Here is a 563,237-nt window from a genome sequence, read left to right on the forward strand (position 1 = left end):
CTGGTAGAAGGGTAATGAAATCTCCAACTATGATAATGGAATTATTTGAAATTCACTTAATTTGCAATTCTGTTACTATTTGGCTCCCATAGTTCAACGCTTTGTTGTTAGGCATATAAACATTAAGGATCATTATGTCTTCTTGGAGAATTGAGTCTACCATTATGTAATGCTTTTCCTTATACTTCATAAATTTTCTTGCTTTGAAAGTCTTTTCTGTAATTAATATAGCTACTCTTATTTTCTTTTAATTAGTGTTAGCATAGTATTTTTTCTTCATCCATTTACTTTTAATCCATATGTGTATTTACATTTAAAGTGATTTTCTTCAAGACAACATATATCTGGGTCTTATTTTTTGATCCACTGATAACACTGGGGAACAAAATTTTTGTTGCATCCACAAAAAAATTTGTTCTTACCTAATTCGAGTGTGCTGATCTCAAATCTGACATTAGTTTTTCTCTGTGAGCTACAGTATTTTTGCAATTCAAGATTTTAGGTTTTCTGCTTATTGTAAAATTTTCAACATTTAGTTTAACATAATGAAGTAGAATGTCTTCTTGGGCATCATCTTTGTGAAAATATAATTTATATAATGCAATAAATACACTAATACACTAAAATATGGGTGGAGCGCTGAGCACATTCCTAGCCACTGTGGCTGATGCAATGCTGTGAGAATACTCCAGCTCCCAGAACCCTCCTGGGCATACCCAGGAAGGGAGTTCGATTGCTTTTTTTTTTTTTTTTTTTTGTATTTTTCCGAAGATGGAAACAGGGAGGCAGTCAGACAGACTCCGCATGTGCCTGACCGGGATCCACCCAGCATGCCCACCATGGGGTGATGCTCTGCCCATCTTGGAGCATTACTCTGCCGCAATCAGAGCCATTCTAGCACCTGAGGCAGAGGCCACAGAGCCATCCTTAGCGCCTGGGCAAACTTTGCTCCAGTGGAGCCTTGTCTGCGGGAGGGGAAGAGAGAGACAGAGAGGAAGGAGAGGGGGAGGGGTGGAGAAGCAGATGGGCGCTTCTCCTGTGTGCCCTGGCTGGGAATCGAACCCAGGACTCCTGCACGCCAGGCTGACACTCTACCATTGAGCCAACCAGCCAGGGCGTGGAGCTCTCTTGCTTTAAGGAAGTGCCTTAGCGTCAGCCATGCAGCTCCCTGATCTTTTCATCCATTGGCTATGAAGGACACGCTGTAACATCCTATTGGCTGAACTCATGTATATAAGCTAGCTTACTTCCTGAATAAAGTGGATCTGCATCACTGAACCTGGTCCCTGGAGTCGGATCTTTGCATCTCCATCATCCTCACCCCCAGCAGGACTTGTCCACACTAAAAAATATGATTGCATCAGAATTTGTCTACAATTCTGAAATATAACATATTAAAACACTTATTTTAATCGTAAAATTTGTGGAAAACTTATTTAAATTCTATTCAGGCAAAAATTTGTAGTTCTTGCATTTGTGTACTTATTGAGGACAATCTTGTTTGCTCCAGCAGTAGTCTGCTCATCACTAACAGCTCCGAGATTTTCGAGAAACTTATCAAGGTGACTGACTGTTCAGGAAGTGAATCTTAATGCTCATGTTACATCCAATGTCACAGAAAGCCAACAGCATCCTTTGAACCAGAAGTTCATAGTTTTCTGCTTTTTTGTTTTTAAGGAAGTTCTTTGTAACTGCCACAAAAAAAACTGTCATGCTGCTTTCTCCTCCTTATTCATCTTCCTGGCAAATTCTTCATCACATATGAGGGTTTGAATTTTAGGTCCATCGAATACACCTGCTTTTATCTTCTCGAAAGACAAGGTAGGAAAAGCAGAAACAATATGTTGAAAGCATTCACTTTCTCTATCCAGAGCCTGAACAAACTGCTTCATTAAGCCAACTTTGATGTGAAGTGGGGGAAAAATGATCCAGTCTCAATTAACTACAGGTTCATTCACATTTTGCATCCCTACTTCCAGAGCTTCATGTTTTGGCCACTCCTTCTGTGTCCAGTGTTTCTCCCAAGCTCGGCTGTCCCACAAACACAGAAAGCAAGGATACTTCATGAAACCTCTCTGTTGTCCTAGCAGGAAATTTACCATTTTAAGAACCACACAAATGAGCCAGTTATGTTCCTCATACTTCAGAAAATCGAGGACAATTTTTATGTCATTATAATCTTCTTGTAGATGAGTTGAATAACCAATGGGAACCACTGCATAAACATTACTGTTGTGTAGGAGAATACATATTAGACTCTGTTTAGAGCTGTCAAGAAATAGCTGCCATTCTGTTAGACTGTAAGTGGTAACACCTACCTGGCTGAGAAGACTACTGATATCATGACAGTAAACAAAGTGTTTGTCTTCGGAAAAAAAGTCCACAAAAATTTGTTCACGCTTCCTGAAACAGGATACTTTAGCTGACCAGTGAAGTACATTCTTTTCTTGAAGCCTGGAGGCTAATAACTCAGCTGCTTTCTTTGATAGGCACAAATCTCTTACTAAGTCATTCAATTCGGGTCGGCTAAACTGCTGAGGAGTTAATGATTGCTTGGCATCAGAAGAAGACCCTTCAGATTCTACAACCATTTCCTCATGCATCTTATCAAAATACACTTGATCATCATGTTCACTTTCTTCATCCTTAGAAGAAATAAAACCATTGAAAACTGGAACTGGGAGTATCTCAGAGTGTGGGATAGGTCGTATTGCTGAAGGAATATTAGGATATGTGATGATATGCCATTTTTTCTTGCCAATGCCCTTTGTATGGATCAGACAGAAATAACAGTCACTGCTGTGGTCCTTAGGTTCACGCCAAACGATGGGAATACCAAAAGGCATTCCTTTGTGTTTTCCTTTTGTCCAGTTATGAAGCATTTCCTCACAATTATGACACACAATATGAGGAGACCAATTCTTGTCTTGATCGCCAAGGGGAACTTGAAAATAGACAATATATGCACATGTCACAAATGATGAAATACTGTGCTTTTGATGTTGAAGTGTGTAACAGCAACATATATAACAGAAGGTGTCAGGACTATTCTTATATTTACGCCTACTCGAAGAAGCCATGATTCAATCTTAAAATAGGATGTTTTTATCAGATAATATTTTTTTACATTTAAAAACAACTACAATTATGTAAAAGTGATGTTTGTAAAAATTAATTGCCTCGTGTTTATGTTCAATCCAAGAGTCGTTGCCCTTTAACTCCAATTTAAAAACCAGTGCATGCCTTTAACTGTAACAAAAAGAAATTAAAATTGCATAAAAACTAGAGCATGTAACAAAAAACGGGTTTCAGATTTGGAATCAGTGATGCAGAAGTATATAGAAACAGTTCTTAAACCTCATGCAACATAAAATGAAAAAAAAAAAGTTCCCCAGTGTAATCTGTCTTTTTTGGGTACATTTAGAGCATTTAGAACACTGATGTTCAAACTGATTATTGGAAAGGTCATTAACATCTACAATGTTTTATTTCTGGAGCTAGAACTGTGATCATTAATAGAGTATATCTCTGCCTTCATAAATCAATATTGTATTTTAGGAGAGACTAATAGTAAACTTACAAACAAATCAATGATATGATTTCAAGTAGTGAAAATTATTTTTAAGAAAATTATGGGACACTGGTATAGGATTTATTAGGTAGCTGGGTTCTCCTTTAGTTTAGGGCCTGACTCGACTTTGAATGAGACATTTAATAGTAGTGTAGCTTGATGCCATTCAAATTATGACAATTAGGTCAACTTTATAAATATACTATTATTCCATAATTTAAAAATTAGTTTCTGAGGAATCTTATATCTGACTTCAGTAGTTAGCACTGTCATTTTTTTAAATTACAATTTGGTTTTTATACCTGTATATATATAGTATACATTATTCACTTTATATATTATTTTGAGTGAAGTTTGTCTGTCTAGAAAAAATAAATTTAACTCATTATCCAAGGTTTGTCATCACTGAGCATATTAAAGAAACAAAAAATCACCAAAGTTTTAATCAAGTATTTTCAAAGTGTTTGAAATAATAGTAGCCCTTACAAATGTCTTAAGAAAATGATGAACACCCAGTAGAAAAATCTATAAAGAAATTGAGTGGAAATTTTTTTTCTGTTGAAAGCAGGAGAGAGACAGACAGGCAAGGACAGACAGACAGGAACAGAGAGGCAGAAAGAGAGATTAGAAGCATAAACTCGTAGTTGCTGTACTTTAGTTGTTCATTGGTTGATTTTTCATATGTGCCTTGACTGGGGGCTCCAGCTGATCCAGTGACCTTGGGCTCAAGCTAGTGGCCTTTGGGTTCAAACCGGCGACCATGGAGTCATGTCTATAATCCCACGCTCAAGCCAGTGACCCTGTACTGAAGCTGTTGAACCTGCACTCAAGTCAGATGAGGCTGCACTCAAGCCAGATGAGCCCGTACTCAAGCCAGTAACCTTGAGGTTTCAAACCTGGGTCCTCCATGTCCCAGTCTGATGCTCTGTCTACTGCACCACCACCTGGTCAGGCATGAATAGACAGTTTTTAAGTGGATAATTAGACATGGCCTGTTTTCATAAAACCGATAAAATGTAACTCAGTGATTACACTTGAATAATCGAAAAATCAGATTAGCAAGGAAAAATTGTTAAGGTGGAAGAGTAAAACTTAATAGTGCCCAACATTGGTGAGTTTGTTGAAACAAGTACTCACATATATTGGTTGGACAGTGTTTGATACAACTTTTAATGACATGATTTAGGAATATTGATTATAATTTTAACTACCTATACACTTTGACATAGAAGTTTAAAGTTAGATTATATTGTTATGTAAATAAAAAATAGAATTGATTCACATGGATGCATAAAAGTCATTCACAGTGTTTTCTTTAATAATTTTGAAGCAAATAGCAAATATTCTGCAGTATTTAGTTTATTAAACTGGTAAGAACAGATACTACCCTTGATCTTAGCCAAAAGGCCAAGAAGCGATGCAGTATTTAGTTTATTATAATTTTAATATGATTATGATATAACCATATTACATATATATAGTGTACATAGTATATATATAAATTTCTGGAATACATGGAAATATGTCTATAACGAATTCTATAATACTGGCTATACTTAATTTTTTGTGTGAAAAATATCTATATTGCGTAGTTATAAATATATATTTACCAGTTTATATTTTTGGAAGATATTTACTAGAGTAAACAACTAAATCCTGATTAAAAATTACATCTTGATACATTTCTGAATTCTTAGAAAAGAGAGAATATCCCAGGAATGCAAAACTCACATTTCACCCAACAAAGAAGAAAATATAAGCTAAGAATAACAATCAGTAAGCAAGCTGATGGTGAAAGACGTCCAGGGAGTAGATGCTGTTGCAGCACTGCAATCTGTGATCTGGATCACATGCTTTATATCAGCAGTTCTGGGGAGGGGAGAGAGTCAGCATGAATCTAGGACAGCCTCAGTGCCTGGCAGATAGCCTGTATATCTGTTTACTCAGGAGGAAAGTGTTTTCAATTTAAGACTACTAAATTCCCACGCAGATATGAGGTTATGTTAAAAATCACCACATACTTACAGAAGCAAGCTACTCTGTGTGTGAGTTAACAGAAACAACAGATTGAAAGAATTATAACCCCTAAGAATATCAGATACTGAAGCTATGAGATAGTGAATAGTAAATAGAAGTACATGAAAATGTTAAAAGAAATAAATTATATAATCACAAAAAGTGAACAGACAAGAGATTGTCAGGAATGATGATATTCAGAATTGAAGAAAAAGTTTTGAAAGGAAAAATTTATTACACTAGTAAATAGCCAACTAGACATGGCTATAGAGAGAATTAGTGAACTAAAAATCTGAATTATTATGAAGTCAGCACAGAGAGATGAGATAACAAATATGAAATATTAAATAAATGAAAAAGGGAAAAATATATAAATTCTAAACCTGTAGTGAAAAGAAATAGAATTTTTAAAAATATACATAAAACCTAAACCAATAGAAAGTCTGTAAGTAATCAATATTTTTTCTCACCTAAGGTGATCATAATATTTCTTCTACATCTTACTTTGTTTTTTGAGATAACTAAGCTCTAACATTTTAGTCCCATGATATATAGAGTGTCATGATCAAGTATCCTCCCTTCTACAAAACTCTGTCATTAATTCCATCTATGCTGATACATTTATTCTTTCAAATCTTATTTAATTATTTTCTTAGTAATAACAGACATGATATTACTAGAAATTCTACTTGGGTTTCTACACTGCTTTTTTTTTTTTTAATGGAGTCTGGCTCTTTTCTTGAAGCCTTAGTTTCTTCTTTAATATTTTTAATTAATTTAAACATCTTTTACGTATTTTTCAAATTACATGTTCCTGAGGTTCTAGTCTTCCTGTTTGTTGTTTCTGCTTACTCTTGGCCCTGATTGGATGTCTCTAGTTGTACTTTACAGTTTTAATTCCTGTCTCAGTTTCAGTAGGGAACATATTTTTCTGTGTTTTTTCATTGAAGTCTTTGTTTTGGGAACCAGACTATTTTTGTCTGCTTTTGCCATCCACTAGTGATCAGCATTTATGCTAATTTTCAGGGTTAGAGGTTCATGGTCCACACTGATAAATTAAGATTTGAAACCCATATTAGGGATAGTCACAGACACGTATATCTTCATCAGAAAGAATTAATAAAATTTATTAATTTTATTAATAAATTTGGCTCAGTGGTATCTGATTACCCTGATCCTAATCAGATACCAACTACCTTATTTCTCTTCTGTCCTAACTTTTAATTTTCTGTCTACCCTTTAACTGACATTAGAGCACTTCAGAGGACCCTCCATTTCTGACCTCTTTGGGTCTAAAGTCACTGTCTCAGCTCCTGCTCCTATAAATCCTGAGTATATGGGTCCTGGTAATTTCCACTCTGAAGTCACTGCTCTTTTTCTAGCATTTGATAATTTTCCTTTTTTTTTTTTCAGAAATAAAAGAGTGTATTTTTTATAGAATTTCTATATGTTATGATAGGTTTTCAGTTTATATAGTCTGTGATGACCAGTTTTTCAGCTGTTGTACATTTTCCCCAAATCTTTAACTGTATTCTTTGTAAAATGTGGTATCCAGACTTGAACAAAATATTAAAAATGTGCTGAGTAAAGAGTACAGTTGCTTATTTTTGAATAGTGGAGTCATTTGCAAAATAATTTTATATTGTCATATTTAATTGTTATTAACAAATCTAAAACATAGTTATTCTTATTTAAAAATAACTAAATTGAGATCCAAAAAATTACTTTTTCCATGTTTACTTCACTAGTATATCTATTGTTCAAATTGTGGTTTTCTGAATCTTAACATTGTGCCCTCCTCTTATGTTATATACTTTCAAATAAATGCATTCTAAAGAATACACAATTAGTCTCATTTTAGTAGACCTTCAGTATAATATTTTTCCTGAAATAAAAAACACACAATTATTGAAAGTGAGGAAAGTTACTTTAGTGTTTGAGAATAAAAAGTGTATAGATTAAATTAATTAAAAACTGTAGGCCCTGTCTGTTTGGCTCAGTGGTAGAGTGTTGGCCTGGTGTGTGGAAGTCCCAGGTTCGATTCCTGGTCAAGGCACACAGGAGAAGCGCCCATTTGCTTCTCCACCCTCCCCCCTCTCCTTTCTCTCTATCTCTCTCTTTCCATCCCACAGCCAAGGCTCCAATGGAGCAAAAGATGGCTCCATGGCCTCTGCCTCAGGTGCTAGAATGGCTCCGGTCGCAACAGAGCAGCTACCCAGATTGGCAGAGCATCTTCCCCTAGTGGGCGTGCTGGGTGGATCCCGGTCGGGTGCATGCGGGAGTCTATTTGTTTCCCTGTTTCTCACTTTGGAAAAATACAAAAATATAAACAAAAACTGTAACTATTATGTTCTTTGTTATTTACTTTTTAAAACTATATTTGTTTATTATTTTATTCTTGCCCTGTTTTGAGAGAATTGAGGAAGTGAAGATTTATTATCACAGATTATTTGAAAATAGAGAAATGTTGTATAAATATTTTCAGATCTAGATACTTGTTTTTATATTTTTATGTTCTAAATCTACTGAATAAAATATTTAAAATTCACTTTGTAATCATAATTAAATATTAATCTTAAAACTTAATGGGTGGACCAAATGTGGAATTATGCAATAAAATTACACAAAGGAGGATCCATAGTGATAATACCTTATTTATCTGCTTTAAATCTTTTCCACAATGCTAATATATAAAGCTTTTTTCTTAAAATAGAAGTTCCCCATGGTAGACTCAAGAACTGTTAACAGGTCACTATAGAGAGTTTTGGTTTTGTTTTGTTTTGTTTCGGTTCTCTATCACCACAAACCTACCACGTTCCAAACAAAACAAAACAAAATAAATTTCCCTGAGCCATGTCCTCTTCTAAAGTATTTCTTCAGAGTCATCTTTGACTCTTGTTTATATTTTGACCCGTAAATTAAATCTATACTCAAATCTGTTGTTGTTTTTTCTCTTTAATTTCCATGTCTAGTGCACCCAGTTATATATCTCCTTTTCTTTATGTAATGTAATATTCTTCTCTAGTCTCTTCTTTATTGCTTCCTGTGCCTTATTGCCAGAATAATTTTTCTAGAATTTTTATTTCATTTTCTACTTCAAGAACCTACGATTTATTCCCATGTATGATTATTTCAAGGCCAAACTACTCAACAAATTTTTCAAGATTTTACATAAACTGCTCAACTAACCTATTGCTATAGTCCTCTGTTTCCCCACATGAAACCCCAATGTTATGATTATACTTAATATATGTTATGATTATACTTATAATGTTATGATTATACTCCTCTTCTATAATATTCTGCCATTAATTCCATCTATGCTGGTGCATTCACTCTTTCAAATCTTATTTAATTATGTCCTTAATAATAGTAGAAATGATATTAAACAGTGCTTTTTGTATATTTATATGCTAAGTACTCCTCTGAATGCTTTACATATATTAACTCATTAACCCAAACAGTGATTCAATGAAATAAATACTATATCTGATTCTTTTATACATGCCGAGAAACTAAGGCAGAGAGAATAACATGTCATAGAACTTATAAGTGGCAGAACTGGGAGTTCATCCAGGCAGTATGATTCTAGAACTTAATCGCTTAAGCCTTATGCTCTATTGCCTTTCATAAAACAATATCAGCTAGCATTTATTCAATGACTATTAGGCCTACTTTCCAGATCATAAGGAAGATATTATCCTTCTAATATATCATATATAAGATAATTAAAGCATAAAGAATTGAAGTAAATTGCCCAAGATCAGGTTAAGTTGGTAGCTCTAGGATTATAGTTTACATCTATCTCTTGACCCTAACTCCATAATCTTTCTACTTGTTTAAACTGATTTTTAATTCAACTTTGCATTTAATAGTTTTAAAGTTTAAAACTATTGCATCTAGAAGCTAATTAGCTCCTTAAAATTAAAAAAGCATATGCTATACTTCTTTGATAAGTATAATCATAGAATTTTTTATAATTGAGGGCATAGTACATTCTTAATAAAAGGTCTTAACAATAAAAGTTTGACTTGTTGACTAGTTTTTACTTAGTCACTTATATAATGTATATTTTTATCAAGATTTAAAAAATTATTTTCTGTGTCAAGAACCTTCCTTTTTTTATTATTTACATCATTCTAAATCCAGCATATCACTAAAAGCCTGGTTCATGTGTCACTTCTTGCATGCAGCATATCCCAGAGCTTTTTTTTTAAGTTTAGCATAAAATAACGGAAGACTACTATTGTAATCTATTAAGTTTGTGGTAGTAATTTGAAATGTAAGTGAAAATATCCTACAGGCTTTTGTAATTAGGAACCAGAGAATCAATTTGAGAGTTGTAAATGAAAGAGCAGATATACATAGGTCAAGATTGACCATTCACATTAAGGTAGTGAAGTCATTGATGACATTGAAATTGAAGGAGCTTTCTAAAATGTTGACAAACCAGCTAATAGAATAATAGTGTCAAGAAAGTGTTGGAGGATATGATTTTGATATGGAAGTTAATAATGTAGTGGTAAGGTGCTCTCACGGACAGTCATATATGTGTGTGTCTATGTATACTATCTCCTGTTTGTCACAAATCCTAATTGGCCCACATCACTTATTTATGTTACCTTTCTGGTTTCTATAAGCATTTAATTTCTAAACCCTGGTTTTCAAATGGCCCTATATGTTTTCTAAAAGAAGAGAATCCTCCTTTTATACCCCCAAAACTATTTCTCCCTCTATATATAACCCCCAATGTTTTGTTTCACTAAGGGAGGCATGCCATTATTTCCAGAAGTTAGAGAAGAGTTGCTTTATAAAATACGAACTCGAGAGCTCTCTCCAGAATTTTATTTCACCCCAATAGCTTATGTTGTATACATTCCTTGTTGGGTGTTCAGTTTATATATGTCAGATTCTCTAGGGCCATGGCTTTTGCCAGATGAAGCACTTTTGATTTTGAGGCTGATGAAACACAGTGCTATTATTGATCTGTGCATGACATAGCCTGTCTCTCTCTGAGCCGAGTGTAGCAACATTTATCCAGGAATTTGTGAAATGTCACTCGGATCATGTTCGCAAGGTAAACTGTGCAAAAACCAGGATCTGAGCTGAGAATCCACGTGGAATTGGATGTGACTGTCTTATTCCTATGTCCTATCTTTAAGATGAACCAAGTGATATTTGTTAACAGAATGTCTGTGTCTTATATTAGACTTTGTAAAGAAGTATTATTATCACTTAAAATACACTGTACTCTAAAATCACACTATTTTCAGATGCACTTGTGATCTTACCACAGAAAATACTAAGGAAATGTGACCTAAATAACATCAGTTAGAAATTTATTTTCTATTTATAATGAATAGTGTAATAATATATTATACAGCAATGTTTTCCCATATTCCTATGTAATGTGTTCCTAGTAATGTTTTCATTCTTTGCATCGATATACTTTCAAGTAAGTATGTCTCATTAAAAAGCAACATGCCTTGAAGTGACAAATTATAACATTTTTTTCACTGTGGGATTATTATATGTAGACATGCATGTATTTTAGAATTTGGTTTGCACATGGTTAGATTTATGTATTTATCTTTGCTACAATCCAATTTAGTTTAATACATCTAACATATTTAAAGCACTCTAATAATTGGATATTCAACAACAAATTAAACCTGGTTCTTGTCTTATATAAGATACTAATAAGGGAGTTGAATATGAGTATCACAATACAAAGAAATAGTAATATATGTAGCATGATTGTCTGTGTGTGTGTAAAATATACAATGAACATCTAGTGGGTAGAATAGACAGCCATTTATTGCTGTCATTATTTATTAAGGCTTTAAAGAAGGTGGCATTTGGCCTTTAACTTAAAATTTGGTTGATATTGAAAGTCGTGTGTGTGGAACAAAGCCATTAGACGATGGAAAGCTTTAAAAAGCATCATGTTTAAGGTATGGTTTGTTGAGAATAGTAATTTGATATAATTGTAGCTCTCAACCCCAACTGCATACTGCCTCACTTGGATAGCTTTTTAAAAAATCTATGCCTAAGGTCCAGTTAAATCAATATCTAGGGGTGGTCCCAGAACTTTGCTTATTTTTAAATCTCTGAGGCGGTTCTGATATACAGTGCGAACTGAGACTCAATTCTGAGACCATAGAAATTAAATATAAGCAACTAGATAAGAGATTGTCTAAATATCAAGACAAAAGATAATAGTGTCTAGATAATACTAATAGAAGTAAAAAGAGTTAGAAAGAAACCAGGATATTTTGCAGTGCTATAACAGTTTGATGACCAATCATACATGAGAAGTTTTTTTTTTTAAATAGTAAAATATTTAAGATACTTGCCAGAATTCTAATTAAAGTGGCTAGAAAGTTGATGATAGAGTGCGTTTGTGAAAATATAACATACTCAATATTGTGCGGGGTGGGGGGGAGGAACCTCATATGAAAGTATACCAATAAATTTGGATAAAATATAGCTAATATTCTTATAAATGAATATTGGAACTTGCTGTAAAAAAAGGAAATATAAATCCCTACAGGCTAAAATAAATGACAGCCTATCATTGTAACCAAGTGGTAATTTGTCACTAAAGTGAAGCTATCAAGTGAGCAGTAGTATATGTGAGTATAAAATTTAGAGATGTTAAAATGTAAAAAGAAAGAATATCTTAATATTGCTATATGTTGTTTTTGGGGGGAATGTATAATATGTAAAAAGTATAAAGAAATGTGCCTTGGCCAGTTAGCTCAGTTGATTAGAGCATCACCCTCATATGCCAAGGTTGCAGGTTTGGTCCGTGGTTAGGGCACACATAAAAATGAATGAATGCATAAATGGGACAACAAATTAATGTTTCTCGCTCTCTCTCTCTCTTTCTCTCTCTCTTTCTCTCCCTATCAATAAAAACAAAACCAAACAAAAGTTAAAAGAAATGTAAGGGATATAAACATCAAAGGTATTCAGGAGAGTGATTATTTCTGGAAAGTCAGATGAGAAAGATTCAGTGCCTTCTACTGTATTGTTAATTCATAGTTTTTGCTGAGTGATTGATATGTGGGCATTCATTATATTTTCAGTTATATATTTATTGCATATTGAAATATTTCATATAAATGAAAAGGAAACCTCCTGATGTCATTATTCCAGAAAAAGAATACTGGAGGTGGAGCAAATCTATGCAGCAAGATAAATTTGGCGGTGGTGGTGGGGTAGTATCTGATGTACGGGCAGAAGAGGAGTTGGAGAAGGAGAAAGTAGGACTGAGCTGTATACAGGAACAGGGACAGAACATTTTTCAACAAGAAAATGAATTTTTGGTTAACAGTGTAAGATGCTATAGAGGAATCAAAAATAGAACAACTGAGAAGAGGTTGTTAGACTTTTCATAGACACTTTATTAGCAGAACCCTCTAGTTAGCAACTAATAGAAACTGAATTCAAACTAATATAAGAAATTAAAAGCTCACAAAATCAAAGGATGAACTAAAGAGAATAGACTTGGGAAGAATAGTGGTAACTGGAACCAGAATCTCTCATATCTTTACTGTTTCCCTTAATCTCACATCTCTTCCTTGCAGACTAGCTTTCTTCATGGTTATGGATACTGGCCATGTGGTAGTAATAAGGTGACCAACTCTTTAACAATGAAAAGGAGGACAAAAATAAATTTAAGGAAACAATATCATAAATAAAAGAAACATTTTATTCATTGTGACAGTAATACCCTATAATATGATAAATGAATAATAAAACACATGTAATATTTTATATTTTAATTATGATTACATGCCTATTAATTTTTAATAATAATTGTAAGAAAAAAGTGCTCATTTAGTAAAATTAATATAAAATAAAACCATTAATTTGCAGTGATATTCGGGTGTATTTATCATTTGCTAATTAAAAAACGTCTTTTATGCAAATATTTAATCAAAATGCATTATTAATAGGTTTGAGGTTAGATTTCCACTTTAAAACTTGAATTTTGGGAAAATACTTGTAAATAAAATTATACATATTTGGAAATTATTAAATAGGTAATGAATTAAAATGTGAATTGTGCTTACCTGCCTATGATTGAATATGCACTGAGAAAGAAATAATCGTGAGTCTACAATGTCATATGTGCTGTGTCGTGTTTCAGTAAGAAGTATTCAAAGCGATTTGTGAGCTTGGTATATTTCGTGCGCGCTCTCTCACGGTCTCCAGTGTGGAGCACATGCGTCTCATAATCGTGTCTCCCCGTGCTGCACTGATCCCTGATGAGTCATCATGTCAAATACAAATACGTCACATCACACGCAATGTATCCGACTCTGCATTGATCGCATATGGGCATTTACAGATTAGTCTTCCAGTATCAAAAGGAAGATGTAAAAGAACAGTTTTCGAGGGAGGATGGAACTTACAAAAGAAGGACTGGAGGACAGTTGGTCACCTTAGACAGCCTAACAGCTTAGTCCCAAGAGAAGAAAAGGATTTCTCTTTCTCATCTTTAGTCTTCCCTTCGCTTACATGGTTTGTAAATTCCTGAGACCACAGGAAAAATACTTTGTTTATATTAATTTGTAGTTAGGATTTAGATTTCTTTCATTATATACATATTTTTCATCTACATGAAAATTAAAAGTCAAGCAGGATGAATACAGTGCAGTTTCTGTTGGTACAACTGAACTACACATTGCCACACATCTAGTGTTCCTGGCTCTCACCTACTTCAGAGACAGTCATTACAGTGCTCAAAAGTGGCCCCACTAATTTCCAACATATCTAGTCAGTACGTGTTCTGAGAATTACTGATACAGAAAAAAGCAGAGGAACTGGCTCCATTAATAAAAATAAAAAGAACTCCAGACTTTCTTTTTAAGGATTTATATGAATCACATAGCACAACTAACTGAGATTCAGACACTTTACTGAATGACTGTTCTGTTAAGTCAAACCTTACTGCTTGAAAGAATATGATTAACAGAAGATAATTCTAAATAGAAAATGAAGTGAAGGATAATGGTACAAGTTTCTACGTGAAAGTTTTTATTTAAAAAAAGGTGGGTTTTTTTTAAATGAGACATATGAGAAATATCTTGAGTAATATAGTCTAAGTCCAAGTTTTGTAAATCTTATTTACTTCTTTAAAATAAATTTCTACTCTATGATATGAAAGGTAATTTTTTAAGCAATTTTTACACGTGCTAGTTTTTAATGACAAGAATCCCATTTTAAGTGGTCAGTGGCTTTTATCAGATTCAAACACTGCAAAAAGTATTCTTATAAAGAAATGTTCATTTTTTCTCTCTCTTCAAAGTTATGAAGCTTACACAGGCAATAGAGACAAACATTATAAAGTTGTTTCCCTTGAGAATTTTAGTAAGATATATTTATAAATTTAATCAAAATCATGAAGACTTAGTAATGCTACTGTTAAATTTGTAATGAGTTGTAGGATTTTTTAAATTCCCCAACTGGTTTTCATTGAAGTAATTTGCTTTCAGAGCTTAGATATATTACATCTGAGGAAAGACATACTATTGACCCTATCAGTAAACTATTTCAATTTCTAAGTATTATCTTGCTATTTATATTTAGTACATACTTATAAATATAAACCATTTTACTAGTTTGAATACATAAAGTTAGAGCTAGAGATGGCAGCCATTAGCCTTTGGGTTTATTACTCAAAAAGTTGGTAGTATTTTTATATTACCATGATAATGCATTATTCTTATAAATTGATTTCAATGTAATTTAAATGAACTTAATAGCATACAGATGCTGTTCAGAGGCATATTAGTTGAAAATGCTTTATCTTATAAAAATATGAATTACAGAAATATATCATGATCTAACAAATTTTTAGAAGTCAAAAATTATATTAAACAGCCTGACCTGTGGTGGCGCTGTTTAATATAAAGCGTCGACCTGGAAATGCTGAGGTCGCCGGTTCGAAACCCTGGGCTTGCCTGGTCAAGGCACATATGGGAATTGATGCTTCCAGCTCCTCCCCCCTTCTCTCTCTCTGTCTCTCTCTCCTCTCTCTCCCTCTCTGTCTCTCTCCTCTCTAAAAATGAATAAATAAAATTTAAAAAAATTATATTAAGCAATATCAATGTCTTTCTTTTGAAGTTAATACAGTGGTACCTTGAGATACGAATTTAATTTGTTCTGTAACCTAGCTCGTAAGTCAGTCAACTCATATATCAAACTGCCAATACTGGACCTGTGTGCCAACGTGCCAACTAGCGGCAGCTTCCCGAATCACGACTCATATCTCGGAATTTTGCTCAGATCTTGAACAAAAATACAGACCGATCGCAGCTTGTATCTTAAAAAAATTCTTATATTGGTCTGTTCGTATCTCAAGGTACCATTGTACAAGAATTACGTATTCTTATGAGCAATTTCTAATTGTCTGTACTCTCACTTTCAATTACTAACAATACTATAGATGAGCATTATTTTCCTCAGACCAGTTCACAAAGACCTGTTTGTACAATAACATACAGTACAATATAGTACAATATGAAATATTTTCACCCCAGTAGGAAGGAAAAACGATTGAAAGTATTGAAATCTGTTGCTTTAGAAAGCCAAGTTTAATTAGAAGAGAATAAGACAGTCTTCATGAGACCTCTGCAGATATTCTGTAGTTTGGTAGTCTTTCTTTCTGAAAACTCAATCACTCTATATAACTTCAATTGAAATTTTATGGCTGTTTTTTACTTAAATATAGATAAAGCATTAACATCACCCTGAAACACTAATATTTTGATGATTTGGCATGTTTACTTATTTTTTCTTCTTCTTCATTGTTTGAGTAGTTTAATAGAGGTGGAGTCTTTTCTTCCTGCTCCCACAAAACTTAAGTTATTGAAAAATATATTGACAAAAGTATGAGGGAGAATAGAATTAAAGAGGGTATGTTTATACAGTACATATGAATAATAGATATTTCTATTTGATTAGCTGAGTTTATGTAAAGGAAAGTGAAAAAAGAGGGCTTTAGAAAGATATTACCCAGTTTATCCTGTGGGACATCAGATGGCACTGCCATCCTCTCTCATTGCTGTTGAGGAAGGGACTCAGAATGGGAATGTGTTGCAACTTGATGGTCATTAGTGAGAATGCCATGTGTAGATCAAATGTCTAAGATGACTGAAACAACTGATACCATTACCATATGAACACTGAGACATTTTTATGGTAGTAATAATGATGAATTGCCCTGGACATACTTTGGGGTTCTGAACGTCTGTCTCTATATTTAGTATTTGGTATGTAAGTTTCAAGGGGGCTTTTATTTTCATAAAATAGAGAATTTGAAATAACAACAAACCTACAGTTGAGCTTTTCTTGCTATGAATATATCAAATGTTTTTTTATGAGTACTTGAAAGTCAGTTGTATTAATCTTCCAAACTTCACATTTATTTTTACTGATTCTTTTTCCATAGTTGGGAGACAGAAGTTTAAGTGATATGGTTTAGTTTCAGTTCAGTTAATATTCATTAGTTTATTTATTCAGATTATTTTTGAAACACTATATTGCTAGTATCTCAGATTAATATTTACTATAAATGCCTATAATGTCAAATATATTAAAATAAATTGAAAGATACATGTTAAATATTTCCAGTATCTGGGGTTGTTTTGAGAATTTAAAGTATTAGTAAACTTTTTAAAGTAATTTGATACTTGAAATAATAGTGATTTCCATTTTGAGAAATCATATTCAAACTTATTTATAAAATAATTGGGCATTAACTAGAACTTATATAACAAAATATAAAGGCATTATATTAATTTTACTTGTAAATGTTACTGAGAGTAGCATATCTCTTATCCATGTGAAGATATCCGTATTTCTTTGATTGAATCTAATTTGAGCACATCAAGACAGATTGACATTTTTCTGTACCATAAAAAACTGCTTTTCTAATTGCAAACCATATTTAGTATGACCTTATAAGAAAGTAGCATGTTAAGTGTTATGTTTTATCTTTAATGTGCACACTGGAGCTGGGCTCATCTGTACCAGACAACTGCACTTTGTGAATAAAGTTTTTTTTCTAGATAGGTAATTAGCAGTAATTAGGAAGATTCACCTCAATAAGATGTCAACATGAGGTTGTTTAAAAAAGTTGAATGTCAGTGACTTAAAAAGGAAGTTCTGACACATAGGTATAGCATGTGAAACATGAAATGTTAATTTAACTTTTCTGCTTATTATTCATGCACAATATTACCTTGTCATTCAGACACTATACTGACAGAGTGTAAAGGGTGTTTAAATAGGGCTGCTAGAATAAAAGAGGATTAATCTACCATTGGCCAATTAGCCAAAGGGTACTTAATGGTCTCTAAAGGCTACTGAAGTCTAACTACTAGCAAAAGCATTGGTAAAAAGTCCTCTATATTACCTTCATTTGCCTCACATTTTGTGAAACATACTGTAGGCTTTTAATAACTGCATTTGTCAGAAAATGGTTTATAAATGAGTGATGTAGTAACTCAGTGTATTTTTCATAAGAAATTTTGTTGCATAAATAATTTCATCTCTGCCTAAGATCTTTGTTCTTTTTCTGGTTTTGGTTGGTGGTTTTAAATTTTTAATTCTTTTTCTTGACTATCTCAAGTAACATAACAAAGGAAAACTCATTTTAAATTTAAAACACTTGTTACTAATTTGAAAGAGTTATTAATCTGAACCATTTATCTCTGTTGATAAGTACTTGAATGGAAAATATTCTGCTAGTGACCTACAAACCCATGTAATTTTCTTTGTAACTCATACAATGTTTTAATTAAGTGACTATGTCTTTAATAATATACATGTAAAAATTACAGAATTTTATTTTTTTTAGTTTTATTTCTTGTAAAAGAATAATATTCCCAATGAAATAATATTGATTCTATTCACAGAGGGAGAAAGATCTTTAAGATCATACAAATTACATAAATATTTTTCAACTAGAATTTTTTCTCCAGTCTCTTTTGCTTTAATTCTGTTAACAAAATTATGATGTTATAAGTTTTCAAAATTACAATAATAAGATTTTAAAACAGCTGTCTTTACTCAGGTATGAACCAGAATAATCTGATTGTGAAATATAAATGAATATATTTATATATTCACCATGAAATAACTTCATTCAATATACTCAGTAATATGCAAAATTCAGGATTAAAGATTTTGGTGAAGTAATTAGAAACAGACTATTCCCACTAAATGATTGCTTTTCCCTACTTAGACTATCAAGGTCTTTGGGTTTCAAAAAGAGAAAAAACCCCAACAGATTCCACTATTCGTATAGATGAGAACTGACCCTTACTTTTTACCCTGATTACTGGCTGACCTTTTCCAACATTTGACATCTAACCTTTGCCTCAGAATGGACGAGAAAGAATCCTTCTGCCACCAACTATTTCCTCCACAGACTTCTCAGAAACCCTGCTCCTGTGATCCTGACATTCAACCTTATTTTTAGGTGGATTTTCTAGAATTCCCATGTGTCTACTTTTCAGATACACTATCCCAACTAAAAATGTTTTTCAAATTTTTAAAGTGGTTCATTACTTTAAATTTCTAATCCAGTGGTGAAAAATATATGAGGAGAACTGAACAGTTTCTCTCAATGCTATAAGTGTGGTCACTGTTCAGAAAAATGTTAGGTCAGAAGCCACCTCTTATAAGAAGTAAAGAGCTAGCCTGACCAGTTGGTAGCACAATGAATAGTGCATCAGCCTGGGATGCTGACAACCCAAGTTTGAAACCCTGACGTCACCAGCTTGAGCATGGGCTCATCTGGCTTGAGTGTGGGCTCACCAACTTGAGCACGAGGTCAGTGACTTGAGCGTGGGATCATAGACATGACCCCATGGTCACTGGCTTGAAGCCTAAGGTCGCTGGCTTGAGCCCAAGATTGCTTTCTTGAGCAAGGAGTCACTGGTTTGGCTGGAGCCCCCTGGTCAAGACACATATGAGAAAGCAATCAATGAACAGCTAAGGTATTGCAACTATGAGTTGATGCTTCTCATCTCTCTCCTTCCTGTCTGTCTCTCACTCTTTCTCTCTCTTGCAAAAAAAAAAAAAAAGGAGAGCTATACCACATCCTATTCCTTTCCCTTGGAATGCTGCTCTAAACTAGTTGAATACTCAAAAGAAGTTTCATTATATGTACCACTACTAGAGCATGTCTGTCAAATAGGCAGATGTTGAATATTTTCTTTGGGGACACCAAGATCTGAGAGTTGCTACATATATATTGTGTGGGGGGTGATTAGGGAAATTATTATTTTAGATTTAATTTTTTTTCTAAGTCCTTATTTTCACAAAAGCCTTTTAATTCTGGTCACTTGGGCTATAGAATATAATATTTTCCGTGGGCCCTGTTTTATTTTTTTCTGGTAATTCATTTTTCATATTATAATGTTTACCAAGGCTCCCTGCTGGGGAAGAGATTCTTGATCTCCTCAGGACTGCCCTCAGTTTACTGATGATAACTTTATCTAGAGTAAAAATTGGAAGTCAGCATGGTTGTAGATGTAGCTGTGGCCTTTAATTTTCTGTCTAGCATAGAATAACATTGGACAAAATAAATCAGCAGGTATATGTGGAAGGAAACTGGTTGCCAACAGCATTTACCAGACAGGATTTAAAGACAACAGCAGTTTCTTTGGCCCCCTGTTTTATTTCCTCAGTTAATGTATTGTAGTTTATTGTTATGTATTTCTAACTTATAGACTGGTAGCTAACTGAAGGCAAGAATTATAATATGTTTCTTTATTAGTGAAAACATAGAGTTAGTACAGTTCCTACAACATAGTATGTATAAAAAGAATGAGTGATAGATATTGAGTCAGTTTTTGAATGTAAATATTCTTTATCAAAACCTTCCAGAAAATGTTAAGTTGGGGCTCAGAAAAAAAAGAAATTTTGTGAATGAACTTCAATGTAATAGAACAAGAGAGAAATGTCAAGGGAGGCTTATTTACCATGTTCATGGGATTCCACAGTTACTGTTGAAAGCAACAAAAGGAAGCTTCTGGCTAGAGGATTTTTGTTTGGCAATTAAACTAAAAAGTATAGATTAGTAGAGGCTATTTCTATTTCTAGCATAGAAAATGGAAAACATTTTAAAAAGCAGTAGAAGAAATAAAATTAACACAAAATTATAGATAAGGAAAGGAAAATCAAACCAGAGTGAGGATAATCTATAAGCTGTACACTATGGGGTTCAGGGTACTTGCTCAAGGTGGGGCAGGGTGACAATAGGGAACAGGGAATAGATTCAAGAAAGGGGTTGATTTTTTTAAATTACAATTTATTTTCCATATTACATAAATTTCCATACATTTATCAGCTTGGAATCAACATACACACAAATTATCTCACAGTTTCTGTGGGTCAGGAGTCTGGCACAGTTTAGAGCAGGGGTCTCAAACTCAACTCAGCATGTGGGCTGCAGAGCAAGATCACAGCCGTTCGGTGGGCCGCACTAGGTCTACAAAAGGCAACTGTTACGCAACACTTTTCTCACTGCAGTTGAAAACAAAAAAAAAAATCAGTACAACAAGCACAATCATACATGCAGTTTACTCAGTGTCACAAAACAACCAGAAACTGTAGTTCGCATCACAACTGCTGTTAATTAAGCTAATATCTAGCTAGGATGCTAGAGAAATGAAAAATACAATTAGGCCCCTAGGCTTACTTAATTTTATCCAAAATATTTTGAACTTCGTGGATTAGTCTGCGGGCTGCACAAAATTGTTCGGCGGGCCGCATGCGGCCCGCGGGCCACGAGTTTGAGACCCCTGGTTTAGAGGGATCCTTTTCTCAGAATATCACAAAGAGACAATCAGGTGTCAGCCAGGGTGCCTTCCTTTTCCGAGTTTGAGCTTTTCTTCCAAGCTCATGTGTTGGTTGGAAAAAATCAGTTCCTGTGGTTGCAGGACTGAGGACCCCGTTTTCTTGATTGCTGCTGGCTAAAGACCATTCTTAGCTCTTGAGGACTTGCTTAGATCCTTGACTTATAGCCCGCTACATAGTCCTCGCATAACATGGAAAGTTACTTCTTCAAGACCAGTGGGAAAATCTTTCTGACTACTTAAAAGAGCTCCTGGCCTTCTTTTGCAGCTTTACCTAGGTAGCTCAGGTCCAGCTTGGATAAACTTGCTTTTGATTAACTCAGAGTCGTGAGATTAGGGGCCATAATTTACACCTACATAATTCTTTTTGCATATAACATAATTCAAATAATGTAATCATTGCAGTAACAGCTCATCATATTCATGGGCCCCACCTACATACAAGGAGATGGTATTATATAAGGATCATCTGAGAATTCTGCCTACTACTGTGCCCATTATTGAAGAATGGATTCTTCAATATGTTCTTGTTTCTTACAGTTGCTTAGAGAGTTCTTTCCTTTTCAGAGACTTACTTCTTCTTCAGTGTTATATTTAAATAAATAATTAATAACTAGTGTCTAGTTTTAAACTTTCATAGTGTTAAGTTCTATTTTATAACCTTTGGTTAGAATAATCGACTACTCATAAATCAATACAAATCTCAGTACTTATTCTCATTGAAGTCAACTTTTAAATTGAAATAGACTTTTAAAAAATTGTGGAGGGATTGCACTGCTGGGATATAAAGAGTCAGAGGCTTAGCGCACAAGTGAAAAAGAGAAGACTCATACATAGAGAGCAGTCTGACAGTAGCTGTCAGCATGGAGTGGCTGGTGAGAGGGGTGGAAAAATTGAGCGAAAAGGACAAAGAAAAAGAATAAAACTCATGGACACGGACAAACAGTGTAGTGATTGCTGGGTTGGGGTGAGGTACAGGAGGTTATAGAGGGAATGAATGGTGATGGACGAAAGACTTGACTTGGGGGGGGGGTGAGCACACAATACGGTGTACAGAGATGTGTTGTAGAACTGGGTACCTGAGACCTGTGTAATTATGGTAACCAATGTCACCACAATAAATTCAATTAAAAAAAAAGAATCAGAGTAACACATCTGCCTTCAATAAGCTTGCAGCCTAGTAGGGATCCTAAATAAAGATCAAACACATAACTCTCTCTTATGACAAAATAAGATTTCTACCATGAGAGAAATTATAGGATTATCATGCATATAATATATAACAAGCCTTTTTATTAATCCATGTCCTCAGCCTTTAAAACACTTCTTAGACTACATGGTTACATTTACCACAAGATAATAATGCTAACAGTAATGCATTTCAAATTTACCACGTGTTATCATAGATGTTTAAGAAAATTCTGCCTTCAAAATTACCTTTGCTAGGTAAGCAGTAGTCATCTGTTTTTAAGTGAGGGAAGGAAGAGAAATGCTAGGTCAGCATTACTCAGCTGGTAAGCAGTAGGATCCAAACTAGAATCCAGAAATGATGGTTCTTCCATATGTCTTTTTATTACTTATGGTTTTAATATAATGACTTAAATACTTGTTTTTAAATCCTTCATTGTAGATGGAAATTTAATAATGTAGAAACAGCAATCATGCTTGTGGCTAAAAGTGACAATTTAAAAGTAATCTCAATATATTGATAGATTTTACAGTAAATTTCTTTCCAACAAGATCACCAGAGAAGTTGTCTCACATGCCAAACTAAGTGTAAGCAAGGAAAGGTATTTATACTTCTTGTCTCATCTATGGCATTTCTCAAATATGAGTTAGAATGCTTAAACTGAGAGGAGTCAGTAATAGAGACTAATTATTTGTCTAAAATTCTAAGGGATGATCAAAGAATTCCAAATTGATGGCCTGTTTCCACTATTTTGACAAGTGCTCTTATAGCATTTTGAGGCATAAATAACTAATATTAGAAAAATATTTTAAATATTATAGATTATAAATATTGTTTAATCAAAACAATGTACATTTTAATATATTACATGTCATTTGGTTTATTGTCTCCATAATTTAAGTATTTCTTAATTTAATAAATTTTATATTGTTAGATTAAAGTTAAAATCTGCATAGACATGTCTTTTAGAGAAATATATTAATTGGCTTGGTCTAACCTCAATGAAGGATATATTTATGGTGTCTGGATCTGCCAGTGTGGAAGGAATAGACAGAAATCTAATGGCATACAAATTTAACAAATAAGAGGAGCCACCACTGGGTTTGTTCACAGGAAGAAAGGAGCCTCATCAAAGTTTAGTCTTCTGTGTTGCCTGACACCCACCTAGAATTGTAGCCATGACTTATGTCTTACCAAATTCAAATCTCAGAAGTCTAATTTAGATGCAGAGCATTTATTTTCAGGATTTACGTATGCTAGTGCATACTACTTAAGTAAAAGCTAATAATACTACATTGCTATTAAAAGTATTTTAATTTAAATAGTCAAACTAATAGATTATAAATACCAGCTGAAATTAATATGTGTCTTTTTAGCATCATTTGGGCTGCAAATAGTGAATTTTTGAAACCTCTCTTTTGGTTTTTACTATATAGAAAGCATTGTTTGTAGATATTATAGGTAATACATAGGTGGTCAAAGGCACAGTCCTTTTACAAGGGTTTACCAGAGTACAAGGCTGGGGAACAGGCACAGTGCTATGGGAGCTAAGAGAGTGGGAAGCAACTTTGTTGAAGAAAAAGTGTAAAGTACAGAGGATTTTTTATAAAGGAGGAAATAGTAAGTGCTCTTTAAGCATGAGAGAAAATTCAGCAGAAGGAAACACCATGTGTAGAGAGTTCTTAATGGAAAAATGGCAGACAGGTTTGGGGAATGGTGGGCAAATTTGGCTTTAGGTGATGTCTGACTGAAACACAAACTGAAGGTAAATCTTCAAGAGCCTTAATACATACACAAACACCCTAGCTTTATCCTATATGGGAGAGGAAACTTGAAGGCTTTTGAATAGGTAACAACTTGTCAGCATTGGTTTTTTTTTTTTGCTTTTTTTTTTTCTGTATTTTTCTGAAGCCGGAAACGGGAGAGACAGTCAGACAGACTCCCGCATGCGCCCGACCGGGATCCACCCGGCACGCCCACCAGGGGGCGACGCTCTGCCCACCAGGGGGCAATCACTGCCCCTCCGGCAAGTCGCTCTGTTGCGACCAGAGCCACTCTAGTGCCTGGGGCAGAGGCAGAGGAGCCATCCCCAGCGCCCGGGCCATCTTTGCTCCAATGGAGCCTCGGCTGCAGGAGGGGAAGAGAGAGACAGAGAGGAAGGAGAGGGGGATGGGTGCTGTGTGCCCTGGCCGGAATCGAACTCGGGACTTCTGCACGCCAGGCCGATGCTCTACCACTGAGCCAACAGGCCAGGGCCTCAGCATTGTTTTTAAAAGTTGTATAAAAGATTGTTTGAAAGCAGGGAAAGTTGCAGGGAGGACCATTATTACTGTACTCTCAGTGGAGAATCTTTGTTAAGAACGTGGCAGAAGGGAATGAATATGAGAAACATTACATACTTTGTAGAACCTGAAAATTGGTTGGGCATAGAAAATCAATAAACCAAGATGAATTCAAGCTTGGATGGTACCCAGCATGATTTTTAGTTTTAGGGAAATTGTGAGTTTGCTTTTAGATATTATTAGGTACTTTTGGGAAAATTCATGAATGAGTATTTCCTGAGAGTCTTAGAATCACACTTTTAGATCATAAGTTAAAATATAGCTAAAGAAATAGTTTTTTCACCAAACATACTTTTTATTTTATTAAAAATAGTGTAGCCTGACCAGGCGGTGGTGCAGTGGATAGAGCGTCGGACTGGGATGCAGAGGACCCAGGTTCAAGACCCCGAGGTCGCCAACTTGAGCGCAGGATCTAGCTTGAGCAAAAAAGCTCACCAGCTTGGACCCAAGGTCACTGGCTCCAGGAAGGGGGTTACTCGATCTACTGAAGGCCCATGGTCAAGGCACATAAGAGAAAGCAATCAATGAACAACTAAGGTGTAGCAACAAAAAACTGATGATTGATGCTTCTCATCTCTCGCCGTTCCTGTCTGTCTGTTCCTATCTATCCCTCTCTCTGACTCTCTCTCTGTCCCTGTAATAAAAAAAAAAAAAAGTATAATATCAAATATATAAAGCCCAGTTTTGAATTTGTGATCTGAAATATTCATATTTAACAGTGTACATATTCATGCACAAATACATATGCAATTATAGAATTATTTGTATAGTTTCTAGAAGTTTTGTTGAAATATAGTGTTAATACTTAAGTTATTATATCTCATGTTTATATTACTGTACATGTTAGCTACATCTCTTGCTGTTTCTAATTAGAATTCTTAACAAAGGCAGATTTTTCCCCCCTCTGAGGGATTTCAGTACCATTTTGTCTAATTGTTCCTTATGTTAAACTACCATATTATAAGCTTCTTTGGAATAATAAAATAATAGGGCAGTTATCCTCTTAAGGAGCTCTGAGTTGTTATGCCATTAGAGCTTGGTGACATTCTGTTGACTACAGATTGGTGTGAGAAGGGCTAACATTAAAATGGTTTCTTTTACACTGTTTCGTGAAAACATTACCCGTATGTTATTTAGTAAAATGTTTGTTATTAAAAATTCAAATGTAAGGAGTTTAGTGCAGTCTACCTCAACATTACAAAGAGGACTTGTCAACTATTAATCAAGTTCATAAGAGTGAGGGAATTTGTTTATATGCTATTTATTTGAACAAAATCTTTAATAAGCCTCTTCTGCTAATTGGACTTAACATTTATGTTGCTAAATGAGAAGCGTTTTGGCTGCTATATAGAATGGTAAGATCTACCCAGTGGAATAAACAACTAACATCTGTTACCTCGTCCTGCTCCAGCTTGGCTTTTACCAGTTAAGTACATCAGCCCTGAAGTCAAGGTTATCAAATATGTGAATCTCTGGCTCACCCATGTATATGTGAGGGCAAAGAAATAGCACATCATGAGTAAAGACCAGCCAACCAAAAGCTATTGAGTACAGCTGGTACATTTTGTTTTAACCTTTACAAGCCCTACAACCTTAAGGAAAAACTCATAGAGGTTGTAATTTTTATAACGGCTATTTTTATACTTAATTTTATTCCTTTTCCTTAGCATTTTTCTACCTATAGAATTTTATGCTGATAATTGTTAGAACAAATGTAATTATTTTATAAGACATTTACATTTATTTTCTTTTAAAAAAAAAGAAGCTAAATTTGGACTTGACTCAGCTTCGGAAAGAAAAGGAAGACCTATTAAAGAAATTGGAGTCCTCATCTGAAATCATAAGTTTGACAGAAGAAGTTTCCCAGGTAACAGTTCCACGTATACAAGTTACATCACTTGGTCCTTCAAAGAGCATGGATTTGGAAATGAAGCAATTACAATTTAAACTAAAGGTGAATATAAGTTTTATTGAAGATGAAAACATATATTAAGTTACTGAATCCTTACAGACACGTTTATATTAACTCTAATTTAATTTTAGTAATAATGGTAAATTATGGTATAAATAATCTAAAAATTATGAAAGCTGTGTTCAACCTCATCTTCCTACTTTAGCCTGGTAGATTCTTACCCAGTTACTCATGATTCTATTCTCTGAAAAGAATGGCAACACAGCATCATATCCTAATTTAAGAGATAATGGAAACTGGACATTCTATTCCATTAATTTAACTCCTCTTTGCACCCCCCTTCCTCCACTAAACAGAATTCTTTTCAAACATGTAATATGTCAACATGAGTGGACTGCTTCTCTTGACCCACTTGCCTACTATTTTAATTTGGTTGTTGCTGGTTGCAGATGGGGGAGGTGGAGGGAGTAAAGGGAAGGAGAAGTGCCCAACAAAGGTAGGTTGGTTTAAAAGATTTCTGCAAATTAAATCTGAGAGAATAAAAAACAGTGTTCCTTTTGTTTATAAGGATTTTTATCTAAGTTCAGGTGAAACTGTCAACAACTTAAAAGTAAGGCTGATCTTAGTTTAAATAGAATTATTCCATAAGAAACAGGATTTCTGAGTTTTAATTGGGAAGTTAATTTTTATGCTGCTTAAAAGACTCATTTATTCTTTACATATTTAATTATTTTCTTCAGTGGAGATTGCTAGTGGGAGCTAAAGGGACAATATAGATGGGACCATCATTATAATGAAAAGTATGAGAAAGAAAATTCTGGTTGGGAATGCATAAAGTATGTTAGCAATGGAAAAACCATGACTGTTAAGAAGATATTAGAATACTGAATTATCAAATAGCACTGTTGTTTTCAGTTCAAAATATGATATATGTACTCTCCAACATTATCTTTAAATGAATAATTACTAATAGGATAAAATAGGATTAAGTTCAAAGTAAATGAATATATTGTTGCTTGAAAATATTTTGCCTTATTAATAATAATTAGATATACAAATATTGATCTACTTACGACCTATGCAACTTTATGACCATTTGACTTTGTGACCACAATCGCAAGCTACGACTGCTCCGCGCCTGGCAGCGCAAGTGTTGCCCAGCTGGGCGGATGACAGTGTGGACCAGCTTCTGGCAGCACTACCATCTCCACGTGTACCATCTCAACTGTTATCCCAGACTCAGTACAGCAATTTGTGTTTTGTGTCTTGGATATTTTTCATCAAACCCCTCCCAAGGTGTCTACCAAAAGGAAATTGTCTTTGCAAATATTAAACCAGTTGTACTGTTTTACTTAAACCTGACGAATATAAAAATAAGAAACAAAATGGTGTAGAGATTATATAAATGGCATAAAATGAACAAAGAAAATTATGATATATAACAATAGTGAAAGAAAATTATGATAAAATATGACTTAAAGATTTTTTTTTTTTTGTATTTTTCTGAAGCTGGAAACGGGGAGAGACAGTCAGACAGACTCCTGCATGCTCCCGACCGGGATCCACCCGGCACGCCCACCAGGGGACAACGCTCTGCCCACCAAGGGGCGATGCTCTGCCCCTGTGGGGCGTCGCTCTGTCGACCAGAGCCACTCTAGCGCCTGGGGCAGAGGCCAAGGAGCCATCCCCAGCGCCCAGGCCATCTTTGCTCCAATGGAGCCTTGGCTGCGGGAGGGGAAGAGAGAAACAGAGAGGAAGGAGAGGGGAGGGGTGGAGAAGCAGATGGGCGCTTCTCCTGTGTGACCTGGCCGGGAATCGAACCCGGGACTTCTGCACGCCAGGCCGACGCTCTACCACTGAGCCAACCGGCCAGGGCCATGACTTAAAGATTTTTTATAACATCATTTCACAGTACTGTACATATAGCCTACTCAACTTATGACCAAATCATGTTACGACCAGTATGTTGGAACCAATCGTGGTCGTAAGTCGAGCACTAGCTGTATACACTAGCATTAATTTAGATGCTTGTTGAATACCACCTTCTTCAGACAGTCTTTATGTACAGAATTTGCCTCAACCACTACAGTTTACAAATTTAAATAGCTTAATAAAAATGTGAGAAATGTAGTTTTAAGCTTTGGTGCATGTATCCTCTCTTAAAATGTGTTTCTGTGTCTGAATAAAATGGCATGAAATATATAAATAGACCATTTCAGTGTTTAGGTTTCGATACAGAGGATAAATCATTGAGATATTCTGTTATCATACCTATTATAGATATTTAATTCATAGTTCTATGATTCTTCTTATATTAAAGTCTTCATGATCCAAATATAACTTTAGTTTTTGCCAAAATAAAATAGGATGTTATATCCAGTAATGTCTAATCTGACTTCTGAAAAACTTATAATTGTTTTCTTGATTTATAATTTAATTATTTGATTTTACTTCCTACTAATGGTCTAACCTAATTTTGATAATAATGGGTCTATATGAATATCTTTATTATTTGCATTACAGTTTTACAAAGTTTAAGTTTTACCCAACTATCCTCCCTCTCTCACTTTGGTGGATTGTGTGAGTCACAAAGGTGAGACTAATGAGAATGCCTAAAGCAATTTACACCATGCTTGATGTAAGTTTGAAGTGACATTGTCCATATTTAACCTGGAGTCCCAGAACACTGACCAGGCTGCATAGGGACAAAAAGAGTAAATCTTTACTTTTGTCTTGTTTCATGTTTCAATATGGAAATATTCTACAAGACCAGGTTTCTTTAAGTATGTAATACTCTCTGCTACTACAAATTTCTTTTTCAATATTGCATCAGTTTGCTAGGACTGCCATAACAAAATACCATAGACTGGGTGGCTTACATAATAGAAACTTATTTTTTTATAGTCTTATAGTCTAGAAGTCCAAGATCAAGGTATAAACTGGTTTAGTTTCTTCAGAGGCCTTTCTCCTTTGCTTGTAGATGACCACTTTCTTGCTGTGTCCTCACGTGGTTGTATCTTAGTCTGTGTCCTAATCTCTTATAAGGACACCAGTGATACTGGATTAAGTCCCATCCCTATGACCTCATTTTACCTTAAGTACCTCTTTAAAGACCTTATACAAAATTAAAACTACAATGAGATATCATCTCACACCAGTCAGAATGGCGCTTATCAACAAAACAACACAGAATAAGTGCTGGCAAGGATGTGGAGAATAGAGAACCCTCCTGCACTGCTGGTGGGAATGCAGACTGGTGCAGCCACTGTGGAAAACAGTATGGAGATTCCTCAAAAAATTAAAAATCGAACAGCCTTTTGACCCAGCTATACCACTTTTAGGAATATACCCCAAGAACACCATAGCACTGTTTGAAAAGAAGAAATGCACCCCCATGTTTATGGCAGCATTGTTCACAATAGCGAAGATCTGGAAACAGCCCAGGTGTCCGTCAGTGGACGAGTGGATTTTAAAAAGCTTTGGTACATATATACTATGGAATACTACTCAGCCATAAGAAATGATGACATTGGATTATTTACAAATGATGACATGGACCTTGGTAACATTATACTGAGCGAAAGAAGTAAATCAGAAAAAACTAAGAACTATATGATTCCATACATAGGTGGGACATAAAAATGAGACTCAGAGACATGGACAAGAGTGTGGGGGTTTCAGGGTGGGGAGGAGGAGAGGGAGGGAGTTGGGGGAGGGGAGGGGCACAAAGAAAACCAGTTAGAAGGTGACAGAAGACAATTGGACTTTGGGTGATGGGAATGCAGCATAATCAAATGTCAAAATAACATAGAGATGTTTTCTCTGAACATATGTACCCTGATTTATCAATGTCACCCCATTAAAATTAATTTAAAAAAATTCGGGGCCCAAAATTTGAGTAAAAAAAAGTATTACAATGGGAAAAAAAAGACCTTATACAAATATAGTCACATTTTGAGGTGCTAGAGATTAGGACTTTAATGTGTGAATTTTTGAGGGGACACCATTCAGCCCATAATAGGTATCAAATTGCTAACAAATTTTTTCAAGAAATAACTTCTTTTCTAGTTGATGTTTATATGCTTAAGAAAAACTGGTTAGATCTGAATACTACATACATCTTTTTTATTTTACCCAATTGATACTGGCCTGTTCTTTGTAAATTCTTAGGTGTACTTCTCAGATGTATCGGTTCACTCAGTAATTAGAGAGCTATCTACATTTTTGGTTTCTTTATATTAGACATGCTTCTTCAAGGTACCCAACTTTATATAGATAGATAATAAAATATTTAGACACATATAAATTAATTCTAGTTGTTTATATTTAGTTTAATTTCTAGTTCTTTTTGCAGTTGAATTGAATAGAACTACAATTTATGTATATGATTCTTTGACTTCCTAATTGTCAGAAGCATTCCTTTTGGTACATACCATGTTCTCTTCCAGTTTTCCAGAAAGTTAATAATGAAGAAAAGTAGTTTTTCAACTACTGTCCCTTTATATATAATCTATTTCCAGACTGTATCTAAGTCCTTTACAAATATTAACTCATCTAATCCTCATTTCAACCCTGTGAGATGTTTCATTATCTCTCTTACAGTTGAAAAAACTGAGAGAGAGAGAACCAGAGAAAGTTACTTTTCCAAGGCAACATAGCTACTGAGTGATGGAGCAGAGGTTAGAACTCAAGCCACCTGGCTCCAGAGTCCATGCTTTTATTCATTACACTATAAAAATGTAAAAATATATATTTAATAAGCTTAGATAGGAAAGCTTTAACCAGGTGGATTCTCATCATTGTGACATTTCTGAAATATGTATTTTATTTCAGATTTTACATCATTCTACAGATAAGTCTATACAGTATGAAATGGAAAAGGGTCAGAGAACTTGGGTTTTTGATTATTCTTTCTTCATTAACTTTTTGTAGGATCTGACTGAAGAAATTACTTAACTTCTCTAGAGGTTTCTATCCACTAAATAAGAATTTTTGAGGATCAAAAAAGTAGCTATGAGATTTTGAGATCCTGGCAAAAGTATGATATATAGCAAGCTGATATTGTTTCATGTGTTATAATTCAGTAATCCTCAATTATCCAGAAGTCAGTTATGGCATTTGAGCCACCTAAAATAACAGCCTTAAGTCTAAAAATGGAAAAGAATCCAACAGCTATCTTAAAATCCATTTAATTTATTCTATTGAAGATACTGTCAGGCTTCATTTACTGCCCATTGTCTTTTATTTTAAATGCAGCTCTAATAAATTCATTTGTTCACCTTCTCAACAAAAATAATCTCAAAATCAGCAAATTAGAGGTATGCATATTAAAGGGCAGAATTGTTTTTAGGCAGGAATATTGACAGAAGCAAGGAATTATGACAGAGAAAAAGGAAATATAAAAATATTAAGATAAAATACAAAATAAGAAAAGCAGCAGTCTGAGAGCATTTAGAGTAGCGGTAAGTAGCTATATCATTATAGCTCTTAAAGGCATCCCTATATAATGACAATGATAATGTAATAGATATAGCAATATGATGCAATTAATATGGTGATATTTATAATATAATATCACTACAGTAAAGTATTATTATTAGCTAATGTAATCATGAATGCACATATTTCTAAATGAACAATCATTCCAGAAAGAATGAAAATTAATGATTAAAGCAAAAGCTTCAGTTATCTGGTAACTAGTGTGGAACATCTTATTCTAGCAATGCTAGAAATAAGACCCTATTCATCACTGTAAACATATAAAATATGGTGGACATTTAGATTGCATTACCTGCCTGACCTGTGGTGGTGCAGTGGATAATGTGTCGACCTGGAAATGCTGAGGTCGCCTGTTTGAAACCCTGGGCTTGCCTGGTCAAGGCACATATGGAAGTTAATGCTTCCAGCTCCTCCCCCCTTCTCTCTCTCTGTCTCTCTCTCTCTCTACATCTCTTTCTCCTCTCTAAAAATGAATAAAGAAAAAAAGATTAAAAAAAAAAAGCCTAGATTGCATTACCCAAATATTTAATTAAACTTTTAATATTCCATAAAGTTGCCATGTTAAGATAGCCTTGGTTTTTTAAAAAAGTTAATATATTTAATATAAAAATTAAAACAATAGCAGTTTATTATTTCCTCTGAATCAGGATGTTGACTGTAAAATTATTTCCAAGTTTTTATTTATATATGCCATACCAACGAGATGGTTAAAGTCTGTCTAGGGACTTTGTCTTATATTTATGTTATGTTATAAGGGTTTCATCTTGCCAGATTTACATTTTTTTAGCATGAGTCAGTCAAATCTAGTAATAGTTCTAGTAGAAAAAATTGATTGTAGTTACTAGAAAGATTAGTGAAATAACTTCAAATATTCTTAAAGCTATCATATTTTATAATATATTAATTTAATACTTTTAAATTTAGGAAATGAATTAATGTATGTCAACACTATCTTGTAAGTGGAAAAACCAAAAACCAAGTGATGTCTCAGATTACATGTTTACTTGGAACTTGAGTCAAAAAAAAATTTTTTTTTTCATTTTTTCCAAAGCTGGAAACGGGGAGGCAGTCAGACAGACTCCCGCATGCGCCCGACCGGGATCCACCCGGCATGCCCACCAGGGGGCGATGTTCTGCCCCTCTGGGGGGTCGCTCTGTTGCATCCAGAGCCACTCTAGCGCCTGGGGCAGAGGCCACAGAGCCATCCCCAGCGCCCGGGCCATCTTTGCTCCAATGGAGCCTCGGCTGCGGGAGGGGAAGAGAGACAGAGAGGAAGGAGAGGGGGAGGGGTGGAGAAGCAGATGGGCGCTTCTCCTGTGTGCCCTGGCCGGGAATCGAACCTGGGACTCCTGCACGCCAGGCCGACGCTCTACCGCTGAGCCAACCGGCCAGGGCCCAGTCAAAATTTAAACTTAGGGGTCTAGTATACTGATTACCAGAGGGAAAGGGGATAGGGAGAGGTAGGAGAGAGTAAGGAAGGGATAAATGGTGATGGAAAGAGACCTGACTTGAAGTGGTGAACACACAATACAGTATACAGATGATGTATTGTGGAACTGTACACCTGAAACCTATATAATTTTATTAATCGATGTCACCCCAATAAATTCCATAAATCAAAAAAAAGAAAGTGATAGATTTTAACATTCTAGTTGCCACCTCTGACTCCTAAGCTGTGCAGACAAAAAATACCACATAGCTGTTCTACTTTGAAAAACTAATACTTATATATAACTATATTAATAATAAGTCATATTATTAGTAAGTTCAAGTGAGGATTTACAGTATTTAGTATTCATAAGATTCTCTATAAGTTATCTATTACTGTCTAAACAATAATCCTAACGTGTCACAGCTTAAAACAATAGCAATTTCTTATTTCTTTTAGTCTGAGTTCCCTAATATGCCTGTATTCTTCTAAACCAAGGATTTACCTGGCCTTGAATTTCCAAGATAGTCTCACTCAATGGCCTGACAAATGGTTGGCTGGTTGTAAGCTGGAGTAACTCAGCATTCTTCCAAATGGCCTTCCTCTGTATTCTTTGGAAGGTGATCCCAAGGCAACATCCCAAGAGGGCACAGGTGCATACTGCAAGGGTTTAGGCCCAGGATCTGATACATGCCAAGTTTTATTTCTGCCACATTCTTTTGGTCAAAGCAAATCACAAGCCAGTAGATTCAGAGTGCTAGGAGATGGATTCCACCTCTTTTTTTTTTTTTGTATTTTTCTGAAGTTGGAAAAGGGGAGGCAGTCAGACAGACTCCCGCATGCGCCCAACTGGGATCCACCTGGCATGCCCACCAGGGGGCGATGCTCTGCCCATCTGGGGCATTGCTCTGTTGCAACCAGAGCCATTCTAGCACCTGAGGCAGAGGCCACAGAGCCATCCTCAGCGCCCGGGCAAACTTTGCTCCAGTGGAGCCTCGGCTGTGGGAGGGGAAGAGAGAGACAGAGAGGAAGGAGTGGGGGAGGGGTGGAGAAGCAGATGGGCGCTTCTCCTGTGTGCCCTGGCCGGGAATTGAACCCGGGACTCCTGCACGCCAGGCCAACGCTCTACCACTGGGCCAACTGGCCAGGGAGGATTCCACCTCTTGATGGGAAAGAGCAGCAAAGCATTGTGACTATATTGAGTCTGTTACAGGTTACTAGTAAAATCCAGCATTAGATTTAAGTTACCTTATTAAACCATTAAAATATTTAATTGCATACACATTTACATTTTACAAAGACAGCTCATTGCTCATAAATGTATTTTGGGTGTATATGTTTTACAGTTGTTTTACATGGTTTGGGCATCGTATATAAAACCTTTAGTATACTGTAGTAATTCTATTATAACATAAAATAAGGCATTTAAAATATTTACATATTCAGTTATAACTATAATTGAAAATTTACTCTTCATGAGAATGGCATTTACTTTTATGCTGCTTTAGAACGAGATTGGAAAATGTATTTTCATTTTTGTGTATTTTTAATCTAGAATGCAACTAATGAGCTCACTAAGCAGTTATCAAGTGTGAAGTCTCTGAAATTTGAACTTCTAGCAAAAGAAGAACACATAAAGGAAATGCATGAAAAGTAGGTTTTTCATATTTTTATCCATTGTGTTTGGTGCCACCTAGTGGAAGTTAACTCTATTAAACGCACCCAAGAAACAATATCAAGATGTCAAAAGTTAACTTTTCCTTTCTTAGTTTATGTTTAAAGCTACTTAAAATGAAAATTTAAGGAATATTACATATATCATGGTATGTGGCAATATGCTTACTATTTTTTCAATTATACTGAGAATATATAAAGTTAGATTTTTCTTCTCAGAGTAAACATTTAATTTTGAATAATATTAATGTCTTAAAGACTATGAACAAAAAATTTTAGAATGTGGTAATTATTCAACCAAAGATATATGTATAGATTGATCCTTATGTTGGATTTAATGTCTAAGCTTATAAAGCTAAGTTAGAAAACAGGGTAAGTTTTGTTTGTATTTAAAATAACTGGAGGCCCCAGGCAGATAGCTCAGTTGATTAAAGCATCATCTTGACATTCCAAGGTTGTGGGGTCAATCTGTGGTCAGGACACACACAAGAATCAACCAATGAGAGCATAAGAAAGTGAAAGAACAAATTGATGTTTTTCTCTCTCTCTCTCTCTTTCTTTCTCTTTCTCTCTCTTCTCCTCTTTCTAAAATCAGTAAATAAAAATTAAAAATGACAAAGTTTATGAAAGTTTGAATTTTATATGTTTATTAACAAAAGGAGGTTTAAAATGTTTTGTTATACATTCAAAATTATTTTCGTTCTATATATTTTATAGATATACTAGAAATGATAACCTGTTTAGATAGAATTCCAGTGTCAGTAATAATTTAATTAAAATATACTGTATTTCACATACATACATGAACATTGTACTACATTATATGTGACAATCACTTAAAATGATATTTATAAATAAAACTATTAGACACAAAAGATTGGTTAGTTTTCTAAACAGACTATCTTTTGTTATTGATTTTAATTTATGTTTACATAGATTCTAGTATTCCCCCAAATGCATCCTCCCTCCCCCATATTCCCCTCAATATCGCCCTTGCCCCTTTCCCCTCTTCCCTTCAGATTTATCCCTTCCTATCACCCCCTTTCTCTCTGTCCTCTTTTCCTCTGGTCCCTTTGATCTCTCCTCTGTCTCAATTCCGTTTCTCAGTTCACATTGTTCATTGGATTCCTCAAATGAGTGAGGTCATATGATATTTTTCTTTTTCTGCCTGGCTTATTTCACTTAACATAATAGTTTCCACAGACTATCTTGAAGTTTATTAATCTATTAAGAAGCAGTCTTGCTTTTTTAACAGTGAAGGCTCTAGAAATGTTCTTTGAATCCTGGTTCCTCTACCTGCTAGTTCTGTGCCTTAACTTAATAGTATTAACTCATAAAGTTCTTATGAGGATTAGTTGAGTTAGTACATGTAAAGCACTTTTAGCAGTGAATGGCACATAGTAAGTACTCAATAGATGTTAGCTACTGTTCTTATTAGAGTAATAATGGTAGTAGTAGTTGTCACTACATCTACCATTTTATTCTTAACAGATTATCAAGTTAAGATAAACTAATATATCAATTCAATCCAATATGATATTAAGTTAGAAGATATCATGTTGGCCCTGGCCAGGGAGCCCAGCTGGTTAGAGTATCATCCTGATACACCAAGGTTGCAGGTTTGATCCCTGGTCAGGGCACATATAAGAACCAATCAATATATGCATGAATAATGAAAAACAAATTATTCTCCCTCTCTCTCTCTCTCTCTCTCTCTCTCTCTCTCTCCCTCTCCCTCTCTCCCTCTCTTCCTCTCTCCCTCTCTCTCTCTCTCTCCCTCTCTCCCTCTCTCCCTCTCTCCCTCTCCTTCTCCCTCTCCCTCTATTCCTCTCTTTCTTTTTCCTTCCCTCTCTCTAAAAATCAATAAATAAGAAATGTAAAAGAAAGAAAAAGTGTTGGCTACACATACAAAAAAAGCAAAGATATAATGTCTAATTTTAGTATCTTTATAATGATATAAAAGTTTATATTTGTTTATTATAGTATAGGATAGTTTATCAGTGTTACACTTTTTTATGGTTTCTGAATATCACTTTGACTTTTTAGCAATGCAAGAATATAATTTATACAGTGTGTCTGTAAAGTCATGGTGCACTTTTGACTGATCACAGGAAAGCAACAAAAGATGATAGAAATGTGAAATCTGCACCAAATAAAAGGAAAACCCTCCCAGTTTCTGTAGGATGATGTGGCAGCATGTGCGCATGCACAGATGATGACGTAACACCGTGTATACAGCAGAGCAGCCCAGGCCATGCCAGTCGAGATGTGGACGGTACAGAGGAAAGTTCAGTGTGTTCTGTGGCTTGCTAAATTCAAATCCATGACCAAAGTGCAACGTGAATATCGGCACGTTTATAACAAAGTGCCACCACATAGGAATAACATTACTCTGTGGGATAAGCAGTTGAAGGAAACCGGCAGTTTGGTGGAGAAACCCCGTTCTGGTAGGTCATCAGTCAGTGACGAGTCTGTAGAGGCTATACGGGATAGCTACCTAAGGAGCCCTGAAAAATCTCTGCGTGAGCCCACATCAAACTGCACTGAATAGGAATGAAACTGGGAGAGTTTTCCTTTTATTTGGTGCAGATTTCACATTTCTATCGTCTTTTGTTGCTTTCCTGTGACCGGTTAAAAGTGCACCATGACTTTACGGACACACTCTGTATAATAATTTTGACTTTTCATAAATTTTATTAATATTTCTCAGTTCTTTTTTTGTTTTAATGCATATATAACCTATAATTAGCAAGTGACAACTGTATTATAGATGTTATAAGTACTCAAAATTTACTAGAGTGATATTTTCCTGTGCAATTATTTTATTAATTTGCAATTGCATTATTATCATATAGTATTTTAAAGTTAACAGTAGGTGTAACATTGGATAATATATATATTATCATTGTTAAATGACTTGATAAAATGTCTTTTTTTTCTTTTTAAGGATGTCTCGAATGGAAAGGGATATAACCATGAAAAGACATTTGATAGAGGATTTAAAATTTCGACAGAAAATACATTTGGAAAGTAATGAGAGTATCAATGAAATGTTAGAAAATCTTGAAAAAAAGGTATTGGATTTTTATGTTCCCTGACAATAAAAATATTACTTTCCCTTGTATTTCCCTTTTTTTTTTTTTTGCAAAGTGAGAGGAGGGGAAATAGAGAAACAGACTCACACATGCGCCCCAACCAGGATCCACCAGGCAACCCTCGTCTAGGGCACTGAGCTATCATCAGTGCCCAGGGCCAATGCTTAGACCAGCCGAGTTATCCTCAGTACCCAAGGCCCATGCTCGAACCCATTGAGCCACTGGCTTCATGAGAGGGAAACAAAGAGTGAAGGGGAGAGGGAGAGAAAGAGAAGCAGACAGTCGCTTCTTAGGTGTGCCCTGACCGCAGATTTAACCTGGGACGTCCACATACCAGGCCAGTGCTACACTGAGCCACACACTGAGCCAGCTAACCAGGACCCATACTTACCTTCTTAACTCAAATATTCAATCTTACAAAAATGTATAGAAAATATTCAGAGAATATATGGGTACTGTTACATATTGATAATATATTATTTGCTCTGGACATACGTTATTTGTTTTATAATTTAAGACTCCAAAATCTCATATATAATATAGCACACATTCTTTTTATATTTGCAAACATACCATGACAATATAATAAAGTTAATTTTTTTTTAATTCAGTGAGAGGTGGGGAGGCAGAGAGATAGACTCCCATATGTGCCCCAACTGGGATCTACCCGGCAAGCCCACTAGGGGGCTATGCTCTGCCCATCTGGGAACAGAGCTCTTCTTAGTGCCTGAGATGGAGGCCATAGAGCCATCCTCAGAGCCCAGGGCCATCTCACTCCAATCAAGCCATGGCTGCTGGAGGGGAAGAGAGAGAGAGGAAAAAGCAAGAGGAGGAGGGGTACAGAAGCAGATAGTCACTTCTCTTGTGTGCCCTGACCAGGAATTGAACCCAGGACGTTCACATACTGGGCTGACACCCTACCACTGAGCCAACCAGCCAGGGCCTCAAGTTAATTTTTTAAATCTTGAATATTTCTGGAATATACAGTTCCATTTTGTTCAGCATTTTGTTTTATTTAAACTATAATTTATATTGGTAGAATCAAACTTATATTTTTAAATGTAAAAAGCGGTAACCAATTTTTTAAAAAGTATATTACCACAAAATTTTTAAAGTACACTTTTCCTTATATACACTTAATTCAATGTAGTTAGTTAGGAAAAGAGTTGTATTTAAAATAATATATAATAATCTGACTCCAAAGTAGAAATCAGCATTTTGCTAAGAGATGTTTTTTAAGATGCTATTTGCACTACTCATAAAGCAATTGGTGCTTTGGCATTCACTAAATGTTACCTACTACAGAGAGAGAATCTTCCTTACTTTCCTTGTTGAAGATAAAAATATAACTATCTATTAACTCACATGAATTAACAGTGAAACTTTTATATCAGCAAGATGTATATACATGGATTGTCTTTCTTTGTCTCTTCCACACACCCACATAAAATATAATTATATCTTAATAAGTTTTTATCAATATTATCCTTTGAATTTTGCTCATTTCTTAACTTTAACAATCATTTTAGATATTGAAATTGTATATCTTTAGTGGTATCAAATGGAAAAAGAAAAACTACCTCTTTTTTAATATTATTCTTTAAATTTTTCTCATTTTTAACTTTAATAGTCAAATCATTAGTGGCATTAAATGGAATATTTCTTCTCTTTGCTCAAATGTATAATAATATGTTATATCGCTTAATTTTATTTTTTAAAGTACATATAGTATTGGAGAATACAACTGAGATTTATTTATAACTTGGCTTGTTTAAGAATCAAGAATAATCATTATAGCTGAAGGAAGTCTAGGTTAGTGATTAAAGGAAATGTAGTTGAAATTAATATTGTATTATTAAGTGGAAGGTTACATGCCAGTGTTTATATTTCTTTGGAGCAGTTTTTAGTTTTGCAGTTGATTTAAGGATTATTAGGCTCATTTATAATATTTGTTCTACAAATCTTATACTTGATTTGGATATCATTTATGAGAAAATAAATGAAATTAGACTTATTTGTGTATTCATTTGGTTCTAGTTGAAACATAATAGTCCAGTAATAACTACCTTTATGCTTTTATTACTAGGTGAAGACATTAACAGAAGAATGTTCCAACAAGAAGGTGTCAATCGATTCACTAAAGCAAAGACTTAGTGTCACTATTAAAGAGAAGTCACAGTATGAACAGATGTATCATAAAACTAAAGAGGAATTAGAAAAAAAGGTATACTTTTAGGACATTTTAGCTTTGAGATGGAATATAGCAATGTCTTTTCATTGTTAGATTGTCATTTTTCCCCCAAACTATTATGAACTACTTAAATGTTTAAGGTAAATTCAAAGAACACTTTTGTCTCTATATGAAACACTAAGCGTTTGTTTGACATTAAAGGTAATGCTATATTAGAGAAACAGATTTTGTGTCTTGATAATTTCTTATAAATGAAAACTATTGTTTATAATTGGCACAAGTAGATATCAATCATTTAGGTATATCTACCTAAACTTACAAACTATTGAATAATTTAATATTTCCATTTGATATATGAGATTTATGATTTTTTAAAAGCATAAACCAATTTCCATGGTGAATGTATAAGAATATGTGCTCAGGATATTTAATTGAAAATAAAAATAATCATCAATTTTACCCAAATAAAAATAAATACATACATATAATATATAGAGAGAATCATGAAATCCTTTAACATACATAACTTACTCTTGCAAATCTGTTTATGAAATATTATTTATTCTGTGGCTACTGGTCTTTTGCAGGATCTCAAGCTTTCTGTCCTAGTATCAAAAATAAATGAGACAGAATCTGCAATGGCCGAAATTGAAACAGCAGCATCTAAGCATCTTCAAGGATTAGCATTGCAAAGTGAACAGGCCCTAGAAGGTGCACAGAAGAAATTGCTGCTAGCCAATGAGAAAGTGGACGAGTTCACCGTATTTGTGAAGGTTTGAATTATTAGTTCTTATTAACTTGTACTTTTCTTCTGACAGAGTAGGCAGGGGCCTATGTCAGATGATTTGGGGAATACTTTGAATTTTCTTTCTGCTTTCCTAAACCACAAAGCATTTTCTCCTATCCAACTTGCCACATTGTTCAAAAATTTCTCTATGAAAGATTTGTTTTTATAGCTTGAGTTTAACATTTTCCATTCTATTATTAATATTCTTTTCTTAATGTCAACTTAGTTGTGAAATAGTAGTAATCACATAATCAAGGCAGATACTAAGATGAAAGATCTAAATAATTTTCATTATACTGCCCTTTTGAAAATCATCCAAGCAAGAAGAAACTTGTTAATTAAAGCTAGAAGACAACTGAACCCCAATCCACAACCTATCAAGACATGGAATCAATAGAAGAATGGCAAATGACTTAGTAGAACAAAAGAAGGACACGCCCAAGTGCCTGCAAAGGGTGCCCATCTAGAAGTTATCCAACAGCTGAAGGACCCCAGAAATGCTCAGGAGTTGGTGCCACCAGGAACCACCAAAGTAGAGGGTGATGGGGAAAGGGCAGATACAGGGCTAAATAGGTGGTTTGTCTGAAAGTCTTTAAAAGGAGCTTCTAGACCTCTGGTCTGTCCTGATGCCCCATACAGTCAGGCAGTACTCCTCCCTTAACCCAAGGAGAAGCAGCTCTGCTTTCCTAGAAGCAAGGCACCTAGAGCTAGGAATCTGGTGATAGCTCTGCCCCTTTTAATCCCATGGTGAGTTGTTTACACCTCTGTTTAGTACCATTTATTCTGACTTGTATTATGTTTAGCAAACAGATGCATTGCCACTAAATAGAGTCAAAGTTCCTTTAATGTCAAGAACATGTTTTATTAGTCTCTGCTTCCTCAACATGTACCATAGCACCTTTCAAAGAGTTGCATGCAATAATGATCACTAACTAATTCTTTTGGCATTTAAAAATAAAAACTGGGCCTGACCAGGCGGTGGCACAGTACATAGAGCATCGGACTGGGACGCAGAGGTAACAGGTTCCAAACCCCAAGGTCGCGGGCTTGAACGTGGGCTTATCTGGTTTGAGCAAGGCTCACCAGCTTGGACCCAAGGTCTCTGGCTTGAGCAAGGGGTCACTCGGTCTGTTGTAGCCCCCCGGTCAAAGTACATATGAGAAAGCAATCAATGAACAACTAAGGTGCCATAACGAAGAATTGATACTTCTCATCTCTCTCCCTTCCTGTCTGTCCCTATCTGTCCCTCTCTCTGTCTCTCTCTGTCTCTGTCACAAAAAAAATAAAGAACAGAAACAGTTTGACTACAATGAAAGACTCTTTTCTTCTGAAATTACAATGTTCTTTTATTTTTTTAAAGCAATCGTGGATGAGACTGTTTCTCATATTACACTATTTTCTTCAGATGGTTTGCATATTAAAAACTAGCATCTCACAGCAGTAGAAATTTACTTAAATATATAAAATATTTTCAATTCATGCAGTCTTTATAAAATAAGGTTAAACTTTGACCATTTATGGAATAAAATAACATCACTATTGTCTCCTTTCTCAAATAACCCCACCATATTAGATATACACAATTATACTTGCTTTATATATATAATATATATTACAGAATGTCACTTTGTATATATTAATATGTTAGTTTTATCAAGTAACTTTCTTTCCTTTTTTGGTTTCTTTCTCTAGGTAAGTCAGTAGTTTGGCATCTCTTACTCTCCAGATTGAGAAGGTCCTCTGGTCAATATATAGTAGAATGTTTTCAAGTTTCTTTATCCCCTTAGGTGGTGATGTTATTGATAAGAAATCATATTCCTGGGCTTATGGATTGAATATGAGATGGCAAATAACTGGAACTTATATATAAATATAATGCTATATTCTTTATTCCTCTAAAATAGGAACTTACATTTTATGCCAGTGTTAATAGTACCCCATTTAGAACAAATCCCTTACAGTATTTTGTTTCTTTGGAAATCATAGGTACTTTGGGAATTTTCTCATTTCGAAAATATTAAAATGAAAGAATTGTCTCTTTTATCTCTGTAATGAAGGTTTCAACTGGTGTAAAGTCAAACCAATAATACTTGACTCAGAGGACCCTAAATGATTGCAGAGTATTAATTTTAGTTAACCTAATTTACCTTTTCCAGATTTAAAATGTCATTTCTTTCAAATGCTTGTTGAATAGTCTCACTGTTTAACTTTTGATAAGCACTTTTATAGAATATTGTGAGCATTTTATTCATAATGTAAAACTATTTTTATTATAATTTTTAGCTTCATAAACCTTTGTTTTCTTGTTTTATATTTAGCTTAGGTCTTTGTTGCAGTTTTAGCTAAGATATAAGATGTGAAATACATAATTACAAGATTTATTTAAAATGCTAATTATTGTTTTTCCTGAAACATTCTTATAATGTGTCATTTTTAAAAAGAATTGATAACCAGAAGTTTTTAAAATAGAAAAATGGCCCTGGCTGGTTGGCTCAGTGGTAGAGCATTGGCCTGGTGTGCAGGAGTCCTGGGTTTGATTCCTGGCCAGGGCACACAGGAGAAGCGCCCATCTGCTTCTCCACCCCTCCCCCTCTCTTTCCTCTCTGTCTCTCTCTTCCCCTCCTGCAGCCAAGGCTCCATTGGAGCAAAGTTGGCCCGGGCACTGAGGATGGCTCTGTGGCCTCTGCCTCAGGTGCTAGAATGGCTCTGGTTGCAACAGAGCAATGCCCCAGATGGGCAGAGCATCGCCCCTGGTGGATGTGCCAGGTGGACCCCGGTCGGGTGCATGCGGGAGTCTGTCTGACTGCCTCCCCGTTTCCAACTTCAGAAAAATACAAATATAAAAAAAATAAATAAAATAGAAAAATGAATTTTATGCCTTAAAGTTTTATGATCTTCATGATAATATAATAGGTGTACCTCTTCACATAAAATAGTTTATCAAAAGTTATTTTTTAAAATAAAAATGTTTATTTATGTCTAAGGAATTATATTTAAAAATAAAGTATATATCTAATCTCTAGTTGTTCAAGAGTAACATATTGGTCCTTTATACTTTTCAGCAACAAATAATATAGAGTATGTAGCTGTCTTAATGGACAAATTCAAAATTGCTGTAGTTTTATGGCTTTTTAACTTGAGTAATATATGATATTAAAGATAACAACCTTGGATACTCTTTTGGAAGTTTTCCACTTTGTTTTAGTCTGGTATTTAGATTACCTGCTTTGGAATAATCTGATTCTATTGCATTTAAATAGAATGCATAATAATGGGTCTCAAATTTATTGAATTAAATCTCAATTGGATTGTGGCCCAAGAATCTGCATTTAACAAGTTCACTTAAATAATTATTAAGCACAATACAGTTTTTAAAACACTGCCTTAAATTGTTTTTATGAATTTAACCTATATAAGAAAATATATATCAATTTGATATTTAATAACACCCCTTACCACTCATGAGTTCTATGGTAATTCGACATTTGTTTTTCTTAACTGTGTTTTAGGGCCAATGTGTATTTGATACTGGTACCATTTCTGCTGCTTAATCCATTTCTCTAGTAAGGAGCCACCACAAATTAATGCCAACACAGAAACAGTGGCAAAGGCTGACTATCTGGTTCTGAAGAATGAGATGATATCATTCTTCTCGCACATGCTCAGGAGCCACCATCTGAGGCAACATACCATCAGTGACTTCCTGAATCATACTGCGTTACATCTAAACTTGTCTTTTTTAAAATTTAAGATCTTTTATAATTTGACCCTATCCTGCTTAGAATCTAATCTTCTTTATCACCTCTCTCCAACTTTCACTTCTATTGTGCTTATTGCTACCTTTGCTCAAGTTCTGCTTCTCTCTTGACATACCTTCTTTGCTCTAAATCCTTCGTATTTAGTTCAGTGTCTTCCTCTTTCTTGAATTCTTTAACTTTGTGGTTAAGGGTTAAGAGTCTGACACTGCCGGTTACTAGCTATATTTTTGCAGGCAAGTGATTTAATCCTCTGTGCCTCAGTCTCCCTATAAAGTAGTAGTCGTAGTAGTATGGCCTTCATTTATCTCCTGAATAGTTGTTGTATGTACCACATAAATTCACATGTAACTGTGAACTCTTGTATTTTTCTTTTTGTTTCAAGTAGATTATAGCCAATTTGAGAGCAGGGACATTGTCATTCATTATCCCCAAAGTACTGACACATAATAAGGCTCACTAAGTTTTTGAGGAATTGGTTTTTATATCTGCTTCAAGAATGCTACTGGACACTTACTGCTTAGATTGAAAACTATATGAAGGCTAGAGCTGTGTACATTCTTTAATAAAGAATGTACTTAATTCCTACATGGAACTAAGTTATGATCACCAGGATTCCTTCTGTACAGAGCTATTAGGGTATCATGTACACAAAAGTACTTAATAAATATTATTAGTGGTATTAATAGTAATAATGTTTATTCTGGCCCTGTTGTGGAATCTATGTTCCCTTTAGTCTTCATTTATTCATAGGGCACAACAAGATTATAGAAGAGGTGGAATGGCCATCTGTTCTAGATCTACTCTTGAATATGGAATTTTGCCCTGGGGTAAAATCAAGTGCTTTGAGCATCTGGGCTGAATATATGTGGCAGAGTTGAGGCTTTGAATTCTCCTAATTGAGTAAAACACAAGGGAAATTTCTAGAAGTATTTGCCCATTTTGATTGAGTCCTGATATAGGCTTGTTAATGGGCTTGTATGTTGAGAGTCATATGTCATATTCCGTCTTCTCAATAGTTTTTGTTAGCTGTGAAATAAATATCAGCCAAAGAACAACATTTAGCCTGAAGCTTAAATCACTTAATTTTCAATATGTACATGCTTTGGTGAGATTTAGTAAGATGTTTTGGGCACATAAATTTCCTGCTTCTTTAGTGAGAACATTTGTGTAGCATTATATACAATTGTTAATACTTTGTCCCAGTGATCTAGTCTCTTATGAGTATTTTCTGTTCTTTTCCTCCCAGCTTTATTGAGATATAATTGACATATAACATTATTTAAGTTTAAGGTATATTATGTGATGAGTTGATACATGTATATATTATGAAATGTTTACCACATAACACATCCTTCACCTCACATAATTACCACTTTATTGTAGTAATTATGGTGAGGACATTTAAATATATTCTTGTAACAATTTTCAAATACACAGTACAATATTTTTTAAGCAAGGGACAGACAGGGACAGACAGGAAGGGAGAGAGATGAGAAGCATCAACTTGTAGTTATAGCACTTTAGTTGCTCATTGATTGCTTTCTCATATGTGCCCTGACTGGGGGAGAGGGGGACTCCAGCAGAGCCAGTGACCCCTTGCTCAAGCCAGTGACCTTGGGCTTCAAGCCTTGACCTTTGGGCTCAAGCCAGTGACCATGGGGTCATGTCTATGATCCCACACTCAAGCTAGTGACACTGGGCTCAAGTTGTTGAACCCACACTCAGACTAGTGCCCTCAGGGTTTCAAACCTGGGTCCTCAGTATCCCAGGTCAATGTTCTATCCACTGTGCCACTGCCTGGTCAGGCCACAATACAGTACTTTTAACCATAGTCACTATTCTGTGTATTAGACCCCTGGAACTTATTCTCCTTATGACTAAAAGTTTCTACCTTTGACCAACATCTAATTTTCCACACCCCATCGCTAGCCCCTGGCATATAACCCATCTACTCTCTGCTTCTATGAGTTCAGATTTTTTAGATTCCATATATAAGTGAGATCATACGGTATTTATCTCTTCTCTGTCTGACTTATTTCAATTAGCATAATACTTTCAAAGTCCATCTATGTTGTCACAAATGGCAGGATTTCCTTCTTTTATGGTTGAATACTATTTCATTGTGTGTGTATACACACACACACACACACAGTGCCTCATTTTCTTTATCTGTTCATCTATTGATGGACACTTATGTTGTTTCCATGTCTTGGCTATTGTGAATAATGCTACAATGTATATGGGAGTGCAGATACCTCTTGGGAGTCTTGGTTTCCTTTCCTTTGGATATATACTCAGAAATTGGATTGCTGGATCAAAAGGCATTTCTATTTTTAATTTTTTGAGGATTCTCTAGTCTGTACTGTTTTTCATAGTAGCTCCACCTATTTACATTCCCACCAACAGTTTACATGGGTTCTCTTTTCTCTACATCCTTACCACCATGTGTTATCTCTTGTCTGTTTGGTAATAGCCATTCTAACAGGTGTGAGGTGATATTTAATTGCATTTTGACTTGCATTTTCCTGATGATTAATGAAGCGGAGCACTGTTTCATGTACTTTTTGGCCATTTGTATGTATTCTTTGAAAAAATGTCTATTTATGACATTTGTCTCTTTTAAAATGGATTATTTGGGTTTTTGCTGTTGAGTTGTATTAGTTGTACATAGTTTGAGTCAGGAAGTACAATGTTCTCAGTTTTGTTGTTTTTCAGCATTACTTGGGCTATTCAGGGTCTTTTGTGGTTCCATCTAATACAAATTTTTGGATTATTTGTTCTAAGAAAAATGACATTGGATTTTTTTTTAACTTTTTTTTTTTTTTTTTAGATTTCATTTATTCATTTGAGAGAGAGAGAGAGAGAAGGGGGAGGAGCAGAAAGCATCAACTCCCATATGTGCCTTGACAGGGCAAGCCTGGGGTTTTGAACCGGCAACCTCAGCATTCCAGGTCCATGCATTACCCACTGTGCCACCACAGGTCAGGCCGACGTTGGATTTTTGATAGGGATTACATTTAATCTATAGATATCTTTGAGTAGTATGGACTTTTTAATCTATTAAATTCTCCACAAGCATGGGATATCTTTCCATGTATTTGTGTCTTCTTCAGTTTCTTATATATGTTTCACTTCCTTAGTTAAATTTAGTCTTAATATTTTATTGTTTTGGGTACTATTATAAATGGAATTGGCCCTGGCCAGTTGGCTCAGTGGTAGAGCGTCGGCCTGGCGTGCAGGAGTCCCGGTTTCGATTCCCGGCCAGGGCACACAGGAGAAGCGCCCATCTGCTTCTCCACCCCTCCCCCTCTCCTTCCTCTCTGTCTCTCTCTTCCCCTCCCACAGCTGAGGCTCCATTGGAGCAAAAAGATGGCCCGGGCGCTGGGGATGGCTCCTTAGCCTCTGCCCCAGGCGCTAGAGTGGCTCTGGTCGTGACAGAGCGACGCCCCGGATGGGCAGAGCATCGCCCCCTGGTGGGCGTGCTGGGTGGTTCCCCGTCGGGCACATGCGGGAGACTGTCTGATTGCCTCCCCATTTCCAGCTTCAGAAAAGTAAAAAAAATAAAAATAATAATAATAAATAAATGGAATTGTTTTCTTTTTTAGACATTTTGTTTTTACTCTATAAAAACAACTAATATTTATATATTGATTTTGTATTCTTCAACTTTACTCAATTTGTTGATTAGTTTAACAGATTTTTGATGAAGTCTTTAGGATTTTCTGTATGTAATATTATGTCATAAGCAAAGAAAGACGATTTTATTTCTTCCCCTCTAATTTAAATATATTTTATTGTTTTCTTGCCTGATTTCTGTGCCTACAGCTTCCAATACTATGTTGAATAAGAGTGCAGAGAGTGGGCACCCTTGCCTTATTCCTGATCTTAGAGGGAAAGCTTTCAACTTTTAAGCACTGAGTATAATGTTAGCAGTAAACTTGTCATATGTGGACTTTATTATGTTGAGGTCTGTTCCTTCTATAACCATTGTGTTGAGAATTTTCATCATGAAATGATATTGGGTTTTGTATATTGTTTTTTCTGTGTCTATTGAGATCATCATAGAAGTTTTATCCTTCATTCTGTCCATGTAGTATATCACATTAATTGATTTGCATTTATTGATCCATCTGTCCTTATATCCCAGAGATAAATCCCACTTGATCATGGTGTGTGATCCTTTTAATTTTTTGTTGAATTTGGTTTGCTAGTATTTTGTTGAGAATTTTTGCATCTATATTCATTGGGGATACTGACCTGTAGTTTTCTTTTCTTGTAGTGTCCTTATCTGGCTTTGGTATCAGGGTAATGCTGGCCTGATAAAATGAGTTTGGAAGTATTCTCTCTGGTTCAATTCTTTCAAAGCATTTGGAGAAGATTGATATTACTTCTTTTTTATGTTTGGTAGAATTCACCAGTGAGCCCATCATGTTTTTGGGACTTTCTTGGGAAGTTTTTGATTGCTGATTCAATTTCTATACTCATTATTGGCCTGTTCAGATTTTTATATTTCTTCATGATTCATTCTTGATTCAGTATGTTCTAAGAATTTATCCATTTCTGTTAGGTTGTCCAATTTGTTGTACATATAATCGTCAACAGTGGTCTCTTCTTATTCTTTGTATTTCTTCAGTATCAGATGTAATCTTTTCTTTAATTTCTAAGTTTCTTTATTTGAGTTCTTTTTTTCTTAGTAAATCTAGCTAAAGTTTATCCATTTTATCTCTAAAAAGACGGCTCTTGGTTTCATTGATCTTTTCTATTTTCTTTTTTAAAATCTCTATTTCATTAATTTCTTCTCTGATCTGTTTTTTTCTTCCTTTTACTAATTTAGGGCTTAGGGTCCTTTTTCCTTAGTTCTGTATTATATTGTTTATTTGAGGTCATTTTACTTAATTTAGCATTTTCTGCTTAATGTGCACTCTCACATGGCAGTGGAGGCCAGTGACCGAGTTCGGATGGGACTGTGGAGGAGCACAGCTGGACAGGCTAGCTGCAGGCGAGTCCAGTGGTACAGTCCAGTGACAGGAGAGAGGGCCAGGCCTGGGTCCACATAGCTGTGTGGGCCTTGGCTGTCGGTGTGCAGTCTGTGGCTACCGGGTCTTTCCACAGGCACTCATGTGTCATTGGAAACAAGTGACAGGAGTCACTCTGGTGGTAGGCAGGTGCTAGAGGGGTTAGCTCATGAACATGCACAGCAGTGAGGATCAGCACAAGGTCTAGGCTGTGCAGCTGCGGAGACTGGGCTGGCTTTCAGTGTAGGCCCTGCAGTCCCATTGGGTACAGGGAGCAGGGAAGGACTCAGGCTTGGAAAACATGCGGGCGGTTTGTGACGGCTGTCTCGACATTGGTTTCTTCAGTGGCAGGAGCTGTTGGAGACCTCCACAGAGCAGCCCACTGAAAGCCATGGTCGCTCTGACTACATGGCTGCTATTGGTTGCCCCAGCGCTTCCTCCTTGTTCCAAACTATCTCTACGGCTTTGCCAGTCTCTGGGTGGGGAAACAGAAGCGGGTCCTTTGTGCAGTGCCCCAACAGGCTGGGGAAGCAGTTGCTCACTCCACTCTCCCATTCTTGGCAAGAGGAAATCTTTTGAACTGGGAATTCCCTCTTGGTGATGAGCAGCCCAGTCTCAGGGATGGGATGGTGCAGACAAAATGAAGCCGTCCTTCCTTTCCTCTCTGTGCAGTTACGCTCAGGCTTTTTGTTCCATTGTGTTGCTGAAGTTTCTTCAGTGGACTCCTGAGCTTTACTAAAGCTAGTTTTGTATGTGAATGCTAGTTGCTGACCTTTGTGGCAAGAAAGAGGCTAGGTATCCTACTCTGCTATTTTGGTGAATCACTTCTTAATCATGATTTTAAACATTTTTATAATATAATCCAATTTGAATTAATTCTTTCCATCCTGTCATTATATATATAATATATATGGTAAATGACAGCTATTTTAGAAGTTCTTAATAAAAATATATTACTTTAAACCTGACCAGTGGTGGCTCAGTGGATAAAGCGTGGACCTGGAATGCTGAGGTTGCCAGTTCGAAACCCTGGACTTGCCTGGTCAAGGCACATATGGGAGTTTATGCTTCCTGCTCCTCCCCACTCCTCCCTCCCTCTCTCTCTCTCTGTCTTTCTCTCTCTCTCCTTCCCCTCTATAAAATGAATAAATAAAATCTTTAAAAAAAGTATATTACTTTAAGTGGGTGAACTTTAAGGTATGTAGTATAAAGTAGTGTTATACCTCAGTGAATCTGGTTAAAAAGCTGTTTTTAAAAGTAGCAGACCAAAAACATAGAAGGAAAACTGGGTTCCCAAATTTATGGGGCGATTATAAAACCTTGGAATGCTTATGTTTAGACTTTTACAGAAAAATGAAATAAATTTTTAACTTATTGTATTTGGCTACTTTATGTATGACCATTATAACAGCAATCAAACCTGCATGTTATCTGATATATGAAATAAAGTATACCTTCCTAGAAATCTATAGTAAATATCATTTATTATGTGTAACATTAGAAAAATTTCCATTAGAGTTAGGAATGAAGCATAGATGCCTGTTTCATTGCTATTATCAATACTTGTCCTACAGGTTCAGGAAATGCAAATAAAAATGAAAAATATATAATTATGGGAGTATATACAAACTGATTGTCAGTTACATGTTTCTGTACCTAGAAAATTTAAGAGAATAAAATTATAAACTGTTCAAACTGACCAATAATTCAGAAATGAGTTCAAAACAAGATCGCCATACAAAATAAAGGAGTCTTTATAAATAGTAACATTTTAAAATACTATTTTTAAATTTCTATTTACATTAGTAAAAGATAACTATATAATCCTGAGGAGTAAACCTTTAAGAAATGAAGAAACCTATAAAGCAGACAATAAAACACTGAAAGACATAAAACAGAACTAAATATTTGAGGAGTTGTACTGTTTTTGTGAATGGAAAGAAGCAATATTGCAAATGAGAGAATTTATTCCAAAATTAATCTAAATGTTAGTACAATCAGATATTGTTAAACTGATCCTAAAATATAAGTAAAAGAAAAAGAATGAAGATGGCTGAAGAGAAAGAAGAAGAATGAGCAGGGAGAGAAGGATTCTCCTTAACAAACAGCAAAACATGCTATAAAGCTGTCGTAAATAAAACAGTATAATTAGTGCAGAAATAGGTGTAATACAGCTTTGGGGCAGAATATAGTTCCACTATCCTACAACCCCACCAACAATGCACAAGTATTCCCATATCTCCATGTTCTTGCCAACACTTGTTATTTTCTGGAATGTAACATGAAAGAGCTGGCAAAGCCAGGTAAGAAGGAAGACATGCAAAAGGAAGCAGAAATAAGACACCAAGGAAAGAATCCTCAGGTACCACAGGCTTCTGAAAGATCAAGCAAACATATACTCTTTGAAGATGAAGGTCACATGAAGTACAAATTTTAACTCCCCTGTCTGCAACAGTGGAATGGGTCCGCTATGGTTTGCAACAGCAGTTTCCAGGAACTGGTTTGTTTTCATCAAAAAGAGGAAGCAGGACTTAAAGCATTACGTAGACAAGGCATATCTGTAGGAGACAGCTTTTTTTCATAGCAGCCAGGAAAAGAGATTTCTTACATTTTAAAAAACAAGCAAACCCTAACAAAAATAACCTCACTAATAGAATTTATCAGAAAAAAAATTAAGTTCATATGTAAAATTTCACCAGCTTGGAACATAGCACAGGCCCTATACCACATAATGCTCCTCATATGGGTGATCTAGGGAAGACTTCTCTCCTTCAAAAATGAGTCGTGAGTTGTGAACAAAAGCAACACAGTTACTATACAAATGGGGGGGGGGGCAAAAGTAGTGTTACAGTTGTTGGTATGGAAAATGACACAATAATTCATAAATACTACAAAAATCAACTCCATGTTTGACATACTCACAACTGTTTTTGCCCCGCTCTGTCTATTAGAGTATAAGCAGGGGAAGTAAACAGAAAAAGTAAATGGCAGGGAAAGAAGTTTTGCCACTGATAAATTGTCACAAAGCATACTTTAGTATGAATTAAAAATATTAATGAAATAATATCCTCTTCAAAGCACATGTTTAAGGTGGAAATAAATGTGAGAATTTAGGTAAAAGATGGTGAAACATAGGAGCATTTGAAAGCAAGTTAGCAGACAAGGCAAAGAAGTAAAAAGATAAAATTATCTTGGAAAAATATGTATATTGCTGGTTTCAAATATATGTGTATAAATATGTGAAATTATTGTATTTAACTTCAAGAAAAAGAACAAATTTTAGATTCACAAAACAATATGAATGAATCTTTAAAACATCAGAAACAAAAGAAGTCAGACCTAAAAAGTATGTTACATATTCCATTTATTATGACATCTAGAACATACAAAATTAATATAAGATAATATAAATCATAGCAGTTGTTGTGTGTAGGAGGAATTGTTTAGGAAGGGGTATGAGGGAAATTTCTGGAGGAGAAAGATGTTCTATATACTGACAATAAATAAAGAGTAATCTATTATGTTCCAAAATACATAAAATGAGAGTAATCCTAATAAAAGATTTGCTAGTATCTTCAAATTTTTATGTTATGAGTGCTTTATCATCATTTATTATTTCCATATGAGTCCACATTCTTTCTGTTATGTTACAGGCTTTGGTCAAAGAGTTACAAGTTGATATCCATACAATAAGGCGACAAATCAGAGAGCTTAAAAAAATGCAGAGAAACAAGGATGCTCGTAAAACCTCAACTCATAAAGCCCAGACCTTGGCAGCTTCTATCCTGAACATTTCACAATCAGACCTAGAGGAAATAATGGACACAGAAGATGAAATGGTAAGATCATTTAAATATTTATTAATAAAGGGCTTTTGCACATTGAATTTAATTACATGTCTTTATTTGTTTTAGAACCCTTACAATTTTATCTTTACGATAATATTAATGAAGGTGAAATTATTAATGTACCACAAAAGCTACATCAAGAGTATTAGCCAACTCAAAAACCTTTAGAGAAATATAACTGTGTAATGTGGGAAAAAAATAACTGGTACACACAACCTTTAGAGCTGCTTGTTATAAAAGTAGTTATCCTTTCCTGTCTGGTCTATTTTCTTTCATTTAATTTATCATATATCTTATAATCTAGTCTTTTTAATTAAGCCAGTTTGAACAGATTTAATTAAGCTGGGTCACCACTGATTTGAGAATTCTTTTCTCCTATGTGAGATTTAAAAATAGTAAACCTAGTGGCTTTCCTAGTTAAATTCAATTTTTTTTCAAGTTAAAGAAAAATATTCCTTTAAATTGGGTAAAATACTCCAGTCTGAGTGATTTATATGAATATAGATATGTGGGTCTTCAGTAGCATCTCTGTACCTCCTGGGAAGGGCACTGCATTTTTGACAGTTATTAGCTCCTAAACAGCAGAACCTCATCCTGTACATAGTCTTCCATGAAACCAGTGATGGATACTCAATCCTATCACTGTTAAGTCTCTGAAATTTAATACATTAACATTCAATTTGTCATTGTTTGGAAAGATTAAAGAGATGATGGCATCAGCAACTTCCCAATAAATATTTGCTCAATGAGTAAGAAAATGATAGACTTAGATGTTTGTATAAGAACATCCTGTAGCCCTGGCTGCTTGGCTCAGTGGTAGAGCAAACAAAAAAAATAAGGTTAAGGCCTCCATAGTTGCCTAAAAATTTTTAAACAAGCAGAATTAGCAGAATCTCTCATGTGTGTATGTGTATCTGTGTGTGCATATGTGAACACAAACACAGATACATTTTCTGGAAGACAGGACCCCGCTTTGTATGGTCTCAAAAGACTCCCCTTTTTGGCTTACAAGTTAGAAAATGGCACCCCCTCTGATTGGACAAATTATAAAAGGATCTCTTTATAGTCCTAAAGAGTCAATGACAGACAGTTGTGGTGCCCTTACCCCTGGGCAGATGGAGTCTGGGGCCAGAGACATAGCACTGCATTACACATATCATACAAGCTTAAATGGAAGTCCTCTGAGAAGAAAAAGGACTCTAGTGGAAACACACTGTTCTGAGAAGTACCTTGCTATATTTACTAAATTTAACTATAGGTCAGAGCCTGTTCAGACTGATCCCAGTGTCTTTCAGAGGTCTAAAGAGTTGAATGAGCCCTGGCCGGTTGGCTCAGTGGTAGAGCGTCGGCCTGGCGTGCAGAGGTCCTGGGTTTGATTCCCGGCCAGGGCACACAGGAGAAGCGCCCATCTGCTTCTCCACCCCTCCCCCTCTCCTTCCTCTCTGTCTCTCTCTTCCCCTTCCGCAGCCAAGGCTCCATTGGAGCAAAGATGGCCCAGGTGCTGGGGATGGCTCTGTGGCCTCTGCCTCAGGCGCTAGAGTGGCTCTGGTCGGATGGGCAGAGCGTCGCCCCCTGGTGGGCGTGCCGGGTGGATCCCGGTCGGGTGCATGCGGGAGTCTGTCTGACTGTCTCTCCCCGTTTCCAGCTTCAGAAAAATGCAAAAAAAAAAAAAAAAAAGAGTTGAATGACTTTCCCAAACAGAGCCAAATTACTTGACTTATATTCTTATATTCTTTAAGCTATCCATCGAATTCTAGTAAAGCTGTGCAAAAAATTGTGATAACCTATGCCAAGTGCCTCATCTGATACCTGGCATACAGTGAATTTCGACAAGTGTTAGTTTCCCAAACTCTTTCCTTTTTGAAAAGTCCTTTTTACTTTTTTGGTAAACTAATTATGAGTTCAATAAATAATGAACTTCACATGTGAATATATTACATTTTCAGAAATAGTTTACCTTGATAATTGTTGGACTGAAAATGTTTAGTGACTTGCAACATTTTAAGTTGAAGTGTCTTTCCCTTGTTTATCAGTTAGTTATTAGATATTTTAAATAAACAAGCATTTTAATACACCTGAGCCAGGCCATATTATGTTTTGTTTGTAATTGTAACTAACTTATTTATTAACAAGTTAGATTTTTGAGTATTATCTTACAAGTCACTTGTGATTCTTTATACAGCTCCATCTTATTTTTCAATTTATTTTAGTCACTTTCACCTCCACATAGTCCCGACCTTGCGCTTCACTGTGAAGGTAGAAATAAAATGTCCCTGAATTATATTGTGAATATAAAAATAAGCTTATTTTCCACATGTATGTAAATATTTATAAATTAATATTAAAGAGCAGAGATTTGAACATTCTCTACTTTTGAGAGAACAGGCTGCTCTTTGTTGAATTCATTTTTTACCAATATCTCTTCAGATTTATTCAATATCTAATAGTATATAATCAACTTTATTTAAGTGCAGTTAACACCATTGCTTTTACTTTCCTCCTTTAGGAACTCAAAAGGACAAAGATAGATGCTGAAAATGACAGGGAATGGCTGTTGTATATTCAGAAACTTCTTGAAGGACAGGTATTTTATTTTCTACTTCATCTATGGAAACTTCTAGCTAAGAATTCCAAGCCTTACATTTTTACTAGAAGCCTAACTTTTTGTAAGCACTTACACATTTACTTGTGTCAGTTATAGAAGTATTCCAATAGGTAGACTGGAAAGTTAACCCTCTATTTGTACTTCTGGACTTAACAGATGAAGCAGATGCCTTGGGAAAGAGCCAACATGAGTCTTAGCAAATGCATTAATTAAATTACTGAGTCAACCTCTATGCTTGCTAGACTGAACAGGATCCATTCTCTCAGCCCTCTTAGGAAAAGAGATTCTTTATTATGTGTCTTTAAAGTTAGTAGTTGATATGGACACCTGAGGAGTTCATGGGTTTCAGTGACCTTTTACTATGGACCTGTTTCCAGTCAATTCATGTTTTCCTCACAGCCAGACAGCTGTTTATTACTGTGTCTTCCCGCATTCTCTACAATATTTTCTACTGAGACCTCGAGCAGCTTGTTAGTGGGAAGTAAATATTGATTTGGCATCCTGTCAATGCAGAAAGAATGAAAAAATTTCCACCAGAGGCCCCTCAAACATTTTCCTATCGACATTTTCTGGGCCGAGTGGAAAGCTGCATAGAGGATGACAAGGCCAAGACGAGTGGAAGTCCCTGAGGGGTCTATTGAGACTGCTGCTGTGACCTGTGTGATACTTTTTCTTCCCTTTCAAGTGTTTTTTTAATACATATATAGTCTGCTGGGATGTGCCCCTCTTGTAAGTGATCAAGGGCAGTTTATTGGCAGGTGAGAGCCCTGCTTTTCTAGTCATAGCCAGCTTTTGTTTTGACATCACTGACAGCATGTAATGTATTCTAAAACTTTTTCATTATAGTTGTTTTCTTCAACCTAATTGTTTATTTTAAAAGTGAACTGTAATAAAAACAGCTAACACATATTTCTTAAAATAGCAAAAAATATTATTATTGCCCTGGGAGTTTTAGGAAGTTGTAAATGTTTCTGTATGAAAATTAAATATAAAAGCTGATATTGAATGAAAATTATTTTACATTTATCTTAACAAATAGAAGTAGCTATGCTTTTGAAAAAGCCAAGGATAAGTAAATAACAAATGAACTATTCATATTTTTAGTATCAGTTTTATATATTTTAGAATATATAGTTTTTTAGATTTTATTTATTCATTTTGGAGAGAGGAGAGAAAGAGACAGAGAGAGAGAGAAAGGGGGAGGAGCAGGAAGCATCAACTCCCATATGTGCCTTGACCAGGCAAGTCCAGGGTTTCAAACCGGCGACCTCAGCATTTCCAGGTCGACGCTTTATCCACTGTGCCACCACAGGTCAGGCCAGTTTTATATATTTTAAAACCATATCCAGAATCACTTCAGTAGTAATAGAAGATAATTGGCCAACTTTTTCTTAAAGTTGTTTAAGTGCAGACATGCAGGCACTAAGCCCAGCTTTCTGCAGTGACAACTGGCTTTTGAGAAGAAATGCCATTTCTGGGTCATCTTGCATCCCAGCCCCAGCCCTAGCACCCAGCCCAGTGCCTGGCAGATCAAAGGAGTTTAGTAACAATTCTTATGGGGGGTTTTTTCAGCTGAAAATAATAAAAGTAAACTTTTGAATGAATTTTTTAATGTTCAACTTGTTAAACTGACCCTTCAATATGGAAATTTTATCGTCAGCTACGAACATAAAAATAACAAATCCATATGTATAAATCTTTATTACATTTTACAATAGCTGTATTGACACCAGGCCTGGTTTTTTTCTGACCACCATATGTAGACGTACACACACATACTATACGACCTGGATGTATGCTTATTCTGGCCAGTTAGTATAAAAAAAAACAAAACCCTGTTGAAAATGGCATTAGACTGCTTAATACTGTAGTTTGATATAGTGCCTTTTTGTGCCACTGAGCCTGGACTCTGAAATATAATTGCCTGGCAGTATTGATTTAATTGCCCAGGTTTATTTGTGGGCTCCTAATTATTGACTGGAGGTAAATTTAATTGAGCAGCCTTTATGAACACTGGGAAACTGCTGCTGCTGCTGTTATATGTAATGAACTGCAGCATGTGCCTTTAGATCATTTTTCAAGCTAATTTTATTCCACTGTGACAGTATGATAACATTTAAAAAGTCAAAGACTTTTTATTTTTTATTACTGGCATAGGTGGTTTTGCTGATGTTTTTGAATTTTGTGAGAAAAAAATAGAAGCATTATTGGTTGCACTTGAATGTCACTTTATACTAATTATGCCCAAGAGAAAAATCTATAAAATAGAAAACATCTCTTTTCTCTAGCCTAATTTTCTTCTCTTTCAATTCCAGCAATTATATTTGTCCTGAATTTTAGAAAAGATTTTCTTTGTCCAGCTGTATTTTTTTAGAGTCTCAGTCTTGCTCACAAGATTGTGTGGGCTAAGTGTAAATATGTTCATTCATACCTTTTACTTTGTTTATGGCATATTGTGTTTCTAAGGTGACATGAGCTTTAAGCTGTGGCATAATTGTGCACATTCCTTATAACAAATACTAAATAATTCAGTGTTGATATTTGATTATTAAAATATTTTGAAGATAAAATTTTAGGAAATCTTTCCTTTTATATCCTCTCTCTGTGTTGGTTGCTTTATGTTAGCAATTTTCAACTGGTGTGCTGCAAGAATTTTTAAAACATGCAATACCTGTCTATTTAGTCAGGGCACTGACTTCTTCTCCCTTAGATTTTCAAATTTAAAAAAAATGACATCAGCCAACAATAGGCATCCATGTGAATGCCCTATCTTAAACAATAAATATATAGATCATATAATAGAGTTGCATCTTATTGGTTACATTGCATAATAAGGTTGCATCTGATTGGTTAATGCTTTGTACCAAAAGTCCACATATATAAGTATAGACACCTGATTTTTTAAAAAATCACTTTGGAGCAAAAAGAGTAGGTAATTACTATTATTTACTTATTTTTTTGGTAAACCAATTAAAATTATAACTATTTTTTGTCAGATTAGCAAAAATATAATATTTTTATTTTCTTTTTATTCAGTGAGAGGAGGGGAGGCAGAGACAGACTCCCACATGCACCCCAACTGGGATCCACCTGGCAAGCCCACTAGGGAGCAATGCTCTGCCCATCTGGGGCATTTGTCTGTTGCTCAGTAACTGAGCTCTTTCTAGCACCTGAGGCAGGGGCCACGGAGCCATCCTCAGTGCCTGGGGCAGGCTCACTCCAATCTAGCCATGGCTGCATGAGGGGAAGAGGGAGAAAGAGAAGCAAGAGGGAGAAGAGGTGAAGAGGCAGATGGGTGCTTCTTTTGTTTGCCCTGACTGGGAAGCAAACACAGGACATCCATACGCCGGGCCGACACTTTACCACTAAGCCAATGAGCCAGGGCTAATTTTTTTTGGTGTGTGGCAGAATTTTAGTAATTAGTTTATATGTAATATGTGATGGAAAAGGTTGAAAATTGCTGCTTTATATGATAGAATTCGGAGATTATAGGAGTTGATCTGGTGTTGTGGTTTTATTTGTTGTGTAAGGATTAGGCCACAAAATTGTGTCCTATTAACTTTTCTCTGCATTTGTTTGTTGAAAATTTATATTTATAAAATATTAACCACCAAATAAAAAGCTGTTCTGCCCTGTGGCAATATGGGACTACACAATAATATAATACCTACTGCTACCATTAGCCAGAAGTGCATGAAAACTAAAAGGTCTAAAACCTTAACTTACCTGTATTTAATATAGAATGCAAATATATGTGTTCATTATTTCAAGTACTTCTGATGCAACTGGTACTTTTATGTATTTGATTTTTACCTATAACTGCCCTTTATCCCCACAGATTTCTAGTAACAAGAATCACACTGAAAAACATATTTCTAATATCCTTCATTTGTTATGGCATGGCTGCCTTATAATTTCTTTGAACATGTTTTTTGTATTAATTTTTTTTACATTATATATTTTTTAATTTTTTAATTTGATTTTATTGGGGTGACACTGGTTAACATAATTATACAGGTTTCAGGTGCCTAATTCTATAACACATCTCTATATACTGTAGTGTGTATCCACCCCCCAAAAAACATTAATAGGTTTTTTTAAAACTTACCATTTGGCAGAGGACAAAAAGAAATTAATGATTATACTAAGATGAGAGGATCCAAAATGAGGCTTTCTTTTTTTTGTAGATTAGTGAATTAGAGGGGAAAAAAGACTTAGGAAAAGTGGGCCAGTACAGAACTATAAAAGTTTTTGAGTAAGAAAGAATGTCCTAGCCATAGGAAGAGAAAGGGTAAGTTAGATGTGATCCTCCTTATAGTGATGGAATCAATAGCAGTAGTGAGATTAGATGAATGGGTCAGAAAGCAGAAACCTAAGATGGTTATGTTTAATATCCTATATGATGAGAAAGAAGATGATATCTTTAAGTGTTAGGGATTAACAGATGTAGGTCAGATTTGGAAGAAAGGAGACATCAAAAATTGAAGCCATAGAAAATTTAGTAGGTGTGTTTCATTAACAATATTCAAGGACTCATGATTTGTCATTAATTCACCCCTGTCTTCTGTATGGCTTATCTTAGTGAAATTGAACTATTTAAGAACACATTTCACACTCTTACAACTCAACAACAAAAAAAGAATAAACTAATTTGAATTGACATTTTAAAAGAAGATATGCAAATAGCCAGTAAGCACTTGAAAGGATATTCAACATTGTTAGCCAGTAGGAAAATGCAAACCAAAAACCAAAATGAGATATATACTTAATAGGCAGTAAGATGGTTATAATAAAAAATCTTATTCTATTCTATTAATGTGGTATACCACATAAACAAAATGAGGGAATAAAAATGATCATATAAACAGATGTAGAAGAAACATTTGACAAAATCCAGCACCCACTTATGACAAAAACTCTTAGCAAAGTGGAGAGAACATACCTCAATTTAATATAGCCCGCATATTACAAACCTGCAACTCACAGCATATTCAACAGGGAAAAACTAAAAGTGTTTCCCTTAAGATCAGGAACAAGACAGGATGTTCACTTTCACCACTCTTATTTAATATAGTACTGGAAGTCTTAGCCACAGCAATCAGACAAGAAGAAGAAATAAAAAAAGTATCCAAATTGGAAAGGAAGAGGTAAAATTTTGCAGGTGACATGATAGTACATATAGAGAACCTTAAAGGTTCCACCAAAAAGCTACAATAACTGATAAATTTATTCATAAAGTAGCAAGGTACAAAATAAATATTCAGAAATATGTTGCATTTTTATACTCCAATAATGAACTGTCAGAAAGGGAAACTAAGAAAACAATCTCATTTACAGTTGCATCAAAAAATAAAATAAAATACCTAGGAATAAATTTAACCAAGGAGATAAAAGACCTGTATGTGGAATATTTTAAGACATTGAAGGAAGAAACTGGAGAAGAGACAAATAAATGGAAGCATATACTGTGCTCAGGGATAGGAAGAATTAACACCATTAAAATGTCTATATTACCCAAAGCAATCTATAGATTTATGTAATTTCTATCAAAATACTAATGAGGTTCCCACAAAACTAGAACAAATAATCCAAAATTTGTATGTAAACACAAAAGACCCTGAGTAGCGACAGCAATCTTGAGAAAGAAGAAGGAAGTTGGAGGTATCATATTGCCTGATATCAAACAATACTACAAGTCTATGCTAATCAAAGCAGAATGGTCGTGGCAGAAAAACAGACATATAGGTACATGAAAAAGAATAGAGAGCCCAGAAATAAATCCACATCTTTATAGTCAATTAATATTTGACAAGGAGGCAAGAACATACAATGGGGTAAAGACAGTTTATTCAATAAATGGTGTTGGGAAAATTGAACAGATATATGCAAAAAAATGAAACTGGACCACCATCTTACACCATATATAAGAATAAACTCAAAATGGATTAAAGATTGAAATGTAAGGCTCAAATCTATAAAAACTCCAATATAAAAAGTCCTGGCAGTTTGGCTCAGTGGTAGAGCATCGGCTCAGCGTGTGAAAGTCCTGGGTTCAATTCCCAGCCAAGGCACAAAGGAAAAGCGCCCATCTGCTTCTCCACCCTTCCCCCTCTCCTTTCTTTCTATCTCTCTCTTCCCCTCCTGCAGCCAAGACTTCATGGGAGCAAAGTTGGCCTGGGCACTGAAGGTGGCTCCACGGCCTCCATCTCAGGCACTAGAATGGCTCCTTTGCAATGGAGCAGCACCCCAGATGGAGAGCACCACTCCCTGGTGGGCATGCCAGGTGGATCCTGGTCGGGCGCATGCGGGAGAGTCTGTCTGTCTGCCGCCCCTTGCTTCTCACTTCGGAAAAATAAAAATAGATATTAAAAAAAAAGAAAAGAAAACATTGGCAGTAAAAGCTCTGATATTACTGCCATTTCTCTTAGCAATATTTTTCTGATGTATTTCCCCAGGCAAGGGAAACAAAAGAAAAAATAAACAAATGTGACTACTTCAAACTAAGAAATTTTGCACAGCAAAAAAATATCAACAAAACAAAGGAAAACCTACTGAATATCAAAGATATTTGTTGATACATCTGATAAAGGGTTAACTTTCAAGTTTATGAAGAACTCAGACAACACCAAAAAATAAAAAAATAAACTAGTTAAAAAGTGAGCAGAGGATCTGAATAGACGCTTCTCCAAAAAGAACATACAGATGGTAAATATTTATAGATATATGAAAAGATGCTCAACGTCACTAATCATCAGAGAAATGCAAATTAAAACCACAATGAAGTATGTATTACTTCACACCTGTCAGAAAGGCTAGCATCAAGTCAACAAACAACAAGTGTTGGTGAGGATGTGGAGAAAAGGGAACCCTTGTGCATTGTTGGTGGGAATACAGAGTGGTGAGAATGAACTGTCAGAAAGGGAAACTAAGAAAACAATCTCATTTACAGTTGCATCAAAAAATAAAATAAAATACCTAGGAATAAATTTAACCAAGGAGATAAAAGACCTGTATGTGGAAAATTATAAGACATTGAAGGAAGAAACTGGAGAAGAAACAAATAAATGGAAGCATATACTGTGGAATGGGAGCATACATTGCGGAAAAAATTAATAATGGAACTGCCTTAAGGACCGAGCAATTCCACTTCTAGATACATTTTCAAAGAAGCCCAAAACATTAATTCAAAAGAATATATAGACCTCTATGTTCATTGCAGCATTATTTACAATAGCCAAGATATGGAAGCAATCTATGTGCCTATCAATAAATGAGTGGATAAAAACATGGTGGTACATATATACAAAGGAATATTAATCAGCATTAAAAATGAATGAGCCTGGGCCTGACCTGTGGTGGCTCAGTGGATAAAGTGTCAACCTGGAAATGCTGAGGTTGCCGGTTCAAAACCCTGGGCTTGCCTGGTCAAGGCACATATGGGAGTTGATGCTTCCCGCTCCTCCCCCCTTCTCTCTCTCTCTCTCTCTCTCTCTCTCTCTCTCTCTCTTTCTCTTTCTCTCCTCTCTATAATGAATAAATAAAATCTTTAAAAAAAATGAATGAGCCTGACCAGGCGGTGGCCGGACTGGGATGCAGAAGACAAAGGTTTGAAATCCCAGGGTTTCTGGCTTGAGCATGGGCTCATCTAGTTTGAGCACAGCTCACCAGCTTGAACCCAAGGTCTCTGGCTTGAGCAAGGGGTCACTTGTTCTGCTGTAGCCCCCTGGTCAAGGCACATATGAGAAAGAAATCAGTGAACAACTAAACTAAGGTGCCACAACAAGGAATTGATGCTTCTCATCTCTGTCTTCCTGTCTGTTGGTCCCTCTTTGTCCCTCTGTGTGTGTCTCTCTCTGTCTCTGTCACACACAAAAAAAATGAATGAAATGTTACTGTTTGGGAAAGCATGGATGGACCTACAAGATATCCTAAGTGAAATAAGTCAATCAGAATAGGACAAATACCATATGATTTTACTTATATGTGGAGTGTAAAGAACAAAATAAATGAACAAGCAAATAGAAATAGACTTATAAAAATACACAGAACAGAAGGAAGGATGCCAGAGGGAAGGACAGTTGTGTGGCTGGGTGAAAAAGGTGAAAGAATTAGAAGTACTCATTGGCAGTTATAAACAAGTTATGGAGATGTAAAGTACAGCATAGAGAATATAGTCAATAACATTCTAATAGCTATGTATAATGCCAGGTGGGCACCTGAAATGTCAGGGGGAACACTTTATAAGGTATATGATTGTCTAACCATTATGCTATAACCTGGAACCAATACAAAATGTTGAATCCAAATGTAATTGAAAAAATAAAATTTTTTAAAAAGTAAAATTGATAATTCTTAATATCACATACACTATGTCCCCAGCATTAAAAAACATAGTCTTAATTGCATTTGATTTTGAATTTCAGTCTCCTGGCCATAGCTATAAATAAATAAGATAAGTTATTTTATTTTATTTTATTTCAGTTGACACATAAGGAGATGTCCCTTTATTTCACTGTAATTGTGATACTACCTCCTAATTATCAAAACAAGGAGTCAGTTATTTATACTCTGCTTTCTAGACACTATTTATTGTTCTGCTCATTTTGATCCTCAAAATTAAAGTGATTATAAAGGTCATTTATATATTCCAGGCCTTGATAATACCTGAAACAATACTTTGTACTTGGGAATTTATAAGGGCAATGAAAAAATGAGTAGAGATAAAGCTTAATTGATTATCTGGAAACTATTAACAAAACATTTACTGAGTGTGTACTACGTGTCAGGTGTTGTTCCGGTTTGGGTGCACAGCAGTGAACAAGAGAGACAAAGATCACTGCCTTCAAGGAGCTTATGTGCCTGGGATGGAAAATAATAAGCAAATGCTTAAAATATATAATTTGTGAAAATTACTAAATAATTAACAGAAGTATACATATTAAATAAAAAACATACATATTAAATTATGTATACTTGTATAAAACAAATAATATACATTTATAACCACAATATGGTTCTTTACTAGGACTTGTATAAAAACCCTGAGCCAGGAATGGCTACAAAATGTCTTGATCTTGTTTTGTTGTTGCCTTATTCTCTATTAATTACTAATCCTTTCCTGGATTTTGTTCAGTCCAGTTTTAGGCCACTTTGTCCTGGTACAGTTTCTTATACCGGGACAATATAAAAATTCTGTCTTTCTACCTTAAGTTTAGAATTTCAAATGTAGACTTGTGGTTTTCTTTAGCTTTGAATATCCCTGTTCCTATTAGTTGCATCAGATCTTGCTAACGCTGATACAATGGAATACTATGTTGCCATAAAATAAGAAGGAAATCTTAACTTTTGCAACTGTATGGATGGTCCTGGAGACTATTGTGCTAAGTGAAATAAGTCAGGCAGAGAAAGACAAGTACCATATTATCTCACTTATATATTGTCTCTAACACAATAAACTGAGGAACAAAGTGAAAACAGACAGGGACACACAGAGCAGATGGACAGCTGTCAGAGGGAAGGGGGAAGAGGGGACCAGATCAAAGTATTTGAAGGGATTAGCCAAAAACATTTATGTATAACACATGGATACAGACAATAATGGCAATAGCCAAAGGGAAATGGGGGTGGAGGAAGGGGGAAGAAGGCAAAGGAGGGAGAAATGGAGGCAGAAAGAGACTTTGCTTGGGGTGGGGGCATGGGCATGATGCAATGTGTATGTCAATGGTGTTATGTTGAGTTGTACATTTGAAACCTGTGTAGTCTGGTGATCTGTCAACCCAATAAATTGAAAAATAAATAAAATGGCTCTTTCATTGGTGCCCTCTCTGCAAAATATGTTTGCCTTATATAAAATGCTTTGCAATATGGCAATGACAAGGGTTTTATCAATCTTTATGGATTTTGTAAGAAAAAGTAACTTCCAGTCTGAAGATTAACTGAAAATTTCTCATTTCAACTCTGATCATATTTACTCTGTTGTTTTCTGTGTTGCACTTATAACACATACACACAGGCACACTCTCACAGTCACACTGTTTAGCACATAAACCTACATGCTCAGTCAGTCCACCCACACAGATTTCTCACATCTAGCTGAAATTGCAAAATGAATTCTCCATTCAGAGTCTTGCTAGGATTTTTTTTTCAATTTAATAATTTTAAGACTATTTTTATGTTTCCAGAAAAAAGACATATTTGGCCTGACAAAGCAGTGGCACAGTGGATAGAATGCCAACCTGGGATGCTGAGGACCCAGGTTTGAAACCCCAAGGTCACCAGCTTGAGCAGAAACTCACCAGTTTGAGCATGGGGTTGCCAGCTTGAATGTGGGACCATAGACATGACCCCATTGTCATTGGCTTGAGCCCAAAGGTCACTGGCTTGAAGCTCAAAGGTCCCTGGATTGAGCATGGGTCACTGGCTTGTCTGGAGCTCCCAGTCAAGGCACATATGAGAAAGCAATCAATGAACAACTAAGGTGCCACAACTCTGAGTTGATGCTTTTCATCTCTCTATCTTCCTGTCTGTCTCTGTTTCTCTCTTTGTCTTTCTCTCACTAAGAAAAAAAAAGACATGTGGTTAAAAGGTAACTTTTATATTAAGTGTATTTTACCACTATAAAAATTGGGAACAAAAATGAAGGTGAAAACAAATTGTAGCCTTTACTAAAGAGTGAGAAGAGCAAATACTGCCTTTTCTGTGAGCCTGTATCAGCAGAACTCTGATGTATGCCAGAAATATAAACAACATTCAGGAAACTTAGCTCAAAATTCAGGGCCAAAATTAAATTATAAAGACATTGTTCCTTCTTATAGCATTCTTGGTTATTTTAACAACTTCAATATTTTAATTATAATAGAGTATATCCTATTCTTTTAAATATACATATATAAATACATAATATATAGATTATATATTTATAAATATTTATTTATACTAAATTTTGCACCATTCACTTTTTAATAGTCAAATTACATTGATTTTTCTTAAGTCTCAGAGTCTCAATGAATGAATCATATTTTTTGTAAAAGCAGGTATAATACATAAAATTTAATATCTTTACTTTTAGTATGACTCAAGATAGATTAAAGTCCATTTGTATTATTAGAGCAGTATCTTTTGGTAATAATTTTTAAACCAAAAACAAGAATGATAATGGTTAAAATCTTAATCTTGTCCTATAAATTTAAAAAGTTACCATAATTTCTTTTTTTTCAAAACAAAAATTTTTAATTCTATACTAAGAATACATTCCAGTTAGTGCTGATGCTCTAAGTTATATAACTATATGTTTTGCAGTCATAGTTTTTAGGTTTTGTTATATTTCCCAGGTGGCTCTCAAACATCTACAACCATCATTCATATCTTACCTTTATACAGAAACACTTCTAAATGAAGCCACAATTTGTAAGTATAAGTGATAAATTTGAGATTGTCAGTAGCTTACTGGCTCCTAAAGGCAAACAAACACCTATTTTCATGAAAGAGAAACTGAATGTATGTGAAATCAGGGGAAATACCTCCAGCAATAGAAATCACATTTACCACAGGGGCAGCCAGAATGACTAGGAAGACCCACTTTAAGACTACAGTGTAGGCCCTGGCCACTTAGCTCAGTGGATAGAGCATTGGCTCAGTGTGCAGAAGTCCCTGGTTTGATCCCCAGTCAGGGCACACATGAGAAACAACCATCTGCTTCTCTTCCCCTCCCTTTCCCCCTTTTCTCTCTCTTCTCCTCTCACAGCCAGTGTCTTGATTGATTAGAGCATCACCCGGCTATCCCAGGTGCTGGGGATAGCTCTTTGGTCCTAGTGTGGGCCTTAGGTGCTCAGGATAGATCAGTGGATTGAACATCAGCCCCAGAGATGGGTTGCCTGGTGGATCCTGGTTGAGTGCATACAAGACTCTGTCTATCTCCCCTCCTCTCACTTAAAAAAAAAAAAAGACTACAGTGTAGACAAGCAAAATTCTCAATTCTTGTTCTGATGTCCTAGTTGAATTTTTATACTAAGAATCTCACTTAGTATTATATTAACTCTGCACTTTTTTATTTTTCTTCTTATGCTGAAGAATTCAAGTTTGAGTAACTGCACTGTCATAATCCGGGTATTGCTTCTCCTTTTTGATGCAAGAGAAAGAATTAGGCAGGTTTTCTGGACTTCGTAGTCCCTGGCACATGCCATCTGAAATGAAACCAGTGACACATAATTGTTGGATTTGTTATTTAAAATATGTTTGATAGGGCAAGTGAGAAAGAATCTTGGTTACTGGCCCATCAGGTCGCCACTTAATCCAACTCTAAAATTCTATCAGCATAAAAATATTTGTGTTTTTTATATCTGAGTTCTGAGGAGCCTTAGCTCCGTCCAGAATCATATAGAGAGAATTTAATTGACTCTAAACTGACTATATGAAATAAACTTACACTTAATCTGGACTCCAAAGTAGTACAAACTTCAGGTCTTCTTATTGATTTTAAAACATTTTGCACTTTAAAAAAATTGTGGCAAACAAATAAATAGAACATGTGAATTTTTAAAGCACTTTCCAAGATATGTTATATTTTAAGTATAGTTTCAGTTGTAAATCTACTCAATCTATATTCTTTTTATTGATTCTAAGATGCATTTTTCCCACATTTTCACGTTTCTGAAATTGGAATGTGTGTGCAGTATGGGTATATTCAAGTGGTAGAGTTTTTTTTTTTTTTTTAAGAAAAAGCTGTTTTGTGAAAATCAATGTGTGTCTCTTATATTTCACTATACCTTAAAACTGAACATATGTGATATTTTGGTATCTTATGCTTTCTGTAGCAGTAAGTTTCCAGTAAGACAAATGTGTAAAGCTCCTGATGTGGACTATAGATGTAGTCTGTCCTGACAGACTCAGGCTTCCTTAAGGACAAGGCAATTTATTATAAAGATAAAGAGGAAGTTAAGCTAGAAAGTTATCTAGGATCTGAGGCAATTTTGTGGACCAGCTTTGGTCTCTATTTCCCCTTCATGGCCTACCTAATCTGTTTTTATTTTGTGCCTGTCTGTACTGTTTTCGTTGCTACTGGCCAATCTTTTCTTTATTCTCTAGTTCAAATTTGGAAAAGACTGATTCTGGTTGGTTTAGCTAATTGTAATCACCTTAGCTGAGCCCAGCTAAGCAACATATTCAGTAGTCGTCTTTGGTCAGTGCTGACCAGTGATAGATGGTGGTCATCCTAGCACAAAAAAAGGACCTGATTCTACTTCTGCTCTCTGTGGGATGGAGTATGGGCATGCCGAGCGTTCTCATGAACATATTCAGAAAACCAGAAGTAGCCTTCCCCTGGTTACTCAAAAGGACAACTCTAAGAAATGACTTAATAAACTTCTTAATTATTATAAACCTCTTATTATATGAGACTAGATAGCTAGAAAGAAGGATTAAAGGAAGTTGATAGGGCTATGGGGGTACTTGGGGAATACTTCAAATTGTATGAGTTGCGTTCTTCAGGCAACCCGGTGAAGCAGAGGGAACAATAAAACTCTACTAGAAAAGTTATATAAATTATGAAATTTAAAAATATACCCTACATTTCATAAATTCAGCAGTTTGCAACATGTGTATTACACTTTGATATGCCAAACAAACTTTTATATAACAACTTAATCAATATGTATACTTTTGCCATTTTTTTTCCTCTGAAATTTTACCTTACAACTCAAGATGTTCAGCTCTAACACAGACAAGTGTATTGATAGTTCTCTCTCATTCTTTCATGAGTGATGAGGATGCAGTACCACCTCTGTGGGCTTGTGGGCCCTAGAGATGACTGTAACCTGCTATTGATCAGCTGACGGAAGATAAATGGCTGAGCTGCTTGTATTGCAGATTACATCATTAACATGGTCAGTAAACCATGAATTGTTCAATAAGGCGTTTATCTTTTTTCATTTTACTTCTGCTCTTTTATCATTTTTATTATAAAAGACAAAATTACCCACACTAACCAGCAAGATCAGTTGAAAAGAGACCCAGTAGGGTACCATTATGGGTGCAAAGTTGCAGACAGTTGGGTTCTAATGGTTTAATGATATTTAGTATATTTTTTTAACTGAAGAAAGTATAGTGTTTTGATAATCTTTTTTTTTTCTGTGTTTCTCTTACAGCTTCCTTTTGCCTCATATTTACTAGCAGCAGTACTGGAGAAAATAAATGAAAAAAAGAAACTAATTGAAGTGTATTTCACAATTATGAAAGGTATTAGATGATATTACAATAGAGAACATTTTTCAAGTGTGAAAACTTTGTATGTGGTGTGATTGGAAAACATGCATGCAGTCTTGATACAGTAACTGCTCCAGGTATCAAGATTCAGGTTCAATAGCAAAATAAGAAGTCTCTGAAACTAATTGATTGCTGAACAGGTGAAGTAATTAAGTGCATCACCATTCAAAAGGAAATAGTGTAGCATTTGATTGTTGAATACAAATATTGCCACAAATCAATGCAAACTTAAAAATGATTTTCCTTCCAATACATTAGAAGAAATTAGAACAAGCTTGACACACACAAATGGATCTGAAGATAAAAAGAAAGAAAGTAAACTGAGGATTTAATCTTTTCAGTTTTATAAAGAAACTAGACTTTTTACATAAAACTGCTATAAATGGCCTTATATCATCCAATGGGCAAAAAAATTTGTATTGTTAGCAAATATAAAATGAAGCAGCATAACTTAAGGATAGGCATTTAATGAAATAACTAGTGTGGTCCAATTATATTTGTTCTCAATATTCTGGATTATATTTGAGATTCTGTATTTTCCTAAAACTATTTGGCAAAAATAAAAATACTTTCTTTTTATCTCTCTCTCTCTTTTTTTGAAATTCATAATTCTTTGTGTGGTTATATAAATTAGCAAGGGGCCACAAACCCATAGTATAAAATTAGGCTAGGATCCCACTGCAGTTAACTAATTAGAGTTAAAGTCTTAACAATGTCATCCTTATTTAGACTCTTAAACATCCCCACACTTTATTTCACCTTTGTACTATGTTCCTGCCACACCTGTTTGGTTTATTTGGTTCACCACACTTGTGCCTGCCTTCATTCTGTACCCTTGCTATTCTCTCCTTCTAGAATAGTCTGTACTCAACTTTTCTCATGACTGGCTCCTTCTCACCATTCAGATTCATCTTACACATTCCTTTAGAGACATATTCCCTGGCCACCTTTCTATTTAATTTACTTTATAACACATTATCTATTTTATCTGTTAACTAATTTTCTTGTTATTCCCTACCCTAAGAATAGGTCCTATGAGATTAAGGCAGAGACATATCTGGCCTGCCACCTGATTTTGTGTGGCCTACAAGCTAAGAATGGTTTTTATATTATTATGGGTTTTTTTAAAGGCGAATAATGTTTTGTAGCATATGAAAATTACATGAAATTAACTTTAGTGTGCATCAGTAAAGCTTTATTGGAACACATTACTGCTCATTTATTTATGTATTGTTATGGCTGCTTTCACATTACATTAGTGGAGGTGAGCAGTTGTGGCAGAGACCGTGCATAGTGCACTCATCATTTTTCACTACTGCTTGACACACTGCAAATCACAGTGACACAGTTATACTTGACATCATTTCAAGTGCCACAAATACCACCATACTGCTACTCTTTAAAATAAAAGTGTATACCTTTCGTGCCAAAATGAGAAAAGAGAAAAATAGATGTCAGATTGTCAGATTTCACACTTTTAAGGCATAGTGGAATGTGGATTATTTTGCTATTGAGGTAGATGGCAAAGCATAGTGCTTATACCTATGCTTATAGGTATATGCAGTGACACTATAACTATGCTTAAAAGAACTAATACCCACCCTTCTCAAACTATTCCAGAAAAGTTCAAGAGCAGTGAAGACCCCCAAGCTCATTTTATGAGGCTAGCATTACCCTGGACCCAGAAACAGATAAAGACACTACAAAGAAAGAAAAATAAAGGCCAATATCCCTGATGAACATAGATGCAAAAACTGTCAACAAAAAAGTAACAAATTGAATACATTAAAAAGATCACACACCATTATCAAGTGGGATTTGGATGCAAGGATGGTTTGATATCTGCAAATCAATTAATGTGGTACACCACATAAATAAAAGGAGGGAATAAAAATGATCATATAAACATGTAGAAGAAGCATTTGACAAAATTCAGCACCCACTTATGACAAAAACTCTCAGCAAAGTGGAAATAGAGGGAATATACCTCAACTTAATATAGGCCACATATGACAGATCCACATCTCACATTATATTCAACAATGAGAAAACAGTAAATTTTTAAAATCAGGAAACTGACATTGGTCCAATATTGTTAACTGAAATATATGGCATATATGAATTTCACAATTATTTGCATTCACTTTGGGGGGGGGCATATAGTTTTAGGAAACTTTGTCATATGTAGATTATATAAGCATCACAGCGTTTTTCCATCGACACACAGAACACACACATTCTGTTGGCTGTTTCTCTGAAGAACCCTCTCTAAAACACCAGGTTTTGACTATTGCATATTAAATCACTCGAAACATCTGTAGAGAAAAAGACTGTAGTTGCACTTGCTTTCTTGTTTTCAGCTGCAGTCACTTTGCTTAATTACTGATATATGCACATGGCAGAAAGCTACTTTTGTGTGCGTAGCCTGTATCAGGCTATGGGTACTTTCCCTGTGGCGATTTTCCCCTGTTCCCTCACCCACCGCTGCAAGAAGCAATTTTCCCCTGCCTGTTCACTCTCCCACCTTTGTGAGAATCCAATGAAAGGGAATGGCCCAATGCTTTTCAGTTTCACAGTTTTTCTGTGGTCGCCTGAATCCAATGTGAACATTCCTGGCCTTGACTACTGACGTTTACACCTGGCATAGTTGGCAGGATTCGGTTCAGCTTCATGTGGAGCCACCAGCACCCTTGAAGGGTGGGATAGAGGAGTGACTGTTCTTGAGCATGTGGAGCATGTGTCTTCCTGTGGCTACCTTACTGGGGGCTGTGGGATGGGTGTTTTTTTCAGCCTTGTGCGCAAAAACCGAAAGTTCTCTATGAGAAGCTGCCTGAGTCCAAGGGCTCCAGTGCAAGCTGGATGCTGAGCACCAATAACAACAGGCTCTGGAGGACAACAGACGGTTGCTGGAGAAGGAGTTGTGAGTCTTAGAACTCCAGTGTGAGCTGGGGACCAAGGGCCAACAGTGACAGGTGCTAATGGACACCAGACGGTTGTTGGCGGAGGAGCTGCATTTGTGCCAGTGGAGCGGCTATGAGTCGGTAGCAGTAGTTGTTTCCAACTCCTCCTCTGCTGAGGAGCAGGTTTGGACTGAAACTGCCTTTGGCAGACTCAGAGCCCAGCTGGTGGTGACCCAGAAGGTGAAAACCCAGCAGCAGAGGGGGCCTCATGGGCAGGCATGGCCTCTCTGCAAGTAGTTGTGCACGTTGTGCTCTGGCCCTACACCCACACAGAGTTGATGGAGTTATGAGTAGAGATCAGGCAGAAACCCACCAAGTCTCTGGCAGCTTGGTTGCTGAGGTTGTGAAACATAGGGGTAAATAGTATCATGCTCTCTGGAGCAGAGATGGAGAAATTAGCTGACATCACCACATACCCCTCCTCAAGGCAGCATCTTCAGAACTGCCATGACAACCCAGGAGATCATGCCCTATTAGACTGGGTGATGGCCGCCATTCACAAGGTCTGGCGGAATGCTGGAGACTTACCTAGGGCAGTGAGTTAATGGCAGTCATATACTGAATTGCAGCTGGTCCTCCAGAAACTGAGTGTGAGGAATGCTTTTTTAACCTGTTGTCTCATAGGCCAGGTAAGGAAGTATTTACAGCAGGGACGAGGGACCTTATTCTTCAGAGCACCCCATCCACCCTTTTGGGGTCACTGGTGGCTATCTTGGGCCCCTAGTGGGGCAGCCCATCAACACTGTTCCATGGACGATGGCAGATTGGGGGAAGGTAGAGCAGCATGACACCATAAGGATGTGCAAGCTACTGACAGCAAGAGAAACGGGACCATAAAGGTTACCAGAACACTGATGTGGATAGATTTGATTGAAGCTGGACTGATAAAGGGCAGTCAGATGGCAAATCTGGGAAGGTCCCTTTAGAGCTTTGGCAGCAGCTTAAGCTGCAATAGAAGTTCCAGCCACTGAAAAAAACGGGAAACGAGTGGCCCTGGAAGCTGCCAAGAAAACAGTTGGTGCCAGTGCCACATGGCTGCAGGATTACTTATTGGATGCAGCTGAGGGAGAGGAGGATCCCCAACCCTCATTGTTCCAGTTTGAATAGGGAGAAGGCCAAGGGACCTATCCAATGGTGGTGGGCAGGGACTGGAGGCCCCATGTGGAATTGGCTATCCACCGGTCCCCTTTTAATGTGCAGTAGGTGTTGGCCTTGGTAGATACAGGTGCAGAATGTTCCCTCCTCTCTGGGAACCCAGAGCAGTTCCCTGGGATCTCCTAAGCCATCCACTGTATATGTCTCTCCTATTCCTAAATATGTATATTTTGAGGATAGATGTCTTACAAAGACTGGTTGAAAACCTCAGCCAGGGAGTTCCACCTGTGGACCTGGCTCAAGAAGGTGGTGTTGCGAGGGCTTGCAGCACATCCCCCCTTGCAACTACCCATTCCTCAGCACGTGACTAACACAAAGAAGGACCGCCAGCCAGGCAGTCATGAAGAAATCATGGGGACAATCCTCGAACTAGAAAAGATGAAAGGTGGGATCATCTGGCCAGTGCACAGCCCTTACAACTCCCCGGTGTGGCCTGTGCACAAACCAGATGGAACCTGAAGAATGATAATAGATTATAGAGAACTTAATAAAGTTGTTTCCCTCCTTGCACACTGCTATTCCCTCCATAGCTGACCCGATGGATTGGCTAGCCATGAGTTGGGGGCATACCACTTTGTGGCAGATTTGGCTAATACCTTTTTCTCTACTGATATAGCTGCAGAGTGTCAAGAACAATTTGCTTTCACATGGGAAGGGATTCAATGGACCTTTACAGTATTACCACAGGACTTTGCATAGTTCCACCTTGTGTCATGGGCTGGTGGCTGCTGACCTGGCTAAATGGAAACAGCCAGGTGGTTCACATGTACCATTACATTGATATCATGCTAACTAGTGATTATTTTTCCAGAATTGGAGCAAGCAGAACCCACCCTGCTATCCCATTTGAAAGCATGCGGCTGGGCAGTCAACAAGGGCAAATTACAAGGACCTGGGTTATCTATCAAGTTCTTGGGGGTTGTTTGGTTGAGTAAGACAAAAGTTATCCCTGATGCAGTTATAGATAAGATCCATGCATTCCCCATGCCCACTATGGTAAAGCAGTTATAGGAATTCCTAGGTCTGTTGGAATATTGGCAAGCATTCGTACCTCATTTGGCTCAGTTACTGTGACCCCTAAATAATCTTAATCAGAAGGGGGTTCTGGAATTGGACTGAGCTGGCACAAGGTGCTTTTGCAGCAACTAGAAAAACAGTCAAGGTGGCACAAGCCTTGAATGTGTTTGACACTGCCAGGCCCTGTGAGCTTGAATTCCATGTGACCTCAGGGGTTTGGATGGGGCTTGTGGCAACGGACAGAGCGCTTACAGCAGCCAATTGGGTTTTGGTTCCAACTGTGGAAAGGCACTGGGGTTCATTACTCATTGGTGGAGAAACAGTTGATGGCTGTGTATACTGCCCTCCTAGCCACTGAGAGTAGCATGACCACAGCTCTGGTTATAGTCAGGACATTGTACCCCATTGCAGTACAGCCCAAATCTCCACCCTCGCCAAGTGGGCCGCATACTTGCAACAACACTGTGCTCTTATCACCAGCCCATTGAGAGCAGAACTGCAGGAAGTCTTGGGTCTCATCACCTACGTGACCTTAGAGTCAGGTGTAGATACAGCTCAGGAGGCAGAACCTGAAGTCAGTCCCTACCAGGAGGGGCAAGTGCCCATCTCTGAGGATGCCTGGTATACTGATGGCTCTCGCAGGGGCTAACCTGCCAGATGGATACCTATAGCCTTCCATCCGGCCACTGAAACTGTTTGGAAGGATACAGGTATAGGCCAAAGCAGCCAATAGGTGGCATTAAGAGCTTTATGTCTGGTTGCCTGTGATGAACCTTCACCTTTGGTGATTTTTAAGACAGCTGGGCTATCTATCATGGACTGACCCTTTGGATTGCTACCTGGCATGTTAACCAGTGGGTGGAAATGCACCATCGGCTATGGAGTCAGACCATATGGCAGGACTTATGGGAAGTATGAGACCAGAAACAGGTGACAGTATATCATGTCATGAGGCACACTGCTCTAGCCCATCCTGGAAATGATGAGGCAGACACTTTGGCAAGGGTGCGATGGTTGGAGACTGTGCCCGCTGGTGATGTGGTGCAGTGGCTCCACTAGCATTTGCTCCATGCAAGGCAGAAAACTATGTGGCTATGGTTAAGGCGTGGGACTTGCCTGTGTCCTAAGCAGAAATACTTGTAGTTTGCAACTAGTGTGTAGTGTCTTCCAAGGAGCACCTTTGTCCATAGCTTAGTGCTGACAAATGCCTTGGTGGATGGTGTAAGCCAGCCCTTGCACGCCCAGGGGGAGGAGACCCGGAAGGTGGAGCACCACGCCTGGACCCCTCCAGGAATGGTGGGTGTCTTTAGCAGCGGGTTGGTGCACCACCTTGATTGTCATTTTTGGTATAGCTTGTGCCTTAGTAGTCTGTTGCTGTAGTCTCTACTGCTTCTGTGGGATATGTATGCAGTGTACCTCACTCCTCTCACAGGGACCATCATGGAAAATACCTCCTGCATAGATTGTGAGACGAGCAACCCTAAAGGGGTGGAGTGTAGGGTAAGTGGCTGTAGTTAGGCTTGTGTCTTGTTTTCGGCTGCAATCACTTTGCCTAATTAGTGATGTAAGCACGTGGCAGAAAGCCAGTTTGTGTGCATAGTCTACATAAGGCTACAGGTACTTTCCCCGAGAGCGATTTTCCCATTTGCTCTACTGCCACAAAGAGAAGCAGTTTTCCGCTGCCTGTTCACTTGCCTGCCTCTGCGAGAATCCAATAAACAGGAATGGCTCAACGCTTTTCAGCTCCACAGTTTTTCTGTGGCCTGCCCAAACCCATGTGAACCTTCCTGGCCTCGACCACCAGCATTACAATATTTATGTACAGGTTTTTGTATGGACAAAAGCTTTTTCTTTCTCTAGAATAAATGTCTGAGTGTGATTGCTGGGTCATGTAGCAAGTGTGTTTTTAACTTGGTAAGAAACTACAAAACTGTTTTTCTAGAATGGTTATATCATTTTACAGTCCCACCAACAAAGTCTGAGAGGTCAAGTTAGTCTTCATCCTCTTTGGGACGTGGCTAAATAAAAAATTGGCATCTTTTTATTTTAGCAATTTTAATAGAGGTATAGTGGTAATAGTTTTCTTTTTAAGTTTTGTTCTCTCCCTGGTCACATTTATTAGTTTTTGTTTTGCTCTCTCCAAAACCTGTATTTGTAGTCTTTTCATAAAATATGAGCTGACAGGCACAGGTGGTTGGGGTTGGGTGAGGCACAGGACTTCTCCAGACCAATTACCAGAAGAATAGAACTCCCAATAATCACAGGTTTTACAAGGAATTTCTAAAACACAGGTCTGTTCATTATCAATTCTCCATAATAAATTACCCTAAAACTTAGCAGCTGAAAACAGTTATTCGGACTAGGTTTTCTGAGTCAAGAATATGAGCTCAGCTGAATGGGCTCTCTGACTCTAGGTCTCTCAGAAGGTTACAGTCAAACCAAAGCTTAGCCCAGGGATCCACTTCCTACCTCACTCAGGTAATTGGCAGGATTCAGTTGTATCCTGAGGGCTTCATATCCTTGCTACCTCTTGGCTAGAGGCTGCCCTCAGTTCTTGGCCCATGGGTTTCTTCAATGTGGAATCTGCTTTATCTCACACACGGAGGAGATTTCATAAGAATGTGAGTAACAAGATATGGAGCTCATTAGGAACCATTTCAAGAGCTGCAAGTGTTTGGGTTTGACAATCGAGATGAAGAGGAGGTTGCTGGAGAATTTGCCTTGAAGCTATCTTTTCAAGGTAAGTATAAATTTTACTTAGCATGATTATTTATTCATGGTTGTTTGGGGAGGAGAGAGTTCATGGGTTGAAAAATTAGAGATAGCTTTTGGCACCACCGTGGTAGGATATAAACAAAAGGAACCCTCTCCACCAAGGGCGGGCTCTATCTCTTAAAGATACCTCACAGATGAACTTAAGAAAGTAGTTAGTTCTCACCTCTAGATTTCCACAGCAAACAAAATAAAACCAAGATCATAAATCTACAAATTTAGAAAGCCATCTGAGTCCACGCAGTAACCCTTTCTCGAGTTTGAACTGTAGAGGGGTTAGAAATTCAAGACTAGAGCAGAACAAGCCTTTGGCTCCTCAAAGAGCCGTCCCCTACCAATGATCTTGGGAAGGCTTCTAACGAAATAAAGTAGAAATTAAAGACTGCCCTTTACAACGTATGTATGTACAGTATATTCATATTACTGGAGAAATGCCAGACTCTGATTAAGATTAGTTTTCTCTGGGGAGAAGCCTGGGAGGCCTGTGTTGGCGACAATGTTGCTGTGACAGCACATCCTTCCATGTTTCAGTATCTTCCCATGAATGCATATTTCTTTCCATTTAAACTCAGTTATTATAAACTCTTTTAAACCATGCCTGAAGTAAAGATAAAGAAAATGGAAATAGAAAAGTATCAGGAAAGTAATGAAAATGAAAACTTTTTTTTTTAATCAAAAAAACCTATGGGACACAGCTGAAGCTGTATTTAAAAGAAAACAACTCAAAAAATGTTTCTCTTAAAAATGGGCTGAAAATAAGCTAAATGTGCAACATAACAAATAGAAAAGACGAACAAAATAAACCTAAAAAAGTAGAAATAATTCATGAAAGTGAAATTAATTTAAAAAGAGAGAAGCTAAGAGACAAAAGCAAACCTTATTCTCATAATTTAGTCAGCCCTGGCAAATCTAATGAAGGAAAAGTGAGGAAGACGAAAGCGTACAGCTTTAGGAAGTGTAAAAGATGTGGGAAATTTTTAAAAATTATAAAAGCTTATGTACAACTATATATGTAAATCTTAGGGAAATGTGTAATTTTCTGGCAAAATACAAATGAACCAGGTTTACTTAAGAAGTGACAGAAAGTCAAGTAAACCATTACATGTAACAAATTAGATACATAGCTAAAGACCTGCCTTCTAGAAAAGCTCCAGGACCTGATGATTTTATCACTGAAATCTATCTAGTCTCAAAGAACAGATGGTTCCTGTTATTTTCACTATTCACAGGAAAAGATGGGGTTATCCCATAAGTCATATTTATGAAGCTAAGATAGGCTAAATGACAAAGTCAGATAAATATAAACAACACAGAGAACTCTAGATCAATATTATTTACTAGTACAAATATAAATATTCTGAATAAAAACAAATTCTAGTTATTCAAATAACAGCCTGTCTTGGCCAAATAGATTTCAATCCAAATATAATGATTTGGGAATACATTAATGTGATTCTTTATACCAACAGAATAAAGGAGAAAAATACTAGATGTGGTATATGATAAACTTGAACAGTTTTTATAATGTGAATTTTACAGACCAATGATAAGAAAAGTAGAAACTGACAAAGGCCAATAGATATATAAAAAGATACTGAATCTTAAATGGAAATAAAAAATAATTTTTACCTCTCAGAGTGAAAAAACAATCAGTGCCAGTCAGAGTACATGTAAGTGAGCTCTGTCATATATTACTGACAATAATTTGAATTATTTAATTTTTGCAAGATAATTTAATGTATCTGATAGAAATTGGTCAGAAATGGCCCTTTTAGGAATCTGTTCTATAAATGCATACACAAACAAGAATAAACATAAACAAATACTTTGTAGAGATAGAAAGCAATAAACAACTTCATTGCCTATCAGTAAATTGTTGAATAAGCTGTGGAACATCCTTATCTATGGTTAACTATTATTAAATTGAATGCATTAAATCGACATATTTTAGCTGGTAGAGTGACCATTTGCATATAGTATTACATGAAACTCAATTCACCTCTAAGAAAGCTAACCCTTTGAAAGTATAAAATTCAGTGGTTTTTAGTATATTCCCAAGTTTGTGCAACCATCACCACCGTCCACTTTCAGAATATTTTCACTTCCTCCAAAAGAAACCTGTACCCATATGGGCATCAAAATGCTAGACAACTAACACTCAGGAGCAACTCTCAACTAACCCTGACAGAGCTGGTGTATAAATATTCCTCTCCCTCACCCCTTCTGTGACAAATTCTAAGGCACAAAGTTACATTGTTTCCCAGTCAGGATTATACCTGAGTTTTTTACCATGCTACCTTCTGTGATAAGGCACACTTTATTGGTTTTCTTTGATTTTGCTTACCTTTTCCCTATTGCTGTTTTCTGGGATCATCTCCCCAATAAACTCCTTGTATTCAAATCTTTGTCTTGAAGTCTACTTCTGCAAGAACTCAACTAAGAAGGCTCATCAGAAATGGTCCTAGGAAGCAAATTTTCAGGATGGACTTCTACAATTGTCCAGATAACAGCAAAGACCCATTATTGGTGGTAATTGAGGATGATAACCCCACATGCTATAATAACACAACTACTAAGACTGTGGTGAGTTGGGAGAAGATACGAGTCATAAAAGGTATACTTCTATAATATAGCTAGTACTTGAAGGTATAGGGAATTAATAACTATAAAGACACTAAAATTGGGTGGCTACTATTAAATGCTACTGATTTACATTGAAGGAAGAAATACCAGCCTCAGGCCAGTCAACTATTGACTTAAGGCTTAGTGTAAAAGCCATAAAACATACCTGGCAGCATTTAAAGAGATTCATCTCCTGAAACAATAGGACACAATGAGACTGAGAGGATTTGTTTATAACAATAGTAAACTGGCAAAAAAAAAAAGGTTTATGTGTGCATGAGTGTGTGTGCATGTGTTAATGCATAGCCCAGGCATCTCTCCTTGTGTTTTATCTGATATCCCCAGCAAGTCTACACATAGTCCCCTGAACACAGTGAAAGGGGAGGGTTGGGATGCTGAGAACTAGGCAGCAGACATCAGAGGAAATGCATTTGAGGATTTTGAACCCTCAGATTCCTCTGAACTCTCTGGCCTGGCCAAGGAGGCCCACTCCTCGGCTGGAGAATAGCAGCAGTCCTCTGTCTGAAGACCAGCAAAGACTTCACCCAGGACAAGTGCCCCTCAGACTGATCCTTGCCTTCCTCAGGGTCTTTCCCCTCCCGCATCGTTGCTTTGAGATCAGTAATTCCTGTCAAGTTGTAGCATGGCTCAACTGTAGAAGTAAAAAGATGTTTTACAGAAGAGATACAGAATCTAACTAAAATAGTATCAGCAGGAACAAGCGAAAATACCTAAAATGGATCTTGAGGGTAGCAAACAGAATATAAATCCGGATATTGGAAGAGTTTGTTGGTTTGGAACAAGCTCCTGTGACTCATTATTTAACATCTTCCCAAGGACACCTGACACTGGTCTTAATATGCTGCTGAAATGACTCCTTGAAAGTTGGAAAAACGTGATAGCCTATGGCAAATGGGCAGAGGTGCCATCATTGTACAAGCAAGCATTGGTCAGATGGTCCAAAAAGTGGTCACACTTGACTAGGTTTATTACAAAACACTATACAGCTCACCAGCTGACGGTTGCCCAGGAGAATCGAGGGCACGCCCTTCACTAGAACAATAAGAATTCTCTGAGGAGGAGGGCCGGAGCAGTGTAGAAGTTCAATGTGACTGCCTCTTGTAGGCTGGAGTTGCTGATAAGAAAATGAACTTCCTAGTGGCAGTGAAGATGGAAGGATTCTGAGATACCAGAAGCCAAGTGACAGCATTCAAAAGACTGAGAGGAAAGGTAGACATAACTGCCGTACTGCAAAGTCAGATGGGGGGGGGGGGCAGGAGAAGGGGAGGTGAAATAGAGGAATGGATAGCCAGTTAATTCTTGGTTTATAATCAAAAAAGGCATAGGTGGGTGAAGAGTAGACTGATGTCAGCTGCTGCAATACAAAAGTCATAACCCCTCACACTGTTTCCAGACTTGAACCTGTTCTCAGGCCTAGAGTCTATTGATGGGAGATAGCCTGGAGTAAGGACTGCAACAATGCAGTGTGTGAGTACACATTTACAGGGACAGAAAAACACACTCGTGGCTTTGCCCCGGGGCTGTATTAACTCTCTTCTTCTTAGCATAATCTAAGGGATCTGAACTGGACATTCTGCAGAATATCACCTAGTCCACCATATTAATAATGTCATGTTAACTGAATAAGAGGAACAGAAAGTGGCGAGTATTGTGAGTGACAGATCCCTGCACTCTGGAGGATGGAAATCAGTCCTACACAGACTCAAGGGTCTGTCCCATCGGCAAAAATTTTAGAAATCTGTTGTTTTGAAGCATTCCAGAACATTCCCTTAAATGTGTACGATAAACCACTGCACTGCCCATAAATACAAAAGCACAGCACTAGGTAAGCTACTTCAAATTCTGGAAACAGCATATATGTCACTTGGAAATACTTCCTGACCCATTTATTGAGTGACTCAGAGGCCTACAATGAGAGAGCCCTCTGCCTCAGATTCAGACTGGTGTCAGCAACACTCTCACTCAGACAGATGACCAAGCATACCCAGTGTGCTGGAGGTATCCGCAGTAAATAAGTATACTTTCAGGATTTTCAGACAAGCCCAAACAGGAGTCACAGAGCAACCTCTGCTTCTGGAGAAATAATTATTTCACCCAGACAAGTTGATGGATTTCTGGGTGTCACAAAATAGCAAATTAACTGCCAATGAATTTTACAAACTGTGGTCCTGTCACATTTCATTTAATGAACAGAGATGTTTTGATATATTAATTGTTTGCAAACAATTCCTTAAAAATAGTTTGTACATTTTCAATTAATTCTTTTGCCTTTCTCCAAAACTTCTTTCATACCTTAAAATTACATATTTTTTATAATCCTCTTATATTCCATCCAGGACCAGCTGTATAACTTTTTTTTTATACATTAATTTTTACCCATCTTGAATTCATTTTATGTGTAGTGTGACAGAAGGATCTTTTTTTGCCAAATTAATCATGAACTTCTCCATCACGTAACCTTTCCTTTCTCCAATGATATGAAGTATTTGCCTTCATAATATACATTGTTCTCTTTGCAGATTCTCTATTATGTGCAATTGACTCTCTATACTATTAGCACTCTGTTTAATTATTGTGGCTTTATGTTTTTTCTTTGTAAGTTTATATCTAGTAAGATAGATCTCTTTCAGTGGTGTTTTGCTTGTGTATGTTTCATTTTTGGAACCCTCTTAATGTGCAGTTGCCTTTCCAGATAAAATTTTAATTAAAATTTTTATTGAGATAACTGTAGATTCACATGTAGTTGTAACAACACAGAGAAGAACTCTTGTACTCTTTACCCAGTTTCTCCAAAAAACATGTAACAGTATAATGTGTATAATATTGAAACCAGGATATTGATGATTGTTCAATCACCAATTTTATTGTTTCCCCAGTTTTACTGCATGCATTGTATGTGTTTATGTGTTTAGCACTATATAATTTTATCTCACATGTAGATTATCAATCAAGATAGTGGATAGCTCCATCATTACAATGACTCTTCATGTTGCACTTTTATAAGCACACTACTTTCCCTTCAACCCCCACCCCCTCCTAACCCCTGGCAATTATTAACTGTTCTCTGTTCTAAAATTTGTTATTTTAAAAATGATCAGATGAATCACAGTATGTAACCTTTGGAGGTGGAATTTGTAACTTTTTTCATTCAGTGTAATTTCTTGTAAATGCATCCAATTTCTATGTATCAATAGTTTGTTTTTATTGTAAAGTAATATTCCATGATGTAGATATACCACAGTTTGTTAAACTGTTCATCTCTTTATTTGTTTTATTGTGTCCCTGTAGCCCTTGTGCCTAGAACAATGCCTGGCATACAGTAGGGACTAAATAAACATACTTTGAGTAACAGAATCTTCCTATCTCAAACACAGAGCCTGGAACACAGTGGGCACTGCAAAAAAAAAAAAAAAAAAAAAGAAAAAAGTCACATACATAGAATTATGGAATCAAAGAATACTGGGAGTCTAATTGTGTCCCCCCAAATGCTATGTTCAAGTCCTAACCCCTAGTACCTGTATGTGACCTTATTTGGAAATAGGGTCTTTGTAGATGTAATCATGTTCCAATAGGATCATACTGGATTAAGGTGGGCCAAATTCCAGTGAATAGTGTCTTTGTAAGGAGAGAGAGAATTGGAAACAGACACACTGAGAGAACACGACCATGTGATGACAGAGGCAGATTACAGTTGTGCCACTGCCACCCAAGGAGTGACAAGGATTGTCAGCTACCAGGAATGGTGGGACAGACACACGGGATGGTTTCTCCCTCAGGGCTATTAGAGCATGGCCTTTTGATGCCTTGATCTTGGACCCCTAGCTTCTAGAGCAGTGGTGGTCAACCTGGTCCCTACCACCCACTAGTGGGCATTCCAGCTTTCATGGTGGGCAGTAGCGGAGCAACCAAAGTATAAATAAAAAGATAGATTTAACTATAGTAAGTTGTTTTATAAAATTTATTCTGCCAAACTTAGCGAAAATCTGACATAAAGTACTTGGTAAGTAATTATTATTATATGCTTTAACCTGCTGTAACTCTGCTTTATAAATTTTATAAAGTAAAGTTACTTCCCTACTTTATAAATCACCATTATTGTGGAACCGGTGGGCGGTTAGAAAATTTTACTACTAACAGAGATACAAAAGTGGGCAGTAGGTATAAAAAGGTTGACTACCCCTGATCTAGATCTTTGAGAGAATGAATTTCCACTGTTCTACGTTGCCTAGTGTATGATGGTTTGTTACAGAAGCCCTAGGACTCTAATACAAAGAATGAGAAGAACTAAGCCTTTCAAGTTAATTGAGCAGTTGATTAATTAATCTACTTAAATGCCAGAATTAGAACTCATACTTCCTGATTCTCCAATTCAGTATGCTTTCTCCTACACCAGTACTTCTCAATTTTATTTTTATTATTAACTTTGTAGAAAACTTTTTAGACTTTTTTCCAATTACTTCCTCCACCAATAAATTTTAATATGAAGTTTATCTGTTTTTATAATGTGGCCCTCTGGTCAGCCACAGACAATTGTAATATCTAAGTTTTGTTCTCCCTGCCACAAAGAACCAGTTTTCATCTCCCAGGGAGAACGTTGCCCCATTGATAATGCATGCACTCACAATAATGCAGTCTGGCCCTGGCTGGTTGGCTCAGTGGTAGAGCATCGCCCTGGCGTGCAGGAGTCCCGGATTCGATTCCCAGCCAGGGCACACAGGAGAAGCGCCCATCTGCTTCTCCACCCCTCCCCCTCTCCTTCCTCTCTGTCTCTCTCTCTTCCCCTCCTGCAGCTGAGGCTCCATTGGAGTAAAAAGTTGGCCCGGGCGCTGGGGATGGCTCTGTGGCCTCTGCCTCAGGTGCTAGAGTGGCTCTGGTTGCAGCAGAGCAACGCCCCAGATGGGCAGAGCATCGCCCCCTGGTGGGCAGAGCATCGCCCCCTGGTGGGCATGCCGGGTGGATCCCAGTCGGGCGCATGCAGGAGTCTGTCTGACTGCCTTCCCGTTTCCAACTTCAGAAAATAATAATAATAATAATAATAATAATAATAATGCAGTCTGATAATGCAATAAAGGAAATGCTTAAGTTTCTGAAATCTTTAAAAGAACTTTAGTTATGGCTCATGAGTAAATATGCCAGTTCTCTCCCTAGCCTATGGTAGGATTATAATTCTCCACCCACTTGGAAGCTTATTGAGGTCATACGACTTGCTTTAGGCACTAATGTGTCAATGGAAGTTCCATGTGTCACCTCCACATAGAAGCTTTAAGTGCAAGTACCTGAGTCTCCACCTCTCTTCCTCCGGCTTCTGTGATTCTGGACAGGGTGCAATGGAGTGTCGGGGAACAGGGGCCCCAGTGAGGGTGAGGCAGAGCATCCCTCAGGGCTCACTGTGGCCCAGACTGTGAGTGACAAGTAAACTTCTGTGGTGAAAAGCCACTGAGATGTGGGGTTTGTTTGTTACAATGGATAAACCTATCCCATCCTGACCAGGACACTCTTACATGGGGGAAATCAGTGCATAAAATTAACTCTCTTTATTTTAATTTTAATTTAACCTAGTCCTCACAAGGAAAAACTTCAGTTAAGATTTAAAAACATAATATAACTTTCCTGAGTTTGTTGTTTAATAGTTAACTTCTTCCTGATGTTATGACATATGAAAATTTAATACAGACATAAAACAAAGGTTCGCTAATCCAGAACTGTGAGTTAGAAATTTAATTCACAAACAGATTGACATGTGGGTGCATGTATGGGATTTAGGGAGAACTGCTAGCACTCTCTGAAGGCCAGCGCTTTCCTACACTTCCTTGGCTAGGCACATGGTCCCGGATCATGGACTTCATCACCAGTGAAAAATAAAATTATGTGTTTATTGGATGTGTGACCTTTTCCTCCAACAATCGCAGGGCACCAAACTTTTAGCACATCCATTCCTTAAGTAATTTTAACATGCAGAGGGGATGAGAAGGTCAGACAATTACAAGAAGTCTGCTAGCCAATGTCAGTGGAATGCATTAAATGTCAGGAGAGTTTCTATTTCAGGTATTAATAAACAGGAAATCAAGCTATGCTAGAGCTGAGGTGAGGCAGGAGGCATGCCGGGGAATATGCTAACTAGCCCCTGGGAGCCAGCCCTGCAGCTGCCTTCTCAGAGAGGGCAGGAGAGCAAGCCGTGAAAAGCAATGTTTTCAAAAGTAAAAATCCAGGATTTTTATCGATAATGACACCTAACACAGGATTCTCACTTGCATTCAAATATTTCCTTTTCTTGTGTGAATTCAGCCATCTGTAAAACTGGAAAACTTTTTTCCCGTCTGCTCCATTAATTAGTACTTTTTGTCTTTTTTTTCACTGGACAAACTTTTGAGGACTTTGTGAACATTTTTCTTTGCCTGATCTTCTATAATAAACACTAGTACAATTTTTAATGATGGAAATGGGTCCCGTTCAGAAAATAGAGTCACTGCAAGTATTCCAGAAGTAGAGAGGGATGTAGTATGGGACTTGGGGGCTCACACGCATGTGGGGGAGCTGGTGGACAGGGGCTCTGAGCACAGGGGTCTCAGAGAAATGCCTTACCAACGGTTTCGGCCTGAAGAACTGGACCCTGGAGGAAGTCTGGAGTTAGTGAAAAACTCAGGAGCCACCAACACTGGCCACCGTGACCTCCCAAGGATGACTTAGCCATGCAAGCTCCTCTCGAGATAAAAACCAAACTGAACCACACAGAAGGGGCATTCTGAGAAACATGATGTTTTACCTCGAAGTGTGAGGTGTCCTTTACAGGTGACCAGCTAGCTCATTCCTCACAGTGAAAAAAAGAACTGTTTATTGTAAACAGGGTTTGTTTCTTTTAACTGACAGTTAAGATGCATGCTAGTGGTAGAGTAAAATCAGGAATTGAATGTAAATACATTTTGCTTTTGTTAAGAGCAAAATATCAGCTGATGCAGTTTTAACTTTTCCTGTCATTTTTTTTTCCCCATTAGATTTTAGACAGGTGTTTGTAACAAAGAAAAGCCCTAATTTGAATGGTCAGGGCAGCCCCCTGGGCTTAATGCCTTGGTGATCGAAGTCAGACAATGGCAGTATTTTTGAGTGATCTATTGTGTAATAAAGAAATTAATTAAAGCTGCCCTCTTCATCTGGTTCTAAAACATAACTCAGGTCTGAAGCATGAAACAGTCCAGGGACTGTTATTTGCACTAGAATTGCATACTGGCTAGTAATAAAAAATTTATAAAATAAATATAGGAACTTTTTAAACTGTTTACCTGCAAATAATCTAGCTAGCAAGGGCATGAGATAATTGTCAAAATAAGTTTTTTTGTTTGTTTGTTTAGAAAAGAAAAAAAAACTGCAAGCTTTGATTAAAGATGCTGCAGTTATATGGGATTTGAATATTCCCAGAAGACGGAAAAGAGGTCCCAGTTTAGAAAAGCCAGAGAGAAAGGGTGTGAGTGGGGAGGGTGGCCCCAGGGAGGGAAGTGGGGTGTGAAGACTGGTGGGAAAGCTCGGAGTGGGCTCGGGGAGGCTGCAGGGGCGCAGCTTGAACAAGCTGAGCTGTGAGCCAGCAGGAAGACAGCCCTGTGACCCGGTGCTGTGACACAGCAGAACAGAAATAGGATTTAGCTGGTTCTAGCAATGAGGACTAACAAGAGATTTGCTCAACTGCATAATTTTCCCCAAAATTCACTCTTGATTATGTCTAGGTGGATAATGCTTGTTTAATTAATAACCTAACTTTTAGCCATTTAAAAAAAATAATAGAGAAGCCCATTCCTTGAACAAAAACCAATCAGCATTCTTGCGGCTTATTCTGTATTCAGTAGCACCCTTTCCTCTTGGATGGTGTGGAACTCTGCTATCACCACGTGGCCACTCACAACTTTGCAGGGAAGAGGCAGCGCAGGAGAACTGCTCCTGTCAAGCACCTAGTATCCCTGTAAGTACGCTTGTCTTCCAGGACTAAATGTATTTCGGATTCTGGAATGCTTAGACAAATTCTGAAACAATAATTCCTGACAATTTCTTTCAAGTGTTGCTCTATAAAATTGCAAATGTTGATTTGTTGTAACTACTGCTTCTCAAAGATATTATTTTTTCCTTTAGAATTCCTGTCAATATTGAGAAACCCAACTATAACTGCATCCATATTAACTGTATCATAGTGGGTCATAGAATCATAACCTCTTAGCTGAAAGAGGGATTCGCAACCATCTAATGCAGGGATAGTCAACCTTTTTATACCTACCGCCCACTTGGGTATCTCTGTTAGTAGTAAAATTTTCTAACCGCTCACCGGTTCCACAGTAATGGTGACTTATAAAGTAGGAAAGTAATTTTACTTTATAAAATTTATAAAGCAGGCCTGACCAGGCGGTGGCGCAGTGGATAGAGCATCGGACTGGGATGCGGAGGACCCAGGTTCGAGACCCCGAGGTCGCCAGCTTGAGTGCGGGCTCATCTGGCTTGAGCAAAGCTCACCAGCTTGGACCCAAGGTTGCTGGCTTAAGCAAGGGGTTACTCAGTCTGCTGAAGGCCCACAGTCAAGGCACATATGAGAAAGCAATCAATGAACAACTAAGGTGTCACAACAAAAAACTGATGATTGATGCTTCTCATCTTTCTCCGTTCCTGTCTGTCTGTCCCCATCTGTCCCTCTCTCTGACTCTCTCTCTGTCTCTGTAAAAAACAAAAATACAAATAAAATCTATTACTTAAAAAAAATTTATAAAGCAGAGTTACAGCAAGTTAAAGCATATAATAATAATTACTTACCAAGTACTTTATGTCAGATTTTTGCTAAGTTTGGCAGAATAAATCTTTATAAAACAACTTACTATAGTTAAATCTATCTTTTTATTTATACTTGGTTGCTCCGCTACTGCCCACCATGAAAGCTGGAATGCCCACTAGTGGGCGGTAGGGACCAGGTTGACCACCACTGATCTAATAAAACCCCCTGCCCTGTTCAATGCATTTTCTACTATACTTAGCTGTGATACAGTCTCAGCTCCAGTCTCCTATGAATGACATAGAAAAAGAATACAGTATCTGTCTCCTGGGGACTTTGTAAGGATTAAAGGAGGTAAAGTATTGAAAATGACTAACTAGTACACTGCCTGCCCTACAGTAGATACCATTTAAATGTCAATTGATTTTTGTCCATAAATTCAATTTAGATGCTAGTAATAGGGATGGACTCGCCGTTTGTTGAGCTATAGACAAGGCACTGTGCTAATTGGTTTCATCCCTGAAACAGTCTTATTTTATAAGGATAATAAGGCTCAGGGAACTAACTTGCCCAAGATCTCACAGCCAATACATGCATGAGCACTATAGTCAACCTCTGGACTTTCAAACCTTTCATCAATACGTCATCCTGATTTTGATTCTACAAACCAAATACAAAATTCCATCATAACTTGTGCACATTTTGAATCATTCAGGGGCCTGGACTCCTATGAGGGAAGAATCCTTGTGGCTTTCCCGCGCTTAGTTTTTGCAACTACAGTACAACACTGCCACGCCCTAAAGACTAAGGCCGACTCAGAAATGCAGCTTGGCTGGCACACAGCCAAAGTGAACTGCCTTTCTCCTGTGGCACCGGCCTTTCTCCTGAGGCCACCTAAGCTTTTGTATGACACACGTGAGAATAAACAAACAGAAGGAATAGGTTTTTAAATACTCTTCTCCTAAGACTTGATGCACAAACTCTCATCTAATTTGCCCTTGTCCACCTTGTTTTTCCTTCCATCTGCATAGCCGCTGACAAAGCCCTCTTGATTCCTGTCCATTTCTCTGGGTCTCCATCTTCCAGGCTCTTACCTCTTCACAGCAGGCACTTCTTTCTAAATTGCTGTGTATATTTTGGTAGCTCAGTTTGTAAAAGCACTGCATGAAAGGTACTAATACACCCTAGGATATGTAGATGAGCTAGAAATTTTTATAAGGCAGATGCCTCGAACCCCTTAAAGAGGCTCCAACTTTCTCACCACAAGAATATACTTATGACCAATCTAGAAACTCCAATAGGTAGAGATTGCGACTGCTTCATCTAATGAACTTCACAACCGTAAGGTAGTTCCTAAAACTTGAAGAGGGGTTTTAGGTGACTTCTGATGTATTTCTTTAAAGAATCTTAGTACATGAGAATCATTTTTAATGTAATTCTGCCTTGAATTTTAACAATGGAAAATGAATTACTTTATTAGTAATGGAAAAGATTACTTTATGGATTATTGGCTTTGTTTTCTTTATTTAGCAATAGAGTATCTGAATTTTTGGCCTCATACAATCCTTTTTTTCTCTACTTGCTTACTATCTCTGAGGCTTACAGAACTTTTATACTTATATCTCAGGAATTGGAATATCTGATTTTATTTTCCTGTCTTAAGAGGGATCCCACCAAGAAGCTTGGCTCTATGACAGAGGAATCAGTTAAAGCTTGAATTAAGGATCACCTATTAATTGAACATAGTCTTTCATTACAGCGTTAGTCCCTGTGGAGCTGTAGAAACTTCTTCAGTCAAAGAACATTAAGAACAGTTTTCACTAATAATCCTTTGCATTTCCCCTTTACTCTCATTACAAGTATGTGAAATGTTTCTTAAAATGGGAAAGCTTCAAGAAGTGGTTATTTGTAAATAGACTTTCTGTGTATAACTCACACCAGTTAATATCAACCTGATATTCATATTAGCCAGCATTCTCCAGGGAAACAGAACCAATAGGCTATATGTGTGTATATGCTTTACATACAGATATATGTATATACACACATGTATAGATAATTTACACAGTCATATATCAATATTTATATGATTTATTATAAGAGATATAGAATTTTATTATAAGTAACTGATTCACATGGTTATGGAGGTTAAAAAGTGCCAAGATCTACAGTCAGCAGACCCAGGAAAGCTGATGAGTCTGAAGGCAGGAGAAGACTGATGTTCTAGTCTGGGCAATGAGGGAAGGGATAGTTCCTCTTACTCGATCTCTTTGTTCTGTTCAGGCCTCCCACTGGACGGATGAGGCCCACCCACATTAGGCAGGGGAAACTACTTTACTCAGTTGACTGATTCAAATGTTAATCTCATTCAGAAACATTCTCACAGACACATCCAGAATAATGAGGGACCAGATGTCTGGACACAATGTGGCCCCGTCAAGTTGACAAAATTAACCATTACAATATTCCATTACTGATAACATTTTATCAGATTAAACTTCCATCTTTAGTTTCTATCAAGGTTCTTAAGGACATAGTTATTATAAATTTTAAAGCCTTGCTCTTTGTTGATTATGATTCAGTACCTCTATTAAAGCACCCTTGGCTGTGTGCTTTTAAGAATAAAACCTTGGCACGTTTGTATGCGCGTTGTGCGTGTGTGCGTGTGTGCGTGTGTGTGTGTGTGTGTGTGTGTGTGTGTTTTCAAGGTTTTGGTCCTAGACATTTAAAAGATAGAGAAAAGCAGCCCTTGACGTCTGTGAACTAGCTTGATACTGTCTGCTTAGGTCTTGTCGTCGTGGGATCTGAGCTGGCCTTGATGTTTTCCTATTGAACATAAACATTTCAGAGAATATCAAAATCAGAATCAAACAAGACCACTCTATAACCACCATGGAGCAAGACAAAAATAAGTCCACTCTCTAGTTATGTTTGATCACAGACAAAAATATGAATATAGTTTCAATCATTAAAATGACCAAAATATTCCCATCCTTGTTGTTTTTTTTACCAATTATAGATTAAGTCTTCCTCTATCTAGTCTTCCCATTTTTAATAAGAATAATTGAGATACTCAGCCACAGAATTGCTCCCATTTCCTGATAACACTCAATCCAGAGTAAAGCCCAGCTTCCTTAAACTTTCCCCAAGCTCAATAGCAAGTTCTTTTTGACACTTCTCACTAAGTTGCCCCATGGTTCCCCATGTTGTGTATTCCCCCTTGCTGAAGTGAGTAATAATACTAGTTATTTAACTACAGATATGCTCCTGCTGGTCCTTGACTGAAAGGCATTAACAAACAAAGAGTGCAGCCGAGATTCACTGAAGTTGCCCCTGCTTTGCCCTGGGAGCCTCCAGTCAGTGACAGGTGCACATTTGAGACCCCTCTTCTCTCTCTGCCCTTTCCTGGATGAGAAATTCACACTAAGTTAAGCTCTAATATTTCATTAAAGCCTTTCAGCATTAGGCTGATTTTGTATTCCTAGAAATAAGGTTTCTTGGGATACTTTTATGTGGTTGTCTGATTAGATTTTTATTGTTCCTTGATGCAATTATAATATTTTCCAACTTTGTAACACATGACCCTATGACCTGTCTACATGTGCCTATTTGTTTTGGGTGTCTTGAGAGTTGCCTACAGGAGGAAGTCTATAAGGACAGTATGAACATAGGTCTCTGATATCTAAGCTCACTCCTGAGTCAACACTGGGGCTGAGGAGTTAAGAAGGAACTCCTAGGACCTGTATTTTATGGAAAAACTTTGCCTCAAGGCACCAAATCAAAACCTAATAAAGGCTTCTTTGTAGGTCTTGTGTTCTTGAAAAGGCTTTGTTTAGTTTCATCTGCCTATTATCAGGAGGCTTTGCTAAGTCTTGGGTAGTAAATGTTGTCCTTTGGCAAGGTTCCAGAGATACAAAGTTACACAGCAACATCTTTATAGACCAAAAACACTTAGTTCCCATGCAATCTTCTCAGTCTAGAATGGCACTTCTTCCAGACCCTACCCATTCTTTCTAGAGACTCTCTTAGATAAACTGTATTTAGTTATGTTTGTTAACAGTTCATACTTAAAAAGAAAAGCTAAAAAATTCCAAGCAGGCTATGCTATCAATGACTCAAATTATCCTTAAAGGAGAAGACAAGATGGAGCTGGAGTAGGTGGACGTACCAACATCCACCTCCCAGAACCAAAGTGGATTACAAACTAAATTTAAGAATCATCATCTGGAAAAACCAACTTTGGACTAAACTAAGAGGACTCTTCAACCAAGGAACACTGAAGAAGCTGGTAGGAAAAGCGGAAACGTGGAGAGTGCTGCCCAGCTCCCCGGAGCGAACAGCAGCAAGGAGAGACTCGCGTGGCGGGAAGTGAGTTTAGCAGAGAGGGGAGGGTCCTGAATCCCAGAAACAAAGCCCCAGCCTGCAGCCCCAGAGCCCAGAAGAGGTGTAAGGACAGTATTTAGCTGGAAACAAGTCAGGATACTGTTTGTGAGAAAGAATCTGATTTCTCAGACCCAGGATTCTTCTTAAAGGGACTGTGCAGAACACCTCTCTCACAACCACTCACCCGGGGCTCCGGGGGATGGCGAGAGAAGAGAGGACTGGAGTAGCAGGAAGACAGTGTAATCTAGGAGGCACAGGGAAAAAAATTTGGGGAGACAGCCACCCTAATCCCTGGGATGAGTCACTCCCCAAAACTGAAGGGAATATTTCCCCTGGAAACAGCAATACCAGCAAAGGGAAGCAGGACACCAGCCAAACAAGGTCTCCCGCGGCACTCAGAGCAGAGTTGCTTAGAAGGAGGGAGCTTTTGAGTCTACAGAAGTGAGTGTTAGGGTCTGATCGGCAGCACCCGCACCCCACATGGCTGAGGGCTCACCAAAGGGCAGGCGGTAGCGGGAAGTGGAGGCGCGGTTCTGTTGGCAGGGTCAGAAGCCTGCTGGCCGCCACTGGGCTCACATGTTAGCTCAGTCTTGCCCGGCTGGGGAGGAGTAGGTGTGCAAAAGCGGTAAAGCCCAGCTGCCAGTAGCCTGTAATCCAGCCTGCAGGAGAAGGGCAGGAACCCCGGAAGGGGTGGAGACCAGCCCTTGAGCAAGGGTGCAGAAGCACAGCCTTGCCCTGCCCATGGAAGCAAGGCTTTGTGGCCTGACTTGGGAGCCAGCTCCTCCCACGGGGGTGGAGCGAAAAGCCCAGAACAGGCAGAGTTCTGCTACTGAGCTGAGTGTGGGCATGCAGTCCTGCCTGGCCAGTAGAGCCAAGGCTAGCAGCCATTCCACCAGTGGGCTCCTCCTGCAAGGGCAGAGTGAAATCCCAGAAACAGGCAGAGACACACTGCTGAGCAAAGGTGCTCGCCACTGCCATCAGGGCCGAGCATAACAACACCCACAGGGGCGGGGCAAAGGCCAAGGCCACCAAGGCTTGTGCACCTGAGCACGTGATCACAACCACTACCGTGAAGGAGAGGTGGAAACCTCAGCAACAGCCCCAGTGGGCAGGCACTGGCAACACCCAAACCCAAAAGCCCTAGGCAGCAACAGAAGAGGGGGTGGTGGGCCTGCAGAAAGACCGTACCTAGGGAACAGAGGCCATACCCACTGGACTCCAGTGGCCAAAACCTTCCTTTACACAGAGAAAATTCGAAGGCAGAGAAATGCAACACAAATGAACCAAGAGAAATCCCCAGAAAAGGACCTAAATGAATCAGATATAACCAAATTATCAGATGCAGAGTTTAAAATAACAATTGTTAGGATGCTCAAAGATATTAGAACAACAATAGATGTCATTACAAACACCCAAATAAAGAGATAGCAAATATAAAAAAGGACATTGAAATAATAAAAAAGAATCAGTCAGAAATGACAAATACAATATCAGAAATGAAAAACAAAATGGAAGGAATTAAAAGCAGGATGGATGAAGCTGATAATCCAATCAGCGAGTTAAAGGACAAAATAAATAAAGGCATGGAAGCAGAGCAGAAAAAAGAAAAAAGACTCAAAAAGTCTGAGGAAACTCTAAGAGAGCTCTGTGACAACATGAAGAGAAATAACATCCGCATCATAGGGGTTCCTGAAGAAGAAGAGAAAGAACAAGGGATAGAGACTTTGTTCAAGCATATCATAGCTGAAAACTTCCCTAAATTAAGGCAGGAAAACATCTCACATGTTCAGGAAGCACAGAGAACTCCATTAAAGAGAAACCCAAAAAAATCAACACCAAGACACATCATAATTAAAATACCAAAGCTAAGTGATAAAAAGAAAATATTAAAAGCTGCTAGAGAAAAAAAGACTATCACCTACAAAGGAACCCCATAAGGATGACTTCCGACTTCTCAACAGAAACACTTGAGGCCAGAAGGGAATGGCAAGAAATATTCAAAGTAATGCAGAACAAGAGCCTACAACCAAGACTAATTTATCCAGCAAGGCTATCATTTAAAATTGAAGGAGAAATAAAAAGCTTTACAGACAAAAAAAAACTCAAGGAATTCAATACAACCAAACCAAGGCTGCAAGAAATGCTAAGGGACCTGTTGTAGACAGATCAAAGGAGAAAAAGAATATAGCAAAAGAGGAATACAGTTTTAAAGAATAAAATGGCAATAAACAATTACATATCAATAATAACCTTAAATGTAAATGGATTAAATGATCCAATCAAAAGACATAGGGTAGCTGCATGGATAAGAAAACAGGACCCTACATATGCTGTATACAAGAGACACACCTTAAATCAAAAGATGCACATAAACTGAAGATAAAAGGATGGAAAAAATATTTCACGCAAATGGAAATGAAAAAAAAGCTAGAGTAGCAATACTTATATCAGACAAAATGGACTTTAAAACAAAGACTATAGTTAGAGATAAAGAAGGTCACTACATAATGATAAGGGGAGCAATCCAACAGGAAGATATAACCATTATAAATATCTATGCACCTAATATAGGAGCACCTAAATATATAAAACAGGCTTTGATGGATTTAAAGGGCAAGATCGACAGCAATACTATAATAGTAGGGGATTTCAATACTCCATTAACTCATTAGATAGATCCTCAAGAAAGAAAATTAACAAAGAAACAGTAGACTTAAAGGACATATTAGACCAACTCAATTTAATAGATATCTTCAGAACCTTTCACCCTAAAACAGCAAAATATACATTCTTTTCAAGCATTCATGGTACATTCTCTAGAATAGACCACATGTTATGGCACAAACACGGTCTCAACAAATTTAAGAAGATTGAAATCATATCGAGCACTTTCTCTGATCACAATGGCATAAAACTAAAAATCAACCACAACACAAAAACTGAAAAATACTCAAACACTTGGAAACTAAATAGCATGTTATTAAATAACAAATGGGTAAACAATGAGATCAAAGAAGAAATTTAAAAATTCCTAGAAACAAACGATAATGAGAATACATCAACTCAAAATTTATGGGACATAGCAAAAGCCACCCCAAGAGGGAAGTTCATAGCATTATAGGCATTCCTCAAGAAGCTAGAAAAAGCTCAAATAAACAACTTGACCCTACATCTAAATGAACTAGAAAAAGAACAGCAAGTAAAGCCCAGAGCTAGTAGAAGGAAGGAAATAATAAAGATCAGAGCAGAAATAAATGACATAGAGGCTAAAGAAACAATACAGAGGATCAATGAAACCAGAAGCTGGTTCTTTGAAAAGGTAAACAAGATCGATGAACCTTTAACCAGACTCACCAAGAAAAAAAGAGAGAGCACTCAAATAAATAAAATTAGAAATGAGGGTAAAGAAATAACAACTGACACAACAGAAATACAAAATATTGTAAGAAAATACTTCAAAGAACTGTATGCCAAAAAACTAGACAACCTAGATGAAATGGACAAATTCCTTGAAACATATAATTTTCCAAAAATTAATCTGGAAGAATCAGAAAACCTAAACAGACCAATTACAACAAATGAGATTGAAACAGTTATCAAAAAACTCCCAAAAAAGAAAAATCCTGGGTCTGATGGCTTCACCAGCGAATTCTACCAAATATTCAAAGAAGAACTAACTCCTATCCTTCTCAAGCCATTTCAAAAAATTCAAGTGGAAGGAAGATTTCCAAGCTCCTTTTATGAGGTGAGCATAATTCTGATTCCAAAACCAGACAAAGACAACACAAAGAAAGAAAATTATAGGCCAATATCCCTGATGAATTTAGATGCTAAAATCCTCATCAAAATATTAGCAAACCGGATCTAGCAATATATGAAAAAAATCATACACCATGATCAAGTGGGATTTATTCTGGGGAGGCAAGGCTGGTACAATATTTGCAAATCAATCAATGTGATTCATCACATAAACAAAAGGAAGGAGAAAAAACACATGATAATTTCAATAGATGCAGAAAAAGCATTGCATAAAATACAGCACCCATTCATGATCAAAACTCTCAGCAAAGTGGGAATACAGGGAACATACCTCAACATGATAAAGGCCATCTATGACAAACCCACAGCCAATATCATACTCAATGGGCAAAAATTAAAAGCAATCCCCTTAAGATCAGGAACAAGGCAGGGGTGCCCCCTTTCACCACTCTTATTCAACATAGTTCTGGAAGTCCTAGCCACAGCAATCAGACAAGAAAAAGAAATAAAAGGTATCCAAATTGGAAAAGAAGAAGTGAAACTATAATTATTTGCAGATGATATGATACTTTATATAGAAAACCCTAAAGTCTCAGTCAAAAAACTACAGGTCCTTATAAATGAATTCAGCAAGGTGGCAGGACATAAAATCAATACTCAGAAATAAGAGACATTTTTATACACTAACAATGAATTGTTAGAAAGAGAAATTAAGGAATCAATCCCCTTTACCATTGCAACCAAAAAAATAAAGTACGTGGGAATAAATTTAACCAGGGAGATTAAAGAATTGTACTCAGAAAATTATAAAACATTGATAAAAGAAATCAGGGAAGATACAAACAAGTGGAGGCATATACCATGCTTATGGTTAGGAAGAATAAACATCATTAAAATGTCTATACTACCCAAAGCAATTTATAAATTCAATGCAATACCAATTAAAATACCAATGACATACTTTAAAGATATAGAACACATATTCCAAAAATTTATATAGAACCAAAAGAGAACACGAATAGCCTCAGCAATCTTGAAAAGGAAGAATAAAGGGGGAGGTATCACACTTCCGGATATCAAATTATATTATAAGGCCATTGTACTCAAAACAGCCTGGTACTGGCATAAGAACAGGCATATAGATCAATGGAACAGAACTGAGAACTCAGAAATAAACCCACACTTTTATGGACAACTGATATTTGACAAAGGAGGTAAGAGCATACATTGGAGTAAAGACAGCCTCTTCAACAAATGGTGTTGGGAAAATTGGACAGCTACCTGCAAAAAAATGAAACTAGACCAACTTACACCATTCACAAAAATAAACTCAAAATGGATAAAAGAGTTAAATGTAAGCCATAAAACCATAAGCATCTTAAAAGAAAAACATAGGCAGTAAGCTCTCTGACATCTCTCGTAGCAATATATTTGCTGATTTGTCTCCACAGGCAAATGAAATAAAAGACTGGATAAACAAATGGGACTTTATCAAACTAAAAAGCTTCTGCACAGCTAAAGACAATAAGAACAGAATAAAAAGACAAACTACACAATGGGAGAATATATTTGACAATGCATCTGATAAGGGGTTAATAACCAAAATTTATAAAGAACTTGTAAAACTTAATACCAGGAAGACAAACAATCCAATCCAAAAATGGGCAAATAAATGAATAGACACTTCTCCAAAGAGGACATACAGATGGTCAATAGTCATATGAAAAAATGCTCAACATCACTAATGATTAGAGAAATGCAAATTAAAACCACCATGAGATACCACCTCACACCAGTCAGAATGGCACTCATCAACAAAACAACACAGAATAAGTGCTGGCAAGGATGTGGAGAAAAGGGAACCCTCCTGCACTGCTGGTGGGAATGCAGACTGGTGCAGCCACTGTGGAAAACAGTATGGAGATTCCTCAAGAAATTAAAAATCGAACTGCCTTTTGACCCAGCTATACCACTGTTAGGAATATACTTCAAGAACATCATAGCACTGTTTGAAAAGAAGAAATGCACCCCCATGTTTATGGCAGCATTGTTCACAATAGCAAAGATATGGAAACAGCCCAAGTGTCCATCAGAGGACGAGTGGATTAAAAAGCTTTGGTACATATATACTATGGAATACTACTCAGCCATAAGAAATGATGATATCAGATCTTTTACAACAACATGGATGGACCTTGGTAACATTATACTGAGCGAAAGAAGTAAATCAGAAAAAACTAAGAACTATATGATTCCATACATAGGTGGGACATAAAAATGAGACTCAGAGACATGGACAACAGTGTTGGGGTTACAGAGTAGGGGGGAAGAGAGGGAGGGGGTAGGGGGAGGGGAGGGGCACAAAGAAAACCAGTTAGAAGGTGATGGAAGACAATTTTATCAATGTCACCCCATTAAAATTAATCAAAAAAATTATCCTTAAAATATATACTCTTATTGTATTCCAGTTGATAAAGTTGTGTCTCATAGGCATACACATTAACAATTCTGATGTTGCTCTATATGTTCAATGGAACTGAAGAATTAAGAAAATTGATAGCACATGGTGGAATCCAGCTTTCTCTCTGTTGGAGTGGGAGGAGGTTAGAATGTTCCACGTGGTAATGTATCAGTTGAAAATATCAGTAAGAACTATGTTCAGCTTAATATATATAGAGATAACCATCTGTTTATAGACAAGTGTATATATGTGATTAGTATACACACATAGCCTCCCTTCCTCTGTTGGCTGAGAGAGCCTAGCAGCAATGTCATCCTAGTAGCAACAAGCACACCTAGCACCCAGATCTTAGTTTCTAATAAAACAACACCTGGGCTCCGTGGAGAAATGGCTGATTCTAGAGCTGGGACAGGAAATTTACAAAATGAGCCTGGAGCATCTTGTAGTGCCAAAAAGTAAGAAAGTGCTAAAAGCAAAACAAAATAAAAAACCCTATATGGACAGGGTTTGTCAAAGGGACTCATGAGCCAAATGGAAGAATTTTTAAAGGCCAAAGCAGGAAAAAATTGATCAAAATAAGTAGATTAGTATTGGATTATAACCAAATTATAGACTAAATATCTGTGAGTCTATAATGACACAAACAAGTAAGTGAATAAATACATAACTGACAAATTATGTATTTATTTGGGGGGAGAACTGACAAGTCTTTTGTGCAGAGAATTCTGAATGCTTTATGGAGACAATCTTTGGTCAGGGAGAGAGGGGGAATGTCAATTCCTGATCCTTGTGTGTGGGTTATGTATAGTGACTTCTTTCCAAATAAGACCATATATCAATAGAAGTGGGGGAAGTACTAACTGTACAGTGAAGAACCTGAACAAGGTCACAGGGAACAAGGTCAAAATTAACAGTTTTCTTAAACCTTAAATTCTATCATAGTCTTTTCTGATACACTGCATACCCTGATGCATGTGCGCTCCTTCACTACCACAAGTAATGACCCAAATCATTCAAGTCCACCTGTGTTTCTGGAGGTCTCTGGCTGGAGGGCATTGGCAAAACCACAGTTCAAATGAACAATGACTGTTTACATGCCCACAGTGTCAAGTTTTGGATTCATGTTTTCTGAGAGTAATTCAAGTTTTTTACTTATTCTTGCAGTTAAAAAAAAAAATCTCATTCCAAACAACTATGCTCTTTTTATATGGTACGAATTCCCCCAAAAGCCAATTTCTCTTATTGACCTCAAGGTGGCAGGCTTGAATAAAAAAAATATTTCCATTTTTAAATTGAGCTTCTCAAAAGATCTCTTTGAAGGTGAACTTACAAGTGGTCTTTTTTTCACTCTGAATTGGCCTTTAAAAATTATACCTATGTTTCTTCTATCTTTATTTTATTCAGTGTTTCTTCGAGGGCCAAGCGTTTTTCTTAGGTTATTAAAGGCAGTTATGAGACTCTGGAAGTCTCTTCAAAATGGAAATAAAGGGAAAAGAGGTACCTGTAGGTGATCATTGTACTAGGATGGGATCAAAGATACACATCCCCACACTGCCTTGTAAGAATACTAAATTATTATTGGTAATATTTTCATTGCAGGAAGCCTTAGATTATTAGTTCTGAGTCATTATCATGCATCTACAATAAATTTACACTTGAATTTTGGAAATGAATTTATCCACTGTGCTACTTGCCACTGAAATTAAAGAGTAACAGCCTGACCAGGCAGTGGCACAGTGGATAGAGCATCAGACTGGGATGCGGAGGACCCAGGTTCGAGACCTTGAGGTCGCCAGTTTGACGTGGGCTCATCTAGTTTGAGCAAAGCTCACCAGCTTGGACCCAAGGTCGCTGGCTCGAGCAAGGGGTTACTTGGTCTGCTGTAGCCCCACGGTCAAGGCACATATGAGAAAGCAATCAATGAACAACTAAGGTGTCGCAACGAAAAACTAATGATTGATGCTTCTCATCTCTCTTCATTCCTGTCTGTCTGTCCCTATCCCTCTCTGTGACTCTCTGTCTCTGTAAAAAAAAAAAAAAAAAAAAAAAAAAGAAGAAGAAAGAAAGAAAGAAAGAAATTAAAGAGTAACAGGAGTTCCAGCCAGTGATTTTGTAAAATAATGTCTAAAATTCTCCCAAGAGAATAAAAAATTAATGTTTTGACTTAATTTAGTTTTAAGATATTTACAGTTTCATCCCTTCTTCTAATATTACTAGAAAAGCCAACATAGCATGGTAGTCAAGTACATAAGTTTTAGAGCCAGACAAACTAATTTGTATCTAACCTAATTTAGATCTAATTCTGCCTCTTATAGGCTGTGTGGCCATGGGCATGTTACTTAACCTCTCTGAACTTCATCTGTAAAATAGAGATCATAATATCATTTACAGTAATGATATAAGAGTCAAATCAAATCTTAAATGGAAAGCACTTAGCACAGCTCAATAAATGACAGCCATTATTATTATTGTTTTGAGGAAAGGACATAAGGGTGAGGTGAGTAATATCACAAAACATGCTATGAATTGTGACAACTCCAAAAAAGATGAATAAAAAATAGTAAGAATTTTAAAAGTATGTGAGCTTCCATGAGTGGTCAGAAGATTCAACTTTTAGCAATGATTCCTGTAAGAATGCTGTGAAATTAGAAGCAAGTATTTAATGATTGGCCTAGGCTGGTTTGCTCAGTGGTAGAGCGTCAGCCCAGTGTGTGGATGTCCCAGGTTTGATTCCCAGTTGGGGCACACAGGAGAAGTGCCTATCTGCTTCTCCACTCTTCCCCCTTTTGCTTCTGTTAAGCCTAATCCGGAGGGACTCGAAACATTGAAGACATGAACAAAATCTATCAATTTCACACCAAAGCTTTATTGTCTAGCTTGGCCAAGCAGCGGCAACTCCGACAGAAATCTGAGGGAGAGTGCGCCGGCCCTTTGTTTTACCTAGTTTTTATAGTTTTGTAAGCGGGAAGTACAGAAGCAAAAATTGTAATTAGGAGCCCTTTACCACTATTGGTTATAGTCATATGCCCTTTAACATGATAGGACTATGTTTAATTTGCAAGCCATACATCATTTTGGAGAAAACAAAATTTACAAGTCAACACAATGGTAGAAAGATGTCTCTTTACATATTAAAAGGCATTCCTATATTCTCTAATGTTTATCCGCCATCTCTGGCCAGAGTCACACACATTAACCACTTACATTTACATAGGAGAGGTAGTTTCTGTGGGAACAAATACCCGCAAATTGCTCATTGCTATAAGAAAAGGTTTATTTTGGCTTTTCTCTTCCTGCACCTGGCCAGCCATTCACCCCTTTCCCCACAGGTGTGGTGGAATGTCAGGGAATCCATGTTTTCCTTCCCTTTGCATTTACAATACAATGCCAAGGGCCATCCTGGTTTTATGCCAATCACACAGTACAGAGATTATTCACAAAATTTCTCTGTACACCTTAACCCAAATTAATAAAATGTTCTTCAAGCCTTTTAAAATATTAATATTGATTCTGTAGCTTTTGGTACTTTATAACACCTGCGGGTGAGGTGGTACAGTGGCTCCTCAGGGCTCCTCACTTCTCCCTCTCTCTCTCTCTTTTCTCTTGCAACCATGGTTCAATTAGAGCGAGTTGGCCCTGGGCGCTGAGGATGGCTCCATGGCCTCTGCCTCAGGCACTAAGAAGAGCTTGGGAGCAGAACCCCAGATGGGCAGAGCATTGCCCCCTAGTGGGCTATCCAGGTGGATCCTAATTGGGGTACATGCAGGAGTCTGTCTCTCTGCCTCCCCTCCTCTCACTGAATAAAAAAAAAGTTATCTAATGATTTTTTGCATCAGTTTCCTCACCCATTCCCACAGCATGTGTCACAAAGGTGAATTAAAGGTCAGTAGGCATTTCCTAAATGTTCTGTTCTGCATAAGACTCCTCAGACCTTCAGACAAGTCTGGGGCTGGGATGGTAGTGGAGTTATAGGAAACCCAGGTAATAAGCTTGACTGAAATCCCCACCAGCCTAACAGAATGGGGGCTCAGAAAATAAATTTAACTTAATTTAGAACAAATATAATTTTAATACATCTGATAATTACAAATTCCCTCCCATCCACACACACTGGAAGATTTATCTTTATTCTATAGCCTTGTGGGCTCCTTTTCAAGGAAGAAGGATATTGGCTTGTTTGGTGTATTTGGTGAATCAGCACAGCTGATGGGGACATGTGCATCTCGTAAACCTAACCTCAACCTTTGAGCAGCACCTGGTGACAAAAAGGTGACATAAGAGTCACAGGAATCTAAGGAAATACGCAGCTCTCATTTAGATCCATCTGTTATTTTTATTTGAAGTAGGTGCAGCTGGTGGTGAACGCCACCCGCCCTCTGCCCAACAGACCTCTCACCAGGGATGCTAACTGGTGGCTCCCTGGTGGGCTGGTGACTACCTGTCTCTGTCAACTTTCAGAGTGGAAAATGCTAAGGAATCGCCAACCTGGGAGCCAGGGGAGGAGGGCAAGCAGTCCTTTGTTAAAGAAAGCTGCCCAAGTAGTTTTCACTGGGAATTAGGGGCACTTTCTCTTTTTCAAATATTATCAATTTCAGAGTACACTAGTAGGGTTTAATATCCAAAGCAGCCCCTCGAGTTGGCCAACCACCACTACCAGGTTTGTTTTGTCCTGTGCTTGTTCTCTGGATCTGTAGGCTCACTATTCCGATTACTAAATTCAGCCTAAGAAGACAGTGAGAATTCATTGAACACCAAACAAATCATCTTTGTCAGAATTATAAGAAAAATCAGCAAGTCACCACCAGAGAACTGTTCTTTCCAAATCAAATACATGCATCAATAAAGCCTGTGGACACTGGGGGGCAGTAACTCACAGCACAAGCAACTTTTTTCTCCAGGCTCTTATTAATGAAATCAAATTAATTCAATGTTGTTTTCTAAGTCTCCGCTTTGAAAATGAATTTTCCCAGTAGTGTCTGTTGTTCAAGGGATATTATACAGTGATATGTGGTCAGAATGTTGTTCATTTGGATCTTGAGTCAGTCAGATGATCGGATTGTGAATTCAGTTATTTTGACAATGAATAGGACTTTGCATATTAAATTGTTTACCTTTTCACTCCTTAGACTCAAAATTAATACAAACTATTTATTTATTTATTTTGTATTTTTCTGAAATGAGAAGCAGGGAGGTAGAGAGACAGACTCCCACATGCACCTGACCGAGATCCACCTGGCAAGCCCACCAGGGAGCAATGCTCTGCCCATCTGGGGCATTGCTTCATAGCAACTAGAGCCATTCTAGCGCCTGAGGCAAAAGCCATGGAGCCATCCTCAGCATCCGGGCCAACTTTGCTCCAATGGAGCCTTGGCTGCAGGAGGGGAAGAGAGAGATAGAAAAAAGGAGAGGGGTTAGGGTGGAGAAGCAAATGGGCGCTTCTCCTGTGTGCCCTGGCCGGAAATCAAACCCGGGATTTCCACACACCGGATGACGCTCTACCGCTGAGCCCTCTAGCCAGGGCAATACAAACTATTTTTAAAAATTGCTTTTACCATTCTGTCCCATGTAGTAGTGGAATCATAAAAAACTGTCTTTGCTTATATCTGTGTTCATGAGCCAGGCCATCCCAGTGTGAGAGGAGTCAGACAGACTGTGCCTGTGGGGTGTGTCCAAAAGGCTTCCTGGACAGGTGTGGAGACAGGTGTGACTGAAAAGTGCTTAGAGGGGTTCTGTTCAAAAACTGCTTTTTAGATGGGTGCTTGAGTCAGGTACGACAAAGGCACCATGGGCAGGGATGTGAAGAGACCTGGTCAGCTTGCCTTTCTCGGGGCTTGGACAAGGTGGAGGTCCGACTGAGCTCCAGAGCCCGGCGGCTTTGGCAGGACAGACGGTGACAACCATGCCTTTGACTACCAAGTCCTGGATTGTTTTCAGGTTTTCTCAGGTGCCACAGCCACCTTCGTTACTCAGCCAGCTGCTCCTGGCTTAGTTCTTTTCATTCTAAGGACTGGGGACGGGGAAGTTCACTAAAAATCAACCAGAAACAGAGATTGCCAGGGCTTCAAACTTTTGCAAAGCTACTGGCCATATTTTCAGAGTGCAGAAGAGAAATAAATCTTTAGGTAGCTAGCTGTTTGGAAATAAGTACAAAATACATTTTTATCCTGGAAAAATAGTTACTGTTAAATTGACTGTGTCGAGTAGTTATAGGGGGTCAGGCATTGTTCAAAACTCATTTAATCCTTATAACATCCTTATGAAGTAAAGTACCATAATTATCCCCATTTTGTAGATGGGGATTGTAGCACAGAAATGTTAAATAGCTGAGCCAAGTTCCTATTAGCTATTAAGGATCAGAGCTGGAATTTGAACCCAAGGAGTCTGGTATCAGAGGCTATATACTCTTAACCATTATACTATAATGTTTTTAAGATGAAAAAATGCAGTTTATTCCTGTGAATGAAAGAAAATTCTTATTTTTAATTTTGATTAATTATTTGAATGCATATATTATAAATTATCAGAGCAAAAAAGCTGTTTTACAGTGAACTACATATTTAACTGTTATTTTAATTTATAATGAGATTTTTGCCTTTAATTGTTTTAATTCCACTCCCTGCTTAGAGAAGCTTAAAAAGCCCAAAACTTTTATATACCTATACTAGAAATCAAACCTCACCACAGAATAATCACACCTTTTTAATGCTTCTTTTAGCATTTGGAATCTTTAGCAAGGGATCTAAACCAAGAAAATGTGTTCTAGGAACACTCATTAGCTGCTCTGATATTATTCAGTATTATCTTGCTTCCGTAAATATTCATTGTGGGTAAGAGGTAACTCTCTTAGAAGTATTTGTCCTATATGTCATATGGTACAAATTGAAAACATTTAAAAAAAATTTTTAAATATAGAAAAATATATATGCTGAAATATATCTTAGTTGTTAATATATTTTTAAAAATCATTGACAGTTTCTTGACAGGGTAAGTTAATGTACCTAAAAGAAAAAGAAAGATTATGCAGTTATCAAAATAACAAATTCAGGATTCTTAAGGGAAGGGAGCTAATACTATGTGCCAGGCAATATTCCAGGTACCCTCAAAATTATGTTATGCTAGCCTTCTAGAAGCCAGAAGAGGCTATATTTTATTATTCCCATTTTACAAATGAGAAAACTGAGGGTTAAGGAAGTTAAGTAACTTACTTTCCAACTAGTCAGGGTTTGAATATGTCTGATTTCAAACAGCACACATTATATTAATCAAGAATGCATTCTTGGCCTTGGCTGACTAGCTGGTTGGTTAGAGCATCGTCCTGAAACGACAAGGCTGAGAGTTTAATCCCTGATCAAAGCACACAAGAAGCAACCAATGAATGCACAACTGACTGGAACAACAAATAGATGATTTCCTTTTCCCTCCTTTCTCTCTCTGTCTCTCTAAAAATCAATCAATAAATAAAACATTAAGCCTTGGCTGGATAGCTCTGTTGGTAAGAGCTTCATCCCAAAGCACAGATGTTGCTGGTTTGATCCTGTCAGGGCACATACAAAAACAGCTCAATGTTCCTGTCTCTCTGCCTCTCTATCTCTAAAAAGAAAGAATGTTATACTGCCTGACCAGGTGGTGGCACAGTGGATAGAGCATCAGACTGGGATGTGGAGGACCCAGGTTCGAAACCCCAAGGTCACCAGCTTGAGCGCAGGCTCATCTGGTTTGAGCAAAGCTCACCAGCTTGGACCCAAAGTCGCTGGCTCGAGCAAGGGGTTACTTGGTCTGCTGAAGGCCCACGGTCAAGGCACATATGAGAAAACAATCAATGAACAACTAAAGTGCCCCAACGAAAAACTGATGATTGATGCTTCTCATCAATCTGTTCCTGTCTGTCTGTCCCTGTCTGTCCCTCTGTCTGACTCTCGCTCTGTCTCTGTAAAAATAATACATAAATTAATTAATTAAATTAAAAAAAAAGAATGTATTCTTACAACTGAATTTGTCTGTGGGGTTTATCTTCTCACACAGAAGGGCAGTGTGAAGACGTGGCTGCCAGCATTGGTGCAGGGGCTTAGTGATGTCAGGGACAGCAACGCTGTGACGGTCCTGGCCTTTTCCTCGTGGTTGTGAGATTCAAGGAGGGAGGGGAAGGGGAAAGTAAGTAGCTCCTGCATCCCAAACACCAGAACTTTTCCAGAAACCCCACAGCCGACTTTATTTATGTTCTATCGACCACAGAGAACTAAGGAGGAGGATGGTAAGGGGTTGGGCAAGCCAGCGGACGGTGTCTACACGATCATGCTGTGTTCTTTGATAATAGATTCCTGTCCAGCTGTCTCTGTAGGGTCGTGGGAGTTAAATGCCCTAGCTGCTGCTCCAAGCTCACCTGCAGCAGAATGTGCTGAGTCATAACTGAGCTGTCAAGGCATCCCAGTCCCTGGTTGCCCTTGCTCCTGCCCAGCCTGTCCAGGAGGACATGCTGGTAGCTGCTGCTGCCACCTTCCCTGCACTGCTGTAGGCATACCGACACTGGGTTTTTCCTTTTCTGATTATTGATTCTCAAGTGGCCAGAGAAAGAACATCAACATGAAGTCAGGAGACCTGATTCTAGTCCAGATTTGCCCCTGCTGAGAGACCTGGAATAGCCCTTTAACCTTTGGTTTTTCATCTGTCCAAGTGGTGATAATTTTCTTGACTCTTTGTCAAGATTGCAGAATGTATCAGTAGGCACTTCTGAGATTTCTCAGGTCTTAGATAAAATAAGACACTTACTCTTACTAGGGGCAATGGGGTTCTCTGAGTCCAGGAGCTGCTGAGACTGTCTTAGACCATGAGGCTGTAAGATCCCAGAGGGCTGTGTTGTGCTTGTCGTCATCTCCCCAGAATCAGCACAACACTGCACTTAGTAGGAACTCGGTAAGTGACAATTCAGTGAGGGGCCAAGTGGGTGTAAGACTGGACGAGTGAGGAAGTGGACAAAGGATGATCCTACCACCACTGAATCCGGCCTCCAGCTCTGCCTTCACTTTTGCATGTGTGACTGCTGGAGTCACTGCCTGGGTATCCCAGATACCCCAAAACTGATCCAACCCCAAGTTGTGGAAGCTCCTATCTTCTTCACAGAACAATGGGTACTTCCCATTCCTGATAACAGCATCTCTCTCTAGCCCTTGGAGTGCAACTCCAGGCTTACATTTGTATTTCCTTTTCGTTCTCAACATCTTCTCGTCGGAAAGCCTTGCATTCCAGCTCCGTGGTACCCAGGCAGGAGGTAAACCTCAGTGTCCCCGTCCCCTACACACACACAGTTTGCAAAAAGCCACTCCTGATTCTGAGACATCACCTTCTTTCAGAAAGTATTGGTGACAGCATCAGGTAGAGGGCAGAGTAGCCTTGTTTCTGTTCCTGGAAGGGTTTAGTCAGATGGAGCTAGATGTTCTCAGGTACGTCTAGCCCATCTTAGGTGTCCTTGCCTGTGTGGCTTTGATGACTTACAACCAAGCACAGCCAGCAGCAGACTTGAGAGTTTGTATTTCCTGAACCAAAGACTGGGATCCACCCGGCAACCCCCGCCTGGGGCTGATGATCGGATCAACCAAGCTGCTGTGAAAGGGGAAGAGGGAGAGAAGGGAGAGATGGAGGGGGGAGAGAAACAGATGGTCGCTTCTCATGTGTGCCCTGACCGGGATCAAACCTGGGACTTCCGCATGCCGGGCCGATGCTCTATCCACTGAGCAAACCAGCCACAGTGGAAGATATATATTTGTTTCTTTTCTATTTTTGACCATTATGTCATTTTCTAAATGTTTATTTTATTGACTTTAGAAAGCGAGGGAAGGAGATAGAGAGAGAAAGAGAGACAAATAATCAATCTGTTCCTGTATGTGCCCTGACAGGGAACAGAACCCACAAATGTGTCTGCTTCTAAGCAATGCTCTACCCAACCGAGCCATCTGGCCAGGGCTATTTTGGGCCATTATGAATAATGCTACTATGACCATTCATGTTTAAGTTTTATGTTTTCATTTCTCTTGGGTAGATAAGGAGCATAGAATTGTTGCATCATATGCTAATTCTATGTTCAACCTTCTAATGAACTGACAGACTGTTTTCCAAAGCAGATGTGCCATCGTAGAGACATTTTTAACTTGGTGACATTATGAACATCACAATAGAGATGAACACTTAAAGTGAGAACGCCAAGAGTCTTAATTAAGATTTAGACATGTCAAAAGAGACCATTTTATTTTATCTTTAACTACTGTGCTTTTGCACACTTACAGCTTGTGTCTCGGTTACCATCAGAAATCTTCCAGGAGACAGGATTGTATTGTGCTGTCTAGTTTGCTCGTGACGAGAGGCAAGTACCTGGTTACATATCCTTGTATTTAAAGTCACCTTCACCAGAACGTGGACGTAGCACTGCCCCTCCCCCACCGTGTGCCCCTTGTTAGTGGACCTGGGGCGGCCAGCTGTCCTTTCATACCATCCTGGCCTTGAGCCCAGGCTCAGCACGATCTTATGCTCACGGATTTTTTCCAGAGTGGGTGGTTGTAGAAGAAATATGTCACAGAGACAACGCTGTGACCGTTCCACTGAATGAGAGAAGAGAGAGAGAGAGAGAATGAGAGAGCTGTCCTATGTTGGAAACAGGGCATTACTCACAAAGTGGTTAATGTGGGAAGAGAAGAAAAATCCATGTTCATAACGTTAAGATTTTAAAGTATATGTTTTATAATGCTATACGTAAACTATATAATATGATACATAACATAATATATAAACTATAAATATCACACTCTGGGTTTAATTATGCCAACTTACTTTCATAATTAAAAAGAAAAGAAAGAAAAGAAAAAAGAAGACATCACTGTCAGTTTGAGCTTAACCTTTATTTAGACTGTATATATCTCACCCCTGGGGATAATGAAATCAGACAAATTTTTTATTTTAGCAGAGATCAAGTGTTTCTCTAAGAGATCTGAATGTCTTTTTAAAGTAGTATTGGCAGTCACTCCCTACCTGTTTCTTCCTATAAAGAGTTGGGATGCAATGGATACAGTTTTAGGGAGCCAATAGTAATAATAAAACCTACAGAATGTTAGAAGGGGCCGCTAGGGAAATTGAAGCCCAGTGATATTCAACATGTGCTCACAGTCTCCTGGGCAGTAGTGGACCCTGGCAGTATGTCCAGAGCCTTGGACTCTGAGACCAGTGCTCCCACATATGTCACTCTGCCTCAGGCTGCTGCAGCCCCCTTGGCCCTGACTGGGGACCGGGCGCAGCAAGGAAGACCCTGCTAGCAGAGCGTGCACAGCGCCATCCTCCCGCGCCGAGCGCCACGCCCACACTGGTGGGGTTCAGTGGCCTGCAGGGTGGTAGGGAGGAGTTCAGGCTCTCTTACCCCGCCTTTCAACTTTGGGTGCCTAATACTGGCACAGACAATGCCTTTGTATAAATTTCAACAGCTCAACACTCTTCAGGTTGGGTGATACTACGTGCTCGGGTTTGAAAGCAGTGCCTACACTCTGACTCAGCCCCACTGTAACAGTGCCTGGGAGCTCTTGTGTAGGGTCCGACCCACACAACCAAACAGAAAGATCCTGTTAACCTTCAAATAAGCTTGCTTTTGTCATCTGTAAAATGGGGACAACATCAATAAGACTTGAGTGAGACCCTGTTAGTGAAAGTGCTCCATAAACCAGAAAGCCTCACCACAGGATAATAATTACAAATACAGGCGTACCTTCTTTTTTTTTCTCTTCATTTTATTGTGCTTCACAGATGTTGCATTCTTTACAAACAGGCAAGACCTCCATCAGCAAAAAGAAATGACAACTCACATTATTGTGGTGGTCTGGAACCGAACCCACAATTCCTGCAAGCTATGCCTGTATTTGTGCATATGTGCCCCCCCCACACACACGTGCACATACTTGGATTTTGCCATTTTTAAAGGTCTCGAATGGTATGTTCTTCAAGTCTGATAGCCTAGTAAATGGGCCTTTGTAACCAGCGAAATGTGCCTGGTTCTTACTATCAGAGGGATTCTCAGCAAAAGAAAAAGAACAACATGAAATTTATCCCTTTATCCCATGCTTTTTAGACCTGGCTGCATATTATAATAATCTGGAGAATTAAAAAAATACAGAAACCTAGGCCTCACCCTCAGAGATTCTGATTCAATTCATTTGGTAGTTGGGGGGGGGGGGTGAGCAAAGGCATTATGGGTAGTTTTAAAAGCTGTCCAGTTGATTTTAATGTGCAGCCAGGCTTGAGAAAAACTATACCAAACTGTACCAGCTATTCACTAATCATTTTAATTCCTGGTCATTCCCAGGCCCCGGGAGGCCAGGCAATAAATACCACAGTCAACAGCACCCACAGGCTTCCCCTGACGCTCCTTGAAGCCCAGGTGCCTGCTCTGCCACCCCATGATAGAGATGCTATTAGATCACAAACTTAAGCCCACAAATGGCCAGGAGCCATTTGGGGTTGTAGCCCTCCATATTTATAGAGTTCATACATGTGACTGTAACTAGTTTTCTAGGGCAGCCTGAAAGACTGAGGTGGCTTAAACAACAGAAACTTAATTTCTCACAGTTCTGGAGGCTAGAAGTCCAAGATCAAGATGTCAGCAGGGTTGGTCTCCTCTGAGGCCTTGCTCCTTGGATGGCAGATGGCCACCTTCTTGCTACCTCTTCACTGGTTGTCCCTCTGTGGACCCAGGCCCCAGGTATCTCATTTTGTGCCCAAATTTCCTCTTCTATAAGGACACTAGTCATGTTGGATTAGGGCCCACCCTAATGGTGGTATTTTAACCTAATTCACTCTTTCTCCAAGTTCAGTCACATTCAGGGTTCTAGGACTAGAGATTCAACATGCGAATTTGAGGGGCACAATTGAATCCCACAGTAACTCAAATAAAGAAATGGAATGATGACCCTGGCAGGTTGGCCTGGCATGCGGGGGACCTGGGTTCGATTCCCGGCCAGGGTATATAGGAGAGGCGCCCATTTGCTTCTCCACCCCCCTCCCCTCCTTCCTCTCTGTCTCTCTCTTCCCCTCCCGCAGCCAAGGCTCCATTGGAGCAAGGATGGCCCGGGCGCTGGGGATGGCTCCTTGGCCTCTGCCCCAGGCGCTAGGGTGGCTCTGGTCGCGGGGGGGGGGGGGGGCGATGCCCCAGATGGGCAGAGCATCACCCCCTGATGGGCAGAGCATCGCCCCTGGTGGGCGTGCCGAGTGGATCCCGGTCGGGTGCCTGCGGGAGTCTGTCTGACTGTCTCTCCCTGTTTCCAGCTTCAGAAAATTAAGAAAAAAAAAAAAAAAGAAATGGAATGATATCACAGGGATCTGTGTCCCCATGTTGGTCCCCTGCAGAATGATAACCTCTGGTCACACCAAGAACTAAGACCAAAAAAGGAGGGTGTGCTATGTAAATTACCTTTATATGTGGACTCTGTCCTGTCTCAGGGTCAGGTTATTTAAAGAACCCGACTGAGCCAGACAGTGCCCTCCCAGGGTCTGCCTTTGTCCGCTTGTAACTTGGTTTTTCAGTTTCCCAGTATCTCACATGACCTTTTCTTCCCAGTCCTTAATCATATCTTACTCACCGTTTTTCCCCAATTGGTTGACAGTGACTTCTTATTAATAACCTGTGGTCTCTACTCTTAAAGAGTTAAAAGTCTAATAAGGAAATAAACTATCTGCACAAATGATATGAAACTATTCATGCAAATTAAGGAAGTACAAGACCAAAGGGGTCTAAATTCAGGCCCCACAGGTCAGGGCAGTAGAGATACTTAAGAGAAGGGGGTTTCTTTGGGGGGTGTGCCATATGGACACACCTTCTCCTTATAACACAGAAATACCTGAGGGTTTTTTTTTCCCCAAAAGATTTGGAAGCAAAGTTAGTTTAATCAAGAGCATGTTAATAAGAAGGCGCTGGTATTGACATTGTACTTGGTGAGCATTCTGTAATTAGAATAAAGAACACCTTGTATTCTGTAATTCGTATAAAGCACGGCTTGTATTTGTATAAAGGACACTGCATCTGTCAAGTGTCATTAAAATACAGCTGAGGTTACATTGTATCAGCAAGGATATCAAGGAGGAAGCCAGAGGGTCAGATCTTCAGGGACTTGGCTTGTTTCACTTACATGGTATTCTTTAAGTGTCAGTGGCTCATTCTGTTGGCAGCTCAGAGAATGATTCAGGTTTAGAACTATAGGTGTGTGGGCCCTGAAGGAGGCAATGAATGGTTTAATACCAACTTACTAATGCCGTCAAGAAGTAGCAATTCTGGTAACTGGAAGTCTGGAAGCTTCCACATGTATCCATTTCCATAGACAGGAGTTGGCTAGATTTTTTTTTTTAGGTGAGAGGAAGGGAAATAGAGAAACAGACTCCCACATACACCCCACTGTTATCTATCCAGTAACCCCCATCTGGGGCCAATGCTGGAGCACTGAGCTATTTTTAGCACCTGAGGCTGATGTGCTTAGACCAAATGAGCTATCTTCAGTGCCCTGGGCTATGCTCAAACCAACTGAGCCACTGGCTGCAGGAGGGGAAGAGGGAGAGAAGTGAGAGAGTGAGTGGGAGAGAAGCAGATGGTTGCTTCTTCTGTGTGCCCTGACTGGGAATCGAACCCAGGACATTCATATACCAGGCCAATGCTGATCCCCTGAGCCACCAGCCAGGACCTGTTGGCTAAATTTACAAAATAAATTTTCCCTGACTGGATGGCTCATGGGATAGAATGTCGTCTCAGTGTGCTGAGGTCATGGGTTCGAGAAGCAACATGAGTATAAACTAAATATAACAATTTAATGCAGAGGTTGGGAACCTACGGCCCATGAGCCAGATGTGGCTCTTTTGATGGCTGCAGCTGGCTCGCAGACAAATCTTTAATAAAAATAATAATAACGTTAAAATATAAAACATTCTCATGTATTACAATCCATTCATTTCTTACCGCTCATGTTCATGGTTACGGGTGGCTGGAGCCAATCACAGCTGTCCTCTGGGACAACACCAAATTATTATTGGATAATGCATAATGTACACGGATCATTGTATGGCTCTCACGGAATTATATTTTAAAATATGTGGCGTTCATGGCTCTCTCAGCCAAAAAGGTTCCCGACCCCTGATTTAGTGGAACAATGAGTTGATGTCTCCCTGTCTCTCTTTCTCAAATCAATAGAAAACATAAAAAAAAAAAGTCTCTCCAGTGTTTCTCAAATCTTTTGTCTATGAATCACCTGGTGTATGTTAACGTGGACATTGCGGGCCCCACATAGGACTTCTGGGGTTAGGCCCAGCTATCTGCACTCCTACAAGCACCCCCGGTCTTCCAGAATTAGGAAATCTGTGGACCACATTTTCAGAAATGCTGCCTTTAAGTTTTCCATGTATCCCAGCTGTCAAATCACTGTTGGAGGGGCCCTAATTCCATCTCTTGCTAAAGAAAGAGGTCTGGAAGTAGTTTTCTTTCTCCTCCCACATTCAATCTGCCATGTCTTTCTGCCACCCTTTAACATTTCTTTGTGCTTGCCCCTCTTCTCAAGCTCCTCACCCCAAATCACCAACCAGACTCCAGGATTTTCCGGCATGGGTCACTGCTTGAGCTACATTAGCCCACACCAGGCTGTACAGCTGAGAAGGGAACGGGGTCATTTGGACAACAATCTTCCTTTGACCTCAGTTACTAAACAATTTAATTTTCCAGAGGTGCCCAAGTGATAACTAAAGGCTCAGTCTTACAAAGTGGTTGTTTTATAAACTTGAATTTCTTGTCAACATTTTAAAAGTAGGGGAAATTTCTCATAAAATCCATATTTCTGGCTATTCTTAAAATGTCAGTGGATCTGCCCATTCTGGTCAGTTTCCCTAAAAGAAATGGTGAGCTGGTCGCAAGGAGAAGCTGCCCCCTGAGACACCAGGTGTGTGTGCTATAAGGGTGGGTGGCTTGAGGGTCAGGGCTCCACTGCTCCAAGGCCCTTGACCTCATATTTGTAATTCTGTATTTTTTTCATATAGAAAAGATATGGCAAACCTACTAGGGAATGAAGCCTCCACAGTTATATGTTTTAGACTCTATGAAACCCGGACCACCCGGGCACTGTGTTCTATGTACTCCCTACATCGAGGACAAAGACTGGCCACCATTCATCATCAAACCAGCCAGTAGAGTTTTTTTTGTTGTTGTTGTTTATTTTTTTAAAATATGGAATACTTCATGAATTTGCGTGTCATCCTTGTGCTGGGGCCAGGCTAATCTTCTCTGTATTGTTCCAATTTTAGTATATGTGCTGCCAAAGCAAACACTAGATTTTCTTAATGTAAAGAAATATCTCTCTGAACTTCTGGGTCTATAGAAACAAAAGACAAACTGAGAGGGCCTCACACTTCAGGCAGAAAGAGAGGGAGCCTATATTTTCATGTGTGTTCTGGCCCGGGCCCCTGGCACTCAGGTTCATAATCCCTGGCTGCACCTAGTCCTCATTCTACAATTCCTAATTCCTTAGGTGCCGACAGTCATATCAACATTTCTGTACATAGTCATCAAGCTTGCTTTCCTCTCCATTTCTTTGGACACATTTAAATCCCCAAAATTAATCTTCATTTGGAGGGTGAGTGCTAAGTATCCCATATTGGAGAAAGAAAAATAGAAGTGCTCTTTGCCCATGGAAAAAGAATGAGCTGTACTTCTTGCTCATTTGGAATGAAATGTTCTAGGGGAAAAGGACTGGACCATCTCTGCATTTTTACAGCCAGTGTTTGCAGGCATGTCTAAAAGCTGTGAGAACTCAATCAATATCTGCTGACTCTGATGATAAGACATATATAGAATGGATTAAAGCATATGTTCTCCAGTTACCTTTTTTTAAATTATTATTCAGCGAGGGGAGGGAAGGTAGAGACAGACTCCCACATGTGCCCCCACTGGGGTCCACCTGGCAAGCCTACTAGGGAATGATGCTATGCCTACCTGGGGCATTGCTCCGTTGCTCAGCAACCGAGCTCTGCTTAATACCTGAGGCACAGGCTAGAGAACCACCCTCAGCGCCTGGGGCCAACTTGCTCCAGTCGAGCCATGGCTGCAGAAGAGTTAGAGAGAGAGAGAGAGAGAGAGAGAAAGAGAGAGAGAGAGAGAGAAAGAGAGAGAGAGAAAGAGAAGCAAGGGGGAAGGGTGGGTGCTTTTCCTGTGTGCCCTGACTAGGAATCAAACCTGGGACATCCACATGCCAAGCTAACACTCTACCACTGAGCCAGTTGACCAGGGCCTCCAGTTACCTTCTAAGACACGATTTTTCTATACTGGTCACTGCTTGGAACAGATCCTTTTATCCTACAGCATTAGAGTTCCATGGAAAGTCAAATATTTTTGTTGTAGCCGCATGCTGCTATATCAGGAATTCGGTCATCACATTTTCCCCCTCCAAGATCCTATTTGCTTTACTCGGTATTTCTCATGTTGTTCATAGGTTGTTTTAAAGTCCTTTTCACTCTTGAGCTTGTGAAGGACTTGGTGATGTTATCTGTTAATATATTTATTAGTCAGTAAGACCTGGTCTGCTCCTCTGTGGGGTGGAGGAGAAGCCGTGTGCATTATAGATCATAGGGTGGGAAGTCTTCCCGAGCTGTTTATTTGAAGCTTATTTTAACACTCTCCATTTGCACAGACTATTAGGTCTCTTCTTTTCTTTCTTTCTTTCTTTCTTTCTTTCTTTCTTTCTTTCTTTCTTTCTTTCTTTCTTTCTTTCTTTCTTTCTTTCTTTCTTTTTAGATAACATCTTCTTAAAAGGAAACACCTAAAGCTCTAAAAATATGACAATGTAAGTGAAAGGGCATTTTGTTGAACGTGGTCACTTGCCATGTCTACTTTCTAATTCTTCCTGGATGAGGGTGAGGTGGGGGATGTAACTTATTACTCTGAATCTGAGCCATTAACCATTTTTTCCCTACAAAATAATGGGTTGAGAGCCAATACCCACCAGGTCAATGTAGACATCTGTGGGTCATGATTGTGCAATTAATTAAGGAGTTGGTTATTTTCATGATATTGATACTAGCATAATTATTCAGTAGTTTCTCATCTTAATTATATTTTGCCTACATAAATGTCAATCGTTTTTTCTACTTTAAAAAAATTCAGATTTTCAATACTTTCGCTAAGCACTATAAATACACTTGCTGACTCCTCTTCAGAAATGAAGAAACTGATTTTTCTGTTAAGAGAATTGTTTCATCTTAAATAAAATTATTCATTGAATCACTTCAGTTTTTATTCATCCATATCATCAATGACATATTGTATTTTTTTCAACCTTTGCTTTGAACCTGCCATGCTTTGCACAATGCTGCAGATAGGCAGCCCCTTGTGAAGTGAGCACTTCGGTGACCACCAGTAGTGTCAGGCCATCATTTATGCCATCACCGAGTGACTTAACAGCAGCCTGGAACATCTGGCTCCAGTGATGATGCACAGAGAAACTGGGTCAGTCTCCTGCTCAGGCAAACCAGTAGTGCTGAACAAAATATTTCTGTAAACTGCTTCAAGGCATTGACAACACAAGGCAATGAAAAACTGCCAGACCATAATCCTGGGAGAAGATGAAAATCTAGAGAGGTGAACATGGTTTTAGGAGCTGCTTTTCCTCGGGGAGATTTGAAAATTCTAGAAGAGATAGCTGACAGGCTGAGAACTAAGTAACACTTTTTAAAGTTTCCCGAGTTGGGAAGACAAAATCTGAACTCTAAGGCCTGCCAAAGCAGTGGTAGTAAGTAGATCCACGTTTGAGGTCACCCCACAGGAATGAGGGCAGACAGGGAGCAGTCCGGTGCCCCCAGGGACTGCAGCCAGCTTAGAATTATCTGTGTGCCTGAGATTTATTAAGATGATTCTAAAACATCTGCACCTTCAGAGAATCAAACAAAAATCCTGGAAAGGTTATTAAAAGAAAGGGTAGTGATAGGCCAGTTATTTTTATGAAAGAATCAAACAAAAATCCTGTAAAGGTTATTAAAAGAAAGGGTAGTGATAGGCCAGTTATTTTTATGAACATAGATGTAAAATATCTTCAATAAAATATTAGCAAATATAATCTATCAATATACAAAAGTACATATATAGTGTGTCCGTAAAGTCATGGTGCACTTTTGACCAGTCACAGGAAAGCAACAAAAGACTATAGAAGTGTGAAATCTGCACCAAATAAAAGGAAAACCCTCCCAGTTTCTGTAGGATGATGTGGCAGCATATGCACATGCGCAGATGATGACGTAACACTGTGTATACAGCGGTGCAGCCCACAGCCATGCCATTCGAGATGTGGATGGTACAGAGGAAAGTTCAGTGTGTTCTGTGGCTCGCTAAATTTGAATCCGTGACCAAAGTGCAACGTGAATATCGGCACGTTTATAACGAAGCGCCACCACATAGGAATAACATTACTCGGTGGGATAAGCAGTTGAAGGAAACCGGCAGTTTGGTGGAGAAACCCCGTTCTGGTAGGCCATCAGTCAGTGACGAGTCTGTAGAGGCTATACGAGATAGCTACCTAAGGAGCCCTAAAAAATCTGTGCGTGTGTGTGCTCGACAATTATACCTAAGCAAGACTACAGATCATAAGGTGTTAAAGAAACGTCTCTGTTTTACGGGGTACAAATTGCAACTGTTGTACGCTATCAAACTGGCGGATAGACCCACACGATGCACGTTTGCTACAGATATGCTTCATGAGATCGACAATGATGCAAGATTTTTGCAGAAGATTATGTTTAGCGATGAGGCGACCTTCCATATCTGTGGACATGTTCATCGCCATAACGTCCAAATATGGGCTGCTGAACATCCTCATGCCTACGTTGAGTACGAACGTAACACCCCTAAAGTGAACATGTGGTGTGGCCTGTGCATGATAAGTTGATAGGCCCATTTTTTTTCGCGGAGCAGTCTGTGACGGCAAAGTCCTATCTTGACATGTTGGAATTGTATGCAGTGTCACAATTTCCAGAAGGTGTCATCTTTCAACAGGACGATGCTCCTCCACACTACGCCACCATTGTTCGTGAGTTTCTCGATAGAACATTCCCCCAGCAGTGAATAGGCAGGGGTTCTGTCAAGCCATGGCCACCACGATCCCGGGATCTGATGCCCTTAGACTTTTACTTTTGGGGTTATGTGAAGCAACATGTGTACATTGAACATATCAATGACATTAATCACTTAAGACAGAGAATCACAGATGTTATTCACTCTGTTACACCAGACGTCCTTACCTTTGTGTGGCAAGAACTTCACTATTGTTTGGATGTGTGCAGGACAACAAATGGAGCCCACATTGAACTGCACTAAATAGTATGAAACTGGGAGGGTTTTCCTTTTATTTGGTTCAGGTTTCACATTTCTATCGTCTTTTGTTGCTTTCCTGTGACCGGTCAAAAGTGCACCATGACTTTACGGACACACTGTATTATATGAACAAGTTGTTTGTTTTCTAGGAATGCAAGGTTTTTCTGATATTTGGAAATCAATCTATGTAATTCACCACAGAACAAAGGAAAAGATCATTATTTCCTAGAAGCAGCCAAAAATTTGATAAAATTTAACCATGTTCATAATAAATTCTTAGCAAACTAGTAATAAATAGGGAATTTCTTAAATAGAATAAAGGATGCCTACCAAAAAAAAAAAGAATAAACAAATACAATAATGAAGGGTGCTTGCTATCTCCCCTGCTGTTTGACATTTCCCTGAAGGATTATACGTGCAGTTAGGTGAAGGAGAAAATTAAACATTGGAAAGGGGGAAGTAACAGCATTCACATACCACAGGTTTGCTGTCATCGAAAAATTCAAAAGAATCTTGAAATAAACAATTAGAATTAATAAATGAACTTCTCAAGATCATTAAATAAAAACACATTATAAAAAATCAGTTATACATTTATATTCTACAACAGCTAAGGAGTGAAAATTTGAACATATTTAGGAATACAGCTAACAGAAGATACGAATGAAACCTGGCGAGACAAAAGGGCAGAAGCAAAGAAGGCAATTGAAGATATAATGGCTAAGAAATTTGTAAAACTGGTGAAAAGCATCAATGCACAAATTAAAAGTACTGCACACTATAAATAGAACAAGTAAAAAAAATCTACATCTCTGCACATCATGGTTAAACTGATGAAAACAAATGACACAGAGAAAACTTTATGAGCAGCTGCGGTGGAAAGGCATGCAGACATATTACTTTGATTTTACAAAACTGAGATGGGCTGACTTTGTATGAGAAATAATGGAACTAAAAAGAAATGAAAAAATACAAGTGAAGTACTGAAAGAAAATAAGTACCAACCTAAAATTTTATTTTCATCTGTAACTGAGATGAAAACATTTGCAGAAGAAGAAAACCTTAGGGGATTCACCACCAGCACACCCATTCTTAAGAAAATACCACAGGTATTTTTCAGGCAGAATAAAATGTTCACAGATGGAAGATGGGAGAAGCAGGAAGAAAGGAAGAACAATAGGAAGGGGCAACTGTTAATAAACTGGAAAGAATACTGGCTGTATAAATGTCTTGTAAACCTACGTCAGCAGGCAAGAAAATGGAGTTACCGTATTCTGGAATCCTTGCATTGTCCAAGAGAAGGGCAAGACTGCTGATCAACATTAAATGTTCACAAGTCAGGAATGCATGTGTTAATCTCACATATACCCACTGGAAAGGGCTTATAAATTTGAAGCTAATAGTAGCAACAAATAGAGTAACAGACACTTAACCAATACAAACAAGTTTAAAAATAACCCAGGAATGAGGAAGATAAAGCAGACAGAGCAAATAAAAAACACAGTAAGATTATAGTTTTAAACCAAATATATCAGAATTTATATTAAATATAAACAGATTAAATGATCAAATTTTAAAAATATTTCAGACTAGATTGAAATATTTCATAAAGCTTATTAGACACACCTAAAACATGAGTATACAGAAACGTTAGAATACAAAGAAATAACCAAAAGAAAGCTAATGTATAATAGCCATTTACAATTAATGTTAATGTCAAATAAAACATTTTGAATTAAAAAAAGCATTTGAAGTAAAGAACATGATTAATAGAATAAAGGGTTTTACTCACCAGAAATATATAATAAACCTAAATTGTATGCAGCTAATAATACAGCTTTAAAGTAAATAAAGCAATATTTAACAGATATACAAGAAATAGAATCATTCACATATAGTGAATAATTTTAACACAACATTGTCAGTTATTGATAAAATACATGGATAAAAATAAATAATAATAACATAGGTTTCACAGCATAATTATCAAATACTGTGTCAACATACGTAGAGTACTATGCTCAGCAATGGCAGAATGTGCATTATTTTCAAAAACATGCAGAGCATTTATAGAAATTGACTCTATGCTGGAACTTGAGGCAAATCTATGCAAATTTCAAAATAGTCACATCAGCAGACTATGTTCTACATATACCATAGAATTAAATTTAAAATGAATTATAAAAAGACATTTATAAAACTTCCATACATTTGGAAATTAAGCTATAGACTTTCAAATAACCCATCAGTCAAGGCAGAAATTTTAATTATAATAAGAAAATATGAAAAATAGAATAATTAAATTACTATATATTAAAATATGTGGGCTACAACTAAAAGTATGCGTAAAGGGAAACTTGTGACTTTGTATGCATTGAGGGAACCTGAAAATCAATGAGCCACCATTCATCTCAAGAAGTTAGAAAAAGGCCTGATCTGTGGTAGAGAAGTGGGGAGGGCGTCAACCTGGAATGCTGAGGTCGCTGGTTCGAAACCCTGGGCTTGCCTGGTCAAGGCACTTATGGGAGTTGATGCTTCCTATCCCCCCTCTTTTCTCTCTCTCTCCTCTCTAAAATGAATAAATTTTTAAAAATTTAAAAAAAGAAGTTAGAAAAAATATCAAATTAAAGTAAAAGGAAGGAAAGAATAAAGATAACAGAAAATAATGATATAGAAAGCAAATATAAAGTAGAGAACATAAATAAACCCAAAACTGATTCTTCGGAGGAACTGGTAGAACTGATAAACTCCTCTGGGGCAGATGAAGAAACCATAAAAGAAGGCAAATAACCAATGTCAGGAATGAAGAAAGTAACGTTTGTTACAGAACTTATAGACATTGACTATATGAGAGTATAATAAACAACTTAATGATAATATATTTAAAAATTTATATGAAATTCACAAATTCCTTGAAGAAACAGAATAAATCTGATACAAAAAGAAAGAAAAAGTCTGGTAAATATTAAATCTATAATTGAAAACCTCCCAAAAGGAAAACTTTGGGTTTGATGGTCTTAGTAGTAAATTTTACCAATCACTTAAAGAAGAAATAAAATAGTACATAAATTATTTCAGAGAATAAGAGAAACACAAGCAACATGATTTATTAAACCAGCATAATCTTATACTTCAACTTAACAAGGACAGTATGAAAAGGGAACTTACAGGGCAGTCTCATTCTTAAACAAAGACAAATAGGTTAATGGAATAGAGAAAAATGACCTATGTCAGACATAGCTGAAAAAGGGTTTGATTCTAGAATATATTGAGATTGTCTGTAAGTCAATAAGTAAAAGACATTCCATCATGGACAATGGATTTAATGGGTATTTCACAAAAAAGAATATTCAAATGGCCAATGAAAATATGAATAGATGCTCACTACTTCATAAATAATTAGGAATATGCAAACTAAAATCTTTAGATATTACTACAGAATGGCTAGTCCAAAAGACAGACAATACCCAGTTCCAATTAGGATGTGGAACAAAGGGGAACAAACATCGCTGGTGAAGGTGTATATCAGTGCAACCATTTGTAAACCTATCTGGTATTATAATAATAAAATTGAATATACACTGTCCGTGACTGAGCAATTCTGTCCCTGGGTAAAACTCAACAGGTGTGCTTGCATGTGAGTGCACCTAGAGATGCATTCAAGAATGGTCTCAGCTGCATAATTCATACAGTCTCAAAATGAAAGCAGCTCAAATTTTCATCAGTAGAGAAAAAAAGTAAATTTCTAAGAAGAATCCTCTATCACAGTGTCCATGGAACTGTTTTGGTAAAAGAGCAAGTCTGAAGTGGTTCTTCCTTTGATGTAGACAAGCTTGGGTGGGGAGCCATCGCATCCATGTGGAGAGGATGAGTTATTTCATGTCAGCAACTGTCTGCTCTTCACCAAAAAGCACCTATATTTAAGAATTGTCATCTAATGAAAATCCCCTAAAGGACATAGGATTGTCTCCTACTTGACCTTCCTCAAATTCAAATGTTCATCATGCGGTACCACCAGAAGGTTTCATTTGTGTACGTCATCAGTTTAGCTTCTGAACAAACTTTCTTTTCCAACTTGCATTTAGTGCTCTTCTCTGTCCAGGAAGATAAGCCTGTGTTCCAGGGCAGGAGATGCAGAGCTGCTGGGGAAAGAATCCTTAGAGACACACAGACTAGGTTTAAACTCCTGCTCCGCTTTTTACCAAAGTGTAACTATGGACAAAAGTACTTGGTTTATACAAATTACAGTGTCCTCGTCCACATGGGGATAAGAATCCACACAGCATAATAAAATTGAGGAAGCTTGTACAAAATATGTATAGAAATATGTTCAAATGGTAGCAATTCATATTTCACGTTGATGGGTTCTTAACCAGCTTCAGTTTTAGAATGTGTGTTTTGACCGTGACTCAGACCTTGTCTCCTCCCCCCCCCCAGTTGACTGTGCTAAGAACCCCAGGAATGACTTAAATTGAGCTCATCCCCAACTGAGCTGATCAGGGAAAGCATTTGTGTATCACCCAAATGCAGACTGGAAGAAGGGAGGAGAAGAGAGAAGGTAGGAGGAGATCTAGGCAAGAGAACAAGATAAGTCTCTGGACTCTTGAAAACTAGACTGTGATGGTGGGGATAGAAATTTCTATCACCTAAGTGTTTATAGCCTTCTTGTACCTGACCAGCCAGATGGGATTTCCTTTGCTGGCCCTTTCTCTGTCCTTTTAAAGGGGGCTTCTATCTGTGCCGGCTCAGTTCAGAGGTGTCTGTTTAGTAGAATCAGACAATGTACATATAACACAAACTGGATTCTGGGGAAGAAAAAATAATAAGAACAGAGGGAAGAGAACAGTGAAGGCAGACAGCAGGCTTGGTGTCAAAGAAAGTTTTCCATATATATATATATATACCACAAAATAGGAAACCTAGGGTTTAGAACCAGTTGTGCCTCCCTCACCACAGTCTAGTCACAACTTTTTCATTCCCCCCAGTGAAACCCCACTCTCTTTAGTCATCAACCCCAATCCCTTTATCCTGGCCCTCCCAGCCCAAGGTAGCCACTAATCTACTTTCTGTCTCTATGGATTTGCCTGTTAGAGAGAGGAGAGAGAGAGAAAAGGGGTGGGGGAGGAGTGGGAAGTAGTAGAGAAGCAACTCATAATAGTTGCTTCTCGTATATGTCTTGACCAGGCAAGCCCAGGGTTTCAAACCAGTGACCGCAGCATTCCAGGTCGACACTTTATCCACTGCGCCACCATGGAAAAGCTTATTTTATTTAGTATAGTATTTTCTGGGTTCATCCATATTGTAGCAATTTATTTTATTGTACTCAATTTCTTTTATTGCCAAATAATTTTACATGATATGGCTGTATCACACTTTATTTATCTATTTATCAGTTGATAGACATTTGGATTGTTTCCACTTTTGGATATTTTGAATACTACTGGAATGAACATTCATGTATGAATTAGTGTGAACATGTTTTCATTTTACTTGGGTTTATAAGCAAAAGTGGAAATGTTAGATCATATGGTAACTATGCTTAATCATTTTAGGAACTGGCAGACTGTTTTCCAAAATGACTGTACCATTTTATATTCCCATCAGCAGTGAGGGGGTTTTCAGTTCTCCACATCCTCACCAACACTAATTATCTAGTTTTAAAATTACTATTATAGCCATCTTAATGGGTATGGTGTGTTACCTAGCTATGACTTTGGTTTGCATTTCCCTGACGGCTAACTGCCTCGATTTCTATTAACTGTGGTACTTTTTGGATATAAGACTACTGAATTAAGGGTACAGTTTTAAAGTTCATGTATAGTGCCAAACTGCCTTTTATTAATTATATCAATTTTACTCTGCCTGGAAGTATATAGAATGTATATACTATGTTTCACAATATTTTCATCAAAATAAATATTATATTTAAAATCTTTGCCAATTTTGTGAAATTGGAATTATTTATTTTAACACCCTTTCTAGTAAAACTGAAGTTTTTTGATGCATAATTATTTATATAACTTTAGTGAGGTCATATTCTTTGTATATTTTCCTATTGAGTTTTAGTTTTTGCTTTGGAAGTTGTTCTTAAAATAACTAACATTCATTTAAATAGTGTATTATAGAAAAGGAAAATTTTTGAGTAAATTATTACTATAAAATATTTTTTAAAAAACTATTATTTCAGAGGTCTTGTGACAAACTGAATAACCATTGCCAAAGTCTTAAAAGATATTTAGAAATTTGAAAGTTTACATTTGGTTGTTTACATAATGCAAAATATTACAAAAATGAAAACTAAATAGGAGAGAATGCTTTGATTACATGAGACATCAATGCTTCAATGAATCTAATTGAAAATTTGATGATAGTTTATGTTCAATGAAATGGAGGAAATTACAAGTGGTAATTATTTGGGGTTGATCTTTCATTCAGCTTCTTAGACACTTTAATTGCATTCATGAACATAATTGGATCTCTCTGTGTTTATTTGTGTTTAAAAGAATTTCATGATAAAATCTAGGTCTGAGTTCTCTATTACTATTTGACTAACCAAATTCTTAAACAGAAATCACTGAAGCGTCAAATGCACCCCCAGGCTAGCAGTGCTTCCAGAAGGCGGGTGTGAGCTGTGAGCTGGGGAATACTCAGTCACCAGCTCCAAATCTCCCCCGACTGTTTAATGCTTTAAGGTCACAATTGCTCATAACCAAGTAGATCTGTGAGCCCAGAAGGGCTCAGCCAAAACTATAGAGTGGTTCTGAATGTCTGGTCTTCTTAAGTTCTCTCTTTCCAGGCCTGAGTCTTCCTGTTGCCAAAAGTTGGTTGTTTTATATGGCTATAGCCAGAGGGAGCACAGAGCCGTGTGGGGTGGATGATGGATATTACTCTATGTTCTTTTTTTTACACTCTTTCAATAGCTAGCTATAGGTCTAAGACATAGGAGGAAACTGTTTCTTACATTTAACTATACCAGATAAGGCATGGGAAAGAAGGGTCCCCAAAAGACCCTGAGTTCATGCACATGGACATCATTGGTTTGGGGACACACACTGTGTGAAAGGAGTAATATATCCCTCTTTGTGACTTTTTCTCTGCAAGTGACATTCAATAAGGAGGTCTGACAAGTGTTCTTATGTTCCTGGTGTCAGAGAATGCTGAGGAATAAGAAGTGTTTTCAACAGGAGTCTTGAGTCAGGGCCTTGTTATGGGTTGAGTTGTGTTTCCCTCAGAACACTAGATCTTTGAAGTCCTAACTTCTCAGTATCTCAGAATGTTACTTTATTTGGAAATGGGTTTGTTGAAGATTTAATTAGCTACATTTAGATGAGGTCATACTGGAATAGAGTGGCCCCTTAATCCAACATGGCCAGCATCTTATAAAAGCAAAATTTAGATGCAGATATATACAGCTTGTAGAACACCATGGATGACAGGCAGAAACTGGACTGCAGCACCTAGAAGCCCAGGAACCCCAGGGATTTCTGGCTGTCAAGAGAAGCTGGGAGAAGCGCACAGACCAGCTTCTCCTCACAGCCCTCTGAAAGAATCAACCCTGTAGATGCCTGGAATTTGTACTTCTGACCTCCAGAGCTGTGAGAGAAGGAATTTCTGTTGTTTTAAGCCACCAGAGTGTGGGAATTGGTTACAGTAGTTCTAGCATGTTGATACAGTCCCCAAATTGTTAGTCAAGCTGCTTAATAATTTTGTCTCAATTTCTTTTCTTGTAAAAAAAAAAAAAAAATACCTGCCCACTGTTATGATCCAATGGGCTTATATCAGAGAAGGGTTTATGGTTGGCTGCCTGAGCCTTCTGGCCTGAGGGGAATTTCCAAGATTTCCACCCACTCTCGCCCCAGCACTAGCACTGCATCTTAGAGCAAAACGGTGGCTCTTGAACTTGAACATGTGTCGGAATCACCTGGAGGGCTTGTTCAGTCAGAGTGGGCGTGCCGCTTCCCTAACTGCCACCGCTCCGAGCTGCTCATCCAGTCGCTTGGGGTGGGGCCTCTATAATTTCTTTTTTTTTCAATAAAAATAAATTTATTATAAATTTTAATGGGGTGACATTGATAAATCAGGGTACATATGTTCAGAGAAAACATCTCCAGGTCATTATGACATTTAATTATGTTGCATACCCATCACCCAAAGTCAAATTGTCTTCCGACACCTTCTAACTGGTTTTCTTTGTGCCCTTCCCTCCCCCCCCCCCCACCCCTTAACCACCACACTATTGTTTATGTCTCTGAGTCTCATTTTTTTAAAATTAATTTTAATGGGGTGACATTGATAAATCAGGATACATATGTTCAGAGAAAACATCTCTAGGTTATTTTGACATTTTATTATGCTGCATTCTCATCACCCAAAGTCCAATTATCTTCCTTCACCTTCTAACTGGCTTTCTTTGTGCTCCTCCCTGCCCCCAACCCCATCCCTCTCCTCCCCCGCACCCTGTAACCCCCACACTCTTGCACTCTTGTCCATGTCTCTGAGTCTCATTTTTATGTCCCATCTATGTATGGAATCATATACTTCTTAGTTTTTTCTGATTTACTTATTTTGATCAGTATAATGTTATCAAGGTCTATGCATGTTGTTGTAAATGATCCTATGTCATCATTTCTTATGGCTGAGTAATATTCCATAGTATAATATATATATATATGTACCAGAGCTTTTTAATCCACTCGTCCACTGACGGACACTTGGGCTGTTTCCAGATCTTCGCTACTGTGAACAATGCTGCCATAGACATGGGGTTGCATTTCTTCTTTTCAAACAGTGCTATGGTGTTCTTGGGGTATATTCCTAAAAGTGGGATAGCTGGCACAAAAGACAGTTCAATTTTTAATTTCTTGAGGAATCTCCATACTGTTTTCCACAGTGGCTGCACCAGTCTGCATTCCCACCAGCAGTGCAGGAGGGTTCCCTTTTCTCCACATCCTCGCCAGCAGTTATTCTGTGTTGTTTTGTTGATGAGCGCCATTCTGACTGGTGTGAGGTGATATCTCATTGTGGTTTTAATTTGCATTTCTCTAATGATTAGTGATGTTGAGCATTTTTTCATATGACTATTGGCCATCTGTATGTCCTCTTTGGAGAAGTGTCTATTAATTTCTTTTGCCCATTTTTTGATTGGATTGTTTGTCTTCCTGGTATTGAGTTTTACAAGTTCTTTATAAATTTTGGTTATTAACCCCTTATCAGACGTATTGTCAAATATATTCTCCCATTGTATAGTTTGTCTTTTTATTCTGTTCTTATTATTTTTAGCTGTGCAGAAGCTTTTTAATTTGATAAAGTTTGATTTGTTTATCCTGTCTTTTATTTCACTTGCCCATGGAGATAAATTGGCAAATATATTGCTGCAAGAGATGTCGGTGAGCTTACTGCCTATGTTTTCTTCTAAGATGCTTATGGTTTCATGGCTTACATTTAAGTCTTTAATCCATTTTGAGTTTATAAGTTGATGGTCTAGTTTCATTTTTTTGCAGGTAGCTGTCCAATTTTCCCAACACCATTTATTAGAGAGACTGTCTTTACTTCATTGTATGCTCTTACCTCCTTTGTCAGATAACAGTTGTCCGTAGAGCTGTGGGTTTATTTCTGGGTTCTCTGTTCTGTTCCATTGATCTACATGCCTGTTCTTATGCCAGTACATTTGAGTACAATGCCCTTGTAGTATAACTTGATATCCATATGAATATGATATCCATATTCCATATATATATTTGGAATATGTGTTCTATATCTTTGAAGTAAGTCATTGGTATTTTAATCGGTATTGCATTGAATTTATAAATTACTTTGGGTAATATAGACATTTTAATGATGTTTATTCTTCCTAACCATGAACACAGTATATGCTTCCACTTGTTTGTATCTTCCCTGATTTCTTTTATCAATGTTTTATAATTTTCCAAGTACAAGTCTTTAATCTCCCTGGTTAAATTTATTCCTAGGTATTTTATTTTTTTGGTTACAATGGTAAAGGGGATTGCTTCCTTAATTTCTCTTTCTGACAGTTTATTGTTAGTGTATAAAAATGCTTCTGATTTCTGAGTATTAATTTTATATCCTGCCACCTTGCTGAATTCATTTATCAGGTCTAGTAGTTTTTTGACTAAGACTTTAGGGTATTCTATATACAATATCATATCATCTGCAAATAATGATAGTTTTACTTCTTCTTTTCCAATTTGGATACCTTTATTTCTTTTTTTGTCTGATTGCTGTGGCTAGGACTTCCAGAACTATGTTGAATAAGAGTGGTGAAAGGGGGCACCCCTGCCTTGTTCCTGATCTTAAGGGGATTGCTTTTAATTTTTGCCCATTATATCTTCCTATTGGATTGCTCCCTTTATAATTATGTAGTTACCTTCTTTATCTCTTACTATAGCCTTTGTTTTAAAGTCCATTTTGTCTGATATAAGTATTTTTTTCAGCTTTTTTTTTCATTTCCATTTGCGTGAAATATTTTTTTTCATCCTTTTACCTTCAGTCTATGTACATCTTTTGTTTTAAGGTGTGTCTCTTGTAGAAAGCATATGTATGGGTCCTGTTTTCTTATCCATGCAGCTACCCTATATCTTTTCATTGGATCATTTAATCCATTTACATTTAAGGTTATTATTGATATGTAGTTGTTTATTGCCATTTTATTCTTTAAAACTGTATTCCTCTTTTGCTATATTCTTTTTCTCCTTTGATCTGTTTACAACAGGCCCCTTAGCATTTCTTGCAGCATTGGTTTGGTTGTAGTAAATTTCCTGAGTTTTTTTTTGTCTGTAAAGCTTTTTATTTCTCCTTCAATTTTAAACAATAGCCTTGCTGGATAAAGTAGTCTTGGTTGTAGGCTCTTGTTCTGCATTACTTTGAATATTTCTTGCCATTCACTTCTGGCCTCAAGTGCTTCTGTTGAGAAGTTGGAAGTCATTCTTATGGGGGCTCCTTTGTAGGTGATAGCCTTTTTTTTTCCTAGCAGCTTTTAATATTTTCTCTTTATCACTAAGCTTTGGTATTTTAATTATGATGTGTCTTGGTGTAGATTTCTTTGAGGTTCTCTTTAATGGAGTTCTTTGTGCTTCTTGAACTTGTGAGATGTTTTTCTGCCTTAATTTAGGAAAGTTTTCAGCTATATGTTTGAATAAAGTCTTTATCCCTTGTTCTTTCTCTTCATCTTCAGGAACCCCTATGATGCGGGTGTTATTTCTCTTTATGTTGTCACAGAGCTCTCTTAGAGTTTCCTCAGACTTTTTGAGTCTCTTTTTTTGAGTCTCTCTTCTTTTTTCTGCTCTGCTTCTGTGCCTTCATTTATCTTGTCCTCTAACTCACTGATTCGATTCTCAGCTTCATCCATCCTGCTTTTAATTCCTTCCATTGTATTCTTCATTTCTGTTATTGTATTTGTCATTTCTGATTCTTTTTTATTATTTCAATGTCCTTTTTTTATATTTGTTATCTCTTTATTTAGGTTTTTGTAATGACCATCTATTGTTGTTCTAAGGTCTTTGAGCATCCTAACAGTTGTTATTTTAAACTCTGCATCTGGTAATTTGGTTATATGTGACTCATTCAGGTCCTTTTCTGGGGATTTCTCTTGATTCATTTGTGTTGCATTTCTCTGCCTTCTCATTTTGTCTGTGTAAAAGAAAGTTTTGGCCATTGGGTCCACTAGGTGTGGCCTCTATGTTCCCTAGGTGTGGTCTGTCTGCAGGCCTGCCACCCCTCTGCTGCCGGCCTAGGGCTTCGGTTATGGGTGTTGCCGATGCCTGCCCACTGGGGCTGTTGCTGTGGTTTCTGCCTCTCCTTCAGGAGAGTGGCTGTGATCACATGCTCAGGTGTACAAGCCTCGGTGTCCTCAGCCTTCGCCCCATCCCCACAAGTGGCGATATAGTTCACCCTGAGGGCAGGGGTGAGCACCTTTGCTCAGCTGCGGTTCTACAACTGGTTCTGGGCTTTCACCCTGCCCTTGCAGGAGGAGCCCCCTCATAGGACGGCTGTAATCCTTGGCTCCACAGGCCGGGTGGGACTACGTGCCCACGCTCAGTAGTGGAACTCCTTCTGTTCTGGGCTTTTGGCTCCACACCCACAAGAGGAGCTGGCTCCCAAGTCAGGCCACAAGCCTCGGTTCCGCAGGTGGGGCAAGGCTGTGCTCCTGCACCCTTGCTCAAGGGCGGGTCTCCTCCCCTTCCAGGGCTCCTGCCCTTCCCCCGCAGGCTGGCTTGCAGGCGGCCTGCAGCTGGGCTTGACCACTTTCACACATCCCCTCCTCCCCAGCTGAGCAAGACCGAGCTCACACGTGAGCCCAGTGGTGGCCAGCCGGCTTCCACCCTTGCCAACAGAACTGCGCTTCCGCATCCTGCCGCTGCCCGTCCTCCAGAGAGCTCTCAGCCGTGTGGGTGGGGGAACTGCAGCTCAGACCCTAACACTCACTACTGTAGTCCCAAAAGCTCCCTTCTTCTAAGTGACTCTGCTCCGAGTGCCACGGGAGAGCTTGTTTGGCTGGTGTCCTGCTTCCCTTTGCTGGTATTGCTGTTTCTGGGGGAAATATTCTCTTCAGATTTGGGGAGTGTTTCATCTCAGATGTTAGGGTGGCTGTCTTTCAAAATGTTTCTCCCTGTGCCTCCTAGATTACACTCTCTCCCCACTGCTCCAGTCCTCTCCTCTCTCCCTGTCCTCCTGGAGCCCTGAGCAAGTGGTTGTGAGAGAGGTTTTCTGTGCAGTCCCTTTAAGAAGAATCCTGGGTCTGAGAAATTAGTCTCTCACAAACAGTATCCTGACTTGTTTCCAGCTAAATACTGTCCATACGCCTCTTCTAGGCTCTGGGGCTGCAGGCTGGGGCTTTGTTCCTGGGGCTCAGGACCCTCCCCTCTCTACTAAACTCACTTCCCGCCACGCGAGTCTCTCCCAGCTGCCGTTCGCTCTGCTCTGGGGAGCAGGGCAGCCCCCTCTGTGTTTCCACTTTTCCTACCAGTCTCAGTGTGGCTTCTTCAGTGTTCCTTGGTTGAAGAGTCCTCTTAGTTTAGTCCAAAGTTGGTTTTTCCAGATGATGATTCTTAAAATTAGTTTGTAATCCACTTTGGTTCTGGGAGGTTGAAGTTGGTACGTCCACCTACTCTATCACCATCTTGTCTCTCTACCGAGTCTCATTTTTATGTCCCACCTATGTATGGAATCATATAGTTCTTAGTTTTTTCTGATTTACTTATTTCATTCAGTATAATGTTATCAAGGTCCATCCATGTTGTTGTAAATGATCTGATGTCATCATTTCTTATGGCTGAGTAGTATTCCATAGTATATATGTACCAAAGCTTTTTAATCCACTTGTCCTCTGATGGACACTTGGGCTGTTTCCAGATCTTCGCTATTGTGAACAATGCTGCCATAAACATGGGGTTGCATTTCTCCTTTTGGAATAGTGCTATGGTGTTCTTGGGGAATATTCCTAAAAGTGGGATAGCTGGGTCAAAAGGCAGTTCGATTATAATTTTTTAATTTAACAACTTCCCAGGTGATGGTGACCCTGCTGGTCTGGGACCATGGTTTGGCACCACTATGGTCTCAGTCACTTGGGGAAGGTTTATGAGAAAAAGTAACAAAGTCAGACTTACAGGGAGTCTTGAAAGGATGAAATTCTCTACATGGCAAACTTCCTGTGACTGGACCTTGACAGAAAATTTGTATTCTTGAGAAGGTGGTGTTTTAATGTTAATTTAAATATTTGCAGTGCTGTTTGAAAATAGTGCATTATACTTGGCCCTGGCTGGGTAGCTCAGTTGGTTAGAGCATAGTCCGGATATGCCAAGGTTGTAGGTTCACTATTCTGTCAAGGCAGATACAAGAAGCAACCAACGGATGCACAAGTAAGTGGAACAAACTGATGTTTCTCTCTCTCTTTCTCTCCTCCTTTCTTCTCTCTAAAATAAAATTAAAAAATATATAGTGCTTTATATTTGACTTTTTTTTTTTTTTTGTATTTTTCTGAAGCTGGAAACGGGGAGAGACAGTCAGACAGACTCCCGTATGCGCCCGACCGGGATCCACCCGGCACGCCCACCAGGGGGCAATGCTCTGCCCACCAGGGGGCGATGCTCTGCCCCTCTGGGGCGTCGCTCTGTTGCGACCAGAGCCATTCTAGCGCCTGGGGCAGAGGCCAAGGAGCCATCCCCAGCGCCCGGGCCATCTTTGCTCCAATGGAACCTCGCTGCGAGAGGGGAAGAGAGAGACAGAGGAAGGAGAGGGGGAGGGGTGGAGAAGCAGATGGGCGCTTCTCCTGTGTGCCCTGGCCGGGAATCGAACCCGGGACTTCTGCACGCCAAGCCAACGCTCTACCACTGAGCCAACCGGCCAGGGCTATACTTGACTTTTTGTTGAAGTCAGCTAGGTATATCTGGACCAGAGAAAAATGTAAGTTATGCACATTTAAGAATAAAAGGCCCCCACCTGACCTGTAGTGTTGCAGTGGATAAAGCATCAAACCGAAATGCTCAGGTCACTGGTTCAAAACCCCGGGTCTGCCCGTTCAAGGCACATATTGTGATAAGGTGCCAAAGAACTGTAAAACTTAGCATTGGCAATGCCATTTTAAAGAGTAAAAGTCAGGCTTCTTGCCCACTCCTTTCTGTGGAGAATGGAGGGAGAAGATTGCAGGAACTTCCCGGCTTACAAGGACAACTGGGTCATCTAGTCATAGTTTACCTATAGTTCTCTGGAAGGATAAAACTTATCTGAAAACCCCCTCTTCCCCTTCCTTAAGATCCTTTAGAAGACAATGTATACATACCTTAATTAAGAATTCCTACACTCTGACTCACTCTCGCCTCCTGGAGTCCTGAGAGTGATGTATACCTCTAGAGAAGGGGATCATGAGAGCACTCCCCCTGCTTGAAAAACCTGCATTATGTACCATTTTATATGCTTTCTAATAATCATCCCTCTTGAAATCCTTTATATGTATAAAAACTTGTAAACTAGTCCCAACACTTTTAGCAAAGTGTTGGTCAAATTAGTTTGTAAATATGATATATATGTTTGCTCGCTTATAGTTTGCATTGGGTGTGGGGACAGGCTGTAAGCAGGCAGGATCCTTATAGCCTAAGGTTTAGTTCCAAAACTAAGCTTTTCCCCACACCCTTGACTGTTGCATGATGTGGGGTGGTGCACTCTCATGAGGAATCCCATTATGCCTCAGATAAGTGACTTTGAATCAGAGACTTCCTTGTTTGTATTTTGGATTAAAAGTTTTGATTTCTACACTATAATATGGGGCAGAGGAGCCCATGTGAAGGAGTGCAGAGAAAGGCCATGTGGAGGAGAGGAGAAGCAGCCAGGATGGTGGAGTGCTGAAGGAGAAGCCAGTTTTTGCAGAGTTTGTGCAGAGAGAAGGAAGGAGATGGGGAACAGAGGTGAGTAAGGCTGGTGAGGTAGAAACCTTTGATTCTAGGAAACTCAGATAAATCAGAGGGTTTGGGAGCCCTGAATGGAAAGGGAAGTGGCTTCCCACTGTGTGTATTTCTTGCCCGCCGGGTGCAAGCTAGGATTAAAGCTAATGGCCCACCAGTTCTTGGCTCCATTGTTCCATTACCGTCTGTCTGAATCAAATGCGAACCTGCACGGGCCAGGTGGCTGTGATGGTGGCCGCGGCTACTGGCTTTACACAAAGGTATATACATTTGGTTTCTCTCCTTATCCTAAGCTAACCATTTTGCTGTGACTACAGGGATGGGGGTAGACACTAGAAGATTGGGACTGTCTTTGCCAGGTATGTAAAACAGTGGTCACTACTGTGTTATCTCATGGTGTAGAAATTCTTTCTTTCCTTTTAATAGATTCTATAGATCAGTGTTTCTCAACCTTTCTAATGCCGTGACCCCGCAATACAGTTCCTCATGTTGCGGTGACCCCAAACCAAAAAATAATTTTGGTGGCTACTTCATAACTGTAATTTTGCTACAGTTATGATTCAGAATGTAAATACCTGATATGCATTATGTATTTTCCGATGGCTTTAGGCGACCCCGCTGGGGTTGCGACCCACAGGTTGAGAACCGCTGCTATAGATAGATGTTGTAAGCTTGTTAGTAATTGACTATTGTACCATGCTCCCTCCTTACCCACCCAACCAGTACTTGATTTTGTATAAAATAAGGTCTAGAACAGTAAGAGGGCCTACATAATTTGGGATCGTGTCCCATGTAGCTAGCGGCTAATTAATATATAAATTCCTCAAAAATTCATTTGGACTTGGTGTCTCTATGTGATCCATGGTATGGTACACTACAACAATATAAGAAGCAATATCTATGAGTTAATGTTTTCTACTACTCTTCCCTTCTCTCTTCCTCTCCTCTCTAAAATCAATAAATAAAATCTTTACAGAAAAGAAAAAAAGAGCAAAAGGCCCTACATTATCAAAGGTAAGTGATCTATTTATATATATATATATAATAAAGTATATTTTGACTTATTAAAAACTAGTAAAGTAAATTTTTTCCCTATATAAAGCTGATGCAGACAGAATATTGGACAGTTGTACTCTGTATTCTTAGTGTTTTTGACAGGATTTTTGCTGAACTAAATTATTCTTCTCTTTCCTAGACCTTTCTGTAATTAAGAGAATGTACCCTTAATGTGACAGAGTAGAGTGCATGCTTGCCTAAGGAATGGCTTTTCTCTGAATGGCTAACTAGTTACTAAAATAGAACTTGGCCTCTTTAACACATGCTTTAACAGGCTGGCTAGCCAGATTCTCTGTTCAATGTTAATGACTGCCTTCGAAATCTCTAATGATAATATCCACCAGGAATAGAATCAGTAAACCAATGGTAAAGATGCCCTAACAATTATACTTAATTAAGGTTGTTCTCACACAGCAGTGTTCACTGCTTTCTTAGAGTCTAGTTATCTGACATTTATTTATTTATTCAGGTGCCAATTCTGAGGGGCTTGGGAGGGTCTGGGCCTACAGCCTGACACATACTAATCAAATCAACAAAAGGTTTGATTTGTAAATCAGAGTGCCAACATCTTACAGGTGGAATTGACATTTGCTAAAGGACTTTATTCCTTGTCACTCAATCTGTCCATCGTTGTCTGAAAACAGAGCCTAATGCAGTGCTTAGCAGGAACTGTAGTTGCCTAAATTGCTGTATGTGAGTTGCTAGGTCTGAACAAGAACTGGAACTGAGATTAGAATATTATTGCAGGAGCTAGGGGTAGAGGGGATATATTATTGCTTGTTGACCGCAAGTAACAGGAAGCAAGTCTAGCTGAATGAACAAAGGGGAAGTTATGGGGAGGTCATCAGGAACTCTCTGCAAAGACAGAAACCTGGAGTTCAAGGCTTGGATACAGTTAAGGAACAGCAACAAAGACCACTGAACAGTCCGCTCTGCTCAGATGGACAACGATGAAGCTAGTTCCAGGCTTTCTGCCCTCCTACTGGATCTAGCTTTTAAAATATTACCAGGCTTCTAAATTTTTAATTAGTCTGTATCTAGTGGTGTATACATTATTTACTAAGAGTTGTAAAAGTAAACATAAGACCCTGCACTCAAAGAGCTAAGAATATAATACTAAGAATCTAATATAATATATCAACATCTACAATACATGTTAGACCAAGTTCAAGGCAGAGACGCACAATCAGGACTTTGGAATTTCATAGGCATGGGGTTAGGACAGGGGTCAGGAACCTATGGCTTGCGAGCCAGATGTGGCTCTTTTGATGGCTGCATCTGGCTCACAGACAAATCTTTAATAAAAAAAAATAACGTTAAAAATATAAAACATTCTCATATATTACAATCCATTTATTTATTTATTTATTTATTCATTCATTCATTTTAGAGAGGAGAGGGAGAGACAGAGAGAGGGAGAGAGAGAGAGAGAAGAGAGACAGAGAGAGAAGGGAGGAGCTGGAAGCATCAACTCCCATATGTGCCTTGACCAGGCAAGCCCAGGGTTTCGAACCGGCAACCTCAGCATTTCCAGGTCGACGCTTTATCCCACTGCGCCACCACAGGTCAGGCTCCATTCATTTCTTACCACTCATGTTCATGGTTGCGGGTGGCTGGAGCCAATCACAGCTGTCTTCTGGGACAACACAAAATTTTTATTGGATAATGCGTAAGGTACATGGGTCATTGTATGGCTCTCACGGAATTACATTTTAAAATATGTGGCGTTCATGGCTCTCTCAGCCAAAAAGGTTCTTGGCCCCTGGGTTAGGAGGTTGGAGAAAGAATTCAAAGGAAAGGCAGTGGAGGTAGGCACTGGAGATAGGACTTTGCTAGGGAATTTGGAAGTATTTCAAACTGAAATGTGACTAATGAAAGGGGCCCAGAGGTAAGAGCCTTGTGTGAGTCATCCACTTGAGTAAATCCCCTTCTGCTCCTCTGATTGAGTTAATAGGGTCCAGCTAAATAAAGAGGAGGTTTTTGCCAGAAGAGGCCCCTGCCCTGGTGGCAGGAGGGCTGTGTGGGAGAGAAGGAAAGGTGGAGTGGGCAGGGGAAAGACACACATTCCACCTCTAAGAGACGAAATGGTGTGTTTTTCTCTGCATCTGTTGTAGGGTGTGGTGTGGCTGGCGACAAAGCTGAAAGCAAGGAAATGAAGACTGGCTTTCCCTTGATTTCCAGACTCTAGGGAGGGGCTTGAGAGCCTTGTCCCCGCGCGCGCTCGGGCGCTGGGTTCCTGGCAGCATTCAGAGACACATAGTCCAGTGGTGGGATTCAACCAGTTCGCACCGGTTTGGCGGAACTGATTGAATTTTTTGTTGAGTTTGGTGAACTGGTTGTTAAAATGGCACTTGTAGTTAGGATTCTCTCTAAGGTGGGCGCCTGGGCAGCTGCCCAATGTGGAAATCACAAACTTACATTCCTTACTCTTTTTTAATGTTCATCTGCGCAACAGCGTATTCTGAGTGCCTGTAGTCATGTTCATTTCGACCATAGGTGAGAAAAATTGCAAGTGAGGATGCCAATCAAGAAGCAATATGGAAATATCTTAAATAGCAATTGTATTGTTTTTTGTCATGTATTATTTAATATTTTTCATCAATATTTTAAAACTCTTATAATCTAGTTTTGTGTACCTCTTTCATTCTTATTTAAATATTAAATGCATGAAATAATAAATTACCTTTTGGTATATGTTGTTTTATATTTAAAATGGTCATTAGGGCAGAGAACCGATTGTTAAATTACTTGAATCCTACCACTGACAAAATTTCATGTTAAGTGCTAGTCACACCAGAACAACTGTCCAAGTCCCTTACAGCCCTAGGCTATCGGGTCAATCCTGTTGAACATCAGACCCAATGTGGCATCAGTGACAGTGGTAAATTGTTCAATCTCCCATTCATTCGTTCCCCTCTGTTTTTATCAACACTGACTGGAAGCTCTTCCCTGATCGGAGGCTACAGGCAGAAGTAGAAAAGTAACAATGAGTAAATCACTTCCTTTCATCACTTCCATTTTCTCATCTGTGAAACAAGAAGTTGCGGCTTAATACCTTTGCTATGTTTCTTGTGTCTAATGAGCTTACACAAAAAGTCAGAAGCGTTTTTCCCTGTGAGGGTCAGAGGAGAGTGTCAGGGGCTGAAGGGCTAAAAGATGAGAGCTGCTGCTTGTCCTCTGTGTCCTTGGAGCGCTGTGCCAGGGATGCAGCGGCACTGTGCAGACTGAAGGTCGGGCGCTTGCCAGAAACTTGGTCAAAATGCCAGGGAATGCAGTGGTTGCCAGGGGCTGAGGAGGGAAGGAAGGAGAGCTGAAAGGTGGAGCACAGGATTTTTAGGGCTGTGAAATTACTCTGTATGATACTGTAATGATGGGTATATGACATCATGCATGTGTTAAAACCCATAGAACTGTGTCACACAAAAAATACACCCTAATGTAAACTATGGATTTTACTTAATAATAATATATTATTGACTGAGAAGTATCCCATTTTGTAAATATACATTTTTTTATCCACTCATCTACTGATGGGCACTTGGGCTGCTTCCAGATCTTGACAACTGTACATAACACTGCAATGAACACAAGGCATCTATTCTTTTGAATTAGGATGGACATAGAGATTATTATGCTAAGTGAAATAAACCAGTCAGGGAAACACGGGCTTGTGATTTCATTTACATGTGGAATCTAATGAAAAACAAACAAAAAAGAAACAGACTCATAGATACAGAAAACACACTGACCGCTGTCAGATGGGGAAAAGGTTAGGGTCTGGGTGAAAAAGGTGAAGGAATTAAGCAAAGAAGAAAAATTCATAGACACAGACAACAGTGTGAGGATTCCCAGAGCGAAAGGGGGTGGGGCTGGAAGAGGGTATAACGGGGTGAATGGTGATGGAGGGAGTCTAGACTTGGGGTGATGAACACACAGGGCAATGTACAGATGATGGATTATAAAGTTGTACATCTGAAACCTACATAATTTTATTAACTAATGGCACCCCAATACATTTAATTCAAAAATAAAACAATAAAAATAATGTATTCTTGGCTCATCCGTTGTAACTAGTGTACCTACCACATTAATGCAAGCTATTAATAACAGAGGAAACTGGCGGGGAGGGAGAGGCTAAGGAGTACATGGGAAGTCTCTGTGCTTTCCTCTTCGCTCTCCTGTGCACCTGAGACGGCTCCAAAAAGTCAAGCCTATTTTTAAAAATTGTCTTACCAGCGTCACAGTTCTGATATACCCTTATGCTATTCCTTTCGCCAGGAATGAACAAATTCAAATAAAAATAAAATGCAAGGAAAAATAGTGCATGAACAATGTGATGGAATTATTGCTGACCGTGAATTTCCTGTCCAGTTAGTGAGGTGGTGCTGTTGTGTGTGGGTTCATTGAACTGGAACTTTTAAAAGCAGTTCTAGGTTTATTTACCATTTTAGATTGATTCGATCTTAGGAGAGGAGAAGGCAGAATGTTGAATTACAACCACTTCTTGTTAATCAAAATTCTTTCTCTTTGACCTTAGATTCCCCTTTCCCTACACTGTGCTTCTCATTTCTCCACAGAGCTTCTGGCAGGCACAGCTTCTGTGCAACCAAAGAGGGTGCTCAGGTTTGAAAAGAATTTTTCAGTGACTGCTTGTAAAGCCAGAAGCCAGGGCCAGAGCCACTATCAGAGCAGCCACCTGGCCCGTGCAGGTTCGCATTGGATTCGGACAGTCGGTAAAGAAACAACGGAGCCAAGAACTGATGGGCTGTCATCTTTAATTCTAGCTTGCACCCGGCGGGCAAGTAAAAACACACACTGGGCTCCGAAACCCACTCACATTCAGTGCTCACAAAGCCACTGACTTATCCGAGTTTCCTAGAATCAAAGGTTTCTAGCTCACCAGCCTTATTCTCCTCAGTTCCCCATCTCCTTCCTTATCCCAGATACAAACTCTCTACACAAACTGGAATCTCACTCAGCACTCCGCCATCTTGGCTGCTTCTCCTGGCCACATGGCCTCTTTCTGCTCTCTCCTCTAACAATAATCTCAGGAACCAAGAGGGCAAGCTCTCGTTCTGCCCCCATTTTATTTTTTATTTTTTTTATAGGTTTATTTTTTTTTATTTTTTTATTTTTTTAAATAAATTTTTATTAATGGTAATGGGATGACATTAATAAATCAGGGTACATATATTCAAAGAAAACATGTCTAGGTTATTTTGTCATTAAATTATGTTGCATACCCCTCGCCCAAAGTCAGATTGTCCTTCGCCACCCTCTATCTAGTTCTCTGTGCCCCTCCCCCTCCCCCTAACTCTCCCCCTGTCCTCCCTCCCCCCACCCCTGGTAACCACCACACTCTTGTCCATGTCTCTTAGTCTCATTTTTATGTTCCACCAATGTATGGAATCATGTAGTTCTTGTTTTTTTCTGATTTACTTATTTCACTCCTTATAATGTTATCAAGATCCCACCATTTTGCTGTAAATGATCTGATGTCATCATTTCTTATGGCTGAGTAGTATTCCATAGTGTATATGTGCCACATCTTCTTTATCCAGTCTTCTATTGAAGGGCTTTTTGGTTGTTTCCATGTCTTGGCCACTGTGAACAGTGCTGCAATGAACATGGGGCTACATGTGTCTTCACGTATCAATGTTTCTGAGGTTTTGGGGTATATACCCAGTAGAGGGATTGCTGGGTCATAAGGTAGTTCTATTTGCAGTTTTTTGAGGAACCACCATACTTTCCTCCATAATGGTTGTACTACTTTACAGTCCCACCAACAGTGAATGAGGGTTCCTTTTTCTCCACAGCCTCTCCAACATTTGCTATTACCCGTCTTGTTGATCATAGCTAATCTAACAGGGGTGAGGTGGTATCTCATTGTAGTTTTGATTTGCATTTCCCTAATAACTAATGAAGCTGAGCATTTTTTCATATATCTGTTGGCCATTTGTATCTCTTCCTGGGAGAAGTGTCTATTCATGTCTTCTTCCCATTTTTTTATTGGATTGTTTGTTTGTTTGTTGTTGAGTTTTATGAGTTCTTTGTAAATTTTGGAAATTAGGCCCTTATCTGAGCTGTTGTTTGAAAATATCATTTCCCATTTAGTTGGCTGTCTGTTTATTTTTATATCAGTTTCTCTTGCTGAGCAAAACCTTTTTATTCTGATGTAGTCCCATTCATTTATCTTTGCCTTCACTTCTCTTGCCATTGGAGTCAAGTTCATAAAATGTTCTTTAAAACCCAGGTCCATGAGTTTAGTACCTATGTCTTCTTCTATGTACTTTATTGTTTCAGGTCTTATATTTAGGTCTTTGATCCATTTTGAATTAATTTTAGTACACGGGGACAGGCTGTAGTCGAGTTTCATTCTTTTGCATGTGGCTTTCCAGTTTTCCCAACACCATTTGTTGAAGAGGCTTTCTTTTCTCCATTGTGTGTTGTTGGCCCCTTTATCAAAGATTATTTGACCATATATATGTGGTTTTATTTCTGGGCTTTCTATTCTGTTCCATTGGTCTGAGTGTCTATTTTTCTGCCAATACCATGCTGTTTTGATTATTGTGGCCCTATAATATAGTTTAAAGTCAGGTATTGTAATGCCCCCAGCTTCATTCTTTTTCTTTAGGATTGTTTTGGCTATTCGGGGTTTTTTATAGTTCCATATAAATCTGATGATTTTTTGTTCCATTTCTTTAAAAAATGTCATAGGAATTTTGATGGGAATTGCATTAAATTTGTATATTGCTTTGGGTAATATGGCCATTTTGATTATATTTATTCTTCCTATCCAAGAACAAGGAATATTTTTCCATCTCATTGTATCTTTTTCGATTTCCCTTAACAGTGCTTTGTAATTTTCATTATATAGGTCCTTTACATTCTTTGTTATGTTTATTCCTAGGTATTTTATTTTTTTTGTTGCAATCGTGAAGGGGATTATTTTTTTGAGTTCGTTTTCTAATATTTCATTGTTGGCATAGAGAAAGGCTATGGACTTCTGTATGTTAATTTTGTATCCTGCGACCTTACTGTATTGGTTTATTGTTTCTAATAATCTTTTTGTGGAGTCCTTCGGGTTTTCGATGTATAGGATCATATCATCAGCAAAAAGTGATACCTTTACTTCTTCTTTTCCAATATGGATGCCTTTTATTTCTTTGTCTTGTCTGATTGCTCTGGCCAGAACTTCTAGCACCACGTTAAATAAGAGTGGAGAGAGTGGACAACCCTGTTTTGTTCCTGATTTAAGGTAGAAAGTCCTCAGTTTTATGCCATTTAAAATGATGTTGGCTGATGGTTTATCATATATGGCCTTTATCATGTTGAGGTATTTTCCTTCTATACCCATTTTGTTGAGAGTCTTAAACATAAAATTGTGTTGTATTTTATCAAAAGCCTTTTCTGCATCTATTGATAAGATCATGTGGTTTTTGTTCTTTGTTTTGTTGATATGGTGTATTACGTTAACCGTTTTGCGTATGTTGAACCATCCTTGAGATTCTGGGATGAATCCCACTTGATCATGATGTATTATTTTTTTAATATGTTGTTGTATTCGGTTTGCCAGTATTTTGTTTAGAATTTTAGCATCTGTATTCATTAGAGATATTGGTCTGTAGTTTTCTTTCTTTGTGCCATCCTTGCCAGGTTTTGGTATGAGGGTTATGTTGGCCTCATAAAATGTGTTTGGAAGTATTGCTTCTTCTTCAATTTTTTGGAAGACTTTGAGTAGAATAGGAACCAAGTCTTCTTTGAATGTTTGATAGAATTCACTAGTATAACCGTCTGGGCCTGGACTTTTATTTTTGGGGAGGTTTTTAATAGTTTTTTCTATTTCCTCCCTGCTGATTGGTCTGTTTAGGCTTTCTGCTTCTTCATGACTCAGTCTAGGAAGGTTGTATTGTTCTAGGAATTTATCCATTTCTTCTAGATTGTTGTATTTGGTGGCATATAATTTTTCATAGTATTCTACAATAATTCTTTGTATATCTATGATGTCTGTGGTGATCTCTCCTCTTTCATTTTGGATTTTATTTATTTGAGTCCTGTGCCTTTTTTCCTTGGTGAGTCTTGCCAAGGGTTTGTCAATTTTGTTGACCTTTTCAAAGAACCAGCTCCTTGTTTTATTGATTTTTTCTATAGTTTTTCTGTTCTCTTTTTCATTTATTTCTGCTCTGATTTTTATTATCTCCTTTCTTCGGCTGGTTTTGGGTTGTCTTTGTTCTTCTTTTTCTAGTTCCTTAAGGTGTGAAGTTAAGTGGTTTACTTCGGCTCTCTCTTGTTTGTTCATATAGGCCTGAAGTGATATGAACTTTCCTCTTATTACTGCTTTTGCTGCATCCCAGAGATTCTGATATGTCGTATTTTCATTTTCATTTGTCTGTATGTATCTTTTGATCTCTGCGCTTATTTCTTCTTTGACCCATTCATTTTTTAGAAGTATGTTGTTTAGTTTCCACATTTTTGTGGGTTTTTCCCCCTCTTTTTTGCAGTTGAATTCTAGTTTCAAGGCTTTATGATCAGAAAATATGCTTGGTACAATTTCAATTTTTCTAAATTTGCTGATATTGTCTTTGTGGCCCAACATATGGTCAATTCTTGAGAATGTTCCATGTACACTAGAGAAAAATGTATACTCTGTCGCTTTGGGATGAAGTGTCCTGTAGATGTCTATCATATCCAGGTGTTCTAGTATTTCGTTCAAGTCCACTATATCTTTATTGATTCTCTGTTTGGATGACCGATCTAGAGCCGTCAGCGGAGTATTGAGGTCTCCAAGTATGATTGTATTTTTGTTAGTTTTTGTTTTAAGGTCAATAAGTAGCTGTCTTATATATTTTGGTGCTCCTTGGTTTGGTGCATATATATTAAGGATTGTTATGTCTTCTTGATTCAGTGTCCCCTTAATCATTATGAAGTGACCATTTTTGTCTCTGAGTACTTTTTCTGTCTTGTAGTCAGCATTATCAGATATGAGTATTGCTACACCTGCTTTTTTTGGGGTGTTGTTTGCTTGGAGTATTGTTTTCCAGCCTTTCACTTTGAATTTGTTTTTATCCTTGTTGCTTAGATGTGTTTCTTGTAGGCAGCATATAGTTGGATTTTCTTTTTTAATCCATTCTGCTACTCTGTGTCTTTTTATTGGTAAGTTTAATCCATTTACATTTAGTGTAATTATTGACACTTGTGGGTTCCCTACTGCCATTTTATAAATTGCTTTCTGTTAGTTTTGTATCTAGTTTGATTCTTCTCTTTTGTTTTTCTATCATTTGTTTCTGTTTGTTTGTGTTCCATACTTCTTTCCTCTGTTGCTACCTTTTTTAAGTCATGTGTTTTTGTGGTGTTTTTTTCTAGGGTGGTTACCATTAAGTAATGAAAAGGGTACCTACCATATTCATTGTAGTACCCTATCTTATAAGTATTTCTGCACTTCATCGTCCTTTGCTACTGTTAATCTCCATTCTCTCCCCCCCTTTTTTTTTTCCTTTGTTGTCACAGTTTAAGTTTGGTTTTATTGTGTTCTTGGTGGAGCTGTTACTTGTGGTGTTGTTTTCTTTTGTTCTTTGAATCTGGTTGGAAAACCCCCTTTAGTATTTCCTGGAGTGGGGGCTTTCTCGTGATAAATTCTCTCATCTTTTCTGTATTTGTGAATGTTTTTATATCTCCTTCATACTTGAAGGATAGCTTTGATGGGTATAGTATTCTTGGCTGAAAGTTCCTCTCTTTCAGGGCTTTAAATATTGGGGTCCACTCTCTTCTAGCTTGTAGAGTTTCTGCTGAGAAATCTGATGATAATCTAATAGGCCTTCCTTTATATGTTGTACTCTTCTTTTCCCTGGCTGCCTTGAGAATTTTTTCTTTGTCATTGGTTCGTGTCATCTTTATTATGATGTGCCTTGGAGTGGGTTTGTTGGGGTTAAGAAAACTCGGTGTTCTGTTTGCTTCTTGAATTTGAGGCTTTAGTTCTTTCCACAGGCTTGGGAAGTTCTCGTCTATTATTTGTTTGAGTATATTCTCCATTCCATTTTCTTTCTCTTCTCCCTCTGATATACCTATTATTCTTATGTTATTCTTTCTGATGGAGTCAGATAATTCCTGTAGGGCTTTCTCGTTTTTTATTATTTTTGAGTCTCTTTCTTCTTCTCTCTGTTGTGCCTCAAGTTGTTTGTCTTCTATTTCACTAATCCTATCTTCAATCTGGGTTGTTCTGCTAGCTAAGCTTGTTACCTCGTTTTTCAGTTCGTGAATTGAGTTTTTCATTTCTGTTTGATTTGTTTTTATAGTTTCAATTTCCTTGGTAATATATTCTTTGTGTTCATTGAGTTGTTTTCTGATCTCCCTATATTGCCTTTCCGTGTTTTCTTGTATATCTCTGAGTATTTTTAAGATTTCTATTTTAAATTCTCTGTCATTTAGCTCCAAGGCTTCCAATATGTTAAGTCTTTTCTCCATAGATTTTTCCACATCTATTTGTGTTACCTCTCTTTCTTTTGTATCCATAATATTCGATTTCGTCTTTCTTATTGGCATCTGAGGGTGGTCTTGTTGATAGCACTAATTAGAATTAATAAAGAGTAAAAAGTAAAAAACAAAAACAAAAAAAAAAAAACAAAAAAAACAACAACAACAACAACAAAAAAAACAAAGGGTAAAACACCCCACAAAAAAAAGCAGTAATAATTTATTATTTCCCCCTTTTTTTTTTCTTTGTTCTCCTTCCCTCCTCTCCCCTCCTCAGGGAAATATTGTGCCTATAATGGAGGGCCTGGTTTGCGGTGAAGAGTTCAAGGGGGCAAAAAATAAAAAAAAAAATAAATAAATAAATAAATTAAAAAAAAAAAAAAAGGAAGAAAATCTTAGACAAGCATAAGTTGATCTGCCTGCGGGTGACGGTCAACCAAGAGATATAATGAGAGGGACAAGAGGGAACCAGAAAAAAGGACAAAAAAAGGAATAATCAAGAAGAAAAAATAAAAATAATAAGTAAAAATACGTTGTATTAAGTGGAGCAACGACCAAATACAATGGAGACCTTGGGTTGGGAGGACCCAAAATGCCACAAAAACAAACCAACCAGAAAAAAACAAAAACAAAACCGAAAAAGAAAAACAAAGCCAAAAAAAACCTTGAGTCCCAAATTAACTAATTTGTTCGTGATTGAGGATTAAATGGGAGGAAAGTAAAATGAGAAAAGAAAAAACGAATAGAAAGGAAAAAATAAGAAAAAGAGAAAAACGAAGGAAGAAATAAAAAAGGAAGAGAAAAAGACAAAATAAGGCAAAAAAAAAACAAAAGAGGAGAGAGTGAGAATTAAGTGTCCTGGAGTATAACCCCAAAGGAGGGTGAGGATGAAGAAGAGAAATAAAATGTAACACTTATGGGTAGTGTAGTTCAAGAAAAGGGAAGCATAAGATGGGCAGAGAATAGAAGGACTGAGGTGGAGGAAATAAAGGCAATAAGATAGAAGGAACAAACATCAACAAAAAAAAAAAAAAAAAAAAACAAACAAAAAAAACAACAAACAGTGGAACAAGCTGCAAAGTCTGTGGATTTTTCCTGATTTTGAGATGTCAACCTCTTCCTCCTTCTCCTCTCTCCCTCTTCCCGGTCGGCGACTCTGCACCCCAGGCCCTGCCCCTGCGCCACACCCAGGCAGGGACTTGCAGTTGATGGGGTTCTATGGCAATGTCACACAATTGGCTTTAGTCTTGTTGGTAGTCAAGGCCTGCCGGCGTCTGCAGGGTCTAACGACGAGAGAGTTCGCCTTCGTGGATTCTCTCTCCCAGTCCCCCCCTCCCGAACCAGCAGCCTGGCGATCCAGCCACAAGGCTGCCACTGCTTCTGCCTGGGGAGTAAGAGACTCAAAGAGCTGGGAAATCCCCACTCTATCCCCACTCAGTGCAAGGCTCTGGGAAGGGCTCTGACAGTCAGGGCCTCCAGTGTAATCAGGCGGGGGTGGGAGTCAATTGTTGTCAAGGTGATTGTTCAGCGCCTAGCATTCCGTTGGACCTCTCAACCCAGGCTTTCCACTCTTTGTAGCCTGTTTTGTCCGGTAAGAAGAGGCACTAGTCTCTGCTTGCGACTAGTGTGGTATAGATCTTATTATCTGCCAAGTCCTTCTTGTTAGCGTTTATCCCTGAATATGGAGGCTCTATCAATCAGAAGTTGCCCCCGCCCCTTTAGCGAGAGGCACCAAAAAATATCACGCCTCTTGTCTTGGGTCGGTGAACTGAGAGAGATCTTATCAATTAGAACCGAGGGTGCGCAGATTTCACGGGTTAAGTTAATTTTAGTAATTGGGTCGCAGCTGTGCTCCCGAAGGTATTTCAGGCTGCCTGCGCGCGCCCCTCCCCCAACGCTTGATTGTTAGCTTGAATGGCTGGGTGAGGTGCCCCGCCCGCGGAGAGAATCTCCCAAGTAGGGAATACCGCCCTGGGGCCTCTCCCGCTCCCCGTGCGCGGGCCGCTGGGAACGTTAGCGGTGCTCGGTCTGCAATGCTCGGTCTGCAACCAGACCGGGAGCGTGCCAGCGGCTGCTTGCCGCTCGCCCTGCAACCGACCCGGGCGCTGCACGCGGCGGCGGCGGCGGCTTCCGAGTGCGGGATGACTTACCACAGGCGCACTTTCTCGCGGCTTGAATGAACGTCCCTGCGGTTGCTTCCTCCACACCCTCGTCTCTCAGATTCGAGTGATAACAGTCCTTTTGCTTTCAGTTTGCTCCGAAGATAAATTTTCCTGTTTCTAGTTGATAAATTTGTTGTGATTTTGGGGAGATCTGTCGGACGCGCTGCTCACGGCGCCATTTCCGTGACGTCACTCTCTGCCCCCATTTTATAGTGTAGCTTCACAACCTCTAATCCAATATACAAAATAGGGAAGTCTCTAATACAAAGTCACTTCTCTGAGGCATGATTGGATTGTACCACCCCACATCAAAAAGGGTGGGAAAGGCTTAATCCCAAAACCAAGCCCCAGGCTACAAGGATTCTCAACACACATTAATATCACCTGGGCGACGGCCTCACGTGGGCAGCGCTATTTTTAACAAAGTGAGCATAATATATTTTATCTGCCCAACACTGCTGCATTTGATCCTCTGCACTGAAGTCACAGTAACTGTCTATAGGAAATATTCTCTGAATTACTGGTCTAGAAACTCCTTGGGGTCCCAGGTCCTGTCCATCTTGTCTTAGTATCTCATCTTACCATGCCCCAAAACCTCCTCCAATGATCCCTGCTAGTAAAAGTGAGGCAGGAAAGTTAGAACAGGGAATAAAGGTCTCAAGCTCTACCCCTGCCCTTTTCTGCCTTTGCTGGAACATCACAGACATGGCCCTCCCTGACTACCTGTTTCCCCATTTCCCCCTTCCCAATTTCCTATAATTGGGACCAAAAAATAAAAAATAAACAACAGTCTCAACTAGATTTGACAACCATGCTGAACTAAAAGCAACCCATAAGATCATTATAATATCTTTATAATAAATTTTTCTCAATGATTTTGGAATTACTCCCCCTGAATTGTCATGATACTTCCAGGAGAACCTCCCCCCCCCCCCCGCAAAAAAAAAAAAGGTCTCTATCTGGGAGGAGGGACAGGGGCAAGCCTGTCAGCAGTTACTCCACCAGCGTCAGAAGCATAGGACCACCCATCTCCCACCTTTGCCCACGTTTAGTAAAACCCTCCCACACAGCCTCATTGGGGGTCTTGTTCTCTGAGGCTGCCTGCTTTCACTTCTCAGGTGCGTCCTATCATTTTAATAAATTTACTGTGCTTTGCTAAATCTCTCTGTTACACCCTCAAATTCCTTGTTCAGTGACAAGAACTTGGGTTTCTGCTATGGGGTTCAAGCCTCCCTTGCCGCCCAGATCAAAAGGAGCTCAACAAATCTCTTTCAAAGGTAACATCTTAAAGGTCTTTATAGGTATGAATTCTGGCTTTAATAGAACTACTGGATTTACACTAGAGCCAGAGGATACCTGGGAGAATTAGCCATGGTTTCAAAAGGATTTGGTTTTTCAGTAGTTTTTTTCCTCAAGGTAAGTTCCTTTGAAGGTCAGTAGGACAAGCCTTCTAAGTTGGCAGATGAAGAACCAGGGGTAGACAGAAACTTGTTTTTGTTTAATTTAGGGCTAGCTAAGTATTCAAAGATCTGAGGAGACTCTTCAGGCCCCCATTCACACCTTTTTGTTTAAGAAGAAAACTCATGAATCCCAGACTAGTGCTCTATTTTTTAGCAGCTTTGACCAAAGCCCATCCTTCCATGAAAATATTCCACTGTTCAGATCAGGGATAAGGTAGGAAAAATTTATTATAAATACTTTTTCTACTATGTGAGAAATGGGAAGACAGTTAAAAAATATGGTGAATCAGAAAAAAAGTTCACTCGCCTGGGGACTTGTTTGAAATGTGTATTCTCAGTTCCCACCCAGACCTAGGGAATCAGAGGTGTGGCCCAGCAATTTGTGTTTCAACAAGTCCTTCAGGGGATTCTGATACACTGAAGTTTGAGAACTGCTCCAGCAGCACAACCATTATTAACATTTTAGTCTTGTATGTGAGTATGCATGTGTATGTGTGTGTGTACATGCAGGCTTCACCAGTTACAGTACGAAAGCAGTCATCGTAAGGCCAACCTCCAAATATCTCCAGCCTAGAGCCCCACCTATTCATGTAGTAAGTCCAAACTCTTGTAGAGTTTCCTAATGTTAGGAATCTGGAAATCACCATGGTGGACCTTATAGGCAAGTAAGTGTCCTCTGGGCATACTGTCTCATGGGGCTTCGGTCAGGTGCCTTAATGGTTTGTCCTAGAGCAGGAGTCCCCAAAATACCGCCCGCAGGCCGCATGTGGCCCCCTGAGGCCATTTATCCACCCCGCCGCACTTCAGGAAGGGGCACCTCTTTCATTGGTGGTCAGTGAGAGGAGCATAGTTCCCATTGAATACTGGTCAGTTTGTTGATTTAAATGTACTTGTTCTTTATTTTAAATATTGTATTTGTTCCTGTTTTGTTTTTTTATTTTAAAATAAGATATGTGCGGTGTGCATAGGGATTTGTTCATAGTTCTTTTTATAGTCCGGCCCTCCAACAGTCTGAGGGACAGTGAACTGGCCCCTGTGTAAAAAGTTTGGGGACCCCTGTCCAGAGTTTGATGGCTCTGTTGACCCACCTATATACTGACCTGAGGCCCAGGGGCTGAGTTCACCTACTGCTTCAGTGAGGCTGAAAAAAGAGAGGAAAACCTCCCCCAACTTCAGAGAGGATTTTTCTAAGAATAAAACAGTTAACTTCACGTAATGACAAAAAATAAAATACATGCTTCGGGAACTGGAAAACGCCCCTTCATTTTCTGGGAAGTGGGTAAGCATGTTCTCCCTGTGCAGCAGTGAGGATAGACTAGTTTTGCCATAGTGACAACTCCAGACTTAGTGAATTAAAATTACTCAGGTTTATTTCACATTCACACTAAATATCTGATCAACATCAACTTGTGACTTTGCCCTGCTTGGTCCTCACTCTGGATTCTGGTCAATAGAACACAACTATTTAGAACACTGTTGCAGGGAAAAGAGAGCTTTGTAGTACCTCATACCAACAGTTAAATTCTCTGCCAAGAAATGACAATCACTTTCCTTCCTAACCCATTAGTTAAAACTTGTTACTGTGCCCCCACTTAAGCAAAAGGTTTGGAAAGTATGGTTCTACCATGGATGTATGTGGAAGGTACTCTTGTTTGATTCTCTCCACAGACTGGGTCACAGGTCCACCGGCTCTTACTGCTGCATTTTGCATCGCTATCTGCTCGACTCTGCTTTTATGTGTTTCAGTTCGCGTTATCAAGGACGTGATTGGATTGGTAGCCCAGCTTACGTACGGAGAGGATCCTCTTGTATCAGATGCTGACCCTGACCTCAAGCTACTTGGCTAGATTGGGGTGGGGGTTGGGGTGAGGTCTGTGGTTTTCTCCAAGCAGCAGTGATTGTGGAGGAAAGGAAAGGGATTCCTATTACCCCCATTGTGCTATGCTGTTCCTATTCATCCTTGGCAATGTCTCTCACCTTGGCGTCTGTCACTCTGTATTCTCTTCCTTATAACTTTGGTCCCTACGTGGGGAGCGTATTCAAGTTCTTTCCTATGTCCTCCTCAGTCCTGGAAAACCAGAGGAAGTGGCTAATTACTAGAAATTAAAAGACATCTAGTGCTGTTCTGCTACCAATAATCTAATTCCATTAGAGTTTTGCTTTGGCCCAACCATATATACTTTACATATATAGTATTTGTATAACTTAGTATCATGCCTTTTCATATTATGTAATGCTTATTTTAGATTGAAAATCCAAAATCCACTCTCTTAAGTAAAAGCCAAGTTCACATTCTGGCTTTTTTATATCTGTAAGCAGAGTATTAAATCCTATTACTGTTGTAATAGGCCCGTCAATTTTATTTACTTGACTAACTTTAAGGATTTTAAAAAATCTTGTTCTTTTTAGGTCAGTTGTAGCAGACCAAAATAATAATAATAATCATCTATATAAATAAAAATGTAAATGTTCATTTGTTCAAAATCTTAAATCTCTGAAAGTTCTTCACCGATTGCTTTGAAATTTTGACACGATGTTGCATTTGAACACGTGCTTTTTATATACCTATTATTTTATAGATATAGATGTCACACCTGTGACAGGTAAAAACATGCTTTTTTGAAAAACAGCACCATCTGTTGGACGTAAAAGCAACGCACGCTATACTAAATATTTTACGATTCTATTTCAATGTTTCCGATTTATGATCCATTTACGAGCAGCCAGACTTGAGGATGCACAGTTGTGAGCACAGATATTGCGTTCTGCAGCTTCAGATCTGCTTCATTCTCAACAGAATGAACATGACAGGCTGAGAGTGGCTGAAAGACGTCAACGAGAAACAGCAGATCAGCATCAAACACAACTCCGTACTCAGCAATCACACAATTACAATCGCCTCGGATTCCAGTACAACCCAGCTGATGATTATAGTTTGAGCCGGCATGTTCTTCTCATCAGCACTATGACTGAAGTGTGTCCTTATTGCAAGGCTCTGAAATTTAATGGAGAGATGAAAGGAATGTGTTGCGCTGCCGGAAAAATTAAACTGCTTCAACTTGGAGAACCGCCAGAGCCATTAAAAATTTTGCTTGCCGGATACACCGCCGAATCAAAGCATTTCCTATGTGACATCAGGAAATAGAACTCATGTTTCCAAATGACGTCGTTTAGCGCAGAAATCGTAACAGTTCAATTCATGCCAACTTTCAAAGTGAAAGGACAAATTTATCATAAAGCCAGCTCCCTGCTTTCGTTCCCAGATAGTCAACGTAAATTCCTACAAATGTATTTCATCGGAGATGGCAATGATGAATTGAATGCACACTGCGGAATTTCTACCAGCATAAAAAGGTTCATTGTTTCCCAAATGCAAGAGCTTCTTCATGAAAAAAACAATTTAGTGTGTTTGTTCAAAACAGCAATTGACATGATACCATCTGATACACACAAGATTGTTATTCATGCTGACAAAACAGCTGCTGGAGAACATGTGCAAAGAGTCAATGCTCCAACTATAGACGAAGTGGCAATTGTTATAGTCGGAGATCAATTCCAACCTAGAGATATTGTTCTTCATTAGAGAAACAATCAATTGATAAAAGTTGCAGAAACTCATCAATGCTACGATGCCCTGCAATATCCAATTATATTTTTGGGATGGTGCTGATGGATATCACTTCAATGTTAAGATGATAAATCCAGTCAGTGGAGAAGAAACAAATGTGAAATGCAGTGCAATGAACTATTACTCATACTGATTAACGATTTGAGAGAATGAATACAATCACATTTTGAAATGCTGTCAATCGTTTCACCAATACATCGTTGATATGTATGCAAAAATCGAAACAGAATGGTTGATATTCATCCGTTTGAATCAGACCAAGTTTTGCTCTGAAGAATACGTTCATTTGCGAGATGCAGTTGTAAATGACGGTAATACAACTAACGTTGGAAGACTAACGATTTTGCTATCTTCATATACAGGCAGTCTATGTCATAAGCATAAGTATGCTCAAGATGCAATTGCGTATGTTCGTCACTATGGGCGTCCAGACCTATTCATTACATTCACATGCAATCCAGCTTGGGACAATATACAACAGCTCTTACTTCCTGGCCAATCACAGGTGGATGGGCATGACATCACAGCACGTGTTTTCAGACAGAAGCTGAAATCGCTGATGGATTTCATGATAAAACATGAAGTGTTTGGGGCTGTGTACTGTAAAAAAAATAATGAGCAAAGTCATAGACGCAATCTTGACAGGACCTTTCAAAGGCATCCTCATTCCTTGCATTCCTATGATTCCAACGGATATGCCATTTCAGTTTAAGAGATTGCAGTTCCCAATTCGATTGGCGGCGTTTGCAATCACCATCAACAAAGCTCAGGGCCAATATTTAGAATTGTGCGCTTTAGATCTACACACGGATTGCTCCTCACATGGACAATTATATGTTGCGTGTTCTAGACTTGGCAAACCAATCTCTATATCTGCACAGACAATGGAACAAAAAATATTGTATACCCACAAGCATTGTGAAATTAAACATATTAGAAACGTGCGCTTTCTCTTTTCTTTCTTTTCCATTTAACCAGACTGAGCCACAGCAACGCGTGGCCGGGTACAGCTAGTGATAATAATAAAAATAAAAGGGTGGATGGTTTTTTCCACCGTTATGTAGGTTTACGGGATATTGAAGCCAGGGCAGAGAAATGTTTTCTGTGACCAGTCAAGCGGGAGAAAGGCAGAGAAGGAGCAATGACTTAATCATTACCCCAGACAGAACGCTGCTGCTCCTTCCCAGGCTACAGAAACGCCAGGCTCAAAGGGCAGGCAGCGCTGCTGCTGCTACCTGGAAGCCAAGCAAATCACCTGAGTCTTGCCGGGTGCATGGGCTATTAAGCTGCAGAGACCTGTCCGCAGTCTGCAGGGGTAACAGCAGCACTCCCCGGGGGTGCCCCGAAAGCGCCCTGCGTCCTGGAACCAGGCGGCAGGCCCGCGGGTGCCGTGGAGCCAGGCCCGCTTGTGGGGCGCCGGCGCCCAGGTAGCTTGTTCCTCAGCACCTGTCCACCAGCCCCGCGCCCAGGGCGGGGCTTCCCGCGTCCCCTTTAAGAGGCCGCATCACCCGCCCCTGACGTCAGGGTGTCTATCCGCACGAGCCCGCGTCCCGCGCCGCTCCGCGCCCCAGCGCCCACAGCCCCGGCGGCCGCAGGACACAGCGGCGGCCCGGCAAGCGCGCCGCCCGCCTCGGCCCTCCGGCTCCGCTCCACCGCCTTCTCCTGCCTGCACCGGTGGCCGCCCGCGCCCGCGCCCCCTCCAGCACCATGTCGGTGGCCGGGCTAAAGAAGCAATTCCATAAAGCCACTCAGGTAAGGCTCAGGACAGGTGCGCCGCGGGGCGGTCCCGGGTGGAGCCGCGAGGGGCGCGCTCGGCGCTGGCGGTCGGACGGAGCGTGGGGACCCCGGCCGCCCGGCCGCCGCCCGCATCCCCTGCCCCTCCCGGCGCGGCGTCTCCCGTTCCCCACCCCCGGCTCAGTGCGGCGCCCGGTGGGCATCCCGCGTGGTCGGCTCGCGCGCCGCCTCCGCACCGGCCAGTGCGCGACAGGGAGGGGACCTCGGCTGCACCGTCGCCGAGGCGCGCAGGTGCCGGGGCGGCGCGGCGGGAGATTATGTAAAGTCGCCTCTTTCTCCGGTGACCTTGCGGTGTCGGTGCATCGGCTGTCCCGGGATGTGCTGGCACGAACGGCGGCCCGCACACAGGGTGGCTGCAGGGATGTCCGCGGGCTGTGCTCTTCCCTGTGGTCTCTGAATCACTCCTTCCACAGTCGCCTGCAGGCTCCGAGGAATGGGAGGGAGGATGGAGCTTCCCTCTGAAAAGCTGAGGAATGAACTTTTCCATGGGGAACTTGGTCATCAGACTCCTTTGAGGCCAAGCTTGACTAGCAGCATGTCTTTAAAAATTTCTCAAGGGTTACAGCCTTATCATAACCGAATCATCATGTAGTTCAGAGTTTATTTTTAGTGAGCCTTTTACATCTTGGATGTGGCTATTTTTCTCTAGGGGGTTAATAAGCTGTGATTATAATAAAATATTAATTCAGATTCTAATGGTCTAAATCTCAGTGGGCTTGGTTGAAGGATTTTATATAGAAAAAAATAAGTGAATGCTTATAATGTGACCTATATCTTATATAATGAGTGTGGGTACTATATTTTTAATCCTTCTGAAACAGTTCTAGTTTAAGGGATCTTTGGTTAAGGGCTTTGTTGGTTTCTTTAAATATTTCTTTAATATATCCTTAAATACTTTTTTTTCCATAGATTGGTCTTAATTAATACTGAGTTTTCTGATAATTCCTAAGAAGTAGTGAGGTTTTCCGCAGGCTGCTACAGTAACAGTCCCGCTAGAAATCAACATTCAGAAAATGTGAAAGCTGTGTTTTACAGAATGTCCGTCAAGTTAGGGTGACAGATACAGTATGAAAATCAGCTTGTGTGTTCCCACGTGCCATCTCTGTCGCCATGGACTTGCCTCTATAGAACTGGCTATTTTGGTCGATTTGGAACATTGCAGAAACTAAGATGATTCTAGTAAAAATGCCCATCAGTATAATCATTTTTGCTCTTCAGATTGGATCTTTCTGGGAACTCTCTGCCAGAAATGTTTACAAACAGAAGTGTATTGTTGGTGTAATTTGGAAGGCCTCTTATAACTTTATGCTTCAAATTCCTCCAGATTTACAGAACTTGCATATACACTGCCCCTAGTTCATAGGCAGGACTTCTTTGCCGTCACTAAGTTTTATTTCAGGACTTCTCACTTCTTGAAAGCAGACCTCAGCGTCAAATTTACCAACACCACATCCTTTTCTCACGTTGTTACTGGGGACTTCCCTTGCTAATCTTGGTGCCCAAAAAGCATTTAGGAACCTTGGCTTTAGAGTGGGAAAGGCTAAATCTTGACCCCTCCTCTGTTGTTTATGACTTAGAGCAAGTTGTTTAACTTCTGACTCTCCTTGCTAAAATGAGGATAATATCCATTTCTTAGAATTGATGTGAACATAACTGGGTTTGTAGAGCACACACAAAAAGTGTTTAAGAAATGCGATTAATATTGAAGATAATTTTATTAGGAAAAAATACTGTCCCTTAACATTGGTAATAACGAGGCTCTGGCTGGGTGGTTCAGTGGATAAAGCGTGGTGCTGCCGCACTGAGGGTGCAGGCTCGATATCTGGTCAGGGCGCCTAGAAGGAGCAATCAGTGAGTACACAACTAAATGGAACAGTGAGTGAACAACGAGTTGATACTTCTCTCTTTCCCTTCTCCCCCTCTCTTCCTTTCTCTCTCTTTCTCAAATCAATAGAAAAATTAAAAGTACATACATTGGTAATAATGAGCATGAAGAAATTATAGAAGCTAGAATTTTTAGCTTTGCTACCCTAACAAAGATAATCAGAGGACTCCATTTCTGCTTTGTCCTGAAGTTAGTTCTACGTAGCTCTGAATGTTCTCAAAACAAAATGAAATCGTGATGTGAAGAACTTCTTAGATCCTTGGAGATTTGCTTGTGGTAGGATTAGTATTTATCACACGGAACCCAGATGCTGAATCACTGCATCATTTGCTGCTTTTTACTAAAAGCCTTTCATTTTAAAAGTGAAGAAACATAGTCTTTTATCCATTGCCCAGTGTAGCACAATTTTAGAAAGCATAAGGCAAAGGTTATTCTTCCAGTGTATACATGTGTATTTTGAAGGGTGTGTAAAGCCAGTACTGATGTTTGCACATGACAAAGCTATTAGGAGAAATAGCCATAGTCTTCATTTCCTCCACACAGTTCATGAACCTGATCTTATCTACAGAGGAAGCTTTAGACCTAGAATTATTTCTTTTTTGGAACAGATAAGCTGGATTGAATAGCCTGTTTCTAATTGGAATATCCTCAGGCTGTTTCTCCAGTTTTTATGAAATTTAGTTTTTGCTTATGTGAGGGAGGGGTGATATTCATATGAATAAAGCAATATACCTTTAGAGTTTGCCCACTGCTTTGAAATCTCTGATTAGATGTGTCATAACTATTCTCTTGATTTAGGACTGACTGTTTCTGACAGTTATTTTCAATATCTCAGGTGAAGATATTGAAAGATATTTGAGGTGAAAAAAACTACTTTTGCCAAATAAAATGTACTGGAGTGGAAGAATATGATAAATAGAAAAAGTTGAATATCTTTTTACTTTAATAAACTTTATTACTTTGTTGCTCCTAAAGATGTAATTTACCATGTAATTAGAATAAATATGGTACTGTCTTTTTCCGTAAAATAGAGAAAATAAGAATGTATTATTCTGCATTTAGTGTTTTATTCATATTGAGATTTTATTTTAGCAAAATTAATGGCCATTTTTTTACTTGTTTTACACTGGTAGCAGATAAGTAACATTGCTGTTCTTAGAAAGTCTGTATAATTTATTATTTTTTTAACTTTTTCAAGCAGTTGATATGGGTATAACTTGCTTTATAGTGACATGAAAGTCTGTTACAGAGTAAAATTTATTAGGTCATTATATTAGTTTGTTAGAGCTGTGTAGCAAAGTGTCACAAACTTAGTGCCTTAAATGACGGAAATTTATTGTTTCACATTTCTGGAGACTTGAGGGCTGAGGTCAAGGTGTCAGTGGGGCCGTGCTCCCATGGAAGGTGCTAGGCGAGAATATGTGCCAGGCCTGTCTCCTGGCTTCTGGTGGTTTGTTGGCAGCCTTGGGGCTTTCGTGGCTTGTGCAAGCACACCTCAGTTCATTGGCTTCACTTTATGGAGTTTCACAGACACTGCGTTTTTTACAAATTGAAGGAAAGACTCTCCACACAAAAATGTTACTGCTTACTTTATTGTGATACTTGCTTTATTGTGGTGGTCTGGAATCAAACCGCAGTATCTCAAAGTATGCCTGTAGATGCAACACCCGGACCTCTGCCTTCTTGTTCATGTAGTGTTGTTCTCCCTGTTTATCTGTGTCCAAATTTCCCCCCCTTTTTTTTGTGAACATTAGTCATAATGGATTGGGGCAGGAAGGTGGAGAGACAGACTCCTGCATGGGCCCTGACCAGGATCCACCTGGCAACCCCCATCTGGAGCCGTTGTTCTGTTGCTTGGCAACTGAGCTATTCTAGCACCTGAGGCAGGCCATGGAGCCATCCTCAGTGCCACGGTCAACTTGCTCATTTGAACCATGGCTGTGGAATGTGTGAGGGAGAGAGAGAGAGAGAGAGAGAGAGAGAAAGGGGAGGGGGAGGAGTGGAAAAGTAGATTGTCGCTTCTCCTGTGTACTCTGGGAATCAAACCTGGGACTTCTACATGCCAGACCAACGCTCTACCACTGAGACAACTACACTCTATCACTGAGACAACTGGCCAGGGCATCTTGTGATTTTTTTAATTTTAGTGATGAAAGTCATTTGGTTAGGCTGTGTAGTATGATATATTCTAGTATGTGATTATTGTCACACTCAGATTCTTCAACTGGAAAAATTTAATTACATTGGTATTCTGTGCCTTTCTGTTTTAACTAATTTCTTTATGATTTTATCATATTTAAAATTTTGTGCTGTATAGAGATGCTTTGCTCTGGAGAATGTTACATAAATCTGTTTATGCATTTGTTGAGACTTAGACCTTGTTAAAGTATTTGATTAAATACTAAATAGTTGCTTTTGGTTTTAAGTGAAGTTCTCAGTTTCTTAATTGTCTGCTCTAAGCTTTCTCCTGCCTTTAAAATCTTGGGTATGGCTTATTGGTTGACACAGGGTTTCTATAACTGCATCTTTTGTCAGGTTTTTAGCTGGTTCCATATTAGGCTGCAGAGAGCCTTTATATTTTCTGAGATTGTATGTTACATTTTATATATGCATTTTTTGAGGGAGAGTGTTCTTAGCCTATCACCAGCTTCTTAAAGGAATTCCTAACCTTTTACCTCCCCTCCCCAAAGTAAAATACAGTATAAGAAATTGATCATGTCGTCAGGAGAGGGTGGGGGCTCTTATAATAATAAGCACTCCATCCATTCTATTACTGATCTTCAGAATGATCAAAATGCAGCCTCCTTTGAACTAAATTTAAGGACAATTGAATATTAAAAAATCCTTTCCAGAGGTGTCAGACTTGAATAAGATGCTTGTGAGAATGCCATCCATGCATAAGAAGGATAACTTAAACCACGTTTTAAAAAAAAGTTGTTAATAAGCTGGAGCTTACTGATACACCTGGCTAATAGACATGTATGGTATTTAAAATGAAAGCTGCAACTGAAAATTATTTTCTTTGAAGCCGAGATTCTTAGATCAAAGTGTTTGTTGTTGACACAGTCATATATTAATATTTGCAAGCTTCTTTCTCCACAGTGATCCTTTAATGTTTTTTAAAATATATCTATTGATTGATTGATTTGAAAAAGAGAAAGATATCAATTTATTGTTACACTTATTTATGCATTCCTTGGTTGATTCTCATATGGGACTTGAACCCACAATATTGGCATTATCAGGATGATGCTCTAACCAACTGAGCCACTTGGCCAGGGCATAATTCTTTAATGTTATAAATTGAGTTTATGAGAGTTTTAGGTTCTACTTGTAGAATTTTAAAGAATATCCCAAATTAATTAGAAATATATTAAAAATGGCAAGACTTGGTTGGTAAAAAAGGTGACTGTTTTGAGGAGAAATACCGTGGGTGGGATGGAGCTTATGTTTGCAGAGCAGATTCCGTTCTGCCAAGACACCTGTGCTGCATACAGATTCCCAGGGCTTCAGGCAGCCCGGGTCTCTCTAGAGTGGATAGCTTGTTAACGTGAGAGAGAAGGGCTAGGCCCATTGATAGGTGAATACAGGTCTTTCCCACTGTATTTCCTGAAAGTCAAGAATTCCTATGAAAACCTTCATAAGCAGAAGTGGTGTAAAGCAAAGAAGTCATTGCCATTAATTTATGTGCAATAATATTTGAAGTTTTTCACACCTAAAAGTCAAGGCACACACAATCTTTATTTCATTCTCCAGGATTCAAACACTTAACTGCATCATTTTATGCTAAGCATAACTGGCTTAGGGCTCTCTTAGGCTTTCCTGATACTTTGGGACATGTCTAGCTAATGGAGGCACAGAATAAATCGGGATGAAGGACAGATGCTCGCAGGTGCAGGTCAAAGCTCTGGTCGCTTGATGCTGAGGTACTGAGTGAGGTCCCCAGGGAATCTCACTTGATGGGCCACTGTCACTGCTGGACATGTGCTGTCTCCATCAGGGCTCACTGCAAAAGAAAAGCTGAACACTATTTTCACTTTTTGCCTTTTTTCATAAAAGTGAAAATCCTCATTGGGTTTCTTGTGGTTAGTAAAAAAAGCTGCTAAAGTAGGTCTTTCATAAAAGCAAGAGGTCTAACATGAACTTTTGAAAACGGGGACACCTGTAGTGAGAATTGGGCGAGGTGGAGTTTAAGGACAGCTCCCGGGTTTAAGGAGGCGGGGGGTGTGGTGGTGGTGGTGCTTTTCTCGGAATGAGCAGTCCTTCAGAAGTTAAGGCGAGGTGGGCAAGATACTGGGGGAGGGATAAGAAGTCAAAGGATTTCTTTGACTTCCTCCTTCTCCCCCTTTGTGTTTGTTCTTTTAATCTTTTGTGCCTTTGTTTTATGTTCTTTTGTGTGATGATTAGTCAGGAGTGGTCACAAGAGGGGACCCAGAAAGGTACAGGAAAAAAAAGGTCCTAGACAGCCAAGTCACTGAACAGCCAAGTCACTGAGGGGATGGGATTCTGTGCCAGGGAGGATCAAGGGAGCAGGCTCAACCCAACAGGTGGGGAGCCAGTAGAGAGCACGCAGACCCTAGGGAAGTCCCTTTATTGGAGGGCAGGGTGGAATACCCAAGAGAAGGCACGAAGGGGATTTCCTTGGTGCATTTGAGTGTCATTAGGTCATGGTCAGGGGTGGGGAGAGAGAGACAGGTCCACCTTATCACAATGGTGTAGTTGTTGACCTGAGTGGCTGCCCACAGCTTGTGTGTGACATGTTAAGGCAGCAGAAGACAAAATGTGAAGTTTTTTTATTTTTTTTATTTTTTTATTTATTCATTTTAGAGAGGAGAGAGAGAGACAGAGAGACAGAGAGAGAGAAGGGGGGAGGAGCTGGAAGCATCAACTCCCATATGTGCTTGACCAGGCAAGCCCAGGGTTTCGAACTGGCGACCTCAGCATTTCCAGGTCGACGCTTTATCCACTGTGCCACCACAGGTCAGACAAAATGTGAAGTTTTAAAAGTTGTTTTCTTCTTTTTTTCCCAAGTGAGAGGAGGGGAGATACAGAGACAGACTTCTACATGTGCTCTGACTAGGATCCACCTGGTGACCCTCATCTGGGGCCATGCTCACAGCCAAGCTATTTTTAGTGCCTGAGACAGAGGCTCCACAGAGCCATCCTCAGCACCCAGGGCTGATGCATTTGAACCAATTGAGCCTTGGCTGCAGGAGGGGAAGTGAGATAGAGAATGGGGGAGGGGTGGAGAAGCAGATGGTTGCTTCTCCTGTGTGCCCTGATCAGGAATCCAACCCAGGACATCCACACGCCAGACTGATGCTCTACCACTGAGCCAACTGGCCAAGGCAAAATATAAAATTTAAAAATTTTACAGTACAGCCTTTCTCAGTTTTGGGGGTTAGATTTTCTTTGTCTCCCAAATCACTTTGAAACCCTTGTGTGATTTATAAGGTCTATAATGGACAGTAAAGACTAAGAAAAGTGTGTAACTATACCTATTAAAATACCATGATTATGAGACTGTCATGTGTTTTTGCAGACTACCAACAAAATATGTTCCAATGTTACTAACATCAGCTAAGTCTGATGCTTCAGGGATAACTTTTCATATATGTATATTTATGAAGATTTTACATTTAGTACAACTTCTAAAATCAGAATATGATGTTCCAGAATATGGATTATTTGGGCAATAAAATTCCTTCAAAAACTTCTGATCTGTTTTCTTCTTGTCAGTTCCACTCGCCAGTTACCACAGTGGAAGTTCTTTTTTATGTCTAACTTTCAACCAGTTGGTTTGGTTGTATTAATATGAACTTTGCAAGAGGGTCTAATGCATCGATTTAACCAAGAAGTTTTAATGGATCTTGTTGCTCAAAGCTTGTTTCATTCTTATTTTCCATCTGCTTCAGGGATCTAGGATGACTGGAGTGCCACCATCTTTTAACACATGATTTTTAAGGTACCAAAAAGAACAAGTATACTGGAACAAGAATGGGATATTTTCATGGGGCCAGCCTAGAAGAGGATTAGGGTATGCAGAATGCTAAGACCTTCAGTGACACTCCTTCATAGGTAGTCCCCTCCTCTTTGAGTGTGGGTCAGCTTGTTACTATGAAAAGATGTCACTCCCCAGATTGTTACTTTTTTAATAGTAAAAGAGAGAAATTTATGGTTGCACTTACTCTAATCACATGAGCACTTTAAGAGCAGAGCATTTTCCCTGGCTAGAAGCAGAAGGACAAGTCAAAGAGATTGGAAGTCTGAGAAGGACTGGGCATGCTATTGCGGTTTCAAGATGGTGGGGGCCATGTGGGAAGGAACGCATTCAGTCTCTAGGGGTAGAGAATAGCTCTTGGATGACAGCCAGCTAGGAGCCAGAGATTCCAGACCCAAAGCCTTGAACTAGATTCTGCCAATAACCTGAATGGAAAGGAGTTCTTCTCCAGAGCTTACAAACAGGAGCCCATTCTAGCTCCTACCTTAATTTTTGCCTTGTGAGATCCTAAGCAGGAGACCCAGTCAAGCTGGCTCAGACTTCTGACCTGTAGAACTATGATCTAACAAATGACTGTTTTAAACTGCTAAATTAGTGATAATTTGTTGTGCAACAACAGGAAACTAATAAAAGAACAGTCACTTCTATTTGTGTACAGTTGGCTGCAACTCACAGAAGTCCTAACCATAGTAGAACCGAGTTCAACAGGAGAAGGGAGGAGTGGGAACTGTGGTCTAGCAGTGTAACCAGATTGGAGAAATAGGTGTTGGTAAGAAGCTAGGAGTCTTTGCCATCCTTGTGTCTGTAACACGTTAATTTGTACGTATGTGTAATACACATGATACATGTGTAAATTTTAAGTCTACTTTTTATTATTCCCAGGTCAGTGTTCCATATGTATTTTTAAAAACACCAACACCATCATAACCCTCATACAAAAACCTGGCAAGGACAACATAGAAAAAGAAAACTACAGACCAATATCTCTAATAAGTACAGATGCAAAAATCCTAAACAAAATAGTAGCAAGTTGAATACGCAACACATTAAAAAAAATAACACATCATGATTAAGTAGGATTCATTCCAGGAGCACAGGGATGGTTCAACATAAAGAACTTGATCAACATAATATACCATATCAACAAAACAAAGAAGAAAAATCATATGATCCTATCAATAGATGCAGAAAAGGCATTTGATAAAATACAATGTTTTATGATTAAAACACTCACTAAAATTGGAATAAAAGGAAAGAAAGTACCTCAACATAATAAAGGCCATATATGACAAACCATCAACTAATATACTAAATGGTGAAAAAATGAGGACTTTTCCTCTAAAAGTAGGAACAATACAAAGCTGCCAACTCTCTTCACTCTTATACAACATAGGTCTGCAAGTCCTAGCCAGAGCAATCAGGCAAGAGAAAGAAATAAAAGACATCCATATAGGGAAAGAAGTAAAGGTATCACTTTTTGCAGATGACATGTATATAGAAAACCCCAAAGACTCCACCAAAAAACTATTAGATACAATAAACCAATACAGTAAAGTTGCAGGATACAAAATCAATATACAAAAATTTATTGCTTCTCTGTATGCCAATGATGAAACTTCAGAAAATGAACTAAAAAACAATTCCTTTTACAATTGCAACAACAGCAGCAACACCTAGGCATAAACTTAACAAAGGATGTGAAGGACCTATATACTGAAAACCACAAAATATTATTGAAAGAAATTGAAAAAGACACAATGAAATGGAAAAATATTCAATGCTCATGGATTGGAAGAATCAACATAGTTAAAATGGCCATATTACCCAAAGCAATATACAAATTTAATGCAATCCCCATCAAAATCCTAATGTCATTTTTTAAAGAAATGCAACAAAAATTACCAGGTTTGTATGGGACCATTAAAAACCCTGAACAGCTAAAGCAATCCTGAGGAAAAAGAATGAAGCCAGAGGTACCAGTATTACCTGACTTTAAATTATTCTACAGAGCCATGATAATCAAAACAGCATGTTATTGGCAGAAAAACAGACATACAGACCAATGGAACAGAATAGAGAGCCCAGAAATAAAACTACATATATATGGGCAAATCATCTTTTTTTTTAATAGAGAGTCAGAGAGAGGGATAGATAGGGACAGACAGGAATGGAGAGAGATGAGAAGCATCAATCATCAGTTTTTCGTTGCAACACCTTAGTTGTTCATTGATTGCTTTTTCATATGTGCCTTGACCATGGGCCTTCAGCAGACCGAGTAATCCCTTGCTCGAGCCAGCGACCTTGGGTCCATGCTGGTGAGCTTTGCTTAAACCAGATGAGCCTGCGCTCAAGCTGGCAACCTTGGGGTCTCAAACCTGGGTCCTCTGCATCCCAGTTCGATGCTCTATGCACTGCGCCACCGCCTGGTCAGGCTGGGCAAATCATCTTTGACAAAGGAACCAAAAGCACACAATGGAGAAAAGAAAGCCTCTTCAATAAATGGTGCTGGGAAAATTAGAAAGCCACATGCAAAAGAATGAAACTTGACTACAGTTTGTCCCTCTGAACAAAAATCAATTTAAAATGAACCAGAGACTTAAATATAAGATCTGAAACAATAAATTACATAGAAAATAACATAGGTATTAAACTTATGGACCTCGGCCGAAGAGAACAATTTTAATTGGACCCCAAAGGCAAGGGTAGCAAAGGCAAAAATAAATGAATGGGACTATATCAAACTAAAAAGCCTCTGCACAGCAAAAGAAACTGGCAACAAAACAAATAGCCAACTAAATGGGAGATAATATTTGTAAACAGCTCTGATAAAGGGTTAATATTCAAAATATATAAAGAACTCACAAAGTTCAGCAACAATCAAACAAACAATCCAATTAAAAAATGGGGAGAGGAACTGAACAGACACTTCTCCCGGGAGGACATACAAATGGTCAAAAGGTATATGAAAAGATGCTCATCTTCACTAGGTATTCGAGACATGCAATTCAAAACTACAGTGTGATACCACCTCACACCTGCTATATTGGCTGTTATCAACAAGACAGATAATAAGTGTTGGAGAGGCTGTGGAGAAAAAGGAACCCTCATTCACTGCTGGTGGGAATGCAAATTAGTATAATCATTATGGAAGAAAGTATGGTGGTTCCTCAAAAAATTAAGAATAGAATTACAATGTGACCCAGAAATCGCTCTACTGGATATCTACCCTAAAAACTCAAAAACAGTGGTGTGTGAAGACACATGCACCCCATGCTCATTGCTGCATTATTCACAGTGGCCAAGACATGGAAGCAACCAAAGTGTCCCTTGAAAGAGGATTGGATAAAGAAGATGTGGTACATCTGTACAATGGAATACTAGTCAGCCATAAGAAATGATGACATAGTGCCTTTTACAACAATATGACTAGACCTTGAGAACAGTATACTGAGTGAAATAAATCAGAAAAAGCTAAGAACTATATGATTTCACACATAGGTGGAATATGAAACAGACTCATAGACACAGATAAAAGTAAAGTGGTTACCAGGGGGAGGGAGATGTGAGGGAAGGAGAGGTGAGGGAGGGGTGGAGGAAGAGTGTAAAGAGGGACAAATACAAGGTGATGGAAAATGATTTGACTTTGGGTGATGGGTAAACAACATAATCAACAGTTCAAATGCTATAGAAATGTCTACCTGAAACCTGCATACTCTTATTGATTAATTTTACCCTGTTAAATTTAATTTTCTAAAAAATAAATAAATAAAAGCACATTTTATATTTTATAGGCTTTTTCTTTCTCCCTACAGTGTTTAGGATTTTTGATATTTAGATATTTTTCTCTGGTGAGACACATTTTGTTGCTTTTTTTTTTGTACCTGATCATTTTTAAACAGTGATGTTGTTACTTTCTGAGCAGTTTCATAACTGGGTGGGCTGGTAGTACCATGACAGCTTCATTAACCTTGGACTGTAGAGACTGTAGAACTATGAAGAAACTTTTTTTTTTTTTTTTTTCATTTTTCTGAAGCTGGAAACAGGGAGAGACAGTCAGACAGACTCCCGCATGCGCCCGACCGGGATCCACCCGGCACGCCCACCAGGGGCGACGCTCTGCCCTCCAGGGGGCGATGCTCTGCCCTCCAGGGGGCGATGCTCTGCCCATCCTGGGCGTCGCCATGTTGCGACCAGAGCCACTCTAGCGCCTGAGGCAGAGGCCACAGAGCCATCCCCAGCGCCCGGGCCATCTTTGCTCCAATGGAGCCTTGGCTGCGGGAGGGGAAGAGAGAGACAGAGAGGGAAAGCGCGGCGGAGGGGTGGAGAAGCAAATGGGCGCTTCTCCTGTGTGCCCTGGCCGGGAATCGAACCCGGGTCCTCCGCACGCTAGGCCGACACTCTACCGCTGAGCCAACCGGCCAGGGCGAGACTTTTAAATTATTAGTCTCAATAATTTTTTTAGACCAGTGAGAGTAGAGTGGTTGACTATTCTTTCTACGTTTGTTTCTGTGCTTGTGGTAGGCGATGCCAACATAGACAGTTGGGCACAACTTAGCCAGTGTGGGCACATCAGACAGCTACATGGTAATTTGAAGTTGTTTATTTTTAAGTTGTTTTTAAGGATTGCAGATGCATGTAGCACACATTGTGGTGTTTGTCTGTGGTATGTTAGCTCTACGCTCTTTGACATGATTCATGGATCCAAAGCCCTAAATGGTTTTCTAGATGCAGCCAGTGAGTTAACAGTGCCAGATATTTTTTTTTTTTTTTTTTTTTTTTTTTTTTTTTTTTTTTTTAAATAAATTTTTATTAATGGTAATGGGATGACATTAATAAATCAGGGTACATATATTCAAAGAAAACATGTCTAGGTTATTTTGTCATTAAATTATGTTGCATACCCCTCGCCCAAAGTCAGATTGTCCTTCGCCACCCTCTATCTAGTTCTCTGTGCCCCTCCCCCTCCCCCTAACTCTCCCCCTGTTCTCCCTCCCCCTACCCCTGGTAACCACCACACTCTTGTCCATGTCTCTTAGTCTCATTTTTATGTTCCACCAATGTATGGAATCATGTAGTTCTTGTTTTTTTCTGATTTACTTATTTCACTCCTTATAATGTTATCAAGATCCCACCATTTTGCTGTAAATGATCTGATGTCATCGTTTCTTATGGCTGAGTAGTATTCCATAGTGTATATGTGCCACATCTTCTTTATCCAGTCTTCTATTGAAGGGCTTTTTGGTTGTTTCCATGTCTTGGCCACTGTGAACAGTGCTGCAATGAACATGGGACTACATGTGTCTTCACGTATCAATGTTTCTGAGGTTTTGGGGTATATACCCAGTAGAGGGATTGCAGGGTCATAAGGTAGTTCTATTTGCAGTTTTTTGAGGAACCACCATACTTTCCTCCACAATGGTTGTACTACTTTACAGTCCCACCAACAGTGAATGAGGGTTCCTTTTTCTCCACAGCCTCTCCAACATTTGCTATTACCCGTCTTGTTGATCATAGCCAATCTAACAGGGGTGAGGTGGTATCTCATTGTAGTTTTGATTTGCATTTCCCTAATAACTAATGAAGCTGAGCATTTTTTCATATATCTGTTGGCCATTTGTATCTCTTCCTGGGAGAAGTGTCTATTCATGTCTTCTTCCCATCTTTTTATTGGATTGTTTGTTTGTTTGTTGTTGAGTTTTATGAGTTCTTTGTAAATTTTGGAAATTAGGCCCTTATCTGAGCTGTTGTTTGAAAATATCATTTCCCATTTAGTTGGCTGTCTGTTTATTTTTATATCAGTTTCTCTTGCTGAGCAAAAACTTTTTATTCTGATGTAGTCCCATTCATTTATCTTTGCCTTCACTTCTCTTGCCATTGGAGTCAAGTTCATAAAATGTTCTTTAAAACCCAGGTCCATGAGTTTAGTACCTATGTCTTCTTCTATGTACTTTATTGTTTCAGGTCTTATATTTAGGTCTTTGATCCATTTTGAATTAATTTTAGTACACGGGGACAGGCTGTAGTCGAGTTTCATTCTTTTGCATGTGGCTTTCCAGTTTTCCCAACACCATTTGTTGAAGAGGCTTTCTTTTCTCCATTGTGTGTTGTTGGCCCCTTTATCAAAGATTATTTGACCGTATATATGTGGTTTTATTTCTGGGCTTTCTATTCTGTTCCATTGGTCTGAGTGTCTATTTTTCTGCCAATACCATGCTGTTTTGATTATTGTGGCCCTATAATATAGTTTAAAGTCAGGTATTGTAATGCCCCCAGCTTCATTCTTTTTCCTTAGGATTGTTTTGGCTATTCGGGGTTTTTTATAGTTCCATATAAATCTGATGATTTTTTGTTCCATTTCTTTAAAAAATCCCATAGGGATTTTGATGGGAATTGCATTAAATTTGTATATTGCTTTGGGTAATATGGCCATTTTGATTATATTTATTCTTCCTATCCAAGAACAAGGAATATTTTTCCATCTCATTGTATCTTTTTCGATTTCTCTTAACAATGCTTTGTAATTTTCATTATATAGGTCTTTTACATTCTTTGTTATGTTTATTCCTAGGTATTTTATTTTTTTTGTTGCAATCGTGAAGGGGATTATTTTTTTGAGTTCGTTTTCTAATATTTCATTGTTGGCATAGAGAAAGGCTATGGACTTCTGTATGTTAATTTTGTATCCTGCGACCTTACTGTATTGGTTTATTGTTTCTAATAATCTTTTTGTGGAGTCCTTCGGGTTTTCGATGTATAGGATCATATCATCAGCAAAAAGTGATACCTTTACTTCTTCTTTTCCAATATGGATGCCTTTTATTTCTTTGTCTTGTCTGATTGCTCTGGCCAGAACTTCTAGCACCACGTTAAATAAGAGTGGAGAGAGTGGACAACCCTGTCTTGTTCCTGATTTAAGGTAGAAAGTCCTCAGTTTTATGCCATTTAAAATGATGTTGGCTGATGGTTTATCATATATGGCCTTTATCATGTTGAGATATTTTTCTTCTATACCCATTTTGTTGAGAGTCTTAAACATAAAATTGTGTTGTATTTTATCAAAAGCCTTTTCTGCATCTATTGATAAGATCATATGGTTTTTGTTCTTTGTTTTGTTGATATGGTGTATTACGTTAACCGTTTTGCGTATGTTGAACCATCCTTGAGATTCTGGGATGAATCCCACTTGATCATGATGTATTATTTTTTTAATATGTTGTTGTATTCGGTTTGCCAGTATTTTGTTTAGAATTTTAGCATCTGTATTCATTAGAGATATTGGTCTGTAGTTTTCTTTCTTTGTGCCATCCTTGCCAGGTTTTGGTATGAGGGTTATGTTGGCCTCATAAAATGTGTTTGGAAGTATTGCTTCTTCTTCAATTTTTTGGAAGACTTTGAGTAGAATAGGAACCAAGTCTTCTTTGAATGTTTGATAGAATTCACTAGTATAACCGTCTGGGCCTGGACTTTTATTTTTGGGGAGGTTTTTAATAGTTTTTTCTATTTCCTCCCTGCTGATTGGTCTGTTTAGGCTTTCTGCTTCTTCATGACTCAGTCTAGGAAGGTTGTATTGTTCTAGGAATTTATCCATTTCTTCTAGATTGTTGTATTTGGTGGCATATAATTTTTCATAGTATTCTACAATAATTCTTTGTATATCTATGATGTCTGTGGTGATCTCTCCTCTTTCATTTTGGATTTTATTTATTTGAGTCCTGTGCCTTTTTTCCTTGGTGAGTCTTGCCAAGGGTTTGTCAATTTTGTTGATCTTTTCAAAGAACCAACTCCTTGTTTTATTGATTTTTTCTATAGTTTTTCTGTTCTCTATTTCATTTATTTCTGCTCTGATTTTTATTATCTCCTTTCTTCGGCTGGTTTTGGGTTGTCTTTGTTCTTCTTTTTCTAGTTCCTTAAGGTGTGAAGTTAAGTGGTTTACTTCGGCTCTCTCTTGTTTGTTTATATAGGCCTGAAGTGATATGAACTTTCCTCTTATTACTGCTTTTGCAGCATCCCAGAGATTCTGATATGTCGTATTTTCATTTTCATTTGTCTGTATGTATCTTTTGATCTCTGCGCTTATTTCTTCTTTGACCCATTCATTTTTTAGAAGTATGTTGTTTAGTTTCCACATTTTTGTGGGTTTTTCCCCCTCTTTTTTGCAGTTGAATTCTAGTTTCAAGGCTTTATGATCAGAAAATATGCTTGGTATAATTTCAATTTTTCTAAATTTGCTGATATTGTCTTTGTGGCCCAACATATGGTCAATTCTTGAGAATGTTCCATGTACACTAGAGAAAAATGTATACTCTGTCGCTTTGGGATGAAGTGTCCTGTAGATGTCTATCATATCCAGGTGTTCTAGTATTTCGTTCAAGGCCACTATATCTTTATTGATTCTCTGTTTGGATGACCGATCTAGAGACGTCAGCGGAGTATTGAGGTCTCCAAGTATGATTGTATTTTTGTTAGTTTTTGTTTTAAGGTCAATAAGTAGCTGTCTTATATATTTTGGTGCTCCTTGGTTTGGTGCATATATATTAAGGATTGTTATGTCTTCTTGATTCAGTGTCCCCTTAATCATTATGAAGTGACCATTTTTGTCTCTGAGTACTTTTTCTGTCTTGTAGTCAGCATTATCAGATATGAGTATTGCTACACCTGCTTTTTTTTGGGTGTTGTTTGCTTGGAGTATTGTTTTCCAGCCTTTCACTTTGAATTTGTTTTTATCCTTGTTGCTTAGATGTGTTTCTTGTAGGCAGCATATAGTTGGATTTTCTTTTTTAATCCATTCTGCTACTCTGTGTCTTTTTATTGGTAAGTTTAATCCATTTACATTTAGTGTAATTATTGACACTTGTGGGTTCCCTACTGCCATTTTATAAATTGCTTTCTGTTAGTTTTGTATCTAGTTTGATTCTTCTCTTTTGTTTTTCTATCATTTGTTTCTGTTTGTTTGTGTTCCATACTTCTTTCCTCTGTTGCTACCTTTTTTAAGTCATGTGTTTTTGTGGTGGCTTTTTCTAGGGTGGTTACCATTAAGTAATGAAAAGGGTACCTACCATATTCATTGTAGTACCCTATCTTATAAGTATTTCTGCACTTCATCGTCCTTTGCTACTGTTAATCTCCATTCTCTCCCCCCTTTTTTTTTTCCTTTGTTGTCACAGTTTAAGTTTGGTTTTATTGTGTTCTTGGTGGAGCTGTTACTTATGGTGTTGTTTTCTTTTGTTCTTTGAATCTGGTTGGAAAACCCCCTTTAGTATTTCCTGGAGTGGGGGCTTTCTCGTGATAAATTCTCTCATCTTTTCTGTATTTGTGAATGTTTTTATATCTCCTTCATACTTGAAGGATAGCTTTGATGGGTATAGTATTCTTGGCTGAAAGTTCCTCTCTTTCAGGGCTTTAAATATTGGGGTCCACTCTCTTCTAGCTTGTAGAGTTTCTGCTGAGAAATCTGATGATAATCTAATAGGTCTTCCTTTATATGTTGTACTCTTCTTTTCCCTGGCTGCCTTGAGAATTTTTTCTTTGTCATTGGTTTGTGTCATCTTTATTATGATGTGCCTTGGAGTGGGTTTGTTGGGGTTAAGAAAACTCGGTGTTCTGTTTGCTTCTTGAATTTGAGGCTTTAGTTCTTTCCACAGGCTTGGGAAGTTCTCGTCTATTATTTGTTTGAGTATATTCTCCATTCCATTTTCTTTCTCTTCTCCCTCTGATATACCTATTATTCTTATGTTATTCTTTCTGATGGAGTCAGATAATTCCTGTAGGGCTTTCTCGTTTTTTATTATTTTTGAGTCTCTTTCTTCTTCTCTCTGTTGTGCCTCAAGTTGTTTGTCTTCTATTTCACTAATCCTATCTTCAATCTGGGTTGTTCTGCTAGCTAAGCTTGTTACCTCGTTTTTCAGCTCGTGAATTGAGTTTTTCATCTCTGTTTGATTTGTTTTTATAGTTTCAATTTCCTTGGTAATATATTCTTTGTGTTCATTGAGTTGTTTTCTGATCTCCCTATATTGCCTTTCCGTGCTTTCTTGTATATCTCTGAGTATTTTTAAGATTTCTATTTTAAATTCTCTGTCATTTAGCTCCAAGGCTTCCAATATGTTAAGTCTTTTCTCCATAGATTTTTCCACATCTATTTGTGTTACCTCTCTTTCTTTTGTATCCATAATATTCGATTTCCTCTTTCTTATTGGCATCTGGTGGTGGTCTTGTTGATAGCACTAATTAGAATTAATAAGGAGTAAAAAGTAAAAAACAAAAAACAAAAACAAAAACAAAAACAAAAAAAACAAAAACAACAACAACAAAAAAAACAAAAAACCAGAGGGTAAAACACCCCACAAAAAAAGCAGTAATAATTTATTGTTTCCCCCCTTTTTTTTTTTCTTTGTTCCCCTTCCCTCCTCTCCCCTCCTCAGGGAAATATCGTGCCTATAATGGAGGGCCTGGTTTGCGGTGAAGAGTTCAAGGGGGCAAAAAAAAAAAAAAAAAAAAAAAAAAAAAAAAAAAATTAAAAATAAAAAAAAGGAAGAAAATCTTAGACAAGCATAAGTTGATCTGCCTGCAAGTGACGGTCAACCAAGAGATATAATGAGAGGGAGAAGAGGGAACCAGAAAAAAGGACAAAAAAAGGAATAATAAAGAAGAAAAAATAAAAATAATAAGTAAAAATACGTTGTATTAAGTGGAGCAAAGACCAAATACAATGGAGACCTTGGGTTGGGAGGACCCAAAATGCCACAAAAACAAACCAACCAGAAAAAAAACAAAAACAAAACCGAAAAAGAAAAACAAAGCCAAAAAAAAAAAAAAAAAAACCTTGAGTCCCAAATTAACTAATTTGTTCGTGATTGAGGATTAAATGGGAGGAAAGTAAAACGAGAAAAGAAAAAACGAATATAAAGGGAAAAATAAGAAAAAGAGAAAAACGAAGGAAGAAATAAGAAAGCAAGAGAAAAAAACAAAATAAGGCAAAAAAAAAAACAAAAGAGGAGAGAGTGAGAATTAAGTGTCCTGGAGTATAACCCCAAAGGAGGGTGAGGATGAAGAAGAGAAATAAAATGTAACACTTATGGGTAGTGTAGTTCAAGAAAAGGGAAGCATAAGATGGGCAGAGAATAGAAGGACTGAGGTGGAGGAAATAAAGACAATAAGATAGAAGGAACAAACAACAATAAAAAAACAAAAAAAAAACAACAGTGGAACAAGCTGCAAAGTCTGTGGATTTTTCCTGATTTTGAGATGTCAACCTCTTCCTCCTTCTCCTCTCTCCCTCTTCCCGGTCGGCGACTCTGCACCCCAGGCCCTGCCCCTGCGCCACACCCAGGCAGGGACTTGCAGTTGATGGGGTTCTACGGCAATGTCACACAATTGGCTTTAGTCTTGCTGGTAATCAAGGCCTGCCGGCGTCTGCAGGGTCTAACGACGAGAGAGTTCGCCTTCGTGAATTCTCTCTCCCAGTCCCCCCCTCCCGAACCAGCAGCCTGGCGATCCAGCCACAAGGCTGCCACTGCTTCTGCCTGGGGAGTAAGAGGCTCACAGAGCTGGGAAATCCCCACTCTATCCCCACTCAGTGCAAGGCTCTGGGAAGGGCTCTGACAGTCAGGGCCTCCAGTGTAATCAGGCGGGGGTGGGAGTCAATTGTTGTCAAGGTGATTGTTCAGCGCCTAGCATTCCGTTGGACCTCTCAACCCAGGCTTTCCACACTTTGTAGCCTGTTTTGGCCGGTAAAAAGAGGCACTAGTCTCTGCTTGCGACTAGTTTGGTATAGATCTTATTATCTGCCAAGTCCTTCTTGTTAGCGTTTATCCCTGAATATGGAGGCTCTATCAATCAGAAGTTGCCCCCGCCCCTTTAGCGAGAGGAACCAAAAAATATCACGCCTCTTGTCTTGGGTCGGTGAACTGAGAGAGATCTTATCAATTAGAACCGAGGGTGCGCAGATTTCACGGGTTAAGTTAATTTTAGTAATTGGGTCGCAGCTGTGCTCCCGAAGGTATTTCAGGCTGCCTGCGCGCGCCCCTCCCCCAACGCTTGATTGTTAGCTTGAATGGCTGGGTGAGGTGCCCCGCCCGCGGAGAGAATCTCCCAAGTAGGGAATACCGCCCTGGGGCCTCTCCCGCTCCCCGTGCGCGGGCCGCTGGGAACTTAGCGGTGCTCGGTCTGCAATGCTCGGTCTGCAACCAGACCGGGAGCGCGCCAGCAGCTGCTTGCCGCTCGTTCTGCAACCAACCGGGGCACTGTCCGCGGCCGCTGGCGGCGGCGGCGGCGGCGGCGGCGGCGGCGGCGGTGGCGGCGGCGGCGGCGGCTTCCGAGTGCGGGATGACTTACCCCAAGCGAACTTTCTCGCGGCTTGAATGAACGTCCCTGCGGTAACTTCCTCCACACCCTCGTCTCTCAGATTCGAGCGATAACAGTCCTTTTGCTTTCAGTTTGCTCCGAAGATAAATTTTCCTGTTTCTAGTTGATAAATTTGTTGTGATTTGGGGGAGATCTGTCGGACGCGCTTCTCACGGCGCCATTTCCGTGACGTCACTCAGTGCCAGATATTTTTGAAAAGAATGAGTTCTGGCAGCCGGAGATATCCTGTAAGGACTTGGTGTCATGTCAGTTGGGCAGCTCAGCTTGAGAGAGACTAATCAGACATGGTACTGTACATGAGTGATGACATCACCCAGAGGGAGGTGTCCTGTAGGAATGGAGTGCAGAGAGGGTTCAGCTCCTACTCTTCTCAGTCTTTGCGTTTACTGCTCCCTGAAGTGACTCTGATATGCTTCTTCATGTTGAATAAATACTGTGTACGATGGCCTACTGGCCATATTCATATTATGCATTAAAATACATAAGTGGCTACTTCTGGGCAAGAGGCACCTACAAACCCAAACCTTTTTTCTGTAACTCTCCTCCATCATGTTTGTAGACTGACTGAAGGAAGTCTTTCTGGAGATGTTCCTCATCAATATCAGCATCAAGATTTTACTAATGAAAGTTCATGTTCTGTTATCCAGAAATTTTTTGTGCTTTTTAAAAATTTTTAATTTATTGTATTGACATGGTTTCAAGTGTCCCACTCAATATATCACCCTCAGCCCTTGCATCGTGCCCCCATGCCCTGCGCAAAGTCTCTTTCCATTCTTTGTTCTTGACTTCTGTCTCCTGTGTTACATTTGTTAAGTTAGCAAATGTAAATTTCTTTTCCATTAAGCTCTTCTGTGTTCATCTCATCCACTACTCTGTGTGCATCTTGGGTCCCTTCAGAGCTCACAAATTCAGTTTTTAGGTTTTTCACATTTTTTTGGTCATACCATCACCTTGAACTCAGCCCCAATTTTTCATAGAGATACTTACGGTGCTCAATGTCCATCTCATCTCAAATTTCTTGATGGAGACATGTAGAACTTCTTTTTCCTAGCTCAAAGGGAAGGTGGGAAAGATTATTGTTGTCCAACAAGTATTTTGTAATTATTAAAATACATTTAATTCATGTTATATAGCTCTCTCGGCTAATTTTTGATGTCTCAGGATGTACATATTTAAAGCATTTAGAACCATTTCACTGTAAACCATTTTATATGAAAGGATGTGTCCTAACTGGAAAGATTATCATAAAATCTCTTCATTGCATCAAAGGGTTAACCTTTGAGTAGAGTGAGTTATTATCATGGTCGCTGACCCCTGGGGGTGTGTTTTTTTTTCAAAACTTGAAATTAGTTCCAGTTATAGTTTTATTAACTTAAAATCATGTTTGTTTGATAACCAATTTATAGAAACAAGAAGAATATATATTGAAATATTTGCCTTTTTTTTTCCCCCAGAGACAGAGAGAGAGTCAGAGAGAGGGATAGATAGGGACAGACAGACAGAAACGGAGAGAGATGAGAAACATCAATCATCAGTTTTTCATTGCGACACCTTAGTTGTTCATTGATTGCTTTCTCATATGTGCCTTAACTGCGGGCCTTCACAGACCGAGTAACCCCTTGCTCGAGCCAGCGACCTTGGGTCCAAGTTCGTGAGCTCTGCTCAAACCAAATGAGCCCGTGTTCAAACTGGCAACCTCAAGGTCTCGAACCTGGGTCCTCTGCATCCCAGTCCGACACTCTATCCACTGTGCCACTGCCTGGTCAGGCTATTTGCCTTTTTTTTTTTTTTTTAATGTTGCCACTGTACCTGTACAATTGTACTCTGGATGGTCAGGAGGCATGAGGACATACAGTAACGTTTGTACTACTCAAAGGGTTAAATTTGATAACTTAGTCTCTTTTCTGAGGCAATGCATTATACTGACATCATGTGTTATGTATGGGCTTGCTCTTTAAAGTGTCTAAGTTCTTGGTATCTGATGTCACTGTCTGCTGGTTGCTGCCGTGAATGAATCAAGTGAATTTAGACAGTCAACTTTCTTAGACTCTTCTCATATGGTTGTGGTGGAATAATTTGACTTGACTGTTTCCCAAATTTGTCATTCAGTTTTATCTTTATACTTTTGGCATCTATATTTATGCTTAAATGACTGATTTGACTTCAATTCAAAAGTGGAATCGTATCACTTTCCTAAATGGGAAAATCACTATCACTTATCATAGAGGTATAGGAAATTACCATACAAAAACAAATTTAGTCCTAATACCCTTGCTTGGGTAACTCTGTGTTTAAAGTGTAATCTTCTTTTGTTAAAATGGGATTAACAATGTTAGACGAGCAGTAGATATCCTAACAGTACAGGGAGATTTTTTTCTTCACTAAATCAGAGTGATTGACAGAAGAATAAAGTGAATGTTATCCTCATTGAAGATACAATTCTGTACCAACTGATTGTTTAAAACTTGCCCCTCCCACAATCTAACTCTATAAAAGGGTGACCATTTTCTGGCCAAGAAATTTTCTGCCCAGGACAAGGGAATTTGAGTATGTAGCATAAAAGGCCATTTGTTGAGTCATCTGTTCTATGCCTAATGTTCAGAAAAGAGGCAGTGATGTACTTCAAGAGAAGCTCTTGAAATAATTTAGAAAATGGTGAAAGATTGTCTATGTAGAACATGATCAATAAGATCCCAGGATAAGAAACTCAGATTTCAGATGTCCTGCTAGTGTTCCCATTCTGAGTATCTGTAAGGCCCCAGATAAGTTACTGGTCATTTGATTTCAACCCCCCACCCCCACATGCACAAAATCCTAAATTCCAAAGCTGAGATAATATGGTCTTGCCCATGAGTTTAAGTTCTGACATATTATGCATCTGGTTTTGTTCCCTTCTGATTCATATTTAAGTGTACCAATAGTTATTTTTCTAAAGAGTAAAACCTAATGTTTACTCTTTGCTCCTCTGGTTAAACCTCTTCAGTGGCTCCTTATGGCTTCCAGCATAATACCCTTGTTGGTCCCATAAAGGAGCTTGGACTATGTCCTGACCCCTGTTTATAGGTCTAGTCTCACCTCTCACAGCTCTGGGTATGTGTGATTATCTTTTTTACATCTTCCCTTTGTATCACACAGGTGTACCTGTCTTTGAGCCTTTGCACTATGCTGTCCTCTGTGGAAATTCCCCTTCCCTCCATTGTACTTGATGCTGAAGTAATCACTACATCTTTTAAAGTCCCAGTTTAATAATTTCTTAAGGCAGTTTAACCCTTCCTCCTTTGGTGGGGGTCAAATGCCCTTTCATGTGCGATGAAAACTGCCCGTGGTACTTCTTTCAAATGGAGTGCTTGACGCATTGCACTGCAGGCAACGGGTTTCTTGTTGGCATCACCCAGGGTGGGTATAAAGAAAGGGATTCTGTTCTGTCCTGCATTGTGTCCCCAATGCCTGTCCCATGGTGGGCATCCAATAAATGTTTGTTGGATGAATAAATACATCCTTCATGTTTCTCTATCTAGCTATCTATCTATGGAGTTATCCTGTGCATATACTTTTACTTTTTTTTGGTATTTTTCCGAAGAGAGAAGCGACGGGGTGAGGGAGGCAGACGGACAGACTCCCGCATGCGCCTGACTGGGGTCCACCCGGCATACCCACAAATGGTCGATCTTCGGCCCCTCTGGGGCATTGCTCTGCTGCAATCGGAGCCATTCTAGCGCCTGAGGCGGAGGCCATGGAGCCATCCTCAGTGCCCGGGCCAACTTTGCTCCAATGGAGCTTTGGCTGCAGGAGGGGAAGAGGGAGACAGAGAGAAAGGAGGGGGAAGAGTGGAGAAGCAGATGGGTGCTTCTCCTGTGTGCCTGGCTGGGAATCGATCCCATGACTTCCACACGCCAGGCTGACGCTCTACTGCTGAGCCAACCGGCCAGGGCCTCCTATGCATATACTTTTAATTTGTTTATTTCTACTCAGAAATATATCAGATATCTTAAAGAGTTAATTTAGAAGTTAACCCTTTGAGTAGTGAGTTTTTTTCATGCTTGCTGACCTCCGGGAGTGAATTTTTTTCCAAAAAATGAAATTAGTTCCAGTTCCAGTTTTATTAACTTAAAATCATGTTGATAACCAATTTATGGAAGCAAGAAGAATATACATTTGCCTTTTTAAAAAGTTGCCTTACACATTTTTAAAATAAACCGATCATACTCTGGATGGTCAGGAGGCACAGGGACGTCCATGAACGTTTGTACTACTCAAAGGGTTAAAACATCCCCTCGGGAAATTATAAACTTGTCAATTTAAAATAGATTTCCTTAATTGTGAAAATGGCTAGCCTGGGTAGGCATTATTTTAACTCATTAACTACCCATAACAACCCTCTAGGGGCACCCTTACTTCATTTCACCCAGGGGGACACGGAAGCACAGAAAGGGTACGTTGTCAGAGGTTACACAGCTTCAGGGGCAGAGTCAGGATTTTAATCCAGACCGGCCAGTTTCGGAGCTGATTTGAGAAGCGTGAAGGTTTCTGAGTTAGCCAGGATGTGGGAACCTGGGTTCTCATTTGACGGTGGAAATGTAACCTGTTGTGACACTTCTGGAAATCAGCAGTTCTCTTCCTGTACTTATGTTTTCAGGAATCTAGCCACAGAAAATAAATATATAAGCATGCAAAAACATAGGCACACAGTTCACCTTAGTCGGTAGTAGAGTGAAAAATTGGAAACAATCTAAATGTCGGAATGCTGGGGGATAGGGAAGTAAATTATAGTATGTCTATACTATGGAGCATATATGAGCCATTGTATTCATTGGGCAGTATTTACTTATGTAAGGAAATATTCATGATTATTGCTAAGTGAAAAAGCAGTCCATAAAACACATGCAATAGGCCTAATAGTGGAAAAAAGAGGTATCATACATACATAGTAGTTAAAACACATTTGAGGATTTATATGCCAGGCACTGTGCTATAAGATTATTTTTTAAATTAACATTTAAACAGTGATATTTTCCTTATCAGTAAGCTTATGAATGAGGAGTTTGTGTTTCTACATTTTCTTCCTTGTGTTTTGTAATTAGATATATATCACTAAGTTTTGTCTCCACTCCATCACCTTTACTTCTCCATCTCCACCTTCCTCAGGTTAAACTGAAAACAAGGAATAGAAAAATCTTTCCAGCCATCACTGGGATTGGGAGCAAACATAGTTTGCCATATTAGGCATTTAGCTTCAGACTATACAGAACACCTGCCTTACCCTCGTTAGAGCCCTGAATTAGACTGCTGCTTGGGTTTCTTCTGAATGCATTGCTATTTTTCCTGTGTCTCTAAGAAGTAGAAAAGCGTCATAAATAAAAATGCTCCTAATAACTTCTGTTGGCATTTCTTTTAAATGAAATCCACTGCCTACCCAGATCCTGAGTCTTATTCTTAGGAACAGTCCTAGGGCTTTGATTCTGTGTTTTGCATTCAGGGAAAGAGGGTGACTAGGACACGTATAGTATAGAAGAGTGCTTCTGCAATGAAGTGTTGTTGGCAGTTTGGTGCTAAGTGTTCTGCTTTATTCTTCAGTCCTAAACCAGTGGTGTCCTGGGTGCCTGTCACTTCTTAGCCTCTCGACAGAAGGCTTAGAGGAACTGCCATCCTAACAAAGAAGAATGAGTGAGGTGGCAATACCCTAAAAAGATAGGAGTCTTTCCCAGTGGTCCCCTTTGAACATGAATGCAGGGTACTGTCAATAGCCTCTGGTGGGCTTCTGTTTTGAGGACAGAAAATGTACAGTTAGGAAGCCATGGATGGAAAAATAATACCCCCTGCTCTCTACCCCTCAAAAAAATAGAATAAAATGGAGGAACCACTGCCACAAGACAAAGCCTCAGTAATGAGATGGGCAGGCCGCTTTCAGCTTCTTCCCAGAGAGGACCTGTCTGGCAGGATCGGCCGGAGCACGGAGGGTGGCTGCTGGTTGGGCACAGTGTGCCTTTCTGGATGGCTTGGCTTTCTCTGGGGCCTGGCACTCTTTAATGGCTTTAGTGAAAAGTGCTTCGAGCTCTGAGACAAATAGGCTGTGAAGTCATTTCTGGACTAAAGCTTGTTTTTTCTCAGCCTCTGCAGAATGTCTTCAAATTTCTGGAGCCAATATTATAAGTTGAGAAACAGAGTTGAGGACTCTGCCTCAAGAAATAAAGAGTAATAAACCATGGTGCTATTGAGTTACTAATATGACAATGGGAAGGCCTTTTACTACCATGATTTGTGGTCTTGATTTAGTATTGTCTGTATATTCAATATGTTTAATACACAGGGGATGTCTTTTCATGGTTGTTAATTAGTATCCCTTGGATGAATGAAATTGCTTACAACTGGGACTCCTCTGTGGGGAATAGACTTTATTTCATTCTACCTTCCAATTTTGACTTTTTAGGTTCTCTGATTGCAGTGACTTCTTTCTACGCTGTACAGTCTTACATTTTGGCTCACAGAACTAGCACTGTAGTGTAGAAGACAGATCAGTAATCATGCAGATATATAATTAGATATTGTCACAAGTACACCAAAGGAATACCAGGGTGCTGTGACATGGAGGTCATACCTGACATTGTGTTGTGGAGAGAGATCACATTCTCTTTGGCATAGAAGAGTTGAGGTTTATTTATCAGGTATAGCCAGGGGAACTTAACCAGCACATATAATTCCGGATGTGAGAAAGGTACTGTTATTTGAATGTCAAAAGAACATTTGATGGCTTCACAGACACTTGCATACTTTAATTCAGAAAGGATAGCCTTGAGGATAAAGAAATATACAGTCTACCGGAAAGTTCTGTCTGTTTTTGGAATAAAACAAAATACAAATTTTTCTTACCGTCAATAAACTTTATTAAATAATATAATTGCCATTATTATTAATGATTTCTTGCCAGCGTGAGGGCAATTTGTATATCCCATTTTTGAAAAATGTTTTATCTTTTGATGTGAAAAATTGAACCAGTGCTTGTTTGATATCTTCTTCATTTTTGAATTTTTTGCCCTTCAAAAAATTTTGTAAGGACAAAAACAAGTGATATTTGGAGGGTGCTAAGTCCAGGGAATATGGTGGATGCGACAGAATTTCCCAGCCTAGTTCTGCAATTTTTTGACGAGTCCTCAGAGCAGCATGTGGCCTGGCATTAGCATGATGCAGTATGATGTTCTTCCTATTGAACATTGCCAGCCTCTTTATTGGACTGCTGTCTTTAAATTATCCAGTTGCTGACAATACTTCTCCGAATTGAACTTTTCGTTTGGTTTTAAAAGCTCATAATGTATTGGTCCTCGAATGTCCCACCATATACACAACATTCTCTTATTCAGAGTCAGATTTGGTTTAGAGGTGGAAGGGCTAGATATGTCCTTTTCCTTACAATGTTTTCATAGGTAATCCACTTTTCATCCCCAATTATCATCTGGTTCAAGAAGGGCTCGATTTTGTTCTGAGCAAGCAGAGATGTACATATGATGACTCTATCATCCAAATTCTTCTGACTTAATTCATGTGGCACCCATCTTGAATATTTTTACACCAATCTTGTCTTCTGAATATGGTCCAAAATGGTTTGCTGAGCTGAATTAAGCCTTTCTGCGATCTCTGATGTTGTCAGAAAAGGATCTTGCTCCAACATGGTCTTAACAACATCATCATCGATCAAAGATGGTCACCCAGAATGTGGCTTATCAGAAAGGTCAAAATCACCTGTTTCAAATTTTTCGAACCATCTTCTGCATGTCCTATCAGAAACTGTACCTTCACCAAACACTTCCAATAAATTTCTATGTGCTTCTGTAGTATTTCTTCCTTGTTGAAATTCGTAAAAATTACAGTGGCATAAATGAACTTTATCAGTAGCCATGGGTACACTATCGCTTCACACATAAGACTAACGTGAATCAACTTTGTTTTAGTTAATTTGCTATGTCAGTATGTATACATTAAGTGATAAAAATAGGCACACATGTGCTAAATAAACATGTGCTTACGTGTTGAAACTTGTTGTGATAGAAACGAACAGAACTTTCCAGTAGACCTGATACTTTTTTTTTAGGTAAGAGGAGGGGAGATAGTGAGGCAGACTCCTGTATGTGCCCTTACGGGATCCACCTGGCAAACCTGTCTGGGGCCAATGCTCAAATACCAAGCTATTTTTAGCACTGGAGGCTGATGTGCTCCAATCCAGCTATCCTCGGTGCTTGGGGCCATGCTTCCACCAATCCAGTAACTGGTTGTGAGAGGGAAAGAGGGAGAGGAGGAAAGAGGGATGGGGAGAGAAGCAGATGGTTGCTTCTCCTGTGTGTTCTAACCAGGATTCGAACCTTAGAGGTCTATACACCAGGCTAACGCTCTATCCACTGATCACCAGTCAGGGCCAAGAACTACTGTATTTCCCATGTATAAGACACACCCCTTTTCAAAAAACTTGAGGTCTAAAAGCTGAGTGCGTCTTACGCAGTGGTTGTAGATTTTTTTCCTTGCATTTCCTACTTTTTCGTGCTTGGTGTCTTTGTACTTATTGTTTAATGATGAATAAAATCTGAGTTCAATAACTTTATGTAATACTTTTTCTTTTCGAATTTTGCGCCCCAAAATTAAGGTACATCTTATACATGGGAGCATCTTATGCATGGGGAAATATGGTACTTCTTGTGTTTTACTGAAGCTAAGGTCTTGGAACCTCTCCAGCTGAAATAGTTGCCATTGCATGACTAAGATTGTATATGATTTACATCATTATCTTCTTTATCAAAGACCATGTCTCTGGCTTTTCTGAAGTGGAGGGTCATGGGGGCTCACTCTGAGAATGTGAATTAAAACTGAGAAGTTGGAGGTGAGAAGAAACCAGCCCCCTGTGAAGTGAATAGTAAGGAGGAGTGTCCCCAGAGGAGGCAGGTGTGGGGCTCTGCAGTCAGGCCCCTGTGCCTATGACAGCCCATCCTCCTGTCACCCTGGGGGTACTTTACTCTTACTCATCCGTTAGTCCTTAATTCGAGTGTTGTTTCTTGGAAGCACCTTCTCTGATCTGCTGTAATTGATGAGTGTCCTGTAGATAATTTACTATGGTTTGTCATTGTGCATTAATTCTGTGGCCATTTGATGAAATGTCTGTCTCCTTCATGGTTCTCTAAATTCCTAAAGGCAGGGATTAAGTCTCTTTGCTTACTTTTGGTGTTGATGTTGATGGTAAGGCTAAGGAACATGTGTCTACTGCTTACCATTTAGTTTAATCCATAAAAGCCCTCTGAGGCAGATACTACTATTATACCCATTTTACTGATGAGGAAAGTAATGCACAGAGAGGTTCAGGGCCTTATCCAAAGTAACACAGCCATTTGTTAACTGTAGAGACAGAATCTGACACTGGCAATCCATCCTTTGGATTCTGAAATAGACTTTAAATTGATCACTTAATAATTCATTTATTCAGTCAATGGAGCAGAATAGAAAGTCCAGAAATAAGTAGTGTAAGTATATTGTGGTAATTTGGAATATACTAAAGACAGCATTTCAAACCAGTGTAGAAAAGAACGGATTATTCAGTAAATCATGTTTGGGTAGCTATCTATCAATTTGGAAAACAAAATAAAGCTAGATCCCTTTTTTTAAAAAATATGGTAACGTATTTTTTTTAAAGATTTTATTTATTCACTTTTACAGAGAGAGAGAGAGAGTAAAGAGATAGAGAGAACAGGGGGAGGAGCAGGAAGTATCAACTCCCATATGTATAATATGTGCCTTGACCAGGCAAGCCTGGTGCTTCGAATTGGTGACCTCAGCATTCCAGGTCGATGCTTTAGCCACTGTGCCACCACAGGTCAGGCAAAGCTGGATCCTTTGATCATAACTTATACTAAAATAAATTTTAGGTGGTTAGAAAATGTGAAGGTTAAAGAATGTAAAGTAACCTGACCAGGTGGTAGCACAGTGGATAGAGTGTCGGACTGTGATGTGAAGGACCCAGGTTCGAAACCCTGAGGCCGCCAACTTGAGCGTGAGGCCATCCAGCTTGTGTGTGGGCTCACCAGCTTGAGCACAGGGCTACGGGCTTGAGTGCAGGATCATAGATATGACCCCATGGCCGCTGGCTTGAGCGCAGGATCATAGACATGACCCCATGGTCGCTGGCTTGAGTGCAGGATCATAGACATGACCCCATGGTCGCTGGCTTGAGTGCAGGATCATAGACATGACCCCATGGTCGCTGGCTTGAGTGCAGGATCATAGACATGACCCCATGGTTGCTGGCTTGAGCCCAAAGGTCGCTGGCTTAAGCAAGGGGTCACTTGGTCTGCTGTAGCCTCCCAGACAAGGCACATATGAGAAAGCAATCAATGAACAATTAAGGACTTGCAATGAGGAATTGATGCTTCTCATCTCTCTCCCTTCTCTCTGTCTGTCCCTATCTGTCCCTCTCTCTGTCTCTGACACACAAAAAAATAGTAAAAAGAAGAAAAAAAGAAAAAAAGAGTTCTCTTGAGCTGCAGAAACACTTTCCAAACATGGTTAATATGGTGTTGAGACTCTAGAATAAAGGTGGGTGGTTTTTGCTCCATAAAAATGAAGAGCTTCTGAGTAGCAAAAGCATCCTAAATCCCTAAATGACTAATTTAGATTAAGATATGCAGCATATAACTAAAAAACAAAATGGACAAAACCTAGTTTTGGCGAGTATGGAACCAAGGGTTACTCTCATGTTATTCCTTTCTGGGAGCCAATGGGGCAGTGTCAATATGGGAGCCCCCTTGATTTAGGCTCTTCTTCACATTTATCACAGGTAGGGTAGGAAAACTGGAGACGTGTGCAGAGACATGTGCTCAAAATTCATCACTGTGTTAATGGTAGTGAAATATGGTACAATCATGCAGTGGAGGTCGGGGCTGCCACTAAAAATGAGGTAACCTCTCTCTGTTCACGTGGATGCCTTTCCTTGATATGCATGGGGCAGAGGGCAGATTTTAGCAAGGCAAGTGTAGCATGAAATTGCATGTAAAATTGTGGGCATGGTCTGTGTCCACGTGTGTGGTTGGGTAGGGGAACCCATGCCCATAATCACTAGATGTGGGCTTTTGAAAGTTTTCTTTTTCTTAAAAGGTTTTGGATAATGTTTCTTTAAAGAAAAATGCAACAGTGAGCCTATACCTTTTGGTTAAAACTATCCAGAAAATGACAGTAAATAGCTAAGATTGTGTATCTTTAGTTTTGTTCAAATCTGAACGGTTTTCTAGTTCATGAAATAAAAGATTAAGATATTTGTTACCTTTCTATAAGTACTACTTAAATTCTTATAGCACTTATTTCTAGCTCCTGTAAATGCTACTGCCACTTTTGGCCTTCCCAGCCACAGGATTAGGGGAGGTTGAAGTATTCAGGGGACTTAACAGAAGGTCACATCGAGGGAGGAAGTGGGGTTCAGAAGCATTTTCATTAAAATTTCATGAATCCTGGAGTTTATTCTACAACACAAAGCCGTCCTGCATGAACCCAGTCGATGTTTAATAGAAGCATAGCTTAGCTTTTAAAGCATTCTTAAACTCTTGTTTTTAATTGAATGTCCTATGTTCTTTGTCTTAAAAAGCAGAGTAAGACAAGGGAGGAACACTGCCAGCCACACCACTGAGGTGTCAGAGACGGGAGTGTACTGCTGAAGGGAGGATGCACCATGTGCACACACACCTCCCTCAGAGAGAGTATTAAACAGCCCAGCTGTTTCAGATTCTTATCTTCCCTCAGACGGTCAGAGCAGAGTTTAACAAAACATTAATTATGTAGCAGCCCTCCATCGACTGTACACATGATATATCCATAAAACACTCTTTCTGTCTTTCTTCTAGGTAACTGTTTAATTTTTAGTTACTAGAGTTGTGCTGATTTTAGAACTTTAATTTTTATTTATTTATTTATTTATTTGTGCAGAGACAGAGAGTGCGTCAGAGAGAAGGATAGACAGGGACAGACAGACAGGAACGGAGGGAGATGAGAAGCATCAATCATCAGCTTTTCATTGCGCATTGCGACACCTTAGTTGTTCATTGATTGCTTTCTCATATGTGCCTTGACCGTGGGCCTCCAGCAGACCGAGCAACCCCTTGCTGGAGCCAGCGACCTTGGGTTCAAGCTGGTGAGCTCTTGCTCAAACCAGATGAGCTCGCGCTCAAGCTGGCGACCTCAGGGTCTCGAACCTGGGTCCTCCGTATCCCAGTCCGACGCTCCATCCACTGCGCCACCGCCTGGTCAGGCTGATTTTAGAACTTTAATTAGCATTTGATATTCAAGACTCTATGAGGTTCAGTGCATCAGCACCATTATTTTGGATTTTGTGGGCAATGGACTTTAAAGATTGGTTTTATGATAATCCACAATATGGGGACACATTTGGATTTTAAGAAAAAGACTTCACCCATCGTCCTAGGCCTGGGATTGTTGGAAGGCAGAGCTGAGAGAAGAAAGGGTTGAATTATCTGTGTAGGTGAAAAATGCCAGGCGTATGGCGAGTTCAGCTTTAGGGGATGGGGATTGTAATAGTTGTCTGGGTTGGATCACTATAGTTGTTTCTTTTTCATTAGCTCTGTGATAACCATGGTGATTTCTTCTTGATCAGTGTTTCCCTCCTCATTGTAAAGCACTGTCTGCAGGCACCTTCCCAGCTCTTCCTCGATGCCTCTGGCCTGCTGCTGTTCTGAGTTCTGCTGCCTGCCCGGCCTCTTGAGCCAGCAGCGCAGGTCCTGTCGGGGAGGGGTGTGCCTGTCACACACAGGTTTGTTTGTCTTTGGCTGTTGAAGCTCATGTTATCTTAAGTGATATCGTATTCTTCAATCTAAACCTATCTGTTACCAAAGGATATTTAGGGAGATGGGTGAAAGGTGGAAAAAATAAACACGGGGCTTAATATTCAGAGGATAGTTTCAGATCTAAAAGCAGCCACCACCTTCTGTGAGATAGTTGGGTGTAATTATTGGTTCATGTTTCCATTTTTGGTGGTTTGTCTTTAAAGGCCGAGTGCTGGTTTTAACTGTGTCAGTGTGCATTTGGCTCTCCAGATTTATGGGAGTGTTGCTGGTTTGTCTGATGGCCGTATGGATAATATTTCCTTTTATCTCTTGGAAAGTATCATTTTTATTCATTATAGAAATCAAATTTTCTTTCCATGTAAACTTCAAAAGAGGTAAAGTTATATATTAAAATAAACCAGGACAGTAATTAAATTAAAAATAGTTTTTAAATTAGAGGAAGAAGTCATCGAATGGAAAATGACATTTTTTTATGCCCTCTAAAATGCTTAAGGAGAGGTAGAAGTGATTTTAAAATTTTTATTTTATTTATTTTTTATTATTTATTGGGATGTCACTGATTAATAAAGTCATACAGGTTTCAAGTGTACAAATAAACAGACATCTGCGTACTGTATCGTGCCGCCGCAGTCCAAGTGAAATCACTTTCCATCCCGTTCATGCTCTTTGTCTTCCGTCACCTCCCTCAGCCGCCCCTGTCCCTCTGGCCGTCACCGTGCTGTTGTCTTTGTCTATGTGTTTGATATCTATCTATCATCTATCTATCTTTTCTTTTGCTTAATCCCTTTACATTTTTTCACCCAGCCTCAACCCCCCTCTTCTCTGACAGCTGTCAGTCTGTTCTGTGTATCTGTGCTTCTGTTTTTGTTTGTAAACTATTTTGTTTATTAGATTCCACATATAAGTGAGATCCTATGGTATCTCTCTGACTGGCTTATTTCACTTAGCATAATATTCTCCAGGGCCATCTGTGCTATGGGAGAAGGTAAGATTTCCTTCTTTTTATGGCAGAGTAGTATTCCATTGTATAAATGTACCATAGCTTTTTTTTTTTTTTTGGTATTTTTCCAGTTAGAAGTGAGGGTGGGGGAAGGGGAAGGCAGACAGACAGACTCCTGCATGCACCTGACCAGGATCCACCTGGTGTGCCCACTAGGGGGTGATGCTTGGCCCCTCTGGGGTACTGTTCCACTGCATTCAGAGCCATTCTAGCACCTGAGGCAAAGGCCATGGAGCCATCCTCAGCGCATGAGCTAATTTTGCTTCAGTGGAACCTTGGCTGTGGGTGGGGAAGAGAGAGACAGAGAGAAAGGAGGTGGCGAAGGGTAGAGAAGCAGATGGGCTCTTTTCCTGTGTGCCCTGGCCGGGAATCAAACCCAGGACTTCCACACGCCGGGCTGACACTCTACTGCTGAGCCAACCGGCCAGAGCATACCATAGCTTTTTTATCTACTCATCTACTGATGAGCACTTGGGTTGTTTACAGATCTTGGCCATTTTAAATAACACTGCAATGAACATAGGAGTGTATATATTCTTTTGAATTCGTATTTCGGGGCTTTTTGGATATATTCCCAGAAGTGGAATCTCTAGGTCAAAAGGCAGTTCCATTTTTAATTTTTTGAGTTAACTCCATACTGTTTCCCACAGAGGCTGCACCAATCACCAATCTCCAATCCCACCAACAGTGCGCAAGGGTTCTTTTTTCTCCACATCCTCACCAACACTTGTTGTTTGTTGATTTGTTGATGACAGCCATTCTTCTGCAGGTTAGGGGGAAGACTAACCTCCATTTCAAAGCCTTCAATGTTCAGTGTCTGTCTGAGTGTCTGCGCATATTTTTACAAAGAGCACACCAAAGATCCCTGTTGGGAGCAGCCAACGTTCTTTTCTGCTGGGCTCAACTTGGCAGGATGATGTCACCAGTAGTCGGAAGACCAGGTTCGTGCACTCCCCAGGCTGGTGCTGTTAGAATAGGAGTGCCCGGCTCTGGGGAGATAGCACCTGAGGGACCTCAGTAGCCAACCCTCCAGATCTCTCTTTGGGGCCATGCCAACGAGGTCTTCTCTTCACGACTTCCGTATCCCCAGGTTGCCTTCCTTCCACCAGCGCCCCAGGCGAGTGCCCCTGAGCAAGCTCCTGTGCATTGGCCCTTTAGGAAAGTACCTGGGATTCTAGCAGACTCCTTCCTCTTCCCAGAGAACAGAGTCCCTGCTGATTTTCACTGCTCAATGCTAGGCATGCTCCACTTTCCAGCACTGGTGCTCTGGTTAGGGGTCCTGGTGTGGAGTGGAGACCCCCACACTCCTAATGGGGGGCTTTGCAGCTGAGATATCCCTCTGGCTCTTCAGCTGCTGCATGTGGGTGCAGGGGCCAGCCCTCTTCACATCTCTGTCCTTCTTACCAGTCTTTATGTAGCTTCTTTTATAAATCCTTGGCTATGATACTCCTGTTCAGCTGTCCTTCAGTTGGTTATTCAGATTGATTGCTCTATAATTCAGTTTCAAATCCAGTCTGGCACCATGAGGAGGTGTGTGTAGCTTCCACCTACTCCAAAGCCATATTAAAAATTCTAGAAGTAATTTTTTTAGATTGTTTTGAGTGGTACAGTTTATTTGGTGACTTGAATCCTCTCACCCTCCCCCCAATACTTAGGATGTGGTCATTGGTGGGAGCATCTCATTGTGGGAAAGTCTTCATCTGTCTGTAGTGGATTTGATTCTGTCAAATAGTTATAAGTAGTTCTAGATGTAGTAGTAAAATAGAAGTGGTCAAGCTTGGGAGTCATGAGTTATATATTTGGGTTGGGTATCTTACAGATAATTTCATTTAAAGGATTCTTATACATCATTTTTTTGGAAAGAGAAATGGAGGGGGAAGAGAGAAAGGGAGAGGGGGAAAGGAAGAGAGTGAGGGGGATAGGGAAAGAGAGAGAGAGAGAAGCATCAACTCATTGTTTCACTTAGTTGTGCACCCATTGATTGATTCTCATATGTGCCCTGACTGGCACTCAAACCATTGACCTTGGGCTCTAGCTGGAGCCCTCAGTATCGAACTGGTGACCCCGGGATCAAACTGGCAACCTTGGCTCTCCAGGAGGATGCTCTGTCCACTCCAGCCCAGGTGAGACAGCATCATTTTAAAAGCAGTTCAGAAAGAACTTCTTGTTTAATTTGATGAAACCTGTCTTTTCCTTTCCAGACATTCTCTCCCACCTTTTGAAAACTAAATTGGCATTATTTATGTACATTGCTAAAAGTGAAGAGCTCTGTTTATTGGATGGTATGACTTAAAAGAGGAAAAGACTGAGGAATGGCAATCAGACATCCTTGACATTCTCTGGACTGAAGGCAGGATGCTTTTGGTACCCCATGTTCTTAGGGTCAGGCTGGCTAGAGACAGAAATGATCTTCATTCATGTGACTGTCTTGAAATGGGGCTTCTGGGCCCTCATTTTTGTAAGTTGTTTGCAATAACCTTTGAATTTGTTCCAGTGCAAACAAGGCATGTCTGCCCTGCCTCTCTCCTGCTCTGAGGCTTGGCCTTTTACATACTACTTCAGCCCCCTTGTCCTTTAGAAGCATTCCTGAATCTGTCTGTCCCTGTCTTCCACCAGATGCTGTGTCACATGCAGGGACATTTCTTTTCTTTAGCTTATTTACCTCAAAAACCTAGTCAGTGGAGTGTCAGTTTGATTGCTGTCATCTGAATTTTTTGTTTTACTTAAGGAGTCTATATGTTGGATCAGAGTTGAAATCAATTTTATGGCTAGGTTATAATGAAGCATAAAAATCTATCTCTGAGTTGGTACAGTTTGTTAAATTTTTGTTTTCAACCTCAGCTTCTCTCCTTCCACGTGTTTGCAGTACGCTCTGCTCTAGGGGCCACCGGCCACCTCACCCTTTCCTCCCTGCCTCCAGGAGACGGGCAGGTCTGTGACTCGGCGTGGTGGATCTCGCCCTCCTGGTGAGACTTGAACCCTCATGGAGGACAACCCCGGACCCATATAGACCAAGCAGTGTAAAAATAACTTATACATTATTGATTTGCAAAGGAAGAATTATAAGCAGTGGTAACGAGACAGTTGACAGTCATATTTTCTTCTTTATTCTTCCTTTTTCTTAAGGAAAAATTGAGTAGGGACATGTAGGTTTCTCCTGAGCCAGAATGAAAATTTTTTTGTAAGAATTACAAAGAACTACTGAATCTTTTCATACACATATATATATATATGTATATATTTTTGAACTAACTGCAGATGGTTAAAAGAAATCCTACAGTTATTCTAGAAATCGGTATGCTATCAAGAAGACTTCACCTTAAATCCCCTGCAAAATGTATTCACCTTTTCCTTGCTATGGTAGTTTTTTGGAAGACCATTTTCCGTAGGTAGTTTGTTCATTATTCTGCACTTATAGGCAAAGGGCTGTATTAGCACTGGGGTTCCGGACCCTGTGGTTGAGCAGTGCTCTGAGTGACTCTGATTCCTGCAGTCGGTACAGAGCGTCTAGTCCTGTGGTTACAGGGCTTGGCTCAGTTCAAGAAGGGCAAAGCATTCTCATTTGTTCACGAGAAATCTCCTGATATGGTAAAAAAAAAAATTGAACATAAATTGAATCCATTTTGCCTTATTAAAAACCCAGAATTACCTGCATTACCCATGTTCATAGTGTTAGCCACAATAGCCAAAAGGAATGGATAAGCAAAATGTAGTACATATTCATACAGTTGAGTATTCTTGAACCTTAAAAAGGAAGGAGTTCCTGTTACATGCTGTAGTGATAAAGCTTCAGGAAATTATTCTGTGGTCAGCCAGTCACAAAAAGACGAATACTGTATGATCCCACTTATAAAAGATACCTCAATAGAGATAGGAAGTAGGATTGTAGTTGCCAGAGTCAGGGGGATGGGAGTGTGGGGAGTTAGTGTTTAATGGTTAGAGAGTTTCAGTTGGGAAAGACGAAGTGTTCTGGAGACGGAGGTACAACAATGTAAATATATAATGCCACTGAGCTGTATACTTAACAAATAGTTATTGAGCTAAATTTTATGTTATGTGTGTTTTATCACAATTAAAAAAAAAAACCCTGAGTGAATCACTGTGATTTTCCTCTGGTCAAAGTGCAGCGTGGCTCTCCTGGTCCCGTAATGGGTGCTAGAAATGACATAGTGAGCAAAGCTGTTGGCTGCAATGGACCTTAGTCATCATCTGCTCTGACACCCACTTTATGGGTGAGAACGCTGGGTCTTAAGTGAGGTGTCTTACTCACTTCCCTGGGGGGCGGGTCCCCCAGGCCTTGGCTCACCCAGCTTCCTGTGGAGGCAGCAGGTGCAGAGACCGGAGGAGGTGGGCTGTGGGGTCCTGGAGCCTGGGCTTCGCTCTGGCTCTGCTGCTTTCCCCAACGTCACACGGATGGCTAAGTTCTCTAAACCTGTTTCCACGTCTATAAAAGGGGAGTTCTGTCAGTATCCCATGAGGCTGTTGTGGGGATTGACTGAGCTGATTCATAGTAGGCACGCAGCATGGTGTTTTGGCACACAGGAGCAAATGAATGTTAACTGTTTATTATCATTACTGTTTTTGTTATTGTTGTTGTTACTAACTTCTGCTGCAAGGAGGATTTGGAGACAAGTTTGGGGATTGAAGTCTCAGTGGCAACTACTTGTTGGCTCTCTGTCCTTAGCCAAACTGCCTAGTCTGTCCTTTAACCCAGCGTGTGGAATAGGGTGGGTGACCTGCTTGTCTTGGTGTGGTGGTCGTGAAGGAAGGAAGTATCTGGCGGCACTTGGTTAATAGTGACCAGCTCAGTGAAATTTAGTGGGTGAGGGACTGTCCCTGCAGGCAGGAGGCCTCACACCTGCGAAGTCCTGGTCTTCGAGAGCAGTGCTGAGAGCACACATGTTAAGCTCTGACTTGGGGACGGAAGGTGGAGTTGTGTTCTCTTGAGCCCCTTCCCACACTCTCCTGAGGGGGGTCACTGACTCTTCTTGGTCCCTGGAAGTTGGTCGTCCTGCAGGAGGAGCCTGGCTCACTGCTGTGCAGGGTCAGTGATGTTCCTGTTATCTCACAGGTAGTTTCAGACCCCAAACGATAAACACTGTCCCACAACAGACTCATTGTGTGTCCTACAATTCACTAATGCTTTATTTATTTTTTCCTACTAGTCTATTCTAGTAATTCTCAAACCTCACTGCTGGGTTAGCATCACTTGGGTGAGCTTTAAAAAAAAAAAAAAACTCAGTCCCCACTCCTCCTCAGACCAGTTAAACCAGAAGCTCCCCAGGTGACACCAACATGCAGCCTGGGTGAGAACCGTTAGCCTCTCCTTTTCTAGAAAGCCATCTGCTTTTCCTCTTAACTGATGGGAATTTTGCTGGTCTGCATGCTTTAATGGCCTGTGGTTGTACCAGTTGGGTTTCTTCTTGTTAGCTATCCTTAGAGGTTTGGTCTAAGAAAAGCTAAAATCAGTTTTAAAAGTTTATAGCAGATTTAGCTGATGCTGTCCACTGAGGTAAAAGATTGATATTCTCCCAAAATCTGAGCTGCCTGGCATTTTCTGTTTGACATTGTCCTTTGTCTCCATTAGGTGAGTAAAGGAGGACTTGAGTGTTAGGAGTTCTCTGTCCCGTGGTGCTAAAAACTACCAAAACAGAGAAAAGATAAGTTTAAGATGTCTTGACGAGCTTCAGTTCTTGTCTAGGTGGCTCTTTACTGGCCACAAAATGGGGCATCAGCAGTTGGAAACAAGGTCTCACTGTGCTTTCCCAAGAATTGATGTGAAAGATGGAAGCACCCCCGTAAACTTGGGGCTTCAGAAGTGCATGCTCATCAGCTGATGGCCTTTCTTTCTTGTCTTCCTACTGGGGCTGATACAGAGGAGGAGAGTTCTTTAAAACAATGGCACATTTAGCTCAACAATTAAGTCAAATAAGTTATATTAAACCCTTGCCCAAAGAATTTTTTTTACAGGCTCACTATTCATGATCTCTATATATTTACATATTATAGGGTAGGCAGTTGTATTTTGGACTTGTTTCTTCAAAATTTGAATGGCTGACACTTCCAGAAGGCTCCAAAAGCTTGTCTATTGTGACTAAGTTTATTTCAACCCATAGCAGAATTGCCTTTGTTGAAATTACATGAAAATAATTGTGTGAAACTTGGTACCATCACAAACTGATCATTCAAACTTATAGATAAAATATAGTTCGTTTCATGATTTACTGAATACTTTCTGTTCCAAACACTTGTGCTCAGTGCTGGACATATGATAATATGGGATGTTTCTTATCCTGAAGAAATTCAAGAGTTTTCTTTCCTTTTAGTTCATCCGTTGAAATTAAAATGGAATCCCTGTGTTTGGGAGGCTGATTTGTACTTGTATAGAAACGACTGAGGAAGTTAGATATTTAGAAATAAATCTTGTGTGAACTTGGAATTTGTAAGCAGCTCTCTTTTTGGCCAAACCTTATTGTAGAAACCTGTTAGAAGGAATTTTGATGAGCAGGTCTGGTCCACATTCACTCAGATAGGTTAAAAGCAACACATATTTTCCTCTGACTCATTCTTTCTCCAGTGAAGTGGTGACAGGTTGTTGGTGGATGAAGCACAGTGATATTTTAAGCTGCTCTGACATTTCCTAGGCAAAGGATCGTCAGGAAGAAAGCCCTGAAGTTTGAAAGGGTTGCGCATGCTTGCCTGATTCTTCTCTGTCTCTCTTTATATAGACATTTCAAGAAAGCAAATAAAATTATTCAAGGCTAGCCCTGGCCGTTTGGCTCAGTGGTAGAGCGTCGGCCTGGCGTGCAGAAGTCCCGGGTTCGATTCCCGGTCAGGGCACACAGGAGAAGCGCCCATCTGCTTCTCCACCCCTCCCCCCCCTTCCTCTCTGTCTCTCTCTTCCCCTCCCGCAGCCAAGGCTCCATTGGAGCAAAGATGGCCCGGGCGCTGGGGATGGCTCCTTGGCCTCTGCCCTAGGCGCTAGAGTGGCTCTGGTCGCAACAGAGGGACGCCCCTGAGGGGCAGAGCATCGCCCCCTGGTGGGCAGAGCGTCGCCCCCTGGTGGGCGTGCCGGGTGGATCCCGGTCGGGCGCATGCGGGAGTCTGTCTGACTGTCTCTCCCTGTTTCCAGCTTTCGAAAAATACAAAAAAAAAAAAAATTATTTAAGGCTCAAAGCAAAGGAGTTGTCAGCTGGATTTGAGGTTGTAATCAGGTTTGGGGAAAAAAACATGAATTATTTTCAGTAACATTCAAGCGGAAATACAATTTAACCAATCCTTTTTAGTTCCAGTGAATGTAAGACACTTAAAATTCCACGGAGGTGGCTACATTGCTCTTAATTCATAATTTAAAAAATAACATTTGTCATAAAGCAGCTCTGTTCTGGTGGATGGAGATCCAAGAGACCAGCTGACACATAAAGTTGACCTGTTCTTTTACTGTCCTTATCTGTAATGGTAAACCGATCCCAGCATCTGTTACCTGTGGTAGACGGTCGGGGGCTGGGTGCAGGCAAGATGAAGGCGTGGCCTTGCCTTCAGTGGGCTTCCACCCAGCAGGTGACAGTGTTGTGAACCAACATCACTGAGCACTTAACGGACAGTACTTCTCATAGCTCAGTGAAGCGGTTACTAACGGTGTCCCCGTTTAGAGATGTGGCAGTGGGAGTGCAGTCGTGTAACAGCTTGCTCAGGACCACAGTGCATAAGAAGGAGGACTGGAGTCTGAACCCAGGTAGTCAGGGCCGAATGGGTCAAGCAAAATTTGTACCTGAACTACCAAATAAGTCGTTTAGGTATAGATTTTAATGGGACTTAGTGAAGGAGGGTCGGGACTGAACAGAAGGAGCAAAGATGCTCAACCTCGTGTTGAAACAGATCCATTGAGCACTTTTCGGGTCACAGTCTGTACCTATAAAACTGAGAAGCACGAAGTTGCAAGTCCAGGGCCTGAGAGGCCAGTGGGGAGAGGAGTGAGCCTGCCAGGTGGGCAGCAGGGAGCTGGGGAGCCTCAGGGCGGCTGGAGCTGCGGGATGGTGAGCCCAGTACAGCTGGGCTTTACAGGGAAACAGTTCAAGGTTTAAAAAGCTTCTGTGGGTCCTACACATAGACCTTGGGACCATATCAAGTTTGTGAACCTCTCTAGTGTGCTGTCCTGGACATATACTCGAAGGAAGTCTGGGGAGAAGTATTGAGAATGTGGGGAAAACACTTTGTTCTCTAAAAGAAAGTACAGATCACATTACAGAGCTACAGCTGAGCTCCCTAAGGTTGCCCGTTGAGAAGGGCGTGGCTGCCCAGCTCATTTCTGTCTGGGCTGTTGTTGGTGTGGGGAGACTCTTGGAAGCCACAGCAGGATGCACACCACACCTGTGCTTCTCACAGTTATTTTGCTTCCTAAGTGCTCCAGGCCACTAACAAAGGTACTTTCTTGCTGCAAGTGCTCTGCTCAAGGATTATCTGCTAATTTAGGGTGCAGCTCTTAGTACCAGTAAATCAAGTTGGTCAGTGTGTCCTCGGATCATCTGAATGCAGTTTTAACTCTGTGTGTCTGGATTTGCTTTGAGGCCATACCTCTTCTAGCTGTGCAACTCTAGGCAAGTTTCACCTTCTCAAAATTCAGCCTCCGTAGGGTCTTGAAAGGAATAAATACCAAAGTGCACGTAAAAGTCTGGTATACAGCAAACGATAATTTCCTATCTTTTTATCCTTTTAGTTGATTGCTTGGTTTATGGAACTGATAATGAAGGAGGTTTCTGAAGATCAAGGCTGTGTGTGGGCACTGGGCTCGATTCTGTTTACTCTGTGTTCTGGCTGACAGGTTCCTGCAAGGACATTAGAGGAATTAGAGATGGGAGTTAAAGGCCTGTTTCTATTCTCAAGGATTTTATAATTTAGGATGAGAGACACGTAAAAGTTGATGTGTGACTGTTGGATGGTGTAAGTGGCTAATACATTTGATGACTATTGCATGATGGTGAATGCACACTACAATAGGAACTAAGAACTTTGGGGAAAGACTTAAACTGTTAAAACATACTTTCAGAAAACCAGAATGTAAGCATTTTGGTGGTTGAATAATGTCTATATATATTTTTGTGTGTGGGGGGGGAGGGGCAGAGAGGAGTGAAAGGAGCACAGATATCACAAAATTTTTAAGCAAAACCATTTTAAAATTTTCTGAAGTTTTAAAAAAGTTGACTGCTATAAACTAGTTTGCTGACTCACAGGTTGAATTGTAATAAAAAATAGGGCAATGCCTTTTGAAAATAAGGTCTTATGTTACAGGAATGTGTTGGGTTTTTTTTTTTTTTTTGCATTTTTCCAAAGCTGGAAACGGGGAGGCAGTCAGACAGACTCCCTGACTGGGATCCACCCAGCACGCCCACCAGGGGACAATGCTCTGCCCATCTGGGGCGTCGCTCTGCTGCAATCAGAGCCATTCTAGCGCCTGAGGCAGAGGCCACAAAGCCATCCTGAGCGCCTGGGCCATCTTTGCTCCAATGGAGCCTCGGCTGCAGGAGGGGAAGAGAGAGACAGAGAGGAAGGAGAGGGGGAGGGGTGGAGAAGCAGATGGGCGCGTCTCCTGTGTGCCCTGGCCGGGAATTTAACCCAGGACTCCTGCACGCCAGGCCGACACTCTACCACTGAGCCAACCGGCGAGGGCCTACAGGAACGTGTTTTTAAGTGAATACATTATAAATAGTTCTCTTATTTTTTTATAGGCTTCTTATCCTAAAGTTAATACACTTAAAACATTGCTATCTGAATAAAGAGATGTTAATAAAACTCTGATTTCTTTTTAGCAAAGCTTCTTATTTTAAATTGGCAATTAACTCATTCTTTCCCTGCATCTCTAAGACTATACTTAATCATTATAACAGTTTATTTCATGAAAGATGTAATTAACCTTTTTCATTAGTTTTTGGTGTTCCATAGACATTATCTAATAAATATAACCTTGCAGCCCTAGCCAGATAGCTCAGTTGTTTAGACCATCATCTTGAAGTGCAGAGGTGGCCAATTTGGTCCCTGGTTAGGGCACATACAGGAACAGGTGTTTCTCTTTCTCTCTCTCTCTCTTTCTCTTCCTCTTTCTAAAATCAATAAAATAAATATTTAAAATATATATAACCTTGCAAATAGGAAGATATGCTTTATCATTCTTTTATTTCTTAAAGTTAAACAATTATTTTGCTACAAGGAAATACACAGGTAGAATGTGTTGTAAAAAGTAACTGGATGAATAGCCTTTTACAAGTCTTTTATATTTGTTTGTGAAGTAGTCTTTAGAGAAATATACAATAAGTTCTATATTTCTTTAATATTTTAATGATTATGAAAGTAACTTCCTATATTAATTTTAAAACTTAAAAGTATTGAATTTATTGGTGTGACATGGGTTAATAAAGATATATGTTCCTGGTGTACAATTCTATAATATATCATCTGTGTATTATATGATGTGCTATATGACCAGTAGCCACGGCCACCATCACAGCCACCTGGCTCGTGTAGGTTCACATTTAATTTGGACAGATGGTAAAGAAACTGTGGAGCCAAAAACTGGTCGGTCACTTTTCTTTATTCTAGAGTCGTCTCAGCTAAAGAGTGAAAAACAAACATATGGGCACCAAAACCCATTCTTTCTGTTTTTTTTCCCTAGAATCAAAGGCTCCCACCTCTGTTTGCCTCCTTTTTGGCTACCTCCTCTCCTCCAACCACGTGGCCTCTCTCCCCTGGAACAACACGGTCTCCTCATCTCTACAACAACGTGGTCTCTCTCAAAATGGCCTCCTAGCTCTTCCTTTTTAAACTTTTCAGCACAAAAGCCCTCCCCCAACACACATTAGCATAACCAAGCCCCTTCCCAAGCAAGAAGGTAATTAGCTGTATCATGTTGAGAGCATTATCACATGAGCAGTGGCCACCTTAAACAATAAGAGTGAGAAAACCCAGAAGATACAGATTTTACAACTCATTTGCCCAACATGTGCTCACCACCCAATGTCATGTATCCTTCCATCACCATTTATATCCCCTTTAACCCTCTTTTACCTCCCCACCCCCTTTTCCCTCTGGTAATCACCATACTGTTGTCTGTATTTATTTATTTTTTTGCTTAATCCCTTCACCTTTTTCACCCTGTCCCAAACACCTCCCCTCTGACAACTGTTGGTCTGTTCTGTATATCTATGAACCTGTTTCTCTTTTATTAGTTTATTTTCTTCATTAGATTTATATAAAATCATATGGTATTTGTTTTGCCCTGACTGGTTTATTTCACTTACAGTAATACTCTCCAGGGGCACCCATACTGTCACGCAATAACATTTTCTTCTTTTTCATGACCGAGTAGTATTCCATTGTGTAAATATACCACAGATTTTTATCTACTCATCTACTTTTTCTTTCTTTCTTTTTTTTTTTTTTTTGTATTTTTCTGACGTTGGAAACGGGGAGGCTGTCAGACAGACTCCCGCATGCGCCCAACTGGGATCCACCCAGCATACCCACCAGGGGGCGATGCTCTGCCCATCTGGGGCGTTGCTCTGTTGCAACCAGAGCCATTCTAGCACCTGAGGCAGAGGCCATAGAGACATCCTCAGTGCCCGGGCCAACTTTGCTCTGATGGAGCCCTGGCTGCGGGAGGGGAAGAGAGAGACAGAGAGGAAGGAGAGGGGGAGGGGTGGAGAAGCAGATGGGCGATTCTCCTGTGTGCCCTGGCCAGGAATCGAACCTAGGACTCCTGCACGCCAGGCCGACGCTCTACCACTGAGCCAACCGGCTACGACCTTCTACTCATCTACTGATGAGAGCTTGGGCTACTTCTAAATCTTACTATTGTAAATAATGCTACAACAAACATAGGAGTATATATATTCTTTTGAATTAGTTTGGGTTTCTTTAGCTATATTCCCAGAAATGAGATTGCTTGGTCTTAAGAGAGTTCCATTTTTAATTTTTTTGAGGAAACTCCATACTGCTTTCCATGGTGCCTGGACCAGCATACATTCCCACCAACAATACACGAGGGTTCCCTTTTCTCCGCATCTTCACCAGCACTTGTTGTTTTCTAGATTATTGATGATAGCCATTCTGACAGGAGTGAGGTGATGTCTCATTGTGGTTCTGATTTGCATTTCTCGGATGATCACTGATGTTGAGCATCTTTTCATATATCTGTTGGCCATTTGAATGTCCTTTATGGAGAAGTGTCTATTCAGGTCCTATGCCCATATTTTAAAATATGATTGTTTGGTGAATATGTTCTCCCATTGAGTAGCTGTCTTTTTATTTTGTTGATGGTTTCCTTTGCTGTGCAAAATCTTTTTAGTTTGCTGTAGTACTATTGCAGGTATCAAAGGAGGGCAGAAACATCCAGACAACTTGATGAAATAAGTAGGATTTATTTAGCTGGTGAGGTAGCATGACCTTCTAAAGAGGCAAGTCAAACATATGTTCCCCGAAGTTAGATTTCTTACATCTTATATACCCTTTACAGAACACAGGTTTACATGCAAGGGGCTCGTGATGCCTTTGCCTAGAGGTACACACTGTCAATCACACAGCTTCAGGATGGGAGGAGGTTTAGGTGAGGTCAGAGAATAAGCATTGGAAATCGCCCATTAAGGTCTTAAAAACTTTTAAGACAAGGAGAGAGGAAGGGGTTATTCAGATAATCTCCTGTGGGCTCCCTTCCCCCTGCATTCCTCCTTGCTTCTCTTCCTCCTCAGTGGAGGAAGGGGGGGGGGTCTGATTTCTCCTTCCTTCTTTCTTTCAAACTTTCTAGTACGAAAACCTCTCCATTAGCAAAATAATAGCCCCTTCCAAGCAAGAAGGCAATCTATAACTTCACTGACCATTTTTAGCTGGTGTTGGCTTGCCCTCATTATAAATCACACACAAGTATAAAATCATATTTTACAAACTTATTGGCCAACATTCTAACCCTTTTGCTTACTTTTCTATTTACACCACAGGCATTCCAATGCAGGGAATGAAGTACATTATACAAAGAAATTACAGTCTCAGTACAAGTCATACAATTTCAACAATTACAAAGGTGCCCTTTACAAAATCTCTCTGAACGCTTTATCTAAAAACATAAAATGTCCTTGAAACTTCCTGGTTCAGGGGGGCTTCTTTCCTTAGTTCCATTTGTTTATTTTTTCTTTTTTTCCCTTGACCAAGGAGATATATCAGAAAAATTATTGCTATGAGAAATGTCTGCAGTTTATCAAGTAGTGTGATACCTCCAACTGGGTCTTCTTTCTCAAGATTTTTGAGGCTATTCCATATCTTTTGTGGTTCTGTATAGAGTTTTGGAATATTTATTCTAGCTCTGTGAAGTACGCCATTTGTATTTTGATAGGAATTGTATTGAATCTACAGATTGCTTGGGTTAGTGTGGACATTTTGATGATGTTAATTCTTCCTATCCTTGAACATGGTATATACCTCCACTTGTTTGTATCTTCTTCAATTCCTTTCTTCAGCATCTTATAATTTTCCAAGTATATTTCCTTTACATCTTTGGTTAAATTTATTCCTAGGTATATTTTTGGTGCAACTGTAAATGGGATTGATTTCTTAATTTCCCTATTTGATAGTTCATTATTGGTGTATAAAAATGAACTATTTTCTGGATATTTATTTTGTATCCTGCTAATTTACTGAATCCTTTTATCATTTCTAATAATTTTTTGGTGTAATTTTTAGGGTTCTCTATATACAGTATCATGTCATCTGCAAATAGTGACAGTTTTACTTCTTCTTTTCCAATTTGGATACCTTTTATATCTTCTTCTCTAACTGCTATGGCTAGGATTTCCAGAACTGTGGTGAATCAAGAGTGGTGAAAGCTAACATCTGTTTTGTTTCTGTTCCTAATGGAAATGCTTTTAGTTTTTGTCCATTGAGTAGGATATTAGCTGTGAGTTTGTCACATATGGCCTTTATTATGTTGAGGTACAATCCCTTTATTCCCACTTTATTGAGAGTTTTTATCATAAATGGGTGTTAGAATTTATCAAATACTTTTTTGCATCTATTGATATGATCATATGATTTTTATCCTTTATTTTGTTTGCATTTTATCACTTTTATTTATTAATTTACAAATATTGTATGAACCTTGCTTCCCCAGAATAAATCCTACTTGATCATGGTGTATGATCGTTTTTTAACTTAATTTTAAATAATTTATTGATTTTTGAGAGAAGTGAGACAGAGAGAGAGAGAGAGAAACATTGATTTGTTGTTCCATTTATTTATTCATTTATTGGTTGATTCTTGTATGTGCCCTCACTGGGAATTCAACCTGCAATCTTGGCATATAGGGACAATGCTCTAACCATTTCAGCTACCCAGCCAAGGTGATGAATGATCTTTTTAATGTATTGCTGGATCTGATTTTCTAATATTTTGTTAAGGATTTTAGAGCATCCATGTTCATCAAGGATATTGGCTTATAATTTTCTTTCTTTTAGTGTCTTTATTTTGTTTTGAAATTGGGATAATGCTGGCCTCATAAAATGAGCTTGAAAGTATTCCCTTCTCTTGAATTTTTTGTAATAGTTTGAGAAGGATAAATGTTAGTTCTTTGAATGTTTAGTAAAATTTGTCTGTGAAGCCATCCAGTTCAGAACTTTTGTTTGCTGGGAATTTTTTGATTACTGCTTTGATTTCATTAGTTGTGATTTGTTTATTTAGATTTTCTAATTCTTTTTAGTATTGGAAGAGTCTGTTTCTAGGAATTTATTCATTTTGTCCAGATTGTCCAATCTTTTGGCATAGGGTTACTTGTAATATTTTCTTACAGTCACTTGTATTTCTTTGGTATTAGTTGTTATTTCTCTTTCATTTCTGATTTTATTTATTTGGGGCCTCTTTCTTTTTTTCTTGATCAGGCTGGTTAAAAGTTTGTTAATCTTGTTTTCTTTATCTTTTAAAAGAACAAGCTCTTGGTTTCATTGATCTTTTGTATTTTTTAGACTATTTTGTTTATTTCTGCTCTGATCTTAATTACTTTCATCTACTCACATTGGACTTTTACTTATTTATTTATTTATTGTATTTTTCTGAAGCTGGAAACGGAGAGATAGTCAGACAGACTCCCACATGCGCCCGACCGGGATCTACCCGGCACGCCCCCCAGGGGCGACGCTCTGCCCACCAGGGGGCGATGCTCTGCCCCTCTGGGGCGTTGCTCTGCCGCAACCAGAGCCACTCTAGCGCCTGGGGCAGAGGCCAAGGAGCCATCCCCAGCGCCCGGGCCATCTTTGCTCCAATGGAGCCTTGGCTGCGGGAGGGGAAGAGAGAGACAGAGAGGAAGGAGGGGAGGGGAGGAGAAGCAAATGGGCGCTTCTCCTATGTGCCCTGGCCAGGAATCAAACCCGGGTCCCCGGCACGCCAGGCCGACGCTCTACCACTGAGCCAACTGGCCAGGGCTACTTATTATTTTAAGTGAAGTAGGGGAGATAGTGAGACAGATTTCTGCATGTGCCCCAACAGGGAGCCATCTGGCAACTCCCGTATGGGGCTGATGCTTGAACCCACCAAGCTACCCTCAGTGTGTGAGGCCAACACTGGGCCCAGCAAAGCCACTGGCTTTGGAAGGGGAAGAGGGAGAGAAGGTGCAGAGGGAGGGGGAGAGAAGCAGATGGTTACTTCTCTTGTGTACCATGACTGGGAATCAAACCTAGGACATCCATACTCCAGGATGATGGTCTATCCACTGTGCCAGCTGGTCAGGGCTCACTTTGGGTTGTTCTTTTTCTAGTACCTTTCATGTAAAGTTAAAGAGCTTGAGATTTTTCTGACTTCTTGAGGTAGGTCTGTAATGCTATGCATTTCTCTTTTAATACTACTTTTCTGGTATCCTATAGATTTGGGGTTGCTGTGTTCTCATTTTCATTTGTTTCAAGCTATCTTTTGATTTCTTCCTTGATCTCATTGTTAACCCACTCATTGTTTAGTAACATGTTATTTAGCCTTTATGTCTTTTTCTGTTTTTCAGTCTTTTTCTTGTGATCAATTTCTAGTTTCACACCATTATGGTCAGAGAAGATGCTTGATATGCTTTCAGTCTTAAGTCTTTTTGAGACTGATTTGTGTCCTCATATGCGGTGTATCCTAGAAAATGTTCCATGTGCACCTGAGAAGAATGTATATTCTGCTTCTTTTGAGTACAGTGCTCTGAAGATACCAATTAATGCCATCTGAACTAGTGTTTCATTTAAGGTCATTGTTTTCTTATTGATTTTCTGCCTGAATTCTGTCTAATGATTCAATGGGGTGTTACCATCAGTCCCTTTATATCTGTCAAGATTTGTTTTACATATTTAGGTGCTCCTATATTGGTTGCATAAATATTTACATAAGGGTTATATTCTTTTGTTGGATTGCTCCCTTTATCATTATGTAGTGTTTTCTTTGTCTCTTATTATATCTTTTGTTCTAAGTTATATTTTGTCAAATGTAAGTATTGCTAGTGCAGGGTTTTTTTCATTCCATTTGCAGGAAATATCATCCCCATCCTTTTCCTTTTTTGTCTGTGTGTGTCTTCTGTTCTGTGGTGGGTCTCTTGTGGACAGCATATATCATATATGGGTCTTGCTTTCCTGTCCATTCAGCTACCTTATGTTTTTTGATTGGAGCATATAAACAATTTACATTTTTAAAAAATTTTATTTAGAAAATGAAATTCAATGGGCTGACATTGATCATTAAGAGCACATAGGTTTCAGGTAAATAGATCTATAGCATCTGAACTGTTGATTGTGTTGTGTGCCCACCACACCCAAAGTCAAATTATTTAAAGTGATTATTGATAGGTGTATATTTATTGCCATTTTATTCTTTATAACTATGGTCCTGTGTTTTTAATTTTTCTTTTTTTAAAAGAACACTCTAATATTTCTTGTAATATTAGTTTGGTGGCAGTGGAATTTTTGAGCTTTTTCTTGTCTGGGAAGATTTTTATTTCTCCAATTTTAAATGATAGCCTTGCTGGATAGAATACTCCTGGTTTAATGACCTTGGTTTTCATCACTTTGAATATTTCATGCTAATCCCTTCTGGCCTAAAATATCCCTGTTGAAAAATAAGCTGACAGTCTTACGGGAGCTTCTTTGTAGGTAACTGTTTTTCTCTTACTGTTTTTAAGATTTTCTCTTTGTCTCTAACTTTTGCCATTTTAATTATGTATTGATGTGGGCCTCTGGGTTCATCCTCTTGGGACTCTCTGCGCTTCCTGGACTGTGTGACATTTTCCTTCAGCAGGTTAGGGAATTTATAAGCTATTATGTCTTCAAATAGGTTATCAATCCCTGACACTCTCTCTTCTCCTCTGCTACCCCTATGATGCAGATGTTGTTAGGCTTCATGTTGTTCCAGAGGTCCCTTACACCATCTTCATTAAAAAAAAATTATTTTTTTGCTCTGATTGTGTTTCTGCTATCTTGTTTTCCAAATCACTGATTCAGCACTCTGCTTCATCCAACCTACTGTTTCTTGCTTCTAGTGTATTATTTCAGATATTGTATTATTCATTTCTGACTGGTTCTTTTATATTGTTTCTCTGTTCTTTTTCATGCTGTTGAAGTTCTCACTAAATTCCTTGAGCATCTTTGTAACCATTTTAAAAAACTTTATGTCTGGTAATATGCTTGCTCCCATTTCATTTAACTAATTTTCTGGAGATTGGTCCTGTTGTTTCATTTGAGGCACATTTCTTTGTCTCCCCTTTTTGGCTGTTTGTTTCTATATATTAGGTACCTCTGCCATGTCTCCCAGTCTTGGTAGTGTGGTACTATGTAGTAGGTCTTCTGTGGGACCCAATGGCGCAGTCTTCTTGAAAATTGAGCTGGTTGCTCCAGGAATGCCCCTTGTAAGGATTATATGGATCTTTCTGTTGCAATTGAGTCATTATTGCTTTTGGCTCATTCCTACATATGGTCGACTGTCAGACTGGCTGGCTGTTAGCATCAACCCCAACTACAGTGTATGAACTGCTGTGCAGATGCTGACCACATGAAGTGAGATTGGCCTCAGCAGGGTTTGGTGCCTGCTGAGATCTCCTTTTGAGAGTGCTGCTTGTCATGCTAATTGGGTCCTGTTCTGATACCATCTGAAGCTAGCCACTAGGTGTGTCTGTGCTGTGGCCTCTTGGAAGGGACTCTCATGCAGGCCAATGTCAGATGCCTTTGTCTCTACCAGCCTCTTGACACTCCCTGGCAGACCAAATCCCCACTGGTTTTCATAGCCAGATGTTATGTGGGTGCCTCTTGCTGGCTCTGGTGCTCTGGGCTGGGGAGGCCAGCATGGAGTTGAGGGCCCATTCTCCTCAGGGGGAACCTTTGCAGCTGAGATATCCCTCTGGAATCTTAGCCACTGCCTGTGAGAACAGGACCAGACCTTTTAGACCTTTTCCTGTTTCTTTCCTTTCTACCAGTCTCCATGTGGCTTTTCTGTAAGTACTTGGTTATAAGACTTATGTTCACCTAGTCTTCAGTTAGTTATTCAGAGCGATTGTTCTATCATTTAGTTGTAATTCCAGTGTGTTCCTGGGAGGACTTGAGTGTGTCTGCCACCTACTTCACTACCATCTTGGATTCTCCCCGACATTAATTTTTATGGGATAAATAATGTGTCCGTGGTAGACATATAGTACATTTTGTTTCTTTTTTCGTTTTTGCTATTGATTGAAATAGTTCATGAAAACTAAAATATATTCTGCAGTGAAATAAGTTTTCACCTTTCCTCAGGGTGCTACAATTTTATAGAAAGGAAAGCTCATTTAGAACTTTATTGCCTTCAGTTCCTTCTAGCCACAGCATAATCAGAGACCTTGAATTTTCATGAAATGGCAGTGGTGTTTGAGACGTGCATGAATTGAGTATGGGACCTCATATCAGAGAGTCCATGGCTAATAACCAAGCTCCCCATTATAAAATTCATGATCTCACGCTGATAATGTCACAAGAAGCTGCTGGTTCCCTAAGACACCTCTCAGAACATGTCTAGTTAACTCTGACTGCTGAAGTCTTCCTTCTCTGAGCTGGTCTTCTTCACTAATGCCTCACTAATAAGAGGACAGCATTGCCTTGGCCCCCATCTTCAGTGCTCACAGGAGGAGGCAGCAAGAATTACTGCCTCCCCAATTTCTCCTGTCCATCAGGGAAATCAGAATGACAACTTGTCTATCTCAACACTTTATGGTTCTTTAAACTGTTTGCATGCATTTTCTTATTTCATCCTGGACATGGCACTGAGAAGTCAGCAGCTAGTAGTCTTGGCTCCAGTTGTGCATACAAGGGAGTTAACTCAGTGGAGGAGCTGCAGGGCTAGCGTAGAAGGCAAGCCTGCGAGCTGGAAGTCCCAGGTGTTCGGTGGTGCCATTCCCTCTGGCCTCCTCTCCGCAGGACTGTACATCGAGGAACAGGGAGGGAAAGCGCTTCCTGGGATGCTTTGGGGTGTGGTTGTGGCTGGACTTGTGGCCACAGCTCTTGTCAGTGCTTGCTGCTTTAGGACATGTTGAGTCCATATATACAGCATAATATCTATGGTGTGGAAAGGATACAGCCCTCTTAACCTTGCCACTCCTGAGCTTGTTAGAAAGTGCAGAATCTCAGGCTCCAACCCAGACCAAAGGAATCATAATCTGCTTTTAAACCAGGTCTTCAAGTCATTTTTATGTTTAATTAAGTTTTTAAGCACCTGCTCTAGAATTCAGAGGATAAGAAATCGTGCAGTTGAAAATAAGGGTGAGGGACGTGGGCATGTGTGGAGAGGCTGAGAGTGTGCATTTCATTCTGTGTGTGTAAATGTGAGAGTGTATTTGGCTCATTTTACTTTTTTTTTTTTTTTTGAAATAACAGATTTAGTGAGATATAATTCACCGACCATATATTTCACTCATTTAAAGTCCGAGGCCAAGGCAATGCTGTCCTCTTATTAGTGAGGCATTAGTGAAGAAGACCAGCTCAGAGAAGGAAGACTTCAGCAGTCAGAGTTAACCAGACATGTTCTGAGAGGTGTCTTAGGGAACCAGCAGCTTCTTGTGACATTATCAGCGTGAGATCATGAATTTTATAATGGGGAGCTTGGTTATTAGCCATGGACTCTCGGGTATTAAATAGTTTTTAGTATATTCAAAGACTTGTGCAACCACCAACACAATGAATTTTAAACATTTTCATCATCCCCCAAAGAAACTTGATACTCTTTAGCACATACTGGCCATTTCCCTGCAGTGCCCATCCCCTCCTTGGAAGCCCTGACAATTACTAATGTATATACTTCTGCCTGTATGGATTGGGTTTGCCTGTTCTGTACATTTCATATGTGAAAGAGGTACAATATATGTTTCTTTGTGTCTGAATTTTCTCACTTTTCTTAATGTTTTCAGGTTCCATCCATGTTATAACATGCATCAATACTTAATTCCTTTTTTTTAAACTGTCATTTGAAGTTTATTTTGAGCAGGGGTAAAGAGATGTTGCTATTTTTCATAGTCTTGCTGAAGTTGAGACAGTCTTTCCCTTGTACATTAAAAGTCAACAACAGTGATTTCTTAATGCAACTGTTGCTTTTCTGATGGCAAATTCTAGGATCTGAGAACTGTGTGATGCTAAAACACTAGGAACACTGTCACATACTTACTTTCTTTCTTTTTTTTTTTTTCTTTTCTGAAGCTGGAAACAGGGAGAGACAGTCAGACAGACTCCCGCATGCGCCCGACCGGGATCCACCCGGCACGCCCACCAGGGGCGACACTCTGCCCACCAGGGGGCGATGCTCTGCCCCTCCGGGGCGTCGCTCTGCCTCGACCAGAGCCACTCTAGCGCCTGGGGCAGAGGCCAAGGAGCCATCCCCAGCGCCCGGGCCAGCTTTGCTCCAAAGGAGCCTTGGCTGCGGGAGGGGAAGAGAGAGACAGAGAGGAAGGAGTGGTGGGGGTGGAGAAGCAAATGGGCACTTCTCCTATGTGCCCTGGCCGGGAATCGAACCCGGGTCCCCCGCACGCCAGGCCGACGCTCTACCGCTGAGCCAACTGACCAGGGCCCACTGTCACATACTTTCAATTGAAGAAATAAAATGTTAATATTTTCTACCTTCTTATCGAATAAAGTTTTTATCTCTTAGTTTTCAACCACTTTTTCCATAAAAGTGGTGGTGTACCATCCATGCTTTGCTGAAAATGATACCTGTTTACTAAATATCCAGCTGATGTTGGTGAACATTAACATGACAAAATATTGTATCCAGATAAATAATAACGATGGCTATGTTTTTGGCATGAAGCTACATGATTGTCCTTCCCCCAAGAAGTCTGTCCCCTACAGTTCTGGGTGTTCCGTAATTTTAAGCTCCCCAGAGGAAGACAGCATTCTTTCCTTTGTTGTCTGTGCTAATATATGAAAATTTTAATCGTCAAATAAAGGGCAAATTTGTTTTCCCTTAGATATGTAAGGACATTTTAAGGAGTCTGTCATGCAGGATACCCTTTGCTTGGTTCATGGGCTTTCCGGTGATCATTTCATAATGCGTGTGAAGTGTTGTGCCTGAGCAGGGTGTCAGGGAGGTGTTTGTATTCCAGTACAGAAGTCATTTTAGCGTTCTGCTGATCTTGGGGTATTACACAGCTCTTGGAAATCTTTATTTTGGTCTCAGCAATGGGAAAAGCTTTCCCTTTCCCTCTTCTCTCCTCCCCAAGCTCATCTCAGTGCCACTAAATTACCAGTGCCTTACTTGGCGGGCTGCCTGGTATATCAAATGACCGACAATACTGGAGATCTTGTGTGGTCACTTTCTAAAGGGTTTTGTTGTACCTCCTTTATACTCTCATCCCCCTCTCCCTTTTTGGTGGGTAAACTCAATTTTTTGACTGGGAAGGCTCCAGGCGAAATGCCATTTTGTCTGTCTATATTTTCACATTTTGGGGGACATTGCTTTCTTAATAGATCTCTTTGGGATGTAAAGTTCTTTCTTAAACCTGACTACTATTTTTCTAAGTGCTGTAATGTGCTTATGATAATTTGCAGCAAATCACAAGCATTGTATTCTCTTCAGGGTCCCAACAAGAATTGCTGTTATGTGTATGTGCATTTGTGTTCATAAGGCTGAAAACGCATGGTTTCTGAGACGAGAACAAAAGATAGAAATTCTTGCCCCATTCTGACTTGGAAATGAACACAACTGGGTTAGCCAGATCCCTCTGTTGGAGGAAATAGGAAAGATTGGATTGAATCCTATGTCAAGGAAATTGACTTGGCTGAATTTCAGGGAGCAGGATAGGCTGGCCTATTAAGATCTGTGTCAGTATCTTTGGTGGCCCTGGAATTGGGGCAGGAAGCTTTTTCTTTTTTTTTGTAATAGGTCAAACTCTAGGGGAATAAGAGCAGGCAACCAACATTCACTGAGAACCCTTTATATGTGAGGGAGTGTTATATAAACAACCTTGTGAGCTATGTATTACTATTCTTATTATCACAACTAGTTTGTAAATGGGGACACCTGAGGCCCAGAAAGGTTCAGATTCAAACTTCTCAGTATGCAGTTGGCTATACAGCATCATTTCCAGGTACAGGGGCAAGCTTCCCTGGCCTCCAGTGACCTGCAGTGGTACTCGGATGCCAGTGAAACCTTCGTTTGGGTGAGCATTCCATCTGGCCCATCTGGGAATGCCCTACCCTCCCTGCTCTGAGTGTCCTCTGTCCTTGAAGCCCCTCCAACTACTCTGGACACTTTGGCTGTGTGCTGCGTGCTCACAGGTGCAACCTTTGATTCACAGTTTGTGAATCAGATGTTGCCTTTCTGGAGAGTACCTATAGGTGAGGCTATGGACCTTCCCAGAGTCTCTTTTACTGGAAGTGTTGCCTGGGACGTTTTAGCAGTTCTCAAATAAAACCATATAATGGACCATCTATGTTTTCTATGAATAAATTTGGCCTTAAAAATGCATAATCTACAAACAATAGCTCCGATAAGGGGTTAATATCCAAAATATATAAAGAACTCACAAAGCTCAGTAACAAAAAAGCAGATGATCTAATTGAAAAATGGGGAGGGGACCTGAACAGGCTGTTCTCTCAAGAAGACATACAAATCGCCAACAGATATATGAAAAGATACTCATCTTCACTGGCTATTAGAGAAATGAAAATCAATGCTACAATGAGATACCGCCAAACATCTGTTGGATTGGCTATTATCAACAAGACAGGTAATAACAAATGTTGGAGAGGCTGTGGAGAAAAAGGAACCCGTATTTACTGCTGGTGGGAATGTAAATACAGCCATTATGGAAGAAAGTATGGTGGTTCCTCAAAGAATTAAGACTAGAATTACCGTGTGGACCCAGCAATCCCTTTACTGGGTATCTACTCCCAAAACTCAAAAATACTGGTACGCAGACACACACACCACCATGTTCATTGCAGCATTGTTCACAGTGACCAAGACATCGAAACAACCAAAGTGTCTCTCAGAAGAGGATTAGCTAAAGAAGATATGGTACATATATACAATGGAATACTACTCAAACATAAGAATAATAACATTGCTGTTTATGACAACATGGATGCACCCTGAGAACATTATACTGAGTGAAATAAGTAAATCAGAAAAAGCTAAGAACTGTATGATTTCTCACATGGATGGGCTATAAAACTGAGACTCAGGGACATAGATAAAATTGAAGTGGTTACTAGGGGAGGGGGTTGGGTGTGGAGGAGGTGAGGGTGAGAGGAGTAAAGAGGGATAGATATATGGTGATGGAAAATGATCTGACTTTGGGTGATGGGTATACACATAATCAACAGTTCAAATGATGTAGAAGTGTTTACCTGAAACCTAGGTACTCTTATTAGTCAGTTACCCCATGAAATTTATTTTTCTAAATAAAATTATAATAAATTCAAAAAATGCATAATCTTTCCATTTTTGAATATTTTTATAACACTGTATTTTTTTTTATTTCCTTCTATTGATATGTGCTCATCGTGAAATAGAAAGTAATTCTGTTTCTTTTCTATAGGATATTTTGAACACTCTCCTTGTAGAACTCAAATTGTGTGATCATTTCAATCAGTTGATAGCTGGCTCTGCACCATTTTACTTCCTCTGCTGCAGGGCAGGTCGGAGCTCTCTGAATGATAAGTTAGGATTGTGCTCAGTGGGAGGACCTAGAGGGGTGTTATGGAAATCGAGATTCTGAAGCAGTCAGCGTTCTGTTTTCTCCAGATCTCCCTAATTAATGAGGTGTTTGTTCTGTAGCAGAGAGTTACTTACTCATCATTTTATTTGTCCTACATCAGCCTTAATTTATTGAGCAAATTTTATTTATTAAGCTTTTGTATAAACCTGTGTGGCACAGTGTATGAAGCACTTAGGTTCCTGGGGAAAAGATAAACTAGGAAGCTTTGCAGTTTTTCAAAAAAGAAATCACAATGCTAGCAAAGCGGCCTGATGACCTTGTATGACATGCACAGTGAATGAGTCAGTGACCTGTTTTTGTGGAAAGTGGAGCCAATAAGACAAACCTACCAAAATGAATTCCATATGCCTTACACTAATAAAAGAAGCTGCTATAATTTTTGTGGAGGTAGTGTTTTTATCTTCATTTTTTATTTTAAGTGATGGTGGAGAGAGGGAGGAGTTTGAGGGCCTGGGAGTTCGAGGAGGCTATAAGTGAGAGAGCTAAGTGAATTGATAGGTTCTGAATATTTATGAAATGATGAAGAGGAGTGGAATGTTGTCACTGCTGTATCAGAAAGTATTTTATCCTTTATCATTTAGAAAACAAGAAGGTGTCAGCTTTCTGCATCATATCATTGATTTAGTCAGTTCCTTGTCTTGCCTCTTTACCAATAGAGCCTGCAGTTTTAGTAGATTATTGCATCTTATCTTTAATATCTATTCTAAAGAGACTGGTAAAATTAATTTATATACCTATTTTTAACTTTCAGTTTCTTTCTGGATCTATAATCCAGTCAGCACAGTACAAAGGGTCAGACCCTGATGTCTCTGTTCTGCTCCTCCCCCAGAGGAAGCTAGTGTGACTGTTAGCATGTGTTTCTCTGCAGTATGTGTATGTTGGCAAATTTGTGTATGTTCATTTCTCTCCCTTCCATTCTTGCATAAATGGAGGCATGCAAAATATCCTTTTCTGTCTCTTCTGGCTGTTTTCAGTTTATGTACTTTGTAAATTATTCTGTATCTGTACTCTGAGAGTATTCTCATTGTTTCATGCTGAGTAGTGTTCTGCTTTATTACTATGCTGTAACTTACTTAACCAGTATGGTGGACATGTAAGGTGTTTTCAGTTTGCTTATTTGAATAGTGCTGCAGTTTATATAATAGTGCACATAGTTAGATGTGTTTAGAAAGTTATATTTGTTGAGAGAGAAGTAGAAACCAATAGCTGAAGGGTGGTTTTAGGATTGTGTCTGAGAGTTAGGGTTCTGTCATTGTTACCCAGACTGGTTCTCCCTGACACCCTCATCAGGGAAGTAGATGTTACTGGAGAAGAAAAGCAGGATTTAATGGTCAAATAAGCTTGGAAAATGCAGTGTTCTTTATTTAGATTCATAAAAGAATTAGCATACTAAAGACTTAAAGTACTCATGTGGTATTAACTTTTAACAACAAACTGCCAAAGATTTTTCAGAATTATCTGAACATCACATATTTCAATATGCCTATTAACAACTGTCAAGACAGTTTCTAAAAAAAAAAAGTTTGAGAAATAATGACCTGTGTGATTCCCCCTGTCTCCCCAGTTCCATAAATAGTGAAAACTCTCTAAACATTTGATTTTTCAGCTGACGAATTGCTTGCCTTTGGAGTTGTGTTTCTGGACACCTGTAACTTGCTTACTTTTCTGATCCTAATGCTTAATGTGAGACACCTTATTTGGAAAGGTGTCTGTCAGGACCGTGTCCTGTTGACGGGCGTGATGGCAGATGAGATCAGATATTCTGGGTGGAGCTCAATGTGAACTAACACCTCCAGTTGTGGAGTCCTGTTGTACTGAGGACAAAAGCAGCAAGTTCGATTTGTCTAGGGTGTGGAGTGGAGTGGGTGGTGAAGGACAGCGGTGAGACTAAAATAAGCGGCATGCTAGGGGAAGTTTCAGCTTGGAGCTCCGTTGTATAGTATGGAGAAGAGAGTGGTAGGGTTTTGTTTGTTTCTTTTTCTCTACTGCTCTGATATTTGCCCCCACTTGCCCCAGGGGATATGTAGCCATATCTGGAGACATTTTTTTTTCACAACTGGGAAGCTGTTGCTGGCATTTAGTAGAGACCAGGGATGCTGCTAAACATCTACAAGGCTCAGGGCAAAACACCACAATGAGGAATTTCCCAGGTCAAAATGTCAGTAGTACCTTATTGATAAACCTGCCCTAGTGGGACCCTGCCAGGGTTGGGGACTTCGTACGTTTTAAATATCTCTTTGTCCAAACATCTAAAATTATATAAATCCACTATTTGCCATTTTGGACTGCTGATGCTTCTGTGATGCTAGTATTTCATGATAGAGAATCAAGATACCTTATTCATACTTTTGCAATTTAAAAAGCTCTGAAAATGTAAAGGTTCTTTATCATTTATTTAACAGCAATATCTCGCCCACACGAACTTATGGCCAGTGTGTTTGATTGCAGACTTGTCTTCTGTTTTATTGTTTTTGTTTTATTTTGTTTTTTTGTATGACAGAGAGAGAGAGAGAGAGAGAGAGAGAGAGACAGAGAGACAGAGACAGAGAAAGAAAGAGGGACAGGCTGGAAGGGAGAGAGATGAGAAGCATCAGTACTTTGTTGACGGCTCCTTAGTTATTCAATAATTGCTTTCTCATATGTGCCTTGACTGGGGGGCTACAGTAGAGAGAGTGACCCCTTGCTCAAGCCAGCGACCTTGGACTCAAGCCAGCGACCCTGGGCTTTAAGCCAGAGACTTTTGGGCTTAAGCCAGTGACCATGGGGTCATATCTATAATCCTATGCTCAAGCCAGCGACCTCGTGCTCAAACTGGTGAGCCCACTCTCAAGCTGGATGAGCCTGTGCTCAAGCCACCCACCTCAGGGTTTCTAACCTGGGTCCTCTGCATCTCAGGTTGTTGCTCTATTCACTGTGCCACCACCTGGTCAGGCAAGGGAATGCTTTTTAAAGGGAGCCACTTTAGAGTGTAGAATTTTTTACAGTTCTTCAGGTATGCTGCAAAACATACCAGTTTATATTCCCACTAGCAATTCACCCTCATCAGCATTGAATGTTAAAATATTTTTTTCTCTATTTCTGCTTAGCTGATGTTTTCTGAGAAGATAGACAGATGGTAGGACACTTAGTATGATTTTTTTAAATTGCCAGTAAACTAGAGGTAAAAACTAAAAGGACATTATCCAGGGGGGAAAAAGGCACCCAAATCAAATAGTTCAAACAACTGATTTCTAAAACTTTAAATGTCAAAAAATGTACAGCCATTTTCTTTTCAGATTGACTCATGGCGTTTGGTGACAGCTCCATTTCACATTATTAAGGAGAATTGGAGGAAATGAGTATATTCAGCATTAGGGGATATTGTGGTCAGAATAATATTGGTCTATGATCAGGGTTTGCCTAATACAACTTTCCAGTAAATATTTATGGAGCGTCAGCTGTGTACCACACACGACACTGTGTTGGTGATGTGGTGAAGAACAGTTTGCAGTGACAATGAAAGCCAGCCTTGCAGTGCTTCCTGGGTATAAGGTGCCGTTCTAACTGCATAGATAGATTAACCCTCACGGCAGCTCCGTAAGGTAGGTCCTGTCATCATTTCCAGTTAACTGATGAGAAGCACAGAGAATATAAGTAATGTGATCTTAGACACACAGCTACTGAGCGGCGGAATCAGGATCTGAACCCAAGCAGAGCCTGACCCTGCCAGTTTTAGGGATGGCCTTAGAGCCTTGGCATAGTACCAGGGGCATGAGAAAGTGGTGGCTTTCGCTAACAGTCCAGCCATGGGGTTGGAAAGAAATGGAAAGATCATAAAGGTTTATCATCAGGAAACTCATCAGACTTGGTGACTGACTGTGAAGGAAAAGGGACAAGCCTAGGTTTTCTGAGTGAATGACTTGCTGGATGGCTGTGCCATAACTGGAAGAGCAGGAAAGAAAGAGGAGCCAGTTTTGTGGGAGGTGTGGATGTTACTTCTGGATTGGTCAGATTGGCTGAGCTGTGAGTGCAGGTGCTCAGGCCATTGTCTCCGAATTACTGAGGAATTACTAGCTTTGAAGCTCACCAAATTTGCCCTGGTAGTTTATTTGTCAAAAAATAGTTTTCTTCAAATATTTATAATGTGTGCTTTATGAGAAGGTTTTGTAGCTTTAAAAGATTTTGACAAAAGTTTTGTTTGATTGCTGTGCTTTTCACATATCAAACAAGCATTTGTGTTATTTTAATATCTTTTTAAAAACGAACTTTAATACCTACAGACAACTTTATAATGTGATTGTACCATTATTTGCATAATCAGTAATCTGTGAATAGATAGGTTATTCACTTTTTTTTTTTCTTTATCATAGATAATTTTACACTTGAATGTCTGTGCATAGAACACGTTAAGCATTCAGCAACGATTATTTCCTTGAAGGTAACTCACTGAACCTTAGTACATATTGTGAAATTACTTTGGGGGCTAACTTATGTGCACCAAGTATGTGCAAGATTTACCTCTTAATTGGCCTGTGTGCTCAACGTTGTTCTGATGATCTCTGTGACTCCTTCATTTAATTCCTACTTTGTATGACAAATTCTGTAATCACAATCATATGGTGACTTTGTATACTGTCTTTATTTCATTATGATCAATACCTTATTCACACAGAATATTGCCAAGAAGTTTTACAAATCTGATCACATGAGAAAGTTGAGATGATGATCATTGTTCTTGACCTCTGTCAGAGTCTTGATGCCAGAATGATATTTAAAGTTCTCTGAGATTAAGTCTGCCAAAGTCTGGCTGCTGGTGGGAGAGACACCAGGAATTCACTGTAATATGCCTTTTCCTCAGTATGCTCTTGCCTGTCTCTGTGTGATTAGTGGTACAGAATTTAAGTCATTATGAGGGTAATTCAGGACAAAAACAAATTTTACTTTAAATTATCTGGTTATTTAGGCAAAATTACAATGACTTTTTGACTGGACTTGTGCCCATAATTATCTTAGTTTTTTACTTTGTTTTTCACTTTACCCAGTAAAAATTTTTTACTTTCCAGCCTTTACAGTTTTTGCAGCCAGTGTTCCTATTTTGTGTAATTTTATTGAAGCTACTAATTTCTGCCTCTAGAGCCGTGGGATCTGGCTTTTTTTGGTTTATTCCCAAATTTAAATTTTGGGAAAACTAGAACCAGGCTGTTTCTCTGTTGGTCATTTTGAAATTTACTGCATTCATTAATGGACTGATCTTTTTCTTGTGACTTTTTAATGAATTTGTGTTTTGAGTTGTTATGAAAGTTTATTATTTTCAGATTACTCATTAGCCTGGTTACTCACCAGAGTGACACATTAAAAAAATGTTTGTCCATCCATCTGTTTCATGAACTAGGAGAATGGTAATATGCAAATAAGCCATCTGTAGTGTCCAAATGAGGGAGAGCTTCCAGTTCCTAGAGATCAGCCAGGAACTGGGTATTAATTTCAGGAGCTTTCTTAAGGGGCGAGGATTTCTAAAGAAGTAGCTTGATTCAGAATGTTTTCCTAGTGACAGGGACACTTGGAATTGGGTGCTCAAGCCACTTGTATATGAAAAATCTGTGTTACAGATTCAGCCTCTACCTGTAGGATGCCTGTGCCCCATCATAGATGTCCTCAACTTTTTTGTATCTTTCTACAAAGATTAAAAAAAGTGATACCAACTAAAAATGTGAAAGAGTCTTAACCAAAGTTGAATAGTATCTGTGGTTTTCTGTTGCAGCCTGGGCCTGTCTTCTTCCCTGGGAAAGTGGCTACCCTTGATTTCCTCGTGTTCAAAGTGAGGAAGGTCAGAGGCAGCCATGATGGGTAAAGACCAAGGGATCTCAAGCCTGGCCTGCTGGTCCTTCTCCACAGGTTGTGTGCTTGGGACAGGAGAACCAGGACGGAAAGCTTGACATCTCCAGCTATAGGTTTTGAGAGTGAAGACTGCTGACATATTGCAGGCTAAGTTACATCTGCTCTTAGTCTTCCATTTCTCTTGTGGTTTTTTGGTAATCATTCTCCTTAGCTTCTGTTGTTTGGAAAAGAGTGAAATAAAGCATTGGTTCTGTTCTTTCTCCTTCTCCCTCTGTCGTGGTAATAAGGTAAGAGTGAGGAATAAGGGGTTGGTGTCTTGCAGTGTTACTTTTATCAGGTCCCAAGCTATGTCTGAATGTTCCCCAGATCTAGAAGCTGTGTCCTGGCAGTCCCAAGTTGTGTTTGTGGAGCTTTTAAGAAACTAGGTAGAAAACTCCAGTAAGTGGGGTGGTTGGAAATAAGGAGTTAAGTGGTATTAGTTCATGTGTACTTTATAGGCTAGTGTGGAGACTGAGAACAAGAGACCCACAAATTTGGAGGAATGGACTGAAGAACCGTTGCCTATGGAGAAGTCAGAGGAGATGTAGGAAATCCAGAAGAGAAGGATATTCTGGAGAATATCTTTCTTTCTTTTTTTTTTTTTAAAGGGAGAGAGAGACAGAAACATCTATCTTTTTTTTTTTTAATTTTATTCATTTTTTTAGAGAGGAGAGAGACAGAGAGGGAGAGAGAGGAGAGAGAGACAGAGAGAGAGAAGGGGGGAGGAGCTGGAAGCATCAACTTCCATATGTGCCTTGACCAGGCAAGCCCAGGGTTTCGAACCGGTGACCTCAGCATTTCCAGGTTGACGCTTTATCCACTGCGCCACCACAGGTCAGGCTACAGTGTTTCAAGAATAATATAATCAGAGAATGAGGGCGTGTGTATTTTGTTTGTTTTTGCTTTTTCTTTTATAATTTTAAACTTATAGAAACAAAATTCAAAGAATACCTGTGTACCCTTTATCCAGAATTAGCTGCTATTAAAAGTTAACCCTCTTTGCTGCTTTATCATTTCCTGTGTCCATGTGTGTCCTCCCACAATCTACCTATCTCTCTCTCTCTCTCTCTCTCTCTCTCTCTCTCACACACACACACACACACACACACACACACACACACACACACTGTGTCACTGTGTTTTTCTGAACCATTTTGAGGGTATGTTATGTATGTTATGAACTTTATCTTCAAATATCTAAATATTTCCTTCTAAGAATTGGGATAGTCTCTCATATAAACACAATACAATTACCAACTTCAGTAAATTTTGGCTTTGATATTTGTTGCTTTTTAAAAATCAAATCTAACATTTATATTCTAACTTGGTCAGTTAATGAAATATTTTATGTTATTTATCCCTCTAATGCAGAATCTAATTTAGGATAGGATATTTTCTTTTACTTTATTATTTCTTAAGCTGAAACATTTATTTTATATTTTATTACATTGACATTTTGAGAAAAACAGAGAGAGAAACAGAGAGAGGACAGACAGGAAGAGACAGACAGGAAAAGAGAGAGATGAGAAGCATCAATTCTTCGTTGCAGTACCTTAGTTGTTCATTGCCTGCTTTCTCATATGTGCCTTGACCAGGGGGCTACAGCAGAGTGAGTGACCCTTTGCTCAAGCCAGTGACCTTGGGCTTAAGCCAGTGACCTTCAGATTCAAGCCAGCTACCTTTGGGCTTAAGCCAGTGGACATGGGATCATGTCTATGATTCCCATGCTCAAGCTGGTGAGCCCATGCTCAAGCCGCATGAGCTGGCACTCAAGCCAGAGACCTCAGGGTTTCGAACCTGGGTCCTCTGCATCCCAGTCCAATGCTCTATCCACTGCTCCATTGCCTGGTCAGGCTACATTGACAATTTTAAGGTATATATCTCTTCTCCCTAAACAAAAGCAGAATGGTCCCATGTTTGAAGTTGTGATATTGTCTCATATTACATTCTGGTTATACAATCTCAGTTGGGATATTTAATAGGTGATGCTATGTCTTCTCAGGACATCACATCTGGAAGCAAATACTGCCCGTTGGTGGTGATAACTTCCATCATTCTTTCAGGTGTCACTCAGTTCATTGACTGTATAGGTACTGTTCTCTTTTTGGCGGTAGCGGAGCAACCAAATGGCGCCAGGATTGGCCCACCATGAAAGCTGGACCGCCCACTAGTGGGCGGGAGGGACCTGGTTGACCAGCACTGCAAAAGTGGGTGGTTTTTATAAAACGGTTCCCCATCATGGCTCGAGGCTGTATGACATGTTGGGCCAAGGTTTTGGAAACTGCCGGTTGCTTGCTTGATAAATTTTGGATCTAGTAGAAATGTTAGGCTAATAAGGAAGGGAAGTTGAGATTTGCAGATGTTAAATGAGGAATATATATTCAGAGTATGTCTGAGATGAAGAGTGTTCTTGTATTCAATTTTTCATAAGCCTTGGCTAGAGTTAGCTTGACAGATGGTATTCCTTTCCCTCTGGCCACACCTTTTAGGGAGAGGTCTGGCCTGCATTTTAATGAACAACAGTGTCCTGGTTCTCTCGCATGCCTGCACTTTCAGCTGTCATGCTGTCTCACCAAGCTCTGTAGGCTCTCCTTTAACATTGGATCATCATGTGTGAATAAATGGGTGGAGAAGCTGAGGGGAGGATGTCCCGGCTTCCAGTGTGGGAGGAGCCTATATAGGTGCCATTCCCTGTCCGGCCACGTCTGTTGTTGATTGGCTCCTGGCCTGGGAATGAAATGAGTGGGATCCTAACTGCAGGGCTTTGGAAACACACGGTTCCTTTTGGATAATGCACTTTCCCTCATTGTCCCTCCATTTCACCTGATATTTTCTGACATGTTCTTACTGTTTGGAGCAATTTAGAAAGTGTGCCTATATGTCTCATCATGGGAACCTCTCAACAGTAACCTTGTGTGCTAATCGAGGAGAGATTAATTCCGTTTTACAGGTGAGGAACTAGGCAAAGAGAATAACTTTCCAAAGGGGAAACAGCTAGTAAGTGACAGAAGTAGGACTTCAACCAGCTTTTCTGTCTCTCAGTTCCATACTCATTCAGCTTGGCCTTGAAAATTCACAGGCTGAAGATGGCAAGTGAGCCCTTTAGAAGTGGTCTAGGGTTAGAAATTGATTGGGGGGGGGCAGCTGGGTAGATCCCTCCCTAATTAGCATCTTCTGTGGGGCTTCACTGGAGGGTCTACGGTTTCTTTCCTTTTCTTTTTAAAGAGAGGCAGGGAGAGAGAGACAGAGAGACAGGAACATCGGTCTGTTCCTGAATGTGCCCTGATTGAGGATTGAACCAGCAAGCTTTGCACTTCAGAATGATGCACCAACCAACTGAGCTATCTGGCCAGGGCTTAAGGTTTTTTTATGTATTGATTGATTTTTAGAGAGACAGAGAGGGGAAGGGGGAGGGAGAGAGGGAAATACTCATTTCTTGTTCCATTGAGCGGTGCGTTCATTGGTTGCTTCCTGTGTGTGCTGTGACCAGGGATTGAACCCGCAACCTTGTCGTGTAGAGCAGTGTTTTTCAACCAGTGTGCCGTGAGACATGGTCAGGTGTGCCGTGGGGAAATTAAACATGGGTCCCCAAATTACGGCCCGCGTGCCCTATACGGCTCAGGGAGGCTATTTATCTGGCCTGCCCGCCAGCCGCCTCCATCTGAACATAAACATTCCCCTCACAATCCCTCCAGCTATCAGCGACAGGAAGAGTGGAGGCAGAGGGAACGCTTAGTGACCAATCACCTTCTAGGATTCATCCCAACCACTAGCGATGAACCAATAGTAGGCCGCCTCTCATCCACACCCAGGAAGGTCCCTGCTCGGGCTGCCGTGCACTTGTCATTGTGTGGCTGCGGCGAGTAGTTGAAGCTGCTACCTCCTCCCCATGGTCCCAATTTCTAATCCTGGTCAGGACTGGAGGTAAATGTTGCCACCACTAGATGAAGCCTCAGCCTCAGCTGATTATGTCTATCCTGATGATGTATATAGATGTTTGACCTTTTCCTTTTTAAAAGAGGCCCTCGCACAGGGTGATATACAATGCATCACAATGTTATCTAACTTTAAAGCTAAAGTTTGCTGATCTTCCTTTGGACAGTTTTTGGTTATCTGTTGCCAAGGAGTTCCCCATTCTGGCCAACAAAGCATTTTGACATTGCTCCCGTTTTCAGCCACATATCTATTTGAGCTGAGCTTCTCAAGCTTGATTGCGATAAAAACTAAAAACAGAGAGAGACTGAGAACTGTTGAGGAAGAGCTTCGTGTGTGTCTTTCTACCATTCCTGCCAGGATACCCCTTTTGTGTTCATCAAAACAGGCCCAGGTTTCACACTAAGTGAGTATAAATACATTTAGAAACTATATTATTAACTATATGTATAATATGTACTGTGTTAGAGTGTCATTTTGTGTCATTTTGGTAGGTGGTGTGCCCCAGGATTTTGTAAATGTAAAAAATGTGCCGCGGCTCAAAAAAGGTTGAAAATCCCTGGTTTAGAGACTATGCTCTAACTCAGTGGTCTCCAACCCCCGGGCCGCGGACCGGTACTGGTCTGTGGGCCATTTGGTACCAGTCCGCAGAGAAAGAATAAATAACTTACATTATTTCCGTTTTATTTATATTTAAGTCTGAACGATGTTTTATTTTTTAAAAATGACCAGATTCCCTCTGTTACATCCATCTAAGACTCACTCTTGACGCTTGTCTCGGTCACGTGATACATTTATCCGTCCCACCCTAAAGGCCGGTCTGTGAAAATATTTTCTGACATTAAATCGGTCCGTGGCCCAAAAAAGGTTGGGGACCACTGCTCTAACTGACTGACCTACCCGGCCAAGTTGGTATACTTTTTGATGTGAAAGAAAGGCTGAGGTCACTCTGTGTCCTCAGGGAGAAGCAGACCCAGGAAGTATGTCCTAAACCCCAGGGTTACCCCAATGACAATTAGGAAAAACTGTTCTAATCAGCCTCACTGTGGTGGATGAAGCAGAGCAGGAAAGATGTTCTGTTCTCCGTGTCTTTATTTTGGACTTCCTCACATGATCACCCTTATCTGAGCTGATGGGCTCTCTTGCGGGAAGGTAGGAGGGAGAGAGAGTTAGTTCTCTGGCTGTGGTTCACAGGGGAGGCTCTGGCCCTGGGCACAGCAGATGGAGCCTGTGGGAGCCTGTGCTTGCTTGCCTCGGCAGGTGCAGGTCTGCCGTGGGTTCTGACCTCTACCTGGCACCTGTTCCTTTTATTGCCTCCATATGTTAGGATCTCACCTTGTATGAGTATTTCCAGACTTCCTCTGGGCCAAGGCCATGTTGGGAATCATCAGCAGTGATGTTGAGGGGGACCTGTGTGATGGGCAGTTGAGGAGACGGTCTGAGGTCAGAGAACCACACAGCTGCTGCTTCTGGAAGCTTCACTGGTCTGAAGTGCGGCTCCAGAAAGGCTGCAGTCTGACTGGATTCTCCTCTCACATATTTCCTACTGCACATTTGTTTTGTTAATTTGTTTAAGGCTCCATGAGCTTGGAATTTTCAAGTAATAGCCATTTTTATTTTATTTATTTATTTTTAAAGGAAAACAATGGCCATCTCGTGCGGGTGCTTCAAGGCACATACCAGCTACCCATTATCAGTCAGTCCAGGGCCATTGAGTCAGGAGTTCTGGGGGAAACGGTGGACCTTGAAATTAAAGGCAAAATGTTACCTGTGTGTATAAAGCCATTCTTCCGAGAAGTTTCCACCGCTTTCTGCAGATTCTCATAGTTATTTGACAGCCCTTCTCCAAAGCATGGCCTCCAATATGTTTTTCCCACTTTCCGTTGGAAGACTGGCTTTGCCTGTCATCGGTTTCTTTTTCTTTTTTCTTTATTATTATTACTTTTTTGAGACAGAGAGTCAGAGAGAGGGATAGATAGGGACAGACAGGAACAGAGAGAGATGAGAAACATCAGTCATTAGTTTTTGATTGCGACACTTTAGTTGTTCATTGATTGCTTTCTCATATGTGCCTTGACCGCGGGCCTTCAGCAGACCGAGTAACCCCTGCTCAAGCCAGTGACCTTGGGTCCAAGCTGGTGAGCTTTGCTCAAACCAGATGAGCCCGCACTCAAGCTGGCGACCTCGGGGTCTCGAACCTGGGTCATCTGCATCCCAGTCCGACGCTCTATCCACTGCGCCACCGCCTGGTCAGGCTGTCATCGGTTTCTAAACCTTTTAATTTTGTGGAAGAGTCCAAGAGAATAGCCCTTGAAAATGGCCTCTCCTTACTGCAGGGTTTCAGGTCTTCCTTCCCTTCCCCCCAGCTCCCCTCGTGGTTTCCTGAGCAGAGCTCTGTGCCAGGACAGCTCTCTCCCCGATTTGTGTCAGGCTCAGGACTAGGTGCTGTGCACGCCTCTCTTCATTTAATTTTTCTGAGTCGGTGGTAGACATTAACTAACATGTTCCAGCTGTGAAACAAAAGAACTGAAACTACAAAGTCAAATCTGCCACATTGAAGAGCAGTGTTCTTTTAATACAGTCGAGGTATAAAAACACCAACTGTCATTTTCTTAGTACCCAGCAATGAGACATTCTCCAGTCTGGCTCCCCCTTGTTCATCTTACAGTGCCTAAAGTCACCCCAGAGCTGAGGCAGTGTCCCCCCCCCCCAGCTCATCTTCTAGGAGAGACAGAGAGCTCCCTTGCTCTTTGGGGAATAAAGGCAGAGCTCTCAGAATGTGCTCGATCCCCATTTGCTGGGTTCTTCATTCCTGCTCAGCTGAGAGCTCTTCTGAAGTGAAGTCCGGACACCGACTGCAGCACTCAGCTGAAGAAATAAAAGTAGCAAAAGTGAAGCAGTAGCAAGCAGACCCCATCTGTTATCTGACTTTTAAAATGAGGAATAATAACTAAGTATAATCATAATTCAAGGTATTTTTAATGTGGCCACATTGGCATGAAAAGTATAAACCTTAAAGCTCAGGGATTTTCATTCTGGGAGTGTAATTTGTGTGCGGTGCTATGAATATTGTCAGTTAGAAAAATACATTACAGTGGCTGTTCTCTGCTAGCATTCCTAGATGGTAAAGGTGTTTGTTATCCTGCCAAGCCCCTTCGTCCTTCTGTGATAACTGTGTAAAGAAAGGCTAGAACCTGGGAGCCCCCTGAACTACAGGTTGCAGACGGACTCCACGGAAAGGCACCTGGCACCCAGCGTGGCCGTGTGGCCCTTAGTGCGTGAACCGTTGCTTTCTGCTGCCCTCGTGACGCAGCGATGCCACAGTGGTCAGGGAGGTGTGGCTTGAGCCTCTCCTTTGCCACATTTTCACCTCTCCATATATCCCATTTCTTACTTTTTTCCAGCAGTTGTGTAGGCTGGTGGTGAAAGCAGGTGTGTGCAGGAGGCACAAGAGCTCTAAGTTTTCTTGGGTCAAAGGCATGCTATTCTCCGAGGAAGTATTTTGCAGTGCAAAGCACAAGTCACTGACTCTCTGAGATGGGACTTTGTGACCATGGGAAAGTTACTGGCCCTCCTCTTTCAAACATGATTACATCATTCAGAGTTATGGGTTCTGGTGTAAGGGAGCCAAAGTAGATCAGGCAGTTATCGTTGTCACTGGCACATGGGCATTCAAGAAGTATGTGACCCTTTTTCCTGGCCCCTGACCTCCCTAAATACCCCCAATCCAAGTAGGACCTTCTGACTTGATGCAAGTAGAGTGAGAACACTAGCCTGTCTCCTCAAACATAGTTCTGTGCTTAAAAATACATCTCTACTTCTGGAAATGGACAGATAATTTTGGGGTGTGTACATATCTGTGTGTGTGTGTGTGTGTATTATGTGTGTAAGTATGCTTAAGTCCAGTTCCCACCTAATGAGATACAGTTTGACTTGGTGACTTTAAACCTTTTGCCTCTGATTTGGTGATGTTAAAGTGAGGGAAGATAGAATAACAACATATATTGGAAGGTAGAAACCTCAGCAGCTTGTTTCGGGGATTTTCTTTTTTTATGAGTAGCTTCAATTTCCACCAAAAAGTTCTGAGTAGATTTTGTCTAGCCTGTTGGGCACTAACTGTTAATGGGGGAAGTTTTGCCAGTTGTGCTTTTATAGATTTTCCATGGGAAACAAGACTTTGCATAGGTTGCCAACTAAGAATTGATCTCAAATCCAATTCCATTAGAGAAGCTTTAGAATTTTTAGAAGTAGTACTCTAGCACAGTGGTTCTCAAACTTTTTGAAGTCGGGGCACATTTAAAATCTACAAATAATTGTAGGCTCACTATATACAAATTTCTGAGAAATGTTATAATATTGATAATTAATTCATATATTAAAGAAAAAATATAAAGTCCAAGTGTGCTTTTATGGTAATTAAATGAAATAAATATGACAAAATTAAATTTATTCTGACATTAAAAAAATTTTTGTTACATTTTTTGAGTTATACTTTTTAGAATTTGTGAAAAAGAGGGGTTAAAAAATAAAAAAAGACAAAAAAGTTATCTTTCTATACATATAGATACAGTCTTAGTAAGATTTAGTAAATTTGGCAGGTCCCAGCGCAAATGTGTTAAGTTTTTTTATTCTTATGTTTATGAGAAACATGAGCCTGATGTGTTCTAGCGATTTCTTCAATGTTTGGGCATAATTTGAAAGGCAAACTCTCATTTCCTTGTCAATACATTGAAGAATTCCTCTCTTTTTATTCTTAATTGTGTTGAGGGTAGAAAATCCTAATTCACATAAATAGGATGTTGAAAATTGTAGTAAAATGTTCAAAGCTTTTTTAGATATAACCACATATTCTTTTATAGAAATCCAAAAGGCTTCAAGAGACAATTCCTTATGTTTAATCACCAATCCAAAATCCCCACCATACATATCATCTTAACTTGACACCAAACAAAGGATAGAAGAAACTGGCCTCCAGTCTTTCAGGGGAACATGGCGGGTAGTGTAAACAATCCAGCACCACAGTTTAACAGCCTTTAGCAACCTAATCATGCAAGTGAGATGGGGGTTGGGCAGACTGTCAGCTTACAGCCAATTCCCCACACCTCTGTCCCCCCAAAATCTAAACTCCAAAAACCCTGTTGGTGTTTTGGTCCTCACCAGGCACACATGTCTCTGGAATACCAGAGGGTGCACCTGGAAATCTTCTAGGGCACTTTGAGAATCACTGCTCTAGCACATCGTATGGCAATATATGTAATACCAGCTGTTTATAAAAATTCATTTTCAGTTACTTCTACAAAATTAACCCCCCTCATGCCTTTGTCCAAACTGTAAAAACTGCATCAAAGTTCAGGCTTTTACAGAGGACTTAGGGTCAAGTTCGTAAGTCCTTTAGAACCTGAGGATTGTGTAGTATTGGGGTGACTGGGAGCCAGGAGACCTGTGTTCCAGCCCTAGTTCTATCTTTCATGAAATGTGTGATCCCGACCAAGTCCCAAGCCATTCTGGTTCTCAGATTGTGCAGTTGTTAAATAAGGATGGGGGGGTGGGGTTGTATGTACAATATATGTTCTCTAAAATCTTACCATGTCTTAATTTCAATAATTATTATACCTTTAGGATAGAAAAGAAATTTCTACAGTTTTCTCCTAAAATTGTGATATTCTTTAGAATCATGTAGCATGGGGTGGTTCTGAAGAATCATTTGGGAAAAATGAGATTCATAAACCAAGACACTGATTTCTGGCAGGCTGGCCCAATATCCATGCCATGTTAAGTGGCTTCTCTGGTTATAGATTCAAAGAGCATTTGCAGTTTGCCTTAAACCTATTTTCCCCCATTTATCAAGTTTTCATTTTTGCAGCCATCCTCGGTAAGGCCCACCTTGTGCATACACCTGTGACCAAGTTTTCCAGGTTAGTGAAGTTCTGTAGTCCTGTTCACTGGCACTGATTTGGACATTCAGGTGCTTCCTTGAGTATTTCTTTTTCTGTATGTTCTGTTGTAGACCACTGTTTATAGGCTACCTGCAATGGAATTACCTGGAGGTGCTTGATAAAGGTATGGGTTGCTGGATCACATCCCATTCTTACCAGAGCCAAGACTCTTAGGGTAAGGTGTAAAAATCCTGATTTTTAGCCAGCTTCACAAGTTACTCAATTTAATCAGCCTTAGAATCACTGTCTTTGGTAATTGGAGCTATACCTTTGTTCATGTTCTCAGGATCTAACATATAACTCAAATTTAATGAATATTTTTTGAACAAACAAATCAGTACATGAATGGGTGAATATATAGCAGTTAACTGGAAAGCTATAAAATATCTTTACCAGCCCATTTATAACCGAAGGCTCTGAAATATTTATGAAATGAATAAATGCTGCTGATAAGGTGATGGAAGTAGTTTTTTCATTCATAAACTTCTAACATACTACCTTTCATTTCATAACAGTCTTCCCAAAACTGTATAGCGGTATTAGAATGTCATTGGGTATATGTTGAATGTTACTAGACGCTGCTCTGGTTGTGCACAGCTGTCTTTAACCTTGTATTCAGAAACACAGCCCTGCCTTGTGGGGGAGCTTGGAGGAAAGCATGTGCATGGAGTTTCGGGGTTGAGAGTCCAGCTGCACTGACGGGGATGGGCAGAATGTCACGGGTGGTAAGCAGCGAAAGGCACACATCCTCTGGCCCCTTGCTTTTATCTTGTTGTTTTAAGAACTTTGTGGCGGTTGTGTAGCACCACTAGAACCTAGGCAAGAGCAAAGATGCACTGATTAAATAAATTACTGCTAATTAGCAGTTAATCTGGAAGCCAAATGTTTCTTTAGTTTGTTATAAAATGATGATGTAGCTTCAGGGGCTTTCAAATCCCATAAGGCACAGGAAGGATAAGAAGTAGGAGTTGGTTGAAACTCGGTGTCTGCCTGCTGTTTACAGTCAAGGCAGGGCTGGCCTGGGGTCATTTCGTCATCATGCCCTGTTTTGGGTATATATGACTGTTGATGATCAGGACGGTTTACTTGTTCAGGAACTTGGGAATTCAGAGTATTCATCCAGTCAGAATGACGGGAAGGGAAGTAGCCATGAACTTAGTATGTGATCTTTGATAGCATTCAAAAGCGCAGAGCCTATGCGTGCTGTGATTATCGTCTAGTTTAATGTTATGCACAGTGACGGTGATTCTGTAGAGGGCTGGAGGAGAACTGAAATAATCTTTAGCCTTATGAATTCTGGGAAACTATTCTGCTAATAAAGCAAGCCTAAAAAGGTAAGATGTACAAATTTAATAGGTAGTAATGTAAACACAGCAGATTCTTCACCATGTCACACTTCTAAGTAATTCTGTTTTGGTAGTATATTTTGTTTTTTTAGATATAAAACTAAAATTTCAGTCATTTGTTTTTCAGAGTGCAGGATAGATACTATTCAGTTCTCTATTCAGTTCTCTTCCCCTAAAATTTACAGTAACACCTTTCAAACAATCAATGCTTTGATGTTCTTAATATGAATGATTTTTCTAGTCTTCTGGGTCTCAGTTTTTTTCATGTCTAAAATCAAGTTTTTTTTTGTTTTTAACCACAAATTGGTCTTGAAGGCCTCTTTTAGCTCTAATTGTTAGATTCTGTATAAGAGACTATGTTTTCCAAATGGATAATCAGTTTAATTAAGTTCACACTTTACCTTTTAGGTTTCTTTACATCCATAATTGATTCCCAATATTTCTTCTTTAAAAAAAAAAAATCCCTGCCTCTATAGCCTATTGCTAAGATTTATTGAAAATGTACTCTGCAGTTTAAGTTGTGGTAGAAAAGTTCTGAACATCAAGTTGAACTTAGATTTTAGATAAACTGTATATATTTAAAAGTTGGGCCACTGGCTCTTTTATCCGTTCCATGAAAACTGTCAATGGTGGATTTCTGTGTTGTGTGCTATGCGCCACACTCCCCGAGCCCCCACCTGACCTCAGTGCAGTGACAATGGCTGTGTAAGAGGCTCTTCTTGGGTGAAATATGAAGAGAAATGGAGTCTGTGCGTCCCAGGCCTCTGGCAACGTTAGCCATGGCTTATTCCTGGTCTTCCCATGGAAGATGTGTGTGTCATTGGGGAGGCCATTGAATATGTCTTGGGCTTTGCTTACTCATCAGTAAAATGAGAGGGGTAAAGGGGGTATGCATCAACCTAGATGACCTAATGCTGACCTTGAGTGCTTCAAGTTACCAGAGTATCTTCTAAGTTGTCAAAGAAATACACTAGCTATTGATTGAGTATAACATGAGCTTGAATTCTAACTCACTAAAAACTGGTACTCCAAATGTGGAATAAAATAGTGCTCACACTAGGTCTGTAAGATGGTATGGGTATGTAGAGATGTAGGAAAAAATATTAGAACTTAATATTTCTATATTTTTATCAAACTTAAAAACCATGTTCTTATATTTAATATAATAGAATGCATATAGTTTATAAATGCAAATATCAGAGGCTTGCATGCTGAAAGATTTTTACTGATTGGGATTTGTATTCAGAGTTAGATCACTGGGATATATTTATACCTCTTTTTGCCCAAAATATGTACTTTGATATAACATTCCAGTGTCTGTTATGCTTCAAGATCTTACTCCTTTCATTTGGGAAAGATTATGATACAGAATAATTGTTTGGGTGTGTTCAATTTAGCAAAACTTTATTGACTACTGTGTATCTTGGGGTGTGTTGAGAGGGGAGTGGGTTTTAAGGATATAGTTCTTGTCTTCATACCATGTAGTTAAAATAAAAACAGTAGCTTACATGTTCTGACACCCTCTCTTGCTCAGGTCTTCATGTTCACCTTGGCATGGGTGTATTTGGTGGACGTTGGCTATCAGAATTGCTCCTGCTGCTATCTCTCTTGCTATCCTTTTCTGGGGTTGTTGTAATGTTAACCCACCAAACAAGACTTCTGGATGCTCTGTAGATGGAAAATAACTGAACTTGATATCCTGGAGAAAATGAAACTCTGTCACACTGATGTTCATATCAGCTGGGCTGGTAACGGTGCTGGTCCATCAGCGTTTTGAATAGCACCCCTAAGCATACGATCTTGGGTTCTTTGGGGCCTTAAACATCCTTAATTCTAAACCATTTTCCACTGACCTGTACAAACGTATTACTATTTTCTATACTTTTTCTGAAGGTTAGCTTTTTTAAATTATTATTATTTATTATTTTTATTTTTATTTATTTATTTTTTTTTTACAGAGTCAGAGAGTCAGAGAGAGGGATAGGGACAGACAGGAACGGAGAGAGATGAGAAGCATCAATCATTAGTTTTTCGTTGCAACACCTTAGTTGTTCATTGATTGCCTTCTCACATGTGCCTTGAACACGGGCCTTTAGCAGACTGAGTAACCCCTTGCTGTTGCCAGAGACCTTGGGTCCAAGCTGGTGAGATTTTGCTCAAACCAGATGAGCCCATGCTCAAGCTGGTGACCTTGGGGTCTCGAACCTGGGTCCTTGGCATCCCAGTCCGATGCTCTATCCACTGCGCCACTGCCTGGTCAGGCTGAAGGTTAGCTGTTTTTATTTCCCAGTCCAAACCTGGAAGAGCTTTGCTTTGTAAAGCAGAGCGGTTGGCTTATTGCTGGCTTTAGGGCTGCTCCCTATTGACAATAGCATTTTTCATTGTGTCAGCCTCAGAAACATTCATATTTTGTTATGGCTTTGAAATTTATTTGATAATATTTTTCTGGGTTTTTTTAAATAATGATTTTCTTGGCAAAAACATGTTTGTTGTAGGGTTGAGCATCATTTCAGGGCCGTTTCCAGAAAGATTTTAGTAAGAGTTTAAGAACTTTACCACATAAAACATTATTTCATCTATGAATTTATAGGGAAAATATCAATGAAAGGGTTAGCCTAACACAGTGGTAGTCAACCTAGTCCATACCGCCCACTAGTGGGTGTTCCAGCTTTCATGGTGGGCAGTAGCGGAGCAACCAAAATATAAATAAAAAGATAGATTTAACTATAGTAAGTTGTTTTATAAAGATTTATTCTGCCAAACTTAGTGAAAATCCGACATAAAGTACTTAGTAAGTAATTATTATTATATGCTTTAATTTGCTGTAACTCTGCTTTATAAATTTTATAAAGTAAAGTTACTTCCCTACTTTATAAATCACCATTACTGTGGAACCGGTGGGTGGTTAGAAAATTTTACTACTAACAGAGATACAAAAATGGGCGGTAGGTATCAAAAGGTTGACTACCCCTGGGCCCTAACATGAATTAATGAATATCATTTTTGTGTTTCTAGCACCTCTGAAATAGATTCCCCCATTCTACCTCGTTGGCACTCAGTAGAGAGCTTTTAAATCTTGATTCTGCTACTAACTGTTGTGAGTTGGGTGGATTCCTTAAATGTTTCTAGGTATTTTTCTTTAGGGCTGAGTACTAAGGTTATGCTAGTTTTGTCATTCTGTTTTCTCCTAACCTGTGGCTCAGTTGGTCTCTTGTTTGTTTAGTGCCCTGTAATGTCTCCTGTGCAAGGCACAGAGAAGATGTCTTTGGACGCTTCAGTCAGACAGCAGGGTTTGAGCCCAGGCGCTCCTCTGGTGCTGGGACTTAACAGAAATGAGCAGCGCGGCAGCGTTCTTCCCGTGGGGCTTGCGGCAGGGTCCTGCACAGAGAAGGATATGTGTGCTCTTGCATCACGGTGTGGTGAAGGCTTCCGTGGGGAAGGAAGCACAGGGTCCAAAACGAGTACTTGTTTTAGTGTCCGTAATTAGCAAGAGGTGGAAAATGAAAGAGGTGGTGAGATGAGCACCCAGCCATCAGGAGGTGCACAGTTCCTGCCTTCACTGAGCACCTAGTCAGGCAGCCAGCTGGGCAGGGAACCCAGCCGGGGTTTGGCTGGTCTCTGTCATCTTCCTGGAATTTCTCTTGGACTCAGATGTAATGCCCATGAGGGTTAAGGAACAAGGGGGAAAAATGAGTGGTCCACCGAAGGTTTTGTAAGGATTTCTTGGCTGTTCTGGACTCCAGTGGAGGAGTATTACTGGAAGCTTTGGAGGGATAAAAGTTGCTCTTTCTTTCTAGACAATAGCTGCCAGGTATCAATCAGCTGATGGCAGCAAGTAACTGAGGTCCCGAATGCAGGGCTAAGTTACATGTGGGCACGAGTGCCGAGGCATTCAAGCACGGTGACACTCAAGCTTTGCTTCCTCAGCACAAAGTTTGTTTGTCTTACTTCTTGTCCTCTTGCTGTGCTTTCTGCAGAATATTTCCATACTTGGGGTTGGATCTTGGGGGGCGGGTATGCATGCATGTGCAGGTGGTTGTGTGTGGAGTGCTAATGATGAAGTTTTGAAACAATATTAACTCTTTAAAAAGAGGTATGTAGCACAGACAAGACAACCATGGATTTAGAATCCTAAACTACATTTTGTCACTGTATTTCTAGATTCTAGCACAGAAGTTGCCACGTGGGTAGCGTGGAAATGTTAAAAAATGGATGGAGCCCTGGCCGGTTGGCTCAGCGGTAGAGCGTCGGCCTAGCGTGCGGAGGACCCGGGTTCGATTCCCGGCCAGGGCACACAGGAGAAGCGCCCATTTGCTTCTCCACCCCTCCGCCGCACTTTCCTCTCTGTCTCTCTCTTCCCCTCCCGCAGCCAAGGCTCCATTGGAGCAAAGATGGCCCGGGCGCTGGGGATGGCTCTGTGGCCTCTGCCCCAGGCGCTAGAGTGGCTCTGGTCGCAATATGGCGATACCCAGGATGGGCAGAGCATCGCCCCCTGGTGGGCAGAGCGTCGCCCCTGGTGGGCGTGCCGGGTGGATCCCGGTCGGGCGCATGCGGGAGTCTGTCTGACTGTTTCTCCCCGTTTCCAGCTTCAGAAAAAATGAAGGAAAAAAAAAAAATGGATGGATGATCTATGTCATGAATAACTTGCCTACGTTAACTGGAATTCTCAACGTTTGATTTCATAACAAAACTTCTCTCTTTCCAATGTTAAATATTTTGTTCAGCTGAACTCTGTGTGTGAGGAGAGCTGTGGCGCACAACAGCACAGCCTAGCCCAGTCACCTCCCTCCACTCTCCACACGACAGCACAGCCTAGCCCAGACACCTCCCTCCACTCTCCACACGACAGCACAGCCTAGCTCAGTCACCTCCCTCCACTCTCCACACGACAGCACAGCCTAGCCCAGTCACCTCCCTCCACTCTCCACACGACAGCACAGCCTAGCCCAGTCACCTCCCTCCACTCTCCACACGACAGCACAGCCTAGCCCAGATACTTCCCTCCACTCTCCACCCGACAGCACAGCCTAGCCCAGATACCTCCCTCCACTCTCCACAGGACAGCACAGCCTAGCCCAGATACCTCCCTCCACTCTCCACACGACAGCACAGCCTAGCCCAGTCACCTCCCTCCACTCTCCACACGACAGCACAGCCTAGCCCAGTCACCTCCCTCCACTCTCCACACGACAGCACAGCCTAGCCCAGTCACCTCCCTCCACTCTCCACACGACAGCACAGCCTAGCCCAGTCACCTCCCTCCACTCTCCACACGACAGCACAGCCTAGCCCAGACACCTCCCTCCACTCTCCACACGACAGCACAGCCTAGCCCAGTCACTTCCCTCCACTCTCCACACGACAGCACAGCCTAGCCCAGTCACCTCCCTCCACTCTCCACACGACAGCACAGCCTAGCCCAGTCACCTCCCTCCACTCTCCACACGACAGCACAGCCTAGCCCAGTCACCTCCCTCCACTCTCCACACGACAGCACAGCCTAGCCCAGACACCTCCCTCCACTCTCCACACGACAGCACAGCCTAGCCCAGTCACCTCCCTCCACTCTCCACACGACAGCACAGCCTAGCCCAGTCACCTCCCTCCACTCTCCACACGACAGCACAGCCTAGCCCAGACACCTCCCTCCACTCTCCACACGACAGCACAGCCTAGCCCAGACACTGCCCTCCACTCTCCACACGACAGCACAGCCTAGCCCAGTCACCTCCCTCCACTCTCCACACGACAGCACAGCCTAGCCCAGACACTTCCCTCCACTCTCCACACGACAGCACAGCCTAGCTCAGTCACTTCCCTCCACTCTCCACACGACAGCACAGCCTAGCCCAGACACTTCCCTCCACTCTCCACACGACAGCACAGCCTAGCCCAGTCACCTCCCTCCACTCTCCACACGACAGCACAGCCTAGCCCAGACACTTCCCTCCACTCTCCACACGACAGCACAGCCTAGCTCAGTCACTTCCCTCCACTCTCCACACGACAGCACAGCCTAGCCCAGTCACTTCCCTCCACTCTCCACACGACAGCACAGCCTAGCTCAGTCACTTCCCTCCACTCTCCACACGACAGCACAGCCTAGCCCAGATACTTCCCTCCACTCTCCACACGACAGCACAGCCTAGCCCAGATACTTCCCTCCACTCTCCACACGACAGCACAGCCTAGCCCAGACACCTCCCTCCACTCTCCACACGACAGCACAGCCTAGCCCAGTCACCTCCCTCCACTCTCCACACGACAGCACAGCCTAGCCCAGTCACTTCCCTCCACTCTCCACACGACAGCACAGCCTAGCCCAGTCACCTCCCTCCACTCTCCACACGACAGCACAGCCTAGCCCAGTCACCTCCCTCCACTCTCCACACGACAGCACAGCCTAGCCCAGTCACTTCCCTCCACTCTCCACACGACAGCACAGCCTAGCCCAGACACCTCCCTCCACTCTCCACACGACAGCACAGCCTAGCCCAGTCACCTCCCTCCACTCTCCACACGACAGCACAGCCTAGCCCAGTCACCTCCCTCCACTCTCCACACGACAGCACAGCCTAGCCCAGTCACCTCCCTCCACTCTCCACACGACAGCACAGCCTAGCCCAGACACCTCCCTCCACTCTCCACACGACAGCACAGCCTAGCCCAGACACTTCCCTCCACTCTCCACACGACAGCACAGCCTAGCCCAGTCACTTCCCTCCACTCTCCACACGACAGCACAGCCTAGCCCAGTCACCTCCCTCCACTCTCCACACGACAGCACAGCCTAGCCCAGACACCTCCCTCCACTCTCCACACGACAGCACAGCCTAGCCCAGACACCTCCCTCCACTCTCACGTTGATCGTCATGCTGGAGAACTGCCTGTTTTACTGTGGGAATTATGCCACAGTACAACTTCCAGCCTTGTAGCCGTATCTACAAAGGAAATTAGATATTTTCTCTTGGTGCAGGAAGATCAGTTTTTCATTGTGCAATTTTACTAGCCATAGAGTTAATAACTCATACCAATTCAATTCTTTAACCTGTATTGGAAAACAATTCAAAGTGAACATGAACTTCAAATACTGTTTCTCGTATGTCCAGTGAACTGGCGCTAGTTACTGTATTCTTGGGACAGTCTTTAAAGTGAAAACCAAAATTTAGACTAGTGGTCTCTATAGTTGAAGCTGTTGCCGGCACTACTTTTCCTGAGTGACTTTTTTCATTGACGTAAATTCATAATGGCTTCTGTAATGTGTTAGACACTAGAGCAAAAAAGGTCTTAAATCACTTTGTACATGGGAATGTGTTGTTACTGCTAAGTTCCTTATTTTGTTTAAGGTAGAATACCTGCTCTATGTTGCTGATTGCCCAGAAGGAAAAAGAATTCAAAAGATGAACTGAGTAGATGTAGTATTTCTCGCTAAATGGTCTCTTCTGCAGTAGGTGTGTCTTCTGAGAAGAACTGAAGTTGTTGGGTGGAGCTTGCAGTAAATTGTGGCATTTTGGTTTGATAGCTTTAGGACGTGAAAACAAACATTGGTGGTTAATTCAGCTTATGTTATATTTTAGCCACACAGGTAAGACCATATCTTAGCTTTAGCCATGTACTTTATTAATGAAGATTACTGCTTGAATTAGCATTGCTGGTAAATGGAAAATGATTAGGTGATGATTATCAGATTCAGGCCCAAATAGATCATTTTTGAATTCCCAGTTTTACGTCAGTTGTTTTGGAACCCTGGGAACCTCTTCTGAATCCCTGCCTATAGATTTTAGGCAGTCCTTGTTGCCGTTTATTATCTGTTGATATGACTGTGTTCTTTACTTAGTTGTGCACGCCTAAAGCCAGAAACTGTGTTGTAACATCTCTGAAAAATGAATTTATATAAAGAGAATTCCACAGGGGCCTTCTTAAGGACAAAGAAATAGTCAAAATAAGTTGCTCTTTGGTTTGAGTCCTGTCTCATTCATTTACTAGCTATGGGTCTTTTGGCAAGTGTTTTCTCTTTTATTTATTTATTTATTTTTAGATTCTATTTATTCATTTTAGAGAGAGAGAGAGAGAGAGAGAGAGAGAGAGAGAGAGAGAGAAGGGAGGGAGGAACAGAAAGCATCAACTCCCATATGTGCCTTGACCAGGAAAGCCTGGGGTTTCGAACCAGCAACCTCAGTGTTCCAGGTCGATGCTTTTACCCACTGCGCCACCACAGGTCAGGCAAGTGTTTTCTCTTTTATTAGCCTCAGTTTTCTTATGAGTGGGATAATAACCTCAGAATTTATTGTAAATATATCCAAATCAACTGCAGTGGGTGTTTTGAGGGAGTCAGAGAATGTAAGGATGTACCTAGTACAGTGACAGTGTGTGTGGTACCAGCAGGTGCCCAGATGGTAGTTATTACTCATGTCATTATTACTATTAAACTAGATCAAAGACTTGATTTCCATTCCTCTATGAAGCTTACCTTTTGATCTTAAAGCACTGATATCATTGGACTGATGTTTTTGAAGATATCCCAGAGAAACCTTTACTATTTTCTCGTTTCCCGGAACGTTTTTTAGGCTGGTATCAAAGAAGTCATTGTGCTATTGGGTATTCATTTGTTTACTCATCCACTATACAAATATTTTATCTAGTGCTTGCTGCACATGATGCCTGAGACAGAGAGCTAGAGATATGAAAATAAACAAAGCAGAGCATTTCCCAGTCTTAATGGAGCATCTTAGTAACAGTAGAGACTGACAACAACAACAAAAAGAAATCAAGTAAATAAAAGTATAGTAGTTGTGAAAATGCCATGAAGAAAACAAATGATGAGGTGAGAAGAGTTGGAGTAATGGAAAACTACTTTGGACAAGGTAGTGAGAAAATGGCCCTTTGAGGTGACATATAGCTGAGACTTAAAATAAGATAATTCCAGCCTTGGCCGGTTAGCTCAGTTGTAGAGCATCATCCCGAAATGACAAGTTTGTGGGTTCAATGTCCAGTCAGAGCACATATGGGAAGCAACCAATGAATGCACAACTAATGTAGAACAACAGATGAATGCTTCTCTCTCTCTCTCTCCCCTTCCCCCTTCCTCTGTCTCTCAACATAAAAATAAGTAAATGAAATGAGCGGGTGCCACCATATCCTTCTTTGTGGACTTGGAGACCAGAACAATGACCTCTTTGCTTTGTGGGCTCAGCCTGAACCACCAGCCTCCACTGAGGTTACCCTGTGAGGGTAAATGGGCCTCCCTTCAGCTAAGCGGCCAACCTTTCCTCATTAGAGTGCTCCCACCAGTTGCCCCTCCCCATCAGCCTGTAGCTTTCTCCCACCAGACTGTGGAGTCTGGCTTCTCTCACTTCCTGGTTCGCAGAATTTAATGGACATCAGAATCACTGGAGTTTGTCAGAACCACATCAGTGGGCTCTACCTTTAGAGCAGCAGTTCTCAACCTGTGGGTTGCGACCCCGGCGAGGGTCGAACGACCAAACCACAGGGGTCACCTAAAGCCATCGGAAATATATATTTTATTTAAAAATGTATTGTATAATAAATATGTATTTTCTGATGGCTTTAGGCGACCCCTGTGTTTTGGTCGTTTGACCCCCTCCGGGGTCGCGACCCACAGGTTGAGAACCGCTACTTTAGAGTGTCTGACTCAAGTAGGGTTGAGAATTTTTATTTCTAGCAAGTTCCCGGGTGAGTTTGGTGCTGCTGGTCTGGTCTGAGGATCACACTTTGAGAGACACTACTGGCTTTTTGCCCTCAGACAAATAGTTTGTATTTTATCCATTTGCTCTAGCTGTAAAAAAAAATATGGGGAGAACTCACATGGTATTTACTGTATGTTAGGCAGTGTGCTAATGCTTTGTACATGTCATGTTAATATTTATGTAGATCCTTTGATGTGGGTATTATTTTTCTCTGTGTTACAGATGAGGAAATGAAAGCAGATAGAGGTTAGGTTGCTTCAGGGTCTCTTAGCCAGGAACTGGAGGAGTTGGGATTTGAACACAAGCAGTCTCGCTCCAGCATCCATGTTCTTAACCAAAGGTGAAAACAGGTAGTGATAGTGTCTACCTCTTAGGGTTTCTGTCACAGTTATGTGAGACACCTTATGTAGTGGGCTGATGTGTATGTTTTTAAAGTCTCCTTTCCTTACCCTTGTTCCATATGTAAATGTGAAGGCTAAATGTCCAGTTCTTAAGCCCCGTGGTGTGTTAAGACAGTGACTAGAAAGTGATTTTGGCAGGAGAGGCTACTAGCCAGGTGTACTTCATGTAACAATTGCTCTATAAATGTGTATTTAACGAATGTGTAAATTCTGAACTGTGGGAATGAAATTGAAACCATTGCCATTCACTCTTGTGACAATAGATTAGATTCCTAACCTAAAATTTTGTAACAGGACACAGAAAGCCTGAGCTGAAAAAAAGAAGTGGTAAAATGGACTCTTATCAAAAGTCAAAACTTTTATATCTTCCAGAGAACACCTAACGGGGAAAGGCAAGCCACAGACTGGGAGAAAATATTTGTGAAACAGAAATCTGACAGAGAGCTTGTGTTCAGAAAAGATGAGGAATTCTTACAACAAAATAGTAAGATAGAACAATCCAGTTCCAATTTGACCAAAAGGTTAGAAAAAGCATATCCTAAAACAAGATATGTAAATAACCAATAAACATATGGAAATACCTCACCATCACTAGCTGTGGGAGGAATGCTTAGTAAAAGCACAGTGAGAAACCGCTACGTACGCACTAGAAAGGCAGAAGATACAAAGACTAGCCCTACCGAATGTTGGTAAGGATGTAGAGCAACTGGAACCCTTACATGGTGCTGGTAAGAATGCAAATTGTAAAACACTATGGTAGTATCTTCAAGAGTTAAACATAAACTTGCCATATAACTCAGTAATCCAACTCCTTAGTATTTTTCAAAGAGAAATGAAAACGTGTGTCCAGACAGAGTTTTATATGAATGTTCATAGCAGTGCTATTCATAATAGTCCCAAACTGGACACAACCTAAATGTGATATATCTGTACTAGGGAATACTACTCAAAAGTGAAAAGGAACAAAATTTTAATATATACAAATACATGTTGAATTTTAATGTGTCTTAAAATTATGCTAAGTGAAAGATGTGTCAAATTCAAGAGAATAAATACTGTCTGATTCTGTTTATATGAAAATTGTAACGCCAGAACTGTGATAGAAAGCAGCTCAGTGATCGGCTGTGCTGGAATTTGGGAGACCGTATTGACCGCAAAGGATCACTGGGAAGCATTTCCAGATTATGGTTTTGTTATAATTTGAAGGTAGTGGAAGTTACAAGGTTGTATACAATTACAAAATTTTGTCACACTGAATGATCAAAATGAATGAATTTTATAATTTATTATTTTAATTGTAATTAGTAAAATTATAAGATTTACTCCAATAAAACAAAAACTTTAAAACTATGTCACCTGTCTAGTGTATCTTATTTGTTCCTACCAACCAAGCATTCTGCAGTTTCTTAATTAAATGTGGTCATACAGGATTATTCTTTTAAGCATTTTGTACTATATTCTTTCTATACTACTCATTATGTGACTAGAGAATTAGGAAAGAGGTTCTTTTTTCTTTTAATATTAATCCAATTTGCTGGCTCTATTTCTTTTCAAGAGCATTATTTCCACTCACGGTTAAAAGACTAGACAGGTTTATGGGGACACATGTTTTTATTTTGAACTAGAGAGCTTATACTTTGTAATATTCAAGAAAACCAACATTTGTATTTATTTTAAAGGACCTCTCTCATTAAGTTTCTCCTCTGAAATGGGGCCGAGTGCTGCCCATCCTGCGGTGCAGCTGTGAAGGTGAAGAAGGCCGCTGTCGGACGCAGCAGCGCAGGCAGGCGCAGGACAGAGCCCTCGGGGCAGGCGGCTCTGCCCTGTGTACCTGGAGTGCTACTTATGGTTGTCTCGGAGCAGAAGCCTGGGAAAGTTCTGAAAGGTTTACTTGAAACATTTATTTATTGTTACTATTTTATTTACTTATTTACTGATATTACTGAGTCTTTGAAATGCAGGCTCTATTATACAAATATTCAGATCAGTTTTAACATGCCCTTTAGTCCTAATAGAGTATTTTTTTTTCTTTCAACATGTTGCCTAATGTAGCACAATAGTTAATTAATAGCAGAGAATTTCAACTTTTTAAATTAGATTCCAGGGAAGGATGTAAATATAGAAAAGCTTGAGGCAACTCCATACCGTTTTCCATAGTGGCTGCACCAGTTTGCAATCCCACCATCAGGGCACAGAGATCCCATTTCTCCACATCCTCACCGGCAGTTGTTTGTTGACTTTTTGCAAACAGCCATTCTCTCTGGTGTGAGGCGGTATCTCAACGTGGTTTTGATTTGCATTTCCTTGATGGTTAGTAATACTGAGTATCTTTCATATGTCTGTTGGCCATCTGTATGTATTCTTTGGAGAAATGTCTTATTTTCTCGGCACATTTTTTTTTATTAAATTGTTTATATTTTTTGTTATAGAGTTGTATGAGTTCCTTTTCTATTTTGAGCATCAACCCCTTATCAGATCTATCATTTACGAATATCCTCTCCCATTCTGTAGGTTGTCTTTTTGTTTTGTTGATGATTTTCTTTGCTGTGCAGAAGATTTTTAGTTTGATGTTGTCCCATTTTATTTTTGCTTTGTTTCCCTTGCCCCAGGGGACATATCCAAAAAACCCGATATTGCTAAGACTGATGTCAGGGAGTTTTTACTACATGTGTTTTCTTCTAGGAGTTTTACATTTGCCGGTTGAACATTTAAGTCTGTAATCCATTTTGAGTTTATTTCTGTCTATGGTGTAAAAGAGAGGTCTTGTTTTATTTTTTGCATGTTTCTGTCTAGTTTTCCCAGCACCACTTGTTGAAGAGACTGTCACTTCTCCATTGTATATCCTTGCCTCTTTTGTCATAGATTAATTGACCATATAAGCAAGAGCTTATTTCTGGGTTCTCTGCAGAGGGGAGGAGGGTGGAGGGGTGTGTAAAATGGTAAAGGGGAATATAGTCAATAATAGTATGATCACTTTGCATGGTAACAGGTACCACACGAGACTTAGTGTGGTAATCATATTGTAAGATATATTTATATAAATATCAAAAAACAAAATCAACTTTAAATGTATCAACTTCGACTAATTTTTCTTCCAGTTTTTCTTGTAGTTTTGCTGTCAATTTAAAATTAAAATATTTTGCATATTGATTCACGTTAAAATATATAGGAAAGCTTGCCTTTAGAAATTGTCTAAATTTATGTATAAATTTTAAGTAAAATACTGAAATTGAATTATATGGTCTTTTTGATTATAGCAAAGTTGAAAATTTGTGCTTGTTTTTTACCCCATTGTGTTCCTTTAAAAAAATTATTATTAAGCTTTTTAAAGGAGAGTTTTGGGGGGAAGATGTTAATTATTTTATCAATTTTCTGATATTACATTTTCTCCTTCTAAACACCCATGAGTGTTTCTGAGCAAATAGCTTCTTCAACCCCTCTAGAGTTAAGCCAAGGTACTGTCTCCACACTACTTGGTGTATGTGCTGCTTATGACAGCAGATGAGAGGAGAGGTGCATCAGTGAGCTCAACCCATAAACATTTTGAATTTGCATTCTTGTTTTCTAGTAATATGAGGTTAGCAGGACACAAACTGCTTTTCTAAATTGACTTGTCAAAGAAACATTTTAGGAAAAGATGGAGCATTCTGTAATTACTAATATATTTTTTGTTTCTCCAATATGCAAACACTAAGCTTAGATATTGTGGGGAAAGACTAAAATGCATAATAGCTAATGACCAGTAAGTTCATGTTGTGTGCCAGATGCTATGCTAAATGCTTTATGTGGGTGATTTCATTTAGTGCTTACAACAGTGCTATGAAAGAGCCCTTGTTAGACACTCTCTTTTTCTCTCTCTATATATAACATTTGAGGAAACTGCTGCTTTAGAAAGATGCAAGTTGTAGAGCTGGAATTCAGATTCAGATCACAGGGCTGGGGCTCCTAACTCCCTCAATTAACATTCAAAGCCTCACCGTCCTCTCTGTAGAATGGGGATAACAAACTAGCTTGTTGTGAGGGTTAAATATAATCATGCTAAAGAAAACAAAACACACTTGGTACCATGTAGTAAGTACTTACTTAAAGGCAGTAGCTATTGTGACTACCATTGGGAATGGATTATAAAGATCAAAATAAAAATATAGATCAAGCACTTAGCACAGAGTGTGGCTCGTAAGCACTCCCAGACTCAGAGGCACATCTTAAATTGGACCTTGAACGTTAACAAGATTTACATAGTACGTGGAGATCAGCGTATAGAGGAAAGAGCTGGATCAAGACTACGGAATGCTTGTACATGGTATTGAAGTGAGATGCAGGGCTATGTATTAGTGAGTTTAGCTACAGTAAGATACCCAAGAAGGGCAAGAAGCTGATAGCTAAAGTAATTTGGGGTCAAATCATTAGAGATGAATACCAGGCAAAGAAGTTAGGCTTCATCCTTCTTTTGGAAAGCCATTATGCCAATTTAGTTCACTAAAAATATGCAGTATTTCTTACATTGGCAAATTAGTTAGACACTTGGGCAGAGAGTTGCCTTGAAATATTTTCTCATTGCCATAATTAAATATGTTCATTTCCCAAATGTACTGAGATAGTACCTTGATAGAGTCAAAGCTGCTCAGAAAGTGAAGCCATTGGCTTCATTTAAGTAGCTTCTTAGGTTTCTAAATCATTGTCAACAGATCTCAGCTATTGTATCACTTCAGTGTTTGGGTGTATGTGAAGTGTTTACAAAGTTTCCTGTGACACTTTGATTCATTCAGTTTAAAATGATGGGAACAACTGCTTAAAAGCCCAGACAACATCAGTTACAAATGAGAATCCAGAAGCAAAGGTACTGTGGTTTGGGCATCATATCATCAATCAATGGGTTATTCAATCATTACAAGGAAATCTAGATACAAAAAGCACCCCTTTATCAAGAATTTGATTTCATTCTGAGTATAATTGTACTTTCCGTGTGAGTGTGTGTATACAAATAAATCTGTCACTGTGGGCTTTGTGTCCTTTTCCCTTAACTCAAGCATTCATCATAAGGTTCTATAATATACATTTTTTTTTTTTTTTTTGCATTTTTCTGAAGCTGGAAACAGGGAAAGACAGTCAGACAGACTCCCGCATGCGCCCGACTGGGATCCACCCGGCATGCCCACCAGGGGCGACGCTCTGCCCACCAGGGGGCGATGCTCTGCCCACCAGGGGGCGATGCTCTGCCCATCCTGGGCGTCGCCATGTTGCGACCAGAGCCACTCTAGCGCCTGAGGCAGAGGCCACAGAACCATCCCCAGCGCCCGGGCCATCTTTGCTCCAATGGAGCCTTAGCTGCGGGAGGGGAAGAGAGAGACAGAGAGGAAGGCCCGGCGGAGGGGTGGAGAAGCAAATGGGCGCTGGCCGGGAATCAAACCCGGGTCCTCCGCACGCTAGGCCGTCGCTCTACCGCTGAGCCAACCGGCCAGGGCTATAATATACATTTTTAAAGGCAGAATTACAACCATATTTTGAATTTAACAGCTCACTTTACTACATCACAAATAACTGCATTCCGTTTTTGTCAAAAGATTTCTGTTTTCAGTATGTATTAAATGAAAAAATTAATCTGTAAGTTACCAAATGTATGATATTTAAAAGGGCTTATTCAACATACTTCTGGAAGTCCTAGCCAGAGCAATCAGGCAAGGGAAAGAAATAAAAGGAATCCATATCAGGAAAGAAGTAAAGGTATCACTTTTTGAAGATGACATCCTGTATGTAGAAAACCTCAAAGACTTCACTGAAAAACTATTAGAAACAATACACAAACACAGTAAAGTTGTGGAATACAAAATCAGTATACTACTGCCTTCCTATACAACAACAATGAAACGCCAGAAAATGAATTGGAAAAAAACAATTCCTTATACAATTGCAACAACAGAAATAAGATGCCTAGGAATAAACTTAACAAAATATGTGAAGAACCCATATACTAAAAACTACAAAGGATTATTAAAAGAAATAGATTTAGTTTTAATGAGGTAAAAGTTTTACTTTAATAAAAACATACAGTTTATTTCAGGCATGAGGAAAATAATGTTTGCAGTTATTTCAAATAAAAATGGATAATACTCTTTCTCAGAGAACTTTAGGTATTTTTTCTACTAAGCCTAACTCTTGAACAGATAAACATTTCAAACCAATTTGTTATACATCTGAGAGAAAAGAGGAACAAAAATCAGTTAGCAGTTTTGACAGGTTTGTATCAAAATGGTATTTAATAAATCTAGATGTTCTACCTGGAAAAACTGTAGAATGACTCACACTTAAAATTAATCTAAAAGAAAAACCTTCCTATACACCAGTTTTTATTGAGTACCCTGCACATTTTTAATATACTGACAACATCATCTTCCCTGGAGAGAGTAAATTTGACTTCAGACCAGCTCTGATTAGAATTTTAACTAAAAACAACAGTTGAGATGATGTAATTTTCATTCAGATTCTCAACTCATTTGTGGAATAAAATATTGTACATATGTATTGATATAAAATAAGTAAAGTGTGATTATTGCCAGCATTTTAATTAAACTAGAAATAAATGACATCCTTGTAACAATTTGAAGTACACAAAAAGAACATGAAATCTGGCCTGTGTGTTTCCCAACTTTAATAATCATGTTACTCTTATAAATTGGTTGAAGGTGTTTAAGGTGATATCCACGTGATGTTTTTCAGATCAACTAACTGAAGCATATTTTTGTAAAATCATAGGCAAATATTAATTTAATGGATAAAGCAGATATAATTGCATTAAAGAATTTGGTTTTATTTTTAATGTAGCAGGTCCTCCAATAATGCCATTTCATTATCATGTTGATGAGAAAAAATAAATAAATTCCTGCCCAGAGCCACTGCCTGTTTGGAGTTGGCACATTCCCCATGTCTGCCTGGGTTTTCTCCAAGGACTCTGGTTTCTTCCCTCGTTGCAGAGATGCGCCTGTGAGGTAAACTGCTATCTGTCCCATTCTGAGTGAGTGTGGCTGTGTGTGACGCTGTGAAGGAAGGGCGTCCTGTCCAGGCTGGGTCCCCACTGGGTACCCTGAGCTGCAGGGACAGGTTCCAGCCACCAGTGACCCTGAACTGGAATAAGTGGGTTGGAAAATAATTATCTCACTTGTTTCTATTCATCTTTATTCATTGTAGGTGTAGCTCACATCTGTTTCAACGTTTCATATTAGAAGTGTTTTGGGGTCTTTATTTAAAAGTTTGATGGTTTTTTTTGGACCAGAAATGTGCATTTTCTTTCTCATTTCTGAGAGGGTGTCTTATTATTATTTGTAACATATTATTAATCATTTATTTTAATCTTCTGTCAGTTCCCATGGGGAGCATATTAAATTTGCCAATGAAAATAGTTGATTTATTTATCCTAGTAGCTCTGTCACTTACATAATTTGTGAACACATTTTTAGGTCCATAAAACTTCTGTGATTGTTGTGTTTTGTTCTGCATAGTTTTTTTTATAAGTAGGCACATTCTCTCTTTTTCCTTAATGATATTTTGGTTTCAAATTCTGTTCTGTCTGATAGTAAAATTGCTACACTGGCTTTCGTCCATTTTACACTTCTCTGGCATATACTGTCCATTCTTTAATGTTGACTGAGTCACAATTTAAAAAAAAAATCCAATCTGAGAGTCTATCTTTTGGTTAAAGTTTCATTCCTTTATTTTATTATAATTACTGTCCTATCAGGCTCATTTCTGCTATCTTAGCTTGTGTTTTCTTTTTGCCGTGCCTGTTTTCTTTGTTGCCTATTTTGTTACGTTGTTTTTTTTTTTCTTTTTTACCTTGTAATGGCAAGTCTTTCAACCGAATGTCTTAAATTCTCCCCAACCTTCAGTTCTTGGAAATTGTTGACTGGTATTTTTTTCAGCTATTTTCATTTAATTAATTTATTATTGTAATTATTATTATTATTATTTTAGCGAAAGAAAGAGACAGGGACAGACAGGCAGGAGGGAAGAGAAGTGAGAAGCATCACCTCATAGTTGCAGCACTTTAGTTCATTGATTATTCTTTCATATGTGCCTTGACTGGGTGGTGGAGGGGAGGCGGCTCTAGCTGAGGTAGTGACCCCTTGCTCAAGCCAGTGATCTTTGGACTCAAGCTGGTGAACATGGGGTCATGTCTATGATCCCACATTCAAACCGGCGACTTTGCACTCAAGCTGGTGAGCCTGCGCTCAAGCCAGCGACCTCAGAGATTTGACCGTGGGTCCTTAGTCTGCCAGGCCAATGCTCTATTCACTGCACGACTGCCTGGTCAGGCTTAGCTATTTTCTCCCATCTGTTTACTTTTCTGCATTATTCTGAGACCCCTATTGCTTCTCCTTGTAGCCTCCAAGTCTTTTATTTTGTATGCCATTCTGGAGAGTTCCCTGAGTTGGTTTTCTCAGGCACCAGCTCAGATACAAATTTTGGAGCTGTTGTCTTTCATTCATAGTGCTTCTGTTTTTCAGCTGCTTTTAATTTTTTTATGGACTCACTTTTTAAAAAATTTTTTATTAATTTTAATGGGGTGACATCAATAAATCAGGGTACATATCGATATATTCAAAGAAAACATGTCCAGGTTATCTTGTCATTCAATTATGTTGCATACCCAAAGTCAGATTGTCCTCTGTCACCTTCTATCTAGTTTTCTTTGTGCCCCTCCCTCCTCCCCCTCCCCCTCTACCTCACTCCCTCCCCCCCACCCCCCGGTAACCACCACACTCTTGTCCATGTCTCTTGGTCTCGTTTTTATGTCCCACCAATGTATGGAATCATGCAGTTCTTGTTTTTTTCTGAATTACTTATTTCACTCTGTATAATGTTATCAAGATCACACCATTTTGTTGTAAATGATCCGATGTCATCATTTCTTATGGCTGAGTAGTATACCATAGTGTATATGTGCCACAACTTCTTTATCCAGTCTTCTATTTTTTTTATAGCAATTAAGGCCTTTAAGCAAACTCTTGGCCAATACAGCAAGAATCCATAAAAGAGTAGTGTCCTTAACAAGTTCACCAAGTCCAAGATGGCACCAACACCATTCCAAATCACTGCAAATGCAACCCAACCCCAGTTCAGTCCATTAGGAGCTGTCACAAGGAGCAGGAGTCCAGGAAAAGTCCACATCCAGGAAAAGTCTGCAGGGCACTGGAATTGTTGCCACAATTCTATACTTTGCAGCTCACGTCCAAGTCCCAATGACTGCTGCTTCTAGCTGGTAATGATTCAGGTAGACTGGAAAAGCCATCTGCAGCATGTGTGGAGATGGAGCTTCTGTTCTCCTCTGCCTGGAGAGATGAGACCAGGTTGCTTTTCCCTGGAACTCTGCGACTGTGGTGTGGTAAAGAGAACCTTGGGATACACTAAGCTGAGTGGCAAAAGTAAAGTCATAATAGAAATTGGCAAAGGGGAAAGAGACCTCTAAATTAGGAGTAGGTCCCAGCCTGAAATATGAGTGGAGCATTGAGGTAGGAGGAATAAAGGAAACACTATATATTAAACAAAGCAGCAGAAAATAGGACTATCAACACCCACAACAGAGATCTTCGAGGGAAGAATAAAAAAACCTGACTATTCAGGCAAGACATAGTTAAGTGGCCCTTGTGCAAATGAGATCAGTTTACCTGCTTCTTGGAAGAAATACCCTAGGCTCATCCACAGTGTTGTAGATGGGGCCAACGGCCCTGGGCACCTTCAGCCTTCAGTGGCAAACCCCAGCATTCTGGGTAAGGTTAGATCATAGGTGGCTGGAGCAGGGCTGGAAGAGACTGAAGCCTCCCTTAGAGGAGCGAGGGGGAAGCCTACCTTCCAGTGTCCCTTTTTCCTCACAGCAAAGGCATGTAAGCCTGGCAGGCTTTAGCTCAATGACCTTCCTATTCAATATTGAAGCAGGACCCAGATGGAACCCTATGACACCCCTTTGGGGCGTTGGAGCCTTTAAGGGCGTATCCTAAAAGCTGGTAGTTCACCTGATCTCTATTGGGCTTTTTCTGCCTCTTGGTACCTTAAAAGCCATGCTCAGAAGATCTCGCCGAGGGGTTTGAGGGTCCCTATCTGCCTATATAAACCTTTTCTGTATATCTGGAGCTATTTGGAAAAAGACAAAACAGTGTTATTAGCTGGATCAAATAAAAGAAGGTAGAAGTTTGCAGGAGAAAAAGATTTGGTGTCTCCTGTTCATCAGCATTCAAAAGAAATTTAAAAATTTTTAAGTAAAAAGCATGATATGGTAGGCCCATAGAAATTCCAGGACATGACTCCCCCCTTTAAAGTTTCCCAAACTGACCTTAAAATATTTGCTGGCTACACTCCAATAATACCTTGACTTTAACAATTGTAAGAAATACCCATAATTCGAAAGGTTTGACAAAATACAGTAAGTGCTTTTGCTACGTATGCAGGAGCATTGTCAGTTTAACCAGTTTAGGAAATCCAATAATAGAAAAATGCATACAGACAATGAGCTATAACATGCTTAGCAGCCTCTCCTGTTCTAACAGAGGTTACTGTAAATCCAGAATAGGTACCCACTGTAACGTGGACATAGGACTGTTTACCAAATGAAGGTATATGAGTAATATCCATTTGCCAGAGTTGTCCTGGTAGGAGTCCTTGAGGGTTAACTCCAAATGAAGGGACAGATTGTAGTATAGGACCCCTTGGACAGGATTTACCAATCTGCCGTGCTGCTTCCCGAGAAAGTTGAAACTGTTTACACAGGGCTGCAGCGTTCTGGTGATGAATAGTATGAGACTGAATTGCTCGATCTGTCATGGTTGCTCCAAATAATTTTCTTTTGGGTAGCTTGCTCAACAAGGGCATTCCCTTGTGCTATAGCTCCAGGGAGCATGGAGTGAGCTCGAGTATGTTCTATAAAACATGGAGCTCTATGTTGACATACAAGTCTTCGAAGAAGGAGGAACTGCTGAAATAGTCATCAGCAGTTGTCCCTAAGACAGCAGTCTTTATAGTGGAAACAACCATAAGTAAATATTTGCTGTCTGTATATAGATTAAAGAAGGAATATGGCAAATGCTGAAAAGCCATGATAATGACATATAATTCTAATCTTTGAGCTGATTTAAAGTTGACTGTTTCAGTATAAAGTTGTCCATTGATTTGCAAAAGCGATTTGCCATTTAGTGGAAGTTTCCCAGAGCCATTGTTGTTGATCCTTTGAAAACAGAAGCAACAATAATTTTGAGGCTCAAAACCTATAAGTTGTAAGGGTCGCCTATGCCCCTGGATAATCCAGGAGGTGACAAGATCAAAATATGGAAGTGTATTCCACAGGCTATTAGTTGGTTCAATGTGCCCAAGCTGTAGCTGTTCTTGTACCAATTGAGCAGCTGCCCTAAGTTTCTCCTGAGAAAGAAGCCATTGGTCTATCCATACAGGATTATCTGATTTCTAAGTAATTGGGTCTGCACAATGCATTATTGGGGTAGCAGGAGCTACCAAAGCCCCTATGCTAAATTTTGATATCCTAATCCACACCTTCTGGTATTGGTTGCCACTTCTATGGGGGTGAAAATTCCTCGCTGTTCTTTCCCTAGTCCCTTAGGCAAAAATCCCCGATCAAGCATCTGAGTACTGACTAGACCATTAGGACTGACAAGCAACGCTCCCATATTTTTCAAAACATCTCTATCCCACCAATTAACTGGCCATCCAGGGAGCACATAAGGCTTAAAAAATCCAGAATGACCTTAATCTTCTCAATGTAAAAAACTAGAACTTTGTTGAGGGGATTTACTCTGCCCTATACCTTGTAATTCTGTGGCTGCTGCATGAGTGGGCCAGGAAGGAGGCCAGTGTAGCTTAGCAATAACAGATACATCAGCTCCAGTATCTAAAAGTCCTTTAAATTTATGCTCATGTATTATTAGTTCCATTTCAGGGCATTCCTGACCTATTATTTTAAATCCAATTGGCAAAATCAGAGGAGCCAAATCACCAATTTTCTTGGGGCTCCTTTTGCAGGATGTGGTCTGAGAAGCAGAATTAGCATCCTTATGCTATTCTTCTAACTGCCTGAATTAGCCGGGAGACAAATTCTTTTTTTTTTTTTTTGGTTAATTTTAATGGAGTGACGTTGGTAAATCAGGGTACATATATGTTCAGAGAAAACAGCTCTAGGTTATTTTGACATTTGATTATGCTGCATTCCCATTGCCCAAAGTCCAATTGTCTTCCATCACCTTCTAACTGGTTTTATTTGTGCCCCTCCCCTACCCCAACCCCCTCCCTCTCCTCCCCCCCCCACCCCATAACCCCCCCCACACTCTTGTCCATGTCTCTGAGTCTCATTTTTATGTCCCACCTATGTATGGAATCATACAGTTCTTAGTTTTTTCTGATTTACTTATTTTGATCAGTATAATGTTATCAAGGTCCATCCATGTTGTTGTAAATGATCCGATGTCATCATTTCTTATGGCTGAGTAGTATTCTATAGTATATATGTACCAAAGCTTTTTAATCCAGTCGTCCACTGACGGACACTTGGGCTGTTTCCAGATCTTCGCTATTGTGAACAATGCTGCCATAAACATGGGGGTGCATTTCTTCTTTTCAAACACTGCTATGGTGTTCTTGGGGTATATTCATAACAGTGGTATTGCTGGGTCAAAAGGCAGTTCGATTTTTAATTTCCTGAGGAATCTCCATACTGTTTTCCACAGTGGCTGCACCAGGTCTGCTTTCCCACCAGCAGTGCAGGAGGGTTCCCTTTTCTCCACATCCTCGCCAGCAGTTATTCTGTGTTATTTTGTTGATGAGCACCATTCTGACTGGTGTGAGGTGATATCTCATTGTGGTTTTAATTTGCATTTCTCTAATGATTAGTGATGTTGAGCATTTTTTCATATGCCTATTGGCCATCTGTATGTCCTCTTTGGAGAAGTGTCTATTCATTTGTTTTGCCCATTTTTTGATTGGATTGTTTGTCTTCCTGGTATTAAGTTTTACAAGTTCTTTATAAATTTTGGTTATTAACCCCTTATCAGATGCATTGTCAAATATATTCTCCCATTGAGTAGTTTGTCTTTTTATTCTGTTCTTATTGTCTTTAGCTGTGCAGAAGCTTTTTAGTTTGATAAAGTCCCATTTTTTTTCCCTGTCTTTTATTTCACTTGCCTGTGGAGACAAATCAGCAAATATATTGCTGCAATAGATGTCAGAGAGCTTACTGCCTATGTTTTCTTCTAAGATGCTTATGGTTTCACGGCTTACATTTAAGTCTTTTATTCATTTTGAGTTTATTTTTGTGAGTGGTATAAGTTGGTCGTCTAGTTTCATTTTTTTTGCAGCTATCCAATTTTGCCAACACAATTTGTTGAAGAGGCTAACTTTACTCCAATGTATGTTCTTACCTCCTTTGTCAAATATCAGTTGTCCCTAAAAATGTGGGTTTATTTCTGAGTTCTCAGTTCTATTCCATTGATCTATATGCCTGTTCTTATGTCAGTACCAGGCTGTTTTGAGGACAATGGCCTTGTAGTATGACTTGATATCCAGAAGTGTGATACCTCTTACTTTATTCTTCCTTTTCAAGATTGCTGAGGCTATTCGTGATCTCTTTTGGTTCCATATAAATTTTTGGAATATGTGTTCTATATCTTTGAAGTAAGTCATTGGAATTTTAATCGGTATTGCATTGAATTTATAAATTGCTTTGGGTAATATAGACATTTTAATGATGTTTATTCTTCCTAACCATGAGCACAGTATATGCTTTCACTTGTTTGTATCTTCCCTGATTTCTTTTATCAATGTTTTATACTTTTCCAAGTACAAATCTTTAACCTCCTTGGTTAAATTTATTCCTAGTAACTTTATTTTTTTGGTTGCAGTGGTAAAGGGGATTGATTCCTTAATTTCTCTTTCTGACAGTTCATTGTTAGTGTATAAAAATGCCTCTGATTTCTGAGTATTAATTTTATATCCTGCCACCTTGCTGAATTCATTTATCAGGTCTAGTAGTTTTTTGACTGAGACTTTAGGGTTTTCTATATACAATATTATATCATCTGCAAATAATGATAGTTTTACTTCTTCTTTTACAATTTGGATACCTTTTATTTCTTTTTCTTGTCTGATTGCTGTGGCTAGGACTTCCAGAACTATGTTGAATAAGAGTGGTGAAAGGGAGCACCCCATCCTTGTTCCTGATCTTAAGGGGATTGCTTTTAATTTTTGCCCATTGAGTATGATGTTGGCTGTGAGTTTGTCATAGATGGCCTTTATTATGTTGAGGTATGTTCCCTGTATTCCCACTTTGCTAAGAGTTTTGATCATGAATGGGTGCTGTATTTTATGCAATGCTTTTTCTGCATCTATTGAAATTATCATGTGGTTTTTCTCCTTCCTTTTGTTTCTGTGATGAATCACATTGATTAATTTGCAAATATTGTACCAGCCTTGCCTCCCAAGAATAAATCCCACTTGATCATGGTGTATGATTTTTTTCATATATTACTGGATCCGGTTTGCTAATATTTTGTTGAGGATTTTAGCATCTAAATTCTTCAGGGATATTGGCCTATAATTTTCTTTCTTTGTGTTGTCTTTGCCTGGTTTTGGAATCGGAATTATGCTTGCCTTATAAAAGGAGCTTGAAAGTCTTCCTTTGTCTTGAATTTTTTGAAATAGCTTGAGAAGGAGAGGAGTTAGTTCTTCTTTAAATATTTGGTAGATTTCACTTGTGAAGCCATCAGGCCCAGGACTTTTCTTTTTTGGGAGTTTTTTGATAACTGTTTCAATCTCATTTGTTGTAATTGGTCTGTTTAGGTTTTCTGATTCTTCCAGATTAATTTTTGGAGGATTATATGTTTCAAGGAATTTGTCCATTTCATCTAGGTTGTCTAGTTTTTTGGCATACAGTTCTTCATAGAATTTTCTTACAATATTTTGTATTTCTGTTGTGTCAGTTGTTATTTCTCCACTCTCATTTTTAATTTTATTTCTTGGAGTCCTCTCTCTTTTTTTCTTGGTCAGTCTGGGTAAAGGTTCATCAATCTTGTTTACCTTTTCCAAGAACCAGCTCCTGGTTTCATGGATCCTCTGTATTGTTTCTTTAGCCTGTATGTCATTTTTTTTTGCTCTGATCTTTATTATTTTCTTTCTTCTACTTGCTCTGGGCTTTACTTGCTGTTCTTTTTCTAGTTCTTTTAAATGTAGGGTCAAGTTGTTTATTTGAGCTTTTTCTAGCTTCTTGAGGTATGCCTGTAATGCTATGAACTTCCCTCTCAGGACTGCTTTTGCTGTGTCCCATAAATTTTGAGTTGATGTATGCTCATTATCGTTCATTTCTAGGAATTTTTAAAGTTCTTCTTTGATCTCATTTTTTACCCATTCTTTATTTAATAACATGCTATTCAGTTTCCAAATGTTTGAGTATTTTTCAGTTTTTCTGTTGTGGTTGATATCTAGTTTCATGCCATTGTGATCGGAGAAAGTGCTCGATATGATTTCAATCTTCTTAAATTTGTTGAGACCACTTTTGTGCCCTATCATGTGGTCTACTCTAGAGAATGTACCATGAGCACTTGAAAAGAATGTATATTCTGCTGTTTTAGGGTGAAAGGTTCTGAAGATATCTATGAAATCGACTTGATCTCGTATATCCTTGAAGTCTGCTGTTTCTTTGTTAATTTTCTTTCTTGAGGATCTATTTAGTGATGTTAGTGGGGTATTGAAATCCCCTACTATTATAGTATTGCTGTTGATCTTACCCTTTAAATTCATCAAAGTCTACTTTATATATTAGGTACGTAGATATTTATAACGGTTATATCTTCCTGTTGGATTGCTCCCTTTATCATTATGTAGTGACTTTATCTCTAACTATAGTCTTTGTTTTAAAGTCCATTTTGTCTGATATATGTATTGCTACCCCAGCTTTTTTTTCATTTCCATTTGCGTGAAATATTTTTTCCATCCTTTTATCTTCAGTCTATGTGCATCTTTTGTCTTAAGGTGTTTCTCTTGTAGACAGCATATGTAAGGGTCCTGTTTTCTTATCCACGCAGCTACCCTATGTCTTTTGATTGGATCATTTAATCCATTTACATTTAAGGTTATTGATATGTAATTGTTTATTGCCATTTTATTTTTTAAAACTGTATTTCTCTTTTGCTATATTCTTTTTCTCCTTTGATCTATTTACAATAGGCCCCTTAGCATTTCTTGCAGCCTTGGTTTGGTTGTAGTGAATTCCTTGAGTTATTTTTTTGTCTGGAAAGCTTTTTATTTCTCCTTCAATTTTAAATGATAGCCTTGCTGGATGAAGTAGTCTTGATTGTAGGCTCTGGTTCTGCATTACTTTGAATATTTCTTGCCATTCCCTTCTGGCCTCAAGTGCTTCTGTTGAGAAGTCGGAAGTCATCCTTTTGGGGGCTCCTTTGTAGGTGATAGTCTTTTATTCTCTAGCAGCTTTTAATATTTTCTCTTTATCACTTAGCTTTGGTATTTTAATTATGATGTGTCTTGGTGTTGATTTTTTTGGGTTTCTCTTTAATGGAGTTCTCTGTGCTTCCTGAACATGTGAGATGTTTTCCTGCCTTAATTGAGGGAAGTTTTCGGCTATGATATGCTTGAACAAAGTCTCTATCCCTTGTTCTTTCTCTTCTTCTTCAGGAACCCCTATGATGTGGATGTTATTTCTCTTCATGTTGTCACAGAGCTCTCTTAGAGTTTCCTCAGACTTTTTGAGTCTTTTTTCTTTTTTCTGCTCTGCTTCTGTGCCTTTATTTATCGTGTCCTCTAACTCACTGATTAGATTCTCAGCTTCATCCATCCTGCTTTTAATTCCTTCCATTGTGGGCTTCATTTCTGATATTGTATTTGTCATTTATGAGTGATTCTTTTTTATTTTTTCAATATCCTTTTTTATATTTGCTATCTCTTTATTTAGGTGTTTGTAATGACCATCTATTTTTGTTCTAATATCTTTGAGCATCCTAACAATCATTATTTTAAACTCTGCATCTGGTAATTTGGTTATATCTGATTCATTCAGGTCCTTTTCTGGGGATTGCTCTTGATTCATATGTGTTGTATTTCTTTGCCTTCTCATTTTCTCTGTGTAAAGGAACATTTCGGCCAGTGGATACCACTAGGTGTGGCCTATGTTCCCTAGGTATGGTCTGTCTGCAGGCCCACCACCCCCTCTGCTATTGCTGCCTAGGGCGTTTGGGTATGGGCGTTGCCGGTGCCTGCCCACTGGGGCTGTTGCTGTGGTTTCCGCCTCTCCTTCACGGGAGTGTCTGTGATCATGTGCTTGGGTGTACAAGCCTTTGTGTCCTTGGCCTTTTCCCCACGCCGTGGATGGCGTTATGCTCAGCCCTGAGGGTAGTGACGAGCACCTTTGCTCAGCTGCAGGTCTCTGCCTGTTTCTGGGCTTTCGCCCTACCCTTGCAGGAGGAGCCCACTCGTGGGACAGCTGCAAGCCTGGTGGGGCGGGATTATGTGCCCATGCTCAGTAGTGGAATTTGCCTGTTCTGGGTTTTTGGCTTCACCCCTGTGGGAGGAGCCAGCTCCTAAGTTAGGCCACCAGCCTTGGTTCTGTGGGCAGGGCAAGGCTGTGCTCCTGCACACTTGCTCAAGGGCTGGTCTCCACCCCTTCCGGGGTTCCCGCCCTTTTCCCCAGGCTGGATTACAGGCTGCCCGCAGGTGGGCTTGACCGCTTTTGCACGCCCCCTTCTCCCCAGCTGGGCAAGACTGAGCTCACACCTGGGCCCAGTGGTGGCCAGCAGGCTTCCGCCCTTGCTGACAGAACCGTGCTTCCATGTCCTGCCGCCGCCCGCCCTCCGGCAAGTCCTCAGCCATGTGGGTGTGGGCGCTGCAGCTCAGACCCTAACACTCACTACTGTAGTCCTGAAAGCTCCCTCCTTCTAAGCAACTCTGCTCTGAGTGCCGCAGGAGACCTTGTTTGGTTGGTGTCCTGCTTCCCTTTGCTGGTATTGCTGTTTCTAGGGGAAATATTCACTTCAGATTTGGGGAGTAACTCATCCCAGGGGTTAGGGTGGCTGTCTCCCAAAACGTTTCTCCCTGTGCCTCCTAGATTACACTCTTGTAAAGCCAGTAGGCATGGCCACCATCACAGCCGCCTGGCCCATGCAGGTTCGCATTGGATTCGGATAGTCGGTAAAGAAACAAAGGAGCCAAAAACTGAGGGGCCATCATCTTTAATCCTAGCCTGCACCCGGCAGGCAAGTAAAAACACACACTGGGCTCCAAAACCCACTCACATTCAGTGCTCACAAAGCTACTGACTTATCCGAGTTTCCTAGAATCAAAGGTTTCTAGCTCACCAGACTTATTCATCTCTGTTCCCCATCTCCTCCTTTCTCCCTGCACAAACTCTGCACAAACTGGCTTCTCACTTAGCACTCAACCATCTTGGCTGCTTCTCCTAGCCTCCTCCATGTGGCCTTTCTCTGCTCTCCTCTCTGCTCTGTCCTCTAATGCTAATAATCCCAGGAACCGAGAGAGCAAGCTCCCATTCTGCCCCCATTTCATAGTGTAGAAATCAAAACCTTTAATCCGGTATACAAAATAGGAAAGTTTCTAATACAAAGTCACCTATCTGAGGCATGATGGGATTGTACCATCCCACATCAAAAAGGGTGGGAAAGGCTTAGTCCTAAAACCAAGCCCCAGGCTACAAGGATCCTGCCTTCCCACAGCCCTCCCCCAACACACATTAATATCACCTGGGCGACCGCTTCCATGTGGGCAGCACCATCTTTAACAAAGTGAGCATAATATATTTTATCTGCCCGTCAACTCTCTTCCTGCTACTCCGGTCCTCTCCTCTCTCCCTGACCCCCTGGAGCCTCGGTTGAGTGGTTGTGAGAGAGGTGTTCTGCGTGGTCCCTTTAAGAAGAATCCTGGATCTAAGAAATCAGACTCTTTCTCACAAACAGTATCCTGACTTGTTTCCAGCTAAATACTGTCCATACGCCTCTTCTAGGCTCTGGGGCTGCAGGCTGGGGCTTTGTTCCTGGGATTCCGGACCCTTCCCTCTCTGCTAAACTCACTTCCTGCCACGTGAGTCTCTCCCGGCTGCCGTTCGCTCTGGGGAGCTGGGCAGCCCTCTCCGTGTTTCCACTTTTCCTACCAGTCTTGGTGTGGCTTCTTCAGTGTTCCTTGGTTGAAGAGTCCTTAGTTTAGTCCAAAGTTGGTTTTTCCAGATGATGATTCTTAAAATTAGTTTGTAATACACTTTGGTTCTGGGAGGTGGATGTTGGTACGTCCGCCTACTCCAGCGCCGTCTTGTCTTCCCCCTGGACTCACTTTTAATTCTGGAATTATTACTTGCCTTGATAATGATGTCTGCATGAGACTAGAAAACTGATGGAAAAAGGAGAGGGGGAATAGAAGAACAGATAAGCACAGGCCAGTGAACAGCGATGTAGAAAATCTACACAAGATATTAGGTAACATATTGTGTTAAAATAGCAAAAATAAGATTATATTCTGACCGTATAAAGTCTCAGGATATGTTACTATATAATGGGTTTTTTTGTTTTGTTTTGTTTTGTTTTTTACACTGATGATTTATATTGAGAACCATTTACCATTCTCTAAGTGATAAATCAAGACCCTCTCTGAAGTAACAATTGCATGGCTCTATGGGAAAACTTGTTTGGAGGTAAGTTTGTCCACTAAAAAAAGGGAGAATGAGAGAAAGAGAGAGGGAGACAGAGAATTCTCACTAAACAGGTTCTTTTCTGGGTATTAACCTCTATGCTAGGCACCATTCCACAGTGGGTTTTTTTTAATTCAAAACCCTTGTCTTCTGAGAGATAAGTAGCTACCACTCCCATTTTACAAGTAAGCCTGGAGAGAAGAACTGACTGAGGTGGTACACAGCCAAGGTGGGAGCACGCTGGGCAGGATCACTAGCAAAGGAGTCCCTGGCATGGCACAGCCATGAACAGGAGGAGCGTGGACAAATCATTGAGGAGCCACTGAGCCACTTCACCTGCAGGTGTTGTAAAGTACCAAAAGCTACAGAATTAATATTAATATTTTGGGAGGCTTGAGAAACATTTTGTTGATTTGGGTTAAGATGTGCAGAGAAATTGTGAGAATAGTCTCTGTACTGTGTGATTGGCATAGTCAGGATGGCCCTTGGCATTGTATTGTAAAAGCAAAGGGGAGAAAAACATGGATCCCCAGACATTCCACCATGCCTGTGAGGAAAAGGGTGAATGGCTAGCCAGGTACAGGGAGATAAAAGCCAAAATAAACCTGTTCTCATAGCAATGAGCCATTTGCGGGCATTTGTCCCCACGGAAACTACCTCTCCTATGTGAATGCGTGTGGTTAACACGTGTGACTCAGGACAGAGAGATGGCAGATAAACACTAGATAATATAGGAATGCCTTTTAATATGTAAAGAGACATCTTTCTACCATTGTGTTGGCTTGTAAACTTTGTTTTCCCCAAAAGGATGTATGGCTTGCAAATTGAACGTGGTCCTATCATGTTAAAGGACATATGACTATAACCAGTAGTGATAAGGGGCTCCTAATTGCAATTTTTGCTTCTGTACTTCCTACTTAGAAAACTATAAAAACTAAGTAGAACAAAGGGCCAGCGCGCGCTCTCCCTCAGACAACTGTCTGCTGCCGCTTGGCCAAGCTAGACAATAAAGCTTTGATGTGTAAACGACGGACCTTGTTCCTGTCTTCAATGTTTCGGGTCCCTCCGAATTAGGCTTAACAGTCATAATATTTGAAATTGCACACACATTGTGTAATGACGTTTGGAAGGGGTCGAGGAAAGACCAATGTGGTGTTGAAATGAGTTGTTGCTCAGAGGAGCTTAACTTTTTCAAGGAAGCCTGAAGGGTAGAAGCAGTTGAATTTGAGAGGAGAGCGGTGAATTGGGCTGGTCCTGTGTAGAAGGAGGACAGATGGTCCTTGATAAATGTTCACGTGGACCTTCACGAGAGGCTGACCTGAACTGGCATGTGATAGCCTCGCTTCAAGTCGGTAGAAAACACCAAATTTATAACAAAAGGAATGACTAGAAAGATTTTTTTTTTTACTCCGAAGAAGGTAGTTGTGTAATGTATTTTGGTAGCCAGATTTCTGTCATTATTTATTCTGCATTTTAAGTTTTGACTTTTTCTTGACTCTAATTAGCAACTACTAGCTGCTTGAAGGTATCAAGCAAGGAGAGCGAGCTGGCAGGCTGTGGGAGGGCAGGAAATGGAGAAGCAAACGAGAATTCCCTTCCCAGGCAGAGGAAGAAAACCGGGCTGGCAACGAAGCCTTCTCCGGCTGCATCCCCTGCCCCCTTCTGCTGCCCCCTCTCTCCTGCGGTCCTGCTGAAAAGTTAATTATCCTTCTCTGTGGCTCTGTTCACATATCATTCATAATCTCTCTTAACTGTGGTGATTATTTCTCTTATGGGTTTCTATGTTGTTTCTCTTGAATAATGTAAACTGCAAGGGGGAAGGGGACTGTTGGGTGTTTCCCTCCCTGTTCCGTGAAGCTTGTTATCTCAGTGAATGGATAAGCCAGCACTGACAATGTAGCGGTAGATAAGAACCTTGGCTTTTGCCTAGGAAAGGGAGTGTTTCGATTCACTTAGAGGAGAGCTGTGTCTGTGAGCCAGTATTCCCGTCTGGAAGGCTAGTCCAAAAGTGTAGATTAGGGCTCAGAATAAATAGCATTTAATGATAAAAATGAGATATATCATGTCTAACAATCTCATAAGAGAAAATAAAAAAACATTTAGAAAGAAAAATGTATGAAAATGAAGTTGTAGGTAAAAATGAGTTTCATTGCCACTGACTCTATTAACCAGAAGCTAATATGAACAAAAAATAGTATTTGATATGCTGATGAGTATAATACCTTTTTTTAACCTTACCCTAAGAGTATAATAAATATAGAAAATGATATGAGTAAAAGAAAAATAACCGACGTGGTAACGTGGGCATTTTCTGTCTAACTTGTTGCTTTGAATGACAAAGACATGGTGCTCGGGAGGAATGAAGATGCACTCTCCAGTGAGCGTGAGCAGGCCCGTGAAGAAGTGTGGGCCCGTGTTCTGCAGTTCTGCCCGCTCTGTGGACACTGCCTCCGGAGGGAGCCGATGAGGGGAGGAACTGGATCAGCACACCTTCTCCTTTTTCTCTGGAAAAGCTTCAGACTCGTAAGAGGTGCTAAGCCAGGTCCATGAGGTTTGGAAAGAAGCAAAAGGAAAAAGAAAATTCACAGTCCAACAAGCAATAAATTACAGGAGACTGTGGTGTGTTATGAAGTTAGTAGCTAGATGATGTTTCATCGTCTCCTCTTCCAGAAACTGCGCAGGACCTCGTTTGTCTAGCAGCGGCAGCGGGGTGAGGCCCGGGGCCCACGTGTAGACTCTCCCCCATCCTCCGCCCTAAATTCAGTTCCATCACAGGGAAGTTGCTGTTTGACTACATTTTCTATCTCTGCCTTTCTGATCACGCACTGATAGTGTTGGTGTTGGCCAGTGTTGATAGGACCCCAGACCGTTCTAGTAAGGCACCTGGCAACATGACTTTGTATTTTGCAGTATGTTTCATACAATGGATGGATTTATGACCTCTGTAAATTTCGTCTAAATTGTCCATTTTCAAAAGTGATTTGAGGAAAAATTTTACATTGCACCTTAATTACCTAAAACCATTTTTAAAATGCCAAAGAGTACTTATTTAAACATATTACTTAAAAATAAAATGTTTTAAAATGGTAATTGAAGGACTTTTCCTTCTTTTTTCATATTGGCTGACTTAGTTGCTATCTCCGGTTCTGAATCTGCCTTCTTTGCCTCCCAGCCCCATGGACAATTTCTGAGCACATGGACCATACCGTCCAGTGGGCAGAACCCACAGATCTCTGAGGTCAGCATGCCATCCCGGAGTGCCTGCCTTCAGCCAGAGCCTCCTCTCTTTGTCATTCCCAGTCTGCTCTGTCCCAAGAAGAGCGTGTGCGTGTGTGTGAATGTGCGTGCATGTGCATGTGTGGGGGCTGTTTCAGGTTTCCATTGCACAGACATCTGCTTTTCGTGACTAAAGGAAAAGTCTGTTAAAGCTTAATCTGGCACATTTTAAATCGGGCTTGATTTGAGGTTGGCATATCTGTTAAGTTCTGTTTTAGTGTCCTGAAATCTTCTTTGGAATGAAGTCTGGGCATGTATAAGTGATCTCTTCCTCTACCATCTGTATGTGCTGGTTTCTAGTAATATACTTTTTTCTGATGTGTTTTTGGTTTAGATGCCACATCAATATATGCATGCTTTGACCAGGGCTGAAAGTGTCCATATTCAACATATAAAACTTTAAATTGATTTAGTGTATCTGCAGATATAAGACAGTTATGAGCTCAGCTTAATTTCGGAAGCAGTAAAGATATTACAACTATACTTTAAACTTAAACAGTGGCTTTGAGGTAACATTAGCTTTAATTTCATGGGCAAAGGAACTGCTCAGTTCAAAGGAAACTAATTCTAATGCTAATTTTATGGAGATTTGTTCCCTATGTGAAGTATACTTATATCATATCTTAATGGGAGAAAATGAAGTAGAGAAAAATTTGTGACTAAATTCTAGCCTTTGAGTAAAAAAAAGTTGAAAATATCTCAAAGATAAGCTTAAAACTCATGTTCTCTGAATGAAACAATGCTTGTAATCCACCCAGTCTCCAGTCACATGACTTTTATGTGACATTAACCTAGTTTGCTTTTAAGAAAAGTTCATACTTACTGGTAATACAGTACCAACTGATCTCAAGGTTGCTGGGACTGTTTTTGTTGTGGTGGTTCAAAAATAGAATACATGATCAAAGCTCAACCTGATGATATTTGAAAGAGAAAATTTGAGGAGTCCGAATGAAAAAGAGGGATGAGGGGTTAGAGAAGGAATGTGAACCCATCCTCTCGCCCTCCCCCATAGCGCTCTACACAGAGAGCAGGTGGCTACTTTACTGAAAAGCAGGGTTTTATTTTTTGGAATGAAAGAGCTAGACTAATTCAGAATTCAGTCCTTAGATTGGTTTTCTAATAATTATCTCTCTATTTGTTACTTAGGTAAAATAAAATCCACTTATTTTCTATATAAATTGTGGTGTGGATCTGTATACAATATTGTCTCACTAATCATTTATATTACAGTGTTTTAATTTCAATTATTTTATGGACAGATTTTCACTAAGGATGTTACTAGTGGATAGATATATAGAGGATATTAAAATATTCTAGAATGTGTAATGCTTTTCAGAGAATTAGCTAACTGATCAGTATATCATAAAGCATTAGAGTGACTGGCCTTATAAAATAGATGGTTTGTTGAAAGTTGAATTTTGTTTTTACTAAATCCAGATATCAAGAATTTCATAATTTAGAAAAATAAATTCCATGCCATTGCTTTGTAGATTGCAAGTAACATGGGTGGCCTTGCCTATAGTATATTAGTGATAATTATCTGTTGTATGTGCAGCATCATAAGTACTCAATAGTAAATAAAGTATATGCCTATGATTGATATTTTTAAACTTAATTCTGTTTATACTCTTAGGTATACAAAGAAAAAATCACTCCTCCCTGACCTGTAGTGGCACAGTGGATAAAGCATTGACCTAGAATGCTGAGGTCAAAACCTTGGGCTTGCCTGGTCAAGGCACATATGGGAATTGATGCTTCCTGTTCTCCCAACTTTCCTCTCAAAATAAACAAACAAATAAATAAAATCTTATTAAAAGAAAAGAAATCACTCTTAGTGGTAGTTGTTTAGATTTATATAGCTCTCTTAAGGAACATGCTTGAACATCTTTCATGCTTATCAAAAAATTCTTTTCAATTGATATTCTCCCATTTGCTTAAAATATATATGTGATTACCTAAAAAATTAATAGTATACAGTTTAGGTTAAGAAAATAGGATTTAAAAAAAAAGAAATAACTTTTTTTCTATTTACTTCTGATGATGATTGAAAAGCTGATTTTATTTAATGACTTTCATTAAAAAATCATTAAGTGGTACATAATTGAATCATAGATTAACAAAAAGTATTCTCTGGGATGATGGAGTTATAAAATTTTTAAAATTATGAAAAACATGTGACTGTTCTTAGGGAATGATTATAAAATACTGTTTAGTCATCCACCTCAAAATGGAATGTGATTCAGTAAACTCATGCACACTAAATTAGTAATTCAACTTTATTTTGCGAATTAGTATATTGGGTGATGAACAAATAATCTTACCTTCCAGGAGCTTCTTGTCTAGTGAGAGAAAGAGATACATGAACAGGCCATTTTAATACATTCTAGTAAACATTGTGATAAAGGCATGTACATATGACCAGTTGTAAAATTTGCGACTAGAGAGCAGGGAGATTTTAGGGGCCAGATGGTCCTCTAGGTCTCCGTTATGAAAACACCATGTAGAGGTGAGGTCTGTGGGCTTGGCAGTATAGGTGGTCATACAACCAGCGTGGTAGGCTGTTTTGGATGACTTGTATTTTGAGGTCAGCCCTCTAATAATTAGTGCCTTTAGGCAGGTTACTTACCTCTATGTCTGTTTCTTTGGCTGTGAATTATAGGCAGAAGTGAGAATGCCTGCCTTGAAAGGCAGTTACAAGGATTAGAAGAGATACTATACCTGAAGGAGCTTTGTGAATCAGGAAGCAGTTGTTAACATTCTTGGCACTTTCCTTGTGTCTTTGTGGATAGTTACTTAACCCTCTATGCTCTGGATTTATAATGTGTAAAAGGGGGATAATAGAAGTTGCTCTGACATGGGGTAATTTTAAGGATTAAATGATATATAAAGCTCTTAAAACAATGTCTAGCACAGTAAATATTAGGCTATCATTTAATTATTATTCTTGCAGCATAAGAAATTGATCCTATTTGTGATTCTGGTGGAAGATTTTCAACGTAGTCATTTTGCAGTGTTTTCAACATTAAAATGCCACGCAATTTTAATGACTTAATAAAATTTACATGTTGTTGGATGGCTCTTATAGATGAGCATCCAGAATTGGATTGACTACGCACAGGTAGGAGCATAAGCGGTGAACGTGGGCTTGATATTAGCTCACACTTGAGGCTGAGTTGTTTGAAAATGCTGCTTTTCTGGTATTCAGACCATATACTCTGCTCTGCTGTGAAAGTTGGTGATTAAGTAAGATACTGCCCTTTTGATAGTAATTACTAGTTAATTAAAAACCCAAGACTGAAGTGTCTCCTGCCATCCTTCCGATGAGTGGCCACTTCTAAGAGAAAATACTTTATTTTTCTTACAAGGTCTGTCCTGTGTTGGTGTGTTTCTTTCAGGAAGCTTTTTCCCAGGAAAGAAGGAAAATCCAGATCTATTCTGTTAGATGGCTACAGCCAGCTGGGTTGCCATTTCTGATACCTTATTCATTTTAGTTGTGAATCATAATGTTTCTACTTGTGAGATATTTTAACTCTCTCCATTGCAATGCCTAAAACAAAGCTTTATTTCATCTGAATTTTATTAGATCATCACACTGTATATATGAAAGAAAATGGATTTATAATAACAATAAAAACTAACATACTGCTTATTAGATGTTTACTATATGTACATACTAGCATTAGTACTAGATATTTTGATATATAATCTCATTTAAATTGTTGAAGAACTTTGTAAAATATCCCCATAGCAATTTTTTTACTTACACTTCCTGTTTATTTGAAGCTGCACTTGCATAATAAGAACTCTGTAGTGTATTTCTTGGGAGGGAGCCATTGGAAATTCTGGGGAGAATTGTGGTTTAATTCATCCAAGTTCTTTCTCAAGACCACTACACCTCCCTCAAGATTTCCAAGATACCAAAAATCTACCATGAGAAAAGAGTCCTTTGGAGTAAGTCTTCCCATGTCTGGGAGACCTTGCTTAAAATGCAAATGTCCATGGAGTAGTCACTGATTAAAAAGGAACTCAGTTATTAAATTATTCTCCTCTGAGCATAAATGGAGTTGAATGAAGGCTTAAGTAACTTTTAATGGGAGAAGGGGGAAAAGTGATGGAAGTTTTCTTGCTAGTGGTACTTCCCAGGGAATTTAGTGGAGACAGAACTGGGGACCAGGGAGAGAATACAGAGTGGGGAGGAAGAATGAGAAAGGGAGATGGAGGTAGGCTGATACTAACACTGAGATTCCAAATTATGAAGAAAAGTCCTTGTTTGGTTCTGACCCATCCCTCAGACAGTGCTTTGGTTCTCTCTGGTCCTCGGCTGAGTGCTCCTGGGAGAACACCTCAGCCCCATGTGCAGGCTGAGCCGTGGACACCGCGGCCCTAGGATGGGGGCCAGCAAAGCCGTTCCTGAGTTGGCTTGTAGATGTAGGGCACAGGGACATACATACAAGCTGTCCCTGGAATATCAACCCTTGATATATGTGTGTGGGGGGTGTGTTTTCACATCAACATATTCCCTCATATTCCTGGGCTGAAGAGATGTTCATGAATGAGTGGAGGTTAAGAAAATGAAAAGGTTGATCAATGCCCTCTACCATTTAGATTTAGGGAAAGAACTCTTAGTCCTTGTAACAGAGAATTTTGTATTTACAGTTCCTCTGGAATCCAAGTTAAAAACCGTTGGTTAAACACAGAAATGAGTTTATCCTCAGGTTTTACTGATTATTTTATCAGATATAGTTCAAAATTAGTGTTATTTGTTTGATAAAAGTTAAAATTGGCTCCCTTTAGAGGCACAGGAAATCTCAATGATGACCTACAAGCAATTGAGAAGTCAAGAAATCTGCTACTTCTAGTCTGAGACTCCCAGCCTGAGAGTACTTCCTCCCCATTATGATTGTAGGACAGTATTCGGATTTTCATAAAACTTGATATGACTGGAGGTCAGAATCTGCTAATTTCTGTGACTTACTCCCCGATCTGTACATTGTGGATAATGCTAACTGCCTCTGAAGGTGGGTGTGAGGATTTAATGAGTCAGGGCAGTGGAGGTATTAAGCAACCCTGCCACTGTGGGAAGCTTTAATTTCTTTGAGTTTAGATGCCTCGTTCACTAAAACCCTGGTTGTGGTAAAAAGTGAGTGAGAGAGAACATACACAAAATGCCTGGCACATGCATTAGATGGGCTTGCCATTCGGATGTAATTTTTTGGCCAGGGCACTGTTAAATGGGACATAGTTGCCAACAGTTAAGCATCAGAAGAAATCTAGGTTTCAGGAATGAGAAGACCTGGCAGCCTTGCACCTGCATCTGACTGTTTGCACTCCTCAGGCTACGTGGGCCTCTTTGGGTGGGGCCTTTAGACCTTGTCTGCTATTCATTCGTGCTGTCCAAGCTGGCTTACCCTATAGGCATTTCCTGTGTCGTCAGTAAATGGAGGTTTTGGTTAAAAAGTGTGAAGCATGCAGTGTAATACTTGGCACACAACAGACACTAAGTAAATGTTGCCTTTTTTTTTTTTTTTTTTTCTGTTAAGCCACTGACAGTGCTGATAAACCAGATTTAATCCAGGTGATTCCAGCCCTGAAGTTGTCCCTGTCTCAGCTGAGCGGGTGACCTGAGAGGACTTCCACTCTGGTCTCAGTGTTTTTCCAGGGAAACTGGAAGGCGTGGACTAGCTGATTCTCAGGATTTCTTCCAGTAGTGAACTTGTCTAAAAAGTAATATATACCACACTTAAACTTCCACACGGTGTTTTTAAAATGATGAAATATAGATCTTAGAAACAATTAGTTGAATTATAAAGTGGCTGAAAATAAAATTCCAAGTTGTTGGTAATACTAATCTGGTAAAGTGAATAATTAAGTCTTTTAGTCTTGCGCTGTTGAAATTTTCATTGTCTATTTGGGTAAAGCTATCTAGGGCAGGTGCATCAGTGCAACAGCTTATGTAAGGCTGATAGTGACAGTCGCATGATAGATGACAGGCCCGCGATGGAAGTGGTATCTTTATAGAATGAAGCAGTGGCCCATATTTGAAGGATAAATGTGCAGTGCTGTAATCTGGTTTGAAAAATGAACTGCACAAGCAGAGATGGGGTAAGAAATATATCAAGAGCAGGTAAAAAGAGTTAGAATTTTAGAATGCTCAACCCCAATGATAACACTCTGTCATCACTGTGTTACATGAAGAAAACATTAGGACGTCTATTTATATTTATTTAGACAGGCATCTTTTCTGAATTTCTGGTTTTTGTATGTTGACTTACATAGCTGGTTGATAACACATGAATAAAAATGAAATATATGCATTTGGAGCACAATAAGTCTTCGCTTAATGGCTTAATGGCATCTATAGGTTCTGTGACTTCAAGGAAAGTCAGCTATAATGAAACCAACTTTACCATTGGCTAATTGGCATAAATAAGAGTTTAGTTCCTATGGTATCTCATCAGTATTATAGGAAAACAACAATACTCGAGTAACTACTCTATAGGCTTTAAAAAAAAAACTAATGAAGCCTGACCTGTGGTGGTGCAGTGGATAAAGTGTCAACCTGGAAATGCTGAGGTCGCCGGTTCGAAACCCTGGGCTTGCCTGGTCAAAGCACATATGGGAGTTGATGCTTCCAGCTCCTCCCCCCTTCTCTCTTTCTGTCTCTCCTCTCTGTCTCTCCCTCTCCTCTCTAAAATGAATAAATTAAAAAAAAATTAAAAATAAATAAAAGAGCCTATTATATGATCAATGGCTATTTAAAAAAAAAAGCTAATGAAGAAGGGTGTAGTCAAAAGTTTAGAAACTGGGTTGGAAGCTTTGTTGAAAGGCAGGCAGCACAGTGTGGTAGAAATTGTAGACTTTGGAATCAGATACTCCTAAACAAAATTTTTGGCTTTAACATTACTGCTTATGTCCTTGTTACATAAGTTTCATGGCTTCTTTGAGTCTCATGTGTGGTTTCTTTTTTTTTTTTTTTTCATTAAAGGTAAAATGTGTGTTATAAAACTTCTCTCAAAAGTATGTTGGATGGTTACAATGTGATTTTCCTATTTTATGTTAACTATTGATTTCTAGTTTGATACCATTAAAGTTAAAGAATATACTCTGTATAATTTTAGTTCTAAATTTGTTGAGGTCTGTTTTATGACCCCAAATATGATATATGTGATGAGTATTTGATGGGCGTTTGATAAGAATGTGCATTGTGCTGTTGTTGGGTAGTGTTCTGTAAATGTCGATTAGATCTTATTGGTTGATGTGTTTGTTGTTCAGTTCTTCTGTATCTCTGTTAATGTTCTATCTAGTAGTTGTATCACTTGCTGAGCAGGGAATGTTGCAGTTCTCATGATGAGATGATTTTTTGCCATGTGCATAACCTGGTGTACCCAAAGTCGTCAGCACAGTATTGTTTAGAGAAGAGAAGAATTCATGTATATGTGATACTAGGTTTTCAGATATTTGTGGGGCTGCTTAATGGAAAATAGTCTGCTGCTTCTCTTTATATAAGAATATTAAACAAAATGCAAAGATACTACATGAGGAGAATATTTGGCTCCATATAAAGGAAGTGCTCTTACCCCTTGGCTTCTCATGAAGTCAGTATGTGGGTCTGTCACCATTAGCTCTCTGGGGTTTATAGAAATACTATCTGGCCTTTTACCCCTGCATGGTTGTTGAGATAGCCTAAATACCAGATTCCTTCTTTATGAAATGAGTTGGATTGATTAGGCTTCTACTTTCAAGTGATTTTCATTCATATACAGACTCATATTTTGCCCTCTCTTTTGGCATGTTAGCACATAGAATTCACATGTTTTCACATTCCACAGTAGCACAAGCAAAATTATGCTTTCTGTTCTTCGTCCAAATCCTTTCTTAATAAACCTCTTGGGGAGGATGTATCCTAAGCAAAAGAAAGTTACATGTTAAATGACCAAAAAAAAAAAAAAATCCTCAGGCTTTGTGTCTTTAGCAAAGCAGTCATTTTTGAAAGTTACATTTTATTTCTCTATGCCTCATTTTCTGAAGAAAATTGTCAACTTTTGGGGGTTCTTTTTGTTCTAGGATTATGAGAAACTAAGACAGCTAAGCATCTATTGATGTCAAAAAAGATCCATAAATATGATGGTCTTTGAAACATCAGTATTTATTAATAATAGGGCAGCACCACTGTATTTTGGATGTGCCTCTTGTAAGTAGCATATTGCTTAGAATTTTCAAAATTCCACTGAGCAATGATCTCTTAGCTGCTGATTTTACTATAGAACAGTAATGTCAACTGTGATGACCATTGCATTGAGATTTGTTTTTTCCTTGATTTTTGTTTCCACTTTCAGTTTACTTTTGCTCTTTTACTATGTGTTAATGCTTTTTCTTCCTTTTCCCCCCCTATTTACGATATGGATTAAATTGTCTTTTTCACTGCTAACCCTCCGTTGGTTTATACACCATGCATTCTATTTATTTTGTCTTAAATTTTTACCTTTATTCTCTTATTCATTTTACAAAAGATGAATCTGAGACCCTGGCTGGTTGGCTCAGTGGTAGAGTGTCGACCCAGCGTGTGGAAGTCCAGGGTTCGATTCCCATCCAGGGCACTCAGGAGAGGCGCCCATCTGCTTCTCCACCCTTCTCTCTCTCCTTTCTCTCTATCTCTCTCTTCCCCTCCCACAGACAAGGCTCCATTGGAGCAAAGTTGGCCTGGGCACTGAAGATGGCTCCATGGCCTCCACCTCAGGTGCTAGAATGGCTCCAGTTGCAATGGAGCAATGGCCCAGATGGACAGAGCATTGTCCCCTAATGTGCATGCCGGGTAGATCCTAGTTGGGCATATGCGGGAATCTGTCTCTCTGCCTCCCCACTTCTCACTTCAGAAAAATTCAAAAGAAAATAAAAAGATCAATCTGGCATTTAGCAAAGGTTGTGACTTTAAGAAGTAGAAATTTATTCTGGTATCAAAAAATCATGATTACTGCCCTGGCCAGTTGGCTCAGCGGTAGAGCGTCGGCCTAGCGTGCGGAGGACCCGGGTTCGATTCCCGGCCAGGGCACACAGGAGAAGCGCCCATTTGCTTCTCCACCCCTCCGCCGCACCTTCCTCTCTGTCTCTCTCTTCCCCTCCCGCAGCCAAGGCTCCATTGGAGCAAAGATGGCCCGGGCGCTGGGGATGGCTCTGTGGCCTCTGCCCCAGGCGCTAGAGTGGCTCTGGTCGCAACATGGCGACGCCCAGGATGGGCAGAGCATCGCCCCCTGGTGGGCAGAGCATCGCCCCCTGGTGGGCGTGCCGGGTGGATCCCGGTTGGGCACATGCGGGAGTCTGTCTGACTGTTTCTCCCTGTTTCCAGCTTCAGAAAAATGCAAAAAAAAAAAAAATCATGATTACTCTGAGTTCTGAAGTAATGAATTTATTATTGTTCTGAGACCATAGTCTGACATTTCATAGTTATTTATTAGTAATACTCTTATTAATGGTTCTCAGGAATGACCTGTCATAGGGACGTACAGACTGGTATAAATCTACTGTAGGATGACATCGTCCATGCCTCAGCACTGCAGACCAATTGTTACTGGATCTGTCACTAAAGTAAAGTTGCTGCTGGTCCTAAGCTTGATTTAAAAGATGAAATACAGCTAGTGCTCGATTTACGACCACGATTGGTTCTGACAGACTGGTCGTAACATGATTTGGTCATAAGTTGAGTAGGCTATATGTACAGTACTGTGAAATGATGTTATAAAAATCTTTAAGTTATATTTTATCATAATTTTCTTTTATTATTGTTATATATCATAATTTTCTTTGTTCATTTTATGCCATTTGTATCATCTCTACACCATTTTGTTTTTTATTTTTACATTCATCAGGTTTAAGTAAAACACCGCATTACCAGTACAACTGGTTTAATATTTGCAAAGACAGTTTCCTCTTGGTAGACATCTTGGGAGGGGTTTGATGAAAAATATCCAAGACACAAAACACAAATTGCTGTACTGATTCTGGGATAACAGTTGAAATGGTGCACGCGGAGATGGTAGTGCTGCCGGAAGCTGGTCTGCGCTGTCATACGCCCAGCTGGGCAACGCTTGTGCTGCCAGACGCGAAGCAGTCATGGCTAGTGCTTGTGGTCGTAAAGTCGAATGGTTGTAAATTGCATAGGTCGTAAGTTGATCAATATTTTTACCAAAAAAATATTGAAACTAAAAAATATCTGTTGGAATAACATGACTTAAAGCCTCATTAGTGAAGTGGACTTTCTTTCCCCCAGGTGTTGAAAGAAGGACTCCTCCAATTGCCGTCACCACCAGTGGCAGTTTTAAATGAAAGAATGCTAAGGCAGAAAAATAATGAAACAGAGAAGTGTCATTAAAAAAAAAAAAGATAGTTGTCCTTTGGAAGTGGTTTGTAGTTCTGGCTTTACTGTGTTCATACCCAAAAGCTTTCATTGGGTCTGACTAAATGAAGTCACTAGCAGCTGAAGCAACAGCTGTTGGGAGTGCTATTAGGCTTGAATTTTTTATTAAAATGTTGAAATTGTTTTTCTAATCTCATTTGGGTAAAAATGAATTCCCATGAATATGTTAGCAAAATGGGCTTCCTATTTCTCTTACCACATGTAGGATTCAGAAATTTGTTGCTGCAAAACAAAAATCAAATTTAGTCAATTGTGATGTTGAAAATTGGATCAGGCTTCTGGAATTTTCAGTTCTTGGCTTGCTTTGATATTTACTCTGAGAAACATGCACAACTTTTATGTCTAACTTTAGTTGTTGCTCTTTAAAAATGAAAATTATGACCATGGCCAGTTTGCTCAGTGGTAGAGCATCTGCCCAGCATGTGGATGTCACAGGTTCAATTCCTGGTCAGAGTACACAGGAGAAGTGACCATCTGCTTCTCCATACCCCCTTTCCCTTCTCTCTCTTTCCCTACTGCAGCCATGGCTCAATTGATTTGAGCACATTGCCCTAGGTGCTGAGATGGCTCCATGAAGCCTCCACCTTAGGTGCTAAAAATAGCTTGGTTGCAAGCATGGACTCAGATGGGCAGAGCATCAGCTCCAGATGGGGGTCACCAGGTGGATCCAGTTGGGGCACATGCAGGAGTCTGTCTATCTCCCCTCCTCTCTCTTGGAAAGAGAAGAAAAAAATGAATAAAATAAAAAATAAATAAAAATGAAAATTATGTTCCTAAAAGTGGGATGGCTGGGTCAAAAGGCAGTTCCATTTTTAATTTTTTGAGGAATCTCCATACTGTTTTTCACAGTGGCTGCACCAGTCTGCATTCCCACCAGCAGTGCAGGAGGGTTCCCCTTTCTCCACATCCTCTCCCGCACTTATTATGTGTTGTTTTGTTAATGAGCGCCATTCTGACTGGTGTGAGGTGGTATCTCATTGTGGTTTTTATTTGCATTTTTGTAATGATTAGTGATGTTGAACATTTTTTCATCTGCCTATTGGCCATCTGTATGTCCTCTTTGGAGAAGTATCTATTCATTTCTTTTGCCCATTTTTTGATTGGATTGTTTGTCTTCCTGGTATTCAGTTTTACAAGTTCTTAATAAATTTTTGGTTATTAATCCCTTATCCAACGTATTGTCAAATATGTTCTCCCATTGTGTGGTTTGTCTTTTTATTTTGTTCATATCCTAAGAACACCGTATCAATGATTCAAAAGAAGAAATGCACCCCCATGTTTATGGCAGCATTGTTTATAATAGCCAAGATCTGTAAACAGCCCAAGTGTCCATCAGTGGACGAGTGGATTAAAAAGCAGTGGTACATATACACAATGGAATACTACGGGGCCATGAAAAAGAAGGAAATCTTACCTTTTGTGACAACATGGATGGACCTGGAAACTATTACGTTAAGTGAAATAAGCCAGGCAGAGAAAGAAAAATATCATATGACCTCACTCATTTGAGGAATCCAATGAACAATGTGAACTGAGGAATGGAATAGAGGCAGAGGTGGGATCAAAGGAACCAGAGGGAAAGCAAACAGAGGGAAAGGGGATGAGAGGATGGGATCAAAGAAGGGAAAGAGATTGGTGAAATTACATATATGTAACAACATTGTAGAGAGCGGAAAAGCAAATCCTGGAGGGAAGGGGGGAGGGCTTTGGGGGCTAGGGGGATGTTGAAGGAACACAGGGGTGGGGGGATGTATTCAGTGGGACATGTGAATCTATGTAAACACATAAATTTAAATTTTAAAAAATGAAAATTATGAGATTGAATTTCACATGGTTGTAAAACAGTCGAGTTTTGAAAACGGCAGTTTTGCATTTAAATACAGTGTATGTAATAATACATTAATATCAATTTATGAGAAACAAGCTTATTTGACAAAGAGAGGGAAAGTGGTATGGGCTCTATGAATGCATAGAAGATTCAGAAGTACTTTTTGGAAAGAGTCAGGAATTATTTTTCAACTACCTCCACGCGTAATCTTACTTTCTTAGCCCTTCTTTTTTTCTCTTTAACTCCCTCAACTTTTGCTTTGCTTATATTTTAAAGAAACTGATACTTTTTGAGAAACTTTTTTAAAAATATTGAAATGATGTCAAACTTACAGATATTTCCATGATTGGCATGAAAACGTCCATACATTTAACCCCAGTTCAACAGGATTAATTATTTGCTCCATTGGCTTTATCATTTGCTCTTTCCCTCTTGTACACATACAACTTTTTTTTTCTGAACTATTTGGGAGTTAGTTATAGACCAACCCTTAAATATTTCAATGCATATATCCTAAAGCAACAGTGTTTTCTTTCTTTCTTTCTTTCTTTCTTTCTTTCTTTCTTTCTTTCTTTCTTTCTTTCTTTCTTTCTATCTACCTACCTATCTATCTATTTTTAGCGTTTCTTACCTTGATACAGTGATAAAGATCAGTACACTTTCTATCTAGTCCACAGTCTGATTTAATTTAGTCAGTTGTTCCCATAATGACATTTATGGCATTTCCCCCACGGGGGCCCAGAGTCCTTGTCTCTGGATTATAGTTGTGCTGCCCCGTTACTTTCCTTTCATTTGGAACCATTATTCATCTGTACTTGTTCTTTCATGACCTTGATGTTTTTGAAGAGTGCAGGCAAATGATTTTTTTTAATATGTACCTTAGCCAAATTAGTCTGATGTTTATTCATTTTGTATTCGGGTATTTGTTTCCTTTTTTCTTTACTTGTTTTTCACTTACGTTTGTTCTGGACTCGTGGGTTCTTATGCATTGGATTACAAACTATGTGGTATATTTATTTTGATGCTCAAATTGTCTCAGATTTGGCCAGTGGGAGTCCTTTCAAGCTGGCTCCTTAGCCTTTTGACATATCTCAATCATAATTTGAATATTTCCTTATTTGCAGGTACAACATGATGTTCCAAACTCATTTTTATTTTCTTTGCTTTAGCCTTGGAATCAGCCAGTTCACTAACTGAAGAACCCAAAACAACGTATTTTTAGAATTTCTAACCTGCACTACTATGAAAAAGAAACCTAATCACTCACTTGACTTCAGTAATATTTTATGGGTTTTGTTTTTAGACTGAGGCTATATAGTCAAAAGTACTGAATTCAGAAGTTACTTGGGTTAGTTCCTTTTTACCTTTCTTTAGTGTGATATTTGAAATGCAGTTGGTTTATGTTTCTGCTATTTTCCATTTTGGGATCCCTCTACCCATCCTAGTTCATTTTATTTATTTGAATATTTAAAATATTAATATAGTTTCGAAACTGAAAGATGTACTCAGAAATGTCATGACTCCAATTCTTTCCACCCAGTTCCCACTCTAGTTCCTGGTACCTATCGGTAACTAATGTCATTAGTTTCTAGTTTAGTCCTCTTTTATTTCTTTTGCAAAAATATGTAGATATATGCATATTTTCTTTTCCCATTTTTCATACACAAAGAGTAGATTTTTGAACTTTGTTTTTTCATTTTTCATTTCACAGTATAGGATATTCTAGATGTCTTTACACATGAGCTCACAGAGATTGTTCTCATTCTTCTTTACAGCTGCCTAGTATCATTTTTGTGGATGCCATGCAATTTATTCAGCAGTTTTCTAAATGTCAGCATTTAGGTTGCTTCCAGGTTTTTGCAGTCAGAAGCAGTGTTGCAGTGCAGCTATATCATATGCATATATCTTTTCATATTGTTGGAGATAAATATTTGGGGTACATTCCTGGATGTAAGATTGCTGGGTTGAAAGGTAAACACATAAATACTTTGGTTAGATATTGTCAAATTCTCCTTCATAAGGGCTATACCAGTTTTCATTCCCCTTAGCAAGATATGGAGAGCCTTTTTTCACAGCCTTGGCAAACATTTTCCTTTTCAGTGTTTTTCTAGCTCGAATGGGGAGAAACAATTATGTCAGTGACATGCTTTTGTCTGTTTTATCCTGCTTATTGAATTGCATTTCCTCTGTTTTCCCAACTTTAACTTTGGTCTAATGTAGCTTGGAAAATAAAGTTATAGAATCAGGCTTTATTTCTCTCTTATCTACTCAAAACAATGAACTTTCTACAACCATCAGGGGTTCTCAGACTTTAGTGGGCATCAGGAACACCTGGAGGGCTTGTTAAAACACAGATTGGTGGGTCTCATCCCTAGATGTTGATTCAGCAGGTCTAGATTATTTGCATTTCTGCAATTCCAGGTAATGCTGACACCGCTGGTTTGGGAACCACACTTTGAGATGCACTAGTTATATTAATGAGATGGCTTATGGAGTATCTCAGGGAAGTTGTTAGATCTTACAATTGACACTATCTTTGAATCACTATAGGACAGGTGTCATCATGTCTGTACTGATGAAGGGAAAAGATATCTAACAGACTTTTAAAATCTTAGCACTGAAAAGAGACAAAATAGTCCATCTGTGTCATTCATTTTCTGAACCATTCATTTATTCATCAGATTTCTTGGCTTCCAACTGTATTTTCTAGGCAGTGTAAGGGCTTTTATTTTGCATACTGAGGGATTTTATTTATGGAAAGTGAGATATATTTTCAAAGATCCAACATTTAAAAAACAAAAGCCCTTGACTTCGGGATCCTTTGGATAACCTTGGCATTTCTATGCCTCTTTTTACACATAACTGACTTACTGTGCTGGAGCTGTATTAAAACTAAAATTTAATTTTACAAACTTAATAATGGTCATTATAACTGATAATGACATTTTGGTTATTTTGAGGTATATATATAACAAGGCCTTTGGTTGAAACACGAGTTCTTTAGGGATTTATCTTGCCTCATAACAACTGTGTTACCTCAACAAAGATTGTACTCATACCTTGACTGAAATGAAATTACACCAGTCAATTAATCTCATTTAAGTCATTGACCAGGGTACCTACTCACTAATGTTAGAGCCTTGTGTTTCACAGGAGACCTAATAGGAAACTGACCTCTACAGCTTAATGTTTTATTTTGACCTAAATCTACTCTGGCATGTGAAATAAATAATCATTTAAAGATGTCTAAAATGTAGATATTTAAATTGCTTATTTTGTTAAGGTTATACATACATATTTTCTGGTTTGGCAATAGTTAAAATTGGGGGCAGAAAAGGAAAATTTGAAAAATCTTGGTTTCTAAGCAACCAAATGCAAAATAGCAGATTCATGTATCACTTGCTTAATGTTAAGATGCCCGAATTGTAAATAATTGATTGAACAGAAACTAAAACAGCCATTATAGTCAGCTGAATTCTAAGCTCTTTGACCTGAGCTCATTATGGTCAGGATATAAATAAGATGACTAATTCTCCAAGAAAATGAGCCCAGATAAAGTCCCTGACATGTAAGTGGATTTTGAAAATTAGTTGGAATTAAATAAATACTTAGTTGTAGAATTTTGATTTAGGCAATGTTGAAACCCTGAGCTACAACCCACTGGGAGGTGAATGAGCTGCAACAGAGCCTTGGACTTGCTCACTTCACCTTCCCCAATACAGAGGACCTATAGAGGGATTGTTTTTATAAAAGGTGCAAAGAGTAATAAGTCTTACATACGTCGCACCCTATAATGACTTTCACGTCTAATTCCCCTTTGGTATCTCTCTTTTCATTCTAGAACCTTTCCCTGCTTGATGTAATTGATGATCATAGTTTTAATTCTTGTGCTTACACAGAAAACTTCTAAATGTATGCCTCTAGCTTTGTTCTCTTTCTTGAGAATTCAGACTTGTATATTCTAATACATACTGGGATCCTAACTGTTCCATTTGTAAGTGAAACACAGAATGCCCTACAAGAAATGTATTTCTTATCTACTTTCTCCAGAGAAGACTGCTCTACCTGATCTGCTCTGCCGTATCTGGGGGTGATGCCTGGGAGGAGTATTTGGCTTTTTGATTTCCCCCTATTACTCTTACATACAGCCACTTGCCATGGCCTTCCAGTTCTGTCTTAGTGGTCCTTTCTGATAAGTCTACCCTCTCTTTTTTTATGGTCCTTCACTTAGACATTGACTGATTCACCTGTTCCTGAGTTGTATCCAATCAAGTTCATCTTCTGTACTATAAGTATGATCTTTATAAACAGTTCTGACATCTCTCCCCTTTAAATACTTGTATGATGTGTAAAATCCAAACTCCTTGGCTTGAACTAATTAATAGTCCATAATGATCTCTTATCTCCTTCTCCAGCTTGATGTCTTGCTATTCTCCACATGGATAGTACTTTAGAATGCAACAATTCAGAACTGCTTTTTTTTTTCTTGAAAACACCATGATATTTCACACATCCTAACCTTTGATTATGCTATTAATTTTTATTTACCTTTGTGCCCCTTTTAATTCTTTTGCTTTTAAGACTTTGTTCTGGCTTCTGTAGAATGCCTTAATTTCTCTTGATCATCCACCCAGTACCATCTGAGATTATGTCTGTTGATCTTTCTCTAAGGTCTCTGTAAAGCACCCTGTGTACATCTCTATGATACAATCTTGTCCACTTTATTGAATTCATCTTTAATTTCCTTGAGTTTAGGGTCCTTGTCTTCTCTTTGTACCCATCTTGCATAGTGTGGTTCCTGGAATCATTATGAATTGATCTGTGCATTTGCTTATGAAGATACACAGAATTAACCACATAATGGTACCCAAGGAGTGTCTTTGCCCTTTCTTTTTAGTGCCAATGAGAGATGGCAACATATTCTTTGTATTTAGCTTGGATACCTGTTGTTTCATCCCCCAAACACCCTGAAACTTAGTGGCTTAAAACAATATATTTGTTCATGGATTCATAATTGGGCTGGACTCAGCAGGACATTTCTTCTTTTGGTCTTGTCTGGGGTCCCTCATGTGTCTTCATGCATCTGGTGGCTTAACTGGGGCTGAGTGGTCTAGAATGCCCTTACTCACATGTCTGGTAGTTTGGTGTTGATTGTTAGCACTATCTCGCTCTCTCTCATCCTCAAGGGAATGGGCTCAGACTTCTTTATATGGTCATTTCTGGGCTGCAAGAAAATGAGGACAGAAGATGTAGGCACAGAATTCACAGGGTGGCAATTCTGTTACTTTTTTTAGGTCAAAGCAAGTCAGCAGGTGAGTTCAAATTCAAGGTACAGGGAAATCACTTCTACTTTTTATTCCCCTTAAGTGAGAAGCGGGAAGGCAGAGAGACAGACTCTCACATGTGCCCTGACCAGGATCCACCCAGCAAGACCCCTGTGGGGCGATGCTCTGCTCCTCTGGGGCCATTGCTCCATCGCTTGGCAACTGAGCTATTTTAGCACCTGAGGTGGAGGCCATGGAGCCATCCTTAGTGCCCAGGCCAACTTGCTCTAACTGAGCCATAGCTGTGGGAAGAGAAGAGAGAGATAGAGAGAAAGAAGGGAGACAGGACAGGATAGAGAAGCAGATGGGTGCTTCTCTTGTGTGCCCTGACTGGGAATCAAACCCGGGACATCTACATGCCAGGCCGATGCTCTACCTCTAAGCCAACAAGCCAGGGCTATCATTCCTACTCTTGATAGAAGGAGCAGTCACATCATGGAAATCACTTTATAAGTTGTATAAATGTGTAACTACTGTGCTTACACCTGAAACTAATATAATATTGACTGTCAACTGTAATAGAAGATACAGACATATATTTAAGTAAGGGATGGGAGGAATCTGTGACTTTTCTTAATTATCAGCATATTATTTCTCATTAAAACTGACTGACTTCTACTTTCTGGGTTCTTTTTGCACATTGTTTGTATTCTATGGTAGTCATCTTACATGCTTTATTTTGTATGTCTGGCTTTCTTCTTTAGTAGCTCGTGTTCCTTCTTTAGTAGGTCATCTTTTTGCTTTTAGGCAGAGTGGAATAAACAATTGTATTCCCCATAATGCATAGCAGATTTTTTAATTTAGAGGGTTTCTAGTAAGTACTTATGAAATTAATTATTTTTTAGTTAAGAAATATTGTAAGTATACAAAAAAAGATAATAATAGGCCTCTACCTGCCATTCTGAGCATCTTTTCTGAGACAGAAATAGAAATAGTGCTGTGAGCTGATAGCTGAAATAGCCTTTGCCCGTTCAGTCACACTGAGAGGTGTAATACGCTGCTGTTGGCTGGCCTGAGCTTTTAACAACCATCCATAACTGTTTTTCAAAGGGAAAATAAATTATAAATTTCAAGCACTCTGCCTTGAAAATTTACTTGAGTCATACATTGAGAACCACTTTTAAAGCCAAAGAGCTATGCCTGCCTGTGAATATTACAAGCTTTTGGGGAAATGTCAGTATCGGTCTGAAAATAATGAGCTAATTACAGAGTTCTTTAAGTTGTAGGTTATTTTTTTCCCTAGTATCAAAGTTCTTTGCTACAAGAGAGGGAGGTGTAGTTAAGGGTACTTCAGGGGTGTAGTCATGCTCTGTCTAGTTCTATTACTTGTTGTCAGTAATACCCTGCTAAACATTTTAAGGCTTTTACTTGCCTATTGGATTTGCTTCACGGATGACCAGTAAAACCGAGTGGAAATCCTAAAGCTTTTACTTATGTGTTGGATTTGTTACATAGATAGCTTTTTCCAGAGTGCTTAGAAGTGATGTATATAACAAAGGCACTGGGAGTCTGAGAGGCAAAAGGCTTGGTTGGCAGACAGAAGGGAAGTGCGCCTGGTTTAGAGTCTGCGCTCTATGCAGTTCATTTTGCCCTGTGTTATACAGGGAAACACACATCCCTCTCTTAATCTTAATTTCTGATTTAGTTTCTGATGTCTAGCTCTTTTTTCTTTTCCCCACAATTTTACTGTAAAAATACTTACGCATCTACAAGGGGGGAATTATTTTTTGCCAACACCTTGAAATGTATATCACAGACCTCATTACATTTTCTTCCTTAATACATAATTATACATCTTTAAAAGTGATGTTTACATACTCGGTCTCAATATCGTTTTTTTTTGTTTGTTTTTTTATTATTATTATTATTATTTTGTATTTTTATGAAGCTGGAAATGGGAAGAGACAGTCAGACAGACTCCCGCATGCGCCGGACCGGGATGCACCCGGCACGCCCACCAGGAGCGGCGCTCTGCCCACCAGGGGGCGATGCTCTGCCCCTCCGGGGTGTCGCTCTGCCGCAACCAGAGCCACTCTAGCGCCTGGGGCAGAGGCCGAGGAGCCATCCCCAGCGCCCGGGCCATCTTTGCTCCCATGGAGCCTTGGCTGCGGGAGGGGAAGAGAGAGACAGAGAGGAAGGAGGGGGGCGGGGTGGAGAAGCAAATGGGCGCTTCTCCTATGTGCCCTGGCCGGGAATCGAACCCGGGTCCCCCCGCACGCCAGGCCGACGCTCTACTGCTGAGCCAACCGGCCAAGGCCTCAATATCGTTTTGACAACTCAGTTTGTCCTCTTAAAATGAGACCAATGATAAACCTTCATTGAGTACATGAGGTTGTGGCTGAGATCTGACATGTAACAGGTGCTTCCCTAACTTGCTTTCCATCTCTCTCTAGTTTCTTTTTGTCCTTTTTATTCCCCAGTTCTTTTTATCTTTTCAGTATTTCTGTCTCCCCACTTCTCCCCTGGGTTCTTTTATTGACATTTCTACCTTACTTATACACATCTTAACTCCTCTGTCTGAGTTCCTTCCCACGAGACTGGGGGCAGCCACTGCCATACCAGGTGGCTCAGAGGGGTCACAGCCTAGTCCCCAAGGGGAAGCCTTCAGGGAAGTTCTCTTCTTCCCCCCGCCTTTCCTCGCTTCAGTCATTCCTTTGGGCTTATGGATTTTTGCCGGGATGAGCATGATCAATCTTTTGTCCTTACAGAACTTATGTTTATATTCTGATTTGTTCTCTGTGAAAATTAAAAAAAAAATTTATCTGAAGAAAATACAGCTGTGCCCATTTGTGCAAACACTGCAATCTCTTCATTGTTTTCTCCCTTTTGTTCATCCCCATTGAGATTATTCACTGAATCTTGCTTTAGCCTTATGTTTGACCTTTATACAAACCACATGGATTGGATAATTTTCCAGTGATGCAGAGGTCTGTAATTGTGAAGGTGATATTTCAATATTGATTTTTTTCTGGTGAATGCTTTGAAATAGTATCAATTAGAAGCTTTTAGCAGTATATAACATTCCACCAAGCACTTCTTTTGGAGTCTACAGTGCTTCCCTTGATGTGTTAAATGTGCTGTTGTTTCACAGAGCTCACACCAGATCTCTTTGCTACCCATGTTTCTATTAGCTTCTGAGGACTCTAAAAGTGACTGTATCAAATGGAGGTGGGGGGGGGGGGGCAAGAAAGAAGCCTGTGATGGAAGGTACCACAAATAACTTTTAGAAAATGTTATATTATTCTTAAGCATACAATTAGAGAGGAAGAGGTAGCTAGTAAAAATGTCTTAGTATAATCAGTACAGGATTAGAAGCCTGTAGTATAGGAACATTGAGTGACAGACACCTTGTGGTATCAGTTAGTGCTTATCTTTTTTGTTTGTTTGTTTTCTTTTTCTTTTTTCCCCCTTGTGTTGGACTCTCCCAACTTACCAGAAAAAAAAAATGCAAGCACATTTTTAAACCTGCTTAAGGCTTTCTTGTGACACATATATGTGTCACCAGGAAGTCAGCTAACTCTGAATTAAGGAAACAAGGTGTCAAAGGGAAAATATGTTCCTCCTTTGCAAAATCCATTTGGTTTGGATAAATTTTAAGAGCATTTTAATGTGAGTCCCAGGTACTTTTTGACATACTTCTAGTTAGCAAGTTGATATATCTGTGGACTTGTATAATCTCAGCTTTAGAACTTTTTATATTAATAAAAAAACAAACTCATAAAAAACAGGCTTCTGCTAGAATATAAAAGTTGGGAAGAATATTGCCACTGTGCTTACAAGAGCAAACAGTCAAATAATCTACACAATCATAACTTTTTTTGAACCCATTAGAGAATTTAAGTTGCAGAACAACCAACTAGCCTGAAATCTAAGGAAAGTCTGTCTTCTCTTGAGCTATAGGCACAGGCTTCAAGCTGAGCATGCAGCAGACATTGAGATGAACTGCCTGACAAACTTTTTCCCCTTAACTACAAGGACACACTAAAGCCTTATGAAGCCTGAATGTGCAGAGGATAACCATAGCAACAATAAAATCCAGATCCAGTCTCCGTGCCTGAATAGACTGAATCAACACACTTCAGGTTGGCAAATGAAGAGATATGTTTATTTCCAGCATAAATTTACCTTGGTCTCTAATATTTTACACAGGATATCTACCTTTCAGCAAAAATTTACCAAGATACACAAAGGATCCAGGAAAACAACACATACAAGAAACAAATCAGTCAATAGAACCAGAGTCAGATATGACCCGGATGTTTGAACTTATTGGGTAGAGGATTTTAAATACCCACCATCAGTATGTTATAGGTTCTGGTGGAAGAAGTGGACAGTATGCATTGAATAGATGAAGAATTTTAGTAGAGAGGTACAAATTATAAAAAATGAAAATACTAAAAGTTAAAAAAGATTTTAAAAAATCTGTTGGGCCCTGACTGGTTGGCTCAGTGGTAGAGCATTGGCCTGGCATGTGCAAGTCCCATGCTCGATTCCTAGCCAGGACACATAGGAGAAGTGCCCATCTGCTTCTCCACCCCTTCCTCTCTGTCTCTCTCTTCCCCTCCTGCAGCCAAGGTTCCAATGCAACAGAGTTGGCCTTAGCACTGAGAATGGCTCCATGGCCTCTGCCTTAGGTGCTAGAATGGCTGTGGTTGGAACAGAGCAATGCCCCAGATGGGCAGAGCATCGCCTCCTAGTGGGCATGCTGGGTAGATCCCAATCAGGTGCATGTAGGAGTCTGTCTCTCTGCCTCCCTGCTTCTCAGTTCAGAAAAATACAAAATAAATAAAATAAAATAAAAAATCGGTTACTCATTAAAAAAGTCTGGTGGCTCATTGATGGAATCGATATAGTCAAAGACATGCTCAGTGCACTTGAAGATTGGTCCAAGGAAATTTCCCAAACTGAAACATCAAGAGAAAAATTTAGGTAAAACAAACAAACAAAATCTTAGAGCCTCCAAAAGTTTGGGACAATCTCAAAGGTTCCAATATATGTGTAATTAGAGTCCCAGAATGAGAAGGGGATGAACAAGACAAAAAATATATATATTTGAGAAATAATGGCAAAAGAAGTTTCTAAAATCATTGATAGATACCAAATACCAGTTCCAAGAAGCTCAGTAAATAGCAAGCAGTATAATACAACACATGTGTGTGCACATGCACACATACACACACCATAAACATCATGTATAAACCACCAAAACCAAAGAGAAAACCTTAAAGGCAGCCAGAGGAAAAAAGGCACATTATGTATAGAAGAACAAAGGTAAGAATCAAAGCAGACTGTGATCAAATTATGTGAGACAGAAATGCTAAGAGAATGAACTGTCCACATTTTTATATCCAGCAAAAATATCTTTCAAATTGAAAGAGAAGGAAAGAAAATATATCAATGATGTTATTATTCCTCATTTCACTGCCAACATTTAAATGTCTGTGGAAATGAAGGTGGGCTATGGTGTCAGCCACACTGAAGAGAACTAACAGCTGTGGGAAATCAACTATGTATGGCCATTTCTGAGTTTGCCTGTGACTTTTGAATTTTGGTGATCCTAGTACATGGTTGAAATTTTAATGACTTATAAGGGTAGTGTGCAATACTTGGTGTCTCTATCAGTTAGGTTCTCTACAGAAACATACAAATGTATTACAGTGTGTGTGTATGACCCAGAAACAACTATTGTGCTGAATATTTTTTATAATTTATTAAAGTGGAGAGAAATAACACGAATCTTACAGATGTATGAGGAAAGGGTATTAAAGATCACTTGTTATCTGGGGTCTATAATTTAGAAAGTAATTTTCATATTAAAGACTGTGGCAATTCAATGAGAATGAAGGAAAATTTCTGCCTAAAGCCAGTTCTGTTATGTAATACAATTCATTTAAGTGACGGCTGATACGTTTCTGTAACTATGGTGTTTAAAAGATAGGGATAGAGAATGCATTGCCCAGTTCAGCATGGTAGTATCAGCTTATTTTAATGTATGAGAGTTAGCGATCTGCTACTGTAGTGACCTAAATTCATCTGTTCTCGTCTCAGTCTACTTGGAAAATTGAAATACATCTGAACTTGTTTGGAATTTGTTATGCTAACGAGATGTCTGTCTACCTAATGTAAAGTGGTACTCCGATTATCCAGTTCTGTACACTGAGCTCAGGTTTATGAGGTGACTCGGCAGCACAACGTAGCAGCATTGTTGTCTAACTTTACAACCAGTAGCATTGTCCTTGGAAAGTGTTCTTCTGTTATATGCTGTATTTTATATAGCTTGCTTTAGTCAGCAGTTGAAAAACTGCAGTTTGGGTAGAAATTGGGTGAAAGCAGAATATTGGATTTAAGAGAAGAAGCATATTTCTCAACAGGGAAAAGATAAATTATTTATAAGTTGAAGAAAAAGGAAAACAAGATTCAGTGTTAAAATATAGCAGAGGTCACAAGGTCACAAGTACCTGTCCCCAGGTCTGATTTCTAATATGTACCATTCTTCAGTAACAGGAACCAAGGTGCTTTAGCAAAATGGCTGATTCTGGCACTGGGGCAGGAAGCGTATAAGATGAGCCTGGAGAGTTTTGTGGAGCTAGAAAGTTGAGGTATTCTGATCCCTTCACCCCATTAAACACACACACATATTGATGGGAGTGTGTCAGAGGGCCTTAGGAGTCAGCTCAGAAGCTTCCTATTACCAAAGATGGGATCATTTGAGTAAAAAGAAAAAAAAAATAGTATTGAGTCGTAACTTGAAGAAATATTCATTCTGATATAAGTAAAGATTGAATTAATTAATAAATGGGGAGAAGAGACAAATATCTCCTACAGAAGAGTTTCAAATGAATTGTGTACCCTTCCCTGAGGGAGAGGGAGCATAACTCCTCATCCTCAGGAGTGGCTGGCTGCTCAGGCACTTCTTCCAGAGACTGCAGTGTGCAGAGGGGTGGGCGAGGGGAACTTCCCAGTGGGGAAGCCTGGCAAACCTGTTGGAGCCAGGCAGTCAAGGTGCACATCACATAAGTCACAATGATAGTGTGTACCCTTGATTGCTATGATAAAAATGTCACTTGCCATCTGTGGTAAACCCAGACACCCAGTCAAAACATGAGAAAAACATCAGTAGAGGACCATCCTACAACATAGCTGACTTGTAATCCCCCAAAACATCAGGTCATCAACACCAAAGAAAATCAGAAACTGCTGCAGCCAAGAGGATCCTGAGGAGACATGAAAACTGAAGTGGGAAGGCCGTGCCTGGATGGGATTGTGGAGCAGAAGAAAGGCCACTAGGTTAAAGAAGGAGAGGCATCTGAACAAACTGTACACTTGAAGTTAATAATGGCCCAGTATTGGTTCATTAATTGTAACAAATGTACCAGACTAACGTCAGGTGTAACAAGAGACCTAAGGATCGCGAAGCCCAGTGTACGTGGCGCTCCTGTAGGGCAGCTGCCATGGCCTGCAGGGCCCTCCTGAGCTGGTCCTGTCTCTCTTCAGATCTGTGTCTATTTATAGTTTTCCTCCTTGTGCTGCTTCCGCTGCCGACTTTGTTGCTTGCTCTTCCTCGAACGTGTCAGGATTGTTGTAATAGTAGAACCTTATACTGCCCATTTTCTCTGCCTGGAATTTTCCCCCTGGATCTTCACGTGTGCTGTGCGTTTTATTCTGGTCTGTCAGCAGACATCCCTGCAGTAGAGAGACCTTTCCTGACCATCCTACATAAAACTGTGTCTCCTGCAGTCTGTAACCACAAAACCTGCATTCTTTTCCTTCAGTCCTCAGTCTTTTCTAAAATTATTTATTCATTAAGCTTTTATATCCACGCCAGTAGAACTGAGGTCACATAATGCCAGGAACACGGTTGGTCATGTTTACTTTTCATCTGTAGCAACTAGACCAGCCCTTGGCACTTAGTAGGTCCGCACTAAGTACATACCAGGTGAATGCAAGAGGGATTCTCAATTCTGCTTCCTTCCTTTTCACTTAATGCATATACTGCATTCTCTGTGCCCCTCAGTAAAAATTATTCTCTGCTGTGCATTACTGTTTTGTGTGTCTGAGACATTGTTTCTCTTCGAGATGGCTACACTGCAGCAGTCACGTGTCTGTGATTTATCTCTGTACCCCCACAGTATCAAGCTCCTATGCCTGACAGGAAATTACTGCTCAGTACCCATTTATGGGATAAGTATTTGTGGCAGCTTTGCATCTGTTATGTAACTGCTTTCAACATAGCCTGGAGTGATGCCTCAGGCACTGTATAAACAGATGGATACATCTGCTTTGCTTAGGGACTCCTTCAGGCCTTACTTCCCTATCCCCATTCTGAACTCCATGAGTCTGCTGCCTTGAATTTGACCTGATTGACTTTGGTCTTGGTTTCCTTTGCATCATATATCCTCTTTAGAACAGGAGATAATACTCTTAGAATTAGAATTAGAATTATTATAATATAATATTTTATAAACATTTATATTACAAACTATTATATATTTTATTTATTATCATAGGTATTTGTAAAGCCAGTATCCGCGGCCACCATCACAGCCGCCCTGGCCCATGCAGGTTCACGTTGGATTCAGACAGACGGTAATGAAACAACAGAGCCATGAACTGGTGGGCCATCATTTTTAATCCTAGCTTGCACCGGCGGGCAAGTAAAAACACACACTGGGCTCCAAAACCCACTCATTCAGCGCTCACAAAGCGACTGACTTATCCGAGTTTCCTAGAATCAAAGATTTCTAGCTCACTAGCCTCATTCTCCTTTGTTCCCCATCTCCTTCCTTCTCTCTGCACAAACTCTGCACTAACTGGCTTCTCTTTCAGCACTCCGCCATCTTGGCTGCCTCTTCTCTCCTCCACATGGTCTTTCTCTGCTCTCCTCTCTAATGCTAATCTCAGGAACCCAGAGAGCAAGCTCCCGGCCTGCCCCACTTTATAGTGTAGAAACCAAAACCTTTAATCCAGTATACAAACAAGGAAGTCTCTGATACAAAATCACTTATCTGAGGCATAGTGGGATTCCTCATGAGAGTGCACCACCCTACGTCAAATGGGTGGGAAAGGCTTAGTCCTAAAACCAAGCATTAGGCTATAAGGACCCTGCCTGCTTACAGCCTTCCCCCACACCCAATACAAACAATAAGCAAACAAACATATATATCATATTTAAAAACTTATTTGACCAACAGTATTATAAATATTATAATACTTTATAAATATAATATAATATTTTATAAATATAATTATAATAATTATTTTTTACCAAGGCCCTAGCATAGAAATTCTGTAGGATGCTGTCTCATCTTGCCCAGTGACTGTGGTGAGGCACCAGCTCCGGTGGCCAGCTGAAGCCCAGTGCAGATGTTAGGACACCTGTCTGGGGAGGAATTTCAACATCGTGAATGTGTAATGTAACTCGTATGAGATAAACTGCCTAATGGGAGAGTGACTGCTTCCCTCTCCTTCCCTAGCACTTGACGTTTATTAAGAATGACAAGCAACGTGCCAGGTAGATGAATAAAATATACAGACTTTGGAGAACTCACCATGCAAACAAATGGTCCTCATATAATGTGAATCATTACACCTATGCCATCCTGGGACATTTGTTCATGAAGGTTCCTCAGGTCCTGTGTCCACCTGGTAGAGTTTTGTCTGAGTACATTGTAGGCACAGTGATTCGTTAGAAATAAACAGATTTCTCTGCCTTGTAGCCTCCCCAAACTTGTTCAAAGTAGTGGCAAATATTACACTTTCAAAGAAGCTCCTCCTGTGAAGGAAGGGGCATGTTTTTCGAGTTTTGCAGTAGTGCACAACCAGAGCCCTCGGGTATGAGTTACAGTTAATGACGCACCTGTCCCTGCAGGTGCCACATGCTAGATTTTCTGCCGTTTATACAACTGATGTTTGTATTTTTGTTTTCCCTTTACTCTGTCAAAAAGTGACTAGTTCTTTTTAGGTTTTCTGAGGAAATGTGACCAAATGACTAAGATTTCAGTGCATTTCTTTTCTCTGTTTTGCGAAGAATGTCCCTCAGGAGCATGGTTCCAGAGTTGACAGTACCTTAAACACTGAGGTTTTTTATTTTTTTGTAATCTTAGAACTCAGTAGTTTTAGAATACGGTTCCTTGTGTGATGCTTTGAGCTAATACAGTCTGTGTATTTAAAGTTTTAGGACTTTGTATGACGGTTCATTGTCAAGGTTGGTTCAGAGTAGTTTTGCAGTTATGCGAATCTGGTTCAGTGGACTAGAACGGCATCACGCTGCGGCAAGGCCCTGGAGTCTGCTCAGCTGACTCCTGTCCTGGAGACTTCTTCGTTGGCATCATTACTTCTCACCAGTGTAGAGTCTCAGTTCTTAATTTCTTGTGGTCTCAGATTCTTTACACGAGGTATGGAGATGGCGGATTTGACCTTTAAAAGACAGAAAATGTTTTTTCTCATATCCTTAGTGAAGAAACCAAACTCCATTTCCTTCTGTCACATTTCTCATTTAATTACTGACAAAATTCTTTTCTTCTGGCAATTCATGCTGAAACAGATCTAGAGCTTAAAAAGTCTATTGATAGTCTACCTTCTTTTTTAAAAGATTTTATTTTTATTCATTTTAGAGAGAGAGAGAGAGAGAGAGAGAGAGAGAGAAAGAGAAGGGGGGAGGAGCAGGAAGCATCAACTCCCATATGTGCCTTGACCAGGCAAGCCCAGGGTTTTGACTCAGAGACCTCAGCGTTCCAGGTCGACGCTTTATCCACTGCGCCACCACAGGTCAGGCAATAGTCCACCTTCTTGAAGACAAAATTGAAAGCTGTTTGGGTAAGTGAGTCAAATTGTCATTTTTCTGTTCCCTCACCCCCATAGTTCCTCTCAGGTACCTGAAACGTCAGCTTTTGAATTTTATTTTCTAGGCTTTATAAATGTCTTTATTTGAGTACATAGGGACAAAACTTTAAATTGCTGGTAGTTGTTTGTATTTTAGCATGGCTTGTTTGGGTTTATTTTATGCTCTGACAGGGCACTGCTATAGTGAAGTCCGGGGAACACAAGAACAGTTTGCGGCTGTGGAATAATGCGCATGGACAGAGGTCTGCTAGGGCGCGTTAGCAGGCATCCTGCGCGTCCTAGGAAGATTCAGTTTCCCATTCTGCATTTGTGTCTTGAGTACCTACTGTGTGCCAGATACTGTTCCGGATGCGGAGCAGATGCAGTGAAGGAAAAAAGTTCCTAGTCCTCTTGGAACTTACGCAGTAGAGGAGGCGATTTTGAGAAGAAGCTAGACTTCTTTTTCTGGAGCATTGTTCTCTATCTTGGCAGTGTTTGGTTTTGACTTTAAAAATGAGTGGTTTTAAATATATTTGACAGTTATTATAAGTACTAAATATTCCACATAAGCTGCTTGATATTCTTTGAGGGTCTGTCCTGAAGTTGTTTATTTCAGCCAACAGAAGAAATAGCTCTTTGAAATATCTATCAAAATTACAAAAACAGTCAATTTTCTTGAATTTATTTCTAGGATATATGTGAAATAAGTTGCAAAAAGGTACATTTTGGGAATGTCAAAGTGTTTGAAAGAGACCATATAAATGTATATTAATGAGGGATAGATTAGTGTTGGTGCATCCATAATGGAACACTGGGCAGGTGATAAGAACGACAGGGGAATTGCTCTGTCTTGATAAGGAGGAAATCAAGGTGCAGGACACTCATATTATGATAGCTCTTATGTAAGAAGAGGTGTTGGTGTATACTGATATTCTTATTTGCTTATTTTCTCTAAAGAAACTCTGGGAGGAGATCCAAGAAACTAATAAATGTGATTGCTTGTAAATACTAAGTGGTGGAAAGATAACAGCGGGAGGCAGAGATAGAAAACATTTTTACTGTGTATTTGTACATTTTTTTCCTTTCAAATGGTTTTTTTAAAGAGCAATTTTAGATTTACAAAAAAACTGAGCAGAACGTAGATAATTCCCATATACTCCATGTCCCCTCACACTCAGAGACTCTCCCCAACAAGATCTCCCACCAAAGTGGTACATTTGTTAAAATTCTTGAACCTACATTCACACATTGTAATCACTCCAAGTCCATAGTTTGTTCACACCTCATGTTGTACCTTCTATGGGCTTAGACCAGTGGTTCTCAAAGTGTGTGCCAGGGTGCACTGGTGCGCCCTAGAAGATTTCCAGGTGCGCCTTATGGTATTCCAGAGAAATATGTGCCTGTTGGGGACCAAAAAACCAACAGGGTTTTTGGAGTTTAGATTTTTGGGGGACAGAGGTGTGGGGAATTGACTGTAAGCTGACAGTCTGCACAACCTCCCACCTCACTTGCCTGATTGGGTTGCAGAAGGCTGTTAGCTGTGGTGCTGAATTGTTTACACTATCCCCCGTGTTCTTCGGAAAGACTGGAGGCAAGTTTCTTCTATCCTTTGTTTGATGTAAAGTTAAGATGATATGTATGGTGGGGGTTTTCTGCACTCAACACAATTAAGAGTAAAAAGAGAGGAATTCTTCAATGTATTGATGAGGAAATGAGAGTTTGCCTTTCAAATATATACCCAAACATTGAAGAAATCGCTAAGACACATCAGGCTCCTTTTTCTCATAAACACAAGAATGAAAAAACTTAACACATTTGCACCAGGACCTGCTGAATTTACTAAATCTTACTAAGAATGTATCTATATATCTATATATATATAAAGATAACTTTTTGTCTTTTTTTTTATTTTCTAACCCTTCTTTATGAATTCTAAAAAGCATAACAAAAAATATAACAAAAATGTTTTTTAATGTCAGAATAAATTTAATTTTGTCGTATTTATTTCATTTAATTACCATAAAAGCACGCTTGGACTTTATATTTTTTCTTTAATATTTAACTTAATTATTATAACATATTTCTCAGAAATTTGTATATAGTATGCCTACAATTATTTGTAGGATTTTAAATGCGCCCCGACTTCAAAAAGCTTGAGAACCACTGGCTTAGACAAATGTATAATGACATACATCCATAACTATGGCATCATGCAGAGTATTTCCATTGCCCTGGAAGTACTCTGTGCTCTGCGTATTCATTCCTCCCTAACCCTAACCCGAACCTGAACTGAACCCGAACCCAAACCCCAACCCCAACCCGAACCCCAACCCCTCACAACCACTGATCGCTTTTTTTGTCTTCACAGTTTTGCCATTTCTACAGTGTTAAATAGTAAAAGTCACACAGTGTGCAGCCTTATCCAATTGGCTTCTGTCGCTTACTATTATGCTTTTAAATTTCCTCCATGTCTTTTCATGGTGGTAGCTGTGTTCTTTTTAGCACTAAATAGTAGTCTGTAGCCTAGATTTACCTCCTGAAAGACATCTTGGTCGCTTCCTAGTTTGAGAAGTTGTAAATAAAGCTGCTGTGAACATGTGAGTGCAGGTCTTTGTGCGGACATGTTATCAACTCCTCTGGGTAAATACCAGAAGGGCAATTGCTGGATCATATGGCGTGAGTATGGATAGTATTTTAGGAAACAGCCACACTGTCATCCGAGGTGGCTGTACCACTTTGAATTCTCCGATGAATGACATTCCTGTTGTTTTACACCCTTTCCAGCGTTTGGTGTAGTCAGTATTTTGGATTCTGGCTATTCTAATAGGTGTGTAGTGGTGTCTCATTTTTGTTTAATTTGCATTTCCTTGGTAACATGTAATGTGGAACATTTTTTATATGCTTATTTGGCATCTGTTTATCTTGTTTGGTGAAGTAGTTGGCCCACTTTTTAAATTGGTTTTTCTTATTGTTGAGTTTTAAGAGTTCTTTGTATATTTTGGATAAAAGTTATTTATCAGTGTGTCTTTTGCCAGTATTTTTTTCCAGTCTGTGGCTTGTCTTATCATTTTCTTGACAGAGAAGATACATTTAATGTTAATGAAGTCCAGCATATCAGTAATTTCTCTCATCAATCTTGATTTTGGTATTCTATCTAAGAAGTCACCACCATACTCAAGGTCTTCTAGGGTTTCTCCTATGTTATCTTCCAGGATTTTACATTCAGGTCTTACTCTTCTTGTGTTAATTTTTTGTGAAAAGTGTAGTCTGTATCTAGATCCTTTCTTTTTTTATTTTATTATTTTGCATATGGATGTCCAGTTGTCTCATCATCCTTTGTTGAAAGAACTATCTTTTCTCTATTTTATTGTCTTTGCTCGTTGGTCAAAGATGGTTACTATATTTATGTGGCTCTAATTTCTACTTTCTAGGAGTTGCCATTACTTCTGTGTGAAATGGGGAGATTATATTTTTGTTTTTATTTTATTTGACACAACGTGAATGGCATAATGGCTCTTAAAAGAAACACAAATAATAAGACATTGCTTTTTATTGTACAGTTTTATACAAGAGTCTTTCCATACACATATATATATATAAGAACAGCAGAATTGCCAACTGAAAGCTCAGAATATAATCACTAGATAGTATTAGTTTGCCAGAACTGAACTGAAGTTGCTAAGAACTTGATGAGTCAAGTAAGCAATGAGGGGAGTGCATGGAACAGTCACTGATGGGAGAGGGGTCTTATTTTGTTCTCAGGCTAGGCACTGAACATCAGTCTATTTGGAATAATATTAACTACCAGTATCTTGGTTGGAATTTTTAGGGTAATCATTTAATTTCTGTTGATAGAAGACTTTATTATTGAATGTATCATGGAAATTTAGGAAACTTATTAATGATCTGAATTTATATGAAATGAATGCTAGATTTTGCTACTTTTTTCTATACCTACTATGTCTTAAGATTTTCATTGGTAATGGGTCTTTTTGCTACTTGGAAAGTTTCTTATTATTCAAAAGAGGAAAAATCCTGGTAAGGATATTGGAGACAGAAACAGATCTTGGAATATGCTAAGAGTCTGTTGTTGACTGCCCATTTTTTATGCTAATAAGAAAACATTTCTTCTTTTTCTCCAGAGGATTTCTCTGTTTCATCTAAAAGCTACTGTATTGTGTTTTTATATTAAAATCCTGTATTCGCTGTAGACTAGCATGATATGTCTCTGCCAGCTTAACAGTGTTGACTATCATTTAGCCTTCAGAATTCAGCTTCTATTATTAAGTGTCACTTTTTTTTCTGTCACCTGAGTTAGAAGAGCTGAAACCAGGACAGCATAAAGCAAATATTTGAGGGTGTAAATGTTATACGTGTGTGATTGGTAGACATGAAAATATCCACCTCTAGATAAAGTGAGAGTATTCTTTCTAGATTTCTGTGTGCTAGTAAAATAGAGGTGGTGATTTCCCTAAGGTGTTGTACTTAGAGAGCCTAGGAAAATTTTTGCAAATAGGGGATTGTAGACTGCACTACTCTCTCTCTCTCTCTCTCTCTCTCTCTTTTTAAGGTGAGAGCAGGGTTGATAGTGAAGCAGACTCCCGCATGTGCCCTGACTGGGATCCACCCAGCAATCCCATCTGGGGCCAATGCTTGAGTACCAAGCTATTTTTAGTGTCTGAAGATGATACTCTCAGACCAATGGAGCTATCTTCAGTGCCTGGGGCTGACCTTGAACCAACTGAGCCACTGGCTGAGGGAGGGGAGCAGGGAGAGAAGGAGGAGAGGGAGGGAGAAAGAAGCAGATGGGCACTTCTCCTGTGTACCCTGACCAGAAATTGAACCTGGGACAGTCATACGCCAGGCTGATGCTCTAGTCACTGAGCCACCAACCAGGGCCCTATTCTCTTTTTTTAAGTGAGGGTATAGGATAAAGGAACCAGCATTTCAGTGGTATCTTTCACGGCAATCACGATGTTGAATTTTAAGAAAAATCAATAAAAATGATAAAATGCTGTAAAATGAGTAAATAATTAGGAAAAAATAAAAAAATAATCAGAGATTGCTACAGGGGAAAGAGCAAATGCAAAGAATACTAGAGAGAATACAAAGAAAGAAAATAATTAGAAAACAGAGTCAACAAGAAATGTCATCCTAGTTTCTCCCCTGGCTGTCTTATATGGCTTTATTTAGGGGGTGAAAATTCTGGAATGTTCAATAGTATCTCTCAGCTCAACAACTTACCATCTTTTCATCTTCTCAAATATAGTGCAATCCCTCTGCCTTCTTAGGATGACTGGCACATGATGAAGGATGGGAGAGGAATTCAGGGACCCCATGATCTTGTTTCTGCTTGATACACTTTAGATTAGATGCCTGAGGTGTCAGCAAATATCGGAGATTTTCATATCTAAAAGGTTAGAAACTTCACCTAGCTCCTCTCCTCTGCACACATACGGAGTAATTGGATTATTTTCACTGAGTCAATAGGTTTTTGGTATCACATAACCTCAGCGAAACAAATGCGATTACTTGGGTCTCAGTATACTCCTGCAGATGGAAACTTTCTGTAACCAGGAGGTATCTGAACTCCCTGGGTGCTCGCCTGGGGCCCTCTGACCTTCTCTGTGAAAAGCCCTTTCTGTATTGATGCTCCAGCGGTGCTGGTGGGTCGAATGGCAGTTACGTAATCACAGTCTCTGTTTCGGTCCGGTGGCCTTTATGCAGAGAGCTGGGAGTGGATTTCTTCTTGGCAGAAATAAGCTAAGAAAAAGCTCTTTAGATAAGAAAAAAAAAATGGAAACATGAAAAAGAAAACCTGGATGGCTCTGAAATTAGAGAACCGTGTTTTATCTGAAGGAGTTGGTAGAGAATATCAGGGTCATTGCTGAGATCCGACGTCAGTAAGAAATAGAGGTGTTTCTGTGTTGATGTTGCATTTTTAAAAGGCATCTTGACATTGGGAAGAAAAACACTAGACCAGAGGAGTAGGCGGCGGACTGGGTCTGGTTCTGGCTGTGTTGTCTCAGTTGTTCGGCGAGCTGATACAAGTCACATGACTTCTCCCTGCCTTTCCTGTCGACCCCTTCAGGGAAGGCGCTCTGCAGTCCCCACGTCCCTTCCGGGTCAGCAGCTTGTGCTGGCTGGGGCAGCGTGAAGACTTAGGAGGTCCATATTACTGAAACGGACCTCCATCTCAGTAATTTTTCAAAAGAGAGGACATCTTTTAAAGCTGGCTTTCTAACTCAAGGAAGGATATTTAAACTACAAATTACTGTCACATTTGTATATTATAATGATGAATTCATGTTTATGTTTGTGTCCTGAATCTAGTTTACTGAGAAGAAAGCAGTTTTGTAAACAAAGCGGTCACTTTACTATGAGGGATGTGGGTTATCTTGTTTCATTTTTCATTTTGGTTCTTACCACCCCTCCCCCCACACATCTTCTGTGTGGAGGCTAGAACAAAACTGGCCTCCACGTGTCATTGCACGGTATCTCTATGACCCTCTACTTTACTTTCTTTTTTTTTTTTTTTTTTTTCATTTTTCTGAAGCTGGAAACAGGGAGAGACAGTCAGACAGACTCCCGCATGCGCCCGACCGGGATCCACCCAGCACACCCACCAGGGGCGACGCTCTGCCCACCAGGGGGCGATGCTCTGCCCATCCTGGGCGTCGCCATGTTGCGACCAGAGCCACTCTAGCGCCTGGGGCAGAGGCCAAGGAGCCATCCCCAGCGCCCGGGCCATCCTTGCTCCAATGGAGCCTCGGCTGCGGGAGGGGAAGAGAGAGACAGAGAGGAAAGCGCGGCGGAGGGGTGGAGAAGCAAATGGGCGCCTCTCCCGTGTGCCCTGGCCGGGAATCGAACCCGGGTCCTCCGCACGCTAGGCCGACGCTCTACCGCTGAGCCAACCAGCCAGGGCCTACTTTACTTTCTTGTGCTCATTGTGGGTGCTGTGAGACACTGAAGACATGGAAGACTCTGTGTTTCTTACAGATACAACAGCTGATTTTTAAAGACTATAGAAAAGAGGAGATGCACTATTAGGAGAATGGATGCAGTAACAGGCTGACAGTTCCTCTTCTTTAGAGGTTAGCTTCTCTGAATAGGTACTAGAGAGGCCACATGGGATGTGGACACTCAGGAGTGGGCACATTTACTGCTAATGACTGTAAGTTTGCTCTCTTTCATCTTCATCTTCATAGCTGACTTTACACTTTCAGCTTGAGCTCATCCTCAAAGAAATTTCCATATAAGCTGCAATTAGAGTGATACCCAGTGCCAGCTCTTGTGTTCATAATGTGACTGGAGGAATGTAAAGCAGCATTCTTAGTCATCTGGCATGAACAATTCCCCTGTTCGCCTCTTCATAAGAAATCCCTTAGTGCATTATTTCTGTTAGTGACTTCATCAAGGAAACTCCATCATTGCCTCCCAAAGAGCCTTTTAGATACTGAGTTTGGAGTGGACCAAGGACGTTTGCAGTAGCCCACAATTCTGTAGATACAGAAACTACTTGGAGTGTAACTCAGGTCTCCTGACTATGTGGCCTGGATACCTTCTCCGACATTCTTCTTGACTTCTCATTTGCTCTATTGCCATGATGTTGCCTGAAAGGAAGAAGGAATACCAGGTTGGCCTTGATTCTCCAGGATTTGGAAACGGGCTATTGGGAGTTGTCCTGTCTGTGTGCTTATACATACTCACTGCTAACCTTGTCTAATAATGTAGATGGTCTTTTAGGATTGTATTATCAGCTTCAAATAAGATTGACCAGGTACTCTGAGGATCCTGGAAGAACTTAAAGATGGATATCTTGTACTTAAATAAACTCCTGGATGGAAAGACTTGGAGACCTGGTTTTAACTCTAGACATGGCTACTCATTAGGGCTTTGGTCAACACCTTAACCTTTCTGGGTTTCTGTTGTCTTGGCTAAAACATGCTGCCTCTGACTAAATTTCTGACTCATAAAATGATCTAAGCCATATTGCCAGTGATAGCTGCTTTCAACATCAGCTATAGACGTAGACAGTTTTCCAGATCTGCTCTGAATTCTGAAATACAGAAATACATGAACATCTCTGTACTCAGTGGCCCCAGGAAAGTAAAATATAGCTAGAGGCATTTTAGAACTTTGTTTGAACCAGCCTCTGTTTAGGTCCATATGGAAATGGAATTAGGCCCTGGCTGGCAGTGCAGTGGATAGAGCATCATCCTGAGCGCTAAGATCACTGGCTTGATCCCAAGGGTTCTAGCTTGACTCCAAGGTTACTGGTTTAAGCCCCAGTGAGGACACACATGAGGAGCAATCAATGAGGACACAACTAAGTGGAACAATAACTTGATACTTTATTCTCTCTCTTTCTCTCTCCCTCCTTTCCTCTTGTGAAAAACTAAATAAATAAATGGGATTGAATAGAAAGGCAACCTCATCCTTATGCTTTATACCCCTTTCACCTTTTATGCTGGACAGAGAAGGAAAGACATGTTGCCATTAACTCTTAAGTTAGAACAATTGACAATATTTGTAGGGAATCATGGAAAAATTTATATTGGGAAAGCAATGTAGTTGTTGAAGAACCTTTATGATTTGTAGTTCTATGAGAATAATAAAAGAGAAGGCTCTCATGTTTACAGGTGTGTGTGTGTATGTGTGTTTGTGTGTGTGTGTGTGTGTGTGAGAGAGAGAGAGAGAGAGAGAAGAATAGACCAAAAAAGAAAAGAAAGATAAATATCTGGAAATACCTAGTGAGTGGGAAAAAACTGCAGAAAATCCTTGGAAGTTTTTTTTTTTAATTTTTTTAATTTATTTATTCATTTTAGAAAGAGAGAGGGGGAGAGAGAGAGAGAGAGAGAGAAGAGAGAGAAGGGGGGAGGAGCAGGAAGCATCAACTCCCATATGTGCCTTGACCAGGCAAGCCCAGGGTTTTGAACCAGCGACCTCAGCATTTCCAGGTCGACGCTTTATCCACTGCGCCACCACAGGTCAGATCAAATCCTTGGAAGTTTTTTATATTTTATTTATTTTTATTATTTTTTTTTTTTTAAGTGAGAGGAGGGAAGATAGACTCCACATGTGCCCCGACCAGGACCTACCTGGCAACCCCTATCTGTGGCCGATACTTGGACCAACTGAGCTATACTCAGTGCCTGGGGCTGATGCTCACACCAATTGAGCCATTGGCTGTGAGAGGGGAAAAAACAGAGAAGTGGGAGGGGGAGGAGAAGAGAAGCAGATGATCACTTTCATGCATGCCCTGACTGGAGATTGAACCTGGGACTTCCACAGGCTGGGCTGATGCTTTATCACTGAGCCAAATGGCCAGGGCAGTTTTTTGTATTTTAGTCTATACAAATATATTTATATTAGAATGATTTTGAATCCCAGACTTTAGATAAAGGAAATAGGACATAGTATCAAGAGATAAACTTTCATTTTAAAGCTAATAAGTAATAAATTAGAGAAAAGGAAAGGAAATGAAAGTTAAACGAGATGGAAAAATGATACTGAGCAGACCATTTAGAAAATTCTCTGGCTTTGTTTCCACATATGTAGAGGAATTGAAGTCAGTTACACTTCAAGCTCCTGTTCTGGGTAGGTCACAGGTGCAGTGAAAGTTTTTGACCTTGAAGGGAAGTTAGGTGTTTTGTTATTTATTCCTTTTAGTCTTTTTTCTTTTCCTAAAGGTATGGTATATAGTATTCAAGTTGTAAATACATAACAATACAGAATGGCATGGGGGGAAAAGCCAAAATTTTCTGAAATATTTCCATATATATGAGCAAGATTGATTCACTGTCAATCATTTGGTGAAGACATTAACTTCTGTGCAACCAGCATGAACTGTTTTATAACATTCAAGGTGAAGGAAACAAGTGATCACATCTTATATTTCTCCAAACTAAATCAAAACCGAATGAAATACGTAGTGGCCAGATTGACAGGAATTTCAGTATTACCCTTCAGGGATATCCTCTCCTGCGTCCCCCGCCCCGTTTACACAGTCCACAGAGGAGACGCACTGAGATCAGCATTCCAGCAGGAAGAGCCTCAGCGTTTGTCTGTCTCCTGCTGCTGCCCTTGCCCCTTAGCCTTCCTGCTATGCTGAACCTGGCCCCTTGCAGCTGTCCAGCAGTGCTCGCCTGTTATTGTGTTGCCTCCTGAGCTTAGGCGCCCAGCAAGAGCTATGTGGCTCTTTGGACAAGGGCAGCTCCACTGGTTAAATGCCTCATCAATTTTTGTGTATGTGTGTGTTACCTAAAAATTCATTAATGACATGTGCCATTGTTTATTTAGCCAGTAATCTTTGTTTTGTTTTGTGACAGAGAGAGAGGGACAGATAGGAACAGACAGGCAAGAAGGGAAAGAGATGAGAAGTACCAATTTTTCGTTGCAGCACCTTAGTTATTCATTGATCGCTTTCTCATATGTGCCTTGACCCGGTGGTGGGGGGGAGGGCTACAGCAGAGCGAGTGACCCCATGCTCAAGCCGGCAACCTTGGGCTCAGGCTGGTGAGCCTTGCTCAAACCAGATGAGCCCATGCTCAAGCTGGCGACCTCAGGGTTTCAAACCTGGATCCTCTGCGTCCCAGTCCGGCTCTACCATTGCGCTGCTGCCTGGTCAGGCTAGCCAGTAATCTAATGATGAACACTTAGGTTGTTTTCAGCATTTGTGATTATTATGTCATGATGAACACCCTTTTCAGTTGTTTCTTCAAACCTAATACCCAGAAGTCATGTTGCTGGATCAACAGATATACTATTAGATTTGACCTACATAGCAACTTTGCATTCTAGAATAGATGCATTGGTTTACATTCCTAACAAGAGTGCATGACAGTACCCTGCATTGTCACACTTGCTGGTGATCTCTGTGAAAGAAGAAAATAGTCTGGCTACTATGGTCTCAGAAGGGGAACATACAGCCCCACACACAGGCCCAGTTATCTTTAGAGAACAACAGTTCTTCTGTGTGTTCAGGATCCATCTGTTATGGATTTATTGTTGTTTTTTTTAATAAGTTTGTTTTGAAATGGTTGTGTCAACTCACTTGGATTTAGAGGATGGGCTGTTTATCTCATGTTCTCTCACCATATTTGAAGAAGTAGCCAGATTTCTCTTAGCCTACTTAGTATTTATAATCTTTTATTGTTTTTACCCCACATAATATTATTTGCCCAGTAGAATAAATTTGAATTGAGTAACTCTAAGTTAAATTTTCTTAAATCAGTATTCCAAAACCCCACTTGAGTACTGAAAAGCTGAAAGGACTCTGAAGTTGTTGGAGCCCTGCTTTGGCTCCGTTTTTACTGTGGCTTTCTGATGGTGAGGTGAGGTGAGGTGAGGTGAGGTGAGGTGAGGTGAGGTTGGCTAGCACTGATTTCTGAGGCCCTCTTTGCTATTTTTCAGAAGATAACCAATTATTGTCTATCTTTTGTTCTTTGGCCAAATTCACTTAACATTCCAAATTTTTCACGTGTTTCCCTTACTGTACCCTTCCTTTTTGGAAAAATTTCTATATTCTATGCTTTTGATTAATTTGAAGGTACCCCTAAATATTACAATGCCCCATGTTAAAAATCTTTTCCACAGTAAGGCTGTATGGTTTTCTACATGCTCTGCAGGCTAAAGAAAACACTTATTCTGATATTTTGAATCAAACTCTGAAGACTTAAACATATGATAGAAAGATGCTAGGCAAATAGTTTTTAATATTAAAACCACATCAAGCAAAGTGGCAGATGAATTCCTCTCAGAGGTCTGCCTTCAGAGGTGGATGGAGCCTTCAGCTGTGTCTCATCCTGCTCATATGGAGTGTGCCTGCCCTTGGCAAGTGATTTCATATTGAGTTTGGCTCCTCATGGGTGAAATGAACTGTAACCGCCCATCATTCCGTAACCCTTCCCTTTAAAGTGGGTCCATAGCAGCAGAGAGGGAGGCAGTGAACATGGAGTCACAGTCCAGCAAGGAATACTCCCTCTGGGTCTGAGTGAACACACTAAACACAGGAGAACCTTACACAGAATCTTCCCAGAGGGATTAGCCTAGAAAACTCGAAAAACATTCTTGCTGCAAAACACCTAGAAATAATAGATAAAATATAACAATGACATGTTTCAGTGCATAGCAGAGCTAATCAAAAAGTAGGGAATCTCAGGGACCAAGAATGAAGAGAAACCGAAGACTTGGGTCATCCTGGAAGAGGTGGTGGGACACGAGGGAGATGGTCAGGGTAGGATTGGAGTTCTATTTCCTCTTTGAAAAGTTGAAAGTGAGTCACCTTTTATAAACTCAGCATGCTCAAATAATAACCTTATAAATTTCACATGTACAAGTCCTGACAATACAAAGTAAAATAGCTAGATTATGGAAACAAATTAAAGCTTAAAAGCAAATATGGCCTAAAATATAAAAGAACTAAGACCAAAGTCAAGTGTATCCTAGGGCTGCTATAACAAATACCACAAACTAGGTGGCTGAAAACAGCAAAAATGTATTCTTTAATTGTTCTGAAGGCTGGAAGGCCAACATTAAGGTTTCAGCAGTGCCCCGCTCTGTCTGAGGTCCTGGGAGAGAGCCTGTTCCATGGTGCTCCTAGCATCTGCTGTTTCTGGCAGACCTTGGTGTTCCTTGTCTTGTAAACACACCATTCATGTGTCATCACATGGTGTTTTCCCATGTATCTGTTTCCTTGACTCTTCTTTGTAAGAAGAGTCATACCAGGCATATTGGATTAAGGGCCCCCTCTAATCCAGTATGACTTTATCTTAACTTGATTACATTTGCAATGGTATACCAAGGAAAGGCAGACCAAAAAAATATATTTTTGAGTGTTGAATCTACTATTAGATAATATTAAACTGAGGACAAGAAGCGCTAAATGAAGCAAAGAATGGCTTGTTTTTAAGGTAGAATTACTTATAAATGTATAAGGAGTGAGAGAGTTTGAAAATCACAGTTTTGTAACCCCCCAAAAAGGGAAAAATTGATTCTGGACACTAAAAAATACTAGAGCCATTAATATAATTGTATGGTATAAGGTTGTCACCCCACAAAATTCTTTCTAATTGAAATGGTGGAAATTTATCTTTACCATGGAGAAATCTGGGGTCACCACTTTAACTGGGTGGTAAAACTGAGCTGCAGCAGGGGTGGTACGCCTCCTGAGGTGATACAATATGAAGTACATGTCTATTCAGAAAAATAGTTAACCTGAATCTAAGTAAGCCTTTGCGTCTAACTTAAAGATTTCAGGAACTACAGAGAGAAACAAGGTAAATGGCAGCATCAGCAAACAATTAGATAAAACTGTTTTGTAAAAACTTGTCCAAAACAATTGACCAGGTCTATTTGAAAAAACAAAAGCAGTGTCGTGGAGGAAAAAAAACAAAAACAAAAAAAAAACAGGGGTAGAGGGGAAACACTTCAGAATTAAAAGATTTTGCAAAGATGTAACAACCAACTGTCATGCATTTAGTATAATTGGAGTCTGGAAAAATGAATTTAAAAGATGTTTTGAGGACAATTAAGCAAATTACATGTGAGTGAGATATTGGATGCTATTAGGAAAGTATTATTTTTTAAAATGTGATATTGATATGTGGTTATTTGAAACAGTGTACTTATAGCTAGGAGATGCTCAGTGAAATATTTGGAAAAGAAATGTGAAGTCAATTTGTTTTTATGTGGTTAAGCAAACACACACACATATATGATATATACGTACATATATACATATAAAGCAAATATGCAAAATTGTTAATTTTATCAATTAAGTATGTAATAGATAAAAGTTATATGATAATATATGTAAATATAAAAGGTAAGTAACAAAATATTGGAGGAGAAATCAAGTTGGCCTTATTTTAGAATTGCAATGATGGCTTAATATTTGGGAAACTGCTAATATATTTTACCATGTTGGGTTTAAGGAGACATACACAGATCTCTTTGTAAATGATAAAGGTATCTGGCACAATTCAATATTAATTCATTACTATAATTTTTAAATAGATAGGTATATATGAATGCTTCTTTAATCTGTCCCAGTCCCACAGACTAATGTCATGCCAAAACATTACTTAACTTTACGTTTGCCATGAATATAGTTCAATAAAGAGTATAGGAGTATATAAATTGGAAGAAACAGTAAAATCATCAGTATTATCAAATGATATGATTGTACATATAGGATACTTTATGGGATCAAATGAAAAATCATGACAAACAATAACCACTTACACTTTAACCTATAGAAATACTGATATACATAAGTAGCTTACATAGAAACAAATAATTACCTGTTAGAATATATAGTGGAAGATCTAATTGCAGTAACATTAATAAAAGATAGAATGATTAAAAATAAAATTTCTTTAAAAACTAAAAAAAAAAGTCTTCCTCAAAAAAGATATAAGAAATAGAAAGGCATTCATGTTTTGTTTTGTTTTTTGGATGAGAAGACTAAACATCATAAACGCATCAATTTTATCTACATTAAACTATAAATGTAATAATTGTAAAAAAATATTATTTTAAACAAAATAACCTTATCATAAGTTATATGGAGAAATAATCAAGTATAGCCAGGAGTAATATGAAGGAGCATAAGGAAGAACTAGCCCTTTACAGATCGTAAAATACATTTTAAAGTGTGCAGTATTTAAGACAGTGTGTTACTGATTCATGAAGAAACAGATCAGTAGATTAGAATAATGAGTCTGTAGACCCAGTGCATATGGAAATAGAATGTAAGGTACAGGTGGCATTTCAAATCAGTGAAGATAGGTTATAGATCATTCCGTAACTGTTAGTGGGACTAATGGGTAGTCCTCTTGGAAAAGGTTGGACCATTCCTCATATCTTATGCCAAGACAAATCTTACGTGAAATAAAGATTTAAATACTTATAAATGAAATCGTAAAAGTGCTAGAAGCAGCCATGGAAGAATTTAAAAAATAATCTTGGTTTAGTGAAAGCCTTTCTAAATATGATTTTAAACCCAGAAGGACTATAAAAAAAGGACCAACATTTACATCTACATAAAAAGAAGTTATGGTGTGTGGCAAAAACCACCATAAACAAGGTTACGGAAAAGTGTAAACAAATGGAAAAGGGAAAAGCCAGTGAACCCTCAGTTGCCCATTCCCTAATTTCAGGACTAGCCACTCATGGCCAATTTATTTATTTTGAAGATTATTTTTGCTATTATAATATAAATATATTATCCAAAAAAATCTTTGTGTGTATCTACAACACCTTTCTTAAAACACATTAAATACTATTACCATAGCTAAAATATTAATGATTTCTTAATATTCATGACTATTTTTAAGGCATAGAAAAATGAATCTTCTGGTAAATAATATACACACAAATATATTTTAGAAAGCACATTTATGTGACTTTGAAAATGTTAGAAAAAAGTAAGTATAGAGTGAATATGCTGCAGAATTCCTATTAAATTAAATTTAGATACTTCCCCCTTGCACTGTTTGTTCCTAATGCTCTAAATCTGTTAATGCCTTGCAGTCAGCTGGTTGTGTTGCTTGATTATCCCTTTGTTAATCCTGGATCTTGCTCTGACCTGAATGAAGCCCGTTGCTTTATCCTGCCCTTAGAAATCGCTTAGGACTGTGACAGATGACGGCTCAGCAGTCTCTAATAAATTTGTCCAGGTGTATATATACATCAACTATAGGCAGGAACCTCAATCTCTAGAAAGAAGACTCAGCACAGATGAAATGTGCAGGCACCTCCAGTATTTGCAGCCCTTCACCAACTAAAAATCAGCTACATTCTATGGAAAAGATATTATTTTAAGGATTTTATGGCTCAGGAAAAAACAATGGAAATATTTTTAATAAGTAAATTTGGCAAACCTCTTTTATTTATTTATTTATTTTTAAGTGAGAGGAGAGGAGACAGAGGGACAGACTCCTGCATGTGCCCCAGCTGGGATCCACCTGGTGATCTCAGTCTGGGGCTGATGTTCTGCCCAGCTGGAGCCATGCTTGCAACCGAGCTATTATTAGCGCTTGACGTGAAGGCTCCATAGAGCCATCCTCAGTGCCTAGGGCCAATGTGCTTGAATCAGTCGAGCCATGCTGTGGGAGGGGAAGAGAAAGAAAGAGAGAGGGGAAGAGAAGCAAATGGTTGTTTCTCCTGTGTGCTCTGACTGGGAACTGAACCTGGGACTTCCACACACTGGGCTGATGCTCTACCACTGAGCCACCCGGCCAGGGCTGGCAAACCTCTTTTCATGAAGATATTTAAAATGGTTGTGAGACCAACTAATTGTGAAATTGACTAAGGTTGAATTTTGATACCATAATAATAAATTTGACTTTGAAAATGAGTGTGAATATTTAGAATTAATGTGCCAGTTTCTTCTAATCTTTAAAGTTAAAAATAATTTAATAAAAGTTTTTCTGAGACTCAGAGCTAAAGACTGATCATAGTAATAATTTCAGATCATATTTTTTAAGTAAGTGAGACGATGGGAGGCTGAAAGACTCCCGTATGCCCTCCAATCGGGATCTACCCAGCAAACACTTATGGGGAGATGCCCTGCCCATCTGGGGTGTCACTTTGTTGCTCCACAAATGAGCTATTTTTAGCACCCGAGGCAGAGGCCACAGAGCCATCCTGAGGGCCAGGGGCCAATTCACTGGAACCAATCAAGCCATGGCTGTGGGGGAGGGGTAGGAGAGGAGAAGCAGATGGTCGCTTATCCTGTGTGCCCTGACCAGGATTCAAACCTGGGACATTGACACACTGGGCCAATGCTTTACCACTGAGACAGCTGGCCAGGGTCGAGATTTTTAAAAAGATTTTATTTATTGAATTTAGAGAGAGGAGATAGAGATAAAGGCAGGGAAGAGGAGCAGGAAACATCAAGTCGTAGTAGTTGCTTCTTGTATGTGCCTTGACTGGGCAAGCCCAGGGTTTCAAACTGGCGACCTCAGCATTCCAGGTCAATGCTTTATCTACCGTATCACCAAAAGTCAGGCATAGATTTCAGATTTTAAGTAAAATTTAGGACTTACAGTATTTGAGAGTTTATCTCTTTTATGTTGGAGTAGCTGAGGGGCTTGCTCAAGGCCACTCAGCAGGGCGGGGATCCCAGGTCTGTGACCTTTCCATGGGATCATGCTCCTTCTTTTCACATCTTTAATCAATTGTCTTCATTCTCTTAGAATGCTGTTAGTTTAAACTTTTCCTCCTCCTTGCTGGTGACACTAGCACCTTTGCATGAACCTTGTATCCTCTGAGTTGGACCAGTCTTTTGGTTCTGCCAGATGCAGCAGGAGCAGAAATCCACACACTTCCAGGTCGTTTATCTGTTATAAAAATGAGGCAGTGAGTGCGTTTAATCTTTCCTGTATTAGATGATATGATACACAGTTTATGTGTTCATTCTAGTTTCTCTTGTGTGAATGCAAAGTTTTGTTGATGTAGGAAGATACGCATCTTATTTTTTTTCCCTCCTAATTTCAGAGGTTTCATAGGTGGGCTCAGGTTCCTTGACTCTTGTTTTTCCCTCCATTCCTGATATCTAAGCCTGATCTCTCACGTTAAAATGAAGGACATAGAAAGAAGCCCGCGTTCCACATGGGAGAGCCTTAGTTGAAGAGCTGGAAAAGCCGGAGAAACCTCCTGTAGGGTTTGCCTCAGCCAAACAGAAGGGGTGAAAGGAGATGCAAACAGTGTGCTTTGGTAGAAGAATTGTAGCATCTCAGGGCAAAAAGGGATTTTTAGTTAACATCTGTGTCTCACCACTTGATACATACAGCCCCTGTGCTGCTAACCTGTGGTCGGCCCACCCCTGCTTGACCTTCTCTGAAGACCAGAAACCTGTGAGAGCTGCTAGAGTGGCAGAAAGCCCTCAGCTTTTGAATTTGGTGGATCTCAGCATCCTGGCTGTAGCACACGTGCTCTGTAACCCTGGGCAACACCCTTAACTCTCTGATCCTCAGTTTCCTTATCAGAATCTCATTAGCCTGAGAATGAGATGAGATAGTCACTATTTCTCTCTACCACTTCATCACATCACATTACTGGATACTCTGAAGCTGCGCTGAATGTATCTTCTAATTCTCATCTTCTGGTTCTGAGTCCACCACTTGAGGCTACATAGAACATATGTGGTATAATCTTGGTAGCTATCCTCCAGGGACATTTAATTTCAGATACAACTCTTTTTCAAGGGCTGTTTGTTGTCCTATGTGCATTCAAAGCTGTATAATCAAAGGACAAATGCAACAAAACAGTGAGTGATGGGTAAGTAAGCTGGAGGCGCCTTATGGCATTCTTTGTAGTCTACCTGTATTTTACTGTCATAGTTTATATGATGCCACCTCATTTGTTAATTTGGTGTGTTAATGAACAGACTCAAGTTAAATATAAATGTTTTATTTTAATCATCAACTGATGAGAAAAATTGTTTACTTTCTGGATATATACATATGTTTTAGCAGCAAAGAGTGAGAGTTGTCATTGACACCAAATATTTACTTACAGCTCTCAGAGCTTACTCCTAAATCCTTACCCCTAGGGTACAAAGCACTGACTATACATAAATCTGATAATCCAGGTCCTGTCCCAGCAAGTACAGGCAATAAAACAGCCCCATAGGCATATACGATCTCTCTCACGCTTGTCATCTGTATGTACCACTCACCAAACCCTGGCCACGGAACAAGGTAAGAACTGGAAAGGTATATACTGCTCACAAAAATTAGGGGATATTTCAAAATGAATATGTGATAAAAAAAAAAAGAAGCATTTGATTTTTTTTTTATTAAACAAGAACATCAGAAAAGCAAACGCCAAGTCAAAGAAAGTTGTTCGACTGTGCAAATGAGATGCAAAACCAACTTTTATTTCATTGGTGGAAATGCACTATACAAAAGGCTGAAAGTGCTGGAGTTATCTGCACGTTCCCTGGTCCCTTAATTTTTGTTAGCAGTATATTTTTACACTTGTCTTCTTGGAAGCGAATGGATTTTATGCATGATGTTCACATTACAGTTGATCCTTGAACAACACAGGTTTGTACTGTGCAGGTCCACATATATATGGATGTTTTTTCCAATACATACCTGTACTATTTTCAATCCATGGTTGGGAGTCTACAGATTTGGAGGGCCAACTATATTCCTTGGTTGATGCCATTTTATGTATGTATATATTTATTTGTTTATTTATTTTTAGTGAGGGGAGAGGAGATAGTGAGAGACTCCCGCATGCACCCCAACTAGAATCCACCTGGCAGCTCCTGTCTTGGGCTGATGCTCAATCAGCTGAGCTATTTTTAGCATCTAAGGGTGACACTGGGCCAGCTGAGCTATTCTCAGTGCTGAGGGCCGACACTCAAACCAGTCTGGCCACTGGCTGTGAGAAGGGAAGAGAGAAAGAGGGGAAGAGAGAGGGGAGAGAAACAAATGCTTGCTTCTCCTGTGTGCCCTGACTGGGGATTGAACCTCAGATATCTGTATTCTGGGCCGACAGTATCCATTGAGCCAACCGGGCAGGGCCAATTGATGCTATTTTATATAGGGGACTTGAGTGTCCATGGATATTGGTACCCACAGAGGTCATGGAACCAATCCCCCACAGTTACCAAGAGACAACTTGAAGTTTTAGGGAAGTCAAAAGTTGTACTATTTTCAATTGTATGTGAAGTTGCTGACCTAACCCCCACCTTGTTCAGGAGTCAACTGTATATTAGAGTATACAGAGATAATTCAGCAAATCTTTATGTTTGGGCATTTCCATCATGAATGTTCTGTGGTTCAGAGCTGCCCTCAGGGCATCTGAGGTGGGTGGGGACTGGTCCATGCTTGGGTTCTGGACTATTCTGGCTGTATTGTCTTCATTCTTCTCCCCATGGTCATCTTTGCTCTTCCCAGTTGCTGTGTCTTTTTCTTGACATTCTTCTCACCATTTCTACTTCTTTCTTCTTTTTCTGTTTTTTCTACAATTTCACTTGTACTCGAGTTTGGTTTTCGTGGTCAGTGATGCTGAATTTTGCTTCAGCTTCACTAATTTTCTTGTTTCGTACATTTTTTTTGAGTTTGACTCTTTTTGGTCCTGTTTCATATAAAATATTCTTTTTTTTTTAATTTTTTTAATTTTCTGAAGCTGGAAACGGGGAGAGACAGTCAGACAGACTCCCGCATGCGCCCGACCGGGATCCACCCGGCACGCCCACCAGGGGGAACGCTCTGCCCACCAGGGGGTGATGCTCTGCCCCTCTGGGGCATCGCTCTGCCATGACCAGAGCCACTCTAGCGCCTGGGGCAGAGGCCAAGGAGCCATCCCCAGCACCTGGGCTATCCTTGCTCCAATGGAGCCTCGGCTTCGGGAGGGGAAGAGAGAGACAGAGAGGAAGGAGGGGAGGGTGGAGAAGCAAATGGGCGCTTCTCCTGTGTGCCCTGGCCGGGAATCAAACCTGGGTCTCCCGCACGCCAGGCCAACGCTCTACTGCTGAGCCAACCGGCCAGGGCCTAAAATATTCTTTTCTAGAGAAATTCTACCAGCCTGACCCATGGTAGCGCAGTGGATAAAGCATTGACCTGGAACACTGAGGTTGCTGGTTCGAAACCCTGGGCTTGCCTGGTCAAGGCACTTATGGGAGTTGATGCTTCCTGCTTCTCCCCCTTCTCTGTCTCCCCTCTCTAAAATGATTAAATAATATATTTTTAAAAGGAAACTCTACCTTCAGTAATTTAGCAAATCTAGTATAATAATTCCTGTTTGAAAATATTCTAACTTGGGCTTTTAAGCACGTAAAATTGGAGAATGGAATCATTTGATCTTGAAAAATTATTAGGAAAAACTTAACAACTATACAGTTAGAAAATATATATGATTTTATTACATTCTACTTGAAAATTGAATGTTCTTTTGCCTGACTATTATGGTGCAGTGGATAGAGCATCTACCTAGAATGTTGAGGTTTCCGGTTTTAAGCTCCAAGTATAGCCAGCTTGAGTTCAGGGTCACTGACTTGAGCACAGGATCATCGACATGATTCCAAGGTTGCTGGCTTGAGCCTAGAGGTCGCTGGCTTTTGCCCAAAGGTTGCTGGCTTGAAGCCCAAGGTCTCTGGTATGGGCCCAAGATCACTGGCTTAGCTTAAGCTGCCACCCTCCACCCCCATCAAGGCTTGTATGAGAAGTAATCAATAAACAACTAAAGTGATGCAAATATGAGTTAATGCTTTTCATTTCTCACCTCCTTCTCCCTCCCTGTCTCCCCACCCACCTCTCTTTAAAGAAAAAAAAGTAAAGAAAAAGTTGAGCACATAGGTCCCTGTAGTGGCTTTAACAGACTTTACTTACCCTCATGTCCATCAGATAATGAATGCCCTCTTTTGTGCTTCAGTTTTGTTATGAGAAGGAGATACACTTCTCAGATCAGTTTTAAAAGTGCTATTTAAAGGCTGTCTGCATGGCCCCAGTTAAGAAATTAGGCTATGCAAATCCAACCTGATTACATGATTCAGGGTTAAGGAAATTTGAAGTGCATTTGAGGTGTTGGTTATCATAGATCTTAGATTTTTCTGGAATTGAACAATTGAAATTTAACCCTTTAAATGGTTATGTAAGAAGAATTCCACATTTAGCACCAATATATTTTCTTTAATTCTGAGTTCTCAGTGACCAGACTATAAAATTCTCCATGCTTAGAAATTGATTCTTGATATACTTTTTTATCAGTGTATCTCCTGCTGTTGTGATTCTTACTCTTAAAGAAACATTTTGTTTCTAAAGTAGGCAAAGTATTTCACCCAGAGTTTGTGCTGATCTCTAATGCTCCTGGTGTGCAGGCTGGGATATTCCCTGGGCTTGCTCATTTAGGCCCGTGAAGAATGCATTTGGCTTGGAAGGAGTCTGTTTTGTTTACTTGGATATTACCTGCAAGACCTGTCACTCCTTGCAGTTACCTGGCCGGGACTGTGGGCAGCCCTCCCTTTCAGCACCAGCTCAGGAACTGAAAGCTCAGTCACGAGCTGAGCTCCGTGACAGTTTTCCCCAGCAGCAGTACTCCAGGAAAGTCTCAATCTTTTGGGGAAATAATGATGTTTTCCATTACCAAGGAGGATAGACAAAGTTGGAAGTGACTCTATCTTACCACAGGTAGAAGAGGCCTAATAGCTTTCTTTCAGTTCTTAGTTGCCCTTTGAAATAAGGGGGGGAAAAGCTGGTTTCTCTGATAAACTCTGGGCAAATGTCAACAGGCTATCATCTCATATGTATAAGATTAGATGTGGTTTGTTTAATGGCACGACTTCAAGGAATCATGAAACTTTCATCTAATTTTAGTACTGATAGTATAATTGTGAGACCTTGGTTGGGCAGGCTCAAAAAAAAAAAAAAAAAAAAATCCAGCAGTCATCTAGTGTGCACAGCAGTTAGAAACTGTCATTTCATTTATTTTGGCTTGAACTGTTGCTTCAGGGAAGCCTCTGCCCATCGTCTTCCATCAAGTTTAGCTGCATGCCGAAGCACTCTTCTAATATCTTATTACTACACAGTGATTATTATTAATATTTGATTATTACTTTTGGACTGTTTATGAATATAAAACAGGAGCTTATTAAACCTTTAATCAAGAAGTTACAACAGATTCCTAGTCCCAGATGCAAAAAGATATTTCTTGTGTGTCATGTTCGTAAAATCAAAGGCCCAGACCCTGCACAGACGTGTGATACTTTTCAGCAGAGAGGCCCCGGATATTAGCCTCTTTCTGGTACTGTGTCTGACAGGCAAGGAGGCTGTGGGTGCTTGGCCTCTCTTGCTCCGCTGCACTTAGCAGAGCCTCCAGATTGCGTGGTAAGGAGCTTAAGACTGAAAATGGAAACTAACATTTGAATGGCTTCAGGTTACATATAAGAATAAGAGTTTTTTTTTTCATTAAATGCATACATATACACATATATAGTCTGTATGTGCATTATACACACACATATATTTAACTTATATTCTATTTCCTCTGTTACTTTGCTTATTTCACAGAAAGCCAATATTTTTTTTTCTTTTTTTTGAACAGCTGAGCTGGTGTTCATTCATTTAACAAACACGTATCAAGTTTCTCCTGCGTACTAGGCACTGTGGAAAGGTATTGGAGATACAAGAGGAATAAAAATATGATTCTTATTATTAAGTAGCTTATAGCCCCATGAGGAAGATAGAAAAAGCAAACATTAATAATTAATGAGGGAAATGCTAGAAGAGGCACTATGTGTGCAAGGTGCGTGGAACCTTAGAGGAGGCTGCGAGGTCCTCGGAAATGGGGGACCTGGGGTAGGATGGATTTATCTGGGAAGGACCTGCTATGTTGAGGAATCTGAATTTCACCCTAAAGTCAATTAGGAAACTGTTAAGGAATTTTAAACCTTGCAGTGATATGATCAGATTTGTCTTCTAGGAAGTTCACTCTGTGGACTACAATTTAGGAATGGGAGGGTGAGGTTATTCTCAAAATTATTTTAAAAAGTAAACATAGAATTACTATATAATCCTCTTCTGGGTATATACCTAAAAGAACTGAAAGTAGGGTACATCCATGTTCACTGCAATGTAATTCACAATAGCCGAAAAGTAGAAACAATCCAATGCCTATCAACAGAGGAACAGATAAACAAATTGTGGTATGCAGATACAATAGAATACTATTCAGACTTACAAGAGAAGGCAGTTCTGATACCTGCTGCAATATGAATGAACCTTGAAGATATTAGTCTAAGTGAATTAAGCCAGTCATCATCTAGGAGATGTCATAATAGTGCCTACTTCCTATAACAACAGGGTGGTTCTCAGTAATAAAAGTAAGCTCATCTAAAGTGCTCCAGAGGATGCCTGACACAGTACTCAATAAACATTAGCTTCTGCTGATACTATTACTATTACTACTACTTTATTTGAAGCAATAATTTAAGGATATGGCACATTAATCTTCTTGGACTTTGATGGGATTTCTTATTTTTAACAGCTTTGCTGAGATATAGTTGGCATACAATAACTGTACCTATTTAAAGTGTAGTTTGCTAAGTTTTGATGTATCTATCCATCCATGAAACTATCCCTTACATCCAGAAAATGAATGTATCCATCATCTCCCCCAAATTGTTCTCAGGGCACCTTGGTCACTCGCTCTCACCCTGGGCTTTATCTCCCCCGACAACCACTGATATTCTTTCTCTTACTTTAGATTAGTTTGCATTTTCTAGAGTTTTATATAATTATACATCATGTATTTATTTTTGTCTGACTTTCAGTCAGCATAATTATTTTGAGATTCATTTGTGTTTATATGTGAATAATTAATTGCTTTATAATGCCAAGTACTAGTCTATTGTATGGCTGTACCACAATTGGTTTATCCATGTGGACTTGCTGATGGGTGTCTGGGTTGTTTCCAGTTTTGGAGTATTGCAGATAAGGCTGTTGTCAGTAGTCATCTATAAGTTTTTCTGTGGAGATATGCTCTCTTTTCTCTTGGGAATGGAATAGCTGAATCATGGTAGATCTGTGCTTAGATTTTTAGGAAACTCCCAAATAGTTTTACAAAGTGGTTGTTCCATTTTACATCCTAGCAGCAGTGTATGAAAGATTCTGTTGCTTCATAACGGAGAGAGACAGTCAGACAGACTCCCACATGCGCCCGACCCGGATCCACCCGGCACGCCCACCAGGGGGCAACGCTCTGCCCACCAGGGGGCGATGCTCTGCCCCTCTGGGGCGTCGCTTTGCCGACCAGAGCCACTCTAGTGCCTGAGGCAGAGGCCACAGAGCCATCCCCAGCGCCCGGGCCATCTTTGCTCCAATGGAGCCTTGGCTGCGGGAGGGGAAGAGAGAGACAGAGAGGAAGGGGGGTGGGTGGAGAAGCAAATGGGCGCTTCTCCTATGTGCCCTGGCCGGGAATCGAACCCTGGTCCCCTGCACGCCAGGCCAACGCTCTACCGCTGAGCCAACTGGCCAGGGCCGGAATGACAGACTTTTTCATTTTAACCACTCTTAGAGGTATGCTGTGGTATTTAACTCTGGTTTTAATTTGTATTTCCCTATTGACTGTGATGCTGAGAGTTTTTTTATGTACTTATTTGCAATTCCTGTGTTTTCTTTGATGATGTGTGTAATGCAAATATTTTACTCATTTCTTCATTAGGTTGTTTGTTTTCTTATTGATTTTTGGGAATAGTTGATATATTATGGATACAAGTCCTTTATCAATATATGAATTGTAAATATTTTCTTCCAGGATATGGCTTGAAATTTCATTCTCCTGACAATGTCTTTGAAACAGCAGCAGATTTTAATTTTGATGATCTAATTTATCAGTTTTTCTTTTAAGATTTATGCTTTTGCTGTAATTATTTTTAAAAAATATGGCTTAATTGAACATTATAAAGATTTTATTGTATGTTTGCTGTAGTAAGTTTTATAGTTTTAGGTATTAGAGTTAGAGCTATGATCAGCATGCCTTTTTGTATATGGTAGAAGAGACGGAGTACTTTGTTTTTGTATATAGATATCCATTTGTTCAAGTATTTTTGGTTGAAAACTATTTTTCATTGAATTCTCTCTCCATCTCTGTAAAAAAAAATTGTTGTCATGTATCTGGATTAATTTCTGGATGTTCTATTCTGTTACATTGACTCATTGTCTGCTGATGGCATTATTATATTATATTAATTACTGTAGCTTTATAGTAAATCTTGAGATCAGATAGCGTTAGCCCTTCAACTTCGCTCTTTTTTCTAAGTTGTTTTGGCTTTCTGTGTCCTTCATATTTCTGTGTCCTTCATATCCATGTGACTTTGAGAATCTGCTTGTTAATTTCTACACATACACAAAAGTTTATTAGAATTTTGCTTGAAATAGCACTGAATATATAGATCAATTTGGAGAAATAGGGATTTAAAAAATACTGAATTTTACCACCTGGCCTGAACCTGTGGTGGCGCAGTGGATAAAGCATCAACCTGGAACACTGAAGTTGCTGGTTTGAAACTCTGGGCTTGCCTGGTCAAAGTACATATGGGAGTTGATGCTTCCTGCTCTTCCCTGCTCTCTCTCTCTCTCTCTCTCTTTCTCTCTCTCTCTCTCTTTCTCTCTCTCCTCTCTAAATGAATAAATTAATTTCTAAAACAAAGATTATTCTTAAAAAAAAGAATCTTCTGACCCATGAACAAGGTTTATCTCTCCATTTAGATCTTTAAATTTTCTCTTTGCAATGTTATAGTTTTCAGTGTACACATATTATATCTTTTTGGTAGCTTTCTCTCTAAATATTTTGTATTTTTGATGTTAATTATATTTATTTCAATTTCTAGGTTTTCATTGTTAATATATAGAAATACAATTGATTTTTATATATTGATCTCATATCCTATAACCTTCCTAAACTTGTTTTTTAGTTCTAGTAGGGTTTTTTTTTTTTGTAGATTAAATTGGATTTTTTTTACACAATCATGTCATCTGTTTTCTTCTTACTCTTCAGTCTTTTATTTTTCTTTCTAACTTTATTATGTAATAATAAATATCTCACTGGTTAGAACCTCCATGACAATGTTGAATAGAAGGATATTCATGTGAACATTCTTACTTTGTTTCTGATTATGAGAGCAAAGCATTCAGTATATTAACTGTAGATGTCTTTTTTAATTTTGAGAGTTGTTCTTTCTATTCCTAGCTTGCTGAGAGTTTTTGTCAAGAGTAATTGTTGGATTTTATCATATGATTTTTTTCTGCATCTATTGTGATGATGATATGATCTTCCCTTTTTAGTTTCTTACTATGGTGATTGTTAACCTAACCTTATGTTCCTGGGATGAACCACTTTTTATTCCTTTATAAATTTGTAGAATTTGTAATGATGTCACTTCTCTTATTCCTAATATTGGTAATTTGTCACCTTTCATTTTTTTCCTGATAATCTTGCTAAAAGTTTATCAATTTTATTGACCTTCTCAAAGAACCTGCTTTTGGTTTCATTGCTTTTTCTCTGTTGTTGTTCTACTTTTTATTTTATTGATTTTTGCCTTGAACTTTGTTAATTTCTTTATTCTCCTTATTTTGAATTTAATTTGCTTTTCACCTAATTTCTTAAGGTGGAAGCCAAATTGATTGATACTTATTTTCTATTTTATAATAGCTGTTTATTGCTATGAATTTTTCCTTAAATACTGCTTTAGTGCCATCCTACAAATTTTGATATGTTGTATTTTCATTCAGTTCAAAATACTTTCTAATTTTTTTTTAGATTTTTTCATTAACCAATGGTTATTTAGAAGTGAAATATTTATTTAATAATATTGGGAGGTTTTTCAGAAATCTTTTTGTTAGTGATTTCTAATTTAATTCCATTGCAGTCAGAGAATATACCCAGGATTTGTTTTATGGCCAAAAGTTTGTCTTGGTAAATGTTTAGGTTTACTTGAGAAGAATGTATATTTTATTTTAGTTGGGTGGAGTGTTCTGTAAGTATTAATCAGGCCAAGTTGGTTAATTGGTTAGTTAAACAAGACTATATTCCTTGTTATAATCTGCCCACTTGTTTTACTAATTATTGAAAAGGGGGCACTGAAATCTCTGACTGTAACTTTGGATTTGTCTGTTTCTACTTATTTTTCTGTTTTTGCTTCTTGCATCTGAAGAGCTATTAGTGGGAAATAAATACTTAGGATTTTTATATCATCTGGATTTATTATTATGAAATGAACTTCTTTATCCCTGATAATATTCTTTGCTCTGAAATCTATGTTCTCTGATAGCAGTATACTTTTGTAATACCATGGTGTGTCTTCTTGACTTGTGTTACCATGTATATCTATTTTCATCTTTTTACTATTAACCTATTAGTGTCAGTGTCCTTATGTTTAAAGTGTGTTTCTTATGTGCAAAAATTGTTGTGTTTTACCCTTGTATCCAATCTGGCAATCTCTACATATAAATTGGGGTGTTTTAGAACACTCACATTATGCAATATGTTCATTGATATCTTTAGGTTTAACTCTGTTGTATCGCTATTTGCTTTCTATTGTTCCATCTGTTCTTTCCTTTCTTTTTCTGTTTTTTTTTTTCCCCCTGCTCTTCTTGGATTATTTTTAATCATCCTAATTTATCTCTTTTGTTTATTGACCATGGGTTTTTTTGTTTTTGTTGCTTTAGATGGAGTACAGTGTTCATCTGTAACTTATCACAGTCTACATTCAACTGATATTTACTACTTCATATATAGCATAAGAACCTTATACCAGTATACTTTGATTTCTCCTCCTCTTGGCCTTTATATGTTTTACTTTTATCTGTGTTTTAAACCCCACAGTATGTAGTTATTTTTATTTAAACAGTCCATTATCTTTTAAATAAATTTTAATTATAAGGAAAAAGTCTCATGTATTTAACCAGGTAGTATTTTCTGTTCTTTTTATTTTTGTGTAGATCCAGATTTCCCTCTTGTATCATTTTTCTTTTCCCTGAAGAACTTCCTTTAACATTTCTTCTAGTGTTGTTTTTGTGATGATGAATTATTTCAGTTTTTGTATATCTGAAAGTATTTTTGTGTTACCTTTGCTCTTAAAAGGGTATATACTGTATATAAAATTTGAGGTTGACAGTGTTTTTCTTTTAGTATTTTAAAGTGTTGATCGAAGATCTTTTCGTTGTGTACTGTTTGTGCTCTCAACCAGAATTTTTATTCCTGTCATCCTCTGTATGCAGCATGTTTTCTTTCCTCGGGAATGCTTTTTAAGATTTTTTTCTTTATTACTGGTTTTGAGCAATTTGATTGTGATTTGCTATGGTGAAATTTTCTTCACAATTGTGTGTTAGGGTGTATTAGGCTTCCCGTATTTGTGGGTGTACAGTCTTCCTCGTGTCTAGAATATTTTAAACCATTCTTCAGATTCTTTCCCTGCTCCTCCTGCCAACTCTCCTCCCTTTCCTGTGCCCTGAATATCCTTATGTTAGCTCGCCTGAAGTTTTCACTCAGATCACTGATGCTCATTTAATTTATTCTTTAGATACATTGTTTTCTTTGTTTGATTTTTGGATAGTTTCTTTTGCTGTATTTTCAATTTAAATAACCTTTTCTTTCTATAGTATTTTGTGTTGTTAATGGCATCCAGAGTATTTTCCATCACAGACATTGTAGTTTTCATCTCTAGAAGTTTGATTTACATCTTTTTTATATACAGTTGACCTTTGAACAACATGGGAGTTAAGGGCACTGAGGCCCTGCCCAGTTGAAAATCCACGTATAACTTTTGATTCCCCAAAATCATAACTGTCATCCTCCCTCAATATCTACAGGAGATTTTCTCCAGGACCACCTTCATCCTCTATCCATGGATGTGCAAGACACTATGTAAAATGGTGTAGAATGATGAATGCATACAGTCAGTACTCTGCATACATGGTTGGTTGAATCCTTATTTTGCATATTTATTGAAAAAAATCTATGTATAAGTGAACATGCACAGCTCAAATCCATGTGTTCAAGAGTGAACTGTATATATATTACCTGTGTCTCTATTTAACTTCTTGAATATGTGGAATACAACTACAGACAGTCCTCAGCTTATGATGGTTTGATTTAGAATTTTTCAACTTTATGATGGTGTAAAAGCAATAAACATTTAGTAGAAGCAAAACTTAGAATTTTGAATTTTGTCTTTTTCCTGGGCTAGTGATGCACGGTACCATACTCTCCTGATGCTGGGCAGTGGCGGCCGGCCACAGCCCCCATCAGCCATGTGGTCATGAGGGGAAACAACTGATGCTCTGCGGTGCACTCTGTTACCAGCGTTTCAGTGGAGGTTTTGTTCTGAACATGTTTAAGGTAGGCTAGGCTAAGCTATGTTCACAAGTTTAGGTGTATTAACTGCATTTTCAATGTGTGATATTTTCAACTTCTAATGGGTTTATTGGGACATATCCTCATCATAAGTCAAGAAGCATTCTGTATAGTTCTTTCAGCATCTTTGTCAACTAATTCTATCACTTCTGTCAGTTTTTGGTTGGATTTGATGGGTTGGTTTTTCTCTTTATAAATTTTTTGTTTTGCTTCTTTACCTATTTGATAATTTTTGGCTGTGTGATACTGTGAATTTTACCTTATAGAGTATTTTTATATTTTTAAACTTAGTTCTGGGATACAGCTAAGTTAATTGAAAACAGTTTTATCCTTTTGGGTCTTGCTTTTAAGATTGTCTAGGACTGGTTAGTTCAGTTGGTTAGAGCATTGTCCCAAAACATCAAGGTTTCAGGTTTGATTCCCAGTCAGAGCACACATGGGAAGCAATCAATTAATGCACAACTAAGTGGAACAGCAAATGAATGCTTCCCTTCTACTCCATTTCTCCCCCTTCCTCTTTGTCTTTCTAAAAATAAATCAATAATAATAATAATAAAAAGATATTTGGGGGAGGACCAGAGCCATATTTACTCTGTAGCTAAAACAGGGGTCCCCAAATTACGGCCTGCGGGCCACATGCGGCCCCCTGAGGCCATTTATCTGGCCCGCCGCACTTCCAGAAGGGGCACTTCTTTCATTGGTGATCAAAGAGAAGAGCACATTGACCATCTCATTAGCCAAAAGCAGGCCCATAGTTCCCATTGAAATACTGGTCAGTTTGTTGATTTAAATTTACTTGTTCTTTACTTTAAATATTGTATTTGTTTCCGTTTTGTTTTTTTTATATTAAAATAAGATATGTGCATTGTGCATAGGGATTTGTTCATAGTTTTTTTTATAGTCCAGCCCTCCAACAGTCTGAGAGACAGTGAACTGGCCCTCTGTGTAAAAAGTTTGGGGACCCCTGAGCTAAAGCATCTGACTTTGCTCTATTGAGTCATGACCTCTCTGAGTTCTCTGCTCAGTGCTTGGTCAGTGATGTCTGGTGGGAATAGGCACTGTTCCCTCTAACCTTGGGTGGTTCTTTATGCAGTCCCGGATAGTTTTTTCACATGCTTGTGTGGGTCTGCAGTCCACTGAATAGTCAAGGGACTCTCTACAGGCCTCTACAGTTCTCTCTGTGTGCATGCGGAGCTCTCTCCACCCTGGGACTCTGGCTTACAAGGCCTAGCTGCCTGGCTCTCCTCAGACTCTGATCTCTGAGGCTTCACCTGTGTTTTTCCTGCTTTCTCTGTGGGCTGGAGAACCTCTCTGAGCTGGGCCGTTGTGGGGCGCATCTCATTTATTTCATACCAATCAGAGATTGCGGTCTTTCATTTCCTAATGCCAAGTCTTGAAGACTTTTTCTACGCACAGACACACATACACGTACCCGTGAGCACAGATGTGCATGTGCATACGTATGTATCATATGATTGGTTGGTTAGTTTCAGGCAGGAGGATAAATAAGTCCTTCTTATTCTACCTTGCCTGGGAACTGAAGCCTGACAGAATGCCTTTTGAATTGTCAGAACCTGTTAGCTAAATGTTTTTCAAAGGCCTCCACTGTGGTCCAGTGGGAACCACATGATAAAGGCTGGTCTCATCCTCTTTCCACCAGTTAACAACTGTAAGCTGTCTCAAGGGACAGACTCATGGAGTCTTCTAGTTGCATTAGTTGGATGAAACTTTATAGGTTATGGGGCCAACTCTCCAATTGATTACTAAAACCCTCTCTGCATAGTTTTCCCTAGACCAGCGGTTCTCAACCTGTGGGTCGCGACCCTGGGGGGGTGGGAGTCGAACGACCAAAACACAGGGGTCGCCTAAAGCCATCGGAAATATATATTTTATTTTAAAATGTATTGTATAATAAATATGTATTTTCCAATGGCTTTAGGCGACCCCTGTGTTTTGGTTGTTCGACCCCCGCTGGGGTCGCGACCCACAGGTTGAGAACCGCTGCCCTAGACTTTCACACAGTGGGCAAATTTCCCTTATAAAGAATACATTTTCTATTTTAGATGTTTCTCATGGTTAGAAATTCTTGTCTTATCTGAGCTAAAATCTGTCTTCCACTAACTACCATCAAAATTTGTCTAATGAAGTCATGTGGTTAGTCTGGTCCCTTCTGCACCCAGTGGCCCCACTCATGTTTGAGGGCTGCCTGCTGCTTCCCTTCCATGTCCTCTTTCCAGGGTGAAAATCTCCTGACCTCTCACAGCCTCAGCGGTCTCATCTCTAGAATTGTTTTTTAAGGATTTCTGTATCTGTGAGTACCTTCTTTAATGCTGGGTGCAGAGGAGAAACTGCTGTCTGTGCCTCCCAGAAACTCACCAGGAAAGAGATACCGAATGATGCAGCAAAGAGATAAAATGTCTGTTAATAGAGATGTGCAAAATGTATTAGGCCCCTCCCAGGATTTTACAGATGGTCAAATTAAATAAAGTATCTGAAGTGTAGTTTATACACTAAAAAGGACTATTAATAAGTATGTTTGGTATTATTATCAACAGTAGTCAAAGATGTTATCAACAGCAGATCTGTTCCCATTATTTTTCCTGAAGCCTGTTATGCCTTTGACCAGTTCAGTTTAAGGTTCTGTTTGAAACTTTTGGGCTCCACCCAGTAATGAGTTTTGATATGTGGTGTTGCCCCCAGGGGAAGGGGGTAGAAACCTAACAATATGTTAAGTTTTTCTCCTGCAGATTATAGATTATTTGGACTCAGCTTTTGTAAAAGACAACTTGAGCTTGGTGACTTTTCATATGAATTCAGATCTTTTAAGCTAGGATCACTGTAAATCTCTATTGATGCCTTTTTCCTTGACACTGAAACTCTAGATTCCAAAGATAATTCATCAGCATTTAAAATGTGGGGGATCAGAAAACAACTTTTGGAAGAAAGCAGTGCAAAATTCAGATATCCTGATTTTCCAGCACTAGGTCATGCTGTATCCCCATCAGACGTTAGGGCTTCTCATCGTAATTTTTCAAGCATCTCATTACATTGCCAACATTATAATAAACGAAACTAAGAAGAAGAACTATATAGAGACAGAGCATGCTGCTGAGTCAGGGTTTGGGAGAGCACACGTGTGGCAGCAGTTCTTATACTTGAGGACTATGTTAAAAATGCAGATTTTCAGACCGCACCTCCAGATATTCTGATTTAGTCATTTGGTTGGTATTGGGGGGGGGGGGTGCAGTGTACTTGAAATTTGTTTCTGGATAATCCCAGCACTGGTGGATCCATCCCACTTTGAAAAACATTGGTGGAGTTGTGAGACTTGCTGTGAGGGCATAAAATCTTGCCCTGGCTCTGACTCTGTATTGGTTTTTGCCTTCCCCAACCTCTGAATCTCTCTCTCTCTCTCTTTTTTTAAATTAGGAATTTATACCGTGAATAGTCTAAAAGGTAAGTTAGACAGTTTCGGTTCTCAAAGACTCTTTAACCTAGCCTGAAGATACCTGTATACCCTGGTCTAGTCAGGGTAGCTATATGATTTTGAATGGGCTACTTCTAAGCTTACTGAATAGAATCTGGATAATAAAACCTACCCGTTCCTTAGTGGTATTGGGAAAACTAATTGCAAATGAAGTGCCTTCCCAACATCAGAGAAAGTGTTACTTCACCCTGTCTTAGCATTAAATGTGCTGAGTGTTATTTGCTTTCTTTTTTTTTTTTTAAGGTGAGAGGAGGGGAGATAGTGAGGCAGACTCTCACATGTGCCCTGCACGGGATTTACCTGGCAGCCTCCATCTGGGGCCTATGCTCAAGCACTGAGCTATTTTTAGTGCCTGAGGCTGATGTGCTCTGACCAACTGAGCTATCCTTAGCGCCCGGGGCCAATGCTCGAACCAGCTGAGCCACTGGCTGTGAGAGGAGAAGAGGTAGAGAAAAGGGGAGGAGATGGGACAGGGAGAAAAGCAGATGATCACTTCTCTTGTGTGCCTTGACCAGAAATTAAACCCAGGACATCCATACGCTGGGCTGATGCTCTATCCACTGAGTCACTGGCCAGGGCCTATTTATGTTTTAAAGTGTCTAAGCTCTCTAAGATTCTAAACTCTAAAACTTAAAGCTTAAAACTCTAAAACTTAAAACTATTTCTAAACTATAGAAAATGTTTCCAAGACTATTTCTTTCTTTTTTCTTTCTCCTTATTTAGAAAATTAAATTTAACAGGATGACATTGATCAATAAGAGTACATAGGTTTCAGGTAAACGTTTCTATTGCATTTGAACTGTTGATTGTGTTGTGCCCATCATACAAAGTCAAATCACTTTCTGTCACTGTATATTTGCCAGAATTATTTCTAATCACTGTTTTTATGATCTTCCAAATTTAGAGCAAATTATGAATGTAAAAAAAGGAACAAGATCTTATCTGGAACATTAAGTTATGCTTTTGAAGTCACACACATGTCTGAATGTGAAAGTTTTAATGCCCTGTGCTTATCAATATTTAAAGTATAGTAAGTACTATGTGAAGAATCATTTCTATACTTTTTCTTCCACTGCATATAATAAACTATAAGTCATATATATATATATATACACACACACATATAATATATTGATATATAAATTGAATGTATCGGGGTGATACTGGTTAACTTAATTATACAGGTGCCCTGGAACCACAACATAAATCTTGTATAGTTTTCGATAATCAGAATATTTTTAACAGTTACTTATTTACAGAAACTTCCATATATTTTATTTGTTGAATATTTTATTTATAAAGTTGTAGTTGTCCGAAACAAACCAAATTATCATTGCCAAGTAGATAGGAATTTGCAGCTTATTAATAGAAGGAAAGATGTTTTAATTTATTCTACTTGGCTCTAAAGTTATAATTTTAGCAGCATCTGTTCTTACAAAGAAATTAACTTGGTACCAAGAACTGATGCAGCAAAGATGAATTAACTACATGATCTCCTGGCTCTTTGTAGCAGAGAGAGGAAAAAAGAAATAAGAAACTGACTTTCTAGTATTCTTCTGATATGTGGGTGAAATGACATACAATAAAGGAAATGAGAGCAATAAAAGTAAAGGACTTCTAATACTCAACTTTCTAAATTTAACTCTCTAAAAACTTGAAGGTCTTGAGGATTCAAGATGTACAGCTATCTAAACTGGTAGTTCTTAATTTATGAGGGGTGGGGAAGCAGATGGTCGCCTCTCCTGTGTGCCCTGACCAGGAATCAAACCTGGGACATCCACACGACCAGCCGACACGCTGCCACTGAGCCAACCAGCCTGGGCCAAAAGTACATTTTCATGTGTGCTCACACATGTGTGCACTTACATAGATATTTCTCAGTATTAAATTTAACAGGGTGACATTGTGGCTTTGACTGTTAGTTGGGAAAGTAGGGCAGTGAAATTGGGGCAGCTCTACAGAGAACCCGGTAGGGATGTCAGCAGGGATGCTCAGGCCGCCTGCCTTGTGACCCCAGATGCTCTCTTACCAGGGAGGGAATGAACTGTGTAGGCTGAATTAGAGCCAGAGACTTCACTCCGCCTGTCTGCAACACTAATAATGTGGTTACAATAATAATATGAAATATGTAACAATTAAATAGTATCGGTACAACTATAGCCAACATCTAAAGCACTCACTGAGTGCTAGACACAGTTGGGTACACTTTCACACGTTAGCTTAATCTTTATTAGTTAATCTTTACAACCATCTTATGGAGGACACGTCCTATCAAGCACAGCAGTATAAAGGATATTCCAAATTCCTAAACCAAAACTTGTCTGAGGAATAGGAAAAACAAACTTTTATCTGCTTTAAGAGACTACAGTGTGAAAATTGGGGGTTGTTTGAATAGGGATGGTGAACAGCACTCTGAAAGTTAGCAGACCTTTCTGCTTGATGCGTCTTTGATGCACTAATTGTTGCTGCAGGGACCCGTCATGGGAGAAAAGCAGTAGAGGCAACAAGCAGATAAAGCACTGGCAAATATAAATACTCTTTTAATGGTTATTTTTCAATACTATGCTTAAGATGGCCTAGACTTTCTGACCCTTTCAAAAGGGAAAAAAAACAAAGTTCTTATGAACTAATGGTCTTATAAACTGATGGTCAAAGTACTATGCACTGGGGTTCTTAGTGACGCTTACCCGTAGTGAAATAAAATGTAGCCCAAGATGCCTGTGGAATATTCGTAATAATAGCTGAGGACTCACTCTTCCCCAGTTTCCATAGTCCTTTGGAAATACAGTCTGGAGACTGTTTTTAGATGAGGGGTCTGAGGGTAGTGAAGAAGTGCAACATGCCCAGGGAGACGTAACTGGGAAGTGGAGAACTGGACCCAGTGAGCGTGGCTTGCCAGCCTTTCCTTAAGGCACCCTCAGCCTTGATCTGCACCTGCCCAGAGAAGGCAGATGGGATTATGAAAACCTCTTATTTAGTGAGCTTTCTTAGCCTCCACTTTTGAACAAATGACAGTTTTCCCTCTAAATAATAGCAACTCATAGATTCTCACAGTATGTAACTGTTATTGTCCCTGTGCTGGACAAGGGCTTGTTGATTACAGTTAGCATCCATTACTCAAGAGAAACTTTTCTCTATGCCATCATAACATCCATTTCCCTTTGGAAATATTCTTTTTGTTTTGTTTTATATTTGTAATTTAACTACCTTGCTTTTGAGTGTGCAATAAAATGTTGGTTTAGAAAAATTCCTTGTTACCAAATGGCTCATCAGGATTTCTTCCCCTCTGGATCACTTCTTTTCTCCGAGAGGGCCCCTACTGTCGCCACTTACTTTCTCTGTAAATTAGCCGTTTTCTTCTGTCAGTAATTTACGTCCCTGTGTGATTACAGGCTTCCAGAAGGAAGTGGTGGCTGAGGTGAAGGCTGCGGTCCAGGGCACTCGAAATATAATGAATGGGTCCTTGGAGGGAGCCGTCCTCTCAGCCCCGCTGCTGCTCTGAGCCCCTTTCTCTCACAGGTGTCTTTTATCTGAATCACTGGTGTCTGATTAGTAAATTTGCTTTGACTGTAAAATATACACAGTACTCTACAGTAAAAGCATACTTAAAATACACAGGGGGACGAAAAGCAACCTTTCCTGAGAGCCTGTTGCAGCAATATAAGTAAATGATCTTTGTGGATTTCATTGTTTCTACAGCAAAGTTTTCATAATGTACCTTCAAATTCTCACCTTCTGTATTTCTTATCTTCTTTTGTAGTACTGATGTAATAATCAGTCTTCAGGAAGACTGATTTCTCTTGAATGTGCCCACTATTTGTACAAACTTTGAAGTCTTATATTTTCAATTTAAAAAAAATGAGTGAGTAGCCTGACCTGTGGTGGTGCAGTGGATAGGGCATCGACCTGGGGTGCTGAGGTCCTTGGTTCGAGACCCTGGGCTTGCCCCATCCAAGCACATACGAGAAGCTACTGCAAACAGATGCTTCTCACTCCTCTTTCCTCCTGCCTTTCTCTCTCTCTCCTCTCTCTAAAATCAATAAATAAAATGTATTTTTTTAAAAAACCTTTTTTTCTTTCTGCTCTTTGGATTGCATAGTCTTTGTTCATGTGTTATCAAGGTTGCTGCTTCTTCCTTCTGCAGTTCAAATCTACTGCTGAGCTTCTCTAATGATGATTCATTTCTTACTATAGTTTTTAACTTCAGAATTTATATGTGGTTCTGTTTTGTAATTTCTGCCTTTTAATGAATGATGTTCCGAATTTGATGAGACAATGTCATCATAACTTCCTTTACTTCTATCAGCATAGTTTCCTTTAGTTTGTGGAGCATATTTATAATGGCTGTTTTCAAGTTTTGTCTGTTAAGTCTAACTTCTGGGCACCTGTGAGTTTCTCTTGCCTGGTTTTTTGTTTGTTTTTTTGTGTATAGGTTAGACTTTTCCAGGTTTTGTTTTGTCTTTTGTTTTCTACATGTCTCATAGTTTTTAAAAAAATGCACATTTTGGGTAAAATACTGTAGCATTTCTGAGTGCAGATCCCTCTGCCTCTTTTATTTTAATTTAATTTTATTTTTTTTGTATTTTTCTGAAGTGAGAAGCGGGGAGGCAGAGAGACAGACTCCTGCATGTGCCCAACCGGGATCCACCCAGCATGCCTACCAGGGGGCGGTGTTTTGTTCGTCTGGGGAATTGCTCCATTGCAACTGGAACCATTCTAGTGCCTGAGGTGGAGGCCCTAGAGCCATCCTCAGTGCTCAGACCAACTTTTCTCCAGTGGAGCCTTGGCTGTGGGAGGGGAAGAAAGAGCTAGAGAGAAAAGAGAGGGGGCGGAAGCGTGGAGAAGCAGATGGGCACTTCTCCTGTGTGCCCTGGCTGGGAATCAAACCTGGGACTTCCACACGCTGGGCCAACACTCTACCACTGAGCTAGCCGGCCAGGGCCCTCTGCCCTCTTTTTGGAAGAAGTTTCTAGAAGTTGTTTAGTCACTTGTTTACCTGTCTGTTAGTGACCTGGCTGGACTAATTATGTGAAGTCTATTTTACCTGCATCATATACTCTATAACTTTCGTGCTCAGATTTTTTTTCTTCTTCCTTGTTTTCATTTCTTTGGCTGGCTTCCTACAGTTTTCCTCAGGTCTACATTTCTTGATCAAAATTTGTGCCTAAGCCACCTTTACCACCCGGATGTGAATGCAGCTCACACAGTGCTTTCACAGTTCAGGCAGATTACAATCCCCACCCCACTTTTGGCCAGGATCTGGTTGTGCGGCGGTCCTGTCTGCAGTCTCTCCCGAGAGGTGCCACACTGGCTGTGGAGGGAGGAGTCTGACTTTATTTTTAAACCTTTCTCCTGGGTTAGAGCGGCTGTTGTTTAGCACATATTTTGTCAGTGGTTGTGCTTCAGCCCTTCGAGGCGGTAAGGCCTCCACGTTTTGCTGATGGAGCTGTGTCTGACTCTGAGGATATTTTTCATGGCTGCCCCGTGTCTGGTTGCTCCTGCATGGGTGCAGCATAGGTGTGTTCTCAGCCCTCTGGACCCTCAGGGCTGAGTGTGATCCCAGGAGCACTCTTCCTGATGTCTGTCACACTTGATCGTCTCTCTATTACATTTATGGCTGGTGCATCATTTCACTTTTTGCTACTAATATGAAGCTACCAACCCCCCCATGTAATTAATTACTTGCCACCAAAATCTCTGTTGTTTTTGATAATATTCTCAGGCATGAACTTCTCTGAACTCTATCTCAAAGTTAGTCTTCTCAGGTAGCAGAGTGAAGCTCTCTGTCATTAGGACCTGCCTCTCTTTTTTGCATAGAGCCTCTCTGCCATTGCACTGAAACTTTGAGCAGGGACAGTAAGTAGCCCATTTCTCCCAGAGTGACAAGCCTTCTGGCACTGGGTGGCCACTAGTCTTCTTTGCTGGCTCCTTTCAGTGTTGAGTTTTGTCCTATGCGTGAGCTCAGATTGGAGTGGTGGGAGTCCTGTATTCTTAGCCTTTTGCTTCTGGGGAAGAGCCTTGCTCAGCAGGTAGAAAGTACGGGGAGTGGGGTGGCATATGTGGTCCACTAGGGAGCCACTGCCCAGATTTGTGCTTCTGCAGAGCAGGGTTGAGGGTGGAGGAGTGCGAGGCACTGGGAGCCAGCTCTTCTCAGGTGAAACTATTGCCCTAGACTAGGAGCTGGGCTGTGTGGGAGTCCCTATGTTCTTGGCCATATCTACCAAGTGTAGCCCTTCTATCATACTCCCTTTTTCTATTTTTCAGGGTTTTTCTCCAATCTAAGCAATATTTAGCTCCTTTGGCAATTAATCTTTCCTTGTTGAATGCACTCATTGGACTGTAACTTTTTCATCTTTATTTCATTTACTAGTACTGTGAATGCCAGTTCATAGTAAGTGTGAAATAAGTTCACGTCTGTGAATGAATGAGTGGATGAATGAATGAATGTATACCATATTTTTCAGGTGATGTGTTTAGTTTTACACAAAGGGGCTGATACATACAGTGGAGGTTTGGGTATGTGGGGGAACTCGGCTGCGTGTGGAAGTAGGTCTAGATTCTGCTGGCACAGCCCATTATAGCCAGCTAGGATTTTTAAAAATAAAGATGTATGAAAAACTACTGCACAACTCATGAGTAAGAAGAGACAAACCAATAGCAGAGTGAACATTAGTAACAACAAAAAAAATTGGCACAAGATATGTATAGGCGGCCTATAGAATAGGAATCACAGAACATCGCTTAGTGAGAAAGGATGTTCAACTTCTCTAGTAATCAGGCATATGAGACTTAAAAATGTTGTAATATAAATTCATAGCCATCAGATTTACAAAAACTGAATTTTGAGGAAGATGTGGAGAAAAGGGAATTTTGGTACCCTACAGGTGGAGCTACATATTAGTATAACTACTTTGGAGAATAAAGTAACATTAATTAAATAAGTTAAAGATTTATGTGCTCATGTGAATGCCACAGTAACTTCACATCCAGACATATCTCCTAGAGAAAACTCATGCAGCAGGAGACAAAGAGGGGTGCTGTTTGCTGCATTGTTTATAATAGCAAAAAAACGTAAAGCAACCCAATTATACATCACTAAGTAAATGGATTAACAAATTTTGATATATTTTTTTTAAGTGAGAGGAGGGGAGATAATGAAACAGACTCCAACCAGGATCTACTTGGCAACCCTCATCTGGGGCTGATGCTTGAATCAGGTGAGCTATTTTTAGCACCTGAGGCTGAGGCTTGGACCAACCAAGCTATCCTCAGGACCCAGGGCTGGTGCTTGAACCAATCAAGCCACTGGCTATGGGATAGGAAGAGAGAGAGAAAGGGGAGAGAGAAGCAGATGGTCGCTTCTCATGTGTGCCCTGACCAGAGATCAAACCCGGACATTCATATGCCAGGCCAATGCTCTATCTGCTGAGCCAACCAGGCAGGGCAAAGCATTAGCTTTCTAAAAGCGAAGTGTTCACATTTTAGAGTTTGAATTAATGTGCCCAGATTTCTAAGTGAAACTAGTCTTCCTCTTTGACTTTTCATTTTTTCTTCAGGAACCTATTTCTTGTGCTTAAATTCAGTTTCTTCCTTGGCATGTTCATTATCCCAGTGTGAGTCAGTTAACTCATCATAAGGATAAAGAATTTAACTAGTTGAAGAGAAGGTATACCATAGTCATTTTATTGCAAGAGACTTTCCCTCCATCTTTTTTTTGTACTGAACAGTATAACTTTCTCTTCCAATAGGAGTGTGGTATCTAAAACCATCTGCTTTACTATAGATAGTCTCCTGAGCTTTGTTGACGGGTTCAGCATACTCTTAAATCAGGAAATATTATGTAAGAGTAGATGGTAATTCACTCAAATGAAACACAGTTTGCAGGAAATCATAAAATAATTCATTGGGAAAATTTCTTTTAGGTTCCAGAAAATTAAGTCCCACTGTGGGTTTTCTTACCCTGTGTAGGGAAGGACAACAGCAATAAAGAAAATATATTGTGTTCTCTAAGGCTAGAGAGCAGGATGCTTTTATTAGTAAACTTGGGACTTGGTGCATGCAGGACTCCCTCCGGAGAGAAGCCATATGTTCTCTTGAGCGTGCCAGGTTTGTGACAGTCATGATTCTGTGGTCCTGCAAATGAAGGCAAAGTGTTGCGTAGCCCTTACTGCAGGAGTGAAACGTCTTCCTAAGGCAGCGTCCTTTGTCACACCAAGCTCTCAACTGGCTGAGTGGCTTTGCACTAAGTATATCTGGCATAGTATTTTAAAATGATAAATCCTCTCACGTTCCACCTTCAGAGCTTGTAGTTCGCAGGCCTTCATTTAGTCCAAAAGGGCCTGCAGGTCTGGCTCCTGCCGGCATCTCCAGCTTCCTCTCAGGTGCTCTCTTCTTCCCTTTCTGATCTTTCTTCACACTAGCCTCTTGGAGGGGCAGTGCTGACCCCTCTGCTCCAGGGCCTTGGCCTGTCCTCCTCATGGTTTCTTCAGTGCCTGCTACATGGAAGGTATTCAGTAAATATTTTCTAAATGAACACATGACAGATTAGAAGGTGGCTAGGTTCTAACGTGTTGGTGGTGATGTTGACGAGGATGATGAGGTGAGAAACAAGCATGTACAGAATATACCACCTGTTTTTAAAAATTATTTTTATTCATTTTAAAGGAGAGAAAGAGAGAGAGAGAGAGAGAGAGAGAGAGAGAGAGAGAAAAAGGGGGGAGGAGCAGGAAGCATCAACTCCCATATGTGCCTTGACCAGGCAAGCCCAGGGTTTTGAACTGGCGACCTCAGCGTTCCAGGTCACGCTTGATCCATTGCACCACCACAGGCCAGGTGGAATGTGCCACCTTTGACTGCCTTGTCTTATCACTAGCTGCTGCCAGTTTTCCTGTTTTCTGTAGCCACCTTTTACCTTCAGGCTTTGCCACTGGCAGAGGAAGTATCTTGTGAGAAAGAGAGAAAGCAAATGCAGTGATCCTTCACGGGATGAAATCAAATAGAACTGAATAGTAAAAAGTTTACGGAAAAGACCAGCAGAGCAGATTGGTGCAGAGTTCGGTGTGCTGTTCCTCGGCCATCTAGTCTGCTTGTCCATTGAGCTGGGCCCCAGGAAACAGAGCTGAACGAGATCAAAACCATTGCCTTTCAGGAACTTTAAAAAGTTGGAGAGGCATTCAAATGAATAACGGTAGTACAAAATACAACCTGACACGTGCTGAATAGAGTTAGACCGGAGCTGTGGGAGCACGGAGGGCATTGGTCATCTTCACAGAGGACGGTACAGTGGAGCTAGAGAAAATATGACCCAGTGGGCATACAGGCAAAGGAAGGAAGGAATGGATTTGTTATTGAAGGACAGTAAAGACTAATTGATTTTAGTCAGTTCTTGTTATTTACCAAGAACATGTTTAGCAACAATTCTTAGCAGTATAAAGAACTATAGAAAGCAAGTTTAAAATCAGCGCTACTGACTGATATCTACTGATTACAGACGGCCCAAGAAGACCCTTTCCTTGAGAAGAGGAGATTTATTGAGTATGAGAATTAGGGGTCCTGGATTGCAGTCCTGTCTCTGGTGTGATTGGGCTGTCTAACCATAACACGGGTTTGTCTTGCCCGCTTCCTCAGCGGTCCCCATCACTGCCCCTCTCCCCGTGTTCTGGCACACGCAGGTAGTCACGGGATGGTGTGTTCTCATCAAAAATACAGATTTACTCTGGTAGTGATTCTCCTCTCGTGGGTGACCTGATTTCCTCTTTCTTACAATCCCCACCCAAAATCTGAATTGGAATCCCTCATTTTCCAAATAAATAAATAAATAGGAAAAAGAAAAGAAAGAAAGAAAAAAGTCTGCATTGTATGGGCTCATGAATTGTTTTCCTTTCCTCACACATTTTCTTACTTACTGTTTGCTAACTCAGTGAACTAATATACCACAAAGTTCTGATGCAGAGTTGATTTGATAAGAAGAGGTCACTTCTGAAAAATGCATTTTCAGTATAGCATTGACTTAGGAAATGTAAATTTTGAATTCATCATTAACTAGTAACAAGTGCCCACAGGTACATTATTTTGCTCTTAGAGATCCTCATCTGGAATGATGTAGTTATTAATGGACCTCACATCTTTGATCAGCCTAGATATTATAATAGATCGTGTTTGTGTTTCTTCCTTATACCACAAGTTAGTCCCGGGTAGAAGCATTTGGAAGCCTCCACTGTATAGTCATCATATCTATGAAGTTCCATTACCTTGTTACTCTTAAGTAACAGGGTCATATGGTGACACTTGTAAAGACTCTAGCCTTGTGTTAAGTACTTTACAGTTGACAAAGCATTATTCAGTTATTTTATGTAATCTTCATAACTTTCCTGTGTGATAGCTTTTAGTTATCAATCTCTGAAGTCAGAAAACATGAGAGTTAAAATGATATGCTCAAGATTACCCAACATAGAAAACAGCACAAAATGTCCATCAACTGATGAATGGATAAACAAAATATGCTCTATCCATACAATGGAATGTCATTCAGCCGTAAAAAGGAACAAAGTTCTGACATGTGCTACAACACAGATGAACCTTGGAAATATTATACTAAGTGAAAGAAGCAAGAATCAAAAGACCACATAGTTATAAGATTTCATTTATATGAAATGTTCAAAATAGATAAACCCAGAGAGAGAAGGATTAGGGGTTGTCAGGGTGGCACATTGAATGGAGTTGGAGGAGGGGACTGGTAATCTGCAAAAAGATATTTTTGGAGGGTATGATGACACTGTTCAAAAATGACATTATGGTTATGATCACACAACTCTGAAATATACTAAAAATCATTGAATTTAAAGTAAACCTTTAAAGTATACCTTGAAATGAGTATACTTTGTGGCTTGTTAATTATATTTCAATAAAGTTGTTAAAACTGTTAATTCATCCTTTTCTACATCCCAGAGCTTGAGGCCAAGTGACTTCAAAACAATTATCAGTGGGCCCCCTTCTTGGCTTCACTTTTCCCCTTTCATAAAAGGGTACCCTCCTCTTTTTGTTTTTTTTTTATTTTTAATTTTTTTATTTATTCATTTTAGAGAGGAGAGGGAGAGACAGAGAGAGAAAGAGAGAGAGGAGAGACAGAGAGAGACAAGCCCAGGGTTTTGAACCGGTGACCTCAGCATTTCCAGGTCGATGCTTTATCCACTGCGCCACCACAGGTCAGGCACCCTCCTCTTTTTTAAAAGTCTCTTCTAAGCATTCCTCCATCCCTTCCTCACTTGTCCAACTGGGACAATAAAGAGGACGGCCTCTAAGAGCTCCTGTATTCACCTCCTACTACTCGTCAGTAGGTACTGACATCAGCACATTAGTAAGCCTGTGCAGAATTTAAAAGAGAATTTTCTTTCTTATGTCTTTTCCATATTTTATTTTTTGGCAGAGTTTCATTAGAGTTTTGCAAGCAGTTAACTCATTCGAGAGAAGTCTCCCACATGATTGAAAAGCACCGGGCAAAGGAAGCCATTAATGCCAGTTTGGAATTCTGGAATCATATTTAGATCCCGTCCCTAAATTAATGCACAACTTTAAGCAACCCTAAGCCTATGGAAGAGCCAAAACTGTACCTGATATTTGTCAAACGCTACGTATATTTGACCCAGAGTGGGAAATTTAACTATTGTTACATAGTTGATTGAAGCAGTAGGAAATGGAATGGTGAAGCCACTAGCTTCTTTCCACACCCTGACAGCATCCTGGGAAAGGAGGAATCAAGTCAGCTCTGAGATGGTGTGGGATACAGCGACATTACTCAATTATATGCTTTAGCTTTGGCAGCCTTTCTTGTTACATATATCCTGTAGGGAGAAAGGGATCCTGAAGGTTTAATGCCAGAGATAGTAAGAAAGCAAATGAAGAATTTGTATGATGGGGGTGAGGGGAGCCTTCACCTTCTCTCTCCTTCTCTCCTTCTCTCTTTCTCTCCTTCTCTGACTTCAGCATGAGCCTGCAAGGTATGAGTCTCCAGGGAGAACTGGCTGCAGTGCAGGCAGCAGACCTTGCGGCTTGTGGTGGAAGCAGGATGGTGCATCTGTCAGTGCACGATCTTCTTTCAGTGATGGGCTGATTAGCATTCAGGAAATTCTGCCTAGGATTATAAATGTAATATGTATGTCTGTGCTGTCACTAAGAGGCTTTTAAAATTTTTGGTTCAGATGATGGAATTTCTACAGGTGTGAGTTATTAAACTTGATATCTTAGACAGGGATCCATCTTTCTGAGTTGTGTTAGGTTATTCTTTGTTCTTAATTCCTTTTTCAGTGGCTCAGTGATTTCTGTGTATTAGACGGTGGGTTTGGGATTTCTTCAGTCAGTGCCAACTGGTTGTCCATCTACTTTCATGACTATCTCTGAAGTCTCTTCATCTCTCTTCTTTATTGTTATTGAAGGTAAAGTTGATGACTTATCATTGCAGCTGTGAGCATGGTGCTAGTTTCCTTTGGTTTAGGAAGAGAAGAGCATATACCTCATGATAGAGCTTGGCTGCCACATTTGGTGACATAAAATGCTATGTGGAGAGCTGAATTTATATCTACTGATGTGTGACTACTTGTAGCAAGTCTCTTAGATGTCTTCAGATACCCATTGCCTTGCAGCTTGTCCCAGATGTTTGCTTTCTGAAAGTGGGAGTACCCACCTTGAATGGATGGAGGTAGACTGCCCAAGCATTAGTAATGGTAATGGAGCATATTCTGAGCTGCCTGCCCTGCAGCTGGGGCGCAACAACTGTCAATTACTCTACTTCTCATGTGTATTTTGTACAGTTTTGAATGGTATTTCTATAGCAGAAAGTTAACTGGAAGAAATATTACGTAGGACTTCCCAGCAGTTTATTTTAACAAATAAATGCCTAGGGCTGCTCCCTCTTTGCCTTATGAACTGAGTCATCAGGCATAAGATCCTAGGTCATTTATTAACTGGGACTGAAATCTCAAATGAATTATTGGTACCATTTTTTCTCTTTGGGAGTTCTGGTATTTTTTTCCCCTCAAGGGAATTTATGAGTGAGCTTTAAATAGAATTTAAAAAATACTGCATGACATAATTCTAGCCCCAAGTCTTAGGGTTTATTTTTAGTAGATACTGTCTTTTATATTTTGTTCAATTTCAGTGGCTTATTGCAGTGGACTGTGAAAATGTATACATTTTTTCCTATTGCTAGTAATAGGAAATTTTATGGAAGTATCCTTTGCTTGTGTTGAGCACCTACTCATTAATTACCCCTTATCTGATGAAGAACTAGATTATTTAAGGAGTCAAAATATAGAGACATCCTAATTATTTTTATTCTACACATTTTTATGCTTAAGTTTTTTTTCTAGAAGACAAAGATGAGATAACTTACAACTGAAACAATAGGTAATAGTAAAACTGTCTTTCTAGAGACTGAAACTGTGTGTGATAGATCCATAATAAATCCTACCAACTCCCTTTGAGGAGGTGATATAAATAGCTATAATGTGTTTGGGAAATGCTCACTTTGGGGAAATGAAGCTTAGAAAGTTTCTACTTTTGACCCTAGTAAACAATACTAGAAACAGAGCATCATGTGAGTCAATTCCTGCATTTTCTAATTATTAGTTGACCATAAGGAAGGTAGGCTGGAAGCCGGGAAAAGGGCCAAGTGTTAGGTCACCTGGACTTGTTCTAAGGTTTTTAGCTCCAGGTATTCAGTCTTAATCCTATTGAATTCGTGTTTATATCTATATCGATACAGATATATAGGAATGGTATTTCTAAAGCAGAAAGTTAACTGGAAGAAATATTACGTAGGACTTCCCAGCTTGAGCTATAGAAATACCATTCATATCTATATATCTATATTTATATCTATATCTATATCTATACTATATCTATTTATATCTATATCTATGAGGAACCTTTCCACTTTTTCTCAATATACAAATTCTACTTGATAGTAAGACATGGTCAGAATTAGCTCCATTTAGAGAGAGAGAAATGCGTTTCCTCATTTTTTAAGAAATTCTGAAGCTTCTGGATGGAATATATATACATTCAAAATTCACTTTCAAAACATGGCATTTCAGCATTCCAACTTAATGACAGCTGACAAAAACCAGTGTGAAATTTATAGCCCATGAAGTGAATTCACCCTGCCTTTCATACTTGGGAATACTACCATCTGGGAAAATAAGATACACTTGTATTTAGCCAAATACCAGGAAAATATTGCTATGATTTTGACCCTTCTTATTTTGAAAATTTGATATGTCATCAAGTATTTTTATTATATATTTTATTTTTAAATACCTTACTAATGAGTAGCGATTAAAGAATTTTCTTAAAGAGTCAGAGTATGGGCTTCTTTTATTTATTATCATAGGTAATGCCTGCCTATAAATATTGAGAAACCATGCAGTGTCATACAGGGCTAATTATCATAGCTTCTTTCTAAAGAGCTTATGCATTAAGTAATATTTTGTTCTTTAATTCGGTTAAATTACATTTAGAATTGTTTTGCCAAATGTAAAAAACCAACTTAAAATTCTACCTTTCATGCAAAACCACTTGTTAAGACATAATAAATCCCTTATTTTAATAATTTTTGTGTGTGTGTGTATGACAGAGACAGAGAGAGGGACAGACAGACAGGAAGGGAGAGATGAGAAGCATCAATTCTTCATTACAGCACCTTAGTTGTTTATTGATTGCTTTCTCATATGTGCCTTGACCCAGGGCTACAGCAGAGCAAGTGACCCCTTGCTCAAGCCTGCGACCTTGGGTTTAAGCCAGCAACCTTGGGCTTCAAGTCAACGACCTTTGGGCTCAAGCCAGTGACGATGGGGTCCTGTCTATGATCCCATGCTCAAGCCAGCAACCCTGCGCTCAAGCTGGTGAGCCCACACTCAAGCTGGATGAGCCTGCACTCAAGCCCGCGACCTTGGGATTTCAAATCTGGATCCTCTACATCCCAGTCTGATGCTCTATCCACTGCGTCACCACCTGGTCAGCCTTAATAATGATTTCTGATAGTTTATAAAGTGCTCTTACAGGTATATTCTGAATTAATTTCCAAAAATCCATTGTTAGATGATGTTGGTTTTCATTTCTTGGGTGAAGAAATGGAGGAACTAACAGGTTGTGGATTTTCTCTTTCACATAGCTATTTGGTGTCATTGTCAGGGCTAGAACTCAAGTCTCTTGACTTTAAATCCAATAAGAAACAAACAAAAAAATTTACGTCAGGTGTTTCTCAAGTGTTTTGTCAGTGAGGTTTCATTATACATGTATATTATTCTGTGGGTTCCATGGTGTAGCTGGGCTGGATAATGTCTGAGTTCTGCTTTCTGCTCTTAACAGACTAGCTCTATGTAACTTATGGAATGCTAAAGTAATTCTATTTAAATATAAGTAAACACATAATATAATACATAATAAAATTATTTATGATGATTTTGGAAAAACACTGGAAAAAATTATATTTACTTTCTATGATATGTGTGTGGGTATACATACACATACACACATTTGCCCATGTGTGTGTTTACATACACACATGTGCACATACATGTAAATGAAAATGCATATATATATGGTCTACCGGAAAGTTTTGTCCGTTTCTATCACAACAAGTTTCAACACGTAAGCACATGTTTATTTGGCACATGTGTGCCTATTTTTATCACTTAATGTATATACATACTGACGTAGCAAATTAACTAAAACAAAGTTGATTCACGTTAGTCTTATGCGTGAAGCCATAGTGTACCCATGGCTACTGATAAAGTTCATTTACGCCACTGTAATTTTTACAAATTTCAACAAGGAAGAAATGCTACAGAAGCATGTAGAAATTTATTGAAAGTGTTTGGTGAAGGTACAGTTTCTGATAGGACATGCAGAAGATGGTTCAAAAAATTCGAAACAAATGATTTCGACCTTTCTGATAAGCCACATTCTGGGCGACCATCTTTGATCGATGACGAAGTTGTTAAGACCATGTTGGAGCAAGATCCTTTTCTGACAACATTGGACCATATTCAGAAGATAGGATTGGTGTGGAAATATATTATTTAATAAGGTTTATTGACGGTAAGAAAAATTTGTATTTTGTTTTATTCCAAAAACGGACAGAACTTTCCAGTAGACCTTATATTTAGAACCGTGGTTAATGGGGAAAATGTATATCCATACTCTCCATTGTAATTGTACTAAAAATAATTTGGTGAGTAAATATATAATGAATACCGTTAAGAGAGAATTTTCTATGACTCTGGCAATAAATAAAATATCAGATGGCATAGTTTATTGAATTTTTAACTTTTTTCTTGTTGCTGAGGGAGAAAAATATATTGCACTTTAGAGAGGAGAGCAAACTCTCAGGAGACATGGAAGCAGTGCTAACTCATAGTTACAGGTCTTTAATTTATGTGCAATTTTTGGTCTTGGACTAATTCACTGAGATAATTATTCTTCAGCTGATAATTATTAAGTGTCTGCTCTGCAAGCTCTGTGTTCAGTGGTGCAGTCTCAGAAGTTTTCAAACATAGGAACATGTGATATGATCGCCTCCACTAACATACTATCATTCAGTTGAACAAAGGGCCGCAACAGCATTGCTCAGGCGGCCAGTTCCAGGTAGTACAAAAGAGAATGCTTCGTTAAGAGTGTGAAGAAAGTCTGATAACTTCCAACTAGTGTGAGTGTTCAAGTGGTGGAAAAGGTGAAACCCAGGTGAGCATTTTAGATAATTGGTAGGATTTGAAAAATGAAAAAAGGGAAGTAGGTCTGTTGCTGGTGGAAATGGGGCTCTTTCACGGGGTCATTAGCAAAGCATTTCTGGGACCCACACAGGCAGGTTGGGGCCCTGTGGAGAGATGTATTGGGGTTGAGCGGGAGGCTGCAGTCAGGTTCCCAGTGTCTCATCTCTGTCTGTCTCACTTTAGAGAAAGTCCAACCTTGTATTCATCAGGCCCCGAGCAAAGCCAGGGTCCAGAAATTCTGCTGTTGGTTCAGTCCGTGGCTAGGCTTTGTCCAGTTCTCTGTGCACACTTGGCTGATTTAGCCTGTTCCCGGCTATGTCTCAGCAGGCAATGTGTCCAGGCCGCAGCTCAGAGTCCGCACAGCCTCTGGGCCCCAGACCCTGCTAGGGCCACATGGCTGCTATGGAGAGAAAACGTGCGAGCACATGGGGTGTGTACATGTTACTGGATAAGAGAAAGAGAGCTAGAGAGCGAGAGCTTTGTTAGGCTCTGGTTATATTATCTCGGCCTTGGGAAGTACCAGGAGCTTTTTCAAACTAACCAATCAGCTTTTCAATCTTTTGTGATTCTGTGTTGAGTCCTCCTAAGCAATCCATTTTCTAGATTTTTCAGGTTTCTGTGTCCCTTATCCAATCCAAGAAGGAGAGATGAGAGGCATCAACTCATAGTTGCAGTACTTTAGTTGTTCATTGATTGCTTTCTCATATGTACCTTGGCCGGGGGATTCCAGCCAAGCCAGTGACCTCTTGCTCAAGCCAGTGACCTTGTACTCAAGCCAGCAACCTTTGGCTTCAAGCCAGCGACCATGGGGTCATGTCTGTGATCCCACGCTCAAACCAGTGACCTTGATTTTGAACCTGGGCCCTCAGTGTCCCAGGCCGATGATCTGTCCACTGTGTCACTACCTTAATAATCTTGCAAGGGTAGATGGATGACGGTCTCATCTTTTGTAGCTCCTTCTTGCTATCAAGGGGCATAGTCCTGCCTATCCCTAGGCACAGAGTCTTTTTATCTGTCAAAGGAAGAAAGAAGTAGAAGGGAAGGGGAGCCTTCTATAGGAGGGAGAGGAGGGATTTTGCAAAGTCCAGGTCAGTTTGGTGCTGTCCTTGGTAAGTGGCATACATGATGTCAAGGACGGCATTATGGGACAAGCTGGCATGTCTGTTGTATTCTAGATGTAACATATTTGACAAGGTTAAAAGACTTTGCCCAAAAATGAGGAGAATTATAGCAACTAAAGGTCTGGTAAGAAGTAAAAACCAAATGCTAGAGGGAGGGACTAACTTTACAGTGTCCCAGATTAGGTTGGAGGAGTGGCTTTCCTCGACAAATGTGTGTCATGCCTGTCCGAAGACCTCCTGTTTACAATACTCAATTCAGATTAAGCTGAGAGGAACAAGTTAAGATTTCCCCATGAAGCAGGCCTTTTCTGTCTGAACCACTTGGGCAGAAAGGGGAAAGTAGTTTCAAACGAAGCCGATAGACCGCTCCATATTTCACTAATTTAGCCATCTAATCCTGACAACAAATCAGTCCAGCTGAACCATTGAGGCTCATTTCAGCAGACGACAGTGTAGATGGGCTTCAAAAATGAGGACTAGGTAAATAAGCAGTCAGGTAAATAAAGTCATAGGCATATAACTTCTGAAAACAGAAGGAAAAGAAACAGAGGTTAATGAACACAGCAAATCATAAACCAGTTTGAGTCTCTAAGGCCGTCAGTTGAGAAAACTTCCAGATACAAGGCTTTTGCTGGAATGAAAACAAGCAGTGACAATCTGATAGATTCTCCTCGTCTGCAATTTGAACATATCTGGTGATGTCATCAGGTGCTTAGGTAAATTCTGTAAGGTGTACACAGCTTTAGAAAAAAACGTTTTAGTTCTCAACAATTTCTAGTCAAAGGATAGGAGCAAATATGAAACATTAGTGTGGGCGGGTTGAAGAACACTAGAAGAATTCAGGAACCAGTTCACTCTATAAGTGAAAAAGAAAACTTTGAAGGCAATTAACTGGACTAGAGTCTAATATCCACAACTGGGTGTTGTGATTTCCATTGAAACATAATTTCTGTTCCTAAAATCAATCTAATTTTCAATAAAGAAAATGCATTGAGTCTAGTTTTTATTTGGCCTGATTATTTGTATAAACACAAAAATAGCCATTGATCATATAATAGGCTCTTTTAAATCTGCTTTGTTAGAATCTCATAAGGAATTTCCAGATTGAGCTTTAATTAGACTCTTCTGGTGAAGAAGCCCAGCCACACCATTTCCCTCAGGCTTTTAGCCTGTAACACTTATAGGTCTGGGTAAATACTGCAAGTTCTTGAAGTCCCCCCAAAATGTCCTGAGGTTCCTTTTTTGCCTCTTTTGGGAAAGCATTCATTGTTCCTTGCCCGGAAAGAGAGCCACAAACCACATGAATAAGTAGGGTACCAGGCTATTTCTCAGATGGGCTCTTACCAGCTTTGAAAGTCAATCTTAATTCCTTAAGGCTTTCTGGTGACATCTAGAGTCAAGGCATGTCTCTCTCAGACATGACATTCCAGTCAAAAGTCCTGGTCAGTAAAACCACCATTGGACACTGGCCTTATGTGTCCAACTATAAAGAAAACAGATTCTCATTGAATTTATGCAAACAAACATATTGCCATGACTCACTAATTAGAATTGCCATCTTCTGAAGCGATCAAGTAGGTTTAAAAATATACAGCAAAAGGGAAATTCTTGTCCTTTTGACACAGTGAAAAGGACCGAACTCCTACTCTGAATTTGACAGCTACAAGGTAGGCAATTAGCACTCTTTATATTGGCAAACACATTGTGTAACTTCTAGAAACATGGGCTCTTTTATTGGCAGACACACTTATACTTCTGAGACATACTTCTATGAGACAGGTATTATAAAGCAAACTCACTGATTTAGAAAGGAACAGCTGAAATAAATTAAATGGGTTTGCTCAATGACTAAGTTTTTCTCTCTTGATCAGATTTATTTCCTAGATATTTGCATTTTAAAAGATGACTCAGACAAGAGTTCTTGAAGACCAGGTATTTGCATTTCAAAGGTATAGGCTTTGGTTTTATAAAGCCAATGATCTGTAAGCTCTTTCCATGAGAGGCCCAGAGTTATAGTTGCCAGTTGGTGAGTATGTACCCCAAAAGAGATCTCCTGAGCTCTGTGGATGGAGGCGGTATTGCCTGTTGTCTTTAGGGAGAGAGACTTTCTTCCTTGTGGAAGAGGAGGAAATCAGGTAGCCGAGGGGGGCATGAGTGTCCTCGGTGCTCCCTAGCCCCATGTCACAAGACCAAAACCCGGGATGGCTTGTGACTGCTTCTTTGCCGGCTGTTGGCGTCCCAAGGCCCATTCCTGCCCGTGCCCACCCTGGCATTTGTCCCACAGCCTGTGCCTCCTCCCTCCCCTGGCAGGGGGTAGAAACTTTCCCAAAGAAGATTGAACACAGTATGTCCGGGTGTGGAGCCTTATAAACATTTACAGTGGTGATCAGGCCCTGGTAGTTGGGTTTACTTAACTCTGCATGGGCCATTTTGATAGCCTCTGGCCTTAGCTAGCTTTTCCGGAGGTCTTCACCATCATGTCTATAGCAAGGGTGCGTAGTACCTCCACTGTCTTTGGTGGAAAAAATAAAGCTTGTCTTATGAGTCTGGCCTTCTCTACCAAGATCATAATTTGCTAGGCACCCCTGGGTTTAAGAAAGTACAAAAGGTATGGGAGGGATTAACAAATATTCGCTCAATCCCAACACTAGTTTTTTTCTTGTGGAGGTTCTTTTAATATCACTACTTCCCAATTAGTTTAATATAAACCTTCCCATTTCTGTGAGTACCTGCATCTGAGGCTTTTTACTTATCATATACCTGTAGAGCATTAATGAGGATTGCTGGGGGAATTCGGAACCCTGGGGTGCCAAGGCAGCAGAGCGTGGCAGCTGGGCACTCCTGCCTGTTGGTGACTCCCATATTGCCAGGCCCCAGGCTGGGCAGCAGTGGCCATGATAGCATGTGCCATTGTCAGAAGCAACTCCCAGGAAGTGAGCATGCTATCGTGGGGGGTGGGGCAGAGGAGAGAAAGGGGAGCAGAGCTGTTCACACAAGTGGCATACAACACAGCAGGGCTTGGCAGTGGCTGCAGGAGGTGCCCCCTCCTGCATGCAGGGTTGGGGGCTCAACTGCTATGGATGGGGACAGGCTGTGGTGGAGAGAGACAGGCAAGCTCAAGGGGATGTGTGCCTGTTACTGGACAGTAGAGCTAGAGAGTGAGAGCTTTTGTTAGGCTCTGATTATATTATCTGGGGCTTCGGAAGGACCAGGTGCTTTTTCAAACTTAGGAATCAACTTCCCAATCCTTCATAGGCCTGTGTTGGATCCTCCCCTTAACCAATCCATTTCCTAGATTTCCTGGAGTTCTGTATCCCTTATCCAATCAGGTCCTTTTCCCAGGCGAGGCTCCTCCCCTGTGGTCATCATCTTAGTTTCTACTGGACGTGTGCTTATCTCCCTCAGTGTACCCAGCAGAGGAATTTCTCCTGCTATTTTTATTCCTCCCTTTGTGATGACATAACAATTCTTCCTGCCTTCTTTGAGGATCATTAGGTCGTGATGCAGCAGTTTCCTGGAGAACTTATGAATGCTGCAACTTCCTAGTGAAGCAGGCCCGATATCTGATTCAGCTTCCTAGTAGATTAGTCTTAATAGCTGATTCAACTTGCTCCCTTTCTTTAATACTAACTAGCTAACTATGCTAGCAGGTCCGGGTCCCAGGCAGAGGGAGTCACCACATTTGGAGGATGGTGAGGAAACCTAGCTGTGTGTAGATATAAAGCTGGACAAAATCCGGGAAGCCAGGAGGTGAAGAGCCTTGCAGGTTGTGGGGTCTGAATGAATTTGGTCTCAAGTCTTGAATTTTTCTGATGGTGTGATTTTTAAGGAGACCTTCACAAAAGGCAGTTGAAGAAATGGTCGTTGGCCCTTCAGTGTTTAATAAATGAAATGCAGTGCAGAGAAGAATCAGAGCTGTACCTGAGGATGGAGTGCCTTTCGCCTAGAGGCGACAGCTGATGAGGGGCAGGCTGAGTCCTTGCGGGAGAGCAGTGCGGCACCCTCTGGTCAGCCGTGCTCATTTTTTAAACACTGTCTGTTGCTACTGCTTCCCTTTGACATCTTTCTAATTTTGTATATAGAGAAAAATAGCATGAGGTAACACCATTGCTGACTTAGAATTAATTTTCTTAATTTAAAACATCAGTTGGTTGTATTATTTATGTTCTGTTTTGGGGAAAGTTCTGCCTTTTAAAAGACCATCCCAGAGTGAGGTGATGAGCCTCACTTTATGCCTCCTCTCAGTCATCTTAACATTAATATTTACGAAAGTACATGGTGATTCAGTTCCACAAATCTTTACTGAGTGCCTGTTGTGAGCAATACAATGAAGAATAAGGTAGAGAAAGATGAGATTTGGGGGTTGGTTGGAATGTAGAATACAGGGAGAGTGTAAGCGAAGATAAAATTAGAAGCATAAACTCTCGTTGTTGTGCTAAGTGGGTAAAATTAAGGAATTTGAGTAGAGGGGTTTTTTTTTTAGGTGGTACAGAGGGAATATTAGTTTATTTGTGTTTTTTTAAATTCAAATAACTTGCTGATTTTCATTTAAACAGGGGCTCAATTTCTCAAAAGGCAAGCATTGTAGCCAAAGTATACTGAACAGCAACAGAAAATATATAATATATGAAATCTTGATTTCAGGAATCACTTCACTGGAAAATAGGGCAAAACTATTCTTAAATAAATGGCACTGGGTAGGGAAAACAAAACTCATTTTGGCCAGATGGGCTTAGAAAAATCTGTATTCTTTACCTTGACTCCTATGGATAGAAGTTTTAGTAATGTTATTTAAAGGACAGGAGGAGAAAATTCTGGCATACTCTTAAGGAATGAGTCAGTTGTTATTCAGCCCATTGTTTAATTCAGTGCCTTAATATATTTAGATTCCTTGTGACTTGAAAAAACAGCAGCCCAGAGAACAGTGTAGATGTCATGTTGCATACCCTTATTTTCCCAAGAATCTAATTAGATAAGAAATTTTTATATCAGCCAGCCAATCAAGTTGGTTCCAGTATCTGTTAGCCTCAATCACTATGTTTGCTGAACTTTTTCTCTCAGCAGCTCAAATGTCAGCTTTTGTTAAGAAGAGAAAGATTTATATTCTCATTCCCTTTCTCTTGCTCTCTCTCTCTCTTTCATACACACACACACACACACACACACACACACACACACACTACTTAAACTAAATAGTTAAAGCCAATAAGTTGGCCTCAGTGTGAGTTACCAGGATTAGTTCTAAATTATTAATGGACAAAGTAATCCCATTTGGTAATCTGTTTGATATAGTGAGTCAGCAACTGTGGTTATTGAATAAAAAAAGTGGGGAAATTAAAATCACTCTCTGATGAGCAATGTGGAACTGAAATGAGATAAAGCCCTGTGATTTTGATAAGGGCCAGATTTTATTTCTTAGAGATGGTCAAAATGTGATTAACCCAAGGTTCACAAGATTCTCTAATGTTAGCACAAATGGAGACATTTCTCAGTTGTGTATTTTTGTGACAATTTTGCAAAAAAATTAAATCTCATTCATAAGTCATGGGAGAGGTCTATTGATAGTGATCTTCTAACCAGACTGGGACCAATGGGATATAATGAACTCCCTGACATTATAGCCAGTCAGGTAGATCAAAGGGACAGTTAATTTGGGGTTGGGTAACATATAATTCTTTACTATGACTAGTTTGACTAGATTTCTTTCCCAGCCCAAATTTAACTAAAAAACTGCATACTTCATGAATAAAACAAGACGGGTGGCAGTATGAGCTAAAACATCACTGAGCAAAGTAAAAGGAAAGGAATCAGTGTAAAAAGTCATAGTAAAAATTGGTTTGGTGGCAGAAAACATTTGATAATTTCTCTTGATTTTCTGTAACTAAAACCTGAGTATGCAAGTCAAGTCACTGGCATGCAACTCCCACCAGAAGGTTATAAACTGAATTCTATGGCAGCCCCAGTTTGGTAAACAGCTTTAAGAAAGTAGGCCAAGAAGCTGGCTGACTGCTGGGTCAGGTCTCAGTTGGTACAGGCTTCAGATTAGGTGGTAGTACTGCCAGATGAAGCCTGGGTCTGTTCATACTGTTGACATTGTAAACCAGAACACAGGTTAAATGTTGATAGCTAATGGTAAGGACCAAGGGTTGATGTGCTGTGTCTACCTCTGGCCATCTGAATGTAATGGAACTTCAGTTGGAGAAGGCCAGTACCACGGACAGCTCTTCAGAGTGGTGGTGTGGGATGTGACACCCAGGGTTTAGCTTGGGGAGATGGCGTTTTCAGGTCCTGGTTCCACCTCCTTAGAGCTAAAAGTCTATACCATGGACAGGCAATTTAAATTATTCAGTTCTCAGTTTAATCATCTGAACCATAGTAATAATACTGGTTTTTCATAGTACTTGTGATATACATACAGATGAAAAATTGCAAGTGAAAGTATTGAGTCAGCTATACAAATGAAAGATATGAATATTGTTTGTACTAACCTTTTATTTTTAATAGTTGACCTTTATCTACCTAAGATTGTATTATGTTAATGAAAATTGCTAGATTCTTCTCAAGATATGAAATAAGAGTTAAATAACTAAATGGCTGAGAGAAACCAGGGTACTGTAAGCAGATATTAAAGGGTGTTGATAGGTGAGAAAAGAGAACTAGGATATACTGCATTTCTTGTAGGTTTAGACACAGGTTCTTACATTTATTATGTCATTTAATTTTCATAAGAACCCTGTGTACTTAACCAAGAGTAGAGGAACCAGTCCGTGCCATGGCCTTCCAGCATAGTCTTTGTATTATTGGTACTGTGGTGAAATGAGTGGGATCTTGTATACAGGGCCAGAGTGGCAATAGAATTCATACTCTTAGTTTCTCCGAGAGTGATCTCTTCTAAAGGTTTTTCTGTTTAAAGAAAGCAGGAGTTAAAGACAGAGAGAAAGAGAGGATAAGAAATGCACCTTAGCCCCCAACAAGGGATATCAGAATTTTCATGGCCAGAAGACAGAGCTGTGCATCCACAGTCCCTTTTAGAAGGAGGTAAGCCAAGCTTACTGGCATGCCCAGGTTGTTACTGAGATTGCTACAGGTCCAGCCATGGTAGTGATCCTTGCAAAGACCCTCAACCCACTGACTATTAAAGGAAATGAAAAATCATACTTTGATATCTGTGTGCCATAACTCTAGTACAGTAATGTCTTATTGAAAAGCATCTAAATACCTTTATAATTAGAGCATAGTAAGAGGATTGGAATTCTTGTGTCATTAGCACTTAATATCCTTGTTTTTGATGAAACCAAAATATTTTTCTAAATTTTTATTAGACTTAATCTGAATCTTTATTTTAGAATAGTGTATCAGATTTTTTTATGAACATGAATTCTAAATGTGGAAAATGATAGCCACATGTATGTATAAATCGATGAATATAAAATGTATGATAATGTTGTAAAGTACCCATACCTCACTTCCATGGGTTTACATAGAGACACCAAGTCCAGATGAATTTTTAAGGGTTTTATTAAAGGAGGAGATTTCTTAAATATGCCGGCTGCATATGGCTAACACGGGGCATTGCAGACCCAACTCGTGTCACGCCAGGCACAGCCCTAGTGGCAGGTTATATACCTTTGCTCACACACACAGGTTGGCGGGAAAAGGAGGAGGGGGATGGGACACAATTCATTAGCAAGCTTATAACATTTGTCCATAGGATTTATAAAAATATTCCTATATATCAAAACTTACAAGGTAACACAATAGCAAAAGTGTTGTTCTACATATTAAATGATATTCCTAAATTGTCTAGTGTTCATTTACCATTCCTTTGTTTAGAGGTATATACATTAATTACAGGCTTTCAGGAGGGGAGGGGTAGTTTCCATGGCGCCAGGGGATAAATACCTGTGAATGGCTCATCAAATAGGAAAAGGTTTTCTCAATCTCTCTCTCCCTGCACCTGGCTAGCTGTTTACCTGCTTCCTTACAGGTGTGGGGGAAGGGAGGCAACCTAAATCTCCTTCCCCTCCTCATTTACAATACAATGCTATAAGCCATACTGAGTTGGTGTAAATTACACAAGTATAAAAATCATTTTTTCAAAATCTCTCTGTATGCCTAGCTCAAATTAATAAAATGCCCTTTAAGCTTGCTAGTAGAAGGGAGTTTCCAGTATGTTTCTGCAAGCTAGGAAACGGTCACATTTCTTCCCCTTTATTCTCTACAGAAAAGAGGGGACAGGAAAGCCTGACCTTTCCTCCTAAAATATCAATATTAATTTTGCAGCTTTTTGGTACCTTACTACAATAATGGAAATTCATTGAGAAGTACAGAAATACCCTCAACATTTCCCACTATAGTTTATCTTGCATATATAAGAATTTAGACAGCTACAGAGAGCTTTATAAGACTACTATTTAAGTCCTTTTATCTGAAGATCAGCCGAGCTGACTTTTTTATCCTATCAGTTTGATAGATGTTTGTGATTATCTGTTCAATAGCTCTTGGGGAATAGGTTGAAGAAGTAGCAATTTTCTACCTAGGTAGCATTTTAGATCTATTATCTAATGGAGATGATTATTAAATGATGCTGTTGTCCTCAGAAATTTCAAAAGGAAAATGTTAGTGATTAGATAGTTATATAGTTATATAATGATTTATATAATAGAAAGAGCAGTAGGATTGAGATCAGAAGAGACAAGAGTATTTGGATTCTTTTTTCAAAACCTGCGAGGTACATTTTTTAAAGGGCTCTGAACCACAGTGAAAATGGGACTGCCCGCCTGTCAGAGAATGGTGGTGAGATACACTAGATGATGTTTGTGAAAGTGCTTAAAACTCACAACATATTTTTAAAAAAACAACTTTATAATAATTTTTCTTTTTGGTTATTTCCCACAGAGAGTGAGTGAGAAGGTTGGAGGAGCTGAAGGCACCAAGCTAGATGATGACTTCAAGGAGATGGAGAGGGTAAGTCTTTGCCATGTGGAGTTCCCTGTCATCAAATTGCCCAGCATACTAAGCGGAGAAGGAGGAAGGAAAGGGGGAATGTTTTCCACTGTACTTGAAAATACATTTTGTTATTCTTAAAATGCTCTTTATTTAGTGTTTGTTATAAAACAGAAAATGTAGAGTATCCTGTCTCCCCTTTGTGCCATCCCAAGAACAAAATGTCAATGAAGATGAAATGCTGTGATGTACTTTTCCTCATGGATTTTATCATCGCTTTTCCAAATAGGGACAACATGGAGTTGGCACTGAATTGTGGTGAGGTGGGAAGAAAAGAGAATGTAGGGAAATGCTGTCTTGAGTGTTTTGGGGACAGTCTGAGTCACGTCCTGTCCTTGGCACTGGACTGAAGTCTGCACTAGTCCCCATTTCTCATCTCTAGACAGTTCTATTGAATAAATACCACCTATTCATCAACCAAAGCTGGTAGCCATAGCTGCTCATAGGCCTACAGCATCTGGGTCTCCAGACACCTGCTCAGAATGATTTGAGTTTGACTTCTCCATGCCCTGTAATGTTGGAGTTCCACAATCATTATGAACAGCCCTATAAGTGTGTTAATTTACACCACTTCTTTCTACAGCCAATCTTAGTCCTCCCTTATTTATTTTTTATTTTTTTGCATTTTTCCAAAGTTGGAAAAGGGGAGGCAGTCAGACAGACTCCTGCATGCGCCCGACTGGGATCCACCCGGCATGCCCACCAGGGGGCGATGCTCTGCCCATCTGGGGCATTGCTCTGTTGCAACCAGAGCCATTCTAGTACCTGAGGCAGAGGCCATAGAGCCATCCTCAGTGCCTGGGCCAACTTTGCTCCAGTGGAGCCTTGGCAGTGGGAAGGGAAGAGAGAGACAGAGAAGAAGGAGAGGGGGAGGGGTGGAGAAGCAGATGGGTGCTTCTCCTGTGTGCCCTGGCTGGGAATCAAGCCCGGGACTCCTGCACGCCAGGCTGATGCTCTACCACTGAGCCAACCGGCCAGGGCCTCCCTTATTTTTTGATGTCTCCCTCCACTCCCACCCTGGAAGGAATTTACAGTATGCCACATGGCCAGTGCCATGTCATTAATGACAGATTAAGCAGGTATTTGAGAATTTAGAACAAAGGAGTCAGAATTTGAGTTCTGCTTTCTTCATCTGCCAGGACAAATGTAATAAGCTAGGTCAGTGGTCAGCAAACCATGGCTCGCGAGCCACATACATGTGGCTCTTTGGCCCCTTGAGTGCAGGCGCAAGGGCCAGCTGACGAGTACCCTAATTAAGTTAATAACAATGTACCTACCTATATAGTTTAAGTTTAAAAATTTTGGCTCTCAAAAGAAATTTCAATTGTTGCACTGTTGATATTTGGCTCTGTTGACTAATAAGTTTACCGACCACTGAGCTAGGTAGTTCACTGCTAAAGCCTGCCTTCTTTCCTTCTTTCTATCTTTCCATCTTTCCTTCTTTCTCTCTTTCCCTCTTTCCCTCTTTCTTTCCTTCCTTCTTTCCTTTCTTCTTTCCTTCCTTCCTTCCTCCCTCCCTCCCTCCCTCCCTCCCTCCCTCCCTCCCTCACTCTTTCCCTTCCTCCCTCCCTCCCTCCCTCTCTCCCTTCCTTCCTTTTTTTTAAGTGATAGGAAGCGGGATAGTGAGACAGACTCCTGCATGTGCCCTGACCGGGATCCACCTGGCAACTCCTGTCTTGGGCCAATGCTTGAAAAAACAACTATTTTTAGTGCCTGAGGCCAATGCACTTGGACCAGCCAAGCTATCCTCAGTGCCTGGGGCCACACTCAAACCAGTTGAGCCACTGGTTGCAAGAGGGGAAGAGAGAGAAAAGGGGGAAAGATGAGGGAAAGAAGCAGATAGTCACCTCTCTTGTGTGCCGTGACCCAGGAATCAAACCCAGGATGTCCATATGCCAGGCCAACACTCTATCCACTGAGCCAAGTGGCCAGGGCTGCCTTTTTCTTTCTTAAATGAGATGAAAAGGAATAAAAAATTTGGAGAACAGAGTAGAATTTATAATGGAACAACTAATTAAGGTCTTGAATCTGTTCCAGTCTTACAAACTAATTGAAATAAAAGAGGCTCTTGAAAGTATTCTACTTCAGGCAAAGACCCTCAGATATCCCTCTGTGTCTGAAGATCCTGTTTCCTAGAAAATAATGAGTTTTTGGAGGTGTTATTTCAAAATATAGATATTCCTGCAGTAAAATAAACTCTTGGTAATTGTTTGAAAAAACACATCTGTGGTTTTGTTTTTTTTGTTATTTTTCCTTTTTTTAAAATTAATTTTAATGGGGTGACATTAATCAGTCAGAGTACATAGGTTCAGAGAAAACATCTGCAGGTTACTTTGACATTTGATTATGTTGCATACCCATCACCCAAAGTCATATAGTCTTCCATCACCTTCTATCTGGTTTTCTTTGTGCCCCTCCTCTCCCCCTACCCCCTCACTTCCCCTCCCTAACTCCAGTAACCACCACACTCTTGTCCATGTCTCTGAGTCTCATTTTTATGTCCCACCTATGTCTGGAATCATACAGTTCTAGTTTTTTCTGATTTACTTATTTCACTCAGTATAATGTTATCAAGGTCCATCCTTATTGTTGTAAATGATCTGATGTCATCATTTCTTATGGCTGAGTAGTATTCCATAGTATATATGTACCTACCACATCTTCTTTATCCAATCATGTATTGAAGGGCTTTTTGGTTGTTTCCATGTCTTGGGCACTGTGATCAATGCTGCAATGAACATGGGGCTGCATGGGTCTTTACGTACCAGTGTTTTTGAGTTATGGGGGTATATTCCCAGTAGAGGGATTGCTGGGTCATATGGTAGTTCTATTTTTAATTTTTTGAGGAACCACCATACTTCCATAGTGGTTGTACTACTTTACATTCCCACCAACAGTGGATGAGGGTTCCTTTTTCTCCACAGCCTCTCCAACATTTGTTATTACCTGTCTTGTTGATAAAAGCTAATCTAACAGGCGTGAGGTGGTATCTCATTGTAGTTTTGATTTGCATTTCTCTAATAACTAATGAAGATGAGCATCTTTTCATATATCTCTTGACCATTTGTATTTCTTCCTGGGAGAAGTGTCTGTTCATGTCCTCTTCCCATTTTTTTATTGGATTATTTGCTTGTTTATTGTTGAGTTTTGTGAGTTTTTGTATATTTTGGATATTAGGCCCTTATCTGAGCTGTTGTTTGAAAATATCATCTCCCATTTAGTTGGCTGTTTGTTTTGTTGTCAGTTTCTTTTGCTGTGCAAAAGCTTCTTAGTCAGATGTGGTCCCATTCATTTATCTTTGCCTTCACTTCCCTTGCCTTTGGAGTCAAATTCATAAAGTGCTCTTTATAACCAAGGTCCATGAGTTTAGTACCTATGTTTTCTTCTATGTAATTTATTGTTTCAGGTCTTATATTTAGGTCTTTGATATCTGTGGTTTTGTATTTGCGTTTATGCCTAAGTTAATTGAGAGATTTAGATTTTAGTGCAGTGTGGAAATTTGTTTTATAGCCTGTTTTATTTCACACACCTTTGTCTTATCTGTGGGTCTGTTGGAAATTTTTTACTTTTTACCCATGCTAAACTTGCCATAAAGGTAAAGAAAATATTTCTGTGATAATTAGAAAACATATACTTTGGATTTAGAATATCAAATATGTTCTCTCTTGTTAATATATTTATTACTCTCAAAAGTATTCTAGCTCAATATTCCTAAGCCTATAGAAGAATTACCCTTCCACAGTCAGTTTTCTGATCATCAAAGATTTGGAGTCAGGAGCCCTTTGTTCAGCTGTATTCTCATAGATGCAATTAGTCAACAAAATGAAATAAATTAGAGGTTTGCATCAAGCAGCACTACCAGGAGAGAGAAGTGGGTATTCCTAGAGGTTGTTTCTCTAATCAGCTCCTCTCCTGCTAAGATGTGGTGAAATTACCATGTGTATCTATCAGTCTTTGCAGCCTTCCCCTCCCTGAGCCGATGGGATGAATTCTTGCCTCTGTGTTGTCTCTGCAGGAATCCTGCCCATAACCATTTTTTCCTCCTCTTAAGTGCCTTGCATGGAATTATTTCTGTGTATATTTTAAATGATTGCTTTCAAGTTTCATAAACACAGAATAACTTACTTACTATGGTACAGACATCGTGCAGATTTGTTCTTTGAAAAGCTGCGGATTTTTTTGTTTAGAGGAAATTCTAGAATTTGTGGGGCCTCTTGTTTATTCTCAGATTTCCATCAATTGGCGCAGTGATTCTGCATTTTTGTATGTGAAGCTGTATTCATTAATTCATGTGTACTATCTGTAAATGCCTCCATGTGCCAGGAATTGTGCTGGATTCCAGGAATACAAAGATGGTTAAGGCACAGTTCCTACCTTCAAGGACCTTCCAGTTCTGATAGAAGAAGTTGGTGCATACATCAGTGGCTTACAGGACACGGTGCTTGGTGTCCTGGGGAATACATTTTTAAATAAAATATGTATTTCCGATGGCTTTAGGTGACCCCTGTGTTTTGGTCATTCGACCCCCGCTGGGGTCGCGACCCACAGGTTGAGAACCACTGCCATAGAAGAAGAGACTCAGGTCTGGTAGATCAGTGCAGGCTTCCTAGAGGAGAGAGTGCCTGAGCTAAATCCTCAAGTTTCCTCTTGGCCTTTGGGTATTGCAGATCCAAGCAACTGGGTATAGTATCTTCACTCGCAGTCAGAAAAGTATCCTGGGAAATCCCTTCTGTTGAAACCAGAGTGGTTTTAGGGTAGAAAGTGTGATTATACACCATTTTAACAAGAAAGCAACTCTTCATAAGGGGCAGCTTCAAATTTTAAGAAAACCAGGATATTGAGAAAGAAGAGGAAGAATACCATTCCATGTGAGAGTGAGAAAGAGTGGGTTGTTAGTTGAGTGGAATGTGTGGAAAGGCTGAGAAAATGTCTGTGGTCTCGTTATCTTCATATATCCTGGTCATTGGGCAGAGAGGGCTTAGAGCCTTCTGATAGAACTGCCGTTGATTGTAGGAACTGAGGGGAGATGGAGTCAGGCTGATTATGAGAAAGAGCTGTTGATTGACCAGCTGTTTAAAGAAAAAAGCCTTAGGAATTACTGATTCCCCATTGCTGCCTGTGTTTAAATGGAAGCTTAATCCACAACTCTCAACCACAGTGTGAAACACACTAATTGTCATCTCTTTCAAGTTTTGGGGCAAGTAATTTGTTACTAATATGTTACTTTTTATATAAAAGCGTCATTCTTACTTGAATTTTAGTGATTTATCTCAAGTGGGAGAAATAAGAATAAAGTCCTAACCAGCCAGCTGAGAGTAACACATACTCCTCAGTGCACACATGGATGTCTGTCACACCCATGAATGTCTTCTTCACGGGCTTGGGGGTAAAAGAAGATGTGAGTTTCTGTACTGAGACACTCACTCTAGGATATAGAACTGTAGGATGGGTGGGAAACCCAAACATATCTTTTTCCTTATCCTGAAATTTAGAGAAGATAGATTTCTTCTCAGTTAGGTTTTCAAATATATTTCCAAGCTAATATTTAATAAATATTAATGCCCAATACTAAAGCCAACGTGGCCTAGAAATGAATGATAATGGGCATACAACAACTTAAAATTTATGGGACACAGCAAAAATAGTACTGAGAGGGAAGTTCATAGCACTACAGGCATATTTTAAAAAGCTATAAAAAGCTCCAATGAACAACCTAACCTTGCATCTAAAAGAGCTAGAAAAAGAACAGCAAATAAAGCCCAGAGGTAGTAGAAAGAAGGAAATAATAATAATCAGAGCAGAAATAAATGACATAGAGGCTAAAGAAACAATACAGAGGATCAAAGAACCCAGGAGCTGATTCCTTGAAAAGGTAAACAAGATCGATGAACCTTTATTGAGACTCGCCAAGAAAAAAAAGAGAGAGGACTCAAATAAATAAAATTAGAAATGAGAGTGGAGAAATAACAACTGACACAACAGAAATACAAAATATTGTAAGAAAATACTATGAAGAACTGTATGCCAAAAAATTAAACAACCTAGGTAAAATGGAAAATTCCTTGAAACATACAATCTTTCAAAACTCAATCTGGAAGAATCAGAAAATCTAAACAGACCGATTACAACCAATGAGATCGTAACAGTTATCAAAAAACTCCCAAACAAGGGATCTGGGTTCGATTCCCGGCCAGGGCACATAGGAGAAGCGCCCATTTGCTTCTCCACCCCCCCTTCCTCTCTGTCTCTCTCTTCCCCTCCCGCAGCCAAGGCTCCATTGGAGCAAAGATGGCCTGGGCGCTGGGGATGGCTCCTTGGCCTCTGCCCCAGGTGCTAGAGTGGCTCTGGTCGCTGCAGAGCGACGCCCCGGAGGGGCAGAGCATCGCCCCTGGTGGGCAGAGCGTCGCCCCTGATGGGCATGCCGGGTGGATCCCGGTCGGGCGCATGCGGGAGTCTGTCTGACTGTCTCTCCCCGTTTCCAGCTTCAGAAAAATACAAAAAAAAACCCCCAAAAAACAACAACAACAACAACAACAACAAAAAAAACCCCTCCCAAACAAGAAAAGCCCTGGGTCAGATGGCTTCACTAGTGAATTCTACCAAATATTCAAAGAAGAACTTACTCCTATTCTTCTCAAGCTATTTCAAAAAATTCAAGAGGAAGGAAGACTTCCAAGCTCCTTTTATGAGGCGAGCATAATTCTGATTCCAAAACCAGGCAAAGACAACACAAAGAAAGAAAATTATAGGCCAATATCTCTGATGAATTTAGATGCTAAAATCCTCAACAAAATATTAGCAAACCGTATTCAGCAATACATGAAAAAAATCATACATCATGATCAAATGGAATTTATTCTTGGGAGGCAAGGCTGGTACAATATTTGCAAATCAATCAATGTGATTCATCACATAAACAAAAGGAAGGAGAAAAAACACATGATAATTTCAATAGATGCAGAAAAAGCATTTGATAAAATCCAGCACCCATTCATGATCAAAACTCTCAGTAAAGTGGAAATACAGGGAGCATACCTCAACATGATAAAGGCCATCTATGACAAACCCACAGCCAACATCATAATTACTTTTTTTTTTACTTTTTTTTTTTTTTTTTCATTTTTCTGAAGCTGGAAACGGGGAGAGACAGACAGACTCCTGCATGCGCCCGACCGGGATCCACCCGGCACGCCCACCATGGGGCGACGCTCTGCCCACCAGGGGGCGATGCTCTGCCCATCCTGGGCGTCGCCATATTGCGACCAGAGCCACTCTAGCGCCTGGGGCAGAGGCCACAGAGCCATCCCTAGCGCCCGGGCCATCTTTGCTCCAATGGAGCCTTGGCTGCGGGAGGGGAAGAGAGAGACAGAGAGGAAAGCGCGGCGGAGGGGTGGAAAAGCAAATGGGCGCCTCTCCCGTGTGCCCTGGCCGGGAATCGAACCCGGGTCCTCCGCACGCCAGGCCGACGCTCTACCGCTGAGCCAACCGGCCAGGGCCCAACATCATAATTAATGAGCAAAAATTAAAAGCAATCCCCTTAAGATCAGGAACAAGGTGAGGGTGTCCCCTTTTTCCACTCTTATTCAATATAATTCTGGAAGACCTAGCCACAGCAATCAGACAAGAAGAAATAAAAGGCATCCAAATTGGAAAAGAAGAAGTAAAACTATCATTATTTGCAGATGATATGATATTGTATATAGAAAACCCTAAAGTCTCAGTCAAAAAACTACTGGACCTGATAAATGAATTCAGCAAGGCAGCAGGGTATAAAATTAATACACAGAAATCAGAGGCATTTTTATACACCAACAATGAACTGTCAGAGAGAGAAATTAAGAAAACAATCCCCTTCACTATTGCAACAACAACAAAAAATAAAATACCTAGGAGTAAATTTAACCCAGGAGGTTAAAGTTTTGTACTCAGAAAATTATAAAACATTGCATGTTAATGGTTAGGAAGAATAAGCATCATTAAAATGTCTATATTACCCAAAGTAATTTATAACTTCAATGCAATACCGATTAAAATACCAATGACATATTTAAAGATAATGAACATATATTCCAAAAATTTATATGGAACCAAAAAAGAACACGAATAGCCTCAGCAATCTTGAAAAAGAAGAATAAAGTGGAAGGTATCACACTTCCGGATATCAAGTTATACTACAAGGCCATTGTACTCAAAACAGCTTGGTACTGACATAAGAACAGGCATATAGATCAATGGAACAGAATAGAAAACCCAGAAATAAACCCACACCATTATGGACAATTGATATTTGACAAAGGAGGAAAGAGCATACAATGTAATATAGACAGTCTCTTTAACAAATGGTGTTGTGAAAATTGGACAGCTACCTGCAAAAAAATGAAACTAGACCACCAACTTATACCATTCACAAAAATAAACTCAAAATGGATAAAAGATTTAAATGTAAGTCGTGAAACCATAAGCATTTTAGAAGAAAACATAGGCAGTAAGCTCACCGACATCTCTCATAGCAATGTATTTGCTGATTTATCTCTATGGGCAAGTGAAATAAAAGAGAATAAACAAATGGGACTATATCAAACTAAAAAGCTTTTGTATAGCTAAAGATAATATGAACAGAGTAAAAAGGACAAACCACACAATGGGAGAACATATTTGACAATACGTCTGACAAGGGGTTAATAACCAAAATTTATGAAGAACTTGTAAAACTCAATAAAACTCAACACCAGGAAAACAAACAATCCAATCAAAAAATGGGCAAAAGAAATGAATAGACACTTCTCCAAAGAAGACATACAGATGGCCAATAGACAGATGAAAAAATGTTCAACATCACTAATCATTAGAGAAATGCAAATTAAAACCACAATGAGATACCACCTCACACCAGTCAGAATGGTGCTCATTAACAAAACAATACATGATAGGCCCTGGGAGGATGTGGAGAAAGGGGAACCCTCCTGCACTGCTGGTGGGAATGCAGACTGGTACAGCCACTGTGGAAAACAGTATGGAGATTCGTCAAAAAACTAAAAATGGAACTGCCTTTTGACCCAGCCATCCCACTTTTGGGAATATATCCCAAGAACACCATATCACTGACTCAAACAAAGAAATGCACCCATTTATGGCAGCACTGTTCACAATAGCGAAGATCTGGGAACAGCCCAACAGTCCGTCAGTGGACGAGTGGATGAGAAAATATTGGTACATATATACAATGAAATACTATGGGGCCATGAAAAAGAGGGAAATACTACCTTTTCAACAACATGGATGGACCTGGAAACTATTATGTTAAGTGAAATAAGCCAGGCAGAGAAAGAAAAATATCATATGACCTCACTCCTTTGAGGAATCCAAGGAGCAATGTGAGCTGAGGAATGGAATAAACCTGAAGGGAAGGGGGGAGGGAGCTGTTGGGAGGGAGGCAAAAGAGATGTTGAGTGGCATATGGGGGAGGGGAGGATGCATTCTGGGAGACACTAGAATCTATGTAAACACAATAAAAATAAAAGGGCCAAGGTAGTGCCCAAGAAGATTAGCAAGAAAATATCCTGGGGCAGTCTCAGCTTAATGCCTTACTTAGTTCTGTTTTTTAACACCCTGTTTATTAACCAGACTTTTTGAAGATATAAGGTAACTGCTTTGAGGTAGAGCAATTTGGGCAGGGATACATAAACTCTTCCAAGTCAGTAGGCAACTATTGAAAACATTGTATTGAACCAGCCTGAATCTGATTGCCAGACAGACTTTCCCAGGCCACTGTTTCATCCTGTCTCTCTGACTAGTTTGATTGGGTGTCACCATTTAGTGTTCTCATTGTTTTAAGTGGCTATGTGCACATTCTTCTTATTTTTTTCTTTTACATTTTTTTTTTTTTTTTTACAGAGACAGAGTCAGAGAGAGGGATAGACAGGAACGGAGAGATGAGAAGCATCAATCCTTAGTTTTTCGTTGCGCATTGCAACACCTTAGTTGTTCATTGATTGCTTTCTCATACGTGCCTTGACCACGGGCCTTCAGCAGACCGAGTAACCCCTTGCTGGAGCCAGCAACCTTGGGCTCAAGCTGGTGAGCTTTTGCTCAAACCAGATGAGCCCTCACTCAAGCTGGCAACCTCTGGGGTCTCGAACCTGGGTCTTCCGCATGCCAGTCTGATGCTCTATCCACTGCACCACCGCCCAGTCAGGCTCTTTTACATTATTTTATTGTTTTATTTTAGAGAGACAGAGAGCAGAAGAGAGAGAGAGAGAGAGAGAGAGAGAGAGAGAGAGAAGCATTCATTTGTTGTTCCACTTAGTTGTGCATTTATTGTTCACTTCCTATGTGTGCCCTGCCTGAGGATGGAACCCACAACCTTGGTGTTTTGGGACGACACTAACCAACTGAACCGAACAGCCAGGGCTGCATTTTGAATGTGTACATTTGCTTTTTTTTTTTTTTTTTTTTTTTTAAATAAATTTTTATTAATGGTAATGGGATGACATTAATAAATCAGGGTACATATATTCAAAGAAAACATGTCTAGGTTATTTTGTCATTAAATTATGTTGCATACCCCTCGCCCAAAGTCAGATTGTCCTTCACCACCCTCTATCTAGTTCTCTGTGCCCCTCCCCCTCCCCCTAACTCTCTCCCTCCCTCCCTCCCATGTCCTCCCTCCCCCCACCCCTGGTAACCACCACACTCTTGTCCATGTCTCTTAGTCTCGTTTTTACGTTCCAACAATGTATGGAATCATATAGTTCTTGTTTTTTTCTGATTTACTTATTTCACTCCGTATAATGTTATCAAGTTCCCACCATTTTGCTGTAAATGATCTGATGTCATCATTTCTTATGGCTGAGTAGTATTCCATAGTGTATATGTGCCACATCTTCTTTATCCAGTCTTCTATTGAAGGGCTTTTTGGTTGTTTCCATGTCTTGGACACTGTGAACAGTGCTGCAATGAACATGGGGCTACATGTGTCTTCACGTATCAATGTTTCTGAGGTTTTGGGGTATATACCCAGTAGAGGGATTGCTGGGTCATAAGGTAGTTCTATTTGCAGTTTTTTGAGGAACCACCATACTTTCCTCCATAATGGTTGTACTACTTTACAGTCCCACCAACAGTGAATGAGGGTTCCTTTTTCTCCACAGCCTCTCCAACATTTGCTATTACCCGTCTTGTTGATAATAGCTAATCTAACTCGGGTGAGGTGGTATCTCATTGTAGTTTTGATTTGCATTTCTCTAATAACTAATGAATCTGAGCATCTTTTCATATATTTGTTGGCCATTTCTATCTCCTCCTGGGAGAAGTGTCTGTTCATGTCCTCTTCCCATTTTTTTATTGGATTGTTTGTTTGTTTGTTGTTGAGTTTTATGAGTTCTTTGTAAATTTTGGATATTTGGCCCTTATCTGAGCTGTTATTTGAAAATATCATTTCCCATTTAGTTGGCTGTCTGTTTATTTTGATATCGGTTTCTCTTGCTGAGCAAAAACTTTTTATTCTGATGTAGTCCCATTCATTTATCTTTGCCTTCACTTCTCTTGCCATTGGAGTCAAGTTCATAAAATGTTCTTTAAAACCCAGGTCCATGATTTTAGTACCTATGTCTTCTTCTATGTACTTTATTGTTTCAGGTCTTATATTTAGGTCTTTGATTCATTTTGAATTAATTTTAGTACACGGGGACAGGCTGTAGTCGAGTTTCATTCTTTTGCATGTGGCTTTCCAGTTTTCCCAACACCATTTGTTGAAGAGGCTTTCTTTTCTCCATTGTGTGTTGTTAGCCCCTTTATCAAAGATTATTTGACCATATATATGTGGTTTTATTTCTGGGCTTTCTATTCTGTTCCATTGGTCTGAGTGTCTATTTTTCTGCCAATACCATGCTGTTTTGATTATCGTGGCCCTAAAATATAGTTTAAAGTCAGGTATTGTAATGCCCCCAGCTTCATTCTTTTTCCTTAGGATTGTTTTGGCTATTCGGGGTCTTTTATAGTTCCATATAAATCTGATGATTTTTTGTTCCATTTCTTTAAAAAATCTCATAGGAATTTTGATGGGAATTGCATTAAATTTGTATATTGCTTTGGGTAATATGGCCATTTTGATTATATTTATTCTTCCTATCCAAGAACAAGGAATATTTTTCCATCTCATTGTATCTTTTTCGATTTCCCTTAACAATGCTTTGTAATTTTCATTATAAAGGTCCTTTACATTCTTTGTTATGTTTATTCCTAGGTATTTTATTTTTTTTGTTGCAATCGTGAAGGGGATTATTTTTTTGAGTTCGTTTTCTAATATTTCATTGTTGGCATATAGAAAGGCTATGGACTTTTGTATGTTAATTTTGTATCCTGCGACCTTACTGTATTGGTTTATTGTTTCTAATAATCTTTTTGTGGAGTCCTTCGGGTTTTCGATGTATAGGATCATATCATCTGCAAAAAGTGATACCTTTACTTCTTCTTTTCCGATATGGATGCCTTTTATTTCTTTGTCTTGTCTGATTGCTCTGGCCAGAACTTCTAGCACCACGTTAAATAAGAGTGGAGAGAGAGGACAACCCTGTCTTGTTCCTGATTTAAGGTAGAAAGTCCTCAGTTTTATGCCGTTTAATATGATGTTGGCTGATGGTTTATCATATATGGCCTTTATCATGTTGAGATATTTTCCTTCTATACCGATTTTGTTGAGAGTCTTAAACATAAAATTGTGTTGTATTTTATCAAAAGCCTTTTCTGCATCTATTGATAAGATCATGTGGTTTTTGTTCTTTGTTTTGTTGATATGGTGTATTACGTTAACCGTTTTGCGTATGTTGAACCATCCTTGAGATTCTGGGATGAATCCCACTTGATCATGATGTATTATTTTTTTAATATGTTGTTGTATTCGGTTTGCCAGTATTTTGTTTAGTATTTTAGCTCTGTATTCATTAGAGATATTGGTCTGTAGTTTTCTTTCTTTGTGCCATCCCTGTCAGGTTTTGGTATGAGGGTTATGTTGGCCTCATAAAATGTGTTTGGAAGTATTGCTTCTTCTTCAATTTTTTGGAAAACTTTGAGTAGAATAGGAACCAAGTCCTCTTTGAATGTTTGATAGAATTCACTAGTATAACCGTCTGGGCCTGGACTTTTATTTTTGGGGAGGTTTTAATAGTTTTTTCTATTTCCTCCCTGCTGATTAGTCTGTTTAGGCTTTCTGCTTCTTCATGACTCAGTCTAGGAAGGTTGTATTGTTCTAGGAATTTATCCATTTCTTCTAGATTGTTGTATTTGGTGGCATATAATTTTTCATAGTATTCTACAATAATTCTTTGTATATCTATGATGTCTGTGGTGATCTCTCCTCTTTCATTTTGGATTTTATTTATTTGAGTCCTGTGCCTTTTTTCCTTGGTGAGTCTTGCCAAGGGTTTGTCAATTTTGTTGATCTTTTCAAAGAACCAGCTCCTTGTTTTATTGATTTTTTCTATAGTTTTTCTGTTCTCTATTTCATTTATTTCTGCTCTGATTTTTATTATCTCCTTTCTTCGGCTGGTTTTGGGTTGTCTTTGTTCTTCTTTTTCTAGTTCCTTAAGGTGTGAAGTTAAGTGGTTTACTTCGGCTCTCTCTTGTTTGTTCATATAGGCCTGAAGTGATATGAACTTTCCTCTTATTACTTCTTTTGCTGCATCCCAGAGATTCTGATATGTCGTATTTTCATTTTCATTTGTCTGTATATATCTTTTGATCTCTGCGCTTATTTCTTCTTTGACCCATTCATTTTTTAGAAGTATGTTGTTTAGTTTCCACATTTTTGTGGGTTTTCCCCCTCTTTTTTGCAGTTGAATTCTAGTGTCAAGGCTTTATGATCAGAAAATATGCTTGGTATAATTTCAATTTTTCTAAATTTGCTGATATTGTCTTTGTGGCCCAACATATGGTCAATTCTTGAGAATGTTCCATGTACACTAGAGAAAAATGTATACTCTGTCGCTTTGGGATGAAGTGTCCTGTAGATGTCTATCATATCCAGGTGTTCTAGTATTTCGTTTAAGGCCACTATATCTTTATTGATTCTCTGTTTGGATGACCGATCTAGAGCCGTCAGCGGTGTATTGAGGTCTCCAAGTATGATTGTAATTTTGTTAGTTTTTGTTTTAAGGTCAATAAGTAGCTGTCTTATATATTTTGGTGCTCCTTGGTTTGGTGCATATATATTAAGGATTGTTATGTCTTCTTGATTCAACTTCCCCTTAATCATTATGAAATGACCATTTTTGTCTCTGAGTACTTTTTCTGTCTTGTAGTCAGCATTATTAGATATGAGTATTGCTACGCCTGCTTTTTTTTGGGTGTTGTTTGCTTGGAGTATTGTTTTCCAGCCTTTCACTTTGAATTTGTTTTTATCCTTGTTGCTTAGATGTGTTTCTTGTAGGCAGCATATAGTTGGATTTTCTTTTTTAATCCATTCTGCTACTCTGTGTCTTTTTATTGGTAAGTTTAATCCATTTACATTTAGTGTAGTTATTGACACTTGTGGGTTCCCTACTGCCATTTTATTAATTGCTTTCTGTTAGTTTTGTATCTTGTTTGATTCTTCTCTTTTGTTTTTCTATCATTTGTTTTTGTTTGTTTGTGTTCCATACTTCTTTCCTCTGTTGCTACCTTTTTTAAGTCAAGTGTTTTTGTGGTGGTTTTTTCAAGGGTGGTTACCATTAAGTAATGAAAAGGGTACCTACCATATTCATTGTAGTACCCTATCTTATGAGTATTTCTGCACTTCATCGTCCTTTGCTACTGTTAATCTCCATCCTTTCCCCCTTTTTTTTTCTTTGTTGTCACAGTTTAAGTTTGGTTTTATTGTGTTCTTGGTGGAGCTGTTACTTGTGGTGTTGTTTTCTTTTGTTCTTTGAATCTGGTTGGAAAACCCCCTTTAGTATTTGCTGGAGTGGGGGCTTTCTGCTGATAAATTCTCTCATCTTTTCTGTATTTGTGAATGTTTTTATATCTCCTTCGTACTTGAATGATAGCTTTGAAGGGTATAGTATTCCTGGCTGAAAGTTCCTCTCTTTCAGGGCTTTAAATATTGGGGTCCACTCTCTTCTAGCTTGTAGAGTTTCTGCTGAGAAATCTGATGATAATCTAATAGGCCTTCCTTTATATGTTGTACTCTTCTTTTCCCTGGCTGCCTTGAGAATTTTTTCTTTGTCATTGGTTTGTGTCATCTTTATTATGATGTGCCTTGGAGTGGGTTTGTTGGGGTTAAGAAAACTCAGTGTTCTGTTTGCTTCTTGAATTTGAGGCTTTAGTTCTTTCCACAGGCTTGGGAAGTTCTCGTCTATTATTTGTTTGAGTATATTCTCCATTCCATTTTCTTTCTCTTCTCCCTCTGATATACCTATTATTCTTATGTTATTCTTTCTGATGGAGTCAGACAATTCCTGTAGGGCTTTCTCATTTTTTATTATTTTTAAGTCTCTTTCTTCTTCTCTCTGTTGTGCCTCAAGTTGTTTGTCTTCTATTTCACTAATCCTATCTTCAATCTGGGCTGTTCTGTTAGCTAAGCTTGTTACCTCGTTTTTCAGCTCGTGAATTGAGTTTTTCATTTCTGTTTGATTTGTTTTTATAGTTTCAATTTCCTTGGTAATATATTCTTTGTGTTCATTGAGTTGTTTTCTGATCTCCCTAAATTGCCTTTCTGTGTTTTCTTGTATATCTCTGAGTATTTTTAAGATTTCTATTTTAAATTCTCTGTCATTTAGCTCCAAGGCTTCCAATATGTTAAGTCTTTTCTCCATAGATTTTTCCACATCTATTTGTGTTACCTCTCTTTCTTTTGTATCCATAATGTTCGATTTCCTCTTTTTTATTGGCATCTGAGGGTGGTCTTGTTGATAGCACTAATTAGAATTAATAAAGAGTAAAAAGTAAAAAAAAAAAAAAAAGGTAAAACATCCCCCCCCCCCAAAAAAAAACAACAGTAATAATTTATTATTTCCCCCTTTTTTCTTTGTTCTCTTTCCCTCCTCTCCCCTCCTCAGGGAAATATCGTGATGACCTGTGAATTATATTATGCTAAATGGAACAAAAACTGCCTATAATGGAGGGCCTGATTTGGGGTGAAGAGTTCAAGGGGCAAAAAAAGGGAGTAGGGACCTACTAAATGCAAAAAAAATAAATAAATAAAAAATAAATAAAAAAAGGAAGAAAATCTTAGACAAGCATAAGATGATTTGCTTGTAAGTGATGGTTGACTAAGAGATATAATGAGAGGGATAAGAGGGAACCAGAAAAAAGGAGGAAAAAAAAAGTAATAAAGAAGAAAAAAATAAAAATAATAAGTAAAAATCTGTTGTATTAAGTGAAGCGAAGACTAAATACAATGGAGACCTTGGGTTGGGAGGAATGCTAGTGAGTTAAAAAGCAACGTAAAAAGTACCCAAAATGCCACAAAAATAAACAAACAATAAAAAAACAAAAACAAAAGCAAAAAAGAAAAATAAAGCCAAAAAAAAACCTTGAGTCCCAAATTAACTAATTTGTTCGTGATTGAGGATTAATTGGGAGGAAAGTAAAACGAGAAAAGAAAAAACGAATAGAAAGGAAAAAATAAGAAAAAGAGAAAAACGAAGGAAGAAAAAAAAAAGGAAGAGAAAAAAACAAAATAAAGCAAAACAAACAAACAAAAAAAAACAAAAGAGGAGAGAGTGAGAGTTAAGTGTTTTGGAGTATAACCTTAAAGGAGGGTGAGGATGAAGAACAGAAATAAAATGTAACACTCATGGGTAGTGTAGTTCAAGAAAAGGGAAGCATAAGATGGGCAGAGAATAGAAGGACCGAGGTGGAGGAAATAGAAATAATAATATTAAAGGCAATAAGATAGAAGAAACAAACAACAACAACAAAAAAATTAGTGGAACAAGTTGTAAAGTCTGTGGATTTTTCTTGATTTTGAGAGGTTAACTTCTTCCTTTTTCTTTTCTCTCCCTTTTCCTGGTCGGCGACTCTGTACCCCAGGCTCTGCCCCTGTGTCACACTTAGGTAGGGATTTGCAGTTGATGGGATTCTATGGCAATGTCATATAATTGGCTTTAGTCTTGCTGGTAGTCAAGGCTTGTTGGCGTTTGCAGGGTCCAACGATGAGAGAGTTTGCTTTCCTGGAGTCTCTCTCCTAGTCCCCCCTTCCTGAATTAGCAGACTGGTGATCCAGCTATAAGGCTGCAACTGCTTCTGCCTGGGGAGTAAGAGGCTCATAGAGCTGGGAAATCCCCACTCTATCCCCACTCAGCGCAAGGCTTTGGGAAAGGCTCTGCCAGTCAGAGCCTCCAGTGTAATCAGGCAGGCAGGAGTGGGAGTCAATTGTTGTCAAGGTGACTGTTTAGCACCTAGCATTCAGTTGAACCACTCAACCCAGGCTTTCCACACTTTGTAGCCTGTTTTGGTTGGGAAGAAGAGGCACTAGTCTCTGCTTGCGACTAGTGTAGTATAGATCTTATTATCTGCCAAGTCCCTCTTGTTAGCGTTTATCCCTGAATATGGAGGCTCTATCAATCAGAAGTTGCCCCGCCCCTTTAGCGAGAGGCACTAAAAAATATCACGCCTCTTGTCTTGGATCGCTGAACTGAGAGAGATCTTATCAATTAGAACCCGTGGGTGCGCAGATTTCATGGGTTAAGCTAATTTCAGTGATTGGGTCCGCAGCTGTGCTCCCGAAGGTATTTCAGGCTGCCTGAGCGCCCCTCCCCCAACGCTTGATTGTTAGCTTGAATGGCTGGGTGAGGTGCCCCGCCCACGGAGAGAATCTCCCAAGTAGGGGAGACCGCCTTGGCGCCTCTCCTGCTCGCCCCGCCGCTGGCGGCTGGGACGCACCGGCCGCAGGATAATGGGGCACCCTGGGTGTGCGGGCCAGTAGGGCGCTCTGGGCGCGTGGATTGCCCAGGGCACGCGCACGAATGGGGTGCTCCGGGCACCGGTGGCTGGGGTCTCTCACTCGCAGTGCGCGGGCCGCTGGGAACGTTAGCGGTGCTCGGTCTGCAACCGGACCGGGCGCGCCCCGGCGGCTGCTCGCCGCTCCCGAGTGTGGGCGGTACTCGCTCTGCAACCGGACCGGGCGCGCGCCGGCGGCTGCTCGCCGCTCCCGAGTGTGGGCCGACTCACCGCAGGCGCACTCCCTCCACGGCTCCCGAGTGTGGGCGGTACTCTCTCTGCAACCGGACCGGGCACTGCTCGCCGCTCCCGAGTGTGGGCTGACTCACCACAGGCGCCCTCCCTCCGCGGCTTGAATGAACGTCTCTGCAGTAGCTTCCTCTACACCCTCGTTTCTCAAATTCAAGTGATAACAGTCCTTTTCGCTTTCAGTTTGTGTGGAACTCCGGAGTGCTCCGAGGATAAATTTTTCTGTTTCTAGTTGATAAATTTGTTGTGATTTTGGGGAGATCTGTCGGATGCGCTGCTCACGGCGCCATTTCCGTGACATCACTCCCCATTTTCCTAACTCCAGTGAGAAAATGAAGAATTTTGAAAAGATTTTAGATTTTCATTTGACATTTTAACATTTTCCTTTTGCATAAGCACTGTGAGTGACCCCATGTCCAGGAGGGTGCTGATTTGTCATAATTCATCATTAAAGCCATACACTGTGCTCTATTTTAAGGTGTAGATTTTTTCTTCAACTCTGTCAGCATGTCCCCGTGACCACCTCTGACGCAGGGCAGTGTCTGATGGGATGGAGTGGTATTGCTCAGTCCTCTTGTTGCTCCATAGAGAATGCTGTGTTTGTGTGTGCCACCACTAAGTTCAGGCAACGCTGATTACTTTTTCTCCTGTGGATAAAGGTAACACTCAGATGCCTCAAAACACTAACCCCTCTAGTCAGCTCAGTGCATGCAGCTCTCTTTTATCTTGTCTCTGAAGACTGAGGCAGCTGGTGAAATGGTCCACATCATTCATAGGTTCAGCGTGGCATACTCTAGTGAATCTGGGACCTCAGCACAGGGATCAGCACCCTATTTCTTTAAGTAATAGGCCCCTATTTGCTGTTAAGGAGCAAGAGCAACTATTGATGCTGTCTAAGCAAATGGCATAACTATGTTCCAATACAGTTCGTATAAAAACACTGACATTCGAATTTTGTATAATTATTATATGAACTGAAAAAGTAGTCTTCTTTTGAATTTTTCCAACCATTTAGAAATGAAAAAAAAGGTACTTGCCTGGTGTTGGTTTGCTGGCCATAGTTTGCCAATCCTTGCCTTAGCTGAAGGGAAATAAATGTTATAGTGAGTAAAAGAGGTTTAGAGGGCTGTTACTCTCCCTATCCAACACTGAAAATTATAAGACTGGATAGTGGAGGAAGGAATGTCTGGCTCTACAGTAGACCCTGAACAACACAGGTTAGAACTGCATGGGTCTATTAACATGCAGATTTTTTTCAATAAATTCATGGCTGGGAGTTCACAGATACTGAGGGCTGACTGTATGCATTGATTTATGTCATTTCATATAGAGACTTCAGCATCTGGGGATTCTGGTAAATGCAGTGAGGGGATGGTCCAGGAAAACCAATTCCTTTTGGACAAGTTTAATTTTGGAGTAGTCAAAAGTTATATGTGATTTTTGATTGTGGGAGGTACTCAGCACTCCTAACCCCTATATTGCTGAAGGGTCAGCTGTATTCACAGTTGCTAAAATGGTGGTATTAAGAAAATTGAAGAGAAAAAACCAGAAGACTATATGCCTACTCTTTTACTTTCAGGAAAGAAAAATTATATCATGTAGAGTTTTTATTTCCTGAAAACATGTATATATTTGCTTTCAACCTCTCTAGACAGCCTTTTCTAATGGCTTCCTATCCTTATCCTTTCTTTAACATAAGATTAAAGAAATAGAGTCTCAGGTCATAAGAATGGTGGTTATAATTTAAGACACATCAAAACTTCTTTTTTTATTTGAATTTTTTGTATTAATTTTAATGAGGTGACATTGATAAATCAGGGTACATATAGAGAAAACATCTCTAGGTTATTTTGACATTTGATTATGCTGCATTCCCATCACCCAAAGTCCAATTGTCTTCAGTCACCTTCTAATTGGTTTTTTTTGTGCCCCCCCTCTCCCCAACCCCCTCCCTCTCCTTCCCCCCACCCTGTAATGCCTTGTCCATGTCTCTGAGTCTCATTTTTATGTCCCACCAATGAATGGAATCATATAGTTCTTAGTTTTTTCTGATTTACTTATTTCGCTCAGTATAATATTATCAAGGTCCATCCATGTTGTTGTAAAAGATCCAATGTCATCATTTCTTATGGCTGAGTAGTATTCCATAGTATATATGTACCAAAGCTTTTTAATCCACTCATCTACTGATGGACACTTGGGCTGTTTCCAGATCTTCGCTATTGTGAACAATGCTGCCATAAACATGGGGTGCATTTCTTCTTTTCAAACAGTGCTATGGTGTTCTTGGGGTATATTCCTAAAAGGAGTATAGCTGGGTCAAAAGGCTCTTTGATTTTTAATTTCTTGAGGAATCTCCATACTGTTTTCCACAGTGGCTGCACCAGTCTGCATTCCCACCAGCAGTGCAGGAGGGTTCCTTTTTCTCCACATCCTCGCCAGCAGTTATTCTGTGTTGTTTTGTTGATGAGCGCCATTCTGACTGGTGTGAGGTGATACCTCATTGTGGTTTTAATTTGCATTTCTCTAATGATTAGTGATGTTGAGCATTTTTTCATATGCCTATTTGCCATCTGTCTGTCCTCTTTGGAGAAGTGTCTATTCATTTCTTTCATTCATTTTTTGATTGGATTGTTTGTCTTCCTGGTATTGAGTTTTACAAGTTCTTTATAAATTTTGGTTATTAACCCCTTGTCAGACATATTGTCCAATATATTCTCCCATTGTGTAGTTTGTCTTTTTATTCTGTTCTTCTTGTCTTTAGCTGTGCATAAGCTTCTTAGTTTGATATAGTCCCATTTGTTTATCCTGTCTTTTATTTCACTTGCCCGTGGAGATAAATCCGCAAATATATTGCTGCGAGAGATGTCAGAGAGCTTACTGCCTATGTTTTCTTCTAAGATGCTTATGGTTTTATGACTTACATTTAAATCTTTTATCCATTTTGAGTTTATTTTTGGAAATGGTATAAGTTGGTGGTCTAGTATCATTTTTTTGCAGGTAGCTGTCCAATTTTCCCAACACCATTTGTTGAAGAGGCTGTCTTTACTTCATTGTATGCTCTTACCTCCTTTGTCAAATATCAATTGTCCATAAAAGTGTGGGTTTATTCTGGGTGTTGTTCCATTGATCTATATGCCTATTCTTATACCAGTACCAGGCTGTTTTGAGTACAATGGCCTTGTAGCATAACTTGATATCTGGAAGTGTGATACCACCCACTTTATTCTTCCTTTTCAAGATTGCTGAGGCTATTCATGTTCTCTTTTGGTTCCATATAAATTTTTGGAATATGTGTTCTGTATCTTTCAAGTAAGTCATTGGTATTTTAATTGGTATTGCATTGAATTTATAAATTGGTTTGGGTAATATAGACATTTTAATGATGTTTATTCTTCCTAACCATGAGCACGATATATGCTTCCACTTGTTTGTATCTTCCCTGATTTCTTTTATCAATGTTTTATAATTTTCTGAGTACAAGTCTTTAATCTTCCTGGTTAAATTGATTCCTAGGTACTTTATTTTTTTGGTTGCAGTGGTAAAGGGGATTGCTTCCTTAATTTCTCCTTCTGACAGTTCATTGTTAGTGTATAAAAATGCCTCTGATTTTTGAGTATTAATTTTATATCCTGCCACCTTGCTGAATTCATTTATCAGGTCTAGTAGTTTTTTGACTAAGACTTTAGGGTTTTCTATATACAATGTCATATCATCTGCAAATAATGATAGTTTTACTTCTTCTTTTCTAATTTGGATGCCTTTTATTTCTTTTTCTTGTCTGATTGCTGTGGCTAGGACTTCCAGAACTATGTTGATTAAAAGTGGTGAAAGGGGGCACCCCTGCCTTGTTCCTGATCTTAAGGGGATTGCTTTTAATTTTTGCCCATTGAGTATGATGTTGGCTGTGGGTTTGTCATAGATGGCCTTTATCATGTTGAGGTATGTTCCTTGTATTCCCACTTTGCTGAGAGTTTTGATCATGAATGGGTGCTGGATTTTATCAAAAGCTTTTTCTGCATCTATTGAAATTATCAATAGTTTTTTCTCCTTCCTTTTGTTTATGTGATGAATCACATTGATTGATTTGCAAATATTGTACCAGCCTTGCCTTCCAAGAATAAATCCTACTTGATCATGGTGTATGATTTTTTTCAAATATTGCTGGATCCAGTTTGCTAATAATTTGTTGAGGATTTTAGCATCTAAATTCATCATGGATATTGGCCTATAATTTTCTTTCTTTGTGTTGTCTTTGCCTGGTTTTGGAATCAGGATTATGCTCACCTCATAAAAGGACTTGGAAGTCATTCTTCCTCTTGAATTTTTTAAAATAGCTTGAGAAGGATAGGAGTTAGTTCTCCTTTGAATATTCGGTAGAATTCACTAGTGAAGCCATCAGGCCCAGGACTTTTCTTGTTTGGGAGTTTTTTGATAACTGTTTCAATCTCATTTGTTGTAATTGGTCTGTTTAGGTTTTCTGATTCTTCCAGATTAATTTTTGGAGGATTATATGTTTCAAGGAATTTGTCCATTTCATCTAGGTTGTGTAGTTTTTTGGCATATAGTCCTTCATAGTATTTTCTTACAATATTTTGTATTTCTGTTGTGTCGGTTGTTATTTCTTTGCTCTTATTTCTAATTTTATTTGTTTGAGTCCTCTCTCATTTTTTCTTGGTGAGTCTCGTTAGAGGTTCATTGATCTTGTTTACCTTTTCAAAGAACCAGCTCCTGGTTTCATTGATCCTCTGTATTGTTTCTTTAGCCTCTATGTCATTTATTTCTGCTCTGATCTTTATTATTTCCTTCCTTCTACTAGCTCTGGGCTTTAACTTTTTCTTTTTCTAGTTCTTTTAGATGCAGGGTCAAGTTGTTTATTTAAGCTTTTTCTAGCTTCTTGAGGTATGCCTATAATGCTATGGATTTCCCTCTCAGGACTTTTGCTTTTGCTGTGTCCCATAAATTTTGAGTTGATATATGCTCGTTATCGTTTGTTTCTAGGAATTTTTTTATTTCTTCTTTGATCTCATTGTTAACCCATTCGTCTTTTTTTTTTTTTTTTTTTTTTACAGACAGAGTGAGAGTCAGAGAGAGGGATAGAAAGGGACAGACAGGTAGGAATGGAGAGAGATAAGAATCATCAATCATCAGTTTTTTGTTGCAATATCTTAGTTCATTGATTGCTTTCTCATATGTGCCTTGACCGTAGGCCTTTGACAGACCAAGTAACCCCTTGCTCGAGCCAGCGACCTTGGGTCCAAGCTGGTGAGCCTTTGCTCAAACGAGATGAGCTCGTGCTCAAGCTGGTGACCTTGGGGTCTCAAACTTGGGTCTTCCGCATCCCAGTCCGACGCTCTATCCACTGTGCCACCGCCTGGTCAGGCCCATGCGTTATTTAATAATATGCTAGTTTCCAAGTGTTTGAGTATTTTTCAGTTTTTCTGTTGTGGTTGATTTCTAGTTTTATGCCATTGTGATCAGAGAAAGTGCTCGATATGATTTTAATCTTCTTAAATTTGTTGAGACCGCTTTTATGCCCTAATATGTGGTCTATCCTAGAGAATATACCATGAGCACTTGAAAAGAATGTATATTCTGCTGCTTTAGGGTGAAAGATTCTGAAGATATCTATTAAATCGAGTTGATCTAGTATATCCTTTAAGACTGCTGTTTCTTTGTTAATTTTCTTTCTTGAGGATCTATCTAGTGATGTTAGTGGTGTATTGAATTCCCCTACTATTATAGTATTGCTTTTGATCTCGCCCTTTAAATCCATCAATGTCTGCTTTATATATTTAGGTGCTCCATATTAGGTGCATAAGTATTTAAAACGGTTATATCTTCCTGTTGGATTGCTCCCTTTATCATTATGTAGTGACTTTCTTTATCTCTTACTATAGTCTTTGTTTTAATGTCCATTTTATCTGATATAATTATTGCTATCCTAGCTTTTTTTTCATTTCCATTTGCATGAAATATTTTTTTCCATCCTTTTATCTTCAGTCTATGTGCATCTTTTGTTTTAAAGTGTGTCTCTTGTAGACAGCATATGTATGGGTCCTGTTTTCTTATCCACGCAGCTACCCTGTGTCTTTTGATTGGATCATTTAATCTATCTACATTTAAGGTTATTATTGATATATAATTGTTTATTGCCATTTTATTCTTTAAAACTGTATTCCTCTTTTGCTGTATTCTTTTTCTCCTTTGTTCTGTTTACAACAGGCCCCTTAGCATTTCTTGCAGCCTTAGTTTGGTTGTAGTGAATTCCTTGATTTTTTTTTTTTTTTTTTTTGTCTGTAAAGCTTTTTATTTCTCCTTCAATTTTAAATGATAGCCTTGCTGGATAAAGTAGTCTTGGTTGTAGGCTCTTGTTCTGCATGACTTTGAATATTACTTGCCATTCCCTTCTGGCTTCAAGTGTTTCTGTTGAGAAGTCGGAAGTCATCCTTATGGGGGCTTCTTTTTAAGTGATAGTCTTTTTTTCTCTAGCAGCTTTTAATATTTTCTCTTTATCCCTTAGCTTTGGTATTTTAATTATGATGTGTCTTGGTGTAGATTTTTTTGGGTTTCTCTTTAATGGAGTTCTCTGTGCTTCTTTTTTTTTTTTTTTCTTTGAGGTATTGTTTTTTTTATTTATTTATTCATTTTAGAAAGGAGAGAGGGGGAGAGAGAAAGGAGAGAGAGAAGGGAGGGGGGAGAAGCAGGAAGCATCAACTCCCATATGTGCCTTGACCAGGCAAGCTCAGGGTTTCGAACCGGCGACCTCAGCATTTCCAGGTCGACGCTTTATCCACTGCGCCACCACAGGTCAGGCTCTGTGCTTCTTGAACTTGTGAGATGTTTTCCTTGAGGGAAATTTTCAGCTATGATATATTTGAACAAAGTCTCTATCCCTTGTTCTTTCTCTTCTTCTTTAGGAACCCCTATGATGAGGATGTTATTTCTCTGCATGTTGTCACAGAGGTCTCTTAGAGTTTCCACAGACTTTTTGAGTCCCTTTTCTTTTTTCTGCTCTGCTTCCGTGCCTTTATTTATCTTGTCTCTAACTCGCTGATTTGATTTTTAGCTTCCTCCATCCTGCTTTTAATTTCTTCCATTGTGTTCTTCATTTCTGATATTGTATTTGTCATTTCTGACTGATTCTTTTCAATTATTTCAATGTCCTTTTTTATATTTGCTATCTCTTTATTTAGGTGTTTGTAATGACCATCTGTTGTTCTAATATCTTTGAGCATCCTAACAATCGTTATTTTAAACTCTGCATCTGGTAATTTGGTTATATGTGACTCATTCAGGTCCTTTTCTGGGGATTTCTCTTGACTTATTTGTGTTGCATTTCTCTGCCTTCCCATTTTGTCTGTGTAAAAGAAGGGTTTGGCCACTGGAGTCCACTGGGTGTGGCCTCTGTGTTCCCTAGGTGTGGTCTGTCTGCAGGCCTGCCATCCCCTCTGCTGTTGCTTCCTAGGGCGTTCAAGTATGGGTGTTGCTGGTGCCAGCCACTGGGACTGTTGCTGTGGTTTCTGCCTCTCCTTCACGGGAGCAGCTGTGATCATGTGCTCAGGTGTACAAGCCTCGGTGACCTTAGCCTTCACCCCGCCCCTGCGGGTGGTGTTATGCTTGGCCCTGAGGGCAGAGGTGAGCACTTTTGTTCAGCTGCGGGTCTCTGCCTTATTCCGGGCTTTTGCTCCGTCCTTGCAGGAGCAGCCTGCTCTTGGGACGGCTGCAAGCCTTGGCTCTCCATAGGCAGGGCAGGACTGCTTGCCCATGCTCAGTAGCGGGATTGCACCTGTTCTGGGCTTTTGGCTCCACCTCCGCTGGAGGAGCCAGCTCCCAAGTCATGCCACATGCCTCGGTTCTGCAGGCAGGGCAAGGCTGTGCTCCTGCGCCCTTGCTCAAGGGCAGGTTTCCACCCCTTTCGGGGTTCCCGCCCTTTTTCTGCAGGCTGGATTGCAGGCGGCCCGCAGCTGGGTTTGACCACTTTTGCACATCCCCCCCTCCCGAGCCGGTCAAGACTGAGCTCACACCTTTGCTTCAGTGGTGGCCAGCCGGCTTCTGCCCTTGCCGACAGAACCACGCTTCCACGTCCCACCGTCGCCCACCCTCACACGAGCCCTCAGCCGTGTGGGTGGGGCACTGCAGTTCAGACCCTAAGACTCACTACTGTAGTTCCGAAAGCTCCCTCCTTCTTAGCGACTCTGCTCTGAGTGCCACGGGAGAGCTTGTTTGGCTGGTGTCCTGCTTCCCTTTGTTGGTATTGCTCTTTCCAGGGGAAATATTCTCTTCAGATTTGGGGAGTGATTCATCTCAGAGGTTAGGGTGGCTGTCTCCCAAAATGTTTCTCCCTGTGCCTCCTAGATTACACTCTCTTCCTGTACTCTGGTCCTCTCCTCTCTCCTCATCCCCCGGCGCCCCGGGTGAGTGGTTGTGAGAGGTTTTCTGCGAGGTCCCTTTAAGAAGAATCCTTGGTCTGAGAAATCAGTCTCTCACAAACAGTATCCTGACTTGTTTCCAGCTAAATACTGTCCGTATGCCTCTTCCAGGCTCTGGGACTGCAGGCTGGGGCTTTTTTCCTGGGACTCAGGAACCTTTTCTCTCTGCTAAACTCACTTCTCGCCACATGAGTCTCTGCTGGCTGCCATTCGCTCCGGGGAGCTGGGCAGCCCTCTCCACACTTCCGCTTTTCCTACCAGACTCTGTGCCTTCTTCAGTGTTCCTTGGTTGAAGAGTCCTCATAATTTAGTCCAAAGTTGGTTTTTCCAGATGATGGTTCTTAAAATTAGTTTGCAATTCACTTTGGTTCTGGGAGGTGCAGGTTGGGACGTCCACCTACTCCATCGCCATCTTGTCTTCCCCTGATTTTTTTTAAATGTGAGGAAGGAAGATTATGAGGCAGACTCCCACATGCTCCCCAACCGGGATCCACCTGACAACCCTGTCTAGGGCTGGTGCTTGAACCATCTGAGCTATCCTCAGTGCCTGGGGTCAATGCTCAGACCAACCAAGCTATCCTCAGTTCCCAGGGCTGACGCTCAAACTAATTGAGCCACTCACTGCAAGAGGAGAAGAGAGAGAGAAGGGGGAGAGAAAGGTGGGGGAAGAAGCAAATGCTGGCTTCTCCTGTGTGCTCTGACCAGGAATCGAACTCAGGACATTCATACACTGTGCCAACAATCTATCCACTGAGCCACTGTCTGGGGCCAACTTATCTTCAAGTAATAGGAAACTTTGGGCATTGAAGAAAACAATAGCTATCTGTCATAAGCTCAAAGTTAAACTGTGCTGCTCTCAAATGGAAAAATCTCTTGCCAGTTATAATAAAAGTAGAAATCTTTTTAGTTCATGTGAATTACACCTTGAATTAATAAGAGAATATATGCTGAACATTGCCAGATTAGATTTATAAATAGCTTTCCTAGCAAGTGCCTGACAAGGCACAATCAAGGCTCTCACAGGGTAATGGCCCTCAGCCTATCCCTGGCTGACACAGTGTAGTTAGTTTAGTAAAGAGTCCCAGACCTTATTAGTGAGAAAGGAGATAAAACAGAAATTGGCCAGCTTCCTACCTGCCAATAATAGATGGTTATTGGGCAATTCAGTTCCTCTAGCACTCTTTCTTAGAAGCCCTTGGATCCATGAACTGTAGGACCACTTTTCTTCCCATTATAGCCACACCAGTTGTGTGACCTCAGGGAGTTCAGATTTGCATATTTAAACAATTAAAGGTTTGTAGTAGATTCTTTCTCTCGGGTTTATTACCCCTCTTAAGTGAGTATCTGTCAGAGGAAAATCAAAAGTAAAATGAATTTGCTAAGAGCTGTTCCCTGTTTGGAATATGTCCCGATAATGCTGCGCACAGGTAGTTCTATTGGATAATGTTTTTGTCATAGGTGGATTTCGAATGAAGTTTATTTTACACTCTGTTCAAAAAGGTTTAGCTAGAGCTCATGCTATAGTGATACCTAGATTAGGTAAGTAGGAGTCTGCCTTACTGGGTACAAGGTATGTAAAGATCTGGGTTTGTAGGGGCTCCTTCTTGGGACATTTCAGTCAAGTCACAGGGCAAGCTGAGATAGTTTTTATTCCTGCTTTCATATGCTGAAATCTCACTCTGGGGCCCAAACTTCGTGCTCTAATACTGCCATGTCCGTTGTGCCTGTGCCTCCCTTGAGGCCACTGGCTTTAGCCAAGCTAGTAGCTTCTCTTTATGGAGCCTGAGTAGTTGGGCTGTGTATTTCAGAGCTCTGGAGGGGAGAGGGGTTCCATACCCAAATGAGAACCACTTCTCATGTCTTTCTTGGTAACCTCCTTTTAGACCATTCAAGATGGATCCTGTTGTATCCTATGTTATATTCATGTAGCTGGGAGAGCAGGATGCATTTACTTTCTCTAGTCATTTACCCTCTTGAGTGAATGAATGTACCAGACATGTTAGTAAAAAAGTGTTTCATGGGAGAAGGTAGAGAGGACCTAACTGCAACGAGCAAGCAGCCTCTTCAACATAGAGAGGACATGGCGACCCGCTGAATGCAAATACTAACCATTCATGGCAGGGTTGGACTCCAGCACCAAGACTTTTATTTAGAATTAACCAAAAGTTCAATGACTGATTAGAAGTGTTTGAGTAAGATTTTTATATACTTAAGATGTTCTCAAAAGTTAAATAAAAATAAAAACTTTGTCTCTTACTTGATAAACAGAAGGGATGCTGCGTTTTCTTTCTGTAGGGCAGCCATACCTGCCCTCGACCTAGCCCACTGTAGACATTCAGTAAATGCTCTGGAGCAAAATATGACTCATTAGCTCCAGGTTTTACATTTTATTTACATTTATTTTATTCTGAACCATATGTTTTTGTTTCTTCAGGGTATATTTTTCTTCTGTGCAACCTCTTTGGTTAATGGACAGTTTGTTCTTTTCCATAAGGGTCATCTCGGTGTGTGAGGGCGAGCTCATGGTAATCCCACAAGAGTGCTGTGAGCCCAGGTCCTTCTGGCATTGGTTTACCCGGATGTGCTCAATACCAGAAAATCTACGTCAGAAACTTTAAGTTCAACATCACTCTGCATTTTTAAGCATGCACAGCAAAATTCCACCCCTCTTAATGGGTCATGGAACCTATGCCCAGCCCACTGTTTGGTCTGGGCCCACTCCAGCATTGGAATGATCGAGGGCTGTCATGTAATATAATTCCTTCTAAAAAGAGACATCTTTCAGAGACAGTGGATTTTGGATATGCCTGCTTTTGATGGCCTGGGTAGTTTCACAGGTGTTCTTAAAGAGAACACGAAGATTTAAAATTCTCAATTTATGTGATCTTGTTGTGGGTTTTTCTGGGTCAGTTGACTATTGAACCATTTTTACAGATCATCTCAGACTTTTTTCTGGGAAGAAGAAGCTATCTCTCCCTCATTTTCTCAGAAGACAATGAAGTATGTTTTAAAGTAGACTTTAGGAAGTGGCATTTCCTGTCTGGATAGAGCAGGCTCTGCAGTCCGCTGGAGCACGGCTGCCACGCCATCCTGGCCCCGCACCCTCTCCACCCTCGCCTTCACCCAGGGCGTGCTGCCTCCGGGCACATGGCCGGCAGTTGTATTTCTACTCAAGCAAAGACTAAGGGTCCAAAGCTAATGATTTTTGTCATTTAGAATATTAATTTTCTCATTTCAGAAAGTGGATGTCACCAGCAGAGCTGTGATGGAAATAATGACTAAAACAATTGAATACCTTCAACCCAATCCAGGTAAGGGGTCACTTGACACATTCATGTTATTCGTCCAGCTAGCTTTGAGGTTTTTGTTTGAGAGATGTGCTCGGTTAGCTGCACTTGAGCTTCCTCAGCCCACTCCTCCAGAGATCCAGTGACTTCAGGGATAGAGGGCACTTTCACTCGGAATAGAGGTTCTTTTTAAGGCTCACAGTGAAGTGACTGGAGGATTCGATGGTATTTATCTGACTGTGGTGTATTTTTTAAAATTATTGATTGATTTTAGGGAGAGAGGAAGGGAGAAAAACACCAAGTTGTTATATTCCACTTATTTATGCATGTATTGGTTGATTCTTGTATGTGCCCTGACTAGGGATCAAACCCACAGCCTTGGCATATTGGGACAATGCTTTGACCAACTGAGCTACCCAGCCACGACTCCTGACTGTGGTGTAGTTAATAAACAACGTTGCATGGACGGCTTAGGTGGCACATAATGTCAGGGTAGCTGCAAGATGTTATTAATGGTACTTTAATTTTCAAGGGCTGGTAAGAAAGAAAATTGGAGTAATATTAAGAAATAGTAATTCCCAGGAGGTGTGTAAAGATAGGAAGTTGAATAGTTTCTGTGAAATACAAAGGGTTTTTGTTCATACAGCATCACTAAAGTCTTTGGAGGGTTGCTTTAATTCTGATTCCTCTCCAAGCACACCACAGATAGGCATTTGTTTCTGCTAATGTGTTAGACCCTAAGAGAAGGAAGATATACTAGAGATAACAGAGCTCTACCTGGAAAAGAGAACCATGCAGTACTGGAGCATCTCTGGAGGCATGAGGTGTACTACCAGAGCAAAGCAGCTGACATTATCATCTCCTCCTTCCTGCTCTTCCTGAATAGCGGATGGTAACTGAGTATGGGATCTTGAAACAAGGCTGAAAATATTTAAGTGAAATGCATTAATGTTTGGAAAACTGCTTACGGTTGAGACTAGTTTCTTTGGGAGTGGCAAGTTGAGATTTCAGTGTCATTGGTGGTCCTAGGGAAGATGGCCCAGGCACTGTGCCAACTTCAACGTACTGGGATTCTGAGCATTAGTGGGCAAGAGATAAGAAGAGATGTGGGCCAAGAGGAAGTGGGTAAGTGCAGTGGGCAGGGCTGACTAGCTCTCTACTGCCTCCAGCTGCTGACTGCAGTTTCATTCAACCTTTGTTTGCCTAGTACAGTAGAGCTGCTGTTTTGAAGATGAACAAATTATGTGGGATAGTGCCACGAACCAACACGGCCAGTAATTACAGGTCCTGAGTGGGAATGGCGTGGAATTAAGAAAATAGACTTAAAGAGAAAAACGGTGGGCTCAGGAGGACTCTTTGCAATGCAGAAGATAGCTTGCAAAAAAGCAGTCTCCACCTCCCTACCTATTTTATTTATAGGGCAAAGTCATTAGCAAACGAAAGATATCATTAAAACAAAGTCACATTTCCAAGGCAACCTAAGAATTCTCCCAAGTGCAGAAAACTCTCACCATACAAAACATCTTAACTTCACAAAACAAAGAATAAAAAGAAAACAGCCTCCAGTCTTTCCGAAGGACAGGGCGAATAGGACCAGTACGAACAGTCCAGCATTACAGCTAACACGGAGGTGTGGAGAAAAACAGCTTTTAGCAACTTAACCAAGCAAATGAGGTGGAGGTTTGGGCAAACTATCAGCTTACTGCCAGTTCCCCACACCTCTGACCCCCAAAAATCTAAACCACAAGGACTCTGTCGGCTTGCGGTCCCCAACAGGATAGTGGTTCTGTTTTTCTTATTAAACTACATCAGAGATGGGATTATATGAGGAAGTAAATATGGTGGTAGGCTATAGGGACCAGGCATTTAACTGACAGTAGACCAAATGGTTAGGAAATTAGGCAAAGAATAGCAAAAATCAAGTTTTTAATTTTTACCCAGAAACTTCTTCATGACCCTTATATTCCACAGAAAGGCAAGAATCTCTTAAATGGATATGTATTCCCTTGTATTTAAACAACCATAATAAGTTGAGATCTGAAAGAGAACTGGTCACCCTGTTATAAAGTACTGCACCCCAGATTCTGAAAGGCACTGTACCTCATTTCATCGAGTTCACATAGAGACACTCAGCCTAGATGAATTTTGAAGAGTTTTATTAGAAAAGGAAATTTTAAATATGCCAGCCGCATATGGCTGACATGGGGCATCTTCAGTCCCAAAAATAGTTCAGGGGCTGCTTATATACCCTTGATCACACACCGGCGAGGGAGAGCATGACATCATGGTAGGAGCTGGCAACATTTGTTTAGGGGATACACAGAAACATTAAGACTTTCAAGGTAACACAATCAAAGACATTTACAAATCTTTCAGGGTTCCTCTTCCCTCACTAGCCTAGAGGTATTTTACCTCAAGATTCCAGGAAGGGGGAGGGGCTACAGTCAATGCAAGGTGGTATGTAATGCTGCCTCCTATTGAAAGAAGAAGTTTCTAGGTTAACCTTTATTTAGATTTAAAACAGAATGACCCATTGTTCTTGCAAGCCAGAAACTTCTACATTCTTCTCCCTCCCCTCCCTATAGGAGGGATGGGACAGGAAAGCCTGACCTTTCCTCCCAGAATATAAATATCAATTTTCCGCTTTTTGGTACCTTACAGCAACCCTTCCTCACCATAGGAAATGATTTTATAGGAGAAAGAAATGATTGTTTTTATCTTTATGTACATGAGTTGAGCTAGTAACTCATTGCAGAGCTAAAATAAACATAGGGGAGGGGATGAAAAATATAGTCTTTATTGAACAATAATGAATTTTCAGTAAAATGCTAGTTCTATACGCAGTAACATCTAAAAGTAACCATTTCTTCTGTGGCAAAAGTAAAACACAGTTGGGCAATTTATAGTATAGAAAATGGATTGAATAGCTACTGTAGTACAGAATCTCAGTGAGGACCTCAGTGTTCCTGAGCATGACAGAACAGTGCTGTGCTGTACGTAGGGATAGTGCATTGACTAGCATGTCCCCCTGTAAGGCCAGGAGCCGCCATCGTGGCCATTCACATGCAGGTTCCCATTGGATTCGGGCAGACGATAAAGAAATGGCGGAGTCAGAGGACGGGGGGCCATCCTATTTATTGGTGTCTCACCAAGACAGGCAAACCACAAAAGAAGACAAGGGAAAAGCAGAAAACCAGCTCTTCCCATGAAGGGCAAGGGATCAGGGAAGCCCCTGCAATTGTGATAGCAGGAACTGTGTGTCCAAGCTCCTGGTCTGTCCCACTTTATAGTGTAGAAAACCAAAATCCCTTAATCCAATATACAAACAAGGAAGTCTCTGATACAAAGTCACCCATCCAAGGCATAATTGGATTCCTCATGAGAGTGCACCACCCAGATAATACAATCATTCAAGGGTGTGGGGAAAAGCTTAGTCCCAAAACCAAACCCCAGGCTACAACGACCTGGCCTGCTTATAGCCTGTCCCCCACACCCAATATAAGTCACAAGCGAGCAAACATATATATCACATTTACAAACTTATTTGACCAACACCCCCCAATTCAAGCCTACTCAAAACCTCAGAATGTGACCTTATTTGGTAATAGTTTTGTTAAGCCAAATTTGGAGGGACCCAAAACATAGAAGAAAGGAACAAGGTCTGTCGGTTACACATCAAAGCTTTATTGTCTAGCTTGACCAAGCGGTGGCTACTCCGACAGAATTCTGAAAGAAAGCGCATGCCGGCCCTTTGTTCTACTTAGTTTTTATAGTTTTGTAAGTGGGAAGTACAGAAGCAAAAATTGCAATTAGGAGCCCCTTACCACTATTGGTTATAGTCATATGTCCTTTAACACGATAGGACCACGTTCAATTTGCAAGCCATACATCCTTTTGGGGAAAACAAAGTTTACAAGCCAACACAATGGTAGAAAGATGTCTCTTTACATATTAAAAGGCATTCCTATATTATCTAGTGTTCATCTGCTATCTCTCTGTCCAGAGTCACACGTGTTAACCACACGCATTCACATAGGAGAGGTAGTTTCCCTGGGGACAAATGCCCGCAAATGGCTCATTGCTATGAGAAAAGGTTTATTTTGGCTTTTCTCTCCCTGTACCTGGCTAGCCATTCACCCTTTCCCTCACAGGCGTGGTGGAATGTCTGGGGATCCATGTTTTCCTCCCCTCTGCATTTGCAACACAATGCCAAGGGCCATCCTGACTATGCCAATCACACAGTACAGAGACTATTCTCACAATTTCTCTGCACATCTTAACCCAAATCAACAAAATGTTTCTCAAGCCTCCCAAAATATTAATATTAATTCTGTAGCTTTTGGTACTCTACAACACCTGAGGGTGAAGTGGCTCAGTGGCTTCACAGTTTTTTTCCAGATATAATTAGTTATTGATTTTGAGATGAACTCATCCTGTGTTGGGCAGATAAAATATATTATGCTCACTTTGTTAAAGATGGCGCTGCCCACATGGAAGCCTGTTGCCTAGGTGATATTAATGTGTGTTGGGGGTGGGGGGGCCATGGGCAGGCAGGATCCTTGTAGCCTGGGGCTTGGTTTTAGGACTAAGCCTTTCCCACCCTTTCTGATGTGGGGTGGTGCAATCCCATCATGCCTCAGATAAGTGACTTTGTATTAGAAACTTCCCTATTTTGTATATTGGATTAAAGGTTTTGATTTCTGCACTATAAAGTAGGCAGACCAGGAGCTTGCACTCTCTCGGTTCCTGGGATTATTAGCATTAGAGAGGAGAGCAGAGAGGAGAGCAGAGAAAGGCCACGTAGAGGAGGCTAGGAGAAGCAGCCAAGATGGTGGAGTGTTGAGTGAGAAGCCAGTTTGTGTAGAGTTTGTGCAGAGTTTGTGCAGGGAGAAGGAAGGAGATGGGGAACAGAGGTGAATAAGTCTGGTGAGCTAGAAACCTTTGATTCTAGGAAACTCGAATAAGTCAGTAGCTTTGTGAGCACTGAATGTGAGTGGGTTTTGGAGCCCAGTGTGTGTTTTTACTTGCCCTCCTGATGCAAGCTAGGATTAAAGATGATGGCCCACCAGTTTTTGGCTTTGTTGTTTCTTTATCATCTGTCCGAATCCAATGCAAACCTGCATGGGCCAGGTGGCTGTGCTGGTGGCCTTGTATACTGGCTTTACATCCTGGCATTAGGGTAAGCCCTAAATTCAAGGACTAGTGTCCTTATGAGACAAGAAGACAGAGAGAGGGAAAAAGCCATGTGAAGATGGCGGTAGAGACTGGAGTTATGTTGCCCCAAGGCACATAACATAATGCTATGAGCTCCCAGAAGCCAGAAGAGGCAAGGAAGGCTTCTCCCAGAGAACTTCTGGACAGGACAGAACTAGTCCGACTGACACCTTGATTCAGAGTGATGGCCTCTTGAACTATGAAAGAGTAAATTTCTCTTGTTTTAATTTGTTTGTGGTAATTTATTATGGCGGCACTAGGAAACTAATACAGGAGGCTAGCCTCATTTTATGCAGGAAAAAACAAGGGCCAGAGAAATTGAGAAATTTTCCCAAATTTATCCATCTAGGAGGGGCTGGAACCAAGATTGGAACCCTGGATTGACTGCTTCTGATCCCACATCCTTTACATTGATGGCCTGTCTCTGAGAGGGACGGGTTTAACTTCATTTAGGTGTGAAGGGTCACTTGCTTTCAGAGTAGTGCAACAGATGTTCAAAAAGAAAATAAATTGTGCGGTTGAGACTTATTTTTATTTTAATAAAAAGGATTATAGCACCAGGTAATTGGGGGAGATTTTTTAGAAATGACACCTTTTTAATAAATGTTTAACGTTCTGTGTAACTGCCAATGTACTAGTTTTATGGATATTTGAAATTGAACAGGCATCGGCCAGCAAGGTAAAGGCCATCCGGGCAATTCCAAGCTGGCTTTAGAAAAGCAGTTATATATGAACAGGACACATATATAGGCAAATAAGTGTTAGAACAAATAAAAGTCTAGAACAAAACAAAAGTTCATATACTCATTTTATGTAATTTAGATAAACTGTATTTAATTGCTTTCTGACAGATATGACTTAGTTCCTCCATGAATTTCTTGCATTGGGCTCAGACACTGGCTGTGGTGCTCTTGAAAGACATTGGCTGATCAAGTACACTTGTCAGAACCCAAGTGTCCTTGAGAAGGGGGCGCAGAAATCTAGCAAATACTGAGAGGCACCCAGTTCTCGGCCAGAAAAGACCAAAAGGAATATTCCCAAACCCATACAGTTTGCTAACTACTTTGACAACTGAGCCTCTCAGTAACCTCAGGAGCTGGTCTACCAATATATATTGCTGGGTGCTGGTTCTGAATAAACAAGATCTGGCTTGGGTCAGGACAGAGGCTGACTTAAGGCTCAATTTTAATGGCCCGGCCAGTAGAATCAGTGAGAATTAATGCTTTGAGGGTATTTTGAGAGTATATTGTTTTAGTTTAATCCTCTAGGATGTATTCTGGTTTTCAGATCTTGTGGTTGTGGATCAGACACTTTTTTATTCTTGAATCTTAGTGTCTATTGAAATGATGACCAGAGAGAGGTTGATTAATTCTCATGAATCCATTGATATGCTCTGTGTCCATTCTTACCCATCTCCAGAGTGATACGTTTAAAAGGAAAATCTGATCATATTATTATCTTGCATAAAACCCTTCACTGGTTTTTCATTGCTTTTAGGATTAAGTTGAAAATTTTTCACATGGCTTAAAAGGCCCTCCCTTCACAGTCAGCCTGCCCCTTTCTCCTCCACCATGCCAGGCGAACAGTGCCCTCAGGTCTGCTGTAAAGGTGACTTATTGTAGAAGCTTTCCTTGACCCCCCCCCCCCCCCCCACACACACACACATACACGCACAACATTAGGTTCTCTGCTCAACATCCCTTTCATGATCCCAGCTGCTTTTCCCTAGGGTTACATGCCAGTTATTGTAGTGTGTGATGTGTGGGCTTTTGTCTGCCCTCATAAGGATGGGACTGTGCCTGTGTTATTCACCACTGCATGTCCAGCCCCTGGCTCAGGTTTGCCAGTCAGGGGCACTGGGAGAGTTGAATAAATGAATTATGAAGCACAGTTGTCAATCAGTGTCTAATGTGATAAAACTACTCTAATACAAAGGACAGGAAGGGAAATTCTTCCTTCTCCCTACACCATCAGCTCTGGCCCTGTAACCAGCACTTATCTAATGCATTCACTCTGATGTGAAGACCAATTCTAGATGCAGCACAGGTAGGAACAGGACCTAGATGGAGCCCCTGCTCTCTGAGGCCTCACTGTCTAACAACAGAAGGTATGTACACTCTGAGGAGAGTGGCCCAGAGGGCTTCACAGCCAGTTCCTTCCGGGAATTCCAGCTGTTGGGGTGAGGAGGGTGAATGGGGTCCCAGGTCTGCAGGTATGCCCTGTAAAGCAGGATGTGAGAGCATAGAACAGACACCTATACAGTCTTTCACTTTGGACTGTGAAATTATTCTAACAGAACCAGCATAAACCAGTACGAGTGTCTAACCTGGTTAGATAAATAATTTGAACATTAAAAGGACTGTGTATACAAATTCCGTTCTGTTGATTGTGAGCTGCAGTTCTCCTGGACTCCAAGAGTAAAGATATCACAGAAAATATAAATCAACTTTCTTATCTGGGTATTCTGATTCCTTGGGTGGGTGGGTGGGGGGTGCACTAAATCAGCATCTTCCAATACAAATATGATGCAGGCCATGAGTGTACTTTTGAACTTCCTAGTAGCCACATTAAAAAAGTAAAAAGAAAGGAAAAATTGATTTTAATAATATATTTTATTTAACCTAATATATGCAAAATATTAACCAACATTAAAAATTATCGGTATGAGCCTGACCAGGCGGTGGCGCAGTGGATAGAGCGTCGGACTGGGATGCAGAGAGGACCCAGGTTCAAGACCCCGAGGTTGCTAGCTTGAGCGCGGGCTCGTCTGGCTTGAGCAAAAAGCTCACCCGCTTAGACCCAAGGTCACTGGCTTGAGCAAGGGGTTACTCGGTCTGCTGAAAGCCCATGGTCAAGGCACATATGAGAAAGCAATCAATGAACAACTAAGGTGTCGCAATGCACAACGAAAAACTGATGATTGATGCTTCTCATCTCTCCGTTTCTGTCTGTCTGTCCCTGTCTATCCTTCTCTCTGACTGTCTCTCTGTCTCTGTAAAAAACAAACAAACAAAAAAACCAAACAACAACAAAAAATTACCGGTATGAGAAATTATTTTTTCTTATGCTCAGTTTTGAAATTTTGTGTATGTTTTATACTTCCAGCCAATCTTGCTTTGGACTGACCACAGTTTAAATGTTCCATAACCCCATGTGGTCAGTGGTTCCCATAATAGACAGCATTGGACTAGTTTTCTATTCAACCTACTTATTATATCTTTATATGTGCTTGATATTTAGCTGCTTGGTTTTTGTGTAGTTTTTTTCAATAGAGAAATGGACTCAGTTTTGGATCAGGATGTCCTTACCTTTGTCTCTGTCCTCCTGCACATCTGCTCCCTGGCTCTGTGGTGCAGAGCTTCTCCTGAAGTAGACTGAGGTGGGCATGGCCAGGCTGGGCCGTTTCCCTCCCAGCTGCAGCGCACCAGGCTTGACGGGGCTTTCTCGGTTTGCACTGAAAAGTTATTCTAACCCTTATGTGATAATCCAGTAGATTTCCAAGGTGTGAAGACAAAAAGCAGTTTGACCGTAAAAACACTGTGTATATAGTCAGGGTTTGGTTCTCTGCAGAAATGTGTGCCCCTGGAATACTGACATGGCCTAGCTTTCTCCAACATGCCTGTGACTGGAGCAGTAAATTGGGGTCATAAATGTCTATGCAGAATTCTTCAGTAATAAATTCACGTCTCACTTGTGGAATGTTGCCTGCAGAAGTAAAAATTCACTCAATTAATTATAAAATACCATATTAATCATTGAAAAGATAATATATCAAGATTATTATTCTTTCCCTCTTAGTTATTTCTTCCAAAGATGAGTAAATACAGCGATTATATGCTATTTGGTGGTGGTAGAATTGAAAATCAGTACATATCAATATCATATTATTTGGCATTCATGCATTCAAATCCTTGGCTCCACAACACACTGAATGTGTTGTTTCCTGGAGGGCGGGGCCTGAGCTGTGATCATCTGCTTGTCTGTTCGGTCTCTTAGCCCTGTGCTCGGTCCATTGTTTCCCTCAGTGTCTGCCGAATGGGTGCATAACTGAGTGTGTGCATCCTTCAGTTAAAGAAATGGGGGGGGGGGTGCTGAGTCCCGTAGCCAGAGCTTTGCTCTTCCAAATGCTGGCACTGAAAAATAATCAAAATGTGTAAAGGACCAATTTGCAATAGTGATTTCAAGGGAAATGTTTCTAATTCAATGGCATAGAGTCTGTCCAGGAAGAACTTTTTTTGTGTGTGTGTGACACAGAGAGAGAGACAGTTTTTTAGGGACAGACAGGAAGGAGAGAGATGAGAAGCATCAACTTTTTGTTGTGGTACCTTAGTTGTTCATTGACTGCTTTCTCATATGTGCCTTGACTGGGGGGGCTACAGCAGAGCAAGTGACCCCTTGTTTAAGCCAGCGACCTTGGGCTCAACCTGGTGAGCTGTGCTCAAACCAGATAAGTCCATGGTCAAGCCGGCTACCGTGGGGTTTCGAACTTGGGTCCTCTGCGTCCCAGTCTGATGCTCTATCCATTGTGCCACTGCCTGATCAGGCCAGGAAGAACATATTAAAAAGGAAATTGTAAGTCAGGTGACATATGGTATAATTTATATACTCTATGTAATAAAAGAGCTGGAGGGTTTTCCTAGTTTTACTTAATCTTTGGGGAAAATACTGAAAAATAATAAGTTCATAATATATCTGAGACTCCTTAAATAATCCAAAGTTTTAAGTCGGCTGGCATTAGTGGATTAATAATATTCACCCACTGTCTCTAAAGATAGCTAAAGCCAGAGCTTGCTTAAGATGTAATTTATCATAACAGACATATTGTGCATTTAAAAATATGCACAGATATGGAGAATTAAGCTAGTGGAGTTGCACTTTATAGTCCCAAGCTGCTAGTACGCTCCCTGCACGTGGGGGTCCCTGCTCTGTCTTGCCAGCCCCTTCTCTTATTCCCTCCGCAGCCTCCCTCGCCTCTCAGAGTTTCTGGCCCTTCAAGCTCTTTCCTGCAGCAGGACTAGGCATCCGCAGGACACTCTTCCTGGAATGCCCCACCTGCCCCTTATGTGACACCTGTCTTCTTATTCATCCTTCCTGTCTCAACTTAAATGTCCCCTGAGCCCCTAAGTCAGGTCCACTCCCGTGTTGCACTCTCCCCCGCGATCTCTCCAGCCGTTCCCCATTTACAGTACAATTGGAAGTTCTCCTCCTGAGTGGCAAGGTCCGGGGATCCAACTCTGTTTCCTCCATTCCTGCTGCCCGCCATCTCGCTCCTTCCACACCAGCATCACTGCCCTCCTCTGCCCCTCGTGCACACGGGCACCTTCTTTCCTGTGGCCCAAGCTCCTGCTGCAGCAGTCACCCCTCTCCAGGTCTTCTCAGTCTTGTTCTCAGTCTTGGCTCAGGTCTCTGCTCAGATGGCATTGGATGTGTGCAGCTTTCCCGACCATCTTATTTAAGATGTTCCCTCTCACCACTGTCTAAGCCCTTGCCCCACTTTATTTTTCTTCATGGCACTTACACTATTTAAATTTTTATTATACTTTACTCTCTGAGGTATGGCTTATCTCTGCCAGCATAAAGCAAGTGGCCTGAGTGTGGGACTGTTGTTTGCACCCTACATCAAAGAGCCCTGTTCTTATCTTTCATTGCACTTATCACAATGTTCACTTTCCTTGGTCATTTTTTACCTGTTCAGTATACTGTCTTCCTCCATCCTTCCTCCCACTGTACATTCCCCACACGGCAGCCAGGTCATTCCATGAAAGATGTAAATCATATCTCATCACTCCTCTGCTTATTACTCTCTGGTGTTTCCCAGTGAGCTCAACATAGGCTTCCTGGCTGCCAGGATCTATGTGATTTGGCTTTTGATCTGATCTTGAGACCATATTGTCCTCTGTCTACTCTCCCTGCTTCTTCTGATTCTCAGTCAAGCTCCAGTTGTTTTCTGCCTCAGGGTCTTTGCACAGGAAGCTCCTCTGCCTGGAATGTTCTCCCTGATCCATGTGGCTTCTCCTCCTCACTCCCTTCCACCTCCCTGTGCAGTCCTTCCCTGGCCACCCGACCTGAGATAGCGTCTCTCCACACTCTCGTATCGCCTCCTATTACTCTAGCACCATTTGAAAATATCTTTTATATATTTTTTATTTATCATTTGCTCATCACCCATGTTTCCCATCTGAAATGTAATCTCCATAAGGATAGGGGCTTTGTCCTGTTAACTATCCCTATATACAGATAGTGCCTTCAATGAGTATTTATTGAATGAATGCTGTTTATCTCTCTTACTGTATCATAAACTCATTGAATGAAGGACTGTGTCTATTTTGCTCATTTATATATACCTAATACCTAGCACAGTATTTGGTACTTAGTAGGTGCTTAATTCACTGAATGAATGAATCAAATCTTGTTAAGCACATTTAAGCTCCATCTGGTAGGAGTAACTAAACCTTTCAGGGAGAGACACAGTCGGCAGACTTGAACAGGCCAGGATCAGAGCTGATAGCACTCTGTCTATAGTGTTTCTGCTTGGTGTCATACACAATTAATACATCTCATAGTTGTTTTGGAAAAAATTTGAAAGTGTATATTCTCATGTTTAAGATCATTGAGCTGAATCTATTAAAAGAACATTCATATTTACAGTTGTAGATAATAGTTGTTGCTATTTTCAGGTTAAAAACTGAAGCTTCAAGAGAGATTAAATAATTTGCTCAAAATCATGCCACAAAGGAACCAGAATTCATATTCAGACAGGACTGTCTCCACAGTCCATTTTGTTTTCACTCTCTTGTGCTATAAAATATAAAGGCACATTTAGTCATGGTATGTGTGATAAATACACTCTAGACTAGAGTGACCTCTATTGTTCACACCCTTGTATAATCCCTCCTCTTTGAGTGTAGGTGGGATTTGTGACTTGCTTCTAAGGACTAGAATTGGCAAAGGTGATGGGACTGAACACTCTCCACTCTGTTGATTAGGTTATACTGTATGGCCAAGTTGGTACTGTGTCTGTCCCGTGACCATATCACTTTATATAAAACTGTCCTGGACTGGAGTCAGAGACTCTCCTGCTGGCCACTAGCAGGCAGCTAGTAAGAACCAAGGCCCTCAGTCATACCAGCGCCAGGAAGCGAAACTTTGTCAAAGCCTGAGTAAGCTTAGAATCAGACTTGTCTTTACTCAGGCTTCCTGATAACAGGGCAGCCAGGCGGCCACCTGGATAGGAGCCTTAAAAGAGGCCCTGAGTAGAGGACTCTGGTCAGACCAGGACTTCTAAAAAAAAAAAAAGAGATAAATATGTACTGTTTGGGCCACTAAGTTTCTGTAACTTTGTAATGCAGCATAGCAAACTAGTACACTATGGCTGTTTGTTCCTAGCCAGAGTTCCTATGTCAAGCATACCCCTCCGGGCCATTAGGCCATTTGCCCTTTTCACTTTTGGTCTCTGGACACCTTACATTGAAGCAGGAGGTAAATGGGAAAACCTGTCACATCTTCGGAACCCCTCGGGAGTGGTTGGACAGGTCCACTCTGCTACGACTGAAGCTGTGTTTGAAACACAGTGAAAAGCACTTGGCACAGTGCCTGACACTTTGTAGGGGCTCAAGAAATGTCACTCAGCTTCTCTTCCTAGTGGCGTATGGCTCTGCCTGTAACCTAGCAATTGCTCCACATGTAAGGTCTCTGGGAAAATCACTGCAGGGTCCTCCCCCAGACAGTATCATGGTGCCAAGCACCCACCCTATGTCTGCTCTGAAAACCTGAAGCAAAGGCTCATTATGTTAGTACTCAGAGGATTGTATTTTTCAAGTTGTAGGCGTCACTTGCTGCTCCTGTGGTGTAATTGTCTGCTTTCCCAGCATGCTCTGTGAGCTATGAGACCTGTATTCGCGCTTTGTGGAAGCGGGAGATGTTCACTGTCCCAATTCACGGGTTCCTAGCTGCTGCCTGTACCATGGCTTCCTGTCTCAAAATACCTCCCCACTGCTTCCTACTCAGCAGGGGCCTGCGAGCGCTCTGTTGCTTTGGAGGGAGGTGTTATATAAATACCATTATTTGGGTTGAGGGTGGCATGATTAAGTGCTAAAGTTACATATTGTCAGTGGGCGAATCTTTTTCTTCCCTTTCCTAATCCCTTCTAATATTTTTCAAAAGAAACTGCAAAGTTTTGAGGAAATTTACCAAAGCCCTCATTATTGTATAAATCTTTTGCACCCTCTAATAACTGTTAGTGTGCAAGGCTCGTAGTGCAGGGAGCAGCAGGGTATTTGTTCTGAGATTTCACCTAGGAAAATCAGGCCATTTGCACAGCCATCAGAGGCTGCCAGTGTGAAATATAGACTAAAATGTTATTTCTTGCATACATTTTGTTGCAAGTATTAAGCCCCAAATCTAATTTAGTGTAATTTGCAGATTTCTACCAATATTGGGGTTGTAATCTCTGTACTAAATTTTGAAAATTTAGTTTAAATAATCAGAAGTAAGTAGAATTTTAATTGTTGGTGTCCATTTCAATAAATTGGCTATCAATAACAGTTTTCTCTTGCCAAAAGGGGTTAAGAGGAAAAAATAAATCATATTTATTTAGTGCCTGTTTTGATTACATTCATGATATCATTTCACCATCAGAACAATTCTATCAGTAAGTATTTTTGTCTGTTACTTATACCCAGGCTCACTGAGGCTGGGGGCTGAGGGCAAGCACCTTCTCTTCCCTACAGAGCTGGTGAGCGGCAGAGCAGGAATTTGAAGGCTGTCCTGTGTTATTCCTTTGTTAGCTGGCACATTTTTATTAACTAGTTGGAAATAACAGCGTGTCACAGGAGAATGCAGTTCTAATTGTTTTATCTTTAGAAAGAGGTTGCATTTTCACATTTAAATGCAACTTAGATCTACCCATGCTTGTTCATAATGTTTGTTACATTTAGTAATTAGTTATCCCTAATGAAATTTGATAATTTTCCACAAGAAGGGGCAATAAGCTACCCTTTATTTTCCTTGAAATATCCATTGAGTCTTTTTATTTTTTAATCTTTTTGTAAAGACCCAGCCACAGAAACCAGATTATAAGGAAATGGTTTGATTGTAATATTCGTTTTTGTAGATATAAAAACAAAGAAGGGGGGGGGGGTTTAAAAAAACAAACTTAATGTCTTTACATTAGAGTTTTAAAGTAAAACTTACTGGTTTTGATCTCAGCAGTGGTTTTACGAGGAATGGGTTTCATTGGTTTTGGAAATTTGCATTAAGGTTCTTTGTACACTGGAAGAGATACATACCATCGACTCATTTTCAAAGGACCCAGTCCACTTACCCTACTGGATTCCAGCGCATGTATGAAAGATACTCAGATGTGAACGGCGTCACAGGGTCAGGCAGACGTCTTTTCTGTGCGAGGTGAGGAAGCAGAGGAGAGAGGGCAGGCCTCTGCCTGCCCCGACCTCCTGGCTCCCTGCCCCGACCTCCCGGCTCCCTGCTCTCCTCCTGCTTCCCGCGTCCTCGCAGCCTCTGTCACGCTCCTCCTGCCCCTCTGCATTTTCAAACCCTCAGTGAGTGTAAATATAGCGAGCGCTCTCTACTTTGTTGCTGACAATTCCCATCTGGCCTATTTGAATAGAGGTACCAAAGCAGTGAGAGCTGGAGTGGCTTTCTGAGGCAAGAACAGTCTCTTGAGACACAGCTAGGATTCGGGTTGTGTCTTTGGCCAGGTTACCTCATTTCTCTGTGTTTCCTTTTCCTTATCTGTGAAATGGAGGAACCAAACCCATCTCCTGGCATCGGGCGGATTAAAGAGATGATCAATGTGAATTACACATGGTAGATACTTATGAAATGATAGCTATGGAATGAAACATGGCCCTGATCTTCAGTTTTTCAAAGATATTTCAGGGTTCTAAGTTTTCAAACCAAATGGAAGCATTTATGGAAACATGTACAAATCATTAAGCATTTGTCTGCTAAAGGTCTCTGTGCTTTTGGGTAGCTAGGTTGGGATTCTTTAAGATAGGTAGAGATGGCAAAGGAATTAAGTTTCTGAAAGCAGTGAACGACTTCCGGGAAACTTCTTCTGTGCCTTTGGTCGTCCCTGGTGGCTGCACAGTCCAGTAGGTTTCTCCTGACAGGGCACAAAGGTGTGACTTAGGATGCTCTGGTCGCCTCTTCTTTTTGATATGTCGGCTGTGTTCATAAACGCAAGCCGAGGGCGGGGATTGGCATTTCTTCTTCCCTCTTGTCATGTGATCCTGTCAGTGTTTTTCTTTTTGAAATCTCACAATTGAGGAGGGAAGCAAGCCACTCTTCAGAGCCTAATACTGCAGTTTAAAGCAGGTTGTAATTTTCCTTTTGTAAATTTACAGCTGTCTCTCCTCACACACACCTGTCATGGTCACTTCGGGAGGGGAACAGGGTGAGATGCAGAAGGGGAGACTCGCTGCTGTCTCTGCCCCTCCAGCAGTGAACACCCATTCTACCTCCTCCGGACCCCTCGCCCCAGCCTGTGCTGAGATGTTGTGCTGAGCCTCTTCATTCCACTTACACTTAGAAGGTTGGGAAGGTTTCAGGAGCTCCTTGCTGGAAAAAGAGGGAAGGCACAGAGAACATGTTTATTTCTTCTTATGTTTCATGATGGGATGGGTGGAAATGCTAGTACACAGGTAGCTGTTCAGAGATTCACAGGGACCAATGGTTTGATCATGGCATTTAACAATGAGTGGTGCATATGTAAATGTGCTCTGTTACTCTCTGCCCTAATGACTATTTTACCCATGAAAAACAGTGTACCGAAGGGTAGTTTATTACTTCATGAATTTCATTCTTAAATAAGAAAAATAAGAGAGGTATACAAAATTAGATTGTTATAAGATTTTTAAAATATTAATGAAAAAATATTAAATAATATCTGACCAAAAAACCCCCACAGTTAAGATATTCTAACTTGCCTCCCTGCTTCCAGTATATATTGTATATATTGATGATAGAAATATTTTAACCCAAACCTAAATAAGATTTAATTTGAAATAAAACCCCTTTAAAGGTCTAGATTTTAAATAATTCTCTCAGGACGTTTTGATGGAAATCGTCTTCATCTACAGAATAGAAGCTTAGCTCCGTAGCATGACATTGAAGTCCCTTCAAACCTGGTTCCAACATTGTGGCCTCCTCACCTAACCCGCAGGCCTTTTGACATCTCCAGGCACACCGAGCACCTCTGTGTGCCTTTCTCTTCGTCTCCAGACGCCTGCAGTGGCCTTCCCCATCACGCTGCCTTTCCAGCTCACTCTGGAATGCAGCCCCAGTGCCGCCTGTTTCACGAGCCTTCCCAGCCCCGCTCTTCCGGGCAGAATGCATTGCTCTTTCCTGGGAGGCGGATACCGTATCACCTTGTCTGAAGCGTGGCCCACACGTGCCTCCCGTCACAGTGACAGAGTGCTCTCTGACTCCTCAGTAAGTTCACTGAGAACAGAGGCTGGCCCTTGCTTCTCTCAGAATTTCCCTAGCATAGTTCCTTTCACATAGTAAGTGCTTAACAAATTGTTTTATTTTATCACAGGAAAAAAACTTTAAAAAGCAGATTTTTGGTAAATACTAATTTAATCAGGTTGTGCAAATTCAGAATTTGTCTGTATGGAGGGGATGCCTAATTGTAACTTATTTATTGATTTTTATTAACTTGATCTTTTTTGTCCCTTTAGGGCTCGTAATTTATCTCAAGAACCCTCTTGTTGGGGAAAATGAGATCCTATTTCCTGATTATGGGAGATTGTGTGACCAGTTTCTTACTATTTTCACATAAAGCAGTTTTTCATGGCATCATTTAAAGAAGAATTGCTTCTAAAGAGTCAGTATTAATAAGAGTGAATGGGAAGTGGGATTCCCCTCTTCTGCCCTTTAAGGAATGGATTCAGGAGATTGAAAAGGCCCAGTACCCTTGAATTCTTTAAATGAAGTCTGTGTAAGGGCCACAAGCAAGCCAGATTGCCATCAGCATGACCTATTGTCCCAAATCATCCTGTCAGATCAGAGTTAGTGTGTAATGAGATCTTATCAGCAACCTCTAGCTCCATTCAGGGCATAATAGATCATTGTGCTTTTAAACAGGGAAGTCCTTCTCTAAGGATTTGGAAAGATGATGTATGCAGAAGAATTTTATAAAAAATTTAAACTTTTAGATGAAATTATTCAGCTCACAATTAATAATAAATACCTGCTCTATGCTTAGCCCTGTGCTAGAATTTAGTAGGATACAGTTTCTCAACTTGTAGCAGGAAACAGGCAGAAAAGAAAAACAAAATATTGTGTGAGATGTGATCAGTATGTACAGGGCACACTGGAGACGGAAGTGAGGCAGGGTTCACTTACACGGAAGGCAGTGGTGGTAAAGGGTGGTTGGGAAAGACCGTGGAGGAGTGTTGCCTGGTGTCGCGCTGGACAGACAGAGAGGGAAGGCCTTCCAAGGACAGGGACAGTTCTAGCAACTTCAGGAAACTGCCAGGAGAGTCGAGGGGATGCTTTCTTGGAGAGTCTTATATCTAAGAGAAGCACTGTACGTAAGGAAACTTAGAAAAGTTTTAAGTACTATCCAACTGTCTCTCTTTTTTCAACGTTTTTTGCACGAAGAACCTGAAACTCAGAGTTATTTAACTCGTAGACTATCTTGGAAAAGCAACCCTGCTGGCATGTTGGGCGCTCCTAGAAATAACTAACATTTACTGCATATTTAGCACGCACCAGCATTGTGGCGTGCATTGTGTCACTTAATCATCACATTAACCTAACCCAGTGAGGGGGAGGCACTATTTTACAGAGGACGTAACTGAGCTCCAAAATCACCCAGCAAGGAATAGAGCCAGGATTTGGACTCAGATGTTCTGACCTCAGAGTCTGTGTCTTAATCACACTTCGTTAAACTGGTTTTCCTTTCCTGAGTTCTTTCCACAACGAGCAGCTTAACTCCTACCTCCAGTCATTCTGTTTTATGCTCTGTCCTGAAAGCATAGATTTGCACAATTAAATTGACTCACTTTCAGGGCTCTGTCAAGGATAGATCATAATCTTTTGTCAGCTGAGGTATTAGACCATCACTGTATCAATCAGGGTTTAATCAGGGCAGCAAACCTACCATATTATTATGAAATGAGAACTTGTGCAGTTATAGGAAGATCTGGGCAAATAAGGCAAAAAAAAAAAAAGTAGTGTTTAAGAACCAGAGAAAGTTTGCTGAGCAGCCCTGACCAGGTAAATGAACTTAGGAATCTGGAAGGTGGGCAGGTCCCACTGCTGCAGCAGGGCTGCACGGGGCACTGGTGTGGAAGGGTTCAGAAGGTGGTTGGCTCGTCAAGGTTACCGCCTCTGAGAGTTGGCAGTCAGAGGTCTGTGGCGGGCCTGGCATCGCTACTGGTCAGCAGCATCAGCATTTGAGAAGAAGAGCTGGACACAGCAGGGAAGAACGAGGACAGATGAAACCTGTCTGTACCTGCATCCGTCTCTCACCTCTTCTAACCAGTGAGCTTCACAGTGTTAATTCAGGATGCTGTTTCACCTCTACTTCCCATATCTGGCACAGCCTCACTGTGAAGCAATTCTGAGAAGCATGAGGGGAAAGGATTCTGGGAAATGTAGTTCCCGATCCCACCAAGCTGACAGTAGAGGACTCCTCTGGTACATACTCAGAAAAGAGCATGGGAAGGGAAGAAAGGAATGCTTTCTCCTGTCTCCAGTGCCTGTGGTGTGTATGTGTGTTAGTTATTCTGTTTTGCTCTATAGCATTCAATACTGATAACAAACTTATGGATGAGAGGTGCTTTTTTTTTTAAATGGGATTCACAGCTACCAAGATATATAGAGCCTAGATTTTTACCTATGTTTGTGTAAGCCCAAAGCTAACGTTTATTTAAACACTATGCTGCTTTCCATGAAAGACAAGACCTGGTTTTCTGTTTGTTCATTTGGATTCAGAAATAAACATGTTAAAAGCTACAGCTTAGCAGAAGCACTGAGTTTTCCACACTCCAGCTGGTTAGGGCAGTGGATAAGCAGCCTTAGGAGGGATGGCGCGGTGACTCACACAGACAGCACTTTGAGGCGGAGGAAAAGAGCGGTGCTGGCAGGGCCCGCAGAGCGCCTGTTCTACTCTCCGCAGACCTCCGGCGTCCCTTTGGCTGTGCCCAGAACTAGGAAGCTTGTCAGGGATTGTGCTTTAGAGTTGGGAGGGGATTTCAGATTGAGTCTTGGCTGCCCCTGGGTGTCTCCCTTAAAAGACAGCAAAGCTTTTTGAGGCCAAAAAAGAAACTACTGCTTTTAGCCGAGGACCAAACAATGGGAGCCCCTCTTTGGGAAAGATTAGCCTTTTATAGTCATACTAATTTCACTCTCTGCTGTTTAAATTACCTGGCATGTTTCCTTCCAGAAATCAACTAGATGTGGACTTATCAAGCCCTTTCCTTTTTTTTTTTTTTTTGTATTTTTCTAAAGTTGGAAACTTGGAGGCAGTCAGACTCCCGCATGTGCCCGACCGGGATCCACCCGGCACACCCACCAGGGGGCGATGCTCTGCTCATCTGAGGCATCACTCTGCCGCAATCAGAGCCATTCTAGCACCTGAGGCAGAGGCCACAGAGCCATCCTCAGCGCCCGGGCCAACTTTGCTCCAATGGAGCCTTGGCTGCGGGAGGAGAAGAGAGAAACAGAGAGGAAGGAGAGGGGGAGGGGTGGAGAAGCAGATGGGCGCTTCTCCTGTGTGCCCTGGCCGGGAATCGAACCCGGGACTCCTGCACGCCAGGCCGACGCTCTACTACTGAGCTAACCGGCCAGGGCTCAAGCCCTTTCCTTTGATGGTGTTTTTTTTGGTGGTATTTCACCTGTTATTAATTTATCTCTTCCCAGTCAACTCTCTTGATACCAGCGAACATATTTTTGGTAGAGCTTTGTCATTGAAAGACCCTCAAGATTAGAGCAGTGCCTAGATTGTCAGGATACTATGAGTATTATTTACCCAGTGCAGCCACTAATTTAGGTATATTGGGAAAAATAAAATGGGAAACATTTTAAATTTAGCTTTTTATAATAGAAGTAATACATGTACATATTATTTTTAAATTTTATTGTTTTACAAAGCTTTTTACAATAATCATTGTTTTATGCCTGACCTGTGGTGGCGCAGTGGATAAAGCGTCGACCTGGAAATGCTGAGGTCGTCAGTTCGAAACCCTGGGCTTGCCTGGTCAAGGCACATACGGGAGTTGATGCTTCCTGCTCCTCCCCCCTTCTCTCTCTGTCTCTCTCTCCCTCTCTGTCTCTCTCTCTCTCCCTCTCTCTCTCTCCTCTCTAAAACTGAATAAAAAAAATAAAAAAAAAACTTTAAAAAAAGCTGCAAATACAATAATCATTGTTTTTATTTTTTTAACTTCTTGTGTATATGTCACTAATTCTTTTCTAAACCCTCTGCAGCACACATGAATTTACTCTCAGTAGGCTGAACATTGCGAGGTGCACATCATCTTTGAGATACTAATGCTGCACGAGTTTGGGTTTCCCCAGGATCAACCTTGAAGCAAGGATTTGAGCACAACTGGTAGATTTGGGAAGTGATTCCAGGAAACCCTGTTGGGGAAGTGGGGAAAGAGAGGAGGCAATCAACAAGACAGTATAAGGCAAGGTGCAGTGGTGGATAGCTGTGACGTGACCCCCTTGGGGGTCCTGGGGTGCGTACATGGCTCCCTGAGTGCCCCACCTGGTTATGTGTAGTGTCAGCCACAGTGGCCTCCATGCCTGACGCACAGTGACAGTCCTGAGATCTCCCTTTGTCATCGTTTTCACCTCCTTCCTTACACTGGATCCTTTTTCTATATGACACACCTGTCCCTTTTCTTGATTTACACCTTCATTTTGGTAGAATGCCTCTTCCATTAGCCTGAGAAGAAAAAGAAATTGAGACTTTCCTGTGATATTTGGAGATATTACTATTCTGCTTTTATCTATCATTGGTTATTTGTAGAATTGGTGATTTTCTCTAAGAAACGTTGCTCCACTGAAAGAGGGATCGCTGTAAGGAAAGAGGTGAGATGCTAACAGAGGGAGCTCTCAAGCTAACAGAGGGAGCTCTCAAGGTCGTCACTGCGCGCCGGGCACTGAGGAAGTTTCTCCTGTTCGTGGTTTTCTTATGTTCAGTGACCCTCTATTTCTTGATATTTTATATTTCATGTATTTTCTTCCTCTCTGAAAGTTTTCAGGAACTTCTCTTTGTCCCCAGCTTTATGAAATTTCATATTAATGGTTCTTATTATGTACCCTTTCTCCATAGTGCTGGATATTCAATAGATCTTTTCTGTCTGGAAACATATTTGTTATTTTGGGAAATTTTCTTGAACTTTTAAAGAGAACTGGCCTCTCTATTTCTGTTTTTTTCCTTTTTGGAACTTCCATTATCCAGCCTGTAGACCTGGCTTTTATGCTTCCTGATTTTTTTTATATCTTTTTTAAATTCTATTTTTTGGGCCCTGGCCGATTGGCTCAGTGGTAGAGCATTGGCCCGACGTGTGGATGCCCCAGATTTGATTCCTGGTCAGGGCATTCAGGAGACGTGCCCATCTGCTTCTCCACCCTTCCCCCTCTCCTTCTTCTCTATCTCTCTCTTCCCCTCCTGCAGCCAAGGCTCCATTGGAGCTAAAGTTGGCTTGGGAGCTGAGAATGGCTCCATGGCCTCTGCCTCAGGTGCTAGAATGGCTCCGGTTGCTATGGAGCAATGGCCCAGATGGACAGAGCATCAGGCATGCTGGGTGGATCCCAGTCGGGCATATGCGGTAGTTTGTCTCTGCCTCCTCATTTCTAACTTCAGAAAAATACACACACACACAAATTCTACTTTTGGGAGGATTTGCTTCAACTTTATCATCTATGCTTCCATTGATTGTTACATTTTATGTTTTATTTAAATTCATATTTAAACTTAAATTATATTTTAATTTCTAGGTGTCCATCCTGTCTTGTTTATTTATTTTATTTTTTTGTGACAGAGACAGAGAGAGAGACAGATGGGGACAGACAGACAGGAAAGGAGAGTGATGAGAAGCATCAGTTCTTCATTGTGGCACCTTAGTTGTTCATTGATTGGTTTCTCATATGTGCCTTGACTGGAGAGCTACAGCAGAGTGACCCCTTGCTCAAGCCAGCGACATGGGGTCACATCTATGATCCCATGCTCAAGCCAGTGATCCTGCACTCAAGCTGGATGAGCCCACGCTCAAGCTGGCAACCTTGGGGTCTTGAACCTAGGTCCTCTGCATCCTGGTTCAGTGCTGTCCGCTGCACCACCTCCTTGTCAGGCCTGTCTTTTTTATTTTATGGAGAATGAGAATGTTAGTGACAGTTTTCTCTCCCTGAATTATTTGTTTTCTATATTATCTTTGTTAGATTTGGCTCTCTCATGTTAGAAGCTTTCTTCAAAACCTGGAGGCAGTGGCCATCCTTTTCCACTTAGGTGTAGAACAGGAGAAGAAGGCTGTGTGTTGTGAGAACAAGTGACAGGGCTTATTAACTGTTGTGGCTTCATTTAAGGGTGATCATCTGGAATTGTTGCAGTGGGTACTTCCAGCTGGGTCTTAAGGTCTCTTCTCTGAGGCTGGTTGTATTCCCCAGAAAAGACTCTTCTATTCCCCTGCCCAGAGGGTATAGTCCTGGCTACCACTCTCTGGGGGTGAATGGAGGAAATGGGCTGACAGATCTTGCAGTTCACTAAGTCGATTGCCTTGAACACCCTGTCTTCAGTATGGAATCCCATCCTCAGCATGGTCAGGTGCTGTCTTTTCTCTCTTAAAAAATTCTGTTTAATTGGTACACCTTCTACTCAACAGAAGAAGCAGATTTTCTAGTTCCTATTCTCTGTTAGATTCAAAAGGCTCTCAGTCACATGAGCTAGAGCCCTGGGCAGCAAACTGTGGCTCGTGAGCCACATGCAGCTCTTTGGCCCCTTGAGTGTGGCTCTTCCACAAAATACCACATGCGGGCGCTACCTCGATAAGGACTGTACCTACCTATATAGTTTAAGTTTAAAACTTTGGCTCTCAAAAGAAATTTCAATCATTGTACTGTTGATATTTGGCTCTGTTGACTGAGTTTGCCCACCATTGAGCTAGAGGATGTGAACAGTCACCTATCAGTTGACATCCTCTGGCTCACATGGCACACCACATAGGGTAGTATACTAAGATATCCATTCAGCCATTCATCATTTTCTTCAGCAGTTGTGTGTTAGACATCTGTGTTCACAGCTTCATGCTAACCCTCTCTGCGAGATACAGAGGGCAACATCCCAGGATCCTGCTCTTGGGGACCAGGGGAGCGACGGCTGTCAGGAGGCTGTTTTGGCAGTGAACCCCGTGGAGGTCACTTGAACTAGGCTAGTGAAGGTGGGAAGGTAAAGATGGGGGCACAGTCAGAGAACGTGTAACAATTTGTAAGAAAGAGTAAAGCTGTAGGGGAAAAAAAGTCAGGGCCCTGTAGGCGAAAAGCGAAGGATCCCTAGATGTACATTTGACTTGATGAAGCGGTCCAGGCTGAGACCATATTATAGGAACACTAGTATAAGTTAAGTTTGTATTTTACTCTCTGCTTTTTTAAAGTACTGCTTTTGAAAATTACTTTAAAATGATTATTTAGAAATGGTTAATTCTGAGATCTGATTATTTTCTTTTTAGGAACATAGAAATTTTACCAATCTAGGATTCTTAATAAAGATTTAATGAGTTTGTGAATGAATTGAAAAGCAGTCTCTTTAATTGTGTGGCTTATTAGGTACTTTAGAAGATTTGCAGAAATAGATAAACTCATGAAATAGGTTTTTTTTCTCCCTCCTCATTAAACTGTGGGTTATATTCAAGAAGTTCTTAAGTAATTAGTAGAAGAATAAGGCTCTCCATAATTGAACAACATTCAAAATGATGAATTTGAAAATCAGCCACAGTATATTAAAAACATTATAATTAGTTCTGATAATTACTTACCAGAAGACAACTCTTCACAGAAGCAATATAGAAGTACAGACTAATAACCAGCTTTGTGACAAGACTAGATCTGTGGAGTGTACATGGTCAGCACAAGATTTGAACGAGTAACCACCCTGGGTGGTTTTTATTATTTTTCTTTGATCTCCACTTATCTCCTTCCTTCTGTTGGAATTTGGAAATTCTTATTGTCTACTATTTGTTTATTTCAGTTTTATTTGTGCTATGGTTACTCCTCTGTGTCCCCCCAGTACCTTGTGCATGTGAGCCATCATGGCATTTATCTATTTGTCGCCATTGTCTGTCTGTCCATCTGATGCCTCACTGTCCTGTGAGCACCTTGAGGGCAGGGACTGTGTCTTTCCTGGGTCTCAGGTATGCCTTATTGTAGAAAAGGCTTTGAAAATATACTCTAATGATATCGTCCCCTCAAAAATGTGTGATCTGTGGCATTTTCTACTTTTGAAATTTAGCATGTATAAATACACTTTTGTATGAAAAGCAGAGTAGAGAAAATGTGAATTTTATAAATTTTTTCCAGTACCACCAGGCTTTGCATATTGCTTTTAGCCTGACAAACTCCTACTCACTATATGATTCTAACCTTAAAGATACGTGCCTCTGGGAATTTTTCTTTGCAGTGCACACCCCCATAGACTAGTGTGATGCTAGACTTCTGTGACTCACTGTAATTGCATTTTACTCTGATTGCTTTTAAAATTAATGCTACCCTCAGTTTACTATAAGCTTGGTAAAGGCAGGGTCCATAGCTGTCTTGTTTATTGTAAGATGTTTGGTGCAGGGTCGTGAGGGGGTCCTCTTAGATAACTCTCCTCATCGCCAGTCTCTATCTTTGAAGCCCAAAGTTGAAATGAAAGCTTATTTAAAACAGATGTTCAAGATTCAGTGTCAACCAGTGGCTGCTGGACTTACCGTTAGCTGTGATTTCTCAGGGTTTTCCATGCTGATGGGATCCTGGGCACAGTTCTAGGTTAATGTTTCATCTCAACTCTAATAATTAACCCGAGGAACCCTAGTATCCTAGCACCGAGTAAATTATTGGCTTTAACATGTATTAATAAAATAGTTTCCTTCACTAAAACTGTAATTGCTTTCTAGACATATTATTTTATAAAAGCAAAAAGAAAGAAAGAAAGAAAAATAAAGATAAAGAAAGAAAGGAAAAGAAAAGAAAGAAAGGAGGAAAGAAAAGAGATGCTTTCTTTGTGGCACAAAGCTGATTTCCAGTGCAGTTAAGTGCTAGAGAGCGATTACGCATTTTTAATTAGCGCAGTATTTCTGTTCTTTGTGCATCTCTGTTTACAGTCAGAATTATCATTGGGAAGATTTTGAAAATAGTTCTATTTTATACTTGATATAAGCGAAACATGGCATAAGGCCCACACTGAAAGAATTAATTAATTTACTACTTTAGTCCATGGACTCCTAGACTTGAAATACAAAACTAGAACTCTAAAATTCTGAGATCACATAACCCAGTAGTTTTCAAAATGCTTTTCTACGGAGCCACCCAGCTCCACAGAGGCACTGCCAGGACCACCACAGTGAGGAACGGACCGGAAGGGGCACAGGAAGCTGAGGAGAGCATACAGGGAGGGGGCGCTCACCCAGAAGAGCTTTATCTTTTTTAAGTTCATGGTAAGACTTTAAGAGAAAGGGAGAGTTTAGTGATTTAAAAATATATGCCTCTATCTCTATTACTCTATCTCTCTGTCTCTACACCTATACCTATACCTTTCTACCTGTGGACCAGTCTCCACATATTATAGCTGAGGACACTGAAGCTAGGAAGGTGAAGGGGCAGTTTTCAGTAGCTAAGCTGGTTCATAGACCTGGTAAGGCCTGACTCTTCATCCAGCCCTGTTGCTGCTTTATTACACTGCCTACTTTGAAAGCCTGTTATCTCTTTGCCTTCAGCTTCCAGAGCTAAACTGAGCATGATCAACACCATGTCCAAAATCCGTGGCCAGGAGAAAGGGCCAGGCTATCCTCAGGCGGAAGCACTGCTTGCAGAGGCCATGCTCAAGTTTGGAAGAGAGCTCGGGGATGACTGCAACTTCGGTAATGAGTGCTTTCTCACATTTTAATTCTTTCGTTTGTCCATGGGGATTTTATGCCAGGAAGAAACTGTAGGAAAGTATTCAGACTGTTTTATATTTTGATTTTCAGTTTTAGGTTTTGGAGACATGGGCTAAAAATTTATTTTGAGAGTTGTTGCATCATTTTTAGTGGGATTTGTTGTGGGAGTTTTATTTATTTTTTTCCCTGATGAAGTCCGGTCTTTACAGTAGCCGATTGACATATCCAGATGCCTGGACACTTACTGTTGAGAGTGTCTGGCAGGAACTGGGTATCAAGGCAGAGGCAATAGTTACAACGAGCATGATTAACACAATGCCCAGGAGCTTTCGCTTAGATCTCTGCTCTTTTCTATGTGGTACCAAATGCTACCACCTCAGATGAGTTTATTCCTCACCCCTCTATCCTCTGACCCTCAGTGCCATACTAAACGCCTTCCACTTGCATTCCCTTGTGATGCGAGGTCTTAGCAAATGATGGTCCTTTTTGTCTGTACCCTGCTCTCTGTTCCTGCTGTTTGCTCTGGAGAAATATATTGGCCTTAAGCAGGAAAGCTGCTAATTATAGGAGAGGGCAGGGAGCTTCCCAAATTGCTTTTAAAGTAAAAGTAAAATTTTGTAAGAGCTGCCACCCACATAAGGGCTACTGAGTCTCTTGCCAGTATGAACTGTCTTAGGTCAGAAGTACGCTGTTCTCTGGAGGGCGTGCACACATACTTCCTCTCATCTTGGTGGTCTCCAGGAGACAGGCGGAAATCCATGGGTGTTCTTTGGTGATGGACCCTGTCAATGCAAATACATTTACCTCCGTTCTTTAACACACAAAAGTTTCATTCTCCCCTTCCAGGCCCAGCGCTAGGGGAGGTGGGGGAGGCCATGCGGGAGCTCTCGGAGGTGAAAGACTCTTTGGACATGGAAGTGAAGCAGAACTTCATTGACCCCCTTCAGAATCTTCATGACAAAGACCTGAGGGAAATCCAGGTATCGGCCGCTACTCCTTCGGGAAGAGGGCAGTTTCAGTTGTACAGGTGCAGGCGTCCTTTTCCTTTAGAAAACATTTTCTAAGCTTGCTGTACATGTTGTCAACGCTGGGCACGCTAATTGCAGAATGGTCCAGCAAAATAAATTGATAGAAATCAGAAATGCAATACCTTTTGCCCCACTATTATGACCGTGCCACTCATGAAATGTTACATTTGACTTTTCTGCATTCAATTTTCAAGGTTTTTAAGCTTTTTTTTTTCCTCCAGAAAATATCCTTTCCCTGAAAATACACAATTTTAGTATTTATTCTCTGGTCTAGGCTGATGTCATCCTCTAAAATTCTAGCCTCACTAGTTGTTAGTACACAGGTATCCTATCAGTCTAAAAAGATGTTTTTGTATTTTCATAACAGTTGTTAGGACTGAGAAAGAGTACGCAACTGTTCTCTTCCTAAAACATGTAAAACAGTTGAGCTAGTTCAAATAAAGTTCAACCAGCTTTACCTCTGACTAGGTGTGTGATGTTTGTTCATTCATTCCTTTAACAAATATTTGTAGCCGATTGACGTATCCAGATGCCTGGACACTTACTGTTGAGAGTGTCTGGCAGGGACTGGGTATCAAGGCAGAGGGAATAGTTACAACAAGCATGATTTAGCACAATGCCCAGGAGCTTTCGCTTAGATCTCTGCTCTTTTCCATGTGGAAAAGATCGCTTAGATCTCTGCTCTTGACCATGTCTGAAATGTAATTTTCTTTATTGTGACATGGACTGCCATGACGGGAAGTCTAGAGCTCCTTATCCTAGCTAATTCCCTCCGCTCTACCACTTGCTCAGGGTCGCTCAGTTAGGAAGGGGCAGACTCACTCCAAACCGAAAATGGAACTGACTGCAGTACCTGCCCTGTGGCTGACTACAGTGCAAATGTTGTCCAAGAGTTTTCCTGCCAGAGGAACAGACATTTAACTTTGGATCAGAGCATGGATTGGAGGCAGGGTGTGCATGGGAGGGAAGGTCTAGGATGGTTTTCTTCTTTCTTTCCTTCTCTTTCCTTCACTCTTCCCAGCTCTGTTTTCATCTGCTTCTGTCTTTCTATACACAACCCAGATCAAGGGAATGCCCGCACTTCTTCTACCCATTTGTAAAGGGACACTGTAGCTCTTGGGGGGAAAATACATTGTAGCTTTGGGAAACAACTTTTTTAGTTGGTCACTAAAGGTTTTGGGCAGAGGCAGGACAGGCAGTGGTTGGGACGATGCAAAGGAGGGAGTGAATATAGTGTGGGTGTTAGGTCCCTTTGAGAGGCCCTTCCAAGTCAGGTTTTGTAGCTGAGCATCAAGTGGGAGACTTACATTAGTGGGTAGTTCCCTGAAAGCTGCTCTGGTCAATTAGGGCAAGTGCTAAGGTACAGATTCCCAGACTGCAGCCCTGGATATCCTAATCGAGGTGGTCAGGAATCCATATTTCAAATAAGCAATTAATAATTCATGAGGCAGTTCTAACAGAGTGGCTTGCCTCATGCAGAAGTCCTTTCAAATGCTAATGCTCTATGATTCAGAAATCAAGAATTCTATTCTTTTTTTTTACTATTTCAAGGAAAGTGGGGGTTTTCCTGCCTTCTCATAAGATAGCATTTCTTTGAAAGATGGGGGTTGGTGGGCCCTGTGCTATCCACATGCAGAGTATGAACACGGGTCCCCAGCTTCTGTCCTGGAAGGGAAAGGCACACTCCAGTGTGGCCCTGTCCCAGCAAGAGCAGAGGATATAAAGGGCACGGGTACTACCCACAGTTTCTTTTTTGCTCTTAATTATTTTTAAAAATGTTTCCCCACATTTAGCCTTTGGAGGCATTTGCCCCACTGATGCGTGATTTTGGTTGTTTTTTTTCTTTCTTTCTTTGGTGACACATTTTGGAACTTAGCCTGTCTTATTTTGGAAGTTAATGGTCACCATGGGGAAGTGAGCTCTAAATAGGCCTTTTCCATGAGTCCCTTCAAAGTAGATGCCTGCCCTTGACTTTTTCAGCATCATCTAAAGAAGATGGAGGGCCGACGCCTGGACTTTGATTATAAGAAGAAACGACAGGGCAAGATTCCAGACGAAGAGCTCCGGCAAGCTCTGGAGAAGTTTGATGAGTCTAAAGAAATCGCCGAGTCTAGCATGTTCAATCTGTTGGAGATGGATGTGAGTGACTCGCCTGTGGTTTTAAATTTAATTCAATCTCATACCATTGAGACTTCGGATTTATGTGTTTAAAGGCTATGTAATTTAATATCTGATTATACTGTGTGGTGAGAACTTTAGTACATGCTTTTTAAAAAAATAATTTGAAACTATACAGTAGATTAAACATGGTAAAGTTTTTTTCCTGTATTCCTATACTTTAATTTAACTACATTTTTGTCTACTAATGATCTTACCAATAGTGGAGAGATAAAGAATGTTTCTGATGGTCCATGTATCAGTCCAATAACTAAAAAAATAAAAAAAAAATACTCTTGAAATACAAGGCAGATCAACTTCAGATTATATATCAACTAAAAGGCATTCAGAAGAGAATGTCGAACATAGGTTAATTTAAGGTAGTCTGCATTTTGAAGTAACGCTGACATTTTCTTTCAAAAGGTAATTTCAGTTGAGATTGATGAATGTAGCATAGGTACTACATTTGGGATGTAGATGAAATAGTTTAGAAGCTGCTTTCACATGTCCAGAGTACTGAATATTACTCATGGCTTTAGGATTTACAGTCCAGCCACTCACATCCTGAAACCTGTTAACCAGCTTTCCGGTCCTTGCTCACCCCACCTTTGGCCTGATCACTTGCTGACTAACTTCTGCCAAGGTGTTTACAGAGCTTCTGGGTACTTATCACTTAACTGCTTTGCCCTGACTGGTGATGGGCGAGACATTGATCATGTCCAGACTTTTCCATCACACAGAAACAGTGTAGGTCTGTTATGTAAAACAACTTGTGTCTGCCTACCTCCTGCAGAGGAGTGCTATAGGCACGGGGGAGAGGGTGACCTGTGTCACAGGGCTCCTGCCCTGTACCCCAGGCTGTACCCCACCCCAAAACTCATGGGGAAGCATTGCCTCTGTTCACTTGGAGGCTATTTTTCAGCTAGATCACAACACAAGGATGCAAAACGAAGAGTAATTAAGTATGCTGGGAATGTAAGAGCTGGAATTACTTTATGTTATAGATGAGGCTCAGAGAGGAGAGAAGATTTTCTGTCATACCACACTGCCTCCCATGGTGCCTCCTGTGAGAAATCAAAATTCACATTTTTATTAACAGCACTAATACTAAGCATGAAAAGTATGGGGAGCAGCGAAGCCTTTGATCCACACCTGCCTTTTCTTCTCGGATATCAGTTAAATAGCCAAACCCTACTCAGGAGGTTGTAGCTAAGCATGAGACTGTTTGATGAGAGTTATGTGATTGTCAGGAGGATTCTGAGTAATACTGCTTCTCCTCATAGTGCTGGAGTTCCCAAGCGTAAGGACGCTTTCTTATCCTTAGTAAATGTGGAACCTGTAAAACTGTGTGTCTTGGCCTGGCTCACCATATGGTCGTGGGCATCACCAAGCACCGAGCTGTGTGTCAGGGCAGCTCTGTCATATGTCCAGGACAGTAGTAACTGCTTACAGACAGTAACCCAGTTAACTAAGGTGTTATTCCCCCATCGGTCTGCAGATTGAACAGGTGAGCCAGCTCTCTGCACTTGCCCAGGCCCAGCTGGAGTACCATAAGCAGGCAGTCCAGATCCTGCAGCAAGTCACTGTCAGACTGGAAGAAAGGTATTTTGCAGTCCCCTGCAGTTTACATTGCCATTTTCTTCCTATAAAATGGTGTGAAGTGGAAATAATAGAGAAATAGATTTGAAGAAAAATTTCTGCCAAAATTCTTGCTGATCCTCTGGATCGTTTGTCTTGATTTGATTTTGTCTTAGGCTCTGTTTTACTTTGTTTGGTCAGCTTGTGCCAGATTAGACCCTCATAGCCAATGAGATGGCTGAATGCACAGTGAAGCTCCAGTCACTGTGCTGCGCTATGGGAAACCTCTTCCCCTGGTCCTGTGGTTTCCATCTGCCGCCTGTCCGTCCTCTCCTCAGTCTTCCCCGATGGGTGCTCTGGCCGCCTTCCCTCAGTGCGCCCCGGGGAAGTGTGTGGAGAAGGAAGCCTCCCTGACGGCTGGAAACCGTGCGCTTGAACGCACTATAGAAACACGTGTCTCTGTGACGTCTGCTGAGTGTGATGTTCTTTCCTTTCTTTCCCCTGAAATATGTGCAAAGTTGCTGCCATTCTACTGTCACTGTGCCCTAAACTCTCCCTGCCTTTGCAGATATGCTCTACTCTTTCTTTAGTGGAGTGCAGGAAAAACTTACGGGTGTGCAGAGTGCATTCACGGGCCGTCCCCTCCCCCTTCCTCCTGCTGGCCTCCGTTTCCCCCTTTCTGTGCTGCACACTCACTGCTCACTGTCTTAGAGCACATGGCGTTTCCTCCTTTCCCTCTTCCAACCCTCTCAAGCCCTGCATGGAATACCTTTCTTCTGGAAGTGACTCCTACTTATCTTTCACCTTCCTTAAACCTTCTCCAACTTCGCCGTGGACAAACCGACTCCCCCTCCCGGCCCTGTGTCCCTGTAGCATTTAGCACATGTCTCTGTAACAGCACTTACTGCCGCTCATGCTAATCAGTTGTTTTATGTTACGTGTCCCGCACTGCTCGAAAGCCAGCACTGTGACTAATTCATGGTTGTGGCCCCCAGCATCTGGCACAGTGCAGAGTGAGCTCTGAGTAAGTGAGGTTGGAAGGGAGGGGTTGAGAGAGAGCGTGGACAGGGAGGCATGACCACAGGCGACACCACTCCACGCAGAGACATGCACACATAAGGAAGCTGAGGGCCCTTGCAGCTTCCCGGCCCCACCTGGCAGGTTGGTGGGTGACCTAATAAGCACTTCCTGGGTTTTGTTGCTTTCCTTTTTTCTTCTTAATTGTCTGCATACTCTCAGTTTTCTCCTTTTCTTTTCACTGCAGAATAAGGCAAGCTTCATCTCAGCCTAGAAGGGAATATCAACCGAAACCACGGATGAGCCTGGAGTTTCCAACTGGGGACAGTACTCAGCCCAATGGAGGCCTCTCCCACACGGGCACTCCCAAACCTTCAGGTAAGGGGCGGAGACCTGCGGACTTCGCTTGTATGGGCCTGCGGCTCATCCCAATGACACTTTCCCAGCAATTCTAGGGGCTGCCCAAAAATATATAGCAATATTTCCCACAGGATGGTTTTGTCTTGTAGAAACTCTTTTGAAAAAGGCTCTTCCTTCTTTTCTCTCTGATCATTTCTTTTCCTCTCCTTCCCTCTGTAAAACTTTGCATCCTTTTTTTTTCTGACTCCATCATCAGCTCTTAGCCTCCCCCTCATCACATTTGGTTTGGACCCTCCTTTGTGGAGGTAGAATCATTATAACATGTCAGTTTTCTGCTGGGGTGGCATCTTTCTGTTTTTCTGCTCCTGTGGTCCCAGGATGCAAGAGAGTGAATGCCCCGGGCAGTGTGTGCCCTGTGCGCTCACACGTCAGCCCGGGCAGCAGCGCCCCGCCCGCCTGGAGTTGGGTTTCTTGAGGCACAGGAGCTTCTGGGTGAATAGAGCTTCTGGGTGAATAGAGTGCTTGAGATATTCTCGACCTTAACATTTGCCTGGTTGAGGAAGCGGAAGCTATCTTATACATACTGGATGTGGATTTTAAAGATACACAGCTTTCCCCTGTCTTCACTGTGTCTCCAGTGCTGATGTGCTAGTCAGACAGTTGTTATGAGATGTTGTGAGGAGACCAGGAAGGAGAAAGTGAGGTCTGGATGGAGGGGAAGCCCTGTGCCTGTGGGTCACCCTGCTGTGTGGAGCCCAGTGTGGGGCGCACACGGGTGGCTCTTACAGGTGAGCTGGCTACAGGACTAGTCATATATGTTGTGTGTAACTTTCTTTTCCTGCTCAGAAAACAACCACATGTTTTACTCTTTTTTTCTGAGACTTATTAATTTTCTGCTTTCTTTAAAAAAATATTGAATACGTTGTTTCTCCTCAAAGCTGTGTGGACGACACGGGAGCTGTATGTGCTTGCTGAGTACATACCTGCGTGTTTATGCAGACGATGTTAATAATTTGATCATTTTTCTTTGTTAATCCTCTATGAGAAGTCACACTCTTCTAGAAGTAGATGTGGGGTTAGGTGAGAAAGTCATATTTGGTCATTTAACTTAGGTTGTTTATCAGGTATGACTCCACCCTTTATTATTTTACCCAGAGTATAGTACATTATTTTAATATGCTGCAGCTCTGATGCACTCCTCACATTTAAATATGCAATAGTTTACAAAGTGTAGATTCTGTAACTTTTTACCTAACCTCATTTGATAGATATGATAGTACCAGTGAAATTAGTTGTTACACAAAAAAGCTTGAGAGCGAGAGGCCTTGTACAAGGTCACATGAAGTTAGAACTTGAACCCAGTGTTTTATATTGTTGTGTTTTTACTACATTATAGCTGTTTTCCAGAGGTTGGAGTCTTTGTTTTTTGTTGTTGTTTTTTTAAAACCTTTTTTTTCATTTTATTTTTATTTTATTTATTCATTTTAGAGAGGAAAGAGAAAGGGAGAGAGAGAGAGACAGAGAGGAGAGAGAGACAGAGAGAGAGAAGGGGGGAGGAGCTGGAAGCATCAACTCCCATATGTGCCTTGACCAGGCAAGCCCAGGGTTTCGAACCGGCGACCTCAGCATTTCCAGGTCGACGCTTTATCCACTGCGCCACCACAGGTCAGGCTGGAGTCTTTGTTTTTATAAAGTGAGAATTGCACTGTCATTCTGAGGTTGCAAAGCATCACCCATGTAGTTGACTGGGCTGTTTCACACGGGCAGAGGTTTTAAAGTGCTGACGTGGGAAGAATTCTGGCCTTGCTGGATGATGAACCTACATCTCACTTAAACTCCTTGAGTCGTTGGCCTTCCATTGCTGGGCATTGTCAGGAAGGCAGACCTTGGTAGATTCTGTTATACACATCACAAGAGTGGATGCAGTCATTTTTCATACTGGAAAGGGAAACAGGAATCCACCAACTTCCAGAAGTCTGATAAAGCTTCTGAAGACTGCCGGGGCGGTGCCACGCCCTGGGGACCAGCAGCAAGAGGCAGCCTCAGCAGGAAGAGGAGTGAGGGAGGAACCGGGACGGCAGGCGGGTGGCGCAGGTGGCAGATCTGTGAGTAAAACTCCCCTTGTTTTTCTGTGTTCTTCTCTCCTGCTCTGACTCCCAGGTGCACCAATGGATCAGCCCTGCTGCCGAGCTCTGTACGACTTTGAACCTGAAAATGAAGGGGAATTGGGTTTCAAAGAGGGTGATATCATCACACTCACTAACCAAATTGATGAGAACTGGTATGAGGGGATGCTTCATGGCCAGTCAGGCTTCTTCCCCATCAACTATGTGGAAATTCTGGTTGCCCTGCCCCATTAGTATGTTATGCTGGCTGGCTCACCTCCTCTTGACCCAGATAGATAAGTTTAACCACTGCTTTGGTAATGCTGCTTACAACACATCCCAAATGCAGGCCGCAGTGGTCCAAGTCATCAAGTCCCACAGAGTGTCTTGGGTTGACTTGTGTGATCCCACAGAGTCATGGTGATGGATGGTATCTTTTCAACCTGGTGGGCATGGCATGTGCTTTTTAAATACCACCTGAGACCAGCCAGTAGTAAGAGAACTGCTATTCCTACAGTTCTCAGGAGGCTGTGGCTTCTTAGAATCATGACCATGAGCCACATCACGGAAAATCCATCCTACTGAAGATATTATCTATCGCCAGGGGCCATCTCCAGGTCTCAGGTTAACAGGAGAAAGTTTTTGCTTTCCCATTGCCCCCTCCCAAATATGTGAGTCACAGAATTGTTGAAGAAAGCCTCCCTCACTGGCAAATTGTCTTCTGGTCTGAAAGAGTCCATTGATGCTATCAGTAGAAGAGGGTTGAGTGTGGATTAAAAGCCTTTCCTGAAAACATTCCCCTTTGTTCCTCCCACTGACGCCATTTCTGAGGACAGCCAGTTCTCCTCCTTCCCTGCTCTTCAATCCCAAGGGGAGCTCCCATTTTATTTCTGAGTAAGGCAGTTAGCTGCTAGTCAGCAGACTGTGGGAGGGGCTGACAGGAGGAGCGTCTCTGTTCCTGGGAATAGGAGAGAGATCTGGCTTCCAAGATGAAATTTCCCGCTGTAAAGGAACAAGGTGTATATCTCGGGCACTGCTGAAGGTACAGGGAAGGGGAACAGATATGTTCATTTCAGTGTTATTTATGAATTTCTATGTTCCATGAATCCATTTGGCGCAGAGACACAAGGAGAAAAACACTAGAAACCATTTTCCCACTAGTTAATTGACCAAGAAACAGTAAATATCTTTCCTTTCCACTTTCACCTTGTGTTCTCTGAACATCATTTGTGCATATTCTGCCCTCAATGAGGACCAAATAAAGATGATTTTTGTGCTTAGCTGTTTAAGAGGTGTGGCTGCATATACAAAACTCTCCCAGTTCAGCCGTTACTTTTATCTGTCCCTTCTCTCCCCTCTTCATTTTGTGTGCACAGTGCTGTGTGTAAGTTTATGAGTGTTTTTGTTTTTATTTTGTACCAGTCCTTAAAGTCCCGTTAAGTTCTAGCCAGAGTTCTATTTATCTAGCTGTACAGGTTCTTCCAGAGGTTTCACGTGCTGCTTCGAATGTGCCAGCTGCGGTAGTGGACCAAGTGGAGTGAAAGGCAAATCTTACTGCTTAGTGTATAAACTCTTACCATGGGAAGCATCGCTGTTTCCAATAAATATTGCTGAAGACAAAGCCAAAGGCTCCGGCCCTTTATTGCGTGTCTGTTCTTTGGGTCCGACAGCGGGTGGACTGGGGCGCGTTTCACTCTCCGTGGCTTTCTGATCGGGGCAAACCAGACCCGTTCCACCCTCAGATCGACTCCTCGGTAAGCAGGGGAAGTTCCTTCACCAAGAAGCGACTAGCCTGGACCCTGGTGATTTCCTGGTGACTCCAGAAAGGAGGTGGTTTTGCAGAGAGACATGAAAGTGGGAACAGGAGGCCTTTTAGAAATTGAGTTACCATCAGTGGTGATATCAGGAGAATCTAACGTTCAGAAGGGCAAGTAAAATATATCATTTCAACCAGTTTTTGTCTTCTTTTATACTTAAAGAGAGAGAAATACACATGAAAATGCAGATTGGCCAAAAGCCAGCATTCTTTTCTCTCAGTGTATGGTGGGGTGGGGGTGGGGTGGGGGTGGGGTGGGTGGGGGGGGGGGTGGGGACAGGGAAGTGGCACACAACGAACATGTACAGTGTGTCCATAAAGTCATGGTGCACTTCTGACCAGTCACAGGAAAGCAACAAAAGACGATAGAAATGTGAAATCTGCACCAAATAAAAGGAAAACTCTCCCAGTTTCATACCTATTCAGTGCAGTTCGATGTGGGCTCATGCACAGATTTTTTAGGGCTCCTTAGGTAGCTATCCTGTATAGCCTCTACAGACTCGTCACTGACTGATGGCCTACCAGAACGGGGTTTCTCCACCAAACTGCCGGTTTCCTTCAACTGCTTATCCCACCAAGTAATGTTATTCCTATGTGGTGGCGCTTCGTTATAAACGTGCCGATATTCACTTGCACTTTGGTCACAGATTCAAATTTAGCGATCCACAGAACACACTGAACTTTCCTCTGTACCGTCCACATCTTGACTGGCATGGCTGTGGGCTGCTCCGCTGTATACACGGTGTTACATCATCATCTGTGCATGTGTACATGCTGCCACATCATCCTACAGAAACTGGAAGGGTTTTCCTTTTATTTGGTGCAGATTTCACATTTCTATCGTCTTTTGTTGCTTTCCTGTGACCGATCAAAAGTGCACCATGACTTTACGGACACACTGTATTTCCGAAGCTCCTGGGAAAATAAAGATGTTCTTTGTGAGTTGGGAGCTCTTTGTATTCTCCCATGAATCCAATTGTCCACATGTCTAGTTTTAATCTAATATACTAAATTGTATCTGTGAACTGCTGTAACATGAAAATATTTTTTTCTAGCTACATGAATTAGAGTACCATAGGTCAATTCTAAAATCAATTTTAAAAGAAATTACCAGTGGAATTATAGATGGATAAAATCCAGAAGAATCACAGATAAACTATTATTCTGTCTATGGACTAGAAAACTCAGCATTTTAAAGATGTTATTTCTCCACAAATTGATTTATTACTTCAGTGCAACTTCAACAAAAATCTCAGGAACTTTTTCAATGTGTGTGGAAATTGACAAGTAGATTATAGAATGTATGTGGAAAATGTGAAAAGATATTTTTCTTAAAGAACCAAGTTGGAGGACTCGCTATTTCTAGATATAAAACGAAGTTACAGTGATTACGATAGTGTGGTATTGATGCAATGGGAAAAAAAAGATCTGTACAGAAGTGCAAGCCAGACAGAGACATGTATGTGTGCAGCTACATTGACCTAATAAAGTGTTCCATTGTCTTAAATGTTACGCCGACGAATGTGGTTGCACCCGTGCAACAGCAGTTCTGGAGCTTGGAAGGGGAACTGACAGCGGGAGCCTGCGTGCAGTCGGGGGACTTCATTAGGAGGCAACATCCAGTGAAGTTAAAGTGCTGTGACCACAGTTTCCAGAAAGACCTTCATATTGAAATATTTTTTCAAGGGTTTCTTGGAGACAATAACACACTTACCGGATTCAGAACTGTCTGAATTCTTTATTTTTATTGAAGGATAATAATTTTTTTTTATAGAATTTTGTAGGGAAGAGCAAGGAACTGTGGACCACCACGGGGATAATTGAATCTACCCCAAAATGCCTGTTCTTCTAAGACTGCTCACTGAATGAACTGTCTGAAGTGGAAACAGAGACAGAACTGACCTAACCTGAACTAAAAAGGAAAGCAAGTTCAGTGAAACAGTTGTCTCATTTTTTTTTTTTTTTTTTTTTGTATTTTTCTGAAGCTGGAAATGGGGAGAGACAGTCAGACAGACTCCCGCATGCGCACGACCGGGATCCACTCGGCACGCCCACCAGGGGCGACGCTCTGCCCACCAGGGGGCGATGCTCTGCCCCTCAGGGGCGTTGCTCTGTCGCGACCAGAGCCACTCTAGCGCCTGGGGCAGAGGCCAAGGAGCCATCCCCAGTGCCCGGGCCATCTTTGCTCCAATGGAGCCTCGGCTGTGGGAGGGGAAGAGAGAGACAGAGAGGAAGGAGGGGGGGGGGTGGAGAAGCAGATGGGCGCTTCTCCTGTGTGCCCTGGCCGGGAATCGAACCCGGGACTTCTGCACGCCAGGCCAATGCTCTACCACTGAGCCAACCGGCCAGGGCCGAAACAGTTGTCTCATTTTAATTTTCTAATAGGTCTGACAGATTGTAAAGAGAAGACTTTCTGGGAAAATTTCTCTTTGCTATAAATAAATAAGACAATAAGAATGATAGAGCCAAAGACTGGAATTGCCCTAAGGTTCTGTATGGCATGTAACCTACCCCAGGCTGTGCCATGTCTTGTTCTGTGTAGACTTAGCAGTGTCTAGGAAAGCAGGTTTATTTCAAGGCTCCGTTCAAGATAGCCTCCAGTGTTCTGGAAAGAACCATGTGGGTACTTTTCAGGATCGTTACCAGATTAAGCACTGCCTTTCTTCCCTTTGGGATGGGGATGGACATAGGAAGGAGTTAGTGCTGAAGAGCGAGGCATCCTGAAACCTCTGTTTGGAATCCTGGAGCCTCCGTTTGGAATCCTGGGTGATGGTGCAGAGGACAATGGGCTTTGTGGAGAGGCAGCCACACCAGCAATTTCTAGGCCCATTGATGGGGGACTTATTATAAGCCCCCATTTTAAGGCACCGTCAAGGTAAAAAGCTAGTTTTTAAAGGGTCCGATGAATGCTTACCAGGCCATTGAATGCCACTCAGCTGTCATCACTTAGACATATTGACAGCAGCCTTCCACTTGGTGCAGGAAGAGCTGTGGTTCTTGACAGGAGTGACACACAGTGTCAACTTTGTCAGCGAAAGGATGGATAGTAGCATCTCAGTACCATTTTCTCAAAAAGGAACCCCAGACCTTTCTGTACCACTCCAGGATTAGGAGCTGCTATTCACCCTCATGTACCAAGGCTAAGATTTTGGGAAGTCTATTTAGACAAGAAATAACAAAGGCATCCACTATGGGGGGGGTGGGTAGAGAATAAAATTTTCATATCAGGAAAACTCAAGTTGGACCCCGCTCTCTAATCTGGTTTCTTTATTTTTCCCCCCATGACAAGTGTGGTCTCAGAAACAAAAGATCCATATATCTTGGGGTCATCTGAAAATGTTTCTAGCATTCAGGAGCTTTCCTTATATTCCAGGCAGGCAAAATGGCGGTTTCATTACCTGGCAGGGTCTGTCCTGATTAAAGGTTTTCGGTGGCCTTTAAGCAATAGAAATAGATGTGTATTACAGATGTGTTTGAGTTTCCTCTGTCATTTTTTCCCCCCACACCTGGGAGTCAAACACATTCAGCAGTTTTATAAGATGATCCTTGTAAGTGAAGAAGAAGAAGAAAGAAGAACCAGCATTATCTGTCATCCTGTATCAAACACTTCGTTAAGCTCAATGTATGCGATTTTGAAGACTAAAGTGTTAAACCTTAAACACTCAGCTCTTTGCGGTTGATACACTGCAAGGAAAGGAAGCTTTGTAAGTGGGTTGATTAACCTGATTTTGATTTAGAGCTTGAAAAAGGGAAAGGTACTTACCAGTGTTGCGAGGTATGTTAGTAGCAAGACAGAACAACAGTGGGCTCGTTGGTGGTGAAATAAAGAGACTAAGAAGGTCTGATACAAGGCTAACTTTGTAGAATTTCAAATATAGGAGGTGAGGCAGAAGGTAAAGTAAGGGAAGTTTTAAAAGCAATGTTTTTCACACTTTATTTCCCTAGTAGTGTTTTTTGGTTTTCTTAAAATCTTTCTGTGCATGACTGGTAAAAGAAATGGCACCTTTCTTTATTTTTCTAAACCAAGTTAAGTGTGGCTGTTGTCCCCACTCCTAGCCAAATGGGCAGGCGGTTCTCTCTCAGCTCTGTCTGGGGAAGGGGCTCTGGTCCTGGGTTGCCTCTGCTGCAGCTTGTCTAGCCCAAGCGCTGAGTGAGATCCCTAGAAAGCACTGCTCCAGCATGTGTGTGAGTTCAGTGCTGGTTCTTCTCTGAGGACCTCAAGCTGTAGCACCAGCACCCAGCATCCCTAGGCACAGAGCCATCCCCGTTGAGAAGTTACTCCTTCATTTCAGTCACTTTACTGCAGGAAAACAACACTGTATCCATTGCTCTACCACTGATTCCAGATACTGTAACTGACTAGAGTTGGGGAAATGGCCAGAGAATCTATATATTTTAAAAAGGGCCACCAGTGATTCTGACTTGCATCTCTTATCCAAACACCACCTCCATCAGGACTCGTGAAGAAGCCAGGGAGGCGTCTAGAGTCTCCTACACTTACCTGATGTAAGGGCTCTCCTGCAGGCACTTGCACAAGTTGGATTTCCAGGTTCTCATTCCATCTTCTCAGAATCAGAATTGCCCATTTCAATTTCTAACATGCATCAGAATCACCCACAGCTTGTTAAAGCGGGTGCCTGGTCCCCTCTCCCAGAGATCCTAATTCAGCAGGTCTGGGGCGGGGCCTGACAGTTTGCATTTGAAGTCAATTCCACAGTGGTGTATTTCCTGATGCCTAGACTTCCCCTGGAGAAGTATTGCTCTGTTAGATAAACTTCTTAGGGAAGAGCCCGCTGCTTTCTGACACTTAGGCCCTGCCCTGCCTTTGGTGTTGAGAACCATGATAAAACATAGACACATTAATCTGTTATTTTTCTCAACTAAATTGTTCATTGTGCTCATACACTGATTAGAAATCCAAACTTGTTTGTTTTTTGGGGTTTTTTGTTGTTGTTTGTTTTGCCTTGTTTTGTTTGCATAGCTGAGAAGTGCCAGCTCAGTTTTGCGATGGAGGCTGCTTCAACGTGCCCTGGAGAGTCCCGGGCAGTGCTTTGAGCAAGCTGCCCGAGGGATTATCAGATTCAGGCAGGTTTGGAAAGGTAGTCTATATAAAAATGTTTTAGATAAGGCTGACTTTTTCTTATTTTCCATTTTGCTTTGGTTTACATTCACATGTATTGATGAACATCTGACGCGTGCACATCCGCCCTCAGAGTGACCTTGCGCATCCACAGCGCCCGAGTGTTTTCCCAGCTCCGCTGCAGACCGCGTCTGATGCCCAGGATGCTGGTCTGAGTCTGCGCTCCCTGAGCATTCCCACCTTCTTCCGGCTGCTCCTCTGTGCTTTGCTGTCTCCCTCGCATCTCGTGAGGGAGTCAGAGGTGTGTCTGCAGTGAGACACAAGGGCCTCAGAGGGGCAAGTGTCAGAACTCTCGCTTTTCTTTAGATCAGTGAAGCACGCACTTCTGTTCCCATCAGAGTCACAGGGGGTGGGTGCATGCCACGATGCAGATTCCTCGGTCCTGCCTCCAGAGATTCTAGTTCGGTGGTCTGGAGTGGAGCCCTGTGTCCGCAGGGCTCCACTCCAGACCACCGAACTAGAATCTTGCCCGGTTAAAGGCCTCTTGCCCGGTCCTACAGTTCTGAGGCTGACAGTCTTCAGGCCACAGTCTGGGAAACCCAGCTTCAGCCTTGGGAGTTCTTAGATTTGTGCGTACCCTGGGAGAGGGTTGGCAACTGAGAAGCGGAAGGAGGAACCAGGTTCCTCTCAACTGACAACGCCAGTGCCTCCCATGAAAAGAGACAGCTAAAAGTATTGCAGACTGTGTGGGGCAACCCTTCCCATTAGCAGTAACACAGCCTTTCTCTTGCCTTCATTTTTCTTGTAGACACATCAAAGGACCGGATTGTTAGGCAGAGAGGGGTGGAGGGGAGGGTGGCAGACGGGGAGGAGGAAAGTGGTCCCTGGGTCTGAGGGAACCTGGACTGACTAAACAATCAGCAAAATTGTGATGCCATCTGAATATTATACATTGTCTTTTAAGTTCTTTTCTCTTTCTGCTTTTCCCCCCCAAAGTAGTTTAATGAGATAATGAGACTTAGATTGCCCTCTGCTGGTCAAAAAAAAAAAAAAAAAAAGACCATCCCAAATATAAATAAATAAATAGTGTCCTGCTGTTGGCAACTAGTACTTAATGCTCCTGGAATTTACAAAGGAGAGAAATATTCACTTGGGGAATGGAAGGGAGAAGCATTTATTTGTTGGCTTTTATCCCGAGACTTCCATTTTGCATGACTGAATATAAGAGCTTCTGGGAAGTGAGAGGTAGGCAGCCTTGACACAAGGCAAGGCTCTGTCCACCTGCATCTGTGCAAAGCCAGGGAAAGCTTCTCTGCAGGTGGATGCTGCAGCTTTGGCTGGAGTAAGAAGTGGGGCCATGAAGATTGTGAAGTGGTACACACTAGACTACCCCCTCCCCGTGTAGCTTCTGCTCAGTCTATTTCGCCCTTCTCCCCAGATCTTGCAGCTCTTCTTATTCTCAGGGAATATTTCTCTATCACATCTGTGTAAGTCCCATACCAAGAAGAAGTGGATTCCTGCTGGCATCTTTTAAGCCTCTGGGCCAGCACATTCAGCAATACCCCCGGCATGGCTTCTTCCGAAGTAGCTTCTGCACCTGATTTGGCTACTCTGCACATCTGTTACATATATTTCTTTTTTAAGTGAGAGGAGGGGACATAGACTCCTGCATGCGCCCTGACTGGGATCCAACAGCAACCCCCATTTGGAGCCGATGCTCGGATCAACCAAGCTATCCTCAGTGCCTGGGGCCAACACTTGAACCAACTGAGCCACACTGGCTGTGAGAGGGGAAGAGAGAGAAAAGGGGAAGAGGGAGGGGAAGAGAAGCAGATGGTCGCTTTTCACATGTACCCTGACCGGGGATCAAACCTGGGATATCCGCACACTGGGCCAATGTTCTATCCAGTGAACAAACTGCCCAGGGCCTGACATTTTTTTGAGGCTGAGGATTATGAATCTCTGCTAGCTTTGCTCAAAATGGCATTATGCATACTGCTATTGTTTCTACTAATTTTAGTTTGTATAACATCCTGGAAGAGTACTGGGAAATTTCTGTGTCACTCTGCCATATTTATACTGAAATTCCTATTCTGATTTTTTTCATTACAAGGCAATGGAAATGTCAGAGTCCTGAGAGAGGAACAAGGGTTTCACTCTTTCCTGTGTTCCTGTCCATGCAGGGCCAAGCACTATCCAGACACTTTGTTGGTCTCAGCCTCTGCTGAAGGCAGGGTATTTCAGTTGTCTTCACAGTACTGATCCTGAGTGGCACGGCTCCCTTGGTGATGACGGGGATGGCGAGGGGCTTTGGCTGCACACAGCCAAGCCTCTGCGGTGGTCACCAGCTAGTATTCCCTGGGGCAGTGAGTGCATGTTCTAACACTTTCAATTACTTTTCATCAGGGTAGAAATTGTAGGCCCATGGTGATATCTAATTGCAGTTCTCCTACCTCATTTGCGGCAGATAATTCCCTGTTCTATAAACATAAAAATCGAGCAAGCATGATTTCTAACCGAAGAGGGACTCTTTAACATTTTTTCTTCCATTGCTGCATATGAGAGACCTGTTTCCTAGGAAGGGGCTCAAATGCTTCAAGTGTCTTGTTTTAAAATCTATAGGCAATAGGCTGTTAATGCCTCTGCTTCACAGGATTTCCCAGAGCCGCTAACATATATATTCTCTCATTTAATCCGGGCAGCAAACCCCAGAGAAAGGTGCTGTTAGTCCATTTTACATGTGAAGTAACTGAGGCTCAGAAGTCTAATACAAATTTCTCTGACTCCAAAACCCTTTTTGCGTCATAGCACACAGCATTCCAAGTGACTCGTGTTACGTGATGAGTAACGCAGTTCCCAAATGCAAAATACATGACACCCCCGTATCACTAGCTTTGTTATGTTGGGTACTACTTAAACTCTCTGTCTTAGTTTCTTTGTAAAGTAGGGATATAATACTACCTACCTCATTTTTATGGTAGGTTGTTGATGGCTAAATGAGTTAACATATGTGAAGTGTTTAAAATAGTGTTTGACAGAATGGGAATGCCGTCTGGTTTAATCAAATCAAACCAAACCAACATTCACAGATTTGGGGGCTAGACACAGCTCTTCTGACTCCTGCTCCAAAGCCCTCCTCTCCTCTATGAAACATTTCTGAAATGGTCAAGTCCATGAGAAAATGAGTTATATTTTCCAAATACTGTTTGTATGTCTTTTCAACAAACTCTATAACGTTAAACTGTGATAGGTTATGAGTTTGGTTATTTGGAGACTGTATGACTGTATCCAGTGGAGAAGAATTCAAATGCATTGATTAAGAGACCATTTGTTGCTTATCTCAGGGAGCGAGCAGAAGCTCAAAATGTTGGAGTGAGTGGGTCTCTAAAGACTGAAGGTAGCAAATTGGGAGACTAAGTAAACTGAGGCTGAGCAGACAGGACAAGCCATGCCCTGTGAGGCTGTGGAATAGAAAGAGCTCATACTTGTTCTACACATTATATATTATAGTAGTGAAACTCTTGGTTGCAAGTGACAGTAACCTAACATGCACTAAAACAAAAGCAAAAATGGTGAATTGTATATGTAATTAGTTATATGTAACTGGTAATTTCAAGGGTAGCACTTCAGGCAAGACTAGGAGATCAAGCATGGTCACTGGGGCTTATAGCTCTCCCTCTCCTTTCTACTATTTCTCAGCTCTGCCTATTCCTACTCTTCATGTGTTAGCAACACATCATGGAAGATGAATGCTGACAGCTCCACGTCCTCATCTTTCCAGGAGGAGAGGCCCTTTCAATATCCAGATAGAAAAAGCTCATGGGAGAAATCTGATTGGCCCTGCTTGGATCTGTGTCCATCCTGAGACCCGTCACTACAGTTCAATCACTATGGTTAGGTGGGTAGGGTCCTACGAGAGATCCAGCCTTGGTCATTGCTTTCCCTTGTAGAGTAGGAGAGACTGGCTTTGGGTTGGAGAAGAAAGAGCTCTCCACTTGGAAGGAAAACCCTGTAGGAACAAAAATGATTCAGCATCCATCCTGCCCCTGATATGCAGTCTCAGGCTCTCTCAGTCTTTCAGGTTCTCTTCCTCTTTTTCTACCCGTCTCCTTTCCAACTAGTTTCCAACTCTTGGTGTCACTCACCTTTTAATCTTGGCGGCCCTAAGATTTAATGTTTACATCTGATCCCTGTGACTCTGGATTCTTGTTTGCACCTCAAGGACTGAAGCTCAGGCTTGCTCTCCCACTCTTCTGCTGTGGAAAACTAACTTAAGATTTCCTTCTTTGGAAAGTCCTATGGAGCCCAGCTTCTGAACACCAGTTTTGTCTTTTGGATTCCATTGAGCTTCCCAGGACCAGAGATCTTGTGTGACATCAGGGTATGCTTAGGGTTTACATGGCTGATAGAAGGCTTTGGTTTATCTAAATGCACCAAGGGGTTGAGGTGTAGCATCTCAAGAACATTGTGGTAGGAGGGACCTGAGGATTATCAATGTATGAGAGTAAGAGCACGGCTATAGCTCAGGTCCTGGGAAAACTGTGGGACTTTGAGATTGAAGGGGAACAGGATCGCTCCAGGGTCAGTAAGAGACAAGGGGCTCATCAATGTAGCTTCTTTTTGGGGCGGGGGCAAAATAGTACTATGTCTCTTAAGGCTCACTTAAATTGAAGATTTCCTCCCCATATATTTTTTTCTTGCTATTTATTTGTTGAAGACACAAGATCATTCATTTTGTAGAGCATCCTCTGTTTCCAGTAATTTAGTAGTTGGATCTGGAGTAATGGCTTGATCAAATTCAAGCTTGATCTTTTAGAAAGACTAACTCTTTAAGTAGTATGTTCATTCATCAGGAAGCATTTAATCTTTAACCTTTTATCTTTTTGTGATTTTTGCAGTCATTGATGATCATTCCTTAGCTACATGAATGGCAGTTGCCAAGTAATGATATTCCGATCTGGCCATTTCTTCATTTAATTTCTAGAATACATCTCTGTAAAGAAACACCTTTTTAAAAAAAAAATCTATTGTTTGTTTCCCAGTGGTATAAGTATAATAGGAAAGGCAAGTTTTTAAAATTTTTCCTATGTTCAAAATAGTGGGTTAATTCATTAGCATTTCCAATAGTGACTGATAATTTTTGGTATAAACTCATAGATCTAAACATATTTAACATGTTTTAATTCATTACAGTTATTCTTAATGATACTCTAATTGCCCCTATTTTGACCAGTGTGAATCCCTCCAAGTTGACTTCTGAGTCCTTTTTATTTTATTTTGAAGAAACAATCCCATGGTTTATGTGGGGCACAGACACAGTCTTAAATAAAAAATAAATCACCAATAGTAACACCACATTTTTTTCCTGATATTATTAAGGTTGAGAATGGCCCACATGAAAAAAGTTTTCTTTTTTCCTTAAAAAATTTTTATTAAATCTATTGGGGTGACAATTGGTTAATAAATATATATAGGTTTTAAGTGTACAATTATATAATATGCTATATATATTGTATTATATATTTATCACTCAAAGTCAAATCTTCTATCACCATATATTTGACCGCCCTTACCCATTACTACCTCCCTCTACCCCCTCACCCTCGATAGCCACCATACTCCTGTCTGTCTCTATGGGTTTTGTTTGTCTGAGTCCTTTTAATACAACCCTGAAAGTCTCTTCTAGATTCCTTGCTTTCTGGTATAGAGGCTCATCTGGTAGGCTTCTTGGCTCTGGACTGGAATGGCCATTTCTTCAGGGAGCTCTGGTTCTTGTAGCAGGAGGTAGAATCTCAACGCCACAGACTAGATGCTAGGGAGTTATCTTCTGAATGAACAAGAAGCCTAAGTTATTCAATTATAATTTATATAATAATACATAGACTCAAGTAGTTACAAATTCCATGGAAATTTGCTGTAAATTTTCAGAAATTGTGAAGGTTTTAGTCAGGGTTCTCCAGAGAAACAGAAGCAATAATCTGTGTCTGTCTGTCTGTCTATCTATCTATCCTTACATATAACTGAGATTTTTGAATGAGAAATTGGCTCATGAAATTATGGAGGCTAAGAGGTCCCTCAATTTGCATGACTGTGAGCTGTGCAGAAAGGTAAAATTTAATCTCGGGTGTGCTTAATCTGAGTTCAGTGCATGCTGAACTCAGGAAACCCAAGAGAACCAGTAATGCCATCCCAGTCCAAGTCTGAAGTCTTGAGAACCAGCGGGGCTGAAGGTATAAATTTCTGTTGAAGGGCAGGAGAGGACTGATGTCCTAGTGCACCCATATAAGCAGGAAGGCCATCAGCCCTCCTTTGCTTTTGCTCTATTTGGCCACCATGGATTGGGTGATGCCCACCCACCTGTACTCCTATTGTACGGAGTCCACAGATTCAAATGCAGATCTCATCTGGAAGCACCCTCACAGGCACACCCAGAAATGAGGGTTAATCTGGCCCTGTGGTCCAGTCAAGTTGCATAATATAGTATCACGGAGATTATAGTGACAATATGGGTATGTTTGTTTAGTTTTAGAGTGTGCTTTCTAATTATCTCAGGAAGGTCCTCAGCATCTTCTTAAAGAAACAGGCTGTTATCCTCCAAGGGACTGATGAGTGTCATGAGAGGCCAGGGGGACTGCTGACCAGGTGAGTTATGTTGAAGTGAGCAGAGAAGTCAAACTGGTTACAAACATAAACCCCAAATCGAAGTCACTGGGCCAGATGCTTTAAATTTCAGGCACTGATTTATGTGAGCAAACTGTTTCTCAAATGAGCAGCCCTATGTCATGGGTCTCAGGAGACCTGGCAGCTAGGATTTATTAATTTAACAGTGGTTAAACATTCACCCAAGTGACATGGAATGCCAGCTGGTGGGCAAACTATCACAGAGGCTGAAAAGACCGAATCATCCAATCCGCATGATCTTTTGTTTTGTTTTTGCTTTTGCTTTTCCGTAGGTGAGCTGTGCAGAAAGCTAAAATTTAATCTTGGGTGTGCTTAATCTGAGTTCAGTTTGCGCTTAATCGTAGTTTGGCTTTATCATGCTCTGATAGACTGACGCAATCATTCCCTCCGTGGGGCCATTCCTTCCAGGAGGTCTGGAATGCGCCCTTCTATTGGTCAAGTTCCCCCGCCCCGGACATTGTTGGAGATGGCTCAGGCTGTGTAAAGAGCAAGACTCCTTTTTTGTAAGTGAATTAACACCACCATTTCTCTTTAAAAATATGGCATTGAATGTGTTATCTGATACAAGTCATCAAGAGGGTTCTGGAGTCATTAGCTGAAGGAACTCTAGGCCTTGCCCCCTGCATTTATTTGAATGCACAAAATACTTTGATTAGCCCTTGTCCACAGATCTGAAGAGGGTCACTGACTTTCCTTTCCAAAAATGATTCACTTCATTCTTCTGACCTGAAGATGGGCAGCGGAATCTTCTGCAGGAACACCTGGTTCACAGAGCTGATTATCTTATGGGTGAGAGTCATGGCACATTGTCCTGTTTCGGCTATTACCAAGGTCCGAGTAAGGAATGGAGTTGTGGTAAGCAATTAGACATGAGCAGGGCAAGAATGATGGGCCAAATACAAAAGGTCACCAGAGCAAGGACAATGGGCCAGCTCCAAACCCAGAAAGGCACAAAACTAGAGAAGTGACTTTACAGCTGACCTCAGGACCAGCTGCATTGATTAAGGAACCTGGTGTCAACCTATCAGTGGAGACCTGAAAGGACACACCTGTAGAGCTGATGAATATTCTGATGGGGTCCTCCCCTAGAAGCTCGCCCCTTCAAAGCCCTTGGGAAGGAGGACCCAGCCCACACTGTCCATAGGGGAGCATGCCATGCCTTCACCCTCCCCATGCTTCTCTTTCCCCTAAGCTCCCCATCTTCTGCCTCTGCAGCTTGTTTCATAAAATCCCATTTCTTCCACAGTCGTGAGAAAGAATAGCCCTGTGGTATTGTTACTGAGGAGCTGGGCTCCCTGCTTTTACTTCTGGGGAAGCACAGAGCTTTTTGTTGCTGATCCCTCACATCAGTTGATGGAGGAGAGACTGTATTGGGGTCAAGAGATGACAAAATTAGACAAGGACATGTAGGAGTGGAGTTTCTGGTGGGCAGGAAAATGAACTATAAACAACATTAATTGAGTGCACATTATGTGCTAGGAACGTGCAAAACATTTTACACGGATGGTTTCTCACAGTTCCTCATAGAAACCCAATCAGGTTAAGAGCTGTTATTGAGTCCTGCCTTAGTCTATTCAGGATGCTGTAACAAAGGTACCGTAGATAGGTGGCTTAAACAACAAACATTTATTTATTACAGTTCTGGAGGCTGGGAAGTCCAAGATCAAGGGGCCAGCAGATTTGGCATCTGGTGCATCCTGCTTCCTGGATGACAGACAGTCATCTCCTCACTGTGTCCTCACATAGTGGGAGGGGCAAGAGAGCTTGCTGGAGTCTCTTTTATAAAGGCACTAATGTATTCATGAGGGCTCCACCCTTATGACCTACCACTCCTGAAAGGCCCCACCTCCACATTCTGTCACATTGAGAGTTAAGATTTCAACAATGAATTTGGGGGGCATAAACATTCAATCCAAACAATCCATATTTTACAGATGAGGAAACTGAGGCCAAGGGAGTTGAACTTATGTTGGGGGCATGTTGTGTGCCAGAAATTGTACTAAGCATTTTCCTTGGATTATTTCACAGAATCTCTTACAATGACCCACTGAAGTAAGACCTATTGGAAATCCTTGTTTTAAGTATGAGGAAACTAAGGCACTGAGATTTAATAATTTCCCTACGATCACACAACAGTGAGTAACAGCTGCAATTTGAAACTTAGTCCAGTTCTCTTTTGTCATTGGCATTGTTCCAACCTCTGAGAATTAATCTCGCACATTACAGTACTTATACACTGGGTTTGAGAGGAGGGACATCATCTTTAAAAGGTCATATAAAACAAGAGCGGGCTTTGGGGCAAAAGAAGCAAAACTTGGCACCTCTCATGCTTCTGCCTCCAGCTGAGAGAGACCTCGTTTCCCCAGAGGCTGAAAGCTCACCTTAGGAGATGTCACAAGGGCCACATGGAGAACCCAGTTCTGGGTTCAGGGTTCATACCCCACTGATAATTTTCCCTCAGCAAGCCCTTCCAAAACCCATGTAACCCCAAAGCCTGCATTTCTTCTGGCTTCTGACAGACTTTATCATTGGCAATAACAATTTATAACCGAGTAACTTTTTGAAAGAAATGGTATGTCCTTTTCTTTCTTTCTTTCTTTCTTTCTTCCTTCCTTCCTTCCTTCCTTCCTTTCTTTCTTTCTTTCTTTCTTCCTTCCTTCCTTCCTTCCTTCCTTCCTTCCTTCCTTCCTTCCTTCCTTCCTTCCTTCCTTCCTTCCTTCCTTCCTTCCTTCCTTCCTTCCTTCCTTCCTTCCTTCCTTCCTTCCTTCCTTCCTTCTTTCTTTCTTTCTTTCTTTCTTTCTTTCTTTCTTTCTTTCTTTCTTTCTTTCTTTCTTTCTTTCTTTCTTTCTTTCTTTCTTTCTTTCTTTCTTTCTTTCTTGTGTGTAGTGTTAATGCAACTGTACAAGAGAGCCCAAACTGAGCGGCAGGAAAGTGTAGTGGAAAGACCACCGGATGGTGGTCTGGGGAGATGAGACCTTGCATAAGTCACTTTTTTTCCCTTGGATCTTGGTTTTCTATCCAAAATTATGGGTTAGGTTGGACCAGGGTCCCATGCAGAATCTCTGGGGTGTGATCCTAAAATGACCGGTAGACACACCCTAGGAGACAGGCAAGGTTGAGAACTGCTTACTGAGAGTGGCACAGTCAGTGGCCCCCAAGTTTTCCACTGCTGCTTCCAAACCACAACTCTGCTGTCCTCTCAAAACCGACCCTCCCACTCTGAGAGAGGCTCATGATGTCCGTCTGCCTCTCCCCGTTTTATTGTTCCCCTCTGCCACTCATCACTCACTGCATTCACTGGTGACTTTGCCACGTGGCTCAGACTTTTTTCCTCCATCTCATTGTCATATTGGTTAATTCACAGCATGAATGGCCAATTCAACACCTGGTCTTTCAGTTCCTTGCTTTTCTCCCCTCCAAGGATTTTCACTTCAATTCCATTACCACCACACATGACTGCAGTGCCTCAGAGAGGTGCACCTGCAGTAGGCTACTCTCTGCCTACATGATCCCTGAGCCTATCCAGCCTTCAGCCAGTACCCGGTCTCCTTTGCCCCTTTGCCTTGGCTATGTATCGGGCAACATGCCACCCTGTCCTGTCCCATCTCGTCCCATCCCATCCCATCCCGACCCTTGAGGCATCCAACTGTGAGCTTTCTTCTTTCCCACCCTAGAACTGCCGAGCATGCTGGAGAAAACCCACAGTCATGCAGATGTTGGCCATACAATGTGTATTTTCCAACTCCAGCCAAGGACTTACCATTGCCTAGCAATATTTCTATGTTCCCTCTCCCCTTCCTCACAGCAGCTCTTCCGGACTTGCTCCTCCATTATTAGCGTACCTGCCCCTCTGTTATACCATCCCTATCAATTTCAGCAGACAGCCTTTACATCAAGTTGGAAAACTCTTCAATTCCTGCCCTTGCCCTGCTGACAACTGACAACTTAGCAATATCCAGTAGGAGAGGTGTTCTCCTCGTGAGGAATTCATTTCTCCACCTGAATTTTGGGTTCTACCCCTGTGACAGAATAGTTTATTGTAACATTAATTAGTGCTTGGCCTATGTTCCTCACCCACCTCCACCCCCATCACCTCTTGCCACAGAGATGGTTTGTGGCACCGTGAAAAGCAGGTCGCTGGAAGTCCTGCTCTTTTTAAGCAGCCAAGCTTATTGAAGAGGGGGCAGGTACTGAAGGGATGGCCTAGAAGGCAAGAAGAATGAAGAATGATTTCCAGTGTATCAGAAGGAGCCTGGCGGTGGAGAGGAGAGGGGAGTCCCCTCACTACTGGGGACTAAGTAAAGGTGACCTGGGGGTGCCGGTTGTCTTTGTGGTAAACCTAAGAATGCTGGCCCCCATACCTTGGGCTCACAGTCTCACTCAAAGCAGATTAGGCCCTCCAGGCTTGAACAGTGAGCATCTCTGTGCTAACCACTGTGGTTACCAACCAGTGCCCATTCAGATGTTTTGATATTTATGGGATGCTTGGGATGGTGGAGAGTCCCAGTGTGGACTGGGATAAATTTCCCACCAAAGAGTTAATTTGTTTTCGAAGGACTGTGATCTGAATTTGTTTGCAAGGTTCACGCCTCCAGCTCCCCATCCTCCAATGCTCAGGACCCTCATTCCTGTGGTTGTCGCCTCTCTCCTTTTCCTCAGTCTTCGGTCCCACCTCCTCTGCTGCTCTCCCCTCATTCTGTAAACACAGTCAAACCTCCACATCTTGCAGATTTACCCTTCCTTGAGCCCCGTGCCTTCCCTAGCTATCTTTCCATCCCTCTCCTTTTCATAGGCATCTTCCTCTTTTTCTAATTTTTAATTTTTCAGTTACAGTTGACATACAATATTATATCAGTTTTAGGTGTTACCCCAGTGATTAGATATTGTATAATTTACTAACTGATCATTTTCATAAACCTCTCACCCACTGGACACAGTCCATAGTTGTTCCAGACATTGTTCCCTATGTACGTTACATCCTTGTTACTGTGATGTAAGGACCAATTTGTACTTAACCCCTTCGCCTTCATCACCTCTTTCCCACCCCCCACCTGGCAACCATCAAAATATCCTCTGGACCTAGGAGTCTGTCTCTGCTCTGCTTCTCTGTTTCTTTTGTTTTTTAGATTCAATTGTTGATAGAAATGTATTTATTGCCATTTTATTCATATTTTTTAATCTTTTTTTTTCCTTTTTCTTCTTAAAGAAGACCCTTTAACATTTATATAATACCGGTTTGTGGTGATGAACTCTTTTAGCTTTTTCTTGTCTGGGAAGCTCTTTATCTGTCCTTCAATTCTAAATGATAGCTTTGCTGGGTAGAGTAATCTTGATTGTAGGTCCTTGTTTTTCATCACTTTGAATATTTCTTGCCAATCTTTTCTGGCTTGCCAAGTTCCTGTTGAGAGATCAGCTGACAGTCATGTCAGAGCTCACTAGTAGGTATCTAACTGCTTTTCTCTTGCTGCTTTTAAGATTCTCTGTTTGTCTTTACTCTTTTATATTTTAATTATGTTGTGTCTTGGTGTGGGCCTCTTTGGGTTCATCTTGTTTGGAACTCTCTGTGCTTCCTGGACTTGTATCTCTATTTCTTTCATCAAGTTAAGGAAGTTTTCATCATTTTTTTTCCACATAAGTTTTAAATTTCTTGCTCTCTCTCTTCTCCTTCCAGTACCCTGTGGTATGAACATTAGGATGCTTGAAGTTGTGCCAAGCTCTTTATACTCTCCTGATTTTTTTTGGATTCTTTTTTCATTTTGCTGTTCTGGTTGGGTGTTTGTTGTTGTTTGTTTGCTTTTTGTTTGTTTGCTTCCTTATATTCCAAATCACTGTTTGATCCTTGGCTTCATCTAGTCTACTGTTGATTTCTTATAAATTATTCTTCATTTCAGTTAATCTATCCTTCCTTTCTGACTGGTTGCTTTTCATTGTTTTCATGTCCTTTTTCATGCTGTGAAAGTTCAAAGTTCATCTACTCTTCCCTTAAGTTCATTGAGCAACCTTATAAACAGTGTTTTGAACTCTGTATCTAGTAGATTGCTTGTCTTCATTCTTAGTTCTTTTTCTGGAGTTTTGTTCTGTTCTTTCATTTGGGACATTTTTTAAAAATTTCCTCATTTTAGAAAATGTATTAGATAGAGCTGCTGCATCTCCTGGGCTTGGTAGAGTGGCCTTATATAGTCTGTATCCTGTAGGATTTAATGGCACAGCCTCACCATTCACTCTAGCTGGGTTCTCCAAGTGCGCCCCTCCCCCCAATGAGAGAATTACCCACAGGTCAGTCGGCTACAGGGACTGGCTGCAACCACCATGGGGATCAGCTATGCAGGGGCATCCCATGAAGCAGAACTTACTTCAGTGGGGCTCTGGTGCCTGCTGAGTTTGTCCCTTGAGTGTGTCACTTGTGGAGGGTTTGGATGGTGCTTTGATGTGGTTTGAAGCTGTCTACCAAGTGTGCTGTCTCAGGCCTCCTGGGAGGTGCAGGCCAAGGTCAGCTGCAGCCTGTGTTCTGCCTGGGGCCACCTGGCATGAGCTAGAAAGCAATGTTCAGATGACTGTTACTTGTGTTGGGCTTGGAGGTGCCCTGGAGAAGCAAGCTGTGAAGCAAGCCAGGCTGCTGCTAATGCCAGACCTGCGGCCACTCAGTGAGAGGTAAGGGGCATGCTGAGGCCAGCTGCTGCTTGTTTGAGAGGTTTCAGGAAAGTCTGAAGCAGGAATCAAGACAGGTCATTTGTATGGAAAAGCTACTGGAAATAGCTTCGGTGGGCCGGCAAATTGGGTGGAGCAGGGTCTCATAGATCACCTCTGTGGGGAGGTGCAAACAGAGTGAGCCAGGTTGATGGAGACTCATAGATGGTAACCACATACTGACTCTATGGGGGAAGGGTTCAGAAGAGGAACAATGGCTCTGCCAGCACTTCTATCTGGGAGAAAGTTACCCCTCCAGCCCTCTTGTTGGTGCCAGATAATTCATTTCCTCCTTTATATCTCTGGTACCTTTTCAGTTGTTGCCTCAGTGCTGGAGCTTGGAGTGAGTGAGTCTGAGTAAGTCTGTGCATGGGCCCTTTAAGAACTGGCTGGGAATCCAGCAGTCCTCCATCTCAAATCCCCACTGGTTTTTACAGCCAGAAGTTATGGGGACTTCTCCTCCTGGCACTGGAACCCTGGACTGGAGGCCAGGTGTGAGGCTGGGACCCTTCACTCTTCAGAGGGGACCTCTGCAGCCAAGATACTCCTCCTGGTTTTCATCTGCCACGTGAGAGTGTGGGACCAATCTGTTCCTTGCCGCCACCTCTCTTACCAGTCTAGATGTGGCTTCTTCTTTATATCCTTAGTTGTAGGGCTTTCATTCTGCTAGATTTCAGGCAGTTCTGATGGCTGTTCTATAGGTTAGTTGTAATTTGGATCATCATAGGCATCTTCTTGAAAGAAAAGTCTACGTGGGTCATATACATTTCATCTCTTCAACTTTAGTAACTCTTGCTTCTTCCCTAAACCCTCCACAGATCTACTCTGTTTAAGGTCACCAGGGGTCTTTTTTTCTGTCCTTGTTTCACTCATTTCTTCTGAACTTGGGAGTTTCTGTCTGGAGCCTTTCTGTTTCTTTGCCACTGAGAATACTTCATTCTCTTTGCTTTCATTCTTTGCTGTTCCTTAGACTCAACATGACTTTTCTTCTTGCCTGTCTCTGAATGTTGATCATCACGAGGGCTCTTCCCTGACCCTCTTCTTTTGTTTCCCTCAATGTATGCTCCAAAAGAGTGACCAAGTCTACTTCTATGGCTTCACTTACCACGACTGTGTGGATATACCAACCATCTGTGTCTTAAATCCCAATTTCCTCGGCTCCTGATACAAAATTCAACTATTCACTGGATTCCACTTGCCTCCTCAAGCCCAGGGTGTCCCAATCAGAATTCAATCTTAGCATCTCATCCTGACCATCTCCTTCTGCTGAAGTCTGTACATCAAGCAATGGCCAGTTCTCCTACCTTAATATCCCAGCCCCAAACTTAGGATTCACTCCCTTCTCCTCATCTTCTAGCTTCCCCAAATGAATGACCCAATTCTGTTTATTTTACTTTTAAAATATTTTTTATATCTCACTTCTGTTCCATTCCTAGCAATGCAAAGGTCTGACCCTAATTTCCACCTACCTCCCCTTATCCACACTTAAACTTTTATAAGTATTCTGATTGGCCTTCTGACCTCTCCTCTTGTCATATTCCACTCATTCTATGTTTGTTATTAGTCTTAATTTTCTGAAATGCAAATTTCATTTTGTTTACAGACCTTAAAACCTTTTTCAATTCCTCATGTCATAGAATAAAGGCATTACCAACAAATGTTGGCTATAAGTAAAAGAATATTTAACTGAGTGGCATAAGCCATGAACATTTCCCCCCCCTCACAGTAAGAGAGTCCAGAGCTGGGTGATCCCAAGAGTGGTTCAGCAGTTCTGTAATGTCCTCAAAGACTGACATCCTCACTATGTTGGTGATATCTCCATTCATAGCCACCAGATGGCTTCAGGAGGGCCAAAGATCACATCTTCACAGCTTCAACAAGCAGATGGAGAGTGCTGGGCCCTCTTCATGGGATTCTCCTCTTTTATTATGAAAGAAATGATCCCAGCCCTTCCTCAGGCACATGGTCCCTTATATCTCATGGGCCAGGATTGGGTCACATGGCCATCTTTAGCCATAAGAGCAGTTAGAAAAATCAGTATTTGTCATTTCTGCCACCAAGATAAAAGCAGACCAGCAAGGAAAAAATGGATTGGAAAATGGCTGGTGAGTAGGCAAACAAGAGTGATTGTCACAACTTTCAACTCCTACATCCTTAAACATGTCGTCTCTCCCCCCCATGCCTCTGCATGTATGGATCCATCACTTTGATGACAACTTCCTACGTACGCACCACTCCCTTCACCTGGATGACTCCTGCCCACTTTATAATTCTCAGCATACTCGGCTGTGTATTCTAGAGTGTATCATGTATCCTACTCTGTTGTAAGCCCGTATTTCTTTTCCTCGTAGCAATCTTCAACCCCCTTGAAAACAGTGACTGAGCCCCCCTATAATAGCCACAGTTCATGACAAGATTAAAGTACTTTTTAAAAAAATGATCTCATTTATGGACTTGAATATAAACGCACTTCCTCTTTGTGATTTCTCCCCCGTGGTGTTGTTAGCTGTCAATGGCCAGTAGAGGGCACTGTAGCTTTTGACTAGCATGCCTTTTTGAGATAGTTGAATTCCTTCAGCATTATGCTAGCTTTCATTTTTATTTTCTCCAAAAGTGGTACTGATTTTGAGTTTTTTAATCAAAAGGCTGAAATCATGAATTTTTAAATTTAAAGTTCCGTTTCGTTTGTATAATGCACCCATGGAGTCTATTGAGGTCATTCAGAGTTATGGCTTACCTTCATTTAATCTCCTGAAGTTTATGGTTAAAATGATATACACTTTAAATTCCCCTTCTTAGGCAGAGTGGGTGCAGGTGTTGAGTTCTTGACAGTAGTAGCTGAAGGGTTCTGAGAGCAGAATCTGGTGTCTTGGAAATGTACTGACCTCTCACAGCTCTGAAGGCTGCTCCCGCCTCTCACTTGGTGGGAAGTCACTTAGGCCAGCGTAGCCGGGGCGGCTCTGACGAGCTGGGAGAGCAGCGGGGAAAGGTTATTTCAGGACTGGAGGGGAATGAGCTGGGTTAGGGAGTGCACATAGTGTGTCATTCAGTCCGCCTGTCAGTCTTTTATGCATTTAATCAATATTCGAGAACCTATGTGCCTGGCATTATTCTAGTTACTGGGATATAGCAGTTAATGAAACAGACCAAATCCTTGATTTCATGGAGATTACATTCCAGAGAGGGAGACAAATAAACAATTGTATAATAAGATATCAGGAAAGACCCTATGGGAAAGAAGTAAAGCATGGTAAGGAGAGGGGAGTGCTGTTTTGGGTACATGCCATGGAGCAAAGCACATTCTAGACAGGGCTCAGCCAGGGCAGAGACTGAGAGCAGGCAGAGCAGGGTGTGTTTGAGGGGTCTGAAAGCGCCCAGAGGGTCGCCTCTTGGCCTTTTGGCTGAAGTTGCGTGAAAGAGGCCAGAGGGGCGGGAGTGGGGGGTAGGGGGAGTGGTGAGAGGTGGGGCGGAACAGTAGCCCGGTGGGCAGGGAGGGTCGGGGTGGGCAGGGAGGGTCAGGCTGGTCCTGGCAAGGAGTGGGATTTTATTCTCAGGGTGGTGAGTCCCCAGAGGAAGACTGTAAACAGGGGTGTGACTTGATCTGATTCACTCTTTTTTTGTTTTTGTTTTTTTTTTCATTTTTCTGAAGCTGGAAACAGGGAGAGACAGTCAGACAGACTCCCGCATGCGCCCGACCGGGATCCACCCGGCACGCCCACCATGGGGCGGCGCTCTGCCCACCAGGGGGCGATGCTCTGCCCATCCTGGGCGTCGCCATGTTGCGACCAGAGCCACTCTAGCGCCTGGGGCAGAGGCCAAGGAGCCATCCCCAGCGCCCGGGCCATCTTTGCTCCAATGGAGCCTCGGCTGCGGGAGGGGAAGAGAGAGACAGAGAGGAAAGCGCGGCGGAGGGGTGGAGAAGCAAATGGGCGCTTCTCCTGTGTGCCCTGGCCGGGAATCGAACCCGGGTCCTCCGCACGCTAGGCCGATGCTCTACCGCTGAGCCAACCGGCCAGGGCTTGATTCACTCTTTAAAAGGAAAATCCTGGCTGCCCATTGGAGGGCAGAGTCCACAATGAGAGCAGAGAGGTCAATATAGAATCCAGGCAAGAGAGGCTGATGGCTGGGCCAGGTGACAGTGACAGAGTGACAGGTAGTGGTCAGTTTAGACTTAATCTGAAAGATTTTACAGATAGAGTTCGTGGTATTGGGGATGGGTTATAAGAAGAGTATTATAAGAAGGATATGTAAGGCAGGGAGCTGCCAAATTTGGGTTCTCATTTCTTCCTTTATTTTCTGAGGGTGCAGTTTAAACTGAAGCCAAACGGGACATCCATCTGAAACTTCGGCACCCTGGCACCAGGCCTGGCACCAAGCAGCTGTTGTTTATGCTGCTGTTAGCGCTGAGGATCCCTGATTTCAAACAGCAGGACCACGCACGGATGCTTCCGTCCTTGTTCCATGACTGACAGCAGGCTGTTCGTCAGTTCTGGGCGATCTGTGAGATGTAGCAGGAGCGCCCGTTACCTTCAGTGACCTCTGTTTCTGTCCACCGCTTGCTGCTCTTTTACCTGGAGTGCAGCGTTTCATTTTGTTAGCTGAAACAAGCCACCTTTTAAATGTTTGTCCCTATAGCCCAAAAAGAGAATGTCCTAACCTCTCTGAAAAAGTGCAATGAAACTTCAGGGTGGCATTCGTCGTTGCTGTAAGACAGGCTGGCAAAACCGCTTGGTCAGGGCTGATTCTACTTTGCGTCCTGTGCCAGTAATTCAGAGAGCTGCCACTAGGTGGCGCCTGCAACAGGCTAGTCCTCTCCCGGCACAGAGTTCGCAAAATCCAAACTTCCTTTTTTTTTCCCCAAAGAACTTGCAGTTTGTAGACATGAACATCATTGACAACTACACCCACTAAGTTGGGAAGAATAATAGCACAGTAATCTGTAATGAGAAAGCCTGCTTCTAAATGTTTCCCGATCTCCCGCCTTCTCTGCAGGGCACCGCCTGTTTCGGTCCCCTTCTCACCGGCGCACCCCCTTCCCACGACACAGCCTCCCACCACAGACTAGTATTTCCTGCCTCTCAGCCATCTCACCCAGTCCGTCTTCCCCCCACAGTGATCTTTCTAAATCACAAGTTCAATTACATCACTCTCCCCCTTAAAATGTTTGGCCCCGATTGTCTACAGAAGAAATCCTGAACTTGAAGGTCCTTCATCACCTGAGTCCAGTTTGCCTTTACATTTGCGTCTTCTCCCACCTCGTCTTCTCAACCCTGTCTTATTGCCACTGGTCACACTTGGGGTTCCCCTAGTAAAGGTCTGTGCAAGCCTGTGCTTTTCTCTATGCTGTTCTGTCTGCTGGAATGCTCCCTCCTTTCCCCTGGGGTCCCCATACTGGTCCTCCAATGCGGGGACCAAAGCACCTCCTGTGTGATTTTGTGTACATCTCCCCTGTGTCAGTCTTCTCGATGCTGTGCCTCCACGGCAATTTTTAAAACCTCGTGTGCCGCCATTGTAGCTCAGAAGCTACTAACCAGAGCTACCATTTGTTAGGGGTTTTCTATGTGCCAGGGACTCCTTGAGGCCCTTTCTCTTTACAGTAATGTGCGTGTATGTCTCCCATACGAGACTACTTGAGGATCAAGTTGTGTTTGTGTTCTGTAACCTTTCAGGGTTCAGTAGGGTGCCAAAGAAATAGGAGATGCTTATGAATTTGTCCATTGATTAAAGATCCAAAGATTTTGGTTTTGACCTTGTTGGTTCTCAAACACATCCTGATGGTTGAAAGAATTTCTGTATGATTCTGTCAAAGTTCATATACGAATTCTGAAAAGACTAAAATGTGCCCCTTCCCTGGGATGAGGTTGGGGAATGCCTCACTTTATAAACCGTGGGCTGTGTGGCAATTTACTGCAGTGGATAAAAGCCAGCTGTCCTTCTCACCTGTTAAGGATGCTTCCTACTTTCCGGTATTTATTGTAGACTCAACCTGTTTCAGATAATAAGATCAAATGCAATCAAGTTACCCAATGTGTTGTACAGTTCTATTCTCATGTGTGTTGAATAAGTAACTCATTATTATCTTTCATTCCCCTCTCCCTTGTGCAGTTGAGAATTCTGGTATAAATATAGAGAGCAAGTGAAAATTTTTCCCTTAACTCTGAAAAGTTGCAAGGGTTCCTAGGAGTTTCAATAGTTTGTTGGAATTAAGAATGTCACAAATATAGGGATTTATGTGGATTCTGCTTTCTGCTCCTGCTGCTTTGGATGCAGAGGGCGGAGCATCTGCAAACACGGCTTGCTCTTGTAACTGCACGGAAAGAGGCTCCTCCACTGCTGGCCATGGGGGCTCTGGCGTGGGGAGGAGGAGTCCATCCACAAGAGGAAGAGAAGGTAAAAAACGTGTGGAGATAGTTGGACAAAAAACCGATTGATAGATGTGTAGTCAGACCCTTCAATACCTGGATTAAAACAATGTAGGGAGACCAAAATTAATGCCTGCTTCTGGGCTGAGTGCCCTGAATATGCGGATATCCTACTGAGAACCATCAAGATATGATCTAGCTCAGGGTCAGAGGGGAAACGTAATTTTAGTGTAAAACTAAGTAGTACCACTCAAATGTCTTCCAAACAAACCCCAGGAACCTCGGACCTAGATTCCTCTAGGCAGGAGGCTGAAATACCATCACGCTGCTCCTGTCCTGGAGCTTAGTCAGGAGCCCTGAGTACTGGTGAGAAGTGAAGCCTTCCCAGTCAACCCCAGAGTGTGTCCCCAGGAAGCTGGAGTTGGCTTTTTATTTAAGGATTATGGAAGCATAAGAAATGTAGAAAAGCACTAAATACTGAAAAACTTATCTATCAGGTGTCCTGCCCCACCATGTTGCCCAGATGTGGTTGGTAGTGACTAGTGTGTGTATCTGCATCGCAGCAAAATGTAGTTTAGAAACATTTCCCTGTAGCTCTTGCTACGTTATACTATGATTTGTTGTTTGTTAGGAGGAAAGAAGCAAGCATTATTCATTCTTGTGTCTCTAGAACCAAACTCAAGGCTTGGACTGCTTGGTCAACCAACAAATCCTGATGAGTGAATGAATGAATGAATGAATGAATGAATGAACAAATCAGTGGGCAGATGGATGAGAATATAGTTTGGCCCTCTTTCTGTCCCTGAAGCCTGACTCCATTTGCTGCTTTCTAAAAGGTATTACAGTGATTGCTGAGAAAGTTTACGCTACCACAAACCTTTGCATTTAAATGGCACGGTTGAGAACCATTGCTTATCTATGCAGATGGGGCTGGAAATACTGATTCATGGTTAACAGTTCCTTTCAGGGGGCATAAAACAAAGACTTTATGACTTGTGATTTTAACTGCTGCCTACAGACTTAGCCCAGCTTCTCACAGCTCTGATATTGGGCCAAAGCACCCCCAGCTCTAATTCTACTCTTCCACCTGATAGTTCATATGCTTTTCAGGCTATGGGACTAGGCGGGGCAGAGAGAGCTGTGGAGGAATGCATGTGCAGGGACGGTGCCACAACTTCCTGTGTGAAACCATGGCACCTCTGTGAAAGTCCAAAATAAGTAAGTTGCCAGTGTATTTCTTTGTTCATTTTGCTTTATTATAAGCTTGTCATTGTCACCATTGTTGTCGTCATCATCATCATCATCATCAAAACACTTGTGAGGCCAATTTAGATTTCAAATATGCAAACCACAAATACTGGCAAGCACTAAGAATACTCAAGACCAGAAATTTGGTAGAAATAGTTTATGTTCTTGAACCCGGTCTCTAAATGAAGAGGGTTTGGAGATGCATTTTTTTATGATGAACATCTTTGTGTTTCATGAGGAACTTGAAGATGATAACATTTCCTTACAAATGAGTATTGGAGATTTCCTGAACAGGACCTCTGTTAGTTAAAAAAAAAAAAAAAAAAAAAAAAAAAAAGCCACTCTTGTTTCTAGGATAATTGTGAAATAGTTGACAAGTTTTTGTGATTCCAAAATGATGAGAACAACTCATCATACTACAGTTATGTTAGCATATGTTAGGGTGCAATGGTTTTGATCTGCAGCTGTTTTTCAGCACTTTATAATTACCCCACTATGCTAACTTGCTTTAAAAGTAACTAGATTTGAATGATTTAATTATGGCCATTAAGATTTTTATAAGGCTTGCAAATCTCTAACATTTAAGTTTCTATAAGATACTGTGGCACGTGCATCTTGTGGAAAGAGATTAAAGGTGATTAGGTGACCCATGAAATTCAGAACCTATTGCCCCAGACTGCAGCTCCCCTGAAACCGGAAGCAGAACAGGGTGACAGGCTGAGGGCTTGCTGGGGCCTGACCTGGTGTCTGGCTGGACCAGCTCATGGGCTCAGACAGTGGTGGGATTCAGCCAGTTTGCACCAGTTCAGCAGAACTGATAACTCATTTTTTGTTGAGCTCAGTGAACTGGTTGTTAAAATGGCACTTGTAATCAGGGTTCTCTCTAAGGTGGGTGCCTGGGCAGCCGCCCAATGTGGAAATCACAAATTTACATTCCTTATTCTTTTTTAATATTCATCTCTGCAACAGCATATTCTAAACTCCCGTACTATTGTTTATTCTGTCCATAGGTGAAAAACATTTCAAGTGAGGGCACCAATCAAGAAGCAATATGGAAATATCTTAAATAACAGTTTTATTGTTTTTTTGTTGTTAGGTATTAATATTTTTTCATTAATATTTAAAAACTTATAATCTAGTTTTGTGTACCTATTTTATTGCTCTTATTTAAGTATTAAATGCATGAAATAATAAACTACATTTTGGGTATATTGTTTTTTTATACTTAAAATGGTTATTAGGGCAGAGAACTGGTTGTTAAATTATTTGAATCCCACCATTGGACTCAGAGGGTCTGTCTCTCTCTCTTAGAGGATGGTGACCTAACGTCTAGTTCCACGGCAGAAGGGGAAACTTCCTGGCCTCCCATTTCCCCAGTTCACACTGAAATCTCAGGTCTCTGCAGCTTACCTGAAGGGGGAAGAAGGCCAAGCTTAAGGAAAACTATTCCAAGAAAGAGAAGGGGTTGTCCTGGCTGGTTAGTTTCGTTGCTTAGAGTGTTGTCCCGATACACCAAGGTTGTGGGTTGGATCCCTGCTCAGGGCACACACAAGAATCAACCAACAAATGCTAAATAAATTGAACAACAAATCTCTCTCTCTCCTTTCCTTTCTCTCTAATAATAATAATAATAATAATAATAATAATAATAATAAAAAATAGGAGGAGCTAAAGGCTTCAGGAAGCTTCCTAAGCAAAAGCTCCTCATATGCAGGAAAAAGCCTGCTGAGTCATTGCACCATCCAGAAGTCCGAGGGCTGCCAGGGCAGTGGGAGCCAATGTCAACAAGAAAGAAAGCAAAAGCTGCCACCAGAAGAGAAACAACAGCAGCAACCAAAAAGTGTTTTCACATGAGACTTTTTCATAAACATGGTGTTGTCTCTGAGCTTGCTTTTCTGTGAATGGAAAAATGAAATAATTCTATCCAAAATTAAGTTGGCATTCATGATGGACTTTGTAGTGCTCGAACTAAAACTGCTTTGTAGAAATCAAATAATTATATAGAGACAGCCAAATGTTGTTTCCCAGTTATTGGAGCAGGGAACATATGTTAAATGTGTTTTATACTATAGCTACCCCAAACCTGGCTAATCATTGGAAACGCTGGGGAGCTTTCTGGTTGGCCCTTAGAAATCTGTAACTTTCAAAGTTCGAGTCTTTCTTCCAGTCACCCAGGTTTGAGAACTGCACTGTGCTGTGCCATACTGCTCACCCAAATTGGGGTCTTGTTGATACTCATAATTTAAACGTCTTTCCTTTTGTTTATCTTCTAAATCCCAACAATTGCTTAGGCCCAGTTCATGTCTTTTATTTTTGATGAATTGTTTCTGAATCTCCAATCAAGCAAAGTACTCTCTATTGTCTGAATACTTACAAAATATATTTCTCACCTTTTATACATGGTCATTTTTTGAGGTAGATAAATTTGGTTCCTCCAGGCCTGGGGGCAAGTAAGTATATATAATTGTTTAAGATTTGCAAGAGACCAATGGTCACACAAACAGATGCTCCATGTATACCTGCTAATTAAAAAGAAAAATTCGAAACCTAAGTTGGTCAGTGTGAAATAGTTCAACTTTGATTCTATTTAGAAATATGTCTCTTGCTAAAAAGAACATGAAAATACAGTGAAACTGATAGTCGAAGTAGCAGTAACAGGGATTCAGACTTTTTATAACAGAGACCTTCCCCAGCTCAAGGCATATTAACACTGGCAGGGATTGTAGGCTTGCTCTGTGCAGAGATTGCAAAGGTAAACCAATCTCTAGGGTAGTTAAATGGATTAAAAACCTGAATGAAAAGGTCTGTATTAAGATTCTTGTATTTTACCTGGAGTAGTATAATACAGGCAACCCTCCCTTTGCCTGGTTCCAATAGGCATGAATTACAGTCACTAAAATGTAGTTAAATAATGCGGGTCCCACAAAAATATGGTTCAAATGTCATTACCATTTGAACTGTAAGTGCATAATATATAACTTGCTGCTAGTCTTCAAGCTATAAATCACTATATAAATAACATGCATATCATGATAAGTAACCAATCATGTCATTTATTTCTAAGTCTGCCAGTGATTAGCCAATACACACCTGTTTTTTAGTTCTCACAGTCAGCAAACCATGTAGTTGTACTGCCTTCAGTGTCCTAGTGATAAACCCACATGACATTTTACAAAAATGGATTCTCAGAGGAAGAAACTGACCAAAAAAGTGCAACAAAGAAAAAACGATAAACCTAGAAGTAAAATTTGAATGGAAACTAAGCAGAGTTATCAAATTGTTGAGTGTGGAAATGTTGACACTACTGCTATTTGAGTGGTTGTAGATAGGCAGTTTCAGGGACTTCTAGGAAGGGTGGAATTGCGGCTCTAAATTAAGGACAGCGATTGTGACAGAAAGGATGAAGAGTACCCCGAGTGCAGGAATCAGGCAAAGAATTTTGCATTATAGGAACTCTCAGAGATATTTCATGACATTGAAAGTACAAAAGGTAAAGTACTGGAAGTAGGTCCTAATATAAAAAGAAGTATGACAACTCATTAACACATAAATGATTCTCACTCTATCTCATAAATTACGTTATGAGGAGAAGGCGAACACTGCTCAAAGTACTCTCAACAGGTTTTTTTTTTTTTAATAAACAGATAAAACATTTTAATATTCAATGTTCCTAATATTTTCAGTTACAATGTACTAAATATTAGTTTTACCTTTTTTTTCTCCATTTTCTTATTTATTTATAAACAACAGTATGGGAGATTTTAATGTTTTGACAAAAATTTTAAAAGTCAAGGTACAATTATAATTTTTCTCATTGATTATTAAGATTGCTTTACATAATTTCCACTTACATAGTCATTTTCATAGTTCTTCATGGCCATCAAAGTCAGGATTGCCTGTATTTTTTTATTTATTCATTTTAGAGAGGAGGGAGGAAGAGAGAGAGAGAGAGAGAGAGAGGGAAAGGGGGGAGGAGCAGGAAGCATCATCTCCCATATATGCCTTGACCAGACAAGTGCAGGGCTTTTGAACCGGCAACCTCAGTGTTCCTAGGTCGACGCTTTATCCACTGCGCCAACAGAGGTCAGGCAGGATTGCCTGTATTAATTCAAAATAGACTGTTATAAAGTAAGAATGCATATTGTAATATTTAGAGTAAACAGATAAACAAAAGGTACGTTAAAAAGGTATACCCAGGCCCTGGCCAGTGCTGTAAGGGATAGAGTGTTGAGGTCATGGATTCATTCCTGGGGTCACTGGCTCGATCCTGGGGTCACCGATCCTGAGGTCGCTGGCTTAATCCTGAGGATGTCAACTCGATCCTGATGGTGCTGGCTTGACTACAGAAGTTGCTGTTCGAGACCCACTCAGGCATGATAGAAAGCAATCAATGGCACAACTAATTGGAACAATGAATTGATGCTTCTGGCTCTCTCTCCCTCCCTTCCCCCATCTCTCTCTTACTCTCTCTCTCTTCCTTTCTCTCTCTCTCACAAGAGAAAAAAAATGAAAGAAAGAAAAGAAAAGAAAAAGTATACTTAAAAAGGTGAATTCAAAGAGATTGCTTAAAAATATTTGATTAACTCTAAAGAAGGTAGGAAATGAAAACTGAGTAAAACAGAAACATCTTTTTAGATGGAGGCAAGATGTTGAACTTAAAGCCAGTTATACTAATGATTACACTAAGTGCACATGGACTTAATACTTTAATTTAAAGCCAGAGGTTATCATATGGATAAAAAATCAAGTCTCAACTATATGTTGATTACAAAAGACACAATTTAACATAAAGACACTGACAGATAAAAGTGGGAACATAGGGGGAAAAAGCCCATATAAAAAAGTGTGAAGAAGGTAGTATAGCTTTTTTTTTATATATAGCAAATGAAGTAGACATCAAGCAAAAAAGATTATCAGAGATAATGAGGGACACTTCATAATGATAAAAAGGATTAATCCATCAAGAATACAAAACTTATAAATGTGTACATTTTCAATAATTTCAAAATACATGAAATAAAAACCGATAGAATAAAAGGGAGAAATAGAAAAGTCAACAATCATTAGTATAGATTTTAATATCCCTTTCTCAGTAATTGATACAATTATTAGTCAACTTCAGTTGGAATGAAAGACTGGAACAGCACCTTGACCTAACTTTGCCAAACACCATCCACAACATCTACAGGATGCAAGTTCTTTTCCAGTGCATATGGGACTTCCACCAAAATACACCATATGCTAGAACATAATTGTATTAAATAAATATTAAATTTTAAAAGTTTCTCTACATATATTGAGAACCAAATTAGTGTTACAATTTTTGCTTCAATTATCAATCATATATTTGATCTTTCTATTGTTCTCTCTTCCATCATATTGTTTTAAGTTTCCTTTATTTTTTATTTTTATTTTTTAAATAATTTCTTTCTCTTTAGAAAAAGGAGGCATGACCAGGCTACCCAGCTGGCCTTCAATTCCATTTAGTGGGGGGTCTTTTCTGCTGGGTGGGTCTGGGACTTTACAATCCCCATAAGCCTTGGCTGATGTCACCTCTGGCACCCTGTCATTACACTAGTCTCCAGGTCCCTAGCTTGTTTGTTATTTGGTCCATAAGAGTCTTCTTATTTTTTTATATAGTGTTCAAGATTTTCAGCTGTACTTAATAGAGTTAATAAGAAAAAGTATGTCTATTCCATCTTTATAGATGTGGAAATCTTAGAAAATAGTTCTGTAATGCTAATGAAAACATATCAGAATTTGAGAGGTGCAGCTAAAATAGTATTTATGGAGAAATACAGAACTCTAAAAACTTATGTTAGAATATAAAATGATCTACAATTGATGATCAAAACCTCTACTTTATTTATTTATTTATTTATTTATTTATTTATTTATTTATTTATTTATTTGTATTTTTCTGAAGCTGGAAATGGGAAGAGACAGTCAGACAGACTCCCGCATGCGCCTGACCGGGATTCACCTGGCACGCCCACCAGGGGCGACGCTCTGCCCCTCCGGGGCGTCGCTATGCCGCGACCAGAGCCACTCTAGCGCCTGCGGCAGAGGCCAAGGAGCCATCCCCAGTGCCCGGGCCATCTTTGCTCCAATGGAGCCTCAGCTGCGGGAGGGGAAGAGAGAGACAGAGAGGAAGGAGGGGGCGGGGGTGGAGAAGCAAATGGGCTCTTCTCCTGTGTGCCCTGGCCGGGAATCAAACCCGGGTTCCCCGCACGCCAGGCCGATGCTCTACCGCTGAGCCAACCGGCCAGGGCCAAAGCCTCTACTTTAGAAAGCTAGAAAAAGAAGAGCAAATTCAACTCAACACAGCGAGAAGGAAATAATAAAGAACACAATAAATGGGGGAGAGTAGAAGAATAAAAAAATTCATTGAGACAAACAACTCTTTCTTTGATGAGATCAACAAAATTGATAAAACTCTGGCTAAACTTATTAAGAAAGAGAAAAATAAATTACCAATGCAGTCAATTCTGATATCATTGTCTTGAATTGTGAATGCTTCCCAACATGACTGATTTACTAAGGGACATGTAGGATGTAATGCATTTTCATGTTTACTTGTGTGTGATTCTATTCACAAGAAACACGAGGTGAATGCAGAAAACTGCCCCAGTGGAACCAAGCCACCTAGGAAGACACATCATGCACACATGTGCGCATCTCAAACACCTGCCAGCTACCCCATTGCAACACACGTGTGATGAGCCACACCCATCTACATCTGCTGTTGGAACTCTGTCCAATTTTAAATAATCTCTTTCCATCCCTTCATAATAACTCATAAGCTGCAACCCCTTTGATGCTCACTTCTACAGGCAAGCATCAGGTGTTTTTTCAAGGTTGTCATATTTGTTGTAGTATTTATGTGCTTTTTAACCATTTTACATGTGTTAAGCTATTATTGTTTTTAATAGATTCCTCTTAACAACATTTTTAAACATTGTAGTACCTTATCTCCATTTTTCTCATAAGTCTTGTGTTTTTTGCTATATAATTTTGCTTAGCCAGTGATTCTAAGACTATATATGGAGCATTATAACAAAACTGACTGTACTTTACTGGGTAAAGTAAATTTAATATCCTCAATAGTATAATCAGATATTATATGCCTCCTGAGATGTTGGAATATGAACTATAACAGCTATTTACCTATGAAGACTTCCTACAAAACATCTTGAACCTGAAACTAATCAAACCTTTTTAGCTAACCTTCAGGGTAAAGAAAAACAGAGGAGAGAGAAATAATTTTAAATGACACTGTGAAGAAACAGATAAATGCCTAAATGTTAAAGTCAACCAGATAACTCACGTGGTCTGATTGAATTCTATTTTTTTTTAAACTTTGTAATTTCAGCTTTTTTTTTAATATTTATTTTTAATGGATTTTAAAGAGAAGAAGGGAGAGAGTGAGAGACAGAAATATCAATCTGTTCGTGTGTGTGCCTGAGGATTGAACCAGCAACCTTTGTGCTTCAGGACGCTCCAAGCAACCAAGCTATCTGGCCAGGGCTGATTGATTTATATTTTGAAGAAAACAAGTATAAAACACATTTTGAGCCCCAGCCAAATAGCTCTGTTGGTTAGAGCATCATCCTGAAGCACAGAGGTTGCCAGTTTGATCCCTGGTCAGGGCACATACAGGAACAGCTCAATGTTCCTCTCTCTCTCTCTCTCTCTCTCTCTCTCTCTCAAAACAATAAAGTAACAAAAAAATAAATTTTTAGTATCAGTGGGGAAATTTATTAGAGACAGGGTATTACATAACATTATGGAGTTATTATTAATTTTAAGAATAGTAATGTTATTATTGCCTTTGAATCAAAAAATGCCCTTATTTGGGGGATATAAAAGCTTAAGTATTTAGAAGTGAAATAACCTGATGTCTGTAATTCCTCTATAATGTTTCAGCGATTTAACACACATATATAAATACATGTATATGGAACTACATATGAAAATATAAGAAAACAAATATGGCAAAATGTTATGGCTGCTCATTATACTATTTTTTTTCACTTTCTGTATGTTTGACATGTTTCATATTTTATAATTTTACAAGCTTTGCAATAAGAGGAATTAAAATAGTTTCCACCTGCTCTTGTTTACAGAAAATCCATGACTTCGGGGGTCCCTCTAGATGTCAGGGTCAATTTACCCTGCCTGCCCCAAATGGACGGAGCCCCAGTGTCCTCTGTTATAAAAGCACTCGGGCAGGGGCCTGTGCCCATCTTCAGATTCCCCGCATTCCTCCAGGACACAAGACTCCCATTGTGTTCCCTTGTCTGGCCCCACAAGGGAAATTTAGCATAACTTTCTCTCTCTTACTTTTTTTTTTTTTTTTTTTTGAGAAAAGGAATAATCCAATCAGAACAAAATCTGAAAAAGTCTGTGTAGTTGTGCTGAAGCGACAGTGTTCTAGAAATTCAGACTTAGGGGGAAGTCCTTTATGCCTTTAGCAGAGACTTGAGCCCAGAGGAGCACCCCAAGGCGGGAGGCAGAGCCTGGAGAGTGATTGTAGAAGTGTACACCCAGGGCCTGCATTCAGGCAAAACTGGGCATAGCTAATCTCTCTCTCCCAACTCCTTGTCAGCTCAGAGCTGCTGAGTCTGAGCCAGGCCCGAAGGAAACAGATACCTGAGCATACCAGTCCCTGGGGACAGCTCATGTGCACGCTGTTGCATGGAATTCAGAGAAATCTCAGAGATAATCGGAATAGGGAAGGGGATCCTGGAGAAGAATTAGGTGAATTCGGGAGTGATTAGAAGACTTTTTTTGGTGTGTTATTTTCTCCTTTAATTTTTCACTGGGAGAGGTGATTAACTTGTGCATCCAAAAATAGTTTAAGCTAAACATAGCATAGCTGGCAGAGGTTGTCATAAAATAGAACTTGGGTGTGGGAATGCTGCCTCTTAGCTGTAATCCATCCCCTGGGTAAAACGATGTCCATGCTATGAACTCAAACCAAGGTCAACCTTGAGAATCAAGCGCAAGATCCCATCTCTTTTAATTCAAGGGGAAAAGTTCATTCTCATGGGTATGCAAACTAGCTAAAGTTAGAGGCACCTTGAATAACCATTATCTTTTTAAAGAGAGAAAGAGACCACTGTTATGATTTAGTTTAGATTCTCTATTTTATGAATGAGGGCTATAGAAGTGATGTACCCAAACTCACATAGTTGGTGGTAGAGGTAAGACTCAGGGCTTTTCTTACTATAGCATGTGCTTGCTCTCAATTTAGGACTCTCACTCCACTGGATTGTGAGTTAACATGAACGCAAGCAGAATATGATTAAAACTCAGAAGATTGTGCATTGGCCTACTCAAAACCCTGTAAGATTTTGATTAGCTTTTTTGAGATGGAGAGAAAACTGGAGTTGGCAGATTATAGGGACACAGTCAGAAGAATAATCAGAGCCTCCACTTAGAGGCATTGTAAATGGTGTAATCTCAGAGGATGCTCAGAGATGATTCCGGGTGCTCCCTCTCAAGAGCTAGCTGGGTGTTGAACATGTGGGTGCCTGTGTGCAGTGCTGAACCAGTATTTCCCTGCTGTATGCAGTATGAACTAGACCAGCAACCACTTTGAGAGAGGAAATGTGACTCTGGACCACACCGAGTACAAGTAGAAGAAATCTATTACTGCCTTCAAATTTTACTCCAGTCATTCCTGTACATTTTCCCCAGTAGAATTTCCTTGGAAAACTCTGTTTGTTTTATTTATTTTTTAATCTTTAAAGTATTTATTTTTAAATCATCTCAGGCATGCAGGAAGTTTGCAAAAATATTGTGAAGTATTTTTATAGGCCATCCAATTTCCCAACATGGTAACATTTTACCAATTTGGTTGATTTCTCATTTTCTCTTTTAGAACCATTTGAAAGTACATTGACAACAATATAATGCCTCTTTATGCCTAGATTCTTCAAGATACACTTCATTAAATAAGGACAGACATTCTTTCACATAATCACAGTGCAGTTATCAAAACCAAGAAATTAACATCTATTCTGCTGTTATCTAATTCATAGACATTCACATTTCATCAGTTGCTACACTAATGTGCTTTATAAGAAAAGTGTATTTTCTCTGGTGTGGAATTCAATCTAGGTTTCTATTATGCATTTAGTTGTCATGTCTCAATAGTTTCTTCTAAGTTCCTCAGTCTTTTTCATGAGCTAGGCATTACTGGACAGTTAATTTGTAGAATTGCTTTTTCAGTTTATCTGGTGTTTTTTTCATAATCAAATTCAAGTTATACCTTTTTGGAGGTAATACCACAGAAACAAGTATGTGTTTTTTCTCAATGCATCATCTTAAAAGGCAAATGATATCTCTTGCCTGTTACAGGTTATACTAACTCTGCATGGCATAGTAAGGTGGTGTCTGCAAGGTTTTCTGCTGGAAAGGAACCTGATTTTTCCCGTTGGTCATTAATAACAGTCTTGTGGAAGATACTTTTAGATAATATGGAATTCCTGTTTCTAATCAAACTTTCACCCATTGGTTTTAGCACCATGGTGATTCTTGCCTAAAACGATTATTATTATGGTTATTGCTAAATTATTTTCTAAGTACATCATTCCTTCCACATTTATTTCCATCATTTCTCTTCCACTATCTATTAGTTGCCATTCTACTGCAAGGAAGAGAGTTCACTTCTTTTTATTTACTAAAAACTTAGTCCCGTGGAGTCTTTCCTGTATTCTGCTGGTTATAATCTGTACTGTCAGTGTTTATGTTGAGACTCAAATTGCCCCAGATAATCTTCAGGCTGGCCCCTTGCCCTTATCTCACGTCCCCTTGTTCTTCTAGCACATCTCTACTTCCTGGCCCAGCAAGCTCTTCCAGGTTCATCTTGTACTCTCCCCACTCCACTCCTGAAATCAGCCGTTTCTTCAGAGAACCCTGATTCCTTCCCATAATCCGGGCACTAAATCTGCTTGTCTGTAATGGGATGCCCCAAAGAACACTTCTGCAAGCATGACTTTCATCACTGCACTTCTGTGAAACATCCTGGGCCTTTCTGCTAGACAAGATTATGGTCCAGTCCTGGTGCTGCCTCTGGTCTTCCTGTAAGAAACTTGCACCTGCTTGTTCTCATTTTCATAGTAACATCTCTTCTCCTGGTGGTTACAAATTTGGATGCAAGCCTCCCCCCCCAGGCCTTCTGCCCTATCAATCCTAACAACAACTGTGTATTCTGAATCCAAAACTAAGACATTGCAACATGTGACCTCCTAAGCTTAAATATATAAATACTTATGGGTAGGATGGAACAAGATATTTGAAATCAGGGAAGTCTGAAAGTTTTATCCATCAGCAAGTACAAAGAGCTCACTCTTCTTTAAACGGGGGCCTGGGTATGAAGAAATGAAGTGGTAAATGTGGATAACACTCACCTTTTGCAAACATTGCTCTTCTACCCGAGGCCTGTTCCCATGTCTATATTTCCCAACCATTTTGCCGAGAAGGTTCAGGAAAGACTTTGCCTCTTATGACTGTTTAATTCCTGGCAGTGAAGCTCATAAATCCTTCTTTTCTGTTCATACTGGGTATCTCAGGACTAAATTAGGCCCCTGTGAAAGCATTTACTCTCCATACAAATTTCCAAACACTCTAAATACCAACCCTCTGAAAGAAGTCCAAATGCAGCGAGGGTGGTGGACAGGAAAAGTCACTAACGTAACATACGTATTTTATTTTCCCAGTCAGTCCTGAAAGTTTTCCCTGGCCAAGTCTGGCATTTTTATTGTCTTAAACTTATATTTTGTTATCATTTCATTGAAAAACACATGTCTTTGTTTAAAAATGTGTGATCATTGATGCCAGTAGTATATCCTGAAACATCTTCCTGGAGTGATAGTAGTTTTCATGAGTCTCAGAAACATGGCCTTTTCTGCCGCAGGGGAAGCAGAGGCACAACGGAGGCTTGTCAGCCGACTGCCAGCTCAGGGCTTGATTTCAATTTGCTCTCACAAGTCAGGCGCCTTGTGTACCATGTCTACTGCTGCCTCTGGCCCGCGCGGTAACTTCGCACAGATTAGGTAAGGTGCCTAGAAAGTCTCACACTCACAAGTAATTAGTTTGGTCACTTCCACGCACAGTTCATATGCCAGAATTAGTCATATAACTTCATCCACCATAAAGTGGACGTGAGGTATAGTTCTGCTATGTACCCAGAATGAGAGGAGAACAGGAAATACGTGGCAACAAGACTAATGGTAACGAAATGCCTCACAATTTTAAATAATCAGCAAGATTTCACCTTATTAGTGGTAGGTATTGTACAATAGCAGTGCTGCTTTTAATACGTGGCCTCTTAGCTTTTATAGATAGTATGAGACCATTAACAAGAATTCTTTCTAGTCCCGCCTACACAAATAGGTAACAATCAAACTGATGATCATAAAAACACTCAGCCACTAAACTAATCCCGAAGCTCGTGGTTATCCCGGGCGCTGCTGCGCCAGGCAGGGCTGTTGGCACGTGTGCAGGAGGAGCTGTGTCCTTGGCCGTCACTGTTGTTGCACCTCTCTCTACATCCTGTATCCGCCCCTCTCATTTGTCCTGCTGCTGCAGTGTGTGGCTTCCAGGTCTGTCTTGCCTGTCTGAGTCCTGGTGGTCTTGTGGCCGTATCCCTTGCTACGATACTGCTTTTCCTGGGACCCTCATTGCCTTGTCACATCCGCTAAAGGTAATAAATCCTATTTCAGGCAGGAACTGCACTTGGGCCAAGGCTTGTGTCTGGGTCTGATTGACCCTCATTTCAGCCTGTGCGCTGGTTGTGCTCTGAGGCAGCCCTGAGCAGGGCTGTTGGCAGCTCAGGTTGGTGCTGGTATCGGGGCCCACTGCTGGTTGCCAGCTGGCTGGACTCTCCCAGGATTGTACAGCCCTGACCGCACCTCCTGCTTTGCTCTAGCCGCAGATCCCCTCCCAGCTAGCAAAGTGTCCTTTTCCACGCCCCATTGTGAAGCTGAGGAGGCTGTTTCTCCCACTCCAGAGAGGCAATGAGCTTCTCCTTAGGGAAGGAGTCCAAATGAGAGAAAGGCTGTCCCAATTGCCCGTGAAGCTTTAAACACTGTGCAAGGCTTTGCACCTGCTCTACAAAAAAAGCACTCTCCCTGCAGACCCACCACAAACATTCCTGCCCTAGCACTTGACACTGCAGCCGCTCTAAGCTGTCTGCAACCACCTGCTCTTCGATGTTCCAGGCTCTCTCATGCCTCGGGTCTTCACACAGGTCTTTTTTAGAATATCTGCTGTATCTTGTTTATCCAGCCAGCCAGTTCTTCCATGTCAGGGCTGACACCTTCCCTGATTTCTGCAGTCTGACCCGCCTTCCCTTCCTCTAAGACCCACTACCTTTCAGCCATGTCAGTTGGCTCGGTGTGCCACATTACAGCTGTGTATGTCCGTCTCTTCACCGTGCGCCCTGGCCCTTCTGCATAGCCTGTCTCTAGCGCAAAGCCTGGCACAGTATGGAGCGCCATAATGTTAAATGGATGCAGGCCTGTGCTCTTGGTGAAGAGCATGGTAAATCAGTCACCAGGCTGCAAACTTGAAGGCTCCAGTCAGGCCCTCACTGGAAGTTCAGGTGGCACTAAACCTCAGGACAGAATAAATGATAGGCAGGAGAGAAAGATGCCACCCTTTCCAGCTCTCCTCAAGTGTAGTGAGCAGAGGGGAGGGGCCAGCGAGAATGCCAGGGAGGAAAGACAGGGCTTCTCTCAGGCACCAATATGTGCCAAGAGCTGCAGAATGGAGGCTGGTAACACAAAGCCTCAGCCTAGAGAAGACGGCTGAGTGGCCATGCTGCAGCCACGGGTCCAGAGCTGAGCACCACAGCTCTCGTCCTAGCTTCCCACTGGAAAGCTCCCAGAGCCCTCAGCTTTGGATGCCCAAGCTAGATTCATCATTGCCCTCTCTGCCTCCTGGACTTCTCCTCAGTAAGGGTCCTACCACACACCCAGCTGCTTGAGCCAGGAATCTGGGTACCACTCATGCTGCCTGTCGTGTCCTCACTTCCCACATCTGACCCCCCACTCATGGGTTTGCCTGAACATCTTTGGCTTCTGCTCGCTAAGTGCCTCTTACTTCAACCTACTAATCTCTGCTCCATTGCCTCTGCCTACATGCAGGCCACCATCCTCTCCAGACTTTAAACTGACCTTTAGTCCTTGCACAATGCTATTAGATACTCCCCTCCTTTTAATGAAATGCTTTGGAGGCTACTTGTTGTCAAAGGAATAAAATCTTATCTCTTTTAACAGCAGGTGGCAAACAAATCCTGAATGCAAATGACTTAAACCAGTGATCTTCAGAGTGGCAGATGCACATAGAGTATGTGCAAGATGACCAGCTGGAGAACAAGAAGAAAACATAAGAACTTCTTATTCTTTCCTAAAAATAAGAAATTAAAGTTTACTGATATTTACTATGAAAATTGACCCTGGTGAATTCACTCAGCATTTATGCCACATAGTAACAATCACTCTATAGATGGAAGAGCCCGAGGGAGAGGTAAATACAAATCGGGGAAGAGTTGACCAATAGCAGGCAGCTTATGCGTGCTTGGCTAAGTGACTTTGAAGATCACGCTGTCTGGGGTTTTCGGCGGAGGGCTGGCAGGATGGTGAAGATAATGAGATACATTTTCTTCTATATTTTTTATTTAAGTATAATTTCTAAAACTAAAATACAGCATAGATTAGTTTTGCCTTCTATAGAATTTCTATAACTAATAGAATCAAAGAGTATATAATCTTTTGGGTTTGGGTTTTTCCTTTTCTTACCATACTATTTTTCGGGTTCATGTATAATGTTATGAATTGGTATAAGCTTGACTTCCTAAGAAGGTGACAATTTGTTTTCCAAAGTACACTATTTTATACTCCCACCAGGGGTTTATGAGAGTTTAGGTTGTTCCATGTCCTCGGCAATATATGATGTTGTTAGATTTTTTAAAGTTATTTTAGCCATTCTAGTGAGCTGGTTGGTATTCCATTAGGGTTTACATTTGTATTTCCCTGATGACTAATTATGTTATTCACCTTTTCATATGTTTAGTGTCCATTTGTACATCTGCTTTTGTGAAGTATCTAAGTCTTTTGCTCTTTTAAAAAAATTTATTGACTTGTATTATTACTTTGTAGGAGTTCTTTATGTAGTCTAAATACAACTGCTATATGAGGTACATTTATTTATAGCTATTTTTTTCTAGGCTGTGATTTGACTTTTTTGTTAGTAGTGTTATTGGATAAGAGGTTTTTTTAAATTATGTTACATTGATAGATTTTAGAATTTATGTTTCTTTCTTATGGGTTTAGTATTTTTCAAATCTCATCTAAGAATCTTTTCCCTGATTGCAAAGCTACGCTCTTATGCTTTCAGTATAGAATGAGAGTAAAAAGATACAGTTTTTTTAATCTCTTAGAATTGTTGTGAAATTAGCTTTGACTTTACAGTCTCCCTGAAAGGGACTCAGGACCTGCAGTGGTAGTCACATCACACTTTGAAAGCCTATGCTCTGTATTTTTACTAATTTTTTGGTCTACCTGTTTTATCAGTAGTATGAAAATCTCCATCTGTAACTGTGATATTTCCTGTTAGGTTTTTGTTCTTTTGTTGTACTTTTCTTTAAACTCTGTTATTTTGTGCATGCACATTTGAGGTTTTCACATTTCTGGTGAATTGACCCTTTTATGTATCCTTCTTTGTCTCTGGCATGTGCTTTGTCTTGAAGTCTAATTTGTCTAATACACATATAGCTACTCTAGCTTTTTTAAATATAGAAATAATTTTTTTCATCCTTTTTCTTTTAATCTATCAGTGGCTTTATATATAAAGTGCATTTCTTATAGACAGCATAGAGTTGCTCCTACTTTTCTTGAACGTCAGTATGACAATACTTTGTAAATTTAGACTATCCATTTATAGTTAATAAAATTATTGATATGGTTTGGTTGAAATCTACTGTCTTGTTATTTATTTTATTTGTCCTATTTTTCATTTACTCCTCTGACTTATTTTGGATCAACTGAATATTATTTAGTGCTCCATTTTATAGGCTCTGTGGGATTTTAGTTATACCTCCCTGTTTTGTTTTCTAGTGGTTGCTTTGGGGATTAAAATATTCATCCCCAACTAATCATAGTCTCTCTACAATGAGTTAATATATATATAAACTACTTCATATCCAAATTAAGATTCTTAATAGCATACTTCCATTTGCCTCCTTTTTCCAAACTGATATGGTTATTTTACATTTTAATTTTATGCATCTTATAAGTCACACACCACACTGCTTTAATTTGTACTTTATACATCTAATTGTGTGACCCCTTTCACTGGCAGACATAGATCCAGCTTCAGCTCAGGAGTATTTTCTTCTACAAATTACTTTATTGTGTTTAGTGATGGCCTAATGGCTACCTCTTCTTATTTTTCTTTTTGGGTCTCATTTGTTTCTCAGATTGCCTCAGTATATTGCCCAAGACTTTCATCTTTTTTTTTTTTTTTTTTTTACAGAGAGAGAGTCAGAGAAAGGGATGGATAGAAACAGACAGACAGGAACGGAGAAAGATGAGAAGCATCAATCATCAGTTTTTAATTGTGACACCTTAGTTGTTCATTGACTGCTTTCTCACATGTGCCCGGATCACGGGCCTTTAGCAGATGGAGTAACCCTTTGCTCGAGCCAGCGACCTTGGGTCCAAGCTGGTGAGTTTTTGCTCAAACCAGATGAGCCTGCGCTCAAGCTGGCGACCTTGGGGTCTCGAACCTGGGTCCTCCACATCCCAGTACAATGCTCTATCCACTGCGCCACTGCCTGGTCTGGCAAGACTTTCATCTTTTACCTCAAAGCTTTTATCCTTTTATATTGTTGCTCAGTTCTTTAAATTATTTCTTCCATTTGTCTGGCTTGTCACTTGATCTTAGTGGTGATCCTTTTGCCTATTTATTTTTTACTTTATTAATTCTTAATCATGTTTTTTGGGACTGAAAGCCATCTTTGTGTTGTCCTTGAGTCCCTTTAATAACTCTTTTCCTGCTCAATATGTTGTTAGTCTCCCCCAGTAGCTCTGTTTCATTAGGGGTCCCTTTACTGTTCGGCCTGATCTCACCTCCTCTGACCGATCAATATCCATATGTATAACTGCTATTTGATTTGATTGCCTGCCCACTTAGGCGCAGGGCTAGCTGTTGATGCACTTTCAGTGGGGCCATCCCATGAAAGCGTGATGGTCTCTGCTCTTTTAAGCCAGTAGTGGAACAACAAGTACTTTATCATCTCCTACCAACGTGTCAGCGACTGGAAGAAGCTTTTCTGTTTCTCAGCCAACTTAGGTTCTCCTGCCTTAAGAGTATAGAAGAAGGTCTCCCTTTTCAGGTCCTCCTAAGCATCTCTGAAGCGGGGAACCCAGAAATACTTCCCTTGGAAGTTCTATTGATGTGAGAGGTGGGGATCTGTGGATTTCAGTGGACCGAGTTCTCCTGGATCCATATATTCTAATCCTTGACCTTTCGGTCTCCAACATTGTTTCCAGGTTCTTACCTGGCTCTGGTCAGAAAAAGTCCTGCACACATAGAGATCTCCACAGTTACCATTGTCACCTGCAGCCTTGGCAGTGCTTGAATCAGAAGAAGCAGCTGGATTGGAATGAAAAGTCAGGGCATATTCAAGCGCCATCCTCTCAGGATTTTCTACTCTAGGAACTATTGTGAAGCTAAAGAAAACTGACCGTAGTGATCACCAGCATGACCACCATGTTCTCCACTGAGCGGTGTGTGAAGCAGTATGGTGTAGGGGGAAGGCTGTGTGGTCATCCAGCCTACGTTGGAATGCCTGCTTTGCTACATACTCATAACAGAAAAGTTATTTATTATGGTCTGTGAGCCTCACTATCCCCTTCTGCAAAATAATGAAGATGAGAGCTCTTTCATAGAATTGCAAAATTAAATCAACTAATAGGTTGAAAGCTCCTATCACATGCAGATGGTACCTTATAAGGTTCCCTTTTCTTTAAACCTCTTTTTTTTTCTGTTAATGTCCTGCTTTCATGCCTCAGTTGCCAGCTGATAGGCATGTCTCACAGCCCAGAACAAGGGTTCCCACAGGATCTCAGTTCCAGTCTACATTTTCCTATTTCAACATGTCTCCAGCTGTGTGATGCTACAATGTGTTCTTGCACTGTAAACAGCCATACACCACACCCAGGATGTGCTGAAACAGAAAGAATTGATGTATTATACAAAAGCAGGATTTAAGGTGGAGAAAGTATATTGCCTATAGCCTTGGGCTTTGCCTGAGTAATATAATATGTGAAAGAAAAGCTAGGTCTCCAGCAGGAGAGGGATGAAAAGAGGGAAGGCAAATGGAAGATGAATTGGAACTGGTAAAAGGACAGAGACAAGGGTACAGATTAAGACAGGAAGAAGGACTGGAATCAAGAAAGGGAATGTGGATCCCTGGATAGTGGCTCAGTAGACAGAGCACCGCTCCAGAGTGCTGAGGTTGCTGGCTCAATCCCAAAGTCACTGGCTCAACTCCTGGTTAGGGCTCGATTCTAAGAGAACTTGCTTGGCCACTGAGGTCTCTGGTTTGAGCCACGGTCAAGGCACATATGAGAAGCAATCAGGTCTACAACCCAGTGATTGGACATTATATAACTTACTAAGTGATCACCTAAATAAATCTCACACCCATCAGATAACAAATATAGTTATTATAATATTATTGACAGTATTCCTTATGTGTACTTTACATCCCCATTACCATTTTGTAGCTACCAATTTGTACTTCTTAATCCCTTCACATTTTTTACACATCTTCCCAACCCCCTTCCATCTGACAACCATCAAAATATTCTCTGTATTGATGAGCCTTGTTTGGTTATTTTGTTTTTTAGATTCAGTTATTGATAGATAAGTATTTATTGCTATTTTATTATTCACATTTTTTCATTTTTCTTCTTCTTCTTCTTAAAGAAGACCCTTTAATATTTTGTGTAGTACTGTACTGGTTCAGGGTGATGAACTCTTTAGCTCTTTCTTGTCTGGGAAGCTCTTTATCTGTCCTTTGATTCTAAATGATAGCTTTGCTGGGTAGAGTAATCTTGGTTGTAAATCCCTTCTTTTCATCACTTTGAAAGTTTCTTGCCAATCTCTTTTGGCTTGCAAAGTTTCTGTTGAGAAATCAACTGTCAGTGTTTTTTTTTTAAATAAATTTTTATTAATGTTAATGGGGTGACATCAATAAATCAGGGTACATATATTCAAAGAAAACATGTCCAGGTTATCTTGTCATTTAATTATGTTGCATACCCATCACCCAAAGTCAGATTGTCACCCTCTACTAGTTTTCTTTGTGCCCCTCCCATTCCCCCTACCCCTTTCCCTCCTTCTCTCCCCCCCACCCCTGGTAATGACCACACTCTTGTCCATGTCTCTTAGTCTCGTTTTTATGTCCCACCAATGTATGGAATCATGTAGTTCTTGGTTTTCTCTGATTTACTTATTTCACTCCATATAATGTTATCAAGATCCCACCATTTTGTTGTAAATCATCCAATGTCATCATTTCTTATGGCTGAGTAGTATTCCATAGTGTATATGTGCCACATCTTCTTTAACCAGTCTTCTATTGAAGGGCTTTTTGGTTGTTTTCATGTCTTGGCCACTGTGAACAATGCTACAATGAACATGGGGCTACATGTGTCTTTACGTATCAATGTTTCTGAGTTTTGGGGGTATATACCCAGTAGAGGGATTGCTGGGTCATAAGGTAGTTCTATTTTCAGATTTTTGAGGAACCACCATACTTTCTTCCATAATGGTTATACTACTTTACAGTCCCACCAACAGTGAATGAAGATTCCTTTTTCTCCACAGCCTCTCCAGCATTTGCTATTACCTGTCTTGTTGTAATATCTAATCTAACAGGTGTGAGGTGGTATCTCATTGTAGTTTTGATTTGCATTTCTCTAATAACTAATGAAGATAAGCTCTTTTCATATATCTGTTGGTCATTTGTATTTCTTCCTGGGAGAAGTGTCTGTTCATGTCCTCTTCCCATTTTTTTATTGGATTCTTTGTTTGTTTGTTGTTGAGTTTTATGAGTTCTTTGTAAATTTTGGATATTAGGCCCTTATCTGAGCTGTTGTTTGAAAATATCATTTGCCATTTAGTTGGCTGTCTGTTTATTTTGTTGTCAGTTTCTCTTGCTGAGCAAAAATTTTTTAGTCTGATGTAGTCCCATTCATTTATCTTTGCCTTCACTTCTCTTGCCTTTGGAGTCAAATTCATAAAATGCTCTTTAAAACCCAGGTCCATGAGTTTAGTACCTAGGTCTTCTTCTATGTACTTTATTGTTTCAGGTCTTATATTTAGGTCTTTGATCCATTTTGAATTAATTTTAGTACAAGGGGACAAACTGTAGTCGAGTTTCATTCTTTTGCATGTGGCTTTCCAGTTTTCTCAGCACCATTTGTTGAAGAGGCTTTCTTTTCTCCATTGTGTGTTGTTGGCCCCTTTATCAAAAATTATTTGACCATATATGTGTGGTTTTATTTCTGGACTTTCTATTCTGTTCCATTGGTCTGAGTGTCTATTTTTCTGCCAATACCATGCTGTTTTGATTGTCGTGGCCCTATAATATGATTTGAAGTCAAGTATTGTAATGCCCTCAGCTTCATTCTTTTTCCTTAGGATTGCTTTGGCTATTCAGGGTTTTTTATAGTTCCATATAAATCTGATGATTTTTTTTCCATTTCTTTAAAGAATGTCATAGAAATTTTATGGGAATTGCATTAAATTTATAAATTGCTTTGGGTAATATGGCCATTTTGATTATATTTATTCTTCCTATCCAAGAACAAGGAATATTTTTCCATCTTATTGTATCTTTTTCTATTTCCCTTAACATTGCTTTGTAGTTTTTGTTATATAGGTCCTTTACATTCTTTGTTATGTTTATTCCTAGGTATTTTATTTTTCTTGTTGCAATCTTGAAGGGGATTATTTTTTTGAGTTCGTTTTCTAATATTTCATTGTTGACATATAGAAAGGCTATGGACTTTTGTATGTTAATTTTGTATCCTGTGACCTTACTGTATTGGTTTACTGTTTCTAGTAATCTTTTTGTGGAGTCTTTGGGGTTTATGATGTATAGGATCATATCATCTGCAAAAAGTGATACCTTTACTTCTTCTTTTCTGATATGGATGCCTTTTATTTCTTTCCCTTGTCTGATTGCTCTGGCCAAAACTTGAAGCACCACATTAAATAAGAGTGGAGAGAGTGGACAACCCTGTCTTGTTCCTGATTTAAGGTGGAAAGTCCTCAGTTTTATGCCATTTAATATGATGTTGGCTGACGGTTTATCATATATGGCCTTTATCATGTTGAGATATTTTCCTTCTATTCCCATTTTGTTGAGTGTCTTAAACATAAAGTTGTGTTGTATTTTATTGAATGCCTTTTCTGCATATATTGATAAGATCATGTGGTTTTTGTTCTTTGTTTTGTTGATATGGTGTATTACGTTAACCGTTTTGCGTATGTTGAACCATCCTTGAGATTCTGGGATGAATCCCACTTGATCATGTTGTATTATTTTTTTAATATGTTGTTGTATTTGATTTGCCAGTATTTTGTTTAGTATTTTAGCATCTTTATTCATTAGAGATATTGATCTGTAGTTTTCTTTTTTTGTGCCATCCCTGCCAGGTTTCGGTATGAGGGTTATGTTGGCCTCATAAAATGTGTTTGGAAGTATTGCTTCTTCTTCAATTTTTTGGAAAACTTTGAGTAGAATAGAAACCAAGTCTTTGAATGTTTGATAGAATTCACTAGTGTAACCGTCTGGGCCTGGACTTTTATTTTGGGGGAGGTTTTTAATAGTTTTTTCTATTCCTCCCTGCTAATTGGTCTGTTTAGGCTTTCTGCTTCTTCATGACTCAGTCTAGGAAGGTTGTATTGTTCTAGGAATATATCCATTTCTTCTAGGTTGTTGAATTTAGTGGCATAAAATTTTTCATAGTGCCTTACCTGTGGTGGCGCAGTGGATAAAGCGTCGATCTGGAAATGCTGAGGTCGCCGGTTCGAAACCCTGGGCTTGCCTGGTCAAGGCACATATGGGAGTTGATGCTTCCAGCTCCTCCCCCCCTTCTCTCTCTCTGTCTCTCCTCCCTCTCTCTGTCTCTCCCTCTCCTCTCTAAAATGAATAAATAAATAATAAAAAAAAAATTAAAAAAAAATTTTTTTCATAATAATCTACAATAATTCTTTGTATATCTACGATGTCTGTGGTGATTTCTCCTCTTTCATTTTGGATTTCGTTTATATGAGTTCTTTCTCTTTTTTCCTTGGTGAGTCTTGCCAAAGGTTTTTCAATTTTGTTGATCTTTTCAAAGAACCAGCTCCTTGTTTGTTAATTTTTTCTATAGTTTTTCTGTTCTCTATTTCATTTATTTCTGCTCTGATTTTTATTATCTCCTTTCTTCGGCTGGTTTTGGGTTGTCTTTGTTCTTCTTTTTCTAGTTCCTTAAGGTGTAAAGTTAAGTGGTTCACTTGGGATCTCTCTTGTTTGTTCATATAGGCCTGAAGTGATATGAACTTCCCTCTTATTACTGCTTTTGCTGCATCCCAGAGATTCTGATATGTCGTATTGTCATTTTCATTTGTCTGTATATATCTTTTGATCTCTGCGCTTATTTCTTCTTTGACCCATTCATTTTTTAAAAGTACGTTGTTTAGTTTCCACATTTTTGTGGGATTTTTTCCCTCTTTTTTGCAGTTGAATTCTAGTTTCAAGGCTTTATGATCAGAAAATATGCTTGGTACAATTTCAGTTTTTCTGAATTTGCTGATGTTATTCTCGTGGCCCAACATATGGTCAGTTCTTGAGAATGTTCCATGTACACTAGAGAAAAATGTATACTCTGTCGCTTTGGGATGAAGTGTCCTATAGATGTTTATCATATCCAGGTGCTCTAGTGTTCGTTTAAGGCCAATATATCTTTATATCTTTATTGATTCTCTGTTTGGATGACCGATCTAGAGCCGTCAGTGGTGTCTTGAGGTCTCCAAGTATGATTGTATTTTTGTCAGTTTTTGTTTTTAGGTCAATAAGTAGCTGTCTTATATATTTTGGTGCTCCTTAGTTTGGTGCATATATATTAAGAATTGTTATGTCTTCTTGATTCATTGTCCCTTTAATCATTATGAAATGACCATTTTTGTCTCTGAGTACTTTTTCTGTCTTGTAGTCAGCATTATTAGATATGAGTATTGCTACACCTGCTTTTTTTTGGATGTTATTTGCTTGGAGTATTGTTTTCCAGCCTTTCACTTTGAATTTGTTTTTATCCTTGTTACTTAGATGTGTTTCTTGTAGGCAGCATACAGTTGGATTTTCTTTTTTAATCCATTCTGCTACTCTGTGCGTTTTTATTGGTGAGTTTAATCCATTGACATTTAGTGTAATTATTGACACTTGTGGGTTCCCTATTGCCATTTTATAAATTGTTTTCTGTTAGTTCTGTATCTTGTTTGATTCTTCTCTTTTATTTTTTATCATTTGTTTTTGTTTGTTTGTATTCCATACTTCTTTCCTCTGTTGCTACCTTTTTAAGTCATGTGCTTCTGTGGTGGTTTTTATTTTTTTATTTTTTCCTCTGTATCTTTCTGAAGCTGGAAACGGGGAGAGACAGTCAGACAGACTCCTGCATGCGCCCGACTGGGATCCACCTGGCATGCCCACCAGGGGCAATGCTCTGCCCCTCCGGGGCATTGCTCTGTTGTGACCAGAGCCACTCTAGCGCCTGGGGCAGAGGCCAAGGAGCCATCCCGAGCGCCCGGGCCATCCCCACTCCAATGGAGCCTCAGCTGCGGGAGGGGAAGAGTGAGACAGAGAGGAAGAAAAGGGGGAGGGGTGGAGAAGCAGATGGGTGCTTCTCCTGTGTGCCCTGGCCGGGAATCAAACCCGGGACTTCCGCACACCAGGCTGACACTACCACTGAGCCAACCGGCCAGGGCCTCTGTGGTGGTTTTATCAAGGGTGGTTACCATTAAGTAATGAAAAGGGTACCTACCATATTCATCATAGTACCCTATCTTATGAGTGTTTCTGCACTTCATCATCCTTTACTACTGTTCATCTCTGTCCTCTCCCCTTTCTTTTTTTGCTTTTGTTGTTACAGTTTAAATTTGGTTTTATTGTGTTCTTTGTGGAGCTTTTACTTGTGGTTTTGTTTTGTTTTGTTCTTTGAATCTGGTTGGAAAACCCCCTTTAGAATTTCCTGGAGTGGGGGTTTTCTGATGATAAATTCCCTCATCTTTTCTGTATTTGTGAATGTTTTTATTTCTCCTTTGTACTTGAAGGATAGCTTTAATGGGTATAGTATTCTTGGCTGAAAGTTCCTCTCTTTCAGGGCTTTAAATATTGGGGTCTACTCTCTTCTAGCTTGTAGAGTTTCTGCTGAAAAATCTGATGATAATCTAATAGGCCTTCCTTTATATGTATTCTTCTTTTCCCTGGCTGCCTTGAGAATTTTTTCTTTGTCGTTGGTTTGTGCCATTTTCATTATGATGTGCCTTGGAGTAGGTTTGTTGGGGTTAAGAAAACTCGGTGTTCTGTTTGCTTCTTGAATTTGAGGCTTTAGTTCTTTCCACAGCTTGGGAAGTTCTCATCTATTATTTGTTTGAATATATTCTCCATTCCATTTTCTCTCTCTTCTCCCTCTGATATACCTATTATTCTTATGTTATTCTTTTTGATGGAGTCAGACAATTCCTGTAGGGCTTTCTCATTTTTTTAAATTTTTGAGTCTCTTTCTTCTTCTCTCTGTTGTGCCTGAAGTTTCTTGTCTTCTATGTCACTAATCCTACCTTCTATCTGGCCTATTCTATTAGCTAAGCTTGTAACCTCGTTTTTCAGTTCATGAATTGAGTTTTTCATCTCTGTTTGATTTGTTTTTATAGTTTCAATTTTCTTTGTAATATATTCTTTGTGTTCATTGAGTTGTTTTCTGAGCTCCCTAAATTGTCTTTCTGTGTTTTCTTATATATCTCTGAGTATTTTTAGGATTTCTATTTTAAATTCTCTGTCATTTAGTTCCAAGGTTTCCAAGATATTAAATTTTTTCTCTATAGATTTTTCCACATCTATCTGTGTTACTTCTCTATCTTTTGTATCCATGATATTTGATTTCCTTTTTCTTAATGGCATCTGAAGGTGGTCTTCTTGATTGCACTAATGAGAATTAATAAAGAATAAAAAGTAAAAAAAAGAAAGTAAAAAGAATTTTGGAAAAAAACCCACAAAAAAACCCCCAATAATAATTTATTATTTTTCTCCTTTTTTTCTTTCTTCTCTTCCCCTTCTCTCCCCTCCTCTTTAGGAAAATATCATGATGAACTGTGAATTATATTATGCTAAATGGAACAAAAACTGCCTATAATGGAGGGCCTGAGTTGGGGGAAGTGTTCAAGGGGCAAAAAAGAAAGTAGGGACCCACAAAATGCAAAAGAGGAAAAAATTTGGGTCAAGTATAAAAGGATTTACTTGTAAGTGATGGTTGACTAAGAGATATAATGAGAGGGATAAGAGGGAAACAGGAAAAAGAAAAAAAAAAACAACCCCAAACTATTGTATTAAGTGGAGCAAAGACTGAATAGAATGGAGATCCTGGGTTGGGAGGAATGCTAATGAGTTAAAAAGCGAAGTAAAAAGCACCCAAAATGCCACCCCCCAAAAAAACTTGAGTCCCAAATTAAATAATTTGTTCGTGATTGAGGATTGAATGAGAGGAAAAGTAAAAGGAGAAAAGAGGAAACTAATATAAAGGGAGAAATAATAAAAAGGGGAAAAGGAAAGGAAGAATAAAGAAAAAAAAACAAAGAGAGAGAGAGAGAGAGAGAGAGAGAGAGATAAGGTTTTTGGAGTGTAACCCTCATGGAGAGTAAGGAAGAAGAAAAGAAATAAAATGTAACACTTATGGGTAGTGTAGTTCAAGGAAAGGAAAGAGTAAGACAGGCAGAGAATAAAAGGACCAAGGTGGAGGAAATAGAAATAAAAATAATAAAGGCAAGAAGATGAAAGAAACAAAAAAATAGTGGAACAAATTATAAAGTCTGTGGAATTTTCTTGATTTTGAGAAGTTAACTTCTTCTTCCTTTTTCTTTCCTCTCCCTCTTCCTGGTCGGTGACTCTGTACCCCAGATTCTGCCCCTGTGGCATGATTAGGTAGGGATTTGCAGTTGATGAGACTTTATGGCAATGTCATATATTTGGCTTCAGTCTCGTTGGTAGTCAAGGCTTGTTAGCGTTTGCAGGCTCTGAGAATGAGTCTGTTTTCCTGGAGCCTCTCTCCTAGTCTCTTCTTCCTGAATTAGCAGCCTGATGATCCAGCTATGAGGCTGCTGCTGCCTCTGCCTGGGGAGTAAGAGGCTCAAAGAGCTGGCAAATCCCTACTCTATCCCCACTCTATCCCCATTCAATGCAGGGCTCTGGGTAAGGCTCTGGCAGTCAGAGCCACCAGTGTAATCAGGCGGGGGGTGGGAGCCAATTGCTCTCAAGGTGACTTTCTATGAGCCTCCAGTCGTGTTCAGCATGCCTAGCACTCTGTGGGACCACTCTCCCCAGGCTTTCCACACTTTGTAACCTGTTTTGGGAAGAAGATGCCCTAGTCACTGCCTGCAGTACAAGTCTTAACATCTGCCAAGTCCCTCTTTTTAGCGTATATCCTTGAGTATGAAAGCTCTGCCAATCAGAAGTTGCCCCCACCCCTTTAGCAAGAGGCACTAAAAAATATCACTCTCTTGTCTTAGATCGCTGAACTGAGAGAGATCTTGTCAATTAGAACCGCGTAGGTCAGTTGGGAGGTGAGCAGTCTGTAGGTTAAGCTAATTTCAGCAATTGGATCTGCCGAATTGCTCCAGAAAGGACTGCAAGCTGCCCACGCGCCCCTCCCCCAATGCTTGATTGTTAGCTTGAATGGCTGGTTGAGGCGCCCCGCCCGCCTAGAGAAGCTCAGGTATAGGGAAGTTCGCTTTGGAGCACTCCCCGCACTGCTGGCAGCTGCTGCTCTTGTAGCGTGGTCGGTTGCTCACAGCCCGGTGCTCAGGCAGCCAGGTTGCTCATGGCACGTGGGCGGCTTGGGCTGATTCACTACAGGCACACTCTTTCCTCAGCTTGAACAAATGTCCGTGCCACAGACTAGCTTCCTCCACACCCTTAGTCCCCCCGACTCTCAGTTCCAAGTGAAAGCAGCCTTTGCTCAGGTTAGTGAGGAAGGCAGAGTGTTTCTTTGTCCAACTTATTTCCTTCAGGGTTGATTTTATATTTAGTCAATTTTTCGCTTGATCCTACCTTCGCCTTCAGTGTGTGAAACTTCCATATGCTCCAAGGATAGATTTTTCTGTCTCTAGTTGATGAACTTGTTGAAATTTTGGGGAGATTTGTTGGTTGCGCTCGCAGCGCCATTTCTCTGACCGGTCTCCTCAACTGTCAGTCTTATGGGAGCTTCCTTGTAGGTAACTAACTGATTTTCTCTTGCTGCTTTTAAGATTTTCTCTGTCTTTAAACTTTTATATTTTAATTATGATATGTTTAGGTGTGGGCCTCTTTCTGTTAATCTTGTTTGGGACTCTCTGTACTTCCTGAACTTGTATGTCTATTTCCTTCACCAGGTCCAAGAAGTTTCTCATCATTTTTTCACATAAGCTTTCAATTTCTTGCTCTCTCTCTTCTACTTCTGGCACTCCATGATGCAAATGTTGCCACCCTTTAAATTGTATCAGAGGTTCCTTATACTATCCTTTTTTCTTTTTTTAAAAATTATTTTTATTCATTTTAGAGAGGAGAGAGAAAGGGAGAGAGAGAGAGACAGAGAGAGAAGGTGGGGAGGAGCTGGAAGCATCAACTCCCATATGTGCTTTGACCAGGCAAGCCCAGGATTTCAAACCAGCGACCTCAGCATTTCCAGGTCGATGCTTTATCCACTGTGCCACCACAGGTCAGCCGTATACTATCCTTATTTGGGGGGGGGGTTCTTTTTTCTTTTTGCTGTTTAGATTTGGTATTTTCTGCTTTCTTATTTTCTAAAGATACTATTTGTTCCTCTGCTTCATCTACTCCACTGCTGATTCCCTGTAATGCATTCTTCATTTCAGCATGAAGAATGTGATCTGCCGAATTGCTCCGAATTGCTCATGTATTTTTAATTTCTAGCTCATTCTGTTTTATCCTTTCTAGTTCTGTCTTGATGTTTCCTATCTCTTCTCACTAAGTTTGCCTACTCTTCCCCTGAGTTCATTGAGCATCCCTGTAACAAGTGTTTTGAACTCTGCATCTAGTAGATTGCTTTGTTTAGTTCTTTTTCTAGAGTATGTTTTGTTCTGTTCTTTCATTTGGGACATGTTTCTTTGTCTCCTCATTTTGGCAACCTCCCTGTGTTTGTTTCTATGTATTAGGTAGAGCTGCTACATCTTCTGGGCTTGGTAGAGTGGCCTAATGCAGTAGGTATCCTGTAGGGTCGTATCACAGCCTCCCATTCACCCAAGCTGGGCACTCCAAGTAAGCCTTCCCTATGTGAGTTGTGTACACCCTCCTGCTGAGCCTTGATTGCTGTTGGCATTTTAGTGAGAAGGATTAACCTCCAGGGAGATTGGCTGCAAGGACTTTGTAAGATCATTTATGCAGAGGCCCATTCCATGGAGCTGAACTTACTTCAGCAGAACTCTGGTGTCCACTGATTCATCTGTTGAGTGTGTGGCTTTTGGAAGTACTTGTGTGGTACTTCATCATGGTCTGAAGCTGTTCACTGGATGTGCTTGCTCTGGGGCCTCCTGAGAAGTGGAGGCCAAGGTCAGCTGTCACCTGTGTTCTGCCTAGAGCAGGGTACCTGGCATTAGCTACAAAGTGATCTGCAGATGGCTGCTACTTGTTCTGGGCTTAGGGGTGCCCAGGAGAGGCTAGCTAATCTGGGAACCAAGGTTGGTTTTCTCATCCTGATGCCGGACAATTCAGTTCTTCCCCATATGTCTCTGGTGCCTTTCAATCAGCTGCCCCAGTGCTAGAGCTCAGAGTGAGTTCAAGTAAGTCTATGTATGGGGGCCCTTTAAGAGGAACTACCTGGGACTCCAGCATCCCTCCATCTCACTCTGCCACAATCCCTGCTGGTTTTTACAGCCAGGAGTAATGAGGACTTCTCTTCTTGGCACTGGAACCCTGAACTGGTGGTGCCTACTATGGGGCTGGTACTTCTCACTCCTCAAGGGGATCTTGACGGTCAAGATATCACTATCATTTTTTATCCGCCACATGTGGGTGTGGGGCCAGCCCGTTCCTTGTCTCCACCCCTTCCAGCAGTCTCTCTGGCTTCATCTTTAATTCCCTAGTTGTAGGAGTTCCATTCTGCTAGATTTCAGGTGATTCTGAATGATGGTTGTTCTATAGTTTACTTGTAGTTTTGATGTTGTTGTGGAGGTGAGCACCACGTTTACATACACTACCATCTTGACCAGAAGCCCTGTTCTTGTTTTAAAGTCAATTTTTTTCAATTGGTACCTTCTTCATTGTCTACATCATCACCATTATGAGAGTGACTACATTAATATATACTGTTTATTAATCAGTTATATGCACTACTCATTATTTAGGCACTTAGAAAAATAATATTATTTTATAGAATCAACAGTAATTGTTTAATTAGATTAGCTAATCTTTTAGTATAAGTAAATGAAAAGAGGTCAGAATGTAGATGGAAAATGAAAAGAAGTTTTAAGGAGAAAGGCTGACAATTCAAGTCATTTAGGGAATTTAAGGTCATTAGGTAAGAGAGTTGCCTAGAAGCTAACCATACAAAGTTGTTTACATAAATTTTGCTTAGGGAAGGCAAGGTTAAGGGCGAGGGAAAAGCTTTTTCTTTTTTTTACTATTGTCAGCTTAATAATTATTATTAAACAGTTCTTATTAACTGATTATTGAAAGAAGTTCTTATTAACTGGTCATTAAACAGTTTTTCTGGCTAAGAGGCTAAGTTTACTAAAATCCAAGTTGTCCAAAATAAAACTTGTCTTAAAACCACCTTGTATACCTCAAATTAATATCCTAGGCTTTCATCTTCAGAAACTAGGAGGAAAAAAAAAGAGTGAATTAAATTCAAACCTAGTAGAAGGTAAGAAATTAAAGATGCAAATTAAATTGATTGATTGATTGTGTTTACATAGATTCTAGTGTATAAATTAAATTAAAAAAAAAAGAAAACAAAGTCGATTCTTTGACATGATAAACAGCATTAAAACTTTATCTAGACCAGTTGTTCTTGACCAGGAATGACTCTGCCCCCTCAAGATATTTTTCAGTATCTGGAGAAAATGTTAATTGTCATACCTTGGTGTGTGTATGTGTATGTCTCTGCACGTGTCTGTGTGCATGCACTATTGGCATCCAGTGGGTGTAGGCTAAAGATGCTGCTAAACATCTTACAATGTGGCCCTGGCTGGTTGGCTCAGTGGTAGAGCGTTGGCCTGGTTTGTGAATGTCCCGGGTTCGATTCCTGACCAGGGCACACAGGAGAAGCTCCCATTTGCTTCTCTACCCTTCCCCCTCTCCTTTCTATCTTTCTCTTCCCCTCCTGCAGCCAAGGCTCCATTGGAGCAAAGTTGGCCCAGATGCTGAGGATGGCTCCACGGCCTCCGCCTCAGGCACTAGAATGGCTCTGGATACAAGGGAACAACGCCCCAGATGGTCAGAGCATCGCCCCCGGTGGCCATGCCAGGTGGATTCTGATCGGGCACATGTGGGAGTCTGTCTGACTGCCTCCCCACTTCTATCTTTGGGAAACTACAAAAAAGAAAATAAAATAAAAAATCCTACAATGAATGACAACCCATCCATAATAAAAATTATTGGGCCCAAATATCAACAGTGCCAAGGTTGCAAAATCTAATGTAGTCTAAGGACACAGATTACCAAATTCAGAAATAAAAGAGGAGACATCATTTCCAACCTTAAAGAAATTAAAGGGATTATAAAAACATACTACAAACAACTTTATGTTAACAATTTAGACAATTCAGGTTAAAAAGTGTTATTTATATAAAGATACAAATTAAGAAGAAATAAAAAATCTAAATAGACCCAAAATAAAGAATTTGATTAGTAATTAAAAATTTTTCTCAGAGAAAAATTTAGGCCCACTGGCAAATTGTAGAAAAAATTCAAAGGAAGGCCCTGGCAAGTTGGCTCAGTGGTAGAGCGTCGACCTGGCATGTGAAAGTCCTGGGTTCAATTCCCAGTCAGGGCACACAGGAACACCCATCTGCTTTTCCACCCTTCCTTTCTCTCTATTTCTCTCTTCCCCTCCCACAGCTAAGTCTCCATTGGAGCAAAATTGGCTCAGGCACTGAGGATGGCTCCATGGCCTCCGCCTCGGCACCAGAAATGGCTCTGGTTGCAACAGAGCAACGCCCCAGATGGGCAGAGCATCACCCCCTGGTGGGCATGCTGGGTGGATCCTGGTCAGGTGCATGCAGGTGTCTGACTGCCTCCCACTTCTATTTTTGGAAAAAAATACAAAAAAAGAAAATATTCAAAGGAAAAATAATACCAATTCTTCAAAAATTCCACAAAATATGAGAGAACAGTTTCCAACTCATTCCATGAGGTTAGTATTACCTCAGTACCAAAGCCAAGCAAGGACATTACAGAACACTACAGATTAATATTCCTCATGAGTCTAGATGAAAAAATTCTTAACAAAAATTAGGAAAATGAATCAATCTACATATAAAATGGATTATATACCATGTAAGATTTATCCCAGGAATACAAGGTTGATTTAATATCTCAAAGTCAGTGTAATAACATATTAATAAAGTATGAATAAAGGATGAATAAAGGACTAAACCCAACCTGACCAGGCAGTGATCCAGTGGTTAGAGCATCAGCCTGGGATGCTGAGGGCCCAGATTTGAAACCCTGAAGTCACTGGCTTGAGTGCAGGCTCGTCCAGCTTGAGCACAGGCTCACCAGGTTGAATGTAGGATTGTTGGCTTGAGCATGGGATCATAGACATAACCCCATCATTGCTGGCTCGAAATTCAAAGGTCACTGGCTGTGTGGGAGAACTCCTCCTCCTGGTCAAGGCATGTATGAGAAAGCAATCAATGAACAACTAAGGTGCTGCAACTATGAGTTGATGCTTGTCATCTCTCTCCCTTCCTGTCTGTCCCTGTCTCCATCTCTCTCTTTCTTGATAAAAAATAAATAAGACAAACATGATCATCTCAATAGATACACAAAAGGATTTTATAAAATCTAATACCCATCAATGATAAAAACTTTCAATAGGCTAGAAATAGAAATTTTCTTGACTTGACAGAGGCATTCTATAACAAATATACAGCTAGTATTATACTTATTAGTGAAAGACAGATTGCTTTTCCTTCTAAGTTTGGAAAAAAAGACAGCATATTGTATAATTCCATTTCTATAAAATGCCCAGAGTAGTAAATCTATAGCGACACCAAGTGAATGAATATTTGCTGGTAGTGGGAGTGAAGAATGACTGCAAATGGGCCCAGGAATCTTTATGGGGTGATGGAAACATTCCAAAACTGGATTGTGGTCATGATTTCACAACTCTGTAAATTTACTAAAAATTATTTAATTGTATAGTTAATATGGATTGATCTTAGTATATTTAAGTTATAAGCAACAAAACTCTTACAATATCACCATGTAGGATGTGGTGGATGTGTACATATATGCATGGGAATTGTCATCAGATTTTCTGAGGGCTTGAGCCCTGGTCCTGGCCTGATATCTAATTAACACTCTATCCTTGATAAAATTACTCTGTCGTTCCAAGTCTGTTACTTCAGCTTTAAACTGGGGGGATGAGACTACTTGATTCCAAGATTTCTTCTAGTTCTTCTAACATCATACGCATCTTGGTGCTTTCATGTGGATTGTGTCTAATGGGCCAAGTAAGTAAGAATTACATGCTAGGCTTCAGGGAAAGGTGTTAGTTTTAGAGAGTAAGAGACTGTAGGACGGGACAGTGTCTTGGAGATCAGTTAGGACTATGCTACCCCTCTTACCATATGTGTGAGAATACTGACAGATTGCCTTACTCAAACCAAACCAGCTACTTCAGTAGCCCAGGTGAGACCAGAATCTACTCACCACCCCCCTCCCAAGTCAATACTTGGACATTGCATAAAGGAAAGCCAATGTCCTTCTCAGGGAAAGTGGTTCCTTTATATTTCTTTTACTAGGAGTTGGGAGAGGGAAACGTAGAGGAGCAGTAGGCAAGAAAGAACTCGTAGGTGCCTGTATGTGGGCATTATATCTTCATGCGGGTAGATGTGAGGCTGGGTTTGAGCCTAGGTCTGAGGATGAGGGGGAAGGGTGTTGTAATATATAATGTCCAGTGTCTTCCTTGCACAACTGTAAACATGCACTTTCCTTTTTCTAACCATCTTTTCCCACTTGTCTCCCAATCACTAAGTAAACTCACCGTAAGCATCAGCTTTCAGGAAAACCCCTGTTTATTATTCAATAGATATTTTATTTCTACAAAAGCCAAACAAAAAATAATCATGTAAAAGTCAAAGTATAATAAACTCCTTGTAAACTCATGGCCCCATTCCACTCTGCTTTGTTTCTGGCTAGGAGCTTGTGAATCCTTGTTCATTTCTCTTTTCACTTGCATGGTTTGCTGTTTTCTTATTGCTTCTCACCTCTAAAGTAGATCCCAGAGCAGGGATCAGGAACCTATGGCTCGCGAGCCAGATGTGGCTCTTTTGATGGCTGCATCTGACTCGCAGACAAATCTTTAATAAAAAAAATAACGTTAAAAATATAAAACAGGCCCTGGCCGGTTGGCTCAGCGGTAGAGCGTCGGCCTAGCGTGCGGAGGACCCAGATTCGATTCCCGGCCAGGGCACACAGGAGAAGCACCCATTTGCTTCTCCACCCCTCCGCCGCGCTTTCCTCTCTGTCTCTCTCTTCCCCTCCCGCAGCCAAGGCTACATTGGAGCAAAGATGGCCCGGGTGCTGGGGATGGCTCTGTGGCCTCTGCCTCAGGCGCTAGAGTGGCTCTGGTCACAACATGGCGACGCCCAGGATGGGCAGAGCATCGCACCCTGGTGGGCAGAGCGTCGCCCCCTGATGGGTGTGCCAGGTGGATCCCGGTCGGGCGCATGCGGGAGTCTGTCTGACTGTCTCTCCCTGTTTCCAGCTTCAGAAAAATGAAAAAAAAAAAAAAAAATATATATATATATATATAAAACAAGGCTTCCCCCTCGCTCCTGTAAGGGAGGGTTCAGTCTCTTCCAGCCCTGCTCCAGCCACTTATGACCTAACCTTGCCCAGAGTGCTGGGGTTTGCCACTGAAGGCTGAAGGGGCCCAGGGCCATCAGCCCCATCTACGACACTGTGGACGAGCCTAGGGTATTTCTTCCAAGAAGTAGGTAACTGATCTCATTTGCACAATGGCCACTTAACTATGTCTTGCCTGAATAGTCAGGTTTTTTTATTCTTCCCTCGAAGATCTCTGTTGTGGGTGTTGATAGTCCTATTTTCTGCTGCTTTGTTTAATATATAGTGTTTCCTTTATTCCTCCTACCTCAATGCCCCGCTCATATTTCAGGCTGGGACCTACTCCTAATTTAGAGCTCTCTTTCCCCATTTTGCCAACTTCTATTATGAATCCACCTTTGCCACCCAGCTTAGTGTATCCCAAGGTTCTCTTTACCAAGCCACAGTCGCAGAGCTCCAGGGAAAAGCAACCTGGTCTCATCTCTCCAGGCAGAGGAGAACAGAAGCTCCATCTCCACACATGCTGCAGATTTCTTTTCCAGTCTACCTGAATCATTACCAGCTAGAAGAAGTGGTCATTGGGACTTGGACGTGAGCTGCAAAGTATAGAATTGTGACAACAATACCAGTGCCATGCGGACTTTTCCTGGAGGTGGACTTGTCCTGGACTCCTGCTCCTAGTGACAGCTTCTAACAGACTGAACTGGGGTTGGGTTGCATTTTTCAGGGATTTGGCATGGTGTTGGGGCCAACTTGGACTTGGTGAACTTGTTAAGGACACTACTCTTTTATGGATTCTTGCTGTATTGGCCAAGAGTTTGCTTAAAGGCTTTAATCACTGTAAAAAAAAAAAAAAGACTGGATAAAGAAGATGTGGCACATATACACCATGGTATACTATTCAGCCATAAGAAATGATGACATCGGATCACTTACAACAAAATGGTGGGATCTTGAAAACATTATACGAAGTGAAATAAGTAAATCAGAAAAAAACAAGAACTGCAGGATTCCATACATTGGTGGGACATAAAAACGAGACTAAGAGACATGGACAAGAGAGTGTTGGTTACGGGGGTTGGGGGGAGAGAAGGAGGGAGAGGGGGAGGAGGAAGGGGAGGGGCACAAAGAAAACTAGATAGAAGGTGACAGAGGACAATCTGACTTTGGGTGATGGGTATGCAACATAAATGAATTACAAGATAACCTGGACATGTTTTCTTTGAATATATGTACCCTGATTTATTGATGTCACCTTATTAAAATTAATAAAAATTTATTTATTCAAAAATATATAAAATATTCTCATGTATTCTCCATTCATTTCCTACCACTCATGTTCATGGTTGCAGGTGGCTGGAGCCAATCACAGCTGTCCTCCGGGACAACACCAAATTTTTATTGGATAATGCATAATGTACATGGGTCATTGTATGGCTCTCATGGAATTACATTTTAAAATATGTGGCGTTCATGGCTCTCTCAGCCAAAAAGTTTCCCGACCCCTGTCCCAGAGCATGAAATAGGGTGCCAGTCTGTCTGTCACCTTGTGGTTGGAAACATAAGTGTTGTAAGGTTACCCTGAATCCACATAATGTGAACATTTACGTTTGACTAGTAGGGTGATAAAAACCCTAATACTCTTGACTAATGGGAAGAATAGCTGCCACTTCTTAAGCACATTCAAGTAGGATGTGAAACTCCTTATATGCATTAATGCATTAACTTTTCAAAAACAACCTTATGAGACAGGCACTGGTATCTCCCTTTTCTGATGAAGTAACTGAAGGTCAGAGAAGTTAAGTAGAGTGTTCAGGCTCATATGAAATAGGTGAGTAAAGCCCCCCAGCCCGTCTGCTTCTAGAGCTGAGCTCTCAATGTAACTGTGGCACCATACTGCCTCTGAATCTCTTTCATCCTAATCCAGTTCCATCCAGTGCCCAAATCCTTCTACCATCCCACTGTGAAGGGACTACCATCCCACAGTGGCAGGGAATTGACTGCCACCAAGGCACCTCATTCCATAATTGAGTGGGACTTTTTTCAACCTATACCCAATATTTGTCTTAGAACTTCTATACAAACAAGGTAAAACCACATGACTGCCTTTCAACTTAAAAAATCAAAAATAAAACATAACAACAAACATAAAAAAGCATCATTCCCTTTGTCCCTTGAGTCCCTAGCCCCCCCCCCCCCAATAGTCCTGGTTCTTGACTGGTCTCTCGGTGACAGGGTTTTGCATTTTCCTTCCACCTTGGTTTCTCTCCTCTTTGTCACAGGTTATCACTAATTCCCTCTTCAAATGTGTGGTATTTGAAACCCATAACACAGAACGAAACAATAACATCGCTTTCCTCTTTATATTTTCTATTTCTTTCAAAGCTGTCTAAGCCTTCCTTAGTTTTGGGTAGTTACATTATTTTAGTTAATTACCTTGGAAAATTCATTTTCATCTCTATAGGCTGACAACTATGGGGGAGCCTGAGGTGGGGGCTGGGTGAGGGAGGTGGAGGGCCGGAGCAAAAAAGGACAAAACCCAAAACAACTCATAAGCAGGGACAGCTGTGTGGTGACTGCCGGGAGGGGAGGAGGTGGAGGAGTGTGCAGGGCGAAGAGGGTGACGGGGACATCTTGACTTGGAGGGGGGAACACAGAGACGTGTTGTAAAATTAGCCACCTGAAACCTGTATAATTATGTTAACTAGAGTCACCCTAATACATCCAATTTTAAAAAATAGATGTTTATAGATGACAGCTAAGTACACAATTTCAGCTTCAAGAAATGCTTCTTAAATGATCCCAAATATTCATGTCATTTAATTTTAGATTAGTTGATTGCCTCTATGTCTATTTCTCCCTAAGCTTGCTGATGATTTTATTTCTTGAACTCATAATTCAAATTTGGCCAATAATATTTTCTTGTTCTTTTTTAAAATACGCCCGTTCCTTTAGAGAAAGAAGAACGGAACAGACTCTTCTTATTGCAAAGAGCCTGGCCGAGCCATGTGACTGAGCTGTAGAGACCTCTCCTCTGTGCTCATTCCTGTCCTGACTGACCGCCAAGCTGCGTATCTGACCACAGGACCCGCTAAGGAACTCTGCCCATTCCAAGTTTAGCCTTGATCTTGCTAAGCAGCAAAAATGTCTCTGTGTCAATGGCTAAAATTACCTCGTCATGCTCTCTCCAGCCCCGGCCTGCATTTTTCATCATCTGTTTATTTGTAGTGGGAAGAGATCATCTTCCAAAGTGGGCCAAAAGCAGATAGCTTCAACTCTACCCCCCGTTGAGGCACAATAATTTTCCAAGTCTTCCTGGGAATTCAAATTAGTTCTGGATTCTTTCCTGTCACTTGGGTGGAGGGCTCATCCCTGGCATTAATATTGATGGAGATAAGAGTTGTTGCGGCCTACCCAGTTTTTAACAAGCACTTAAAGTTGAGTTTTAAAGGCCCAGAAAGGTTTTCAAAAAAAATAAAAAAGGACAAAACACTTGCCAATTTCTATAGTTCTTGAAGCACTCAAGCAGTAGGGTCCTCTCTGACACCTTTAAATTGTAGAGGCATTTCCCCAGCCAGGCCCTGTCCTGTAATTCTACCTGAGAGCAACTCAATCTGTGTTTGGGGTTGTTGCCTTCTTTCTTAAGGGCCAACGCAGAAGGTGATTCAGCGAGATGAAATCTGAGCTGGGCCTGGCATGCCTGATTTTTAACACATGTCTAAAGCATGTATTTAGCTGTCACCGAGAGATCTGACAGTTTATGGGAGAGGTGCTATGTACAAAGGACCAGCAGTGGGCATTCCCTGCACACACCCACTTAGAGCATGCTGTGATCTGAGCTTCCCCTTTCCCCAGAGCCAAACACAACCACTATCATGAAAAACAACCTCATTTGCAAGGTACCAGAATAAGCCACAGCCATGATTTTCTTTGGGGGACACCCTACAAGGACAATGATGCAGGTAGAAACAAGTATCCAGAAGCAAGTTTGCTCATCAAAGGGACATGTTTCCTTCTTGGATTAAAATAGTACAGGGAATGTTTGGTTCTAGCCCTTGCCAGAGCTCCTGGAACCGACCGAATGTTTTAGTACTGGAACTGCTCATTTTAGGGCTGTATCCTGAAATACTTCGAATGCTTAAGAAGAAGCCTCTAAACACAGAGCATTGCTTTTCATTATCTTATTTAGCCTTCACAAATGCCCTGCAAGGTAGGTGTAAAGCCAGAAGCCGTAGCCAGGGCCACTATCACAGCAGCCCGGCCCATGCAGGTGCGCATTGGATTCGGACAGTCGGTAAAGAAACAATGGAGCCACAAACTGGTGGGCCATAGTCTTTAATCCTAGCTTGCACCCGGCGGGCAAGTAAAAATACACACTGGGCTCCAAAACCCAATCACATTCAGTGCTCACAAAGCTACTGATTTATCCGAGTTTCCTAGAATCAAAGGTTTCTAGCTCACCAGTCTTATTCTCCTCAGTTCCCCATCTCCTTCCTTATCCCAGATACAAACTGTACAAACTGGCATCTCACTTAGCACTCCGCCATCTTGGCTGCTTTTCCTGGCCTCCTCCACGTGGCCTCCTTCCGCTTTCTGCTCTGCTCTCTCCTCTAAATGATAATCTCAGGAACCAAGAGAGCAAACTCTCGTTCTGCCCCCATTTTATATTGTAGCTTCACAACCTCTAATCCAATATACAAAATAGGGAAGTCTCTAATACAAAGTTACTTCTCTGAGGCATGATTGGATTGTACCGCCCCACATCAAAAATGGGTGGGAAAGGCTTAATCCCAAAACCAAGCCCCAGGCTACAAGGATTCTGCCTGCCTTTAGCCCACCCCAACACTCATTAATATCACCTGGGCGACGGCCTCCTCATGGGCAGCGCAATCTTTAACAAAGTGAGCATAATACATTTTATCTGCCCAACAGTAGGCATTATTAGTCCTTTTTAGAGATCAGATAAATAAAGCTCAGAGAGGTAGTCATGTGCTCCGAGGCCACACAGCCAGTGAGCGGGAGAGCCAACAAAATGGAAAAGTGGCCAATCTAATGTAAGGTCTCCATCTCTAAGGCGTGTGTTCTCAGCCACCCTGCCTACTGCCTCCACTGAACTTTCTCAGGCCTCTGCCCTACCCCTAACCCTGCCCCCACTTCTATTCAAATTGTGATATGATTATCTGAAACCGCCTAATGCTATGTCCAGGAAAATGAATTCTTGAGCTTAAAAAAAATTCTACCATATTCTTTAAGAAAGGAGAGGCCTTATGAGGAGAGAGATGTTTACCTAGTCACCAGCCGTCCCCACCCAGATACCTACCCCATCGCCAGCTTGCCATCTGACCATAGCTACATGAGAGACTTCCCCATTAGCCCTAGAGCCATGAGAAAGAAAACTGAACTGTTGTTTTAAGCCACAAAGTGTTGGAAAGTTGTTAGGCAGCAAAAGACAACCAGCATACTACAGTCAGTGAATTAGTATTCCCTTTAATTCACTCAGTATCTCACAGTGCCTAATGTGCAATGCAGAAATATCTCCCACCACCCAGACACTTGCAAAAACCAAATAGGTTGCGAACCCACGAGGACCACTGGCCACTCAATTAAATGTTGTCGTTGAGCTGATGGACTGATTGGACCTTCAGTAGCCTCTTCCTCCTATGTCATCACGGAATGCAAGAGAACAGGTCTTGCCAGCAGAGGAGCAGAGAGGTTTGTCAATACATGACATTTATACTTCTGACGTTTCTAACATTCTTTTGAATTTGATTTTTCAAATGATTTACTGGGCCTGTTAAGAGTACATCATACCAGGAAGGAAGGCAGGGAATAAAGTCTTTGAGCAGATGGTTGAATGCAGGGGGTGGACAGGAGAAATAAGTGACATGCCAATAGAAGACAATGGGAGTGAGAAGTCATATTCCACAAATGCTTCATATGTGCCAGGGACTATGCATAAATTCCCTTGTTTGATCCCCATTCAAATATTTAAGAGAGTTGTTCCTCCCCCCATTTTATAGATAGAAAAATTGAGTCAGAAAGCTTGTAATTATGGGATGGTTAGAAGAGCCAGAACTTGAACCTCAGTTTGACTCCAACATCTATTACCCTTTCACTCATTAGTGTCAGGTATACACAGCCAACCAACGTGACTTCAGTGCAGATGTCAGAGCAATGTAAACGGGGTCTTTGCTGCCTCCTCCTGTCTCTCTCTGAGTCAGGGGCCATTCTTTGACTTCTCTCCAGCAGTGCACAGCCACCATGGAACCAAGTGTGTCCTGTATGAAGAAAAGCTTATGCTACACGCTGTTCTCCCCTGGATCCTGCCCTGGTGAGAGGCTGTCACCTGCTAGTGTTGATGTTCCCTGGAGTCATGATTCAGGGTCACTGGCTCCTGGGTGACCATCAGTTTCCAGGGGTTTGGTCATTCAGAGAAGAGTCCTAGATGACCTTGTTTCTTTGTTCACAGAGAAAATAGAGCCTATTGCATGTGAACATCTTTATGGTTCCACTAATCTCTGTCCCCTCACACCCAAATTATACTCATCATGATCGAAAGGTCCAGTCATAGCTTAGATGTACAGCCAGACACTTCTGTCATTTATTTATTCTTTAACTGGACTAGAATTCCTCTCAAATCCCCCTTTGCTCTGATGGTATCATACATTTATTTTGCTATTTCAAGATAACTCAGTCACTAGTAGTTTATAAGTAGATAGTTTAATTTTATTTATTTATTTATTTATTTATTTTTACAGAGACAGAGAAAGAGTCAGAGAGAGAAATAGACAGGGACAGACAGACAGGAATGGAGAGATGAGAAGCATCAATCATTAGTTTTTTGTTGTGCATTGCGACACCTTAGTTGTTCATTGATTGCTTTCTCATATGTGCCTTGACCGTGGGCCTTCAGCAGACCAAGTAACTCCTTGCTCAAGCCAGCGACCTTGGGTCCAAGCTGGTGAGCTTTTGCTCAAACCAGATGAGCCCGTGCTCAAGCTGGAGACCTCGGGGTCTCGAAGCTGGGTCCTCGGCATCCCAGTCCAACGCTCTAACCACTGCGCCACCGCCTGGTCAGGCATAAGTAGATAGTTTATAGGTTTATATGGCCAATCTGAATTTACTTATTTTAATTCAATCTAAATTTGTGGTAGCTTTTGTGGCCCAGGGTGGATGCTCCAGTCCATTTGGGGTCCTTGCTCCTTACTGACTGTGGCTCTACTGTCTCATCCACCCAGGCCGTGGTCGTGGCCTCTGTGCTTCCTACACCCTCTTCTGAAACAATGTCTGTGGCTGGTGTAGTGTGTGTACCACCTCCTGGAATGTTCCCACTTTGAGGCTCAGCTCTGTCCTTGTCATCATTGTTTTGGTTGTCCCCTCTCTGTGCACTGTGTGGCGCTCTGGCTGGCTCAGTGCTCTGCTGTACCAGGGGAAATGTGGTTCTCATTAGCGCTGCTCACCAAGTATCTGAATTACACTTCCTGGGCCCCCTGTGGGTGGTGGGGTGTGTGTGTGTCAAGTGGTTAATTTGAGCAATAAGCAAAATTTAGGTGAATCAAAGTAAATATCTAATTGTCTGGACAGTGTTGTCCAGAATCCTCTTTCCTTTTCCAGAGCAATCTGGTTGTGTCCAAGATGACTATTGTTTCATCCTTCTGGGTTCCTCCCTGCCAACTAGTGCTAGTCATGTCAGGCAGGCAAAAAAAATAAAAATAAAAAAAATAAAAAAATAAATAAATGTCTTAGATTTCACGGTTATTTATTATAAGAATTATATTTCATATTTTTTTTCCATGTCCCCTGAAATACTTATGGAGTGGGTGACAGGAGCTATTTCAGGCCCTTCCTGAATAATATGCTGTTGTTGTCACTACGTTTTGTCTGCTCGGGTAGTCCCATGGAGACACTCTGTGAGGTAACTGTTCCCTAAGCATATCTGGGTGTTTCCATCCTGACTCCCTCCCCCGCTGGTTTTGATCTTGGAGAGTGAGGCATAGCACAGACCCACCTTGGTGCTTCCCTCTCTTAATCCTTTACAACAGTGGTAGTCAACCTGGTCCCTACCACCCACTAGTGGGCGTTCCAGCTTTCATGGTGGGCGGTAGCAGAGCAACCAAAGTATAAATAAAGAGATAGATTTAACTATAGTAAGTTGCTTTATAAAGATTTATTCTGCCAAACTTAGCAAAAATCCAACATAAAGTACTTGGTAAGTAATTATTATTATATGCTTTAACTTGTTGTAACTCTGCTTTATAAATTTTATAAAGTAAAGTTACTTCCCTACTTTATAAATCACCATTACTGTGGAACCGGTGGGCGGTTAGAAAATTTTACTACTAAGATACAAAAGTGGGCGGTAGGTATAAAAAGGTTGACTACCCCTGCTCTGCAAGGTTTCCTCTCAGCCAAGTGTGGATAAGAAAAGGGGGCCACACATTAAACCTGACAAGCTCAGGGGAGGCCTGCAGGGTGGGCCCTACAAACTCAGAAACCAAAAGTAACCACACAGGATGAGCTGAACATAAAAATTCCTAACTAAATATGGATCATGGCAGTAGTCACGTCCTAGGCTTGTAACTTCCTGGAAAAGGTCAGTCTTTACCTAACTGAGCCTATCTATTGTCCTGTGGCATCTAAGATGACTTACCTTTGAAATGTCAGAGTAATCTCCTTTTCCAGAACCCTCAGGGCACAACCTCTGGCACCAGAGTTGGAGACCACAGATTCCCTCCTTGTTATCTTGTTCCCCACATTCCATCTCTCGTGCTAGAAATGTGCATTATTAACCATCCTCTATCTACCCATGTGAAAGAAGTGTCACTTCATTTCATTTTATATTCAATCCCAGAGATTCTGTTGGGCAGATAAAATGTATTATGCTCACTTTGTTAAGGAGGCCGACGCCCAGGTGATATTAATGAGTGTTGGGGTGGGCTAAAGGCAGGCAGAATCCTTGTAGCCTGGGGCTTGGTTTTGGGATTAAGCCTTTCCTACCCTTTTTGATGTAGGGCGGTGCAATCCAATCATGCCTCGGAGGAGTGACTTTGTATTGGAGACTTCCCTGTTTTGTATATTGGATTAAGGGTTTGGATTTCTACACTATAAAATGGGGACTGAATGAGAGCTCGGCTCTTGGTTCCTGAGGTTAGCTTGAGAGAGCGGAGAGAGTAGAGCCAGCAGCTAAAGGAGGCCACGTGGAGGAGGCCAGGAGAAGCAGCCAAGATGGCGGAGTGCTGAGTGAGATGCCAGTTTGTGTAGAGTTTGTATCTGGGATAAGGAAGAAGATGGGGAACTGAGGAGAATAAGTCTGGTGAGCTAGAAACCTTTGATTCTAGGAAACTCGGATAAGTCAGTGGCTTTGTGAGCACTGAGTGTGACTGGGTTTTGGAGCCCAGTGTGTATTTTTACTTGCCCGCCGTGTGCAAGGTAGGATTAAAGGCTATGGCCCACCAGTTTTTGGCTCCGCTGTTTCTTTACCGACTGTCCGAATCCAATGCGAACCTGCATAGGCCAGAAGGCTGCTGTGATGGTGGCCCTGGCCCTGCCTACTGGCTTTACAGATTCCCTCCCTTTGCTTTCTCTTGGCCCCTTAATCTAATCATGCAACCCTTCTTAATCTCCTCTTTTGATTCTAAATATATAAAATAAGATGAAAATTACCATTCTTTTGGAGATTTTTTAATCCATTGAGATTTGGCTTCTTGGCAATTGTTATCAGTTTGGTGCAAATAAACTCATAAAAATTCTCTACATGTTTGCATGTTTCTTGTGTCTACATAAGGAAGGATTTTTAGCTCCTTTGTATGAGCTGGGAAAACTTACTTTGACATCATATCCTGCCTTCTTCCTATGGCTTTCTCCTGGTACCCTATGGCTGTTTTATCGGCCAGCACTCTTGCTATTGGACTAACAGGGTCCATTTGCCTGCATGCATCAAAGTCCAATACTACACAATAGGAGTTTGCAGAAAGGAAAGTAAGGGTTTATTTTTAGAAAGTGAACCATGCCTGGAAACTCAGAGGAACTAATTCTCAAAGACCTGGCTCCCCAATGGCTTTCAGGGGATGGGTCATGTAAAGGAAAAACATTAATCAAGTTTTTTCATGACTGAGGGAGTTAGGGTTATGGCCTCTACCTGTTGGTCTGTGCTAGGGTGCAGGGAAGCTGTCAGTGCATCTGGTCCTGATGTTGACCAGGGTGTTGCTTCATCTAGTTCAGGGGTCCCCAAACTACGGCCCTCTGTCCACATGCGGCCCCCTGAGGCCATTTATCCAGCCCCCGCCGCACTTCCGGAAGGGGCACCTCTTTCATTGGTGGTCAGTGAGAGGAGCATAGTTCCCATTGAAATACTGGTCAGTTTGTTGATTTAAATTTACTTGTTCTTTATTTTAAATATTGTATTTGTTCCCATTTTGTTTTTTTTTTTACTTTAAAATAAGATCTGTGCAGTGTGCATAGGGATTTGTTCATAGTTTTTTTTATAGTCTGGCCCTCCAATGGTCTGAGGGACAGTGAACTGGCCCCCTGTGTAAAAAGTTTGGGGACCCCTGATCTAGTTTCACCACTGAAACACAACCAAGGACTTGGTGTTATCTCTAGTTTGATGGAAACTGTCTCTGGGGTCAACAGACCTGAGGCTTTGTTCCTAAGATTATCTGATGCTGGTCAGAACCTCACTATCCTGAGGGCTTAATGATTAAGGGTGTGACCATGCAAAGGAGAAAGAGCCAGGTGAGTCAGGGTGCTGGATGAGGCCAGTGTGAATCAAAAGGAAAGAAAGGAGAAAAGGTTCTATTAAAAAGTGAAGTTTCTATGCAGTTGCAAGTCTCCCCTTTCTTTGATCATTTCTTAATCTTGAATATAAGACACCTGGGTCCAAGTTCAAGCAAAAGGATTAGCTCATAAGATGAAGTCAGACTTGTCTGGCTCTTTTGCCTCTTTTATCTGGTCCTACAATCTCACATGCCCGCCTTTTCTGCAATGGTCCCTGAGCCTTAGAAGGGGCATTCTAGGTGCTCGATTTGTGAGCAGGAACCAAGGCAATGATAGAAGAAGTAGAAAGCCAAGACACCTGTACCCTAAGTAATTATTAGAGCAAACCATAAGTTAGTCTCTGAGTCTTTAAGGCTACCAGTCAAGAAGACCTCTAGATGAAAGGCTCAGAGCTTTATTTTTTCTGCAAGGAAGGCAGGCAGTGACAACCCAGCAGATTCCATTCCTCTGGTCCGAAGTTTGAACATTCCTGATGAACGTCCTGACACCAGTTCAAGCAAGCCGTCTGTGGTTTTTACACAGTATCCATCACAGAAACTGTCTACTTGCTAACTGTTGTGAGGATTTCTCTGAAGTTTACATTATGTCCGTGATGGTGAACCTATGACACGCGTGTCAGCACTGACATGCGTAGCCATTTTTGATGACACATGGCTGCATGCGTTGCATACCAGAGAAGTATGAGGCCACATGCCGAGAAGGACGTTTCATCCTCGGCTCCTGCATGGCTAGGTGCAGGAGCCGAGGATAAAACATTTGCTGTAGTGTAGACTCTGTGCCGGAGGTGTGTAGGCCAAAACAACAGAACTCCGGCACAGAGCGTCTAGTTCTGGGACTTCCGGTTAGGCTGTTAGGGGATCTTTGACCTCACTTCCAGCCGGCGGAGCAGGGAGCAGCGGAATGCCTCAGGGGACGCATCTCTGGGGGCCCTGTGATCGCCATTACCAGCAACCCCATAACCACAGCAACCATCATCCAATCTACTGTTCTGGGGTGTCGTGGATTTCTAATTGACCATCATTACTGAGATAAGTGAGGGGAGGCTGGGAGAGGCGAGGGCCTGTGCTATGGTGCCGTTTCCCACCATTAGAAATAGCAGCAGCCATCTTAATTTACATAAGATGCAACTTGCAGAATTTCAAGACAGCATCTGGGCTCAGGTGTTTGTCAACTTGAGGTCAAAGCTTGAGAATCTAGAAAGGTGCCGCTTGGAGAATCAAGAGGAGTGCCACTATGAACAGGAAATTTGGAGTGCCGGGAACCAATTACCAGACACTTTTAGCACCCTGAAAAATATAGCAATGCCTTTACTCACAATTTTTCCCTCTAGGTACTTTTGTGAGACCTTATTCTCAGTGTTAAATAATATCAAAACCAACAAAAGAAATAGATTGACAGATGAAGTTAGTAGCGCTTGCTTGGGCTTGAAGTGTACAAAATACCAACCTTCAGTTGAAGATTTAGCCAATGAAATTCAGTAACAAAAAAGTCACTAATAGGCAGGTTAGTTAAGGAATTCCCCGTCCCCCTCACTTATTTTAGTTCACGGCACCCCACACAAGTTAAATAATATCAAGACCAACAAAAGAAACCGACTGACAGATGAACAAAGAAGTCACTAGCAGGTAAGTTAAATAATTAGTTTTATTAAATACAGTTATATTACAATTATACATTTTTGTTATTTAAACTATAAATATCGTGAAATTATGGTTTTTTCCTCGAAGTGACACACCATTCAAGTTATGCTCATTTTTTTGGCGAATTTTGACACACCAAGCTCAAAAGATTGTCTATCACTGCATTACGTCATCTATCTGGGATCTGCAATCGCAAGGCTCAGAACAAACAGTTTTAGATCTTGATAATTCCAAGGCAAAGAATGGAAGGAAAACAAAATACTAGTTAAGAGGACTGTAGCCCAACACGTTCCTTAGAAATATTCAGAATCCAGTGCAGTCCACAGGTGAAAAATAAGATTTTAAAGACAATTAACTGAATTAGAATTTAATATCCACAATTGGACATTATGGTTTTTTTGAAACAATTTTTCTCTTTAAAATCACCCTCATTTTATCAAAGGTAGTAAAGTTAAGACTAATTTATTATATAAATCTAGTTTCATTATATTTGGCCTGTTATTTGCTTAAGTACGACAAGAGTAGTAATTGATTATACAGGCTCCTTTAAATCAGCTTTGCCGGAATTTCATAAGTAATCTCTATATTTGACTTTAATTAGCCCCTCAGGTCGAAGAAGCCACACTACAGGGTCAGCACCAGCAATTGCCTACAATGCTATTCAGTTAGGTGGCTTCCTCAGGTTCTCTAGTTTTCCCCAAAGGTCCTGAGGTTCTTCCTTGGCCGTTTCCCAGGAAAGCAACCTGCGTTCCTTACCTGGAAGGACTGCTGTGAGCCATGTGGGTAAGGAGCCTGGCCCTTTCTCCAACGGGCTTTAACTGGTTACCAAGGCCAGTCAGAAAGCCTTGAAACTTCCTGGTAAAATCCCAAGTCCGTGCATGCATCTCTCACCCATGACATTCTGATCAAAGTTTAGGTAACAAATCAGTTTCCAATTGTATCCTGTTATTAACAAAATATTCCTATTGAATTGATGCAAACAACCATATTGCCATGAAAATAATAATAGTCGTTCAGAATCTGCACACTCCTGGAGGGAGCAGGTAGCGAGAAACATGTAAATGCTTCAGTATTGCTGACAAGTTGTAATTTACCAATTGCTCTAAGTCATAAGTAGTTTCCTTATATCTGGAAAACAAAAATATTAAATATTAGCAATGTTTTTAATTAAAAAGTTATAAAAATAAAATAATTCTCCATTTATTCAGTCCCATGTAGTTAATTCTTGTCTATTGTGGTCTTTCGCCAGCAGTGCATGAATCCAGTTATTCCTTAAAGTTTTGTAAATCTTTATCCAGTTGGAAGGTATGATCTGAAAGTTTATTCTCAGAGAACGCTGCTTTAGAATGCCAGATTTCTTTTCATGGATCTTTCTGAAGATGAAAAATACTTGCAAAAGCATGAGAGTAAAACAATAACTGTCTACAAGTGCCAAAACTTAAAGTGAGATAGTTATAGGTCTGATTATAATGTAATTGACAAAGAACTTAGCTTTTTGTAACATTTTAAGATAACAACAATTACAAATAAGTATTGTATCAGGACTTTGTAGACTCCTGGATTTCTATATATTCTCCAATATATAATATCCACTTAGTAAGACTATATACACACTGGTCAAAAATAAGTTTGTAAATATTATGTATGTTTGCTCACTTATAGTTTGCATTGGGTGTGGGAGACAGGCTGTAAGCTGGCAAAGTCCTTATAGACTAAGGCTTAGTTTTAAGACTAAGCCTTTCCCACCCTTTTAGTACTAAGATCTTTTCAATATCCTTCTAATACTAAGATCTTTGCAAAACTAAGCTTTTCCCCACACCCTTGACTGTTGCATGAAGTGAGGTGGTGCTCTCTTATGAGTAATCCTATCTATGCCTCAGATAAGTGGCTTTGTAGCAGAGACTTCCTTATGTGTATATTGGCTTAAAGTAGGGGTTGGGAACCTATGGCTCGCGAGCCAGATGTGGCTCTCTTGATGGCTGCATCTGGCTTGCAGACAAATCTTTAATGAAAAAAGTAATAACGTTAAAAACATAAAACATTCTCATGTATTACAATCCATTCATTTCCTACCACTCATGTTCATGGTTGCGGGTGGCTGGAGCCACCCATGGTTGTCCTCCGGGACAACACCAAATTTTTATTGGATAATGCGTAAGGTACACGGGTCGTTGTGAGGTCAGGAAGTAAACTTCCCTCCTTTTAATCAAGTAGTCAGCTAGTTAATTGCAGAAGCCCTTTTGACAAAGAAAATGGCTAAAAGAAAAAAAGATGAGGAGTATTGTACTTTTCAGCAGGAATGGACAGAGAAATTTGCCTTTGTGGAGAGAGCAAGTTCTGCAGTGTGTCTAATATGCAATGATAAAATTGCATCGGTGAAATGGTCAAATATAAAGTGGCACTTTGACAAATGCCATACTACATTTGCATTGAAATATCCAGCAGGGGACAGCAGGAAGAAAGCATGTCAAGAGCTACTGTGCAGATTGCAAGCTAGTCAGCAGCAACTCCATGTTTGGACCCAACAAGGTGACTGGAATTCAGCTAGCTCTGCTGATGCTTTAGCAATTGTGAGAAATGGAAAGCTATTCACAGATGGGGAGTATGCCAAAACATTCATGCTTGATGTTGCCAAAGAACTTTTTGACTTTTCGGATAAAGACAAGATAATCAAACGAATAAAAGACATACCTCTGTCGGCAAGAACTGTTCACGATTGTACCATCGTGATGGCAAATCAAGTTGAGGCAACACAAGTGAAGGACATAAATGCAGCACCATTCTTTTCTCTCACTTTGGATAAGTCAACAGATGTAAGCCATTTATCCCAGTTCAGCGTGATTGCAAGGTATGCTGTCAGTGACACACTCTGTGAGGAAAGTCTTGCTGTTTTGCCTATGAAAGAGACAACAAGAGGGGAGGATTTATATAAGTCTTTCACTGAGTTCGCTAAAGAAAAAAAATCTACTGATGGATAAACTTATTTCGGTGTGTACTGATGGTGCTCCGTGCATGGTAGGGAAAAACAGAGAATTTGTAGAGCTTCATCGTGAACATGAAAAGAGAACCATCCTAAGTTTTCATTGCATCCTACATCAGGAGGTGCTTTTTACTCAGATGTGTGGCAAGCAGCTTGGTGAGGTGATGTTGCCGGTCATTCGGGTGGTCAACTTTATTGTTGCCCGAGCTTTAAATGATCGCCAGTTTAAAACACTGCTGGATAAAGTTGGGAATAATTATCCTAGTCTGCTTCTGCACAGCAATGTGCATTGGTTGTCAAGTGGGAAGGTGCTTAGGTGTTTTGTGGCTTGTCTGAGCAAAATCCGGACTTTTCTTGAAATGAAAAACGTTGAGCATCCTGAGTTAGCTAACATGAGTGGCTCCTGAAGTTCTACTATCTCATGGACATGACTGAACATCTGAACCAGCTCAATGTGAAAATGCAAGGCGTTGGTAATACAGTCTAATCCCTTCAACAAGCAGTGTTTGCATTTGAAAACAAGTTGGAACTCTTCATTGCTGACACTGAAACAGGTCGTTTACTACACTTTGAAAAACTGGAAGAGTTTAAAGATGCATGCACAACAAATGACCCTGCTCAACATCTTGATCTCCAGCAGCTAGCGGGCTTCACATCTAATCTCCTGTAGTCATTCAAAGCACACTTTGGACAATTTTGTGAGCACACTTGTCTTTTTAAGTTCCATCCACATGAGTATGCAGTGGACAGCGCCAACCTGAGTTACATCCCCGGTGTCTCCGTCAGAGATTTTAAGCTACAAGCTGCTGAACTGAAGGCCTCAGACATGTGGGTGAATAAGTTCAAGTCACTGAATGAAGATTTGGAAAGACTTGCACGACAGCAAGCAGAGTTGGTGAGCAAACACAAGTGGGGAGAAATGAAAAAACTTCAACCAGCGGACCAGCTGATTGTCAAAACTTGGAACGCACTTCCCATCACATACCATACACTGCAGCGTGTGAATATTTCTGTACTGACAATGTTTGGCTCTACATATGCATGTGAGCAGTCTTTCTCACATCTAAAGAACATTAAGACCAACCTACAATCACGTGTAACAGATGGAAGTCTCAACGCCTGCATGAAGCTTAACCTCACCACATATCAACCAGACTACAAGGCCATCAGTAAAACCATGCAGCACCAGAAGTCGCATTAATGGTAAAAAGTTCTTTATTCATCGTTGGTTAGCTACAGCATAACAACGTTATTAAAAAGAATTCAGAGACTTATTGTACTTCAAAAGTGTTGGTCTTACATAAAATGCACACATTTACTTGGATTTAGTGTTAAACATATTGTATGGCTCTCATGGAATTACATTTTAAAATGTGTGGCGTTCATGGCTCTCTCAGCCAAAAAGGTTCCTGACCCCTGGCTTAAAGGCTTTAATTTTCTACACTATAAAATAAAGCAGACTTGGGGCTCTCTTGCTCAGTTCCTGCCCTCAGCATTGCAGAGGAGAGGCAGCCACGATGGTGAAATGCTAAAGGATAAGCCAGTGAATGCAGGAGAAGGAGATGGGGAACAGAGGTGAATAAGGCTGGTGGGGCCTTTGATTTTGGGAAAACTTGGATGAGTCAGTGGCTTTGGGAGCCCTAAATAGAAAGGGAAGTGTTTTCCACTGTGTGTATTTCTCACCCGCCGAGTGTGAGCTAGGATTAAAGGTAATGGCCCACCAGTTCTTGGCTCCATTGATTCATTACGATCTGCCCGAATTAAATGTAAACCTGCATTGGCCAGGCGGCTGTGATGGTGGCTGCGATTATTGGTCCCATACACACAAATAAGACACAACTATTTTCTTAAGTGACAAAGCTTCCCCTGCTATTCAAACATATCAAATAGTCCTAATTAGGTCAAAACCTCTCCCTTTCAAGGAGAGAGAAAAAATCCTTTGAGGTGTTCCCAGGGCTCAGTGGAAAAACCCCAAACCATTTCTAGGTTAAGAAAAAATGTCTCCTGTTAAAATTTGAACCCTGTAAGGTTTGTCTGACACACTTGACCAAAAGGATTGTTTATCATTATAAAACATTACAGTATTCATTTACCCAAAATGACAATGAAAAGATATTTTTTAAAAAATTCAGGTTAGCAAACCTTTATTTATTAGCATTCAGAAAATTATTTTCTTAAGTAATCAAGAACCTGATCAAGACAACAGGAAACTTTTTTTTTTTTTGTATTTTTCTGAAGCTGGAAACGGGGAGAGACAGTCAGACAGACTCCCGCATGCGCCCGACCGGGATCCACCCGGCACGCCCACCAGGGGCGATGCTCTGCCCACCAGGGGGTCGCTTTGCCGGGACCAGAGCCACTCTAGCGCCTGGGGCAGAGGCCAAGGAGCCATCCCCAGCGCCCGGGCCATCCCTGCTCCAATGGAGCCTTGGCTGCGGGAGGGGAAGAGAGAGACAGAGAGGAAGGAGGGGGTGGGGGTGGAGAAGCAAATGGGCGCTTCTCCTATGTGCCCTGGCCAGGAATCGAACCCGGGTCCCCCACACGCCAGGCCGACGCTCCACCGCCGAGCCAACCGGCCAGGGCCAACAACAGGAAACTTTTAACAAAACATAGAATCTCTGCTTCCTGGGTAGAAAACCTTCTATCATATCTTAGGGGAAGTAGAATAAATACAAAAAACTTTTTAATAGAGTGAACCAAACTCTTATTCTGTATTAGCTTGCTTTTGACATTTACAGTCATTTGCTTAATTAAATTTTAATCTTATTTGGCTGAAACGTTACCAAAGGACCAGGTCCTTCGGGTCTGCATATTGTCAGCAGGTAGTATGTGGGTTCTTGACTTCGTGCAGGAAAGATGTCACAACATGAGTCTAAGTGATTTTGAAAGTTTATTAAAGTTGGGGACAGTGAAACAAGGACGGGCCTAGAACAGAAGAAATCTTACAGGAAGGAAATGAGCCTACACTAGGGTGTAGGGGGACCCAGGGGGCCTGGGAGACAGAGTCGGGGGGGTTAGGCCAGGACAGACTGCTGCTCCCCACTGCTCCCCTGGTTGCAAGTCTCATGGGGACTCATTAAGTTTAGGAAGGTGGGGGGGGGGGAGGGGAAGGAGGGAAGGAGGGAAAGGGGAAGGCTGGGCCTGCTCCCTGGAGGGAGAGTGCTCTGGGTCTTCTGTTTTGAAGGTTTTTAAAGACTGAGAGTTTAGGTGTGGTCTTAGGGGAGGATCCCAATCCAATATTCATCAGCTTTAAGCTGATGCACCAAAATGAGATTTATTTCATTAACGTCATCCCTCCTTGGGTGTGGTTGGCACAAATGGCACTAGCTGGATTTCTTCTCACAAAAATTGCTATAATTTCTATACTGCTCACAAAAATTAGGGGATATTTCAAAACGAATATGAAGCGATATAAAAAAGAAGCATTTGGTTTTTTTTTTATTAAACAAGAACATCAGAAAAGCAAACAACAAGTCAAAGAAAGTTGTTTAATTATGCAAATGAGATGCAAAACCAACTTTTATTTCATGGGTGAAAATGCCCTGTACAAAAGGCTGAAAGTGCTGGAGTATCTGCACGTTCTCTGATCCCCTAATTTTGGTGAGCAGTGTAGCTCCCTGAGTAGGGGGAATTAAGCTATTTATGCTCTGCTGGGGGAGGAGACATGTCAACCATTCACACTTGGTCACAGAAGGTAGGATTTTGTGACTTGCTAGGTGGCTGTAAACTGCTTGGCCCTGTGACTCTCTGTCTCCACCTCCCTGTGCCACTTGTCCACTGTCTCATCACCATATATAAAAGCTGCTCAAGGTTTTTATTCGCAGACTTTCTACAACTTTCTTAGTCCCTCTTTTGTGTCTCTTCTTATTCATTCAGAAATAACCAACCTTATTTTAAGACAACTTCATTCTTTCAAGTCCTTCAAAAAAAGGTATTTCCATACTTTATACCTTTTATTACTAAAACACAGTTTTCTTCCATCTTAATTAGAAATATTAACTCTTAGCAACCTCAATTTCTAGTGACAACTAAAAAAGAAGCAATTAGTACTCTTTCAGTTGATATGTTTGTGAACATATTTATTAATTTCTAAATATTTCCTTATAGCACTTTTTTTTAATGTGACGTAAGACGTCTTTACTAATGGACCCAATATCTTTCATTTTTCTTTTCTTTTTAAATTTATTTTTAATTTTTAGAATGACATGGTTTGCCAAACTATATGGGGTTCAAGTGTACAACTCAAAATAACACCATGTACACACTTCATTGTACACCCTTGTAAAGCCAGCAGGCAGGGCCGGGGCTACCATCACAGCAGCCCGGCCCATGCAGGTTCGCATTGGATTCGGACAGTTGGTAAAGAAACAGTGGAGCCAAAAACTGATGGGCCATAGCCTTTAATCCTACCTTGCACCCGGTGGGCAAGTAAAAATACACACTGGCCTCCAAAACCCAGTCACACTCAGTGCTCACAAAGCCACTGACTTATCCGAGTTTCCTAGAATCAAAGGTTTCTAGCTCACCAACCTTATTCTCCTCAGTTCCCCATTTTCTTCCTTATCCCAGATACAAACTCTACACAGACTGGCATCTCACTCAGTACTCCGCCATCTTGGCTGCTTCTCCTGGCCTCCTCCACGTGGCCTCCTTTAGCTGCTGGCTCTACTCTCTCCACTCTCTCATACTAACCTCAGGAACCAAGCAGCAAACTCTCGTTCCATCCCCATTTTATAGTGCAGAAATCCAAACCCTTAATCCAATATACATAATAGGGAAGTCTCTAATACAAAGTCACTTCTCCGAGGCATGATAGGATTGCACCACCTTACACCAAAAAGGGTAGGAAAGGCTTAATCCCAAAACCAAGCCCCAGGCTACAAGGACTCTGCCTGCCCTCAGCCCACCCCAACACACACCAATACCACCTGGGCAAGGGCCTCTTTAACAAAGTGAGCATAATACATTCTATCTGCCCAACAATCCACCCCTATGCTCACTTTACTACCCACAATCTATACCACCAGCATCCCTGTGCAAGGAAATTAGAGCATTACATTAGAACATTACACAAATTAAAACAGCAAAAATAATACAGTTTCAACAATTACAAAGGTACACTTCACCAGTCTCTGAGCACTTTGCCCAAAGCGCAAAATGTCCTCGCTTTCTTTCTAGCCATGGGAAAAGCTTCCCGGGGCAGGGGAGTGCTTCCAGCAAAGCCACCCCCCACCCCCATCGGGGTATTTCACATTGTCCAAAATCCGTAATCCGTAAGTCCATCCAACAAAGGAGCCAATGCCCACTCCGGTCATAGTCCAGGAAATCAGTCCACGCACGTGGGTCATCAGCCACCCCCCTCATTCCTGCCATCCTGGCAGGTTTCACACTGTCCCAAAGAGGGGCACGTGGCAATGGCAGTCAGCATTTCCATCTTTGCTCCGGAAAGCATGTCCAGCCCTATGTCCCAAAATCGCAGACCTACCAGGGCCGTAGTAGGTGCTCCTTCCAGCTGGGCTTCCACCTTCCGGAGACTGCGGATTGCAACTCCAGTCCGATTCTCCTCATCCTCCAAAGAGGAACTGAAAACACCAGCTCCGGCTGCTGGGCTCGAGCCTCCGTCCACTGCCGCCTTCTGCTCCGCAGACCTTGCAGCTCTGGACTTGGCTTCAGCCTCAGCCTCGGCCCCAGCCCCGGCTTCAGCCTCAGCCTCAGCCCCGGCCTCCTGCCGCTGCTGGCTCTCCGCAACATCCAGGGCAAGCTGCAACTCATGAACCTCTGAATCCTCCAGCGTTTGCTCCATTTCCAGGCGAATCTCGAACACCTGGTCGGCCTCCTCCACAGAACTCTCGGTTTCCTCACGCATGGCTGTAAAAGTCAGCCAGCCTACAATCCCCAAAAGGACAGCCATGGGGAACCCTAACACTAGCCAGTCCTCTACTCCACCACTCAAAGGCTCCTTACCAATCTGTATCGAATCCTGCCACAGACTACGCCAAATGTAAAGCCAGCAGGCAGGGCCGGGGCTACCATCACAGCAGCCCGGCCCATGCAGGTTCGTATTGGATTCGGACAGTCGGTAAAGAAACAGTGGAGTCAAAAACTGATGGGCCATAGCCTTTAATCCTACCTTGCACCTGGTGGGCAAGTAAAAATACACACTGGGCTCCAAAACCCAGTCACACTCAGTGCTCACAAAACCACTGACCTATCCGAGTTTCCTAGAATCAAAAGTTTCTAGCTCACCAACCTTATTCTCCTCAGTTCCCCATTTTCTTCCTTATCCCAGATACAAACTCTACACAGACTGGCATCTCACTCAGTACTCCGCCATCTTGGCTGCTTCTCCTGGCCTCCTCCACGTGGCCTCCTTTAGCTGCTGGCTCTACTCTCTCCACTCTCTCATACTAACCTCAGGAACCAAGCAGCAAACTCTCGTTCCATCCCCATTTTATAGTGCAGAAATCCAAACCCTTAATCCAATATACATAATAGGGAAGTCTCTAATACAAAGTCACTTCTCCGAGGCATGATAGGATTGTACCACCTTACACCAAAAAGGGTAGGAAAGGCTTAATCCCAAAACCAAGCCCCAGGTTACAAGGACTCTGCCTGCCCTCAGCCCACCCCAACACACACCAATACCACCTGGGCAACGGCCTCTTTAACAAAGTGAGCATAATACATTCTATCTGCCCGACAACACTCTACCCCTAGCAAAGTCTTTCTGTCCTTATTTTCCCCCCTCTGCCCTCCTCACCCTCGCTCCACCCCCTTCCCCTCTGGCCACTCCCCTCCCCACTGTCTGTATCGATGTGTTATACAGACAGTAAGTGAACTTATGTTCAGTAATTAATATTTCATTATTTCATCTTATTTGTAAATGGTCTAGATATTCCGTGAATATTCATTATTTAATTCAGCTAACAAAACTTGAAAGTTTCAAGTTACCAGAAAGATTTATAAAGTCATTTAAGTACAATATAATTATTGTTAAAGAGTTAGCCTGAAAGAAACTGTTTTATCCAACTTACATTTATTTAATTTACTTGCTCATAACAATTAACTTTAGGTTATTTATGAAAATGTTATCATGCCAAGTTTCTTGCTGACACATTTTGCAACAGAGATAACATGAACTTACTTAACTAATGAATCCGGATAGAAAAGAAAGAATTACTTAATAATGATGATTTTAAAGATATGTCTAATCATACCAAACCAAACTGTTGGGCAGATAAAATGTATTATGCTCACTTTGTTAAAGATAACACGTGAGGCCATCGCCCAGGTGATATTAATGTGTGTTGGGAATCCTTGTAGCCTGGGGCTTGGTTTTGGGATTAAGCCTTTCCCACCCTTTTTGACGTGGGGTGGTACAATCCAATCATGCCTCAGAGAAGTAACTTTGTATTAGGGACTTCCCTACTTGGTATATTGGATTAGAGGTTGTGAAGCTACAATATAAAATGGGGGCAGAATGAGAGTTTGCTCTCTTGGTTCCTGAGATTATCATTAGAGGAGAGAGCAGAGCAGAGAGCAGAAGGAGGCCACGTGGAGTAGGCCAGGAGAAGCAGCCAAGATGGCGGAGTGTTGAGTGAGAAGCCAGTTTGTGCAGTTTGACGCTGGAGAAGGAAGGAGATGGGGAACTGTGGAAAATAAGGCTGGTGAGCTAGAAACCTTTGATTCTAGGAAACTCGGATAAATCAGTGGCTTTATGAGCACTGAATGTGAGTGGGTTTTGGAGCCCAGTGTATGTTTTTTACTTGCCCGCCAGGTGCAAGCTAGGATTAAAGACTATGGCCCACCAGTTTGTGGCTCCGTTGTTTCTTTACCGACTGTCCGAATCCAATGCAAACCTGCATGTGAATGGCCACGATGGCGGCTCCTGGCTTTACACAAACTCAAACCAAAATATCAAATATTTTCCCAGATCATGAGATTTTGAAAAGCATTTGAGTTAGTTCCTGTTGTGTGTGTGTGTGTGTATTTGATTTTGGGAGTACATTTATTAAAGCTGGGGACAGTGAAACAAGGAAGGGCTTAGGATAGAAGCAGCAGCAGGAGAGAGCCCAGGCCGGGCTGCTCTGACTCTCTGGAAATGTAGGAATGTTATAGGAAAGAAAGGAGCCCAGGCGGGGCTGCTCTGGCTCACTGAGAAGTGAAAGTCACAATGAAGGGAGCTTGCTAGAATGTCAGAGAAAAGGGGGACTTGAGACAGGACGAGTTGCTGCTGCTGCTTGCTCCCCTGGTTGCAAGTCTGCTGGGGTCTCCCAGAGGCTAGAAGATGCATGCTGGTGTGGAAGAGGGGCAGAGGGCAAAGCATGGGCAGGAATCGAACCCGGGACTTCTGCATGCCAGGCCGACGCTCTACCACTGAGCCAACCGGCCAGGGCCAGCACTTGTTTTTTTTAAGCCAACTTAATATAGCTCTCTCTCTCTCTTTTAATTAACAAATCCATTTGGGTAAGAAATACTACACTACAGACAGAAATCTTTAGCCATGAGACAGGCACTATAAAGCAAAACTCACTAATTTAGAAAGGAACAGATGGAATTAATCTGTTCAGATAGATAAGGCTTTTTTTTTCCTTGTAATAAGAATTACCTCCCTGAAACTTGCATCTTAAAAGATGGCCCAGATAAGAGTGCTAGAAGACAGGTATTTATATCTAGAGCCACACCTCTAGTCCTGTAAAAACTTTATTTGTAAAACAAGGACAGTTTTTTTTGTTTCTTTTTTTATAATTCCTCAAGAATTGGGTTGCCACCCAAATGTTGGCAAAGGACTGACAAATCCATCCACCCATTTTTGGAATGTCTCCCTCTGGGTTTACAGACTCCGTAGGTAACAGATACAGCCTCAATCCGACAAACTAAGGTTTCTCAGGAATCACATCCCTTCCTGTTCCCATTGGGGTTTCCCTGAATCCTAGAAGAGGGTGGTACCTGGGATCATCACCTGCAAACCTTATCAGAAAACATCTTTAATTTCTAAAACTAGAGCAATTTTCAGCTCAAGGCCTTTTCAGTTCCTTGTTTCTTATGCTGTACATAAAAGCACCATGGGGCAGGGACCCCTGGTCATGGACTGTCTTCCAGCTCCAGGCAACAGATCTGGGAGCTTCTGCTAGGCAGGGTCCTGGTGGCCAGCCCTGGGCCAGGGTCCACGAATGCATGGGCAAAAGGCCACCGTATATTGCGTGTCATAATTGTTACTGGACTAAAGGGGTTCATTTGCCTGCATGTGTAAATGCCCAGTTAGACACAAACAGGAGTTTAATTTTAGAAAGTAGCCCACGCCTGGAAACACAGGTGAGCTAATGCTCAAAGACCTGCTCCCCAGTGGCTTCCAGGGGACGGGTTATACAGGGGGAAAATCATTAATTATTGTGACTAAGGGAGTTAGGGTCATGGTCAGTGTCATGGTCTCTACTGATTGGTTTCTTCCAGGGTAGAGGGTGGGATCGGGGCATCTGGTCCTGATGTCAGCCATGGCTTTGCTTCATCTGGTTTCACCGATTTCCTGGGTCTGGAGCTGAAACACAGCTGAGGCCTAGATGGTATCTCTAGTTTGACTGAAATGCTGTCTCTGGGGTTAACAGACCCAAGACTTTATTCCTACAATTATGTGATGCTGATCAGAACCTCATTGTCCTGAGGGCTTCATAATTAAGGGAGCGGATGTGCAAGGGAGGAGGAGTCAGGTGGGTCAGGGTGCTGGATGAGGTCAGTGTGAATCAAAAGGAAAGAAAAGAGGAAAGGTTCTATTAAAGAAATGAAGTTTCGCCTGACCAGGCGGTGGCGCAGTGGATAAAGCGTCGGACTGGGATGCTGAGGACCCAGGTTCGAGAACCCGATGTTGCCAGCTTGAGCATAGGCTCATCTGGTTTGAGCAAAAGCTCACCAGCTTAAGCCCAAGGTCGCTGGCTCAAGCAAGGAGTTACTTGGTCTGCTGAAGGCCCTTGGTCAAGGCACATATGAGAAAGCAATCAATGAACAACTAAGGTATTGCAAGGCGCAACAAAAAACTAATGATTGATGCTTCTCATCTCTCCGTTCCTGTCTGTCTGTCCCTGTCTATCCCTCCGACTCTGTCTCTGTAAAAAAAAAAAAAAAAAAGAAATGAAGTTTCTACATGGTTACACTCTCATCTTACAGGCCTGCCTTGCATCTCCCAAACCTTTTCCCTTTCAAAAAGCCTTAGCTAGCTCTTACAAATCAAAGCACTCAGCCTTCGAATTCACATGAGCTAGGGACTTGAGGGGCTCTATTTTGAAACTGAAAGCTGAGTTTCTCCACTGAGGGCAGTGAGTAGAGATAGCCATCGCTGCTGCCGGGAATACTGAGCAAGAGAAAGAGAAAAGACATTTAAAAAGTATACCATTGTTCCATTGCAACCTCCTGCCCTACATCCACACACCCACCCAGCCCTGCCTCCTTCCCTGCCATCAGAGCTCTGGTCCAGGCCTGGCTTTGCCTCTCAGTCTCTTCCCGTATCTCAATCTCTCCTTCTTTCCTGGTTCTATGCCCTCCACATTTACCCATCTTTATATTTTCCCTGTTAAATTAATTAAACAAGGAGACCATTAGACTGAAGTGCTTCTAATGCTTTACCAATCTACTTAAGAAAGCCAACACCTAGGCTTGTAATGCTTCAAGGTTAAGAAATGGAAATCTAAGGACAACCAATCACAAACAGTCAATGGGGCTTTCCTAAATAAGGCAACGGCTTAAGCTACAGCCAATAAAATGATTTCATTACTTTGTTTCCACTGTTTTCTATAAAAGTCTTGACAAAGTTCTTTTAGGGGGACCTCCCCTAATGAGTTCCAGTTTGGTGCTGTCCAATTCACATAGACTTTTTGTTCAAATAAACTCTTAGAGTTTTTAATATGCCTTTGTTTATCTTTCAACATCCCCTTCAAAACAAACTTACAAACAGAAACTGAACAAAAGTTCCTGCCTAATTGCATGTCCATTGCTTTCTGTTTCCTCCTAGAGTTTCTTGAAAGGGAACCATCGTCCCCATTCATTACTCACTCTCAATTTGGCTTAGTCTGTGGGCAATGTGTCAGCCTTGTCTTCCTTGACCTCTCTGTTGGATTTACTCTCATTGACCACTAGCTTCTTTAAGCTTCTTCCTCCCCTGGTCCACGCTCTCCTGGATTTCTTCTTACTTCCCTGGCCATTCCTCAAAATTTCTACTGATTTTCACCTCTGATCATGAGGTTGTTGTTTACTGGGTTCTGCTTGGGGCTCTCTTTTCTACTTACATCCTTCTTCAAAGACTTAGAGATCACCAGATGTGATTTTTGCATCTGTTTTCCAACCATGTAGAGTTTCTTCTTTAGGGCCCTGACCAGGTAGCTCAGCAGTTGGCTAGAGTGTTGTCCCAATACACCCAAGTTGTAGGTTCGATCCCTGGTTAGGACACATGCAAGAATCAACCAATGAATGCGTAAATAAGTGAAACAACAATTGATGTCTCTTTCCCTCTCTCTCTTTCTAAAATCAATCAATAAAAAAGAAAGTAGGATTTTGTCTTTGCTCCTCCTGGAAAGGGCCCCTAGACACATACCTTTTTAGTCTTCTTCTTTTTTTTTAATATTTATTTTTTAAAATATTTTTGAAGATTTTATTCATTTTAGAGAGGGGAGAGATGGACAAAGAGAGAGAAAGAAGGGGGAGGAGCAAGGAGCATCAACTCTTATCTGTGCCTTGACCAGACAAGCCCAGGGTTTCAAACTGATGATCTCAGTGTTCCAGATCAAAGCTTTATCCACTGTGCCACCACAGGTCAGGCATTTTGAGCCTTTTGATTGACGGTGGGTATGGGGAGGTGTTCCTCCTCTGGGGAGTGCCATACCCTCTGTATGATGTTAAATGCTGGTAGGGTCTGCTGGCTTGGGTGTTCTCTGTGCTCTGAGGGGCCTTTCCTTGTCTTGAGCATACCTTTGACCCTACCCTTTCCATCCAACATTTTCTTGAAAAAGTAAAATATAGTCTTTTTCATTGTCCATTCCCTGATAGTAACAACTCTGCTTTTTCCAACAACTTGAGAGCTTGTCATCCAAAAAGCTAACTAGGTTTTGCTCTCCAAGGTCTCGGGCATTTCTCTCAGAGCTGTAGCATGTATTTGCTGAGGCTATAAGGTGGAGGCCGAACACTGCCTTGGGTAGGCCCTGTCACCAGAACACAGCCCTTTATTCCAAGGAAGACTTTATAGAAGGAACTATAGAGTTATAATTTTAGCTTAAGTAATGGTGGCTGTGGTTATGGTCAGTGGGCTTAATGGTTAATGCAGGTAGATGCTTTGTTCCAGGAGCTGGGATGCCTGAGTGGGCCTGCATGACTTATCAGGATCTGCAAGTAGGCCACTTCTGTGCCCTAGGAGATCTGCCAAGTGATCCACCTTTGTACCCCGGGGGACTGCAAGTACTGTACTTTTGTGCCCTAAGCGTCTTCAGGCAAAGCCTTTGTGTTCCAAGGATGGATACCCAGCTGCCTATGATCCAATTAACTTTGACTATGATCTGATTAAACCTGCCTCAAAATTCCAAAACCCTTACCCACCCTTTTCTTCCACTTATAAAAAGTTTGGCTAAGGATAGGAGGTTGAGGTAGCTTTGGCTTCGGGAACATAACTGCCATCTCCTCAGAGAGCTGGCCTTCAGAATAAAGTGCACATAAAAGGTTAAATTTTTGTTACTATGTATTTGGCTGAAATAGTGACAGGCAACACAAATTCTGCTATTTCTGATTTCAGACTGATTGCGCATGGGTTATAAGCCTGTGTATGGGGTGAAGATTCTCCCCAGAGACATCGTCTCTAGTCTCTGAGCCTCTGCACTAGCAGTTTCCTTTGCCAGAAACACTCTTTTCCATCCCTTCCCCACTTTTTGTCAAGTTTCTGCTCAAGGGTCACCTTTTCTCATCACCTTGTGTTGCCAAACATTCCTCTATCACTCTCCTTTCTCTACCTGGCTACCCGCTTCTTTTTTCTTAGCAGTTATCAACATCTGACACATTTTAATATACTACTGTATTGTCTTCCTTCTCTACTGGGATGTAACTTCCATGAGGGCAGGAATTAGTACAACTTTGGTCAGTGCTGTACCCCAGTGCCTCAGACAAGGCCTGGTATGCTCAATACATGTTTATTGAACGAATAAATAAATGGATGGATGGATGAGTGAATGATGCTGTCTTTTGCCATGAGAACAGGTGATTTCAGAGCAGATTTTAAACTGCCTTAGATAAGCCAAGCCAAAAACCTGGAATGAGACTTGGCTCTTTCCTCTTTCCAGCAGTCAGTATCCCTCAGGTGGTTTTACCTGTGGGAGAGCTCTAAGCTCAGTCCCCCGCCCCCTGCCCTCATTCCTGTCCACATCACCTCTCACCAAGCCACAGGCAGCCTCATGCTTGTTTTCCCTCCTGACTTTAGTTTCTCACCCTTCAAATCATCCTTTTCACTGAAGCCAGAGGGTGTTGCCAACATACAAAGCTGCTAATGGCACTCCCTGGATTAAAACACTTCAAAGTCTTCTCATTTCCTCCAGGGTAAACCCAACCTCTTTTGGCTATAGTTCCAGATCTGGCTTCCACTTAGCTCCACAGCCTTATCTCTACCAGATTTCCCCCTGGACTCGGTGCTCCACCCTCTTGCTCCTCAGTGCCCCACAGCCACCCAAACCCCTTTCCAGACAGAGAAGGGCATGTGGACTGGCCCGGCCATCTGACCTGAATCTTCACAGACTCCAAAACAAGCATGCAAACACAACGGGCAGCATCTGTTTCTTCCCACCTTGTCCCGCTTTGGTATTCAAAGAAGGCTCTGTGTTTCCCTTTGTCAGTTAGCTAATTATAACACTTCATTTTTAATCGCTTATTAATCTTTCTTACTACTCGGACTGTGAGTCCCTGCAGGCTGGCTCTTTATGTGTTGTTTGTACGCTCACTGTCAAAGGGAGCCTGGCACATGCTGGGCACAGAAGACAGGTTGGTTGAAAAGGTGGTGAATGAATATAATTTTAACAAACACATTCATTTCATTTGTATAAATTGAGAAGAAAATACAATGTTTTTTGAAAATATGGGGAAAACCCAAGTTATATAAAAATAACCTGTCTTCCTAATTAAACAGTTTCACATCTTGCTTGTGACTTTCTCCAGGGTGCCTGTTGTGATTGAAACATTGTTTTGCATCTGTGTACCTGCTTGCCATTACCAGTGAATGTTCCTGGTACAGAGAGCAGGAGACTATAACTTGCCATTCTGAAAGAAATGATCAACATAATATGCAGGCATTTAATTTTTGAGCTCTGAACACTAAAAGTGTACTTAGCATCCTCCTGGTGCAGGTGCGGGGCCAGTAGTGCAGCCCGTTCTCTGGGCCACCTCCCCAGCATCCCTCCTTCCTGCCCTGGGGTTGACGGCACTTGGAAACGGAAGTGGTTGCACAGTCTCCAAGGTCTATTTAATCTTTGGCCTAGTTATTGAATTTGCCAAAAAGGAGGCCAATTAGTTCCAGGTGTGATGCTGGGGTCTCTGATGTGGAACTTCCCCATTGGGAAGTTGGCTCACACCTGCCTGTAAATGGCGCCAACATCATTACAAAGCCTCTCTCTTGCCTATGGGCTGGGAAGGGAATTCTGCTCACTAGCTTTATTTTAAAGTCAGTGTCCCATATCTCCTTGAAAATAAGCATGCATTTGGTAATGTTCCTTTTATAATGTGAGAATTCAGTGCTATTTAGGCCATACAACTTACAAGCGAGAAATGACCCTCTGAAAGATTAGATCTCAAAGCATACATTTATTGAAGGAAAAAAAAAAAAGCATTTCCCCTTCACTAGTTAAAAAAAGACATCTGTGCTGATGAAACTGTTCTTGCCCCTTATTCATGGTGTGGCTCTTTTTGCCCAAATGGGTGATTTGTCCCCAGGGAGATGATGTAACAGTTTCTTTTTCCATAAAAGAGCATAAAATAAAAATTGTGCTGAATTTCATGTACTGTAAAACCCCTTGCTTAATGCTTTTCAGTGTAGAATTCTTATCTTATACACTCCTGCAATGTTCCCAATTACAGGGTTCCTTCTTTTCCAACCCCTGGGAAACCCAGTTTTACTATTTGTTGTACACACTTATGGATCCACAGCTCCATTCTCAACCAAGAGTCGTGGCAATTTCTCAGCAGCTGAGTACAGATGGGGAGCTAACATTGTTCATTCTTTGAAAAGCTCCCTGTAGTATCAAATGTAACACAAAATTCATGGGGGCAAGAAGGCAACCCCAATTCCCTAAATGCCTATGGCTCACTCAGTTCATTCCCCCAACTCCTGCCAGGCCTTTAGTCCCTGTGGTTTTAAAGAGAGGCCTATGACCTCAAACTTGAACTTTGGGGAGAATTGTCCCCACCCAGATAAAAGAGTATCTATGAGCAGAACATGAGGATTTGATTAGGAGATGTGTTCAGGAGATTGGAAGGCTATGTACCAAGAAATATATTCACATTCTTATGTTGTGTATAACAGCAGTGAACAATTTAGGGTTGATTAAGAAATGTTGCAATTCTATAGCATAGGATATGAACTCTTCAAATGGAAACAACTTATTTGTAGACTAGAGTCTAATTTAAAATTCAGACACATTGAAGAGCAAAATCAGGTAAGTGTGTATTTTCTGCTCCATAAAGATCACATTAATAAACCAGGTACCACTATAGAGCATTAACCTGGGACCCCTACGTGTCTGGCTTGAGCATGGGCTCACCTGACTTGAGCTCAGGCTTGCCAGCTTGAGGGCAGAGTCACCGGCTTAAATGTGGGACCATAAACATGATGCCAAGGTTGCTGGCTTGAGCCCAGGGTTGCTGGCTTGAGCAAGGATTCACTGGCTCTGCTTGAGCCCCTAGTCAAGGCATGTATGAGAACCAAGCAATGAACAACTAAAATGACACAATGACGAGTTGATGCTTCTCATCTCTCTCCCTTCCTGTCTCTCTCTCTCTCTAAAAAATCCCAACCAACCAACCAACCAACCAACAAAACAGGTACCAATCTTTTACAAATGTCAAAAATGAACTCAAAAGGATATATCCTTATGGAAGCTCTAGTAAAACTTAAATATTATAAAAGTACAATAAAGAACAATGTAGCTATTAAACTACATTCTTTAATTCTATTCAGGGTATTTATTCTGGGCATCAAATTTTCTAAAATTCCTTAAGACCATTATATGAAGCATGCTACTGATAAAATAACTTCCAGCCTTTAGAATGTTAGATAACATTAAGCATAAAAACAGTATGGCAATACTTGTGAAAGAAAGGAACCCCTATAAATTAAAACAAAAACAAATAAACAAAAAACAAAAAGCCCTCAAAATACCAAAACTTAAAGGTAGCTGATACTACTGGGGAAAATTTACTAAATAAAAATGTGAACTCCTGCTTCAAGATTAAATTTATTCAGGATTTTAGTATTTGGTCTTTTTCAAACTTTAGATTATACTAGTTCTAATATACTAGTGATATAATAAAATTATTTTTCCTAGGCCCTGGTTGCATAGCTCAGTTGGTTAGAGCAAGGGTCCCCAAACTACGGCCCGCGGGCCACATGCGGCCCCCTGAGGCCATTTATCCGGCCCCCGCAGCACTTCCGGAAGGGGCACCTCTTTCATTGGTGGTCAGTGAGAGGAGCACATTGACCATCTCATTAGCCAAAAGCAGGCCCATAGTTCCCATTGAAATACTGGTCAGTTTGTTGATTTAAATTTACTTGTTCTTCATTTTAAATATTGTATTTGTTCCCGTTTTGTTTTTTTACTTTAAAATAAGATATGTGCAGTGTGCATAGGGATTTGTTCATAGTTTTTTTTATAGTCCGGCCCTCCAACAGTCTGAGGGACAGTGAACTGGCCCCCTGTGTAAAAAGTTTGGGGACCCCTGGGTTAGAACATCGTCCGAACATGCCAGCGTTATAGGTTCAATCCCAGGTCAGGGCACATACGAGAATAAACCTTTTCTATCTCTCTCTCTTTAAAATCAATTAAAAATTAAAATTATTTTTTCTAGAAATTACTGAGAGATTAAGGGCATATGGCAGATTAAGGGCATATGGTAACTCTGAACCCACAGGAAATGCTGGAAGAAAGGAGTCAGAAATAATGAGTTGACAGTTGCAATGTCCTAGTTCTTTTAAAGGCATTTGAAACTTTCAATGTAATTAATTACATGCTTCACACTTAATTTAGACACTAATTTTTAGATAATTGATGTTCAGGAAAGACTTTAAACTCAATGGTAAGATACATTTTAACAGTCTTTCCTCTGATTTTGGAAACTTGACCCTCTGGTTATAAATATCAAGGAGAAGAATGAGACCTATATCAGGGAGGTTGCGCCAGTGCTTATGTCACAACTACTTACATTGTGCCTACATCAGATTCTTTTGGAATGAGGTAGAACCTAGACACAATTTCATAAACTACTTAGGTGTAATTGAGCAAAGATTTTTGTTTCAAACACATAACATTGGTTTTTAGAAAACACTCTTCTCTGTTAATGTTTCTAGATTTCTGCTCATTTGTAAGCTTTGTTTACTTGTGAGATTTTTTTTAACATCTTCCCTATTTCAGCTGGAATTAAAAACAATATTACTTGTTTGGGAAATATGATATGCTATACTGATTCCCTGGAGGCATACAGAAAATGTCCCCAGTAGTTAAGCTGAAAGATGTGTCATCTGGGGCATATAAGCTCTCCATGGACAGTGTTGGATACTCATGCATTTGAGCAGATGTTCTCTTCATTTTAAATGGTCCTGTGATTAATATGCCTGTAGAAAACAGAGGTGTTTTCAAAAATTTTATACATATTAGACGAATCATCCTCAATGCATGAAGCATGTGCACCTTTCAGTCTCAGGAAAGACCTAGAAATTATTTGATTTATCCTGTATTATATATACTTGCTAGTCCAGAAGGATTTCCTCAGGTTCAGACCAATAATTGCCTTTTGTTGTCTTTCCTCTTTATTAACACATTTGTTTCTTTTGCTGTGTTGTTCCTTGTCTTCCTTTTGCCTTCTCTCTAAATGCGAGTCTGTCTGGCTGTAGTATCCCATTAGCCATAAATCCTTTTGTTGGCCTGCCTGAACATCCTGCTCACTCCCCTCTCCAATATTTCAGACCCTTCCCCAGTGTTCTCTTGGTCTGCAGAGCACTTGGCTTATTGGAGAGAGAGAGAGACAAAGTGTGCTTCTCTTTGTTATGGAGTAAACTGAGAACAGTCTTGTAGCAAACCGCTCTTACTCTCAACCCCTTCAGCATCAACTGTATCTCCATTTCAAAAGCAAAAATAATAGTCCACCACCCGGCAGGTAAACTGCCTGTTAAATTGAGATCACATAGTTTTGAATTCAATGTTGAATGGCTAAAAATAACCATTTCCCCTTACTTTCCTTCAGGTATTTCATTCCCCTTTCCCTCACTTCCATTCAAGAAGCAGATAGCCTCAGAGGGGGTGCACCGGGACTGAAAGCCTGCCCGGCTCCTAAGCACATCAATGAGGCTGTGGCAGGAGCCTCCGAGACAGAGAAGGAACATCACGAGGGAGTCTCAGATGGTATCTGCTTCAAGAAACAGAGTGGCTTCTCTCTTCCTGGATGGGGCTGGAGACAGAGGGATGCTATAGCCGGGCTCCAGGGTCCCTGACCTGTGCTCAGGGATGGGAGTAGGAGCAGACGCAGGCCTCACATTAGCAGCTCCCTGTGTTTGGCTACATGTCTCTATCAGAGCTAGCTGGGGCTTCTCTACAGGTTGACTTCACCTGGTTTCCTGTGTCCAAAGCAGGGTACCAGGGAGCTGTCAAAATGCCAGGGAGGTAAGTGTTCCTTGCTGCATCTAGGCAGATGATACCATGGTCAGCCTCACTGAGGTTTGTGTTGCTTCAAATGTGTCATGGAAGAAGAAGAGAGAGCCACCAGGCTACAGGGGCCATGAGGCCATGAACGGAGGCTGTGGAAGGGCAAGCAACATAAAGAGATGAGTTGAGGATCAAGTGTTCCCACCCTCCCCCGACACAAAGACCTTCTCTATCATATTGATGCACGTGTTCCTGAAATTATGGGAGACTGAGAGAGAAATTAAATTTGTTAAATAGAAAGTTTAAAAAATATTTTAGAACTTCTTAGTAGATGAGATATACACTTACTATATTCAAATATTTGGCATTTGTTGTAATTTCACAGAAGTGACTTTATTTTATTTATAATAGTGATAAATCCTTATTATCAAAATGATAATAAACAAAGAAGAAAGCAATGAATCATACCTTTAGATGGCATAGAAATACCATCTTTAGAAATAACCTATATTGACAATTGTTAAGCCTCATTTGAGATATTTTTATGGGATAGCTAGATATAAAATATTTTATTAAAATGGAAGCATTTTATATGCTATATTTAATTTAGTTGAATTTAGTACAAAAAAATTTTTGAAGCAAAATTGAAGAAATTACTATACTTCACATAATTGTTTTGTTTTTATTACATTTATTGGGGTGACATTGGTTAATAAGATTACATAGGTTTCAAGTGCACATTTCTATGATACATGATCCGTATCTTGTATAATATTTTGTGCTCACCACCCAAAGTCAAATCATCTTCCATCACCATATATTTGTCCTCTTTACCCTTTACTACTCCCACACTCCTCCTCCCTCTGGAAACCACTATATTTTTGTTTGTGTCTATGAGTTTTTGCTTGTTTGTTTTTCTTGTTTGTTCATTTGTTGCTTTCAGTTTTCTATCCCACAATATGAGTGAAACCAGATGTTTCTTAACTTTTTTTGATTTATTTCGCTTAGCATGGTATTTTCAAGATCTATCTATGTTGCTGCAAATGGCAGTATTTCATCTTTTCTTGTGGCTTAGTAGTATTCCATTGTGTGTGTGTGTGTGTGTGTGTGTGTATGTACCACATTTTCTTTATTCAGTCATTTATTGAGGGACACTTTGGTTGTTTCTATGTCTTGGCCACTGTGCCTAATGCTACAATGAACACAGGGGTTCACATATCTTATGAATAGATGTTTTCAAATTTTTCAGGAAGATACCCAGAAGAGGAGTTGGTGGGTTATATTCTTAATTTTTTGAAGACTGTCCATAAATATTTTACATCGTGGCCGTACCAGTTTACATTCCTACCAGCAGTGAATGTTTCTTTATAATAAGAGATACTAGTTCATATAAGATTCCTTGTAAGTCCCTAGGGTAGAAAGTGAGGAGGTTATAATCACTGATTTGTTTATAACAACACCTTTGTCTTTGTAATAGAGTATCAGTTGATTCCCTGACAGAAAAGATGAGTTTGGTGTTGTGGCATTTCCTTTCACTCCACCTCTCCCAACTCTCAAGTTTTACGTCCTATCTCAGTGCTTTTGAGCTTGGCCATGTGACCTGCTTTGGTTAATGAATTATTTTTTTTCAATAAAAATAAATTTATTATTAATTTTAATGGGGTGATATTGATAAATCAGGGTACATATGTTCAGATAAAACATCTCCAGGTTATTTTGACATTTGATTATGTTGCATACCCATCACCCAAAGTCCAATTTTCTTTTGTCACCTTCTATCTGGTTTTCTTTGTGCCTCTCCCCTCCCCACCTGGCCTCCCCCCTGTCCCCCGTAACCACCAACCTCTTGTCCATGTCTCAGAGTCTCATTTTTATGTCCTACCTATGTATGGAATCATATTAGTTCTTAGTTTTTTCTGATTTACTTATTTCACTCAGTATAATGTTATCAAGGTCTATCCATGTTGTTGTAAATAATCCAATGTCATCACCTCTTATTGGCTGAGTAGTATTCCATAGTATTTATATATATGTACCAAAGCTTTTTAATCCACTCGTCCACTGATGGACACTTGGGCTGCTTCTAGATCTTCGCTTTATGAACAATGCTGCCACAAACATGGGGGTGCATTTCTCCTTTTGAAACAGTGCTATGGTGTTCTTGGGGTATATTCCTAAAAGTGGAATAGCTGGGTTAAAAGGCAGTTTGATTTTTAATTTTTTGAGGAATCTTTATACTGTTTTCCATAGTGGCTGCACCAGTCTGCATTCCCACCAGCAGTGCAGGAGAGTTTCCTATTCTCCACATCCTCCCAGCATTTATTCTGTATTGTCTTGTTGATGAGCGCCATTCTGACTGGTGTGAGGTGGTATCTCATTGTGGTTTTAATTTGCATTTTTCTAACGATTAGCAATGTTGAGCATGTTTTCATATGCCTATTGGCCATCTGTGTGTCCTCTTTGGAGAAGTGTCTATTCATTTATTTTGCCCATTTTTTGATTGGATTGTTTGTCTTCCTGGTGTTGAGTTTTACAAGTTCTTTATAAATTTTGGTTATTAAGCCCTTATCAGACGTATTGTCAAATATATTCTCCCATTGTGTAGTTTGTCTTTTTATTCGGTTCTTATTGTCTTTAGCTGTGCAAAAGCTTTTTAGTTTGATATAGTCCCATTTGTTTATCCTGTCTTTTATTTCACTTGCCCGTGGAGATAAATCAGCAAATATATTGCTGCAAGAGATGTCAGAGAGCTTACTGCCAATGTTTTCTTCTAAGATGCTTATAGTTTCATGGTTTACATTTAAGTCTTTTATCCATTGTGAGTTTATTTTTGTGAATGGTGTAAGTTGGTGGTCTAGTTTCATTTTTTTGCAGGTAGCTGTCCAATTTTCCAAACACCTTTTGTTAAAGAGGCTGTCTTTACTCCATTGTATGCTCTTACCTCCTTTGTCAAATATCAGTTGTCCATAAAGGTGTGGGTTTATTTCTGGGTTCTCTGTTCTGTTCCATTGATCTATATGCCTGTTCTTATGCCAGTACCAGGCTGTTTTGAGTACAATGGCTTTGTAGTATAACTTGATATCAGGAAGTGTTATACCTCCCACTTTATTCTTCCTTTTCAAGATTGCTGAGGCTATTTGTGTTTTTTTTTGGTTCCATATAAATTTTTGGAATATGTGTTCTATATCTCTGAAGTAAGTCATTGGTATTTTAATTGGTATTGCATGGAATTTATAAATTGCTTTGGGTAATATAGACATTTTAATGATGTTTATTCTTTCTAACCATGAGCACGGTATATGGTTCCACTTGTTTGTATCTTCCTTGATTTCTTTTATCAATGTTTTATAATTTTCCAAGTACAAGTTTTTAATCTCCTTGGTTAAATTTACTCCTAGGTACTTTATTTTTTTTGGTTGCAATAGTGAAGAGGATTGTTTCCTTAATTTCTCTTTCTGACTGTTCATTGTTGTTGTATAAAAATGCCTCTGATATCTGAGTATTAATTTTATATCCTGCTACCTTGCTGAATTCATTTGTCAGGTCCAGTAGTTTTTTGACTGAGACTTTAGGGTTTTCTATATACAATATCATATCATCTGCAAATAATGATAATTTTACTTCTTCTTTTCCAATTTGGATGCCTTTTATTTCTTCTTCTTGTCTGATTGCTGTGGTTAGGACTTCCAGGACTATGTTGAATAAGAGTGGTGAAAGGGGGCACCCCTGCCTTGTTCCTGATCTTAAGGGGATTGCTTTTAATTTTTGCCCATTAATTATGATGTTGGCTGTGGGTTTTTCATAGATGGCCTTTATCATGTTGAGGTATGTTCCTTGTATTCCCACTTTGCTGAGAGTTTTGACCATGAATGGGTGCTGGAATTTATTAAATGCTTTTTCTGCATCTATTGAAATTATCATGTGGTTTTTCTCCTTCCTTTTGTTTATGTGATGAATCACATTGATTGATTTGCAAATATTGTACCAGCCTTGCCTCCCCAGAATAAATCCCACTTGATCATGATGTATGATTTTTTTTCATATATTGCTGGATCTGGTTTGCTAATAATTTGTTGAGGATTTTAGCATCTAAATTCATCAGGGATATTGGCCTATAATTTTCCTTCTTTGTGTTGTCTTTGCCTGGTTTTGGAATCAGAATTATGCTCCCCTCATTAAAGGAGCCTAGAAGTCTTCCTTCTTCTTGATTTTTTTTTTTTTAAAAAACAGGGAGAGAGAGAGATTCAGAGAGAGGTCTAGTTAGGGACAGATAGACAGGAACAGAGAGAGATGAGAAGCATCAATCATCAGTTTTTCCTTGCGAGACCTTAGTTGTTCATTGATTGCTTTCTCATATGTGCCTTGAACGCAGGCCTTCTGCAGACGGAGTAACTCCTTGCTCGAGCCAGTGACCTTGGGTCCAAGCTGGTGAGCTTTTGCTCAAACCAGATGAGCCTGCACTCATGCTGGCGACCTCGGGGTCTTGAACCTGGGTCCTCTGCATCCCAGTCCGATGCTCTATCCACTGTGCAACTGCCCAGTCAGGCCCTCTTGAATTTTTTGAAATAGCTTGAGAAGGATAGGAGCTAGTTCTTCTTTGAATATTTGGTAGAATTCACTTGTGAAGCCATCAGGTACAGGACTTTTCTTTGTTGGGAGTTTTTTAATAACTGTTTTGATCTCATTTGTAGTAATGGGTCTGTTTAGGTTTTCTGATTCTTCCAGATTAATTTTTGGAAAAGTATATGTTTCACGGAATTTGTCCATTTAATCTAGGTTGTCTAATTTTTTGTCATACAGTTCTTCATTGTATTTTCTTATAATATTTTGTATTTCTGTTGTGTCAGTTGTTATTTCTCCACTCTCATTTCTAATTTTATTTATTTGAGTCCTCTCTCTTTTTTTCTTGGTGAGTTTGGTTAAAGGTTCATCGATTTTTTTTACCTTTTTAAAGAACCAGCTTTTTGTTTCATTGATCCTCTGTATTGTTTCTTTAGCTTCTATGTCATTTATTTTTGCTCTGATCTTTATTATTTTCTTTATTCTACTTCTTCTGGGATTTACTTGCTGTTCTTTTTCTAGTTCTTTTAGATGCAGGGTCAAGTTGTTTATTTGAGCTTTTTCTACCTTCTTAAGGTATGCCTGTAATGCTATGAACTGCCCTCTCAGGACTGCTTTTGCTGTGTCCCCTAAATTTTGAGTTGATGTATGCTCATTATCATTCATTTCTAGGAATTTTTAAATTTCTTCTTTGATCTCATTGTTAATCCATTCCTTATTTAGTAACATGCTATTTAGTTTCCAAGAGTTTGAGTATTTTTCAGTTTTTGTGTTGTGGTTGATTTCTAGTTTCATGCCATTGTGATCAGAGAAAATTCTTGATATGATTTCAATCTTCTTAAATTTTTTGAGACCACTTTTGTTCCCTAACATGTGGTCTATCCTAGAGAATTTACCATGGGCACTTGAAAAGAATGTATATTCTGCTGCTTTAGGGTGAAATGTTCTGAAGTTATCTATTAAATCCAGTTGATCTAGTGTGTCTTTTAAGTCTGCTGTTTCTTTGTTAATTTTCTTTCTTGAGGATCTATCTAGTGATGTTAGTGGGGTATTAAAATCCCCTACTATTATAGTATTGCTGTTGATCTCACCCTTTATATCCATCAAAGTCTGCTTTATATATTTAGGTGCTCCTATATTAGGTGCATAGATATTTATAATGGTTATATCTTCCTGTTGGATTGCTCCCTTTATCATTATGTGGTGACCTTCTTTATCTCTTACTATAGTCTTTGTTTAAAGTCCATTTTGTCTGATATAAATATTGCTACCCCAGCTTCTTTTTCATTTCCATTTGCATTAAATATTTTTTGCATCCTTTTACCTTCAGTCTATGTGCATCTTTTGTTTTAAGGTGTAGACAGCATATGTATGGGTCCTGTTTTCTTATCCATGCAGCTACCCTATGTCTTTTGATTGGATCATTTAATCCATTTACATTTAAGGTTTTTATTGATATATAGTTGTTTATTGCCATTTTATTCTTTAAAGCTGTATTCCTCTTTTGCTATATTCTTTTTTCCTTTTGATCTGTTTACAGCAGCCCCCTTAGCATTTCTTGCAGCACTGGTTTGGCTGTAGTGAATTCCTTGAGGTTTTTTTTTTTTTTTGTCTGGGAAGCTTTTTATTTCTCCTTCAATTTTAAATGATAGCCTTACTGGATAAAGTAGTCTTGGTTGTAGGCTCTTGTTCTTCATTACTTTGAATATTTCTTGCCATTCCCTTCTGGCCTCAAGTGTTTCTGTGAGAAGTCAAATGTCATCCTTATGGGGGCTCCTTTGTAGGTGATAACCTTTTTGCTCTAGCAGCTTTTAATATTTTCTCTTTATCACTTAGCTTTGGTATTTTAATTATGATATGTCTTGGTGTAGATTTCTTTGAGTTTCTCTTTAATGGAGTTCTCTGTACTTCTTTAACTTGTGCCACGTTTTCCTGCATTAATTGAGGGAAGTTTTCAGCTATGATATGCTTGAACGAAGTCTCTATCCCTTGTTCTTTCTCTTCTTCTAAAGGAACCCCTATGATGCGGATGCTATTTCTCTTCATGTTGTCACAGAGCTCTTAGAGTTTCCTCAGACTTTTTGAGTCTCTTTTTTTTTCTGCTCTGCTTCCATGCCTTCATTTATCTTGTCCTCTAACTTGCTGATTCGGTCCTCAGCTTCCTCCATCCTGATTTTAATTCCTTCCATTGTGGGCTTCATTTTGGATATTGTATTTGTCATTTCTGACTGATTCTTTTTTATTATTTAATGTTCTTTTTTATATTTGCTATATCTTTATTTAGGTGTTTGTAATGACCATCTATTGTTGTTCTAAGATCTTTGAGCATCCTAACAATCATTATTTTAAACTCTGCATCCAGTAATTTGGTTATATCTGACTTATTCAGGTCCTTTTCTGGGGATTTCTCTTGATTCATTTGTGTTGCTTTTCTCTGCCTTCCCATTTTGTCTGTGTTTAAGAAGGGTGTGGCCACTGGAGTCCAATGGGTGTGGCCTCTGTGATCCCTAGGTGTGGTCTGTCTGCAGGCCTGCCACCCCCTCTGCTGCTGCTGCCTAGTGTGTTCCGGTATGGGCGTTGCCAGTGCCAGCCCACTGGGGCTGTCGCTTGAGTTTCCGCCTTTCCTCCATGGGAGGAACTGTTATCATGTGCCCAGGTCTACAAGCCTCAGCAGCCTTGCCTTTGCCCTGCCCTCCTGGGTGGGGTTATGCGCTGCACCCAGGCTGCAAACCTCGGCACTGCAGGCAGGGGCGAGCACCTTTGCTCAGCTGCAGGTCTCCACCTGTTTCCAGGTTTTCAACCCGCCCCTGCAGTAGGAGCTTGCTCACAGGTCAGCCGCAAATCTTGGTTCTGCGGGCCTGGTGGGGCTGCATATCCGCATTCAGTTGTGGGATTTCCCCTGTTCTGGGCTTTCTTCCCAACCCCCCAGGAGGAGCTGGCTCGTGCGTCTGGCCACAGCCTTGGTTCCACAGGCTGGGCAAGGCTGTACACCAGCGTGCCCTTGCTCAGTGGCTGGTCTCAGCCCCTTCTGGGGTTCCCACCCTTCCCCTGCAGGCGAGGGTTGCAGGCGGGCCCACAGCTGGGCCTGACCACTTTTGCGCTTCCCCTCCACCCCCACTGGGCAAGACTGAGCTCACACCCAGGCCTCATTCGTGACCAACCAACTTCTGCCCTTGCCGACAGAACCATGCTTCCGCGTCCTGCTGCTGCCTGCCCTTGGGTGAGCCCTCAGCCATGTGGGTTGGGATGCTGCTGTTCAGATCCTAACACTCCATACTGTAGTCCCAAAAGCTCCCTCCTTCTAAGCGACTCTGCTCTGAGTGCCATGGGAGAGCTTGTTTGGCTGGTGTCCTGCTTCCCTTTGCTGGTATTGCTGTTTCCAGTTGAAATATTTGCTTCAGATTTGGGGAGTGACTCAGCCCAGGGGTTAGGGTAGCTGTCTCTCAAAATGTTTCTCCCTGTGCCTCCTAGATTGCACTGTCTTCCCACTGCTCCAGTCCTCTCCTCTCTCCCGTCCCCTGGAGTCCCAGGTAGGTGGTTGTGAGAGAGGTTTTCTGTGCGGTCCCTTTAAGAAGAGTCCTGGGTCTAAGAAATCTGTCTCTTTCTCACAAACAGTATCCTGACTTGTTTCACAGCTAAATACAGTCCATACGCCTGTTCTAGGCTCTGAGGCTGCAGGCTGGGGCTTTGTTCCTGGGACTCAGAACTCTCCCCTTTCAGCTAAACTCACTTCCCACTATGGGAGTCTCTCCCAGCTGCCATTCCCTCCCGAGAGCTGGGCAGCCCTCTCCGCATTTCCATTTTTCCTACCAGTCTCAGTGTGGCTTCTTTGGTGTTCCTTGGTTAAATAGTCCTCTTAGTTTAGTCCAAAGTTGGTTTTTCTAGATGATAGTTCTTAAAATTAAGATGTAATCCACTTTGGTTCTGGGAGGTAGAAGTTGGTACGTCTGCCTACTCCATCGCCATCTTGCTGCCCGGTTAATGAATTATGATTGGGCATGACATTTACCTATGTTAAGCAAAGGTTGTAATTCGAGTGTGTGCTTTGGCTTAAGACATCTTGCTTTAGCCTCCACAATAAAGACAGCTCCAATTATTTAGTTGTTTGTTTGTATATTTATTTATTTTTAGCTCACGAGAGAGAGAGAGAGAGAGAGAGAGAGAGAGAGAGAGAGAGAAAGAGGGAGAAAAAGAGAGAGCGAGCCAGAGACTGACAGACACAGACAGAGACAGACAAAGAAGAAGGTAGAGAGAAGAGAAGCATCAATTCTTCATTGCGTCACCTTAGTTGTTCATTGATTACTTTTTCATATGTGCCTTGACCGGAGGGGTTCAGCCAAGCTAGTGATCCCTTGCATAAGCCAGTGATCTTTGGGCTAAAGCTAGTGATCATGGTGTCATGTCTGTGATCCCACGCTCAAGCCAGTGGCCCCACACTCAAGCTGGTGAGTCTGCACTCATGCTAGATGAGCCTGCGCTCAAGCCAGTGACCTTGGGGTTTCGAACCTGAATCTTTAACATCCCGGGCCAACTCTCTATCCACCGTACCACCATCTGCTCAGGCAAGTTTTATATTTAAATGATCTACTGGTTAGCACCAATTCTTTTATTAAGGCTTCTTTGTTTCAGTTTTGATTTATCTCTTGATCATCTAAATTTTATCAGCAGGTAGGTATGTATAGAAGAGCCTGTGGTTGTTGTATTTTATTTTTTTCATACCTTCTTGTGGTACTTCTTCATTTGACTACAACTTAGCTGGGCATAATATTCTTATATTATAATTTTTTTTTTACCTTAGAGTTTTGACAACAATGTCAAAAGAATTAGAACGAGTTAAATTATGCTATAGAAAAATCTAGTCTAGAGGATATATGTTCTCTTATAACTAACATTTCCTTTTGCCTAAATACTTGATGCATAAAGAAACCAGGATATGTCTCTATATGGGTCATTATGTAACAACTTTTTTCAAGTTAAAATAATTATTTTTTTATTTATTGATTTTACAGAGAAAAGAAGGAGGGAGCAAGAAGTATCAACTCATAATTACTTCACTTCTTTGCTTGTCATATATGCCTTGATGGGGCAAGCCCAGGGTTTTGAACTGGTGATCTCAGTTTTCCAGGTCGACGCATTCCAGGCCTGCACCACCACAGGCCAGGCTTAAAAATTTTTATTTATTGATTTTTTTCTTTTTTTTTCTTTTTTTAGAGAGAGAAAGAAAGGGAGAGAGTGACAGAGAGAAAAATCAACTTGTTCTATTTATTTATGCATTCATTGGTTGATTCTTGTATGTGCCCTGACCGGGAATCAAAACTTCAACCTTGGCATATTGGGACAGTCTTCTAACAAACTGAGCTACCTAGCCAGGGCCAACAAATTTTTTCAAAAGGTTCTTTCCTATTTTCAGGTTTTTCATTTTGTAGAAACTTTATTATAACTTGAATATTTTTTGTTTTATTTGTTGGATTCTCTACAAGGACACCAAATTATTTATATGATAGATCATTTCTTTTAAAAAATCATTTAAAAATTTGTGATAAAATATATATAACAAAATTTACTGTTTTATTAATTTTTAACCATAAAGTTTAGTGACATTAAGTACATGACATTTTTGTACAACTATCGCCACCGTCCATCTCCAGAACATTTTTCATCCTGCAAAACTGAAACTCTGTATCATTAAACTAACTCCACATTCCTTGTTCCCCCCCTCCAGCCACTACAATTATACTTCCTGTCTATGAATTTGACTATTCTAGGTACCTCATATAAGTGGAATCATAAAATATTTGTCCTTTTATGACTGGTTTATTTTACTTAGTATAATGTTTTCTAGGTTAATCCATGCTGTGGTATGGATTTCTTTTTAAGGCTGAATAGTATTAAATATATATATAAATAGTATTCCAATTGTATGTATATACCATGTTTTCTTTATTCATTTCCTTTTTTTTTTTTTCCTTTTCTGAAGTTGGAAATGCGGAAGCAGTCAGACAGACTCCCGCATGCGCCCGACCCGGATCCACCCGGCACACCCAACAGATGCTCTGTCCATCTTGGGGTGTTGCTCTGCCGCAATCAGAGCCATTCCAGCGCCTGAGGCAGAGGCCACAGAGCCTTCCTCAGCGCCCGGGCAAACTGCTCCAATGGAGCCTTAGCTGCGAGGGGGGAAGAGAGATACAGAGAGGAAAGAGAGGGGGAGGGGTGGAGAAGCAGATGGGTGCTTCTCCTGTGTGCCCTGGCCGGGAATCGAACCCAGGGCTCCCACATGCCAGGTCAACGCTCTACCACTGAGCCAACGGGCCAGAGCTTCTTTATTCATTTCTTGATGAACACTTTGGTTGCTTCCACTTTTTGCTCATTGTGAGTGATACTGCTATGAATGATATGCTGTAGATACACAAATATCTGTTCAAATCTCTGCTTTCCATTCCTTTGGGTATATACACAGAAGTGGAACTGCTGGACCATATGGGAAACCTTACTGTACTTATTAGATCTGTTATGCTCTTGTTTTGCTATGCTCTATTAGTTGCCTTCGTTAGCTTTGCAGCATGCATTTTCAACTCACTATGTGGTTTCATTTTCTTCCTTTATTGAATTCAGACATTTAAAAAATGTTTTATCTCAAAGCTTTCCAAGGAGTATCATTCTGTTTTTTGGGACAGACTATCCTTGAGATTGGTTTATCACCTGTCTTTTGCCTGCTCTGTTTCTATCTTTCCAACCCCCATCCCTCCTTCCGGTGTGTTTATGTAGTGGTCATGCCCCTCCTCCTCTTGTTTACATTTCATGTATAATGTGAGCATCTCTAACCAGTCTTCTTTTTGCTCTAAGAGATTGAGCACAGACCCTGCCACTGTCCCTTTTTTTTCTAAGCCTACTCTCTCCTGCAGTTTGAGGGATCAATATAGATTTCCCCCCATTTTTCTGTAGCCTGAAGTCATCTCAGTGGGAGGGAGGGAGAAATGACTTGAGCACTAGATTCATTCTCTGTCCAAGGACATGAATTCTCCATGCTTAAGAGTCCATTATGCCATATAATAGGGCCCATTTCTGTAGCACTACACCCCATGGCTTTGGGTTGTCCCCAATCAGCTCAGGTCCCAAGTAGCACCCTCTGCTGGTTCCTTCAGGCACTTAGAAGCTACTACCCTTTAAGACTTTTTCTCGACTTTTTCCTGAACTGCTTAGTCTGTCTCACAGTTGGCTTCTGTTCAAATTGGGAAGTGTTTCTACAAAATACAGAATTTTGTCAATTCTTCCTTCTTGGGTATAATTTCTGGAAGGGTGGGGTTAGAAGGAAAGCTACCAGGAATCTTTCATTGTCTTTCTTTGACATTTTCTGAACATTCATATCATGAGACTTATCCTCTTCTCCTTTATTGGTTGTTTTTGTTTGTTTATCAATTTTAAAATGTATTTTGTTATGTGCCAAAAGAACATTTTGTAATAAAGATTTGTTCAGCTGTTTTATCTTGAAATCTAATTTATCTTTCAAATTTCTGCTCTAAGGCTAGAAGAGCCTCACCTGCTTGCTAAGGAGAAGCATGCCTGTGGTCCCCTAGCGCTGAGAGGATGTTAGAATCGGTGTCAGCTGCACTGACCTCACTGTGCTCACTGAGTGTGAATTGCAGAGACCCTTACAACCTCTCCACCAGTGGGTCCCGGAAGAGACCAGCCTTTTTCTTTTTAAATGCTGACCTCTCAGGCTTCATTTGGACTTTGAGAGGGCCCTGTCCCTTGCTGATAACTAAAACCCCAAAGTTCTCTTGACATCTATTGAGAGGCAGAGTCAAAAGAAGGTGAGGATGGGGAAATGTAGCCTAAGGAGCTGGAATTGTTGGGGCAATTAATCCTCTGGCTGAGGAGTGGGGCGGCTGCCCCCAGGGAGGGAACACAGTCGGCTCCAGTTGGGAGGGAGTGCGGGAGGCCTGGTCCTCCTCTGCCCGCACTCTGTCTTACTCACCCGCCTGCCTTCTCTTCCTCTCACAGCGACCCTGCTGCCTGGGCCTCCCATACTGCACTCTTCACCTCTGCCTCAGTCCAGGTCCAATTCTGAGAAGTTTTAACACAGGCGTGGACACTGCAGAAACAGAATAGACCTCTCTTGAACGTCATTGTATTATTCTAGTTGTATGTGACTATATACCATTGGTATCAATTATTTTAACTACTTGACAGGCCTTCTCTTACTCTCTTAAGTGACTCACGATATGTGGATCTGCACATACTGTAAACAAGAAAATAAGGAAGTGCTTTTGACTCATAGGAGTGAATCAACTAACGTATCAATATGCCAGATAGCACCAAAATTTTCACATTGATCCAGAAAGAAATGGTAAAAAATATTTCTGATATATGAGAAAAATTATACTACACTTGGCCGATCTACCGTATTGGAATTGTCTATACATTTTTGGGGTCATAAGTAACTAAAATTTGAACATGCTGGAAAAAACTCAGAATCCTCAACATCCACATATTACCCTGGGAAAGAGAATGATCCCAGATCCCACGTGGCTTGCTTGCTGGTGCTGGCTGGGGCGTGCCGTGTGTCTGCCCATCAGATCTGGCCTCGGGGATTGCCTTTCAGAACTCCCTTCATCACCTCACTCACTTGACTGCAGTCTGAGACTTTCCCCTGGATGACCTGGGTGACTGCACAGGCAATATTGTGTTAGTATTTCCCCCCGCAGGTTGATTCTGCCAAGAACTTGAATTTCAGTGGTATTCTTGCCTCTTTGTGATAGGGGCCTAGAGGTCCCTGATTGGTTCTCGGGGCCAGTAAGAAGAAGGGCGTTGGGCATTTAGCCACTTACTTGTCCTCTTTGCTTTCTGAGAATTCTCCCAGGCAGATCTGGTGGCTTGGTCAGGTTTTAGTGGATTACCCAGGCACACAGCATCATTTTGTATCTAAGGTTCCTTTCTTTAAAAAGGCAGACTTGTGTCATGCCAGGTACAATCAGCATGATCATGACTCTGACCTGAAAATGTCTTCCTACCCTCTTGTGTCATCAGTAATGAGTAATTCATCTTATTATGGATAATATTTTTGAGCAAATGTATTTTATTTGAGAGGATGGAGGTGGGATAAGGTAATAGTCTAAAGTCTGTACCCATTCTCCCTACGATTCTAATGATAATTATTATTGCAATAAAATAACCCAATGAGTAGGGTTGTTTGAGGATTAATTTAAAATAATGCATGCAAAGCACATAGCATAGTTCCCGACATATGGTGTTTAGTAATGAAAATAAACAAGGGATCTTGGAAATCACTGTAATAAATGCATGTGTTCTGTGTGTCCACACACATTTATTAGTCATTTAACCACTTGACCATGTTAGTCAACATTAAACATGTGTGGGAGATTTCCTAAACCAGTTATGTAAGCTTGCTTCTTTAAAAAATTTATAAGAAATAAACATAATAATATTATATCTGGGATAAAATACATATTATATTACATATTAAAACATGTTTTACAATACAATAGAATTGTATTATTATATATTCAGGTATTAAATAAGATACATATTAGAATATATAAATGAAAACAAGCTGCATTTACTAATGATTTTAAATATTATAGTTGGTTTATGGAGTTCTATCTATATGCCAGGTATTTCACAAAGCACTTCACAAATATTATCTCATTTAATCCTATATTAAGAGTAGGTGCTACTATTACTCTTGCTTTATAAGACAGGCAATAGGCTGTGTGTGTGTGTATGTATGTGTGTATGTGTGTGTGTGTGTGTGTGTGTGTGTGTGTGTGTGTGTGTGTGTCTTAAGTTTCTTCCCTGTGCTTACACTAGGTTTCAGCCTCGGGGTGTTGGAGCCCAAAACCAGAGTTCTGATTCTCCAAGCATTGTTATTTTTCTTACTAGCTGTTTTCTGAGCTATTCCCCAGGCTGCCACTCAAGCCCTTCACCCCTCCAAGAAGCTTAGATGTTGACTATAATCCTGAGTGTTTGTTTTCTTTGTGTTATTTATTCCTCTCAACAACTCTGCAAGGTAACTGCTAAAATGCTCATTTTACAGTTGAGGAAACAGAGGCTCAGGGAGATCGAATCACACAACTGTTAAGAGGCAAACATGAATTTATTATGACCCCAACTTCTAAGCCCTTCATCTTCTCTCCACTTCACCACACCAATGCCTACACAACCCTCACCCACCCAACAACTTGGAAACTTCTCTCCTGGACAGACAGCAGGACAGCTATCAGGGAGAGGCCGCTCCAGCAGCCCAGCCACCTGCTCAGGCATGTATTGGAGTCTAATTGAAGGGGAAGAGAACCAACCAATAAGCCAGTAGCTTAGCTCTCTTGGGAATCCTGTGTTTGGCCTTATGCTATTCAGCCCTTTTGAGATTATGAGGCCTGACAGACTCACAGATGGAGGTGTGGCCAGCCTGCAATGCTCTGATTAATTATATTTGTAATGGTTGTTATTACACTGAATGTTATTTTTAACATTTATTTATTTTCCTTTAGATGGCTGGTGGTAAGGTTTTTGATCATTCTCTTTCCGTTAACCTTGAATAACAAGTAAGTTAATAAGCACCAAATACGCTTGGAAGGAATTTGACCCCCATTAAGTGTAGACTATAGCATGATTTGATTTGTGGGAAAAGCATCCTACGGAGTTCAGAATAAATCGTATCTAACATGAGACCAGGGATGAAACATAGATGTGCAACAACATGGAGTGTGTAGTTACAAACCCAGGAACACAGCTATCTCTGCAAATTTTTGCAGGCTGCTTGTGCTGGTCGACTCACCAGATGTTCATTGACATCTCTCAGGTATTGTTACTATCATACCATGAAGTGGGAACCACAACCACCACCACCACTTGCTAAGAAAATTGTTGTAAGGTGCTGCTGCCTATTTCTTGATAAAAATGTGCTGCCTCAATGAAAAATAAGTCCTCCATTGAGAAAACCCTCATTTCCACCTGGGCCTGGGGAAACACACTGAGCCAAAACCACTAGTTAGAGAGGTGTGTGTCTCTTCTAGTCATCCTGTTTACACATCAAGTTGTTTCTGTACATCCCCCCACCACGAGCTTTTCATATAACATTCACCAAAGGGAAAAGGCAAACTCAGCAGCTATTAAAGAGTTTGTTTTTATTTTATTAACTCCAATCAGTTCTGCTGAATGACCTAGCATCTTTGTAGAGGTCATGGCTATTATGCCAGCCTTCTTTCAGACCTTTCTGTTGCATATGAAACAAATATCTATTGCATGCTTATTTCATGATACTGTCTTAAACTATTTTAGTTTTTTGGTTATTGTCAATTTTTCTTTATTTCTAATACAGATTGAAGATTTGCTATTCAATGTTCACTTCTTGACAGTCTCATCTTACCTGCTTGTCATTCATTTCCTCTCATTTGATGGATTATCATTTTTGCCAATTTTCAATGAGTTTTTATTTCTGAGGATGAGAGATGGTTTTCTTAAATTTCCTTCTGGTTATTATAGTAGATCATTTTTAAATTTTCATTCATCCTGTATGTCTTTAGAGTTAGGGTTTCTGTTCTTTCTGTGGAATTTTTATAGTCCTGATGTTAGTAATCCATCCCATTCCCATTTTCTTATTTTTAAAGGAGAAAAGATATGGCATTTTGCAAAGACAAAGTTTGTGATTTATCTCTGATCTCATTTTTCAAATGGGCAACTGAATAGCATGTTAATCTGCATAGCATCTATGCCCATTCTCAAACTGTAGGTGAGAGATCTCAGATGCTCCTATTACAATAGATTGACATTTCCTCACGTCTCACTCCTGCCCCTGACGTTGACCCTGATGGAGATCCTAAAGGGCTAGAATTCCAAGTATGTGCTGTTCCTGGGACTACTTCTGGGAAGCCACCCCACCTGTTGTGTTTTACTTTAGGGGCTTGTACTGTCCATGCATTTTCTGGAAATTCTCATATATATTATATTACTAGATATAGAAAAGAGAGATATGGCCCAGGATGCAAAGTGGACAGAGGATGGCACCAGGCTTCAAAGAACATCACCCACATAGGAGCATGGCCTAGGTTATCCAATCAGTACATATCTTCCGTTTCTGAGCCAGGGATTGAATACTGAAAAGGAGTGGTGACTTCTTACTTCCCTCTACCTCCTCTCCGGGTAGGAGGGAAAAGCTAGCTCTATTTCTGGTGGTAATAGCACAAGGAATAATAGGTCACATATTTTTTTTGATAGGTCATATTTTAATGCCATTTTGTCATTCTTGCAGTTAATGAAAATTGATCTTAGATTCTGAAAATAGGTTATTTAGTTCCAGCTTCAGTAATGGCATATTTGCATTTTTGTGTATGTGTGTCTTTATATTTTGTTGAATTGTTGGGAGAGATTGAATCAGGACCTCTAAGCCAGATGCCATTTTAAACTTGACTTTCTCCCAGTCTTCATTTCTTAAAAGTAAAAAGCCCTTTAGTCCAAAATATGGTTATGTTGATATCCTTGTAGATAACACATCATGTACCTGACAGGAAAGAAAGGTCTATTCAGCTGGGACTAGTTCTCTAAGGCGGAGAGACTTCTAATTGAGGAATAGGTTTCCTATAACAAAGTTTCTCATTGTCTGGGTAGACTGCATTGACAGAAAGACTACATTGATGAAACCATCTGATCTTTTAACCCATTCACCTATGTAGAGAGCTTCTGTAAATTATAATGACCTAATAGCAGAGCTTAGAAACACCTGAATGAAAAAGGCACACAACCCTGAGAGCAGATTGTGTTCTCCCACTCAGGAGTCAGTTACTGTGGGATGTGGACCAATTTCCCTGTCTCTCCTGAGGCTCGGCCCTGCAACTCATTTCAGGCGTGTGTACTCAGGCCTCTATGACTTCATCACCAGGGGACACTTCCCACATGTGGGCTGGGAGGAGGAGTACCTTCCTCCAGTCCCAGGGATGTTGACAGAGCTGAGTCTTCACTGCATGGGAACAGCGTGTGGACAAATATTTGGCACTGGAACAGGGCTTGGCCTCCAGCATTTGAGCTGCTGAAGCCCGGCAGAGTCCTGCAGCCAAAATCGCAGAGCCCTAACAGCTCCTTTACAAACCCCGAATTGAGCAAGTGTCAGTCTAAGCTCCGTTTGATGGACTGCCCTGCCCATCGGTGATTTCACAGAAGGGCCTCAGGATGAGTTCAAATGGGTGGAATCAAAAGATATGTGTGAGTGTGTCAGCTTCTGTTGCCCACTTCTGTCTCAGCAAAACTGTCGTTTTAGTAGAACAGCATGGCTGAGAAGCAGGATCAAATAAGAAGTATAAAATACCTTAATTTTATTTATTTATTTATTTATTTATTTATTTATTTATTGCTGAGGCTACAGACTGACTTTTAAATGCATTGAAGTAATTAGGTGTTGGGGTTGTGCTAATAAGCTGGTGGTCATCTGTCTACTCACTGGTACTTACTCCATCATCTACAAAACTCTCAGTAGAGAATTACTTATGAGAGGATGCTAATTAGACTTTATCAGGTTGGCATTGAGATTGTGTGGCTAATAACCGAAACACAGTGTTCTTAGGGAAATTGTTTGTAGGACTGAGAATGTGTATGCTTTTTCCTGTATGTGTGTATGTGTTGTAGCAACATCGCACTCTCGCCATCATTCAGAACCTGAGTGTCAACTTAGTGAGCTGCCTAAGAGCTTTCCTTTTTTCAGTATTATCCTGCCTTACATCCATCTTACTTCTCTCCTCCACATTGAAGATGAGGAAGAGAAAACTCACAAGAAAATTAAATTCTTGAGTTTAGTGACGGCTGTCTTATCAAGAACAAGGAGGCTGAATCCTCCACTGGGATGGAAAGGCAATGCCAACAGCCCTGTCTTATTGGTATCATTCCTGTCTTGAGGCGACCAGGGTACTGCAGGATGGTTTTGGAATTTTCCTTGATGTCATTTGAATTTTTCTGGTGACACGTAGACTCTTGGTTGGTTTCAAATTCTTGAGGCCATGCTTGACCAACTATCAAAAGTCAGTGTTCTCTGTGGTGACAAACAATCTCAAACTTTCAGTCACCATGATAAACACTTAGTTCTCACTCATGATTCTGCAAGTCAGTGGCAGTTGTGCTGGTGTGACTGGGCTCAGTGGAAGTTGCCCTCAGGCTGCAGGCTGGGTTCATATTGACTCCATATATCTTCTCACTTTGTGATCTGGCCTGAAGGGGCAGCGACGGTCTGTGGCATGCTCTCTTACTGAGGGCGAAACCTCAGGGGGTGTGAGAAGATGTCCTTCCTTGAAGGCTCTGCTCTGAACTGGCACACTGATATTTCCAGTTGCAGTTCATTGGTCCCAGCAATTAATTTACAAGGCCAAGTCCAAGGTCAGGAGGGTAGAGATGCCTACTAGAAAATATAGGCAAGTCACATGAAAATGGATATTATCCTATTTTAGGGAAAGAGCTAAACCTTGAAAATAATAATCCTGTCCTACCACACCAACCCTATAATGCTCTGAAAAACAGATTCACCATAATTCATATCTTTTCTTACTATAGATGTCCTCAGTGTGTAGATGAAATAATAATAATAGCAGAAGAAGATTAAGGTCAGTTGAGGCCCTGGGCACAGAAGAAAATATTGAGCCCCTTACATTAGAAAAAAGTGTAAGGTTGGGGTTTTGTGGGGTCCTTCAGAAGTTGGGGCCCAGAGTGCACGCCTGGTGTGCCCGCCATTAAATCTGCTCTGAATAATAGAGTACCTATCCCAATTGTGGCCTCTTTTAACTTAATTTTTCTAGAGAGCTAGAGCAGAGTCCTGCTGCTCACCCCCACCCTCCACCAGATCATGTTCACAAGCTCGAGGACATGTTTATTGTGACAGGTTTATTGTCTCCCTCCTCAGTAGAGTATGTAGTGAAAGTAGCTCAGGATCTGTTTTCATACAGACATGAGTTTCAATCCCACTCAGGAACTAAATAGTTGGGAGTAACCTTGGGCAATGTATTAAGCTTCCTCAGTCTCTATTTCTCTAGCATGGGGGACATGATACCTTCTTCACTGAATTGCTCTATAGATAAAATGAGATGATATAAGTTACATACTATGTCTCTCATAAAGATTAATTTCCTTTCTTGCCTCCTAAGTTTTATCTACTATCCCAGGTAAATTTTAAATCCCAATACCTTCCCTAAACCACCTTTAGCTTCCTCTTGAATTACATGTGCTCCTTCTCCTCAGATCTCTGACATCTCTTAGGAGAGAGAGCCATATACTGCTCTTGCCTTCATGAATAGATTTCAGGAAGTTCATGGACCATCTCCCTCCCCTTTGGAAGCAATGTGAAGTTTCATTTGCATGAACCATATGCAGATTTCTGGGTAGGGGTGGGAAAGACTACAAAGCCTTCACATGAACTTTCAAGTGCTGCTGGGCCCAGAAGGAGATCTGAACCACTGACACTAGATGAACTGTTTAACTTGACCCTCATGATATAGCACCTGGTATGCTGGGTGTTGCTTCACGCTGTTAGCCCTCTTTTCCTATCTTAATAATGAGTTCTGTGAGGAGAGCAACATATCTCAATGGCTATTCTATCCTCCACAACTTGTAGCATAAGCTGAATACTAGTGAGAATTCAAGAAATGTTTGTTGACTAATTACCCAGGTAAGGATATAAAACATACCATCACAACCTGCAGGGTAAATCCGAAAGTTCAAATGTTTAACAACATGAAAGCATGTAGAAAAAAAGATAATTAAAAATATTTTTTAAAAAAGGGAACAACTCTGGTGGTAGCAGTTAGTCTGTGGCTCATTCTAGCATGTGAAACATCACATCAGATGTGATGAAAATGCATCTTCTTCATTTCCTAAAGGAAATGTGGACTATTTCAGTGATTGTGAGTGTGGCTACAGGTTATTGTTGGGAGAGGGAGGCTGTAGGTAAAGTGACATTTTGACAGCATGTTGGAATATAACATAGTTTTGTCAAAGAACTCTTAGTGTCTTTACAAAAGGGGCCTCTCCTAACCCATAGATTGATGTTTTAGTCCAAATATAATCTGAAAAGAAAGGAAGAAAAAATAAATATAAATGACCTTGTTTATGCTTTTTCTTTCTTGCCCAAGAAGAAAAAAAAATAAGGTTGAGGTTATTAGCCAGAACCATAAATACCACCCAAAGATATTTTTTAGAAAGTGAATTTGTAAACATTTAAGAATCTTCAGCCTCTGAAAGTGTAGGCTTGAAAGAGAAAGAACAGGAAACTGTTCGTGGAAGATGTAGACATGTTGTCAAAAGTCAAAGAGCTCTTGCTGGTCCTGTGGTGCTTTTCTTATTGGTTATGACTTCCAAGATTCGAGTCTGTGATTTCCCAAGATTTGCAAAATGATTTTAGGGGACATCATTGTCAAGTGCAGTATGGCCATAGAATTCACAAGACATACTCTCTGTATAAAAATTCACAAGCACACATTTTCACAAGTCAATCCTCTAACACTTTGAGCACCAGATTCTGTACGCCTAGCAACAATTCTATTTTTTGTGTGTTTTATCCTTCTTCTCAGCTTCCTTGCTAGGCTGTAGGGAATTAGCAAGTCTTACCACCAATTGGATTGCAGAGCTTTTTGGCCCAAAGTAAGGCTTGCTATCATCAGGTATGTAAAATCTTGCCCAGTATAGTCAGAAGTTAAAACCAAACCATCATAAACCTGCGGGACTATGACCCTGAAAGCCCTGGGGGAGTTTCTTGGACCAGACCTCAATGGAACTTTGCCCAAAACCCCCAATGGGAAATATATATGAACTGATTCAGTACAGTGCGAAGGCTGAGGCAGCAGCAGAATGCTTTTATAGACTGATACAATGATAGATTAGCACACATTTAATCTTAGGATAGGGGGTTGAAGGAATCAGTCTTCTGTTAATGTTAATAGTCCAGAGTATGGGTTTAATGGTGAGGGGAATTTTTCTTTTGTGACACAATTATTCTATATTTAAGCCAATTAGGAAGTCATTCCATAAAGAAAGAGAAGTGTCAATGGGAGACCAGTGTGTATTGTGGCTGAGACTTGCTATGAGATTGTGGACTTCTAGTTTGATAGGGGTTGGAGGAAAAAAAAGAGAGACAGTTCATGGGTAGTTTAATAGTTATTTAGTGTCAAAAAAATAACTTTTCACATTTTAAAGTGTATAGATATTATTAACCTTAGGAAAACGTGCTTACATACAAATTTATAGAACCAGTGCATTGGGGGCTATTATTTACATCACATTTTTTTCTTTTTGCTGGCATTTTCATAAAGAATAACTTTCCTGGTTACTTTTAATATATATTACATTTACAAACATCCAATGGGTATATTGATTTTTCAGGAGTCAACTCATCGTGAAAGGCAAGAAGTTTTAGAAAAGTATTTGAGCAAAATGATGCCATGCAGGAAAATACTTAGGATACAAACAATGTTTTTGGCCACAGTTTATGCCGGACATAGGACTTAAGGGCTGTCTTGTGAAAAGTTGAAGAAACAGACCACGTGGCTGAGTCTGTCCATCTGATGTCTGGTAGGTACATGTAATGAGGTATTTTGATCATGGAAATGATCTAGCTGTGCACCCTGCACAAAAAATCCAGATGACATAAAAGCTGTAGGGTTTAGCTCTCTTTGTTAGATTCCATATCAGATTCTACATTCCATCAGAGCTTAAGCAAAAACAAAAGCAAAAAAATTTTAATTACAAGTCCCTGAAGGAGTCTTAGAAACCTCCTTTAGATAAAGGATTTGTCTCTAACAATGGAGACTTCTTGCAGTTTGATATGTCTGAGACATCCAACATACCTTGACTTTCAGATATTTTCAGTTATCTGACTTATCAGAGGCACTAAATACCAGCAGTTGAAGCTGAAGATTTCTACATCCTATTCCCATACTAATGGAAAATAGGAAGTACATATATTTATATTCCCATGCTAATGGAAAATAGGAAGTAAATATATTTATATAACTATAGTTCTTCCAGAATAACTAGAAGCAATGAACATTTCTCTGTGAGGTATTGGGGGACGCTCTCTAATAGAGGGCAGTTGGCTGCTTCAAGGCCTGCTGTCTACCTAATTTTTTTTTCCTGGGATTTGTCTTCTCATCTCTCAGAAATGCTCTGGAAGGCATTAAGAGGAAAGGGGTAGAAAGAAATCCAACTGGGACTTGGAACTGTGCTGTTGTTAGAGTGGGGATCTGTTTTGTTCAGAGTGCAGACCAAGATTTCAGCTGTTCCTGGCTCTGTCCAAGATCTCCAGATGTTTAAGCCACTTCTCACTTTCTTTAAGATTTAGGTACAATTGGTTTGAACGCCATGAAATGTACAGTGGTATATCTGGTGTCTTTTCTAATACATCTAGAGGTTGTTGGTGATGATGACAAATGGGGCAATGGCAAGGAAGAGGTGTGTGTTGTGTGCGTGCATGCACACCCACCGAGGCCATACTACTGAGGCTTTCTGTTAGTGAGCTTTGACAATGAATTTTTACATGTGGTGAATTCTTTGGGCCATCCTGGTTTCCTTCCTGTTCCTTTCCAGCTCCATATAATCCCACTGGGCATAATCCTAATCTCTTTTTATTTAAAGTGCAATGACTCAAGACTGTGTATGGCAGTCTTTACTAAATTTTTGGGACTAGAATTGTATGATATACAAATCTAAATGGAAACTTGACATACTTCTTCTTAAAGTACTGTGGCAATTCCTGAAACCAGGAATTTTGCTTTCCCATGTTGCTGTCTCCAACTCATTAATTGTTCTTCCCTTTCCTCTCTAGCTCATTTACCCCTTACACCCATCCCCTCAAATTCCTATTCATTTTCATACAGACATCAGCTTAGCTCACTCTATGTCTCAACTTATACCCATTTTAGTTTGTTTTTAACTGTATTCCCAAATAAACCCATTATGCATAAACAAAGATGGTTCTTACCCTCAAAGGGATTCTATTACTTAGCAAGAATTAAATAACTACGTTCAATGAATTCTCACTTCGCTTCAATGCTTCAGTGCACACCTATCACTCAATAAAAGCACCTTTTGAGCACTTTAAACTCTTATTCACTCTCTCTATGTGCATGTAAGAGCCCTTTTTCATTGAACCACCCCAGTCTTAGAAGAGCAATTATGGAAGCCCTGGGAATTCTTCCCTGCCAGTTCACTCCCCTTCTGTGCTAAAGGGCCCCTGTTGTAAAGGGTAGAATTGGGAAAAATACATAGGCCCTTCTTTACAAATCTTTTCCTAAAATCTTCTAGAGGTTTTAAGAGACTTTGCTGGCCTTAGAGCTCCCTATTCCTTCTGCTTTGTCACTTCCAAAGCTATGGGCCAAAGACTGAGAATCACTACTGTTCTCATCCCAGTTGGGATTGATGTCTCTCTGCAGCAGACCAACCCCATGATGATACCTCAGTTAGATATTAGACACTTCCATTAGACAATACCTTTATTAAAGATAGTAAGGATAACTTTACTCTGTCCCAAATACCTCTGCTTTAAAAAAGGGTAGGCTTTAAGTGGCTGTTTGTAGGTTCATCTATTCCTAAATCCTTTATGATTAAGGATTTAAACTTTAAAACCAAGCATGTTATCTTCTTTTGTGCTGATATGTGCTCTAGTCTATGCACATCTTTTTGGAAAAGTAAACCAGTTTTACTCCTATTAAAATTCTATTGTAGTATGACCACTCCCCATTTATGTCCTATCTCACCTTCCCCCATGACCTCTGTGAGTGATGTCAGGAATACCTTAGCAGCTACAGTATGCACACTGGCAGCCTTTTGACACTTACTCTGATGTTCTGCAGACTTGAATGGACCTGGAAACAATAGAACTTTAGGAAATATTAGACAGAAACGTTTCTGCAGCAAGTAGTATAGGACTTAGAAAGTCCCTCCTCTCTATCCTAGATTTTTCCTGAATTAAAATTAGGCTAATAGGCTTTTTTTTTTTCTTCTGAAGCTGGAAACGGGGAGAGACAGTCAGACAGACTCCCGCATACGCCCGACCGGGATCCACCCGGCACGCCCACCAGGGGGTGACGCTCTGCCCACCAGGGGGCGATGCTCTGCCCCTCCGGGGCGTTGCTCCGTCGTGACCAGAGCCACTCCAGCGCCTGGGGCAGAGGCCAAGGAGCCATCCCCAGCGCCCGGGCCATCTTGCTCCAATGGAGCCTCGGCTGCGGGAGGGGAAGAGAGAGACATAGAGAGGAAGGAGAGGGGGAGGGGTGGAGAAGCAGATGGGCGCTTCTCCTGTGTGCCCTGGCCGGGAATCGAACCCAGGACTTCTGCACGCCAGGCCGATGTTCTACCACTGAGCCAACCGGCCAAGGCTAATAGGCTTTTCATATTAAGTTTAACTATTCCATTTTATCAGTCACCACTCCTTATCTTTTGTTGATTATTATGCTTCATATGATTTGCTCTTTGTCCTTCAAAACTATTCCTTCTAATTAATGAATGAGTCATCCTACGAATCTGCGGACATCTGACATCTTGTCGCTTTGATTTTTTTTTAACTTTTGAATTTGTTTCCATTGTCATTTTAGCCTTTTGTTCATGGCACTTCCAAAGTTCTCAGTGCCTTTGTGCTCATCAGAAGTTAGCTCTTGTCAGAAATTACAGAAATAGAAACAATCACAGTGTAGACTAACAAACCAAAGAATGATTGAGCCTAAAACGACCCACATGTCCAATGACAGTACTGTGGCAACAGGTAGAGTTTATAGTCTTTTGCTTTGGGGCATCAATTAATTTATAATTTTGAAAGTATATAAGTTGAAAGTTTGGAAGTAGACGATGTCTCTCTTTCTATAGAGTTCGTGCTAGGCTCCCCGGAGGCTGGGTCATAGTGCAGTATCAGCCTGAGGCACATAATTTCCACTCCCAATTGAATCTCTGTTCTGCGATGTGCTTAATAATCCCATGCCTCAAAGCAGCTAGTCTGTTTCTCAGGGAGCTCCCTCTCAGTGATAGGCTAAGAGCTACTACTCTGTCTTCCTCTGTTCAAGAGCCTTCATCTCTGTGGAGAAGAATCTTCCCAGTTTTTCTTCAAGAGGAGGGAGTGGAGAGAGGGGTTGACATGAGCATTATCAATATTTCCCCTGAAGTTTCTGTTTTCCTTCTATTTTCCAGGAGTTCTAGATGCATCATGAACCCAATTTTTCTGGTTGCGAAGCTCCTTGTTTCAGAGTTCCCAAGAAATATTTACAGATTAAGTTCTTCATCATTAACCTTGCTAAAGAGATAATGAATTAACATTAGGACTTGCAAAGAAAGTTTTCCCTCTGTTTGCTTGTACTAGCCAGTCCCCAATGGTGAAATACATTCTGAAGATTCAGTGAACACTTTGCTATTCCATGGCCTGTCCATCACAGGGTGACCACAGACAGGGCGGGAGCTGAGGAGCTAGCTGTGGTACCCAAGCCAAACCTTGGCTTGGACTGTCTGATACACTCAAGGACCTCAAAAGAGCTGTGCTCCATTGATTTTTATAACATTTTACCCTATAACTTAACCCAAAAGATGCCAAGACTTTATAATAAATGGTTACCCTGGAAACGCAGGGAAACCCAGGATAAATCCAAAGTATGAAATCATTATTTAGAATGTCTCTGGCCCACTTTTTCTAATTCTCAGTTAACACATTTTGGACAGGCTCTCTGTTGCTGAGGAGGAGGCCTGAAACTGCTTCATAAACAGATAAGAAGTCAAACTGCTTCAGAGGGGACCCACATGAACAGGCATGGGACCTGCTTTGAATATCATCAAAATGTCTCATTTAGCTTGAATTTCATACCAAATAAAATGCAAACCTCTGCCTGTCTCTCCTGTGTACTCTGAGTCTGATATCTACTAACATTCTTTGTTGCTAAGATTTAATGGGGTCACATGCTCATTTGTTAGACTCACTTTGTTCTGGGAATTACTATGCAGCGTCACCTCATTACAAAACAAACAAGAAAGGAAGAATAAGCTGTTTGCTGTCATGATTATGATTAATATTTTTGTGGGCTACTTTTTCCCCATACTTTTACTTTATGATTTATCTTTCTTATGGACAATGCATAGTGGCTCTTTTTTTTCATTTATTATAAAAATCTCTACTTTTATATTTTACCTCTGCCACAATTAAGGTGCTTACTGATCCTACTGAGTTTAAATCAACCATCTTGCTATTGTTTAAAATTGAGCACATCTGTTCTTTGTTGTTTTCTTTTGGATTAATTGAGAATTTGTAAAATTAAATTTATTGGAGTAACCTTGGTTAATAATATTATATAAATTTATAATTTTATTTTATGGCCACTATTGGCTTAAAAGCTTATTGATTTAATTTTTAGTAGTTGCTCCTATGTTTAGAGTATTCATATTTAAATTTACACACTCTTTTTAAAAGAATTGCATGTATAAGGAAAGAAACTACATCTATTTTTATTTCTATCATTCTGTTCTTTGATTCTTGTGCTATATGTGTTATAAACCTACAATATATTGTTAGTATTTTTGCTTTAAACATACATATGCTATAAACTCCATAATGTGTTGTTACTAGTTTTGCTTTATCTCAGGTAAAATAAAAATGCAAAAGATTTAAATGTTTATATGCATAGTTATTGGTTTTTGTTTTTTTGCTTCATTTTTTTGTGAAGATCCCTATTTCTCTCTAGTATCACTTTTTCTTTCTTTTTTAAATTTTACTCATGAGGAATTTCCTTTAATAAATCATGTAATGCAGATTGGCTAGAAATAAATTCTCTCAGAATGTTTGTTTCTTTGAAAAAGCCTTGATTTTCCCTTCATTTCTGAAAGATATGTTTGCTGGATTTAGACTTTCTCGGGGTTCCACCTCCCCACTTCTTTAACACTTTAAAGATAGTGCTTCATCGTCTTCCGGCTCACATACTTACTTACCTTTCCTGCCCAATTCTACTTGAGGAATATGTCCAAGAAAATTGATTATCATGTGCCTTAAAGAAGTATTTTTTTGTATATTTTTTCATATATATCCTTTTTTGAGTCCATTGAGTTTTGTATACCTCCAAATTCAGAAAAGAATTCAGCCATTATAACCTTTTTCTCTTCTTCTGAGACTTCAAATATGCATATGTTAGACCAATTGCTGTTGTCTCAGATCACTGAGATGCATTCATTTTTTCAGATGTATTTTCCTTTTCTGCTTCATTTAGATAACATTTATTATTATCTCTTTAATTTCACTAATTTTTTCTTTGGAGCATCTAATCCACTCTAGTTTAGATTTCATGCTTTTTTTAATTCTCAAAGTTTTATTTTTATGTCTTTTACTTACATTTTCACTGTGTTCGTGTATTTTGTTAAATATTTGAGTGTAGTTTAAATAGCTTTTCAATATCTCAGCAATTTCATCATCTCTATCATTTGTTGGCCTCTTTCTGTTGAAAATGTTTAATTGGTCATGGATCACATTTTCCAGTTTCAGGAAATATCTATTAATTTTTTTGTTCTATGCTGGACTTTGTGAACACTGTATCATCAAGTATTTGGATTTTGTCTTCCTCTTAAGAGTGTTAGTCTTTCTTCTGGTGTTTAGTTCAGTTTATTGTTCATTTTTATCTTTTTGAGACTTTAAAAAACTTTCCTTAGAGTGGTTATAGAGAACATACCATACTCTGTAGTTTGGGAACTCCCCAACACACACAATAAGTTGTAACCTCTCTTGGTTTCTACTGAACATCTGAAGTGCCCAATAAGACTTCACCTTGTCTTTGGACCTCCCAGCCCTGTATGAGCTCTGTGCATTTAGTCCACAGCTTCTGAGGCACTGCTAGCCTAGACGCCTGAATTTTCGCCCTATGCGTGCAGTTCCTAGTGTTCAGCTAAGACTCAAGGGGACTCTGAAGCTATTTTTCTGCATAGGCCCCCCTGCTCTCAGAATTTGCCCTGTAACTTCCAGTCACCTCACTCTCCCAGAAGTCTGACATCTGTCTCCTTAACTTAGCAAGTCTGCCATGCTCTGCTAGGGACCCCTGCCCTCGTACGTGGTCTGCAATATGCCTTCAAGCAGAAAGCAAGCATGATCATACACAGGAAATACCTCCTTTGTTTCCTTTCTCTCAGGGATTAGAATCCTTCTGTGCATGTTGGCCAATGACTGAAAATAACTATTTCATTCCTCCACTCTAGTTTCTAATTTTTTATTTGGTGAAGGTAAATAAAATCTTTGCTACTTCTTCGAGCTGGAAGTAGACCTGCTCAAATAAGTCTTCCTATACTTACTCTGAATCAGGCTCTAAAGGAGGTCCACATATCACATTTGGGGGTTTTGTCTCAAAAAATTGCTTTTGTTCTATAACTCATTCCCACCCTTTTTATTCCATGCCATTGATTTCTTAGATAAATTTGGTAAGTTGTACTTGAAATTCTGGATTTGCCTGATATCTTCCTTGTGTTGTCATTCGAATTGTCCATCTGTTACTGGAGAACTGCAGTTAGATATTAGAAATTCAATGATCCAGGTGAAATATTTTTCGGCAATGATATTTCATAGGTTCTGTTTACATTCCTAATACATTACATCATGAGACAAATAAAGTCTAACTTTCTAACTTTCACTAATGCTATGAGTGATCATTGAGTTCAGGTATGACCATTCTAATCCCAATAATGTATTTCTCTAAACAAAAAGCTTCCATTTAACTAATAGTTTGGCATTTATTCATGATATTTAACATTGTTCATTAGGATTATAAATCATAATGTTTTAATTTTATCATTTGTTCTGCATTTAATTAGCTAGAGTTCTACTTTATATTAAATGCTCTCAATGAAATTTCTAAATTGTTCTGCCATTTTAAAGAGCATCAGGTTGGAATTTGGGAAGGGGATTTGTAGAAAAAGACTTATATGGTATTATATAAACCAACCCATTTTTTTTTTAATCTTAACATTTTAGTAGTTGGTAAGGACTTGAAGGAGGTATATTCAAAGAAAATCACATTATTTTTTTCCCATTTCTTTTTGCTGTCATCACCAGTGATAACTTTAGTAACTCTGAGGACAACCCAGGAAGTTTCATGGTTTAAAAGCCATTGAGCCTGACTGGGCAGTGGCACAGTGGTTAAGTGTCGGACTGGGATGTGGAGGACCCAGGTTCAAGATCCCCAGGTAGCCAGCTTGAGCGCAGGCTCATCTGGTTTGAGCAAAGCTTACCAGCTTGGACCCAAGGTCGCTGGCTTGAGCAAGGGGCTACTCGGTTTGCTGTAGCCCCACGGTCAAGGCACATATGAGAAAGCAATCAATGAACAACTAAGATGTCGCAACAAAAAACTGATGATTGATGCTTCTCATCTCTCTTCGTTCCTGTCTGTCTGTCCCTATCTATCCCTCTCTCTGACTCTCTCTCTGTCTCTGAAAAAAAAAAAAGCCATTGAAATGTAGATATAATAATGGTTCTTTAAACTGGAAGGAACCTCGGAGATCACTTGCTCTGTTCCTCTCGCCCTTACTGAAGGGGACTGAAGCTCAGGGTTGATAAATGAAGTAGAATAACCTAGTGGCAAAAGTGAAGGCTCTGACATCATCACAGGTCTGTGTTTGTTTCCTGACTCCACAACTGACTACCTATGTGACCTGAGTCAAGTGGTTTAACCTCTCAAATCTTCATCTGGGTTAGATGATGACTAAATAGAATGAAGCATGAAAGGAATTTAATATTGTCTAGAAATGTCTTCGACAGCTATAACAAGTTATTAAAGTTTGCCCTTAATACAGCATTAGGGGCATTGAACTGCACCCCCCCAACACATCAAAAAATCCACATATAGCTTTTGACTCCCTAAAAATTTAACTAGTAATAGCCTATTGTTGACTGGAAGCCTTACCAACAACAAGTAGTCAGTTAACACATATTTTGTATGTTCTGTGTATTATATACTATAGTCTTACAATAAAGAAAGCTAGAGAAAAGAAATTACTAAGAAAATTAGAAACAAGAAAAATACATTTACCATATTTATTGAAAAAAATTCATGTGTATGTGGACCCGTACAGTTCAAACCTGTGTTGTTCAAGGGGCACTATATTTCAAATGTATTTAACAGACATCTTATTGAGTGTTTGTGCTGTGCCAGGCACTATACTACATACTAGAGATATAATTTGGGGGGGCAGAATAATGGCCCCCAAAGATATCCACAAAACCCATGAATGTGTTATGTGACCTGGCATAAGAGATTTTGCAGTTGGGATTAAGTTCATGATTTTCAGATGGGGAATATCCAGGTGGGTCCAATATAAGCACACTTGTCCTTCACAGGTGAGAGAAGGAGGCAGTAGAGCCAAAGTAAGAGAGGGAAATGTAATGATGAGAGTGATGTGGTCGGAGTGATGTGGTCACGAGCAAAGGAATGTGGGCAGCTTGTGGAAGCTGGAGAAGGCAAGAAACAAATTTTCCCCAATAACCTCTGAAGGAACACAGTTTTGCTGACACCATTATTTTAGCCTGGAAGACTTATTTCTGACCTCCAGAATTGTAAGGTAATAGATTTGTGTTGCTTTAAGCCATTAAGTTTGTGGTACATAGCAATAAGAGACTAATATAACTTAGAAGGAGACACAGTTCCCCCTCTTTAGAACACTATTATTACTCTTTAACTATTTTTACTATCACCCCCTACCACCAGCCTCCACACATGCAAATTTGGGGTTAGCATAAACTGAATTACCATGTTGCTACTGGCTTCAACCTCTCCTTAAGCAAATAAGTGTAAAAATTGCAAATTTGATATACTAATTATATTATTTTTGAATGTGCTTTAAACTCTACCCATAACCACCAAAGTTATTCTTCTACTTCTTCCCACCCCCACTCACTCACAGATTACTTTACAAACCCTCTATAATGCTCATCAGTATTCTGGGTCACCTAGCCATTCTCCATCTGGCATTTGCAGGATTTTTACATCTTGGAGCTTTACGTCCAGGACTGTGGTTTGCCTCAGTAGGGCGTGGATTAGCCAGCATGACTGCTAACCAGCATAGCAGCAATGGTGGACAGATGCCAAGAACTTGGATCCTTGCTGACCTGTGATGTTCTTAGGCTTCAGTCTTTAATATACTCTCCTGAGAGCTTATAGATATGAGTAATTTGGGAAAGGAGCATAGTGCTTTGAACTGTTTTGAATACTCCCTCACACAAGTAGCTCTTCTCAGTCACAGCTTGCTAATAATTTTCTTGAATGAAGAACATTAAAACAAAACAAAACCAAAAAGTTTTTATTTTGGTTTTTAAAAGTGATCTTATGTCAGCATTCAAACTCCTGGAATTTGGTGTTGATTTAGGTAAATTTTCCAAATTATTGCATGTCCTATATAAAACAACGAGCTTGAGATTGGGGAAGACATAGAAATAAATCCTCTTCAAATTTCCTGCAGTTACAAGCATGAGTTGGAACAGCATGCAGAAGGCTACAGACTGCAGCTCCAGCAATTACACAGCTGATCAGACCAGTACTAACTGAATTTGGCATGGCTTTGAGAGCTGTGGGTTTTCTCCCCTTCCCTATGGGGTGAGATATTTTCAGTTTCTCAACTGTATTTGCCACACTCAGTTTTCCACATCAGGAACACAGGCTTCTCTTTTCCCTCAGGCTTCCCGTCTCCCTCAGACCACGGTGAAGAAGACATAATGTATCCCCATCCTGTCCATCTTGGTCTGGTTTAGCAGAAAAGAAACAAGATCTGTAAAACCTGCATTACCCGCCTACCGGGTCACATACTCACTATGTCACTTTAAGCAAGACCCCGAATTTTGGGAGTCTCTTTCTCCTTATCCATAAAATGATGATAATGACACTTTAGAGTGTTAGTACAAATAAAGTTATACTAGGAATAAAGGACAGATTCATGTGGAAGCTGCGTGTAAAGTGCTTCTCTTTGCTCCATTTTAGGTCCCGAAGCACATTGTCCCCTAGCATCTCTTGAGACAAATATCCTAGCTTGTCATTCCTTTACTCTCACAAATGGAGAAGAATGGAGAAATGTCACCAGGTCCTGTCATTCCCATCTTAAATCCTTAAGAAGTTTGAAGGAGTTTTGCATTTTCACTTTGAATTGGCCACTGCTTACCTCTGTAACTTTATTTCCCTTTGGCTTATACCTTGTTAGACACAGTGGCTGCTGACATTTCTCTGAACACAACAAGTTCATTTCCATTTCATAGCCTTTACCGTTTATGCTTGCTTTGACCGGAACTCTCTTCCTCCTGCAGAGCTGGCTGCTTGCTCCTGCACAGTACTGACCTTAAACCTCACCTTCTCAGAGACTGTTACTCAACCGCTTTATCTAAAGGGATCCTCCTGCTTCCTAATTTCTCACGGCAGTAGTGTCTGTACTTCCTTCATAGAGCTGTTCAGAAACTGTAATTAATCTGCATGTGAATTTGATGGCCAGTGGGTTGTCTGCTGTCAGTGAGATGTAAGTTCCACAAGGGCAGGGGTCAGGGGTCACATCCTTTTTAGACATAAAGAACAAAGCTGAACAAAATAGACACTTACTCTGGCAAAAAAACCATGTCAGTGCTTTGGTTAGGGCCATAAAGCCGTGGTGGGATCAGTTGAGCAAAAGATTTAAATCCTCTTCTGGGCTTCTGTTCAGGAAGATGTGGTCCTCTAGGAAATAAAGCTAATATTTTATTCTTCTTCCATATCCTCAGCATCTAGCATAGAACCTAGCACCTGATCAGGCCTGAGTACATGTTTGTTTGGACAGTGTGGAACTCTGTTTCTGAAGTGGACTGCCGAGTGAACACATGGCTGTTCTCTTGATGCAGAAGAGCTGGGATTTCATGTTGACCTTCCTACCTACTTCAGCAACTCAACCTTGGATTATGACATTCCTGAAAACACCTTCCTCTTCCCTTCACCCACTGGCTTGAACAGAATCCCTCTGAGTCTGTTGACAGAAAGTAGGGAACATTTATGAGAGCTTGTTAAAAATAAAAATAATTAATGATCACATCCAATAATATGAATTAAAAATAATCTATGATAACACATAATAATTTACAACATGCACCAGGCACTATTCCAAGAGTTTTGGATATTAAGTATTTGTATATGAACTCATTTGATCCTTACAAATAACCCCATGAGGAAGGTTATAATTATTTCCTACACTTTATAGCTGAAGAAACTGAGATATTGAGGAGCTGTCAGTTACAGAGCTGGGACATGAACCTGATCAGTTTGGCTCAAGAACTCTGTGCTAAGCTGTTTAGCTGTTAACATTGCAATCCTGAAGTACAGACTTTCTGGGCTTATCATTAGCCTTCCCTAGGACCGATGGCACAGGTAGCCTTTAATGAATTGTTTAATGTTTTTTTATATGTCATGCATAAAATGAATTATTCTGTAAAGGAATTAATACATTCAAATAAGGTAAAAGTTCCCCTTTAACCTCTTTTTATACCGCTAAACTTCCTCTCCTTTCTTCAGGGATAGCCATTGTGCCCAATTTTGCTTACATCCCTTCTAGTCATTGATGCCCGTCTAATATGGACCAACCTTGTCACATACAACTACAAATATACCCTCTCCATTCCTGGCGGTCGCAACCCGTAACCCTTTGCGGCTAGTGCATGCGGAGGTTATGTTACAGGGCCAAGGCTCTTGGGATTCACTGTATCCTGATGATGTTTGCTCCTGGGTTCAAATGAACTATTCAAGAAATGATTAGTTAAATGATAAATTTAACCACCAAGAAAAGAATAAAAGAGAAATGTTAAGTATCTAGTCAATCTTTGTATATGTTAGCAGCAAACTTGGAAGTATAGGTGGAGGTGATGGGCCCTATTTCTGTTACTGGTCATAAGACTCTGGCTGGTATTTGGAATCCAAATAAATTATACACTAAAAAAAAACCTCCTGGAAAGCATCCCTTAGAAACTTTTCTGGCTTATAATTAAAATTTTAAGGAGTCATTGGCTTTTTCATAGTTAGGAAATACTGTACTGTCATCTGGATTCTAAAAACCATCCTTTTATCTGGCTTAATAGCTTAAAGAATCGTTAATCTTTTTACTATTTTAGGACCAAATCTACAAAACCTCAGAGATTGCTCTAGGGAACCTGTGGTTTATTCTGAGGCATCCAGAGAGAAGGAAGAGCTGATTTCACATAGGAGGTGCCACCCCCCGACCTGAGGATAGACTAAGAATAGCTTTATGTTTATGGGGCTAAGACATCAAAGGTGGGAACGGGATAAGCATTTAATAAAGACTGAAAGTACAAGTTTGGAGGACTCTCTTTTAATTATAAATGAAAACCTGAGAGAATGACTCAAACTGGCTGTAATATACAGCTGAATGGAATTGTTTTATTAATTACCTATAGATACTTGATTATAAAATCATATATTTAATAAGAAAGCAAATTATAAGATAAAACCTTACACTTAAAAACATTTATAACCCAGTAGTCTATGAAATCTGCAACTTAACCAAAAAGATGAAGATAGCACTTGAATGTAATACTTAAACATTGACTCAGACCATTTTTCATTCTGATCACGAACTGTTTATATGTACAAAAAAACCCACAACATGTTACAACAATGAAAAATAAAAAACCCAAGATTGTCCCCACAACAAAGATGGTACCATTATAACTCTGTAATGAAGGGTAATGTTGTAGGGTAAAGGCTTGGTGGAAATATTCTTGTTTGTTTTTTCATGAGCACAGAATGAATGCAGAGTGTCTGCTCCATTATTGTAGGACCACATGTGCTCAGTGGCTTGGCACAAGGCAGCTGGCTTACAGGTGCTCTGGCAAGTTGTGACGGGAAGGCTTCTTTTCCTTTTATATTTTTAATATCATGTCTGTAAAATTATTTTAATGTGCTTTTTGGTGCTGGCGTAGATACTGCAGGCATTCCCTTCAGGATGAGGAGTTTGTCTTTAAATGGGGTTTCTGGAAATAGGTGACAGTCCTATTTTCTTTCTTAAAAGGATTCTTTGTTGTGGGTCATGTGAGGTTGTTAGCGGGAACAGCTCTCTTTCCTTTCCATCCAAATTGAGGAAAGGAAACTTAAAGACAAAACAGAGTAACATTACCTTAGAAGAGACAGCTTCAGAGATTCAGCTCTGGTAAGATCAGCCAGGCCAGGGCAAGGGGGTCATAGAAGATTAGCAAAAGCTTTTATAAGCAAAGGACGATTATACACATCCTCAATAGCCTTTAGCCTAGAAGTATCCCAGTGTGTGTTTTTGAATCAGATGTACACGACTTTTGCTGCTGGCATGCAATCAGCCTGCAGGGAAGAGGAAGGTGCTGTGATGATCCAGCCCAACGTGAACTACTGGGAATGTCAGGAAAGGCATCCATCTTACCTGGAAGGCTCACTGCTCTGCCAGGAATGTAGCTGCCTGGAACATGGCCATTTAAGGGCTGCTCTTTAGCACATGAAAGGAAGAGAGGAGGGGGGGAGAAAAGAGCCACCCATACAACTCTGCTGAAATAAAACTGTTCTCCGTTAGATTCTGACCATTCCCCGTTGTGCATTCTCGTTCGATGATGTAAAGTCGTTCGGGTGTGGGAAGCCATACCATGAAGCACAGGAAATAGTTTAAATCTTTGCAAATGTTTTTAAGGTTAAATGAATGGGGAAATGACTGCAGTTAAGGTTGCCAACCACTTCAGAGTAATTTTCATTTGTTAATTGTCAGTGTTCCTCTGAAAACATACACAACCAAGGTATTCTGGTCTAGCTGCTCCATGGTGCAGGACATGCCTTTTAAAGTGGTTGGGGTCAGTTCATTGATTACTCTCTGACTCAACTCAGATTTAGGCAGCCTTCTGGGGACTGATGTGATAGTGTGACTGGGTTTTGTAGGTGGATGATGATAAGCAGATGAAATTTTAAGGGTTTTTTGTAAACATCTATTATTACCTTCGATAAAACCAATAGACACATGCCTAAGTTGCTTTGATGGAAATGTTATATATATATTTCACCAACTCTTCAGATATAATGACTGCAAGGAAATCATGGGGTTTTAGTTTTGGTGACAAAATATGAATTCAAATCAAGACAGAAAATGAGGTCTGACCGGTTAGCTCAATGGTAGAGCGTTGGCCTGGAGTGTATAAGTCCTGGGTTCGATTCCTGGCAGGGCACACAGAAGAAGCGCCTGTCTGCTTCTCCACCTTTACCCCTCTCCTTCCTCTCTATCTCTCTCTTCCCCTCCTGCAGCCAACACTGGAGCAAAGTTGGCCTGGGAGCTGAGGATGGCTCCATGACCTCTGCCTCAGGTGCTAAATGGCTCCCATTGCAGCGGAGCAACACCCCTGACAGGCCGAGCATCTCCCCCTGGTGGGCTTGCTGGTGGATCCTAGTTGGGGTCTGTCTGCTCCCCCTCCCCCACTTCTCACTTCAGAAAAATACAAAAAAAAAAAAAAAAGAGAGAGAAAGACAGAAAATGAAGCTAATTGGCTAAAAATGCTTGAAAAGCTGTACTATTCTCTAAGGCAGAAGTAGCCAACATTCTTATTTGACTGAAAATGAGCAATTTGTATGCATATCTTCATGACCACCAACTACTGATAGCAGAGATCTGGGAAAAACAGGCTTCTTGTTTCTCTTCTGTCTCTGCAATTTCCTGACATTTGACTGCTTGATCTCTAACAAGTAAGCCAAGGAAAGCAAATTAATTAATTTCAAGATACATATTTTCTATAAATTAGATTCTTAGCCACTTCTAAGTACACATCATTATTGTGGCTTGTGGAACATATCAGATATTATTAAAACAATATAATAATGTTTATATCAGCCCCAATAACCTATTTGTTTCTTAATGGCACTGCACCATGTTCAACTTTCTATTCCCAGTATCTAGAAGCTTACCTATTAATAGCGGACTCTTCATTAGTGATTGTTGAATAACTAACTGAATAATAAAAGATCTATAGAATGGTTAAAAAATAGCCAAGTATTTATGTCAATTTATCACTGTGTGCTGTATGTTTTTTAAAAAATACATAGCTTTTTTAGAGATGTAACTCACATATCACACTTTTATTTTTTCAAAACATACAATTCAGTGGTTTTTACTATACTGTATTCACAATGTTTTACAACCCCTAATTTTAGAATATTTTCATCATCTTAAAAAGAAATCTCATAGCCATTAGCACTCATTTTCTATACTTTCTTCCCCTTTAGGTCTTAGCACCACTAATTTACTTTCTGTCTCTATGGAAATGCTTATTCTGGACATTTTCTATAATTTGAATCATGTAAAGTATGGTCCTTTTTGTCTCATTTCTTTCAGTTGACATAATGTTTTCAAGGTTTGTCTATGTTGTATGATGGATCAATACTTCATGACTTTTTATGGCTGAATAATATACTATTATATGGATATATCACAGTGTATATTCATTCACCAATTCACAAACACTTTGGTTGTTTCCACTTTATGGTCATCGTGAATAATGCTGCTATAAGAATTTGTGTGTAAGTTTTTGTGTGGACATATGTTTTCAATTCCCATGGGTATATACTCAGAAGTGGAATGACCAGGTCAAATGGTAATTCTATTTTTAACTTTTGAAGAACTGCCAAAGTGCTTTCCAAAGGAACTGTACCATTTTATATTCCCACAATGCGTGAACGTTCAAAATTTTCTATGTACCCATCAACACTTATTATCTATCTTTTTAAATTTAGACATACTAGTACAGGGGTCCCCAAACTATGGCCCGCGGGCCGCATGCGGCCCCCTGAGGCCATTTATCCGGCCCCCACCACACTTTTGGAAGGGGCACCTCTTTCATTGGTGGTCAGTGAGAGGAGCACATTGACCATCTCATTAGCCAAAAGCAGGCTCATAGTTCCCATTGAAATATTGGTCAGTTTGTTGATTTAAATTTACTTGTTCTTTATTTTAAATAATGTATTTGTTCTCGTTTTGTTTTTTTACTTTAAAATAAGATATGTGCAGTGTGCATAGGGATTTATTCATAGTTTTTTTTTTTTTTTCTGAAGCTGGAAACGGGGAGAGACAGTCAGACAGACTCCTGCATGCGCCCGACCGGGATCCACCCGGCACGCCCACCAGGGGCGAAGCTCTGCCCACCAGGGGGCAATGCTCTGCCCCTCTGGGGCGTCGCTCTGCCTCGACCAGAGCCACTCTAGCGCCTGGGGCAGAGGCCAAGGAGCCATCCCCAGCGCCCGGGCCACACTTGCTCCAATGGAGCCTCGGCTGTGGGAGGGGAAGAGAGAGACAGAGAGGAAGGAGGGGGGTGGAGAAGCAAATGGGCGCCTCTCCTATGTGCCCTGGCCGGGAATCGAACCCAGGTCCCCCGCATGCCAGGCCAACGCTCCACCGCTGAGCCAACCGGCCAGGGCCCATAGTTGTTTTTATAGTCCGGCCTTCCAACAGTCTCAGGGACAGTGAACTGGGCCCCCTGTGTAAAAAGTTTGGGGACCCCTGTACTAGTAGTATATATGACATAGTATCTCATTGTGGTTTTGATTTGCATTTACCTGTTGACTAATAATGTTGAGCATCTTTTCATGTACTTCTTAATTATTTTTTTTGAGAAATGTCTATTTAGATTCTTTGCTCATTTTTAAATGGGGTTATTTGTTATTTTATTGTTTAGTTGTAAGGGTTCTTTATATACTCTGGATACATGCTCACTATTAGATATATGATTTTAAAATATTTTCTTTCAATCTGTGGATTTCACTTTCTTGCTGGTATCCTTTAAAACACAGAAGTTTTCAATTTTGATAAAGTCTAGAGCATGGGTCCCCAAACTATGGCCCGTGAGCCGCATGTGGCCCCGAGGCCATTTATCCGGCCCCCCTGCCGCACTTCCGGAAGGGGCACCTCTTTCATTGGTGGTCAATGAGAGGAGCACTGTATGTGGTGGCCCTCCAACAGTCTGAGGGACAGTGAACTGGCCCCCTCTGTAAAAAGTTTGGGGACCCCTGGAGAGCATTAAGTTTTTCCTTTGGTTGCTTATGCGTTAGTTGTCATAGCGAAGAAACTATTGCCTATTAGAGGTTATCTAGCTTTTACACCTATGTTTTTTTTTTCACCTATGTTTTCTTCAATACTTGTATGGTTTTATCTTAGACTTAGGTATTTAATCCATTGTGAGTTATGTTTTATATTTGGTGTGAAGTAGGGGTATAAATTAATTTTTTTTCCATGTGATTATCTAGTTGTCCAAGTATGATTTTAACATATAATAAATGTCAGCAGAAGTTGAGTGGCATTTGAGAACATCATAAAATCTTATAATTCATGCAGCACTACACTAAAAACTAATGATAATTATAAACTGACTTTTTGTGTTAGTTATAAAGAAAAGTTTTACCATTAACCTTAATAAAAAAGTTTATTAGAATGAAACTATAAGGCTATTAGAGTCCAAGTATGATACCTGTGTTGAGGGCTCTTTGTTATTTACTTCAAGTTTGAGAAAGAAGAGAGGTTTTTGGTACAATAGGATATAAAAACTATGCAGGAAGGAGGTTAGCTCCACATGGTAGAATGTCCTACTTTTAGCCATTGCACCCTGAGACCAGAGCACCTTAATGCCTATCCTTTTGTCTCCATCCTCAGCAATATAAATATTCTACTCCAGCAATGGAACTGGATCACAGAGGGTAAGAAGGACTTATAGCTTATAAGGTGTGTGCTTCCTGGGACAAATAAGTGATGAAAAAGACCAAGTACTGTGGAGTGGGTCCAAGGAAGAAACTCCTGCTTAGGGAGTGGCCCTATGGTGCACTCTGAAAGGCTGAAACTATGGTCTCAGGTTTTAGAAATAATAGAGTACCAGACCTAGTCACTTTCTCAATTCTGGATGGGTTTGATTTTATTATTGACACTATAGTAAAAAAAAAATCACTGGTAAAAATTTAGGGGTTTTATGTGTGTCTGCCAAACCTGTTATTTTAATGTACACAGAGATATGGGAGGGGGCCAGTAGGGTGGGTGGTAAATATACAGGGGATCTTCGGTTACGACACTGTTCCATTCTGATGACAGTGACATAACCCAAATTTTGGTGTAAATTGAAACACACTCTAGCCTAACACAAATGGAAAACTTGTGCTTTTACCTACAAAATGTTATAGGTAAGTGTACTGGGGGACGCCAACTCCATTACTCATATGCCACATTACCGTGTATTCTTCCACCGTGTGCAACCGAACTAGTTAGCCCATGTAGTCCATAAGTATAATGCTAACGGCCTAAGCCAAACACTCACATCTCAATTAAAAAAAAAATTTTATGGCAGTGAGCATTGTAAACTCACAACGCAGTATGTTGAGACTGTCGTAACCTGAGGACCTCCTGTACCTTCCAACCTCTGATCAAGTTGGATGCTTAGCCTACATCAGTGGGGTATGCAAAAAGAGTCATTATCCAATCAATTAGTCTAGCTTTTTCTTTTTTTCTCTGTTCTTCCTCCCCCCATATCCCTTGTCTCTGAGTTAAGGGGCACTATACCTGGGTAACAAGACATCTGGGGAATTGACTATACCCTTTTTAACTTGCATGTCTGATTCTCACTAAATTGCTTCATTTTCTTCTTTTTCTTTTTTTTTTTTTTGTATTTTTCTGAAGCTGGAAACGGGGAGGCAGTCAGACAGACTCCCACATGCGCCCAACCGGGATCCACCCAGCATGCCCACCAGGGGGCGATGCTCCACCCATCTGGGGCATCGCTCTGTTGCGACCAGAGCCACTCTAGCGTCTGAGGCAGAGGCCATGGAGCCATCCTCAGTGCCCGGGCCAACTTTGCTCCAATGGAGCCTCGGCTACAGGAGGGGAAGAGAGAGACAGAGAGGAAGGAGAGGGAGAGGGGTGGAAAAGCAGATGGGCGCTTCTCCTGTGTGCCCTGGCCGGGAATCAAACCTGGGACTCCTGCACACCAGGCCGACGCTCTACCACTGAGCCAACCGGCCAGGGCCCCATTTTCTTCTTAATGCAATTTCTATCAGTTAGATTCTGTATATCTTTGGTTAGTAATTCCTAAGCAGCATGGTATAATACCTGTCATACTTCACTCTACTTCATAGTTCCTATGTTTTCTTTCAACCTCAGTTCCCATGGCTCATTTACAATTCCTGTAAGAGGGAATTAGATTTGTCCAGTTCAGTCTTTACACCAGACCTTCTTCTGATCATTTTTGAAATTGTTTGTTTTTGGCTTCTTGCCTTACCCTGATGTGGCTGGGTCTTACACTCATGTGACTTACAGTTGGCCATTTAAAGGCCAAGGGGGCGGGTTAGTCACATAGATGAACCTGTGAACATGGAAAGTCCTATGATTTTCAAATCTAGAAATTGCCCAATATGAAATGGAAAACAAAATGTTTAACTTCTGGGTGTGTATAACTAAATATATAAATAAATAAATATTCAGTTCTTTTACAGTAAAAAGTCAGTAATTTGCCTATTCGAATTCACTAATTCAAACATTGTACAAAATTTTTAGTAAGTACTACTTAATAATATTTTTATATTTTTAAAAACGTTATTATTTTAGCCAAACATGTTCTTTAATATTAAAGGAGAACTGGTTGCCCTGGCTATATAGCTCGGTTGGGCATTGTCCCGAAGTGCAGAGGTAGCCAGTTTGATCCCTGACCAGTGCACCTAAAGGAACAGCTTGATGTTCCTTTCTCTTTCTCTGCCTTCCTTTCTTGCTGAAATTAGTAAAAGAAAAAAAAATTAAGAAAATAAATAAAGGAGAACTGCGACTCTGTGTTTTGCTATTTTTCTCTAATGTTCCTACATAAGGGCTCACTTTTCTTCTTTTCCCCCCCATGTTGGGAAATTCTTTTAGGGGCTAAAGAATGTTATGGGCTGAATTGTGTGGGCCCCTCCCCCTGCGATTCATATGTTGAATTCAAACACCCCATATGACTGTATTTGGAGATAGGGCTTTAGGGAAATAATTATTTAAATGAGATCATAAGGGTGGGGCTCTATTCTGATAGACTAATGTCCTTGTTAGAGGGGGAGGAGACAGCAGAGTTCCCTGTTTCTCCATGTACACAATGAGGAGAGACCATGTGAGGGCAGAGCAAGAAAATAATATGTAAGCCAGGAAGGGTGTCCCATCAAAAACCAGTTGTGATGGCATCCTGATCATGGACGTCCAGCCTCCAGAACTATGAGAAAATAAATTCCTGTTGTTTAAACCACCCAGTATGTATTGTAGTATAGTTTTGTGACAGCCCTCGCAAATTAATACAAAAGTGAATGAAGCAAATGTTGATAGGGTAAATCCTATTTATCCCTAATACAAAATTCAGTTTTATTTTTGTTTTAGAGATGTACAAAAGAGCTTATGTAAGCATTTACTTACAAATTTATGGTCAATCTCCTCCACCTTTTTACAATGTAAACTCCATAGAGGGAAGATTTGACTATCTTGGTCACTGCTATACTCCCAGGCACATAGTAAACAATATCTATATACTGAGTGAATGTATTAACGAAGAAATTATTTTGGTACACCTTTATGAATAAAACAAGGAGAACCCCCCCTCCACACACACACACATAGTACACACAAGCATTAATAATTGATGTGGCTGATCATTCTCTTTTTCTCATGGTGCTGTCTACATTTTTCTTTTTTTTTTTCTTTTTTCTTTTTTTAATATTTATTTATTTATTTATTTATTTATTTATTTATTCATTTTTAGAGAGGACAGAGAGATGGAGAGAGAGAGACAGAGAGAGAGAAGGGGGGAGGAGCTGGAAGCATCAACTCCCATATGTGCCTTGACAAGGCAAGCCCAGGGTTTCGAACCGGCGACCTCAGCATTTCCAGGTCGATGTTTTATCCACTGCACCACCACAGGTCAGGCTACATTTTTCTCTTAGGACCATATGCTCCTGATGTGGTCTTCACTTAAGAGCTTCTCCATCACCATCTCCATTACTAGATCCCCTTATTTCTGGATGTAAAAGTCGGAGCTTCAGGTGTCATTTCTGTTTGTCCATCTCTAGTAATGGGAGGTGACATATTTAACAGTGATTAAGAGTACAGATTCTTGAGGTTCAAATACTGTCTCTACCACTTAAATAGTAGCATGAGTTTGGGCAAGTGAATTAATGTCTCTCTGCCCCAATGTCTTAAGTAACTCAAGAGCATTGCTGTGAGAGAGTTAAAAGAGTAATATGTGTAAAGCACTGAGGTTGGCTCCCAATATACTTAGCAAGTATTATACAGAGGTGGGCAAAAGTGAGTTTAAAGTTGTGAGTACATGAAACATGGAATTTCTTGCTGTATTTTTATTTATTAATTATTGTATTATTTTCCAGATGAACAACTGTAAACCTACTTTTGCCTACTCCATATGTAATTATTTAAAATTAATATCGTTTTTTGTGATGTACAATCTTTCTCTAGGTGATTTTATATAATTTCATGGCTTTAATAGCCCTGAATTACCACTAAGCTCCAGACTCATCTGACCAACATATATCCAACTGTGGTAGGCAGGATTTTAAGGTGGCCCCCAAGTTTCCTGTCCCCTTATGTACACAGTCCATATAATCTCTTCTTCTTGAGTGTGTGTGGATCCCATAAAATAAGATGTGCTATCACTCCTGTTCTTAGGTTACTTACTAATTAGTTGACTTTGAGATGATCAAAAGGGAACTTTTCTCAAGTGAGTCTGATCCAATCAGATGAGCCTTTGAAAGGAGGTGAAGCAGCAGAGAGATTTGCTCCTGTAGGCCTGGAAGAAAGCGGACGGCTATGATGTGAACCCTCCCCACGGGAGCCACATGGCAGGGAACTGAGAGCAGTCGCTAAGAGCTGAGAGCAATCCCTGTCTGACAGCCAGCAAGCAAACGAGGCCCTCAGTCCGACAGCTGCAAGGAAGGAAATTCTGCCAACACCAGTGAGTCTGCAAGAGGATCCCGACCCTCAGCTGAGAATCATAGCCTTGGCCAACACCTTGCTTTCATCCTGGTGAGACCCCAGCTAACCCATACCTGCAATTCTGACTTATAGGAACTGAGAGATAATAAATGGCTGCTGTTTCAAGCTGTTAAGTTGTGGCAAGTTGTTACACAGCAGTAGAAAATGCATGCATCAACGCCAAGTTCAGTTCTCTACGTCGTGTAGGAGAAGAATCTTGCATTCGCACATCCAAAAAGAACTCTTGATTTCTTCCCACCACCCTGTATTTTCCTTTCCACCTCTCAGTAAGCTTCTCAGGGCTAAAGACAAGAATGCTCCTTAATGCCTCTTTTCCTTAGACCCCGCATACAATTTATCAGCAAATCCTATAGCCTCTGTCAACAAAATATATTCTGCATTTGACTGTTTCTCACTACCTCCCCTGCACCCTGGTCCAAGCTACCTCCATCTTTTGCCTGGATCCTTGCAATAGCCTCTGATTGCTCTCCCCATTCCATGCAGTTAACTCTGCAGTCACAGTAATCATTTTAATGTAAGCCAGGCCATGTCCCCTTGTGCAGGATCCCCCAGTGATTTCTATAATGCTCAGAATAAGATCCAGACTCTTTACAGTGACCTCAGGGCCTTGCGTGATTTTGTCCCTGGCTACCTCTGATCTTATTTCCCAATATCATCCTCCAGCTACACTGGTCTTTCGGCTTTTCCATTATGATGCCACACAAGATTGCATTACAGGACCTTTATACTATTTTTCCCTTTGCCTAGAACATTCCACCCATATCTTCCATGACTCCTTCCTTCCCTGACTTTATTAAGATTTCTGCCCAAACGTCACCTCCTCTGGCAGCCTTCCTTGATTGCTCTAAAATAGTCACCCCCTTCCTGCCCCTTCACTGCCTCTTTGTCTTCACTGCACTTAGCACTGCTGGCATTGTTACACGTGCTGGCTTCCCTATTTGTTTCCTTATTTGTTTATCACCTGTCTCCCCTGTAAGAAGACACATTCCATCAGGGCAAGGACTTTAATTGGATCATCACTCAATCATCAAAGCTTATCACAGTGTCTGGCAGACACAAGTAGGCATATATATATGTATATATATATATACATATATATATATATATTATTGGATTAAGAACTTAGAGAAATACTTGATAACTTTGCATTAAAAACAGAATTGAAACTTCTGTCTTTTCCAAGAAAGTCCTGATTGTGATACCCATTAAAAGCAGGACTTGAGGAAACATACTTTTCTGAATTGAGAAATATTTGTGCTATCAAATTACATGGTGTTTTGGAGAAGTTTAATGCTATTAAAACATTATTAATGCTATTGTTGATACCATTTTTGCTGAGGTAAGGTTATGGGGGTTAAACTCTAAGACAATGTTGTTCTCAGGATGTTCTCTCTTTCTCTCTCTCTTTGGCAAGGAAGATGTGATTTCTGTAATCCAAATGCTGAAATATAAATTTTAGTTCTGATCGAGACAGACATGAAAAATGGGGCGGTGATGAGACCATGTCCTAGGTCAAATATAAACCGCCTTACTAATCAACGGCAAACAAAGCTAGAAACTATTCAAAATATATGTGACATGGTAAATGGAGTTGTTTAGAGCTCATCTCATATTTTAGATATCTGGATGGATCACAAGTTCAAAGTCTCAGCACCACAAATAGATATCATTACAATAAAGTTTGAGATGTTGGAAAGTTTTTCTCGGTATTAAAAGGACTTAAGTGATCCAAGATGTATCAGTTTTTAAGGCCATTTTTCCAGGTTTACAATGGTAAGTTTATATTTAGAAATATATTTACCCCCTATTTTTCTTTTCACAGTAGAGTTTATCTTAAATATGTTGGTAAATAGTCTTTTCCAGGCTAATAATAGCTTCTCTGCAGAGCAAAATACGAAATATTGATTATGAGAAAAGCCAGTACAGTGTAGTTTGCCGTTTTCCATCTGATATGATGAGTTTCTACTCTTTTAAATAATCATATCTGCTCAAATAATGCACTATTTCCTTTTCCCTAGCAGGTCATCTCTTTGCCAACTGGAAGCTTTTAAACAATGGAAATATCTCTTAATTTATGAAAGAAATGTTGATTGTAATTTAGAATAGTTTAGTCAAGCAAATAAAATTTATCTTCCTTCTAAATTATCCTCACAAGAAAAAAATAGAATGTAATAATTTTTTAAGCTTTAAAATAGAGATAAAAAATATATTAAAAAAAATTTTAAATTCATTTTACAGAGAAGAGAGAGAGAGAGAGAGAGAGGGCAAGAGGAGGGGGGAGGAGCAGGAAGCATCAACTCCCATGAGTGCCTTGACCAGGCAAGCCTGGGGTTTCGAACCGGTAACCTCAGTGTTCCAGGTTGATGATTTATTCACTACATCACCACAAGTCAGGCTGAAAATATTTATTGTTTACTAAAAAAACCCTTTTATTTATTTTTTTAAAACTCTGGACATTGAGGGGAATATGGGGGAGGGGGAGTGCATTTGGGGTGACACTAGAACCTATCTAAACACAATAAATTAAAATCAATCAATAAAAAAACAACAAAAACAACAAACTCTGGACAAGTGTGGAAGTATGCTTTGAATTAAAAATCTGACCTGATAAAATGTTTTAGGTCCCCAAGCACAGGAGAGGGCTATAAATCTGCTTGTAATACAAACTCTCTCTTGTTTGACAACTTCAGAGAACCAACTGCTTGGGTATTACTGTTAATGATAATCTGGATGGAATCACTTAATAAATATAATTACTCTCCCTTTATAATGTCATACTTATGTGACTGCTGTGTTCATGTCTTCACTCTGAATTCTGACTCCTATTGCACTAAATAGACATAATAGAAATTATGGTCTATTTCACATGAAGGTGGGTTTTGTTCTAATAGAATAAATATTATAAAAGAATTATTTATTTTTAGTGAATGTTAGTGTTGTGCCCATCTCCTAAAAATATCCTACATTTTATTCAGTCACAGAGACAGGGCAATATTTTTAGATAAAAAAAAAAGAAATTCATGGTGACTAGAAACAGACTCAGTTTAAATAATCAAAGCTTCAGTCAACAAAGTAGTTGAAAGATTTTAAGAATTCTCTAAACTACACTCACACCACACAATAGCAGTTGCTTTAGGAGAAGTGAAAAGAATAGAAACTTCCAGGAACTAACAGGCTGGGATGAAATGTTCACAAATTGACCAGTGGACATTACCAGAGGTTTTTCCTCGTCACCTTCCCACTCCCACACATTACATGGATAAATAAACAGCTAGTCTTCATTTTATCTTGCTATTTGTAAAAATAAAAAAATTAAAAAACCCCGAAAAACAAAAACCCTTTCTAGGTCACGGGTTATTCTGCACCTAATACCCATGTTA

At 40.2% G+C, this 563,237-nt stretch overlaps 2 protein-coding genes, 1 non-coding gene and 1 pseudogene across 10 annotated transcripts in view; 2 read left to right on the forward strand and 2 right to left on the reverse strand.

Annotated features, from left to right (window-relative positions):
- Positions 1-71,754, forward strand: part of CNTLN (centlein) — a 360,970-nt gene extending 289,216 nt beyond the window's left edge. For 4 of the 7 annotated variants that reach the window (XM_066368220.1, XM_066368221.1, XM_066368225.1 and 1 more), the window contains 8 exons: positions 26,762-26,953; positions 35,395-35,492; positions 38,461-38,587; positions 40,695-40,832; positions 41,387-41,572; positions 54,013-54,198; positions 56,714-56,791; positions 70,954-71,754. In XM_066368220.1, coding sequence (XP_066224317.1) covers positions 26,762-26,953; positions 35,395-35,492; positions 38,461-38,587; positions 40,695-40,832; positions 41,387-41,572; positions 54,013-54,198; positions 56,714-56,791; positions 70,954-71,055 — 1,107 coding nt within the window. In that variant the 3' untranslated portion in view covers positions 71,056-71,754. The remainder of the gene's footprint in view (positions 1-26,761; positions 26,954-35,394; positions 35,493-38,460; positions 38,588-40,694; positions 40,833-41,386; positions 41,573-54,012; positions 54,199-56,713; positions 56,792-70,953) is intronic. The other 3 variants (XM_066368224.1, XM_066368223.1, XM_066368226.1) reach the window with 3 other exon arrangements.
- On the reverse strand, positions 4,863-4,990 carry LOC136396274 (U2 spliceosomal RNA; annotated as a pseudogene).
- Positions 71,755-117,180: 45,426 nt separating the features above from the next.
- Positions 117,181-117,287, reverse strand: LOC136396454 (U6 spliceosomal RNA). Its single transcript, XR_010749741.1, has one exon. It is a non-coding gene; the product is annotated as a U6 spliceosomal RNA (small nuclear RNA).
- A 39,476-nt stretch (positions 117,288-156,763) lies between these two features.
- Positions 156,764-420,441, forward strand: SH3GL2 (SH3 domain containing GRB2 like 2, endophilin A1). 2 transcript variants are annotated; one of them, XM_066368229.1, is made up of 9 exons: positions 156,764-157,258; positions 354,266-354,334; positions 384,209-384,281; positions 410,414-410,557; positions 411,422-411,555; positions 413,584-413,742; positions 415,259-415,362; positions 416,603-416,733; positions 418,876-420,441. In XM_066368229.1, exons 1-9 carry the CDS (start codon positions 157,214-157,216, stop codon positions 419,073-419,075), a joined length of 1,059 nt encoding a protein of 352 aa, XP_066224326.1. In that variant the 5' UTR covers positions 156,764-157,213; the 3' UTR covers positions 419,076-420,441. The 2 variants fall into 2 exon arrangements, with proteins under 2 accessions (XP_066224326.1, XP_066224325.1); XM_066368228.1 differs by lacking the exon at positions 156,764-157,258 and adding an exon at positions 323,955-323,978.
- The last annotated feature ends 142,796 nt before the right edge of the window (positions 420,442-563,237 follow it).

This window comes from Saccopteryx leptura, chromosome 2, assembly GCF_036850995.1.
Source record: "Saccopteryx leptura isolate mSacLep1 chromosome 2, mSacLep1_pri_phased_curated, whole genome shotgun sequence".
NCBI lineage: Eukaryota > Metazoa > Chordata > Mammalia > Chiroptera > Emballonuridae > Saccopteryx > Saccopteryx leptura.

Bases quoted from the DNA above. Each gene is read 5' to 3' on its own strand.
- SH3GL2 (XM_066368229.1), top strand. From the start codon at position 157,214: ATGTCGGTGGCCGGGCTAAAGAAGCAATTCCATAAAGCCACTCAG. The intron at 413,743-415,258 runs GTGAGTGACTCG...ATCGGTCTGCAG, and splicing joins TCAATCTGTTGGAGATGGAT to ATTGAACAGGTGAGCCAGCT. The intron at 415,363-416,602 runs GTATTTTGCAGT...TTTTCACTGCAG, and splicing joins ACTGTCAGACTGGAAGAAAG to AATAAGGCAAGCTTCATCTC.